The 576,716-nt window shown below is 28.6% G+C and overlaps 1 protein-coding gene across 1 annotated transcript; it reads left to right on the forward strand.

Annotated features, from left to right (window-relative positions):
* The first annotated feature begins 39,511 nt into the window (after positions 1-39,511).
* Positions 39,512-351,328, forward strand: LOC107450041 (neurotrimin). The gene is made up of 5 exons (XM_043043209.3): positions 39,512-40,388; positions 217,022-217,275; positions 249,465-249,675; positions 340,641-340,937; positions 351,164-351,328. The coding sequence occupies exons 1-5, from the start codon at positions 40,250-40,252 to the stop codon at positions 351,280-351,282; spliced, it is 1,020 nt and encodes a 339-aa protein (XP_042899143.1). The 5' UTR covers positions 39,512-40,249; the 3' UTR covers positions 351,283-351,328.
* Positions 351,329-576,716: the final 225,388 nt, after the last annotated feature.

Here is a 576,716-nt window from a genome sequence, read left to right on the forward strand (position 1 = left end):
TCATAATTACCATATTAATTAAGTTAAGGAAAACTAAAGAAAATTTTTTTTTTCTAATTATAGAATGCAAGGAGCCAAAAATATAAAATTTCAAAATCATACAATCATATTGAATTTATCGTTAGAATGTAATTAATTGTTTTACATTTTATGTCTTAATATTTAATGAATATTTTCTTTTACTTTAGTTTAAGCTTAAGAATTGTTTAACAGTAAACAAATTATTAAAAAAAAATTTGAATTCAAAAAGTATATTTTAGTTGCTTTATATTTTACATAAGAAAATGTTCTATATTTATGCAAAAAAAATTACATTTTTAAATGCTTTAAAATCATTAATAATAAATACCTGACGATTTTTCAAATAACATTTTTCAACATTAGATAATTTTCCCCACATTTATTTCTAAAGCACTGATTTCTGCAAATGATAAAAGTTTTTGTTTCATAAATCGATTTTTTTTTTTGAAAATTTTATTTCTTTTGTAATGCTGCGTTTCTACATTTATATATACATTTATATATATATATATATATATATATATATATATATATATATATATATATATATATATATATATATATATATATATATATATATATATATATATATATATATATATATATATATATATATATATATATATATATATATATATATATATATATATATATATGTGTGTGTGTGTGTGTGTGTGTGTGTGTGTGTGTGTGTGAAAAACTTAGCTCAGTAGATAATAGATATCTCTTGCATAGATAATATTTTACAAAACTCTATTAGAAACACAACGAAAAGTTCTTTAAAGACTGTTATACCTTTAACTATTTACCCATTTGAAATTCGGAAGCAGACTATAATGATATCATTACGGTTATCGTTACATAATATTTTCTAACAATAATTTATTTTTTCTAAATTGACGAAAGAAAGCAAATATCATTGGAACATTCTTTCCCTAAATATTTGTTACAGCTATGTAAGAGAAAACGTTGAAATATGTATGATTAGATCATTTTTATGGTTTCTTGTATAGAGTTTAAAAATATTGACCATCTTCCATGTGAAATTAAACATGGATGAGAATTACATTTTTATTTTCTTACGGAAAAAAAGTTTTTTTTAGTGTCTTTGAAAAGAGTTTCAAATCTTTAAAATAGCCACAAGGAATATATGTGGATACTGTAACTTAACAATATTCTTTTGGCAAAAATGTTTCTTTATTTTTTAGGGTAATGTTAACACATAACATATTTGAGGATAATGTAGGAAATATTCATGCAACTTCTATCGCATTAAATTGGTTGATTTTGTTGAACATGAAATAACTTTCTACGTATATTTAGCAAATAAATAGAAATTAAGCTATCATCTGACTCATTCAAAGTAAAAGGGACATCTTAATGATGTTCATTTCCCTGGAAATAAAAATCAATCAAGCATTGTTTTGCATCTAAAAATTTCAAAAAATCTTTTCCCGTTTTTCGAGAAAAAAGAACTGGTTTAAAATTTTTTTAACAATTTATTGGACCGAAAAACTAAGATGACGACCTTATTTTTAAATTCGATTCAATTTAATAAAATGGTGTAACTATGGATAATAGCTCTCGTGTTCCATAAAATTTAGTCCAAAATGCTACAAGACATTTTAAAGTCCATTCTTATTCCATAGAAGAATCTGAAATTATTCTGGAAAAAAAGCTTTTTTTGTTTTCTTAATGATAAAAAACTAAAATTACTCTTTAGATTAATGTTTATATGATTATATATGGTGTTTAACATTAGGCGAGAAAATTGAGGTAGTGAAAATTGTATCCAGGGAAAAAATTTCCTTACACTTGAAAAAAATGACTCCCAAAATTATAACAATGTAGAATTTTAGTATACTCCAGCATTTTAAAAGTTAATGAAGTTCTGACTTTTTTTTTCATATGACACTAAAGTGAAGAAAAGTGACTCATAAATGTAAAAAATATAGACATTATTAATATTTGAGCCATAATCTATAATTAGCCATTTCGCTAAATGGAGTCATAATAGCTTCATAATAGCCCCCTAATCGTAGTCCAAAAATTAGAAAAAAAATTTTTAGATGAATATCAATAAGTACTTTTTCTCAAAAAAATTTCAATCTGATAGATTTTTTTACTTTTTTTATTTCAGTTCAACTATGGGGGACCAACACTGAGCCAACTAACAATGATACCAACTAACGACCAACTAGCAGTCAAAAATGGAAAAAGCCAATTATTTGTGACAACTTATTGGGTTATTTTTTTTTGTAGATTTTGATTGTCAGAGATTATAATTCCAATACTCAAAATTTAAAATTTGTGCTTTGTTTGCATTTATTACACTTAAGCATTGTTCAGTTCAAGATGATGCGAATATACATTAATAAGTACAATATTGTACATTTCCTTTTCTTTAATAAATATTATACATCGAAAAATTAAGTTTGTTTTAATGTAATTCATATAAATTATTTATAAGAAAATACATTAAAGCATAACAAATTACAATTTTTTATGTTAGTCACTATTTTTATTCCTAACTTGTTGTTTTTATACATTATTATTATGCTCAGTATTTTTTTTTCAAAAATCGTTTAGCGAAACTTACACCAGGAAACTCATTTGCTCCGAACCAGTTCGATTTTTGTTCAATATGTACTGCATTAACAAGTTTTTCTAGCACAAAAGACATTTTTTAACAAAGGTTTGAAAAATAAATTAAAATCTTGGTGATTATGGTGTTCAATTAATTTCACTCCTAAGAGATTTGTTACTTAGATCACTTTATTCTGGAGTGTGAAAAGAAATAAAGTTCCGAACGAACTTTTTATATCAAGTTAAGGACAAAATATTAAATTAGCTGCGAGTGAAAATAACTCTAGATATGGAAGCACGCTGGCTTTAGATGTGCATTTAACAATCAGAAATAAAGCCTAGCAATGCATTCACTTAATGATTCTCACAATATGTCTAATCTATTTGAAATAATCCATAGCTTTTTAACTATAAATCGAAATCTTCAAAGAGGAAATAGTCGACGCAACTAAAAACTACAATAATGGTGTCTCTTAGGGGTCTAATCTAGACCACACCTTTTGGGTTTTATTAATAAATTATACTTTAAACATTTTGGTGCCACTCATAAAATACTGTTATTTGCGGACGATAAATTAATCAATCTAGCAAGATAAATCTACTATTATTTCGACAATGATGCATAAGTTTTATGAGAAAAATTATTTAGGTTTGGTGCCTAGTTTATGATATACAGATCTCGAAAGAGAAAATTGCACAAATCAGTCTCTGAAAAGACAAAACTAGATGTCCTCCATGCATTAAAATCAATGTTTTGACAGTCAAGAATACCTCATGCTTGACTTCTTTGGACTTTCATCTTGACCAGAACATTTTCATTGACTTCACCTGGAACACATTCAGAAAAAAAAGTCTTGCACTCAATACCAATCTTAAGTTTATTACTAAAATGGAATATGCCAGAAGACCATCCAACCAGAATTCAATTTACCACTTAGCCACCGATCAAATTATCCTTGATGGTATAGAGATGAGGTTAAGGGAAACCGTCAAGCAACGAAATAAATTAATTTCGGTTATAAGATTACATCGATACAACATCACTTAATCTGTTCCTTTAGGTACAAGCCGAAGTCCCCCGCTAGAAGGCTCACCAATAAATAGAATACACATACTATGAGTATAACACAGGTCAATCAGAAACCGACAAAAACCATGCTCACCCGTTTGAAAGTACATGGATCAAATGGAACAATAAGCCACATAATGGTAAACATATCGATATTTATACTGATGGGAGTAAAATTCAAGGAAAAAATAGCCAACTAGGAAGTGGTTGGTAGATAGAGTTTGAAATTAATGACTGAAGGGTAATTTTGAAATTCATAGCGAGACAATGAGGCTACTAGACTACAACAAAATATACGGGGTTGAACTCCAAGCCAGATTAAGTGCACTAATTGATCCTATAACCAAAAGTCTTGAGACAATGGATCGTTGCATGGACTCCGACCTTTTCTTCAGGTAATCTCCGACCCTAGTAATAATAAATTTATATAGTCAAGGACATCAAGTTGATTTAAAGAAATGGTGCCCAACTACACTAGAGTTGTCCTATGGTAGGATCAACAAAAAGTGGGCATACTGGCAAAATTGGCAACTGAATCAACCAAAGTTACAGTTTCATACACAAAAACAAAAATTCAAATCAAGAATGAGCTTAAAGCTGAAGCTCTTACGTCCTGGGAAAGGAGATTGGAAAAAGGAGGGTAAACTAAGGAGCCTAAGGGCCGCTTTATTTATAGATTCTACCCAATAATCAAATTAGAATGCTTTATAAACCATCGGAATGCTTTATAAACCAATTGGTTATCAACAATGACATTCTGAACGACTACCAACATAGATTTTTCAAATAACCCAAACACTGCTAAATATACAAATATTGTAAAAATCTAGTTGCATCATTTTTTTTCTAGTTTAATACTTTAAACTGCTGTTTTGTTCTTTTGTTTATGTAAAATGTGTATACTTTTGTTTATACAGAGAGTATGATTACAAGTACGATTAAGTGACAAGTATGATATGATAATTATCTAGATATGAAACAATGATTACCTAGATATTATCACCGTCTACTCCATAATTCATGCAAAATATAATTTTTTGATATTCCACAAATTACGTTAATTTTTTTAAGTTTGGTTTAAAAGAAATAAATTAAATTTGAAAATTCTTTAATTTTCAATCACTTTTTGTTTGTTAATAAAATATTTATCACTTAATAATTTCTTTAAAATAATCTGCCGATTTTCGTTCATAAACATAATTATTTCCTAATACCCAACAAATGTTAAATGAAAGCTTATTTTATATTTTACAAAATATGTTATGAAAATTTTCAAGCGAAAATGGCTGAGAAAACGTGTCCTTTTAATGAGATTATTCGAAACAGAAACTTTTATAAAAGACGTTCTCAAATAACGATGTTATACCTTTAACTTGATTAAATTTTCTTTTTTATCCTTAAAAAAGTTTCCTTCTATCTTTAAGATCATTACAGTCTATCATTAAAGATAAGCAAATCCATTCGGGTATTAGTTAAATTTAATAAATATTTTAACCCACAAATAGTCGCAGAAATAAAATTCTTTAAAATAACGTCTGCTTAAATGTGGTTGATTTTCCAAAAAATTGTATTTCGTTTTGTACAGCCTGATTTACCTAACAACTTTAATTATAAATGTATGAAAAAACAATTAGAAAAAATATTAAAAATTGTTATTTTTAAAGGAATGTTAAAACAACATTATAAGGTTTTTAAGTATTAAATGTAGCCATAAACCATTATTCTTATTGCACAATTAATTCTTCTTTGATATTGAAAATTTTTTTCTACCAGAGCATTGCTTCTTCTCATAAAAATATACGAAATTTAAGAATGATTTACTGTTTTCATTGTTTTTTTTAATTCTAGATAAAACAGTATAGCCAAATGGGTACCTTATGCAGTTTATAAGTTCAAGGTTCATAAGTAAAAGTTCAGGGTTCGCCAATAAACGATGGCTTCGAAAAACACTCGTAGCAAATAACGTGCTGGGTCAAAAAAAATCAAATTTGTCAATTTTTAATGATATATAAAGCTACACTTGGTCAGTTTAAGACAAAATTTATGCCTCCAATTCAACGTAGTATGCATATTCTGCTGTATTTCTTTTAAATCTTACTTTCAATTTAGGAAATAAAGAACTATTTCATAAAATTCATAGTATTGGTTCAAAATACAGTAACTAAAAGAAAATATCTCAAATATTCATCACATTTTAACAAAAAGTACCGACAATCAGAATGCAGGTACTTTTTACCAAAAAAATCCATATCCACCGGATCATGTAATGAATAAAAAAAATCTGATGTACCCTAATTTTTACAGTAATAATTACCATAAAACTTCTGAATCAATCTAATTATATAATTATTACTGCAAAGAATTGTGGTATAATATTTAATGATAAAATGGATTTTATGGATGATGCCGTCGATGTGCCGGTACTTTAATGCCATAATTTGGTACGGAATTATTTCAGTGTACATACTTTAGTATTAATAGTAAATATTTGCTTAGACAAATAAACAAATGTGAATAAAGGAAAACATATCTTATTACTGCCTTTCTTATTGCTCTATTTTCTCCTTAACTTATATTCCAAGATGTGTTCCGAAACATAAATCTATAAAAGCTATTAAGCCCCACCACATTTTACAGACTTATAATATTTTTATGTGCACACAAATCAAATATATTGAAGTTGAATAAAGCGTGGAGATCTATCTTAATACAAAAGAAAAGACTTTCTTTTTTAAAGTCATATTTCGCCCTTACCCTTACCCCTAAATACTTACTCAGTAGCCCGAATCTCAACCAAAAAAATGGCCGGGGTATATATCACACTTTATTTATTAGTGACAGTAGAGGTGGTCTATAAAGGTTTAGTGCAAAACTAGAAGATCCTTCTTTTCGGCCAGTTTTCTTTGAAAATAGATCACCTCTAAAAGCCTGTGGAGGCAAGGGAAAGATTTCTGGCAGAAAACTGTGGCTGAGAACTCATAAGTTACTGATTTTTATGATTCTGTGGGATGTTAACGGAATTCAGAGAAGATTTACTACCGTAATCCAGACACTCTTCATTTTTGAACACTTACTCTCATTCTCGGGTTTCATATATTGCCAAACCATGATAATCTTTTTGAAAATTAATAATTATTTGTTATTTCAAAATAAATTATTGAAAATTCATTAATTGTTAGAAATGTTTCTGTGAGATGTTAACGGAATTCAGAAATTTACTGTCCTAATCCAGACACTCTTCATTTTTGAACACTTACTCTCACTCTCGGGATTCATATATTATCAAACCATGATAATCTTTTTGAACATGGTTAGTTGGAATTAATAATTATTTGTTATTTCAAAATACATTATTGTAAATAATTTAATTGTTATAAATGATTCTGTGAGATGTTAATGGAATTCAGAGAAGATTTACTGTCCTAATCCAGACACTCTTCATTTTTGAACACTTACTCTCATTCTCGAGATTCATATATTCCCGAACCATGATAATCTTTTTGAACACTGCTTGTTGGAATTAATAATTATTTGTTATTTCAAAATAAATTATTATGAATTATTTTATAATGTTTCTGTGAGATGTTAACGCAATTCAGAGAAGATTTACTGTCCTAATCCAGACACTCTTCATTTTTGATCACTTACTCTCTTCCTCGGTTTTCAAACATTACCAAACCATGATACTCCTTTTGAACATGGTTAATTAGAATTAATAATTATTTGTTATTTCAAAATAAATTATTATAAATTATTTCATTGTTATAAATGATTCTGTAAGATGGTAACGCAATTCAGAGAAGATTTACTGTCCTAATCCAGACACTCTTCATTTTTGAACACTTACTCTCATCCTCGGTTTTCAAACATTACCAAACCATGATACTCCTTTTGAACATGGTTAATTGGAATTAATAATTATTTTTTATTTCAAAATAAATTATTATAAATTATTTAATTGTTCTAAATGATTCTGTGAGATGTTAAGGGAATTCAGAGAAGACTTACTGTCCTAATCCAGACACTCTTCATTTTTGAACACTTGCTCTCATCCTCGCGTTTCATATATTACCAAACCATGATAATCTTTTTGAACACGGTTAGTTGGAGTTAATAATTATTTTTCATTTCAAAATAAATTATTATAAATTATTTCATTGTTATAAATTATTCTGTGAGATGTTAATGGAATTCAGAGAAGATTTACTACCATATTCCAAACACTTTTCATTTTTGAACACTTACTCTCATCCTCGGGTTTCATATATTACCAAACCATGATAATCTTTTTGAACATTGTTAGTTGGAATTAATAATTATTTGTTATTTGAAAATAAATAATCGTAAATTATTTAATTGTTATAAATGATTCTGTGAGATGTTATTGGAATTCAGAGAAGATTTACTGTCGTAATCCAGACACTATTCATTTTTGAAAACTTATTCTCATCATCCGGTTTCATATATTACACGGATATTACACAAAAGAAAAGTAAGAGCAACCGTAAATGTAACTTTCACCCTATCAAGCATTTTCGCAGTTCGCTGTTGCCGATAGGGTTACTTATATGCCTAAACGAGTGTTCGTAATAGGGTTACCATTTTTTGTTATTTATCTTAAATTTCAGCAAACATTTTAATTTTTTACTAAAACTTTGAACTGACCAAAAATCTCCTGATTTTAATCAAATAGAAAACTTTTCGTTATCCATTGGAAATAATTTTGAGACTAAAAGGTTAGTCAAAATTTAAATTTGAGAATGCTCATCCTGGATGTGAAAGGAAAAAAAAAAATAGTGCGTGGAGTCCCTCCGAGCGGAAGAAGTTAAACTTCGTAACCTGCGACGTTAATTGTAGAAGAATCAGCAGTGGTAGAAAGATCACTAGTTCTATTCAAAGACTCTTTTTTCTGCTCCGCTCGCTTCCGTGCTCTGTAATAACGGTAATATTGTTGTGCATTTTTCCCTCGTGGACCTCTTGAACCAGTGGAAATGCTTGTGGTTGCTTCATCGTCTCGCCATGGAAAATGTATTTGTATTAATAATGTATGTGAATGCGTCATAATGTAATTTCAAAAGAGAAAACCTAACAATCAATTGATATTCACAAGAGACGTCCTTAAATCCGTTCATTGTCCGTGGGATTGTTTTCACACATTTTTTACAATTGTTATCCACTAAATTTGAAAATAAAAAATACTATCCTATTAAATTGTATGTGTATCAAATTAAACTAAAAAAATATTTATAGAAAAATAATACTTTTATGACTTTTATAATTTTTATGCTAGTGAGAACCAAAACAATATATAAATGAATGAGGTAAAACTGGATCCTACCACGTGATTTCCCGGCCAATAAAAATGTAGCGTTAAACGTTTAACGCAACCTTGTTGGAAGTCCCATAAGAAGTATAATTTCAAAAAATATACCATGAGCTCCTATTTTTTATTTTTTGTTTAAATAGTTAGCAGTCTGATGATTTTCAATTGGATCTCTTTTATAATTTATTAATATTTTACAAATGCTATAATTTACGAATGACTGTAAAAAAATGAGAACAAAAATTGTTTTTTTTAACGTGACATTGATTCAAAACAATTTCCCTTTCAGCTATTACAACAATAAGTTTGACATGATTTTACAACTGAGGAGGTATTTATTTGTAGTACTCCCTGCAACGATATTAGCTGATTTTAAACTAACTAAATATGAAGCAAACAATTAAAAAAAACAATCATGAAGGAGCTCAGGGGCGTCTTGGAGTCGTAGGAGGTGCATTTACTTGAAAATTTAAATCACCGAGAGCATTGTTAAATGGAAAGCATTTCTTCAAAGTTAACGCAACTAATCAAAAGATGATAGAGAGATTGGTCCCTTTTAAAACAAATAGTTATGTCGAAAACTCCTGCAAAAATGATTTAAGAATAACTGCGTCAACTTCACCTTCTCAGATTCGTGGAACACATGTTAATCAAACTGATGACTTTGTGTTCCTACTCTATCACTTTCATTGACACTTAATCACTTTCTTGAATAATTGCCCATGCCACAGTCAGAAATTGAGTGTTTCATCATGATGCTAGGAAAGAGAGGAGTAATTGTTAGATAATCTGTTTACTGCCTCGTAAAGTTTAATTACAGTCCTTAGATATACCCGACCCTTGCACCACCCTCTTCTTTAGCTTCTAATGAGTTTGATTCGAACGTTTTCAAACTCTTGGTATTTGTATTTGGCAAAGTACCCTATGCTATCCATCTTCATTTGGTTGCACTAGGGAATAATACCTTTACATAGTAAGTTTTGGCGAAGTAAAATGTTTCTTATCAAATTACCTTAAAAGACTTTTGTAAGTATTTGAAAATAAGTAACGAAATTTAAGTGTATAAAAGACATTCAGTGCTCCCTAACTATTCAGACATCTATAAACTTGTAGGGTTAAGCAAAGATTCCTGAATAATTCTTAAATTCTCTATGTTTTGATATAATTTCGAAAATATAATTTGATAAACGAATTATAGTTTTATTTTATTTCATATTGAATAGCTGTCCCAATTTTGAGTTTTCGACTTTTCAGTGATTTACACCGTAATCTTGTAAATTTGAATCCAGCCCAGAAGACAAGGGAGCTCGTGGAACTCCTGGAGCAAACATTGGGTCAAATTAGTCTTAGAAGACTTTTTTAATGAAACTAACCCGCACTTGCACTACGTGGGGAGGCAAAAGGAGAAAACCTCCCGCGGTAAAGAGGACCCATGATTTTTTCGACAACTGAGAATATTTTACAACAGCACTGTGTTTGATCTTTTGCTTCGCATAAATGATGCATTTAAATTAAATAAATGTATTTAATTATAAATCTTAAAATCATTTACTATTTTGTATTAATATGCTTATAAATGTACTGAAACACTCAAAATACATTAGAATGAAAAATTACATTTAAATATGCTGAGAAAAAAATTGGTCATAACTACCAGGGTATGGTAAGAATTTTCCATGTGCGTGGTAAAATTTACCGTTTTTCGTTATCTACTTCTATAGGTACACCAAAAAGCTCGGAATTGTTTTCGTGATGATGTTTGTAAAATAACAATGAAATATGGTTTTAAAATATGAAATGAAATTTGGCCATTTTATCATGACACCTTAGAGCATGGCATGAGAACCATCGGTTAAACTCACTTTTCAGTTTTGTATTTTTTACTAAATGTGTGGTTAACTATAATTTTAAGTGGAACTATAATTTTAAGAACCAGAATTTCCAGTAAACCGTCACCATATAAACGGAATAATTGCCAAAAAAAAAAGGCTTAAATACCGTACATTTTAGTATTATTCACCAAAATTTTGCTGCTGTTTTTTCATACCACCAATGTCAAGATTATGCCGTAAGGTAAATTATTCAGATTTTTTTTCTCCGCTTGTTGTTTTAAATCTACCCTATTTTACGTTAGTAGCCGTATAAATTTAATACAATTATTAAAATAAAGGTACTAAAATTTTAACACGAAATTGTTTGAGTAGTTGCATTAAATTTATAGTGCATTTATAAATAACCACAATTATGTCAGAATTTTCAACCCTTTGCTATTTTAGACTAATGAATTTTTAAATTTACTTAGAAACGGAAAATACTATACTTAAAAGAAGGAACAATGCAATTAGAATAAAAAATTCGTTTAATTCATTTAAATATTTCTTTAAACTTATAATATTTTACAAAAATATCCATGTATACTTAATAAAAACATAAAAGTATAATTAATAAATTTTAGCAAGTAAAGAGTTTAATTAGCTACGCGAGAAAAATACCGGATGAAATTATGGTTTAAAATACTTTTGATGTACTTCCTCAAAATCCATTTAACCCGTTAAATTTTTTTTTAACCGTAAATATTATACTATAATTTTAGTAAATAAAATTTAATTAATTATAATAATTTAATAATTATACCATTGTTATTTCAGTAAAACTTGTGGCATATCAAATGTTTTCATTCTGTAACATATTCCCGTCTAAATGTATCTTACGACAAAAAGTAAAATATAAACATAATAGATAAATATAAATAAACATTTAATTATAGCTTCTTAAATGTTTTCTTTGTATTATAATAACTCCATAATAAATTTAAATTTTGATTTTATTGTAATACAATAACCCTATAATTATATTGAAACTCTTGAAATACAATAATATAATTGAAAACAAAAACAATGCTTTTAAAATGAATAAATGTTCAAATATAGATTTAAAATCAAGCTTTTTATATTAATATTTTAATAAATTTGCTAAAACCTTCGAATTACAATTATTGAATTTTAGAAAGAAAAGGGCTTACTTATTTTCTTTAAAAAACTGTCGTTTGACAATTATTAGAAAAGAACATAAGCACAGTTGTAAAGCTGTAGGTTATACAACTATTTCTCGTTCGTAAAACAAGGAAATTTCGTTCACTAACAGAAAAGAACGGGAGAAAAAAACCTCCAAGCAAATTTCAACCGCTTGAAAGAGAATTACCCATGCATTTCTCCTCTTAGTAAAAATTCCATCGAAGCCATAGGGATTTGCATATTTGGAACGTGTCTTTTGGAAGACAATCTGCCCGATTTTCCTGCCGACAGCATACCTTTTCGTCGAGGGATGGACTTTTCGCAAGGATTTAGTAAGAACAATTTTTAGAAGAATAACTTTGCATACCTAAATGCTTAAATGTGATTAGGAAAAGCAAAACTTCCTCCCCACCCTTTTCTTTCATTTACTCAAATGGTAATTTGCATTTTTAAATGTACAGAGAAGTAGAAAAAAAATTATTTCTGTAGATCGTAAAGATTAAAGGTATTTGTGTTAGAAAAGAATATTCGAATTATATTTTAATATTTATATATAAGTTCAAAATGAAGATAAAACAAAGGAAAATTACAGACATGTGAAAAAAAGGGGGGGAAAGAAAAATTCTAGTAGAAAAAAATAACAAACAACTGGGAAAAAAAGGGGGGATAAAATCTTTTTAAAAAATCCTGAAAGAAAAGATATAATCTTTTCATCTGCCCACACGATTATATCCGCAAAAAAGAATGCTTTCTGATATTGTATCAATATAACCAAAGCGAAATATATTAATACAATAGTGTGTATATATATATATATATATATATATATATATATATATATATATATATATATATATATATATATATATATATATATATATATATATATATATATATATATATATATATACATATATATATATATATATATATATATATATATATATATATATATATATATATATATATATATATATATATATATATATATATATATATATATATAAGATAAAAATAATTTATTTAGTAAAATAATAATCAAATATCAAACGTGAAAATTAGGTCAGTGATTTGAGAGGAGTAAAAGCAATTCTTTTAATTAATATTTGATGAATAAATCAGTTTTGACAAATTTAAAAATTATAATAAAGCCTACATTGTAAAAGAAATTCATAATTTTAATTCGATGTATTACAAGAATATTATGTTCATGTTATATGTTGAGATTGGAAAGATAAATGTTGAGGTCGATTTTTAATGTTGTTATATTTTTGTTGAAGTTTATTCAGAATAACTTTCATGTGTTGAAGTTAATGTTCTAAATTAAATTTATGCCTAAAATAACAGCCCAGCAATGTGCGGCAATAGTAAAATTATATGTTTATTGATGACGTTCGTATCGATTTTGATTCCCCTATCGTAATTTTAAAATTTGTTTGCAGTGTAAAAAATTCTGAATCAAATTACCGGCACTCAGTTTTCGGTTTCGAAAGATTTTATAGAACAAAAATGAGATATACCGTAATTCGTTCAGTAATATTTTCCGTAAAACCACTGCAATTAATAAATATTACTGAAAAAATACGGTATAAAATTTTATGGTAAGGCAAATTTTACGGATGTTTAATTTTACGGATGTTACGGCAAATTTTGCAACCAAGATGCCAGTACTTTGTACCGAAATTTGATGGGGAGCTTTTTACAGTGTAGGTCTTATCAATTATTTCAGATGCTTAGTAATAGACCTCGTCTTTGTTTCCTTGAAAATCCGATTAAAAATTAATCCAAAGGGAATTCAAAATTAACCATGGATATCTAAAAAAATCCCTATTAATAATAGTTAAATGAATGTTTGAAATAACAATTATTATATTGATTTATTTTGGGGGTTTTAATACTTAAAATAAGTGAATGATTAAATTTTTTTTATTGTCTCTTTCCCTCTTTTTTTCGAAATCTTCAAATAAATATAAGCATTTTTAATAAAATTATTCACCCCCGTTACAAATTTAAGAGACTACTTTTTATTTCACACCCCAGAGTCAAAATGAAAAATTATAACTTGTACCTCTAATCCAAGGAATCTGAAATTTGATGCATATATAAATCAAACACATCCATCTTCAGTAAACATATTTTTTTAAATTTAATTTAAGGAGAACAACTGTTGAAGAATTTATTGAACAAATTATCAGTAAAACGTCTTTTAAAAGCCCTTTCTTCGGTACTAAGTTTTATTTAAAAAATTTAGAAAACGTTCCAAAATAATCTCCCTAAACATTCTTAAAAAACACCCGAATTACTTTAAAAAATTCTCACTTGTATTCATTTGTCATATCAAAGAAGTCACAACATATTTCGTATCATTTAATATTATATGTATGATAAATTTAATTATATTCTTAATAAGTATCATTAATATGTTTTTCCAGAAACCACATTTGAGTGAAAATCGTTCTCAAAGCAAATATTCTATTCTCAAACAGTAAATTCAATTACAAAATAATATTTTGGGCCATCAAAATTTTACTACCATTATTTTCTACGATTTATGTACCACCCAGAATAGCTTTTGATTCAATGATCGGATCATTCGACTGATTTTGTTCAATATTAGTATTTCTTCATGTGAAATTACATCCTTTAAAATGTATACAAAAATTTTACATCTTACAATTCAATTTTTTCTACCATTATTAAATAAAATAATAAAAAAATATAATTTTTTTATAAAAGTTATATTTTTCTTGGAATTATATTTAGTTTAACGAATTTTATAATTTTAAGCAAAAAAATTTAAACTCACTTAAAAAATTCTCAAGATATAGCGAAATTTTCAAAATTTAAAATTAACATTCTGGTTCCAAACTTTAGACCGCTCTCCTGATCAAACTAAGAGATCATGTCTCTAAGGGGATCAAATAATTTTAACCCTCGCCCACCTGGAGAATAAGCTTTTGTTGTTGTTATTATTGTTGCTTATCCTCTAGGTCTAGAGCCCTAGGCCAAGTCCAGAAGATCATGTCGCATCAGCAAGTCATAGACAGTCTCTCCATCACTCATCAGTTGCCTCACAGAGGCACCAATGCAATCCAAAAGATGAGATGGAGAAGCGATGGCTGAGCAATGACAACAGGCATAAGTCTTTTCTTTCGCTCTGAAGGTCAAACACTTTATATGGCCGATCCTAAGTCTTGACAATGGTGTTAGCGCAAATCTAGGACAAGTGCACTGTGTTGATAATCCGGGGTATTTGATGAGCTTTCGTTATACAGGCATCTGAAAGGCAGATTTGTTTGACACGCCTTCAGGGGAACATTATGAGGTGGGTCAACGTTGCTCCCACAGTAAGAACAGATAGTACATCCCTGTCTTCTCCGAAATTTGAACCCAGAACCTTTCTGATACGAGGCCAGTTCCCTGGCCCCTACGCAGGCCGATCGGATTTATAAAAAGTACAGAGATTGTCGGGGCTTCCATAGAGCCAGAAACACCTTAAATATTACCCTATCCTGATAGTTTTGACAATATTCTTTTTTAATCCAATCAAAGCATGATGCCAGATAATTTAGCTAATTCATTTCATTTCACTTTAAATTTAGGAAGAATACATTTTTTTCAGAAGCATGTTTATAAAATCAAAATTAAGTCTCTAAAGGGTATTTACCACATTCCTTGTCACTGCGAACTTGCCTTCATTGGGTGAACTGAACGCACTTTAAGAATTCGATATAGAGAACAAGGTAGATATTTACGTTATCGAAAATTCGAGAAATCTTCATTTGTAGCGCAATGTTTGAATCTTGGTAATAAATTCAGTTTCAACAATGCTAAAATTATTCCCTTCAGTCACTTCAGCTAATTTTGATGCCCTTGAATCTTGTTTCAATCATTTGAATGCTGATTCCCTTGTTAATGATATTAGTTCTTCTCAACCTCTCTATAATGAATTAAAATGCATTTTACTCTATTATGTCTTTCAGCCACTATGATTTTTCTTGTTCTGTTTTTTTTAATCTTTTTTTTCTCTCGGCTTCTCAGTTTTTTCAAGTTTTTGTTTATCAACTTCCAAACTTTCTTCGGCAACTTAATGTTTTTTTTAAAAATCAATTTTGCTTCGTTACACTCTCATCCAGTAAGTCTTGAAAATGTTCGCTTATTTTTAAGGCGCTCGAAACATATCGAGGCTTGTTTTATATTTGTATATTTTTTAAGCGAATGAAGTTTTCAATCAGATATATAATTGATAATCAGATCATCACTTAATTTTTTGGGGATTCCTTATTTAACATTTTTCTATCATTCATTTTCTTTAAAAATAGAAGTATTTTAATGCTTATTATGGTAACATAATTTTAACTTCTATAGTCATTTTAAAATAAAGTTTCAACAATTTCAAAAAAGAAAACCAGCTTATAATATCAAGCATTTTTACCTCTTCATGGACATTATTTTAACCAGAAAATTGGCTAATATCGATCAGACTTAGTGTATTTGTCTTATGAATGCCTGTTCGAACATTTATATTGAAAACAAATAGCCGAACTACACCAGCATCTTTGTAATAAATATTCATGACTGTATAAATAAGGAATACAAAAGTAATGGTAAATAACATGGAGTGAATGCAAGGGAATCTAATCAATACTAAAGCAAGATAAATCAATGCTTTTGAAGAATGTGAAAGCCCAAGAAAACTTTCAAATACTTAGTTAATAATCAATACTTGGATATGTTGTTATCGTAGATTTAATTTATCTGTAGATGCTAACATTATTTTATCATATGCAGTAGATAAAAGTCGAAATTCTTGTTTTTTATGCAGATCAACTGATTTAGAGAATAAGAAATTTTACTTCAGCTCTCACTATTTTGAGTAAAAATATGTACAAAAAATTTAAATGCTAATTAACAATGTATGCAATTTTCAAAAGCTATGACTTTTGGCGTGAAAAAAAATAGTTTCATTCCTGAAATTGTTTCTTTATGGAAAATTAAATTTAAGTTGTGAATAAATCCAAAATGATTCATGATGAAATCCAAAATTTGAAATAAATCGTTTCACTTAGTACAAGGAAATGGAATGGAAAAAAACATGAATTTTCTTTTAAGTTTTAAGCAGAAAGTTTGAGTTTATTTATTCTAATTGTAAAATGTAACTGGGTGCAACTCGTGCTTGATTCACGATTTAAATGTTTTTTTCATCATTAAATGTTACAGGAAAAATAACCATTAACGTTGAATATTTGTCGTAATTTAAATTTGAATGATTGAGCTTTATAGTTATATATTGAAAAGATTTTATTCTTAAAAAGCACAGAATGTAAAGTATTTTTTTAAAAAAATTATTAGAGTATTTTAAAGTAAAATTACCATTATGTTATATATACGTAATGTTGTTACTCTCCAAGGTAAATTATCTAAATATTTATCCAATCTCTTTAATCATTTCCATTAATTAGCTACCGTATTGTTGAGGCTGTCAAACAGAAAGGAAATCTGTGAAAATCCTCTGGATGGAACAAGCATTGTTTGTTTTCATCGGGTGATGGTACTTTAAAAAAAAAATTCCAAGATAACCACTTTTAATGAAGAATAACTTAGAAAATAATTATTCAACGAAATATTTAAAATTAAAAATATATAATTAACCTGTTTTCGATTGTGCAACTAAAGTGTCATGGTTTTTTGCATGTTAATAACCTAGATAGAATACAAATTTACGTAAAACGTTTTATTATTAACCGTATTGAAGCTGAGACTGTCAAACAAAAAAGAAATCTGTGAAAATCCTCTGGTTGGATCAAACCTTGTTTGTTTTTATCAGGTGATGGTACTCTTAAAAAAATTCCGAGATAACCACTTTTAATGAAGTATAACTTAGAAAATAACTATTCAACGAAATATTTAAAATAAAAAATATTATAATTAACCTTTTTTTCGATTGTGCAACAAAAGTGTCATGGTTTTTCGAATGTTAGTTACCTAGATAGTATACAAATTTACGTAAAACGTTTTATTATTAACCGTATTGAAGTTGAGGCTGTCAAACAAAAAAGAAATCTGTGAAAATCCTCCGGATGGATCAAACATTGTTTGTTTTTATCGGGTGATGGTACTCTTAAAGAAATTCCGAGATAACCACTTTTAATGAAGTATAACTTAGAAAATAACTATTCAACGAAATATTTAAAATAAAAAATATTATAATTAACCTTTTTTTCGATTGTGCAACAAAAGTGTCATGGTTTTTCGAATGTTAGTTACCTAGATAGCATACAAATTTACGTAAAACGTTTTATTATTAACCGTATTGAAGTTGAGACTGTCAAACAAAAAAGAAATCTGTGAAAATCCTCTGGTTGGATCAAACATTGTTTGTTTTTATCAGGTGATGGTACTCTTAAAAAAATTCCGAGATAACCACTTTTAATGAAGTATAACTTAGAAAATAACTATTCAACGAAATATTTAAAATAAAAAATATTATAATTAACCTTTTTTTCGATTGTGCAACAAAAGTGTCATGGTTTTTCGAATGTTAGTTACCTAGATAGTATACAAATTTACGTAAAACGTTTTATTATTAACCGTATTGAAGTTGAGGCTGTCAAACAAAAAAGAAATCTGTGAAAATCCTCCGGATGGATCAAACATTGTTTGTTTTTATCGGGTGATGGTACTCTTAAAGAAATTCCGAGATAACCACTTTTAATGAAGTATAACTTAGAAAATAACTATTCAACGAAATATTTAAAATAAAAAATATTATAATTAACCTTTTTTTCGATTGTGCAACAAAAGTGTCATGGTTTCTCGAATGTTAGTTACCTAGATAGTATACAAATTTACGTAAAACGTTTTATTATTAACCGTATTGAAGTTGAGACTGTCAAACAAAAAAGAAATCTGTGAAAATCCTCTGGTTGGATCAAACATTGTTTGTTTTTATCAGGTGATGGTACTCTTAAAAAAAAATCCGAGATAACCACTTTTAATGAAGTATAACTTAGAAAATAACTATTCAATGAAATATTTAAAATAAAAAATATTATAATTAACCTTTTTTTCGATTGTGCAACAAAAGTGTCATGGTTTTTCGAATGCTAGTTACCTAGATAGCATACAAATTTACGTAAAACGTTTTATTATTAACCGTATTGAAGTTGAGACTGTCAAACAAAAAAGAAATCTGTGAAAATCCTCTGGTTGGATCAAACGTTGTTTGTTTTTATCAGGTGATGGTACTCTTAAAGAAATTCCGAGATAACCACTTTTAATGAAGTATAACTTAGAAAATAACTATTCAACGAAATATTTAAAATAAAAAATATTATAATTAACCTTTTTTTCGATTGTGCAACAAAAGTGTCATGGTTTCTCGAATGTTAGTTACCTAGATAGTATACAAATTTACGTAAAACGTTTTATTATTAACCGTATTGAAGTTGAGGCTGTCAAACAAAAAAGAAATCTGTGAAAATCCTCCGGATGGATCAAACATTGTTTGTTTTTATCGGGTGATGGTACTCTTAAAAAAAAATCCGAGATAACCACTTTTAATGAAGTATAACTTAGAAAATAACTATTCAACGAAATATTTAAAATAAAAAATATTATAATTAACCTTTTTTTCGATTGTGCAACAAAAGTGTCATGGTTTTTCGAATGTTAGTTACCTAGATAGCATACAAATTTACGTAAAACGTTTTATTATTAACCGTATTGAAGTTGAGACTGTCAAACAAAAAAGAAATCTGTGAAAATCCTCTGGTTGGATCAAACATTGTTTGTTTTTATCAGGTGATGGTACTCTTAAAAAAATTCCGAGATAACCACTTTCAATGAAGTATAACTTAGAAAATAACTATTCAACGAAATATTTAAAATTAAAAATATTATAATTAACCTTTTTTTCGATTGTGCAACTAAAGTGTCATGATTTTTTGAATGTTAACAACCTAGATAGCATACATATTTACGTAAATCGTTTTATTATTGTTTTTTTGGCTGTTATTAAAATTCTGACTAATTATTTTGTATTTTTTTAAAACTTAGTGAAAATAATAGTATGCAAAGCTTTTATCTTTGAAGATTGAATAAAAGCAATAAAAAACATCAACAGATAAAACTCATTTTATAGCGTTTATTCACAGGTACTGAAAACATTTTTTCTTTCATTCTAGCTTTGTTCAGGCTCTCTAATAACGCATTTTGTTTATGTTGATTTAATAATGTTTATGTTGAACTGTATTATTAAATTATTATCCTGAATTATAACCGTTAAATTCTTAAATATCAGAATAACCTTCATTTTGAAAGCGTTAAAGAAAGTATATTAAATACAGTGCAAATAAACCTCGTTTTAGTGACGGTCATAAAGTCTAAAATAAGCCTAGAGAAGGGAAATTTATCCATGATTTTAGAATGTTTTTTATCTTTGATTTGCGAATGACAATTTATCCTCGATTTCAGTTGGGTTTATGTTCTTTGTTTTGCGAAGGCAGATTCAATCTTGATTTAAAGGCTGATTATGCAAGCTTAAAGTGAACCTTAAAGCACAAAAAAACTGTCTAAGTTCAATTAAATATTGCTTCAAGCTAATTTATTTGTTATCGGCGATCATTAATAAATCTTGACAGGATTTTTTTATTAATGATCACCAATAACAAACGTACAATACTCTTCAGGAAAGCATTTTAATTTTTCACTTTTGATCAAATTGTTCATCACACCTACCTTTAAATACACAATATATAAAACCGAAAACTCCTTATTAACATGCATATTCGTTGAATGCAATCGTGTGGGGTATCAATTTTAATTTAATAAGTAATTTAATAAGTTAAACTTATAATAACATTATAACTTAAAGCAGCAAAACAGAGAAATTTAATTGAATTTGAATTTCCGTTCCATAAAATTGTAGATGCTATTTCAAATGTCATATATAGAATGTTCAATTACGCAATTATTTGAATGTTATGAGACAATTACATCAGTTAGTAGTTGGTATGATGTAAATTAAGGACGCTTTCTCTAACATACACGATAATACTACAATTGCTGACTTCATTGAATTATATTACGTATTCCAGGATTAAAGAATAATCTGTATCATTTGATTGATTAGAAAATACGTTGAAATAGTAATATATTCTGAGTGCTAGATGTTTGAAAACAATGTAATATGGGAGAAATAAAAATTTTTTCTATAATGTGGAATATTATTATTATTATTAAAGCTTGACTTTTCAGCTTTATAATATCTATAGAAAATTTTAGTGAATAACACATAAAATATTTATTTCGCATAATTTGTAATTTATATTTATTCTTATTATATCGCATTTCATGTTAATTTGCTTAGTAGACAGTATTACCTGTTTAATGGTGTAAACTTCATGAAATACTTAGATAAAAGTATTAATTTTAGTTGAACTAAATTATTTTATTTACGACAATAACAAATAACCTGAAAGTAAACAATTATTTTTTTGTTTTCATACACCTCTTAAAATTCCGCAAATGAGATAATTAATTAATTTTTCATTTTTTATTTATTCATTTATTTTTTGTGAAAGAATTTCATGCCTAAGAAATTCAATCTATTTTCCATCTATAAAAATAAGATTCATTACTCAAAAAATTTATTCTCGTATTAGACGTAACCAGTATTTGGAAAAAAAATACAGTTTAACCAAATTTTTCATTAAAGTATCCGACTGTTAAAAAATTTATAATAGCGATGAATTTATTTATTCCTTTTTACCATTCATATTAAAACTTCAGTTCATTAGATTTCCAAATCTTTTTAAAGTTTTTATCTCTGATTTTTGTAAATGAAAATACAGTGATTCTTTCGTATGCTGACAGATGAAACCTAATGCGGAAGTAAACTAACGAAAACGAAACTAAAATGATTTTTGTTTTGCCTTGAGTATTTGATCCTTTATATGAATAAATAATATTTTCAAAACAAATTATTTTTATCTTCAGAAATTAATTTTCTAAATATTAACTTTTTAATGTTAGAATTTTCGTACTTTTCAGAATTTTCATGTATTATTAACTCTTTATGAAGAGTCTTAATTTAATTTATTTTTCCTCAAGCTTTAAGTAAGAATATTCAGAATTTCACTTCAAGAAAATCAATATTAAACAATGTATTTAGTTTAGTTTCATTAGTTTTTTGAGCTAGATACATTATTGATCTAGACATTAATAGATTTCAAAATTTATACAATAAAATTTTTTGTAAAGCTGTTAGCGTGACATGAAAAATTTATAGTTCTTAAGCTCAATTTTCTTCGTACTTTAAAAGTTTTTTTAAAATTCTAAACTTAAATTTATAATTTTAGGACCCATGCTTACAAAACATAAAATTAAAATTTTAATTGAGTTTTTTGAAAACAATTGTGTCGAAATGTATCACATATTTTAATTAAAAAATAATTAATCATTATTTTGACTGAGTAGGAAGAAAATCTTAATTATTATTCAGAGCCTAAATAATCGCATTTAATGTGAATTTTTTGAACTCTTTTTTAAGCAGAAACAAATAAGTATGCACATTAGGAATTCGACATTCTTAATTAATATATGAATAACAGAAAAAAATATATGAATCTGACAAATAAATGTTAAGAAAGTTAACCAATTGGCAAAAGACCAATATTTAATATTCTTTCAATACCAAATGTTTACAAATTATGTATTTTTTTATAAGAAATTAATCATATTAAGGAACCTTGTGAAGTATGATTAACGGAGATATTTTTGGAGAAGAAATCAAATAATAAAACTCGGTGTATTTTTAAATATATTTCTTCGTTCAATTTTTCGGTAATTGTGCATTTACCAATGTGGAAATAACTTGTATAATTTAAGAAAAATTTTAATAAATGTTAAAGCAAACGTGTAGTAAAAAAAATCCAGATTAACGGAATTATTCTTTGGAAAGAAATCAAACAATAAAATATATGTATTTTTCAGTATTCTTCTTCATTTAAATATTTGATGGTTGTGTATTTACCGCTGCGCCATCATTTTCTTAAGATATTAAGAAACGTTAAAGCAAACATGCGCCAAAATAATTCCGAATATTAGAATTATACTTTGGGAAGAAATCAAAGAATAAAATATGTATTTTTCAGAATTTTTCTTCATATAAGTTTCCCGATCGCTGCGCATTTACGGATATAGAAATAACTAGTATAATTTATAAAAAAAAATTAAGTTTTGCTAAAGCAAATGCGTGCCAAAATAATCCAGAAATCAAGTTATAAATATATATTTTCAGTATTTTTGATTATATAAACTTTTGAAAGACGCATATTTACTGATGAAGTGTGCGTCTAACATTTTGAATAATAATTAGTTGAATTATAATAAGTTAGTTAAGAAGTACGCTAAAATCAAATTTATTCTCTAATTTACTGAAAATTTGAAAATTGAAAACTCGTAGAATTGCCATGTTAAGATTTGACAAATAAATACTAGTGTCCAAAAGTTAAGAAGACTCTTTCGAATTTATTTTAATTTTTTGGACACCAGTGAACTATTCCCTTTGTTATAGAATAATATTCTTTCATCTACAGTTAGATGAAATCAGTGCTACACTCTAAAACTATTCTTGATAAGATTATGGTAAAAAGTATTTGCACCTTGAGTAGAGCATCCGTAAATTCCATTTAACCGTAAAATACATTTTTAACCATAAAATTTTATGCCGTAATTTTTACAGTAATAATCATATAATTACAGTGATTCAGTGATTTTATACTAAATATTTATTTAAAAATTATGATGCATCAGGTTTCTTGCTCCTTAAAACTTTGTGGTAAAAATGGATTTTACGGTAAAAATTACTGACTCAATACCGGTCTTTTTTACCGTTTGGAATTTGATAAAAGATGAATAACAATTTATTTTTTAATCAATGAATTTCTTTTAACAGAGCAGTTTTTAAAATTAATGTATTTTGAAATACAATACATTATTAAACAGATTGATTAAAGGGTTCAATAAAATCATGTATAAGTCCAGTCTTTGTACTTATATATATATATATATATATATATATATATATATATATATATATATATATATATATATATATATATATATATATATATATATATATATATATATATATATATATATATATATATATATAAACAAATTGTATGTATTGAAGTTCTTTACTTATTAAAAAACTTTGAAAGCAATTATTTAAGGATACGATAATTTTTATTTACAAAATCCTTCTAATTCGATGACTTCATAAGCAAATTTTAATAAAAAGTAAATATGCAAATCTCTAAAAGTTGCTCCAACGAGAAATTGAAAGAAAGAAACGGAAAACTGAAACAAAAGTTGAAAAAATGTTGCAATATAACATATTTGATAAGAAATATGTTTTGTTTTTAATTTTTCTAACATCCCGTTTTTTTTTCATGTTTTGTTTTTCCGCTTTTATTTTTTATACCGGACTTTTGGTGCTTTATCTCTTTTATACTTTATTTATGCAGATTGTAAGACAGATGGAATACGCTTTGCATAAGTCAAAAGAACCATTTCAAAGATAAAAACAATGCGGACTGTTGAAAATGAAGATTATAGATTTTACTTTTGTTTTTAGGATATATGTGATTTTTTTTAAAAGTTTTTTTCCCCTTCGAGAGAATCAAAAAATGCGGGTTGGTTGCAAAAGAAATGGGGATTTTTTTAGCATAAAAAGGGATTTCAGTGCCGGTGTTTCTTTTTCTTTGATATTTTTCCTCTTAACTCGAGAAATTCAGGTCGATCATGCTTATTTTTGCATAAAATGAAACCTTAGATTTGCTGTGTTTGAAAAATGTTACTGCCTACAGGTAAAAAGTAAACTTATTTTTGTCGAATCGACAGAGCTATTTCTTTAGAGTTCATATTAAAGTTTCTTTTTTCTAAGCTCCAGAATAGATAATGAAGAAAATTGTGAAAAAAGTGACAGACTTTGCAATTACTGCTAATTTTTAATCTTTATTATGAATTTGTAAGAATATTAATTTATTACTAATTCTTATTAAGGTTTTTTGAAGATGATAAAAAATAAAAAATGTTTTACTTAGATTTATTATTTTTTAGAAACTAATATTTGCATTTTGCAATTTTATTAATTAATTTAATTTACAAATTTATTATTAAGAATTTGCTTTTGTTATTAATTATAGTTCATGTTAAAGTGTCGTTTTTTTAAACTCTAGAAGACATTAGGAAAAGAATCGTCAAAAAAGTGACAGACTTTATGAATACTGATCATTTTTATTCTTTAAGGTTAAATTTTAAGAACATGAATTTAAAATTATTTTTTATTAGGATTTTATTATGTTATATATTTAATATTTATATATTTATTAATATTTATTGTAATATTTATTACGTTTATTAATTTGTATGAATTAATTTTTATTTTTATGAATTAATGTTAAAAATTAAATTTATAATTAATATTTATAGTTTAATATCAATTAAAATTATAATTTGTATAAATTAATATTTAAAATTAATTATTAATAATAGCAATTTGATAGCTTATTTTTTCTAAATTTTAGTTCAGATGATAAAAAATTACAGAAAATGAGACAAACTTCATAAATACTAATTACAGTTAATGGTGAATTTTTAAGAATTCAAAAATCTATTTTAGCAATAAAAAGCCATTGGCTTATCAACAGAGCGGCGCACGTTAATATAATTTCAGTTAGAGAAATAAGATTTGATTGAAGAGAATGCATGGGTAAATTTGAAAGAGTAGATGCCTCTTAATTATTTAATTATGAATAATGATAAACTTACCTTAATATGTAATTCTGATTTATAAGATGATCAATTGTATTGTAACAAAGAAAAAAAAAACAATGAAAAATGGAATGACTTTTTTGAAATAGGTAAAAGGAAATCGACTTTTATTATCAATTATGATTATATTAAACAAAGAAACCATTCGTGTATATTTATAATTAATAAAAATAAAATTAAATAATTATAATTAAAAACTGCTCTTCACCTATCAGCAAACAGAAATCACCTAGTATTTGCATTTCTTTATTTTCGAATATATTACTTATAATAATGTTCCTTTTATAAATAAAATAATGCATTTTGATTAATAAGAATTTGTTATAGCAATTTAAAAGAAAACATTTTGAATAGCATTTTTTTTCCTTTATTTGTAACAGATGAATTAATTTTTACCTTACTTTTTTAGAAAATATAGTAACAACTTATGTACTGGACTTCATCATATTGTTTACTTACATAATGATTTTCTTTGGATACCTGATGATTACTTAGCATCAGATAAGTAGAATATAATAGTAGTTATATAATAAGTAGAATACAGAAAAAATTGTGATATTGGAAAAATACATGAATCGGTTTTCTTATATTTTCATATATCAACTGATTTCAATAAAGTATTTACAACACTTAGAAACTTCATTGAAATAGAAATCAGCATTTCCTTTCTGCGCACTTTTAACAAAAGCATTTTAACACAAGAGATATAGTTTTAACTAACTAACTAATAGTAGGAAATAGATTGAAAATCGTTAATTCCTACACTGTTCGAATTTTTATTCTTCAATTACTGTCAAATAACCAGTAGCAGTCAATTACGGCAAGGTGATATGGGACATAATTATCCATAGAAGTTCCATCACTGTATGTTTACAAGAAGTGATATCTTGCCAGTGGCCTCCAAGTAACTGAACATACATTTCTAGCCAGTGATCAGTGAAATCACACCATAGGACACAGCCCGTAGCATAAAAAAGCAGCCATACTATTATGGAACCGCCAACATGTTTCACAGAACCTTGCTTACAACTTAGGTTCATTAAGCATGCAATTTTAGAAAGAAAAAAAACGTAAATACCAATTAAACGTAAATATATTTATATATATATATATATATATATATATATATATATATATATATATATATATATATATATATATATATATATATATATATATATATATATATATATATATATATATATATATATATATATACAATAATTTAAAAATTATTCCTATCTGTATCATCAATCAGTATTGAATCTAGTAAAAGTTTATTCAATAATAGTGATTTCCAAAACAAAACATATTTTTTTTAATAAATCGATATTTGCAGAGTATCATACAACGTTTTTCATCAGACAACCTGCTTTTCAATAAAATAGTATTCTGAACTTTACTGCGGCCATCCATCTTTCTGCCCGTGACAACATAAATGATATGGAGCCGCTTTACAGTCTGGATCTGTTATATTTAGAAGAAGAGCTTTGCATTCTGTTCATTTTCTTCTAGTTTTAAGTGGCTTATCGCTTTATTGAGTTTTATGTTTTGTTAATCGTTTTAAATGCATTTTTTGGGAGGGTTAGTAAATGCCTGAACTTCATAACTTTTTTCTAGAATTTAAATGATGTTTGAAAGATTTTTGATAACTAAAATAATAAACTTTGTCTAATGATAATTAATATAGCATTGAACTATTTGACAAAAATTTTAATAGCTTTGGCTTAATGATATTAAGAAAAGTTTTTCCTGTAAAAAATAAATTCCTTAGTTTAATTGGGGAAACATTATAATCAAATAATTATTATTTTAGAGAATTTTGTCGAGTATTAAAAGAATAATTTCAGCAAAGTAATAACACTATAAGATTTAAAAATCTGTTAGAAATTTGTATAGTATCAAAAGAATAATTTCAGCAAAATAATAAGACTATAAGTTTTAAAAATCTGTTAGAAATTTATCCAGTATCAAAAGAATAATTTCTGCAAAATAATGAGACTATAAGATTTAAAAATCTGTTAGAAATTTATTAACTAAATTAAGTATATTTTTCAAATTGCATATTCGTACAAAACGTATGAAAAGTATATTTTATAAGGTTATATTAGTATTATTTGAAAAAAATCTAATTTTAACTAACGCAAGAACTATTTATAAAAAATGTATAATGAAATATGTAAAGAAACATGTAAATAATTAAATGCGTGTAAATAGTAAATATGTAATGAATATGTAAATAATTAAAACACTAAAAGAAATATTATACATATTTTTAAATTATACATATTTATACATATATTATACATGTTTTAAAAACATTTGAAACAGTGATATTTAAAGCTAGAAAATACTCAAAAAATATCACCCGGATTATTTTTGAATATAATTACTAATATATAAAATAATTAGTAATTATTTCATATAAAAAATAATTACTAATTTTTAACTTCAAATGGATGGAACAGTTCATTTATTCACATCAGTATTCATTCACAATCTGTAATGAAACGGTTTATTTATTCATTATCAGTTATATTATAGTAAATAATTAAAAATAAAAATATTTCTTTTTTAATAATTAATTTTCTTAAGAAGATACTCATAATGACAAAACACATCGTTCTCTGACTTTAACCAAGAACATAAATTTGTGAACCACATTTTATCTTAAGTGCTAAAGTGCTTATTTTATAATTTAAAATGTTTTGATGATTATTATGCGAAATGATAGTTCAAGTGTAATGCTAACTCAATTTATTTTTTACCTTTTGTAACAATTGTTTCAATTGCTTTAAAATAGTGAATATTTAGATTTATCCATAATTGTTCGAAATAATTCCTTAACTCATTGTTAAAATGCCAACTGCATGTCATGTATCAAATTGCATTGAAAATAAAAAAATTACATTAAACAATTTTAACAAATATTTATTTTAAAATAAATTAATTAATGTCTAGAATTCAAAAAATAAAAATATATAGTAGTAATGATAATTAGTTCATGTTTGGGAGGAATTTAAATATGAATTTATCATGTTCATGAATTTATTAAAAAAATATTCACTATGAAAATGCCATTTTTACTCTTTCTTCTTAACTGAACAAAATTAATTGAAACTTGAGCTCTTAATTTGATTATTGTGAAATTCTATATTATTACACAAAAGAATACAATGTATTAAATAAGTTGCTTTTATATGTACGTTATTTTAATTTTAATTAAAATGATAATTGGCAAATTCAAATATTTGATTTTAAAATCTATACTTCATTTAAAGAGCTACAATCTGATTTTCCTTTGACTGTTCCACTACCATTCTCAAATAGTTGGTAAGAATTACATTTTTATAATTACTAACAAATATTTTTTTCTTTAAACTTTGATATTTAGTCACTAATAATGAAGTGTTTTACAATTGCAATCGACGCATTTAGTTTCAGAAAAAGCGCTATTTAAGCTTTAATAAGTTAATTAAGAGAGTAACCAAATTAAATCTAATTTTTGTATCACAATATTTTTCATCTAATTAAAATGTTTGAGGTGTGTTGCGCTGTTATATTTCGATAGTCTTTTTAAGATATTAGATTATATATGTATCGCCTTTCTTTATTTTTTTAATACCTTAAAAAATTTTCTCATTTGTAACGCCATTTTTTTTTCGACGTTTCGAGCATTGAAAACTCATCGTAATACATTGATTTTTATGTTCTAAAAAGTAAATTTAAGCAAATATTAGTTTGTGCATTTCTCCAAAACTATTTATTTTTTATATCTTAAAAATGTTCACATAAGCCACATCCTATTCTTTGACATTTCGAGCATAGAATATCTATGTATCGCATTTCTTCAAAAAATTTTCTTATTTGCAACGCTGATTTTTTGACAACATTTCATGCATGTAAAGCGTTATAAAATTTTAATTTTATTTGTTCGTAGCAAATTTTTAATAATCTATTTATACACATAAAAATATAATATAATTTTTAAAAAAATTTAAAATTGATGGAAAAAAGGTAAGGTTCTCATCAAGACGTATTCCTGCACTGCTACGAAAGAGTTATATCGAAATAAAGAATAATTATCCTAAGATATTGCTTATAATGCGTCTATGCCTCGAAAGTTTTTAAAAAATTTAATTTAATTGCGTTTAAGACAAAAGAAGAAAGGCAGAAGACAAACTTACCGATATGAAGTGAAAAAAAAGTAAATATGTGTTAAAAATAGATAAACTAATCTAACAGTTATCAAAAATGGTAACGAAGAAAAAATCTAATCTGAATGACTAAGATCTTTATCGTAAAAAAGTAATTGGCTAAAATATATAAAACAAATTACATTTCAGTGCTGCCATCTATGAATGAAACACTTAATGATAAAAAGAATTTTAACATTTAAGCAACAAAAGCCCATAACAGGTAAAAAAAAAAAATTATAAAAATAATAAAAAGATATTCAAATTGTAAAAACATTAAAACCATTCAAATAAGATTTATTTGTAGAGTTTAGTCATAATGAGAGTAACATGCAAACGTAAACAAGGAATAAACCTTTTTATTGGCTTTTCTTCTTTTATAGGTTGACTGTTTATAAGTAAGAGTATTCAGATTCGGAGAGATGGGTGTTTACAGACTTTATCCTTCATTCATACATTTTTTCTTGCCTGATGATCTTTGCTGTTGTCATCTTGAAAAATAGGGGTATAAACCGCATACTCTTCTTGAAGATGCTGACTGAAAGGCAACTCTCGATTATCCAGAATGTTCAATTAAAAATGGTGGCTCATGTTAGTGACCCCCTCAGTCAGGGGGCCAAATCCATTATAAGAAAAATAATAAGATAAAATAAATAAGAAGATAAATAAATAAGAAGATAAATAAAGAAGAAGATAAATAAATAAAAAGAGAAATAATGAGAAAAAAATATTTAAAATTTTGAAAAAAATATTAAAGCCAGGACACAAAATATGGAAGAGATATAATCTCCTCATCAGCTCATTCGTGATATTCACATATTCGTGAAATTCATTAGAATTTATGAGTTCTATGTACTTCCAGCTTAATAACAGTAATTGAAACTTATTCTTATTTTTCTTAATTTTCTTCCTTAATCTCTCTTTTCCTTTATCCTTTCTAAACAACATCATATAACTTTATTACATACATTTATCCTAACATTACATATCTTTATAACATGCCCTTATCCTAACAACATTACACTACTTTATAACACGCCTTTGTCCTAGCAACTACCTATTCATTTATAACATGCCTTTATCATAACAACATGACATACCTTTACATATGAATTTAACCTAACAACATCACATAACTTTAGAATGTTTGATCGCATTCTAGCAATTGGTAAACAACAAAAACTCTAGCCAAAATTGCAATTGGACCCCACACTATCAATAAAAACTAAAAAAGCAAAAATTATATAAAATGTAACACCAAGAAGTCTAATCTGAAGTCATAGCAAAACCTAATTCTATCCAGCCATTCCATCAAATTATTGTATTGAAGATGGTCAGTCATAAATGAAAAAGAGTACTGATTATGGTTTAGGCATCAAAGACAGTGTAAACTCCAGAAAGTAAATGTAAACCTGAAATTTAATTTAGTACAAAATGTGATTGATGAAATTTTATAATTTTATACTTTTTAATGGTGAATTTTTGGCCCAATTTTTATTCTAATGTTTGAACAACTTATTTTATCTTATAAAAATAGATATAAAACTACATGCATACATAATATACATGTATTAATATCCATGAAAGTAATACACAATGCATATATAATATACAAACATACTACGCGCATATTATGTTAAATATGTATGCATATAGTTAATGTTATGTACTATTTACTTATGTACCATATGCGTTGTATGCTTATTCTTACTTCGATGATATTTTAATCTTTCATTTTCTTAATTAAGAGTTTGACTAGAAATTTTAATTCTTATTAGTCATAGGACTAGCATAATGCTTTTTTTTTTTAATTTTGAAATAGAACTTCATTTTTATCAAGTAAACTCTTATAAATTTGGATAAATAGAAATCTAAGAGTAAATTTCCTGTTCCAGTTTATGATGGGCATCATGATGCTTGTTTTGATTGAAAATTTGGCTATTGATTATTACTGGTTATTGCTATTATTTAAAAAAAACTAGATGCTTTAGAGTTGCTATTCTAAAATATTTTTTGATGAAAACATTTCTAAACATGAGGGAAAAGATGCTACAATATCAGTAATACTTCTGAATTCCAAGTGAAAATATAAATTGAATAATAGCTTCATAAAAATTTTAAATTAGTTTATATTAAATTTAGTAAAGTAAAAAAAACAAATTCGATATCAATTATGATACTACGATATTATGATAATACGATAATTATGATACAGTTTTCAACTTCGACTATAATTTTCATTGTCTTCTTTTCATCTCAATCTTGAATTTGTCAATTATACCATAAAACTCCAAACACACCAAATTTCGTCATTATAAGGACAGACAATTTACTCAGGTTAATAGAAAGGTTTCTAATACATATTGAACTTACATTACGGCAGCTATTTAAAAAATAAATTTCAAGGAAAATGAATAAAAAATTGTAAAGGGATCTACAATAGACCCTACTTATACGTGCAAATGGTGAAAATAAGATGGAAAAGAAAACAGCTAACATTTTAAAATCTATTAGAGAGATCGTTGGAAAAAACTCTTCCGTATATTTATTTTTCGTCAAAACAAGTTATATAGCCATTTCAAAAAAAATTGTTTTTCACTGCGTCTGTATTTTATAGGTTGGCTTTCGTTCAAAAAAGAACACAAATGTTCTCTATTGGCCTTAAAGTATATTGACGAGCTTGGAAACTTCTTTTTTATTCTTTGATGAATAGGCAAGAAAATTTATCAAATACTTTGTTTTCGTATGGCTTACGAAATCTATTATTTCTTTGGATAAAAGCAACATTGTTAACAACAATATAACAAGGAAGCAGATTAAAAAAAGAAATGAATAATTTCGAAAAAAACACAAAAGCCATTTTGTTTGCCTTGTAAGTGTATAATAAACGCCTCATTTAGAGCAATTGTTGTATATCTAAATCATTTTGTACCTCGTCTATAAATTTGATACATTTTTGATAGAACCTTTTCTTAGAAGATTCCTAGCAACAAAGGCGTTTTCAAATTTGTTTATTATATTATATTACTTAATACTAAATATTTATAAGACTGAAATTCAAATTGGTACGACGTTTAATGTCACAAAGTTTTGATATAATAAACGTTATGATAGTAACAAACAAGTAATTTGGATTATGAATCTAATACGTGTGTGTATTTTTATTCCTTTATTTTATTGTAAATGATACTGTCAATCGCAGAGTATATATATTTCCCATTCTTAATACAATAAAAGAGGTTTTTCTTTCAAGTAGGTAGTTAACTTTACTAAAATTAGATTTATGTCCCTTAGAAATCAATTTGTAGAATTAACTTTCATAACACTCTTTTACTTCAAAATTTTTTAAAACTTACATATATATGAAAAATGGTTAAAATAATTTAAATAAAATATAAACAAAATAGGAAAGAAAAATCTATCATTTAAAGTAATTAAATTTATGTTCATTTCTTATATTTTCCTACGCGTAGGAAAAAAATGGTGAAGTAACAGTACTGTATGATTATGACCCTTCTGATAAGAAAAATCATAATTCTGCTTTAAAAAAAAACTATAATATATGGTATATAAAACTTCTATTTCCGATCATATAGTATCAGTTTTCCAGAAATTCTACTTTTCAAAGTTATAGTGCTTATTACCACACTTTTCATAAAGTAAACTGAACTGAAACTGAAAAGTAAATTTAACCGGAGGAATGTTTTTTACGTCATGCTCTAAAATAATATGATAAAATCTCAAATTTCATAACGTATTATAGAATACAGATAGCGAGTTACAGTATTATTGCATTATACAATTACAAAACTTTATCATATATTATAAAACCATTTTTTTTTTTACAAAAATTATCACTAAAGCATTTTAGTAAGAGTTACAGAGGTATTTGGTATTCCAATAGAACCAGAAATACAGTAAGTTTTACCAAATTCTAGCAGCATCGTTCTTTTTGTCTCAGTTAAGAAATAGATATATTATAAGCATTTCTGAAGCTAATAACAATAGTTCTCAAATATTTTGAGATTTTTAATATTATACATTATAAGAAATATCAAACTCACATTTCGAATGCAATTCATAGGGTACGTAAATCTCGTTTTGCCGACATCATTTCTTTTTTCCTTACTAAACGCATATATAATACTCCATTAATTACTTAATTGATGTCGAATCATAAAATACTATTATTACTTCTAACGAAGCAAATGCTAGTATCAGTTCATTTAATTAAGCTAAAAGAATAAATGGTTTCTCAAATTTTAAATACATATTTCTGACCTTAAAACAGGACTGATCATCATTTTTATTCACTTGAATAAAATAAATTTCACCGTAAATTAAATTGCGCAAAAATATTTTTACGAAAATTTAAAATATTTTCGATTTAAACAGAGAATCTTATTTCTGATATTACGGTAGTTTCATAACTGTAACTCGCAAATTCATCTAAGCAAGTCATTTGCACTCATACTATAACATGTTATAATAAATTGGATTATAGAACGACATTAGTGTGATATCAAACTAATGTAGTTCTCTAATCCTTAAACTAAGTGGGCTGCCATAACAGACCTTATTACGTAAACTATATGGAAACTGTGAGAAACTTTTCTCAACAAAATTTCGTGTTTGAAATTTCGTAGACAATCTCCTTCTTTCGAAATTTATTTTCTTTCCTTTTAAAAATATATTTTGAGAACTATAGCAATTTTATTTTTGCATGAAAATGCGTAATTTTAAAATATTCAAAACATAAAATTAGATACAATCTCAACTGAAAAAAATGGTGATAAAGGTTAAAAAAGCGAAGTTTATTAAAATTCCATGAACCAAACTATATTAAATAATCTAATGAAGGTGTCGTAGCTTTTTTTTTGTTCTCGGTGCATTTTTATTGGTTAAAAAATCACATGATGGGATCCAGTTTTTCTGCTTCAATTTCTATATTTTAGGTTGTCATCCGCATAAAATTGATAAAAATTAAAAAATTTATTTTCTTTCATTAAAATATTTTTTATATATCCTATAATTAATGTATTTAACTCAAATATTTTTTTCTTGATTTACTGTGATATTATACCGTTTTTAATTTAAATCAGAATTTTAAAATAAGGTAGTTCCTTTAATGTATTTTTTTGTGAATAGTTATTAGTTTTGTACTGACCTTTATCCAGTTTGATAGCTAGACAAGCGAGATATTTCTGTTTGAATAATTCCTTGCGCTAAATCAAATAAATTCCCATCTGGATTGAATTTATAAAATGTTTAATGGAAAAATCAAATTGAGTAGAATTCAAACTCAGTAACCTTACCTGAGTGCGAGAAAATGCTTATAATTTTGGACCTGTATCTTACTTCAGACTATGGTTTCATATAATTTTGCGCAATACAATAAATAATAAAAAATTCTTACTTAATATAAAACGACTGTTTATCGATGCATGTTGCACACACACACACTTATATATATATATATATATATATATATATATATATATATATATATATATATATATATATATATATATATATATATATATATATATATATATATATATATATATATATATACATTATATTCTTTTTCGGAAGGAAATGTTCATACGAATATTCCCGAAGCAATTTTTCTTCTAGATACTTATGAAAATATTTTAAGAACAAAAAAAATATAAAGGAACTCATGACCTAAATATGATGCAAAAAAAACGCAGAAAAAAACACAATTACATCAGTTAAAAAAAATCGACCATTTGGGTCTTGCTAAGAAAATACACAATACAGTATCCAGGCACCAGATGTTGTAAAACACACAAATAATCAAATATCAACAAAAATTTAAGCATAAAAAAAATTCCATTATTATCCAAAATATAATAACTGGAAAGGCTTGTGAGTTATTTTAATGAAAAACATAAATTTAATCAAATATTTGATTTATACGAAAATAATCTTTTTTTATAATGGAAATATTTGATTATATTGCAAACATGAATAAGTGATGTGCGCTATTTTCCTATTCCTACCAAACTCATTTTCCCCATGAACAAAGATTTCAATTTTTTTAATTTTACACTTTTACATTCACTGATTTCAGTGCACCTTTAAATTTTAAATGTAGAATATTTTTTTTCATTATTGAAGCTATATAAATTCTACATTTTAATTTTTAACTGTTTCATGTTTTATAAACGTCGTTGAATAGATGACCTAATTTTGGTATTACGACTTCTAATGTTTATCTCCATAGAATTATAATTCTGAACCCCATCAAGAAGAAAAGGGAACCTCTGGATTGAATATTGGGAGAAATTTGTCTTCGTGGAGGACTTTTTGATGGAACTAACCCCGTTACGTGGAGATGAACACCTCGAGAACCTCCCACAGTTAGCCTGACTGCAAAGGGACTCTTACCCATGATCCATCTACCACTGACGATATTTCGTCAGCACTGTGATCAGCGTCAGCCGCGTGAGGAATAGTATCAACCAGCCATCACCGGGATTTGAACACGGTTTGCCTCATTGGAAGGCGAATTGAGCCATCCGTACTCACGAACAGAAGTTGTGACTTCACAGCTGAACGTTATTTTGGATTACAAAAAGCATATGGGAGGTGTGGACATACACCACAGTGCCATAGATAAATACCGCATCAAGATTCAAGGTAAGAAATGGTGGTGACCATTATTTACAAACATCGTTGATAGCCATATAGTAAATTTCTGGAAGCTACATAGAATTTCAACTAGCTTAAAAATATCACTTATAGACAACAGATCTTATACAGCTATTGCCTAATAGAAATTTGAATCCAAGAATCATCAATCTGAAATCTGAATACATCGGGTGAAATTTCATTACACCCGATGTATTCAGATTTCAGATTGATACCCATTCAAACAAAGGTTGCCCATCACCCGCAGCTCTACTGATAGAAGTATACAGACTGATAGAGTGGAGAGAACCAACCACGAGAACAGTTAGAGTGGAGAAAACCTCCAACGGTTAGCGTGATGGCAAGGGGACTCTAACAAATGATCCGTCTACCACTGAGGGTATTTCACAACAGCACTGTGGTCTGTTTGAGCTGGGTAAGGAATTCGTATCATTCAGCTATCGATGTGATTCGAACCCAGTTCAAATCATTTAAGGCAAGATTTTCGCTGGAACCACGACTCAATTTTTAACTGTCGCAACAAATAGAACTGTTATTAGCACAGGGTATATTTATTAAAAGAAATCTCCAGCACAGAGAGCGAGTGCATTAACAATTCTTAGGGGCTGCATTCGTGAGCCTCAACACGCATGATGGATTATCCATTTTGGGTAAGGTTCCATAAAAGTTTCTTTCATAGATTTTTTAAAATAACTGATAATATTTTGAAATTATACAATTATCGACAAAGTACAAAGTACATGTATGGTTAAAACTACCAGAATAGAATAAATTTACATGCATTTCTCTCTCTATGGTAAGACCAAAATGCTTGGTAACTTTTACAGAAGATTTTTGGGAATGATTTTGGTAAAATTAACAAGGAAATAATGTTTTTTAATTTTTGATAAACTTTATTAATCATGTTTAAATGTGGTTATTTTGTCATAAATTAGAGCATGACAAAAAAAATCATTAACATGGTGAAATTCACTTTTCAGTTTTGTATTTTTAATAAATGTGTGGTAATTAGAACTAAAACTTTAAAAACCAAACTTTCTGACAAAACCGTTAATATATGAACGAAAAATTACTAAATGAATGGCTTAAACACCGTAAAGTTTGGTTTTCTTAGGCAGAACTATTATTTATTTACCGGAAATGTCTTTACCATACAGTAAGGAAATTTTGCCAGAATTTCTCTTCGCTGTCAACTGTTAGTTACTTTCAAAAAATATTTTTTTACCATTCTATCTGTTGAGCTTCTTTTAAATAATCTTACAATTGTTTAACTGCTAAAAAAAATTACATTCTAAAAAAACTAGTTTGTTGTACAAAAAAACAATATGGTCGGACTAAAGTGGCCTAAAATCCTCCAAAAATTTTTCAAAACAAGCTAGTGCCATGATTAAATACAAACAATGAAATAATGTTTGGACAATACATATAATACACACAAATAAATGTTTGCTGTATTCCAAAGGAATTTTTTTTAACATTCTATCAATTCAGCAGCTAGGAAAAAAAGGAAAAATATTTTACTAGTGAAAATTTTTGAATTGGGAAGAATTGGATTGTTGTTTAAAGAAACAGCAGAACATGATTTAAATGAATTTCACAATAAACCCATAGAAGTTTCAAGACAACAAGCGAATGCCATGATAACTGCGATCAACAACAAAATATAATTTAAAACAAGATATATCTATACATATGCACCGAAGAGCCATTACATTAGGACCACCAGGTTAATAACATGTAGGACCACCTTCAGCCCTCAAAGCTGCTAGCACCAAGGTGCTGTTAGGTAGTCTGAGATATCTGGTACCAAGCGCTCGCCAACTGGTCCTGCAATTCCCTCACATTGCGAGGGGGTAGCGTAGCAGCACGAATTTGGTTTTCCAAGTAGGACCACAAATGCTCCATTAGATTAACGTCACGTGAACTTGGGACCAAGACATGACTTGAAAGTCACTGGAATGTTCCTCGACGATTCGACCCTTATGACATGGTGCATTATCCTGTTGGTAAACTCCATCCTGCACAGGAAAAACTGTTGCTATGAATGGGTGAACCTGGTCTGCAACTATGTTCAAGTAGCTTACAGACGTCAGGGATTGTTCTATGAGGATTATGGGACCTAATGTGCCCCATGAAAACATTGTTTCTGGGCGAGAAAGTATGAAACCCTGGGCGATCCCATCGTTATAGATGGAAGGTGGTCATAATGTAATGGCTCTTCGGTATATATATATATATATATATATATATATATATATATATATATATATATATATATATATATATATATATATATATAAGTTCATAACGAAGAAAACAAAGAAAAATAATAGACAAATGAAAAAAAAGGGGGAGGGGAATATTAAGTAAAAAAATAACAAACAACAGTTAATTTAAAAAAGAAAATTGTTTAAGTTTCAAAAAAAAATTTAAATTTTACTATTGAACTACTGAAAATATTTGAGCAATTATTTCATTTCTGTAAAGTATTACACAGAAAAAAAAACAGGTTTGTTTTACGAAAAAGCAACATAAGCCGACTCAAATTTGTTTAGTGATCAATTCTAAGATGTCTCAAAACAACCGAATATCCTAAGAAATGCAATTGCAGGCGAACATGCATGATTCAATCCCAGAACATTTAATTTAGGATTTGCTGTTAATTTTGATGCACGTTGAATCATTAGAGAAAAATTTGACTGCAACAGCATCCGATCACGTGATCTCAGGGAGACTTCCTCTTCCTGTTCTTTCGTGGGGGTACCACGTGACATCTTTCTGAGCATAGGCGCTGTCGTTGCTTACCCGGCCGCCCCTTTCCCTGTAGTTAGGGCGCTGGGGCGCTTCTGTCGCACCTTCTCCTGCCGAGACGCCCCAGTCAGACCACTGCGTTGGACTCATTCAGCATCCTCTCCTTTCTCTTCTTTTCTCTGAATGATCCCTAGTTGTTTCTCTCAGTGCAAAATAAGTTTTGTGGAAAGAGAAGAGGGAAAAGTGCAAACTTTGTTTCCCCTTTTTTTCCCTTTATACTAAACAACAACTTTTGTAGTTGTCCGGTGAATTTCTGCAAGTCATGTGATTATTTAAATTATTCTAATCTATAATATTTGGTAAACATCTGATTAATATTTGTCAAAATGTGAAAAATATCTGGAAAAAAAGAACGTTTTCAAAATGATTATAATATTAAAAATGGTTAAGATAATAAACTGTCATCCACATTTTTTAATTTTTTAAAGCTACCAGGAGACTCACAAAATTTTAATTTGTACTAAAATTTGTGAAAGTGATATTTTATTTTGTTTATTTTTTTCATGTTACTGATATTCGATTTAAACTACTTGAAAATATTACATGTTTTTTATATGTTGGATATATCCGTTGCAATATGAAACATTTACAGCGTAAAACATTAAAAACCATTAGTTCGGGATACTCAAGAAAATTTTAGAGAAACAATTTTGTTTGGATAATTCTATACCGTAAATATAGATATATTTGATTTCCTGAACAAGAAAGCATGATGGAAAATACTAGCTGTTTTATAACTTGCTATTTTCAAAACATACTAGCTAAACTTTCAATCAATAAGCTAGTTACCATACTTGGAATAATTGTTGTGATGCAGTTTATGCAGTTGGAAGTTGAGTCTACATCCGGTAAGTTGTAAATTCTATTCATCGATAAGCCAATAATTTACAACGTACTCAAACTCTTTCTTATTTGAATTTACTATTTATTGTTTAAAACAAAATTTGATGAGCACTATTCTGTTTTGAGAGGGGTAAAAAAATATTTTCATTATTATCGACAACAGTGATATCCAAAATAATTGGGTCAATAGATCCTGCAATCATTGAACACTGTAAAATATTCTGGAACAAATACGGAAAATTTTTTCCGAACCGTGTGGTGGAACGAAATTCTGAATTCGTATAAATTTTCGTAAGTTTTTAAAGTAATAATACAGTAAAATCACTGAATGTCTCTAATTAAATATTACTGTAAAAATTGAGGGGTAATATTTTACGGTAAAAATGGATTTAAGGTATGATGCATCAAAGTGCCGGTACTTTATATCGTAATTTGATCTGGAATATTTTACAGTGAAGTGATAATCGCCTATTATATCAATAAAATATATAGTTTTATAGTCTCTATATGTCACTCAGGAATTAAAAAGTACCAAAACAAACATACATGATTCTAAAAACATATGCATGATTCTAAAACTGGAGCATAGAGTGTTTCTTTACCTTAGAGCGTCGCATTTGCGTTTCATATTAAAATTATTTAGAAGTAAAGTTCCACAATATTTTTTGGTTAAAATAAAATGGCTATTTTTTGAAAATATTGCTGTTATAGAGAAAATAATTGGATATTTTTCTCATATAAAACAAATCTTATGTAAAATTCCATATTATTAAAAAGATTTAACTTATTTTTTTAAAAATTTAATATTTTACTGATAAGATTGAACATTTATTGAGTACTTTGTTGATAATCTTTAATGTATATTATACAGTATAAATTTATACAACTATTCTATTACATATTATAATACTTTTTCTTTATATAAAGCCATAGTACACAGAACTGATGTGTTGAATTTAAAATATTTTTATCTCGGCAAGTACAATGGTGAATATTTTTGAATTAATGTCGATGTTTGGTTACAAATATTTTTAAAAACATATTTTGAAACACTAAATGTAGTACTTGATATTGTCCCAGATTTATGTTTTTAATTTAAGTCAAACAAAAATATTTCACTTACATACAGTCCAATATTAATAATAATATAAATTTATCTGTCTTAGCACACATATTGCTTATAAAACATATTATGTCAGCATGTATTTCAGTTCTAAAAAATTGGTTCCTGCATGCAACATCCTCATATTAGAACCAAAACAACTTGCGTGAAAGGAAACTTTTAAGGTAACAAGAATCTAAGATGATTATAGGTTGAAACAATAAAGTATCTACTTTCTAAAGAAGTTCATTGCTCCAAGATTTCATATTTTATTTATAAAGTTAACATTAGAACACTGTGTTCACATCTTTTTAATTCCTTTCTATTTTTCGAAATCTACTATAAAAAGGGAAAAGAAAAATAATTATCTTGATAATATGGCTAAAAACGTCTATAATGTTAGTATAAAAGTAATCCCGTATTCATATCTATTCTTCTGTTGAAATTAGAAATATTAATGATGCATACCAAACACATAAATAATTCGTAATGATAATACAATTTATGGAAAAAATTATTTTCCGATGAAATATTTAAATAAAATCGTAATTTACTTTTTCTAAGACAAATGCGCATACATTATATTTGCTTACTTACATTTAGTCCAAATTACTTATGAAAAAATAACAAAATTAGAAAAATAAATCACTGATGATCGAAAATTGATAAAGAAAGCGACAATTAGTTAGTAACATGGTTTAATTAGTAGTTAGGCTTATTACCGCAGCAGTGCGCTGTACACATCTAATCAAAAACGTGTTGCAATTTCGGCAAAATAAAGAGGCATGCATCTCCTTTATAAATGGTATAATAGTGGAGAATTATGCTTTTCCCCGTGAAGGACATTAAGGTTATTTCTCGAACTGAGCATATATAATTTACAAACCATTTCAATTGAATCGCCGAGACTCATGTGATTTCGCCTCGTTATAATGCTTCTAAGTGCCCCCTTGCAGGATATTTGATTCAAAATAACTATTTACAATTTTTAGTAAGCATTTAGAGTTATGGAGACATTTTTATCAATGATTAAGTAATCATCCATTGGTCATGGATTTAGTATATTTGAATTTTATTAATAAATACGCTGTAAGTTATAGAATATATTAAAATCCATAAGAAAGCCCGTTTTTGTGTCTCAAAAATGTTTTTGCTAAAAATTAAATGAACTAGTGTTTAAATAATATGTTTAGCATGCACAAAAAATTATCGCTCTCTCTTAAGACATCAAATTTTCAAAAATTTAAAAAAAAATTTGCCATTTTGCAAATCATTTAAATTGAAAATCACGGTGTTGAAAAAAAATTTAATTTAACTAATAAAACTTTTTGTTTACTGGTGTTTTTTCACCCAATGTATAAAAGGAATATTTTCATTCCAAAAGAAATTAATTAGATTCATTATCACAGTCTATCTTATTACTACATCGATCTACAATAAAATCAAGCGCATGAACTCATTATAAAACCTAGTAAATTTTTCATTTTGCGGTTTTAAACACAATTAGCATGTGCAAAATTAGTAAATATTCTAAAGCTTATATAATTTTTACTTTTATAATTTTTAGAAACAATCGGCTCTTAAATTTAAATTTTAGAGAAAATCATCGTTAGTTTTACTGTCAAATCTCTCTACTTCTTATTTTTAGTTATTGTGAGATCGTAGAACGTTAAAATAAAATTTTAGTCATTTATTTTAACCGTTTGGAGGATTATTGATTCTTTATTCTTGTAAGTAAACAAAAAATTTATATTATAATATCATTTACAATAAATTCCACACCATATTACATTTTAAGAGCCTTAACCATTTGAATTAATGAAAAATAGAATAAGCTAAGAAGAAAATCAATTCTCATAAGTTAGAGTACCGGTAAGAACCGCCTTTTAATACTTCTTTAACATTTTAACAATACGGGGGGAAAATGTTGTAATCGAATCATTCATACAACAATTTGCAGTACGTTTTTCTTCTTTGTTTTCACATAAAAAGTAATAATTTACGTAGTAAATACAATCTTAAAGGTTAGAGTATCTATACAGATTTCGGAGTATAAGTGCATTTCTGTTCAGTTGTAAAATACATAAGTAATATCTAACTGTTGTATTGTTTTATCTATTCTGTCTGCATTTCGGTATAATCTGTTTGGCGGAAAAAATAATTGGATGTACTTGTTTATAAAAAATGACTTGCATGAACTTATACGAAAAAAAGTTCCTATTTTATTTAATTAGTGGAGTTGATGCCCTACTCAAATTTAGGTCTTCACATAGTAGGTCTTAATTATACATAATTTATTGTCTTAATTATACATAACATAAATTTATACATGATTTTGTATTAAATATTTGTACCGTACCGCAAGTTGTAAGAAGAAATCGCTCTATGTGTTAAAAAATTTGGAATGTTGAAAAATTTGGTAAAATATTTGTAAGATGATTGGAGCGGCTCCAATTATAATTATTCAATTCTTTTTGAGACTTAGATTGTCGTTTTGTTTAAAAAATATTTTTCAAAAAGAATTTGATGTCGATAACTCACAAAAATTGAAGCAAAAAAGAGTAACAATAATCTATATACGAATTTAACTATAAACATAGATACTATGTTAGAAATATTGGTGGTATTTTTGTGCTAAATATTATTACAATTTTAATTATTCTCAAAATTATTAGAAAAAATAAGTACATTAAATGTTTTTAAGAAATTTAATTAGATTTTATCAAGGTATAAAGTTCATAAATATAAGAATTCAAAAATATCTTTCACTATCCTTATAAATACTAATGCACATCTCCCCTATTTAAATTTAGGGAGTTTGTTTTAATAAAATAAAAGCATTTAATAAAATTGTGGTAATGATTTATTAAAGAAAAAATATGACTTAGGATAGTGAAAAGAAGATGAAAAAAAAAGATCAACTGCTGAATATTGCGAAGAATAAACTTTTTAATAAATTTTCGACACACGGCAAAAAATTCCGTATCAAATTATGATAAATAGTATCGGCACTCAGATTACTTGTACTTCTTACTATGAAATCCCTTTTAACCGAAACATGTTTCAGAACAAAAAATCTAATATTCCGGAGCTTTTATAGTAATAATAAATGAAATAAATATTGCTATGAATATTACGGTACAATATTTCACAATAAGAATGGATTTTTACTGTGCAGTTAACGTTTAAGCAACCTGATTATATTATGTTAGTGAACTCAATTAACTCAATTATTTTAATGCAAGTAAAATTTTCCTTTGCCAATTATTATTTTTTTTCTTCATTTTTCCAACCGTTTATCTGTTTTAAGCAAAAATTTATTTTAAACTCTGTCCTTAATAAGATATTAAATTAGCATGCACATTTTAAAAAAATTCAGGATCTATGAAAAAGTAAATCAAGTTGCCGATACTTATTTTACCGTAAAATCATTTTTTATCGGAATATGTTACGGGAGAAATCTGATATAACGTTATTTTTTCGGTAATTATTACCTTACCACTTTCTCGATCTAATTAAATAAATATTTATGCAAAAATCAAGGAATAATATTTTGTCGGTACCTTATATCGTATTTTGATCCAGAATTTCTTACAATGCATGATTGATAATAATTTTTATAAATGTATTTGTTCTTAAATTTATACTCATTAATATAGATAGAATTTTTCTCAATAAAATGTTTTAATCCTGTAAGATCCATAAACAACATTTTAAAATTTTGTTTATGCCATATTTTTAAATACTCTCCTTACACACATTGCATGCTGGGTTGGTATAGTAATCCTATTTATAAAGTTAGTTCAAGTGTATAAAAGCTCAAAGCCTTCCGGAATTTTCAACTAATTAGTACCGCAATTCTACACATGTCTCTATGCTAATTACGCAGAATTTCACAACTAAACGCAGAGGTACTCTTGAAACTATTTATTTGCAACTATCAGAACAACATTGGCAGGCGGCACAATTGAAATGTTTCCTCCTTTCCGACTATTCGCTCTGTTTTGGTGGCCAGCCAATCAACTAGAGAAGTTCAGATTTAACAATAGGCGGTAATTAATAGCCAGTTTGTAGGATTTACTCCTATTGTCGAAATTCTCTGCGGGATAAATCCAATCAGTCAAGATTGAGTCTTTGTTTCTAACTTAGTTTAATCTGGTGGGAGATCTTAGAAGAATTATCTCTTCAGTCCCTCCCAGCACCTTTTCGAACAAATATTTATCTTTCCTTATGCAATCACTTATAGTTTATTTGGGCAAACGATTCCCTTTCTAAATTTTACAGAACGAAATAGCTACTTTGTAAAGTTTCAATACAATTATTTTCAATCAAGAAAAAACAATATGGCGTAATAGTATTAACACAAAATTAGATACATATATTCATCTTAATGTATACATTTTACTTTATAACCGTCGTTGAGCATCCAACCTAATACTTGGATTTACGACTATCAATATTTAACTCCGTATCCTCGTAATTTTTATCCAAATCCAGAAGACAAGGAAACTCCTGTATCTAGTATTGGGAGACATTTGTCTTATTGGAGGATATTCTTAGGGAACTAACCCGCATTTGCGTTACAAGGAGAAGAAAATCACGAAAATCTCCCACAGTTGGTCTGATGGCAAATGAATTCTAACCCGCTATTCGTCAATCACTGAGGATATATTTTACGTCATAACTGTGATCAGTACCAGACTGGTGCAGAATTCGTATCGGTGGGCCTACGCTGGAATTCGATCACATGTCACCTCATTGAACCCTCTATTGGTTTATAATTAGCCATTTTATATACGCTGCAAAAAATTCCGTAAAAAAATATTAAAAAACGTACCATCACTCGGGATGCCAGTACTTTTCACTGTAAACTTCTATATAACCGTAAAACGTACCGAAACAAAACGCCAATAATCCGTGTATTTTACAGTAATATTTAGTGTTGGGCCACTGCAGCATTGTAACAATATATATGTTATAGTAAAAATTGTGGTTCAGAATTTTAAGGTAAAAAGGAATTTTACGGATGCTGCATTCGGAGTGTCAATATTTTTGAACGCAATTTCATTCGGAATTTTTACAGTTTATTTCTATATCAATGATGGGTACAGTATTATTTATCATCTTGATGTCTATATCGTTTACTAGTGTTATTATCTTAAACTACACTACTTTTTAGTTGATAAACAATCATTTATTAAATTTTCAAGAAAAGAAAATCTCAATATTTTCAGATAAATGATTTATATTACAGTTATTTGTGCACTAAATCTTCACTGTAGAAGAACAGTGTATTGGTAGCAAATGCATTAATGCTAATATTTTATTTCTCCCCATAAAATACAAAGAAAATTGTTTCTTTTTTTTCATTTTTTGATTGATTTAAATTGATTTGCTTTACATAGTGCTACAGAAAATATTATACGGAAAAAAATAAGATAAATCACAAATTAATATTGTAAAATACAAGCAAAACTTCATATTTTATTGATCTTCATAATCAGTGTTAAAAATCAGTGATATTATCGGTGATATGATCGGAAAACATATTTTAAAACATATTTTTCTTGAAGGAGTGAAAGTAACATTAAGCTTGTTTTTCATATTTAATTTGTTCTTAAAATAATTGGTGTATCTAATTAACGTTAAACAAATTACATTCTTACTGCAGTATATTTAACAACTTATGCTTTTAAACGCTACAAAAACTATAAGACTAATTTGTTAGTTTAGATAAAGTTAAAAAACATACATTACAGTCAAGGAAGATTAATTGTTTTAAAATATATGAGAACAAACGAAATATTTTTATCATTTTTTAGCGCAAACATAGCATGACTAATTTTCCAGTAGTTAAACGAGACAATTATGCTTTTAAGAGTTAAATTATTGTCTGTTAAGGCCATTTTTTTAAAAAAAAATGTAAGTTAAATAAAGATTACAGTAAAAATTATGGTATAATATTTTATGGTAAAAAATGGACTTCATGGTTTCTGCACCCAAAGTGCAAGTGCTTTATACTTGAGTTGGAATTTTTTACAGCGTAATATGCTATTTCTGTAACTTTTTTTAAAAAAAAAATTATTCAGTTATTAGAGGCTGTAAGGATAAGTTTTGCCTATTTTTAGCCAGTGCTCTATATGTAAAACACTACTGTTATGTGTAATTAAAAACGTTTGTGGTCTAAAATTTTAATATCTGAAAAGTTAGTTCAGCACTGCAATGCATGGGTTCAGAAAATTAAAAAAAAATATCACTATTATTTTTTTTTATTTTAAGACATTACATAAATTTTTTCCGTTTATTGTTTTTCTTCCATCTAGGTAGGAAAAACTCGTCAAATTAACAGTTTTCAGAAAAAAACTAATGATATTTTTAAATATAAAAACCATTTGTACACTCTAAATCATAAATAAATGTCTACAACAAACTGATATTTAAAATTACAGAAATGTGATTTAAAATTATATTTTAGTTTTTAATGTAAGGCAGTTAAACTTTGGCTTATTTTATTTTCGTTGGTGAAATGATGTTAGTTTTCTTTATCAAAAAAACCACAATGAAGAAGTTTAGATTATCATGAATTGCTTATGAGACCATTTAGGCATTATAAATGTATACTCGTATAAAATGTTTGATGTAAATACAAATAGTTTACAAAGATATCCATAAAATATAAATTTTTTAAAGTTTATAATTTTAAAGAGTTTTAATTTAGTTGTAGTAGTCTTAGCTCATTGGTCATTCAATTGTAACGTTTTTAGTTTGATAATATATATTGGTAGAATATTTTTTTTAATTATTGGATTATTCGATTTAATTTTATTTTTCCTGTCTTGCATAATTCTGGTTGTTATTTATTTAAAAAAAGGAGCTAAATGCGTAATTTATAATTAATTTTTCTTTAAAAGAATATCAAAAATTAATCTTTTATTACCAAAAGTAAACCAAAAATGCATACCAACTAACTTGAAATTTCAGTGTGAAAGATAGATACTCAAATTTTAAGAAACTATTTCCTGAAATATGCTCCAAGTGAGCATTTCGTCAAAGTGACGAAATTTCTATCGGCACTTCTTCGAAGAAACGAATTTCGTCAATAGTAAAGTAAAATTTCGTCCTTCCATTTTGTTCAAAAAAAAAAAAAGAAAAGAAACTTCGTGGTGACTAAACTAATTATTTTTTTAATAATAACATTATCGTGGGAACCGTATAGCTGGATCAATGTCACCTTAACAACATAAGAAAGGCAAAGAGGAAAGAGAGATAAATGACCCCCATGCATGAAGCGGGATTCGAACCCGTGATCTTCTTGGTGCGAGGCGATCTTTGTGAAAAACATACTGGGCGATAAAGTTATTTCCATCCGTCTAGTCCTCATTCTAATTTCGTAATTCTAGTTAAAGACCTTTACCAATGAACTGCGATGATTTTTCAGATTAGGAAGCATTTTCGTCGTATATTTTAGAGTTCCCGTTTTGTTACCAATCACGTGATTTCATGACAAAATAGCTCTTAAAATCAACGAAATAAAGCTCAAGGATTGCAGAACCACCAAAAGTGTTATTTCTGAAAGTGTTGATAAAATTCACTATACTGAATTCCATCTAAAGACAATAAAAGTTTTTAAAAAAAATGAGAGGAAAAATGCGTTTCGAGGGACGTTCCATTTTTTTATTTGGAAATCAGCGTTTGACAAGTGAATTCTTTAATGGCGGTGGTTAAGAACATCACTGAAAATATAAAATATCCTTTTTGAAATAAATTAATAGTTAAACTTTTTTTAAAGCATAAAATTATTATATATTGACGAGATATTTCACATATTCAACAGGGATAGTTTTTAAAATATCATCAAGGGGAGCACAATTCATATATTCCTGACATTTCTAAATTGTTCCCAATTTTTTCAATTCTGTTCTTATCAAATTTCTTTTTTCGTTTTCGATTTCAAAATTGAGCTCTTACTTTTCGTATTTTATTTGCACTTGATTCTACACTGTTTGAAATTTCTTGGAAAAAATAAAACGATAATTTATTTAATCGTTATTTTACCATATTCCAACGAAACAGTCAATGAACTTTAAATAAGATAATAATCAAACTATTAACTGTGAGAGAAACGGTTTCTTAACTTTAATCTCATACGGTTAAGCAACCAGAATTTCATCGCACTATCTAAGTCCACCTAATGAAGCCGCTTAGTTCTTCGTAACTGCGTTCGTTTTTTAGCTGAGAGATCTAATCTGTCAATCTCATTAGTGACTAGTCGACCATGACGGGCGTTTGATCCCCAGGGTTGACAAAACTATATTTCCTCTATTCCCACTTCATTACACACGAAGTGTTTCCAGTGTCATGCATTTCCCAGTTTGTGCCCTGTACTCTCCAAGACCCATTACCTAACAAAAAGGTTATCCACTATACTTATTGAATATGAAACCATGTCAATTGTAAATGGTTAAAAAACCGGTAGTTTCTTCTTCATAGTTTTATAACTGTACTAGTTGGAAACGGCTTTAAAACCGTAATAATAAAAAATGTTTTTTTTGCCGTAAACTGTACGATAAATTGCGAAGTCTGCTGCTTGTTATTTTCTCATAAATTTAGAATGAAAATTCAAACGGCGTAGGATCTGATTGTCAACTTCAAAATATATAATAAATTAACAAGATCAATGCTATTTTTATCTATGTTTTCTTTATCCATTAAAACTAGTGGTTCATAAGGCTTCTGCTGACAAATAATTTTATACTTCTGAGATAAAAAAGATTTCTTACAGGGTCATTGTTTGTTCTATCGCTATGCATCCTTAAGACATATTGCTCATCTCAAATAAAATTTGTAAATTAAAAATAAAATAAAAAGTAACGAACTTTCCTGTAAGTACCTGAATGACAACAAATTTAGAGTGGAAGTAAAAAAAACCTTAAGAATCGGAAAACAAAAACTATGAATAACAATAATATATTTAATATCATAGTTGGGAGCACATTGTAAAACCTTTTGGATGTTAAATTTTAACTCTATCATTGCTAAATAACTCAACGTATAACAGCTAATTGAAAGTCTTTATACTAAGATAAAGAATTTTTTATTATTATTAAAATTTCAGAGAAAGAGTAAAACACTTCGCATGAAATAGCTCAAATCTTATATTGCTAAGTATTCTGTCACTATCACTTCTTTATAGATCTCCTGCGAAATAATATCACCAAGAGTAACACATGAACACATTCATCCCCTTTTTTTCTATTTAAATATCATTATTTATCTTGAATAAGTGTCATAAAAAGTGAATGAAATATACACAACTTAATTAAGGGATTCGCTTGAAGCCTAAAAATAGAAACCTTGAAACGCCAATGTTCCAAAAGCAGAATCTTTGTCTTTAAACTAATATTTTGACTTTAACATTTTAAAAAAAAATTTTGAATTTGATGATTAACGGAGGTTTATATTAAAAGCTTGTAAATATAGTAGAAGTATTTTTGAAATTGGATTTTTTGTAAGTTATATAAGAAGCTGAATTATATATATATTTTTAAATTGCAACTAACTTCTAAAATTCATAAAAAATCAAACAATAATAGAAATGCAATCAAACTAAATGCGAAAAATACTTCATAACATAAATTTTAAATACATAATAAGTAATACCATGTAGAATTTAGGTGCTCATTAAATTCAAACTCAAAGCCCATGTCCCCTTTTTGAGACATGGACATGAAAATGGTTAACTGTTCCTTAGTTAATTTTTAATTAAACGTTTATGATTAAAATAAAATATATGAATATACATGCTATTTTTCTTATCATCTAGTCCGTAATTATCAGAATCTAGTCTGTAGAACTAGTCTGGGAACTGAATCTAGTCTATAATTGCTATACAAAAAGTAACTACTCAAATTTATCTTAAAGATTGCGATAAAATAAAATGCTCTTTAAGAAATAATACAAAAAAATCGATATTTGTAATTAAATAAACATTTCATTTGCCCGAACCAGGGCTGGAAATTTATGTTTAGAATTTAAGTGACATGTAGCAACATTTGTAAATGGTATTGATTTCTTATTCGACGAAAAACATTACCATGATTTGCCTGGCAGAAGTTCTGCTGTTCAAGTTAAATACTAAATATCTAATTTTCTTGGAAGTTCATGTACCTAATCTCGTTATCTGTCGACTTCTTTCTTTTTACCATAATTCAGTTCGTATGGTTTTAGTAGCGCCATTAGAAACACCGAGCGTGTGTGTTGATATGCAAATCTTAACAAGAGGGCACACTCCACCCTTTTTGAATTCATAATTTGTAAATTGCAAGGGTAGATACTATCTATGCATACTTGTGGAAGAATTGAGTGTTTCAAATGAAATATCATGACCTTTGCCTCTGAATGTTACATGTTAATGAGCATTGGAACTTATCGTGTACTCTCTCCAGGCTTTAATAATTGAATAACGCAGTATAATGTAGTCAGTATTCTATATCGTTATAGACTCAACGCAAGGGAAATCAAATGCACGTGCAATGTAGAACATGGTATTGGAACTATCCCTTTCCCAAGTGGACGTAATGACTTAATCATGTCAGCTTATTAACTTATTCGATAATCATCAATTATTATCTGGATTGTATGAACATTTACAGTTTAGAGATAGCCATGATGAACCCATTGCCCATGTTATCGTGAGATGAAATTTGGTTGCTATGGAAACAGTCTAAGACTTTGAGTGGCTATTAGGAATGATGTGTACTATTTGTACTATGATATATCTCAAACAATAAGTCAGTTGCTATGGGAAATGATTGGTGTTGAATTTATATAGAACTGTGTATTACATATTACTCTTTCTCAAGAGCACGAGTAATTCATAAATAAACAAACGACAGAAATATAAATAATACACATTAGCACACAATATGCTTTAAAATGTTAAGTTTAATTAGTTGGTCATTTGCGTAGGTGTAAATATCTGCATGGTGGGAAAATGACCGCAAGAGATGGACAAATCGCTACTTCTTCGAGGTAATGGATTTAGTCAGAAGTAATCAAATATTTTATATTCTATTAAATTTTTCAGAAAAAAATTAGGTACGGGTGACACTATTGATCAGTTTTTCGTGAGCACCATATAGGTGAATCAACATCATACCAACAACACAAGAAGGACAGATAGAACCGAGAGATAAATTTCATCTATACCCGAATCGGGATTTGAACTTCTTGACGCCATACTAACCGGTCGACTTATATCTTCATTCCAGTTAACTAACTCCCGAAATGCATTGCGATGAAGTTCCAAGTTAAGGAAACATTTTCGTGATGTGTTTGAGAGTTCACATTTCATCACAAATCATCGCAAATCACATTCATCACAAATCACATGGTTTTGAGGCGAAATTATTCTCAAAATTAACGAAAGGCAACTGAAGGATTGCAAGATTGTCAGAAGTAAGAGTTTTATTTCTGAAAGTGAAATGGCAAAAATAAAGATACAGCCCTCTTTGAATGTTTTTTAAAAAAATTATTCCATTTAATGAAACTAGGAATTATTCACCGTGACCAGTGTATTGAAAAATATGGTTTTTGTTTAAATACAGAATATATTTTTTAAAATGGAGCTGATAAGGATAAAAATTTAATTAAGGGTTTAAATCCTATTAGTGCAATGAGTTCTTAGTTCTTATTTTCGAGAATTGAGTTTACGAAATTTCATTTAATCTGTTTTAGGAATTTCTTTTTAAAACTAAGTTTTTTGGAAAAGGGATGTATTGTTAAGATAATGTGAAACATAATAATGAATGTAATGAAAAAACCACTGCGTCATTTTTGCTTTAATAATTCTGTTAGAGTCTCGTATGGATTTCAGTACTATACCTGTGTAAGTCAAACCTGTAAAAGTGATAAAGCAACGTAAGCCAAAATATTTTCTTTAAATACATTAATGAGAAATATATAATTTTACTTAAATTGAAAGATAATACTGTGAAATAAATTATACATGAATGTAATTCAGGAGTTCTGGTAGCACCATACATAGATTTACTGATAATTCATTTTCTGTAAATAAAAATTATTAAAACTAAACAATTATTTACAGAAAAACTCCTAATTTATGTCATTCAGGGTGGCCCCTGATTAATTATTTAAAGAAAAGGAATTATTAATGAATCCACGCGAGTTAACTCCTGAAGAATTTCTGCAATGCTTACATCTATTTTTTAATTGTACTATATATATATATATATATATATATATATATATATATATATATATATATATATATATATATATATATATATATATATATATATATATATATATATTAGTTTAAGTTTAATTCTATATTGCAATCATGTTTCTTTTATTTCATTGTACCATTATTTATCAATTCAAGATAGATTCTTCAATTTTTAGTAATGAAATTAAATATGTTAATTTTATGAAATTGTTTAAAAAAATATTAAGTTTCTATATTTTTTGACAAAAATATAGGAGTGCACGGGTATTATATGAACTCATTACAGAATTATGATTCACTTTTTAACTGAAATTTCTATTTATAGATCAGGAAATGTAACATCTAATTGAAATTTCAGAAAATTTATATAACCTATTTAAACAAAATTTAACAAGCTGAATTAGTTCTCATACTTTGATTCACATTTAAAAATCAAAAATTGAAAACAAATAAAAATGCTTTAACTAATGCGTTGTAGGAGTTTGGCAATTTTTTTGAGCTCTGCTTGTAAGGAAACTTATGCTGTGACATTATATTTTGATGCCATTATAGGCATTACATATTTCATAGCTTTCAAACTTTCTTTAGTTTCATAAATTCAGCTTTTAATCATTCGTTATCCCGTTAGACTTAAATTAAACCAATTATTTAATTTTATCACATTTTATAAAAAGCGAATATAAATATTTTTAGTTTTTTTAACAATAAATATAACAGCTAACTTTTCAATTCAGTACCAGTTTATAACTCATTATTTCACTGCTGCGACTAAATCGAATGTCGAAATATATTTTTAACTTAGTTGTAGCCAAATAATTTAAAATTTAATATTAAAAACGCAAGATTGACTTAGTTTTTGGCTATTTTATCTGTCGATAATTCGCCACCTTTGGATCTCTTCCCATGGTCCTAAGATTTTGCTAGAAGCTATTTATTCAATTGAAATTTAAAATGCTATGCACTATGACTGGAGGACGGGTATCCAATTACCTCACTCCATTGTTAATAATTACTAAAATTGTCTTATAAAATGACTTACAAAAATTTCTTCGTATCTATAAATGGAGATGTTGTTGTTCTGGTTTTACAGTATGAAGTCCCTATAATTATAAGTTAAAAAATTAAAAACATAAATAATTGTACAAATTAAAATTCAAAAAATTACTGACTACCTTTTTATTAATAGTTTTTTTTTATTTAAACGATTCAAAACTCTTCACGCACCACAAAGTATAGTAAGAGGCTTACAAAAGTAAGAAGAAAACAAACAATACATTTTTAATTGCGCAAAGCAGCAAGACTTTCGATGCTTTTGACTAGTTCTGAAGAAAAAAAACAGGTGGCCAGCAAATAGAAAGACGCCTCAAATCAGTCTTTAATTTAATTCGGGCACTCGCATACAGTTTGCAATGAAGAAGAATGTGCTCAGCATCTTCATCAACATCGCCGCATGTACAAAGTGTACTGGTCGCCAGACGGAAACAAAAAAAAAATATCTCTTAAAATTTTCATGGCTTGTTAAAACTTGGGTTAATTTGAAATCAGTTGCAAAGAATTTGCATTGCAAACGGTGACAAATTGATGGAAAGAACCTTTCAGTCCAAAGCGATCCAGACGAAGCAAGAAATTGAGCATTCCTGTCCGAAAAGATTTCATCGCTTGCGATACGCTTCCAGTGAGAAGCAGGAACATACACCCTTAAGTCTATTTCACCACACGCAGATTCCCAAGCCAATTGGTCTGCCATTTCATTGCCTAAAACACCGCTATGGCCACGAACATGTGAAAAATGAATGGTTACGTTTACAAGAGCTTTCAAAATCGAGTAAATTTCCACCACAAACTTCTCAGTAGAAGCCGTGTCACGCAAAAGAAAAATTGAATAGTTTGAATATTAAAAAAGGTAAACAACCTATGTATGATTAACTTCGTTAAAAAATAAATCATCAGAATTATTCATTAAGGCATTAAATTAAGGCATAGCATAAAAACATATTCTTTATAACTTTCATAAGATGGCTGTCATTTTAAGATTTAGTTCACTGATTTAGCCGTTAAAAGACCTTCCGAATTTTTTTCCCCAAGTGAGATTTCAAGTTTCTGATATCAACTTAGTTTCAACTGAAGTAATGTTTCAAAACTTTAAAAAAATAATGGAAACATAAACATAACTTTAAACTCCACTTTTAAAGCATTTCCTGCTTTTTCAATAGTTTTTATGAGGTTTTTCTTTCGAAGAATTTTTTTAATCCTAGTTTTCTTAACATTTTTTTCTCTGTTTTTAAATTCCTTTAAAATAACCTACTCAGTTCTGCTACTTTTTTCTCTTTTTTCTTTACAAGTGCCTTAAGGAAATGAAAATTCATGAGTTTAAAGCTGTCCCAAGAAAATTTATGTTGTCAAACTGTTTTAGTAAAAATTGCTTGCCATGGTTTGGGAACATGAAAAAAGAAAAAAGAAGAGCATTGGGGAGGTCTGAATAAGCTTAGAAAAACAAAAATGTTTTTCTTTAAAAAAAATTATGTTAGTTTTTCTAATTGTTAAATCATATTTTTTACTTCTACTAATGCATACATGCACAGATTTAGTACACACGTTTTTATCTAAAACAAAAATAAGTTTTTTTTCTTCATTTTATTATCAAGTTTCGCAAAACAAAATAATATTCAATAATATTAGTTATTTTTGGACAAAGAAATATTCTGTTTATATATTTATTCTGTTATAAACAGAATCAATATTTATATCAAAAATTTTGTTTTTTTAAAATTTTTATTAAAAAAAAAACGACGTTAAAATATCACAAAGGGTAGGAATTTATGAATTGCTACACTCGTTTAATATCACAATGGCTCACTTTCATCACCTTCACAGGGATGTTAAAAGAGAAATGTTTAAATCCGACGAAGGTTACGTCATATTAAAGTAATAAAGAAACAGTTAAAAAAACATTAAATTGCCAGTAAGTGTAAGAAAAAAAGTAATGGCCTCCAAATAATTGAAAATTATGGAGAAGCAGCAAAATCATCAAAAAAATATTTTTTTATTGATGAAAAAAATTCCGAAAACTTAGGTCAAAGCATACAAAATTACTGAAAGTTATAAGGTGGGAGAAAATCGAACATTTTGCCAGGGTAATTCAGTCCATAATAAGTGATATTAAGATGCCTCATTTTAAGCTTCACTTGTTTGGGTTTATGCAGTTTTTATTCTATACTCGCTATGTTAATGACTGTCTTGTTGTGTTTTGGACGAAAGTCAATCTACGCTCACGAAAGTCACGTCTACGTTGACGAAAGTCACGTCGTTCTAAATTCCATACACCCATGCATTCAATTTACAATTGAGAGAACAACTTCCTTTATTGCTAACCAGTAAAGATGACTGATTTTCAAGTCACTGTGTACCACAGACTCTTTGCAGTTTCTCTTGAAACACACCTTTCTCCTTCTTATCCAACAATCAAAAGACTGCAGCATTTAACATCCTGGTCTTCAACGCTTTTAACCTCTGTTCCTCAAAAAAATTTTAATTTCTGAAATCAGCTACGAGTATCTCTCTTAAGGCAATCAATGATATTGTAAAAAAGATGCCTAAGCGTGCTTATATTCCTAAATATGAATAAATAAAATCTGAGACAAGCAATTTGGTTGGACCGAAAAATAGCTCCTAAACATCAAAAATTCTTTCACAAACACAAATCCCATGTTTTTTTTTCTCTGAAGAAAGTACTTTTTCGGTGTTCTAACAACCTATAAATTTCTTCAAAAATTGGAGATTTTACAAAATTTTAAGTTGATGTGGATTTTTATACATAGACCAACTAAACAATTATTCAAACATCATAACAAAGATCTTCAAGGTACCAAGAACTCCTCCGCTACTCTATCGCTAAACATTGCTGGACCGAATGTTATAGTTTCAGTTGATAGATTTTATCAATAGTTTTGGTGCGTTGATCTGAATTTGTGGGAGACTTTCCACATGATTAAAAACAAAATAACAAAGCACCAACATTTAGCTTCAGGTTAAACTAAAAATTAGCTTCCAAGCATCAAAAATTCTTTCAGAACACAAATTCTAAGTTATCTCTTTTCCTAAAAACAAAAGTACTTTCACGGTCCTCTAACAATCTATCAATTTAATCAAAAACTTAGGAATATGCAAAATTTAAAGTTGATGTGAACTCTTATACATAGGGTGACTATAGGATCATTCAGACATCATAATAAAAACCTTCAAGGTATCTAGAGCTCCGCCGCTATTCTACCTCAAAACGTTGCTGAACCGAATACCATGGGTTTAATTGACAGATTTGATAAATTGATTTCAAGGGTTGATCTCGATTTACGGGAGAGTTTCCACATTATAAAAAAACAAAATCTACATTGTTAATGATCTTGTTCCTAAACTGCCTTTTTCAAGTGTTTGAAAATCATTAGTTCTTTTAGTTTTCTGCACTTACTGCCAAATCAGTGTTTTACTGTTAACTGCATGTTTATCACTTCAGTGTGACCATTTTCAAATTAAATCATATCTGTTTTACCATCTTTGCATTTTTCCTTCAGATCTAGGTGTATCAAAGTGACACATGAGATGCATATGGGTGTTAATTTTTTACCATTTCTGATAATTAAACGATGTTTTTAATGAATATCAAATTGCAACAAAGAAAGTATATCTTGATTTTTTTTCCACTCCAAAAAACTTCCGAGGCAGCCAGCCTCGATATAGTACTAAGGATGAGAATGAATAAAAGAAGGTTTAAAAATCCTTCCACCACACTAAAAATTTATTCATTAAAAATTGTGTGTGATTTTATATTAGATTTTTGGTTGTATGCACCATCTTGCAATTTATCCGATTCAGATGTAATTTTTATTTTATCTTAGAGTTATGTTATTAATTTGTGACTCGCAATATGCATACAAATCTGTTTTGAATTTTTATAAGAAAAACAAAATTATACATCAAAGGCAGAACTTACAGGACATTCTGGGTAAATATTCGTATAATTGCTCATAAATAAATCATTTATCATTTTTTTTTTCGATTTTGCACACTGATAAAGTTAATTTTAATCCTTAAATCAAATTTATTACTTTTATTAGTTATGCTCTAACAATCCTCAACCTTATTAAAATTATGCTACATAACAATCATTGGAATTTATGAAAAAACAAAAATGAAGTAATTATATTACAAAATAAAAAAGAAATGTTTGAACACAAGTTAGAACAAAAAATAAAACGAACACAAAATATAAATTTTAGATAGTGATTTGAATATTAAATAGGCAGCCAAAATATATTTTCTTTCTCCTGATATTCATTTCTTATATATATAAATATATATCTCGGAAATTTCAGATTTGAATTTCTTATGTACACTTTGAAAACAAAGAATATTTTAATGGAAACTCCCGGGGAAGAGAAAGAAAAAATATGTGTTTTGGCTCAAACTTATTCCAAAGAAAAAACTCTCCAGAATAAGGAAAATAATTTAATTTTTCTCTTCGCTTTATTACATCCCGACTGAGCAAAATTTCAAACAAGTTTAAATAAGGGTTGAGGGCATCTCAATTATATTTATGATGAAATCTTGTTTGCAGACGAAAAAGAAAGAATAAAGTTAGGGCATAAATTGTGCGTATAAAATATCCAAATATGTAGTTTTAAGTTTTTTATGCTTTCTTCAATGAGATTAAACAAAAATAGTTTAATTTGGCATTCATTAAATCAAAATAACAGACAATTACGATTGTATTTATGAAAGAAAAATAAAGATTAAATAAAATTTTATGCATCGAGAATATAAATTAGTTTAATTAGGATAATTTTCATCTGGAAGTCTTTGTTTATAATTAGCATTTAACTGTAATTGGAAATCTACAAATCAAATATCTATAGACAATATTTTTTATTCGAATTATTTTTTTTCTCTATGGCTATCTACTGCTTTTTTTCTAATTTTCACTCTTTATTTTCACTCTTTCTCTCTTTGTCTTCACTCTTTCTCTCTAATTTTCGCTCTTTACAAAAATGTTTGGACTCAAGTTATATTTGGCAGTTACATTTGGACTACAGAGCAGTTATATTTGGACTCAAACAGAAATAAAAGAAGGAATCTTATCATTTTAAAAATATTAGAATTTTCTCTTAATGACTTTCGCTATGGTTGCCTTTCGCCTTGAAATTGGATTATAATTTTTTTTTTTCAGATCTGGGACGCGAATAGGTCACGTGGATTTTATCATACTTATAAATTTGAGACAATGATAAAAATGGTTAATTACGTTAAACTTTTCCTACAATGGCTCACATCACTCTACGAAATTAAATTCTCTTTCTTGTTGATAGAACACTTTTTGACCTATTTTTTTATATTTTTACAGTCATTTTGTCACAAAATTGCGTGTTTTTAAGCTTTCGAACAATTAGTTTCTGTTTCTTTGATGAATCTGCTACATTGTAAAAATTCCGCAATCAAGGAGACGATAATTTTTACCGTAAAATCCGATTTTACCAAAACATGTTAAGAAAAGCATAAGTCTGATATATCAAAATACTGAAAATGATATCACTATAAATGATACTATAAATGAAATCATTGAATCATTCTAATTAAATGAATGCTACTGTAAAAACTACGGTATAATATGTTACGGCAGAAATAGATTTTATAGCAAAATTGATTTTAAGAATAAATCAACCAAAGTGCCGGTACTTTAGATTGTAATTTGATCCGAAGATTTTTGCAGAGCATCTCACTCATGTGGCTTCACATAAATTAGTTCATGCTGTTTTTAGCGTGTTAGTTTCTCTCATTAGGTAAATATTACTGTTAAATTTTAGTCCCTACAGTGAGAATCAACTTATTTACCTCAAAATAATCCGGGAAAAGTAGTTGACCATTGTAGTTTTCTTTTCCTTCCCCATGACGTCACAAATGGTTTTCTGACCTCCGTACCTGTTTTTGAAAACATTTACACACCGCATGGAGGGATTGTATAAGTGGTTTGGGCAATCACTCGTCAAACAATTTTCCGGGGTTCAGCTCCCGAGGATGGGAGGAAGTTCCTTTCCTTTTTAATTTATATTCTAGTTGCTGATCGGTTTTTGAATTAAACTTAATGCCTTAGATTAAATTTGTATCCTCAAGCAAATAATGGATCTAATATTTTTAATCTGGGAAAATTTTTTACTCAAAACTTTTTCCGAGAAAATTTTTCGTTAAAAACGATGCGAATTTCCTTAAATTTGAACATACATGTTTCCCTGTCCTCGAAAAATTATAAAAAAGAATTTATTTTTAAAAAATAAATATAATAATATTAAACATTTACAAACCGTGAAAAATATTACTATACGAAAATTGTTAAAAAAAAATGAAATTAAATATAGAACAAAATATTTGAACAACATGCACTAATTAAGAAAATGTAATTTGCTAATTTTTTTGTTCCAATCGATAAATTATTCAAATTGAAAGAGAGGGAAACTCTACTAGATGATTCAACTTATTTCCAGCAGATATTCTAATGGAGAACATTACACTTCTTGATTGGCGAAACTCAGAACAATCATTATCAAAGTAGTGTTACTGTAGTATCTCTACCTGTAAAAGAATGAAGTAACTTTTCCTCTTAAGCCTTCTCTTTTTCCTAGTTTTAGTACTATTATCATCAGTACAAGGAAGTATTTCCGCTGTTTTCTTCTCTTTTTTTTGTTCTTTTTCATTAGTATTATCGTCAGCTTTTTGAATTTGGAAGAAAGATAGTGAAGTTGCCAGATTCCATTAGAGCACCAAATTGTCCGGTACTCCAAGCAAGAAATTTCAGCATGTTACACAGACTACGAATCCAGTATTTTTTTCCCTCCTTCTCAACATTTCCTTTTACGGACATGTCGTTTCTTTCCGAGAAATAGAAAGTGTTTTTTGCCTGTTTTGTAACTCTTTTTTTTTTCCGTTTTTCTTTGAAGTGAGGATGTTATTTGTAGAACTAAAGTAATCAACCTAGTGAGTCCTTTTTTTTTGTTTAACTTAAGTTACGCTGATTGTATTTGGGAGAGGTGTTACTTGATTAAACAAGTGTAAACAAATCATTAAAGGAAGAATTTCTAATCGAAGATAAAAGATAAATTGATACTTTTTTAACTAATAGAACTGAAATAATACTTAGATTGGCACTACACATTAACTTTCTCATCATTTTTTAAATGATTTCATTCCTTTATTAATTTTTAAAATATTAAATCAGCAATTTTGTTATTAATCTTAAATTTTCAAACAATTTTGTTTCATTCCACAAATATTTCTAATGTTATAGCGAAAAAATTCATTTTTTATAAAAATTTCCATATCTCCATAAATATACATTCTAGGTTTACGAAACTTTATAAAAAAAATGTATTTAATACATTTTATGAAAAAAATGTATTTTTTTTACAAAATGTAAAGAATTCTTTTAAGCAATCAGATATTTATATAAAAATCACCAAATAAGTATTAAAATATTTTAATGTAAATGCAAAATAGGTATTAACTTATGCTGAATGTACGCCCTTAAGTTTGAACTGAAGGGTAGCTAAATTATAAAAATCTCAATTCAAATTTATTCACACTTAAATAACTTATTATTTAAATATTTCAGACGAAATTTACAAAAATATTATTTGTATCACTCTGCAAAATGTACAGCAACTTTAATATAAAAAATTTAAAATTAAGAAAAAATTTTTTAATTGTAGTTCAAATAACAAATAGCAAAATAATTTCTTTTTTCATTTTAAGAAAAAAATTCTTATTTAAATAAGAAATTTTTTAATAGTAGAAGGAGAAAAAACAAAATTAATTTTAAGCGAAAAAGAATGAACTTGAATTTAAAGGAGTTTTTAAGCCAATTAAATATTTATTGTTTTAAAAAATCTGAGAGGAAACTTGAAAGGTACTAATGGTCTCATTAAAGTATATTTGTATTACAAATTTAACATAATTATAAAAAAAAATCAACATTTGGGTGAAAAAGAAAATAACGAAATAAATGTTAAGTCAAAACCATTTAAAATAAAAATAATTTTCACTGCATAAAGGAAAAATTAAAATAGAAAATTAATTTAATTAAAAAAATGGGAATTAGATTAAATTTTTAATTATTTAAGAAATTAAAAAAAAAATAAAGAGGTAGTACTAATCGAGTAAACTAAATTAGAGGAGTAAACTCGACTTTTATGTCAAAATAATTTAATGAAAAAAAGAGAAATTTCTTTAAATTCTCTTTAGAAAAAGCAACAAAAAAAGTATATATTTTTTAAAATAAAAATTTGAATATTTTTCTTTTAATTAATAATTAAATTAAATTATTTTTACACATAATAAATTTCAATAATATAATTTTAGGAAAAAAATAAAAGGATAATAATCATCTCAGTCGAGTCTTTGTATAACAATTTTAACACAAAAAACTAAATTAAAGAAATAAATTCTACGTATGTGTCAGAGGAATGCAATGAAAAAAAGAGAAAAGTGTTTTCTCTGAAAGGGGAAAATAAATAATTAATGAATTTAAATCTTTCTTTTCACATAATGCCTACTTTAATGATCAATTTAAATGATTTTTACATATAATTACATTTCTAATAATGTAAATTTAGGAAATTAAAAATTAAAATTAAAAATTAAATTGAAATTATATCCGCCAAGTCTTTCCATCACAATTTTACATGAAAAAAGCATAAATTAAAGGAATAAATTCTACATTTGTGCCAGAAGAATGCAATGAAAAAATTAGAAAATGTTTTCTCTAAATCACCTAAATAAATAAAAATAGTCTTCAAAGTAACATGAAAAAAAAAGTGAAAACGGAAAAGGAATGAATTCAAATATAAAAGAAAGAAAATGCTTAAAAAAATGGAGAAAAAAAAATCGGAGGTAAACTTTAGTCAAGCAAAACTGAAAAGGGGTTAGAACAAAAGAATATGATAAGAAAGTGAAGTGAGTCATCTTGTAACCATGGAAACACTCACGATTCAGGGTTATGCTTAAGTTGAGAATTCCCCCCAACAGCAGGATGCAGGAGGTCAATCGATGTTTGGAAGTTGATTTGATCAACCTTACTGTACTCAAAGGTCAAAATGCTTTGTGGTCAAAGTGAACATAGACAATAAAATGAATAAAGGAAACACTGTTTACTGTTTTGTAACTGTCTAGGCAAGTACTGAGCCTAATTTATTTAGGATACTTAGGTTTATAAATTGCCCTTAATGTAAATAAATCGAAAGACTCCTCCAAATTTAGTTAAATTTAAATTAATTGTGTCTATTCAATATCTGATATAACGCTTATAGTAATTTCTTAAGAAAATATTAGCGCATTCGTTTTTTTTTTTACTTTTCGTTATGGCATAATTTAGAACAATGACTATCAAAAACAAATTTATAATTTCTTAAAAAATAACTTGTCTATTTCCTTACAAACTAATCATACTTTAAATACATTGTGAAAAGTGTTAATGTATTTTGAAGTATAATATCGGGTACATTTGTTGCAATCTTAACTGTCAGCTTGAAAGACATATTTCGTATCATTAGAATTACGTGATTGAAATTGCCTCAATTTAGTAACATGGAATTTTCTTTTCGAAATTCACGCTAAAATATCACTATGGGTTAAAAGACTGATCTGCATATTTCTGAATTTATTGAATTATAAAAATTATTCATAAATTAGATGTGTTTTTCGACATACGAGAGATAACATCTTCAACTGCCTTGAAAATTCCACAATTTGTTACATAATCGAATAATCAGAAAAATGATTGCAGTTTTGTTTTTTTATCCCTTTTAATTCACAAAAACATCTCGATCAAATCAATTGATCTATGTGCTTTTAATCAATGGAAAACAGCACTACAACTGTTGTACAGTTGGTTCTTCTCGCAACCAAAGTATGTTGAAGATATGAATTTGATTGACTTAATTCAAATGGAAATTTGAGCAAATAAGCGTCAAATAAGTTAATGATTGAAAAGGATTTGAAAACCTCTTGCACGTACAATGCGGTATGCAAGGAAAAATGAATTGAGAATATCGATCATCAATATCATATTTAAAATTTTCTGAGACTTCTACCAACATTTAATAACATAAAACCATATTACAGTACTAAATATCGAAAGAAAATTTGATTCAATTTTAGTTCAAAAGTTTTGTTTAGTTTGTTTTGAGATATGTTGTAATTAAGCATTAGTTCAAATTGAACAATACAGCATCCAAAATCGGGGACCAACAATCTATTGAACTTTTCAGTAAATTTTTCCAAACCATTTTGTTCCAGTTTTCAGATCAAATGTGTGCGTTTATAATGGAGCATCAAACAATAATACCACATAGACTTTCTGCAAGTTTAGAGAATTGAAGAAAAAAAAAACGTGTTTTCCTTTAAAATGATTTTATTGTTCAATCTAGCAGTTTATTAACAAAACAGTAAATTTAAAAAATGTTAATGTGAAACAAGATCTAAAATTTCTTACATTGTAATAAGATTAAAATTGTGAATAATATTTCACATATAAAAACATTTTTTTAAAGTATATAAGATTTTCTGATATATTTCATAAGATAACTGCTGCCTTAAAGTTCCAAAAATATGAAGTGCGTTTCGAATTAAATTTACCAATGAGTCTTTATTTGCAAACATATGAAAGTTTCAGATATTCAATATTTTTCCCCAAATAATTCAAATAAATAATGTGGTCATAACTATTGCGTAGAATTCCCTTACATCTTACATCAATGTCTTATATTTTGTATTTAATATTATCACACAAGAAACCATACTCAAAAGTTTCTTAAAAACATGAACGCTAAATTATAACGACTGAAAAAACGGAACTGTTTAATCAAACATGTTCATAAACTCCAACTTTTATACTATTCAATCTCATGCAAAGACGACGAAAGAAAACAAAATATAGCAAAAAGTACTTTTATCGATGCTTTACATAAGCCTTATCAAACTTTGATAAGTACATTTTTAGTAGAACAACTTTAAACTAATACGATCATCCTCAAAATTTAAATATTTTAATAACCATGGACTCCTTCAATACCTTATTGAATAGAGTTAAAACGTAGCAGAGAAAAGCTGTTCAGTTCACTGAGCTCCGGTAAGTGTGTAAATTCTTCAAAGCATGAAGTGGTCTCCTTCCATGTTAATCGCTGTGTCCATTTCCAGCACCTGGTGTTCAAGGTATATGTTACATTCTTTCCTTGCTCCAATGGTTTTATAGTCAATAAGAGCTCGTCGTTGTGGTAATGGTGGAGTCACGGTTATTAGCTATGAAGTTGATTTGGTGCTAAAACTCTGTATCTTTGAGGAGATTATGTAAGCCATGAGTTGGGTATATGAAAGTAAGAAAATAATTTTATTTGATTTTTTGGTAAATATTTACATGCGCTTTTTATATTTCACTTTCATGCTTTAAAGAACTTAAATTATTGTAATACGGAGGAAAACTGTATTTTATTATACATTAAGAGCGATAAGATTTTAGTTTTGAAAATGTATGTTATTTTTTTTAATAAGAATTCTAATCGTTTAAGACTCATTTGTTAATTAGAGAGTATTTTTTCTCTAATTACCTCATAATTAAGCATTATTTTAAGAAAAGTAATTTATTATTTTTTTAAATTCGAATATCATTTTGCAATGCATATTTTTTTTCTGATTTGCCATGAACTTTTTTTGAATCATTAAAGAACTGTGCTGGTATTTTGAAGGAATGAAATATGATTCACCCAGCTCTAAATCCTTATGAACAAACTTGTCAAGGAAATAAAGTCGTTTGAAGAGGAAAGTTGACCATATTACCCCCATCATATAGTTGTTCAAGAAAATATGGAGCTTTAACCTCCATGTCCCCCTGGTTAAAAAATGGACTGTGGTGGGAATGTGTTTTTTTTCTTCTAATATTTGCTTACCTTTGTAAAGAAAGGCAGTTTCATCTTCATTCAGTTTGAGACTCCGATCTACATTTTAGAAATTGTATTGTTTTTCTTTTCTTGAGTGATTTGAGGAGCCCTCGCTTTGATACACAGTTAGAATTCTCATTCCAAAATTACCGTAAAATGATCGGCATTAGTCTGTCCATTCAAGAAACAGTACAGTTTATGGTAAAAATGCATTTTTTTTTTTACATTTGTGGCTTGGAAACCACTTACACTAGTATGGTTGAAAAACCGTAAATCAGAATTTTCAATGGATATTGAAGCTAGGAATTTCTTTAGGTAATGAGCATTAGAGTTAGATTGTGGTTGAATTGTGTTTTATCAAATCACCTCTCAAATCTCTGTTTTATCAAAACACCTCTCAAATCTCTGTTGTATCATAACAACACAATTCACCTTAAATAGTTGTGTTTTATATATAGTGAACAATGGAAAAAGAAATAGCTTGTTTATCTGGTTGGTTCATCTGTCGTAAGAGATGGGAAATATAAACTTTTTTTTTATGTGAGGCAGGCTTTAATGTGCTGCCATCTATGAATGAGTGACAGTAACATATTCTAATAGTCCAGAGTCACAAATCGGGGAGTGCAGGAAACTGGAAACTTTTCATGTATTGAAGGGAATGAAGGAAATATTGTGGTGTCAACACTGTTACTCGATCCCACATTATGTAGGTCATGAGATTGACAGATTAGCTCTCTCTTCTATAACACGTACCCAGGTGGAAGGGACAAAGTGGCAACATTAAGTAGGCCAAGTTGGTGTGATAAAATTCTGGCTGTTTAACCGTATTTGGTGAAAACAGTTAATAAACGGTTTTTTTCACTGTCAGTTGTGAATACAATCTTATTTATGGTTATTTGATTTCTTTTATTTGAATATGATCAAAAAGCAATTAAATAAATTTTTATTTAACAATTGCTTCCGTGAAAATTCTAACAGTGTAGTGGAGATAAGCTGCAAGCATATTAGGTGCAAAATTCAGCAGTAAGTACGAGTTCAAACGTGAAAGTTCATGTAATATTTTTTTTTCTAATTGGAGTAGGTGTACAATTCAAATAAGGCCTTATGATAACCATTCAATGCTGTGATAGGTTGTATATAGTATAGTATAATAAAGTATATTTTATAGTTTCAAATTTTTTACGGGAGATATTTTTTTATAATTATTATTATTATTCTCACTGTAAAACAGATTTTGTTTGATTACAATTTGTGGAGAATTCCGATTTATTCTGAAAACTACCAGAATATATTTGACAGTTAAATATTTACTGCTTCCATAGGATTTATATAATTAATAGCTTGAATACGATATATGTGTGAGGAAAAAAGTAAATAAAAAAGTATGGTTCGCGCTAAATGTAACGGTTGCATGATTGAGTAATTTTTGTTAAAATAAACTACTATGTTAAATGATAATATTCTGTCTGACACTGTTTTGCTGATACGGAATTTTTTTTATTAGTTTATGCGCGTAAGGTTTGATGAAAATGTTATAGTTATTCGAAGATGTTATGTAGTTTATTATTCAGATAATTTCACCCTTTTTAGTTCCTCTTATTAGAATTGTAATTTCATCTTACTGTTTTTCTCGGTACCAGTTATAAACTGGTCTTCTAGTTCGGGTGAGTTCAAAGAATCAGAAACAAACTCAATTAGAACTTTTTAAACCGAATCAAATATTTATTTAAATATGTGTTCCGTCGTTATTTGAAAGTATGTTTCTTTCAGTTTATTTGTGAACTTTCTGAAAACAAATATGAGCTATTGTTCTGTAAAATGCATTTTATAATTGTTAATTAAAAGTTTTCTGTAGACTAGTGAGAAATTGATTACACTGGGGAACAAATTGTTTGATGCATATTTACAAATTCTTCAACTTGCTTATTCAGTTATTGAGATTTCAAATCTGAAACTAGTTTTTTTTTATTTTTAAAAAATGACATGTTTAGACCTGTTTTTGTCGAAATATACTGTAAACCGGGGCGAGTCTACCCATTTTTTCAGTTTGTCAACTTTCAAGTGGTCAAACTTTTGTAAATATTAAAGAAAAAAGGCTTTTAATAGGTGTTTCGGAATTGCTATTTATCCCTCTTTAAAGCTGTGAAATCGATTTTAGAGAATATTAACAGTTGCGCTGTTACTGTATATTTTTATAGAACTGCTGACAAATCTCTCGTATGGGGCGAGTCTACCCATTCTACTAAAATGAATGTTAACATTGTAAATAATCAAATTTTACTATTAAATTGTTATTTTAGTTACTATATTGGATATTTATGAAGTAAAATTGATAACTTTATTATGTATTCCATTTTTTTATTCATAAAATAACACAAATTGAGTATTTGATGAATTATCACATTTCGATCACAGTTTTGTTTTTATAATCATTAAAATTATAAAATAACATTTTTTTCTGATTATTGTTGATAAAAATAAATTAAAATTAATATAAATTTACAATTAAATAATTAATAAATAATAATAATTAAAGATTATTATCAAAATCGAAATTCAAACATTGGGAATCATGAAAAATCCTCTTCCCATTCTTTTGGGAGGTAATAATAATTTATTTAACTTGCATTAAATAAAAAAAGTTAATTTTGTAATATAAAATTAAAAAAATAGGTAAAATAAACATATTTTATATTTACATTTATATTTAACCTATAAATTTTCTTATTAATGATAAATTTATCAATGCAGAATTAAAATAATATACTCAAATTCATTTAAAATGACTTAATTTTAATCTAAACAAAGTTCTAAATTATATTATTATGCTTTATTAAAACTAAATACGAATGGGTAGACTCGCCCCGCGAATTCTGGCTTTTTGTTTACAACAGCAAAACTTATACATTCTTTTCGTTTTTTTTTTCATATAAAATTAATGTATTCTTAGTCTTAGATAAGTTTATCACTTAACCAAAGAGAAAATAGTAATAATAATAATAATATACTTACGGAGCACCTACTTAAAGTTTGCTGATTTTCAAAACAAATCTCTCAAAAGACGTTTGAACAGGTCGGTTAAAAGGACACCAAATAAATAAAAACGGATCAAACTACTACAGTGCCATCTTCCTTAGAGTCTGAACTAAGTCCTCCGTCGGTAAAAATTTTTTTATTTGCAATTTAAAATAGTGAAAATTAAATAAAACTAAAATGGGTAGACTCGCCCCTGTATGGATAGACTCGCCCCGGCTTACGGTGCGATTTTTAAAACGTTATACATAACAGGGGTTCACATAAATTTTGAAGCAAATCTCTACCGGGTTAGAAAACATCAGCAGAATGAAAAATTGCAAAGGAACTCCGGTCCTGAAATCTCGTTGCACGCTGCTAGGAGCTCACACGCAGAAGGAGATACTGGCCATAATATGGAAACACTCCTAGCGGCGTATTAAGACATTTCCATGCTAGGCAATTTTAATCCTGATTTTAACTCTCCGCAACATTTACGTGACTCCTTAGCAAAAATAGTCTAAACATGCCATTTTCCAAACAATCTGCTGCATGGAGAGAAAAACCGATTGCAGATTTAAGATCAGCAATACGAAAGTAACTAAGATGTGTTAAAATATCTCATACAATTAATAAAAATGTTTCTCAGTATTATTGAAAAGTTTTTTTTTTTTGAATCGTTAGCAACTTGAAGGCGACTGGTGTAGCCGCTCTTATGAAGAATAAAAATTACATGTAGTTTGAAAGAAATACATTTATTTTATTTATACTTAAATTCCGAAAACTTAATTCCTGAATAACTTAACTTCCAGAATTTCAGGGGTTCGATCCCGGTGATGGCAGGTCGATACGAATTCCGCTTCGTGCTTGCACCGACCAAAGTGCTGACGTGAAATATCCTCCGTGGTAGAGGGATCATGGGTTTAGGCTACCTTACCGTCAGGCTAGCCGGGGGAGGTTCTCGTGGTATTCCTCTCCATGTAACACAGAGGCTGGTTAGTTCCATCAAAACGTCCTCCACTGAGGCAAATGTCACCCAATACACATAATAAAAACTAATAAAAAGTTGAATGTTTTTATTTACAAGATCTGAAATTTGCTTTCGGAAATTGCCCAAACGAAAATGCTTACTGTTCTACAAATCATTTGTGCATTCTCTGTAGAGAAAGAAAAGCACAATAAAGCGAAAACCAAAGTTGAAAATGAAAATTACATACAGATTTCCGACATTGGTTATACAAATTATACAGATTGAATGGTTGTAAGAAAAAAATATATATCTTCACTTCGTACGAAACGAGGCCACAAAAGAAATTAGAAAATCATAATTTCGTAATTAGTTCTGAAATGATGTTAGAAATGAACACAGTAAAATTCCAAATGAGTTGAGATAGTCAAAACTGAACGTATTACCTCGTAGCCACAATGGCAGCTAAATCGAACTGAGCAATTGTTTTACACTTAGAAAAAAAATATGGTTTAAGCTTCCACAATATGGAAAAAATTTAATTTAATCACGGAAAAACTCAGTATTTTTTCCGAGATGCTTTTGTGATGATTTCGCTAAATTAACAAAATAATATGGGTGCAAAATACGTGATTAAATTTGGTTTTGTTAACGCAATACCTCAGAGCAGCACGGCTGAAAAATCATTTATACTGTAGAATTTACCTTTTAATTATATATTTTTACTAAATGTGTGGTAAAAAAATTATCAAAACTTTAGTTATCAAAATTATGTTTTTTTTAATCATAGGAAGCCAGACATAGCTTTAAAAAGTCTCCTTATAATTCAAGAATGATGTTTTTGTGGGACAACTTTTGATGTTGGACTAAAATACATGAAAATGTACATTCTACAATTAATCAAACTTTTAAAATCACCAATTGGCGAAACAACCCAAATTGAAAAATGCCAACACAATTTATTATTTTACTTCTATTTTATTAGATATTGAGCAAAACAACAAATGAAATATCGCAATCAATCAAAACTATTTTGATCTGCCCATCTGCTCTTTCACATTAAAACAATTTTAAAATTCTTAGCTAAAAAATGAGAGATTTTTTTTTTAAATAGTAATGATAAAACTTTATTTTTTTTTCCATCTAATCGCAACAAGTACAATAAAACTGAAAAAAAAAATCTTAGACAAAGTTTGAATTAAGGATGCAATTTCCGAGTAATATATCTCTGGAAAAAGCTCATAATATTAGAAACATCATAACCCTCATTTTATTACTATTCAAGCATCTATAAGAATATTGTATCTATGGCACAAACTAATGCAGAATGCAAGATAGTAAAATATACACTTCATACAGAATTTGATTCGAATAGAATGATATATCTATAAAACAAACTGACGCTGGATTCAAGAACATTAAAATGCACATTTCTTGCATCATGAAGTTTGGATAAGAATGAAAGGTCTATGAAGGAAACTAAGGCAGGAAACAAGAACAATAAAATTAATATTTGGTTACTAATCAAGCTTCGATAAGAATGTCTTTGGAACAAACTAATGCAAGAAATAGGAACATCAAAATGCATATTTTTTAACTAATCGATCTTCGATTAGAATGATATGTCCATGGCACAAACAAAGGCAGGAAACAGAACAATAAAATCAAAATCTTGTAACTAATTAAGCTTCTATAAGAATTATATGTCTTTGGAACAAACTAACGCAAAAAGCAAAAACAATGACATTCATCTTTCGTAAATAATTAAGCTTCGATAAGAATTGCATGTCTATAGAGCAAACTAACGCAAGAAAAAAGAACAGTGAAATAGATATTTCGTAACTAATCAAGCTTCGATCGGAAAAATATGTCTATGGGACAAATTAACTCAGGAAACAAGAACATTAAAATTCATGTTTCGCAACTAATTAAACTTTGATAAGAATGATGTGTCATTGGAACGAACTAAAGCTGGATTCAAGAATATTCTAACACGTATTTCATAACTAATCAAACTTCGACAATTACCCACCGAAGGAATCCACCCAAAACCATATACTATAATCAATTACTTTAAAGAAATCGGTAATCAATATCTTGTTGCCAAATTTCCCAATTTTCTCTATCACATCTAAGCTTCATCAAGGGTAACAAATTTAGAACAAAAGACGGTAGTCAGCTTGGCATCTGAAAAGCGCTTTATTCTAAAAGATGAGGCCTTGGCCTTTTTGCATTCTCCTCTCGGCCCACATTTCAGAACCTTTTCTTTGCTCACTTCTATTGGATAAACGACTGCGAGCAAATGATGGATGATATACAGATTGTGCGATTAGCTCTCGAACAAAACGACAAAAGAAATATCGCAATCAATCAAAACTGTTATACTCTGTATATCCGCACTTTCCACATTTAGAACAGTTTTAAAATTCTCGGCTAGAAAACGGGGTTTTAAAAGATTAAAATAATAAAGCTCGACGTTCTTTCCTCTTATCGCAACGTGAACAGTAAAACAGAAAAAAAAATTATTAGACGAGGTTAAAGTCAAGAAACTTGACAATTTTCCTTCGAGTGCAAAGGAACGTTAATTCTTTTTCCCAGAAGTCGATAATTTTAGTTAGATGACAGAAAAGAGTTTTTTTCTAAACTATCTAGAGATTTTTCTGTTTACTTTTTCGATTTGAAAAGAGTACATTTTGTTATGTATGTGAGGCTTTTAAGAATGTGATAAGCTTTTTAAAACTGTAAACTTATAATATTTCATCCCGTATTTTGTCTTGCAAAAAAATAAGCACTTTAATCTATAATTTAACTAAGTTAAATATTAAGGGTTTGCTTCTATTATACCGATTGGATTTAAAACTTTTCAATGGAACTAAAATTTTTATCAATTAAAGATGCTTACTAAACCATTTGTTTATGCATCGTTTAACTGTTTGATATGAGAAAAAAAGTCAATTCCGAAGTTGTTTATTTTTAACTGAATGCCATTTCCTTAAAAATACCTACTTTCCTAATCTTAACATTACATACATCTTTTAATAAATACGGAGTATTTTGTTTTAATCGACAATGATGCAAATTGGTCAGCATGGTTTTTTGTCAGCATGTTTATAATAATATCATATATCATCAAAAAATGCACAATTGTGTTGTGTATAATTGACTCATAAAAATTATAGATTTTTCTAGATGGCTAGATTTTTCAATATTGGTCCTAGAATGACTTTAAATATTAATTTCTATCTAGAACCAATATCGAAAAATCTAGACATCCCAATTTTTTTCCAACATATGTCTATAAAGATCCTACATAGAAAATGATATTGGTCCATTACTGAAAGTAATTATAGGGCCAATATTGAAAAATCTAGACGTCCCAATGTTTACCTAACATTATAAGCCTATAAAGGTCCTGCATAGAAAATAGTATTGGTCCATTATTGAAGATCATTCTAGAACCAATATTACAAAATATACATCAATATTGGCTTGTAGATTGTTGTTCGAGGCACGTGTCTTCAGATCTAGTCTATGTGAAACTAGGCAAAAGGTCCCCGCTGTGTCTGATCTAGACTGAGTAGCAACAGCAAGTATGTCACAGTCGCAAATTGTAAGTCAGTTTTTCTCTGTATTCCATCTATCAAAGTGCGCGTGTTCCTATTGAGGTAATCATTTCTGTCGAGATACATGTCTTCAGATCACGTACGAAAATCACCTATGTAGAGTTTATGTTGAAACAAGCCTGTCTGCGAGCAGCCTTTGGGGGGCTAAGTTACCGACAATGCCAACCTTCATCTATTCAGAGGTAACTCAAGATGGACTCAATTTAACATATCTTATGTACTAAGAAACTGGAATTTAAAAGTTGAAGTGGTGGTTACGCTACTGGCTCTATATCGTAAACCTACAAGGGGCATATATAGAAATTAATATTGGTCCTATGATCAAAACCATTCGAGGACCAATATTAAAAAGTTTAGGCACACCAATAGTGTCCCTACATTGGAAACCTGTAAAGGTCCTAAAAATAAATATTTGCCAGAATGTAAAGCCATTCTAGGACCTATTAATACAAAACTTATAGAACTCAATCTCGGTCCGATATCGAAAGCAATTCTAATACCATTGTCTGAAAATATATAAGACCATTATAGACTTGTAATTAAGGACCAGTGTTGTATTTACATCTATTGAACCTGGAAAGTCTTAAAATATTTTAATAATACTCATTTCTATATCTAGTTCCTTAATAAGTGATTTAAAATACAAACAAAACTAACTATAACAGATTTTTCGTTTTCTCGTGGAAATTTTATTTATTTCACAATGGTCCAATTACAATATAATCATTCACCTCTTGAAAAAATATATTTTTTCTTTGTTTGTCTATTGAACTTCTGATAGTTCATACAAAATTTTGGTGAAATTGTACATTATTGAAATTTTTTTTGTTTAGAGAATTTTTTTTGAAATAAGAAAGCCACTCAAAAAGCCGCGTAAATGCTTTGTCTCAAAGCACACAATCTCAGCTGATACAAATATTTCAAAAGCTAATTAATAGAACTATTAAACACACTTATTTTAAAAAGGAAAAATTGCTTTTATTATTTTTCTTTTTGGGGTAATATGGTGCGATTTGGCGTAGAATTTTAAGCAATGTAAGAGGCCTTAAAAATTATTCTTGTTCTTGATATTGCAGGATGTTTAAAATAGATTGAGAAAAGCTTTTATTATTTCACCGTTTAGGTTATATTTAACGGTTATAAAATATCGGGTTAATCGGCCAACTTTAAATAAGGTCTAAATAGAATAAATAAAAGCTTTAAAATATCGTCTGAATCGTACAATTCCATATATGGCTTATATTGGCTAAATAACGGCTATAAAATATCGGCTGAGTCGGACAATTCTATATCGAACCGACATAGGCTGAATAACAGCTATTAAATATCGTGTGAACTTAACAAATGCGTATAAGGCCGATATTAGCGAAATAAGATATCGGATCAATTGGACAATTCTATATAGGGTAAACTTTGCTGGGTTATGGCTATAAAATAACGCAGGAATTGAACAATTCTATATATGACCTATATTGGTTAAGTAATGGCTATTAAATATCGGGTTAATTAGTCAATTTCACATAGGGTCTACTTTGGCTGAATAAGGGCTATTAAATATCGGGTGAACTTAACCAATCTGCAGAGGGCCGATATTGAGGAGATAATCGAAATAAAATATCCGGTGAATTTGACAATTTTATATAGGGTAAACATCTGCTGAATAGTGGCTATAAAATATCGGGTGAATCGAACATATCCATATCGGTTCATTATTGGCAAAATAATGACCGTTTAAAACCTTATTGAACCGAGATTGGTGAATATTGGCAAAATGAGTTTCAAAGTTATTTTGGTGACCGAGATATTTTAATCCATACTTGTGCAAATTGTAATTTTTTATTAAATATTTTTTCAATAATATCAGATAGGGGCCGGGATAGAGGTAGGCAGGGCACAGGGTCAATGTCCAAGAGATCGTGGGTTCGATCCCAGACGGCCGAAGACTCCCGGTGTAGTAAATGGTGACTGATGCACCTGTCGAGTCTCAAAGCCCTCCATGTTTTCATAACAAGTAATACCTCTGGAGGTACTGATAAAGGAGTTTCCTTGCTTTCTGGATTGGTTCAAAATTACAAGGCTACGGAGTTGAACATTAGTAGCCCAAAAGTGGGTCGGCTGTTCAACGACTGTCATAAAATAAAAGAAAAAATAATAACAGATACCATGAGAAAATTTGTGCCTATTTAATTTATCAAATAGATGGCAAATCGCAAAGTGATTTACCTAATTTAGTTTGTTAACGTTATCAAATAAATGTAAAAAACGTAAGAATGGACTTGTGCTTCTAGAGATTTTAAAAAATGACCTAAAACTAAAAAAATAGAAAAAATAGCAAAAAATACCCTAATCCTCTTTTTGTCGATCTATCTCGGGGAGGTTTTCATGGTTTTCTTCCACATATAACGCAAATGTAAGCTAGTTCCATAAAAAAGTCCTACATGAGGGATAGTTTGTCCAGATTCTTGATCCAAGAATTTCATTGTCTTATGGGTTAAATTCAAAATTACAAGGCTACAGAGTTTAACATCAACTGTCATATATTCAGAAATTGGTATGCTGTTCAACGTCGGTAATAAATAACAATAAAAAATGCTATAACAAACGATAAAACATCAAAAAATTAGTATTCTTAAAATATTAATTAAAATTTGTTTGTTTCAATTTGTATTCAATTAAATACAAATGCAACAAAAAAAGAAAAAGTGAAGAAAAAAAACGAATGTCTTCAAATTTAGACATAATGTATAAGTAAATCTTAAATGTTCTGCATATCCGCAAGTAGTTTGTACTTTAAATAATTACCAAGATGTTCTGTTTCGAAAAACTTAAATAAAAATCGAATTTAACTTCGATAGCTAAAACATACCCTTTTCTCATCTTAATCCAGTAGATAATTAAGATGAAAGCAATTCAGCGTGGAATGACATGTTTTGGGATAATTTGACGTCGTTTACGTGTTTAAGCGTAATCTTCTAATCTATAGGCAATTTATCACAGATTATAAAGTTGGTTGCAGATAAAGAGTTGTTTTAGAGAGTAATTAAAGTCAAAGTTTGAGCTTGAGAAAACCATAATGTTGAAGTCCGCTGGAACTCTTTAATTGCTTTAATAGGTGAACGTAATCCTTTTTAGGAATTCTGGACTTGCTTTAACAGCAAGGAAGGTAATCATTGGAATATAATACCGCTGTATGGAAGACCTGGAATTATTAGAAAAAAAAGCTGAATTTGAGAAGCGTTACGCTGTTAGAAATTGTATCAAACAAACTTTCCTAAAAAACTGTGTTTTTTAATTGTTTGCGGACCACATAAATTGAAAAAATTACATTTATTTTTACATTATTCCGAATTCATTGATTTATGATAAATGATAGTTTGAAGGGGTTTTAGAAACCAGTGCGTAAAATGCTGAGTCAAGGAACCAGATTTCTTTCAATTTTTGTAGTAATGATTGAAACTAAAAATATTAAAATTATTTGAAAAATGATTATAATTATTAACTAAAGATTGTACTAATGAAAATATTGCATCAGGAAGCGAAAGGCTTCTGATTTTTTGTATCAGCGATTAAAACTCTTTTTCATGGATAAAAATCATGGATAAAAATTTTGAAATTAAGAGATTTCTATAGAATTCAAGAATTTGGACTGGCTATCGAAATTTTATTTATTATTCATTTTAATTTAAGTCATAATGTCATTCATCAGACCTATTGATAAGTTTAAATTTCTTCTTGATTTTAGCTACTCTATTGATGCCGTGAAAGAAACAAATTGTTTTCTTTGAAATATACTTATCTTTGAAATATATTAAAATATATTACTATAATATATTGAAATATATTACTGAAATATATTACTATAATATATTTATCTTTAAAGAAAAGTAATGTAAGTTATTTTGAAGTAAAAATTATCTGCATATTAGTTATCTACACATTAGTTAGTATATATTAACTGAATTATCGAAATATAAAATATATTAAAATATGTTACTATAATATATTGAAATATATTACTTTGAAATATATTCCTCGAATTATCTTTAAAGTAAAGTAATGCAAGTTATTTGTAAGTTTTTGGCAAAATAATTTAATTTGTAAGTAAAGTAAGTGGGTAATAGGTAGGTCGATAATGTCGAAATTTTTATTTTTTACATATTATGGAAACTTTTTATATTTTTTATTAAATTTTTTTTTCTGTTACGCGTCTTACATATTTGAAATATATAGTTGGATAATGACAGTTTTATGTATAGCAGCATTGTACAATTAGTGAAAAAACGGAACACCCTGAATAACTTTTTATCTAATCAAAGAATTTTCACGTTCTGGGACTCAATATTAACGACTTGAAGGAGTGAACTCAATTATGCTAATTAATTAGCGCAAGCTATATTTTAAGTTACGAAATTAGTCGCAAAAACGTACTTTCTCGGAATGAAGATGCCTTTTTTTGACGGATTCAGATTTCTGACCACTAAGGGATAGCAGCAATCTGGAAAATATGGCCCCATGGAAAATATGGTTTGGCCAGGAGACGATTCAATCAACCCCTTAATCTTAACTTTATATTTTGCGTATTTTGCTATGTATCGAGAACTTTTTAAGCAAATTGAAAAAATATTGCACTCAATTATAAAATTCGTTTATCCGGAGAAAATGTCACGCGGAAAAAAAAACTTTCAGTAAATATTTAATATTTTTTATAATTTTATTTAATAATGATTTAAAAATTTTTGAATTGAAAGGTATATCATTTTTTTCATCGCTTTAAAGAACGTAAATCACGTGGCAAAATACAAAATTCAAGCAAAATCACTCGAATAATAGCTGAGAAAGCGAATTTTATGTATCTTACTTTCTGGAAATTCAAGATTTATAACTATTAAAGATTTATAACTTTAAATATTTTTATTTAAGAATTTCACTATTAAGTACTTTATACTAAGAATTGCATCAAGTTATTAATACTATGTTATGTTATGTCATTATTTGTGACATAACATATATAAAGAATAGTTTTAGACCCTTTGATTTAAAAATATTTTTGTCTCCATAATTTAAAATAAATATAATTGTGTAATAAACATTAAAGTCTTCTTAGAATGAATAATTTTCTGTATCTAAAAACGCTTACTTAATACAACATAACAAAAGAATTTCGAAATTGTTTGGAAACAGTAACAAATCTGCATAGCGAAGAATTAACACTTATACTGTTTACATAGAATCATATTTTACAATGTATACTAAGATCATAATTACTCTTGCAATGGATATACAATTAATTATTTCATTAACTACAAGCATTATACGATAGTAGACTTGATAAAATTACAAAGTCAGGGATTGCGAGAATGCATATGATCAATGATTAAAAAGAATAATCATATGAGATATGATTACATACATTAATTAAATAAATAATCCCAAAAAACTGAATCAGTAAGATATTACTTGATTGGAAACTTTATTCACTTAAAAAAAATGAAATCTCAGTTAATATATATCAAGCCCTTGAAGTTGACTGTTATTTCATATTTGTTTATTTTTAGAGCGACAGAAGTTTTTCAATCAGGTATGAGGTATAATAATGTTTACTTATAAGTAGTTGCAAGTAATAATACTATTTGAAACCGACACTACAATGATGTTGATTAATTGTTATAAAATAAAACAGAATTTTATGAGGAACCAAATAAATAAAATGGTTAGGGAGAAATATCTGGTTCTAATAATTGGTAAGAAAACTGACTTTTATTTTATATATGTAGTAAAAAAAATTAAGTACGTATTAGAGCAGTGGATGAAAATTTTGTTAAAAATCTAGAAATGCGCCTGCATGCAGTAAAATATTTTTTTTCTGTCGTACCCGAATTTCAAAACGTATACGCAACGAAAAATTGATTCTGGAAGGAATTTAAATTGAAATAAAAAAATATTTTTTTAATTTTACGGTCAATTGTTCGACATTACTTTTAAAGTAAAAAAAAGAAAGAAAATAAAGTAAAAAAGAACTATTTCGTGATCAAATTCCTTTTGCATTCTACTGTTTTCTTTTCTCGAATTTATACGAATAAACAAATACGAATGCATTTGATTTTTTTATTGTTTTCAAAGAACTCTTTGAAATTCTAAACTAAAGATTTCGATTGGGCTGAATTTTCAGATACTTTAAATCTTCTTTATGTTTCTACTTTAATTTAAAAAATATAGTTTTATATTATTAATTATAATTCAAAAACGCTTAACCTACCAGAAAACAATTGAAGCTGTTTCGTTGTCTGAGTATATTATTATTACGTTTGTACAGGTATTTTAAAGGTTGTAAAAAATGCATATTTTTCTAAATTAAAAATTGTTGTTAATTATTTTTTCATTTAGTAGCGAATGAGAGCTGCAGGCCCTTGGATTCAGAGATGCATATACCAGTACTACAACACTTGTATTTCGAAGTTATAGTCTTAAAAAGCAATAAAATTCAGTTAATTATAATCGAAATCTGAAATTAATTGTAAATGCCCGATTCATTCGAAGCCAAATAATATATAAGATAAATAATATACATAAAACAAATAATATATAAGGCAAATAAATAATTTATATAAAATAACAGCATAATAAGGTGGATACATGTAGTGATAATTCTGCAAAAAATTTCCACTCTTTGCTTAATGTTATTTTCCTTTTATAATATAAGACAATTTTTTACAAAAATATTGAAAAATGTCTGAACATTGCAATTAAAACTCTAAGTGATTTTTTTTATAAAATAAATTATAAAATACTTGTTTCTACAGACAGCGCCACATGGCATTTATTCTTTAATAATGATTTTTATACCATTACATTATTTATCACCAATTTTCCATCTTTATGTTATACCTTATATTTGAGAATATGATCCCGTTCCCAGAGAAAAATTCTTCATCAAAACTACAGGAATAGGGTAAGATTTAAAATGCTTCTGACTCTATGGAAACGCCAAAATACTCAGTAATTTTAAACGTAGAGCTTTGGTAATGAATTTGATAAAATGAACAGAAAAATATGGTTTTATAACATGTGATAAAATTTAGTTAATGTGATAGAATTTGGTAATTTCAAGATTATACTTTAAAGCATAGCATATATACCATTTATTTGGTTAAATTTATTTTTCAATTTTCTATATTTGTATGCAAAATTAATGGTAATTCGAACTATAATTTTGAAAACCACGTAAATTTCCGGTAGGGAGTTAATATATAGACGGGAAAATGAATGATTTACCCAAGATTGAATAGAATTTCTCGCATGACGAAAGAATTTGCCTTTTTACACTCATCCATTTTTAGAAGGTGTTTTTCCTTTTGATTTTGAGCTTGAAAACTAAATCATAAACTTGTTAGAATTCGGCAAAGTAAATTCTAACGCGGCATTGCGGAAACTATGTATTGCGTAAAAGGTAATAGTAAATTTAGTAAAGCTATATTAATTGATGAAAATAAGTTTGGCATGCTTTTTTCGTAAAGTTTTTCAGAGTTTTCAAAAGTAGTTAAATTTTAGCTTTCATTGCCCTGGCAATCATGTATTTTCTCAGTGCTAGTATTTTCTTAGTTCTCCGCATTTCTAAACTAAGAGTGAAAGTATGGTTAAAATTTCCAGAAAATGGTAAAATACACTATGCTTCTAACTCTATGGTAACACCAAAAAGTCCGATAATTTTTGATCAATCAATGGTGATGATCTGGATAAAATTGATAATAAAATGTAATTTTGAAATGCATAATTAAATTTGGTAAATGTGGTAAAATTTGGAAATTTTATCGGGGTAGTTTGGAGTGTGATATAAAATTTATCTATTCGGCTAAATTTACTTTTTATTTTTGTATTTTTTACTGAATGTGTGATAATAAAAACTATAATGTATTTCCGGTAATACGCTACCATATTAATGTAAAAATCACCAAATGAATTTGTAAACCGACATAGCTATGCCTATTAAATTGTATGATTCATTTTCCTACTTTGGAGATAAATAAGGAAAAATTAATAACAAAAGATATGTATCTAATTGAAATAACAAAAGATAATTAGGATGGAAGTATTTGAAATTCTGAAAAAGACTTTCAAATCATTACATTTTGAAAAGTCACCCTCGAGCCTGAAATATAATTTAAAGTGTAAAACCGTTTCTTGCATCTCCATGACGAAAAAAATCATAAAAGATATTTCCGACAGATTTTGTTCAAAAAAAATATTTTCACAATATATTTATGCATCTTGACCTCCTAAAGCTACTTACGTCTGATTTTTAAATAATGCTTTGAGGTTATTAAAATAAATTGAATATATCGGCGCAGGTTAGAAATGGGAATAAGAGATTTATAATAGAAATTTGATATTCATTTAAACTACTTTTTCTATTGAAATTCGTATTCTTTTAATAATGCTCAAAACAATTACTAGGTGCAGAAAATTTAAAGTTGAAGTTATAAAAAAAAAGTGATGCATAAATAAAATAAGTGAACTAATAATGCAAATTTGTATGATCAGATCAAATTATGAAATAAATAACCTACAGAGAGATTATTGAATTTTTTCTTTCATAAAATTATTTAATAAAAATTACTAGTTCTAAATATATGTTAAACAAAAGTTTAAATCATATATTCGATTTAATTATTATTGACTTGTGATGTTAAAAAAACTGTCCCAGGACATTTAAAATTCAGTCACATTTTCTACTTTATGCATTGTTCATAATTTAAGGAAATAGTTTTTGTTTCTCACAATGAAGACATTTTCCTCTTTTTTTAGTTTCGAAAATAATTACTGAAGCCACAGAACAAAAAAATATCATATTTTGAAATACTTCTACAAAATGAACTGCATATCAAACATTATCGTTTAATAGCAGAATTGTTGAATAAAATAACGATCTCCATTGCTTAAAAATTCATTTTAAACCAAATTGTGAGTTGCAGGAAGTACAGGTTGTAATTTGTAATTTAACCTAAACAATACCAAAAGGAAGAAAAAGTTACATTTTGATAAAATAATTTACTATTATTTAAATAAATTATGAGCTCGCTTCTAATTACAAATAGCAAATGACGATTAAATTTATATTTCAAGGAAATAGCAAACGCTGTATTAACAAAATCGTTCTATAATCAGTAAAGTATTTATTCATACAACTAATAGCTTTTTAGTGTCCACCTTAAACAATTATTCATTCTTTTCTTGACATTTTGTCTCTTATTCTTGATGCCTCTTAATCCAAAAATGAACTTTTGATTAATAAGTCAAAGCTCCTTTTTTTTCCTTCTCTTTCTCAGAACATGATTTAGTACTTCGTAGCCTAAAGTTTCACGTCAGCTACGAATTATTGTGTAATTGATGATGAAATTAATGGTTGGCATCCCAATTTAATGCTTTTTGGGGGTCACCTCATTTCCGAAAGACGGTGACAGTTTGAAACTTTCAGAACTTTAACATAAAATGAACAATTCATTTGTCTTCAGTGGCTCAAACAAGAAGATAGAATATGAATAAGAAGGAAATAGGTGTCATGGATACGGTAGTTTCTGCACATCAACATTCCAGGCGAATAATGGATTGTAAAGCATGTTTTTCTTGCTTTGTTTGCTTCTATGGGAATTAAATATGTTGCTATAGGACGTGGCTAAAAAATATCGATTCATATTATTTAAGTAATAAATCCATAAAGATGAATTAAGGGCTAAAGAGAGATATTTTGTAAAATATATGTTTTAGGATATAAGATGATAATATACTATAAACTCAAAAGTATTCGGTCATCCAAAACTGTGGTTTTGGGAGTGTGAAGACACACATTAATATGATTCTGGTCTCCCTTTTGCATCCATGACAGTCTGCATAATTTTGGGGATATTTTCCTTTAACTAAGGTGGCCAACTTAAAGATGGTCATAGGTGTTGACTTCCAGGCTTGCAGGCAATAAGGGTGGTCGATTTGGCTGGCAATGTAGTCTGAGTTCTATTTCGTACCTAAAATGTTCTATGGGATCTAGATTGGGGTTCAATCCTAGAATACCCATTTCAACAAACTAGAGCTGCTCAAAAACGTCTAGATGGCGCAGTACTCCTGTTGAAAGAAAAATAAGCCAACTTCAAAATATTGTCATAGGTGTTGGGAAAGCAGCTTGCTCCAGAATGTCCTCACAGATATCTGAGTTAATTTTCCAAACAACAGGGATTAAGGGAATGAGACAAAACTACGAAAAACACCCCCAACTGGTGACTTTAGGTGGGGGTCCGGATATTTTTAGTCAGATAATATCAGACTAAACATGACATTTCTTTATCCAGATACTGCATAATACAAATTGTTTGGGACTTAAATTTTTATCTATTACTTAAGATATTGTTGTTGTTGCAGTTAATTTACGTCGCACTAGAGCTGCACAATGGGCTATTGGCGACGGTCTGAGAAACATCCCTGAGGATGATCCGAAGACAAGCCATCACAATTTTGATCCTCTGCAGAGGGGATATATTATTTAAGAATAGGTTGTACTTCAAAAAAATGGTTCTCGACACGCACGGACTTTATAAATACCGTATGTTAATCTTTTAATTGCGATGTTCCGATATGCAGTATTATCTGCTTTGTTGAAAGTTTAGTTTAAAAATATTTAACATGATGGTTATTGCGAAATGTTTCATTTTGAATAAGAGTGGTGAATGAATTAGACATGTAAAAATAATCAAAAGAATTCAATTAAAATGAATGAAAATTTATTTGCTTTTTTAGTAGGTATTCGTCATATTCTAATATTTTACGTACATGCGCTTTATTCTACATACATATAATTCCCGTAACTACATGCGAATTTTTAGCATAAGTATTTAATTAAAATCAATATTATTATTTTCTTAATTGTATTTTATAAAAGACATTTATTATTGTTTCCTTAAAATTGTAACAAATGCATGGCGAATGTAACTATTGTATGAATTTATATAATATAATATAATAGCATATATTTTTATTTCTCAATTTCATTTATTTGCTAAGTTTAAATATTAATAGCAAATTAGTCTTTGCTTTTTTTAAATATCATATCAATTACTTTGGTTGTAACAAAATCATAACACAATATTTTTTTCATTAACAAATGTGCGTTTGTTTCAATCTTTTTTTTTTTTTCAAAATAGAAATTATTTATACTAGTGGGCTACGCCCCCTGCTCGCTAACGCTCACCAACCCCTGAAAATTGCTACGCAATCTTATATGGTTTGCTTCGCAAACCAAGCTCGCTTCGCTTGCTACTAACTTAGGTGCATTGCAAAATTCAAAGAATTCTAAGAATTCTAAGAATTCACAAAATTCTAAGAATTCAAAACAATCATTCAAATCTATATAACAACTTTTTTTTAAAAAAAAATTACATCTCTTTAGTAAATACTGAGTCATTAAAATAAATTTGAATTCAAATAAATGACATGTAATTCGTTAAAGCTATTAGAAATAAGCTATAGTATAAAATCTTAAAGAGTAACAGCACGACTGAGACTCATTTTTCAGTGAATAACTAATAACAATAATAAAACAAATAAATTCGTGATCTAAGTCATAAATCGTCAAATAAATTCTTAATATATAAATTCGTGAAAAAAAGCGCTTTCGACAAAATACTAAAATAGGGATCTGTCGACAAAGACTACTCACTTCTGCCTAGCTTAAGGTTATTTAAGTTTCCGTTTTTAAAAGCGCTATATGTTGAACCACCTCAGCTAGATTTGTCATGAGAAATTTTTAGCGGCAATCATTGGTCGATTTTCTAGCGTTGCCATTCGGGGAGTTTTAATGAGGCTTTTTTTGTCACCGTGTAAGAGAAATATATATATATATATATATATATATATATATATATATATATATAGATATAGATTTCGATGAACTTGTAAATTACAAACTCATAAACGAGCAAGGCAAGATAAAGAGAGATGTATCAATAGTTTTATACAATTACTGATATTTGATTAAGGCTGGTACAACAAATAATGAACTTCTTTAAATTTATTTCTTATTAATCTGTTTATAAGTAATGAACACTTATTGCACATCCATATACATCGATTTGTATTGGTTTCCCCAAAATTTGTTGTGATATATTTGTAATAGCTGATAATGCGCTGTGAAAAAAAAATCTGGTTAATTCACACTACTATATGGCAATGATATTTCTGGTTAAAAATATCATAATTTTGGTAATAAAAATAAAAATATACGGTGCATAAGCAATTTATTTAATATTTTTTTAGATCATATGGCAAAAGTTAACCAGAAGTTCTGGTTTTCAAAATTATAGCTCTTATCACCCCACATTTAGTAAAAAATGCAAAACTCAAAAGTAAATTTGTAAGTGGAATGAAAATCAAATAAATGGTTTCACGTCACGCTCTAAGGTATCATGATAAATGTAACAAATTTTACCACATTCGCAAAACTTTTACACAGATTTATGTAACCATATTTAACTTAGTAAAGTCCTTACCAAAATATTTCAGTAAAAATTACTGAGATTTTAGTTGTTTCCACAGAGCAAGAAACATGTAAATTTTACCATATATTGGTACTTTGGACCATACTCTTATCCTCTGTATATGTATTGCCCCCTCAGAAGTTTAACCATTCAGATACAACAAATCAAAGCATTTCTTTAAATAAATATTTTATTGACTTGAACATTCTATAAACGATTTCTGCAAGCATATTTGTCATGCACAATATTTTCGATATTTACAATTTTCAATAAACTAAAGTGATATAGTAACATAAGTATTAGCATCAAATTTACAGCTAATATATTATATGGACTACTCAGAACTACAACTAAGCGGATATTAATATCCCAGGACGAAAAGCAAAAATACGGATCAGAAGCTTCGATTTACGGCCACCTTGACACTGCCATCAGAGTAAAATGATGGAAGACTAATTTATTACCCCAAAGATGGAAAAGTTTTCCCCCATGAGCAAACCTTATAGATAATGGTAATACGATAGCATAGATCATGATTTAATGGGTCATAAGATTAAGTTGATTTAAGTAAGCCATTCAGCCTCTTGCTGCAACGTTATGTGATCTAATGCATAAAAAGCAGAAGCTGATATCAATATTCAATACATGTTACAAATTATTTTAGCTTAAGATATATAATATTGAGTTTTTTTGCATTTATTCTTTAGCTATTAAATTCATTAAAAATTGACGTAGTAATAACATCGCTTCGGGAAGTAAAAAATAAATAAATTTGCATCTTAATTTTTTTTTATCACAAAACAGATTTATTTTATATTTTGATTTGAACATTTAACATAAATATTTTTTTTATAAAAATAAGAAGTCTTGTTAAAACGTGTAAGGAGTACGTTTTGAATTGTAAAAATATATACATTATGTATGTCTTAAACTGTAGGTAAGTATCTTTTTTCTCACAATAAGCATGCTTAATTTACGTTTAATTTGTAATATATATATATTGAAGCCACAGTTCAAAAGAGAAAGGCATAACTGCAAATGTTTTGATAAAACTAACTACACTTCAAAAACTAGCGTTTAGTAAAAGCATAATTAAATTTAAAAAAAATTAAACTTTCCTCATATTTACAAAAACTGTTTCAAAGCAAATTGTAGAGTAATAGGAATTGTTATTTGTAACTCAACCGAATCTTAAAAAAATAATAATTTTAACTTGCTCTAGTTCTATTCTACGTAGTCAACTATCATTTAAAAGAATTATTATGTCCTTTCTAATATTGCAATCTCTTTGTATTGCAATTTATATCATGTGAATTAATATTTTGCTGATTCTGTACAATATATCTGGTATTTAAATATATATTTCTACCAAATAAAATAACCCGAAATAAAATATCGAAGGCCGCTTTGAAAAAAGGAGTCAAGGAAAAGAATCTAAGTTATTTTTCATGTCAAAAGCAAAACATTACATTTAAGTGTCCATAACTTAAATTTAGATTAGCAGTAGGAAAAAAAAATTATGCTTTCAGCTAACCGTAGCCTTTTTCAGTTTAAATCTCTGAATGTTTTATGTGATTTCGAAAATTTTGTTTTAAATCTTCTTCAATTGCAAAACCCTTTTTCAATTGGCTGATTTAAGCTATATTTTTTATCTGAATAGTTGAATAAAACTTCTCTTTCGTTTCAAATATCATATAAAATAAGTGACAAAATATTCTACCTACGACTAATGTTACAATTGAGGAGAAAATATGATTTAACCCTCCTTTGTTTGAAAGACATGCATATACATAAATATTCGGAAGAAATATTAAGAAAAAAACGATCTTCCTCTTTTTTCAATATTTTTTATACCTCATAAGCACACTTCACGCCCAGAATTTTGATTTTCCACCTCATGCCTGTCTGTCTTCTTTCTTAGCACTCTTCTCTTCTGCAATCTTTGGTTTTGCAGATGAAAAATTGCTTCTCCACTATCTCTCACCACTTTCTCCATCTTTGCTAGCGATAATAAAGATTAACGACTTGGCAAAGAGAAAAAAAGCAAGAAAATTTGAGCATTTGCCAGCGTTACGGTTTTTTAGCTCTTTTGCCCACTTTCACTTAAAAACTGTAAAAAAAAAGTACCGCCGTCAGTTTGTAGTACAAGCCTCTTCTAGCATTAAAAAAAAGAAGATTGCAATTATTGTCTGGGATCTAGGTCATTTACTGGATGAGTACCTTTTGATTTGTTACTTATCTTGCTCAGTTTTTTAAACGCCACTCTTCTTAAATGGATATACAACTGATGGATAAATTTACCTTAGATTTTAAGATGATATACGAAAGGGGAAAACAAATAAATATTTTTCCCCTTAAGCTAACTGGATCTGCTAACATAATTTGAAATCCTGCCCGTCGCAATAATCAACTTTTATCTTACAACTATACAATTAAATTGCTTTAATAGCATGATGTATTTAGCGATATATTTCTATAATTGCGTGATATTCCTTAGTTTGGACTAGTAGCTTTAATTCAATGAAGATCTCATGAACCATGGATTTCTTATTGCTTTAAAATTATGTAAATTTCATTCAATTTAATCCCCATTATAAACAATTTAGTATTTTCTTGTATAAAATTAAAATCTTTGAATTATTTTCAACACTTTGCTTAGTCCAGACGGTAACAATGCTTTCATCACAAAATTAATTATTGCTTGCATTTCTTAATTATTTGAAAAATAAAACATTATCAATGCATCAAACGGTCTACACAAAAACAGGTAATGGTCAAAAAAGCCAAGGAGGGTCAAGACAGTTACGATTGAACAATGTTGGACTAAAATCACTTTACTGAGCATTGCACTACAATACCATAAGACTCATGTACAGCCTACCATTCTTTCGCACGAAAAAAAAATAATCGTTCCAAATTTACACCATAGAATTAATTTAGGCCAGACTGTCAAGATGCATTTATCAAAAGATTAATTATTACTTACATTTCGTTCGAATTGGAAGGAAAAAAAACGAAATATATTTAAGACATGAAACGTTTTACACGAAATCAAGTGGTGGTCAAAAATATTAAGTGCTGTTCAAAAATATTAAGTGTTGTTCAAAAAGTCACATTCAAAAATTTCGTCAAAAATCACTTTTTTGACCATTGCTCTACAATACAATATGACACATGCACGGCACGCCATTCCTGAATGTAATTTTCCACTCTCTGTAGATAATCTTTGGAATGTTACGCTAATTATTCCATGGGACTAGAAAATCCATCAAAGAAATAGATTTTTAAAGTTTTAAGTAAACTTCTTGCGCAGTTTGCGATACTCTGCATGGTTGTGCTTTTTCGCATAAACATGATGTAAAGAATTACGCCTTCTCATAAGAAAGAAATTATTGCCGATACTTTACCAATAATGAAAGAAACTTAGGTTTTTTCCTCACGCCGTATGATTTTTGTCTAAATTATTTCGAAGCTTCTTCGTTTCTGGACTAATATATAAATAATACACTGATATTTATAATATATAAGTATATACTAATGATTTATATATAAATAATACACTGATATAATATCCAAAATGATGTATCATGAATTAATCATGTCCATTCTATTAAACAGTTTTGCCCTCAAAATTGGTACTGTTCCTTGTACTAAAATTCCAGCTGATACACCTTTTTTTTCACCTGCAACGCATCGGCGATGGCCCATTAGCTAAATACTACTTTTTACCATTATATACCGAAGTATACTTTTTGAGCACTCATTGCGTTCAGTATCTTACCTGATATTTATATTTTAAATTAAAAACCAACCAGTTTTTTTTTGCAAAATAAAAATCATGTGTAATATGAGAGTTGGTATATACTAGCTTGGATATCATCTAGTGTGGAAAAAATGTCACGTGGTTTAAACTATATTTAGTCAAATTTCTTTAGTCATAATATTATGTGCCTGACCAAATTATTAGACGCAATAAAGGAATCCGATGTAAATCTTAATTATCATACCAGAGAGTTTTATTGCTGTTGCGATGCTGAAAGCGGTTTGCATTTGTTTACGTCCGTTTATCAGTTGGTTAACATTGTAATGCAATACATTAAAAATATATACAAATAGGAAGTATATAAAAAAATCTCCTAAATAAAAACTCATTGCAAGTATGTTTAAATATAAAAGTATCCCATACAAACTCGTGCAAAGCATGTAATTATTAAAACACTATAGTGAGTCTAATAATTTGGTCTAATTATTATATTTTACTATCATAATATCTGATATAACAAATACTCTATATCTATACGACATATCGTCTAATTTCTCCAATCGTAGAATGTATATTATATATTGTCTAACTCTGCCAATTTATACACAAACGTAAACAATTGCAAACCTGTTTCAGTCCCATAGAAACAATAAATCTGTATAGTATCACCTGATAATTAAGATTTCGTATTGAATCTTATAGTGTGTCTAATAGTTTGTCCAAGGTCTATAGAATCGCAACTACTGATTGTAGTTCCAATCAAACTTTCCGCAACTATTAAAGAACATAAAAACAACCATGTTTTCGTTGATTTTAAACCAAAAGGTCGTAAAATTAAATACAAAAAATATTAATTTTCATAAAAATATGCTTTAATGATAAGCGATATTTCAGTTTACTGCCCTCTTTACTTTAAATACTTTAATACCTCTTGTTTCATGTAAATATACTTTAATTATATCCGAAAAATTGCCTAGGAATTCTTTTATTGTAAATGCATTTTACTGTTCGAATTAAATATTTATGAGAAAAATTTCTGTCACCGTTAAAAAACTCGCCAGATTTTAACCGAATAAAAATCTAAGTTTATTTATTTGTACTTGAGCTATCAGTACATAATAAAACTGCTTTATGGCTTTAAAATTTATAGCCAAATGTTATTTTGTAACAAGTGACCACTTTAATACTTTCTTTTATAAAGAAGAGCCAGAGACGTTTTCGTTTAAATGATATGAATTCAATACTTGAAACAAAAAAAGAAATGGGCTATATATTTGCGTTCGAAACAAGCTGAGAAATATCCCTATTTCCTCGGAAAAAAAGCTATAGCAATAAATCATTTTATTCCCGGTAAATACTTTTTAAATCTTCACCCCAATTTCTGGAATTTCTTTTTCCTATCGGGAAAAATATCTTGGCCTTATCATGCATATAGGTCTAAACTGACGACCTTAATCTTGTGTAGAAGAAAGTGGAAACGCCTGTGAATGATTGGATCGAAAAACGGGAAAATGGATGATATTTTTTGAGGAAAGATCTTACAGGGAAAAAAAGAAATAACAAACATATATTTCGTCAAAATATAGTTACCTCAGAAACTGGTTAGTACTACCACCCAGGAGTCTCTTTACAAATATTTTTTTTTCCTTCCATTTTTCCCCTTTTACTTATTTTATCTATATGTGCTTGTGTATGTTAGTTCACGCAAATACCTCCAAATCGTTACATGTATTTCGCCCCAGGTTATAAAGGAAGAGAATATTTTTATGCATGTATTTTCTTTTCTTTATACCAAACTTGAAGTTTTTTTACGAATGCATTTTCTTAAAGTTTTGAAAAATGATGTTTGATTTTACTGGATATGTGTTTGTAAATAAAGCTTTTCAGTGGTAAACTTTAACTAGAAATTTTTTTTTTAGCTGTTTCCTGTGATTCAAAAGGCTAAACACATTCTTTTTATTTGATACGAAATATAAATTCTTCTTACCATTGCATTTAGATATCTTGATAAATAAATAGTATTTTTAATGTTTATAATTTAATATGATATTATGAGTCAGATGATAAATGATGTATGATTAAGATGATACATGATTACGATGATATTTTTAAAATTAAGGCGAAATGCTTAAAATTTAAAATGGTTATTTGAATTTTTTATATAAAATTTTTCTTTATTTTTAAATAGCATCGTCTTCCTGTTACAAAAGAGCTCATCATTTCAAGAATTATATATCATGTACTGTATTATGTTTGCATATCAAAAGTTAAATATACATATTTTTTTCTTATTTGCATTCATAAACCATAGAATGTTAATTTCTGTTGAAAATAAAAATATTATTAAAAAGAAATTTGAAAATAATTCAATTTTTGTAGATTAGACAATAATAGATATTAAAAACTTCATTTAGAATCTATTATAGTCCACTACAAAAACAGAATGTAATAACTACATTTTTATAGTTTAATAATGCTTGCCAAATATTATTTTATGCAAAATTGCATCGTTCTTGATTCAAAATTTTTAAAAGATCATTGTCTTTTTACCCTAAATTTTAAAATTACATTTTGTATCCGTTTAAAATTCATGTAAGAAGTGTCCTTTTCTAACTATACATATGCGTGATACCTGTTTTTATGATCATAATAATTTCATCCATTTAAAATGCTTTAAAATGTTACACATAAAACAAGCCCATTACCTAAGAGTATTATTTAAATTTACCTACTAATTTGAAGAGCTAAATTGAGGAATGTTCTCTGCGGCACTTAAAAAAAAATAAGATTTCCTACGGAAAAGATATTGTTATATTTTTCTTTTGTGTTAACTCAGCATTCTGTCTGGCCGAGTCTCACGGAATGGTTACGGTTCTGAATTAGGGCTCTGAATTTCATGCGCCAACTACGGGGAAAAATTTTATTCCCCTACCTGACCCGAAAAATCGCTTAAAAGTTTCAGTTACTTCGTTAGGAACAAATATTTGGAAAATAATATTTTTACGTCGGTCTAATAAAATCCATTATCATCAATAAAAGTATAAACGATTATGTTTAAGATATAGTATCACGTGTCTTAGTCTATTAGTCTATATTATTTTTCAGTCATTCACGTGATTGAATATAAATCATTGCTATGTCAAAGAATTGGCATTTATAACTTTATCTGACACAGTGTGTTTATTTTGTTTATAGTAGTGCTTTTAAAAATGCTTCCGGGAAAAAAATAAGCTTCAATTTCTTTTCAAAGACTTAATCTTGATATAAAAGAAGTATAAAATAAAATAATTTAAAAAATATAACAAAACAACACATTTTATATGGGTCTACTCGAAAAAATAATGAATAAATTCAAATTATATTCATTCTCTCGAAGATTCATTTATTTAGAAAATGTAAAAATCTGAAAATGTTTTAACAAAGCCAACTAATATCTAGCATACGTAGTTTAAATCATGTTTAAACTTGTCTTTAAACGCAGGCATAGCAAGAAAAAAAATATTCTGAATTTTTAATCACTGTATTTGGCTATTAATTTTTCGAAAAGATTAATTAACAAAGATCAATAGAACAATTGCTGAAGCGAAGTAAATAGAAAAATAATGATGTATATTAGTTGAATGAAAGAAAATTTAAGTATTTTTAACTGCATTTTTTTCTTGAATTTCTTTACTTTTTCCAAGATTTTAAAACTTAAATAGACTGGAAAACAAACTTTGTCTTCTCCTACACTTCCCAGGGGGTGAAAATAAATTATTTCTTAACACAATGTCTCATTAAGACTTAAATGTCAAGGATGTCTCCTCGTTAGCTTAATTAGTTTTCGAACAGACGAAGGATTAATTAATGCCTAGTCTTCTTTTTTTTAGGTTTTCGTATTCATCAGCTTCAAAATGTCATTTTAAACTACAGTAAGGACAAAGTAAACTTTGCACAAACAGAATCTGCTAGTAGGATGTGAAACTTCGTTTTAGTAAATCATGTGGGATCATAAACTTTAAGGAACTTTGAAAACATTTTTGAATAAGATTATAAAGAAGAATTCATTAAAAATGACTTACGAGCGTCACTATTTTTCCTAAATTTAAAGGAACAGAAATTTATCACAGACAGTATAAGTTTCAATAAAATTGTTTTAAAATATGTTTTTTTTCATAAAATTTGAATATTATCACTGCTTTAAATAGCAAACATAAGAAAATTTTCCAAATATTTAAGTTCATTATTAAATTTTAGTTTCAAATAAATGTGTTTCTTGCAATAAGCAGTAAAGAACGACCGAATATCAAAATATCGTATTAATTTGTAATAATACTTGCTGAATACCCACTCTTCGTAAGATTGACAAACGACTAATAAATCACTACAGAACAACATGATGGCTAAAGATAAAAGACATTTACGGACGCGATAACAGCTAAAAATAGTATTTATTTAATTATTTATTTTTTGTATTTTTACTTTCTGGTGACTTTTCATTATTAGATTAAGCAAAACACGTTTATAGAAGCATATCCCATCAATATATAGATTAGCTGTATTCAGTATCATTTAGCATGATGTTTGATCGAGGCCAACTCATGATAGTCAAAACCTTCCATAATATTTTTTTTTCTCTGGTTCTTATCCCTTCCTGTCTCCACAGTATCTATATTAAATCTACACATTATTGAAACAGTTTTACCACAATCACGCTTTTCGTCCCTGTTCTTATCTACACTCTATAACAAAAAAATCAACGCACCAAGAACCCACTAAGACGCACAAAATCGACGCTCGATCAGGCTGGAATGATGCCGACTGGGGACGTATAGTCTTTAGCGACGAATCCCGCTTCCAACTGTGTCCTGACTATCATCGAAGACGTGTTTGGAGACGCACAGGGCAGAGCCAATTTCTAAAATTAATCAAGCGTCATTGGTGTCAATAATAGTATGGAATTTTTTTACATTATAATTAAACTAATTAGTAACATTTTTAATTGATTTTCTTTTTATTACAACGCGTATATTTTTTATTTTATTTAGTACTTATTACCGAAATTAATTAGGTATCGTTAGCGTCAATAATGCAATGCACTTTTTTTGTTTGTTTTTTGTCCAAACTAATTAGCACCATTTTTCCTAAAAATGTACCGTTTGGAATTTAGCTTATTTCTTGTATTAATCAGTACCTTTTACCAAAATTAAATAATCATCATTGGATCAATAATAGAAAAGCATTCTTTTACGCTTCTCTTAAAAAATTTCACCTTTTATCCATTAATTGTACTTTTTAATATAACATATATATATTTTTTTACTTTAATTAGTATATTTTTCCAAAATTAATTCAAGCATAGTTGGTGTCGATAATAATATAACGATTGTTTACGGTTCTCTTAAATTTATAAGTACTATTTTTCCATTAATTTTACTTTTTGGAACATATCTTATTTTAAATTCAACTAAAACCGATTTCCAAAATTATTTAAGCCTCATTGTAGTTGATAACAATTCTTTTGATTTTCCTAAATGAATTAGTACAATTTCTACTAAGTTTTTTTCCCTTAATATTTTTTTCAGTAGTAGCTATTAAATAATTAATCAAACATCATTTACGTCAATAATTGTATAGTGATTTATTCCGTTATTCTTAAACTAACTCGTATTATTTCTTCATCAATTTTGCGACTCAGCTCGTAACTTATTTTTCATTTTTTTACAATTGGTTTTAAGATAGTTATTTTAGAAACAAGTTTTAAAAGCATAAATCTAAACATGTGCTATCATGTAATTTAAAAATACTAATTATGTGTCGTAATCCATCGTAATCTGATGTTATAGTTTAAAATATCTGATAAAACATAATTATTTTAAGTTTAATTTAAAGCTGTTATACTTGACATGAAACCGCTGGCATTTAAAGAAAAAAAAGTATTTTTTCAAAAGCTCTCCCAGACGATAAAAAATTTTTTTGAATATTTTTCAAAATCAGGGTTTGAAATTGTTTATTTTTACCACTGTCCGAATTTTTGGACTGTAGTGCAACAGTGCAAACACTTTTTGAAGCTATAAGACATGCAAGAAAACAAATTCTTAATTATATTATTAAAGATTTTATTTCAGTATGAATGATTATAATTTATGATTTATAAAATTTATTGCAACCAATACAATAGATAAAATACAATACAATCGATAAAAATGGCACTTCTTATTATTTGATAATTATATGTTGTTGTTGGAGTGTCCCCTTAATAGATACAATTTATAATAAAAAAGTAGAGGAAAGTAATTGCCATGGATTTTTGTTTTTGCGCGTTTTCAAACTGAAATGTCTTTAGTTATTCAGGTGAAAGATAAATTGTCCTGATTTATATAAATATCAACCAAATAATAAGCAACAGACGTTGATTACCAAATAAGTCAACATGTTAAGAAAAAATGCTTGTAAAGGGCAATATACTTTAACTAGCTGGAATCGAAAAAAATTATTATTAATATCGAAAAAGAATCCCCACTATACCAGCTATTAGAATAAGTCACTTAATGCAAGAAAAGCAGCGAAATTCTGCACAATTTTTCCTTTATCTGGTATGTTTCTTAATTTCATCTATATCATTGAAAGTGTATAAAATAAGTAAATGCGGTAACACGCTCAGTGTTAATTTAGTAAAGTAGAAGAAATAAACCCCTGAATACTAAGAAACTGTTAAAATTTTCTTTCTAAGAATACTGAAAAAAAAACGGCAGCAGTCTTTTAATTTAATTAACTATAAAGTTTACGAATGAGTTACGAAATGAAGTTTACAGTTAGAGGCATTTTTTGAGGGCTTTAAGCCACTTTCAACTGGTCCAAAACGACAAAAATGAATTTTAACTAGATCTTGGGGTTTTGCTATGTTAGGTTTTGTTTTTGGTTAACGACATGAGATTTCGGTAGAGTTGTGTTTTATCACTTGTACAAGACACTCGTATTTTATCACTTGTATTTTTGTTGAGCAACTCTGTGTTGTTGCCATCTATGTGTAAAGGAGAGTTTCGTATTTTAATATTTGAGGCTCATCAATACAGCAGTTCAATACACTTTAAACTCCTCATGTATTCAGGGAATGACAGAAATATTATGGTGTCAACAATGTGATTCGAATCAGTTGATAAGAATAACAGATTAGACATCTCGGCTACAGTATTTACTCAGCTACAAACAATTGAATTGCATCATAAGGTGGGACTATTTGGTGCTATTTGGTGGGACTATACGGTTGCTTAACCGTATTAGGTGAAAACAGTCAATAGATGGTTTTTCCTACAGTTAACAATTCTTTCTTATGGTTATTCATTTGTTTTTGATGAATGAGGTAAAAAAAAAACAGTTGCTATATAATTCTACTTTTGCTGAGAGATTTCAAACAGTATATGCCTCAAACTTGAGGTCAATGTTGGTGGTAATGAGGGTTAAGTGGATATTCTAGTGGTTCCTGAATTCTAGACTAATGTCTTTAATTATGAATTATGAAAATATTTGGACTCGTTTAAAAAAGTCTCAAAAAACTTGATAATTTAAAAGATTCAGCAATTTTATAGTAACTTAATGATGCTACAGCCATTGCTGCTAAAGTGATGCCGAAGCCTATTATAAGATTAAAAAACTAGTTTGGAGGGTATTACTTATTGAGGTTTTTTTTATATCTAGAGATTACTAATCATTGTTTATCCACAATCCAGTCATATCTATCAATGCAAAAGACTGAAGTATAATAAAAAGTTATTTTGTTAAATAATTGTTGCAATATTTTACTGTGAGTACAACTATGGTATTGATTTAAAACCAGCTTTCATTGAAGCAATACTTATTGCAAAAAGAGTCTAAAATTTTTATAGTAAAAAATCGATATTTTGAATAGACTACCTTCACATTTAGAAAGAATCGTCTTCGGAATTTAGTTTAATGTAAATAAACTTCAAATAAAAATGCCTTTTTTTTATTTCAACAACCATAAAGACTATCGATTTATGTGGAAAACAATATCAAAGATCTTTACGATGCAATTCAAGCAATTTCCATTTTGTTGAGCTAAATGTTAGCATTATCGTTTTTATCAAGTATAATGATAGAGGATAAGTTTCATATCACCTTTTCATATTTTTCGAGAAAAACTAGAACCGCGTGAAATCGAAAATGTATCGAAATTATTCTACAATTTCTTCTTACAATATCTCTGCAATATCTATTACTTCTGAATGCAGTCTTGGGAAAGAACCTGAAAATAATACGTTTTATTCAGAAGTGAACGATCATAAATCACCCTCTCGATACGTTTTCTGTTTCGTTCAGGAAAGTTTTATTCGTCTCCATCTGTCACTGTTGAAGAAATAAATAACAGGGTATATTTTTATTTTCAATTTAGATGAATCACACATTCACGGAAATTCCAATAAAATGCAATTTGTTATATCGCATGTTGGAGAAAATAAAATAATAACATTTACTTTTATCAGTAAAATGGTAAATATATTTAATGACCTTGGTATCAAGGATTGGTTTTTGAACAAACTTTCTAATAAGTATACTTTGGAAAGAATCGATAAAAATTATTTAAGTATATTATTATGAGAAGTAGAACGATTTTTTGCTTGCCATATTGACTAAAGCTGCAATTTAAGAAATTATGTTTGACCTTATAGATCTTCTCCTTTTTTATTCAAATCAATGTGTCTAAGAACTGCCACTGTTCAAAATTTTTCGATTAGCGCTAGCAACAACTCTTGATCACGGAATATAATACAAATTAATTTGATTTTGATAATTCAAAAATGGTTCATTTAGTCAGAAATATTTTTATATTATTGCAATTTCGGTAACATTTAAAACACTTCAACGGTGATTTCTTTGAAATTATTTTACTTGGAACAAAATTTCTATTTTTAAGATATCATCAAAGTTGCTTGCATTTTTTATTAGGTGATACCACAAATTTTAAAAGTTCATTAATATTGTGAGATTGAACACTATGCACAGAGTAAAAAATTCGCTTACCAAACTGACGCAAATATTAAATATTATTTTTGTTTGCATCTCATTGTGCTTCATTAGGTTCCAAATAATTTAACAGATCATCTCTTTAACTGTAATTTATAAAAGAATAATAATGTTGTTTGAACAAAAATTATAATCGTAAAACTTTTAAAAGATTAGACTACCTTTCTAAATAAATTTATTTTAAAATGTAGCTCAGAAATACATTATTAAACTATTAAGTTAAAAGCGTAATTGGGTATACTATAGCCTACGTGACAGGTTGTGTTATTCCTACTAAATTTAACCCATGAACGGCATTTTCTGCAAGCCTAACTTCAAGCCACAAATAAACAAACGAAGTGCTTGATCGTTTAAATAGCTGCTCGCCAGATTTTATTGCATTATAAAGAAAAGTAATTGATATTCGATTTTTGATTAATAATTGATTTATGTGGATAGTGGCATAGAATTTAGCATTGCGTCATGGTAAATGTTATTCCTACTAAGTGGAAGTAGTTGTGTTTTTTTTATATTATACCCAATTATAGCAATGCACGAAAATAACTTTAAATTATTGGTACAAAAATATTTATTAATTACAAAAATATTTATATTTTATGCTGATGACAATCAAAACGAAATGGTAATAAATGAGGAGAAACTGGATCCTACCACGTGATATACCGGCTAATAAAAATGAACGGACAGCAATGGAAAACTGCGACACCATCATAAGACATACTCAAAACATAATTAAAACCACAAAAAGCTTTTGCTGGCAAGTTTACTTGTAACATTTCAGCAGGCAGCATTATTAAAATTTATTAACTTCTCACACAAATTATTACCTATTTTAAAAATTATTACCTTTCCATGATTCCGCACTAAATTTACTAACTAAATTTACATAAATACGGACGATTAACAATCACATAAATAACACAAAAAATAAATGCTTAATAATCTATACGATCTTTCTATACGATCACTACTGTTCGTCTTTACGATCACTACTCCTCTTTGGAGTAGTGATCGTACATCTTTTTTTTTGTTTCTTTTCAAACCGCGCTCTGATCGTAGGGGAATTCCCATTGCTTCCTTGTCATGTGCACAATTATGAAAATTAAACTCAAATTACAAGTAAAAGAATTGACAATGATATATATATATATATATATATATATATATATATATATATATATATATATATATATATATATATATATATATATATATATATATATATATATATATATATATATATATATATATATATATATATATATATATATATATATATATATATATATATATATATATATATATATATATATATATTTATCATTGTCAATTCTTTTACTTGTAATTTGAGTTTAATTTTCATAATTCTAAATCAGTAAAATATTGAAAGTGTTGAGCATTTCACCCATATAATGTTTGTGCTGAATGAATTTCAATCAGGTATTAATTCTAAGTCATAATATTTTTATAATATCTTTTTAAGTATTAATTGATTTAATAAAATCTGAAAGTATAGTTCGTGTTTTGATTTATTTGCGTTAAATTTGAACTCTACATAATTGCGTTATAATTAGTAAAAGATAAATAAACTTAATACGAACAGCTTAATAAAAATCGTCTTAATACAAAACAGCCATTTCTCTTTTAATCTAATCAGGTTAGAAACCTTTTAATTCCAAACTTTTAAATCTCAAAGGTAAATTATACGTGTTTTCCGTTTTAGTCTCTTCTATTAGTTAATTAATTCTCAGATATAATATGTGAGATCTCACTTAGAATATGTGAAATAAAATATGTGATTCTGTATTCGAAAAGGAGTTTTGTTTCAAAGTTATTCCACATCACTTAAGTTTCCGGAGGATATTTTACCGGACATTAACTTCCTCTGCCAGCATTTGTTTCCCCGTCACTGTATATTACATTTTCTGCGAAATTTTCGGAACTTTCTGTAAGATACTGTAATAAAATTTGAACAACCGGAATGGTAATATATCATTTCAGTTGTTCAAATTTTTGAACAAATCGGAATTAAATTAGTCCAGATCTGCATTAAGAACCCATTCAAAGTGCAGTTACTTGCCTTTTAAACTAGATTTAGATAAGCTGAGAATTTCAGAGAAAAATTATATTTCCCCGGTAAACGTTTGAATGCTAAAAAGGAATAGTAACCGTTCAAACGAAATTAAAAGGAATAGTGACCCTCAAATATGTTAATAAATTAGTGTTTACGATTAATAAACATGCGGAATCAAGCATCATGCACTAAACACTTTTTTATCAAATAAACATAATTTTTTCTGATGGTTTGTAGTACTATTAAAAGAATTCAGATTTTTCTTTTTCTATTTTCAAGAATCACTCAGAAAATTTCGTTAAAATTTTGTACTTTGTCACTTAAAATTACATTGTTTAAAATGGTGTAAAAAGTTTAATACACTGCAGTTAAAACTTTTTTCAATATTCGCTACCTGAAATAATACAAAATAATCAACCGTAATTAATGGTAACTTAAAAATATTCTCATGAAATTATCTAGGGATACTTTTGCACATATTAGAAATATGTCAAAATTTTTTTTTCTCTTAATTTTTTCTTCTCTCAATTTTAATATAGATATAAAAGTGTTCCTGTTACTAAGTGAGATTATTAATTAGGGATATGAACTTTCAACCTCTATCTGTAACGTCATAATTTTTAAATTACGGTGGCTACCACTTTACAGTTTAGAATCAAATATAACCGTAAAATATTATGCTTATTCGAAGAGTGCATGTTTTCGAATGTGAATAATTTATTATTTGTCGTAAACTTTTTAAACCATTATGATTCATTTATATTATGTAAAAATGTAAAAAAAAATTTTCTCACTTTAATTAATTTTTAGTGATATTAGAGAAAATATAACAGGTTTATTTTAAACCATCTTAATCTTTATTTTTTTCTTCGCTTCATTTTAACTGAGGTTCATTTGTGAAGCAAATAGCTCGAATGTTTAACAATATAAAATTTCTTTGAACTAGATTTTTAAAACGTCTTTTTGTGAATGCCAACTTAATCTTTTGAAATGCTACAGTGAATTTGAAATCAAGCTATGTATATACAAACTATAAATGCATGTTACAATTACATATTGGTAAGGCGAAGAGTGCATGTTTTCGAATGTGAATAATTTATTATTTGGCGTAAACTTTTTGAACCATTATGATTCATCTGTATTATGTAAAAATCTGACACAATTTTTTTTCTCACTTTAATTAATTTTTTGTGATATTAGAGAAAATATAAAAGATTTATTTTAAACCATCTTAATCTTTATTTTTTTCTTCGCTTCATTTTAACTGAGGTTCATTTGTGAAGTAAACTGCTCGAATGTTTAAAAATATAAAATTTCTTCAAACTAGATTTTTGAAACGTCTTTTTGTGAATGCCAACTTAATCATTTGAAATGTTACAATGAATCTGAAATCAAGCTATGTATATACAAACTATAAATGCACGTTACAATTACATATTGGTAAGGCGAAGAGTGCATGTTTTCGAATGTGAATAATTTATTATTTGGCGTAAACTTTTTGAACCATTATGATTCATCTGTACTATGTAAAAATCTGACACAATTTTCTTTCTCACTTTAATTAATTTTTTGTGATATTAGAGAAAATATAAAAGATTTATTTTAAACCATCTTAATCTTTATTTTTTTCTTCACTTCATTTTAACTGAGGTTCATTTGTGAATTAAACTGCTCGAATGTTTAACAATATAAAATTTCTTCAAATTAGATTTTTAAAACGTCTTTTTGTGAATGCCAACTTAATCATTTGAAATGTTATAGTGAATCTGAAATCAAGCTATGTATATACAAACTATAAATGCATGTTACAATTACATATTGGTAAAACACATTACAAATACAATTTACGCAAGCACAGTGCGTAAAAAAAGAAGTATCCTGAAAACTTTCGATTTTGATATTCGCGCATTAGGACATAATTTTACACTAAAAAAGTGTGGTAAAGGCTAACAGAATATTATAAAGTAATTGTGTTTCGAGCTTAATGGGAACACCAGAGATCTCAATAGTTCTTACCGAAGCGCGTTTGGTAAAATTAACAATGAAATATGATTTTATAATACGTGTGTGGGGAGAGTAGTTATCGACCATGTCAACCGTCATCTATGATAAGGTACCCCGACATAGAGTCGAGTTAACATGTCTTATTATGTGAATTGTAATTGTAATTTTGTAGTGGTAGATACGCTACAGCACTCCCCCACTAGAATTATATCTGTGGTAGAATTTGATGAACGAATACCACTAGTTGATTCATTGCTGTTTTGTGAGAAGCCGGGAGAGCTGTATAAAGATCACCGTATTTTTTGAGTGATGAATGTGAGAGGTGTATTAACTTCACGGTCGTATTCGCTCCTCTGTTGCCGTTAGCAGTCGAGTAATTACAAGTATGCAAGCCGAAGTTGTTCGTGATCGAGATGAGACTGAGTAGAAACAGTGCGAGGAGGTGGATAATGTCGCAGTCACAAGTAGCAAGTCAACTGTTCAATGTGGATCATCCATCGAAGAAGGCGTTACTGTCTAGGTAGGCGTGTTCACATCACGTCCGGGTCACCAATGTGGGGAGAGTAGTTATCGACCATGTCAACCGTCATCTATGATAAGGTACCCCGACATAGAGTCGAGTTAACATGTCTTATTATATACTAGTGAATTGTAATTGTAATTTTGTAGTGGTAGATACGCTACACGTGATAAATTTTGATGAATATGATACAATTTGGAAATTTAATCCTCAGATCTTAAACCATGGCATAAAATTTGCTGAATATAGTAAGAAATTAGTACGAAAGTAGTTGAAAATAGTAAAAAAGTATAATTTTTAAAGCCAGAGATTAAGGTAAACCGTTACTATATGAACTGAAAAATTACCAAATAAATAGAATAAATACCGTATATTTCAATTTTCAATATCGGAATTATGTTTCTTTTTTTTAATTCGAAATTGGAATAATTATGTTCAAATTATAAATTTCACTATATAAAATTTTATTATTAAAAAATATGTAAATATATGTATAAAATATTAAAAATATGTATAAAAATATGTATAAAATATTAAAAATTATTTTTTGTGAGGATTTATCTTGAATCTTGAATTTTATTTTAATTGTGCGCCAGTATGTATGGACTCGCTTAAAAGGTATGATTACGAAACGTGGTAAGATACGCAAGAAAAAAAATTATATTTAGATGTCAAGCTGTTGACCGCTCTCCTGACAAAAATATAGGTACACTATATTTCCCAGATTATAACTAGCCTTCCCCATATTGTGAAGGTTTTAAATCCAAATCTATCCAAAGTAAAGAACGCTTATTCATAAAAATTACATTTTAGTGTCTGGTTTCATTAAGTAGAAATTAGTTAAACTAAGTATTAGAAATCCAGGCTGTTGTTCAGTCTTCAGAAGTGAGCTGATTACCATTGATGTTGGGCTTGATTCGATTCTGTTTTCTTCCGTCTGTCGTATGGATCCTTTCTGACAGCCGAAGTTCTATTAAATACCTTTCTATAGAATAAAGGCGTGATGCTACAGGAATTGCAATTACTTACAAACTGGAGCATCTTTCACTCTTTTATGAGGTGCATTCCATTTTATACCATCCCACTTTGATATACATGGTAATGAGACGGCAGATATTTTGGCTGAAGAGGGAGCCATTGGACAAGTCATTGGACAACCATTATTCCATAACTTATTTGGAGCAGTTCTCATAAGCTAAAAAACTTAAAATGCATCGATGGTACCAGATGGTACCAGAGAAAATGCCTTGTTCCTTATCAAAATTTGTAGGTGGGACCAAATGGCTTTCACCAAGCTTATCAGTAGACATATGAGATCTCTGTCCTATTTCAATGGAAGAAACGTCTTCCCAATCTGTGTGAAGTGTGCTGACCATCAGGCCTCTCTGACCTGATGGTCAGGGAGGCCAGATGGTCATGGTGGAGCTTTCCAAATATGATCTTATTCTAGTATTAGTTATCCGGATATCTAGAGCTTTAGATATCTGGAGCTTTAGATAGCCTTAGATCTTTTTCTAGCATTAGATATCTGAATATCTGGAGTAAGTATTAGATATCTGGACCTTTCCAAACAAGATTTTTTCCTGAACTCAATTCTAGTATTAGACTTTCTTAGAGTGACAGACTTTATAGACCTGATGTAGTGTTGCTAAACAACGGAGATACGCAACATTATCTAAAATATCATTGGCACTAATTAATTGCTGTAATAGAGATCACTTCCTTAAAACATTAAAATTGAGTTGTGAGGATCCGATCATTTGATCAAAAGTTATACAGGATGTTCCTTTTTCTTTTAAGCTACATAACATTTATTTGAGCAGTTCTGCTGAAAAAATATTATTTTTCTATGTTTTATTGGCGTTGATTATTTTTTTTGCAATTTTTGTAAATTAAATTTTGCGTAAGAAGTCAACACTTCCATCGAAAAAAACAGCTAATTAAAAAGATGTTTTTAATTAGCCGTTTATTTATTGAAGAAAATGGAACTGAAGCAAACATTTACATTTGGATTTTTATATTAAATTCACTTCAGAAAAACCATAAAATATTTTTAATTTGTGAAAGACTAATTTATTTTAAAGCAAAAGAAAAGTCTAGGAAAACAAAATTCAAAACAAAATAATAATAATAATAATAAAAGAAACTGCTACAAAGCCACATTTGTAAGAGTAATAAAAAAATGTTCGAAAATTCAGTAAACCAAAAATGCAAGGAATATTCCTAATATAATATGCAATCTAGCCCAAATTTCTTATATAAGTTAGCTTTTAAAAGAAAACTTTAAAAATTGATTTTAAAAGCTTCTTTCATTTTATATCAGTAATATTGAAAAGAATATCCGATAATTGTTATATGAAAAGATGCATTTACAAGACAGACATATCTATGAGGAAAATAGAAACTGTTTGAAGAAAATAATTTTTTTGAAAGTTTCGCACTGTATAGTATTGACAGCCGGTCAGGTGGCCGAGCTGTTAGCTCTCCTGACGGCGAAGCCAATGGCCGCGGGTTCAAATCCCTCTCTGGGCATGGATGTTTCTCTCTCTTGTGTTGTCCTTTGTTGAGTGTGATGAGTGAATGTGGCCCATCGCATGAACGGGTTTGGGTCAGTGTGGCGTGGGCAATGTTACTCGCCTCCGTGACTTTGGTTCACAGGTGCCCACTGGGTGACGCGAAATGAGTAACAACTCTGGCATCATCTAAGGCGAAACGAATGCCTGCCTTTCGAAGAAAAAAGTATTGACATTTCTTGTAAAATTAATAATTTTCGTATTGAAAATTGAAATTTACTTAACTTTTCATTGGTTAATTTTTCCTTACGCATGGTAAGTGTTTATGGGAAAATCTGGTATTTAAAATTATAGTTCTTATTTAATATAAAATATAAAGCATAAAAGTAAATTTACCCGAATAAATAACTTTTGTGCCATGTTCTAAGTTGTCATGATAAAATTACAAAATTTTACTGCTATTACAAAAATTTATCATACCTTATAAAAGAATAATTTTTTGTTAACTTTTCCAAAATCATTACGGAAGAGCTTTGGTAAGAAATAATAAGCTTTTTGGGTGTTCCCATGAAGCCAGAAACACGGAAAATTGTATCCTATTCTTGCTGCTTTTATCATGCTAATTTTTCTCAGTGTGATAGAAATGTGTGCAAATGTTTACTCTGCTTCAGATATGTTTTTTAAAATGAGTTTCAAAGTTCGTCAACAGAAATAACTGCTGTAAGGAAAAAAAAGTTCAAAAATGGAGTTAGCAATATAGCCATCATTTATAGCAAGAGCATTTTTGCATGGTTAGTACAAAATCAACAGATCCCGTGAATATAATTAAATATAATTAAACTAATTATTTATAATTAAGGGGCTGTTCAAAAAGTACGTACACAAAAATAGAGAAATTTTAACCCCTCCCCCCCTTCCTACATTACCCTACATAAGGTCTTACTCCCCCCCCCTTAGAGTACGTACATTTTATTCTTATAAAAATTAAAATAATCATGTTTTAAATAAAATTAAATATTTATTTAAAATAATTTATTCATTTAAATTATTTAAACAATGACGCCCAACTTTATCTTTGGTGCATGCTTATAACGTACGTACTTTGCATAATACCTCCCCCCCTCCCAATCGTACAAAACCGTACAAAATAGCAAATCCCCTCCCTTCCCCCTTCGGGATGTACTTACTTTCCGAACGGCCCCTAACTGGCATATAATTAAAAATATTGTTTTATAGTTTTTTCAGATACTGACTGTTAATGAACTTTCCGATTAATTTTAAATTTCATGAGAATAAAAAAAAAAGTCCCTCTAAGTCCTATTTATCGCAGTGAATCGGACATTTTTACCTCCTCTTGATTTTCTTCGTTTAATTTCACAAATATTCGTTTAATTTTAATGACAATTCATAAAATAAAATATTTTCATTCTAGAATTTGCAAAAAATACTATTCTAATTTCTTGCTTATAAATCAATTTCAAAAATATTTTCTTCTCAATTATTCTATTGTTGTAGAATAGAGATCAAGTTTTTAACATTAGCTCGGAATATATTTTGAGTTTTTATGCAATCGTTTTTGCTCTGAAAGCGTAATTTTAAAGCCAAGAGTTTATTTTGAGGAGTCAAAAGGAGTTTATCGCATGAATTTTATTACAATTTCCACCACGTCATTAAATTGCATGTTTGTTATATACGTTCTGAATGCATAAAAATCTATTCAGAAAAATTTAAAACCTCTGAAAGTGCTATAAAGACATCAAGGTTTGATTGAGGGGGAAGTTATTCCTTGCATAGGCTAATGAGGATGATCTCTCGGGAAAACCTAGTAATTAGTTTTACCCTGGAAAAAAAATCAGTCGAACATTATTTCAGTTCTTTTTGAAATGGGATTTAAACTGAAAATAAATAAGCAAAATGAGGAAAGAAAACACAGAAGATATCAGCGCTATCTGTTGATCAACTTTGTAACTAATTTTACATTTTGATGAAAATAAATCCTACCTTGCTTTCTAAGCAAATCGCAGCGAATATTTAGCTCATTTTTACCCCCTTCCAATTTCCTTTGTATAATTTCTGAAATATTCATTCAGTTTTAATGACAATAAATAAAATAAACTATATTCATTCTAGAATTCGGAAAAAATACTATCCTGCTTACAAATCAATTTCGAAACTACTTTCTTCAAAATTTTCCAATTCTATAGAATAGAGATCAAACTTCTAATTTTAACTTGAAATATATTTTGAGTTTACATGCACTCTTCTTTCACTCTGGAAGCGTAATTTTAAAGCCAAGAGTTTATTTTGAGAAGTTTAAAGGAGTTTATCGCATAAATTTTATTACAATTTCCGCCACGTCCCAGTTCTCATTAAATTGCACGCTTGTTATATCGGTTCCAAAAGACAGGAAAAAAAAATTTAACCCCTCTCGAACTGCTATAAAGATATCGAGGTTTGATTGAGAGAGAAGATTTTCCTTGCGAAGGCTAATGAGGAGCGCCCTCTCTCGGGAAAACCTAGCAATTAGTTTTGCCCTGGATAAAAATTCAGTAGCAGAAGATAATTTCAGTTCCCTTCGAAATGAGATTTAAACTGAAAATAAATAAACAAGAAAAAAAATAAAAAAGAAACACGGAAGAAATAAATAAACAAAACAAAATTGATAAGGGAAGAGGAAACACACAATCAGCATTGTGTTTTAATCTTATTGTAAGCGAGGAAAAATATGTTATTGTTTCACGAAATATTCAACTTTTGCGGTGAGAAGTTTAGCATCGTTGTCACGAAAACTAAATTTAACTCCACTGGGTAATCAAAACTGCGCTAATTTAGAAATTCTTTGGGTGTTTAAGTCTTGTGGAATGATTTAAATAGTTTGTGTAATGGTAATCTATCGTAATTCTGTTGGGAAGTTATGATATTGAGAGAAATGGAAATAATGATAGATTTTAAAATATTCTTAGTTATGGTGTAGGTATAATTTAAATTTAGCACCATTGCGTAAGCAAAATTTCACTAATAACAAAACTCTTTAGACTTTTATGTAATATATTATATAGAATATGTGGAATGTAATCGAAAAATAAAGAAATAAGGGTTTCTTAATAAATATGTATATATTTATTTAATTATGTATTGGTGTATACACATTAAGTGTAACTGAAGTTAAATCCATTTCGTAATCAAAACTGTGCTAATTTGAGAATTCCTTTAGTGTTTAAGTCATTCGGGTTAATTTAAATACTATTAAATATTTTGGGCCGTAATAGTTTTGGAAGATATAGTACTGAAAAAAATTGAACTCCAGATTTATTGAAAAAAATTGGTAATAAAAACTGTGCTAATTTGTGAATTTTTTTAGTTTCTTTAGTGTTTATGTCATGTGGGGTAATTTGAATAGTTTTAGGTGCAATGTACCTTAATATTGTTGGGAAGACATAATGGAGAAAAAGAATTAAATACCTTATATTTTTTTAAAATTAATTCATTGTATTGATTGTTTTCAAAAAATTATTAACATAGCATTATAACCGAAAATGATTATGAATATTCACTAATTTCGATTATATTAGCTGTACTTACATTAAAAATAAATGCAGTATTAATTAAAGTAGTCAAAATTTATCGAAGTTTTCATGAAAATAACTATAATGCTGTTAAGTGTAATTATATTTAAGTACAATTAATTATTATACTGAGTACAAAATGATAATAATAGATGCATCATTAATACCAATATTAGGATGAATTTCTTTAAAAAAGAACATGAATTATGATAATATGAACCTAAATAAGGCTAACATTAATTGTAATAATAAATATTCCAAACTCGAAAAGTTTATATCATGCAAAGACATTGATTAAGGAATTTTCGACTTTAGATTACGCAATTGATTAATTGAAATTATTCCTTTGAAGTTGAACTATTCTTCTTTAAAAAAAATTTGAACTTTTTATGGCTGGTTACGCAATCTATATATAAAAAATAACAATGGTTGCGTCGGAAATAGTAACAAACATTATGAATAATACTTTTTAGTTTCAAACAATCCATTGTCTAGAAAAAATGCTAATTAAAGAAAGAATAAAGAAAAAAAGAGTTTGTTTGTGTGTGTCTGTGTTTGTCTGTGTATGTCTTTCTTATAACACCAGAAGCATTCTGTAAAGATCATAAAAAGTTGGATAATAACAATGGATGCAATTTTGTGACTCAATGCTTCAATTGGCTTTTTAAAAAAATATTTGTTCATTAGGTTGATAAGAATGAAAAACGAATTTTTCTTATTAGATAATGTTTACGTATTGTTTAACTTACCAATGACTTTTTTATTTTTGTTTTCAATTGCTAAAAAATGAAATCAGAGATGTTTTCAAGCTTATAGCTGCTCTGTTTAGCCCAAAACAAGCTTTGCTAGGCATTTATTGCACGTTATTTTTTTTAAACTTTTAATAATTTATTTCAAGTCAGCACAAGTAAGAACAACTAAATAGTATACAGATGATAACTTTTCTGATTATGAAGCATATTAAAAGTTTATACCACATGTCTACTTCATTTATCGAGTTTGAAAATGATAAGTTTTTGAAGTAAGACAAGGAGATTGAAATAAAAAGAAAGGATTTTGAACTAAAATATTAATTTTTGGAAAAAATGCTTGATTTTGATGAAATTGACAATATTGCTGTGGCTTAGATGAATAGCATCATTTTTGGGGGCCGAGTTAATTAGTTTTCGAGATAAATTTTTAAATTGATTTGAATACAGTTAATCTTTCCTTTTATGAGGTCTTTTAAATATTTTGATTTTTAATTTATTAATGTAGTGTTTAGTTTAATAATGTTTTTAAATTAATAAAGTAATTCAACATATAATAATGATAAAAAAATGCAATGTAATTATTTTCCTAAGTTGTAATGATTTATACCTTACGTGAGTGCATTGCAGCATTAAGCTATACCTATTCACTGACTCTTCATTTCTTTTTTCATTCAAGGAATATTTATTCAAAGAACAGGTAGTAAAGAAAACTATTCAGCTTTTCTGATGGTATACTTTCTAGAACTTTGTTTCTTTGTAGCATTGTAATACATTATTCTAATTTATAACATAATTAACTATACAGTATAACTAAATACAATTGTTAAACTCTCGCTATAAAAGAAACATAATTTATTATCGAACCAGCATTTATAAAGGTAAACATTGGCAGGTACTCTATTTTACTTATACCACCAAATGAAGATGTACGTGGTCAAACAATAAAAGATGTCCCAACAAGAGAACAACCACAAACACCGAAACAGGGAAAATCATAAAAATGTTTCCCTATTCCTAAGAAGCTTGATGTTTCGTTAAAAGAATCATCCGAAGTTTCAACGCGCTAATAAAAATGAACGAGCATGCACGGCTGAACTTTCCCTGATAGAGGAAAACGTCTTTTGTTTTAAGTCCCTCTGAAACAGGAATAAACATGAAGCAGTACTTTGTAGGGAAATGCAACATACACTTTTCCCTTTTGTTTCCCTGCAGCTTAAGTACATTTTTATACCTCAATAAAAGGGCAGGTTTCTTTCTTTATAGTCTTGTGTACATATAAATGCTCTTCCTTTGGTTCTGGTTATTCATCTTTGATGCATTCAACTCAAATTTGTATTCTCAGAACTTCTTTTTCTAATCTTTGACAATCAATTTAATTTACTTAGCTGAAGGCTTAAAAGGGATGTAGTTAACTTAGAAATTATATAAATCGGAACATAATTCTGAGATTGCATGATGAAATTTTTATAAAATTGAGCCTTGGATTTCGTAAATATCTTTTTTCTATGATTTTAGGCTTAAAAAATTTTCATAACTTTTTCTTTTACCCCTTGAGTATAAATTTACTTTCCTTTCTAAATGCTTAAAAGGGATGTAGTAAATTTAGAAATTATATAAATCGGGACATATTTCTATGATTGCTCGATAAAAATTAATAAAGTAGTGTCTTGTATTATGCGAGCATCTTTTTTCTATAATCTTAGGTTCAGAAAATTTTCATAACTTTTTCCTTTAATCTTTGACAGTCACTTTAATTTATTCTGCGAAGATTTATAGCAAAAGTAATTTTGAAATTTACCTTCATGGCCGAGTAGCTGTTGTTACATAGGCCTGTTGGTACATAGGTTGTTCTTACATACTTTTTAATGTCAACAAGCCTGCTTGAAAAAAAGTGAATTTTTAAAGCAAATTGAGTGGTTCTTGTTTTTCAGCAAAGCCATTTGCCAACAAGAATACGATTTTTCCACACACATACTTCACAACCAGTTTTATAAGAATATCTCATTCACACGCCTTTCATCCATCTGCCGATCGTAATTTTGACCTGAACTAGAGAAAAATAGTCTCCAAATCAGTACCTCCAAAGAAATTTATTATTTATGGGGACTTGGTAGACTTTGTTACCCAACAGATTTAACAAGCATCGGTAACCATTTAATTCACTACGTATCTTTCGCTGGTAGAATTCAAACTCCCTTTCTTTGGAACACGAGTCCAGTTGTAAAGCTAAGAGCTGTAATTTTTAAGGACTGGGTTTGATCTTAAGTTGGCTCTTTAAGATCAACCAGCGATGAGTATCTGCTTGTCTGGGAAGTAAAAGAGATTATTCGCGTTATTCAATATATTGAGGACATGAAAATTTAAGCATTTAATCGCAAAATTGCCATCTGTACCCACTTTCTAAATTTCTGAATACATTACTAAAACTGTTGTGAAATACCTCCCCGAATTTGTTGTTTAAAAATCTCAAGAACAAACAAGTACTTTATTTGATGTTAACAGTGAATCCAGGGTTCATAAAACATTCTAAAAGACGAATTTATATCTAAACATCAATAACGGAGAATACTTACGCGAAATTTTAACGAATTCAAGGGATAATTTATATATAAATGTCCATTATATCAATTACAACATTTAGCCATAATCACATTTTATTCTATTACACATAATTCAAATTTGCTTTAATGACCTATCTGTTCATCAGGGTGAAAAATGGAATTATAAATTAATTTTATATCAAGAATAGTTGAGTGTATAAATTTAAATTAATAGTTCTTACTATAATTTTATTTGCAAATCTATTGTTTTCAATTTCGCTTTGCTGTCTGCTATGTATATTATATACTAGCCGCTAAAGGCGGCCAGCTGTCCGCCACGCTAACGGTTTTCACAAATAAAGTTTTTTAAAACATAGCAGGAAATCTGAAAATTAGTGGACAATTAAAGTGTTCCTGTCCTGCAATTTTGTCTTCATATCCAGTTCTGTTGCAGATGTGTTATAGCTCTTGAGGATGTTTGAAGATGTAACTTTGGTATGGTAACATAAGGCCTATGGTAATCTAACCTATAATATAAATATCAGGTGGAGACTTGCTTTTTTTTTAAAAAAAAAGGCCCCAGAAATTGTAAAAGCATAATACAAAAGTTGCTTTTGAAATCATCATTGGCCAATAGGTGAAAACCTCTTCTAATCTTCTTTGACGTTTCTCTGATACTTCTTGGGCTCTAGAATTGCTTGTCGAAATTCGGTCATGTTCCATCCTTCTTTGACGTTCCACAGATGTTTCTTGGGCCCTTCTTCTTTGAGAATCTCTTAATATCCTTTTCTTTGACAAAATACAAAGTTTTTTGGAAGGCGGTTCTGCCATGTCCATACCTGCCAACTTTTACGCATTTAGCGTAAAATTGTATTACTATATTTAATGTGGTAACAAAATGTAAGCTTCCTATTGATTTCTTGCATTTATTAACTTAATTTATAATTTTTTTTAAAAAAGCGTATATATAAATTTGTAGCACAGTTGCGCTAGTTGTCATAAACTTGTTCAAAATACAGCCTACCTGAAATTGAACTTTTCAATTCCATATTACTACCATTGGGAAAATTCATCCTTGAAAGGATTAAAAGTTGGCAGGTATGCATGTCAGTAATCGGGTTTTTAAGAAGTCAACGAATACTTTAGAACATACTATGAAAGCAAATCATGAAACTTCAGTATTAAAATCTAAGTGCTTACCTGCAAACTGAAACTTTCTGAAATAACTAATTACATTTAATAAAAACTGTTAAAATAAAGAATAGAAAAACCGAAGAGATCCAAGGTAAGTGTGATCGTTCCTTCAAAAACAATTAAATTCCTATTTTATATATTACATGGCTACAACGCTTAAGAAAAAAAACTAAAATGCTAAATACATGAAAAGAACACAAAAACGGGGGAAAATATACTTGAGGGTGTCCTTTGGCGAAATCGGCGACTTATGTTTGACGTCTAACTTGGTTGCCAGAATGTAAAAATGTGCACGTGAACATTAATTATATTCTTATTACATATTTAGTATTCCATGTTTTGGCAACAGCAGTTCTTGTGTACGATATAGATTTTGAGTTTTTAGAATAACGGTGTGTGTAAATTTTAATAAAAGTATTGCTTTGTTTTTCTTTTAAAAGTTGTTTCTTACATAATCAGAAGTGGGATAAACAGGCAACTGTAATTAATTTTGAGTTTTGAGTTTGAAATGGCATTTTTATCGCGACTTCGTAAAGATCAGTTACGTTACATAGCTAATGAGTTATCTGAAGATGCTTCGTCTACCACTTTGAAAATCCCTGACTTGAGAAAGTTAATATTGAATAGCGAGAATTACGATGAAGAAATGGTTCGAGGAATGGTAGAAAATTTAGTTGAAGACGCCGAGCGCCTTCGTCAAGAAGAGAAAGAAAAAGCCGAGCGCCTTCGTCAAGAAGAGAAAGAAAAAGCCGAGCGCCTTCGTCAAGAAGAGAAAGAAAAAGCCGAGCGCCTTCGTCAAGAAGCCGATCGCCAACATGCATTGGAAAAAGAAAAAGCCGATCGGGAACATGAATTGGAACTCAAGAAGTTAGATATTGCTGCTAAAACTTCAGAAGTAGTCGAAACTGAAGTAATAACATCGTCGCCAAAAGTTGATTGGCAGTCACAACTGAGAAAGTTTTCTACGAGTAATGAGGATATCAGCCTTTATTTAGTACATTTCGAGAGAGTAATGAAAAGAGTACAAATGCCAAGTACATTGTGGATGGCATGTTTAATTAACCAGTTACCAAGTGAAATTGTCCAAATGATAATGAGAGAACCAGAAGAACAGTCAGAAAATTATGACTATGTTAAATCTCTTTTGCTTAAGTGCTACAGACTAAGTCCTGAAAAATTTAGACAACTTTTTTATTCTCATGAGAATACTGATGGAAAGTCATGGAAAGAATATTACCACGAGCTTGAAACGTATTTTAATGGGTGGACTGCAGGACTTAAAATAAGTAGTTTTGAGAGTTTAAAAGACCTGATCATCACAGATCGAATGAAAGCTCGGGTGCCGCCAGATATACGAGAGCGTTACTTGGATCAGTGGACCCATATAATTTCACCCTATACATTAGCTGAAAAGGTAGATGAATTTATTGAACTCAAAGATGTTTTTAAGAATCATATTCAGTTTAATAATAAATATAGTAACAATAAGTTTTTGAAAGAAGAAAATATCGCCAAGGGCAAACAAACAGAGCCAAGTCGAAGTACAACTAATAATCAAACTGTTTGCTACAATTGTTATGATACCGGCCATTTTGCCCGTGATTGTGTAAAGCCAAAACGTCCAAAGTTTTGTACTGCCTGCAAAACAGAAGGACATGGTACAAAGGAATGTCCAAAGAGAGCGTCTTTCCCATTAGTCAATGCAGTTTCGTTTTTACCCAGTTCCAGTAATAGTACAACGAAGAATATTATCATAGAAGAAGTAAATACTAGTGCTCTTATGGATACCGCTGCTGATATATCTATGTTAAAATATAGTTTTGCACAAACGTTTAATAAAAATATTCATAAAAATATAGTTACACGAATTCGAGGTATTGGAGGTGTAAGGGAGTCACTAGGAATTATCATACTTAATGTGACTATCGACAGGGTAAAGCTGAAGGAAGTTCTGTTTTATGTAGTAACTGATGATACATTTGAAGGCCCGGATGTTCTCATCGGAAACGACATCATTGATTCACCCGAGATAATAATGGTTAGAAATCAAGGCAGGTCCAAGTTAGTTCACGTGGAAGAGCTGGATTTTTTGCATGATTTCCAGATTAATGAAATGCCTGATAGGGTTGTGTTGAAGACTCTCGAAAAGTGCGCGATTGAACCGCGTACAGTTCAATTGGTAACTGTCTTCAGTGCATGCAAATCTCAAAACGGATTTATTTCCTGCAGTGATCGAGATGGTCTAAGCAAGGATGTTACGTTTGCTATCCATGATGGTAAATCCCAAGTGCCCGTCGTGAATCCTAGTAGCGTAAAATTACAATTAAAGAAAAATCGTGTTATCTTGCGAGGAAATTTGGTATCTGAAAATAGTTACAATTCAATGGTTAAAGAAGATGCGGATTCAACCCCAGCCGTTTTATTAGCAAAAGAAATTGTGCGAAACCCTATCGAGAGAGAATGTGTTAAAATTGGACCATCAATAAATAAGGAACAGCAGCAAATTTTATGCGATTTGTTAAATGAATTTAGGCTGTGTTTTGCTTTAAAACAAGATGAACTAGGATGCATTAATAATACTATAATGCGTATCATTGAGACACCAGGTAGTAAACCTGTTTCTCGTTCACCCTACCGAGCTTCGAACTACGAGAGACAAGTTTTAAGAGAAATCGTTCAAGAATTAAAAGATCAGGGTGTTATTCGTGACAGTTCTTCTGAATACAGTAGCCCTGTTTTGCTTGTATCTAAGAAAACTGGTGATCATCGTATGGTAATTGATTACAGACATTTAAATTCACAAACTATTAAGGATAAATTTCCATTACCCTGCATCGATGATTTGCTTGAAAGACTGTCTGGTTTTAGTTTATTCTGCATCCTTGATGCATGTCAAGGATTTAATCAGATAGCAATGGATGAAGAATCCTCACGAAAGGCAGCTTTTACAACTCCTGATGGACATTATGAACCTACACGTTTGTTTTTTGGCTTATCGAATGGACCACCTGTTTTTCAGCGAGCGATGTCATTAGCTTTGGGTGATTTGCTTTGGAACGGTGTATCATGTTTTATTAACGATATATTCTTCGGTTCGATCGGCTTTGATGATATGATAGTGAAGCTTCGACAAGTGCTTGAAAAGTTGCTAAAAGCTGGGGTGACACTGAAGCTATCTAAATGTGAATTCGGAATGTCAGACATTGAGTATTTGGGATTTGTAATTGATAAAAATGGAATACGACCAGGTCCAAGAAAACTTGCTGCCATTGCTGAATACCCCGTTCCTAAGACCAAAGATGAATTGCGTCGTTTTCTTGGCTTAACAAGTTTCTTTCGCCGATTTATAACACGATATGCTTCAATTGCTGAACCCCTCACAAGGATGCTAAAGAAAAATTCATTGTTCACATGGACTGATGATCAAAATGATGCTTTTGAAAACTTACGTTCTAAATTAGTATCGAGACCAGTGTTGAAACTATTTGATCCACGCGATGAAACTGAATTACACACTGATGCAAGCTCTGTTGGATTAGCTGGAATGCTCTTGCAACGAAATAAGTCTAGTGCTTTTCAGTTAGTTTATTCCGTAAGTCGCCGAACAACTCCTGAAGAAGAAAAGTATCATTCAAGTCGTTTAGAACTGATAGCTGCGGTATGGTCAATGACTAGACTTCGTCCTTTGTTGTTGGGTTTGCAATTTACATTAGTCACCGATTGTTCAGCAATAACATACTTGAATACGCAAAAGAACATTAAACCCCAGGTAGCGAGATGGACTGAACTGTTGAGCGAATTTAATTATAATGTTAAACACCGAGATGGTACTAAAATGGCTCATGTAGATGCCCTTAGTCGTTCACCAGTCGAAGAAAGAATTTGCACACCATTGCATGAAATAGACATTACGAGTCCTGTAGAACTAACAAGAGAGCCTACGGTATTTTACATCTCTACTGAAGAAGACAGGGTAGCCCTCATACAAGCTCAAGATCAAGATTTGCAAAAAATTGTATTTTCCTTAAGAAAAATAAAGACAAATAGATCACTAGAAGAAAAACAACTAGCCGATAATTTCGAGTTGATTAACGGAATACTTTATCGCCTCCATTATGAATCAGGTGACAGAAACAAGACACGAAAGTTGTTTGTAATGCCAAAATCAATGAGAAAGTATCTTGCTGTTCGTTTCCACGACTTTTCTGGTCATTTTGGAGTTGAGAAAGTAATTCAAATGATATGTCAACAGTTTTGGTTTCCTCGTATGGCAAGTTATATCAAGCAGCATATACGACAGTGCGTCGTATGTGCATTTACAAAAGTACCAGGTGGGAAAGCTCAAGGTAAACTTAATGCCATTCCACCTGGTAGTCGCCCATTTGAAGTTGTGCATATGGATTTCCTTGGCCCATTTGTAACAAGTTCAGCTCGCAACAAGGAGCTTTTGGTTTTTGTCGACAATATGACTAAGTTTGTGCGCCTTCGTCCATGTCCTAGTTGCTCAACTAAAAGCGTTTTGAAGTACCTCGATGAATTTACTGATGATTTTGGTTCTCCGAGGCGAATCATTACAGACAGAGGGAGCTGCTTCACGTCCTCGGCGTTTCAAGGCTATTGTAAGCAATTAGGAATCAAGCATACATTAAATTCCAGTCAAAGACCACAAGCTAATGGACAAGTTGAACGCATCAATCGTATACTTATTCCAATGATATCTTCCAATGTCCAAACGGAATCTCACAAGGATTGGGATAAAATATTACCAGAAGTACAACGGTGTATTAACTGGTCTCCGAGTAAGTCGACTGGAAAACCTCCTTTTGAACTCTTGTATGGATACACGCCAGTAAAGCCTGGATATTTTCCTCAAGATCTACTACCAACATCAAATGACTACGTAAATCCAACAAAACTGCAAAGAGATGCCCAGGAACGTATTATCATTGCACAGGAAAAGATGAAAAGGAATTATGACAAACATCGATGTGATGCATTTAAGTACAATATAGGTGACGTTGTGGTCGTAAGACGATTACCTGAACAAACTGCCTTATCTAACACTAAAACCCAAGTTAAGTACAGAGGTCCTTTAACAGTCATCAAAATATTACCATCCGACACTTATCAAGTTACTGATTTACGCGTAGTTGGACAAGGAAGAAGACGGCAACATAATTATACGACTACCGCCCACGCTTCGCAAATGAAACTATTTCATCTGGTCAACGACGAAGATCTGTCTGATGATGGGGACAATATTACTGGAAGTAAGGAAAACTTCATTGCTTGTGAACCCATAAACGACAACAACAGTACAAATCAATGCAATGACGATCCAAATAAAAATTTAAGCCAAGATAACAGTAGACCAAAGAGATGTAAAAAAGTGCCGCATTACTTGAAGGATTATAACTTGTTTTGAAGGGACGAGGTCGTCCAAAAGTCAGGATGGTCGAGTGTAAAAATGTGCACGTGAACATTAATTATATTCTTATTACATATTTAGTATTCCATGTTTTGGCAACAGCAGTTCTTGTGTACGATATAGATTTTGAGTTTTTAGAATAACGGTGTGTGTAAATTTTAATAAAAGTATTGCTTTGTTTTTCTTTTAAAAGTTGTTTCTTACAAGAACTCCGTGGTAACAGGAATAGCGGCCAAAACATAGCGATATTTCAATGAAACAATTGAAAATTTAAACAAAGCTTTTTAAAATTGCAGTGAACAGAATAGAATCAAAATTAATAAACCCACTATAATGCATTTTGAATCGAAACAAAAATTAATGGAGTAAGCACAGAAAGAAAAAGAGAAAAATAACTCACTTCTTCATTAAGCTTGAATATCTTCAGATTTTGGTGCACAGAATTCTCTAATTGCAGTTAGGTACTGTCTAAACTACGATCCCTTTCTAATAGATCTTTTTATGTTGGGAGCATTAGAACCTTTCACACGACCCATTCAAATCCATCTGATCAATCTTTACGTTCAACCAGAGACATATTTCCCACAAACAGGACATTTATATCTATTACTAATTAAACCTTCATTCTTACACCAGTCAATCACTACTTTTTTTCCTTTGTTATTCAAATCGTACAGAAACTTAAGATTTGTCTTATTGACAGTATTCATTTTTAGTACCAGAAGCAAAAGTAACCTTACCAGCCAGTATCCAAAGTAGAACTAACGGATCTCTGAAATTACATTTTAAAACAATGCTAAATTCTTAACCAATCAGAATCACGATTAAAATCTAAACCAATCAGAATAACGATTGGTTTTCAACATCGCCCAGCTTGGTGATCAACCTCGATCACAACTTGGCGGGGGCACCCTCAAATATAGTCTACCCCAAAAACGAATTAATTTTTTATGATATCAATTTCTATTTCTATATAATTTTTTACGGTATCAATTTCTATTTCTACATTGCTACAAAAATTATCGTCTTCGCTTAAGAAAAAAAAAATAGAACGTGGAAAGAAGAAGAAAAACTTATTATAACAATTATGAACAGCGACAAATAAATCAAAACAAAGCGTTCTATTTACGTATGGAATATGTTGCCACATTTTTAATACAAAAGTTAAACTTTTCTCCACTTTGATAAATGTAAACAAATGCGAACCTTACAATTAAATTATTAATTCCTTCGTATATTATTGGTTTAAGTTGTCGAAATTTAATATTTCAATTGTAAGGCTCGCATTAGCATACATTTATAAGAGATATGCATTTTTTAATAGTTTTTTTAATATGGCTCTTATTTGAAGACGAAAAAGCATAGATTTTCTTACAAAATGACTGATAACTAAAAAACTAATCCAAATTTTTGAAAAAGAAAAAAAATACTTCTTCATTATGTCAAAACACAATTTTGTGTCAAATTTCGTGCCTGGGCGAGGTTTCTGGGGCGATATATTGTGATTACAGACAGACACACAGCCGCTTTTATTATTATGTATATAGATTATTATCAGTGCACTTTAAAACCTGTGATGTAATAACTCTCCAAACACAACATCTAAACACCCTAAGCGCAACATTCTAAAACACCCTGTGAAGAAAAACTTCAACTCAAGTTAACATATTAAATCGAACGTTCATATAAGTTTCAATGGGACACGCTAGAAATTAACCATGAGAAAAAAATTGAACAAACTCACTCTAACTCACACCATTTGTCAGTTAAATTCGCTTCTAAAAACCTCATTTTTTTCCTTGTACTAGTAATATATACTGGGTACTACTCCGCAGCTTTGTTCCTTTGAACCCATACCAAAATTCAAGGGAGCTCCTGGATCAAATATTGTCAGAAATTTGCCTTCGTTGAGGACATTTTGATGGAACTAACCCACATTTGCGTTACATGTAAAGGAAAACCACGAAAACCTCCCACTGTTAGCCTAAAGACAACAGAGCTCTTACCCATGATCCGTTTACCACTGAGGATATTTTACGTCACCACTTTTGTTAGTGCAAGATGGTTGCATATTTCGTATGGATCAGCCATCGTTGGGATTCAAACCCAGGACACATCATTAGAAGGCGAGTGCTCCATCCCCTAAAAAGCCAAGGCTGTATTTGGCTATCGTTAGCTGATTGTTTAAATTTGAGTACAAAATGGTGTGGATTTATTATTGTCTTGACCACTCATCTACATCTACGTAAACAAAAAGTTCACCGGGTAGTAAATCACTCTTAGTATCTTTATATCATCTTATCATATCTGGATAAATTAAAACGGTAATTTTTCAAACTTAATATTTACCTTCTTGGTACTCATTATTATTTATACTTATTTTTAACTTATTTTTGATGGTCATTTTTGTAATGGGAAGACTGTAGAAATTAGTAAATTAGTTAAAAACACATTTTAATGAATGCAAATGAATTAGTTTTCGGTTTTTAAGAATGGCTTTAGCAATGTAAGCTGCTATAAAATTATTTACACCTTAGTAATGAACTAACAAACAAAAAGAATTTCAAACTTAAGTTTTTTTTCTCTCAAAATCTCCTTCTAAGTATATATATTAGCAAAAACTTTATCAATTATTAAGAGTTTCAAGATTCAATTCATTAGAGACATTAAATTTAAATTTGCATTCCAATTATATAAATTGCAGAAATATATTCAATATTGTTTTATCATTGTTAAAACAGCTTTTCCTAAAGTTGATATATTTTATTTTACTTGAAAGTGTAACAACAATAGAACAGATAGGCAGGCAATTAAGCTTTAATTATACATTGGTTCCTTTGAACTTCGTGAATATATGAGAATATTTGATTTTATGTAGCCATAATTCATACAAATATTTATTTAAGTTGTTGAGAGACTAATCAAAAACTTTCTAGATTAATTAGTTAAAAATATTATCATAATTAATTTTAATGAAATACGAATAGCCTAATAAAAACTTAAAAACTTAAAAATTCCATTAAATTTCACAAGTGATAATTTCTACTAGTCATAATTAGTTATCGCAATAATAATGTTCAGTTATGTGTAGTAACAGTAATAATTTTTCGAGCTTCTATGATCTCATTAAATATCATCACGGATAAGTATGATGCAGACTCTCCCTGTGGCTTTACAAGAAGTTAACAATTGTTTTCTACTAATTTCTATTTAACGATATTCTAAATCACTTAGGGTATTGTAAAAAAGTTCAATATAGTTAATTCAAGTTAAATTTTCATTTTAACTTACTTTTTTAATAATGTTCAGAAGTGTGATAAAAAATTCAGAAGCTTATCAAATGAGACGGCTAAAATTAATTTAAAAACTAGACAGTTGTTGTATAAAAAGTTTTTAATGTTTGTTTATTTATTAAAGCTCCATTTTATTAAATTAAAAAGGTAAGTGTCATTAACTTAAGTTAGAAATCAGAAATAGACAAAAAAAATGTCTGAAAGTTTTTTTAAAAGGGAAGAAAATCTTTTGTATCATATTTTTGTTCATAAAAAATCCTATTTTGCTCGGTAAAAAGAAAAAATTTAACAATTGTTAAATTGTTAAATTTTCAATAACAATTAATAGAAAATTATCAACTGAATTCTAGTTAATGATATTCAGAATTTTGTAAAGGTAGTTAATTCGAGTTAAATTTTTGTTTCAATTCACATTTTTAATAATGCATAAAGGCGTGATCAAAAATTCAATTTGATTTCTAATAAAAGGGTAAAAAAAAATTTACAAAAAATTGGTTATTTGGTTGGTTATTATGAATTTGTTGTCAAGTTTTTTTATTGAAATTACATAAGATTAAGTTAAAAAAAAGCTAATAGTCAATTTATTTCTGCTACAAATCAAAAACAAATAAAGAGAGAATGCCTGGAAGTTATTTTAGAAAGACAAAAAAATCGTTCGCGCCATATTTTTAATCATAAAATTCGATTTTTCCTAGATAAGCTTAAAAAACTTAACTATTGTTATATTGTAAATAGCAATTCTTAACAAAAAGTTGACAATTATTCTCCACTAAACGCCAGTTAATTGTAATCTAAATCAAATTAAGCTAATAATTGTAAATCTAGTTTATTCAATTAAATCGAATTATCCAATCAAATTTTAATTTCAAGTCACATATTTAATAATTTAATAAATGCATAAAAATGTGATCAAAAATTCAGTTTCTTTTCCATTGAAACGTTAAAAAAATTTTATAAAAAAAATTTATTTTATAATATGTTAAGCGCTCATAATTAAAATGTCATTTTTTTTAGAAAGCTAATAGTCATTAACCTTTGCTAAAAATTAGAAACGAAGACCAAGAAAATTTTTTATTATTTTGGAATATTACTTTATTAGTTTAGAAAAAATTATGTTATTTTAAAATATAAAAATAGAAAAGTATACGCTACCATAGGCTTTACAATAAGTTAATAATTTTTATCTGATGAATTCCATTTAATGATAATCTAAATCACTAAGAATATGCTATAAAGTGTAAACATAGTTAATTCTAGTTAAGTTTTTATTTTAATTCCAATATTAATGAATAAAAGTATAATGAAAGTTTCAGTTGTTCTTCCAATGAAAGGTTCTTTTTTAATTTAAAATTTTAATATAATAAGTTAAAAAAGTTAATAATCATTAGCTTTTGCTAAAAATCAGAAACAAATAAAGAAAAAATGCAGAGAAGTTGTTTTAAAAGAAAGATAAATCTTTCGTGCCATATTTTTGTTCATAAAAATCCCATTTTTCTCGATAAACTTAAAAAGGACATTAAAACGAATGACATAGAGTCTGTAATTCTGATAACCTCCTTTCTGTCTTTTCTTAAAATTTTTAACCTAAGTTTTCGACAAAAAAAACTGTCTCTTATACTCTTGTGATTTATAGATGAAACATACTTAAAATCTTATATCAGCAAAGAGTAAACTTTTTATAGAAAAAAAGTTAAGTTTCTTCTTTCAAGAAAAATTTCGATGATGAAGCATTGCAATTATAGTAAAGAGGGTGGTATCCACAAGAATTTTTTTACCCGCATGAACATATTTCAAAATGATGTTCGGTATTTTTTTTATCTCTTCTTCATAACCCGAAAGAATAAAACAATAATTTATTTCGATGTTTAATTAAAGGGTATTATAAAAATCCGTATTAGACAGCTGACAAGATACAGAAAGTAGTTTAAACGTTAGAATAATGAAAGTGAAGTGCAGATTTTTTTCTACAAAATATTATGTTTTATTTAATTTTTGTCACATGTTGAAAACAATAATTGGTGAAAAATGATCAAGAGTACAAGAAAATTTCCATAAAAAGTTAATATATTCTCTTTTTAGATATTAAATAAATTACATCGTTAAAAATATAATTATGTTTTCATGTCAATTTTACCTTTTTAGTTAAAAAAATATTTTGACAAAGTGTATGCTTTAGAAAAATGTAAAAAAAAACTATGTTGCGGATTTTATTTTGTATAAATACTGTTAAAGTGTCGAAATTTTGAAAATGCCCTTCAAAAAAAGCTATTTAATTTAGTATTTAATAAGTCCGTTTACTGTAAAAAGATTCCGGATTAAATCACGGCGTAAAGTAACTGCACTTTGGGTCCATCATCAATAAAATCCATTTTTACAGTAAAATATTATACCCTTATTCTTACAGCAACATTATTTAACTAGATTGATTGGATAATTTTACAGTATATATACCTGCAAAATTTATGGAATAAACAGTAAAAATGAATTCACAGTAAATAAAATAAGTGCACTCTGAGTGCTGATACTTCCGTTTGATCTCTTGATTTATTCATTATAATTTTATCTGCAAGAACTTAACTTAAAAATAATGTTAGGTATTTAATATTATTTCTTCTTCATAACCCGAAAGAATAAAACAATAATTTACTTCGATGCTTAATTAAAATGTATTATGAATATCCGTATTAGACAGCTGACAAGATACAGAAAGTTTAGACGTCAGAATAATAAAGTGAAGTGTAGTAATAAAACATTTTTACAGTAAAATATTATACCCTAATTCTTATTTAATTAGATTGATTCAAAAATTTTATGGTAAATGTATCTGTAAAATTTATGTAATAAGTAGTAAAAATGGAATCACAGTAAGAAAAATAGGTGCACTCTGAGTTCTGGTACTTCCATTAGATCTCAAGATTTATTCATTATAATTTTATCCGCAAGAACTTAACTTAAAAATAATGTTAGGTATTTAATATTATTTCTTCTTCATAACCCGAAAGAATAAAACAATAATTTACTTCTATGCTTAATTAAAATGTATTATGAATTTCCGTATTAGACAGCTGACAAGATACAGAAAATTTAGACGTCAGAATAATAAAGCGAAGTGTAGATTTTCTTCTATGTATGTTAATATGTCTCTAAGTGTCATATATTATGGTATTTTTTTTTAAATTTTGTAAACAATAATTAGTAAAAAAATTTTCAAGTCTACAAGAAAATTTCGATAAACATAAATATGTTCTTATTTTATATATTAAATAAATTACACCGTTGAAAATATAGTTATGTTTTCATGTCAGATTAATCTTTTTTAGTTGAAAAAAAAATTGTTTTTGACGAAGTCCATGATTTAGAAAAATGAAACGAAGTGATGTTAAATATTTTGTTTAGCATAAATATTATTAAAATGACAAAAAAGTGATATTTTACTTTTGTTAAAAAATATTTTAAATTTAAAATGTAATAATTTTAAATATATGCATATATTTCGAGTTATAAATTATAAAGCTAATTAAGCATAGTAATTCTTTATGAATCTGCAATAAACTTTTAAATAGACCTAAAATTTATAATTCACGCATCTGCTTTGTATTTTCCGTGCGTTGTATAAAATTATTTTTTAAAATCTTCACAGTTTGAATATTTCTTAAAACAAATTAAAGAACTTATTTATTCAGTTAAACATGGTATAATTTGAAACAGAAATTTCAACAATTATCCGAAAACTAAACTAATTTAAATGCAATCTGCAATTAAATTACCAACATTGCTGCAATTAAGTAAATGGTATCGGAAGTAACACTTGTATATAAATTTCTTGCTCTCGAATATACTGCCGCTTACAAAACTAATTTAATCTGGTGTTAATTTAATTCTCTTCGAATGTAACTCATTAAATGAGTCCTCTTTGAATCGCTCTATAAATGAAAAAAAAACATGCCGATGCATTTAAATAATGTTTTCTATTACTCGCGATAACGTCTTTTCATTTCAATGAATTCAAAGTTGAGGTAATTAATTAATACTGAAAATTCACCATTTTTAATGAATTTGTTTTTTGCGGAAGATTTAGCCTAAAATATGCAAATTATATGCTTTGGAATCCTTATATACTTGCGGAGAAGTAAGAAAAAAGTTCGAGCATGAAAAGTAGGAAAAACAAACACAAAATTTTCTTAAAGGTTTTAAATAAAATACTTTTGGCAATCAGTTAATGAATAAAAATGCCTAATGTTGGAAATTTCTTGTTAAACCTTTACTATACGAAAAATTATAAGTTTCTTTAGTTTTTAAAATGCTATTTTTTTTATTTCCTAACATGTAAACATTTTTATCTATTTCACTATTGGGCAGCTAAGAAAAAATTAATAGGGCAGTAGATTCAAAACGCATTTAAATCATATCTATAAGTTTTAAAGTCCTTTCTAAACTGAAAAGTACTCTAAATTAATTCAATTTGAAATATGTCATTTAAATATTATTTAGGCTCTTAAATAAGCCATGAAATCCAATTTTAAAATATTATTTTTATGCTAATAAACATGCTTTTAAATCTGATTTAAAAATATGCTATTAAATAATTATTTAGTTCGAAATTTTTTCCTTATATGGGAAAGATGCAAATATACAGATTTTCGAAATTTCAATTTTTATTAACTAAGATCCTCATTTGACCCCCTGGACAGAAACCCGTTTATGTTTTAATGGTAATAATACATCATTTTACCAATTTAAATCAAAATTATGCTTTTTATTCAAATTAGTTTAGATATTCTGATGTTCTTTTTTCGTGTATTTTTACTTCTATAAAACGTTATCACCCAACGTATGATGTATCGTGCTATGTTATAACAATTTAAAAAATATGGAACTTAATAAATCATAATATCTAATTATTACTGATGCGCCTTCACTAGATATGTTTCTCCTACCTGTATGCGTAATATTTGTGAGCTGTAAAAATTAAACCTGTAAAGTCAGATATTTCTTCGCATATTCTTCTACACATATGTATTTCCTATAACATCTAAGCGCAATGATTTTACGTATATAGAAACTAAACGTGTAAAATCAAGTTTTCATTCTTATATTCTGATAAAGATATGTTGTTATAGCATCCATGCGTAATTATTCTACGCCATAAAAATTAATTGCATAAAATAAAATTTTTATTCTTATACATATATGTTGTTTTGATAGCATTTGAGTGTAATGTGTTTATGCTGTAAAAATTAAGCATGGAAAATCATTTTTTTTATTTTCATCAACAAATATTTTGTTCTTATAGCATCTTTGCGCAATGTTTTCACGCTATAAAAATTCAACATGGAAAATGCATATATTTTTTTAATTTTCTTCTACAAATATATTGCTTTAAAGCATCTATGCGTTAAGGTTTACGCTATAAAAATTAAACATAGAAAATTATTTTCTTTTTTTCTTCAACAAATATGTTGTTTTTATAGCATCTATGCGTCATTTTTTAACGCTATAAAAATGTTATATTTAAAATTTTTTTTTTCATTTTCTTCGACAAATATGTTGTTCTTATAGCATGTATGAGTAATATTTTTATGTTATAAAATTTAAACTTGTTAAAATCATATTTTTCTTCTTCCTTTCGTCTACATGTAGGCTCTACAGATTCATGCGTGTAATTCAAACAAAGATTCTTTCTTCCCAAAAATGCTGGAGTTTATTACGATTTTCATACGCTAAAATCCACGCATTCAGTTACAATTTTCTTTTTTCAGTAACCCTATATAAAATGGAAAAGGAGGATTTCCTGTGGCAACTTATAATAGCTGTAATATGTAATTGTTTTCAAGATGTTGCTAAACATTACAAACGCGTAGGTACATTAGAATGAAGGTACATTTTAAAGAAACGTTTAAATTAAACTCGTATTCTTTCCTTATTATCATTTTTTAATCATAATTTTTCAATTAATTCCATTTTATTCAAATTAGTGAAAGTCATTTCATTTTGCACGAGATTTTCTAATTCTCAGTTTTACCCTTATTTAAATCACAAACTATACTTTAAATTATGGCAAACCATAAGTTTCCCCAAAATATTGAAAGACTCAAACATTAATCCAGGACTTCAATTGAAGCTTATCAAACTACATTTACTGTAATTTTTTAAACTGTGATAGCATTTTTGGTTTTTCTAACTAATTAATACTTATTTGGGAAATGGTTTGATAAGGATTCTAAAAATTCATATAAAGAGCAGTCCTTAAAGAACATCATGCATGGCTCTATTACTCTTCTGGACAATCATCAACACTATAAAATACTCGAAATCCGCGTACATCTTCCTGATTATTGCATCGATTTCATACACTGCGAAAACAGGCAATAAATGAAAGACCATTAAACATAATGAAAATAATAATAATTTGAGGATTCTTTTATACATTAATCTTGAAATTTGAGTATATCTAGTAAGTATACAGCAATTCGAAACGTATTTACTTTTACCTCAAATTCCCTAGGTAACTCTTTAGAGTTTATTCCCAATAAAACAGATAAAACTGCTGTTATTTTTACCTAACTTCGTAGCCATTTCTAGATTACATGTCATTAAGTAGAGATTAGAGGGCAAATGCAATGGAGAGATTATCTTTTTGTGTGGTCAAAGCACTTAGCTTGTTACCTTCTAATCCCACCGAATTGAGAAGTTTCGACTTTGGCGTAATTCTCGCCAATTCTCTGCAGCAAATGCTTGTGAAAAATTATAGGAATGACTTATTCGTAATCCTAAAAAAAGTAGTACTTGATGCTTGGAAAATGTAATATCTAAAAATAAAAGGGAGAGGAAAATAATATATATATATATATATATATATATATATATATATATATATATATATATATATATATATATATATATATATATATATATATATATATATATATATATATATATATATATATATATATATATATATATATATATATATATATATATATATATATATATATATATATATATATATATATATATATTACATATATTTGATTATAATTATTACATATAATTTGATAATTATTATTTTTTCTTCACTTACCGGGACACTTGGTGTCATATTCAATTGAAGTGAAAACAAAATTATATAGGAGATTTTACATTTATTTTGACATTTGGTTTAATTTTTGATAAGAACCTTGGTTTTTTTTTAAATTATTACTATTATTTCATGAGTTTTCCTTTAAAATATAAGGAATCATTATTCCTAATAAGTAAGCGTTTTGTCTTCATGGTGTAAGTAATTTTCTTTTAATAATTTTATCAGATTTCACGTTTCTTTGAAAATTTAATGTACTTTTAGCCTGATCATAATTTAAATACTTTTTACTTTAACTTATTTTATACTCGATAATAAACTTGGGGAAATACCTTATTTCCTAGAGTTTAATTTTGATTTCGGATTTAATTTAGTGTTTTGTTTTAAATTTGACAGAACATTTTTGTTGTCTCTCAAATGAGAGTTAATATAATTTTAGACATTATATTCGGTATCTTATTTCGTTTAACATTTAACTAACGATAAAAATAATTCTACATAATTTTTACATACTTTCTTATAGGGGTGCTTTTTTCCAGTCACACTGTTTAACGTAATCCAAAATATAAATATTTTCTTGATATGCGAAAGTGCTACAATGTTGAGTCTCAGTCACTTAAAAAACAAAGAATATACACACACGGAAAGAAGGCTAGCTTCCCAAGTGATAATGTAAACGTGTCCCCCACTGTTTAGCGTGGTCTCTGTGCATCATAGATATAAAGGCAGATATTAGTCCTTGATGTGCATTAAGGAAAAAGTAGCAATTAGTACAGCAACAACATTTTTTGAAACGTGTTTGCACCCTCCTTTCTTCGAAAGACCTGCAGGGGTTGGGGAAGAGAAGAAAAGTTTTCTCTTTTATATATTGTTGGTTTTTTCTGCATTTAAACAAGGATGAACAACATACTCAACCTGAGTATGTTGCTCAAATTAAGGTATTTTTTTGAGATTTAATTTATATCATTTATGTTGATTGAAACAGCCAACATATCTGTCTCCTCATATCACTCAATATACTGCCTCCTCATTATCACTTTTCTTATTACGCACATGAGCGGAATCTTAGTACATATGATGCTTTGTTAAATCTGAGTATTTTGATCAACCTGTTAGTTATTTTTCTGATATACTCGTATAATACCTTACCGAGCAATTCCCCTCGTTAATTACGTATTCAAAAAGTACTTTTGATATCCATATTCTCACTCAATGACTTAACTGGGTTTTTTCCCAACGATTGATTGATACTAGGGAAGAAGAATAAAAAAGGTGAACTGCTTTGGCGGAATAAAATATGATCTATTTAATATTTTGTGATTCAACACCTCTACATTGTTTCAAGGCATTGTGACTAATTAATTGAGGCATGCAATTACTGCCACTTGTAAATCCGGTTCTGGGCAAGCAGTGGAGTGTTCCATTTGCTACCACAGATTGCTACATGTAACGAAATACAAAGCAGATGTATTTCGTTATATAGTTTAATTTGTTCTTACAAAGTAGCCTTCGGCATTAGTTATGACCTTCATTTTTTTATTAGTGCAAGCTTGAGTTTAGACAAATTAGATTGACAATATATATATATATATATATATATATATATATATATATATATATATATATATATATATATATATATATATATATATATATATATATATATATATATATATATATATATATATATATATATATATATATATATATATATATATATATATATATATATATATATATATATATATATATATATATATATATATATATATATATATATATATATATATATATATATATATATATATATATATATATATATATACAAATTTGCAATATTTAGGTTATGCAAAATTAAATTACTCTTAGGAAGTTTCCTCTTATTTATATCCATAGCGTAAGCAATGTTGAATTGAAAATTGCTTTTTTTTTTTTCAAAATAAATAAAACAAAGTGTTGTATCCCTTGCGTGTAACATTGCTTTGGGTCTGAAATTAGAAGTAATGGGGAAATGTGATGATCATTTTTTTACAATGAAACTTGAAATATTTATTCGACAAAAATGATTTTTTTTCTCAAAAATATCAAAAACCGAAAAACAAAAAACAGAATAAGTAGTATAGCAATTTTGATATAAACAATAATATTGCTGACGTCGCAAATTTTACAAAACAAAATTTTTTTTCAACATTTGAAAACATCCATGAAAGTGGAATTTAAAATTTACACATTTCAAAATCATAATATTAAATATATATTAATATAATAAAATCGACGACAACTGCATTCTAATTACGATCGCTGATATGTCATCCTGATAAAATCTGTTATATTTTAATAAATTGGATGGCATACGTGCATTGAAAATAATACAAACAACAATAAATAGTAGCTTTTACTCCTTAACAATATCCGTTTTAAGGAAGATATAAAATGCTTCAGAGCGCATTTTTGTCGGCGGAAATCATTTTACTTTGTTGCATTTTATATCCCCAACTAGTTTGCCAATATGTGGATGTTACCGATGGAACTACCTTCCCTATAATCTCAACAAGAAATCCACTCTATTCCAACCACTTTTCTGAAATTCTATTTCGTTCGATCGGTCCCCATTCTTGGAGTACCTTTTGGCAAATGTCTCTGACCCAATTGCCGTCATCCTGGCATGGTGCCAGACAAGGGGACAGGAGACTGCTTAAGAGTGGGAGGAAGAGGGAGAGGTCAATTCAGGGAACACAAAGCTATGCTCCTCAACATTTTCCTTTCTAAAACTCATCCCCCCACCAGACCTGACATCACTCCCTTTTCAACTCATGTAGCGAGGAGTCTGTTGAAACAATTAGAGTTGTGTTGCTCGTCTTTCCAACTGCAGGAAGGTAGTAAACTTTGACGCGTAATTATCTTGTACTGTAAATGGTAGCTATTTACAGTCTTTTGACCTTTGGAAACAGTACCGTTGTCCTTTCGAAAACAGATCAGATTATCAAGTCGAGTTTTAAGGACTTTAAAATAAATCTTTTTTAGCACTGCACTAATATTATCAGTTTTTTTGATTTAGCATTCAGAAAAGGAAATAGAATCTCGCGGTAATTTAAAGTACTTTAAAAATAAATATTTTTACTATTAATTTCATCATTTTTCTTTAAAAAAATTTTCTTATCTACTGATAAGGGAATGCAATCCCGTAACACTGATGATATTTTGTGATCGGTTTTCGCTTTTGCTTTTAAACGCTTTTGCTTCTTTGTTGAAATGCGTGTAGTTTTGAAGAAACAATATTTGACTTAAAATGCAGCCAACTGTTAGGTGCGGAATATATATATATATATATATATATATATATATATATATATATATATATATATATATATATATATATATATATATATATATATATATATATATATATATATATATATATATATATAGAGAGAGAGAGAGAGAGAGAGAGAGAGAGAGAGAGAGAGAGAAAGATACCTTCTTCAGTGTCTACACACAAAATAACTGTAGAAAAGTAACGAGACTAAGAGCGCGTGCAAAGTGATTTAAACAGTAGCGGTTGCTGAAGAATTAATCACTTTTAATTTTTGAAAAGCCTTAATCATCACGAACAATATATTATTTATTATAATAACCAAAATAATAATGTTTAGAAAAGTGCATAGAAAAAGTGCAGAAGTGTTATCCAACTTCTATTTATTAAATTAACTAAAAAAAAATTAAGAATGAAAAAAAAAAACAAATAAACAGCCATAAGTGACGTTTTTAGCATTGCTTTGAATTTTTTTTTCTTTGTCTTTTGTTTTTATTCTGCTTTCAATCTTTTATTTTGCTTTTATACTTTTATTCTGCTTTTATATTTTTATTATGATTTTATACTTTAGTGGAGTTTAGTTATGAAGTGCTTGTTTTCGACTGATTAAATAAGACAGATTAGGAGATCAGTATTGATATTTTAGTAATGCTTAAAATGTACTTATTTTTAAACTTCTTTTGCTTTGAAATGTCTGATATCTATCTTTTTCATGGATTAAATTCATACTTTGAGTGTTGAGGTATGACAACCAGTAATAACCTTTGAGCAAGGCTTAAGAAATTGTATTTATTCCTGCCTTTGTTTTTAAATTCCTAGTTTTTCTATAACATTTCTAATTAGGTAAAATATAACAATGGCACATTTCTTAAGGAACACAAAATGTAATTTTTTTGGAATATGTCTTTCCAGGTTTCGTTAGTTTACGCATGTGAACAAAAGTATTATTCATATTGATTATAAAAGTGTCATTTTTCGTTTTGAAATATTAAATAATATTCTTTGTTAATTAAAAGTATTTCAAGCATACAATAATTTTGAATTTTGAAAAATAAAAGTAGTTTATAATTGTCAAGAAAATGGAAAATATAATTAACAACATAATAAATGCTGAACAAAGGGACTGAATTGGAAAATAATACTAGTGCACTAATATATTTTCTTTTGATTTTACAAACAAGCTACTTTTTTTTATATAAAAACTCTATCCAAGTCCCATAATCACTTCATTCAGTAAATATTGTTTAAAATTTAAGTAGTTTTGCTTTGCATTATATTTGTTGATTTATTAAACTTGATTTAAAATTTAATAGTCCCATACTAAAAATGTAGTAACAACTTTATGAGGAAAATATAAAACGTTTTTTATGATGTTTCTGTCTCATCACACTTGAATAGATGCCTTTAGGTTTATAATAAAATAAGTTTCAAATCTGGAAACTCGAATATTACCTAACACTTTATATCTCCGTATCATAAGTGTTTAAAAACAGTAAAATAGCAACTTTCTGACTTCCAATTTTCGAAATTTGAATGTGAAATTAAAGCTCGAAGCTAGCATCTCTAATGTCCTTTGGGAAATATCACAAACTAAACGAGTTGATTCCATACAAATAGTTTTCGCAATCCACATCATTATGCAAAGAATTTTAAGCGCATATTTCAGTCCCAAAGCATCTTCTCTTTTTCCTAGAAAACTGTTATCAGCCTTGAGTTGCTGAAAATTAAGCCTCCAGTAAAGATGGAACTTAAACTGGCTTGTTATCGTTTTACCAGATTGTTTCTCTTTTCCAAGCAAACGATTTCGAAGCATTTTTCCCTCGGGTTCAGATCCATTCTTGGAACTAAATCACTTAAGTCGTTAAATACTTCACACTTTGGTTCAGATATTTACTTGCTTATTATTTGCTTCGTGAAAATTTCCATAAATTAGAGCGTCTTCATCAGTTGCCCTAAGATATTGAGATTAAACAGCGTGAGTGTTGTGATTAGAGGGAAGTTTCCGGACCGCATAAACTTTATTTCTCGTAAAGGAATCTGGCAACAGAGATGCTGGCCAGAAACGAATCAATTACAACTCAGCATTTGATCTCATTTATGTGTAAGAACTTAATCGCATTAGCTCCACGTCATCTGACATGAAAAGGATTTATGTTTACTTCCAAACTAGGATGGATAGTAATTGATTTTCCCAAACTTCTTGTCTTGATGAATAGTTTATTGATTACGCATTACAGCGCAAACTAAATTAAACCTTCCAATTGACGATAAATGCAGATTTATATTAATTTTAACTGAAAGATAGAGAAGGCTGGCTTACAAGCTGGAATCGTAAGTAATCATCTCGAACAATGCTCATCTAAAAGAGAAATTATATATCTGTAAGTAACCATAAATGTTACTGAACCAATATCATATAATAATGTCATAATGGATAAAATGTTGATCCAATGTAAATTGGAAATTAAATTCAAGCTATTACTTGGCGATAAATTTAAATCTGTATTAAATTTAAACATACAATATTAAAAGCATATAAGTTTGAATTGTAATTAATCATCTTGAATAGTTTTAGCTGAAAAAAATATTGCAATATTTAATAGGCGTAAGAATTTCTTTATTAGTGATGCCATGATGAATATTTAATTAATTACTCATTACTTCACATGAACTAAATTAAATCTTTAATCGGTAATAAAATAAAGTTTAGATTAATATTTATACGATAGTGTAAGCATACAAACTGGAAATGTAAGTAGTCATTTTGAACAATTTCATCTAGAAGATAAATAGTATATACAAATAACTATGGGTATTACTCAATTAATGATATTACGTAATGATGCCATAATGAATACAGTGCTGATTATACGTAACATTGGAAATTAAAATTTACCTTTAACTTGACAATAAATTGAGATTTATATAAACTTTAAGCATAAAATAGTAAGACGAAAATAAGTTTGAACTGCAATTAATCATATTGAAGAATTTTAGCTGAAAAAGAAATATTATAATGGTAAATAGGCATAGAAATTTCTGCATACGCGATGTCATGATGAATATATTTCATTAATTACGCATTGCAACGCACGAAATAAAACAAATTATTTAACTGGTAATGAATTAAGGTTTACACTAATTTTTACTATAAGATAGTGTAATCATATAAGCTTGAGTTTTAAACAATCAAACTCAATAAGTAAAATATTATATCGGTAGATATAAGTATTGCTACAAATATCTGTCCTAATTCCAAAGTAAAATGGGGGATAGTAATTGATCGTTCCAAACTTCGTCTTGATGAGTAGTTTTATTTTTATGCATTATATTAATTACATTATGCATTACATTACATTTGATGCATGCATTACGTGCAAACTAAAATAAACCTTTCAATTGGTGACAAATTGAGCTTTTTGGTAATTTTAAAGTATTAAAGTATATTGTATTATACTACAAACATACAAGTTGAAATTGTAAGCAATTATTTTTAAGATTCTCATACGTAAAGGAAATATATTGAAAAATACAAGTGTTTCCAAATTAAAATGGGTAGGAATTGATTTCTCCAAAATTCTTATTTTGGTAAATAGTTAATTGATTACGTTACTTCAAATTAAAGTAAACCTTTCAGTTGCTGATAAATTGTGTTTTTTGATAACTTTAAAGCATAAGATAGTGCAAACATACTAACTGCAATTGTAAAGATTTATCTTGAACAATTTTTCCCAAAAAAGGAAGAATGACATTGGTAAGTATACATTACAGATTACAAATTGTTAGATCAACTAGTTAATTGTGTAACTCATATTATTAGAAGTTATGTTTGGAAGTTATTTAAACTAAACAATAATATTTTAAGTAACATATGATTTTATCACTTTCAAGTAGCCTTGAATTCACACCTTGTGTTGGGACCCAAATTGCTCCACAATGACGAGATTGCACAAATCATACGCATGTGAACATGATTGATGCTATGTGAATGTGCCAAATTTCTTAATTCAGATTTTCTTGCATACACATATGCATGTTTTGAATCAACTGTTTATAATAAGGCACGAGCAAAATCACTTTTTTAGCTTCTCAACTTATACACGTGAAAGTGTACTGAAGAGATACATTAGTATCAAAGACACTTAATGTTGCTGAATTTTCTTTTAAAGCTTCGCTTTTTTGGAAAACTATAAAACAAAACGTCTCTACTTGTTGCCATTCTCACTAATTAAACTAAGGAAACTTTTGAACTTTAAATACTACGAAACAAAAGCATAGATATTTTACTTTTTTCTAAGCTATGGATGGGGAACTGAATGTTAACAACAATAAGACTCTAAGAATCAAAAGTCACTTTGAAAACTTTCAGCACATCTTTCTGTTTGTGTTTCGTTTGCAAGGTGACTTGATAACTTTTAAACAGACTTTATATTCTTTAATTATTACGATTTGTGAAATTTTTGCGTCATTTTACTATTCATAAGGCTTTTTTGTATTTTATAACTTCGGAAAGGTTGTCAGCCTCAAACCAATTAAAGAAAATAAAAAGCATAATATAAATAAAGTGTATGGTTTGCAATTTTTTGAGTGACATCTTTTATTAGGCTATATTTGTGTAAAATATTACAGTTTGTCATTAGTAGGGGCAAAATGAGCACTACACCTCGCTTTTCGGGTTGACGGACTCTCTTACTATAGTGCTATGGAATGTGCGTGTCACCCCACATCAGATTGATCACCTCTCGTCTACAGGATGAGCGGTACACCTCTCTAGATAGGGTTAGTGATGACGTAGATCGTGACGTCGAACATCATTCCTTAGCTCTCAGCCTTACAACCACTCTGATTCGAATTGAATTCTTAATTTGGCATTTCTCATTAAACGTTAAGTGATGTATGTTTCTCGTCAAATTTTTATAATTAAGTAATTCATTTAATTGCATTAAGGAGTTAGTTTGGAATGTAAATAATCGATTTGAGCAATAGCATCATTGATTTTTAGTTTAAGAACAATTAAACGCAGAAAAAGGACTGTTTAAAATTTCGGTTTCGAAAGATTTTTTCGACTTTCTTACAAAATAGCGATTTCTGTGTAAGTTATAATTCGATTCAATAATATTTGACTAAAAGATATTGGTGAAGAAATAGCATTGTCATTAATGCTTTTTATCCTAAATGAAATTATTTATTTTATTTGTTTATTTTGGAACGTATTTTACTTTTGGGAATTTTTTTACCTGTCTAATATTAAAAAAAAAAAAAAAAAAAAAAAACATTGTGCAAAGCTTTAGAACCGTTTCTAATATTGTACTAAGTATTCTCAACGCAATTAAAATAAGACTTTCATTGACTGGAGTATTTCAATGAGCAAAAAAAAAATTGACCACTCTGAATATCATTTGATCTACTGATCAGATCCTCAAGTTCTAGAACTCAATCTTAATGGTTCAAAAGGATAGCCTCAAATATGCAAATCAATTAGGACAGAAAATATTTTATGTTACAAAATAAGACACAGAAGCGTACTGTCTCTGAATAAACGTAATTTTTTTTCAATGGCTTCGTATTTCTGACCCCTAAAACATAGAAAGTAGTCTAAAAAAAAGTGATCCCCTGGAAAAAAGTGATCCTGGGAAAAGTGATCCCCGTAGTTTGGTTCGGAGAGCGACCCAAAGGTTAAACTCCCTAATGCTAGTATTTCGCGTATTTTTGCGTGTTTCGAAGTATCTTAAGAACTTTTCAAGCCGAAAATACGTTTTTCGCAAATACTTATGGATTTCTTTTTAATTTCATTTAATAATAATCGAAACAACTATTTTGAATAGTAAGGAAAAAAATTGCATCATATTGATGTGTTACAAAATATGATAATATGTATATGATAAAAGAAAATTGCATCATATTGATGTTTTAAAAAATATGATAATATGTATATAATAAAAAAAATTTCATCATATGGGTCATTCTCACAAAAACAGTCATTTTCATGTCCCCAGTATATTTTATGTTTGTTTTACAGCTTACGAAGAAAAAAAATTCAGGGAAAGTGTCCTTCAGAATGCAAGCTAACAAAAGAATAAAAATAAAATTATCAATTTTTATTTTTTATTTATTTTAGGTAATTAAAATATACCAATATGTCATTCCCTCACTTGTCCCTACTGCTGATTTAAAAAAAAAAAAAAAATTTTTCTGAAATAAAAAATTTTTTTTTTACGAATTCGTGTTTTTTATTTCAGAATACTGAAATATAGAATTCAGAAAATCAATTTTAAATTTAATTTCTGATAAAAATATTAACACAGCACTATTTTAAACTTTGTCCCCAGTGTTTCGCGTCATTCCCTCACAACAATGTTCTTATCACCTGCAATCTTCTTAGAATAAAAATATTTTAATAAAAACTTCAGAAGTTAACAACTGGCATCATAGAACAAAATTGCAGTATGTTTCCATCTTCAACTTAAAGAAGCTTTGCTGTGGAATAAATTTGAATGGATCAAACCAGGTAAAATTTTTTACATTCGTCATTGCCTCATGTCATTTTTTAGAGTAAAATAAAATACAACTTCATCGAGAAAGTGGATAATTATATGTTGCTTTCTTGTATGAATATAATTGTATGCGATTGACTTCAGAAATTAATTAGGCCTAACTGTTATTTTTTAATTTTATTGAATTCGTCATTCCCTCACTAGTGTACAAAGTGAGGGAATGACGCTGAAGTGAGGGAATGATTCAAGATGAATGTATTATCAAATTTTTTTTTTGTTCAATCGTGCCAGCCAATTTTATTTCCCAAACCTGTAAAAACTATTAAATACATAAGGCTAAATTATAATAAATATTAGATATACTTAGTATGTTATAATTTTCAAACTTTAGGTAGATCAAACTTAGATAAAAACATGTATTAAAATAAAATATCATTCCCTCACTATTAGTGTCATTCCCTAACTTTTTAAATAGTGAAAATAATTAATTTACTTATTAATTAATTTGAAAAATAAATTAAAAAATTAATAAATTAATTAATTTATTTATTTAATTAATAAATTTATTAAATTTATTAACTATTAATTATTATAAATAAGTTAATTATAAATTAATTATTTAAAAAATTAATTAATTTAAATATTAGGTATAATTTATAGGATATATACTTTCTTTATAATGCCATTACATATTTCTATTAATATAAAAAGTTTCAGAGCTCTTTATTCACTTTACTTTTTTGGGATTTTATGAACTGAAAAATGACAGTTTTCGTGAGAATGACCCATATACAACTTGTGACCTAAATCGGTAGAATAGTTTTCGAAAAATCAAATTTTTAAATAGTTTTATATTTAAGTCGTTACGTAGTCGTTTATTTTCTCATGACCTTATCAATCGATTTCAGTCAAATTTTGTATTTTGCCATTTGAAATTGCGTACTTTAAAATAATTCAAAAAATTTATTCCTAATTACTAAATTTTACGATTATTACTAAATAAAATAACAAATATTTACTAAAATTTATTTTTTGCTTGAAATTAAATTTGGACAAACCAATTTCATGATTATGTGCAAAATGTTTTCAATTCGGTTAAAAAGTTCTCGAGATATTGTGAAATGCGCAAAATATCATGTTCATATCATGGGGTTCAAATTTTGAGCCCTCTCCTGACCAAACTAAAGGGACCATATCTCCCCTATTGCTTATACCTCCTTTATTTTGGGAGTCAGAAATCTGAATCAATCGCAATAAATATATGTTTATGCAGAAAAAGTACGTTTTTGTGTCTGATTTCGCAACTTAAATTATCGCCTGCATTTATTGATTAGAATAATTGAGGTCTACCCCTCAAACAGTTAAGATTGAATTCTGGAACGTGAAGATCCGATCATTAGATCAAAAGCTGTTAGGGGTAGTCCGTTTTTTTTTTTCTTTTTTTTTTTTTTTTTTTTTTTTTTTTTGCTCACTGTGCGTATGTGTTGAGTTTGCTTTAATCAAGCACAACTGCTTTGAAAGCAAAATGTATTTTTTCACTATAACAAAGTTAAAAAATGAAACAACGTAAATATATTATTTTAAATATATTATTTCAACAAAATATATTATATTATTAATAATATAATATATATATACTATTATATTAAATTATATTATTATTATTGTAATTATATTATATTATTATTATTATATATATTATATTATTGCAAATATTATATTATATTATTAATAGTAAATATATTATTTTAATAATTTCTTTTCACTTTATTATAATTATTATACTTTAAAAATATGATATTAATCCTTTTTTAATGATATTATAATGCCTACTTGATGGTTCCTGCAAAATAAGAAGTTGTTTAAGAAAAATAACACATCAAGCTTTTACATTATTTAAAAAATATCTTTATCATTCTCTAAAATACAAATTGTGAAGCATTACAAAATTCTTAAAATAAGACAGTGTGAGATTATCTTTACGTATGAAGTATCCAGGAGCCAAAATACAATAAAAAGAGAAAGTTACATATATTTCGTGAGACACCCTATCAAAATGTTTGTTATCTTAATAATCTTTAAGTCGAAACAAGATAACTGTTATTTTGCCGGACTGACTGTGGAGCGTTGATGGTTAATATGTATATAAAATGTAATTTCATAAAGCGCAAACGAAAGGAAACTAATTATATTTATTAAACTGCTGTTTGTAGAAAATGCAACACCATGAAGGAATCATCAGAATCAAATGAAATTCGCAGCAAATGTCAATTATAGGATATTATGCAAATTAATAAAGTTTCAGAGCCATCGCGCGTGCGTGGTGCGCGCAGCGCCCTCTGAATTGATGCTGAAAGCGTATAAATAAAGTGCTGTAGCGGGACGTTGAAAATAGTCTATGATTATTTGTTAGTGGCAAACGTTTAGTGAGACCTGAGTATGCCTCCACGACGGAAGAATAAGAAATTCAAGCAACTTACGGAGTTTGAACGAGGGAGGATAATCGGCCTTCGAGAAGGAGGATTTTCCTATCGCGCAATAGCAGCTCGTATGCAGCGGAACAGTTCCACAGTGATGCGAGTTTGGAAGCAGTGGACCGACGAGCACCGAACAACTCGAAAAACAGGCACTGGACGACAGAAGGTGACGTCAGAGCGCGATGATCGACACCTGCTCCGCATGGCGGTGAATGATCGCACAGCTTCCTCCAGGCAGCTGGCAGCACATTGGTCTACTGCTACAGGTGTACAATTGTCGGCTTCGTCAATTCTTCGTCGTCTGCTGCGCCGTGGATTGCGTGCAAGGGTGCCATTATACAGGATTCCCCTCACGGCGGATCATCGACGGCTGCGTCGGCAGTGGGCTCTTGAGCACAGAGACTGGCGAGCTGATTGGCACCAAGTTGTCTTTTCAGATGAATCACGCTTCAATTTGTGAACCCATGATGGCCGTGTTCGTGTTAGACGTTATGCCGGTCAACGCTGCCTTCCTGAGTGTATTATTGAACGACATAGTGGTCGAACACCCGGAGTTATGGTCTGGGGTGCGATTTCGTATCATGGACGATCCAATTTGATACGAATTGAGGGTAATCTCAATAGCAACAGATACGTCCGTGAAGTGCTACAGCCCGAAGTCGTTCCTTTCCTTCAAGGCATCCCTGGAGCTATCTTTCAGCAGGATAATGCACGCCCACATGTTGCGCGGACTGTTAGAGACTTCTGTTCAGCACAACGCATGCAACTTCTTCCTTGGCCTGCTTATTCGCCGGATATGTCGCCTATTGAGCACGTGTGGGATATGGTTGGTCGGCGTCTCACTCGTGATCCGCGTCCTGCAGTTTCCAAAGACGAACTTTGGTTGCGCATACAAGCGATATGGAATTCTCTTCCTCAAGCAGATATTCAACATCTGTTTGACTCCATGCCACGTCGTATAGCAGCACTTATTGCAGCGCGTGGTGGCTGCACCAAATACTGATTTCGGACGCTTAATTTGTTTCTTTTGTTTTGAAAATTTCATCATTTATTTGTATCAGTACAAGTCGTTTCTGCATTAAATTTCATTTGATTCTGATGATTCTTTCATGGTGTTGCATTTTCTACAAACAGCAGTTTAATTAATGGAAAATAGTCTGTGGCAGTGCAATCGATGTGTATTTAGTCTATAACAGTTCCCTTAGAGTGTAATTGGTAAGACTAAAGAAATGCTTCTCAAAACCATTTCAGTAATTGATTTCTTTATAGCTATAGAGTTTTTTGAAAAATTTCACAATTCCTTTGTAATTTAAAATAAGTTTAAAATGAAATCCTCATTGGAGAAATTATAAAAAATCCTTACACTGTCCTCCTTTATTCTTATATGCATGCTCATAACGTAGGATTGTTTGGACTTAAAATTGTTTCAAAAAATGTTAAGTACTCATTTCTTGACACATATAAATATCTTTGAAAACAATTGACGCTCTCTTTATAATCTGAAACAATGTTTAAAGTTATTTCTTCACTGCAAAAAATTGAAAAAATTCGCAAATCTCCCTTCATTACGTTAATTATACATATATGATCTTAACGAGAGTAAACAAATCCTTCTTAAAAGTTTTGAGTTCTTGTTTCTTTGAGCAAATAGGTATGCTTGAAAAATAACGCTCACTTTGTCATTTGAAATAGGCTTCAAATGAATCCCTCATTGTAAAACAATTTAAGAAAGTAACGAAAAACCCTCCGATATATCAACTATATACATATGTTCGTTACGTAGAATTTGTTGAACTAAGCAAATGCTTCTTAAAAAAATTGTGTATTTATTTCTTCTAATCAATAGGAATTTCGAAAAGATTTTAACACATATTTTAACACTTACTTTGTAAATCTGAAACACGTTTCAAATAAATCCCTCATTGCAAAAAAAATTTAAAAATTCGCAATTTAGTCTTCATTATGTTAACTATATTAAGGGTTATGTTAACTCTTAACGCAGCAGGGTTTGAATTAAACAAATACTCAAATGCTTCTTAAAAATTTTGGGTACTTATTTTTTCACATCTGTGTGCATTTTTTGAAGTTTTACGTTTTCTTTGTAATTTGAAACATGTGTTTCAAATAAATTCCTCATTTCTAAAAATTATAAAAAATTCTCAAAATGTTCTCCAATATGTTAACTATCCATATGATTTTAAAGTAGTACTTTTGAGGCAGTGATAGCCTGGTTGGCAGGGCGTTATACTCCCGTTTGGGAAACCGGAGTTCGAATCCAGTAGGTTGAAGACTCCCCTCATAGAAACAAACATAACACAAACAAAACGTAAGGACTTAAATTGTAAACACTTGAAGTATAATAATATTGGATGGCATGCTTTTACAAGCTTATGAGTAAAAATTAATACGAAGTAAAAACAAAGAAGTCTAATGACCAATTTTAATCCCGAGCAAAATCTTTTATAAAGTTATTCATCCATATTTCAACCATATACTATCCCGCATAAAAACTACTCACAACTTAATTTCATTCAGACTCAAAAAGATCTTAAAATATTTTCTTTAATCCTATCATTAATTTAGAAAACAAAATTTTTTGCTATAAATAGGTTATATGTTTTATAAAATGCAATTTCAGTTAAAAAATGTCGCTATGCCGCAATAAAAGCAATTCTGAACCCTTTCTTGACTAAAATAAATTATCCCGACGGCAGAAACATAGTTGCATTGACTTTTCTCGCCAAAATTTGTCTTTCTTCATTATCTTTATAAAACCGGGCTTCTAGCCAAATGTTGTCCTTCCGTACCATTAACCAATAACGCCGTGGCATGTCTGCTTTCATGGCGATCAAATATGAAGTCAACTGCCTGTGACAGGGATACGTCGATTTACAGCTACAAGATACTTTTCGACTGCTGAAATTTATTATGAGAAAATTCCTCGTCAAAAGTTAATCTAATAAACACCCGAACTTGACATTTAATATCTAATATGACTATGAAACGTCTAAAGTGATGCTTTAATTTAGGGCTTACTGCTACAGTTAACTTTTCTTTTGGTTAAGGATGATTAGGAAAATACAAAATATTAAATAGTTAATCTATTAAACTTAATGTTAAGTAGAAAGTGCGTTTGATTCTGTTTTTAACTTTTATCAATTTTTTTTGAAAAATTCGAATAAATCAAACAAACTTTCTAAGCTGAAATTCTGAGTTACATTTATGCTATATTTAAAAATGAAATTCATATCAGATTTATCAGTTAAACACAACAATGTACGGGAAGAAATAACGTCAATTACATACAGAAGGCGACTAGTTGTTTTTAAATACGCACTTATGTAGGTGATTTTTGAAGATAAACAAATTGAAATAGCTTGGATAAAATTACGAAATAAAGTACCGTGGCATCATATGTAAAACCCTTTATACAGCATACATATTACAGTATGGTAAAATGTTATACAGTAATTTTTATAGTAATATTTATTTAATTAGAAAGATTCATTGATTTTACTGCAATTATTGCTGTTAACATTGCGGTATATCATATTTTGTATTCTGTAAAATTTTTCTTAAGCTATTTTACTGTAAAAAGCATCTATAAAAATTCATCAGATAATTTAAGAATATGAGAGGGAAAACTAGGAGGTAAAACAAGATGGCCTATGAACTAAAATAAAATAAAAACTATGAAACAAAAACTACAAGACGGCTTGCAGCTAACTCGAGATGATGAAAGAGCTGATGTCCGTTTATTTCAAAACAGTATTAAACAATTGAAAATTTTGCAATGAAACATTTTCAAGGATTTTTTAATATAACTCGAATTAAAATATAATATTGATGTGTATTCAAATTTTAAAAGAAAATAGATATTTCATGACATAGCAGATTTTGATTGAAAAATTAAAAATTTACAAATGATTAAATGCTTTTTTCATCCATCACATTATTTATTCCAGTTTTTTATTTCTCAAGATATATTTTTAATTGTTTAGTGGGGTATTAAACAAATTAAATACCTTTTCAATAAATCTATTACTATACCCTGAGATAAAATTATGGTCAAAACTACCAGATTATGGTAAAATTTACTGTGTTGCAAGTTCTATGGGAACACCAAAAGCATGGCATAAAAACCATTTAGTCGATTGAATTTATTTTTCAGTTTTTTAGTTTTTACTAAACGTCTGGTAATAAGAGCTATAATTTTGAAAACCTGAATTTCCGGTAAATCGATACAGTAAAAACAAAAAAAAAATAATAATAACAGTATATTTTTAATATATAATTAACTGTCATATATTTTAGTTTTATTAACTTGGATTTTTTCTTGGCAGAAATTATAATACCACACAGTACGGTAATTTCATCGGAATTTATTTCTTGGTGTAGAAACAGATAAATTTTTTAAAACATCTTAAATAATTAAACTAAAAGGAATTATGTGTCACTTAATGAATTTAATCAAGGACTAACCATAGAAAGAAAGAAATTTGCCAAGAAAAGTAGTGATATTGATACTTTTCATAACACATCAAACACAAATAATTGTTTTCAGAATAGAAAAACAGGTTTCAAAATCTATTACTCTCTCTGTTCTAATAGCATAATAATTATGCTACTGGCTGTTTGTTTGTTTCAAAATATTTTGTCAATACAAACTATTTTCGATTCGAGCAATTGTCTAAACGTGACATTTACTTGAGAATAATAAAAAAAAATACAAACTTAGACCCATAAACAACTCTAATGCTGAAATGCCAATTCAAACCTATTTATTTAAATTTAATATCGTCACAAATTAATATGTAGACTAAGGTGTTATTTCAAAAGCACATGAAATGAGTATGCGAATGAGCATATTTGAGTTGCTGACACTCCTAATTTGGCATCACTTATTTTTCCAAGCACTCCAGACATAAATACGATATCATTTCTGTACCATGTACGAGAATTTGCAAGTATTTAGTCAGAACTGATAAGTCAATGATGTAGAGCATTACTTATTTAAAATCATCTCATAATGAATAATGAGAATGCTTGTAACATGTTGGGACAGTTCACTCACAAAAGCAAAAGCGAGAAAGAAATCCCAATAGGACAAAAGCTGAATTAAAATAAAATTGGATGAATTATCTGATTCACTTCTTCAATTGTCTTTTTGCATCTATTAAATCTGATTTACTTCGTCATTAAGTTTTTATGAATCTGATTTGCTAGGTCATTGCGTATTTATGGATCTGATTTTCACCAACACAAAATTTTCATTAAATAAAGTTATCGTTAACAAGTTTCCTCGTTCTGTAATTATAAACAAAATTGAAATACAGCAGAAAAGAAAACATCAATTTTATGTATAATGCAGAAAAGACATTGTTCTTATGTTGTATTAAAGATTTCGTCGTCATATCTCATGATATGAAGTATCACTTTTACCCCTTTCCCACAAAGATATGAGAAAGAACTCTTTTAAACGATATTTTTTTTTTAAAAATTTAATAAAGCAGTATTAATATTTGTCAAAATGGTTGAGATTGAAAATATTTAGTTTCGCTTAAAACCGGTTGAATTTCAAAGTACTCTAAAATTCCTAAAAAAATAATGTGTATTTATTTAAGTTGTTGTTCTCATTAAAAACAGAAAAACTGCTAAGTGTTTTTTTTCCTATTTATTAATAAACGTTGCATTTCAAGCGTTGTTCTCTGCCAATTGCATTTTTACTTCAAATGCCAACAAATAAAAACAAAACTTGTTTTAAACTCATAAAACAGCCATTATAGTTCTTCTTTGACTGATAACTTTGAATACGAGCCAAGTTTTTTTATCCCTACCCCTCTAAACACTTCCCCAAATCAAAACTTTTCCCTACAAATTTAAGATTAAATACCACACATCTTTCATTAAGCATATTAAAAGCGAGATTGTAACCCATTAAAGAAGTCCATGAGGGAAAAAAATAACTTGATAAGCTTTTATCTGCGAAGCTACAGGAAAAAGTTAATATCCAAATCCACCCTCCTCCGCAAAATTAATTATCAAATCATTCACCCATAGAGCGGTTACTCCTCAACCCATAACCCCTAAGGATTAAACCGCAAGAATAATCGGCACAGGAAGAAAAAAAAACGAATAAAATATCCCCAAGACCTTACTTTACCCTAACTTGACTATATGCATGTAGAACAAGCGTTTACCTTTTCTTACGTCTGAGATTTAATAGCTTTCTTGCAGAATCTTTACGTTAATACGATTCAGACCGACGTTCATCTTCGTAACTTACGGTTGACGGGGAGATTAAAATGCCACCCCTGGGCATTACGTCGAGCTCGATTAAATTAGCCCTATGCCTTATTGTAAGGGTGATTTTAATGCAGTTAGTAACGCAGGCACGCGAAATAACGGTGAATCTGAACTGTGTTTCTTAAGGTATAGGAGGAAGAAAAAAAATAGAATAAAACAATGCTGGTGTTGCCAATCTCATCACGGTCGACATGTCCATGCTTGTAAGAAGTGGAATAAATAAGATAATGAGTTCGCTGAAGCATGACTGTTACAAAAATTAATCGTTATTTGTTTAATTAGGATTCAGGGATCAGGTGATTGAAGGGAAAATGCTCTGGAGTAAGACAGCGAGGAAAGCATTGTGTTCTTGTTAATAGTTTTTTTTTCATGACATTATGTTTAAGTATTTGCATAAAAAACTTATTTGAATTTAATTTATAATAAAAAAATATTTATTAAAATTTGGTTGACAAGGAAATTTAATCGTTTTATTACGAGGGTTGCTATTTATATTTCTGGCCTTGGCAACAGTAAGTGTTGCTAGGCGACCGCAGACGATTTTAATCGAAAGTTTGATATTTTTAAACATAAATTCAGCAGACGATTTACCATTATAGCTTCATTTGTGTTGTTGACAGTAAATTGAAAAGTTCTTCTCCTTCAAAAAATGGAATTGAATCGTGAACATTTTCGTGCCATTATTTTTCATAACTTTCGAAGTGGATTGTCAAGACAAGAGTGCTTCGATGAACTTAATTCTTTATTCAGTGATAAAGCGCCATCCTACAGCACTGTAAAAAATTGGTATAACGAATTTAATCGTGGTCGATGTTCGATCCAGGAAGAATCCCGTGCAGGTCGTCCAAAATCCGTTGTTGTGCCAGAAAAGATCGATGCTGTGCGTGAACTGATGAGGCAAGATCGTCATGTGACATACCGTGAGATGGAGGCGGCTTTGGACATTAGTATGACAAGCATCAATAAAATATTGCATGAACATTTGAGCGTAAAAAAAATTTGTTCGCGTTGGATCCCGCATAATCTGACAATCGCTCAAAAAAAAGGCTCGTGTCGATTGGTGCAAGGAAATGTTGGAAAAATACGTTCAAGGTACATCAAAGGCTGTGTATAACATCTACACAGGTGACGAATCATGGATCTATGCATATGAGCCGGAAACAAAACAGCAATCTACTTTATGGGTCTTCCAAGACGAGGCAAAACCAACAAAAGTTGTTCGAGGAAGAAGCACATCGAAACAAATGATTTCCTGTTTCTTCGGCATTAACGGCCATGTGGCAACAGTGGCGTTAGAACAACGCAGGACGGTCAATTCTGAATGGTACACGACCATTTGTTTGCCAGAAGTCATCGGAGAAATTCGAAAAAAGCAGAAGAACAGGCGAATCATTCTTCATCATGACAATGCGAGCTCTCACACATCGACTCAAACAAAGGCATTTCTGACGGAGCGAAAGATCAAACTGATGGGTCATCCGCCGTACAGCCCTGATTTGGCACTCAATGACTTCTTCTTATTGCCATACCCCAAAAATAAATTACGTGGACAACGATTTTCGACCCCCGAAGAAGCGGTTGATGCGTTCAAAACGCATGTTTTGGAGATACCTCAATCGGACTGGAAAAAGTGCTTTGAAAATTGGTTCAAACGCATGCAAAAGTGTATTGATCATCATGGAGAATATTTTGAAAAACAATAAAACCAATTTCGATCCTACATATTCGTTTTTTCATTATTAGGCCACAAATACAATTAGCAACCCTCGTATCAGCAAAAGATTGCATATTAATTAATTTTTTATAATTTTACTTTGGGGTCTTACAAATATTTCGTAAGTACCTACAGTGTAAAGAATTCCAGATCAAATTACGGTACAAAGTACTGGAACTTTGAGTGCATTATCCGTAAAATTCATTTAACCGTAAAATTCATTTTTGCCGAAAAATATACTACTTACATTTTTACAGTAACGTTTATTTAATTTGATTGATTTAGTGATTTTTCAGCAAATATTACTGTTAAAATGACAGCGTATCAGACTTTTGCTCCGTAGCATTCTCTGGTAAAAATGGATTTTACAGTCATTTTTACCGTAATATAAACTGGGAATTTTGACAGTGTAACGAGGGAGAGGGATAGTGATTTTCGTATTTTTGCTGAGAAGCAGAAAGGGGGGATTAGGACAGTGCTTACGCAAGACATTAAAATCCCCTTATTTCCAGTAATTTTGAATCAGATCCAGAAGACCACGGATCTCCTGGATCGGGGGTGGGGGAAATTTGCCTTCGTGGAGGACTTTCTGACGAAGCTAACCCACCTTTGCGTTGCATGGAGAGGAAGACCATGAGAACCTCCCACTGTTAGCCTGATGGCAAGGGAACTCTAACCCACGATCCGTCTACCTCTGAGGATATTTCACGTCAGCACTGTGGTCAGTACAAACCGGATGCGGAATTCGTATTGACTGGGATTCAAACCCGGCTAATAGCTCTCGCGATTGTTAATTTTATGTCACTTTTTGATTACTTCGCTATATCTTAAAAATTTTAAAGTAAATGGAATGTTTATCAACAGTGCCGTTGTTGTGGTCACTATATTAAGCTTCCGAACACTCCCATAACGGGGGAGTAAGTCTATGTTGATTAGAGCATCGTACCGTGATTCCGGCGGTCGTTAGTTCGAACCCAGACGACAGCCAATGAATGTCTCTCCCATACACATCTTCCATAAGACAGTGAGACTATGTATTTTGCCCAAAAATAAATATATGCTATTTCAATTTTGAGTTTTGATTCAAATATATTTATTTGGATATGTTTTGACACATTTTCGATCAATTCTGAGAAACTCTCTTATGCATCGTGACGTTCTCGTCTTATTACGTGTCATCATCTGTGTTTGTAAGAAGCGAAATAAATAAGATAATGAGTCCTCTGAAGCATGATCATTGCGAAATTTAATCTTTACTTATTTAATTAGGATTCATGGGTCAAGTGATTGAAGAAAAATGTTTTGATATAAGGCGTATAAAATAACGTTCAGCACCCATTACTTTTTCATGTGATGATATTCAAATATTTGATTAAATTAATTGTATTAAATTGGAAAAAGCTTAATAAGAAATAAATCTTCCTAAATAGAATTACATTTTAATGTAACGTGTATTATCTGATGTAAGATAATTGAACATAACAATTAAAAATAGATAATTGACACAACCCTAAGGCAAGGGCGGTATTTTAGTATTTACTTGAACACGTATTCAAATAATGGGATATATTTCCGTAACAACTATGGTTGCAATAAGGATAATACATCTTACATGCGTGTTATGATTACACATTCGACTTTGCAACATGCAGCGTAACCACGGAATCCAATAAAATCGACACAATATTCCTCATAAACTATTATTTAATTGAAAAAAAAACGAAAATCTTTCGAATCGTTATTAAATTTCATCGTGGTAAAGGTGGAGTAAAAATAATTGAATTTATTTTTAGTGTTTACTGAAATAAAAATTGTCCATTGCAACAGATACGAACGACTTTCAATTTAATCCTACATGATATTTATAATTAAATTCTCAGTGAACTGTGTATAAACTGTAATTGATTCTGATAGTGATTTTTCTGATTGTAATATTTTATTCACGCTTTATCATTTTTCTAGCTATGTATTACTTATAAATCTATTTATCTATGATTTATTTAAATATTGACTTGCAATCCATATTGTTTAACGACTGCATTGATCACATTGTGTATAAAAAAATTTTAGAATTTGCAGAAATGACGATTATTTTTTCTTTATTATATTAAAAAAATAAATAATAATAAGCGGGTTAAAATATAACGTGTAATATCTGCATCTCTTTTACTTCCAAGTTTTATCAAACTTCTTTTAATCACATTTTTTGTTTGTAAATATAGAGAATGATTTTTTTTAAAAAAAAAAACAAGTTTATTTGTATAAAAATTTATAATTCGCAAGCTTTGCAATATAAATAATAAGCTTCTTACTAAATATTTATAAGCTTAATCAAGAAAATATTAATTTTTTAATATGTGCATAAATTATAAATACTTTATTACTCTAATCATTTTACTTATGTGCGTTATTTTTTACTTTATTATCCATAAAATATATTGCTCCTGATTTATAATATTATGCTTGCTGCTCCTGATATTATAGTGATGCCGGTATTATACATTTATAAAAATATGGAATTCATTCTTTTTTTTTCTCCGTATTTTGCTCAATAAACGTCTTGAATTTTAATTTTAAAATATAAGAATAAGAAATACAACAAAAATATATTATTTTTTCTACCTTTGAACTAAACATATACATCATTGCATATGTTACACAAATTGAAAAACAAAATCGCCTTACGAAAGGTAAAATAAAATATGTTTAAATATGAGGAAAAATATAATGAATATCATATTTAAACTTGTAACTTTGTCAACATAGAAAAAAAAATCTTTTTTTTTCAAGTACTTGTTATAAATTCAATGAACGGGACATTGCGTGAGCAAAAGAATACTTTGTCGTTAAAAAAAATTAAGATCTTGAATATCTCCCAATATTTTTTCCCATTTCTACTTTAATCTCTTTATTCACAATTTTTGAAATATCAATTTATTTTTTTTAAAGTTCTGTTTAAGCTCGTTATCGTAAATTAGATAAAAATATAATAATGTTACTAAAGAAATAGGCATCCAATTCAACACTGCAGGAAAGAAACAATTAAATCAATAAAACTTTCTCCAAAAGACCTTGTTGGATGAAAGAATAAAATATAAAGATTTCTGCAAATAAAAATTTTTTAAAAAAAATTACAAAAGGAACGCTAATGGCCAATTATAGAAAGGGAAACGCATTCGAGAAAAATCTTAGGGATAAATGGTGAGATTATTATTCACTGATTCATTGCAATTTTTTTCGTGCTCTAAAAAGCTATCTTAATATTAGTTGTCAAAGAATTAAATTCAAAATACGAGAAGAAACTTTTATTATTGATACTCGGAACCAATTTATTTGGGCAAAGAAATATTCGAAAAAAAATTTTGCGAGACGAGGATGTCTTTGATCTTGAAATTGTTGTGAATACTAGATATTTTTTGTACATTTTCTCTCATTTGCATTTTGGTTTGCACACACTAATTGTTCATTAGAAAAGTTATTTACTACTGTATACAATACAAAATTTGATATTTAGTCAGATATAAAAATATTACTATCGTCTTATTAATTAGGTGTAAGAAAATAAATTAGTACTTTTTAAAACTAAATTTTTTGATAATAATAATTGTTATTCTGATAAAATATATCTCATTGGAAGCAATTATTTAGTATTTCAATATTTTTAACGAAATTGAAATAATTCCGAGCAGGATGCAAAATAGTATTTATCTTACTATACATTTAAAGGTCCTATATGATCCTATATGTAGATCCTATATGTTCTTTATATATTTCAAATAATTGTTGTCTTTATGTAATTCATATAATTGTTTCATATAATAATTGTTATTCTGATAAGATATATCTCATTGGAAGCAATTATTTAGTATTTCTATATGTTTAACGAAATTGAAATAATTCCGAGCAGGATGCAAAATAGTATTTATCTTACTATATATTTAAAGATCCTATATGTATTCTTTATATATTTCAAATAATTGTTGTCTTTATATAATTCATATAATTGTTTCATATAATAATTGTTATTCTGATAAAATATATCTCATTGGAAGTAATTATTTAGTATTTCAATATGTTTAACGAAATTGAAATAATTCCGAGCAGGATGCAAAATAGTATTTATCTTACTATACATTTAAAGATCCTATATGTATTCTTTATATATTTCATATAATTGTTGTCTTTATATATTTCATTTAATTGTTTCATATAATAATTGTTATTCTGTCAAAATATAACTCATTGGAAGCAATTATTTAGTATTCCAATATTTTTAAGGAAATTGAAATAATTCCGAGCAGGATGTGAAATACTATTTATCCTACTATACATTTAAAGACCCGACATGTATTCCTTATACATTTCATATTTATACTAGACATAATTTGTCTTTTAAATTAGGAATACAATTTGTATTAAAAACAATTAACAGACATTGCCTTAACACAATACTAGCAAAAAATTATAAAAAATAGCAAATAAATGCTTTTTTTATGTATTTTTAATATAAAAGAATAGAATTATCTTAAAAAGTGCAAATCAGCCACTGACTTAACACAATATTAGTAAAAGTTTTTATCACAAAATTCCAATACATGGTATTATAAGATCAAAGAAAACACGATATATAGGTTTTATAATTTTACAAAAGCAATAAAACATATTTAAAAGTGACAGACACCAAGCTAATAGCAGCAAGCATTTTTACAAACATAAACTACCTAAACACAATAATAAGAAGTATCTTTATAACAAATAATAAATGCAATTTTAAAGTGAAATTGCATTATTGTTCGCAATAAATTTCCTAAAAGCCTTATAAACATAATTTTCTCACCAATATGTTATTCCTCATCAGAGTTAAAAACGGGAGTTAAAATTTTAATAAAAAATCAAATGTAAAATTAGAAAATATTATTGTAGGGTATAACTTATACAATGGGACATTTTTCTCTTCCTATATATCAGAGTGAAAATTTGTTTCCATGGGCGTCTTATATTTTGAGAATGAGAGCACGGATTTGGATGGTGTTTTTTCTTTCTAAAGTTTTCGAATTTTTTTCGGATCTTTTATTTCGAGCTCAAAATGCAAAATACGAAATTCCATTGTTGAAAACCAATATTAACTCTGAGAAAAAAGTAACATAGTACTCCTAGAATATGGTAAAATTTACCGTGTTCCTGGTTCTATGGGAAAACAAAAAATCTCGGTAATTTTTACCGAAGTACTTTGGTAACAATTTCGGCAAAATTGACATTAAATATGGTTTTATAATGTGTAATAAAAGTTTGAAAATCTGGTAATTTCATCATGATTTCCTGGAGCAATGGTTTTTATTTCATGTCATGATGTGAAATTTTTTTATTCGATTAAATTTACTCTATAATGTAATTACTCATTTTCTAGAGTATGATGTCTCTTAGTTCTTAAAAAGTGCCCTTATATAGACGTAGTTAAAAAAATATATTATCAAGTAACTCATGGGAAATAATTGCAAATTCAGTACTTGTTAAATTTTGAACACAAAAGAGTCAATATCTGTGTTAAAAGAAATGAGGAGATTTATAGTAGTTTGCTTCCAATGGGTGAAATTCTATCTATAGCAGAATACTTTAGTTATTTTAAAATTATTTCTTTTCCCGCAATCTTGTATCTTTTTCACCATAATGACGTACCGTGCTAAAAGTTATCGTTAAATACAAAAATAAATTTCCTTTCATCAAATCCCAGGTTTTTCAAAAACTTTAATTTAATCTAGTAAATATGCCAAAAATTTTTTAAAAGTTTTCTGTTTCGGAATGTGCAAAAAAAAGTCAATCAGTGTTAAAAATATTTAATAATATTTTCAAAAATATTATAAAAGCTTCTAAGAATTACTTATGTTGAAACCACTAAACTTAATTTAATTGGTATTGATGAAAAATTACCGTACTTCATGGTAATGACTTTTCTGGAAGGGAAAACAGCATAATTCTGGTTAATTAAACGAAAATAAGACATTTATCTGGTAATTTTTCTATTCATATGATAACGATGTACCGGAACTACTGATTCTCGAAATTACAGTTCTTATTGCCATATATTTAGTAAAAAATAAAAAATGAATATAAAATTTAACTGAACAAATGGTCTTTATGACATGCTCTGAGATATCATGTTAAAATTACAAAATTTCAGCACTTTTATCAAATTTTATCTAATTTTAAAATCATATTTTATTCTTAATTTTACCAAAATCTTTGCCCATTCAGTAAAAGTTGCAGAGCTTTTTGCTGTTCCCATAGAGCCAGAAACACGATAAAATTTACAATATTCTCATTGTTTTAGCCATTCTTTTTTATTTGTGTATGATTGACTCTAAAATACCGTTACAATGTCCATTTTGAATATGATACCCTCAACTAATGTTGCATTTTAAAATCTAAACTTTAACATGAACATTGTTTTAATGCCTCATTCTCTAATGAAAGTAAATTTCGATGTTTCATTTTCTTTGAAAAACACACCATTTTCTTTTCTAAACGACGCATGTGAACTATAAGACGTCATGACTTAAGCAGAAATGAAAAGCCTATAATTCTGTCTCTTAAGAAATACTGAGACTCTAATTCACTCACGTCTAAGCATGTTTATTTGAAATGAATGCAAAATAATTCCTGGAGAATTCGTTCACTTAGAGTTCATGAGGCATTACGTTTAATATATGAAGAAAATGTCTTAACAGCCTTTATTGGATTCACTTTGTTAAAGGTTAGCAGTTTGCTGACAATTCAGTGAAATTTGATATAGATTGACAACCTTAAGAGTAATATTGAATTTAAAAAGAGTTATAATAATATCAGTCCAATTCATATCTTAGTAAAATACCAAAATAGAAAAATGTCAAAAACTTAAAAATTTAATAAGTTTTTTCAAGTTACAGAAATTTGGAAAATTTGAAATTTTCAATCATGTTTCCAATATTTTGTAATTATTTTGTTAAATTTAGTTATTTTAATTTTTTTTAGTTATTTTGAAATAATATAATAGTTTTATAAGTGTTTAATTATTTTATCAATCTTGCGTTTGATATTTTTTTTTATTTATTTATCTATTTATTTATTTTTTTAGATTTTGCTTCTACTACCATTACAAATTTAAGATTTGCTGACACAATTTCAAAACATAATCAGTATTAAAAATAACGTTTTTTAAAATCACTAAACATGATTGAAGCTCAAAAATACCGTAACAATATACATTTTGTCAATGATACGTTCAACTAACGTTACATGTCGTGATCAAACCCTTAACATCATCGAACATTTAGATAACGCCATTTTCCTTTCGAAAAGAAATTTCGATGAGCCATTTTCTTTGAACTCAGTGCCATTTTCTTTTCTTAACGACACCTGTGGACTATAAGAAGTCACGACTTACGCAGTTATGAAAAGCCTATCATTTCGTCTCCTAAGAATCTTTGACACGCAAATTCGCTCACGTCTAAACACGTTTACTTGCAACGACTTTATCCCCTAGTCTCGCAGCCGAGATGAGACTTTTTCTATATTTTTCTCTTACCATTTTCGTTTTTATGTTCCTTATTTTCCTTTCGTGTTTTATGTACGTTATGGGTTTTCTTTTATTCATTTATTTCTTATTTGGTGAGGCTTTTTCCTCAGTTTTTGGCGCGTTCTTAGCAGAAATAATTTATTTGTTATTGTAGCGAGAATTCGAAGCGCTATTCTTTTGTTATTGTTATTGAAAAGCAATGCGGGAGTTTTAACTTACTTTTACAATGCAACGAAGGAAAACAAAAATAACCAAATATCTTTGACTCGGACTTTTTATTTTTTCCCCTTTTTCTTTTTGTGTCACTTTCTTTCAGAAAAGCTCGCACTCACTAAGAAAATGCTTCACAATAAGACGATACGGCTCGACATGAGAGTTTGTTATTTCACGCCTGAAAGACATTGTTGACTTTGTGTCATTTAATTCGCTTTATGACGTGCATGTTTCTTAAAGAGTAACAGAGAGAAATATTTAATTTGTTTATCTCTCAAAACAGTCTAGACATTTGAAAAAAATCATGTAGCTTTGAATTAAGTTTTCCCAGTCACTGGTGCTTAAATAAAACACCCATGAAAGATACAAGAATAACTTCTCTTTTATATTAATTCAAAAACAGAGTAACAAAGGAAAAAAATAAGACAGAAACAAAGGAAAAAAATATGATATCATTGAACAAAGAAAAATTCTTTAAATTCTAAGGAGAGTAGATTTTCTATTAAATATTACTAAAATATTATAGATATCAACTAGTTTATGTATTTGTGCATACAATGAGAAACCGGTTACAAATATTTTAGTTTTGAACTCAATTCAAGAGCATGAACTTTGTAGACACTATTGAAATATTTTCCTGAGACATTTATGTTTATTGGATTACAGTAAGTCAGTAATTTTATGTAAATACTGTGAAAGTTACGCTATATTAGATTTTTATAACATAAAATTTTACGGTAAAAATATTTCTCACAGTAAAAAGTACCGGCAATTAGGATGTCAGTATTTTTTGCCTCAATTTCATCTGGATTTTTAACATCATTGGTCTTCCTTACGAGCTTGCTACTTTGATACTCTTGATAAATCTATCTCAAACAGTATAACCAGTATAGTATACAGTATAATCATAATTATACAGAATAGCCATTATGCAGTATTATACAATCTAGCCATTTATCCTAAGAAAAATTACACCAAATGCATGGGCATCTACGAGGATATGCAAATTAAACATTCCATTTAAAATGTAAAACATAATTTGAAATGCAGAACCTTGTTAAAATGTATTGGGAGAAGAAAAGTACTGTAAATAATTTTGGTTTGTAATTGACATCATTTTTGGCGCTGATCGGTAAACTAAGTTTTTTTTTAATTCATCTAGTCCCCTTTTTGTTCACTTTATATATTATTTATGTTAATATATTTATTTTTGTGTGTTTGCTTACTGACAATATTTATTTTTGCGCATTAGAATTCATTTATGGCTTCGTTGCAAAAACATTTTGTTCCTGAAGCAAATAATTTTTTAGTTGTATGTTGCTCTAATTCTTTCAAACAATTGTTATTTTGTCTGTTTTATACTTTTCTTGCATGATAACAGCAGTTCTACACTTAGAAATCTATTTAATTTTCCGGAGCATCAAAAATGGTGGCAATTTCACACGAAAACTGTTTACAGTGTAGTTATGACAATATGCACAAAATTGAGGCATTTTATTTAAAAGATCACGGGCACAAATAAGCCGAAAAGGGTATCACACTACAAGTGTACTTACACAAAATATATCGAAAGGTGAATATAAGAGAAAACAAGTTGATCCGTTCGACGTATTAAACCTTATATGCTAGTAAATGTAATAAAAAGTAGCATTTTTTTGCTCCAAATTATCAACATGGCGGATGCCTGCAATTCTTTATTCGATTTACAGTTTTCTTCGATTCATATCTTCCTGAGCATTCGTTGACACGATTCGGTTGTTCTTATTGTGTATCACTTCCTCAGTTGCATAATCAGTTCTAACTAATTTGTCAAAACACTCGAAACATGTTGTTTTTCGAAATTAAGGACTAATTCTTAGCATCGAACTCGATTTCATCATGTTTCCAACGATATATGAATTCATAATAATGTTATCAATAAATATGACCACAAAATATATAAGCTCAATTTAAACTGAACACCTAAAAAAACATTTTTAAGAGTTACATGAGTACATAATCATCTAACTTTTGCATCCGGAGTTAAACCTATAGAACTTACATGACATTTTATGTTTGGCATTTTTTTAAGAAAATCAACTACTAGTAGCAAAATGTTCATGAAAATATCCCTTATATTTCCAGGTTATTGTTTGCATTTTTTTAAAGTTCTGCTAAATGAAGAACAAACTGTGTTAAATTATGGGCATTTAAAGGTTTATTTTTTAACAATTTGCTTAAGTGACACAAATTTCTTAGATCTTTTCCTTCAATTTCAGCATCTAAATGACTTACTAATTATATATATATCTTTATATTTAGCTTAATTTTCTCTTCAAATAGAACAACGCATTACTACACATGTATTAAAACAGCCTTTAATTGTAACGAAATTAATATTTTAGCTTTAAATCTGATAATATGTACCTACCCCGTTTAAACGTTGCAATGAAAATATGAGACATTACAACATTGAGACCACTCAAAAATAAAAATGTAGGGCTGTATCTTGAAATTATAGAAAAAGAAAATGTGGGAAAAAACAACGAGTCGAATAGAAAACTTTTTGTTCTTATAAATGAAAACGACTCTCAATTACTTTTAAACAATTAAATAAATGATGATTAAGGTAAATATTTTTATGAAAATAAAACAGGAATTATGAAAAGCCGAAAAAAGAAAACCTATGCCACAATATATAGAATATTATTCAATAAAACATTTGTTTATTTTTGAGAACAACAATAAAATAAAATTTAAATTATATCAAAAGAGAACTCAGGGGTTAATTTATGAGAACAAAATCACCGAAAGATAAAGTTTAGGATAAAATTCTGTGCCTTTAGAAAAATTTTTACATCTGATCTTTGTTTAATAGCACACACTTCATTTTTAACCACTTTAGAGATCGGGCGCAAATCTAGCGAAAATTTCATTTCTCGGTATGAGTTCCTCCGCTGAAAAGATTTCAGATAGCAATAAGAAATAATGAGCGTCGAAACGAGCGTCGACAGAAAAATCGATGATTCCTTATCACATTTCGTGTCCGAGAAGAGTCTCGAATTTAAGACCGAGATCGAAAAAAAAAGGTGTCGGTTGAATAGAATGGTACAAGAATAAAAAAGTGAATGAGGAGAATTTCTTCGAAATGACTTCCTTCTAACACACTCTTCCATTTTAACTCGTTCCATTGTATTTTCCTTTTGCTCAATAATTCGCATTATAACGAGCACAGGCTCTGATGACGTTTGATGTATAGATGACGTCAAGGAAGGAAGGGTGCCAAGTCTGTACTTCATGGCGGGTGCTCACTCTGGGGTGAATTGCATAAATCGGTGAATGAGAAGTAGATCGAAAAATGAATGACGTAATATCTCTCAGATGTCATGCCCCATGCTTATTCTAATGTCATCCCTCCATCATGCCCTCACTTTTTTTCATGAGAATTCGCTTTAGAGGTTGGAAAGATATTTATTAAATGATAGTGTCTGTGGAAATGTTGGAGTAGAAATATGAGTAACAATAAAATGTTTTGGTTTAGCTGGCCTTCCTCTTTAAAGTGGTTTTATTGTACAAGATTGAAAAATGTAATTTTTAGTTTCATGTATATTATCTGAATCATGATATGCGAAGATTTAATATCTTTGCATTTTGAGTAATTATTTGTTTTTTATTCACGTAAGAACTTGAAAATTAAGAACAAATGCATTTGATAGCATCGAGGGAATTTTCTTTTTAAGATTATATTATTTTTCCCTTGTGAAATTGTTTTGTTTACCATGCATAATTGGAGATATTTATATTTTGTTTTCTGATCTTTACAAAGAAAATCTCCTTTCCTTTTACTCGAATTATCTTTTCATGTTATTATTTCTTTTTTCTCTCTCTCTCAGTAGGTATATATATATATATATATATATATATATATATATATATATAAGTTCATAACGAAGAATAAAACAAAGAAAAATAATAGACATATGAAAAAGGGGGGGAAATAATAAGTAAAAAATAACAAACAACAGTTTATTAAGAATAATAATAATAAATAAATAAAAAAATTTAAAAAAAAAAAATCATGAAATGTTAATTAAAAAACCGGAAAAAAAAGGATATAATCTTTTCTTCAGCCCACACGATTATATCCGCAAAACAGAGTGCTTTCTGATATTGTATCAATAAAGTCAAAGCTAAATAAATTAATACAATAGTGTGAGGAGCACTCAAAATTTTTTTTTAAAAATAACAACAAATGAAATAGATCACAAAAAGTACAAATTAGTAAAAATAACATGTAAAAACAGATAATAAAATAAAATAAAAAGAAAAAACATTACAAAGGGGGGACTATAAAGCGAGCAGCAAAATCAGTTCAACTTACATGGACGGATATTTTTCAAGAATGATTTAAAAATGTTTTCGCAGAAAGATTGCCAGATTACAAAATATGAAAACAAAAGATGAAAACAAAAGCGCAAATTGAGTGTAACAAGAGGGTTTAAAAGTGTCGTTCTTACTGCACTGTTGAAGTGATTTGTTATTCTGAGTTTTGATTTGTTAGTTACCAAGGATGGGCCCGAAATGGATGTGCGCAAGGTAATATTATACTGGATAATTTTAAAATTGATCATAAATAGTTTTAGAAGATAGATGTTTATTTAAGAAAAAGTATAAAATAGAAAAGAGAAACATAAATTGCCTGTTTTGCAGATAATTTTAGCCGCGGATTTGCACGATATGGATTAGCACATAGAAAAATTATTTAAATTATCAAAGAAAAAATTCTTTCAATAGATAATTTTGACACGGATTTGCCCGAAATGGATTCGCACATGGAAAAATTAACAAAGAAAAAACCTTAGTAGATAATTTTAGCCACGGATTTGCCCGAAATGGATTTGCACATGGAAAAATTATGAAACTTATTGTTTTTCTTAACTTTCTTCGTGTTTTCTTGTATATATATATATATATATATATATATATATACATATAAAATTAAAAATTAATTACTAAAGAAGTTAATTTAATTAAAAGCTAATTAACCTTGAAATTACGTAAGTAACCTTTTGCGCACGTAAAAATTACTTCCGCAAAAAGTATTTTCTGACGGTGTATCAATATTTCACCGTCATTGCATCCACTGAATATATTTTATTATTACCATATTCCGTGAGGAGCACCAAACTATGTAGGCCCATTTTTTACGTTTACATATTCTGATCACATTTAAACACACATAACATCGTACAGCGTACTTTTACAAATGAGTTTTTAATTCATAATGTACATCTACAAATAAATTCATTAATGTTCTACGTTATGTTCTCGTTTGCATTGCATTAGGGTATTTTTTTAATTGTGACATGAATCATAACAATGCGACTTCAATTTAGAAAAATAAATTTCTTCATTTCAACGATTTAACCATCATAACTTCCGTTAAGAATTTGCCATAAAATTTTCTGCATTGTTTAAAATACACTCGTTTTAATCACGAATTAAATTAATAATTTAAGAAAAAAAGGTTCTTATTTTCAACGACCCCAAAATAATATTTTCAGTTATTTTCAAAATTCAAACATCTGACGCATGTTTTATATATTTAAGCATCATATTGCGTCATTTTTAAATCAATATATCTCATTTTACAAACCAAATTTGAAAGATGAACAGGTGTTTCACTTATATCATTATTTTTCTTTCGTGCGGAATTTTTTGGACAGCTTGTCATTTGAAACCCATATTGAAACTTTTAATTAAGTGAATTTATTTACATACTTTTCTAAAATTTTCTAGAATCGAGAATACATGTATTTTATGTATCATAAAGTGAACGTTATTCTAACAAAGTGTTATTTTTTAATTATGAATAGAATAGTCCTCATTTTAAACTAATGCATCACTATTTTGGTATTAATAGATATTGGTAACAATTTTTTTAGCTACCAGGAGTAGTATCCACGCGACATAAGGGGCGGAAGTGATGTTATCATTAAACGTCAATGGTTTCTTATATCTGCCCAGATGGAAAAGGAAAATATGTCTTAGACCAAAAGTTAGCTTATTTCTGCCCACTTGCTTATTTCTGCCCTCTTTTTGTTTTCTGTTTCAAATATTATTTTCATTTATTACTTTTTAATGGTGGTAATCCACATTAGTTTCGTTATTCATGTGAGAATTTGTATAGTATAACGTCATCTGCTCTTAATGAAGGAAACTATTACGAAATTTATTAATCTATGATTTAATTAATCTAATACGTAATTTATAACGTAATTAATAAACTATTACTTAATTTATTAATCTATGAATTAATTAATCTAATACGTAATTTATAACGTAATTAATAAACTATTACTTAATTTATTAAACTATGAATAAATTAATCTAATACGTAATTTATAACGTAATTAATTTGTCTATTATTTAATTAATCAATTACGCAATTACACTAATGAGCAAAAATGAATATGATATTAGCAATGAATGGTTGTTAGTTGTGAAATAAAAGACGCCTTTGGTTGCACCTAATTTTTATTTCTTGATATTTTGCAAGAGCTCGAACACATATTAATATAGATATTTAAGATATATAAACTTTATTTTTCTATGAAAAAAATTATTATCTAATTAAAAAACTATTATATAATGTATATATATATATATATATATATATAGTATTTATTCAATCATATTTTAAAATACATTCATACACTTTTTTCATCCTTAAACTTATAATTTTAACAACTGAAATAATATAATTACTATATTAAAATACGAAAATACTTATTTTCTATTCTTATGAAGTAAAGAAATATTTGAATTAATTTTATTTTCTGTTAGAAAATGAATAACTACATATTTACATTATGTTATTAATTGAATATATATATATATATTCAATTGATATATATATATTGATATATATTGATATTGATATATATATCATATTGATATATATTAAATAATTTAATATATATCATATTGATATATGTTAAATTACTTTCAAATTACAAATGAACTATTTTAAATCTAAGAAACTTGTAATGGGGATATTTTAAATACTGCATTTTATTATTTGATATTATAATAATACAAATAACTCACTTTATTTTCTAACTAGGTATTAAATTCAAAAGTATGTACAGACTGTAACGGATACTTATTGCAGAACTTGTGAGAGTCATGATATCCATTTCTCACAAAATTTTACAAGAATAATTTCTGTCCGGGAAGTTTGGGTTTCATCCACGCTTTATCAATTAGTCATAATATGAAGTATAACATAGTGCTTAATACTGATTAGAGAATGTGGGGGTTCAACTATTTCTCAGAAAATTTAACAAGATAGATCTCCGTATCCTTTGAGTTTTATCTACATTTTTATTAGTAAGTCAAAATTTTAAGTATAAAGTTAGAGCTTATCTATTCTTGAGCAATCGTGTCGATAACAACTTAATATATAGAGGGAGCTGCTTAGTTCTACAATATTCAATCATAAATTTTTATACAGAAATATATTAATAAATCTATTCCCCCTATAAAACTTATGATGTTACCAACTATAATAAATTATTTAATAGCTCTCTCTCTATACATATTAAGTTGTTATCAAAACGATTAGCAAAAAATAAAAATAGTGCGAAATAGCAAAAAATAAAAAATTGACGCAACCAAAGACCGTTTCACAACTAACGACCTTTCATTGCTAATATCATGTTCATTTTTTATCACTAGTGTAATTGCGTAATAGATAAATTAAATTATGGATTAATTAATTACATTATAAATTACGTATTAGATTAGTTAATTATTAGATTAATTAATTACGTAATAGTTTCCTTCATTAAAAGCAGATGACGTAATACTATACGAATTCTCACATGAATAAAGAAACTAATGTGTGTGTTGCCACCATTAAGAAATAATAAATGCAAATAATATTAAAAACAGAAAAAGAAAGCGGGCAGAGACAAACAGCCCTTGACGTTATATGATGGCGTCACTTCCGTCCCTTATATCGTGTGGTATACTACTACCAGGAAAACGAAGAATATAAATGTTTCAAGTTATCTTAAAAATCGTATCAATTATCAATAATAAATCAAACTGAAGTAAGACAATCAACTCAAAAATATATTTGAGGAAATTGTTTATTTCAAATCACTTACTGATAAAGTTTTCAAATATTTATTTGCTTACTATTACGCTCGATTATTTTTTAAGACATCGTTTTTGCAAATTTATGTAAACTCATATATTTTTTGAAACAAAAGTGCATTTAAAGCAAACTTAAGAACACTTAACATTATTATCTTATGATTTTTCTTAATTTTTGAGTAATCCATTACCTAATTATTGACTTAAATAATGAGTAATTCTCATTATGGTACTTAGCATTGGTTTACCTAATTATTGAGCAATTCTTTAAACTTTTAAGCAAATATTGCTGAAAAATTAAGTTAGATATAGTTTAAAAACGTGTTTTAAATCAATTTTTTTACTTCAAAATTTTTATTGAAAGAAAAAATAATCTATGAAATAATTAAAAGTAAATTTTTAAAAATAAAGTGAAACAGGGAGGAATAAACAATACTGTTCTGGTTATACGTTCTTTTATTACATAAATAAAAGTTCTTTTTTTTGACACTTGGAAAAAAAAGAAATACTTAACCACTGTCAAAGAATGCTTTAAAGACATGCAAGGATTTGCTGGAAATACCAGATTTAATCATTTGAAAACGAGAACGCTTTTTTATTGCAGACGTGAATTAAACCTTGGTAATTCAAATGCCTTTGTTCGCCAAACTACTGCTATTTTTTATGTATAAAACTATGTTGGCATTATTTTGTTTATATTTGGCAGTGTTTTTACTCATTTAATTCCCTTGAGACAGATAGGAATACTTTACATAACAATTTCCAGAGCCATGGAGGCCAGATTTCCAAATTCATCATGCTAATGGTTTTCGTTTAATGCTAGAATACTTTTTGCTTTTTCAACTGTTCTTCCATGTCGTATATCTTTTTTCTTTTTTTTTTACTCTTTAAAAGTAGTTTCAAGTTCCTTTTTTTCATCTGTGTTCTCCATCCGTTTTAAGTTTTGTTTGCTTATTAAATGGCAAGCTGTTTTGCGTTTGGAAATCCTCCTTCAAGTTTAAACGAAGAAATATTGAGATGTACAAGTTTTGAAATGCTTTTAGTTCTCTGCCTTCTTTAATGAAAAATTCACTTTAAGAATTTACCATGCATCTTTCTTGAAGAACTTTTCCACTCGCTTTTCCTTCAGGCCGAAATTAAAACTTTGGTAGTCAAGACTTGCTCATGGGTTTTAACATTCGTTATTTCTGAAGCTAAATTTTTATACATCGCTCTAATGACTAGAAGATTCTTATTTATTCTTTACTATTTTCTTATGTAACTTAAACTTCACATTTTTTCTATAATAAGAATACAAATTTAGTGCATAATATTTCCTGAATATGAGTGTGTATATATCTATATCTATCTAATATATTTATATATATATATGTAACAAGAACTATAATTTTGAATCCGTAAATTTGGGTCGACAGTTATCATATTAACGGAATAATTACCAAATAAATGCTTTAAATACCCTTTAGTTTGGTTTATTAACCAGAGTTATGTTTGCCATTGTAGGCAATTTTACAGAATTTTTTTCTCTTTTTTTTAATAAATAAAAAAAAGAAGAGCGCCTTACAAATTATTAAAATGTTTAGTTGCCGCTCCTTTACACTAGGTTATGTGGCTGGACACATATTCCGTTCACCCTGTATCAGTTAATAAAAATTCTTTTTAGAAATTAACATTACATATTGTTTTTGGGCATCTTTCCTATTTGCGTGTCCATTCTGAAGCTGTAATCGCTAATAATATCACACACAATTAAAACTTTAAAATATTCATTTCAAAAAATTTCAAATTTAGAAACATTTAAGAGTGCAAAATATACCCCTAAATTTAATCTAAAAACGCTAGCTAGGAAAACCAATATTTCTGGAAAAAAATATCCAATTTTGTACAAACCCTATTGAATTTCTTTTTAAATTATTAAAAAAGTAGTTAGAGCTATTTTGCAAACACTTTTTTCTTTTGCAGTCTATATATATTTCTTACACCATAAGAAGTTTTGGTGTGTAAATGCCACCATTTTTAAAGTTGAGGTTAACTGAAATTTATTTACTGTGCTTGTATTCTCATTTTTTGCTAAGCCCAACACCCCAAAACCCAATTCAACTTGCTGATCGTGGTAAAAACACTATTTAATTTTAACCCCGGCATGTACCAGACCTGCATATTTTAGTATTTTGCTTAAACGAGTGCTTGTAACTAATAAAATTTCAAATAGGGTACAAATTGTCGAAAATGGTGATATCTCAAGTCCAATGAGATTGAAAAGAAATTTCTATATTTTTACCGAAATACTTTTTCAAAAAAATTATATCTTTATGGTCCCATTTTAATGGTTTCGATATATCTCACTTTTTAATTGTCTGTCCCCTATTTTAATTTTTCTCAGTTACAGCGCCATCTATAAAACAAAATGCGTAACCCTTTGGGCCAAATAGAGTTGCCTTTCTCTGGAAAAACAGAATCAGCAACAACAAATAGGGATTCTTAATTAAGATTACAAAATTTCTCAAAATTGCCTTTTCCATTATTGTGAAATTATGATTACAAAATTTCACACCCATTGATATTGGAAAAAGATCAAGTTTGATTTGGTTGTATAGCTTTTAAAGAAATATTGAGTGCATCTATATTTACTCTTTCGAACCAATATGCAATTCTCAAAATATTTGAGAGCTTCCAAAATTTTTTTGCATCCTGTTTAAATATTTAGTTGCTGTCAGGATCCAACTTAAACTAACTGCATGAGAGATGTCTTAACCAACAGTGCAGCCCTGTTACAGGATTTGTTTTCTGATGAATTATGTTTAATGTTTTCTATTGATTACAAAATTTCTCCACACCCATTGGTTTTGAAAGAGATTAAGTTTGACATGGTTGGATAACTTTTAAAGAAATATTGAGTTCGTCTATATTTACTCTTTCGAACTGATGTGCAATTCTCAAAATATTTGAGAGCTTCCAAACTTTTTTTCATCCTGTTTACATATTTAGTTGCTGTCAGGATCCCTAGCTGTATGAGAGATGCCTTAACCAACAGTGCAGCTATGTTACAGGATTTGTTTTCTGTATAATTTGTTATCTTACTGAATTGCGAAATATATTTAAAAACGTTATTCTATTTTGTTCTGATTAATTTAGCTGTTTAACTAAATAATAAAAATTATTAGTACAAATAACATTTAAACATCTTAATTTATTTAATATCCAAAAATTAAATCACTATCCATGTTGAGAGTCTATTCAATATTTCTGCTTTATGGTTTATATTTAACGCAATATTCTTTTATGAATCGAAATAAAACGATATCTAATTTCAAAAACAAGTCAATGAACTTTTTAGATTTGATTTCTGGTTTGAAAAATTTTTCGATTTTATAATGATTAAAAAATTAAAAAAAATATAGTTTGAAAGGCTTTCATCTATTACAGTTTTATTTTCGTGATTAAATTTTATAAAGTTATGATTAAAAAACTTTCAAAAATTGTTATTTAAATGATATAAATGAAGATATTATTAGTATAAATAACATTTAAACATCTTAATTTATTTAATATCCAAAAATTAAATCACTATCCATGTTGAGAGTCTATTCAATATTTCTGCTTTATGGTTTATATTTAACGCAATATTCTTTTATGAATCGAAATAAAACGATATCTAATTTTAAAAACAAGTCAATGAACCTTTTAGATTTGATTTCTGGTTTGAAAAATTTTTCGATTTTATAATGATTAAAAAATTAAAAAAATATAGTTTGAAAGGCTTTTATCTATTAAAATTTTATTTTCGTGATTAAATTTTATAAAGTTATGATTAAGAAACTTTCACAAATTGTTATTTAAATGATATAAATGAAGTAAAAATTATCCTAGAATATGTAAGCAAAAGGCATTCATAAAAATGAAGGCTCATGTTTAATTAAATATCTCTCACGATATATTAATTCTATATTTACTTAGATAACATGTTTATTCATAAACCATTTAACTCATCTTAAAAAGTTTATCTATGTGGACAATAACAAAACCCAGTGTTTCATAAATAAAATTTATAGCCCATTTAAATCGACTTCAAAACAAACTGAATGAGATTTCAATTTCGGGCTGGCATAAATGCACGGCCATATAGATGGTATTTGATGTGACATTAAACAGACATTAAGATGTCGATCAAAACGGTGCATCCAAGTCCATGCTCGCCATTTTCTGATTGCCTTTTATAATTTTATTTGCCTTATGAAAGTCATCATCATCAAAAATAAAATACAAATATATCCGGACCGGGGTGGCTGAAAATGATTTCGAAATAGACGGAATTTTGTCCGTATCATTTATGATTCCTGAAGCTTTACAAGCCTTGGAATTGTTAACATTATTTCCTCAGACGTTTTAACGATGCTTGAAAGTATGATAAATCGTTTTTCGCAATCGTAATTTCGACGTTCCATAAATGCTTTTCGTTTAGATAATGCTCCTGTAACGATCATTCTTGAATCTTTTTAGAACATTAATCGAATATGATATCGATTTTTACAAGTGTTATGTGACGAAACTGTCAATAATCTCAAGATGTATATATAAAGCAATATATGCGTTTTGTATTTAAATTTTCTTAATTTTTAAAATATTCTCTTCCAAAGTTTGAAGTTTAGATTTTAATCTCAGAATGTTTTTTCACCAAACATTCTGTAAAAAATGTTTTATATAATTTGTATGATTATATATTTTGTATGATTAAATCGTATTCCGTTGTCTAATACAATTAGCATTTGTGTAAGATACTATTGTACTATGCAAGTATGTAAGTAGTTTCACTATATAAATTATAACTAATGATAAATTCAATACTTGCAACTTAGTTGTGATTTTAGTTCCAATACAAATTTAGTTTAATTCAGAAAATTCAGCAATAGTTGTTTTCATGGGAGTTATAAAATGTGATAAAAATACGTATAAACGAAGGAATTTTATACTCTCTCTCTCTCTCTCTCTCTCTCTGTATATATATATATATATATATATATATATATATATATATATATATATATATATATATATATATATATATATATATATATATATATATATATATATATATATATATATATAAGACATAAATGTTAAACTGAAAGTAATTAAACAATCAATATTTGAAAAATTATTTGGATTAAATTTCTAGTTTGAGGTGTTTTCTAGATATTTGTGTGCGTGTTTAGAATTCTATTCCAAATGATTATAACACATTTACTAACCTAATAGCTCATCAAAGTATTATTAAAAAAATTGTTCCCACATTTAGGTTATAGTCCGATCACTTATTAAAAGCAGTTTTATGCTAGAAAAAATCATGCAGAATTTTCATTCAACCAAATTAAAACAAACAGAACTTAAACTGAAACTTAGGTGGAAAATACATTACTAATGCGCATATGTATGAAAGTATAATTTATATTTAATTCTTCCTTTTATACTAATATTCTGTTTTGAGCATAGTTAAAAAGTGTTAATTAATGCAGATTCATTTGTTATGATTATTGCATCGCATAGGAATAACGGACATTCAGCTAGTATGCATATATAAATGAAAAAACCATTGGGCTTTCAGTATTAGGCAAAAAAATTATTCACTCTGAGTCATTAAACAGTTAGAAGAAAAAACAGGCCCGTTTTTCAGAAAAAAATTATAACGCTAGCTAATCCATTATCTCTATCTTGGTAGCGGAAATTAGACGTTACGGTCAGTTAGAAACCGCCTTAATCACTAAACTTCCCATGGGTACCTACCATAGTATCAGGTGTAATATGCTATTCTGAGGTTTCACTCAAGCCCCTGTTTCATAAAAGTATCGATTTAGGTATATACTCATCAAAAATGGTTTAAGTCACACATTTTCCAAATTAGAAGAAGCAACTGGACTATTTCAAACATGCTAAATTTGATAGAAATAGATTTGGAATGGAAATACATCAACCTTGAAAAAACGTATTTATAAAAGAAGTCTTTTTTTATAATATTGAAAAATATACATTGAAAAATGTAATAAAGAAAATAGGAAAATAAGCATATGTTACTAAGTAGTTTAGTCAATGAAGTTTTTATAATTCTAACTCTTGGATAACAAATTACTGAACATAGGAGTTATATAGAATAAGTTCATAATGTTTTTGTGAGGAAAGTATTATCTATACTACTGGCAAATAAAGTACTAATAACATTTCAGTTACATATTTAAGATATTCGGGAAGCCTTTTGAAAAATATATTAAAAATATATATCTATGGTAAAAGAAGTTTTCATGGAACAATTAGGCAAATTATTTTATTGGTTTGCTTAAAGGAATGTTAGCGTCAATATCTTGGTTAGCGTCAATATATTAGTTAGCGCCAATATATTAGTCAGCGTCAATGAATGTCAGCGTCAAAATCACGGTTAGTGTAAATATCTTGGTTAACGTCAATATCTTGGTTAGTATCAATAACTTGTTAGCGTCAATATCTTGGTTAGTGTCAATATCTTGGTTGACGTCAATATCCAGGTTAGTGTCAATTTTTTGAGCCTCAATATCTTGGCAAGATTCAATAAATGCTAGCTTTAATATCTTGGTTATCGCTAATGAATGTTAGTTTCAATATCTTAGTTATCACTAATGAATGTTAGCTTCGATATCTTGGTTAGCGTCGACCACGATGCCACGATGGCTTCTTTGTTACTCGATATGAAGATGGGATATTCTATATGGCGTTATGCTTACTATAGAGGCGTTGCCGTATAGTAGAGGGTATAGGGTATTTGGTTTGATTAATTTAAAATAAATTGTTTACCATTTTAGGCAACTTATTTTTTAAACGTTCTTTAGCATTTGTAACAGGAGATTGATTTGGAAATGTCCCAAATCCAAAAATTCAATGTCGTTTTAAGTGTTATTGACAAAATAATTTCTGATTGCAGCTTACATTCTTATAAGCATTGATTCGAATATTTAATTTTTTACGCAAATATTTCAAAACGCCTATCCAATGGAAAAATGACCCATATATATTTATGTGCATAAATATTCTCGTGAAACAAAAGTTAATTTGAATTACGATTTCTCTTCATTCCAATTACTAAAATTATAAGGTTTTAATTTAATTCCATTTTATAACAAATAATTTCACAAATAAATTTAGAAATCAGTTATTTAACTCAGATTGTAAGCATTTATTAATTATTCAATGAAAGAGAAAATTACGCCAAATTATTTTTCATTATCTTCTTATCTAAATATTTCAAAATACTTTTAATTCTTTAATCCATTAAGGTTATTTAATATTTATTTATTATATATTCAACAATCAGTTCTTTACTCAGCATTTGAAATCAGAAATAAATAACTTATTTGTCATGGAATAAATTCTAAAAAGCAATCCCTTCGTAAAATCTGTCCCTAACAACAAATTTAGAAACGCAGTTTCTCGTTCGTATAGCAAATCCCCAGAAAACGTTTCCGAACAACAAATTACCAAATCCTAGGAAGACAAGATCCAGTTTCGCTTTGGGAATGCGTTAATGCTTATCCCCGTTATATATAATCCAAAAGTAGTGAGACTGCCTAAGATGGGGATGTTGGGTGATAAGAGGGGGTGGGGACAAAATGGAAGCATTATGGCCTTTTGATGGGGATCGATCGAAAGGCCAAATCAGTTCTTCTTGAATAAAGCAAAACGTTGCGATTTATTTATTGCTCTACCGATGATTAATAACTAATAAAGCAAAGCACGTATGCTAGAACTAGTTCCATCAATGCTCTATTGATAATTGCACTTGGCGAAAATGATATCGATAAAAAATCACTACTCCTTACGGTTAATACTAGCCGACACGTTTGTGTATCGCATTACAACATCAGAACATATTTCCTAATGACATTCACTAATTACACCATATTTGTGATCTAGTAAGAGAAATGGGTGAGGTATAAATCGAGGACACAATTTTTATCATGGGAGAAAGAAGTAACTAGGTAAGAATATTTTGAATACAAATTGCATCAGTATGTATTTAAAATGCAAATAAATACTTTTATGATAGTAATGTTAATAAGCATAATAAACTATCAAAATTTGTTTAGCACTTTTAAGGTTAAATGATGCTTTTTTTTCGTGAAAATGCTTTCGGTAAAAAAATTACTACTTATGGAAAATGCTACTCACCGCTTATGTGTATCATATTACACTAAAACATTAAATAATTGTACCTTATTTGATATCTAATTAGAGCAATGGTGGAAAACAAACAGAAAACAGAAAGTAACTCAGTAAAACAGAAAGTAACTCAATAATAAAATTTCGAATGCAAATGGCATCAGTAAATTCCTTTATGATGCATTTCTGTTTACTAATATTATAGAAAAATAATTTGTTTTGCGTTTTACGGATGATAGATGGTGCTTAAACGCTGCCATGTAGTTTGTTATAAGCATTTAAAATACGCTTTATAACAAGAAAATTATATTTTTGGGAAAAATAAGTTTTTTTTCAAAAACATTTAAATTCGCCTTTTTTTCATCACACTCCAGAAAATTGTTGTAATAAGATTTCAAGCTAGCTTTTTTAGGGTGTTGTAACCAACAGGGTACCTTTGCTTGCTAAAGTATTGTATAAAATCTTCCTGTTCTGAGCCTTATGTTTCAAGTTTGTTACTTGCGTTATGGTAAGAGGATCGTGGTAGTTCAGAAATTAGAGAATCAAGCACCGGTGCGGGAAATCTGGAGTTAGATCCTCGAATCCACTAAAACCCACCGAATATACCCAATATATGAGCTCGAAAAAATCGATAACTCTTTTTTTTTGCCACGAAGCAGTACCATAGGCACAGGATTATGGAAAAAGTTTTCTTCCCCTCTCAGATCCATATCTAACTCAACGTGGTCACAAGTCTAAGTGATGCTGCCATCTATCCGTGGGGTTCTAAGCTAAAACATACTTTTACTCGTGCGGTGCTCTTTCGTCAAACGAAAGGCCCACCTTCCTGACTTAATTCACTCACATAATGCAAATAGCTGGTGAGTTTGGCTTATTCAATTGTCATTAGAAACACCATTAAAGATAAGTATCTTGTCCTATTACCTAAACATCTATTTTTGACTTTTCAATCGGGGCTTCAGGTTTTTGGAAATAAGATCGTGTAATACAAATAATGAGAAGATATAATCTCTTCATCAGCTCACTCTGCTATATCCGCAAAAAGGAGTACTTTCTAATATTGTATCAGCAAAGTCAAGCGAAATGTCTAAATACAGAAATGTGAGGAGCACTGAAAAAAAAGAAACGAAAATTAAGTTAAAAACACGTTAAGTGAAACAATATATACGAAATAAACATATCTAGCAAAAAGCAAAAAATAAAATGTAAAGAAAATGCAGAATAAAACACAAAGCGAATTATTTAAAGCTAGTAGCGAATTTAAATGAACTTAACATACCGGAATCTTTCAAGAATAATTTAAAATATTTTCGCAATATTGTCAGAGTACAAAATATGGAAACAGAAGCGCAAATAGAGTTAGAAGCGTAAATGGAGGGATCTCTTATGACGCGTTCTTACTACAGTACTGAAGCTCGTTTAATTTGTTAGATACCATGGATTATCCCGAAAGTGGATGAGCGCAAGGAAATAATATTATACTGGATAATTTAAAGTTTATAATTAATAAGTTTGATATCCAATTATACAATTTTAATAAATTTAGAAAATTAATATTCATTTGAAAAAAGAAACATGATGTGCCCGTTTTGCATGGATTTTTAGCCACGGATTAGCCCGAATTGGATTTGCACATGGTAAAGAATAAATTAACAGGGTGAAATTAAATAAAACTTATTTTCCTAATTATCTTCTTTTTTCTCTTTTTTCTTTGTATCCTTTTGGTCGAAAAATATGATGTGTAAGATATGTTTCTATTTAATAGAATTCCCACGAATACTTATAAAATCTCAATAAATATATTTACATCTTCATACATTATTACTTCGATGTTTTTATTAATTTTCTATATTTTTAAGCTAGTATATTTCGAGAAAATTTATTTATAAATTATTTATTAAATGTCTAAAAACAAATTGATTTTCATAAATTTTTCTCCGTAAAATATATTTATTTTTTACACAAATTTTAGACCTTAACCAGTTTGAAAAGAAAGATATAATCGGCTTAAATGAAAAAAAAGAGAAAAAAAAGCAGAAAAAAGCAAAACAAGCAACCATTACGCCAAATTCCCAAACTCTCTTTATAAAAGCCCATTTAACCTGGTTTTATTGCTATTCTTAAAAATAAAACCGTCGATATTTAACTTCAAAGTAGAAAAGTAGACTAAAATAGTCATTTCTATAAGGATAAGAGTGAGAAAATAAAGTATGAAAGTTTCTAGCGATCATCAAAAATGTCAGAGTTATTGATTCGATAAGCAGGAATTCGAACATTTAACGGATGAGATTAAATTCGATGGATGCATTTGAGATCTTTATAGCTTTAGTTGAAATAGGATAGACATCGAAGAGTAAAGTTCTATATAGACACAGATTCGTCCTAAAAAATACTTGGAAAATTGGATAAAGTAAAGATAAATATGAGAAATTTATCAATAAAGTGCACATTGTTAGAATAACCATTCACAAATTACGGTATTATGCAATTACGGAAACATAAATATAACATGTGTTGTAAATTTTTATACGTTTTGTGATTTCCAGAAATAATACTAGCTTCCGTTTATTTATTTTTTTTAAAAAATAATATATTTCTTTATACTATTCTTTTTTCAAATATTTTTAAAAAATAAGGTGCGACACTGTTAAAATTTCACTTTTGAAATAACAGTAAAATAATTTGCAACCGTCTGTTCATCTGATTAACAGTGAAGTTTACAGTAAAGAGCATTTTTTTTGCCTTTATGGTTTTGACACCATGTCCAATTATTATACTTAAGAAACCATTAATACACATGTATACGGTTTCTTAACCGTTTAAAACTATCATTGTATCATAACCGTTAAAAAACTGGACAAACAAAGCCAAATATGAAATTTATTGTTGCTCTGCGAAATTAATTCAACTATTTGTAATAATGTGATAAATCACTATCTTGCTAATTAGTGGTAGAAAATAATACAATTTAATACTTTATTATGACATTCTATACTTTATTATGGCATTATAAACTTGTTAATGCATTTTATATGTTATTGGGCATTCTATTTCATGCCAAGGCAATGTTTTAATGGTTCATTCGGTATTGTATACAGTCTTTCATTCGGTATTTTATACAATGTCGGTAAGCGAAACATTTTGTTTCGTAAAGCAAGTTATAAATAAAATTAATTTATTACATTCCCTCTATGTCTTAAGTATGTAGCAGATATTTCTTCAATGTGTAATTTAAGTCTTTCAATTTCATAGATATTAATTACGTGGACTAATAAAAACAAAATTGAAGCTTTTCAACTAGTTGACTTATCGCAAATAGGTAATAAATGCATTAAAATATTGTAATGCATAATAAAATGCATAGGTAATAAATGCATTATTTCGAATTATCAATGTATATTTTAAAATTATAATTCATAATACCCCATTTCTTGTGTAAAATATTTTCATTTGAAATAAAAATGGTGAAATAATTTACTAAACATAAAACCAACCTTCCATGTAAGCAAAACTTCAAAATCTATGTAAGGATTTATATACATGTTATTTGTAACAGATAATGAATACATTCATGAAACATTCTCCGGGATATACTTAAATTTAAGATACACATTCTCATGGAAATATATCCAGATAGATATGAGCGTATATTTATTTCGCAAGCATTTCAAAAACAGAAATACACTTTTCTGAGAAATTTTGAAAATGATGTCCTTAAGAATTAACTATTTATCCTGGGAGAAATTCCTGCTTTAAGGATAAATATTTCGGAGATGAGTTAGCTGGAAAATTGTTAAACTCCTTTCGGGAGCGAAGTCGTTAAACACAGCTAGCGAAGGAGTGTATAATCACCATCATCCAAAATATCTCTCCAGTTATATTATTTATGAATTTTCATCCATGGAGAACATATTTTGAAAAAGGAGAAATTCTGTCGCATATATGCTAAACTCTTTTAAATGTCGCTTATCCACCTCCAGGAGCTGCACGGGGCGCCGAATGAATAAATAGCACTCCTGACGCATCGGGTGCAATGGCGCGGCGAATATTTATTTTGCCCCGCCGGGCGTCAAATGGTGGTCCCATGCCCAATTTATTACTCCAGACTTCGAATACGGGGCTGGGAATTTTAGATAATGCGAAAGGGGTATTTCTACCAACCCTGGTTCAAATAAGTCACATAGCGCTTTCTATGGCCTTAATTTTTTTTGCCCTTCTTTTTTTATGTTTGTTTTTATTAAAGTTTACATCATGGATAGATGCATGTAATCATATTTTAAAATGGTTGAGGTTTTAGATGTGAAAGAATTCTATTTTTATTTGTTTTTGTTGCAGAAATATAATGGTTTGAAAACTCGCTAGAGGAAACATATAATGCTTTTTCATCTAAACATTCAGAATTTGCTTCAAGATATTTTAACAATAAAACGTGCAGTCGTATTTTCATTTAAATATCAATGATATTTAATTTATTCATGAACTGTAAGCCAAGTTTTTAATTTCATTTTGAATATAGAGTATCATATAGATCGTCAATCTTAGGAAGAGTTTTTTTATTTTATTTAATGCCCGCCTATGTTAACATCCGACAATTCAGGCATCCACAGGGCAATTTTGTTGACCTCTCTTACAGGGGCATCATCTTAGGTGACCAACGTCGCTCCCACAGTAAGGACAGATAGTACAGAGAAAGAAAGAACATCCATGCCTGGCCCGGGATTCGAACACAGAACCTTTCTGATGCAAGGACAGTTCCCTGCCCCCTACACAGGCCGGTCGGCTAAGGACGAGTTATTAGCTTAAAAAAATGCAATAGTGCTTTATAAAGAATGAAGTAATTTTAATTTGTACTGTTAGAAATTTAACAAAACAAATGGTTGAATAACAGTTTATTTACACATAAACAGTTATTAACAGTTAAATACTTTCACCTAATACGGTTGGACAGCCAGATTTTTATCTCACTAAATAGACCCACCAAATAAAGCCACTTAATTCCTTGCATATGAGTAAATATTATAGCCCAGAGGGCTAATCTGCCAGTCTCAGGATCGATAAAATAAGGGTTCGAGTCCCAATGTTGACATCACAATGTTTTCTACATTCCCTTCAGCACATGAAGAGTTTTCAGTGTCCTGTCCTCCTCGAATTAAGTCCTGCTCTCTCCAATGCCCATTACCTAACGAAAAGTACAGCTTTAATGTCTTGTTAAATTTCTTTTTTTACGGTTTTTAAACCATGCTAGTTGTAAATGGTTAAAAACCTATAATTTTGTATTCATGATCTTAGTATCATACAGATCTAAAAGGTAAAGGAATTCGTAAAGGCAAAAAAGGTTATCTACAATGAACTTTAAGGTTAAATGAATGAACAGACTGCTGCTGATATTTTACTCTAATTTTAGAATGAAACTTCTGACAGTTTATAATGAACGTGTAGCATTAGATAAGGATTTAAAATTATTTAAAAAATATGATTACGTCTATAAGAGTAAAGAGGAGAAGGAAAAGCTTTCACCTAATTTATTTCCTCTTCTACACTAGGAGTGCTGATTCTTTTTGAGTAAAAGGCCACTTGCACAACAGTTAGACTAACGAAGGGCTGCAGTCGTATTTACATATGTTGACGGTAAATTACGGTACTTTTTATAAAATCAGGAGTGTCCTTACTGCTTATTTTTTATTAGTAAACTTTCATATATTTTCCGAAAATTAAATAATTTAATTATTAGAATTCATTCAGATGTGTTTTTTTTTAATTTTTCAATATAATAATAAAAATAATAACTTACTTATGTTCAAAAGTTCTCTTGGACTGCACATCGACAGTCAATGGAACACAAGTGACTCGCGTCCCGCAGATTGCTTGCCTTTACTATGGGATCTACAACGTATTTCCTCGTTTTTTAAAATTATTTTCATTATTAGTACTTAAAATGAAGGTCTTGAGAGAGCTAATTAAACTTTCCTAAAACAATGGATAAATATCCACTGCTTAAAATAAAAAGAAACAGGAAAAATATTCAAAAAAGCTTCTAAAATTGCAGTAACTTTCGAACAAATTAGAATATTAAGAAAATCCTTCATAAGTTTCTATGTAAAAATAGCCCTTTCAGCACTATCAAATTTCAACTCTGTAGTCGCATTTCCTGAGAGCAAAGGAATGGTCTTATATGGTATTCTATATAACAAGTTTAACAGTTAGTAATACTCAAACTAATTATCAAATGTTAGTTTTTTTTATTCCATCGTACATCTTGTAGTTTTTTTTTTTTTTTTTTTTTTTTACACTTTCGATATTTCATGCTTATAAGTATTTTCGTTTCTGCTCAGCAAAACAAAATGGAACGTAACGTTGAACAACCTGAACAGTGGTGCTTACAATTTTTTATAATAGAGTGATACCAATTCTAAGAAATTAAGTTATATTACAGCTAATTTTTGTATAGACGTGATATGATAAACAGTTGGTAAATACAGTTGCTGGTGCGACACTGAAAAATTTGTAAAACTTGGAACTTTTCTTTTTAGACGTTTTAGAGTTTCAAAAAGGAATCCTATATTTTATTCTTAAACGCATTTATTTGTCTCATTGGTATTTTCTTTCCATTTTTAAATTTAATTTTCCGTTTTCAACATTATTGTTTTTTTCAAAAATCACGAAAATTATTTATGTTCGCAAATAAAATAAACTTTAAAAAAATATATAAGTCTTTATACCCTTCTTTAATAAAATGCAATTATTATTTATTCCAAATGCGAAATAATTTAATTTTTTCCAATTTTTATGCATTATCATACTTTAAGCAACAAAAAAAAAATATGCGAAGCATAATCATTTTTTAAACAGCAATTAATATTTTCTACGGAGTAATCAAAACAAATATATTTTCTTTTTTTCACTTACTCTCGAAGAATTCCTCTCTAAAAATAAACAAATAAATTGCTCTCTTTTAACTTATAATTTGAATAAAACTACACTTTGCATAATTAAGCTAGGAAAATACGTAATTTGATAAATGGTCAAAAAGCTAAAAAGTTTGAAATAAGAATTTTCTGAACTGAAATAGCAACATCGATTGCAAAAGGCATTACATTCATTTGCTGTGCAGATGGCAAACGATAAAATGAAATAAAAGGAATAAAAGGGTACGGGGAAAGTAAATCACTTTCAGTTTCGGAAAAATTTGGAATGAAAAAAAAAACTACTTTGAAAGACATTTTCTTCTCTAAACATCTTCTGTATTAAATAAAATCTAATTACAAAGCCTTGCGTTGAGTTGTTTTTCGAGCCATTCAACAAATGGATCGAACCATAATGGGAAGAAAAAGAAAACGATAGTAAAGAAGAAAAAAAAACCACTTTGACTTTGACTTCGGGAAACAAAACGACTGGTGGTTTTACTTTGAGATCTATTATTGACGGAACTATAGTTCGAAATGTGGATTAAATTCATTATTTCTATACATTTTGTTTTGTAGAATAACGTACTTTTGTTTTATTATTGCCATTTTTTGCTTTGGTTTGGGTAAGTATGTTATTTATGTTAGTTCAAAAAGTATTAAATTCGATTTGTAGCTGGTGGCAGCGGTATTCCAAAAGATTTCCCTGACGGATAGCGTGATCATGGCTATTAATTCCGCGTTAGACTTTAGGGAAAAGTGAAGATTTTGCATAAGTATGCAAATCTACGACTTGGATTTTTGCCCAAGATTGAATAGAATTTCATGCATGAAGAAAGAAATTGCCTATTTTTCACTCTTCCTTTCTTTGGCAGGTGTTTTTTCTCTTGATTTTCGGCTTAAAAACTGAATCATAAACAGGTTAGAATTCAGCAAAGTCAATTTTAACGTGACATTCCAGAAACTATGTTTTGCGTAAAAGGTAATAGAAAATTCAGTAACACTATATTAATTGATGGTAATAAGTTTGGTTTTTTTTAAAAAAAAAGTTTTCTAGTGTTTTTCAAAGTAGTTATATCTAAGTTTCATCATCCTGGAAATGATGGAAAACGTGGGTATTTTCTTAGTGCTCCGCTCTTTTACTCAAAGAAAAAAAAAAAGGTTGAAATTTCCAGTATATGGTGAAATGTGCCATGTTTCTAACTGCATGGCAACACCAAAGAACACGATAATTTTTAATGAAACACTTTGGAAATGATTTTGATAAAAATTTTCATAAGATATGGTTTTAAAATACTTGATCAAATTTGATGAAAGGGGAAAAGTTTAGTAATTTTATCATGATACCTTAGAGCTTGGCACAAAAACCATTTATTCAGTTGAATTAACTTTTTACTTTCGTATTTTTTACTAAATGTGTGGTAGTGCTATAATTTTGAAACCAGAGTTTCCGATAAAATGTTGTCATATGAACATAAAAAAAAAACAAAATTGATTCAAATACCGTATATTTGTGTCGGTATTAACCAAAATTATAGTTATTTTTTTCTTTACCAGAAATACCCTTATTATGCAGTCCGATAGCTTTTCCAAAATTTCTTTCTTCGGTTGCTCAGCAATAGTTTAATTCAAGTCTTGAATTTATACCAAAAATAAAAATAAAAATTTTATTTGCCTTAAATATTCAAAATTTTATTTTTTTTCATTCAAATACATCATTAACTAAGCATAAGTCATGACTTCAAATTTCTCAAGGTACTGACAAGAAAAGTAGTCATCGAAAGGCTTAGCTTTACTCGAAATATTAATTTCTTGTGTAATGCCCTCGTAAGTTTTAATAGCTTTAAACCGTAAAGAATAGCCTGCGGTCAATAATAGTGATTAAAAAATGAATAGTGGTCCCGTCAACATATTTCAAACGGTACACGAATCAGCAAACAGGGATGGTGGAGTCTTAATACAACAAAGATCTCCATCCCAATCATTATTTCCACACTGACCACTGATAAGCAAACCAGGATGGTCAAGTTCAGATACACAAGATATCCTTTATTCCATGAATGTCTAAGATTTAGCAAAGATAGGCCAACAGAAATGGTCGAATATAAAGGCAACAATTCCTATTCCAATTCACATTTTTACAATGATCACCACTGAACTTTACCACCCAGATAGAAACAGAAGCCTCCTTATCAGTTTTCTTTTATTATCGCTTTAGTGAGTAAATCCAGTCATGCTGATTTGTAGCTGGCATGTGAAGCATGCTGATTTATATCTGATGTAAATCCAGTCATGCTGGATTTACATCAGAGACAACAAGCAATTTAAAGTCTTCATCTATTTATAATACTGCAAATGAAATATAATTTTAAATATAATAATCGGGAAACAAGAACTTAAATGATCTTTTGTGCAATGTTACTTAATCTCTGCATGTACATATACATTCAGGTACATGTGCATATACATATGATTACTTAAATTTAAAGGAAATTTTTTAAATCATTTAAAATTATGAACTAGGAAAAAATATATTTATTACATTATTGAACAATTTACGATTTTTAAAGATAAAATAGTTTATTTAAGCAAAATCATTAATAAACCTGAATTCAATTTTTTTTAAAAATTGATTACGCACTTTCATTGTAAAAACATTATATCTATGCATTGTAATCACATGTAGACTTCTTCTGATATTAATTACACGCACACTAGATCATTTCATTATTTATATTGCAAGTTTTGAATAGGTATTGCTTTTGTATCTTGTAAAAAAAATAATAATTCCAGTTTTTTTTAATAAAATCCATATTTGACATAAATAACATATACAACATAATAAAATTCATAAAGTATCCTACAGAGAGAACCTTTTTTGAGATTTTTATTTTATTTTATTTCTTTTCAAAATGAATAATTGCTATTTTATTAGACCAAAATATGTTTCCATCCTTTGATGGAAGGCAAATAAAATGATAATACCACAAGAAACATACTGAGATGGAAAGTCATTTTTCTTTAAATTGCCGATAAAAGGAGACTGCCAATTATCTGCCATAAAAGAGCGTATTTTTAAATAAAAAAAATACTTTTCGAACCTTTTGCAAATTTTAGGATACTTTTTACGTTGCATTAATATGCTAGCATGTATTAACATATTCATATAACATTATATAATATTATATAATAGCATATAAGACTATATATATATTATGTAACATTTTAGATCATGTAACGGTAACATTCATGTAATACATAAATTATCATACGTATATTAGCGTACATTGTATTTGTAAAAGTAACCAACAGCGAGAACTTTTTCACCAGCTGTCATTATTATTTTTTATTTTTTCAAAATCAATAATTGCTATTTTATAAGAAGGAAATCTATTCGAAAATGATGCTAAGCAAATAGAATGATACCATAGTAAGAAACAGACTGAGAAGCAAAAATATTTTCTTTCATTTATATGCCGATAAAAAAGACTGCCAACTATCTGCCATAAAAAGAGTATATTCATAAAAAAAAAATCTTTTTTCAGCCTTTTGTAAACTTTCGGGATTGATTCTAAAACTATCTAAGTTTTTTTCTTATTTTTTAGAAATATTTCAAAACATATTTGTCATTTATTTACAAAAAAAATGACATTAATAATTGCTTTGTCGTTCATTTCATTAACTTACTGTCTTCAAGGTAAAAGGACGCATACTGATTTGGCAAGAAAGCTTAGCAACTTAATCAGAACCACCCACAATAAGACTGAAGCCATTTGGCGGTTACAGTTAAGCGGATCGTTACCGACTTTTCTTGGACCCATTCCCTCAAGGGATTTTCCACATCTTGTGCCAAAGTATACCAAATCTTACTTACTTGTTCCAAAGAGAGATCAGTAATGGATGTAGGGGAAAATCCTAATTTCGATGCTTATTTTTTTCTTATCTCTTTCAATTTGTTTTATTTTTATTTTTTCTACTTTTCTCCTTCAATATACATTAACAAAACAAACTAAAGATCTCGAAATGAAAGCAGGGATTTTTCGTAGGATTCACGCAGACTTGTTGCTACCACTTTGAGGCTAGAAAAATAACTACATATTATTTTGAGAATTGCTTAAGAAGCAGAGAAAGATTGACCAATGTTTCCTCAATTCAAAGTACAAGCAAACACTTTGTAGAATAATGCATACATAACTGTGTTCAATAAACGAATGGTATATAAAAAATAGCAATTAAAATCTGCTAAGCTATCTAATATATATAATTCTCTTACGTGGCTCCCAAATTTTGGCTGTATTTCTTTTCCGCCGGTGGCAACGTTTGCTTTGTTTTGTTTACGTTACTATTTCTCTTACACGGGGAATCGACCAATGATTGCCGCTAAAAATGTCACATGCCAAATCTAGTTGAGGTGGCTCAACATATAGCGCTTTTAAAAACGGAAACGGAAATAACCAGAGAGCATCAGCTGCGGCAATCTCATACTATTAAGCTAGGCAGAAGTGAGTATTTTGTCGAAAGCGCTTTTTTTCACTAATTTATATATTAAAAATTTCTTTGACGATTTTTGATTTATATCACGAATTACACTATAGCACATTTCTAATAGGTTTAACGAATTACATGCCATTTATTTGAATTCAAATTTATTTTAATGACTTAGTATTTACCAAAAAGATTTAATTTTCTTTAAAGAAAAAGTTTTTATATGGATTTGAATGATTGTTTTGAATTCTTAGAATTTTGTGCATTTGCAATGTACCTAAGTTAGTTGAGAGCGAAGCGAGCTTGGTTTGCGAAGCAAACCATACAAGATTGCGTAGCAATTTTCGGGGGTTAGCGAGCAGGGGAAGCAGCCCACTAGTATTATAATATTACTTCATAAATTTATTGTTAACAAAATCGTTTCTAAATTAATAGTATAACAAAAGAGTGCTTTTAACTATTGACAAAATAATTCAAAAATTCGACAAAATAATTCAACAAAAAAAAATAAGTCTGGAGCAATTGCTGGGTCGCAAGTAAAGCGAAGAGGTTGTTTAAATTCTTAGTATGTGTATTTTAATATTAATAGAGACCGTAACCAGTACTAAGAATCATCGTTGTTTGTTGAGTTGCATTTTAACAATATTTATCCACCGTATCCATGTTTAAATTCCATTTACATACTAATTCCGTTCCAAAATATAAAAGATCATTATGAAAAAATATACCTGCATTTTTTTTTACAGTTAAAATAAAGTATTTAGTTTCTAGGCAAAATGCATATTAACTGTAAGTATAATTAGTCATAATTGTATTTTATCTGAAAAACCAAAATTCATTTTGTTTAGACTTCAGAAAATGGTTTTTGCTCACTTTCCTTTTTTTTATTATTAGCTTTTTAAGCATGCGTACGAAAGAGAATATTGCCAGTCAATTTTTTCAATTACTTATTTATTGTAATCCATTTCAAAACTGCAAATTATTTTCTGGAAGTCATCTTATTTAATCATAGAGACAGATAAAAAAAAAAGACCACACCCAATCTCACAGAATAGCTAATTCAGACACGTTTTTTTCGGCCTGGACTATTTTTGCTACTGTCAATACGATGCTTCTCAATTCTTCCAAAGAAAAGGATTATGGTTAGAGAGAGCATTCGTTCACCGCAGACAGGCGAAAAATCAAAGGCGTTAAGACCAAGTAAATGAATAATCCCTTTTTAAATTTTTTTTAGCATTTTCCATTTTCTTATAGACAAAAAAAGGCATTTATTAAAATTTATAAGAATAATTACTCATCTGCTGAAATTATTTGAATAGAATTATACTAATTTTTAGACCTTCATTTAAATTTAGTAGCGTTTAACCCGTGATTTTATGAGTAGAATATTTTTAAGTATGAATATTTTCAAACTTGAAATTTAAATTTAAACATTGGAAGCATTGTTTGGTCAGTTGAATTTATACTTTAACTACTGATTTATCTTGCGCAATTTTTGGTTTAAAATCTTATATTGGATTTCAATTGAGATTGATCAAGTGAAACAGGCCGTAATACAAAATCGAAGAAAACTGATTATAAAAGCAAATTATTTTTTCATATTTCTCCTGAAGTTCAGTTAACGATTGCAAAAATAGTACCAATAAAGAAAATATAGCTATCAATAAAAGTTAAGAGTTCCAAAACATTAAAAAGAATGTTAAATCAAAGCAAATAACACTAATGCAGATGAAAATTTAAAAGAAAATGAAGTTATGGACATTTAAGTAAACAAAAAAATAAAATTGGAAAAATATTAATAGAGTAAAATTATCAAAAAATTAAATAGAAAACGAGCTTAGAAATAAATATTTTTATATCAAAACTGAAAATAATATTTAGTTTTCAAATATTTTCGAAACAAATATGATAATGAGGGACCGCTTTGTCAAATTGACATTGGCGGAATTTAGCAAATTCAAGATAGTAAAAAAAATTCCAATTTCAGGAAATATTAGATTTCTCAGATATTTTTTACGATATGAATTAGAATTGAAACTTGAAGGCTAAGTTAAGCATCCGATTTACCAATTTTTTAGGGGGCGTATATAACATCCCCTCCCAGAAAAACAAAAATAAATAGACAAAACAATTGAAGAATTGTTAAAGCATAATTTAACGAAAGAAAGCTCTTCTCTCTATTCGGCCTCAGTAACTATAGCTTTTAAAAAAATGAAGATAAAAATAAGTAAATTTTGTATAGACTCGACTCGAGAGGCATTATTTGAAAGAAAGAAATATATAAATACTTAGTCATTACTCGTCCTTACTAGATCAATTTTTTTCTTGCCCTGCACGCGTCCTGATTCTGAATAACTGTACTAGTACTCCTAATCTGACAGGAGATATGAAATAATTATTCAATGCTAATTTTGAAGGTTTTGATTAACTATATTTTGTCCCGTTAACATGAACAATTCTGCAAAAATAATTTATTTCATTAAGGGGACACTTCAGGTTCAAAACGATTTTTTTTAAATATGAACCAATTTTGATGAAAATTTCATAGATTGTGAATAAAGCAATTAGAAAGATATTCCCAAAATTTGAAGCAAAAATATTAATTTGTTGAAAAGTTATGATGTATTTAATAATTTATCTGCAAGTTAAATTACTAATTGTACCAATATTTCAAAATGTTTCTTACGCATGAGTTTTTATCGTTGATGTATGAAACTCATTTATATTACAGTTTGAATAAGTATAAATAAATTTGGATATGTTTGAACAACTTAGCACTTAATTTTAAACAAATAAAAAATCAAAATATCATAGTCTTTATATAATTTTTAAAAATTGAAATTGAAATAACAATTTAAAGTAATTTAAAAAATATTCAGTGAGTACTCAGCTTTTATTTATATCACATTGGTTACGGAACATTTGACCAATCATATATATGAAGAAAAAATAAAGATTTATTCAAAACTCATGCGTAAGGAACTTTTTGAAGTTTGAATATTATCGCAAAAAAACAACATTGAGAAAAACAGTTTAACAATAAAAACAGACAATTTACAAAACCTTGTTTACAAATCTTGAAATGCTTATAACTCTACAAAAAATGACTGAAATTGAAACATGTTTTTTTTTAAATTGAAGCTAGATATAACTATTATTTTTTTAAACAAAAATTGAAAAAAGTATAATTTGGTCGATTTTTGAAAAGTCAAAGGAACATCAAAATTTCAGCTCTTACAGCTTTATCTGCAAATCGATCACAGCTTTATGTTTGACACACGTTCTTCGGCTTCCATAACTGTGGTGCACTCTCTCAAGCATTATATCTACTCTAAGCCTTCAACCATCAAATAGAATAAAGCATGAAACTTTAATAACTCAATTTCTTAGAATATGCACTCTCCTTTAATTAAAGACGATGAATAAATGGACGCTGCCCTTAGGTCAAAACACTCGACAAAGAAAAACAGTGGCTACATTTCTTTAGCTTCTGGTGATTTGATGCGCTAAGTCAAATGACTACTACAGAAAATTTGATGAGAAAAACATTTTTTACGCATATTTAATCTTCTTTTGTTGAGGCCTCGCGATAAGAGAAAAATTAGTCTTTATCTTATAATGAAAGACATTCAACTCAATTTGCATAAATATGTATAGAGCTTAAAAAAGGAGGGTTTTTTTTGCAACGGAAAAAATCTTGATTGATGGTTTACTTTATCGCGTATTTTTTGTGTCACTTGAATAAATTATAATATTTTGCATAAAAATATTTGTTTAGTAGGAATTTTCTCAATAATTTTTTCTTCTGTTTTTAAAACAATTTTTCTCTTAAAAAAACCATGTTATTATTTTGATTTTTATCATCTTAAGCATTTAAAATTGGCAATTAATGCATGTATAAAGAGCAATTTAAAAATTGCAATGCATTATTGATGAATAAAGAAAATAAATAGCTCAACTTGCGAAAGCTTATTATTCTAAATTTTTTAATAGCTAAAATTTTTTGCTAAATAGTTTTAGATTTTATTGAAATCTAAGGTAGAGTTAAGATTTACTTAGCGTAATTCCTATTTATATAAAAGGGATGTTTATAGTTTGTTAATGTTTTAGTTGGCATTTTGAACAAATATAAAATTTCAATAATTGGATATATATAATAGTAAACAATATATAAATCAATAGGTAAACAATAAATTATAATCTAGATAGTATTTAACTTATTCAATACTTGTTTCAGAAAAACTATTGAACCATACGCAGCAGGATATTTCCAAAGTCTTGTTAGTGATTTGACAGTATTATTAGGAACATGAGAGTATACATACTCTAGTTTTGTAATCTACAAATGATAGTTTAAAAGAAAAAAGATAATATGACAAGTTTATTTTTCAATAAACTTGCTGCACCTTACTTGCTGAACCCTACAATGAAGTCTATTTAACGATGATTTCTGAAGTCTATTTAATGATAAATTATCATTATTATCATGTTGTGTGAGTAAGATATGTCCCTCAATTAAAAAAAAAATATCATCAAAAATAAGAAAATAAGGTACACTTATCGCGTTTCTGGCTCTTTGGGAGCACCAAAAATCCCGGTACTTTTACCAAACCACTTTATTTGTTATTTTAGTAAAATTAATAATAAAATTTAGCTTTGTAGTTTCTGATAAAATTTGGTAAATTTTGAACTTTTCAGTTTTATATATTAACCAAAATGTATCGTTATAAGAGCCAAAATTTTGAAACCCCAAATTACGGTAGACCGTTAACTTGTGAATGGATTTTTTTTAGCTAGAAAAAATTATTTTAAAACAGTATGATAATTTTACCACATTTTTTTTACTTTGTTCAAATGATAAATATTTTTTTTAAAATTTTTCTGTGCAATTTTACTTATGCAAATAAGCATGATTTCTAAATGCTTATTACGCTCAATTGAAAATAAAAATTCGAAGAACTATAATTTTTTACAAAAAATGCAAAAAAGCGAGAACCTAAAGAAGACGAATCAAAGGTAAAAATGTCATGCTATTGAAATTTCAATCGTCTTCAGAACAAATAGTCGTGGTCTCTTAAGATCTTAGTTCGTCTTCTTAGCTGATCTTCTTAGTTCGTGATCAAAAAAGATGCATGCGTTGAATATCTAACAATGATTCTATATATATGTTTCTTAGAATTTTTGTTTTGAAGAAGAAAAATATTACTTTTCTCAGTTTATTGCAACTATTTCATTTATTTTAATTTGTTTAAACTATCGTAATAATTTCTTTTTCGGAAAAAATATTTATTTTAAATTTTTTTCTGAAATTTTTATGCTGCTAATAAAAGCCACAACTTAACATCATATTTAACATAGTTTAACATGTGTTTTTAGTGGTCATTGAAAAAAGAACAAATTAAGTTTTTTTATTTTAAAAATGGAAAAGTCAAAATGATAAATCAATTTTATTTTAGTTTATATAAAAAACTGTCAGAGCAAAAATGATAATAAATCAGCTTTATTACGGTTTATATAACAATTGTCGAAGTCAGAAAGCTTTTTATTTTTCCTGAAATATATCTTTTCACAAAATTTTTCGTATTTCAGGGGAAATAAGAACATGTCTCACAATGAAGATTAAAATATCGAAATTTAAGTAAAAGCAATATAAACTTCAAAATATCTAATAGAATGTCCTTATATTTATATCAGTTTCCGGCTGCATTCGAATCTTCTTAACACTCTTTTATATTCCAAATGTCCAAAAAAAAGCGAAATACAAAAAAAAAGAAAAGAAAAGCGAAGGGTCTCGCTCTCTCATCACATTCCTCAGAGAAAAGTAAAAGCAATTTTTCGAATTCCATGTCAATTTTTCTTTCTTTTCTTTTTCTTTCTTTTTCCACTCCCACAGTGCCAGTTTTTCTCCTAAAATTTTCCTTCCCCAAGGAAAAAGAAAGCTAAATATCGATTCCATACCCTCCACTTTTTTCTTCTATTCTGTTTTACTCCTTTATTATATTCCAAATTCTGGAATGTCCTGCCCAACATGATAGAAAATGAGTCATAAATCGAGTGGTTTGCATTTCGATTCTATGTTTGCTGGTCGACCACAGAATTGACCAGGTTTTTCCCCCCTCACAGCCTCTCCTTACCCAATTTGGGAGGTTTTATGGAGTACCCACCTTAGCTTTTCTTTTGTCTGACTTAATATGAAATGACCGGGCATATTTTCCTTGGCTCATAATAAATGCGATAAGAAATGGCCTTTTTTATGTCACTCTAACAAAACCAAAAGAAGAAATGTGCGTACCAAGCAATTTCCGAGGCCATTTATTTTCCTTTGTTGAATCATTGTGTTGTTTTCCATAAAATTGTTTCTTCGGTAGTTGTTCATGTCTGGAAAAAAAAATTCCTTGAATTGTTAATGCCTTTTCAGCAATTTTTTCCCTTGAAATTGATAAAAATGATACCGTTATAGATTCTTCTTCTACTGTTTTTTTCTTCTAATTTGTGAGAACTGTAGATACTGTGTTAGTTTCCGTATTTTTAAGTTGTTTTGATTCATTACTCATAGCTAAAGCCAAACAAACACAAAAAATTAAATTTTCCAGTGCTCGAACTTAGAGGCATTTGATATATTTCGAAACAAAAATACTTCACTTAAATTTAGTACAAAATAGTATACTTGCATCTAAATAAATAACATTTCTTTCTACCGAAGCTGAATTTCGGTTTGTAGTGAGAGAATCACCTATTCAAAAATAGGCAAATAAATATTTTTTTTGAAATATACATTTCAAAATAATATTACAAAAAAAAACTTCGAAAACATTAAAATTGTCATGTTATAAGTCCGGAATTAATTTGTTTTAATTCAAATTCTTGGAGAAATATCATGATTAGACAATTGTTAGAGAGAATATGATTTTTTAAATCCTTTTCAGTAAAGAAAAAAATCTCACATTAGGAATTTACCTTCAAATCACATGATCAAGGCTAGCATAAGCAATTGAGAGAATATTTTGATTTATTTTTTAAAAATATAACCGCGAACTAAAGTTTATTTAAATCGTTCAAGAAATACATCATACATTTAAAGTTCAATAATAAGATTTTAAATAATCTCAAAGTCCCCTAACATAGTGTAAAAACTGACGACGTAAAATAGTTGTGTACATAAATAAAGAAATTGAAATTAAAAACAAAATCATCTTCTCAAATGAAAAAAAATATTACCGAATCTCTCAAAAATTATGTATAAGTTATATAAGTTATATTAATACTTAAAAGCTCTGGGCGAAATCATAAATTTTTAAAAATTTCACAATATTTTTCCAGTTTATTTAAATTTGGGATTTTATATTAATACATTTTTAAAATTGAACAAAAATCAAAATAAATAAATTGATATCTCGGCTATTCAATCAGGAAACAGGCGTTTCCATTAATACTTAAAAGCTCTGGGCGAAATCATAAATTTTTAAAAATTTCACAATATTTTTCCAGTTTATTTAAATTTGGGATTTTATATTAATAAATTTTTAAAATTGAACAAAAATCAAAATAAATAAATTAAGATTTGCCTTTATTTAATACACTCTTGTTTGAAGCACATTTTGGCCAAATTTTCTTTTCGAGCAGCAGCCTTAGAACATAAGTCAATTGTTTATACAGCTATTTTGAATAATTCATGATGAAGTTGCTGACTGAACATATAATGACAATAAAAACTAATACAAAACATAACTAAACTGTTGAAATTTCGCAGACAAAATAAATAAAGATTAATTAATTTAATTTTCATTTTTCCTATTCAAACGAAACAATTAATAATAAATAAGATGGTATTCAAACAGCTAACTGTGAGAAAAATCGTTTGTAACTGCTTTTGCCTAATACGATGAAACAACCAGATTTTAAATGCACAAACTAGGCCCACCTAATCAAGTCACTTAGTTTATTGCATCTGAGTAAATATTATAGCCGAGGGGTATCATTTGTCAATCTCCTGACCGACAGAACGGGAGCTGTGTCGACATTGGGGCATTGGGGTGTCCCAGTGTCGACACCCCAATGTTTTCTCCATTCAACACATGAAGAACTTCCAGTGTTATGCACTCTTCAATTTATGACGCTGAGCTATTAGAATACGATATTCTCATTCACGCTTAGATGGAAGTACCATAAAGCTGCTTAACATAAGAAACGGTCAGTATTTCTCACCCCTTACATTAGGGAAAAGAGCCAGATAAGCGATTTAAGCCACCTCAAACGGTTCTTTCGATAAAACACAACTTAAACATAAACTGAATCTAATGCTCATTGCCTAAAAATCCCTAAAAATGAGGACAATTGGAGAATGAGTACAATAAAGGCAATTAGAAAACAATGAAGACAAAAGCCTACGTGTGCTGGCCGATTTCTTTTTTTACGGTTTTAAAACCATACTAGTTGTAAATGGTCAAAAATCCGTATAAAATTGTATTCATGGTTTTGCAACAATACTAGTTGTAAATGGTTTTTAAACCGTAAAAGTAAAAAAAAATTCTTTACCGTAAACTTGACCTTCAATTGGATGGACAGACTGCTGCAGATTATTTTACCATAATTTTAGAGTGGAAATACTATCAATATAGTAATCTATTTTGTGAAAGTTTCGCAAAAATAATATATGCATTAGGGGTATAAAGAAATATATACATTTTCCTAAAAATGATAGGACGCTGGCAGTATTTCTGGAAACAACAAAACGCATAAAAAACCATCCTATGTTATATCTATTAATTATTGCTTAATTCTTCTCAAATTACTACTATCAACTATTATTTTTCACATCTAAAAAAAGGAATAAAAATTATTTAATAATTTCAAGGATTGAGCAATAGCTCTCGAGGCAAGCCCATCAAATAAAAATATGAATTGTAAGCAATTCATGCTAGTTTTTCTTAGTTCTTTTTTAGCTGTTTTCTTGATTTTCTTAACTATACCATGTAATATGTATTATGTATAAGCAAACAATAATTTTAATTAACTTGATGTAAAAATCCCATTACAACATATTTCGAATAGTTTTTCGAATTACACGTCCTATATAAAGTATAATATTTTTAATTTCTCGACACCCTTCGCTTAATAGACTTTAATATTTTCAAAAAAGTGTTGTCCGACAAAAGTAATCGAATTTCTCCTTTCAGACTTTTGTTTAATTTTTGTTACTGGATTTACATCAGTTGGATCTAGTCCAAGAGAAATGAGGCTAGCAAAGGCTACGCTATGTATGTTTTTAACATAAATTAATCTATTATTTAATCAAATTCCATTACTAACCCATTTTTTCAAATTTAGTAGCTTACATTTATAAAACTGAAAATTAAAATTATCAGGAATATCCAGTATTGATTTTTATAATGCGAGTTTTTAACATAAATTAATCTAATTTTTAATCAAAGTCTTTTAGTAGCCCATTTTTTTAATTGAATTACTGACTTATAGATTTAAAACAGAAAATTCTCTGGAAAATGTTCTGTTGGTCTTTTTTATAAACTATTTAAGATTTGACAATAACAATCAAATTTTAATTCAAATTATATAAGCTTGAATTAATTGAACAACAAATTCAAATTATTCAAATTATATAAGCATGAATTATTCGAAATATAAATCGATTTGAAAAATTTTAATCAATTTATAAATAAATGTTTTATTCAAGTTATTAAGTGTGATAGTTCTTTAATATGCAATTTTGGACACACATTAGTCGAACTTTTCATGAAAATCTTTTAGCATCGTCTTTTATTAAAGCTCAGTAGCTTATTTATAGATTTAAAGCTGAAAAATGAAACTCCTTTATATATTTCGTCAGTATTTAATATAAATTTATATTTAATATGAATTTAGTATTTAATATAAAGTATGTAATTAGTATAGTAGTTTGTATTTAATATAAATATATGTAATTTTTAAAGGAAGAAAATGTAAATTTAATTAGGTTTATTAAAATTTCGATTTAATTCAAATTTAATTTAATTCAGATTTAGTAGCTACAAAATCAAAAAGGAAAAATGCTCTTTTGATTTTTCATGTATTGTTTAGTCAATGTCAATTGTCGAATTTTTAATCTCTTTTGTTTTTTTACATTTAAATGATAGAAATACATACCAAAGTACGTTTTGAGTGATTAGTAACACATTTTAATAAAAATCATGTAAAGATTTATCTGTTTATAGTATTTGTAGCGAATTTTAAATATTTTTTAACAATAGGAAATCATTGTCAGAAACTTGCGCCAGCTATGGAAAATACATGCAAATACTCTTCATGATTCAATAAATGTCTATCAATTTAAGGTTTTAAATTTTATGCTGTGAAGCCACAATTGGCATTACATACTTATTTTTTTTCCTTTTAAAATATCTTTCATTACTTAAGCTTATTTTTATTAAAAGAATTACTTTTAAAATAAAACAAAAACTTAATCTTTTAAAACGAACACGAACATAAAATATTTATTTCTTCTCTTCTAGATCAATGTAACGGATACTTTATTTTTATTTCATTGCTAGGCAGACTTATTAACTCACTGTCGCCTCTAATCGAAAACAAAAATCTATTTATAACTTTTTTGTCTAAATTTCCAACGGCTAAATGTTTCGGTTGCATGGTTGTAATAATTCTCATAAATTTGTTGGCGACTCGTGATCGCCAAGGTATTATTTCAAATCCATATTGATAAGCTGGTTGGCTTTGTTTTGGCTGTGATATATAATGATAAATCGCCAAATTATGGATCTCCTACCCATACTTTCTACGTACGTTGGGAATAATTATATTCACTTGGAATTCAAAATTTGTGGTGACTAGGAGTCCCCTTTGGGGCGCTCCTGTCCCAGTCATCCTAACGGTTTAAAAAGATATGCAATCGTAACGAAATGTTAACAAAAACTTCTTAATGTGGAAGTTATATTTCCTTGATCCCTTCAAGGGATTTATTTTTGATAATTTGTAATTATCATGATGATTTGTATTGATGGCCATTCTCTATAATCTTCAAGAAATATTGCTTAATAAATTGGATTTTCATATTCACGATTCATATTAATTTCCTGGAGACTTTCATTTTGTTTCATCCATTTACTTTTATTAACTGCCAATACAAACAATAATGAATTAAGATGAATTTTACTATACGAATATTGGCGGATAAGGACGGAGGACCAAACCTCCCCCACATATGCATTATAAAATCAATTTAAAGAATTTCATTACAATCTCTGTTTAATTTGTACCGAATGCTTAAAAAAATTAAAATTATACCAAAGCTTGTTATTTTAAAAAAGAATATCCCACGTTTTCAAGTAATTCATTTTTTGAATATCAAAGAGTCGAGAGTACCTACTATTTAGGATATGTTACCAGACTAGTTAGTTAAAAAAACTGGTTGAAAAGTTAAGCCTTTAATGCCCTTTTTAAATATTTCCTTCGCCATTTTATTTCTGCAACAAATTTTGGGATCAAAAGGTTTTTTTTTACATAAAATTATAAAGATACTTTACTGAAATATAATTTCTTAAAAGATAATTTCCTGTAAGAAGACAATTTTTAATGAAATTACACATTTTTTTAAAAAAATAGTTACTTAATCGGATGTAGATTTTTATAGGAATTATTATGCAAATTAGAATATTTCCTTCTTTAAAAGCTAGTAAAATATGCGTCAAACTTGGTAACTAACTACATATATTGTAAGTGAAAAATTTGTACCTATAAAAATATAACTATATATTAAAGCAAGAGCGATAATATTAAACTAAATTCTTAATAAATCAACTACTGATTTTTCTAATTTCTCCTCTATATTAATCCACTTATTAAATTTAAAGGAGCAATTTAGAATTTTTTTCTTAAAAAAATATTAGATAACAAGCATAAAACTAAGCAAGTATTGCAAGAAAATTTCTAGAATATTATTGTCAGTCGTAACCTTTTACAAAAGAAATAACGCAAAATTCTACAAAAAACTAATTCACCATTTTTATTATTTCTTTTTATCCATCGTTCAAAAAAAAACCAAAACAAAAAAAATGATCATATCTATAATATCAAGCTTTTAGCTCGCAACATCAGAAAATGCGTGTTATTACATCACGTGACCCTGACACCTTCCCCCCAGAGTCATATTAGATCCAAAGATCGAATATGGCAAATAATTTAAGGGTCACACTTTACACATAAACAAACTATGTTTCACATTCACCCAAATATTCACTGAATCTTAGGTTTAACTTAACACTAGGTATTTACTTTAATCACCTAATAATAATAATAGGAAAAAATGTTCAGAGTCTTATTTTAGTTTATATTTACAGTCTGGACAATGCATCTGCATTACTAAGTTTCGATCCTTTGATGTGACTTGCCTCAATATCATGGCGTTGAATGGCTAACGCCCATCTCTGCAACCTCGGGCTTTGGGGTGTCGCACTCGTCAGAAATACTAGGGGATTATGATCAGTTAATAAAATAATCTTAGCACCACAGAGTAAGGTTTCAAATCTCTGCAAAGCCCAAATAATAGCATAAGCTTCCCTTTCAATTGTAGACCATTTCTGTTGAGTTGAATTCAGCTTCTGGCTACCGAAAGCTATGGGACGAATATTTCCTTCTTCATCTAACTGACCTAAACAACATCCGACCGCATTTTGAGATGCATCCGTATGCAAGTAGTATGGTTTCTCTATGTCTGGGACTTGTAACTCTGCGATCTTACATAGCGACGTCTTCAATTCCTTGAATGCCTTCTCAGCTTCTTCGCTCCAAGGAATCTCATTAGGAACTTTCTTTTTAGTAAGCTCTGTTAGTGGAAGAGCAATCTTTGCGAAGTTTGGAATATACTGCCTGTAAAAGTTGCATAATCCCAAAGCACTTCTCAGTTGTTTTTTGGTTTTGGGTGCCTCTAATTTCTGTATTACTCTTATTCGTTCTTTGTCAGGAGCATGTTTACCTGAACCAATAATATGTCCTAAGTATTTAACCTTTTGTCTAGCAAATTCGCACTTTCTCAAGTTCACGGAGAAATTAAAATATTCCAATCTCTTAAAAACTTCTTCAAGATGAATCAAATGTTCCTCCCACGTATCAGAAAATACTGCTAAATCATCGATATAAGCACAAGTGAAATCAGACATGGACTGAACCACTTTAGACATAGCTCTTTGGTAGGTTGCAGCAGCATTTCTTAATCCAAAGGGTAATACATTCCATTGGTACTGGCCTCGGTGAGTTCGGAATGCTGTGAGGTGTTTGCTGCCGTTCTCCATCGGTATAGCCCAATATCCCTTCAACATATCTAGCACAGTAATGAATTTCTTCTTTCCTACTAAGAAATTCAACTCCATCATATTTTGCATTGGATATGCATCCGGAACGGTAAAAGCATTCAAACTTCTGAAATCAATGCATAACCTGATTGTTCCGTCTTTCTTATGAACACATACTACCGGGTGTGCTATCTCACTTACCACCGGTTCAATCAGTCCTAACGCTAGCAATTCATTGATCTGTGCATCCACTTTCCCCTTTAAGTTTTCTGGTATCTTATACGTTTTTGGTTTCATCGTATCCTCCTCAGCTTTCAGCTTTATCGCATGTTTCCCAACTTTAGCTATCCTTATCTTCCCCGAAAACAACGTTTTGCGTCTATGTAAAAGATCTTTCAATTGATTTTGTTGCATTTTGGGTAAGTAATCCAAATTTAATCCTTTCAATGCTTCATAGCTTTCCACATCTGTAGGAAGAGTTGGTGTTTCGTATATTTCACCAAATTCATCATCAATATCATAGACAACTCCAACTGTTTGAATTCTCGCTTTGTATTCTCTCATTTTGTTAACATGCAATAATCTTAAATTTCCTTCCGGCATTTGCAAATAATACGAATTCGGTTTCACTCTTCTAATTACCTTTACTGGACCTATCCATCTGGCATATAATGAATTGGATGAATCATGCATTAGCACAAGTACTTGATCTCCTGGCGCAAATTCCCGGTATTTTTTCCTTCTATTGTAATATTTGGCATAATTACTTTGTTGCACATCACTTGTTAACCTTGCCTTTTCGGTTGCTATTTCTAATTTTCCTTTTAACTCTTTTAAATATTCCTCCGCTGATCCTTTCATATTCAAAGGTAAAAACATATCTCCGGCCCAAATTGACTTCAATATAGATAACGGACCTTTCGGTTCTCTCCCGTACATTAGCAGAAAAGGTGGTACTCCTGTAGTTGCATTTGGAACTTCTCGATAAGCCCATAGTACAAATGGTATATGTCGATGCCAATTTCTTCCTACTTCTCTAATAATGTGATGTAGCATATTTTTGAAAGTTTGGTTCCATCTTTCAATCAATCCGTTCCCTTCCGGATGGTATGGCGTTGAAAATCGCGGACAAGCTCCTAAAACCTTCAAAAACTCTTGCGTTAAACTTGCCGTAAAATTTGTCGCATTATCCACCACGATTACTTCTGGAATTCCTGTCCTACAGAATATTTCGAGCAGTGCTTCACATGTATTCCTTGCCGTTAACGATTTGAGCGGGACTGCTTCAGGCCATCTTGAATGTTGGTCCATCAAACAAAGGATATATTTATGTCCTTGTGCTGATACTGGATCTAGAGGACCAATTAGATCTACGTTCACCACTTGGAATGGAAGTTCAGGACGTGACACAGGTGTTATCGTGTTATCGGAATTTTGTCTACTGAACGAACAACTCTTCTACCTTGGCACCCATGACATGAGCTACAATAAGCTTTAATTTCCTTGACCATCCCTGGCCAATAAAAGGAAAATTTAATTCTTTGAATTGTTTTACGAGCTCCTAGATGTGCTCCGAATACTGACTCGTGGGCAATTTCTAGTATTTTACCTTTTCTAATTTCGGGAATTACTAATTGTTGTATTCTATTCCCGTCCAACAGCTCTTCATGGCATAGTATATTATTTTGTATCACATACCCTCCTTTATTTTGCTTCCCCAATTTCCATGCTTCTTGGAGAGTATCGCAACTTTGTTGTTGTATCTTGAATCGTTCGGTTTCATTTCCATTCTTTTTATCACCGCATTCACCTACTGTTGGCTCCTGCTGCTCTTCTCCGTCACTTGCACTCATATATAACTGCTCCTTTCGGGAATCTGATCTTAGCTTCATAGCAGCAGTAAAACTGGGATTGTATACTCTTTTTTGTTCTAATAATGCCTCATAAGTTTCAGCATCCAACAAAATGTCAGCATTTAACCCATTGACGGCTGCTATCATCGTTTTAATTATAGGCGTAATATATCCTTCCGTTACCAAAGCGATTTCCACTTCTTTTAATTCAGCTTTTAGACTTTCGCCAAACGCAGGTTGTAGTATTATATGTCCTTTGTAATCCACTTCCTTACCCACTATATCGTTTTTAAATACACTTATTTGTGCACCAGAATCTACTACAGCTTCGTATTCATTTCCATTATATGAAATTCTAACTTTCTTAAGGGCAGCTATTTTTGGTTGAACGCCTTTACATTTTTTGTTTCCTATCATGACTTCACCGTTAAATCTTGCAGTGACTACTTTGCTTTCGATATTTCCATTTCTGAGTACCTTAACTTCGGATACTTGCCCTTCCGATACTTGAACCTCGGCCACTTTGCCTTCAATGTTTCTTCTCCTCTCTTTATTATCTCGACAAAATCGTGCCAAGTGTCCTACTCGTCCACAATTAAAACATGTGACTGGATTTTGGGAAGAACTCCGCTTATCAATTCTGCCATGGTTGTTATGCTCATGTTTATATCCTTCACCAAATGTATGATATCTTCTACTAACCATGTTTGGTTTTTCCCGGTATAAGTTCCTATATGGTTGAGAAGCAATGAATTTAGTAGTTTGGTTATATTTCCTTGCATTCTCGTACTCATCTAGCTTCTCAGCAAGTGTGTCAACTGAGCAAATTCTACTCCACTCATCAATAAAATGATTTTGTATGTCTCCAGGTACTCGTTCTTTTATCTGTTCGACAATGACAAGTTGTTTCAGGCTGTCGAAATCATTAATTTTTAGTCCCGAAACCCATTCGTTAAAATAGTTCGCCAATTCAAATCCAAAATCTCGCCAAGTGCTCTCAGCCGCTTTACAATGTCTCTTAAACTTTATTTTAAATGCTTCTGGGCTCAATTTAAACCTTTTCAATAACATACATTTTACATGTTTATAATCATTTGCTTTTTCTTCAGGCTCCCTTGCAATTAAATTCGCCATTTCTAGAGGCAATAATCCAACAAGATGCGTTACCCAATCTTCTTCTTTTATATGGACTCTTCGTGCTTGTCTTTCAAACAATATTAGATAAAAACTTATATCACCTTCTTTTGGATCAAAAGTACGCATTAATTTTTGCAATCCACCAGGTACATGTTCTCTTGTTTCTTCATTTCGAGAGCTGCTCGTCTCTCCTATAGTACCAGTATGTACCAATGAAGCTTCTATCTTCAACCTCTCCAATTCATATTCCTTTTCTTGCCGCTTTAATTCATCTTCCCTTTCCTGTTCTCGCCGCTTTAATTCACCTTCCCTTTCCTGTTCTCGCCTCTTTAATTCATCTTCCCTTTCCTGTTCTCGCCGCTTTAATTCGTCTTCCCTTTCCTGTTGCTTAATTTCATATTCTTGTCGCCTAATTTCATCTTCTTTTTGTTGGCGCTTTATTTCTTCTCTTCCACTAACTATTCTTTTTAATAATTCCTTCACAAACTCCTCTTCGTACTCCGTACTTGCCAATATAATCTTCTTTAATTCGGTAACTCTCATGTCTTCCGTTGCCGTTTCTCCTAACTCTTCCGCCAAACACTTCAAATCTACTTTTAAAGCTCTTCCTAAAAATGCCATTTTTCACCTACTACTTTCTGAACTGCACCTTCTTACAAAAAAAAAGAATGCCACTTCCTAAACCAATTTCAAGACAATCTAAATAACTCACTATCTTCCATCAAACAACTTGAAATTCATAGAACAAACAACTACCAATCTTTTATTTCGAAATCCATTGGGGTTTCCCCGCGCATTTGTCAGTCGTAACCTTTTACAAAAGAAATAACGCAAAATTCTACAAAAAACTAATTCACCATTTTTATTATTTCTTTTTATCCATCGTTCAAAAAAAAACCAAAACAAAAAAAATGATCATATCTATAATATCAAGCTTTTAGCTCGCAACATCAGAAAATGCGTGTTATTACATCACGTGACCCTGACAATTATATATAAAATATAGTTAACAAACATAATTTTGATAATCGAAGTAAAAGAAAAATACAAAAAAAATACATTTATTATCTATTATAATATTTCATTTAATACTTTACTTTAATACTTCATTTTTAAAACAAATATATAATATTCATAATATTTCATAATACAAAATAAATTATGTGCCCTATTATATGAAAATTATTTTTTTTCCTTATAATTTTTAATTTATTTACACGTTTTTACAAAATTGAATTCTTTTCAGTTTGTAATTTCGAAATTTTGCTTTACAATAAATAAGAAAGAAAATGACAAATAATATTTACAATGCTCTTTATTTGGTTAAAATCGGCAAATGTTTATACAACCATTAAAACATGTTAAAGTTTAGAATAGGATGCAAATAGTTAATAGTACAAATAGTTAAGATATAGAAAACTGCATTTTGAAAAAAAAATTGAAACTAAGTCTTTATTACATTTAAAGCATTTAAAATTTTTAAACAATTTTGAAAAGCATGTAATGATATTCTAAGGCAAATATTTACGTTGATGATTGATTTTCATTCATTCAAAATGTAAGTGAAATATCAATGGATTGATTCGAAACAAAAACATACAATTCTTCAATTTTTCTTGGTCAGTGTTAAATTTCTAAAAATTTTGTAAGCAGATTGACTTCATTCCACTTTCGATTGTAAGCAAAAAAAATAATTATTTCAAAAATAAATATTATGCTTTTTCACTTTATATAATTTTAAACAGAAATTTTAAACTTATGTCTTCCCTTCTAGCAGCCAAAGATATGATATTACTTTTGCATTTGAAAGGGTAAGTTAATTTGAACAAATGCGACGAATTTACAAGTCGGGGAAATAAAATTATTTCACTGCCGAAAATAAATACTTAAAAATCTTAAAACTTTGTACACAATCGACGAGAAATTTTCCAGAGAAATTGGGAGACACCCAAACTAGATATAGTTTTTTTTGACAAGTCGTTTTGACAAGACAATTTTAAGTCTTATTTTAAAAAAAGTCGTATTTTTTAATTTCAATTTCTCTGACTTTTGAGTGATTTTACTCCAATTTCCTACTCTTTAAAATTGCATTGTTAAAATTATGTAAAAATTGCATGCCTCAAAACTTAAAAAATTTTTTTGACTATTAATAAATATATATATATATATATATATATATATATATATATATATATATATATATATATATATATATATATATATATATATATATATATATATATATATATATATATATATATATATATATATATATATATATATATATATATATATATATATATATATATATATATATATATATATATATATATATATATATATATATATATATATATATATATATATATATATATATATATAATTGGTATTATTTCAAAATATCGCTTACACCTTTAGTGTCAGAAAAAAAATGAACAAGTCATTAAAAAAACTTTTATGGCTATTCTTCAGAAGATAAGAAAAAATAAATAAATGGGACGTAAACCAAGCCCATTACAATTTTTTTAAATGCTGAACAATATGTATCTAAAATTAATAACATAGTAAAATGTCTAACCTTCTAAATAAAAGCGATTTGTTGGAAATTTGAAATTTATGAACCGTAAAATAGTTTTCAGAATAGTTAAGAAGAAATAACAATAATAGTCCCAGAAAATATTTTTTAGCTTTTGCTCACAACTACGGCCGTTTTCCATGGTTGCGTTTGAATGTGTTAAGTGGTGATAAACGACATATATTTAACATGCTTTTCAACATAAATTATTGGAATGAAGGATAAATTAGAAGTAAAATAAGTACTTATGTTGATTCATTTTTATCGCAGTTCATAATTTCTTTCATTCAAACTTTTTTTTTAATCTCTAACAGAGATTAAATAAAATGAATTCTTTCATGCTTGTCGCAAGTTCATTACAAGATGGAAAATACTATGGCCTTTGTAAAAGCAAACTGCAATTGTAGAAAAAAAATATTTTATATACTTACAGTCAATATTTTTTTATAATTGACTTCTTTTGTGAATAATTCAATTTCAGAATGTTTTTCGGACATAATTTTTTAAAACCTGAGTTGCAAAACAAAGGTGGCGGAATTAAAGGACTTTTCAAGCATTTTTTACATTACAAAGTTTGACACTCAAGTTTTACGAAGTTACTTGTAGTTTTACGAAGTAACTGTTAATGAAGTTCATTCAAGGGAAAATCTCAGAGCGAAAATTTCGCCAAATGTATGACATTGTTATCCTTATTTGATGGGTAATAGGCAATGGTATATGCTATGGTATTGGATATGTTATGAGTGAACATTTCGTTAAAGTGATGAAATCCCTATCGTCACTCCTTCGAGAAAACGAATTTCGTCAGAAGTAAAGTAATATTTCGCAGTTCTCCTTTTTCCATTAATATTAATAATACCATGGGGCATTCATGGTTCATTATGGTAACTGACGGAGGACATTTTTAATTAATTTTACATTGTTACTATATACGTCTATCAATATCACCCCTGCGACACGAAAAAGACAGGGAGAACAGAGAGATAAATTACATACATTCCCGAAATGGAATTTGAAACTGGTGTCTTCCTGGTTTAAAGACAACTCCTTGACCACCATACCTGGTAGTCTTATTTCGTCAATCTAGTTACAATCGTCTAGTCTTCGTTCCAGTTTTGTCCTTTTAGTTAACAATTTCCCACGATTCACTGCGATGAGCTTCCGAGTTAAGGAAATATATTCGTCACATGTTTAAGAGTTCGCTCTCCGCCACAAATCATATGATTCCGTGATGAAATGATTCTCAAAATTAGCAACAGAAAAAAAACCTGAAGAATTGCCAGATCATCAAAAGGGAGAATTTTATTCTAAAAGTCTACTGTTGCGGATTTTTTTTTCGTTTGAAGATTAACATTTCTGCATTGCTTCGAGTAAAAAGCAAAAAATTTTGACATTTGGATATATAAAGTATCAATCCTTCTCTTGAGCACAAATCTATGTGAAACAGAAGTGATTCAAATAATTTTGAAATAATTATTGCTTTTGATATAGATCTATAGAAATGTTATTAACATTGCTTATGATGTGATTAAAGATTGACAAATGCGAGTGGTATTTCAAAAATGCTGAAAATTTTCACTTTTAAAGTATGCTATTGTCTGCAAGGATATGGTTTGTTAAGTTATTGACTAAGACATTGTGCAATCAGAAATTTTCTAACAAAATATGTTTTCTGGATTTCAGTAAATTGATGTTAAATTTTCTTTAATCATCTGTTTTTGTAAAAAATTTCATGTGAAGACCATTTCTTTGTATATTAGTACAGTATTTTGGTATACATTACTTTGAACATTATCATTTCCAATTTAAAATATTTCACTTATGAGCCGTAGCATTCGATGGAAAATTAGAAGTAATTAACATTTTCAGATCATCCTTAGGAAAGAGAAAAATTTATATTTCAAACAAGATCCTGTTTTTCTTTTAAATTTAATTTTGGAATTTCTTTAAATCATAAATATCAGTATTTATAAATTCCATATTTGATTTCTTTCCCACGTGTGGATTCTTTTAACGAAAATTCAAAGCATTGTTTGGTAAAACCAAAGTTGGATATCAAAATTTGAGCATCTTATCCCGTTTTTAGAACAGAAATATTGTTGGTATATGGGTGATTCTCACGAAACATGACAATTCACTGTCCCTAGCTCCAAGATCTAATACTATAATACTAAAAGAACTTTTTTTAAAAAAAATATTGACAAATAGCATTGCTGTTAGCTTTTCTAAATGACTTTGCACTAGCATTGACTGTTCTGTATACTTAAAAAATTTAATTGAATATCAAAATGTCATTTTCCTGGCATGGCCCAAACAATATTTCCAATAATAACTAGCTTCAAAACTTCCAATACATTTTTCAAAATCTAATTTTTTTTAATCTTATCCTATTTAAACATTTCTAGAATATACGCAGAGGGTATTGTTTACTAAAACTTCTCTTAAAATAATTTTTTAGTGGACAAACAAATTATTGTCAATAATTTGTTTGTTCAATGAAAATCTGTCATTTCCTGGCTACTTTTATTTAGTGATTTATAACCAAAATCGATAGCGCCAGGAATCAATATCTTATGTTAATAGATTTATGAGATACCCTCCTATCTGAACAAGTCTTGTTGCATGAATAAAGAACCAATTTTCTGGCTCAAAATCTATTTCAAAAAATTTTTCAAGGTGAGTAGGATTTTATGCTGTCATTTTCCTGTTTCTTATGGATTTCCTGTTTATGATTTTCCTGTTTCCTGTTTCTCATGGTTCTTATGTTTTTAATATTATTTGATCCGAATTGTCATGTTTTGTGAGAATCACCCATATATGCAAAAAAAGGTATGTTTGACTCCTTAAATTAGTTAAAATTGCTAGAAAAAAGTGGTAAATTCGTTTTATCATTTTACCGAGCAGTTAAAAATATAGCCGAATTACAAAAAAACATTTTTTATAATTAAACTACTTTTTGGTATTCAATAAAACTAGCGCAATTTTATTTTATCCTACTTTTTATTTTGATAATCTGGATTTAAGTATTTAACGTTAGAATAAATACGTAGTTTTATTAATTACAATGTTGGATAATATTAAATTTTTGCAACGTGTAAAAGATTCCCTGAATAACGTTCTCCTCTTACAAGACATTGCATTTTGTAAACGTTCATATACAGAAGAGCGTCAATTACCCTAACTAATCGGGACCAAAGCCGATCCCGGTAATGAAAAATCCGGATAACTGAACCACTTTAGCAAACGGCTATAATGGTATTAAGAAGTTTCTCTTCACACTTTTTTCTGGCTACTGTTATAGCATACTAAAAATCGTGTGTTTAAAAGATTTACATTTCTTAATTATTTTTTTTTTTGAAAATTGACCTACAAAATTTGTTTCAAAAGAGAGAGAGCATTTCAAAACGTGTTTCACATCCTCGTTTTAGTTCTTGGAAAAGACGAACTACCTGCAGGTAGTTCCCTTACTGGAAGCTACTTGCCAGTTGCCAAGAGGTCATTTTCAAGATCACCACGGAACAAAAGAAGCCCTCTTTTTTCTTCGTACAGATATTCTGAAACTTAAGAAACATTTTCGAGATTTTTTTTCCGAGGAATTTCGGAAAAAAAACAGGATCCTAGAATGATCCACTTAATCGGACAATCCGATAAATTGGTGTTCAAATGTACTTCAATTCTCAGTATAAGCGAATACGCTAGAATACGAATCAATTGAAAACAATTTTAAAAGTTTCAGAAAAATGATGAGTAATTAATCTCTAAACAAATTATCTAAATTGACTGCGCCATTCGAAACAATTAAAAGGTAAAATATCGGAACAGCGTTTCTGCGAAATCTCTTTCATTCTGTAACGATCTTTTCCTGAAACGCAACAAAATGGTAAAGAGTAGTTTCTCAAGTCTTAATCACACACTCTTCTTGTTTCATTAAACTCTGGACGACAGCTCTCCATGAACGACATCCAAGATTATTCCCTTTTCCACATAAATTAAGCAGTTGCATTTATCTTCTGGATCTCCCTCTCTATTCGCGACTCCATTTGACTTCAAGACCGTGCCTTTGTGTTTCTGCCTCATTACAGTACAACAAACGAGGCGCCATTAGCTACTGCTTTTGCGCTGAAATCGAAACTTGATACTGTCCAACTATTGTTTGGATTCTTGATTGGTTTAATGTCTTCCTCCTCCTTTCAATTTTAAGCCTCCGCCTTTCAGTTGGGTAAAGTGAGTCAGGAACTAAACGCTGAGTTAGTGAAATCAATAAAAGAGTGCAGAAGTTAATGTTTACAATGAAAATATGCACGTTGATATACGTATAGTTAAAGCAGCAGTTTATAACTTACTTAAGCCTTAATAATTTCTCTGAAGTTATACAATTTTTAAGGCAAATTAACTGAGTTTGTAACATAACGTTGATTTACTGAAATCAATGAGAGAATAAAAAGTTGGTTTTTCGAATGTAATACTCCAAAGTCATACCAAAAAAGCAATTTAATAACTGAGGAACACGATAATTCCTTTGAAATTACATAATTTTATCTTAGTTACAACTAAGTTTCTTAATTAACATTGAGTTTCTAATTTCAACAAATCAATCAAAATCTTTTTAGAGTATTATTTAGAAATTTGGGCTCCAAATCGGTGATTTGTAGCAAAAACATAAAAAACTACTTAATTTAAGATATGTTTTCATTATTTCTTTATTTCTGTTGCATTACAGTCAAAATCGAAGCTTTGTATTTTTAATTGACTTAATGCTTTCCTCCTCCTATCAATTTTAAGTATCCGGCTTTTTAGCTGGTAAAGCGAGTCAGTTACGAAACTTACGAAAAGTTAAGTTACCGAAAAGTTGCGAAAAGTTAAGTTACCGAACTCAATAAATGAGTACAGAAGTTAATGCTTAAAATTAAAATATGCACAGTAATATGTATTGCCAAAGCAGTAGTTTATAACTAATGTATATATTGATAATTTCTCTGAAATTATGTGAATTTTGACAGAATTTAACTGAGTCTGTAACGCTAAGTTGATTTATAGAAATCAATGAAAAAATGCAAAATATAAAAATTCATGTTCATAGTAGTGTATGCACCAAACCAAAGCAGTTGAATAAGGTAATTCCTTTGAATTTACATAATTTTATCTCTGCTACAGTTGAGAATGTAACTTAACGTTATGTTTCTAAAATCAATAAATCAATGAAAACCTATGGCTTTTCGGATATGAAACATTATTTGGAAACATGTAAATCAGATATTTGAAACAACAAAAAGAGACATAACTTAAGATATGATTTTAATTTTATGTATTTCTGATACATTAGACGCAAAATTGAAACTTTATACTGTCCAACTACTGCTTGGACTTTTGATTTGTTTAATATCTTCCTCTTCCTCTCAACTTTGAATCTCCTCTTTTGAGTTAGTAAAATGAGTCAGGAAATGCTAAGATGCTGAAATCAATCAAGGAGGGCAAAAGTTAATGTTTAAAATGAGAATATACCCAGTAATCTATATAATCAAAGCAGTTTGTAACTAATTGTGTATTAATAACTTCCTGAATTTACTTAATTTGTGACTCAATTTAACTGAGATTGTAACGCGAAGTTAGTTTATTGAAATTAATAAGAGAATGCAAGATTTTGGAATGGTTGGATTCTTGATTAGTTTCATGTCATCTTCTTCATTTCAACTTTGAAATTCGCCTTTGAGCTGGTAAAGTGAGTCAGGAATTAAACGCTGAGTAACTGAAATTAATTAAGGATGGCTGAAGTTTAATATATATTAGAAGTTGACCATATATTGGAATTGTTGCTGCATATATTGGAATATATTTTTAACGTATTTGTACCAAGTCTGTAACTTAATGATGATTTCTAAAATCAATGAACACGTGCAAAAGTTGGTTTATATGGCAATAATTCCTACGGTAAAGTACCAAATAGGTGGTCCACAACTGATGCACAGTGCACAAATTAAAAAAAAACAGCTCATCTTGAATAACTTTTTATCTAATGAATGAATTTTCACATGCTGGAATTCAATCCTAATTGTCGAAGAACATGTACTAAAATATTCTAACTGGTTATTACGAACGATATTTTAAGTTACAAAATAAACCAGGCCAAAAATACACCTTAGATGAATTAAGATATATTTTTTGTGCTGAATAAAAGTTTTTTGACCGTCAAAATACAGAACGATAGTTGCAACCCAAAAAAATATTGTCCAAATAGATTGGGGAGAGATTATAAGACAAGAAAGGGTCGAAATTTTGGACCTCTTTATGTAAATTTTGCATTTTACTTGCTGCGTGTTTCACCAAACAAGTAAACATATCTCATGAAGATTTTAAGCGAATCGAAAAAGTTTTGTTCATAATTAAAAAATTATTTATCTAAAGATAATTTCATGTAGAAAGTAGTTTTATTAATTATTTATTATAACGCAATATTTATTAAATAAATGTCGAAATAATTTTTAAATTACAGATATACAGTTTTTCAAATCATTTTAACGAATGCAATTTTACATGAAAAAATACACATTTTTAATGATATTGGTGGTAGAATTCATGAGAAATCAAATTTCAAATATACGACTCATTTTAAAGTTTGATGACTCAGAATGGTAGATATGTTCAAATTACATCAGTTCATGAATAATGACTCCCTATTCAGATTAAAACAAAAGTAAGCGCTCTTTAAATTACAAATAAATTAATAATTAAATAATAAAAAAATAATTGAAAGTCATTTTAGAGAGGCAATAAAATATTATCTGGGAGTCGCGAATGATTCCAAATGCATTAAGTTTAAAAGAAAAATTCTTGTAATTGTCCATTGTGCACAAAAATGTTTCGATTCGCTTAAAGAGTTCTAGACATATGGCGAAATAAACAAAAGTGAAATTAACATTGAGGGGTCCAAACTTGTGACCTCTCTCCTTATCAAACTATTGGGACCATATTTCGCGATTGCTGCTTCCCCCCATAAATTGAGGGTCCAGAACGGTATGTTTATGTGCAAGTCTTATCTTCTGCTCAAAAAACCATGTGTTTATTCAAAGAAAACATGCATTTATGTCTTATCTGAAACTTGAAATATCGCCTTCTGCACTAAAAGCATGTTTAAGGTCCGGCCCTTGAACTATTATGATTGAGCCATACCACTTAAAAATCGCACCATTAGATCAAAAGTAATTTAGGAAGTTAATGTTTTTTAAATTTTATTATTTCGCACTGTGCAAGATATTTCTTTAGAATTATGTATTTTTTATATCATAATTAATTCAGTCAGTAACTCAACGAACATGATGAACCTGATTGGTCTTCTGAATTGTCAAATATCACGATTTTTAAGATGACGTCACTCGCAGGTATCCAATTGTTGACTAAGTTTTTCCACATAGGTTAGAATGTTAACTGAAGTGGAGTAAATTAAATAAAATGCCGTATCGCATATCGATTTTTTTAAATTATAATTATTTCTCATACTCGTTTTTTACTTGACGTATACTTATTATTTTTTCATCAATTTTATTGCAACCTTGATTTATTATAATTTTGTTTTGTGTATCTGGCAACTTAAATGTATAATTATTTTGATTACGATCTACAGCACTTCGTACTTGCAGTAAAGTAAGAAATAAACTAAATCTTTCTTTGTGAAAGAATATAAAACGTGATTTTTAAGAAAATTATATTTCACTTGCTACGTTTCCCTGAAATAGAATGGAAAGAATAAACAAATGGCATAACAACAACATGTCATACAACGTTTCAACAGCTATTTAGTATCTATATACTGGCTGACGCCACTTACGGATATCTAATTGATGAAAAATCGATTCATTCAACAACAAAAAAACTGCACATGGAATAAATAATAAAGATGTAGTATTCGTTTTTCCTCATTTTAATCATAAAGATTGGAAGCTAATAGTTAAATTTTGAGAAAAAAATAACCTCCCAGTTAAAAGATACGAGCAGAAATAAAAATAAAAACACGATAATAGCGTAACGCAGTACGGGAGCAAAATTTATGTTTATTAATCTTAAATAAATTTTAAACCGTCTATATGTTTTTTTAGTAAAATTTATATCTTATATCAGAAAAAATATTTTTTCTAACCATCGTGTTTCAAATTTCATAAGGGAAAATGAAACCATGAAGAGTCGTTTAAATTCTAGTAATATTACTGCAATTATTTTACATACTTTTAGGGAGATAATTTTTTACGATTTAATTAGTTTTCACTAAAAATGGTAAATTATTTTCATTATAACTATAAAAAACGATGAGAAATAAGAGAGAGCAAAAATTAAAGCGAAAGCAAATTTTATAATTTTGAAAAAATTCAAAGGCATAAAAAAAAATTTAAAAAATTATTTATACGGTTAAATTATATATTGATAGCTATATCTTAACAATTAGTTGATTGGATTAAAAGTTGCTTAGAAAAATACTTGAAAATTATCTACTTTAAATATTAACATTAACATTTTATTTACATAGCCACCTTTTTCGCTGTTGAGGTAAACAAATATTTTTTACGGTGTATACATTCACATTTTTATTTTCTTTCCTGCTGTTGTAGCTTCAATAATTTATTCATTTTTCTTTTTCCGACAAGGCATATTTTGATGCACACTAGAATCATTGTATGGCTTCATTACAAAAATATTTACTTAGATAAACAAATACATTTATAGTACTAATACATTTGCTCTAACAACTGTTATACATAACAAATAACAAACAATTGTTATTTTGTCAATTTAAAATGATTTTTATCGCGATTACTCAGTAATTAAAATCGGTAATTAAAAATGTATCTTGTTTATCTCAACATCAAAAATGGTGACAGCAATACAAAAAATATTTTGCTGCGTATAAGATAATTAAACTGTAATTAATGTATAACAATTAATTATAACATTTATGTTCGAAATTCTAACACTTCTTTAAAATTTTCTTTTTTTTTAACCATCATAAAAAGGTTTCCCGAATTGAAAACTAAGAAGAAAAAGAAGTAAAAAAAGAAAAAAGAAACAAATTCTTAAATAAATAGAAGTTTTCTACATTTATCTTTTGGTTTATCTACTTTCCAGAAGTTAAACTTATGTTATCTTTTCTTATGCAAGTAAAATTTTTATTCGAAAACTAGAATTTTTGAAATGATCTTTAGAAAGAAAACTTATGGCAAAAACTTAAGAAAGTTTTGTTTTTCTTAAGTATTAGTGCAAATATACATTTTCTTATTTTACCAGTTTCAAAACTTTTTTTTCCTTTTTTCACTTATTCTAAGTAAAAAAAAACTCAATTTAAGTTGTAACCTAAAAAAACTGAAGAAAAAATAAAACTGTGATTGGAAGTGAAAGTGTTTTACAAATATTTTACTGAATGTTTCTTTTAAAATTATGTATATTTTAGGTAACTAATATAAATAAATTTTTCTATCACTATTGCTTTGACTAATTGCATTTTTTCTATATAGATATATGGTAGAACGGGAAGCATTTATTATTATTTTTTTTAAATAATCTAGCATTTGTGATTTTTGAGATAAAATATAAGTGCCACGATGCCTAAGTGATCAATGCACTGATCATTTAGTTTGCATGCCTTGTAAATGTTCTTAGTTTGAAGCTCTCGATGAGAAAAAAAACTACGGTTTGAAACGACCAAAATAAGGTAAAATTAATAGTGTTTCTGGCTCTATGGGAACTCAAAAAATGCTCGATAATTTGAACCTAACCCTTTGGTAATGATTTTGGTAAAATTGAAAGTAAAATATTGTTTTATAATATGAGTTAAAATTTGGTAAACGTGATAAAACTTGGTTATTTTATCATAAAATGGTATAAAAACAAGTTATTTGGTTGAATTTGATTTTCAATTTTGTATTTTTTACTAAATATGTGGTAATAAGAACTACAATTTAGAAAACTAATATTTTCGGTAAACCATTACCATATAAACTGAAAAAAATGAAAATGAATGGTTTAAGCGGCGTATAGTTTGGTTTTATTAACCAGAATTACGATTTTTTTTAATCAGAAATGTATTTACTTTACAGTACGGTTATTTCACCGGAATTTTCAAATCAGAACATTAATGATTATCAGTTTGTGTGGGAAGTAAATGTGATCAGTTCGCAATGCTAACCATATTTTTACCATGAATATTTTTACCAGCAAAAATAGGCCAATCTATCCCTCAAATGAAAAGCATATTTTGTGCTTACTTCTGATTTTTCAAAATTAAAAACTTTATGAACATAATTGGTAGAATGTAAGTTGAGGAGCAACGCTTTTAAAAATGTCACACAATAGTTTTTGTTAAATTGCATGGTATATTAGAAATCTGTGTCGAAAATAGTTTGATTTAACTCTTATTGAATTACGAAGCTTTTTGCGACTAAAACCATGTATACATAAATTATTATCAGTTAAGTTGTTTTGATTTTAATTCTGGTCGAGAAATACGTGTTGAAGATTTGCGATGCAAATCACAATAGAAATTTACCTCATGACGAAAAAGCCTTACTTAGACTTCAAGGTTTTGTTCTCAACTTTTATGAAACCCCTGAAAAAAGAAACTTTTTTTAATGCCTGCCTTTATTTGTAAAAAATGGTCAACTGAATTACAACTTAGGGAGAATGAAATCTGTAATAGAAAATTATATTATATAGTTATATTTTCATTGCTATAATAACAATATTAACAATAATAAAAGAACTCTTGCATATAATATTTTCAATAATTTCCATCACTTTAAAAAAGAAACTACTTCGGAATAACATCAGTTTCTATTAAGGATCTAATTGCTGTTTTAGGTTACTTCAAAATATAGTTGTTCTAGTGTCAAACAACCATCGTGAATAAAATGTACGATTTTTAACAGTAAAGATACTAACTGGTAACAAAATGGATGCGAAAGTACAGCTGAATTGACCTCTACTACTCCCAATAGGTGTTGTGAAAAAAATATGTAAAAAAAACTTCGTTAAAAATAACTGTGTGAAGAATCCACGATGTGGCTTATAATCATTGATTATTCACAATTAACAACTTTTACTGGTTAACTACTTGTGAACAGACACTATTCTTATCAGTAAACAATTATTATAAATAACATCACAAAAGCTAGTGTCAATTAAGATGTATACCTTTAATAATTATAGTTATAAGAATTAACGAGTTAAAAGGGTAATATTTCAGTATGATGATAAACAAAAGAGAGCTTCCAAAACAAAGAACGGTGGGAACTGCTGTTGAATTATGTACACTTTGGGAGCATCTCTTTAAATCGCGCTTACGCGGAGAGTCAGCGAGAGTTTTCAAGGAAAGTCACTTTAAAAAGCAAAATATTTAAGATACAAAATGATCAGATTGAAAAATAAAAGAAATTAAGAAATAATATACTTAGAATTACAAAAATTGTTACATAAAATGATTGTACCAGTCGCAGTTGTAAAGATACCATGTTTGACAATACATTTGGCGAGAACGGGGCTGCCAGATTTAGCAATTTGTTTTGTCGCCGAAGGTGAGAGATTAAACGCCTTCCCCTCGATTTAAAAAATTTAAAAACTTGTAAACTGTTTTCCTTTCTTATCATTTTTTGTTCATTTCAAAGCCAAGAATAAAACTGTTAACAATCAAACAAAACATATATTTAACAACGTTTCAAAAGAGAAAAATGATTCATAAACATATTTAAATCAATCGCGAGATAAAATACTAGTTTCCCAAATGTTTTATTTTTATTGTTTGCTAAAATATGTTTCTTATTCTTTTGCAGTTCTAAAACGTCCGGATGGCAGTCCAGCTGACCCAGTTCGAATGGAAAGTAGCACAGCCGCTATTAGATACAGATCATTTGAAGATGCTCCTGGATATATACCCCCGGAAGATTTCATTGACCCAGATTCAACTACGGGGGAGACAAACAGAGTTGCCCCCACTTTCGACGAAAGCACACAAAAAAACGTCACAACCCAACTGGGACAGACGGCTTATCTGCACTGCATTGTCAACAACCTTGGTGACAAAACGGTTAGTCATTATATTTTGCATCAATTATTATATTTAAATAAACAAATCACACGATATAAATACTAAAATACATCGGTAGTCTAACAAGATTAAAAAGTTCGAAAATAATTATGTATTTTTTTAAAAATTTTTATATTATGACGTTAAATTTTCAAAAAGGTCCCAATCAAATGATCGAGTCAAATTCCGAAAGGGTCCAATCAAATGATCGACGCGAATTTCAAAAGAGACCCAATCAAATGTTCGAATCAAATTTCGATAGGATCCAAATCAAATCGTGTCAAATTTTGAATGGATCCCTATAAATGATCAAGAAAAATTTTGAAAGGGTTCCAATCAAATGATTGAGTGAAATTTTGAAGGATACCCAATCAAATGATCAAGTCTAATTTTGATAGGATCCCACTCATTTTATTTTCGGTAAGGGAAAGACTGGATGTTTTTAGTCTTGCACTACTGACATACAGTACTTAAAAATTTTACTCTTCCCTTGGTTTGTAGCATGCGCATATAATAAATAAGTGATCAAATCAAATTACAAAGGGAAGAATTATAGAACAAATTGAATTTAGAATCATTGTTTAAATTAGGAATGAATGCATAAAATCACAAAAATATGTGATGGATTCCAAACATTCCTTTCCTTCTTCAAATTAAAAATGATAGCAATGATAAAAAATATTCCTGAAGTATTAATCTATTAATTTTAAAAATTAAATCTATTTATTTTAAAAATAAAATTATCATTAAATATTGCATAAATAAATTAATTAAGGCGAGGAGGAAATCTCTCTACGTTCATTTCAATTTTTAAAAAAAAATTATTTACGTGTTTTTATAGAGTCGAAAAATAATATGAATTATCCATTGAGTTTTTACAACTAGTATTATATTATTTTTGTATTATAACTGGTATATTATACAGTTCACATTGACGCTGTTATAATTTTAATTCTGAAATTACGATAAAATAACCGACGGCAGTATGTCCATCTGATTAACCATAAAGATTGTGGTTATGAACATTTTTCCCCATTACGGTTTTGAAACCAGTACAACAGGTAGGCTTAAAAAAAACCATAAATACAATGCAAAACATCTTTCTTACAATTTGCTACTAGCATAGATTCTAAACCGAAAAATAAAACTTAAACGGACTTTGGTGCTCTGCGATTAAAGTGCCATCTATTCTCGAATGCTAATTTCGTATTGCCCAGGTTTATTGATTGAAAAGTGTAGGACAATAGAAACTCATCCTATAATGAAGGGATGGGAGAAATATCGTGGTATCGTAGCTGGGGTTCGAACCCCTTTTTAACAAGTCCCGATATTGACCAACTACCTCTCGCAGCTACAATATGTACCCAGCTTCCTGGAACAAAATGTGTGCATAAGGTGGGCCTCGTTGGGGAGCATAGGCAAAAACAACCAATAAGCGATTTTTCTCACAACTGACAGTTTGGATATATTTTTTAAAATTTTTCGACCATTTTGGTTTAATATGGTAAAATAACAATTAAATAATTTTCTAATAAACAATTTTTAACGAGCTATTTTGAACATTGTATTCTACTGTATTTTAATTATATTCAAACATAAATCCAACTAACATTGTATTCTACTGTAACATTTTCTGTAACATACTACATGCATACCTTCACATTCTACTGTAATACATATTCTACTGTAACATACCTACATAACACATAATTTTGAACATTGTATTCTACCGTATTCTCGATATATTCAAGCATAAATCCAACTAAAAAAAATAAAAAATACAAATCTAAAACGTTAAAACAGACAAATTCTTTTTGCTTTCATATGAATATTCTAGGTATGCTGACCTCAACAATAAATCCTTGTAAACAGTACCAACACTACCCTATTCAAAACTGCTAATAGTGGAATCCGAGTATTTTGGTTTAATACGGTAAAATAACTATTAAGTAATTTACAAATAAACAATTTTTAACGAGCAATTTTGAACATTGTATTCTACTGTACTCTCAATATATTCAAACATAAATCCAGCTTTAAAAAAATACAATTTTAAAAAGTTAAAACAAACAAAATTCTTTTTGCTTTCATATGAATATTCCAGGTATGCTGACCTCAACAATAAATCCTTATTAACAGTACCATCACGTCCCTATTCAAAATTGTTAATAGTGGAATCCGAGCATGGCAGTATAACAAATGAAGAAAAATTGAAAGTAATAATTGATACATCTCCGGTTTTAACTTCAAATCATTCATTCAACCCATCCTCTCTCGTTTCGATTCAGTCGATTTCGGCTGCGACGTGTTCAAAGAACCACTCAATAAATTAGTGAAAAATCCATTAATCCAGCACTGTAATTCTTAATTAGCAATTTTCTTTGAGGTTCGTTTTTTCTGCCCCATTTCTCCATCAAAAGACGCGAAACACATCCTGGTTAATTGCTTTTTATAGTATAAAGGATGTAAATCTTAACGCGACTCATTAATCAAACCCGGGTAGAATTTTATGGTGCGAATGGAAAATTAAATGCCCCGCCGGGTTCATAAGAAGACCCCTTCTTCGGTATGCGCTAAATGAAGCGTGGTTTTTTTAGAACGAAATATTCGCGTGTTTGTCGTGTTGAAAATTAAAGCATAACTAAATAAAACGACAGAAGTGGAGTGGATATATTTTAACAGCTTTGTGCTTTGTTTGAGAAGTGAAAAGTTGTTGGTAATGCTTCTCTAAAAATGGTGAGGCGTCAAAAATAAATATTTTAATTTATACACATCTGGAATTATGTTGAAATGTTAAAAAAAAATTCAGTGCAACTTGTTTTCTACTTTTTTAAAAATGATTTAATGGAATATAAAGGTTTAGCTTTAACTAGTAAAATACATTGCATTAGTAAAATTATAATCTGAATTTGTTTTAAGTAGATGGCTAGTATAATTATCCTTATATTACGTGCAGAAGTCATTATTGAGTAATTACTTAAATATTTTATTAGCTTGCATTATTTAAATAAAATTAAGAGTATTTTCTATTTTAATTTAATGAAGATTTAATTTTCACTTTTAAGTTGCAGAATAATTTTAAATCGTAAAAATAATTGACAGAAAGTGAGCACTATAGAAAATTTAATAAAATATTAGCTTTAACTATATCATAAAATTTCAAAAAGAATGACGTAAATAGCAAGCAATACATTCGTTGGTGTGTTGTATTAGTTTGAAAACAAAGTTGAGCAAAAAAGTTTTTCAATCTCAGTTCATTTCAAAATTCAATTTTTCAACAATTTAAAAAAGAATGACGTTAATAGCAAGCAATACATTTGTTGATGTATTGTATTAGTTTGAAAACACAGTTGAGCAAAAAAGTTTTTCAATCTCAGTTCATTTTAAAATTCAATTTTTCAACAATTTAAAAAAGAATGACGTAAATAGCAAGCAATACATTCGTTGGTGTATTGCAGTGATTCTCAACCTTTTTTTCGTTGCGGCACACTTTTAACGATTTCGAAATTTGACGGCACACAATGAAAAAATTAGATTAAAAGTTGTTTAATTACCTATTTTACACTGTGTTAAATGGTTTGTGATAATAATTTTGAATGTGGAATAAAATAATATGCACTACAAAATCACATTTATTAAGGGATTAATTATTTCTTTCGACCAATTTTTTATTAGTTAGTAACAGTTATTTATTTTTTTGCTAGTTATAAATTGTTAGCTTGTTTTCTATAATTATTAACTGTTTTTTTTTATTTCTTGTTGACCAGTTTTTTTGCTAATTATTAATTGTTAGCTTAATTTTTGTTAATTATCCTTTGTTAATTTGTTTTTTATATATTTGTTTTTTTAGTTATTCTTTGTTAGTTTGCTTACTAATTGCATAGCTTACTTTAATGATCAGCTCTTACAACATTTTTTAAAATTGTGTGCTAAACACTTCCATCTTATTTTAAGATTGTCAGAGACAATAAAATCGCCGACGAAGATGCTATCACGCTGTTAAAGCGTGGGAAAATTATGAAAAGTATATATATATATATACACTTTTCTTTATTTTAAACTTTACTCATAATAAAAAAAGCATTATAATTTTTATTGCATCACTTCTAATATTTGGCGGCACATTTCAAGAATTTGGCGGCACACAAAAGTGCCGCGGCACAGTGGTTGAGAATCACTGGTGTATTGTATTAGCTTGAAAACAAAGCTGAGCAAAAAAGTTTTTCAATCTCAGTTCAGCTCAAAATTCAATTCTTCAAAAATTAAAAAAAGAATGATGCAAATAGCAAGCAATACATTCGTTGGTGTATTGTATCAGCCTAAAAACAAAGCTGATCAAAAAAGTTTTTCTATAACGAAATTTATCACTTAACACAACCATTAATGAAATTTTTTAATGTGAACAAAAGGTAAAATATTAAAAAAAAACATTAAACGCAATTATTGATATGAAGTAAAAATTAACTAAAATATTTTTCAAAAAAACGAAAATTAACAAAAATAACATTTTACCCACAATAATTAATACCTTGTGCAATGTTTTATCTTGAACAAAAGAAAAAATGAAAAGATAAAAAAAATTGCAACTAACACATGTTACACATTTATGGATGTAATGTACCTAATAAATTAATTCCAAAATCTTTTCAAAAATATTACAAAAATATTTTTAACAAGCATTTGAAATAATTAGTTACCTTAAGACATTCAATTAACTGATTCCCTTTCAAGTCCTTTTAAATTTTTTTCATTGTGAAAGTCAGAAAAAAAACATACAACTCATATTAGAGACGTAAAAAACACATGAACAACCATCATTTCTGCTTTGGTAAAAAAATGGTCTTAAATATTTTTTTAAAATATATTTTGACTACGTTTGCAGTGTCTGCATAAAAGATTCTAAAAAATTTTAATAAACTAAAAAAAAATAATTATAATGGGAAGTTTTTTTTTCAAAGCAAAAAAAAAGTTAAATATTGCAAATGTTTTCATTTCTTTTATAATCTTAAAAAATATTTGAATAATGTATAAATTTGAAAAAAAAGCAATTAAAAAGAAATATAGCAGGTATGCAAATAAACAGCACACAGTTATTTTTTTATCAAAATCGCTCAAGGGGAATTACTAACTAGCACAGAGTTTTTTTGTTTCTTAATTTCATTTTTGAGCTATTTTAAGAGTCAAACATAAAATAAATGTTTATTATGCTAATAAATACTTTTAGGCAATACTTATACCTAACAATACTTATAGGCATCTTTATTATGTTCCAAATTATGACAAAATTTACTTTTAATGGAGAAGAATAAATAGTAATGGTTTGCTACCCAATCTCACAGATAATAACTTTGATAGAGATACAATTTATAGTCTAATTTAATTTTAATTTTCAGGAATAAGCAGTGACAATTTGTTACTTAATCCCACTGATAATAACATTGATAGAGGTGCTATTCATAGTCTATTTTACTTTAAATTTTCAAGAATAAGCAGTAATAATTTGTTACTCAATTCCACTGATAATAACTTTGATAGAGATACAATTCATAGTCTATTTTACTTTTAATTTTTATGAATAAGCAGCAATAATTTGCTACTCAATCCCACTGATAGTAACTTTGATAGTGACATAATTCATAGTTTATTTTACTTTTAATTTTCCAGCATAAGCAGTAATGGTTTGCTACTCAATCCCACTGATAATAACTTTGTTAGAGATACAATTCATAGAATATTTCACTTTTATTTCTCAAGATTAAGCAGCAGTATTTTGTTACTCAATCCCATTGATAATAACTTTGAGATAGATGCAATTCATAGTCCATTTTACTTTCAATTCTCAGGAATAAGCAGTAACCATGTGTTACTCGTTCCTACTGATTCCTATCTTGTTACAGATGAAATTCACAAACTAAAGCAAAAAGCAACATGAATAAAACGCAAATGAAAATGCATCAATTGCCATAAATTATGTATTTGCCAATTTATGTATTTTCATTTGTGTTTTATTCAAGCTGTTTTTTGCTTTTGCCCATACAGCGCAAAGTATTACCATTTTATTTGTTGTATACAATTCATAGCCTATATAAATATAGCCCCTATGGTGAAATTACGAATCTCATTTGAAAGAGTGTAAATCTCATAGTTTCGTTCATTAATCAACTTTCACATTAATCTCTAGAGGCAATTATGGGACTGGTTAGATGCATCATATGTTATAGACTCTAATGTATTAATTATGCAGCTTTCTGGCGCTAATCATCGTTGATTAGGAGTTTGCGAATCCCCCTGTCATTGCCCACAGGAATCAGTGTCAGCGAGTGTGTATTTAAGCGAAAGATCTAGGAGGATCTGGATTATTAAACAAATATCCAAAGGCACTGCCCGTTCGACTTAATAATCGTCATTGGAGGCAATAAACTCTTAGGTAGAATTTCAAGTGTTTATATTAAAAAATTTGACGATTAAATTAACAAAAAACTAAACAAACTGAACAGGTAAAATATTCGCGGAAGCAAATTAAATAAAGTTTGAAACAATTTAGCTTGTTTAAAATAAATGTAATCATTGTTGCTTTTGTAAACGTATTTTAGATAAAAACAAGTAACGATTTAGTAGCTGAAGTTGTTAAAACTATATAATAAGTTTAAGAGCTCAGATTTGTTAGTTTAATTTAGATGGCTTAAATAAATGTAATCATGAGTGTTTTTGTAGACATTGTCACCCATTTTTGGCCAAAGGTGCGTAAACGCACCATTTTAATAAATATTTTTTTATTAACAGTGTGGCTAATGTTTTTCAATAATTTCATTTTTCTGCTGTCTTTAAGGGTTCTAAATACATCTATAAAATATTAGTAACTCAATCGGAGTAAGTACTTTCTGTCGGAAAATTTTCAAAACAAGCTTGCTTTTGAACTTCAAACGGTTATTGAAAAAGTCAATTTTTTAAACTGTATAATTATTTCACTTGAGATTGAGATTTGTCATGTGTTTTTTTATATTGGGTTAAAGTTGTAAGTTCTGAAAATAAAATTAAAATAAAACAAATATCATAAAAAAATTAAAATTTTCATATTCAAATTTAATGGTGCGCCATTGGCCGGATGCATGAAAAGTAAGCAAAATTTAAAAAACCACTTTTTGTACAAGATTTCAGAGTTATATTAGTTCTATTGTGTAATTTTTTGTGTATTCAGAGTTTTATTAGTTTTATTGTGATGTTTTATTGTTATCAGAGTTATACTGTGCTGAGGCTAACATTGATCAACAAAACATGCCATTAGGAAAAAGCGCTGTTCAGAAGTTACTTAGCGTTGTTTCATAACCTGAGATGCACAAAATTTATTTTGATAATTTTTTCTCATCGTATAGTTCATTCAAAATTTTGAAAGAACAGGTTTTTTTTGCATCTGCTTCAGCTCGCAGAAATTGCATAGCTTGTTGCATATTGGATGACTCCAAAAATATGAAGAAAAAAAATAGTGGTTTCTACGATCCGTGGATATACATCGTGTTCTTATACGTGGTTCCTACATGTGCAATAAGATTGAACGAAAATGCTGTGGTAACAATTGTTACTAAAAAGGGTGCTCTTTTGCCCCTTGTAAATGCCAAACGATACAGTCGCAAAGATGGAAAAGAAGTTGCAATTTCCCAACTCAACGTTATTTCGGATTACAATAAGCATATGAGAGTTGTAAACCTACATAACAATGTCATAGCTAAATACCGCATCAGATTCAAGGTAAGATATAGTGGTGGGCATTATTTACGAACATCATCGATAGCGTTATAGTAAATTCATTGAAGTTACCTAGAATTACCACTGGCTCAAAAATATCATTTATAGACTTAGATCTGAATCCAAGAACAATCCATCCGGTGAAAGTACATTACAAGTTACCCATCCTAACAAAAGTCGCCCATAATCCTCAGCACTACCAGAAGAAGAACGGACTGATAAAATCAGGCATGCAATAAGTGATCATAAAAAAACCCCGCAGACTACGTAAAGTGTGCAAAAACCGCACGATTTATTTATGCATAAAATGCAAAGTGCATTTGCATTAAAAATGTTTTGAATGTTTCCAAAATATAACTGTTGAACTAAAGGTTCATTGATCTGGCCAATGGTGCGTATACGCACCACTTTATTTCTTAAATAAAATATTATTTTTCATGCACGAAACTTATTTTTTCTCTTAATGAATGCAATTTAAACGTATGTCAATAAAAATAATATCACATTTATAAAATTTCTATCCTTGGCCTAAAATGGATAAAAGGTCAAACAAATGATTATTGGATGAAGTTATTAAAATGATGTAATAGGTTCGCAGCTTAGATTTGCTTGTTTAATTTAGATAGTTTAAAGTAAATGCAAGCATTAGTGTTTCTTTAGACATTTTAAAGACCAAACAAATTCTACAAAGTAGATAAAGTTTTTAAAACGATATAATGAGTATGCAGCTAATATTTGAAAGAATTAAATATGTGAATCTATTATTTATCACCTTATTTTTTACTTTCATTCATTTTTTTATTCCTTCACATTGTAAATACTTTTTTTATTTTATTGTATTATTGTACTATTGTTCTTGTATTTATTGTACTTTCTTTTACACTGGAAAGGGAAATATTAAGCCTATGGTAAAAGAGTGCATGACCATGGTGTCAACTTTTTGCATTTGCTGAATTTAAAGCTTTCACACATCCCTTATATTGTTGATGAAAGCTCTATTTGATGTTAACACGAAAAATAAAATGATCATTCATAAATTTTTTAGGGAGAGATATCCCATCACTCACATTCATAGAGATATTACAACACAGTTTTTGCATTATAAAAACTAATTTTATTTTATTTTTTTAATTTTAAATATTGAGGAAAAAACAGTAATGCAACATCTTGTTCCCATAACTTAAAAAAATATATATTATGTGCTCAAATAAAACTTTAGCTTGATATCTGAAAAATGAAATTATAATTGTGTATTTTTTTATTTTGCATCACACACTCAAAAAGAAAGCATTCCCCCACATTAACTGAAAAAGTACTTCTCTAATTTAGTTCATTAAATTCATAAATTGCGTTAAATAACTCTATTTTCTTTTTCCTATTCATAATACTGGATTGTATACTAAACTATAGGGAGGATTTGTCAACAATACTCATCTCCAAAATTACAAATTAAGTTTAAGGATGCTCACTTATAAAAAATATGCAAATGTTAGAAAATTTCTTTACGTAGGCAAAAATGCGCTTCCACATCTCAACGTAATTATCTTCTCTAATTATTTCGTCAAAATTCTTATCACGCTAGCTAAATCATCTACCATCTTTAAATTTCCTTCAAAAATAAAAACAATTTTTGTCTTTTATTTATAGTTTTTTTTTTCCTTTAAACTTTTATCTCACTTAATGCTTACGAAACAAAATATATTAAAAAAGAAGAATTAAAAACGGCCTTAGTAGGAAACAAGATTTAAAATTATTTTATGATTTAGTTTATTTATAAAAAATCAATAACTGCAGCTGTTGCCCTTATATTCTACAACGCTTGAAAAATTTGTCTCAAAGCAAAAGAAAATGAAAGATGTTTCTTAATTTTTCTTCGAGTATTGCAAGTTCACTTGTTTTATGAAGCAATGAGGAGTATATTTCATAGTTATTATGCTTTCCTTGGTGGCACATGTGTTTCAAGTTTAAAGAAAACATTAAATTTAACGGATGGTATTGACAGAAAAAAATAATTGTTTCCCTTTTTCGCTTTGTTTTTTGGTTTAATATTGGCTGTTTTCAATATCTACGCAGAAAAATTTCAAGCCATTTATTATGATTAATGAAATGAAATTTAATTATAAAATGAGGTAATACAATTGTAGAACGTTGGTTTTGCAACTAAAAAATGAAATAATTTTTTTTGTCATTCAAATTTTAATTGGTTTATTTAGCATGAATGGTAATTAAGTTACTTTATATTGGATTGTATTTTTGTTTATTGCATTATTTGTGCATTATGAAGAAGCATTTTTGAAGAAGGTTTGCTGATGTATTTATTAAAGGGACCAGGAAAGTAATGTCGTTTCGGCGCTTTAAATATTCGTTCGTCTTAAAACCAATTCCTTTTTCTTCGATCCATTGCGATTCATTTTCGATCTGGCATTGAAAGGTTGTTGCTAGCGAGGGTGAATACATTATTTGTTAAAAATAAAATCTTGATAACAAATATTAAATGCACCGAAACGACATTCTTTCCTTATTTTAAATCGTCCATACTGTATTCCAGGGTGATATAGGCAATCAATTTATATTAAATATCATTAACTGCTTTAATGAAGATTTTCAAACAATAACTTGATTTTCAAATAATAAAAAAAAATTATTTTTGCAAATACAGATCTACATCAAAATAAATAAAAAAATAATTTTCAATTTTATTATACATATATTTTACTAAATAAAAATTTTGAGAATGTGCCGGAAGGCGTGGCTTTGAAGGGAAGCCCCACAGGAAAGCTCTTTCCATCAAGAATTATAAAATTCAAGTGTAGTCTTCATCAAGGAAAGTTAAGGATTCCATATATTAGCTATTAATTGCTTAAAATTATTGCCAAAGTGCTATAACTTATTGGGGTTTCTTAATTTATTTACGTACATATGCGGGTTTCTTTGCAATGCAAAGTAACGCTTGATAACTCTTTTCAGTTTGAGAAATATAAGAATTTTGAGAAAAACAGCAAGGATCTACATGAAATGCTACAGCGGGATTCGAACTTACTACATAAACACTTCTGAGCGGTTAGTGGAATAGCAATACTCCTTGACGAGTCTCGAGCAAATAATATATAAGTGAGTATATACTCACATTATATATTCTCTGTCTCCGGTAAGACACCCATTTATTATTGAAGTAACTATCGCCGCAGGGTGTTGTAGTTCTGCCAAACTCTCAGAAGAGTAAAGGTAGTGGGTTCAATATAATTGTTCTGTTTTTTTCTTATTTTTATGTTATTCGTTCTACAACTTGACAAGAGACCAGCAATTATATGCATTAAGCTCATGATCATGCATATATATTTAAATCGAATTTATTTTTTGTTACACATCCATAGCATTTTATACAACATTTGGAGGAAAGACAAGACTAGTGTAAAAAATAATTTTAAAAGTACCATTATTATTCCAAGATTCGTTTTTTCATATTTATTGTTATACATACGTATGAATGCTTGCTCATATAATTGGAAAGTATGATTGATTATAAGTATTCGTCAAGTTGAGGAAGAGATTACACAAGTTAGAAAATAACATTATAAACATGCATGAATTTTTATTGTGAGTATTTCCCAACTTCTATGTTACAGAGCATTTTGTGGAACGGCGAGACCACTCGGTCAAGAAAATTCCATGACTAGCTGCTGGGCATGTTCATTTTATTACTCTTTGACGATATCAGTCAACTCTGACTGATACGAAAATATCGAAGCCATATTATTTGGGTTACAGAAAAAAAAGTCACTGTTAGACCCATAATACAGTGTTATACTCGGAAAAATTAAGCATAACATCGCATTGGGAAATCAATTTCAAATCCTATTAATAGTCACAAAAATCCAGCATTCTTTGGTTAAAAGAATACAGCAAGCTTTTGTTCTCCTCCATAAAATTTAAAACTTTTCAGTCTTCAATTTCTCTTAAAAACCCGAAAAATTTTGGATTCAATTAAAATGATATTTTGCATTACAGAAATTGAACATCGATTGCAACTTTCATTGCTTCTATTGCAATTTGGAGGTTGCTAGTTTGAATCCCACTGTGTCCCAGACTGTATATATAAACACTGCTTTTCTCTATCTTGTGCTATGTGTATATAGATTTGACAAGGTCACAGTAGCCGAGCTTTTTAAACAGCATATAAGGCTGCTTATGTGGACGTAACAAAGAATAAATAGATGCAGCTAGATATCAATAAATAGATGCAGGTTAAGTTACAGTGGGATTTAAACCTGATACCTCTACTCTTTTATTTCATGATATTGGAACAACCCCAATGTAATAATTCTATTTACTCTAATGTTGCTGTTGTTGTTTTAGTTCATTAACGTCGCACTTAAGCTGCACAGTGGGCTATTAGCGACGGTCTGGGAAACTTCTCGGAGGATGATCCGAAGACAAGAAATCACAATTTTGATCATCTGCAGAGGGAATGGCACTCTCGCTTCGGTAGCCCGACGACCTACGCGCAGTTTACGGTAGAAGAGTTTAATGAGGACCAATACCGCTCACCCTCGGACCTTCAGCAGATTGATCCAAGTGGTCACCCATCCGCACACTAACAGCAGTCAGTGATGCTTGACTTCGGTGATTTGCTGGGAGCCGTATCATAACGATCAGTCAACTGCGGGACTAAACCTAATGTAGTATTTATTTAGTAACCGTTAAGCTGCTGTTTTAGTTTAGTCTTGCTCAGGCATTTAAACATTTAACAATAAATATTTTTTTTAAAATTTTAAATGTTCATAGATGTTAACTTACAGCTTACATAGCAAGAAAAAAAACACAGATGAAAAACAAATTTAACAAGTATTTACTGCTCTTTTAAAATTACTGACTTTTGCTTAAAGTGACCTAATTTTGCCAAACAGCATGGTAATAAAAACCATATTTTATTGTTAATTTTATCAAAAAGTCATTACCAAAGTCCTTCAGTAAAAATTACCTGTTTTTTTTTTGGTGTTCCCATGAAGTCAAAAACATGGTTAATTTGACCATATTCTGGTAGTTTTGACCACACCTTTTCTCTCAGTGCACAATGTAATGTTTTGATTAAATAAATTATTTAATAATTTATTTCATCATTATAAATTATTGAATAATTTATTTTATTATTATAAATTATTGAATAATTTATTTTATCATTATAAATTATTTAATAATTTATATTATTATTCTAAATTATTTAATAATTTATTTTATTCTAAAATTTATGATAGCTAATTGTAGCAGAAAAAAGTGAACACGCAAAGAAAACCATTAGTAATCAATAACTACTTTTACGAAATTCAAAACTAATCCGATGAAAATCTACAGAATTGAAATTGAAATGGAAAAATTGGTAAAATAATTAACAATTAAATTAATTAACTAATCTAAGAATTAATTATTTTAGTCGAAACTATCCTTGCTTTTAAGAATTATCTGTAAATATATGCTCAATGAAAAAGTATAGAAATATGCCAATAGAAAAAGTAGCGATAGTTGGAATTTGCATTTATTATTCCCTTACTGAAGGATTTTAATATCTAGACCTAAACGGTGTGAATGATCAAACTTATGAATTTTAATAGTTACAATTCCGTTTACAGTAAATCATTTTTAACGATTTATTAAGTATTCTAAATAACCCTTTGACTGCCGCGCATGCAAAGAGTCGCATTTGAAGCTACAATCCTACCAGCTGGTACCTGTTGATACATTGAGAAACGGTGTAGAGAACGAAAAATCTCTAGCATTTCCAATTACCGTTACATAATTAAAGATGGTCATATTAAAATATCATTGAAGATTTGTTGATTTGTCACAAAGGTCCTTAGTAATAAAATAAAACCATTACATATTAGTTATTCAAATTCCAATGAGACATAACTTTATACTACGGAATTTGTAATGTATGAAAATTAGATTTGCATAAACCTCCTACTGTTTAAATTATTTAGAGCCTAATAGAGTTACATTTGTAGCTTAGCTCTAACAACTATCCATTAATATTTTCGAGTGTTTAAATTTCGCCAGTTCACAAACTTGATTTTTCGGTATTTTTTCAAAGCCCTTATATGTGTTATATGTGGTTAATATACATTTTAAACGGATTTCTGTTGCATATACTTTCAATTTATTAAATTATATTTAAATAATTTTAGTTTTACGGATTTCAGCTATAAGTTGCTGTTTTTTTTATTTATCCACACACTTCCTTCAGTTCGTGAGAAATTATTTTTGTATATGAAACTTAAACACTTTAATTTTAATTGGATTTAAGGGGATTTGGTAGGGCATCTATCATTTATGCAAAAAGTAAACTTTTTTTGATGCACCTTTTCAAAGAAACTACTTATGATATCAGTTTGAAAGTTTTGGAAGATATTTGTTATTATATAAGTTGTATGTATTATATATTATATAAGTTGTATGTATTATATATTATATAAGTTGTATTATATAAGATGTATTATATAAGTTGTTGTAAAATACTAGACTTCTACGCTCTAATATTTTTATAATATATCCTTGTTTAGCTTTTAGGTAGTTAGATGTTTTTATAATATAATTTATTAATGAAAAATTTCACTATATTCCATGATGAATATGAAACACGAATAAAAGTTCTTGATCATCTTATTTATCATTAAAGTTCAGTTGCTTATCATGAAATCTTTTAAAATTTCAGTCTGCAGTACAAAAGATAAAAATCAGAAAACTTAAGTACTTTAAAAAATAATGACATCATCCTCTAATAAAAAGAATCTTTAATTTTTTTTTATTTGATTTTTCTCTCAAACAGCAAACAATACTTTTCTGTAAAGTAATAAAAAAATAATACATTGTGGAAATAAATATGGTAAAACCAAAACTATTGAAAAACTACAATAAAAAGCAACAAAAAAATCAACGTTGTCTTTTGAAAAGATCCTTCAAAAGGAGGAAAAATTGAAATTCTTCGTCACGCCTACTATAGTACAAATTCGAACATTCCCTAATGGATTGGGACAATTTTCTGATCCATCTCCTTCTGAGGGACCTACAACGAACAACAAGAAGCCGGAAATAAAAACAAATAACTAAGCGAACTTGAATAGTAGTCCCTCTTGTAAAAGGACTTCTTTTCTTCAGCCTGGTCTTACTCTAAGCCATTTACGTGATGGACTGGAACACACATGCACCCTCTTCTAAAGAGTGTCCTAGTGGCTCGATTGTCTAGAGTTTTGCGAAGACTAAAAGCGTTTGGAGCAGGCCATTTTCTTTTCGAGATTTTTCTAGAACTTCCAAAGTAAAATAGTCCGAAAACTGGAGTACTTTGTCAAAATACCTTCAAAAAGATAAATTATAAACGACGCCATTTTATCCATAAGAGGGTCTGCCCGATTCTTTGTTTACAAAGAACTCGAAAAAGCCCTGAGGCGAAAATTCCTACCGCCTCTTAAACATTATGTTCCAAATATTTTTCTACTTCATTTTTATTTGGTTTATTTTAAAGATTCTAGCTATATCATTATCTGAATATCGTTTTTTTTTCTCCCCAGATGATAGATGTTAACTGCCTTTACAAAAAAATAAAATATATTTTCAGCGTAAATCATTTATTTTATTGATTCCAGTTTTGAACAATGCTAAATCAACTTCCACTTATCATCAAATTTGTGGCAAAATATTTCTGATTGTTGGTTTATGTAATGTGGCAATGCATAAAAACTTTTAGGCGAAAATTATACTTTAAATGCTCTAATTTGCTGTCTTGAACAAAGCTAAATCAACTTCCACTTTTCATCAAATTTGTGGCAAAATATTTCTGATCGTTGGTTTATGTAATGTGGCAATGCATAAAAACTTTTAGGCGAAAATTATACTTTAAATGTTCTAATTTGCTGTTTTATAAGATTTCTCTTAGGGAATAAGATTTATGTAAAATCTTTACGTTAGTTAATATTGATTAGATATACCCCCTCCACAAAACAACCAGAACAGTCACCTCCTTTAATCTTTGCAAACGTGTTCCAGAACACACTAGAAGTCCGCCTCCGTAAAATCTTTGAACGATTTGGAATTCCAGTTTTACTCATGAAGCAAGAACAAAACACCTTCGTTCAAAATCCTTCAAACCTCCTCCAATTTGTCTCAAAATAAATTCGGTAAAATGATTCTCTCCTGTGTGCACTTTTCTTTTCTCAAAACATTCGAATACTGGATCTACTGCGAGAGGAAATTCTCAACTTGAAATGCGACTTTCTTCAAGTATGTTTAAAAACGCGCCTAAAAGAGTGTACCTTACTAATTTTATCTTTTGCTGTTGTAGTTAAGCAATTGAAGTACGTCAGATACGCTTGAAACATATAAGGTTAGGCTTGCTAAAATTTAGTATTTTGGTTCATATTAGATGCAGTAGTAAAATACTGAAAACTGTTATAGCTCTTTTAAATAGTAGTAATGCATTTCATCTATACCGTCAGTTGTAATAAAGAGATTTTGCAAAGCGTTAAGGTTTTCCATAACTTCAAATTTATAGCTATTCCGAAAGTTATCGCTGAGCTTCACAGCATAGTGTCACTAAGTGATAGAATATAAGGTTATTGCTGCGGTTAACTTGTGCAAAATCAATTATTTAGAATAATAAACAGGAAACTCAAATATTTTAGTTTTTCTTTTGTTCTGCTTTTTTTTTTCTTTTATATAATTCATATTTGAAGTTGATCAAATTTAACCCATTGCAGTCTTTCAGAGATATTTTAATTACTAGTATATAAAATGTCTTATAACTAAACACTGAGTAAAATAATATGATCAAAACTACCAGAATATGGTAACATTTACATTGTTGCTTACTCTAATACTTATTTAATCTACTACGTTTCTTAATCTACTACACCAAAAGACACTACAATTTTTACTGAAGCACTTAGTAATGACTTCTGGTAAAATTAACAATAAAAATGACTTTATTAAGAAGCTGTTTTGTTGCAAATATGGTAAAATTTGGTAGTTTTATCGTGAAGCCTTAGAGCGTTGGCATAAAATTCTTTTATTGAGGCAAATTTACTTGTCAGTTTTGTCTTTTTACTAAATATGCGATAATAAGAACTATAATTTTCAAAACCAGAGCTTCCGATAAACCGATACCGTATGAATAAAAAAATTACCAAATGAATGGTTTAAATACCGTATATTTCACGTTTATTACCAAAATTATGTTTTTTTTATGTTTAACAGAAATAACAATAATAAAAAAAAATTTATGTTTTAACTAGGATAAAAGTGGTCGTAATAAATTCAGGAATCAGATCTATAATTAGTATTCAAGGAGAAAATAATTCTGTTATAATCACCGTACACGTATGCTATCAACATTTCTCGCAAAAAAACGTATTGTAATTAAACAAAAATAAACGAAATTTAAATAATTTCTTTGTTAATTTGTCTGTTCGTATGTCAACGATTTACCGAAAGTTCTGGTTTTAAAAAATATAGTTTTTGTTACCAGACATTTAACAGCAAGACAAAACTGAAAAAGAAATTTAGCATAATAAACAGTTTTCATAGCATGCTCTAAGGTTTCACGATAAAATTACAAAATGTAAAAAAAAATTACCAAACTTTATCACTTATTATTAAACCATCATTGCTAATTTCACCAAAATCATTACCAAAGCACTTCGGTAAAAAGTACCTATTTTTTTAGTGTTCTCATAGACCCAGAAATACGATAAATTTTACCAAATTCTGGTAGTTTTGATCATACATTATTTATTCCTGTGTAGCTTAATTAGATTTATAATAATATGAATTAGAAGTTCAGCTCACCAAAATAAATATTAACTATACATAAGAAGTATTTAATCGGTGATTTTGAAAATTCATCGGAATTTACACACGGCGTGATAGATAACTTAATTTATTTCATTTTAATCATAATTTATTTCATTTCCTAGGTGAGTTCATTATTTAACTTCATTCAAACACGCTTTGAATGAGTATTATAATATCCATATCAAAGCCTATATAAAACGTTTCTTTGGACTGTACCTCACAAATAGAAGGTTGGTGGAAGTTTTAAAATAGGCAGTTAGGTCCATCTCCTCTTCAAACATATTTACCTCAAATTTACACTGTAAAAAACGCAGGAACTTTTTATCATAAAACCATTTTTACCGAATCATGTTACGGAATAAAAAAAAACGAATTTTGCAATAATGACTACAGTCAGATCACTGAATCACTCTAATTAAATTAATATTACTGTAAAAACTGAAATATAATATTTTACGGAAAAATGGATTTTACAGATGATTCACCCAAAGAACCGGAATTTTACACCTTAATTTGATCAGGAGTTTTGTACAATTTGCTGCCACTCGATTCAGACTTGCGGATTTGTGTAAGGAATATTACTACTCACACGTGTAAGCATTCTGTTTTATATAAATTTTACCAACAGTCATCATCAAAGGGTGCTTTTTGGTGTTCCCATAGAGCCAGAAAAAGGAGAAATGTAATCAGATTCTCATAGTTTTGGCCATATTTTTCCCCAGTGTGAGTATTCCCGCTAGCTGGAAATTTAGAAGCAAAAATTCTATTGTTACGAAAGCAACTGTTAAGTCAAAGAAATGTTGTAAACAATTAAAGAATACGACTATACTAAACCTATTAATAAATAGTATAAATTGGAACAGTAAAAAAAAATTAAAATAGAAAAAATTAAAAGATGACAAATGTGCATATTTAGATAAAATTAAAATGAAATAACTTAAATAAAGTTCTATACTTATACTACATAGGGTGTTAACATCAAAATTTCAGTACATTACGTGGATTTAAACACAAAAACTTTAAATCCTTAAATAAAACTGCACAAAATCAAGATTGAATAATAGAATCATGGTTGAATCATTTAAAAAAAAAAAAACAACTTTTACTAATGCATTTAATAAAGTGTCTTTTAAAGGAAATGAATATCTATTAGCAAAAAATTAAAATATTTATTTTTTTCTGTCATAGCAAAATTTATGCATTTTAGTCTTCCTTAGCATAACAAAAATATTACGAACAAAAGACTAAAAGCTTCCAAGAAATTTTTAAATTTGCTTAATTAAAAAATAATCTTTTTGAATTCATGTCTAGGAAATCTGTAAACTTAAGTTTTTCCATTTTATTTTTTTAATCTCGCCCAGCAGCATTAATAAATAGATCTTTTTTTAAATCTTATCATTGAAATCTTTAAATTCTTTAGGTTATTTGCATTATTGCTATTATTTCTACTTATCAAATGAAAAAATAATTTACTTCATAATTTTAAACCTCATTTAAAATGAAAAAAGGAATAGATGAATTTATTTTCTAATAGTAATACAATTTTTACTTTCTTTAGGTCATTTTACTTAATCATTTATAATTTCCACTTCTCGTATTAATAGATACTAGTGGACTACGCCCCCTGCTCGCTCACGCTCGCCAACCCCCGAAAATTGCTACGCAATCTTATATGGTTTGCTTCGCAAACCAAGCTCACTTCGCTCGCTACTAACTTAGGTACATTGCAAATGCACAAAATTCTAAGAAATCAAAACAATCATTCAAATCCATATAACAACTTTTTTTTTAAAAAAAAAATTACATCTTTTTAGTAAATACTGAGTCCTTAAAATAAATTTGAATTCAAATAAATGATATGTAATTCGTTAAATCTATTAGAAATGTGCTATAGTATAAAATCTTAAGATAAAATTTCTAAAACTGATATCTCTTTAAAAAGGTTAAAATTTTGGCTATAATTAAGTCTATTAAAAAATGAAATAAGTGAATTGCAATGGAAAAACCTGCATAAACAAATAAATTCTAGTAAAACAAATAAATTCGTGATATAAATCAAAAATTGTCAAATAAATTCGTAATACATTAATTCGTGAAAAAAAGCGCTTTCGACAAAAAACTAAAATAGAGATCTATCGACAAAGACTTCTGCCTAACTTATGCTCTCCCTGGTTATTTCAGTTTCCTTTTTTAAAAGCGTTATATGTTGAGCCATCTTAGCTAGATTTGGCATGTGACATTTTTAGCGGCAATCATTGGTCGGTATTCTAGCGTTGCCATTCGGGGAGTTGTAATGAGGCTTTTTTTATCGCCGTGTAAGAGAAATATATATATAGATTTCATTTAATATTTCAAGGAATTCCCCAAAATTTTTACGAAAATTTATGAATTTTTTTTTCATTACAATATTTTCTATCTTTTTATTGCAATCATTGAATTCTTTAGGTTTTTCGCTGCATGACTTATTATTTCTACCAATAAAATTAATAGATAGTTTATTTCAGGTTTTGAAGTATTTTCTCAAAATTTAAACAAAAGAACACAAGAATCAATTTTTTATTCTTATCATTACAATGCTTGAAACTTTTAGGTTTTTTGCTTTATCACATACTATCTCGAATTATCAAATAAATAGATAACTTATTTTAGGTTTTAAAGAAACCTTTAAAAATGAAACAAAAAGATATATTAATCTGTTTTTTCTCTAATTTCAATAATTTAATTCCTTAGGATTTTTGCTGTATCACTTATTATTTCTACCTATCAAAATAATATTAATTCAATTTCAGTTATAAAGTATCATCTGAAATTGAAACAAAACAAAAAAGCATGAATATTTAGTTTAAAATTGAATTGAGGGCTTTAAGTAATGCAACTGAAATGTAGTAGAATAATTATTTAGCTACTAATGACAACAATAAACTTCAGTTTTCACTCCATAACCGCTGCTAGAAAATGCACTTAATTCAACAACGCCTTGAAAAGCCTTCTGCATTAGCATAACTGTTTTACTCGAAACTGTAACTACTTAGATTTAAAAGGCTCAAATGGCAAGAATATTCACTATTAAAAATCACGACACAATTTTAACATATTTATAACATTGTTTAGCCTGTTGAAAACAGCGTGTTGAGTTACTTACATATTTATGATTCTAAGATATCACGCTATCTAGAATACTTTGAGCCGCTTCAAGTTTAAGCATGTCTTGATTTTGATCTATAATGCATATTATGTGTCATACATCCGTGAAAAATCTGCATAAATAATTCCACCAATTCAGTTCATCAATCAATTGCTTTTTATCTTTATTGAACCTAGATTGAAACAGTGACATTTTCTTGTCTCATGAAGTAAAAGTAATATGTGAATCTTTAATGTAGTATTTTTAAATTTTTGTCTATAGAGAATTGCTGCGTGAATGCATTAAATTACACACTTGATTATTTCAAAATTAAACTTTATAGTTTAATGAATGAAACTTTCTAAACTATTTCTAATTCTGTCCATTATTTTTGCACAAATATGCAGGAGAAATCTCATCGTAAAGGAAGTATTTTTATAATTTATATTCTTAGTGCTTAGCTTTGTGAATTGATCTGGATTCTTGACTGTCTCAAAGTTAAACTTTATAGATTATTAAATAAAACTTTCTTAACTATTTCTAATTCAGTTCATCCTTCTTGCATTATTATGTAGGAGATTTCTCATATTCAAAATGGTATTTTTAAAATTTCTATCTTTAGTGCATTGCTGTGTGTACGTATTGAATCAGGCACTTAGTTATCTCAATGTTGAACTTAATAGTTTATTGCATAAACTTTACTTAAATATTTCTAATTCTACTCATTATACTTGAATATACGTAATCATTTCAATAAAGAGTAAACAAATGAATATAGAATATTTTAGCTATAAAATAATTGGATTTTGGTTATTACTAATTTGCTGAAGAGACAAGAACTAGTATGAGGTACAGACATACTAATGTATATCTATATATATATATATATCAAAGCAGAATGTTATGTGAGTATGTACCTTATACAAATCCGCAGTTCTGAACCAATTCTCATAAAATTTGGTATACATAAGCTCGAAGACGCGGGGAAACTATTTGTCGATTTTATAGACCACTATTCCATTCAACCACTGGTTCGTGAAATACTTCCCAGAGGAAGAGTTTTGTATAGGATTCGATGAATATTTTATGCTGGGAATGATTTGCTATCTTGCAGCTCTAATCAATCAAATATTAGTTAATAATTCAAAATATATTAATAAAATCAAAGAAATAAGAAATGATCAAAGCTACGTTGCTTCGAAATTCCCTTATGCTACAAGCTTCGGCGAGAAAATGAGGCATCTCTACGCAAACGCCATCACAGCGCCACCGCCTTATGGCTCATCAGGAGATGTGCCTACGGGGGTGTTATGACGGAGGTGCTTTCGAAGAGCGTAAAAATCATCTCATTCCTTATTTGCATTACTTATTTTGTTCTTCTAGCTTAAAAAAAGCAAACATTCTTTTTATTAATTGATCTTATCAGTGCACGTCCGAAAGCGACGGTTGGCCTAACTATCTATTTTAAATCTGATAGTATGAAACTGCACCGAAATATAGGTCATCTTAGGTTACGAATTCGGTTTGCATGGTGATAAAAACCTATTACTGCTGTACCTATATTGATTTAATAGTTTTTCATTACTCTCATTTATAACAATAATACCAGTAGTAGTCAAGACCACATTTTGAGGTGATCCGGTTCAGAATCCTTTCAATGGCGGGTTAATTCAAATTCTGCGCCCGGCTCGTACCGACAACAGTGCTTACGTAAAATCTCCTCAGTGGTAGACGGATCATGGGTTAAAGACCCCTTGCAGACAGGCTAACTGTGGGAGGTTTCTTGGTTTTTCTAACCATATAGTGCAAATGAGGTATAGTTATAGCAAAAAAAATCCTCGACGAAGACAAATTTCTCCCTGTACTTGATCTAGTAGTTCCTTTGTCTTTTGGATTGGGTTCAAAACTGCAAGGCTACGGAGTTGAACATTGGTATCCATGAACTCAAGATTGTATGGGCTGTTCAACAACGGTTATTAAATATTAAATAAAATACCACATTTAATTGTGTATCAGTAGGGCCAACAAAGTCTTGGTTTTTTTTCTATTTATTTATTTAACTATTTATTTATTTCTATTTATTTATTTCTATTTATGTATTTCTATTTATTTATTTCTATTTATTTATTTATATTTATTAATTTCTATTTATTTATTTTGAATGAGAGGCGATATTAGTATGCTAAAATTATTGTAAACATATCAGTTTTGTTATTAACCATGTTCAGAAATTAAACTTAATTGATTTTGGTAATTGGTGCAGATTAAAGAAGATAAATAAGTTTTGCATTAAAAAGCTAACTTAATGGAAAAAAATATTGTAATCATAAAAAATTGCGTTAATCGTAAAAAATTGCCAAGATGTTACTAAACAGAGAATGCTTAGCTACTTTTGGTAATACGTACTGTTGGTAATCTATTAGTTGGTAAATTAGTAATAGGTATAAAATATACTAATAATGGTGCCAAGATACTGTAGATACTGTAGATGTTACAGATACTGTAGATATAGGTTTCATTCCGGCCAACTCAAAGGGATTCAGTACCAGAGGAAGTTAATAATTGGGGTAATTTTTAACTATCATGATATAACTTCGTGCAATGACAATATGCCGAATGATACTGAATGTAGTTAATATTTGTCTTATTAATATTTGGTGTTAATATTTGGTTTGGATGAGTTTACATGAACATATTTCACTTAATTTAATTACGTAAATCCAACGTAAGGGGTTAAAAATAAGAAGGAAAGAAACTGGAATTATTTCAGCCTAATTAAATGTAACGATATATGTCGTTCAGATTTAGGCATGATTTCGTTGTGTTACTCAATACCGATTTATTAATTATACCTTTTTTTCACTCCATGCGAAGAAAAGGCATTCAGTTAAATCCAATGGCATTTTATGAAACTAGCATGAGTGTTATTAACTAATATTAAATTATGTTCTACTATACTAACTGCAAGCAAATCCTAAATTGTTTTCAGAGCATGTCTAAAAATTTTACGTTCGCTGAATCCATTTAGAATCCTCTAGTTCCTTTAAACTCATATAACATATCTATAACCGCATTATAAAAGCGCTGTTTTTAAAATCATTTTAAATCAAAAGTTTAGAAAAATGTTAATTTATATACTATTCAAGCTATAAAATAGTTGATTTTAGACAAACATAAATTTATATTGTTTAATATCTACAAATTTTCTAACACAAAAGCTCGAATCGTTCTAAATTCAATAAGCTTACAACAAAAGAAAATTAACATTTATGGATACATATAAAGCCCGTGTGGTTATTCCCGGATGTTTTTAGAGTAGATAACGAATATACAACAAAAATTTAAAAAATTTTATGACAATTTATCAGCGGTAGAGCAGTAAAATTCCATATGATTTTTCTCATATTTGCGTAACAAAAATTTCTGATTAAACACCTTTCAAAAAATATTTTCAAACCTTAAAATACAATTAAAATGTTTAACTATTATTATAAATATTTTATGTTTTAATAAATATATATAATTTTAACTTTATTATAAAAAGTTTGACTCCAAGAGCATTTGAAATCAATGTTTTTAACAAATAAAACATATTTAATGTTCTACAATGCATCTAAAGTCAAAATATTTTTACATATTCAAATTCTTCTATCTATGGATGGTATTTTCTACACTAGAGAACGCTGCAACCTCGGCACCGCCTAAATTTCAGGTTTACTGTTTCCGTTGTATTTTAAAGCCATTTGGCATCATTGCGTGTTGAGATTCTTACAAACAATGTATTTGATTACTTATTACTTGAACTTACAATGCTAAAAGTGGTAACACTAACGTAAGATGGTGCACAGCTTGCAACAGGAACCAACGGTAATAAACTTATGGAAAGAGGCCATATCAAGACTGCCAAAAAAGCGAGTTATTCAAAATCTAGCAATCATGTCACTTTTTTTAACAATATATCTCTAAATAACTAAAACAAACTTTCACTTCAAATTCACCAGAATTACATAATAACATTAATATCTTATGAAATACGGCAGATTTGAGCTCAGAAATTATCTTATTTATTTCTTTTATTGAAAACAAAATTATCCGTTTGAAAGTATCGCCTCGCAGAATAACGCGTAGTAAACAAAGGCAAACTTTCTAACCGGAACTAGAGCAGGCGTACAGCTCGAGATTGTTATTGTTTACATTTCTACTGAAAACACCATCCATAGCAGTGATTCTCAAATTGAATTTCTCCGAACCGTAGAGTTCATTATGAAGGTCATAGAGATTTCCTGATAAGATCTCTTTATAAATAATATATATAAATAATATAATCTTGATATATATATATATATATATATATATATATATATATATATATATATATATATATATATATAACAAATAATTATTTCAGTACATCTCATGGAAAAAATTAATTAATTCAAAAAATAAGAAAAACTGTTATTGTAAAAACAATAAGAAATTTCTTTCTTCACTTTAAGTGTAGCATTATTATTTATTTATTTATTTTCGCTCAGTATATTCACAACTGATTGAACTTTGAACTTTTGATTTCGTTTTTGAAATCGGGGATTCGTTAAAAGAAGCTAAGTCGCTTAGGATTCCATAGCTGATAAAAATGGAGAACCACCGATCTATAACATAAAAAAAAAAACTTTTCATGTTTAAATTTATTTTAAGACACATACTTTCTAAAAACATCGAATTTTGAATTTTTTAATACGTGGATACTATGCAACCTACACGCATATCTCAGAAAACCACACATTTGACTTCAAAAACGTAAGCTGAAAACACCACATAAAACAACACATAATCCAATTGCCTATTAATTCTTATACAATGTTAGGTATCCTTCAAAATAAATGGAGCGATTCAAAATTAACTTGAGACCCGTTCGAATCCATGCCATTTAAGACATCCTTCCAATTTCCTAAGGTAACACCCCTTCCTTGTTCATTATTGTCCTCATCATTTTTATATCCCCTTCAGTATTAAACGTAACTCGCGTTATATCCTTCAGAGGACACGAACCTTCACATCTTGGCACGTTTAACGATTATTCCTGTACTTTGAGAAATAAGTCGTATCTCTTTTCTAATCCTGTATCTGTGCGTCTGCGAGGCGATCCTGGTGGGGGTTGAGGACGACGTGTCACGTGGGATGGGGATAACAGACATTCCTTGTGATTCTTTTATGTATCATTAAGCTGTCGAGTTTTATCCCATAAGCTCTTATCTTTTCTTTACCAAAACATGCCCACTGACGAGGATTGGAACTTTTGTTGTGTTTTCTGCATTATCAGAAAGTTCTTTTGTCTTGGTTCTTGCAGGGCGAAAAAAAAATTCTCGTAAAATTACAGCACTGTTTGATTTCAGTTTTAAAAAAATATTGGTTCATAAAACCGAAATGAATGGTGTTTTTAATTCATTTATTTAGAAATTTTTGTTTCTGTTCGTATGACAAAAGTTTACCGAAAATTCTAGTTTTCAAAATTATGGCTTTGGATCTTTCTGAGGACCAACAATTTACCACAGTGAAAATGCATTGTAAATGGAAATTTAATAACTTGATTACTTCAATTTATTTATTTTCAATTTTGTGTTTTTGATTAATTTCTGGCAAGGAAAAGAAAAAGAAATCATTATTATTCAATTTAATCCGAATTCAGTGACTGTTGTAACTCTTCCAATAGGTTAAACCACCACGAAAGATTAAAACACATTCACGAAACTGAAACAAGAGATTTACGGGAAGAAAAGTTTTTTATGCCATCATCTAAGATCTCGTGATAAATTACCAAATTTAACCTCAACTACTACCAACCATATGGTAAAAAATAATTATATGATAAAAAAAAATCGTGTTTTTTTTTGCTAATTTTACCATAATTAATGACAAAGCTCTTCGGCAAAAATTATCAAGATTTTCGATGTTCTCATAGTGTTAAAATCGTGATAAATTTTACTATAATCTCATACTTTTGACCATACTTTTCATCAGGAAGATGTGGAGTTTGAACTAATGCTATTTTCTGAGAAAGGTTTAAGAAAATATTTATTTTTAAATTTCTATTTATTTAAAAATTCAAGAATGTACTAATTACATGTCACACATAATTGTTACAAATCAAATGTGACAAAACGTGTATCAGCATTTTTTTTAAATATTTTTCTGAGTTCCATTCTTTCATAAAACATAAAATAGACTTCATAAAATTGGAGCTTTTGTAAGTTTTCGATTATATTAAGATCATTAAGAATGATATTTATTGAAATATTTGACAGTTTCCTCGAAATAAAATAATTAAAAACTATTATATAGTTTTCATTTCGTATCACATTTCACGAAACTTATTTCAAATATCACTTTAAAATCTTGTTTTACTGCAAATTGTATCAAAATTAATACCGAAGCACTTCGGTAAAAATTATCGAGATTTGTGACGTTCCCAAAAGAAGATTATATTTTCAACAATACTCATAATGCTAATAAAATCATGAAGGAATTTAAGAGGGGAAGAAAATAGCTAATAGTGTCAAACCTACTCCTGCAAGTTTATTAAACATTATAAGACAGTTTCAAAAAAAGTATTTGGGCGCTACTAAATTAAATTGTTTTATGTCACTGAACTATACTATGGCTTATCGGAATACTTTATTAGGATTGAAATTGAATTTAAAAATTTTTTTTGAATTAATTGATGCTATTGTCCTTGATTGTTTTTTATTGTTACAGATGTGAATCTTTTCCCAAAAATACTATATTTTTGATCAATTTACAAAGCAAAAGGTTTAAATTTATATATATATATATATATATATATATATATATATATATATATATATATATATATATATATATATATATATATATATATATATATATATTATATATTATATATATATTATATATTATATATATATATATATATATATATATATATATATATATATATATATATATATATATATATATATATATATATATATATATATATATATATATATATATATATATATATATATATATAGAGAGAGAGAGAGAGAGAGAGAGAGAGAGAGAGAGAGGCAGCATATATAGTATAATCAAAGTAAATTTAATACTAATATCGTAGTATATTTCATTTTTAGACAATCATTCGAAATAGAATTTCTTACAAAATTTTTATATTAATATTGAATTTTAAAATACAATTAAGTATACTTTCTTGACATTAGTAAAAAACACATTTTAGAAATATTTAATCTGTATGCAAATGATTTCAAAGACATAAATAGAGTTCTCGTTTGGCAAAAAAGCAAAAGCTTTTGAATACAAAGTAGTATTCTTTAAGCGGGCCATTTGTGAACTATTTTTTTAGATCGTTATTCTCAGGTTTGTCAACTGAGCTAAGAGCCTTTGTCGCCAATAAATCAAAGATCTTTCCTCTCAATTTAAATAAATTAATCGTTGGAAAAAACTCTAGCCCTTTCTATGCTTCTACGATTATCCAAAAAGAAAATAAATGATGGCAGCTGTAAAGGACATGCCCGTCTTTCTTTTCTTTACTATTCATTCTAAAAAAGAATAAATGAAAAATCAAAGAGTTTTCAAAGTGTAAATCCATGTTGGCTTCAAAAATATTAATAAGACATGTTTAGAAGCCAAAATACCCCACTGGGCTATTGATCGTTGTTCAAAAACTTTGTTATCGGTGCCAAACACGTGTATGGGGATTTCAAGGAATGTTTTTGGCGAACCTTAAAAAATAACACTTTCAGTTCTAATAAAAGCTCCGGGGGTAAAGATTTTGGTTTATTTTTTAATACATGAAATCTTTTTTATAAAAAAAAATTTACTTAATCTATTAGCAACCATATACACGTGGTTTGAAATAAATATCTATAAAGAAAAGAACATCGGTGATTTTTTTCATGGGTTTGCCAGAAATTACGACAATCGATTATATCAATTCAACTACCAATTAATGAATGCAATGAAACTTGAAAAATTAAGGTTAAGTTTTGAATCTTTATTAAAGCACCCTGGCTTGCGATATTTCACAATTTAGTTCATTTCCCTCATTTTTCAATATAACGCAGCACATGTCTTTTTATTTAAAAAATTTAATTAGCGAAATATACGAAGGTCAGTGATGTTTATAAAAAATACTAATAGTGTAAAATTCCTAAACTGATACACGGAGCAAAAAATATTTTGATGAAATTTACTTACAGTATTGTAATTACTTTTTTATTAAGGAAAGAATTATTAATCTGGTTCATAAAGCCAAAATACACGGTATTTGAACCATACATTTGATAATTTTTTCATTCATATTTTAACGATTCACTGGAAATTCCCGTTTGCAAAATTGTAGTTATTATTACCACACATTTACTAAAAAAAAAAAAAAATAACGAGTAAAATTTTTCCAAGTAATTGGTTTTTACACTATGTTCTAGGTTATCATTATAAAACTAGCAAATTTTACCACTTTTACCGTACATTATAAAACGGTATTTTATTGTTAACTATACCAAAATCATTACCAAAGTGCTTCGGGGGAAATTCATGAGTTTCTTGGTGTTCTCATAGAGCCAGCAATACCATATTCTATTAGTTTCGACTACGCACTTCTTCTCAACATACAATTCCTTTTTTTAATTTTCAAAAAGTTTAATGATCTTAAATTGTATGTAACTCAAAGTACATTTAAACATTTATGAGAATGACAAAAATTACATCATATTAGACTTTTTAGATTCATCAGAACTTTTTACTTAATAGACAAATCCATTACCTATTTTTTTGGACTCAATTTGTTTACATCAAGGGTTTCTCAGAAATTTTATTTAGTCGTAATTGTAAAAGTGCTTGCTCAACAAAAGCAAATTTTATTTTGCTGCTGACTGGTGTTTACACATACACACAGCGTTTAAAACTGTCAATGATAAGAATAAGAGATCTAAATTTTTTAACAGATAATAGCTAATAAGTTAAATGATATTACAATAACCTTCTAATTTATTTTTACAATCAATTACAATTTTGATTAGCAAATGATTATTATTAAGTTTAAAATTGTATTATATTTGTGTATTGTTTTATAAAGAAATTAAAAAATATATCTCTTCTCACTTTTTTTTTTGTAAATAATTGTACACAACGAAAACGTATTTGGTAAAAAATTCCAGAATATGACTAAATTTATTGCGTTACTGCCTCTTTGCGAACACCAAAAAGCTTTCTAATTTTTAGCGGATCATTATGTTTAGGATATTAGTAAAATTAGCAATAAATATGATTTTATAATCTGTGATAAAATTTGGTAATTTTATCATGATACTTTAGAGTATGGCACAAATACCCTTTATTCGATTAAATTCACTTTTCAGTTTTTTAATTATTCCTAAATATGTGCTAATAAGAACTATCAGAATTTCCAGTGAATTCCATTTTTGCTGGATACGGAAAAATTACCAAATAAATGGTTCAAATTCTATATATTTTGCTTCCGAAAGAATAAAAATTTCAGGTATGAGCAATTAAAAAGAGAGTTGTACTTATTTATTGATTATTAAATTTATTAAGATATTAACTATTGGTAATTTTTTTTTCTTTGTGTTTCACTCGAAATTTTAGCTGATCTATATTTTTATTAAATCTTAGAAATGAACAAATTAATTATAAACCCTTTACATGTAATCGCAATAGTAAAAAATGGAACTAAAAATCATTTGTTTTGAAATTTTATTTTAACAATTGAAAGTTTTCTATTAAAAATTCTGGATCAAATTATGTTAAAAGTACTAGCACCTTGAAGTTAGCATCTGCAAAATCTATGTTACTCTAAAATAAATTTTTATCTTAAAATTTTGATCTGTAATTTTCACAAAAATATTTATTTAGTTACAGCGATTCAGTATTTTCAGTAAATATTACTGTATACAATACTGTGCATCAGCTTTTTTTTGTTCCTTGAAACAGGATTTTATGGATTGGATTTTAATTTTCAAGGGAAATGATGAATGAAATCATTTTATGGGCAAATAAGTACTGGCACCCTGAGTGACTCTAAAATAAATTTTTATCTTAAAATTTTGAGCCGTAATTTTCACAAAAATATTTATTTAGTTACAGCGATTCAGTATTTTCAGTAAATATTACTGTATACAATACTGTACATCAGCTTTTTTTTGTTCCTTGAAACAGGATTTTATGGATTGGATTTTAATTTTCAAGGGAAATGATGAATGAAATCATTATATGGGAAAAAAAGTACTGGCACCCTGAGTGACTCTAAAATAAATTTTTATCTTAAAATTTTGAGCCGTAATTTTCACAAAAATATTTATTTAGTTACAGTGATTCAGTATTTTCAGTAAATATTACTGTATACAATACTGTACATCAGCTTTTTTTTGTTCCTTGAAACAGGATTTTATGGATTGGATTTTAATTTTCAAGGGAAATGATGAATGAAATCATTATATGGGAAAAAAAGTACTGGCACCCTGAGTGACTCTAAAATAAATTTTTATCTTAAAATTTTGAGCCGTAATTTTCACAAAAATATTTATTTAGTTACAGCGATTCAGTATTTTCAGTAAATATTACTGTATACAATACTGTACATCAGCTTTTTTTTGTTCCTTGAAACAGGATTTTATGGATTGGATTTTAATTTTCAAGGGAAATGATGAATGAAATCATTATATGGGAAAAAAAGTACTGGCACCCTGAGTGACTCTAAAATAATTTTTTATCTTAAAATTTTGAACCGTAATTTTCACAAAAATATTTATTTAGTTACAGCGGTTCAGTATTTTCAGTAAATATTACTGTATACAATAATGTACATCAGCTTTTTTTTGTTCCTTGAAACAGGATTTTATGGATTGGATTTTAATTTTCAAGGGAAATGATGAATGAAATCATTATATGGGAAAAAAAGTACTGGCACCCTGAGTGACTCTAAAGTAAATTTTTATCTTAAAATTTTGATCCGTAATTTTCACAAAAATATTTATTTAGTTACAGCGATTCAGGATTTTCTGTAAATATTACTGCATACAATACTGTGCATCAGCTTTTTTTTGTTCCTTGAAACAGGATTTTATGGATTGGATATTAATTTTCAAGGGAAATGATGAATGAAATCATTATATGGGAAAAAAAGTACTGGCACCCTTAGTGACTTAACTTTTCACCGCTATTTTGTAAGGAATTTTTTTTATAGTATTTGAATCATTCTAGCCTTTTTAAATGTTGCCTATCCTTTAGTATTTCTTTACATTAGTGTTACTTGATAAAGTGATGCCTTCAAACAATAGCTCTGATATGATGTATTCGTTCTATATGTAACGCTAATATTTTTTCTCGATTAAATAAAATAAAAACTCCTTAATGTAACAAAATTAAATAAAGATTATGTTCTTTGTCCCTTTTCAATTAACATACTTATTCTTCTTGTTTGATGTAGGTGTCTTGGATCCGCCGGAAAGATTTTCATGTTCTGACTGTTGGAATGGACACGTATACAAGTGATGAACGCTTCCAGGCCCTCCATGTGCACAATTCTAATGACTGGACTCTACAAATAAAATTCACCCAGCTCAAAGATGAAGGACCTTACGAATGTCAAGTGAGCTCAGATCCCAAAATAAGCTTTTTCGTGAACCTCACTGTCTTCGGTAAGTGGAAATATAAAATACTCTTTAACTTATCATACGTTTGCATATTTATATCAAACCTTGAGTGTCCATAGTATGATTTATAATAGTGGTTACCAACTGGCGGCCCGTGGGCCGCATCCGAACAGCAAAGCCTTTTTTGGTGGCCAACGAACTAAAATATATTAGTTGTACCTTTTTGCTGACAATTTTCGTAAAACATCTATTTGGGTTTTAAATACTTTTGAGTTTTATATCTTAACAATTTGATATCTGTTAAGGTCAGGTTTCTTAGGACAAGCGCCTTATCTCAGCGTCAGCGGGACGTCAACGCCCCGTTGACGCCAACAAAATACTGGTTTGTTAGCTCAAGGCCTGGTTTCTTAGAACTAGCGCCTTATCTGGGCGTCAGCGGAAAGTTGACGTAGAGCTGACGCCAAAAAAATACTTTTTTGTTAGCTCAGCGTGAGCAGTCGGTCCTACGCAGATATTATCTCTCATTGCGCATGCGTTAATAACGTAAACAAATATTTATTTTGAATTTGTATTGATTTTGTTATTGTCGACCAGTGTTTTAGAGAACAAATAATGACTTTGTCCAAGAAAAAACACATTATAGCTGAGTTAAATGAGGAGTGCTATGTTTAATGAAGAAGCTATGTTTAATGTCGAAATCAAAATCTTGGCTGATTTCAATGTGCTGTTGGATGTTGTCCGCCATTGCTTTTGTGGTTAACGTCACTTTGTAATCCAACTGCAGTTGAGTTGGACGGCAATTGTAGTTCAAGATGAGCGTTCGATGACGCATACTATCAAACTCACAAATGGACCAATCAGAGGTTAGCGCTGATTTCCAGCTGACGGCGTCCGGTCCTAAGAAACCAAGCCTTTAGCAGTTTGATATCCCTAATTGTTTAATACATGTGTTCACATTAAAGTTATTGTAGCCAGAATTGTTTACTATGCAATTAAATATATTTAAAAATCTACTTTTTATTTTAATTTGTAATTCAATACTTTTGTTTTGTACAACTTGATGAAAATCCCACAGTAATATTTAATATTCCTCATAACATAAATGTGTCCTATATGAATTCCGATAATGTTGCGACCCGCCATTTGGCTGGAGTTTTTAATTGTGGCCCCAAGCCTCATGTAAGGTGGAAACCCCTGATTTATAATATAAATAATTAGGGACTAAACTACAGCAAAAAGTACCGACACTCTGAATGCCGGTATTTTTTAATGTAAAATCCACACGCCATGATGCAAAAAAGGTGAGTAATAAAAACCATAAAATCACTGAGTCACTCTAATTAAATAGCATAGATTTAATTTAAATTCCATGCTTATAATGTCTTTAATAACATTCAAATCATGTCATTAAAATTATAGCGTAATATAATATTTTACAGTAAAAATGGAATTTACGGATACTCCCTCCAAAGTGCCGGTACTTCGTAGCGTAATTTGATCCGGAATTTCTTACGTTGAAGCATAGTACCTTTTTCGTAAATTAAAACTAAAGTCTGCCAAGCATCACAGTTTTCTTAAGTAAGAAATATGAAAAATCTCTTTACAATTCAAAATCTATATTCTGTTATTAACTGCATGCATTGACATGAATGACATTTGTCATTTTAAGCTTTCTTTAGGGGTGAAATAACTTTGAGAAACATAACAATTCACGCGTATCCAGTTTAGACGGTAAAATTTATTTAAACTCTTATACTTTTGTTATAATTAATTTTCTTTTAGTTTATATCAAACCAAAATAGTAAGCAAAATATTTTGTTAAAATTAATTTTTTCCACAAATCAAAGTAATTGAAATATAATTTTTGAACTAATTTAAATTACTTCCTCTAGCATTACACTTGTAATGTATCAATCTGCAAACAAAGAAAAGTAATAGAAAAGCTAAAATAAATAAACGATATCTACTCTAAAAAATTAATTAACGACTACTTTGTGAAAACAGAATGAGCATCAGGTGAAAAAGTTTATAAAATCTGGAACAATTGGAAATTATAGTTTCATGAATGGTTGAAATTTACATTTTCATTAATTGTTTTTGTTAATTGAATAATATGGTTTCACGGACAATTCAGAGTTTTTCCCATTTTGCTTATAAAATCTATTTAAACTAATTTACTTCCGTTAATAATAGTTAGATTTGAGTTAACAGCAGACCAAAATGTCAAACGAAATATATCTTTTTTATGCATATTGCCTAGTGCATATTGCCTAGTGCATTTTATGCATATTGCCTTATGCATATTGCCTAACCTTATTTGACTATTGGCACCAGAATCGGCTCTGAAGTCTGAAATGGGGACCAACACTAAGGGAGTACATAAGTTTCCCATTAGTTTTAAATAACAAATTCTGCACCTCTGGACCACAGTATCCTACATCTCATTTTAGAAGTTCCCACTGTCTAGGTTGTTGTAGTTGTAGTTCATTTACGTCGCACTAGAGCTGCACAATGGGCTATTGGCGACGGTCTGGGAAACATCCCTGAGGATGATCCGAAGACATGCCATCACAATTTTGATCCGCTGCGGAGGGAATGGCACCCCCGCTTCGGTAGCCCGACGACCTGCACGCGAAGTCGAGCACTTTACGATAGTTTAACGAGAACCAATACCGCACACCCTCGGTCCCTACGCAGACTGATCCAAGTGGTCACCCACCCACACACTGACCGCAGCTAGTGATGCTTGACTTCGGTGATCTGCTGGGAACCGTGTCTTAATGATCAGTCCACTGCGGGATGCATATTGCTTTGATAGAAGCAGAAAGAAGATCTGAAATTATTTCAGGGTTATTTAGAGAACGATTTCCTATTGAACATTAACTAAGCAGTATATAATTACAGTTTCAAGGATGTGTTTCGAATATAATTGAAAATTAGGGTTTATTAAAAATTGCAATTGCAATTTGGATTTTAATTATTTTAAATAAATTCGTGCACGTTAGTTATTAGATAATTAATTTTTCGTTTCATACCAGAACAAAAATGTAAACAAAATTATTATGCTAAAATATATTTCTTAAACAGATGATTTTGATTAAAACAAAAAAATAATTCGAAACTCTTCTACATTAATTCAGAAAACAGTTTCTTATTAATTAACAATGAAAATTAGAGACATTCAATAATTAAATAGAAATCTCCATCCTACAAAATTAGGAACCTTTTTTCATCCTTTTAGGGTAATTGAAGCTTTTTTTTTTCATCAATCCGCTTTCTTTAGAAAACTTACCATTATTTTAATTTTCCGCTTTTTTATCATACTAAATGTTCATTTCAACGCTTCTTTGTCATTTTTTCCTATCATTTTTTTCATAATTGAGCTATAACTTGGTTCATTAATCAAGTGGTATGTGTCGTTAATGTATAAAACTTTTGTTTGTAGTTTTTTTACTATTAAAATGAAGAAAGGATATGATAAAAAAATTTTTTTTGAGCAGTGCTTATATATCAATTATTTCTTTTTGCCAAACTTTATTAATGTTCTTGAAAAAGTTTTTATTCTGTTGTCACAAAAGCTGACACTTGTTCGTTTTACTTTTGTTTCTTCAAAGTGTATTTTTGCTTAACCGAATTTTACATAATGCTTATTAATTAATCATGTTTATAGTTTTAGAAGGAACAAAAGAAAAAGTAAAAAGTTTTTATGCTACTCAAAATGGTATAAATCAATAAGCTAAAAAAAAAACATTAGTTGCAGTTTAATAAGAATTTTTTTTCCTTTTAAATAATAATATTAAAAATGCCAATTTAAACGTAAGAAAGCTTCGCAATTTTTCTAAAAATATTCATATGCCTAACATTCTGAATGAAAAGAGAATAATAATAAGCAATTATGCTACAGTAGGAATTTTTTTCTTTCCTTGATTCAATTCGATTGTCATTGGTTCTTATCATTTGATAAGCCACCATGAGTACATCAACTATAAAAAAATGTTCCTCTATTTTCATGTTTAACTTATACCCAATCTCAATCGGGATCATTCTTTTTACAAAAGTAGTGATGCTGTAAGCCGACTGGTCTGTGTAGGGGGCAGGGAACTAACCTCGCATCAGAAAGGTCCTGGGTTCGAATCCTGGACAAGGCATGGATGTTTCTTTCTCTCTCTGTGTGCTCTACGTCCTTTCTTTTTTGTGGGTGAATGCGATCCACCCTATAAACGGGTTGTGGCTTTGTGAATGGCGTGGCAGAAGTCGAATTCCTGTCCATAGATGGCGCCACTGAAAAACAGAAACAATCACACCCCCACTGCCTAAACAGGCATACGACAAAAAAAAAAATTGAGGCTGTTTCTTACAGCAACTACGCTAAGCAATTTACCACAGCAATTACGTTAAATAAGTTCAGAATTCCGAATCTGTCGCAAAGAAGATATTTTTTCTAGATCAAATATTATTTCTTTTTCGATTTCACAGTTTAAATTTTAATAATCATCAGAGTATAAATCATATTCTGCCTCTAAAATCAAGAGGATTGTTCTTCAGTATTGGCAAATATGTTTACTAGATCAAAAGTAGCTCATATGTTAATAATTATTTTTTCATTCTACAATATCTAATATAGATGCTAGTGAGATACGGGACTTTGCAAAACTACTGTTAAAATTATTTGCTACAAAATATTCTAGCTAAGGTGTCGGACTGAGAGAAAACCGAGATTTTCGTATACTGTAAAAAATTCCGGAACAAATTCCAGTAAAACTTATTGGCCCTCTGATTGAAATTCAATTTATCATAAAGTCCAATTTTACGATAAACTTTTATACTGTAATTTTTACAGTAATATTTATTTATTTACAGTGATTCGGAGATTTTACAGTAAATTACGATGCATCAGATTTTTTTGTTTCTTAAAATTTCATATCAAAAATATTTTTACTGTTATAAGTACTGGCACCTTATGAGTACTAGTACCGAAATTTGATCCAAAATTTCTTACAACGTAAATTCAAAACAACACTATGAATAGAATAAAAGCTCCATGAGAAAAATAATATGAACAATAAAATTAATAAATCTTTGAATATACAGGTATACTCTACAAAAATAGATTTAGGATTTTCAATTATTTTATTCATATAAAATGATAGGTTCTAGTATGTGGAAATTTCATGATTTCAAAATCATTTTCTAAAGAGTTTTGCTTTTGGGAAAATGTCTTGATGCTTACGCACGTTACAAAAATAACTTATCGTAGAATTCCTTGAAGCTTTGTATGTAGTTTTTGTATATAGGAAGATAAGTTTTTTACTGAAAACTAAGGCTTAAGTGTAAATTAATTATTCTTATCATGCTTTAAATAAGAATGCTTAGAAGATTTTCCTTAAAAAAAATACTTCAGCAATATATTTAGCTCTATTTCATTGCTTATTTTAGATTTTTTTTAACGATTTTAATTCGAAACAAATAACTATACTACTGATCTAGAAAAAATAGAATTATGCATTGCCACTTCTTGTAGAGCTTAAAGCAAAGCATGAAAGATTTATAGGTTTTAAACACAAATTTGTCTTTATTTTGAAAAATGAACACTTTATACATTTTTTAAGGTTGCTGTGGATTTGTAATTTTTTGCCTCGGCTTACCAAAGTAAAAATTGCAATTTTAATTGCTTTTTTTTAAAAAATAAAATTTTGTCCATCCCAATCGTTTATCTTAAGACAAAAATAGTTTGTTTATAACTGTTTCACTAGTAATTACTTTCAAGAAAAGATTTAAAATTTGTTTCTTGGACTTTATTCTTTTCTATTGCTCAATAAAATAAAATCTTCGTTTGATATAATGGAAAATGGTTAATAGTATTTAAAGTATATTGCATATATGATGCATTCGAAAGTAGATGTTTAGATTTTCCTCAGAAATTTGCGTAGATTAATCTTATTATCAATATTATAAACTTTCATAGTAATTGCGTTTAATGGATATTTATATTGTTTAAAGAAAAAGAAAAACAACCACAGTTTGACTTTTAAATTGGAAGCAGAGCATCATTTTAGGCGGTATTTACTATCTGGTTGAAACGATCTAGCTAGAATTTAGAGGGATATAAAAACTGTGAATAATTCTCGAATTTTTGTATATTTAATGAGTCCAAGCAAGGCAGCGCTTAGGTAAATTTTTAATCTTTAAAAAAAGAGAAAGAAGTCAAAGAAAACTCCAAAAACTTTGCTTTTCTTCATATTGACATTTGGTGCAAAGTTGCAAAGTTCTGTTATATATATATATATATATATATATATATATATATATATATATATATATATATATATATATATATATATATATATATATATATATATATATATATATATATATATATATATATATATATATATATATATATATATATATATATATATATACGGAGAGAGAGAGAAAGTTACTAAAATTAGAAGATATATATAAACCTAACTTTGGTAAATAACTATTTTAAACAACAATAGATATGAAAATATCATGTTATTTTCACTGAAATGCATTATTTGATATGACTATCGAACCTTCAAATATCATCTTACTAAAAATTTAAAAAACTTAACTATCATAAATGACTATTTGAACTCACAATAGTTCTAAAAATATCACATGAGTAATTTCATATGACAACAGAGCATTCAACGAATAACTGAAATCCAATATGAAATAACAAAAAAATACCGAAATTCTGTTAAGTTTTGTTGAATATTATGAGGAACACAGCATGCTTTACTTTTAGTTTTTATAAATATGGAACTTACAGATACCGTTATAAAATATGAAACTATAAGAAACTTTAAAGATTTCTTCAAAAAAAAAAATGAGTTAGCTTCTTAATGTTTGGCCTAAACTCAAACTGATCGTCGTTTCATAACAAAAGAATGTTCTGGATTATTTTTCTGTCAATGACACATATGGCGTTCCAATTCTATCAAATAGAATCGAATATGCTTATTGAATACTGCTCTCTGGAATCGTGTCTATTATTCACAATTGAGCGTATTGTATATTTTCTATTCAGTTTCACACGTTTATGGAGATGAAATTGAATGTCATTTCAGCTCAGAAGTTCTTTGTGCATATCAAATGCTTTCAACAATAAACGTATTTTAATATTTCAAATCTAAATTTATAAATTTGAGCAGTGCTTTTTTCGTGTTTTAGTAGTTCAGAGTTTAACATAATTTTATAATGGTGATTTCTTTTATTATATGATTGGAAAACAGAATAATATTTTACATCGAAAAACAAATGTTAATTTTTTTGCAGTTTGTAAAAACTACTGCAGTATATTTCCAATAAGCCATCAACCTCAGGATCAGGTGTATAATGTAAAATAGAAATTGTCAGATTAAAATTTCGCAAATTAAATAGTGTCTATGGGTGAAATAAAGTTTACAAAAAAACATAAGACTGGTATATTATTTTTCAATTATAACAAACTGTATAATTTTTGTATATTTTCAATTTACGTTTTACTGACATTTTAAAAAAGGCAAATTTTGACATTTACAAAATGACAGTTTCAAGGTTACACATGTACTATTGTGTCCTTATGAATTAAAATGTGTTGGCACATTTACATCGCGTTTCGAGAGGCATCGGATAACAGACGTGTCGTATGACTAGGCTTTGCATAATCAAGACTCTATTGAGCTCAAACAAGACTACGTGTTTGGAGTTGAAAAATCGAGAAATATTTACAGTTAAGCATTTTAATGTTTGATTTCAATTGTAAGCGTTTAAATTTTGAAACAAAATTAATTAAAAATGTCCTGTCCTTTGTTTCAAATAGATTCAAATTCATTCGATTACACAGGATTCATATTTACGAGCTGAATATCTGTTATTACACGTAAGAGCTTAAATGTGTATTATTTTATTGAATTTCTTCAATTGTTTTGGACAAAAAATAATATGTTTCAGTTGTGCTTTAAAGCTACTTGAGAAAAGGCGAATTTGTAAGCAGCATTGGTCATGAAAGAAGGGTTTCTTTATTAACATTTTAGAAATTTACTCTCAGACAAAATAAAATAGATGAATAGGAAATATGTAGATGACTCTTATGAATAAGTATCATTGCTGCAGTCTGAATCTTAATTACAATTTGGAATATCAATATACAATATGGATATATGAAAATGTCAATTGCTCATATTGTTTGATTTTATATAACACATTAATGGTTCTCAACATCAACTCTTTCCATAAGCCTACGCAGAGCTCAAGACCGAACTACTTAATAAGTTAGATCATACGTAGTATATTTTATTAGAAATATTTGGGGCGGATCAACCAGCGTGAATTCGGAATTTACCGCGAATCAGCCAGTATGCCAGGCAGCAGTAGCATGACTTATTTTACAAAAACCGCCTATACAATCTTTACCATTATAAGTATCGAACACTTCGATATTAAGTGTTTTAAATGAAAAAGTTATTCCTTGAAATTTCTGACTTCAAAACGCTTTGAAATATTCTAAATGAAAATGCTTTGAAATATTTTATTCCTACGCGGCTAAATTCATAAAGATTCAAAGACTTATATACCTGGTAAAATTTAGAAGAATAGTAAATGCCAAAGAATTGTTTTTAGCTAAAAACAATAGGAAAAATAAACAATAGCGTTGCTCCGACATACGAGTACTAGATGATTATGCCGAGTTAGATCTTTTGAAACTGAAAAAAATGTAAAACAGTCACCAAAAGTAAGAATGTATGAAAGGAGCAGAACCCAGAAGGGTCTGACAAGCTTAAAGATTATTATGAAGAAAATTTATACCTGCAGTTGCTTTGAAATAACTTCATGTACAAAATGCGTCCCATACAATGTAATAATTACATTGATCAATAAACTATCCATTTAAAATAAACAACAGTTAGAACTTTAACTATAAAAAAATGATTTCAGATATCTAGTACAGGAACGAAATTTTGATTGTAAGAAACCATACGATCAAAAGGTGTTTTAAAATCAATATTTTCTTATTTGAGAATCTGTTCATTGTTAATTTATTGACGTAGATTCTAGTCCACGATATTTTGTAAGATCACATTTTACTATCACGATATTTTGTATCTTAAGTTCTTTCACCTTTCAAATATGGGACCGAGATCAATTTTTCTATATTTTTCTATTTTATTTCTTGATAATTAGGAGTTTTCTTTTTTGAATTGAGAAATTATAAGTCTCAAAGCTAATATATTATAAAAAAATAACAAAAATGTTTACTTCACTCAGACAATATTTATTAATCAGACAATATTAATTATCCGAGGGACTTATTCCACACAGTTCTGCTTCGAATGATAAATTTAACGTACTGCCAAATTCATGGCAGAAACATCTGTATTCACACAAACGTTGTTTATTTGAGATCAAGTTTTGAATTCCTTATATTGCTTGGAAACAGTTTTTAATTTATTATTTCAGTTATAAAAAGAAATTGCTGTAGATGTGCAAGCAGCTTTTTTTTCCTCTCAGGTAGGTTACGCATTTTTCGCAATTTAGGCAATAGGGTAATCAACTATGTAATAACTGTTGCGTATAATCAATTTATTTTCCATGTGCTTTGGTAGCGCTGTGAGAGCGTTACGTTCTTAACATTACGCAGCGTGTGCGCTAAGCTTTCAACTTTACATTGTGTGTATATGACGTATACTTTACAGTCCTTGTTTCTTATTTTCCCGCAACCGCTTTTGTCGTCCTCAAGCTCAGCAAAGCATAGTTGGTAGCAGTCTACTTAGTTATGAAAAATCATGAAAACTGTTTTATCTTTTGAAATTCCAAAAATGACAGCGACAAATTGCAAACAATGAGTAATGAAAATGTAAGCAATTTTTAACTCCGACTGATCGAGCTAAGCTAACCATTGCATTTGGAAAAGTATTGATCTAGATGCAGTTGGTTAGATAAAAAATATTACTGTCAGATGAACAAGCTTCGTAATATGCAGAAGAAAAGAGCACACAGTCAATGGAATTAAAATTACGTACACTGCATGGTTAAAAAATCTTGAAAAAATGATTAAATAACAATAAATGTAATTGTTATTTTATCCTATTTAAACAAAACAGTAGAATAACCACAAATAAGATGGTATGCAAACTGTAAACTGTGAGAAAAACGGCTCATTAACTGGTTTTATCTAATACGTTTAAGAAACCAGAGTTTTATCATACCAACTAGGCCCACCAAATGAATCCAATTAGTCCCTATATCAGTTGGATTTATATTAAAGGCGAGAGCTCTTATCTGACAATCTCATTACCAACGAAACGATTTTCCGCCTTGACATCAAGATAATTTCTCTTAATAAAACACAATTCAACCTAACTCCAATGCCCATTACCTTACAAAAAGTCTAGCTCTAATGTCCCGTTATTATTTCTTAACAGTTTTGAAACTATACTAGTTGTAAATGTTTGAAAACCGTAAAGTTAAAAAATGTTTTTTTTACTGTAAACTTTAAGAGTAATTGGATGAATAGACTGCTGCCGGTTTTTTACCCTAATTTTAAAGGGATATTTCTAACAGTGTGGGCAAGAAGAAGATAGAAGGATTGATGCTAGTAAAGAACTCCAGAAGCCGTGATGCATATTGATCAATCCAAACGACTTTCGACAAAATGTCTGCCCAAGAATTGAAAGCATCTAATAAAGAGTTAGTGATTTATAAGGTCAGATGTCCAACTGGAAAATTCGGGCGAATAAAACAAGTGCTTAAAAGTCAGCGGGAAAATTGATAAAAGAAATTCTAGAAATCTTATGGGAAGAGAAGAAAAAGTTACTGCAGAAATCCCGTGATCAAATGAGTTCAGAAACAGAGCATGGCGCTCAGAAGAATAATTTCTCATTCAAACTTTGCTTTGAGAGCGAGAAATTGTTATTCCAAGGTACACTAACAGACGATGAATAGATGCTACAAATGTTCGACAATCTCATCGAAAATACAATTTTCAGGAAAATTTCACGTCCAATAGCATTTCAAATAATTTTGTTAGGTTTTCCTCAATACAATAAGGTCTAGCGGATGAATCTCACATGCACTGGAAAAAATTACGGATTAAATTACAGAGAAAATTATCGGCTCCCTTGTTGGTTAGAATGAGACAAAGGAACATAATTTTAATGCAAAATAAATAAATATAAGAATATTTTTATAAAAATTTAAATAATTAGTAAAAAATGAAATTGGGTAACTTTTACAAAATTATTCTTTTATTATTAAGAATCAAAATTATAAATATCCAGTACTTAGTAATTTATTTATCAAATAGACTTTCATGATACATAATTTCTATAATGCTATCTCTATAATGCAAAATTTTTTTCTCCTTCATGATTTAAAGTTAAAATTTTAAACATATCCTTAAATTGTTTGAACCAAAACAAATCAAAAATAAAATAACCTCAAAATAATAATCACAATAACATTCAAAACATGTTATTTGCAAGAAAATTTCTTTGTATTGTCTAGCAAATTGTTGTTATAATTTTGTATTATTAACGGTATTTTCAACTTCGATAAAAATAGTATTTTTATTTCAAAAACATTTATTACTAATATCTCTCAATAGAAGTGCATATTAGACTTAACTGCTGAAATGATGAAAAATATAAAATGTCTTTGATCTTTCTAGAAAGCAGAACAAATCAACAAATTTAGACTTAAATTTCAAGGAAATTTTGCACAAAATAAATTTTTCTAATAAAAATTCAACCCACCATATTTGCTCTAGTATTTCAAACAATCACAAAAATTTATGAGAATTTTCTTTAAAAACATGTTTTCAATTTCTGATAGCATAGCTTGTTTAAACCCATTTCGCTTCAATAAATATTTATTTGTACTTAGTTCCGAAATGAAAAGAATATCAAAACAGTTTTTAATCTTGCTATTTGTATAAAGAAATGATTCATTAAAATAAATAATTAATGGGCTTGCATATAATTTTTGATTCAAATCGCTTTAGTTTTGCAAATATGATATTTCACAGAAAATCCCTCAACTAAGAATTAAAGTATTTTTTTAACTTGTTTTTGAAATCATTAACTTATTTTTTTGTTGTCGGAAAAATATGCTTGGGAATTTTTAACTGGTGCAATTTAAGTTAACAATTGAACTCCTTTTTTTGTTTTATACCTTCTAATAATATTTTTTTTAAATATTTTATTTAAGATTGGCCGAAAACAAGTTGCGTGGTCAAGATTACAAAATTTCTACATCAATTTAAGGCATCTATTTTTAAATGACAAAAGCAAAATGATAAAATTATTTATTATCATTGAAAACATTTATTGTCATAATAATATTTACTCTAATATTAAATATGAACATTGTATTTTCAAAAATACTATTGTTTTAGTATTATTTGCGTTATTATTATTAGTGTTATTAAAAAATTATACTTTGAAATATAATGGATATTATATAATTGTTCCTTTTCGAAATCACAGTAATTAGAAACTATTTAGTTTATTTTATCCATAATTTGGATTTTTCTTCAAAAATATGTAATTTAAAAAAAGAAAACAATTGTGTATGCTTTAAAATTCAAAACTATTTCATTTATTTTTTAATTTCAGATGGAAGAATAATCAGCAAATTTAAATAAATATTTCCGCTCTGGACATTTAATAATACTGTGATAAATATTTTTGCTGCCTTGTCCAAGATTCTGAAATGTGTTTTTTAAAGAAATAATGGTTCATTTGATTTAATTCCAACAAACTTTTTATGAATAAAGTAATTGCTTATAAAGATATTTCATATTGAAACTTAAAATTATAAAATGATCTACCTTTAATTTCATGTAAACTTGGAAGGAGTCGTAAAGAAGTGTAACAAAATTTATTTATTTCATATTAATTTATTTCAACTCCGCGATTTTATTGTAATAATTCATTTTTATAATTATATGAAATAATTGCTGCACAATAAAAAAAATGTCGCAAGAAAATCAAATGCAGTAACAAAAACATTGTTTCATAAAGAATATGATGTTTCATAAAGAATACGAGTGTGGATAGGTGGCGCAGTTGGTTTGTCGTCGGCCTTCTGAGCCCAAGTCTGCGGGTTCGATCCCAAGGCCCAGACACCGGATTTTTGGGATGCAGAAAATCCTCAACGGCCATGTCGTATGATTATGCGGCATGTAAAAGATCCCTGGAGTGCCTTATTGGCTCTTGGCATTTCCGTCAAAATTAAATTCCTATTGCACTTTAGCATCCAAATAGAGTCTCGGTGCTGCCATCTAGTGTGGCAGAAACTAGACGTCCAAATTAACATGACCAACGGTATCTCACCCATTGTGGTGGTCCTGAAAGAGTAGATACCACCTCTGGAGAACGCACTAGGTCTGCTCATCGGCAAGACCGATTGCGCAGCTCATTAGAAATAAAATAAAAAAAATAAATAAAGAATATGATATAAAATTACCACAAACCCTGCACCAAATTCCGGATGAAATTACGGTATAAAGTATCGAAACTCAGCGCGCAGTACTTTTGACAGTAAAATAATTTTTACCGAAACATGTTTTGGAACAAAAAATATTATATACTGTAGTTTTTACAGTAATATTTATCATAAAATTATTGAATTACCCTAATTAAATAAATGGTGCCGTAAAATTCTTTATATGATATTTTGCGGTGAAATAGTAGTTACGGACGATACGGGGTGCAGAAAAGTTACGGACAAACTCTAAATACTGCAAAGATAATTTATAATAAAAAGAAACACGTTAAAAAACATTTTTGCATGTTTATAAATAGTTCTAATTTCACCGGTTCATATATAAGCAAAAATGTCCCAAAGAAAAGCATACATAATTCATTTTGTTACTTTACGTCAGAAAGTACATATTTCTAAATAGTTTTAGTTAGCAAAAAATTTCTCCTGTAGACAAATGAGAAATGTATCTTTAAGAAGTTGAGTTTAAAGTTCAGTTGCCCTATTCAATAAATAATCAGGCATAACTTTAAAATGTCTCTACCTTCAAAAGCAAGATACTAAATTGTTTTTCCTTCCGGTGGAAATTTTACTCAAGGAATCTGGCACTCTGTTAAATAACTCAAACCCTGTTTGATGTTGCCACAAAAAGTAATTTTTAAACATTGCTTATTTCTGAAATATATTTTGGATTAGAGCAAAAATGTACTCAATATGGTGAACACTGAATTCAGGCATTAAAATCATTTATCACCTTAACAAATTAGCTTCGTAAGTGAAATTAAAATTTTCCCATAGAGTAACAAATTTTCTTGAATAACTTTGCAGAAAACTTTTTAAAGAAGATTAATGCCAGTGGCAAGACGAAAATTTATTTTTACTCGTCTCCTTAGAAAATGATTAGAAAAGTCATTTATAACAAGCTAAAATATTATCTAAAAGGAAGTTTTCTTCTACTATAAATCACAGCTTGTTTGAGGTTTTTGAGAGGTAGGTTGAATGTCAATGATACCAAGATTTGTCAAATGAAATATAAAATATTAAATTTTTATTTTATATTGCATTTTACAAATCGATCGGTGAAGAAGACTGATTTGTGAAATAAAATTTAAAAGAAATCTGATCTTCCAGACAAATAAAGCGAGTTCAGAAATGTAGGTTTATAATATTTTGTTTTAAAAAAATTCTGAATTTATAATTATTATAGATATATTTTTCAGTATGAATTTGAAATACTGACTTTTCAAAGAGAAATTAGTTAAAATAAAATTAAATATAAACCTTATTTTTAATCTGTACTTTCTCAGAAATGAAATTCTCACTTTTGACGATTCAGCAATCCTTGGGCTATATTTCGTAAAATGTGAGGGTTTCTTTCGTCACGGAATCACGGTGATATTTTACGAATCGGGAACTTTCAAATATATGACGAATTCATATATTTATATATTTAATATATATAAGTGTGTATATTAGCAATGCATATTAAAGCAGCATATTAAAGCAAAGACTTCTACTTTGCTTAGAAGTTAATTAGAGAAAAGTAGGATGAAAACTAGACTATCGAAAAAAAATTGACGAAAAATTCCTACTGGCTGTATGATAGTCAAGGAGTTGTCTGCGTTCCAGGAAGAACCTGGATTTAAATCACGCTCCGTTCTATTTGTCTTTCCTGTGTTATTTGGTGACATTGATCCAACTGTTTGGTGCCCACGTTAAAGGTATTATTAGAGAAGTTACATTAATACATTAATCATTTTAAGGACTTTTTTTTCTTGAAAAAAATGGAATGACAAAATATTTCTTTACTTTTGACGAAACACAGTTTTTCGAAAAAGTGACGAAAGTTATTACGTCATTTTGATGAAATAATTGCTCGGATCATACTAGGAAATACTTTTCGTCAAAAACAAAGAACATTTGTTAAAATTTGAATATTCATTTAAAACAGCGTGATTTTGAAATTTATCAATATTGTTAAATAATTTGTTTATGACGTTTTGAAGCATCTTGCACTTATCCTTGAATTACTCAATCAACTTATCCTTATTTCAGTTTTTATTGCTCCAAAATCTTTTGAATTATCATATATTTCATAATTTTATAACTTTTGACATTTAAAAAGCAACATCTATATTTATATTTATTTTTAACTTATTTCTACTCGTATAAATATTTTATAGATAAGCAGAAATTAATGAACTAAAAAAAATAGACACGTGGGTTTACACCCTTCAATAAACTCAATTAACTCATTCCTTAATAGAATTATATTTATTTTTTTCCACTCTAATATTTTCGCGGTATTTATTTACTTACTGCTTTATGAATTTCTTATTTATTCATTTGAGTGTTCGCAATTAGCATCATTTATGAGATCACTTAAATAGTTTCTATTGCATTTTAATATTTTTTTAATGATACTAAACCATATTTTTTTAATCACTAATTAGAATACTTTCTTTACAGTACTTTCATTCAAGACAGGCAAAAATTTTAAAGCTCATTCTTTCGTTTAAAGAACAAAGAAAATAATTATCGTTTTCAATGCAAATTTTCTAGAATCAATTAAGACAACTTATTCTATTTGTTTTTTGCATGCATAATTTATGTCCTTATAATTTATTTTGTTCATTTGGAAAACTTGACAAATTTTCCCTTTTTTAGCTACTTTTGTGGAAAATGCCAAGGCTTAAAAATTCGTTTGTGAGCAACTAAAATCGTATTTGCAACTACTTATTATTTACAAACGCACACAACCGTTCCAGAGTTGAACATCTATTTTTATTCTTATCTTCAAATTTTTAAATTTGAGTCATGATTTCTAAAAATTACCATAATAAAATATATATTTTAAATCAATATTTTGATATTCAAACATTTTTTTAAGTTATCCAATATTTACACTACATTAAATATAGATTGAAACATATATTAAATTCGATTTGGAAGAGTCATCTTCTAGACAAAAAGTTATTTGCTATAGATTCCAAATTAAAAATTCCTCTTTTCTTAACACAAAGCAAAATTGAATATAAATTTAATTTTAATTCGTCGGAGCGAAACATTTTTTGATAATGTAGATTTTGTCGAAGTCCCTCGACAATACGCATCAAAAGAAAGTTTATATTTCATCTGAGCATTGTTTTTTTTTGTTAAAATAAACTAAAACAAATATACAAATTCAAGATACTTAAAAGAATTTCTCAAGAGACAAAACAAATCTGCTGCTTTAATATGCATTTCCTTCTGTTCCGAAGAAACAAGTCCGATTTTCAGCAGTTATGAACAACGAAACAAAGCTAATTTCGCCGGGTTTAAATTTTCTTTCTTTTTCCGGTTTTGATCATTTTCGAGTTAATTCAATTTTCTTTCGTGGTAAGGAATTCAAAACAATTCCCGAAAGAAATCTAATATCCAGGTATACTTTTTTCATGGAAAAAAAATATCATCTAGCTAACAAGAAAGAAACAAAAGTAATGCTAATAAATTCATGAATTTTTTTTTTACACTCGAATACAAATAAGAGAAAAACTCGAAAAATTTGAATAAACTATAAAAATATCAAGTTTGTCGTGTTTGTTATTTATATATTTGTTTCTTTAATTTTTAACCACCGGAGAAAATAAATTCGATGCAAAAAAGCCACATATTTTATGTTATCGTAATGGCGTCAGGTAATTTTCCGGGTCCCTGTTAGAAAATTCTCGGAGAAAAGGTTAAATAGAAATGAATTCAATTGGTATTTTAGCATATTCAAACAAAAACTGTAACATAACAATATGATGTTAATCAAACTGTTAACTGATAAAAAAAAGTTTAACTTCTTTCATCAAATACGGTTAAATGATCAGAATTTTATGAACTCAACTAAACTCACCTAATGAAACCACTTAATTCCTTGCAACAACTTATATATAATAGCTCAGAGAGCTAATGTGTAAGTCTCATAACCGAACAGTGCTGGGGTCCTATGTCCAGTTATATTTATTTCTTCTGTTTTGAAACCAGGCCTGTTGTAAATGGTTAAAAAACCACATTGCTTTGTATTCATGGTTATATAACTATACAAGTTGCAAACGGTTTCAAAACCGTAAAGTTAAAAAAAATTTCTTGACCGTAAACTTAACGATTAATCGGATGGAAAGATAACCCTGTTAAACCGTAACCTCAGAATTAATTAATTGAGATTAACATAATAAGGGCATCAAAATTTTTCGATGTTCACGATTATTTTCTGATATATTTTACATTTTCAAACAATTCTGGCGGTGTAAAAATAGTTTGCCTATTATTTTTTATTATTTTTTTATTATCACAAGTTAAAGGTTTTAGAGATCTGCACACACACACACAAATATATATATATATATATATATATATATACATATATATATATATATATATATATATATATATATATATATATATATATATATATATATATATATATATATATATATATATATATATATATATATATATATATATATATATATATATATATATATATATATATATATATATATATATATATATATATATACAGTGAAACCCCGATTTTACGTTTCTCAGGGGACTGGGTAAAAAAAACGTAAAATACGGGAAATACTTAGATAGCAAAAAATCATATAATAATAATGGGAAAATAAAACAAACTAAAGGTAGTAAAGATGACTCTTTCAAAAGGTACTATTAAAATCTATATTTTACGAAAAGAATATTAGTATTTAAAGAAAAAACATACCAGTTCAAGATCACTTTTACAATTTTTGTTAAGAATCATGTAATTTAGGTGCAAAATAGTGCGTAATAGTAGATTGTTTTTTAGACATTGAGTTCAAAGTAAATGCCTCATCTTCCAGGACTGAAATCTTTTGCAAATATTTTTCCTGGTCTTTGTATGATAGAAAATAGTCTTTCACTATTAGCAAACTTCTCAATGCTGTGTTGAAAGAAGGAACGGGCTGTGCTTCTGTTTCTTCTTGTTCATCTTCATCGGTGGATGAAAAGTCCATAACATCGTCCACGGATGGAGCAGTGGTTCTCTCAGCTTCGCATGTTGCTAAGTTTTCTCGGATGTACTCGTCGAAGTCATAGCTAACTGTTTCATTGTCATTCTCCGAGTCTAGTCTATCTAATCCTGCATCTGTTAACGGTTCATTAGAAGCTACGATTCCGCTTTCTTCAAAACAGTGGGAAATGCACTTTTGTGTAACGCTTCTCCAAGCAGCAGAAATAAAATGTATAGCCTCCAGAACACTTAACTTTAGTTTGCAGGCGTCATTTAGGTTTCCGTTCTCTAGTTCAGCTACAGCTTTCCGGACAAGTTACTTTCTGTGAAAAACCTTAAATGATCGAATAATGCCGAGATCACAAGGCTGTAATTTGCTTGTACAGTTTGCAGGAAAAAACTCAACACACACATTAGATAGCTGCAAATCCGGATGTGCACTGCATTGATCGATGAACAAAATTATTTTGCAGTTCTGAAATTTCATCTTTTTATTCAGTTTCTGCAAAAGTCTAGAAAACAGTAGTCTGTGGAATGCGTTTCTGCTTTCATAGATTTACTTTCAACAACGTGGATGAGCTTTAAAAAAGCAAACATAGAAAAAATATTGCTTATTAAAACATTTTTTTATTTTTTTTTCTTTCTACAAAAAACGTAAAATGCGGGAAATTCCGTAAATTAAAAAACTTACAATCCGGGTAAAATTAACATTAGAGGTATTCGGAAAAACTGGGTCCTGATGAAAAAAACGTAAAATGCGGGAAAAACGTAAATTCGGGGGACGTAAAATCGAGGTTTCACTGTATATATATATATATATATATATATATATATATATATATATATATATATATATATATATATATATATATATATATATATATATATATATATATATATATATAAAAATCTCTTGTCACAGTTTTAGTGGTTAAACTCCTCCTAAACGGCTGGATCGATTTTGATGAAATTTTATATGTATATTCAGTAGGTATGAGAATAGGTTTATAACTATTTTTTTTTCATTTTTTGGACAGATTTAACATATATTTTAAATATATCTTTATTTAATCATATTCCAATCCAAACTAGACATAGAAATCTGATAAATCAAAAAGTAATATTCACGCACGTTGCAACAATTCACTTTAAACTCTAATACTTATGCTCGCCCTTAAAAGAAGAGCATCAAATATATTTGCAAGTATGTGAATAAAGCCAGTGATATGGCAGTATTTCGAGTTGAAAATACCAATGTGACCGCTTTTCCAGTGAATAACAACGACGAAATAACGCTCTACCAAATTGGCCGGTACATCAGCTCCAATGAAGCTGTTTGTCGCAACTTTGGATTCCCTATTCATGATCCTACCGTTAGTCATTTAGCCGTCCATCTTGAAAACGGTCAGCGCGTATATTTCACGAACGAGACAGCGATTGACCGAGCTATAAATCCACCAAGAACTACACTCACCGAATTTTTTGAATTGTGTAATCGTGCTGATGCTTTTGGTGCTTTTACACGGACATTACTTTACTCAGAAGTACCACACTATTTCATATGGTCTCAAGCAAAAAAATGGATACCCCGCAAGCAAGGCACACCGGTTGAAGCATGTCCCGGTTTATTCAAATCAAACGCCTTGGGGAGAGTATTTACAGTCAATCCAAGGCAGACTGAGTGCTTTTATCTTCGACTGTTGTTGGTTAATGTCACCGGCTCATTGTCATTTCGCGATATACGTAAAGTCGATGGGTATCAGCATCCAACGTATAAAGATGCATGCCTTGCACTCGGCTTGCTGGAAGATGACAACCAGTGGGAATGTATGCTTGCTGAAGCAGCATTGAACTGTACTGCTAAGCAAATTCGTGTACTATTCGCTATAGTATTAACTACATGTTTCCCGGGCAGAATAGAAACTTTATGGGATAATCACAAAGATTCGATGACTGATGATATACTGTATCACCATCGCACACGTTGTAACGATCTAACGATAGCATTCAGCGATGCTATGTACAATGAAGCACTGATTGCTATTGAGGATCTTTGCATTACTATTGCCAACTTGCCTCTCGGTCATTTCGGTATGCTTTCGCCAAATCGAAGTGCATCTGATTTTTTAAACAATGACATGAATCGTGAACTTCATTACAATACAGTAGAAATGGCAGCTATTGTGACTCGCAATGTTCCACTGATGAATGAGGAACAAAGGAACATATATGACCGCATTATGCTCGCAGTTTCGGCAGGTCAAGGTGGATTTTTTTTTTTGGAAGCACCAGGTGGAACTGGCAAAACATTTATTATTTCGCTAATTCTCGCTGAAATACGATCAAATAATGGCATCGCGTTGGCCGTTGCATCATCTGGCATTGCGGCAACTTTATTGGATGGAGGCAGAGCAGCTCATTCAGTATTTAAGCTGCCACTAAATATTCAAAACAACCCGGACGCAGCGTGCAGCATAAAAAAACAATTGTCTATGGCCACAGTGTTGAAACACTGTAAAATTATCATCTGGGATGAATGCACAATGGCACACAAACATTCGCTTGAGGCGTTGAATAGGACATTGAAAGATATAAAGAACAATGACAAATTATTTGGCGGCACTCTGCTACTCCTTTCAGGTGATTTCAGGCAAACACTTCCCGTCATTCCGCGTTCAACGTACGCTGATGAGATCAATGCTTGCTTGAAATCATCTCCACTGTGGTATAATGTTGAAAAAGTTCAACTAACAGTAAATATGCGAGTCCAAATGCTTCAGGATCCATCTGCTGAAACATTCTCAAAACAATTGCTAGATATCGGTGATGGAAAAGTTACCAAGGATGAGACAGGAGGCATAAAATTACCGGAGGATTTCTGCACAATCATTGATTCAAAAGATGCTCTCATTAACCTTATATTTCCCGATTTACACACGCAATACATTAATCATGAGTGGCTTGCAGAAAGGGCGATTTTAGCAGCAAAAAATGTGGACATCAACGAATTGAATCTGAAAATACAACAGTTATTGCCAGATAACATGGTGACATACAAATCCGTTGATACAGTTTGCGATCCTATGGAAGCTGCATATTTTCCAACAGAGTTTTTAAATTCATTGGATTTACCAGGCATGCCACCGCATAATTTAGTACTTAAAGTTGGATCTCCTGTTATTTTGCTTCGTAATTTGAACCCACCACAACTGTGCAACGGCACGCGATTGGTCGTTAAAAAATTAATGAACAACGTTATCGAAGTCATTATTTTAAATGGAAAATTCCGGGGTGAAAGTGTATTACTTCCACGAATCCCTATTATACCCACAGATGTGCCAATTCAATTTAAACGCATTCAATTCCCCATTAGATTGGCATTTGCAATGACTATTAATAAATCTCAAGGCCAAACAATGTCTGTTTGTGGCTTAGATTTGAGCACACCATGTTTTTCACACGGACAATTATACGTGGCATGCTCTCGAGTGGGTAAACCATCCAGTTTATTTGTGTTAGCAAAAGACGGAATGACAAAAAATATTGTACACTCCATTGCACTAAGAGATTAATATTGTTTACTAATATTTTCAGAATTAGTTGTATTTATAATTTATAAAAAAAAGTTACAATAAATTTAAAAAATTATTATTTGGTGTGTTGTTATTTTCACCTTCCGTCATCGTTCACAGCGCTCCATGCCACTGCCACTCACATACCACATACGCACACACTTACAATAAATAAGATATATTTTCATACTCTAGAAATAAATCATATGGCAAAACAACGTTTGCCGGGTCAGCTAGTATATATATATATATTTGACCCTATCAATTATTTTCATTATCACTACAATGATAATAAATTCGGTGCTTGTTTAGGGCTAATACACAATCAGAAATACTTTACATTATTCCAGGTATACTTTCCTAATAAAGTGCACACACTATAGACGATAGAACTTGGGTTGATTTATTTTATTACACACGTTACAGCAAGCAGAATCGCTTTCTCCCAGAAAAGAATGCGAATCGAACACAAAAATCGCACTAAAGAGGGGCGAATTCATTTTCTTTCCTTAAAGGGAAAAGAGAAAGGGTGATAAAAACGAGAGACGTATCTCTTTTCAATTTTCCGGGCTACTTCTTGCAATTAAGACAACCGTTAATGCAAAGAAACAACAAGAAGAGAGAGAATACTCTTAGAAAAGGAGACTTCGGAGTTTCGGGTGGAAAAAAGCTATAGAAAAGGAAGGAAAAAATCATTCTTTTTCTCGTGTCTCTGACCCTAATTACCCGTAGAAGGAATTGTTTTCTAAATAAAGACTGTTTGTTTAGCTTGTAATTATTTACAGACCGTTGAGGAGTGGAAATTCATCTTGGAATCCGTTAAGCATTCAGGTTATTGAAACAATGCTAAAGAATAGATGTTTACCATTTGCCTTTAAATGTCTCGTTTTGTCACTAAGACAGACCACAATTTCTTCGCTGGAATTACTTCTTCAAGAATAGTTTTTTTATTTTCAATGTTTAAAATTTACTATGGATATATTCTTAAATTTAAGATAAGGAAAAGTTGAGTCAGTAATTTTTTTCTTATTTGTAGAGCTTTTTAGTTTTCTCACTTATGATTTTTATGTTCAATAATATGGACAAACAATTGCCATTGAAAATTTTTAGTAAAATTTGTATAAAGCTTTTATATATGTGCTTTTAAATAACAATGAGTTTTAGTGAAAAATGTAAATTTTATGATACGTACGTATACAAAATGTAAATTTTATGGTACGTTCATATAGAAAATGTAAATTTTATGAAGCGCACGTATACAAAAAATGTAAATTTTATGATACAATAATATTTACATCAAACGTAAATTTTATGTAAATATTATTACTATTATTCAAAATTTTTAGAATAAGCCACATAAATATATCCTCCATGCTGATAGTAAATATGATGAAAAAATGCCTATACACATACACATTTTTTTAAAAAAAAACACAGCATTATAAAATAGAAACCATTGCGTAACAATTTATATATATTTCAAAAGTAATTCTAACACTGCGTTGGTTCTGTTCAAAAAATATGTGAAAAAATGAGATTTATTCATTTATTTATTTATTTCGATTTGCAACTATGATAAGAATCCTTCCACATTGGTATTACTTAGATAGAAAACTTTTAATAGAACCTATACATATTTTAATAATGAAAATATTTAGATATTTTAAAATTCCCTCTGCTTCTTCAGCAAAATTTTTAAAAAAATCATAAGCGTAAAGTATAAGGCTTAATAATCTTTAAGCATAAAGTATAAGGCTTAATATAGGTGTTTTGTATGAATTGCTTATAAGTTTATCGAATAAACCTCGAGTTTAAAGCCTTTAAACTAAGGTCTTCTTTATTCACCTTGCAGAATAAGTTTTGAAAATCACCAATAAAATTTTTTTCTAGTTTGAAGCCCTGTAAATTTTGAAGATAATGCTTTTTATGCGTTTTTATGCCTTTCTATGTGCAGTTTCAAAGATTTAAATATAAACAAGTTAAATTTGAGCCAAATTAGTGCACGGGGAAAATTACTGGCAAAATTACCGTACTGTATTTTAATGTCATCTCTAGTAAAGAAAAACATAATTTAGGTAATAAAACCCAAAATATACGTTATTTAAACCATGTTTTTGGCAATTTTTCCATTTATATGGTAACGATTTACCTGAACTTCTGATTTTCAAAATTATAGTTTTCATTACCACTTATTTAGTAAAATATACGAAATTGAAGCATAAATTTTACCAATTAAATATATGCCCTATTACAAACGACAAAATTGCCAAATTTTACCTAATTAACCATTTTTTTTTTTTACATTAGTATTTTTTTCACATATTATCAAACCATATTTCATTGTTAATTTTACGAAAATCACTACCTAAGCTCTACAGTAAAAATTACAGAGTTTTTTTTTGTTCCAATATAGCGAGAAATACCGTAAATTTTACCATATATATATTGTAGTTTTGAACATACTTTTCTCCGTTTAAGCTTATTAGATATGTATTAAAAAATAACAAAAATAAATACAAAGTAATTAACTAGCCATTTTGTCTTCTCTGTTGTTCAGCAATTTCAGTTCATTTCCTTATAAATGAACTAATGTTTAACTAAGGTTCAACTTATGTAAATGTTAAAACGCAAAAAAAATTAAATTAAAAGTGTTTTGTTTTCCACTAATGTGAGGATGGCTTATGTGTTGTAGGCTGCCTAGCTGCTTAAGTAGGCTGTCAAATCTTATAAACAAGAGAAGGAAACGCAAAATTGAAATAGTTCAAATGTTTCAGTTAAACCCACGCAAGAAATTCGATTTTTTTATTAGGAAGATTTTTGTGATAAAGATTTTATCATAAAGATTTTTCGTGAGAAGTGAAGCAGCATTGTATTTGATTTGCGAGACATGATATTTTTTTAAAACTATTCAGTCTCAATAAAAATTTTAAAAAATCACTAGTTTTTACGGATCACTAGTTTTTATTATATTGAATGTACTGCTTTTTCATATTGACGAATCGTTCAAATTATTAATTTTTTTACGTTTGAAATGCGATAAAAATTACACGTATTGAAAATACTCAAATTGTATGACAGCTATCAATTAGAAAAATTATAAATTATTCAAATTTAAATAAGTGCTTGTTTTCCGCTTTATAACTTTTAAAAATACATTCAAATATATTTTAGGTGCTCATATAAGTGCTAAAAGAGTACATCATTAGAAGTTAATAATTGTGATTTTTTTTAATCACTCAGTAGTGTACTCCTGCTTTCTAACCGCAATAAAAATGTTTAGAAAATATTAGCGAATAATATATAAAGGTAAAAATAATTGCAAATCAGTATATTAATGAATCGTTCAAATTATTATTTTTTTCAAGTTTGAATTGCGATAAAAATTACTCATATTGAACATACTCAAATTGTATGACAGTTATCAATTTTAAAAACTATAATAATTCAAATTTAAAAAGTACTTGTTTTCCGTTTCATAATTTTATCACGTAAGCTCGTAATCTTGAATTTAAACCTAAATGTAAAACATATATATCCCTTTCTTTTTTTTCGTTATACTTTTGCTCGAATTCCTTTTATTAAAATTTCAATAACAGAATTTGGGCAAAATCTTCTTTTTCAATTCGTCTTTTGGATTGACAATTTGATTTGGCTTAAGTTGTTGCTGTTTTTCCTAGACCTTCAACTGCATTAGAAAACGAAGAACACTATATAGTAATACTATCCCCCAAAAGCAGCAAAAGATAAGCATGAATCGCGGTGGCTCAGGGGATAGAGCGTTCACCTTCTATCGAGCTGACCGGATTCAAATATCGGCTATAGTCGATACGAATTCCGCATCCGGCTTCCACCAACCACAGTGCTAGTGGGAAATATCCTCAGTGGTAGACGGATCATGGATTAGAGTCCCCTTACCGTCAGTTTAACCGTGGAAGGTTCTCGCGGTCTTCCTCTCCATGTAACACAGATGCGGGTGAGTTGCATCAAGAAGTCCTTCACGAAGGCAAATTTCTCCCAATACTAGATCAAGCGGTTCCCTTGACTTCTAGATTGGGTTCAAAATTACAAGGCTACGGCGTTGCACATTACTTGTCGTAAACCCAAATATTGGGTCTGCTGTTCAACGACGGTTATAAAATAAAATTAAAAAAGATAAGCTGATCGTAGTTGCCTTGCATAAGATAGTATCTCATTCTAAGCAACATGCGGTACCACACATTATAAGCATTATCCATTTTTCCATATTTCATAAGAAATACTATAAGGAAACAAAATTTAAAGTCATGTAACAATATTTTGTTGATGGTTATTTTTAGATTGCAGTAACATAATATTTTATGAAGCATATAAAAATGAACTTCGATGAAACATATAAGAACTCATAATCGAGAATTTTCTGAAGTATCATTCATGATCACACTGAACTTTTTATGTATGTTCGCACTAACTGTGATCTGTCTAAGGACCCTGCCCCTACCCATTAGTCTGGAGCAGTGGTGGGGACTATGGCTACTTGTTTATGTATTTCAAGTAGGGGTATTAGGTCAATATTTAAGACAGGTTTTGGCTCGGTTGGTGAGAGAAAGGGAATCAGGGTAGAGAGAAGCTCCGCAATTTTTTTTCTTCGTTGCAGCAGATGACCTTAGATTTTGTGATGAATTTTTTTTTTCGATGAACAAACTATAAATTCCTTATTAAGGAGAAGATATGTGCAGATATGTGTTCTCAACACAATCTTAATATGAATATGTGTTTTGAATAGTTTTTAGTTAAGCCCGCCATCTACTTTTGGGTAAAAAAGGTGTGCCTCGTAATACGTAGACTGTCGCAGAATCGGAAAATATCCTCTAAATAAAAAAAACTCCCCACGAATGTTGATAAATAAATGTATACAATTTAGAACACTTTCAGATCTATACAGAATCCAAAATATTCCATGAAATAGTGAAAGAGTAATAAATTGCCTGTGATGGTCACTATATTACTTAAATTATAACCTAAAACATCAATAGATATGAAACATTTATATTCATACTATCCTTTACATATATGTCATTTCAAAGAAGAAAAAAAATTTTACGATGCAATCATTTTTTTTCCTTTTTTGATGAACAGAAAATAACTGACAAGGAAATGCTCAATCCCAGAGAGGTAAATTTCCTAAATCTAATAAATATTACTTCTTTTTTATCTTCTTTTTTATAAAGCGTACTTACACAAGCAATCATCGATACGCAGTTATTTCAAGTGCAATAAGCGACTATGCTCAAAATCCCTAAAAGAGAAGATCAATATATACCTAAGCCCAGAAAGTGTACACAAAAGAAATCATATAAAAATATACTTTAAAACTTTATGCTTCGAACAAAAAGAATCTTCGATGTCAATACTTGAAAAAGAGACGAGTACGAAAAAAAAAGGAATATATATAAATATATATATTTTTTTATTGCTGGTATATTTTTGACACACTTTCTTTGAAAACTTTGAGTGTGAAATATAGTTGAAGATTATCACCAAAACTAGAGGCACACATCTATACTTTTCATTTCTTTGATTCCATGCTATTGTAAAAATACAACCTCTCTTTTCACGCTTATTTTTATGGCGCTATAAAACTTTGTGTTATCTGTATCCTTCTTTATTTTCTGATGTATTTGTTCAACTTTTTGTGCTTAGATTAAAGTAACGTTTCGATGATTTTGCTTTGAAATTACTTTTGGGTTATCGCCGATATTCTGTGTTAAGAACTTAATCCGCTTTGCGAATTTAAGAAACATTTAAAGATAAAGAACATTAAATTGTTTCTCATTTAAAAAGTGTAATTGGACGTTAAAACCATAAAACAATAAGCCACGGTATTTTAAAACAAAATATTATGCCTGATAAATTCTAGTGTTAAAGGAAAGAATAATTGGCGTTTATATTCTTTTTAAGTAATATGCCAAAAATTTTTAGAAGTTACATAAACTTCATAAGGGATTCAAAAGTTTTCAATAGTTATAAGAATTAATCAATGTAAATGATTTTTAATGCAATAGTGTCAAATAAATTATAATAAGTATACTTCAAGTTGGAATGTTCTGTTTTTTTTTCTTTTTTGCAGACTCTTTTCTTTTTTTTAATAACTAAAACATATTTTGGAGATTTTAGCCTTAACCCAAGGCATCAATATTTTTTAATTTATTTGTTTCATGCCATGTTTTTGGATGCAAATTTTTTTTTCACTGACGTTCTTATGATTCTCTAAAGTTTTGTGTTATCTGTAGGCTAATTTGCTTCTTGATATATTTGTTAAAAGTCTTTTCTGTGTATTTAAAGTTTAGATACTTTTCCTCAAATGTAAGCTGGGGTATTCTTTGCTACTCTAAGTTAAAAATTCATAAACGGGTATGTCTTAAAAACATTAATAAAAAGCATTTAAAAAAGCAATAAAACGTTTAAAAAATAATTATTAGTGTGTCTATTAATATGTACACACCACAAAATAAAAATATTGTTGTCAATTCTAATATCACTTGCCAAGACCAGCAAGCTTGCTTGGTGAAACCAAGCGAATTTAAGGCAGAGGTGCGTGTCTTGTATTTCAGAGGCGCAATCTATAGTTAAAAATACGACTTAAGCCACACACACGTCACAGCCCGTTTTTAGGGCAGACCCATGCATACATTCATTTATTGTGACTGTTAGTAAAGAGCTGAATAGCTAACAACTTATTTATCATAATTTGTTGAGTTAGACTTGAAAAAGCAAAGAAAGTAGATCTTACAGCAGTTGAAGATTTGTAATTTATGCGTTTTTCAATTATTATTTTCTGTAGTCTACTGCAGTTTTCCAGACTTCTCTTATAATTAAAATTACGTAGATTTTAAGTATACATTTTTTTCACAAGCTTAGCATCTAAAATTAAATTCTATTGCAAAAACTAGTTCAAAAAAATATCTAAAGTGCATCCAGTAGGCTAAATTTCAAATTTTTTTTTTTAAGATTAGAGTTCTATTTTTTATAATTACTTTCTTATACACAACTTTATACCGATAAATATGAAAATACGCAGTAGTATTTTCATAACGATGATCTTAGAATTTTCTTAAAATTAAACTCCGACAAATTTAAAAACACAAATATTTTATTGAATTGCATTTGCATTTTATTTTATAATCGGCGCTGAACAACCGACCCAATTCCATGTTTACGCTATCACTGCAAATTTCCGAAAACCTTGTAATTTTATATTCAGCCCAGAAGACAATTGGACTTCTGTATCTATTACCGTGACCAGCTAGCCTTCGTGGAAGATTTTTTTATGGAAATAACCCGTATTTGCGGATGACTTTTCTCATTCCGCCCCGTTATCGATTCCGCCCAGTAAAACAATAGCATGACACTGATAAACATATAAGATGTTTGGAAGAAAAAAATAAAACGTTGTCAATGAAAGCAGGCGAATGAGAATATTGAGAACAAACAAAGTAACAGAAACCATGATAACCGAGGGGATACCAATGACCAAAAGAGACAAATCAGGACAGATTAATTTCCCAAGAGTAATAAAGAAATATTCATACATATCCATACATAGAGGTATAGATATGGAGGTATCCATACATACTGGATACATACAATAGAGGTATCACATACATGGAAGTACCCATACATAGTAAAGAATCGGTATCAATACATATGAACAAGAACGCCAAGTTGATGTTATATGTTGAGGTTTTCAAGATATGTGTTTAGGTTGATTTTCAATGTTGTTATATTTTTATGTTAAAGTTGTTTTATAATGACTGATGTGTAATGAAGTTGCTGTTCGAAATTAAATTTATGTGCAAAATACCAACAATGTTCTGTAATAGAAGATCAATAGGTCTGTTGCAGACGGACGTATTGATCTTGTTTCCCGTATCTTAATTTTAAAAGTTTGCCTGCACTGAAAAACTTCTGGATCAAATTAAGGTTCAACGTAACGTCACTCAGTTGTCGATACTTTTTATCATACAATTCATTTTTACTGGAACATGCTACTGATGCGAAAGTCAGGCATATTGCAATTTTTACAGCAGTATTTACCATAAAACCATGGAATCACTCTAATTATATAAACACTACAGTAAAAAGTACGGTATAATATTTTACAGTAAAAATGGATTTTATGGTAAAATGATTTTTATAAATCTACATTAAAAGCACTGGTACTTTATACCTGAATTTGCATTGGAAGTTTTTACAGTGTTGTTTTGTTAAATTTAGCTTAGCCAAGATGATTGACATTAATGTGTACGCTTTTATAAATAAAATGAGGAAAAGTTTGAAATATATTTTTTGATAAATAACTCAAATATTCTTTCGGCAAAAAAGTTTATTTTCTATCTTGAAATGTTTAACCTTCTTTAAGGGCATGAAAGGCTTTAATTTTTCTTTCTCCTATATTTCAAACGAAGTAACACGAAATGAATTAAAAATATTCACGAAATAAATCACTAAATAGCTAAAACTGCTCGAAATAAACAAGTCGTATTGTTTTAATTTAGAATCAATTGCACTACAAGTGACTTTCTCAAATAATGGATGTTTTCGTTCATAAAAGAGCTCTCAACTCTTTGTTTACTTTCCAGCAAATGCGGAGTCATCCTTTCAGCAAACTACAAAAGCTCGAACAGAAGTATTCATTCCGCAAATATTCGCATGCGTTGGAGGAAAATTATTAATCTTAATTCTAGATGTTCACAACTGGAATGCATTTGCAGACATTAAATGCACGGCAGCATTTCTCGCAATGAATGTGAAATAATAGAGACATTTAAAACTTGAGGATATTTGTTTCCAGTCAAAACTGTTGAGAGCATAAAGACTAATAACAGTGTGCTAATTTCATGTTATTAAACTTGTTCGCTCATAATACGCAAAATTTGAGGAAATGGAGAAATAAGTCTTATTCATATGTTAGAGTATGTAGAAGGCGTTTGAAACAAAAGTAAACTGCAAAAAATACTAGGACTTAGGGTGCCGGTACATTTTACCATAAAATCCATTTTTACCGGAAAATACACTCATGGGCAGGAAAATTAGAGCACCAAGAAGGAGTCGTCAAAATTAAACGAAATTTTGCATAAGTAATGACTACTTTGATATAAGTAAATTATTAAAAAATCAAAGATTATCGTTTTTCTTTGATTTTTTAATCATTTACTTACGTCAAAGTAGTCATTACGTATGTAAAATTTCGTTTAATTTTAGCAACTCCTTCTTGGTGCGCTAATTTTTTTCCCTGAGTGTATTATGGAACAAAAAATTGCTATACCGTAGTTTTTTCAATAATAATTACTGTAAAATCACTGAATCATTCCAATTATATGCATATTACTGCTAAAATTACGTTAAAATATTTTACCGTAAAAGTGGATTTAACAGAAAAAATTTATTTTACGATATAAACTGATTTCATGGTAAAATAAATTTCATGGATGGTGCACCCAAAGTGCTGGTACTTTATGCTAGAATTTGATTCAGAATTCTGTTATGTGTAATTTAAAGGTTTTTAGTCATTAAAGTCTACGGTATTTTTCTTTGTTTGAAATTCAAGTAATCTAAAATATGCTGAAAATGAGATAAAAAATAAACAGATTAAAGTATATTAAACTGTCCTACTTATAATCAAAATTTCTCGGTAAAATAAGCAATTAATTTGTTTCTGAAAATCTCAAGCAAAATGAGCAACAAAAGCAAAATAATTTACTTTATCAAAAATTTAACAGCAATTCAGCTTAATTTCGTGTGGCACCTATTGTTAGATGTTTGTCTTTGATTTTTATCTAAAAAATAAGTTTTAAATTGCGTGTGTAAAAACTTTTTACTTCTATTCAAGATATCATAACTTCGCAATGATCAAAAATATAAATATTCATGGCGATTACACAAAGTTCATCGTGTATATCATACTTTTCAAAATGTATGTTCCACAATTTCGGATAAAAATCTTCTTTTTTCGGACAAAAAATAAAGGTTATATGCACGAACCGGTCAAGACAATTAGGAACAACATGGCAAATTGAAATTTTTCAGTCCCTTTGCAAAAGATTTAGAAATTTACTTATTGTCGAATCTTTACATTAAAATTGTTTGTTGATTTTTATAATTGCTTTTATATAACGTTTTCTTAAATTTAAAAAATTTTGGCTTTTGTATTGAGAAGAAATAGTCTTTGAAGTTTTGAAATGGGTGAAGTTTATTTTCTACGTAAATTCCACTTATTTTCTTACTAAAATTAAATGTGAAGCATTTTTTCAGGATCAAAAAAATAAATAAATAAATAAAATAATAGAGTAAAAAATTTATATTTCTATCAAATTTTGAAGCCCACATATATAAAAGGCCAAGATAATATTCAAGTAATGGTTATACATTGTAAAAAATTTCGGATCAAATTATGTAAAAAGTACTAGTACCCTGAGTGCGGTATTTTATCGTAAAAATTTATACAGAAATTTTTACAGAAGCATTTATTTAATTATTGCGATTCTGAGCTTTAATAGTAATTTTTACAGAAGCATTTATTTAAATTTAGTCGTTCTGCGATTTCACGCTAAATAATACTGTAAAATTTACAGAATATCAGATATTTTGTTTCGTGAAATTTTACGCTAAAACTGAGTTTAACATTAAAAAGTACCGATACCCTAAATGCCGGTACTTTATTCCATAAACTGATCAGAAATTTTACAGTCTATAAGACTGAAAAGATGAAAGAAGTTAAATAAAGATATTGGGTAATAGATAAGATCTATCACATCTAAAAATAATATTCCAAAAAAATTCTTATAATTTAAATCTGTAGCAATTTAGACTGCAAAATTTTTTCATGTTCCTAATGTGTTGCATAAATACTCATTCAGAATAAAAACAAAATGCCAGTTGTTTTTAATTTCAAATCGGCTAGTCGGGAGTCAAATTACAAAATGATATGAATCATGCTTTAATTTCTTTCTTTGTCTCTCATTTTTCCTTCCTTATTTTTTTAATTACATCAATTTTCGGGAAAGCATGGCTTTGAAATTTTTGGAGAAGACCCAGGCTTTGTGAACCCTCATTCTTTATCCTGCTCAAAAGCAGTTTTTTTTAAATGTAATTTATGAGAACAGTATTTCTACTTTTTTGAGCACATTGTTTTCACAGACAAAGCAGAAAAAAGTGTTAAGATTAGTTGCATTTGAAATATTTAATATCTACTTCAACATAAAGTCTCATTCTGTTCGTGCTTCTCCCTATTTCCGCAACTAGGGAATAAATCTTCATATTTCTCCCCGAGAGGTTCCCCCAAAACGCTTCCCTTGGGGAAATTTGAGAAGGATACGCTGAAAGGTTAGTTTATGACGTCACACGCCACAAACAAGAAAGAATTGCCGGATGTCAGGCGACACATTTCCTTGACAGCGTGGAGTGAGCCTGACTTTGATTTGTGAATCCTGTCCTCAGGGTTTAACAATACTTGATGAAACTTACCTGCTACTGAAGCTGATTTCGCAGCTTCTTAACGTCTCGCTTTATGGCCAGTCGTAGATGAATCAAACCGAACTTCTTTATTGCTAATAACGGTAATATCTTTTCTTTGCCGTAAAAATCGTGTTTATATCTACTAGCGTGAAACATAAATAGCAAGTAAAAACTATTAATATGAAGTCTGCTGATTTTATAACATTTTTATAAACTGCGAAAACCGAATTTCTTTTTCTGTTATAGTTTGGGAAATATTTAAAATTGGTTTTAAAGCAATATATAAATCTATCAATTATCGAAGCACAATTAATTTTATTCAGAGTGATAAAATCTTTCTTAACAAAATTATTGTAAAAAAAATAAAATTTGGCTTTTCATGACAGGAGGGTGCAGGAGGTGAGTATTATTGATTGTGGTTTTTTGCAGAAACAAACCTTTGCTATATATATATATATAGTCTGTGATCTTTAGCACTATCACACATTATTAGCCCCAACGAGAGACATATGACATATTCTATAGATGCAATACTATTTTACCTCGCATTAGAGCGTCGATGTGAACGTTCAGTCCAATACTCATTTGTTTAGTCTACACTGAGAAAAATTACGATCAAAACTACCTGAATATGATAAAATTTATCGTCTCTCTGACTCTATGAGATCACCAAAAAGCTCATATGTTCTATGTGAAAAGTTCTATGGTAATAATTTTTACCATAACACTGTCATACTGATTTTTGTTTTACATTAACAAAATATGTGATAAAATTTGCTAAATGTAGTACAATTTAATAATTTTATCATAATACTTTAGATCATGCTGTGATGCCACAATTGGCATTACATATTTATTTCCTATCCTTTAAAATATCTTTAATTACCTAAGCTTATTTTTATTAATCGATTTATATTTAAAATAAATCAAAGACTTAAGCTTTTAAAATGAACATAAAATATTTATTTCTTCTCGTATAGATCAATGTAACGGATACTTTTTTATTTCATTACTAATGCAGACTTATTTATTCACTATCGCGCCTAATCGGTAACAAAAATATATTTATAACTCTTTATTCTAAATTTCTGACCGAAAATATGTCTCAGTTGCATGGTTGTAATAATTCTCATAAGTTTGTTGACGACTCGTGATCGCCAAGGTATTCTTTTAAACCCAATATTGATATGCTGGCTGGCTTTGTTTTGGCTGTGTTATAGTTTGATAAATCGCCAATTTTGGATCTCCTATCCATGCTTCTGTGTCCGTTGAGAACGAATTGCGCGTACTTTTAATTTGGCTTTTGTTTAGGAAGATCGTCGGGGAATTGTCTCCCATGGCCTGTCCTTTTTAATAATTATTATGCAAAATTTATTCAACTGAAATTCTTATAAAAATATTTATATTTTGTGTCTCGAGCTCTTCAAATACTACTAAATAAAAACTTTACATCAGTTATGATCCGGTTTTCATTTTTAAGTGTTATTTTCATCATCTTCTGTTTTCATCACTATCTTCAACTAGTCCACTATACCATACAAACTTCCAACAACACCGAATATTTCATCTCAACATAAATTGGCACCCTGAGATTTCCGTCTTCACCATAATGGCATAAAAATTATTTATGCAGTAAAATTCATTTTTCAGATTTGTATTTTTACTAAATATGCGGTTATAAGAACTATAATTCTTAAAAACAGAATATCCGTTAAACCATTAACATAACCGTTATAGGAAAACATTTAAAAAAAAGAATATTATTACTAAAAATTTATGTGAGAAACTGTTTAAAAAATATGTATTCTGAATGAAAACCACAAAAAATTACGGATAGGTGGAAAACTTAGTCTCTTCAACTATTGTTTATATTGCCTTTGAGGTTTGAAAATTTCGTATTCTAAATTAATACGATTATAGCTGACGATGGATAATTGAAAAAATTGTAATGGAATTTTCATTGATTAAAATATGATGAGATTTTCACAAAGCAATCAGTAGAAAAAAAATGTGAAATGAAAAAGCGAACTAGGGGGAGAAAATACTTATACTCTCTCACATAAATTTGCTGTGATACTTGTTTTATTAAGAACCTATCTGCTTACTTCTTGTACATTCCTAAAAATAATACAATCTGTTAGAGAATTCCATTTAGGACACCATACGCACCATAAAAAATGCAATATGACAAGATCAATATTTCCAGCATCATAAAAAAACTATAATATTTCCTGAAAATATTATTGTCTGCAATAAAAAAAAGCTTTTTATTTTTCCATTTAATAAAATAATGTTTACTATTTTGTCAAAGCATTCAACAGTATATTCTGGAACAATTCCAAACTTGCAGGAATGAGTAAATTAAATTATTTAATTTTATTTATGAACCAACAGCATTTAAACAAGATATTTTTTTAAAAAAAATCGAACAGTTATCATTTCGTAAAGCAAATACTATAAAATTTGTAATAAAACACAAACATGTATATTACATTCAATCTATTCAAATTTAATCTTATTCACAAAGTTTTACGATTGATGTTTTATTTTCCCTTTTTCTTTGTTCACGTTTACATAAAATATTTCTAAAGAATTGTGAACGTCGTTAAAGTTGCCCTTCTTCGCGTTCAGGGCTCATCTTCCCTCCGCTTTAAAATAACCTTTCGTCTGGCAATCTTAAATAGACATAAAGGCTTTTCCATATATGCATGAGGGTATTTGAAGTTGAGGAAGTCCTCGTCCGAAATTTGGTTTTTCTTTTCTTACTTCACCTATTTTTCTCCTTTGTTTTACCACAAAGTTATGCATTTAAATTAAACCGAAGAAAAAGTTATTTTTTCCTTAAAATAACCATATTCGAAGAAAATTGTTTCAACCTTAAGTAATGAGAGTTTCTGGTGATAGATATGTAAATTTGTGTTAAAATTAAATTATAAAGACTGCGCAAAATGTCTAGTATTTTTTTACTTGGTTTAGGTTTCATTTTTAGTCATATAATGTTTCTTTTTAACTAAAATGTGTTTAGTTAGTTTATATTATTTCTTGAAATAAAGAAATTCGTGTTTTATATTGTTACGTTAGAACTACACAATAAAATCTTTGCTAAGTAATAACTTGAACTAAGAAAAACTGAGTAATAACTTTCTCCAATTTTTGATGAAGCACTAGGAAGATTTTATCTTTTGAATAACGTGAATAAGAGGGATGTGTGTGTTTGAAATTGATGCAGAATGTGACAAAGATATAAGCAATTGATAACTTACTTAAATGTATTGTCAATTCTAACATATAATGACATAGATAATACTTTTAAAGGATCAATTCTTCGACCTGAACGAAATTTAATCAATCAAAAAGTATTAAACCTTTGAGATTGTTTCATATTATTTTTGACCAGTTAACTTCATAATTGTAACCGCGATATAATAACATGCGTTAATATTGTTTTGCTATATAAAACCAAAAACAATAGAATAATTATAGTTTCGATTTGATGTTACATTTACGAAACAGTTTATTTTTTGTATGTCTTCACATTTTTAATAGAAATATAACTTTTGGGTTGCAATTCCCTTACCTTTACTGTGTATTTCTTGCTATTTTGAGTACAAATATTAGTTATGGTTGTACTTTTGTTTCTCTTATTTCTTATTATTTTCTTTATGTTTTTCTTACTCATTTTAAAATAACTAAACAAAAGCTAAAAATTTTGAAAAGAAAAGTGATATAAATTTAAACAATATTTTATTATATTACATAAGTACTCTCAAGTTTCATGATGTACTACAATATAAGTAATTATTACAGATATATTACAGAAATATTTCTATACCTTAAGTATTCTACTCTTTAAGTATCTAAGCAGTGTGATTTTTCAAAACCACTTTCCCCACCCAGTCTATTTAATGAATTAAAAATTACTAAATTTCGATTCACATTCACTGATAAAAAATTTAAAATTTATTTAACTTAAAAATCATGAATTATTATGATGATTTTATGTGGAATCAAAAATTTAACTTTTAAATGATATTTTTTATCCATACCTAACACATTATTTTTAAATTAAAGAAATTTTTGAATTCGTCTTCGATTACTATAGACCAGACAAATGGTTTTTATAATTTTAAAACTATATTTTTTATAATTACAGCGAACATATTTGTAATAAAATTTAAGTTTTTTATAAAGATTGCAAATTATTTCGCAAATATATATATATATATATATATATATATATATATATACGTGTGTGTATGCATTTTAAAAAGCAAATTTCATAAGTTTTTCCTCATATATTCAGAGGCATGCCACAAGAGCAACGTGAAAGAAAAATTATTTATTTGTGGCTTTATGACTTTCCAACAATAAATATCAATCAATGGTAACACATAGTGCCGATACTTACAATACATTTTTTGCCAGGTCATGAAACTTCGCATATGGCCACATTCCCATGTATTGCAAAAGAACTCTAAATCAACAGAAGGAAATAAACTTTTAAATATCTCTGGGTATGTTAAATGCAAATTTATGCATTATTGATGGCTATTGCCGAACTTTTTTATGCACCCTTATCATTACATTTGCATTGAAAAAGCTTTCTCGTCCCCTCCGAAAATGACTTTTGTATGCAATGTGTTTCAAATTGCGGAATACATTTGATTTGGAATTTCCATCTTGCACTAGAATCATATATTGTCTGGAATAATTTTTTTCCCCTCACTCTCTGTCTCTTGAGGAATTGAAATTTTTTTTTTCTCGTTTGATGATTTTTAAAGGAGTAAATTGATTTATATTGTTACTAAATTGTTTCGTGTGTTCGTAAGAAAAAATGAAAGGAAGTATAATTACAACCAATAGGATCCACAGCTATTGTTTTTTCTAATAATTAACAATGATTGTACTTCGTATGTTTTGAAAAAAATGAATTTATTAAATAGTTAAAAATTATTTGGTCTGTCGTGTTTGGTAAGAGGTTTAAATGTCAAAGTTCATTTAATAAAGTCTGAAGTGTTGTTAATTTATATAGATCTAGCTGAGTACCCGTTCTTCGTTCTGGGTGCAGAAAAGTTAAGTTTCAATAAATCAGTATTGAATAATGCTACACAAGACTGAAAGACATATTAGAACGCAGTTAGTACAGCTGAAATAATTCCAATTTCTACATTATTATTACTTTTTGTCCTTGTGAGTGGCATTACATATGCAAATTAAGCAGAACAAGCTTTTAATATTTTATCCTCTTCATCTCATAAAAACAAAGCTCAGATGTACTCAGCATCATTTGGTATGGTATCGTAGCTCGACTCATAGTCAAAATTTATCAAAATCGAGTGATTTTCTCTGGTATTTATAACTTGTGATGGCTAGCAAAAGCACGGTATAAGGAGTTTTTTTTTTTTTTTTTTGAAAGACAGAGACCACTTTTCCTTACTTTTTACACGAATTCGTAATTTTTCTCTATTAATTTTGCTTTTTAGCATATAGCTTATTTTGTTTCAATTTTATTTATTTCTTATTAACAAAATTACTTAAGTATCATTGGTAAATATAATAATATGGTGAATCTTTTACGTTTCTTCGAAACCATTAATTTTGCTTATCAGTACATAGTTTATCATCTTCTATTACGATTACTATTGACTTTAAATGATTTAATTTTATGGAAACACGCTTTAAAATTCCAACTATAAACGAAATCAACACGTGGTTGCAAATAATTTTTGAAATATTATTTTGTGACGTGATGAACGCTAAAGGTACCATGTTCCTCATTGAGTTCGTATGGTATAATAAATAAATAAATAATTAAACATTAAAAAAGTGTTCATTTTTGAATTAGCGAGAGCTATAAACCAAAAAAAAAGCATGGCAGATTTTATCTTAAAAATGTTTGATAAAACAGAGTAGTCTAGAGTTTAATGAGCCAATGAAAAAATTCCATTATTCCATGGTGTCGTCCAAACAATCTAATTAAAATTACTGAACGATCTTTTAGATAGGGGGATACATTTGGAGATATAAATAATGACAATTAGACGCATTCACCGTCACACAAACTTTTCATTTTATTATTTTATATAAACAACTATTATCTTAAGGATTGAGAGTAAACTAAAAAGTGAAAGAAAGTTAATAAGTAAGTCATAGATATTAAGTTAAAAATCAAGAATAAGCTTAATATTAAAATAAAGTAAATGTTCGGAATAAGTTAAAGAATGAAATTCTTTTAAATCTTGAGGGATGTTAAGCTTGTGTTTGAGATTCAATAATTTGACTAAACAAATGCATTACATATTGTAGTAATGTTTAAAAAATGAGATAATTTCCCTCAGCATTTAAAAATTTTGGTACAATCAAAATAGGTATTATTTAAACATATCTATAGTCGATTTAAATGTAAACAGATGTAAACATAACATAGTATAACACATATAAATTCTCGCTTTTGCTAAAAAAATAACTGAATTCAAAAGGCCATATTAAAAACAGCTTATTTTACATACATTGCTATAAATTCAGAGTATCATTTAATAATTTTAACTGTACACTGAAGATAATTTAAGCTTTGTTCTTATTTAAGCAATGGTATCCATTTTAGTGTTTTTATAAACTAAGATTTTCCGAATTAAGGCTTACGAAGAGGGAAAAGAAATCTTTTTCTGTAAAAACAAATATTAAGAAAACGTATTAAAATCTACTTAAACAAAAAAGTTAGAAATAAACTTGATCTGTAAAAAAAAATGAAGAAAAGAAAGAAATAGGAAGTGCTTCTTTTGTGATATTGTTTTTACATCTTTATAAATTCAACTTCTTTTTAATAACTTAAATGCATATTTTTCCTTTATATTGTTGCAATATTTCTTTTAGGCATACTAGTGCGTTTATTTATTTTAATATTAATAAACTGAAATTTTTATATGAAATTGAGAATTCTCTGACTGTAATACTTATTACGTAATCCTATAAGATAACACTATTCCCTAAGGAATTTTATATTTTCAAAATGAATAATAAAATTGAAATAAATTTCTAAGCCAAACAATAATCTAAATTATTTAACATATCTACAAATTTTAGGTTTATATTCATACATAATAAAATTAATCTGGTGAACAAAGTTTTATTGCATTTATACAAGTATTTGATGTTACTTTATTGAAATGTGAGTATTTCAAATCTGAAATGATTTCATTCGGAAAGCAGCTGGAGTTAGGTCTCTGTTTTTTCGCTTTATTTACAAATTTGTTAAGTATATATATATATATATATTGTGGATTGCAGATTTGAAAATAGTGACATGAAAAATATAAGATTCATCCAAAAATTTCATACGACAGAAAGCAAACAAATAAAAATGCTTTCCTGTGTTATAAATGAAAGATTATTTTATCCAAATAAAATATTTCTGAGAAACCATTGGAGCATTTAGTGTTGGTTCATCAAAAAAAACTATTATTAAAACATCGACAATATTGCATGTTTCCTCCTTTTCTCAAAAAGAGATAATTTACTTTTGTAATACAAAACATCCCTATTGAGAAGTTATTTATCATTTCTAATATTTTTTTAAGATTTAATTTAAACTAATATCTTTGTTTCGTGCTTTGTATTACTAATATTAAGCATTTGAACATACAAATATGCAAATGTCTTTTAAGAAGAATCAGTTAATTCACACGACTTATTTAGAAATCCTACCCACGAAAAACAGAACTAAACAGATTTTATTACTCTTTTTGCTCTTGCTTTAGAAATTTTAATTATTTTCTGATTATAAATATTCATTTACTCTTAATTAATATTCATAGCTAATTACGCATTCCATTTGGGGATAAACAGATTAGCGACGAGGAATCAATTTAGTTTTGCCAACATATGAACATTAATTTTCAGATACAACCACCTATTTGTCCATACGAATGCATTATAGTATGAATCTACATCAAACTATTTTCTTTCAAGAAAATTAAAAAAAGAGCACGAAACCTAACTAAAGTGCCAATTATTAAACTATTGTTTTTGTAGCAGTCAGACTGCAACTTAGAACTTTGTTTCTGGAAATGTCAGTAAAGTCAATTATATTTCAGATTTTTAATAATGCATATTCATTTTTCTTATCTTTACAATATTTGTAAAGTAAAAAAAAATTTTGTAATTATTTATTATTTTGAAAATCATAAGATAGAAATACACACACATACGCAAACACACACACATATATATATATACTTATATATATATATATATATATATATATATATATATATATATATATATATATATATATATATATATATATATATATATATATATATATATATATATATATATATATATATATATATATATACAGTCAGACCTCGATATAAGGTCATCCGCATATAAGGTCACCCCGCATATAAGGTCACTTTTCCAGTGTCCCGGCGCACTGAATAGGAATTCTATGTTACAGATTATCGGATATATGGTCAAGTTTTAAAAATCGTTATCGCTTATAAGGTCATTTTTATCTGAGGCGAGGGGATCTCTTTTGAAAAAGCCTATTTAACTTATTTACAAGGCAATAACCCATCTCGAGTTCTAAGAAAATGTTGCAACCAACGAACAAACTATAATTTCTGAAATTGTTTCACAGTGAGGACAGACAGCGATCCTGAGACTGTAGCTGTAAATCAAGCGGAAGTCTTCAATGAAATAAATGTCATACAAAATTTTTTTATAAAAATCTAGAAAACGTTGTTCGAAAAATGATACCAAAAACGAGACAGACCTGCATAAATGATTTATTTTAAATACGGTAATCTGTAATGATTGTATGTACACTCTGAGGAAATTTGTAAACAGCTTTATTTTAAATGAAATTTTTTTTAAAAAAATGTAACTGTCTTTAATTCTTTACTAATTCTGTTAATAATTTATAGACTTAAACATTTAATTTATGTCCGATCGTTTTCGTTTGTATTACCATTTTTAAAAAATCATAATGTATACTATTTGTTTGCTTAGTTATGAATCGGTTTAAAGGTCACCCCGCTTATAAGGTCACTTTTGCGATGTCCGTTAGGGTGACCTTATATATATATATATATATATATATATATATATATATATATATATATATATATATATATATATATATATATATATATGTGTGTGTGTGTGTGTGTGTGTGTGTGTTTGTGTATCTTTTTATGTTAGCTTCTTCGCTATAATACAAATCCTAATTAATTATTCAAATCGAAATGCTTTCTCGCACTTTTAATAGCCACATCCTGTTCTTAAATCTATTTTTGGCCCAACTATGCATCAATTTAAATTAAGAAATTTTTCCCTTTAATCTTCGTGTGAATAATCCGACCTATTTCATAAACCAATAGTAATTTCTAAGATTTCCCTCTTTTCCCTAAATAGAGACATTTTCGGATTTTTTGCAAAATTTTCACTACAAGAAAGACTGATCGTCGATGAAGTAATCTACACACTTTTCGCTCTCCACTCAACAAAGAATGGCATAAAATAAGTTACTTGCTTTCATGAAAATCCTGTGTCTGCTCGGTCCGACTGCATAATTTTAAATATATATATATATATATATATATATATATATATATATATATATATATATATATATATATATATATATATATATATATATATATATATATATATATATATATATATATATATATATATATATATATACATATAAACAACTTATCTGCTTTACCTGCGCTGTGAAACTGATCTATATTAGAGATGATCGACTCCGTAGCCTTATATTTTTGAACACATTCTGAAATACAAGCGCCATGGCAGATGGATTTAAGCACTGGTGAAAGTTAGTTTTCTTTGGGAACTTTTGATTAAACTGACTCGCGATTGCACTACTTGGAGACGAAAACCACGAAAATATCTCAGGGTTTAAACATCAGGACGAAAAGCTTACTCCAATATCGCTCTACCGTTGAGGATATTTCACGGGGCATGTCATTTAGAGGAGAGAGCTCGGTTTCCTGACTATGAAATATATTTCATTTTATCGTCATCCGTGATAAAATCAGTTAAGTAATGAACGTTGAGCTACGATTAAAAATTTTCTAACTGTTATTTTCTGAAATAGAAAAGGAAGAATTATTATATTTTTTATTTGTTTAACTAGTTAATAATAAACAGGATTTTCAGTCATGTCCTGTGTATCCCTATTTCTAAAAATTAAAATTAGGTTCACCTTTGAGTACGAATTCATTCATGGTATTATATTCACGGTAATTCCTTCTAAGTTTAAAAAAAACATAATTAGAACAAGCAGTTTTTTTAGATTTTAAGAATTTATGTATTAACTTGTTACTTTGCTTCATTATTATAATAAAAATCTTATCCCTGTTGAAACGCAACAGTTTATGATTAATCAAACATTTTATAAGTAGGTTTAAATTAAAAATTTACTAGAATCTTAAAAATAAAAAAGATCACATAATTCCTCTGAAATGTAATTTTGTTTAGAACACTACATGTGATCAATAATACCTTTTAAGCTGGTTTTATGAGCATTTTTCTTAAATTTTTTTAAAATCTAAACAAAACAGTTCACATAAGGGTACAACTTATGATTCACCTGCAGAGTAATTTTGATTAGAACAATGTATCTGATTGATGATATCATTAAATCGCAAAATGTGTAATTTACGATGGAAATGTTTAATTTAAAATAATAAAAATAAAACTATTTGTACATAAATTACATAGAATTTAATTTAGAAATAATTTTTTTTAGTTTTTTCTCACTAGTCTTCCGCAGCAGTAACACTTAAAAAAATTAAAACACTCATCCAGTTTCAAATTTCAACAGGCATCCACCTGATGCTTTGGAAAACGGTTTTTCTTTTCATGTAAAAATGTGGAACAGAAAATGATTTATAATCTTTTTGTTAAGATAATAAAATTGAGCAGAACGAATTTTGTTTTATAACTGACGTTGAGCAGCAGACCAACATTTTGAGCTTACGACTACTAATGTTCAACTTCGTATCCTCATAAGTTTGAATCCAATTCAGATGGCAAGGGAACTCCTGGATCATGTATTGGTAGAAATTTGTCTTTATAGAGGAATTGCTTTGATGGAACTAACCAGTATTTTCGTTACATATAGAGGAAAGGCACGAAAACCTCCCCAGGCTAGTCTGACGTCAAGAGGACTCTAACTCATGATTCATCTACCGCAGAGGATAAGTTGCGTCAGCACTGTGGTTGGAGCGAGTTGAATGCAGAATTCTGTCCTTGTCATCACTGGAACTGGAACGCGGCTCACCTTGTTATGAGGCGAGCGCTCTATCCCCTAAGCCACCACAGCTCAATGAGCGATGATTGGCGCGAATCTCACAAGGCATAGCCTCTCTCATAAATTGTTATGAGATTCAACAGTCTGCCCCCCCCCTCCACCGTAATTTGCTCAGTAGAGCAACACTCATTCAAAAAATATTACAAACTAAAATATTGTAAGACTATTTGCTTTTAAGCATCGAACACTTTTTAGCAACGGTTTTTTTTTAAATAGTATGGAGTGCAAGTATTTCTACATATAATTTACGATCTACTGTTGAATAACTACCACTGAGGATAATCGTATCAGCCAGTCATTGGTGGGATTTGAGACCGGTTCACTTCATTGGGAGGCAAGTGCTCTATACCCTTCTAAGCCATCACGAATCACTTGAAATATTTATTTTAATTTTATAAACGTCATTGAAAAGCTGATCCAATTTTTTAGCCTTAAGAATACTAATATTCAACAACGTAGCCTTGTAATTTTGAACCCAATCCAGAAGGCAAGGGAACTCCTGGATTAAGTATTGGAAGAAATTTGCCTTCGTGGAGGATATTACGCGGAAACTAACCCTTATCTGAGTTACGTGGAGGGGAAAACCACGAAAACCTCTCGCGGTCAGCCTGACGGCAAGGGGACTCTAACCCACGATCCGTCTGCCACTGAGAATATTTTACGTCAGCACTGTGGTTGGTACAAGCTGATAATTGGTGCAAGCCGGCAACATGAAATATTGGGCATAATCGAATATTGTGACAGTTAGGAAATTTAACTCTATTTAGCTCTACAACCTGAAGGTCAAGCTTTTCTCAAACTTTTTCCTCATTCTTAACAGACGTTGACCTCCAATTCTTCAGCTCAGTAAAATCCTTGTGAAATTAGCAGCACAAAGATTTTTAAGAAATATTTTTCCAATTTTTAAAACCTTTCTCTCAATTTTTCTATGAATTTAAGCTTTTCTCTTGATTTTCCCAATTTTTAGGCTTTTTTCTTGATTTTTTTCCATTGCTTTCTTCTTTATTTTCCCAATTTCAAGGTTTTTTCTTCAAGGCTTCAAGATTTTACTCTTAATTTTCCCATTTTTATTGGCTTTCTTTATTTTTTCTTTGTTTTAGGCTTTCCTTTAAATTTTCCTCTTTCCTTCTGATTTTTTCCATTTGTGTACACTTTCCGCTGAACGAAGTGACTTTAAATACCTCAGATGCAATTCGTTCCTCACTTATTGCTTGAAAATGTCCCGCTCAACTTATTATTTTCGAATTCATCAATTTAAATATCTTTTCATGCATATACATTAAATACAATTCAAAGCAGTACATCTTTTATATCCTTTCAAAGATACTTATTCTCGTTATTCATAAATTTGGATGCATTCTCATAAATCAAACTTACAATAGAATTTCGGATTATAGGTTATAAATTCTTTCACCTTGGTTTACCTAATCTTTAATCCCTTTTCAAACATCATTATTAACTTTTAAAATGAGATAATTAAGATTTTCGAATGCCTATAAATTGAAAATTTATGCAGTTAACAGGGTACGACATTTAATTATTTCTTCTTATATGTATATTCCTTTAGTAAATATTTTTTAAACATTTGAAATCAACCTAAAGTATTTATATCACAGAGAAAAAGTTGAATTACAATATTTGGAGTAATAAAATGCATACACTAGGCTAATTCGCACTTAATTTGTTTTAAAAATAAAATATATTTATTTTTAAATTCATATTTTTCTATTATTACAAGTACAAAATATATAATTAAAAATCTTTCTTTTTTAAAAACATGATTTCCATATTTCAAGAATTTAATTATTTAAATTTATATATATATATATATATTTCATTTTGAAATTCCTAAGTAGTTAAATTATTTGCAATATACTTTTTTGGAAATATCAATTAGCATATTATCAAAAGAACGTTTTTGATTGGTATGATAATTTAGTTAAAATGTATCGACTGTAATAATTTTACATCGAAAATCGGAACAAAGCTAGAAAATTTGACTTTTCAAATCCAACTACATTTTGCAGATTTTTTAAATTTCGCTTATAATTTTCTTAAAATCAGATATGGAATACTAACACTGTAAATAAATTTAATTTTATTATAAATATTAGGAACAAAATTTTTTTTTGAAAAATAAAATTATAAAAATTATAATTAATAATAAAAATAAAATAAATATAACAGATAGTAGTGTTTATTATAGATATTTTTATTTAGTAATTCATAATTAAGTAAATTATGAATAAAAGTTTTAGCGAAAATAAAAAAGAACAATTATTCATTACTAAATTAAAAAAAATCTTTGTCGATACGGTTCTTTCATTTAACGTAGATCAGTGGCTCAATCTTTGCAATGGTAATTAGGGAAAAATTTAAAAACCTGCAACAGTCAAATATAAGGGCGTTTTACAAAAGAATTATTAAATCCCAGTTATAAATTTCTTCAAAATAAAGTTTAGGATAATGAATATACACTCTACAACAAAAAAATCGACTCACCTGAAAGGAGTTGTCCGATTGAAACGAAAATTGGTGGATAGGAAGACAATGTACAAAATAGTAAATGATTAAAATTCCAGAACAATTGAATTATTTATTGCAGAGTTACAGTAACAAGTTTAATAAGGCGTTGACCCGCCTCTAGCCTGGATACAAGCTGCCACACGACTTGGCATAGACCGATAAAGTTCCCGGATGGTCTCTTGCTGTACTTCCTGGCAAATTCGATCCAATGCAATCCCCTTCCAGATGCAATCCCCTTCCCATCATATCCCAGACATGCTCGATAGGAGAGAGATCTGGTGATCTGGCAGGCCAAGGAAGAGTTTCACAGGCTTGCAGACAGTTCATAGCAACACGTGCCGTAAGTGGTCTGCCATTGTTCTGCTGAAAAACCAGCCCAGGGCGCTGCGAAAGGAACGGTAGCAAAACAGGTCTTAGGATGTCGTCGACGTACCACTGTGCAGTAAGTGTACCTCTAATGACGACCAAAGGGGTTCGACTGTCAAAGGAAATGGCACCCCAGACCATAATGCCTCGTTGAGGGCCGTGCAATAGTAAAAGCAGGATCCCCCCTCTGCCCTGTGCGTCTCCAAACACGTCTTCGATTATCGTCAGGACACAGTTGGAAGCGGGATTCGTCTCTAAAGACTATACGTCCCCTGTCGGCATCATTCCTGCCGGATCGAGTCATGCACCACTGTAATCTGGCACCAAGAAGCAATCGGATGATTGCTTCTTGGTGCGTCGATTTTTTTGTTATAGAGCGTATATGGATTTTCTCTAGCACTGAAAAAGAGCAATATCTTTCATTTTCGTTTTAATTTCTTTCAGCTGAACGTTTCTCACTTTGTGAAGACTACTTATTTCGCTACCAATAATTTAATACTACAGCATAAAAATAATAACAATTTATTATAGTTATTATAACATTAATTTTATTTTAAAAATTCAAATTTCTTGTAAAATTCTAACCATTATATTAACACCATTAATAGAAATTTATAATTAATTAAATTATTTATATAATTTTTAGTAAAAAAATAAAAAAAAATAATTCATCACTATAGAAAAAAATAATTTTTTTAGTGCGGTTCTTTTACTTAACTAACTTAACTGCTGAATTTCACCAATTGTAATTCAAGCAAATTTTAAATCTAAAATAATATAATAATGTAATGCAATGTAATAATAATGCGATAATAATGCGTTTTATGTAAGAATCAGATAATCCAGGTTATAACTTTCTTAAAAATATGGTTTATTATAACTACACATAAAAGTCCTTTATTCGATAAATTAAATATAATTTAAATTTACCATAACTACTCGCTAGCTTTACTATTTACTTATGAATGGGATTACTTATGATTAACTTTTACTTGTGAATATCTTTCATTTCCGTTTTAGCAATTAAAGAAATTTTAGCAATAAAAGAAAAGCAATTATCTTTCACTAGAGAAAAAAATTTCATAGTTGATGAGTAGAATTCTTTCACTTAACATTCCTCAATGGCTGAAACAATGGTATTTAGAGGAAAAATACAAACCTTTATTCGACAAAATTCATAATTGTTATTACTACATGTAAAAGCAATGTATTAAAATGGATTTTTTTTGAAAATATGAATTGCTCATTTTAAAGAATTAATTAGTTAAAGTTTAAATTATCTTCTTTTTGCTTTAAAATTCCTAATTAGCGAAATTAGTAATATTTTTTTTGGAAATACACATTTTCATAATTTTAAAAGAACGCTTTTAAATAGTATAATTCTCTTGGTTATATTATTATTAATATTATTATTGGTAGTTACAATTTCATAATTAAATAAATTATAGCTATAGCCATATTTTTAACGAAAAAATTAAAAAAAACAATAATTTATCGCTGAAGAAAATTTTTTTTTGTTGATTAGTACAGTTCTTTTACTTAGCATACATCAACGACTGAATCTTTGCGATGGTAATTAGAGAAAAGTTAAAAACCTTCATCAGTCAAATGTAATGGCGTTTCACAAAAGAATTATTAAATCCAGGTTATAACTTTCTTCAAAATAAGGTTTATGATAACCACGCAAAAAAGTCATTTATTCGAGAAGTTAAAAACAAGTTAAAGTTACTATAATTTCCAACTTGTTTTACTTTTTACTTATGAATATATATGGATTTTCTCTAGCACTGAAGAAGAGCAATATCTTTCATTTTCGTTTTAATTTCTTGGTCTTTCAGCTGCACGTTTCTCACTTTGTGAAGACTACTTATTTCGCTACCAAATGACTGGATTATTAATTTATGCAGTCTTGAAGAGAAATACCAGTTAATTTCTATCTCGAATATTAACTCCGATTTTTATTTTATTATTTTTTTTTATCTTCCTTACTTTCTCAAATGAAACCTAAAGAACTGAAGATTAAAACAGAGAACATTAGCAAAGAAAATTACTTTTTCCCTTAGATCAGAAAAGCAAAAAAATTGCAGAAAAAAAATGAAAATCAGGGCCTACATCGCAATTAAGATCAGGGAAAAAAATTGAAAGGAAAAAAACAGGAACAAAAGAAAAATCGAATAAGACTTAACGTTTAATGCAAAGTTTTGGAAAACATTTTAATTTTTTTACAGTGAAAAAGCAAAAACGTGTTTTAACTTTCATTTAAGGGGTGATAGCATTTACAAATGTGTAAAAAATAACAAATTTAAAATGAAAGTATGATTGATTTTTTTTAACTTCAGCAAGAAACTTTTTTATTTTTCTATAAAAAAAGATTAACTAGTTAAAAGTTTAAATGTACCAAAGCAATTATTTTAAAAAATGTAAAAAGGTTTTTCGATTAAAATCGTTTATTGTACTTTAAAAAGCTCTTACCTCTTAAGAGGTGCAGATTTATTCCTCATCCGAAAGAAATATTTTAATCATATTTTTCATCCACCACTGGCAAACGTACATTAAAATGCATAAAATATTTAATGTCAGTTATTTGATTTAGACTTATTTATATAAATTGTTATGCAATATATTTACGTCGAATTAAAATTGTATCCTTGGGAACCATTAAAAAGATTATTGACCAAATATATATATATATATATATATATATATATATATATATATATATATAAGTTCAAAATGAAGAATAAAACAAAGAAAAATTATACACATAAGAAAAAAAGGGGGTGGGAAATAATAAGTAAAAAAAAACAACAAACAACATTTTATTAAAAAAAAAAAAAAAAAAAAGTGAAATGTTAATTAAAAAACCGGAAAAAAAGCGGGAAAAAAAAAGATATAATCTTTTCTTCAGCCCACACGATTATATCCGCAAAACAAAGTGCTTTCTGATATTGTATCAATAAAGCCAAAGCAAAATATATTAATACAATAGTGTGAGGAGCACTCAAAAATTTTTTTTTATAAAATAACTGCATAAAAATAGATCATAAAAAGTAAATATAACATGTAAAAACAGATAATAAAATAAAATAAAAAGAAAAAATAAAATAAAAAGAAAAAACATTAAAAAGGGGGGACTATAAAGCGAGTAGCAAAATCATAACAACTTACATGGACAGTTATTTTTCTAGAATGATTTAAAAATGTTTTCGCAGAAAGATTGTCAGATTACAAAATATGAAAACAAAAGATGAAAACAAAAGCGCAAATTGAGTGTAACAAAAGGGTTCTAAAGTGTCGTTCTTACTGCACTGCTGAAGTGATTTGTTATTCTGAGTTTTGATTTGTTAGTTACCAAGGATGGGCCCGAAATGGATGTGCACAAGGTAATATTATACTGGATAATTTTAAAAATTGATCATAAATAGTTTTAGAAGATAGATGTTTGTTTAAGAAAACATATAAAATAGAAAAGAGAAACATAAATTGCCTGCTTTGCAAATAATTTTAGCCGCGGATTTGCACGATATGGATTAGCACATAGAAAAATTATTTAAATTATCAAAGAAAAAATTTTAATAGATAATTTTTAACACGGATTCGCCCGAAATGGATTTGCACATGGAAAAATTAACAAAGAAAAAATTTTAGCAGATAATTTTAACCACGGATTTGCCCGAAATGGATTTGCACATGGAATTGTATAAATTAATAAAAAAAAATTTTAGCAAACAATTTATCCACGGATTTGCCCAAAATGGATTTGCACATGGAAAAACTGTATAGATTAACAAGGGAAATTATTTAGCAAAGGAATTTTTAGTAAATAATTCTAACCACGGATTTGCCCGAAATGGATTTGCACATGGAAAGATTAACAAAGAAAAAATTTTAGTACATAATTATAGCCACGGATTTGCCCGAAATGGATTTGCACATGGAAAAATTACATAAATTAACAAAGAAATTATTTAGTAAATAATTTTGGCAATGAATTTTGGCCTGAAATGGATTTGCACATAGGAAAATCATAAAAATTAACAAAAAAAATTTTTAGAAAATATATCCACCAAAATATACGATTAATTCAATGATTTTATATAAAATTTTATTACATTAGTTGGGTATCCATTGTTTTTTATCAGATTTTGAAAGAGTTTATCGATTTGTATTTTGGATAAATAAATATTACTACATATTCTTTTAATTCTGTTCATTTCATTAAAAGTGGTATTTAAATAGATGCTCCTAGAAACATTAGAATTCCAAGTAACTAGTTTATTAATATTAAAATTAAAATCATTTCTTTTATCGTATAAATCAACAAAGCAGATATTTTCAACTTTCATAATACCCAAATCCAAAAAATTGAAATTTATATTATCATCATGATTACGAAGTAAGATTAATTCCTCAGGGTATATATCACTCAATAAAACAGTAAAATCTTGATACTTATTGTTTTTCTTAACTTTCTTAGTGTTTTCTTGTATTTATTTATTATATATATATATATATATATATATATATATATATATATATATATATATATATATATATATATATATATATATATATATATATATATATATATATATATATACATATCATTAAATACTAGCATCGTCATACTTCAATTTAAAATGTGTTTAGAAATAAAACTACCTTATTTTAAATACCTAAATGATTTAATAATTTTTTGTGTCATATAAATTCTTAAATTTTTTTTCATTAAATTGTAAAGCATATTTATAGTGTTTTAATATTGCTTTTAAAGAAATTATGATTTTATTGGATTCAAGCTTCAATATAACTGAAAAGAGAAATTTTTACTCTGAATATTAAATATAATTTTGCAATTAAGGATTTTTATTTCTTATTCCTTAATTTGTTTTTTACTTCTAATTTTATAGGAGCAGGAATCATTAAAATAAGATAATTTGATAAAATTTTCTCAACACATAAGTATTTCTTAAAAATATTATAAAAAATACTAAATGACGAAGATTCGTAAAAAAATTTTATCTGTGTGTGTTTTTTTTAATTATTTTTCGAGAAAAAATTATTTATGGATTTTTATTAGTTCTCATGTTATGACTGGATTTGATTTAAACTTCAACAAAGACAAAATAAAGCGGATTATCACGAATATTTAATTCAAGATTTGCATCTATGATTTTTGTTTATTTTACTTTGATTACGATTTCTGCAATTGGAAATAATTATTGCAATAAGATTATTTATTTTTTTTTTAAATTTATATAATTCGTTTTTCTATAAAATTACGTATTATACATCTTTAATAAAGGCACTGATATTAATAATACATGTTTACTTACGTTTTTTACTGTCTGTAAATATTTATATGTTTTGCTTTAAAAAACGCTATGACTGGATTTGGTTAAATTTAATAATGGAAAAAAATAATCACTTTGCGAAAATTGAAAGTCACTTTCTTTTTTTTGTCTATTTTTTCTTAGAATATAATTTAATAACAATATGAAATCCTATTTCAAATAGGATTATTAGATGGAATTTATCTTTAAAATTACGTATCATAAATATTTATTTAAAGCACTAATATTAAATATATGTATTTAATAAATTATTTTTTGCTATTTATTAATATTTCCAAAATTTTAGGAAAAAATACGACTAGCTTTGATTAACTCCAATAATGACAACAAAAAAATAACAACTTCGTTAATATTGAAATTTACTTTCATGTTTTTGTTTTTATTTTTCTTTAATTATAATTGAATAACAATTAAAAATTATTGCTAAATTAATATTTTTAGAAATTTTTTTAAAATTATGTATTTTGGATATATAGTAAGGTTAAAAATATTGATTATATGTATTTAATAAACTTAATAAATTTTAAAGAAATTTGAACAATAATACATTTTTGGTATCGATTAATATTATTGTTTTTTTTTGTCTATGTACAATTGGAAATCATTACTAAACAAGAAATTTTAGACAAAATGCTTATTTAAAATTTTTTATTATACATATTTATTAAGGGCACTATTATATATAATCACTTAATTACTTTCATTATAATTGCATTACAATTGCTTACATTATTACTTTGCTTCCCATTAATATTTCTACCATTTTTCTAAAAAAAATAATGACTGGATTTGGTTAACTTTAATAATAGCAAAAAAAAAGTTTTCTGTGAAAGTTGAAAATCACTTTCATGTTATTGTTTATTTTTCTTTGATTATTTAATAACAGTCCAAAATCACTTAAAATAAACTTATTAAAAACATTTTTTAAAGCGTACATCTTTATATTTATTTAAGCTTCTAAAAGTTAGACATCAAAAAATATATTGAATAATACAGAACATTTTTTCATCAAATACTTAACTTGATAAATTGTAACATGGCGACGAAAAGTGGCTTGATTAAAAATATTCTTTTTTTTTCCTTCCATTCTTCTTACATTTCTGTTTCTTCCTTCATTCACTTCTTTTGATTTATGATCACATAAAAGAACACTAATAGAACCATTTTTCTGGACACTAAAACTTCGGAGTTCTGAAAGTGGTTTTTATTCTCATACATCTCTAACTTCAGTGTATTCTCGAAACTAGGAGGGGAAAAAAACGCACCAGCGATATAAGGAGCGTAGCTGTAAAGAAGAAAATGCAATAAAATGTTCCTTCTATGTGCCATATGTTGAAAAAAATACGTAATCTTTAACTGGAATGTTTAGTTTTTCTCTCTGTCAACATTTCTAAATAAATGTTTTACAGCAAATTTTTATATAAATGCAAAAATAAAATTATAAAATTTTGGGGTTTATTTCATGCTTTTTACTGATTCTATATCCTCTAAATGTAACTGTTTTTCGTCTTGGGATTATTTTATTAATGCTTTAATTACCTCTAAATAAATTATGAGGAGCTGTTGCGTAACGTTTTGAAATTAATTCAGTTCTGTTGTTGCAGTTCAAACACTAATATTGCTTTTTAAAAGTGTTGTAGTTGGAAAGTAAAATACGTAGATCCACTGATTCTATATCCTCTAAATATAACTGTTTTTCCTCTAGGGATTATTTTATTAATGCTTTAATTACCTCTAAATAAATTATGAGGAGCTGTTGCAGAACGTTTTGAAATTAATTCAGTTCTGATGATGCAGTTCAAACACTAATATTGCTTTTTAAAAGTGTTGTAGTTGGAAAGTAAAATACGTAGATCCACTGATTCTATATCCTCTAAATATAACTGTTTTTCCTCTAGGGATTATTTTATTAATGCTTTAATTACCTCTAATTAAATTATGAGGAGCTGTTGCATAACTTTTTGAAATTAATTCAGTTCTGTTGTTGCAGTTCAAACACTAATATTGCTTTTTAATAGTGTTGTAGTTGGAAAGTAAAATACGTAGATCCACTGATTCTATATCCTCTAAATATAACTGTTTTTCCTCTAGGGATTATTTTATTAATGCTTTAATTACCTCTAAATAAATTATGAGGAGCTGTTGCATAACGTTTTGAAATTAATTCAATCCTGTTGTTGCAGTTCAAACACTAATATTGCTTTTTAATAGTGTTGTAGTTGGAAAGTAAAATACGTAGATCCACTGATTCTATATCCTCTAAATATAACTGTTTTTCCTCTAGGGATTATTTTATTAATGCTTTAATTACCTCTAAATAAATTATGAGGAGCTGTTGCATAACGTTTTGAAATTAATTCTGTTCTGTTGTTGCAGTTCAAACACTAATATTGCTTTTTAATAGTGTTGTAGTTGGAAAGTAAAATACGTAGATCTACTGATTCTATATCCTCTAAATATAACTGTTTTTCCTCTAGGGATTATTTTATTAATGCTTTAATTACCTCTAAATAAATTATGAGGAGCTGTTGCATAACGTTTTTAAATTAATTCAGTTCTGTCGTTGCAGTTCAAACACTAATATTGCCTTTTAATAGTGTTGTAGTTGGAAAATAAAATCCGTAGATCGGAGAGATATTTTTTATTTCCATATATGTTTAAAACAAGCATTCCATATATTAAGAAACAAATTTAATCAAATTGTTCATTTTGTTCTATCTGCATAATTACTTTACCGCAAGTAAATATTTTATGTTATTATAAATAAAAAATAAAAACAGACTATACTGTTTTCGTCATTGCTGTAAAATTGAACTTCATTCCACGTTTTAATTCACAGGAGCTTTATTTTCCGACGTTACTTAGATATTCTCGGTGATATAATTTTTTTTATTAGTATTCTCGTTTTCATGTGTTGAATATTTCAATTTAAGTATTATTTTTACATTTGAAGTAAATTTTGAAATTACAACTATGCGATGATTATTAAAAGAAAAAAACTTCATTTAAAAAAATTAATAAATGCAAATAATATCCAAGTAACATTCTGTTAAAAATTTTAGAATTAAATTAAAAATCCAAGATACAAATACCCAAAAAGGAGAGTTTGCTAAATTATTAAAAATAAACATTAAATCAAATTTAGCTCTTACTTTTAAAATTTCATTTTAAATTATACTATTTTATTTGATTACTAATAGTGGTTTTCTGCCTGATTAAGCAATCCAGGTACTTTGCTACCATTTTTAAGCTAATTTTGATAAAAGTATCAAATTTCAATATTTTTTTTAATGGTGGGCACTTGGGGTTTGTCCCATTGACCACAGAAATACCAGAACTGCTACTCTCTTCTCGTTACCCTGTGGGCATCTGTGGTGAAGCCACGGCGGTGGAGCAGAGTCGCCCACGTCACACAACCACAAACCCGTTTATAGGACGGATCACATTCACACAAAAAGGAAAGGACATAGAACACAGAGAGAGAAAGAAACAGAGAGAAAGATTCAAACCCGCGGCCAATGGCTCCGCAGTCAGACACGCTAACCACTCGGCCACCTGGTCGGCTCAAATTTCAATATAATACATACCATTTTTTTCAACAAATTGATCATTTCTATGAACTTCTCCTACTTCTAATGTGTTTTTCAGAACACTATATATATATATATATGCAACTGCAAAATGGACGCCTCTCAATACGGACATATTTTTAATTCCCCGGGAATCTTCTATGAATAAACCATTACGTACATTCTCCGCAAAGCGGACACTCCCGTAACCGGACGCGGACAGTCATTTTGGTCCTGAAACGCTGTTTTTTATCTCAACAAACCGGACACTACTTTTTCTAAATAAATTGCAAGCTAAAAAAATGCAACTTTTCACCATTTTTAAAGCATGTAAATAAAACTTTTTTCCTTATCCATAACTAAAAATATTGTTAAGCTATTTCACCACCGAAAAATCAATCTTCTCCTGTCACCTTGCCTTATCTTTGTAAAGAAGGGAGAGAAAATGGTACTGCACTCCTGAAATAATTTTGACATCGGCATCTTTTGATCTTTTCATCTGGATCACACAGGTTATGAGACCCCTCAAGTTGAAATGACTTCTCTCAATGCTTCTTCCCCATTGAAAGTTTCTTTAATTTTCTTATTAATTTGAAGACTGTATTTAACACAACTGGGGTAAAAAAAAGTGAACAGAAGTATAATCTTTGAGGTGTTTATATAAATGAAACATTTATTCAGACACTTGATAGCTGATCAATTGTGAATAATCATCTCCATAGGTCGTCATGACTTACAGGTATGCATTACTTTTTTTTCTGTGAATCATGGGAGGTTTATTTTCCAAGAAGGTATTAACCATGTTCCCTATCAAATGATAAGTAGGTGTAAGGGGATGTGAACCTAATAATTGAAACGGACTGAGGACAGTACGCTCCTATTTGGTATCATATGTCTAACTTGAGTATCTATGCTAATAGGAAAATTATATTTATTTATCTGTAGCTACATCTAGAATTATGTATTTATATCAAACTTCGTTATATATTCGTTTTTTATCTTTCTTATTGTTTAAATAAATATTCTTGTAGATATTTGCAGTATCCTTGTAGATATTATCTAATTATTTCTACATCTTTGAGAATATTCTAAAAACAATTTTCGGTGTTAAATTTCGCTATTAGGATACCCTTCCCGTAAACGGACAACTCTCATAAACGGACAAATTTTTTGGTCCCATGAATGTCCGCTTAACGGAGGTTTCACTGTATATATATATATATATATATAGTTCATAACTAAAGGTTTTATATTCGAAAGAAACGGATGATTTTAGAAAAGTTTTCACCTCATCCCAATATCATGATCAGCTCTAAAAAGTTTTACCACTTTTTTTCAAGTTTCAACGTATTATACATAAATGTTTTTTTTAATATTTATGTATGTGATAAATACATAAATCTAAAGTAAAAAAAAATTATAAACAAATAAATATACGTATAAATAAAAACAAAAATAAATACATATAAATATGCAAATAAATAAATAAATATATAAATAAATAAATAAACGAAATAAATATTTTAAAATTTAGTTCTATTCGATCACATTGATGCAAATTACATTATTTTAATTTTACTTTTATTGATATATTTAGATTTATTATAAGCCAGTAGAGAGCAAGTTTCATAAAGTCCGTTCCTCTAAAATAAAGTTCTCTTGATTAAAAGTCAAAAGTTAATAATAATCAAATCAATGAGACCAGAGTTTTACAAAAAGTTACATATTTACAATAAGTCACTGACGTCCTGACCCACTTGGGTGGAGAAAAAAAATTCGGATATGTACAAATGAAGAAAAAAGATATGCTGCATAAAATAAAGCCATTATTGTTAATAGCAATTATGTTTGCAAATGTTTACCAATATCTGGAGATAAGTAACATCAATATTTTCCCAGGTTTCAATATTGTCAGAGTTCGATTTGTTTAGATGTAAACTATAAATCAATTGCATATCTAATCATAGGGTACATGCCCCTTTCCCCTTAAGTTTTCTTATAAACTTATATCTGGGCAGAAAGAAGTCCGTGCAATGATATTATCTTGTATGAATACCAATCATGGACAACTAATGCTTTAAAAAACTGGCATTTTTCGGTAATTGTTAGACTTTAAGTGGTCGTAGTGAAAAACTCAAGCTAAGATTACGTTTCAATTCTTTCCCAAAACCTTAATCAGCCTCTATCTCGCTGCTCACCGAAGAATTTTTTTTTTTTCAAAGCTTGCAAGCAAGTTGCGATACGAAAGACTTGAAGTAGAAGTCCATATTCAAAGATATTCGCATACAAAAGAGAGAAGAAAGAAAGTAATTTGAACAGCCCTGGTTTGCTGAAAATCGAAGGATTTATTTCCCGATGTACCAGAAGGTGAATATTTATTAATACTAGAAAAAAATCAGGGCGATAATAATAAACTTAACATGGCTTTTTTCTCTGTCCGCATGAAGACTAATGAGTACCGAGAAAATCCAGCAATCCAAGAACTTAAATTAGAGGAACTAAATTAGATTCTTGCAGAACAATGCTTGAAATTGCTTTGCAAGAACAATGCTTGAAATTACTTGTAAATGAAACAATGCTTGAAATTACTTGTAAATGAAACAATGCTTGAAATTACTTGTAAATGAAACAATGCTTGAAATTACTTGTAAATGAAACAATGATTGAAATTTATTGTAGAAGTGAAATAGCCCACCTTTTTTCTCGTATTCAATCCCAAAGAAAACCCAAGTGGATTATCCACCACAGAACTATATGGCGAGCAATGTTAGTCTGAAACTGAGATTTTAGTCATAGTCTGCAACTGAAAGACTTTCATCAGAGTGGAAACTAGGTTCATAAACCGATTCAGTATTGATGCTACTAAACTCCTGGAGTAAGTCTCAGACTTCTAAAGCAGCATAAAATATTCTAAGCCCTAAAAAACATGCCAAATATATTGGCTGTTAAACTGAGAGAAATTGTTTTAACGGGACATTTTCCCCGTTTTTATTTACATGTCCAACTTTTTTTATCTTTTCCAAGTTGGTCTGGAAGTTAATTACTTCTTGTAAATATGCATTTCTGCTCCGACATTTTTATTATATATATTTTCTTCTCTTCGCTCTGTTTTATGTCTAGTCGCAGCACACAATCAGGTTAGATTTATTTCAGTAGAGCACACCTTATAATTCATGAAATAACTTTTAGTCTCAGTCATTTTATGTAGTTTCATATTGTTCATGAAACATGTAAAAAAAACTTATAACTAAATCCACTGTGTATATTCATTGTATCAGATAATTTTAATCAAGCCGTTCACATTTTCATGCAATTTTCAGTCTTTGAATTTCTTTTAATTTTAAATAATTTGCGATGTAATTGTTTCAGTTATTTCAATTTCTTCAGATCTTTACCAAAAGCAAATCTTTTATAAGCACAATCACTTAATGTTACATTGAATTTCAGGGATCAAATTCTTTTATTTGTTGTTGTAATATGATGTCAATCAAAAGCATCGAGAATATTCAGCAAACACTGTAACTACAAAGAGAGCTGTATTGATCACAAACCCGAGCTCAAATGACTCAGAAAATGAAATTTCATTGTGATTGGTGAAATATCTGAGATCAAAGATATGTTAATAATATTTAAGATGTAAAGAAAATAATTAATAACTACCCCGAATATATCCACGAATGCTCCAACATGCACTGATAAAACTAATTGAAAGAATTAAAAAAGGATAGGTTATACCTTGTGCTATATAGATTTTTAAAAAAAACATGGATAAAGCACAAATGAAATTACAGAATTGGACAGCACCAAAAAAGATAGTGTTTATGTTATGGTGTACACCGAACAGGAATTTTGTTTATAGAACCGAAACTATAGTATGTCTATTTTTGTACTTCATCAGCGTTTTTTTAACGTTTCTTTTTCTTTCACTTTAAATAATGTCTCAAATTTTAAGGTGGATGCAATTCCTTTTTCTACAATTAATAAACAAAAATTTTAATTGAATTAACATGTCATGTTCATCTTGAATTTCTTTTTTTCTTCTTAAAAAATAAGAGGTATCGCAGTAAGAAAAGAAAAATGTAACAAGAACGAAAGTTCATTATCTTTATCTCAACTTTTCTCGCAATAATCTTTATCTCAAGGTCAAATCTAAGTTACAGACCTTTTTTCCAAACATACGACTTATATCTCATTAAACTATAACAATCTTTTAGCGCCTTTAGAATTCGCATATTTTTCATAAAAGTTAGTTTCTTGTCTTGAATTTCTCTAAGATAAACCATATGCGAAACAAGACTTATGGCTCGGAAAATAAAAGTTGCTAAATGGGAACTTATAAAAATAAAACAAGAAATGCTAACAGCATTTCTCATAAAGTGAAGCTTATTCCCGTTGTTAATTTCGAAGAATAATACTTAGCATTAAATGCGCCAAATGGGCTGAGCATTATCGTCCTAGAAACTCTTCATTTTGTCTTAGTTTCGACTTTTTTTCATTTACTAAACCCCTTTATACTGCTTTGGGACTTTTTGTTTTCCATATTAGCTTAATGTAAGTTCTTGATTCCAGAGTGTTTTCATTAAGATAATGGAGAAATCAGTGTCAGTATAGGTAAATTTCTTCATTCAACAAAGTTACTGGCGAAACTTATTTTGCAATCTAAAAGCTTTATTTATCATGGTCTTGATGTAAAAATGGCATCAAAGATGCATCATCGTTATGGAAACAAATCACCATAACTGCAAATAATAAATTACACTGAGAATGTGATGTCTTTATGTGCTTTTAGCAATAAGTTTTCTGAGTTTTGGAAACTATTTGCTTAACTCTCATTACAAGATCCCAATAAACAATATTAAGATCAAAATAAATATCAAAATAAATAATAAATTATGTATTCTTACTAAAAATACTTGAAAAGCTAAGTTTTTTTCTTTTAAAATACCCATGATCTAGAACTCTCATTTTTTTCCCAATTCATAACTTAGTTTAATTATAATTAATCCGAGATTAATAAAAATCAATTTAATTAAAAAAATTATTAAGTGAATTTAAACTTAGTGAGACCTATTTAATTAATTTGAACTTAAATCTATCAAGGCAATTTAAATTTAGTTATACTTTTTTACAAATTTAATGTAAGTTTTGGAGAGAAGTTTGATTCCTGTCTTATTATTGTATTGGTAAATATTAATGCTGCCGAGTATGTAGTTTTTTTAATTCACAAAAGCATTGGCTTATGAAAATCTGTTTCACATTCAACATCCTTGCTTTCCATGGTTCTGATGTTAAAACAGATTAAAAATATTTGATATAAAATAAAATACTTTAATTTGCGTCACAGATGTAAATTGTGCAAATGAAAAAAATGCATATTTGGTTTGCTTAATTCATCTCCGTCTATCCATTCAATATTTTTGAAAATATTATTTTTATTTTTTTTCGGATACTTTACCTTTTTTTACCGCTTTAAACTCTCATTAATTTAAATTTTTGAGCCTCTACATACATCCAAAATTTACGAACTCTAAATCATTTTTGGTAATTCTACTTTTTTTTCTTTTTATTTGAGAGCCGTATACAAAAATTTACTTAAAAATAAAAGATAAAAATAACTTCAACCAAGCCATCTTAATATATACATAAAAAAAACATACATTTTCTTTGTTTTCGCTATGCTTAAAGAATTTTTATTATGAATTTCAGAGAATCATTTCCTATACCGTATAAAAAACTTACAATTATTTTCTACGCATTTGAAAAGTAATATACCTTCTCTCATTGATTTTAATTATTTTTCGGAAAATAATGAGGATTTATGTAAAAATATTTCAATTTAATTATAAGGAAATACCTGTAAAATGTTGTCGCGAACGCGAAGATATTTTATCATTTAGTTCTAGAAAATTTCAATTTCTTTATAGTTTGTGTTTTTATAGAAGTTCAAAACAAATACGTACTTAAAATATTTCTTTTGATTCAGGAATAAGGCAACTTTTATCCAACATATTTACTGAATGAGTAATAAATTGATAAAAAAAACATACTCCAGAAAACGAACACAGCTCAGAGGAAATTAAATACAAAATTTTGATAATTGATTGACTTGTTGTTTGGATCACACAGTTTTCCATTAAAAGGCGATATTCTTTCACGTTTTCTGGATCGATACTTAATTGTACTGTTTTAATGTATTTTTACAGTGGCAATGCTGAAAAGCTCGGCTCTTAGTTCTCTTAAAATGTGATCAGTATAGTTTACCTAAAAATTTGTCTATAAATTTAGATCAGGACTATAAGGGGGGGGTGCAGTTTAAAACTGCTATACTTTTAGCTCTATGTCATTATTTCATAGACGTAGAATTATATATGCTGGCATTGTTTTGTTGGAAAAACCTACTTCGATCCACTTAATATTTCTCTAAAGGATAGTAAATGGCAACCTCAAGTGTGTTTCCATAGTCATCTGAGATTAAACTACCGCTTAAAAATGCTATACTAGCATGGTCATTAAATCAATCAAACCCCAAACTATAAGCAGAGCTTTACCATGCTGTCGGGTAATATACGTGCATCGCTATGGCTCTTTATTCGGTTATGCCAATCGTAACATTTGCTATATGGATAACATAAATCTGTTTTTTTCCTCTCCGAATGGCAAATTAATCCTTTCATAGCCGTAAGGAATGCATTTGAAAGTCCAATTTCGTCTGGCTCGCTTATGATGTATTTAACGAAAATAATTTCGAACAAGCTTGCGATTTTTGCAATTTCCATTTCAATGAGATCTATCGATAAAATAGCTCCCATTTAATTTTTATTTCATTAGATGAACGATTTCGGAACGAAGATGATTTGTGAACGTCTCTGCTCTATAGTATATTATTATATTACTCTATGAATATGCATTACTCCATGTATTACTCCATAAGTTGGTTTAATTGGTTTTTCACATCATAATTGCGATTTGTAATCCTAGCAATGGATTTGAATTCTGCATATAACTCGATTTCAGTGATTCTTTTAAAGAGTTAAATTTATAAAACAGAATTAATTTCAAATATTAATCTCCTATTTACGACAATTGCTTCATAAACTACTGAACTAGTTTGACTTTGGTATTGTGAATAAAATTTAAAAGTAACCTCTAGGATTGATGAAACTATCAAAATTTCTAACTCGGTATTAATTGTTAGGAGTCGAAATTTTGTTCCGAAACTTTTGGGGTAAGTAAAACTTAAGTTTTATTTATTTCATCTATTTATTTTTTTATTTCCTTATTTTATTTGTTTATTTATTTTGTGTGTGTGTTTTCTCCTTTTGGTCCTTTACTTTTATTTGCAGTTCAAATCTTTGTAAACCTATTTTTTCACTCTTGAAAAAGGTGCACTGTTGGTACTCCATTTACATTTTCTTGACTTCATTACTTTAGGTATTAGTAAAAATACTTTCTATTAAATATGCTGATGAGCTTAGAGAAAATCTTTTTTAAAATGTTTAATAAAATCATAGGCTTCTAATTGTATGAAATTCTGTTGGAATTTGCACTTATTAAAACGTTCCCCTATTTCTTTAACGTTTTCTCTTGGTTTAAAGCATGTGACTAAACGTCCTGAAAGTACACTAAACCTTTAACAAGATAACCTATATTTTAAAATACAATAATTTATAGGCATACTGATGCATTTTCTTAATTGTAAATGTCCTTTGAAATGTTCCGACAAAGAAAATTTTATTTTCAATGCTATGACATTTTTGAGGATATTTTTTTGGATATATGTTATTTTTATTGAGTTTATTTTATTACTTTTAATGTTTTTCAATAACAAGTAATTCTAATGCAAACGAAAAGTTGAATAAATTTAATGAAAATGGAGTTTTATAATGGAACATACAAAAAACTTAATTTTTTGTGTTAAAAAATTAATAAAGATAATATGTGCGAAAGAAGCAAATTGGAGAATCATCTTTGAATAAACAGAAACGTTTAATATACTGTAAAAGAATATATTAAGACAACACAGAACAAATATTAACATCTGGAAATCATCATCAACGAATTTATTCTCAGTATCTATTCAACTTAACTCACAAACACATATTTTGCTCTGTCTTATGTACACAAGTTTACCTTTGATAACCAATGCACTTGCATAATGATGAACAGACACTTGCATAGTGATGAAAAGAAAATCCGCGAAAAGCTTATGATCTATTATTTATTTTTAATGTCAAAAATAAACTTTAAAATAAAACAACAATCAGGTAAGGAGAGAGAAAAAACACTCCACATTTTTTTCAAATCATAAAACTTTGATATCGTCCTCTCTAAATCATTCTCGTTTTTTTACATGTTCCAATGGTCTTACGAGCACATGATTTCTGACTCACTTTTCTTTTTTTCTAAAATTTCGGTCTTTTGAACTTTTATTCTTGAAAATAAATTCATTTTAAGTTAGTAAAAATCTTAGCTTTCTAAATCAATTTCTCTTTATGGGAACTTAATTTCGTAAACAATTAAAATTGATTTCGAACTGTTGGTGAAAAAAAATGATGTAAATAATAGAATAAAAATAATGCTTTGTATTTAAAAAGAGTTTTCCTCTAGAAATGAAAAATAAAATATTCATTGAAATTCTGAAAGTCAGACGGATAAAAATAATTATGTTAGTCATCTAAAAAAATCTTATTTACATAAGAGAATATTAGTTATCTAAATCAATTTTTCATGAATGGAATTTAATTTCGTAAACAATTAAAATTGATTTGGATTTGTTAGCGTAAGAAAATGTTTAAATAACGGAACAAAAATTATGCTTTGTATTAAAAAATAATTTTCTCTAGAAATAAAACATAAAATTTGCATTGAAGATCCGAAAGTCAGAAGGAGAAAAAAATTCTGGTAAAATTATTGGGCTGTATGATAAAGACATTTCTAATAAAAAAGAGCCATAGTTCTGGTATTCAAAGCCAAATATTCTGTATGTAAATCATTCATTCAGAAATTTTGATTTAAAAATTAAATTTTTTACTACCGCATATTTAGTAAAAATTGAAAAAAATTTATTACATTTATTAAATTTCGTCACATATTAGAAAGCCATACTTTATTATTAACATGCAGTAAAAAGTATATAGTCAGCACGTTGCCAGAACTTGCATTTGTAGTCTAGTAATTTAAATATAATGTCAGTTAACCTAGTCAGTTATACCCACAGACTTAGTATATTTTGAGAAACGAATTATCATTGGTGCGAAACTCACAAGGCATAGCACATCACGAAAGTTGCTATGTGTTTCAACAGTTCTCTTTCTAATGTTCCAAAAGTGCGTTCCACATCTCCAGAGTTGTTTCTTCAGTCTAGCAGCACATATTTTTTTTCTTTAAAAAAAACTGTGCTGCAAGACTGAGTTTTTTTAAGCACAGTTTTTTTTTTAAAAATGTGCTGCTAGACATCGAAGGTTTTATAGCAACCGTAGCTTTTAAACAGTTTGTAGTTAAAATGTTTTTACTTATAACTCATGATCAGCTGTCAGCTCAGATAAAACTAACTTTCAAAAATTTTCAGTCTGGAAAGGAGAAAGGGTTAATTATATTTTCTTTCAACTAAAACATTTTACTTTGCGTAACACTTCAACTTACTGACAGACAGAGACCAGTGACGTGCACGTAGAGTAGTGAGTGTTAACAGTCAAGCAACACTACTTGAAATATCATCAGTAACGCCCATTGTGGAATAGAGTCGTTTCAAAGAGGACAGAGCAGCAACATTTGGCTTTTTTTGGCATGTCTGTCGCTGAAAAAGTTTAACTTGATTGGATGATTCACGATTTTAGTTCGTTCAGGTTGATAAGTATAGGCAGGAGGAGTGTTGATGTTAAGGCCCATTTCCTATAAAGAACTGAAATCGTCAAGCCAATAAGCCACATTTCAAACGGGTGGTAGATCCCTATTAATTTTATGGTTATGTGATTTATAAAAGTGGACAAATTAATGAATTGGAAACTCTATTTTCAGCAATTTGGAAGGATTTATAGATTCAATGCATCTTTACAAAAATTGACAGTTTTAAAATGACATCACGACTTGTCCCAGGCGCACATCATTTGCACTTAATTTGAAGAATGTTTTGGCTCATTCCGGCACCAGCAATTTTTTTTGCCTAATAAATCCAGCTAATTATTATTCATTCGTCTATTTACGCACATGACTAGTTTTTTTTTATTTGAGTATTTGCGGAGTTTATGCCCCGTCGGGTTGCTGCACTTTGCCTGTCAAAAGAGATTCTAACAGATATTTCATGGCTTTTAGAATTGCAGTATACATATATTTCACCAGTATGCAGGGACAAGCCTTTGGAGTCTAGAGTCACTCCCCCTTAAGAACGAAATATGCATAATGTGCAAGAAAAACGGATTACCCTGAATAACTTTTGATCTAATGTTACTTTACGGATTTTCAGGAGGTCGGATTAAGGGATTTTTCAAGGGGGTGAACTCAAATATGCTAATTAATTGAGGCAATTCTTTTCAGAAGTTATCCAGATAAATCAAAAAACGCAAGAAGTAAAATTAATATTAAGGTGTCCAAACTTCGGATCGCTCTCCTGATCCAACTATACGAATCTGCTGAAAAAAAGGTATTTTGATATGACAAGATTTAGTTTAACACTACCCAAAAATGCGTGCAGGAAGTTGCGTATAGACCACACTTCTCAAGTCTATTTTAAAATTATGTCAAAAATGAGGTAAAAACTATACGTAACTGGGGTATCTAGTTTATAGTGAATCAAAAAAAATATTTAGAAATCCTAACAAATAAAATTTTGAAATATTCTTTCTTCATTCGGTTAAATTCTAATTTGTATTAAATTTTTTATCCTTTTTGGTTGAATTTTTTCATTGCATACATAATTACCTTCCTTCTTTGAATTCTTCACTTTTACGGCGTCCTTTTTACAAGGATTTAAAAATGCAACAAATTGTTCATTTGAAAAAAAGCACGTATCTTCTTCATTTTCCTGTAAAAAAAATTACAAATTGAATTAGAAAAATAGCTGAGTTTGGATAGTTGATTTTGGCATTCAATCATTTGGATAAAAACTATATTTTTACAAACTGAAGTATTTTGTTCCTTTGCAATTTAAGTGAGATAAATGATTAAAGGATATAAATTTATTTTAAATGAAATTTAATTTCGGCGCAACTTTAAAAGTAAATTCCGAAATCTAATTGATATGCACGTCTTGTGTAGCTAATTATTTCGCGTTAAGACATCCCACTCTCTAACAAACTGAGCGTGAATCTAACTTTCATATCGACAGAGAAAGTAAGCAGGTGTTGCTCAAATTTTATTAAATTTCAAGAAATTCAGCTAGTGAGTCTACTAATCAGCTCAAGCTGTAAATTTACGATCCTCATTTAAATATTCATTATCTTTGGATTAGTTTGTCTAATTTAGAGTGATAGCAGACATATTTAGGTAAGGTTTTGTAACTCCATTCTAATTAGAGGATCCCAATCATTTTGAAATCCTACCCGGTTAAATATAATATGATATGTTTGCTGAATAATTATAAAATGCATCAACATTCAAAACACTTATATTCAACGCTCTAACTATTTTGTCTGAATATATATAAACTACATTAACACTCAAAATATATCTGGAGATCATTTCATTTATTTTTTCGTTTTATTATTTGAAATGCATAAATATTGATAGCACAGTACCGTAATAATTTGATATTTTTTACTCTAATTTCCAGTCGTCTGATATAACGTCTGCTAACAAATAAAACTTTTAGAAGTCATAAATAATCTCTGAGGAATTTATATACTAAGAACTAAGAGCCATACTATGTGTACTTTGATGTTTGGAGAATACACTGTAAAAAAATTCCAGATCAAATTACAGTTTGAAATACTGGCACTTTGGATGTTTAATCATTAAAATGAATTTCACCGTAAATTAATGTGCTGGAATTCTTACAGCAATAATAAACAGTAAAATCATTATATCGCCAAGCAAATATTATAGTCAAAAATATTATTTAAATATTTGTGGTAATATTTGTTTCATATAAAATAATACTGAAATACTATTGACATTTTACCAAACAAATATTACTGTGAAAATTGCAGTACATTAGATTTTTGCTATGTAACATGTTTTGGTTAAAAATGGTCCCCTGAGAGATGGTAGTTTTTATCGTGGTTTAATAAAATAAGGTTCCTATAAACCAAATGCTTATTTATCTAATGCTCCATTTAATGAAAGTGCTATTCCAGGTGGTATGCGTTCTTACCAAATAAAGTAATAATTTATCAACAAATATAAATGACGCTTATTTAAGCAAATATTAACTCCTGTTTTATCATCTGAAATTGACAAAAACTATAGTAAAATAATAATTTCGCCAGTGGCATTTCCTGGAATAATCCATCAATAGGTATTAAACATTTTTTTCTTTAGGAAACGATCCCACACGGAGAAAACAATTCTGATAAAAATCCCTCAACTGAACTAAAGAGTATGGTATAAAAACATTTTGCAATTTTTTTCGTTCGTATAGTAACGGTTTGCGAAAGTTTTGGTTTTCAAAATTCTAGTTTTTATTTCCACGCAAAATACAAAAAATGAAAAGTAAACTTAAACGAATAAATATTTTCTATGCCATGCTCCAAGGTATCAGGAAAATATTATTAAGTTTTACCCCGAATAATAAAATTTTATCACATATTATCAAACCATATTTGATTATTAGTTTTACCAAAATCGTTACCAAAGCTCTTTGGTAAAAACTACCGAGATTTTTAATTTTCTCACAGAGCCAGAGAAATTTACGGTACATTTTACCATATACTGGTAGTTTTGAACACACAGGTTTAGTTTACATTTGTGAGTTTAAAGCACCTCTCATTTTCTTTATTTTTCTTTATATTCGTTATTTTACATTATTTTTTTACAATTTGAAACTTTTCCATAGGCAATTTACAACAATTACAAATCTTTTCAAGTTTTATTCCATATTCTAGACAATTAAGCGATTAATAAAGAAAGCAGCTTTTATAAAATATTAAACGGAAGGATATACTTGAAAATGTAAAATATTCACCTTACAATTTATAAACTAAATGAAGTATCTATTCATTATTAAATATCAGAAACGAGTTTTAATTTACAAAAATATATAATTGCAAGGAAATGTATGGATCATTTCTCTCTTTCAAAATTCAATTTACAAAGATCAAGACTCAAACAACATTAATCGTTTATTCGTAGTATTATAGTAAACACCTTTAACATTTATTTTCAAGTAAAGTTTTTATTTCTTGTTTAATATATACAAATATAGAATGCTCATTTCAACATATAAATATTTAATTGCGAGGAAATCTATAAAATATTATTTCTCAGAAAATCTAGTAAAATAAATAAACAAGCTTATATAAAAGATACCCTATTTGAATATGCTCTATTTATGAATTTTTGCTAAATACAGCCTTTTCGAGATAATATTTACTATTTTTGTTCAATAAAGGCTTTAATTCTAATTTTTCGGAACGCCGTAAACAGAAATCTAAATTGAAGTTAGAGGAAAACTCGTGTTCAGATATATTAAAAAATCTTATGAACAAAAGATTCCTTGTTTGAAATAGCTTTATCCAAGAATTTATTAATTTTTTTTTCTTTTTTGTATTTTAGTTCTAGACAAAATATTTTCTGTTTCCCGTAACACTGTAAGCAGAAACCTGATTAGATTTTGAACAAAACCTTAAAATATTTTCCTCATAAAAACTAGTGTGCAAAAGGAAAGATAACAATTTACAAACAAAGGATTTTGTATTTCTAAATACTTTGTTTATATTCTATAAATAATCCCAAGAAACTGAAGCAGTGAGATATTTCCTGAGTAAGAGCTTCATTCGCTTCAAAGAGTAAAAGTAGAAATGAAACGAATGAGTGAATAGTAAAACATTACCTAGAGATGGAAACATTACTTACAAAATAATACCAGATTAAAAGCGTAATTTGCTACAAAAGTACATAAAAATCAAACTACAGTCGCCATGCTTCAAGAGCTTCAAAAAAAGGCTCCAATTTTAAAGATTTACCATACGGGATGGAGAAGAAGCAAAAGAGATTTGAAATACGAAACTTAAAGTCGCCAACGGGAAAATGGAAACATAAAGATGAGAAACAAAGATATAAAGAAACCACAGAAGCCAAGGGGAAAAAACACAGTAACCGAGAGTGGCAAATCAGGATAAAATGCATGTGGAAGTTCAAGTCTTGAAAATGGGCGCCTATATCGAAGCACTTGAAACGTGTCGACTATAATTTAGTTTTAATGTACTTAGGTAGCAAATAAAGCTTCTGGTAATATTTTGCTGATCATTCTAAGTAATGTTTTCATTTCTACATAATGTTTTAATATTCACTCATTCATTTCCTTTCTAGATAAAGTTTTACTATTCACCAATTTATTTAAATTTCTAGATAATGCTTTACTATTCACTCATTCATTTCCTTTCTAGATAAAGTTTTACTATTCACCAATTTATTTAAATTTCTAGATAATGTTTTACTATTTACTCATTCATTTATTTCTAGATAATGTCCTACTGTTCACTCATTCATTTCATTTCTGAATAATGTTCAATCATTCATTTAAATTCTAGACAATGTTTTACAATTCACACATTCATTTCATTTCTAGATAGTGTTTTTCTATACGATTTTCTATATACTTTTCTTTTCTGCAACTGTTTTCACTTAAAATTTGCTTCACAGAGCACTGCATTCAGAAAAGACTAAAATTTAGAGAAACATTTTGTAATATTTTTTAACTTAAATTAGTGTACGAATATTAAGATAATATTTATAGAAAAACAATTCCTTATTTAAAAATGCATAGTTTAATTGTTTAATCTAAAAAAAGGGTTTTTAACACTAGATGTAATTCACTATTTTTATTTAATAAATTCTTCTTCTTTGCCTTTTCTTCGATCTATTTTTTCTTGGAATAGAGAGAAAAAAAATCCTTTTTTTTAGAAATAATCTATAAAATATTTTTTTCTCATAAAAATCAGCCCGTAAATGTAAACACACAGATTTATAAATAAAGCAGGCAACATTAAAAAATGCGTTCTTAACTTTATTTCTTAAACATTTTTTATTACCTGTAGTATTTACTATTTTAATAGTTTTTACTAAAAATCATAAGTAGATGCACATACAAATATTAGGTTATATATATATATATATATATATATATATATATATATATATATATATATATATATATATATATATATATATATATATATATATATATATATATATATATATAAACACTGTAAAAAGTTTCTTGTTAAAAACGCCTTTTTAATAAATTCACGATCGATTTAATTGTCATTTTACCATATTTAAACAAAACAGTCAAATAACCCTAACTAAGATTATAATAAAACTATTAACAATGAGAAAAATCGTTTATCTGCAATCTTCACCTAAAACGGTTAAATAACAAGAATTTTATTGCACCAACTAAGTCCAGTTAATTAAGCATCTTAGTTTCTTGCAACTGCGAACATGTTATAGCTGGGAGAGCTAATCCATTAATCTCATGACCGACAGAACGGGGGTTCGAGTCCCAGCATTGACACCTCTATTTCCTTCAAAGCACGTGAAGAATTTCCATTGTTCTATACTCTCCAGTGTCTATTATCTAATGAGAAGCCTCACTCCTTTGTTCAGTCAGATTTCTTTTTTTACGGTTTTGAAACCATGATAGCTATAAATGGTTAAAAATTCGTATAGTTTTGTATTCATGATACCAGACCATACTAGTTGTACCCGGTTTCAAAAACGTAAATGTGAAAAATATTTTTAACGTGAACTTTACGGTTAGTCGGGTGGACAGACTGCTACTGGTAATTTTACCATAATTTTAGAATGAAAATTTTAAATTGCTCAATTTAATGATTTAATCATATAAATGTTTCAATTTCCAGATGATATTTATTATTACCTAGATCCAATAAATTCTTAGTCATTACTTTTTCCTCTCTTGCTCTGTTTCTAGGAACACGACACATAGAATCTCATTATAATTTGAGGTAATCAATAAAATATTTTTTTCACAAAGGTTACTACAGAAATACAAAAACACCTTCATTAATCCATTGGCGGTTAAGTATATGGGTAAAATTGGAGGATTGATTCTCCCCAATGCACTATTTTCTGGTATAATAACATGGAAGTACCGGTTTTGCTATGCGGAATAACTACAGGTTAAAATATGATTTTTTACGTGCAGAACCGTTAGTGGGATAAATAAAATGTTCCCTGTTTAAATTTACATTATTTTAAGATGGGTCTTTTAATAAAGTTACTTTTCTTAGTTTGTTTAGTATTTACTATTTTAATATTTTTGTAATATACTAAACTTTTTTCACTATATAAACTTTTTCCCCTAGATATTAATAGATAGTTTTTAGATATTAATAAGATAGATAATTTAATACCTAGACATTAATAAGATAGTTTTTCTTATTAAACTATATTTTTTCTCTCTTACTTTTTCCTCTTCCCATATGCTATCAACACACCATTGTAAACAGAAATCTGATTAGAAACTGGAAGAAATCTTTAAAGTAATTTTTTTCTTATAAAATACTGTACGCACTATAAAGATTAAATATTAATACACCTAAAATATTCTATTCAAAAAGATTTTATTAAGGGATTCCAATCTAATTTAATTTTTCATTTCAGTACAGAGTTTACCATTTCACTATTTTTATCCAACAAACACTTCGTCTCTATTACTTTTTCCACTTCTAATTTGTTTCTCGGAACACAGTAAACAGAAACCTGATTAGAAATTATGCATAGTACGTATTCCTTCCATCGTAATCGATAAAATTTAGACAATGACGTTGGACCCATCAGTATGCAAGTCCACGGTCCCAGTTAAAAGAGGGGAGTTAGGGCATGGATGGGATGGGATGAGCAAACATTGTTATCTCCGACACGTTCCACTCTCGAAGACAGTGCAAATGAATTATTCGCAGCTGTTGCAGGTTTTCGGGCATTAGGTCAGAGATTAACAAAGAGCTGCACTTACGAGAGTCGAAGGAAACATTATTAATAGTGGACAAATTCCTCCGTTAAATGAGACGCCAGCTTTCCTTTTACTCCCGATGTCCAGAGAGTTTTGCTGTTAAGGATTATTGTAATGAACAATGCCACTGCGGTGGTGTAAACAAGCCAAAGCTTGATAATTCTAGGTAGTCGCTCTCGCGCTTTATGTCTCGAAACACAAATTGCGATTGTAAATGAATAACATTATTTAATAGGTGTAATTTTGTCATCCTGATTTATTTTTATAATTAATAGTCTGTTAACTACTGATGCACTATCTCTTCTTGATGTCCCCGATTAAATGAGAATTCAGAAATTTATTATCTGATTGACAATTTAATAATATTTGTAACAGTGTTTTTCATTATTAATTAATCATACGGTTTATTAATAATGGATGAGTAATACAGTGATAGCAATTAAAAATGAAAATTTATTAACATCCGATGTGTTGTGTATTCTAAGAATTATTAAATACGTTTAATTAATAGTGGATGCATTACACATTAAAAGGAAGCATCATTAATAGTGGTTACATCATGATTATTTAGAGAGGAAACATTATCAATAGTGGACAAATCCAGCTATTAAACTAGGCGCCAGTTTTCTTTTTACTAAGCCAAAACGTGATGATTATAGGTAGTCACTCTCGCGCTTTAGGTCTCAAAACACAAATTGCGATTGTAAATGAATAACATTCTTTAATAGATGAAAATGTGTCAACCTGATTTATTTTTAAAATTAATAGTATGTTAACTACTGGTGCACTATCTCTTCTTGATGTCCTTGATTAAATGAGTATTTAGAAATTTATTATCTGATTGATAAAATTTAATATTAGGCGGCTTATAACAATGTGTTTATTATTAATTAACCATACTGTTTATTAATAATGGAGGAGTTATACTTTGATAACAAGTAAAAATAATAATTTATTAACATCAGGTGTGTTATGTATTTCAAGAATTATTAAATGTGTTTAACTAATAGTGGATACATTACACATTGAAAGGAAACATCATTAATAGTGGTTATATCATGAATATTTAGTGAGGAAAAATTATCAATAGTGGACAAATTTTGCCATTAAATGAGGTACCTGATTTCTTTTTACTAGGCCTTAGAGCAGGGATGGGAAAACTACGGCCCGCAGGCCAACTGTGGCCCGCCCGAAGGTTTTATCCGGCCCGCGGATAAAATTTTAACTTGACGATCCGTGGCGAATATAAACAATATACATTATACATCCATTTTCTTGTCTACTTTGTTTTAAAGCTATTTTTGTTCCTTTTTTTTCAACCAAGTACTGATGACCTTTTTACTTTCTCTATTTTCGCTCTACAAAACATGAATTGATGAAAATAGTTACCACAGACAGCTTCAATTGGTAAAATGTTAAAATCAGAAGTTCATTATAAAATAGCCGTAGCTTTGCTCCAACGAGTCTTTCTCGAGGAGCAGACATATGGAATCTAGTACAGGTGAATTGTACTTCACATGTGGCAGACTGCGCATTTTAAGCTCCAACGAGCGGATTTTTCTGCCGGCTCGAGTTCTAACATTATTTACTGCATATGGAAAGATTGCACACATTATAACGTCATTGCAAATAATGGTGAAATTATTAAATGTATAAAATGGCTACAGCTATTTTGAGTTATTTGTGAAATTTTTCAATCCCAAAATGGCAACTAAGAACTCGAAGTTGATTCAGAGTGCCATGCGTTCAATGATGAATGGACTTTATTTTATTTTAGAAGTTGTAATTTTTATTTTAGAAGTTTTCACTTGGCCCACCAAACTTTTTTTTTCTCAATTTTTGGCCTTCGACCAAAAAAAGGTTTGCCCATCCCTGCCTTAGAGTGATGATTTCTGTTAGTCTATAGTGCACTTCCATAGTCTTCTGTATTCTATAGTCTATAGGTCTCAAAACACAAATGGCGATTGTAAATGAATAACATTCTTTATAAGACGTAAAACAGTCGACTTGATATATGTTTATAATTTAGGTTCCATTTAGTGATGATGTTCAATCTTTTGTTATATTTCTGATTAAAGGAGAATTTGGAAATCGTTATCACATTGACTATTTAATATAATATGCCTTATAAAGATGTATTTGATTTTTGATTAATCATACTTTTATTAATAATGGGTGAGTCATGCATTCAAAGCATATAAAACGAAGAAATTATTAACTCCCAGTATATTATGTATTCTCAGGACTATTTAATATATTTTAATAACAGTGGGTAAATTTGACATTGAAAAAAAAACATTAGTGCTGGTTACATTATAATTATTAAGAGAGAAAACATTATTTGCAGTGGATACTTTGAATGCAAATATTATTACAGAAGTAACATCTCTAAAAGTTAATAAATTATACATAATAACGAAAAAATTAAAATAATATGACTATCATAAAAGTGGGTTATCAGGTAAAATATAAATCAGGGTGATCTAAAATAAATCAGGGTAAATAAATCAGGGTAATCTAAAAATTAGATAACCCTGATTTATGAAAGCCTGGAACATATGAAAAAAGAGAGGATTATTTAATATTCAAATTTCTAAAAAACATCTAAGCTATGTGAACATCGAAACCATTATATATAATAAGGAAAGAACAATGTAATAATTATAGCTGTTAAAATCACTATCTAATATCCGTATTAATTATCTGGTAATATGCATCTGGTAATTGATATGGACATCTAAATTTTATAATTGCCTCTTGTGGTATTTTATTGAACTTTAGCTGACTGTTAGTACAAGAAGTGGATCTGTCTAACCGATTTCAAGTGCTAAGTGCCATGTTCAAAAAAAATTTTATTTTCTAAAAAGCTTTGTCACTACAGAGAGTATTTTGATCATAAACAAATTTGAATTTGGGAATGGTTCAAGTGTTCCTGAATTAAAATATTCAATTTAAAAGGAATCAGTATTTATTTCTCCAAAAATTAGTATTTATTTTATCAAAGATAGAATTAAAAGGAAAAGTGTTGTTTCACAATACTTGCGATTTTCTAAATTCAACAATTTATTGAACCTACACTATTGTAAACATATGGATTTCATCAATAATCGATTAAAGACAGATTAAGATAACACATTAATATAACACAATTAAGATAACACAAGATAACACAATGATTCTTAAGATAACACAATGATTAATTAAGATAACACAATGATTCTTTTGCCTACATTCAATGAATTAACAAAAAAATCTTAACATGCAGATAATGAGGTCAGGTTTTACATGTAACTCAGTAAAATTATATTGGTATTCTCTCGAACCTTTAGAAAAATTAGCACAAATTATAAGAATTAAATGTTAGAATTCATGCAGAGTAAATTTTGACTACCTAATTAACTAATCAATCTATTTCAATTATGGATATTTTAATTTTTTTAATTGAGTTACGCGCCAAATTTATAATGAATTTCCATAAAATTAATGCGATATAACAGATTTTGTAACATAACCTAAACTTTTCTGTACTAACATAACTGTAATTCCTATTAAACAGGCATTTAATGTCTCTCAAAAAATAGTACATTAACTATTATTCAGAGCTAAATGAATACGTAAAAATAAATAGTTTAATTTAGCTTCCCCGTAATTTTTTTCTTCATTTTCATGAAATACTATTTAGGTTTCTAGCATTTTCAAAAAGATTCTTTTGTCCATATTTATTTAGTGCCATTTTTCTTCAATTTCTCCTTCTAAATATTTTGTATTACATTCATGCAGTCAATATACCTCAATTTTAGCTTCCCCTTTAAAATCTCTTGGCATTTTTCTGCTCCTCTATTCAAACAACATATCCAGTCCACTTTAATCTTTGTAATTTTGGATTATTTAATGCATGGTGTTCTTCTAGTAACTAGAATAGACTAGAATCTAGTCTATTCAAGTTTGTTATTCTGTATCAATCTTCTTGCAACTTTATTCCTCCAAACAAACTCCTAACAATTTATATTTCAAATTAGATTAGATTATTATATTTAGATTTTTCAAATTAGATTATTATATTTTAAACTTTATTGTCAAATTAGAATAGATTATTATCTTTAGATGTTTCAAATTAGATTATTATATTTTAAGCTAAATTGTCAAATTAGAATAGATTATTATCTTTAGATTTTTAAAATAAGATTTTATCTTGAAATTGGGTTATCAAATTAAATTAGATTGCTTGTGAAAGTCATTTTTCAAATTAAATTATCAAATTAGATTAAATTATTATCCTTAGACTTTTCAAGCTAGATTATTATCTTCAAACTAAATCATCAAATTAGATTAGATTCAAGTCATTTATCAATTTATGATTAGAATATTATCTTTAGATATTTAAAATTAGATTATTATCTTTATTTGAAAAGCACAAACCATTTCCTTCTGTGTCAAAAACAATGTTTTAAGGCATAAATTAGTATGCATTTTTGCATGACGATAGTCTTCCTACTTATGTTGTCCAATCACAGGAATTGCCATGAAAACATTCGTTAGATCCAACAATTCGCTTCTGTGTTTCTGTCGTGATGGCGTGATAGAATTTATTTTTTCAAAAAGGGAATTCTTATTCCTTCAAAAGTTTCAAACTTTTTCAATGCTAAATCCTAAGGTTGCATCAATCAAGTTGTCGAGAGCCGCGAAGGCTCGGAGTGTAGAGCGCAAAAAAACCTCAGTGGAAGACAGTCCACTTGACACCAGATTAACCGTGGTTGATTTTCATGGTTTTCCTCTCCGTGTAACCCAAATGAGGATTAGTTTCTTCAAAAAGTCCTCGAAGCAAGCACATTTCCAACTGATCCAACATTTTTCTTGTCATCTGAATTGGTTCAAAATTACAAGCTATAAGCTTGAACATTTTTTCTTGTAAACTCGAAATTGAGTTGGCTGTTTCAGGATGGTTATAAATTAAAATAAAATTACTTTGTAATTCTGGTAGTCATTTTTTCAATTATCGTTTTGTCATTCATTTCTGTATACATCATGCATTCTTTTTTCTCAAGCATTAATATGCTGGTTCTTTTCCTTTGTCTTTTCATCTATATCTACAAATACCTGTTTAATGCCTCACATTCTTTGTATGTGCATACATCCAAGTTAACATCAACAGCAAATATATCCACTGATTTATTCACGTCAAAAACGTGTTTAAAGATATGTTGAAGCTTATACCACAGAATATTCAATTCTTTTACATTTTCTCTTAGCTGTTACTTAGGCAGTAATTTTGAGTTTTGTTCTTTGTATAATAAATAAATTTTTAAAAAAATAGATCCATTGGCAGAAATCAGCAATTTCAAAAACTTCCATGGAACTGAAAATTTTAAATGAACACATTACCCAACTTTAACAAATAACGAAACCGACCACGTCTTTAGGACAACATTCCATACTTTAAGTAAAAAAATGCTTACAGACATATTACTATCGTCTGAAATTGGAAATATTTTAAAACTTTAAGTGAACTATCAATATTTATCAAGTGTCTGAAATCGGGCATAGCTCAGAAATATACATCAAACAAAATAGGCTATAACTGCTCCCGGATAAGTTCATCATTTTCAGAATTCTTCTCAGCGTTCTCGAGTGAGTGCTTTAATAAATAATGAGGCATTTGTTATTCAGTGCATATTTTCCTTCAAAACCATGACCAGGAACTCCATATCTGCATTAAGATGATGAAGTGATGGATGTTTTAGCTAGTTTTCAGAGCGATATGCACGTAAACTTTAGAGGAGTAAGTGTTTGTATTAGGAATATTGCTCCATCGCTGAATAATTTGATGTTTGATGGAATGGGGATTACTCATATGTTTTTCACAGGCTTTTATGTATTAAATTTTCATTAACTGACGTTCCAAATAATTATAGAATATCTTTGGAAGACAATTTTGGTTTTTAGCTCTCATTAAAGTAAAGAAGAAAAGGTACATAATAGCAGGATAAGTAAAGGTTCATACCAGTTGCTTTGGATTCATAGTATGCGTACAACCAACTACACGTTGAATGGTCTCCGATCTTTTACAAAAACTGTTATTTTGGACAATTAACAATTAAGAATAAATTTAATGGTCTAGGGTAACAGCGTTTGTTATTCAGTGCATATTTTCCTTCACAACCTTGACCAGGAACTCCATATCTGCATTAAGATAATGAAGTGATGGATGTTTTAGCTAGTTTTTATAGCGGTATGGATATAAACTTTAGAACAGTATGTGATTGTATCAGGAATATTGTTCCATCGCTGAATAATTTGATGTTTGATGGAATGGGGATTACTCATATGTTTTTCACAGGCTTTTACGTATTAAATTTTCATTAACTGAAGCTCCAAATAATTATAAAATATATTTGGAAGACAATTTTGGTTTTTAGCTCTCATTAAAGTAAAGAAGAAAAGTTACATAATAACATGATAAGTAAAGGTTCATACCAGTTGCTTTGGATTCCTAGATTGCGTACAACCAACAACACGTTGAATGGTCTTCGATCTTTTACAAAAACTGTTATTTTGGACAATTAACAATTAAGAATAAATTTAATGGTCTAGGGTAACAGCGTTTGCCATTCAGCGTATATTTTCCTTCACAACTATGACCAGGAACTCCATATATCTGTATTAAGTTAATGAAGTGATGGATGTTTTAGCTAGTTTTTAGAGCAATATACACGTAAACTTAAGAGGACTACGTGTTTGCATTAGGGCTTTTTTTCACAAGCTTTCATGAAATTAAATTTTCACTAACTGTAACCCCAAATAATTATAAAATATATTTTGAGGACATTTTGATTTTTAACTTTCGGTAGAGTAACGAAGAAAAATTATTTAGTTAATAAATTAAGGCTTGAACGAGTTGTTATGGATTTTTGGCTAGAACCAGTTGTTATGGATTTTTAGTTTGCGTACACCCAAGGACAACTTGAATCGTCTCAGATGATACACAAAAAGTGTCATTTTGGAGAATTAAGAATACAGAGTAACAGCATTTGTTATTCAGTGCATATTTTCATTCACAACCATGACCAGGAACTGCATATCTGCATTAAGATGATGAAGTGATGGATGTTTTAGCTAGTTTCAAGAGCGGTATGCACGTAAACTTTAGAGGAGTAAGTGCTTGTATTAAAAATATAGCTCCACCGCTGAATAGTTAATTCTGAATAGTTAATACGCTGAATAACTGAATAGTTAATAATTACTCACTAGTTTTTCATGCCCTTTATATATTGAAATTTCATCAACTGTAACTCCCAATTATTATGAAATATATTGGGAGGATATTCTGATTTTAAGCTTTCGTTGAAGTAAAGAAAAAAGCTGACATTGTTAATAAATAGAGGCTTGTACTAGTTGTTTTAAATTTCTAGTGTCCGTACATTTAAGAGCACGGTTACTGATTTCAAATAATACACAAAAAAATTTATTTTGTACAATGAAAATTTTTTAACTGTATAGAGTGACAGTTTTTGTTATTCAATGCATATTAACCTTAACCACCAACACTAGGGGAACTTCCTATCTGCATTAAGATGATAGAATGATGGATGTTTTAGCTTGTTTTGCGAGAGGTATGCACGAGAAATTTAGGGAAGTCTGTTTTTGTAATAGGATTCTGGATCCATTTCGTTAATTAATTATAATCAGAATTTGACAATAAATGGTATTAGAATCACTCACATATTTAGCAAAAGCTTCTGCAGTAATATATCGTTAAATGTAGTTCCATACAGTTATGAAATATTTGCTATCAAAATATAGAAATACTTAGATTTTCTATAGGACCGGACGCAAAAATTATATTTTCCGATGTGTCCGGGATATGTAAAAATTCCTGTTTTTCGTACCTTACTCCTTTTTTCATGATCCTGATCAGGAAGTTCAATATATGCATTAAAATGATAAATCGGTGGATGTCAGCTATAGTTTTTAAAGGAATTAGCAAACAAAATTTAGAGTAAATGTTTGTGATATGAATATTGCTTGATAATACAATTTGTAATTGGAAACTGCAGATTTTACAAAGGCATTATGTATTAAATTTTTAATCAATGTAGAGCTCGGTATTTATGCAGTAATATTTAAATAAAGCATACGAAATATAAATACCTTATATAAGTTTTTGACTGCTGTAAAAGTAATTGAAAATGCTTGCATAGTTCATAAAATTATGTTTAATAAAATAAATGTCTAGTGCAGTAGTTATTGACTTATGACATACGTACTCCCAGGAGTACATAAGTTGCTTCAAAGATATGCGAAAGGAAGGTGTAGTGATGATCACTGCTTGATAAATTAAACTCAAAGTATTTTTAAAGGGTCCGAGTAACTTAGTATCCGATTAAAATTTTTTTCAATTACTTCATAGCCTAGTTTCAAATTTAATTTTGTAGTTATTGTGACTTGTGCTATTTGAACAATTATTAAGGCCTAAAATATGTTACCAATAAGAAAATTAAATGTACTGTAATAGATAGTAATTCGTTTATGTAGTCGTGTACTAGTTCTTGAGAACAGCTTTTAAAAAAAATTACCTCATATTAGTAGATTGAAGCTTCCTGTGCCAGTATTGCAAAGATTAAAACATTTTATTCATGTGGATTTTCGATTATAATAATTTTTTTAAATTAAAGTTCGTAGCCTGATTCAAGTGTAATAATTCAATAATTTTATAGCTATTGTGACCATGCATGGAAACGTTACATTTGAAAGGTAACTAGTAAAAGTACAAGTACTTTTGGCAAAAGTAATGAGTAAAAACTAAAAAGTTTTGACTTTAAAAAGTGACAAATGAAAAGAATTAAAAAGACGACTTTAAGTTACATTTCGGGGAAATCAAAAATTCAAATTAACCTTAACTTTCATTAAAAGAAATGCAAGAAAAGAAATTCAAAATGCAAAATTCAAGAATTTAATTCAAAATTTAATTCAAAATACATTAAATTTTAATTTATATTTATAAAACTTTCAAATGCAGGAAAATGTTACAAAATTAATTGCAAATATCCTAACACCAAAACAGAAATGAAATTCAATGTTTGCATAAAAAAGGAGTTACAAATTAAACTGATTTTAAATATATCAAATCATTGAAGAAAAAAGGTTCTTTTTCAGAATTCGTGATGACTTTTGCAATAAAGTTATTGCGTGTTCAAGAAATTCGAACTCAGTTCAGAAAACTGCAATACTTAAAGGTGTTTGAAAGAAGAAGATGTATAGCATTTGTAATTTTTAAAGAGGAAAATGTTTAAAAATTTTCAGGTTAAAGCAGCTCCTTTTTTTGACATTTCGTTACAAATGCTTGTAATTGTTTCCCAAAACCAGTAACGGAAAAAAAAGTAAAAATACTAAGTTTGAAAAGTAAGTAAAAGTAATGATGTGTAAAAGTACGCACTTTTTAGTTTTACTTGTAAAGCAGGGGTGTCAAACTCGCGGACCATGGGCAGCATGCGGCCCGAGATGAACATTTTCCTGGCCTAATCAATTAATCCGACGCGAAATAAAAATAAAATAGAAATGTGAATTAGAAACGAAACCAGCATATAAAATTATAATATACTTTATTCATAAACTATACGGATCATTTTAAATTATTTCATGTTTGGAATTACTTATCAGTGGGAGTAATTATTTTCAGTTATGAATGGAAATAAATCTTCTGCTCGAAACCATATTAATAACGCTCACGTTGGGTCGATGTTGAAAGTAGTCTCGGCCAATTAAATTTCTCCCGAAATAAAAGTATCAAGTATCAGGACGTAAACAATAATTTAACTTTATATATGTTTATTACAATGTACTATTCAAAATAAAAATATGTGTTTCTATGAGCATTGATTTTTTTGCGGTCCACCTGAAGTTAAGCATTGTTTATTCGGCCCAAGTAAGCTTTTGAGTTTGACACCCCTGTTGTAAAGTATTGCCATGTATCATTATGACTTGCGTTTTTTTTAACGTTAATTAAGAATTAATATATGGTACTATTAGGAAAATAAAAGTTACTGGATTAGATAATAATTCATATCTGTAGTCATGTACTAGTTCTTGAGAACTACTTTTAAATTTTTTTTTACATATTAGTGAACTGAAGCTTCCAGCTTTGCAGAGAGAAAATCATACTTATAATGCAGATTATCGATCATAATGATTTTTATAATAGTTCGATTATAATAGTTCATAGTCTGATTTTAACTGCAACAGTACAACAATTGTATAGCTATTGTGACTTACGTTTCTGAATTTTAATTGGGGACTGATATATTGGTACTAAAAAGAAAAAAAAATTACTGGATTATATAATAATTCATTTCTGTAGTCATGTACTAGTTGAGCAAAACGAATTTACACCTTTATCATATGAATTAAAGAATGACAATTTAGGGGTAGCTTTTAGATACGAGGTGTTTTAAACATAGTTTCAAAGTCATACAATTTTGAAGAAAGCTAGTCTAAAGAAATTGAGAGCAAAAACAATTTAACAGTTCGGATTTCTTTCTAGACTTTGTTTATTACGTAGTTTGTTACGTTCATCTGTAAGTTTAGAACTTTATTTTGTCAAACTTAAATTTTTTTAAATAGTTTTGAGTGCAATCTGTAAATATAACACATACTTAAATATTCGAAACAACACTTTATATATAGTTTGCAGTAAAATTATTTGTTTTTAATAAAAATTAAAATTTTGCTTAGAAAATGATGCTCCTTTATTTTTTTTAACTTTAATGACAATCATAAACTTTAAACAATTATACATTTAAGTTGTTAAATCTAAACTTTTTACAACTGAAATTTTATAACATGATTTTGCACAAATCTAAATATTTTTGGGAATGATCCTATAGTTTATAAGATGAAATTTTATTTATTATAATGCATTAATGGTTTAGACTAACTAATTGATAGACTTGCTAGTTACATGTATAGATCTGTTTGTTAATGTAAGTCATAATTTTACTATTTATTTTGGTTGGCGGAACTAATTTTCTGGGAAACCAGTTACTAATAAAATTTATTTCAAACTTTTTTTTACTGAAGTTTTAACCAATTGCATAATAATTATGCTTTAAAAAAAGTTTGATACTTTTGAAACCAAATTTACGGTTATTTAAAATTATTTCTATAGATCCATTATCATAAATTAAAATCATTGTTGAATTGATGAGGAGCAAAATTAATTTTTTGACGCTTTTATAAATTTACTGTAGCTAAATACCTCATTCAATACATAGTTACATTGTCATTCCAGCTTAGTGTCAAAAAAATATTTCCCTTAATTTTGTCACTTTCCCTTTAATTTTCTCAAACATAAAATAAATGAAACGATGAAAAAAATAAGAGTTTTAATCTAAAATTACCATTTCAATAACAATGTCAAATACTTTTTCATAAAGAAAAAAATTCTGTTTTATATTTCGTAAATTCCATGAATTATTAGCGTTTCACTGACGTTTCAATCCCGCCCAATATATTTCTAAAAACTGATAAAAATATTTTATTTTTCTTGAAAGTTCCGGATCGAGCTTCACTGTATTGTCCCTTTTACACGCCTCGCCCCCCATTCAAAAGCTACCGAAGTCACGGTTAGTTACTTTTCTTATTACAAAAAGTGTCATCGCCTAAAAGTTATTATTTGTCAAGACACGGTGCGATTTTTATTTTTTCCTCCAACTTTCAATATTTTGTTCTCTTTTAAGAAAAATGAGGAAACGTGTTAGATGTACTTTTTTGTCTTTTTTTTAAAAAATTCGATTTTTTTAAAGTTTACTGAATTTATTGCTTATTTTCTGTTAACGTGATAATGCGTTATATATTTTAGCTAGTTTCAACGGAGCTATCTTCTTTCAAAACTTCAATTCTCGAGGAAGAAAAATTGTTTGAAATTTCTTGGGGTTGGCACTTTTGAAAGATGAATGCGATCTCTTTTGTTATATGTTGGTAAAATATTAGAAACTCCAAACGAGTTATAATAATTTTTAAAAAATACATTTGCGTTAAGCTATAAACAAATTATGTAAGTATCTAGATCAAATATTTTAAATTGGAAAGTTTTTTAAAATATTAATGAAATGAATCTACTTTAAATTAACTCATTTAACTTCAAATTTTATATTAGTATACGATATCCCTCTTGTTCAGTTTCTCCTTTTTGTTGAACTTAAACCAATGCTGATACTCAGAAGGTTCATAACTCCTTGATCCGCGCTTTTTTTACAAAATCTATTAGACATAACTGTACGGAATTTGGAATTTATATATTTTAGTTATTTTAGTTTAGAGATATAGTAAATTAATTTTAAACGATATTATATATTTTTATAGTATTAAATGAAAAGAAGGAAAAACCTAAAAAATAGGTTAGAAAGTAGCTAAAGTATGTCAAACAAATATTAATAATCAAGCTTTCTCATACAAAGTAAAAGCAACGATTTTATTACTTAAGTGCAATATCAACATTTACAACAAAGATTAGGAATATCCATTTTCAAAATTTTTAACTTCATTTTTTCCATGGCTTATAGAAGTATTTTGAATATTATTTATACACTTGCGAGGCACAACAACACAAATAAGCAACAAACACATAAGTGTTTTTTTTCTTAAAAAAATCATTCCTAGAAGAATTGGGAGCATTTTTTGCATAAATATAGCAATCATACAACTACACAAAAATTTCACAATATTGCACGCATTGCTTTTTGAAAACTTCGCAGATACTACAAATGATAATTCAAAAATCCTGTAAATAATATTTCCTTTTTTATTGGCTTGAATTCTGTTAAAATATCGAAAAATTGGAAAAAATAATCCCTGTTGAAAAAAAAGCAATCCTACATATACAACTTGATTCATTTTGTTTAAATACTTCTGATCGTAATATTAATGGGAATAGTTTTCAAAAAATCAAACGAAATGACCTTCTCATTAACGTTGAAATATTTAAGTAAATGTTGATGAAATAATTGCGTTGGACTTTACATATACTTTTATTTCATATTTAATTGTGTCTGGGACTCAAGGCGGATGTTTGTTAAAGATTTATGTTTAATAAATAAATTTAAAATGTAACTAAATATATAACTTCGAAGTAAATAAGAAGCAGTAGAATATTCATTAAAAACTTATAAATGTAGATTGTTAGTATTTTTTAGCATTCCGAAAGAATGCTTACATAGGCTTTCAAGTTTTTTTTTTTGTTTCCTATAATTATGTTCACCAAATTACTGTATTCCATAAATAAATGTTTAATTAAATGTTGTGTTAAAAAATTTTTCCGTATTAAATAAGAAATGTAAAACGATAACTGAAACATTAAAAATTGTATACCTTTACCTCGTATAAAAATGTATGTTTTTTTAATCTTAAAATAATTCGGAACTAAATATGCTTTAAATATTTCAAAAATTATATTTTTCTCACTTTACTCAGCCAATTAAACATATTTTTAAAGGAAATACTAATTTATTCTCTTGAAAAAAAATTAAGTTGTACAAAAATAAAGAAGGTAATTTAAAATTGATATTTAGAAAGTTAATTTAAATGATTAGGGATTGATTCATGTTAAATTAATTTTTATGCTGTTAATTTTTTGTTATATCTCAAAAGCAAAGATGGATTAATTAGTTTCTTTAATGAGCAGTTTTTATTCAAATTATTTATTGAAATGTCGATTTATTGTAAATTTCACATTGGTATACGTAAAAAATAAGTACTTTTTAATAACATCAAATTCCACGAAAATTTCTTCGAAAGTAAAGTTAGGAATAAAAATCAATGTTACTTAATTTAAAAGGGAAAGCTAAATTTTTTATGTAACTAGAATTTTAAGCAAATATGCCTTTGTCAAACTATTTATTTGCTATACACCGCATAAAAAATTGTGCTGTAGCACGGAACATTTCCGGCAGCAAATTTGCCAGCATTCTATGCCACGGAAAAACACGTTAAATTACCTCCAACACTACGGAAAATATTTGGACGAACAAGATATTTTCCGTAGGTCAGGGCACGGTGGAAAAATTTAGCATGAAGGTCTGTATACGTTCTGCTTTACATAATGAAACAGGCTTTTAAAATTTTGCTTAGTTTTTTTATTATTCTAATTTTTGCAATTTGTGAGAAATCGAAACTACTCCGTTTGAAAAATATCGTCGAAGAATTTTTTGTGCGTATTTAATCGTTAAATTCAGACATTCAAAAGCGGAATTTGAACCCAGAAAATTCCTAATATCAAGCCAACTCCTTGACCACCATACAGACAGTCCCCATCTATTTCAATGCATCAAATTATCTCTTTTCGCTTTTATTCTAGAGTTTTCCATATTCGAACAGAAAAAGTGTGTACACAACAGATACACTCTGTTGTGTAGACTTTATCAATGGTTACAGATTTTATTTGTGAACAGAAAAAATTTCTCTTTTGACTGATTACGATGTAGTTTATTAGTAAATTTCTGTAAATTTCGGGAACAATTTTATGTAGGAAAATTACAGAATATTAGGTTCTTAAAAAAAATTCTTACAGAATATTCAATGTAAAGTAATAAACAAATGAAATAAAAAAGCTAAAAAAATAATAAATTAAACATTTTTGATATTTTACTGCCTCACTACCTTACCGATACAAGAGTAAGTAAATAAAATCCTTAATCACATGAACCATATTGAATAATAAATCATCTGTCAAGATGAATCAAATCTAGTTTTTAATTCAATCATTTGAAAATCAGTAGTGATGTATTTCGAAAATTCTTCAATGTAGATCAAACATACATTCCTTGGTCCTTGTGAAGTTTATCTTTCGAAATTTATGCGTGCTGTCTTAAGAATGAAATGGAATTATAAATTCTAATCAAAATAAATTTATATTCTAAGCACCTTATGCTAGGCGTTAGCATTCATTAAATCCTTGTTGAATATGTTCCACCTGGAAGAACATAAGGCTTACTCATTCATTAGCATGACTGAGAAATATTGAGAGTTACGCGTATGGCTTCTTAGGAATATTTCAATCTTCCAATTAATCAACATGTAAGGGTTCTCTGAGTAGATATTTATTTCATGTGAGCTAGAACGCAGTACATTGAAAATGATTTGTATACATGGTGAAGCGGAATTAAGTTTATGGATTTAAGATTGAATAATAAAAATTAAAAAAAAAGAAAAGTTTTAAAAAAAATTATAAATGATGATTTTTAAAAAGATTTATGGACATGATTATTGAGTTCAATAATCATGGCTTTCAATTATTATGTTAAAAATGTTAAAATTTAAACGATATAATAGTGTTTTTCAATGATATTCAATCCTATATCCTAGCAGTGGAATGAAAAAAAGCTGTCATAAATGGTGCCATTCTTAATTATGTTTTTCATGTTTAACTCTAAGCATGTCATTACATGTTTTTTACAATGATTTTAAAAACAAATCTCCCATTGATAATGATTTAAGTAAACACAATGGAAAGAATTTAATACATAAATAATAAAATTTATAATGTGTAATAAATTTTTTTATGTGTAATAAAATGTATAATGTGTAATGAAATGTATAATGTGTAATAAAATGTATAATGTGTAATAAAATGTATAATGTGTAATAAAATATACAATACTCAATAAAATGAATAATGTGCTAAACTTTTTAGGGGAAAGAGAGGCACTTTTAAATAAGTTGAGATTTTCTTAAAGTGTTAGATCTATAGGAACAATTTATAGCAAATAAATCAAACTTCTAAATAAATGTTTACCTGTACGCAAAGAAACTTTTAACAGTCAACCCGTTTAAATGTTTAAAAAAATGCCACGCCGACGAGAATGACATAGAATGTGCTGTTCCAAAGTTCTAAAAATGACATATAAAAGTAGCCCATTAATTACTTATATCTACCTGGGCAGCTTGCAAATGACTGCTTCTCCTACATTCGTTGAGATGAGAATACTTACTGTCCCGACGGGTGAAAAATTGCAATGTTAGCATACATTGCGAAGTAGGTAAAAAAAAGTAAAATACCAAAATGTAGAGCATCATCGACTTAAACCGGATTGCTTGTGTAAAAAAAAAATCAGGGAAGCAGTCTTTCGTTTGATCATGATTCCTTTTCGTGTGACATGCCAAAAAAATCGAAAGGAAAAATAAAAAGATTTTTCAAGACACAAAATGTAGAAATACGAAGAGTGCACAAAGAGTAAAAGTTTGGTCTGGTGTACATTGAAATAGGCGATAACAATCAAAACGCTTGATATCATTTTCCATATATCTACCACATACAACTCGTACGAGGTCTGTTGCAATCCCTTCAGAGATACTAAAAGAAAATAAAAGTCTTCTTAATGGAGGGCTGTTCTATACTAACATAACAGAATACAGTAAAACCTGTTTTTGTGCGGTCCTTTTTTATGCGAATTTTTTTGTGCGATTGGTTTTGTGCGATTTTAATTTTGTGCGATTTTTTTGCGCGATTTATTTTTATGCGGTATATGAATCTTAGCGGCGTTAGCACCAGTTTAATGTTTTCTATCAAAGTACATATGCATGTTGTGGACGAACTCTGATTACGTGGTCTCCTTGACCAGTCGACCATCGTCAGAAAAACTGATCACTGACTTTATGGTACCAAAAAACACATCAATTCAAATCCTATGTTCAAGCGACGAAAGAGATTTTCAACCAATTCATTCCAAGAAGATGCGCGTTTTGGATTACGACGAGTAGCAGCAAACTATTTAATGTATAATTTGAAAACTTCTCCATGTATATGCACAATGAAGAAATAAATATTTTTATAATTTCTTTAGGTCTAATTTAATTATTTTATTTAATTGAAAGCATTCTCTCATCTATTTCATAAATCATTGATGTATTTTCTAAGTCTGACTTTTTTTATGTGGTCCCTATCCACAGCATAAAAAATTTTATAGGTAGTATATCGCACAAAGTTGTTTATTATATGTAAGTTCTTATAAAATTTTCGAATATTGTTTTGTACGATTTCTTTTATGCGGTCCCTATTCACCGCACAAAAACAGGTTTGACTGTATTTCTCTAGCGTATTTTCGAAAATATAAATTATCATATTGATGAACTTATTAATAAATAGTTTTTTTCTTTTACAGTTGCTAAAGCAGTGATCGAAGGTGCTCCAGACATTTATGTGAAAAGTGGAAGCTCTATAAATTTAACATGCGTCATTACCCAAAGTCCTGTACCACCTGTGTTCGTCTTCTGGTATCACGACGATAGAATGATAAATTATGATTCATCGAGGGGTCAAATAACAGTGAATAAGGCTGGAGTGGACACGGCTCTCTCGAAGCTCTTCATTAAGGACGTGCAGCCATCGGATTCTGGAAATTATACTTGCTGTCCTTCAAATGCTGAGGCTACCAGCATCACAGTACATGTGCTCAATGGTAACTTCTTTCAATAGCATACATTATCTATAGAACGTATTATAAATAACTAATTATTCATGCAAATTAAATCAAAGTTTATCAAAGTATTTATGTGACAGTGCGAATGATGCTTGCAGAATGCTTTATAGGAAATATTTTAGCCAAAGGATCATTATTTGGACGCATATTTTTGTAATTTAATTCATTAGGAAATTTCTCTTTAAGAAATCAAACTGATCGGTGCTTTACCAGCGGGTTTATTTTTGCTTTTTTTTCATTATTTTATTTTTTATACTACTATTTAATGAAATACGAAGTAATAAATTTAATAAACTACTATTTAATTAAATACGAAGCAATAAATTTAATAAACTTCTATTTGATTAAATACTATAAATTACGAAGCAAAGCTATTTAATTGAACTATTTACCTGATAAAAAATGCAGACAACGACAAATGTGTGCCGCAATGAAATGAGAAAATTTCGCTTGAAATAAGAAAATTTCGTGTTAGGCCATGGTATGGTGTTATTGAAACAGCACGAAAAAAATAATTCTGGTAAAATTAACGTACGATATGGTCATGCATTCTGGTAAAAGAACTCGCTCACTGTTGGTAATAAAGCAAAAATATACAGTATTTAAACCTTTTATTTGGTATTTTTTCGTTAATATGGTAACTGTTTACCGGAAATTCCGGTTTCCGGTTCATCACCACACATTTAGTACAAAATACAAAACTGGTGTTAAACCAATGTAAATCTGAGAAAATGTAACTGAATAAATGGGTTTTTGCCATGTCTTAAGGTATCAAGACAAAATTACCAAATTTTATCAAACCTTAAAAAATTGTATTTCGTTGTTAATTTTACCAAAATTATTACCAAATCTCTGGAGGAAAAATTACCGAGTATTTTTGGAACTCCAATGGAGCTAAAGACATGGTAAATTCTGTCACTTTTAGGAATTTTGACCATGCTTTTTTTAGTGAAGAATAAATGAGAACCAAGCATGCAAATTAACACGTAAGTCATTATTTAAAAGCGTATTTCAAGACGCATCCTGCCTTTTCTGTGGCACTAAAATATCAAACACATGAAGAAAAAAGAGTTAAAAAACTGTCCTCTAAAATAAAGCCACATTTTACAGTAGCCGATGTGGCCACCATTATAAAAATGACTTAAAATATATGATGTTGTCTACCATTTATACAAAACCCTGGAAGACATTATCATCAATATTATTCCTGGTTCCGAATATGGCAGACTCCTATTCCGCCGTAGACTGAAAATGCTCTTCCTTCGCCTTATAGCCCTGCTGAGGATTGTAGTATTATATATATTTAATAAATTGAACTATTTTTATATAATATATTTAATATAATTACATATTAAATAAAATTCGACGTTTTACAAATCAGAACATATTTGTTATTAAATTAAAATTTTGAAACGGTGAATAAAAATGAAGATTTATCAGTTGCAGTTTTAATCTGAAATATAAATTAAAATTGATTGTACTAGTCTAAATTTCAGACGTTACGCATAAATTCTAGTTTTAAAAATATTAGAAAATCAAAATTAAATTTTAAACAACTAAATATTAGTGTAAATAAGCAAGTAGTCTTAGACTTGAAACATAAAGATTATCTTAATTTGAAATGCTACTCATTTTATAAGGTTAAAAGGATTTTAAAATATTTAGATGAAAGAAGGGTAATTATTTAATAATTACAATTTAGGTTTTAACAGTTAGTTATTTTATTTAAAATCCCTAATGTCAAGTTTTCTAAGAGCTAAATGTTTACAAATTGTTGTTTTTGTCTAACTGATTAAGACTTTCAACATTTCAGAAACAATTAGTCTTGACTCAAACCAATTCTTCCGAAATATTTCATTACGATTCAAAATCCCTTTTATCTAGAGAAAATAGAAGGAATTTAACTTTTCTAATAGTACCCAAGAGGCTTTTGAATCGATGTTAAATGTTTAAGTAGATTAAGGCATTCTCTCTTATTTTTCAGCAGAAGTTTCGAGTGAATACTTGCGCTGGAAAGTAATATTGATTTCCAAATGCAACTTTTGTTTATTTCATTATTCAAATTTCCATTTTAATGATCGGAAAACTCAGACATAAATTGCAAAAGTCTGAAAGGTTCATTAATAAATGTACTTAATAACGTAGCATTAGTGAATTGTGAGTCTTTCTGTCACAATAAAGATTGGAAATAAAAATCATCGAAAAATTTATATAAAGTTTTTAATGAATGTGTTAAATATTGCAATACAATATATATATATATTACAATATATGTATATATATATATATATATATATATATATATATATATATATATATATATACACAATATATAACAAAATAAATAACTACAGGAAAACACGAAGAAAGTTAAGAAAAACACGAAGTTTTATTTATTACGTATAAACATAAGGGATAAGTTCAAAATGAAGATAAAACAAAGGAAAATTATAGAAATATATATTGTCTTTCTATAATTTTCATTTGTTTTATCTTCATTTTAAACTTGTATATATATATATATATATATATATGAATTTGCTTTCTCTTGAGACAAAACAGCAATTTATTTTTTAAGGGAAAAGGGTTCAAAATTTAAAAAAAATGCTTCTTTTAAAGCAAATTATTAATTATTGAAGAAGACAAACTCCTTAGTGGGTGCGATTAGTGAGTTCAAGAATTTTTTACTTGGCTTACTTTATACCACAAGCAACATTTCTCGTATTGTTGTCACTTTAAAACCATTAAAAACAGTTGCATAAATTTCTAATATTTCATATAATTTTACGCATGAAATAATTAAACGTTTAAAAATTTTTTTGTTGTTATGGTACTAAGTGAGAACTTACAAGGAACTCTCTTTATTTATACATGTGTTACATAACAAGCTCCAACGATTTTTTTTCACTAATTACGTATCTAATTTTTCCTTTGAAATTCAATATTCGAAACTGAGTGATAATCTGTTCAGTGATAATCTAAACTGAATTATCATGATTGACAGTGCGATGGTTTGAATCCCATCGTTAATGCCGTAATATTTCCTCCATTTCTTCAACAAATGAAGAGTTTGCAGTCTCCTGAACTCCCCAATTTGTGACCCTGAGCAATTATAACACGATACTCTCATTCACGCATAGATGGCAGCACAATAAAGCTGCTACTTTTCTACTGCTTTGAAACCATACTACTTGTAAATGGTTAGAAAAACCGCTTAATTTTGTATCCATGGACTTTTTATTACGTATATATATTACGTATATATATTACGTATATATATTACGTATATATATTTCGTATATATATTACGTATATATAGTACGTATATACTTCAGACAAATTCAAAACATTAAAAGTACCTCAATCATAACGATTAATTGAATGGATAGACTACTGTCAGTTATTTAACCATAACTTAAGACTTAAAATTCCAACAGTGTATAAATAGAAGATCTCAAGATATTTATAATTTTTTTTTTTTTTTTGTACAATGATTTCTAATTTTAAATATCTATTTTGTAGAGAAAAAGCATTTTATTTTCTTATAAGCAAACAAAAATCACAACTATAATTGGAAAAAGAATGAATATAAAGATTTCGCATTTAGTCTCTAACTGTAAGGGAAACTAACTTAATGAATGGAACTTTACACCATTACACACCCTACTATAAATGAATGGCTCTATTCTCGTTAAAGATGTTCTCTTTTAACAGTAGAGAAATTAATGGCTTAAAAATATCATCCCAACAAATGTTCGATTAATTTCTTTCCTTTCGGGAAACTCTATTTCTGGCAAATCGTATAAAAGTGATTAAGGACTAAATTAAGGACACAATACTTAGGAAGATTTAATGTGGGTTAGTATAACATTTAACAAAATCACAGTAATGCTATTAAAATAGTAAGGCATTTTTGAACAATTCAATACGATTTCATATAAAATTAGTTAAGTGTTGTTCGAGAATATTTTTAATTGTTTTCAGCGTAAATTTAAAAAAAAAATTAAGCTTCTGCACAGTAAAAGGATTCCAAATCATATTACCGTAGAAATAACTTACTGCATTTTGAATGCATTTCCGATAAAATCTACTTTAAAGTATAATCCATTTCACCGTAAAATTTCCTTTTACCGTAAAATATTATGCCGTAATTTTTACAGAAATATTCTTTTATGGCTGGGATAGCCTAGTTTGTAAGGCATCGGGCCCTTGTCTAAGAGTTCGAGATATCGATCCCGCAGGACAAAGACAGTAGTAACTGGTGACTGGTGCACGTTAAATTTGTCGGGTCACAGAGTTCTCCATGTTCCCATAACAAATCATACCTCTGGGGGGTCATACTTCCTTGTCTCTCAGAATGGTTCAAAATTACAAGGCATTTGTAACCGTAAGTCCTAAATTTAGCCCGGCTGTTCAACGATGGTTATAAAATAAAATTAAAATTAATATTCATATAATTAGAGCGATTCAGTGATTTTACGGTAATTATTACCACTTGGAAAATTTCGGTATATCAGATTTCTTGCTCTGTATCAAGTAGGGTAAAAATGAATTTTACTGTAAGAAATTACCGTCGCTCTGAATTCTGGTATTGCTAAATGGACGTTTTTACTGTGATGTGGTTTTGTCACTTGGTGGTTTTGTTGCTTAATTTGGAGGGAAGTTTCTTGCTTACATTTCGCTTCATTAACTGATAATAAGAGGAAACTGATGGTTCAATGCAGTGAATACTACTAGTCTAAATGCTAGTTTCTACGCGGAACAAAGATGATCATCAACATTTAAGAGAGAGAAAAAAGTTAAAACCCAAAAATGTCGGAAAAACTTTATGTGCATAAATACAGCTCATTCGACTTGTCATAAATACAGCTCATATAATTACTTACATAACGTTTTCTTTTTATTTAGTGTTATTGCCATAATTGAACATCTTATTTATATGGAATTGAAAAGACACAGATTCCTTCACATTCACTTCTTGTAATTTTACACGTACTCTGGTGACGAGTTAAATAGTGTAATTAAACTTAAATTGAAAATCAGGAATAAAATATATTTGCCAAGATCTATTTTAGATATTCCGCATTATTTTATATTACACATTGAGGAAGAACATGAATATTTTCGTGGCTAGGGGAACTATATGACGAATAATTCATACTTCATATACACCTGTATGAATCTAAATCTCTTATGTGGTCAGTTCAGGGCCAGAGTAAAATTAGAAGATCTGCTGTTGGGATTTACGCCTGAGTCAGTCGGGTTTTAGAAAAGTAACTGATGCCCTAAACCCGGGCTTATAGTTCAAAAGGTACTGCCTAGACTAAACGTTTTGCTCAGCTCTATTTTCACTAAAAGTATGAACGATTTGCAAAATATTAACAAATGCTGTAAACGGAACTTTTTTGGTATCCAAAACCATAGGAGAATGCAGAAACTGAAAGTTATGAACAAATTTAATGCAAAGTAATATAAATATTAGCTTAAAATAAGGTTAAAATAAAGTCTCAATGGTTTCAATATCATCCATATATCATTGAAATAGGAAAAATATCAGAAAAGTAAAGCATCAGAAATGTCATTTCTCAATTGCAGCCCTAGTGTCAAATTCTGTAATTCTCAGACTTTATTATTTTTGGTCAAACTCTGTAACAAAAATGTCAAATTCTGAGACTGTATTTAAAGACTCTGTTACAGAAGAGTCAAACTCTGTCGCTTCCTCACAAACCCTACATGGAAACAAAAGATTCAAGAAAAACTATCGCAGTGTACGGTAAAGAAATTTCTGGTAAAGAAAAAAAAAGCATAATGAAACCAAAACGTACGGAATTTAAACCATTCATATGGTAATGGTTTACTTAAAATCTAAATTTTGAAAACTATGGCTTTTATTATTACACAATTAAAAAAAATACGAAACTGAAAAGTAAATTTAACAGAATAAGTCGTTTTTAGGCCACGTTTTGATGTATCATGACTAAATTTTACCAAATTTACCAAATGTTACCATATGTTATAAAATTACATTTTATTGTTAGGTGATGGTGATTATCAAAGTGCCCGTAAAAATTATTGTGCTTTTTGGTGTTCCCAAAGAGCTGAAAACACGGTAAACTTTACCATGTTCTTGTCGTTTTAAACATACTTTTTGTCAGTGTAAATTACCAATGGCGAGGTGGCCGGTGAAAATATCACACCCTAACTTAAAACATCTCTGGAACATATTTATACCTATATTCAAACACAGCGACATTAGAAAACAATAAATATAAATGTGTTGAAATACACCAGCAGGAGGTACCTGTAGAAGAAATTAGTTTGCGCATTTTAATAATGCTTTTTGTTTAAATTATTTTGAGTTACTTTATTACGAGAATAAATTTAATTACGCATTAACAAAAAAGTTAAAATTCAGCTGTTATATGACAAGTAGACTAACTGAAAACTGGCATAGATTTTCAACTAAATTATAAAGAACAATTCTTATATTTCTGTCTATTTACCACGTACCTTCCATTTAAACATTTTCTGGTATCCAAGGATCATTAAATAATTTTTTTTTTTCAGAAACATTTTTCGTCACGTCTTAACGTAATAGGTCTCTAGATTCTGTCCTAGTCTAAAGCAATTATTATTCGCAGCAAGAAATCATTAATTTTAAACTATTACTAATGGGAGAAAACACCATTAAATTTTTGACTTGGTTTTTTTGCGGAAAGAAATAGTTATTGTTTTAAAAATACTTTTCAAACTGTATCTCAATTAGTCATTTTTTTTTCTCATCTTGAAAGCAGGTAAAAATTAAAATATTTGAAAAAATAAATAGTTTGTTTAGACAAAATTATTGTATTTTTTTTTTTTTTTATGTCTCCGAATTTTAGTTAGGTTATAAATAAAGTGTTGATTACATTTTATGGCCTTGCATTTGAATAATGACTCTTAAATTAAATTTTGTAACATTTTATTTTGTTTAAAAGTAAATTTGCTTGGCATGCTTATTTTTATTTTGCGCCACTTGCTAACTTAGATTTAATTACGTTGATTCAATACTAAATTTCGTCTTTTAGTGTATTATTAATTATTGAATCCATTTAAAAATACTAAATATTGTTTTCTTATTTTAAGACCGTTCTACTAATGTTTTATAAAGTACTTTTATAAAGTATTGGGAAAAATTTGAATTCGTGGAGAACTTTTTGAGGGAACTAATCTACGTGGAGAGGAAAACCACCAAAATCTGCCATGATTACCCTGACGGCAAGGGGACTTTATATATATATATATATATATATATATATATATATATATATATATATATATATATATATATATATATATATATATATATATATATATATATATATATATATATATATATATATATATATATATATATATATATATATATATATATATATATATATATATATATATATATATATATATATATATATATATATATATATATATATATATATATATATATATATATATATAAAGAGAGAGAGAGAGAGAAAGCATTATAAGAAAATAAAATATTTTAAAATATTTTTCTTAAGCAAATTACAGAAATACAGTTAAAAAAAAGTACTAAACCAATTAATTTAATGCTTACTCTGCGCTGTATGGTAAGTAACCTGACGCTAGATAAAATACTTTCCATGTAAAAAATTTTATTAAAATGGAATTAGATTTGTAGGAAGGAATAAGTGTAATAGTTTTAGATGTAGCTTCAAAACTAGCTATAAGGAGTGCAAAAAAAGTGAAAAACTCTAAAATACGAATAGTTTTAATCAAGAGGGAGGTTTTTTTTTTATTTTTTTTTTATTTATTTGGGGGGGGGGGTTCCAGACACTCACAAAATTTTGCCTCGATTTCGAAGAAAATTAGTTGAGGGGAGAGTTTAGAATGTCCTTATATGGTGAATCTTCCAAGTCTCCGCTATCTTTCCTAGGGCAAAAAATTATTTCATCCATTTAATTTCTTTTGAGGGGGAATGCAAATAAAACGCATGAATAAAAATTTAACGCATGAAGAGTGAGGTGTAGCAGGGAGGGATAATTTCCCCTTAAATTGTAGGAAAAAAAATCTCTCTTCTTTTTTTTCTTCAATTTTCTCACTTTCTTTAAAGATATTCAATGTTTATTCAAACTATAATTTCCAAAACATAATGAAACAATAAAAATAGTTAGCTGAAATATCGGCCAATAGCGGTTGAGAGGAATATAGGTTATAAAGTTCTCGTACCATTTAAGTTTTTGAAAAGTGTTTTTAAAAATATGATTATTCCTCTCTTTCTGTCAAAGTTGTTACTAAGTATTGTCATTAGATAAAGGATTTTTTGGGATGGGCAAAAGGGAAGAAAAATGATTTATATCGTTCCTCTCCACAGAGCACGCCACTTATGATTTCTAAAGAATTACAGAGTAGTGAACGCTCTAGCGGAAAAATTAGGAAGCTTCTTTACATGGAAATCCATGTTGATGAATCAAGTAGTTTTATACATGTGTTAAGTTCCTGTTTCGGTTAATCGGTTACATTAAAGCGAGCCGTGATGGCGCAGGGGATAGAGCTTTCGCCTCCCAATGAGGCAAACCAGGATCGAATCCCGGCGATGGCCAGTCGATAAGAATCCGCATCCGGCTTGCACCGACCACAGTGATGGCGTGAAATATCCTCAGTGGTAGACGGATCAGGGATTAGAGTCCCCTTGCCATCAGGCTAACTGTAGGGGGTTCTCGTGGTCTTCCTCTCCATGTAACGCAACTGCGGGTTAGTTCCATCAAAAAATCTTCCGCGAGGACAAACTTCTCTCTATACTTGATCCAGGAGTTCCCTTGTCTTCTGGGTTGGGTTCGAAATTACAAGGTTGCGGAGTTGAACATTGGAAGTCGTAACCCAAAAAATTGGGTATGCTCTTCAACGACGGTTGTAAAAAAAATCGGTTATACTGGTTTTCAATGAATGTGATAATTGAGCATCCTGTGTAAGTATATTCTAAAACTAAAGTGATGTACAGTGGGCCAAAAAAATACAACTGTTCACCCTGAATAACTTTTAATCTAATGATCAGATCATCACGTTATAGGACTCAATTTTAATGGTTCAAGGGGGTGAGCTCGATAATGCTACTTAATTGGTGCAGATGATATTTTAAAATACGAAATCAGTCACAAAAACGTACATTCTCTGAAGAAACATACTCTTCTTTCGATGCATTCAGATATCTAACCCTAAAATATAGGAGGTAGTCACAATCTGGAAAATTGATCCCTGTTTTTTTGGTCAGAAGAGAGATCCGAAATTTGGACCCTTCACTGCTAATTTTAGTTTTTGAGTATTTCGCCTTTTCTCGTTAATTCTTGAAGTGAATTGAAATTTTTCTTGCACACAATAATAAAAATTTGCTTATCCATACATAATTCAATGCTAAAAATATTTTTTAATAAATATGCATAGTTTTTTTATTATTTTATTCAATTAGTGTCGAAAAAATTTTCTGATGTAAGACATACATTTTTTATATCATTTTAAAAAAGCGTAATTTTATATTAATCAGCTCCTGAGAAATTGAATTTTAAAAAGTCGTATAGTTAAAATTCGCTTACGATGTGGCACTAATTAATTAACACATTTAGAGTTTACCCTAGAACTATTATGATCGAGTCCTACACGCTTGAAATTTACAATACTTTCGTAACATTATGTTCCACTTACATTTTATAGGTTATTTATACTCATAACTGTTAAAAACACTAATATCACATTTCTCGATTCGTAGGTAAGACGAATTGGGCGACCGGTTTCATAAATCATACCACTTGCAGACCTTGTGGAAACAATTATAGTGCTTACTGCCCAAATATTATTACCGAAAATATAATTTAAGTAGATGAATATTTGCATTCCTAAACTAAAATATTTCAATTATAATTGTCCACAATTTGTGACTTGCAAAAGGAAAATGTGAAAAGTGATACTTACCTTTCAAACCTTGTGGAAACAATTAATTTTTAGTGCATACGGCACAAATATTATTGCAGAAAAAGTAATTAAAGTGGATGAATATCCGCATTCCAAAATTAAAATATTTCAAATATTATTGTACGTAATTTGTGAATTATAAAAACGTAAATGTGAAAACTTGTGCTATTTAAATAACTCTTCTCTATGCATTTGATTTTCAAAATTACTCTATTTTGCAGGAGAAAAGCCAGCTGCGATGCAGCATGACGCCAATCCAGGATATTCCTTGTCTTGTCCATCCCAGCCTCATCGAATTCTTCAATGGCTCATAGTACTTTTGTGGTTTATACTCAGGTGACCGACTCATATCATCAACTGAAACCAAAAAAAAAAAAAAAAAGAAACACTCAAAAGCCGAACTTGGCGACAGACTCAAACTTCATTTTATTTTGGGTTTTGTTCTAACTGAGAGTGAACCAGATTTGGAACTGTTTCTAAAATGCAACAGATTTTACCACAACTCGGAAGTGACAAAGTTGCCATTTTAAGAAACTTGTACTGAGTTCTTATGTATTTATTCAATACGTTGTAGAATAAAATATAACTCCGGATAAATCTTCGTGACGTACTAAAGATGAATCGCTCGAGGTAACGATGATATTCAACAAGGTGCTTTAGGTAAATCACTCAAAAACATTGATGTGTTGAACGTTTATTTTCCCTTTAAAGAATAAGGGAGTGTTGAATTGAAAGTGAAAGTTACAATTACTGCTCATCTTTAAACTTTAAGTTTTGTTCGAGAGACAGTAATATGAGAATACAATCAAATGTATTGTTTTCTTTTTTTTTATTCGATATAAAAAAACAGATGTTTTTTATCTATTTTGTAAAAAGAAATTTAAAAACATCTAATTGTTACTTATTTAAATAATTTTTACAGGAGAAATTTGAGCAATTTAAGCGAGTGATGCTTGTGCATTGTTACTAAAATATTTTCGGAATTGAAATAAATTGTGATGCCAAACGTAATCACTCATGAGCATTTTTTTGCAGTCTATTAATTATTAGAAATTTTATATTTTGTTAATAATATATTATTTATTAAATTTTAAACTTATTATTAAATCATATATTATTGAAGAGATTAAAAAAGTTCTTAGATTCAAAATCGACATTGTCTCTAAATTTAAGAAATAATAAACAAAAATAATAATTGTGTTCGAAATTTTTTTAAAACTTCTAAATATTCTTAAACAAAAACATCATGACTTTTAAAAAAGATAATTAATAACCTGTGGTTTGCAAAATGTTAAAAACGTTTTAAGTTAAACAAATTTTATAAAATGAAATTTTTAATTTTAATTAAAATAACATAGTTTAATTACATATATGTTACAATAATGTAATAACTAATTATAATGAATTATTTATATAAAACCGGTTGTGTAATAATTAAGAACTTGTTTCGAATTGACTGAAAAGGACTCATCGATTTGTTCTGTATATATATATATATATATATATATATATATATATATATATATATATATATATATATATATATATATATATATATATATATATATATATATATATATATATATATCTTTCTAGCAATATACGAAATGATTTTTAAACAAAATTCTCTAATATTCGTCGTTCCCTTTATTAGGTTTTAAAAAAGTAAAAAATAAATATTTCTGTGATTAAACATGAATTAATGAAACATTCCCAAGTTTTTCGAGATAAATAATAGTGACACTAACTCACAAATCCAAAATAGTTTTAAAAAAATATTTTATTTATACAAAATTATTTTTTGTCCTAAAATAAGCGGTTGTTGATGAAACCAACTATTTGGAGGATGAAAGTGTTATAAATGGCTGAAACCAGAAACTTTTAGCCAGTAACATATATACTTGTCTATGATGAAAAATAACTTATTTTAGATTTAAAGAACTGAGTGATTTTCTCTAGTCAAGACTTCATCGCTCAAGGACTTATGAAGAGATTGTTAATGTGCATCGTACGTTTATGTTGCATGTAATGGTTCATAATGTATAAAATATGAATAAAGTATTAAACTGTTCATTTTAAATGGTGCATTTGTTTTTTTAAACCTAAACTGTTTTTCTCATAGCACATATTTATTTAATGATCCTAATAACATTTATTTAATTAATTTCACAGGTCTAATTTTAAACACAAAGAAAGAACATTGTGTTTGAACTTAGACATTTATTAATATTTCCTCCTCCAAATATGCGGTTGTTGATCAGACCAAATATTTGGTGGAGGAAAGCTATAAATAGTTGAAACCAGATACCATTAGTCTGTGACATACAAATGTCTACGCTGCAAAAGGATCTGACTGATTTTCACTAGTTAAAACTTCATCACTCAAGAACTTATAAAGATATTATTAATGTAGAACGCACGTTTATGTTGCAGATAATGATTCATAATGCATACAGTAAGACTAAAGTATAATACGATTCATTTTAAATATTGTATTCTTTAAAAAAAAAGTTTTCCTCAAAGTACATCTTCATTTAATGATACTAATGATTTTTATTTAATTTTTCCAAGCTCAAACAAAGACAGAACTAAAGTAAAACTCTAAATTGCTTCTTTTTTATAATTAGTTGCTATGCATCATAAAAATAGTAAGTAAAATAGCAATGTTTTTAACAACGTCTGCACGGAGAAAACAATTTTGGAAAACTTACGGTATTTCATGGTAATGAGATTTATAGAGGAAAAAAACATAATTCTGAAGTTAAAACATTAATTTACGATATTTCCATTCACTGATCCCTTTTCCATTCATATTATAACAGTTTATCGAAAATTCTGGTTTTTAAAATTATAGTCTTTATTACCGGTCGGGAAAGGGCCGGTATACCCTAGTCGGTAGGGCGCTGGGCCCATGCCCGAGAGTTCGTGGGTTCAAACCCCGCCGGCCAAGGACTCCCCGTGTAGTAAAGTGACTGATGCACGTTAAATCTGTCGAGTCGCATAAGTCCTCCATGTTCCCATGACAAATCAATACCTCTGGGGGTACTGGATTGGAGATCGATCGTTCTCTGATTCACGTCAAAATTACGATCTGTGGATGAATGAATGGATGTATGAATGGATCCGCCCTATGACGTATGTGTGGCGTTTGGTGTGACGTATGGTGTGGCAGAAGTCGAATTCTTGGCCATAGATGGCGCCACTGGAAAGCAAGAACAATTGCACCCCCTCTGCCTAAACAGGCATACGTCAACAATATTACTACAGATTTTGTAAAATAGAACAGAAAAACAGAGCTGAAGGCTAAATTTAACTGAATAAATGGTTTTTACGCCAATCTCTAAAGAACCATGATGAAATTACCAACTCATTAGCCAATTTTTATCATATAATGTAAAATTATATTTTATTGTTAATTTTACCAAAATCATTACCAAAGCGATTGGGTTAAAATTATCGAGCTTTTTGGTGTTCCCAAAGAGAGAGAAGCATGGTTAAGTTTACTTTCTTCTGATACTTTTAACCATATTTTTTCTCAGTGTATAAATAAAGTGATTTTGAGAATGTGTATTTAACACGTGTATCTGTTTTAAAAAAAAGCCAAATTTTAGTCGTCAGTTTTCTTACCAACTCTTGAAAACCAACAATACAATCTTTGAATAATATTTTGTGTTTTCACATTTAATAGCATACATAATAAAAACTTAATAAACATTAAATAACCCGGCCCCCCTAACAGAGGGAATACGGAGAAGTTTTCCATAATTAATAATTCATTTTTAAGAATTACTTTCTAATGTTCTAAAAATATTACTAAAAATTACTTTCAAATGTTCTGTCTGTAAAAATTTTGTTTTATTTAAAAATGTCAAAATTTCAAGAGACTCTAATGCGAAGTGCAGAATGTCTAATAAATGAAAAGATTAATTCCTAATAATAATTAATTTATTAAGGAAACATAATTAATGATCGCAACCTTTTTTTAATTTCCAGCTAATTAAATAATAACTAAATTATGCATAAAAGTTAATTAAAAATGTAACAAATCTAACAAATTTCTTCTGTCTGTTGTAAAACATTTTTATTTGAAATAACTTGAAAAAGAAATGTCTTATATGTTTAATTAAACATTTGATAACCTGCTGTTATTGACGAATATTATTTTTTTAGAAAAGTTCCCAAAGAGGGACAATGAACAATCTGTTAAACTATAATTTTTGTTTGAAAATAATAAACTTATTTTGTGTGTAGTTTTTGTATTCTTTTTTAATAAATAAGCTCAATATTTTAATGATATCCAAGAAATATTAATTTGGAATTTATATTTAGACTTAAATAAGGCAATTTATTGTTTAATTTTTCAATTAAAACCTTTATAAATCTGCAATTTGAATATACAAAAAGATTTTAATTGCAATTACTTTGTAATTAATTGTAACGTATCAGAATTTCCAGAATTTAAATTTCTGAATAAATAATATATATATATATATATACACTATATATATATATATTTTCACTGTTTGTTAATTGGTAAGTATAATTATTAATAATATTATATTATTAATTGCAGAAGTTGATTGAGGAATTGAGGAAATGAGACTATGTTACATATTTTCTAGAGACAATGTGCATTTATTATTGGAAAAAACAATTCAAATATCTACAGTTCAAATATAGAGAATGATAAAACTGAAATTGGACGATTTCCAAACAGCAATGATGAAGATTTCTGAGTCTTCTTACCAAAATGAAACCTAAATAAGTACCTCAGTAAGATGTGTGATTACCTATCGCACTGATGCACATTTTACATCTGTTATTCATGTTGTCCACTAAGCTATCAAAGAGTCCTTGGGGGACATTGTCCCACTCCTCTCTCACGGTGGTGTTCAACTCTTTCATGGTTGGGAAAGGGTGCGTTCTTTAAGAGACATGTCTGACATGGACATCCTAAATATACACTATAGGCTTAGGTCTGAGGAGTGCCCAAGCAATAGCATAATGTCAATATATTGATTACTTGTGCTTCGAAACTACATCACATTAAGTGTGTGCCCTGCATTGTCGCCCATAAACAGATATTATTGGCCTACCACTCCCTTAAAAAGACGTACATTATCTAGAATAATCTCTGTGTGATACCTCTGTCCTGTAACATTACCTCGCTCAAAGATGTAAAGCAGTGCTCAGCCACTGTGCGTAATGTCTGCATATACCAACGCGACGGCCACAATGATCACGTTCATGGACTTTTGCAGTTCCCCCTGTAGTTCCCCCACTCTGACCGGTATCCAAAACAGCTAGTCACAGTGTGGTCCCCCCCCTGTAGTTCCCCCACTCTGACCAGTATCCAAAAGAGCTAGTCACAGTGAATTGAGATTCGTCAAAGAACATCACTTTGGACTACAGCTAGACACCCCAACCAATGTGCTCCTTACACAGACGTAATCATTATCGACGATGGCGTGGTAAATGCGGGATGCATCGTGCATTCTGTGCATGCAAACCAATATCCTTTGTGCCCTTTTTTATCGTGGGGAAAACATATCGTTCCTTTTGAAGTGTGCTGTTCCTACACCGCATGCTATTGCAGAGCATCTCCTCCTTCAGTGGTCTTTTTTAAACACGAGATGACACTTTTTGACACTCCTGTTACTGTGGCCTCTGTGGTGACACTACATGCTCGTCCGTGATCATAACAACTTAAATCAAAACTTGCTAACATTTTGCGCTTAATTATTGCAAGACCACACTGAATTTCACAGAAATGAGTTCAACGAAATATGGTGCTATTTTGGTCAAATAAGCTATTTTGTGCCATTATGGTGTGCAATTTTTGTCATCATGAATTTTCGAATGAAGTGATTGTGTGTGCAGACTTTTATACAGATAATGGATACTGCTCTATAACTCTCTCTCCACTTGATTTTACTGTTATTGGTCGACCTTTCAGAAGACTACTTTGCGTAAATTAGTTGTTCCTTAGCAACTGTCAAGCAGTCTGCATACATACATATATTACACACGCTCACACACACATACACACACACATATATATATATATATATATATATATATATATATATATATATATATATATATATATATATATATATATATATATATATATATATATATATATATATATATATATATATATATATATATATAGATGGGTGAGAAAAAAATCGCAGTAGCCGACATTGTCAAATCTGGGCAAAACGCATTTCTACGTGCTATTGGTAGGTGAAAGGGAACTCAAGAAGTTGACAGGAGAATCGTAATTCCTATGAATAAAACTGGATTCCAGGATATTAAGATGAGTATCAGTTTTAAGCAATCGTAACTTGAGGACATTTATTACCATCTTCATATTTTTTGCTTCAAAAAATATGAAGAGGATATTAAATCATACAAGTACATCTTTCTGATTCAGCTGATTCTTGGATCTTGGAGCTTTCTGATTCATGGATTAAACATTTAATAGACTTTTCAAACCTAAAATTATTTACAGAATTCAGTAGATTTCATGCATAGAATTTTTAATTTTTATATTGATATTTTCATGTCATTATCTAGTTATATTAAGTTCATAACACTTTTTATATTTTATCATTTTCAACTCTCTACGCATTTACTTTGTTTAAGTGACAGTAATCTCTTGGCATAACCTGATTACCGAAGACTAGAATATCTGTTACCTATCATTTCAATTTCTGTGAATTTTTTCCGTGATTCAATAACAAAACAGTTATTTAAAAAATTAATTACCTACTCAGTCACTAATGAGAAAATAATTTCCTTAAGTACATTAACACTTCATTAAATTATGTTTCAATTTACAGAAGGCTGAAAAAATACTTTCTCTTTTAATTAGTTCTCTTAAGCTTTCACAAAATTGTTTCATTTTCTCATACAATTATTTACTCCTTCAGGCATTGCTAGAATATCCCCCGAATATCCACGGATAATTACCTGAAGCAAGACATTTCTGTCCTCGCATAAATGCTTACAATACTTTAATATATGACATAAATTTTTTCCGCTCTTTTCATTTGGCGCTGTTCTCCCAAGATTGACTGCCTTTGCTTTTTTCCATCCTTGAGGGAACAGTTATTAGTCTGCTTTGAAATAACTTTATTTGCTTTTTGGCGCTTATGAACAACATCAGGATTTTCCCTCTTCGAGAATAAGTTTTTTTTCCTACTGTGTTTTTTTCTCTATTTTGTGTGTTATTATTATGTATCTTTTTCGTTTAGGATACAAAAAAGCAAAGTTGGATATGTTGAGCTTTTATGAATGAGCTGTCTCCAAAAGCTCAACATAAATTATTCTGGGTGACAAAAATAAGCATTTAAAGAATCTTAGGAAATGTCATTTAATGATTATGTGGTGCCACATGCGGAGACAAATGACGCGAGATATATAACATTTAGAAAATAGGGCAAGTGTTTTGGTGGAAATATTTAGAGCGTGGCAAATGATTAGAAAGCTTTACTCGCACTTAGTTTCGAACTTTAAATTTTGCATTGAATAGAATTTTGTAAATGTAAGCTTAGATTGCGTTTATCGATTGGATGAGCTTTGGGATTTTCCTTCAGGGAAAATATATTGAGAAGAGATTTGCTTAGTTGTTTAGGATAACAAATCAAAAACTGATTAGTATTTCTTCGATTGTTCATGGTATCTTAATCTACAGTAATTTCACAACTGATGCTTTGTTTTCACTATGAATCATTGCTATTTAAACTGTTTATATATATATATATATATATATATATATATATATATATATATATATATATATATATATATATATATATATATATATATATATATATATATATATATATATATATATATATATATATATATATATATATATATATATATATATATATATATATATATATATATATATATATATATATATATATATATATTTATATATATAAGTTCAAAATGAAGAATAAAACAAAGAAAAGTTAAAGACGTATGAAAAAGGGGGAACCACACGATTATATCCGTAAAACAGAGTGCTTTCTGATATTGTACCAATAAAGCCAAAGCAAAATATATTAATACAATAGTGTAAGGAGCACTCAAAAATTTTTTTTTATAAAAATTACAGCAAATAAAATAGAACACAAAAAGTAAAAATAAGTAAAACTAACATGTAAAAACAGAAAATAAAATAAAAGAAAAAGAAAAAACAGTAAAATTGGACTATAAAGCGAGTAGCGAAATCAGATCAACTTACATGGAATGAAATTTTTCTAGAATGATTTAATAATGTTTTCGCAGAAATATTGTCAGATTACAAAATATGAAAACAAAAGCGCAAATTGAGTGTAACAAGAGGGTTTTAAAGTGTCGTTCTTACTGCACTGCTGAAGTGATTTGTGATTCTGTGCATTGATTTGTTAGTTACCAAGGATGGGCCCGAAAGGGATGTGCGCAAGGTAATATTATACTGGATAATTTTAAAAATTGACCATAAATAGTTTTAGAAAATAGATGTTTATTTAAGAAAAAATATAAAATAGAAAAGAGAAACATATATTGCCTGTTTCGCAAATAATTTCAGCCACGGATTCGCACGAAATGGATTAGCGCCTGGAAAAATTATATAAATTATCAAAGAAAAAAATTTTAATAGATAATTTTAACACGAATTTGCCCGAAATGGATTTGCACATGGAAAAATTTTATAAATTAATAAAGAAATTTTTAGCAAACAATTTTACCCACGGATTTGCCCGAAATAGATTTGCACATGGAAAAATTGTATAGATTAACAAACGAAATTATTTAGTAAAGGGATTTTTAGTAAATAATTTTAACCACGGATTTGCCCGAAATGAATGTTTACTTGCAGCTTAAGCGCAATAAATTAAACTTATTTTTTTTCTTAACTTTCTTCGTGTTTTCTTGTATTTATATATATATATATATATATATATATATATATATATATATATATATATATATATATATATATATATATATATATATATATATATATATATATATATATATATATATATATATATATATATATATATATATATATATATATATATATATATATATATATATATATATATATATATATATATATTATGTAACTTACTTCAAATTACTCATATACAATTTTGTAATATACCAGGTCCAAAAATTTTTATAAATATTTTTAGAATCCTTTTCAAAATTGTGAACCTTAGGATTTGTATCGATATTTGATTTTGGAGCTACATAGCCGATTCAGAATTTTAAGTTAATAAATTATACATGTATTTTAACTCAATCACAGAATTGAAAAGCTTACAAGAGTAATGAGAATAAGAGGGTTTCAGATCAGAACTGAAGGTCAAAAAATTTATCCACGCGAAAAGAAAGAAGACTTCTTTTTTGTTAGTCGGATAACACTAAATGCCTTTTTATAAATTTTCTAAAAAAAAAAAAAAAAAAAAAAAATTTGTCAAATATTTTGTCTAGAAAAATTGTTTATATCAAAAAGAATAATAATGTAAAATAATAATAGAAGAATAATAATATAATAATAAAGTAAAAACAGAAATGCAATTTTTTTTTAGATAAGACATAATAATTTGAATTTTAAATGTGAACTGTTTTTTTTTTCATTGTCTGTCTAATTTGCAGTGAAAAGTTAAACATAAAGCAACTTAAAGAAACATAACATAGATTACTAACTTTTTGGGGGAAATTGCCGCAAAACTACAGTATGACACAAAATTATTCAGATCCAAAGTCCTCCTTAGGCTCTCCTCTAGATTTAGATCTGGAGAGAAAGCTGGCTAATCCCTTGTTTCAATTTTAAAACAAATTAAGAATTCTTATACTTCCTCAATAACAGAATGATTTCATACTTAAGAATTGTTTGATTGTTTTTGCTATTTCTCTTTGTTAACCCCTTCCTTCTCGCTCTCTTGAAAATGACGGGGGGAGATTTCGTCCACTATTTCTTGTTCCCGTGATATTGACGGGCTGGAGTGTTCAGTAGTAACGCGCCAATAATAATGGGACTAATTCATTTCTTGTGTCCGAAAAACATTTTATTTCTCCTTTTACACATCTGATGACAGTACCAGGATATTTTTAAGCTAATTGTAGATAGTTAGTTTATTTTAAACTAGTTGTAGCAATAATCAAATACGTAATACAAATACAAAAATCAAATAAATAGGCACTTTAATGACCGTTTTCTTGAAAATTAACCGATCGTTAAGGGGTTAACTAAAGCCTAATTTAAGTTTACCGCTTTTAACGTAAGTTCTCCAAGTCTATGCTTTGATACTTACTAGTAACCATTCGCTATTCATGTTTACTTGACTTACATGTAACCTTGTAACTTGATGATGAAGTTTCGAACTTAGCACACTTTATTTTAGAAAATATTATGCTGACATTTCGAGAAATAATGTTTGAGACATAATCTTTTACTTTCCTTGCAGTTGATTAACATATATTGCACAGATCGAATAATTTTTGTTTCTTCAGGAAGATATATCCAGATGTATGCGAGGTAGTAATAGACATTTATTCAATCAGTTATTGCACCATTAGGGGAAAAAATAATAAATTGTACCAACTATTTATCATTTTAAAAGTGAACTTACATTATGTATCCATAATCCAAAAAACAGTTATCCACTTTTTTAACAGACAAGATAACGAATTCCACGAATCATAATAGGAAACTAAAATTTTAGCATTGTGGTTTACTTGCTTCTGATTTAGATACCAAAATAAAGTACGATGAATATATATTATTGCAATGCTAAATGTTTCTTCCAAAAATCTCCTATTACTATGTATTATATATATATATATATATATATACATATATATATATATATATATATATATATATATATATATATATATATATATATATATATATATATATATATATATATATATATATTTATATGCATGTATGAACTTTGTTCCCAAATGTTTGAAAACATAAATGTAGTTTTCAAATTAATCTCATAACAAAACTTTTTATTGCATGATTTTTCAGATATTATATTCCGAGAACGAAAAAGGTATAACTCTCAATAAGCTAGGGATTATATTTTGAATATTCAAATTTTAATAATCACCAGATTAAATTTTTTTTTCTGTTCACTTCATTTTTTTTAATTTCAATTCTTCTTCTTTCTTTCGTCATGCCTGTTAATTTAAAAGTTATTTTGTTTATAATTTTATGAGTTTGTTATAAGTAGGTTTTCTAAGTTTTTTTTTTCAATTAATATAGTTGACATAAATTTAATTAATTACTGATTGTTTAGTAAGAAAAGTATCAAGATTAAATGATTTATATTTAGTTAATTACATAATTGTTTTACTTCTTTTTCATTAGAGTATGATTATTATTTAATGAAACTTTACTAATAAGGATAATACATTAAAATAAATAGAAAAAGAATGTAAATTATGCTTCTGAGTAAATAAATATTTTTTCCAAAAATAAACAGATAAATAACAGATCTTATGCATATTACAACTAAAAATACTTAGTAAATATTTATATAACAACTAAAAATACTTAGTAAATATTTGCAAGTGTTTATTTTAAAACTGCGTATTTATTTTGAAAATCACGACTATTTTAAGAAAAAAGTGCATTTTTTTCCTCCGTTCTGATTATTTTTTAAAAGAGTTTAAGCAACAAGGAAAAGGTTTCAGTAAAAATGTCAGTTTTAAGAAAGACGTGTTAATGTTTGCAAGAAACGCAAAACATGAAACCTTCAGCAGGATATGCAAATTAAAAGTGCGTGCAGTTACAGTTGAAGTTGAAGGCAGTTATATAATTAAATTTTTCAATGAAATGAAACTGAAACATTTCAACTGACTCTGATTTAATATCTTAAAATTTTAGATAATTGCCATACTAAATATACAGACTTCATTGAATAAAAGTAGGGACAAAATTACCAGAATATGGTAAAATTTACCATGCTTCTGTCTCTGAGGATGCACCAAGGAGCTCGGTAATTTTTACTGAAGCATTTTGATGATGATTTTGATAAAATTAAGAATAAAATATAGCCTAAAAGTATGTGAGATAGTTTGGTAATGGAGATAAAATTTGGTAATTTTATAGTAACGTTAGAGCATGGCATAAAAAGCATTTATTCGGTTAAATTTACTTTTCGGTTTTGTAATTTTTAATAAATCAGTTGTAATATTAACTATAATTTTTAAACCAGAATTTCCGATAAGCTATTTCCACATGAGTGGAAAGTTACTACACCAATGGTTTAAATACCGTATGTTTATAGGATTTTATTATTAAAATTATGTTCTGACATTTTCATATTTTTCCGTAGACTACGGTAATCTTAACCGTTTTTCCCGTATGGTTAAAATGATGCAATAAAAACAGAGTAACTAATTAATAATGGAGTCTAAAACGTTAATACTCATTAGGTAAAATGAAAATAAGGTTAAGATAACTGACGTGATTTCTTTTCTAAAAGTATGTAAAAGAATATTCCCGGCATAAGTTTAAAATTATAGAACAGGACTATATAGAATTTCTGATTTTCACTGAAATTTTTGTTAGACCTCATATTTAAAATTTATTGTAGCGTTGATCACAGCAAAATTTGTTTTCTTTTCAAACTTTTTAAAGAAAAACTAAGGAAGAAAAATATGACTAACAGCAAATGTTTAACACAGTTGAAAATTCCGAGCTACATTGCACCGGAAATTGGTATTCATTCGTTGGATACATGAAATGGAGCTCAATTGTACCATATTTGGATAATTTCCCTAGCTGCAAATATCAGTAGAATGTTGACCCAAGAGTATGTGTTCTGAAGAAACAAAGCCCCTATTTTCCTTCTTTATCTTTTTTCTTTTATAAATTCAGAGGAAGATTGCACGATTATTAGACATTTTAAAGTGCTAAAATGCAGGCAAAGGTTGATATTTACCGTAACAAAATTATTTACCGGATGAAGATTAAAGTTACCTAACTACCTACCTAAATAAGTTGATACTTGAAACAACATTCATTAATTGTCTCGATACACCGAAACTGAGTTATAAGGAAAAGAAAACACGGCGTCGTAAACAAATATCGTTCAGTTTACAATCATCGTCAAATTTACTTACCTAAATAAGTTGATAAATGAAACAGCATGGATTAGTCTTTCTGATACACTAAAACCGAGTTGTACAGAAAACATGGCGTCGTAAACTAATATCGTTCAGTTTACAATCATCGTCAAATTTACTTACCTAAATAAGTTGATAAATGAAACAGCATGGATTAGTCTTTCTGATACACTAAAACCGAGTTGTACAGAAAACATGGCGTCGTAAACTAATATCGTTCAGTTTACAATCATCGCCAAATTTACTTACCTAAATAAGTTGATAAATGAAACAGCATGGATTAGTCTTTCTGATACACTAAAACCGAGTTGTACAGAAAACATGGCGTCGTAAACTAATATCGTTCAGTTTACAATCATCGTCAAATTTACTTACCTAAATAAGTTGATAAATGAAACAGCATGGATTAGTCTTTCTGATACACTAAAACTGAGTTGTACAGAAAACATGGCGTCGTAAACTAATATCGTTCAGTTTACAATCATCGTCAAATTTACTTACCTAAATAAGTTGATAAATGAAACAGCATGGATTAGTCTTTCTGATACACTAAAACCGAGTTGTACAGAAAACATGGCGTCGTAAACTAATATCGTTTAATTTACAGTCCTCGTCAAAGTTTTGTGTCTTTACCAAATTTTGGTGCAGTCAGTTGCACCTTGGAAGTATTTCTCTGTCATACTTCACAAGGTATGGTCGTACTAAAATAAAACCATCTTTTATTTAACTAAACTTTGAAATAATGAGAAACTTCGCACCAAATACTGGTTAAAGATTTAACGAGTTTTTTACAGTGTATAATAACGTGATAATAATAATGACGACCAAATATTTAATTACTAATATTTAGGGAATTTTCTCAATAAATTACGAAAGTGTTGATTTAGATGTAAAAAAAAATAGAAAGAAATTATCTGGAATACATCAAACTCATTTTTAATACAATTTCTATGAAATACTTCTAATAAATTGCAAAGAAATAAATTGGGATCCAAAAAAATTGTGATATGAGAAATGATGAATTATCTGCTATATATCAATCGTATTTACATTTGGTACAGAATTTCTTGTTACGTGCTTAAAGAATATGCTTCAAGTGTTTACAATGCTTGTATATGAATGCTCAATAATTGATTATAAAAGTTTTTCAATTGTTGTTTCAATGGAATATAGTATGCCTTTAGTGTATTATTTTTAAATTAATCATTTATTTTTTCCTAGAAACCATTAACAATGAAGTAATATTTTACGTTATACTTTAACTGCCTCCAGATTTATGTCAAATAAAAGGACAAAATCAACTCCAAAACATTGAAATTGCTAATTTGGACCTGTTTTGGGGAAATACAAAAATGAGAAGCATGACATTTTTCCTTAACTCCACGTGAACGCAAATCCGCAGTTTCTGAAAGAAACTATCTTTAGCTTTTAGGAGTTTAAAACTGTATAAATAAAAATGCATTTCAAAAATTTCCCTACGTATTCAACAACTTTTTTAAATATGTTTTATGGTTTTAAAAGCACATAACAGAAACCACAGAATTCAAGCAACATATTAAAACAAACATTATCAAATAATGAAATAAATAATATTTCTATTTTCATGAATTTCAAAATTCATAAAAGTGTAAGACTAAATTTTGTTATCAAACACTTTCGTATAGAATCTATAAAAGTGCATTTTAAAAACGTAAGAGATACAATTTTAAATTTAAATGCAAAGTCAAGTTTGCCAGCGCGAAGATTGCATTTGCGATTTTTTATAGGAAAAAATCATTACAAAATTAGGCTTTACAAAATCATATCATCTGCTTCAAATAGTTCAGCAAAACTTAATTAATTTATCTGGCACTTATCCTTCGAGTAAACTATTAATAAAACTGGGAAAATTAAAATTTATCCTAAAAAAATTTAGGTATTTCAGCAGCATCAAAAAGGCGTTTAAATAAGTTACTCGATAGCAAGTAAAAAATAAACTAACTAAATCTAATTTACTAAACTCACAATGAAAAGCGCACTTGCAATCCGTAAATTTGATTATTCATTTTTTGTATCAGTAAAAAACATCGAAACTACCTTCAACCTTTTTACATTTGAATAGCATTTCTTTATTTATTTGCATTCCAAAAGTAAATTGAGAATAAAAGGGGGAAAAAAACAACAACATCAAGTATTCCCATGTTTCCAGTTTTGAACTCGAAAAGTACATTCATTAATAAGATTTCCAGCCGAATGCGGAAATTAATTGGGCAATTGTAAAAAAAGGGAACTAAGCTTAGGGATTCTTAGAGCAAAAAAAATATTCTTATAATCTTCTTTAAAATAGCGAAGTGTTCTCACATATTCCATAATTAACACAATAATTGACATCAGCCATTAAGTGCATTTCTCGCCCTAGGCAGTGTGATAAGCATATAAATACATGAATACATTCATAAGAAAAGCTTAAGATGACCATCTTTGAACTAGCTGACTTTTTTAGGTTTTACTTTGAAAGAAAGAATGAAGATGTTTACTTAGAGGATTTTTTTTTCAAAAATATAGCTGCTTTTTTGCATTAAATGAAAAAAAAAATTATAATAAACATAGAAGCTAAATCCATTTAATGTCTTTGTCATTAAAATATAAATATATACTACGCAGTTCTTGAGATTTAGAATGTCTCCAGAATATTTGACTCAGTGCTATTTATTCACAGTTTAGTTTCAGTCAGTAAGGAAGTATTCGAAAAATAGCAATGAGATATTTCCAAGAAAGCTTTAACGCGAACACAGCTTTAAAAAAGCAAAACTGACTTGCTTTTGCTTTGAAACATAGTTTTGTTTAATATTTCGTGACAAATATAAGTTACGAAAATTCATAGACACTTGAAGTGGTTGAAATATTTAGAAAATATTAATTATTTGTAATTTATTTTCAATTTACAGGAATATCATTCAAGGAAATCGAACTTTCACCTTCCAATGACGTGAACCGGGTTCGAATCCCAGCGATGGCTGGTCGATACGAATTGCGCATCAGGCTTGCACTGACCACAGTGCTGACGTGAAATATACTCAGTGGTAGACGAATCATGGGTTAGAGTTCCCTTTGTCATCAGGTTAACTGTGAGAGGTTCTCGTGGTCGTCCTCTCTATATAAAGCAAATGCAGATTAATTCCATCAAAAGGTTCTGCACAAAGAAAAAATTTTCCCAATACTTGATCCTGGAGTTTTCCTTGTATATTGGTTTCGGTTAAAAATTGCAAGACTACGTAGTTGAACATTAGTAGTCGTAAACCCGAAAATTGTGTCGGCTGTTCAACGACTGTTATAATTATAATACACTGGTGTGCAAAACTTAAGCAACAAGTGCGTTTTTTGTCATAACTCTACAAGAAATCATCCGATTGAGATGAAATTTGAATATGATGTACATTATTTTGTACTTAAACGATGGTAAAAGAATAATGGCGCAGAAATGAATATAAAGCTTAAAGTAGGGTATGGAACAAAAAAAAGGCTTTATTTGACATATAGTGGGGTTGCACATGATTGCCTGAAGATGCGTAAGTACAACTGCCAGATGGTCCCTAGTATGGGATATGCCCTCCCCTTACTGCAATTGTTGCTTGGCATCGTCTCTCCATGCTAAGCATAAGATTATCCAGGAGTTCTTGGGGTAAACGTCTCCATTCCTCCTTTAAAGCATCTTTCAGCTGATGGATGTTACCAGGAGGATACTGTCGAGTCCCAAGACGTCTCCCTAATGCATCCCACACATGATCTATGGGAATTAGATCTGGAGAGTAAGCTGGCCAATCCATTCATGTGATATCTTCATTTTCCAGTAGCTCTTGAACATTAGCAGTACGGTGTGGCCGGTCATTGTCATCCATAAAAAGGAAGTCTGGTCCAATGGCCCCTCGGCGCATGGCACATGGGGTAGGATTACCTCATTGCAGTAGCGGTCTCCAGTTACAGAACCTCGGTCGAAGATCTGAAGCTCAATCAGTCCGTTCAACATAATGCCACCCCAGACGACAACTCCAGGACCACCGTAACGATCTCTTTCTGCGATGTTATTGGGATGAAATCGAGCTTCAACCTCTTTCCAGATCAACTGACGTTGAGAATCGCTTGTAGCACTAAAACGACTCTCATCTGTGAAGAGGACGCGACTCCATTGATGAGGTGTCCAGGTTTCGTGATCTCTGCACCACTCTAAACAGTGCCACTGATGGTTAACTTTTAAAAGGTATGCAGCGTTCAGGACGTCTAGCAAATAAGCCACCTTTGTGGAGGCGTCTGGCCACTGTAAATCTTGATACTTGTCGTCCTGTGGCTGTGCACAGTTGCTGAGATATGGCGCTCGCTGACTGAAAACGGTTTCTTTTCACCTGGAGGACAATGTAACGGTCATCTCTTGGTGTTGTTTTAATTGGATGGCCACCACCAACCTTCCGAGCAGCAGTACCAGTAGTTTTAAAGGCATTTCAAGCACGAGAAACAACACTTTTGTTGATCCCGAACTCTTCGGCGACACTGGTCACACTACGCCCTCCTCAAGCTTTCCAATCATTCTTCCTGAAGTAAAGTCGTCTAAATGATTTCTCGAAGACATGTTTCACAAAACAAATCACTTGCACTTGCAGCGAATTTTTTTAACTACGGTGCTCTTCATCCTTTTATCACAGCTTTGACCTGCACACGCCGACCCACAAGGTTTACGTACATCACCTACGACGTTTTATTTCTAAAATTTGTATACAAATAATCTTTCTACTGAATTGCGTGCATATTATACTGCAGTTTCATGGCTGTCTTATACTTTGTCGGGGAGCTGTGGCCAAAAAACCACTTGTTGCTTAAGTTTTGCACACCAGTGTATAATAATGAAAGCATTTGCACGTTATTGTAAAAAATAGGGCTTAACGTGTAAAAAAAAAGGGGGGGGGGAATATTATCTTCTTTTAAATAGTGAAGCATTCTCGTATTGTCAATTATTTCTTAAACACTTTAATAAATGATTAAATGAAAGAAAAGAAAATAATTAACTGTTGGTTTAAAATCATCGATTTCTTACTTTCTGCATCAAAAAGACACCAAGTTGTTGATCAATAAAAATATTCAATTGGTATGGTTTTTATGTCATTAAGAAGTAAAATAAATATCCCTTAGAAAAATCTTAAAACTTTTAGTAATACTAAAACATGCAACTCAGCTTTCATAATTTTGAGACTTTTGGATATAAATAATTAAAAATTATAATTTATTAGTTTTTGTTTAGAAAACTTTCCATTCCTTGCTGTTTTTGATGAAATAAAATACCAATATTTTGATTAATTTTCCAAAATATTCATAGTTTTATTGTGCACTTTATTAAAACCTTGCCGTAAGAAATATCGATGCAGCAAAACAACAGCGCAGACATATATTTGTATTTATAGAATTTTCATTTTCCTTTTGCTTTGCACTTGATTTTGTTTGCGATCAGCATTCATTCTTTAAAAACAGACTTTAATCACCAAGTAATATAAAACTTAATGACGATATTGCGTTCCCTTCTAACATTTGAATGTAATAACATTTTAGAATCTAGGTGACGTTAAGGATATAGCAGTTGAGTGTTTACCAATCTGAAAAGCATTCAATCAAATTATTGCTAGACGCTCCTGCGTTGGAAGAAAAAGTATGTTCTTCTAAACGACCAAAATAGGGTAAAATTTACCATGGGTTTGCCTCTAAGGAAACAAAAAAAAGTAATTTCTTCCGAAACATTTGTTAATGATTTTGGTAAAATTAATAATAAAATATGGTTTTATAACATTTCGTAAAATTTGGTAAAGATGGTGAAATTTGGTGGGATTATTCCTTATAAAGTCAGGCATAAAAACCATTTGTCAGTTATATTTATCCTTTAGTTTTGTATTTTTTTACAAAATGTATGGTTGTGAGAATTGTAATTTTTAAAATCAGAATTTTCAGTAAATCATTACCGCATGAACAAAGGAATGTTTTAAAAAGTCTATAAAAATAGTGGATTAAATTACGGTATCAGTAAATTACAGTACAGTCAGTTTGTGTTCATCATCTGTAAAATCCATTCCATCGTTTATGTTATAAGGAAATTTCTACAGTACTATTTAATTAGTTAGATTTAGTTAGAGATTTTACGGTAATTATCAGTGTAACAAAGATTTTTGTTCTGCTCAAAAGCGATTTAACGACAAAAAGTACTGGTAACTAGAACGCTGTTACTTTTTATCATAATTTTTTTGATTCGGAATTTTTTTATAGTTATGTTAGTTTTAATAATCTTAGTTTATTAACCAGTTTTATTAGCCGGAATTGTTTTTTTTAACAGAAATATCTTTATAATACATTACGATAATTTTACTAGGTCATTTTTCTTGTGGGGTGTAAAAGTTTTAAAAAAATTGAGGAAGAAATTAATATGATTAAAATATTTTAAATAAAACCGCTCAATTACATGTTGAAAACCAAGCTACATTTCTTTACTTCTTACAATCAAAAAGGTATTAAATTTTGTACTAGATCAATTTTCTAAAAAGACACATCAAAAATTTAGGATGATCAGGGATATTTTCAGGCCCTCTGATATACAAATAATTAAAAACTAACTTTTTTCAATTTTTTCTAACTTTCTAATTCTAATTAACTTTTACTTTCAGATTTCTGTCTATCTGTAGCATTCTCCGCAAACTAATTTTAATTTAAACAATTAATTCAGTAATGGCAACAATTTCGTATTATTTTCACTCAAAGAACACTACGATATCTACATACCGGAAATTAAAATACCTGTAAGAAGTTAAAACACTCTCATAGAAAACTATGATGAGTACATGATTTAGAATTTTTTTTAGATAGTAAGTTATCGTATTTTAAAGATAAAGTTAGTGAATACTTTTCATGTTTGTTGATAAAAATTCCAAAACTCGAAGGCACAATTTACTTTATTTCTCTAAAAAAATTTTTTAGAAATATGATTTCACTAAGTAATTTGTGTAAAATAAACTTCTAACTACAAAATATTGTCCAACATATGATATGAAAAGATTGTTTACACAACTCATCAAATATTTGAAATACACAGAAATAAAAATAAATTTCATCCTCAATATATGAAATATTACTGTATATTACTTTTCATCATTGTAATTAAATGCCAAATAAAAATGCAAAATGACACTTTAAAGTGTCATTTTACATTTTTATTTGGTATTGGGCTTTAAACACTTTTAATGACAAATAAGGCATTAAACACTTTTAATTCGCTATTCACTGCTTAAAAGAACTATGGTAAAATCATTTTTTTTATTTTGATATTAGAAGATATGAAAAAAGGTAATGGTTGAAAATTGAAAGATATTTAAAGAGAGAAGAAAAAAGTAAAAAATACAATTTATTCTATTACTCTTATTTTCTACCATTTTGATAATAGTTACAATTTACTTACAATTCAGCATATAATAAAATGAAAAAATGAAGAATGTAGATAAGAAAAAAGTTTCAAACGCAGCTGTAAAAATTCAGTGAATGTTATTTAAATAATTTCGTGAGTTGAGTTGTTTGTGAATTAATTAACTGTAAATTTCTTTCCTGCTTGAAGAACTTTTTGTAACATTTATTTTGAATTTAAATAATCAAAATTCAGAGCAAAAATATACTTATTCTAGAAAAGTTGTTAAAGTTGGCATCTCTCTTGAATTTGCTTACATAAAAAAACTGAAAATGTATACTTAGTTTCATCTTAAAATTTAATTCTCAAAATGAAAGATCAAAAACTGCATCAAACAATTATTTTAAAATGGGTATAAAAGTAGTTATTTTTCAATTTTTGCAAAGATGTTTTTTTTATTCATGTATGCAAAATTTTTATTCTGTGTGAAAATGTATTTTCAAAATATTTGAACTAATCTTCATATTTATTGTAAGCTTATTTTTTTATAAGATATGATACATTTATACATAAATGTAAACTCCATTCCATAAATATTTAATATTTTAAATGAATATGAATGTTTGCATTTCTTAAATATTTATATCTTTTCATATATTGTTTACAATTTGCAGTAAAAATGTTATAATTTTTTTTTAAAAGTATAAAATAGTATTTTCTTATTTTTAAGTAATTTTATTAAAAAAAGTATCATTCCTTACATTATTTTTAACAAAATAAATATGTTGATAAAAGAAATGGAATAATTCTCAGAGAAATTAATTTTTTCTCCCAGTGTTTTCTATCTTTTTATACTGAAGTATAGTTCTTTTTAATTCCAATTACTATTTAAATTAAATGCATGATTGCAAATAAATTTGAGGACTTATATTCGATATAGTCTTAATGAAATATGTTATTTGTATAAGCCTCATCGTAATCATATCTAGCTGTCTTGACATTTTTTAATTATTGCAATCTTTACTCCTTCAATCAGTTATTTGATTTTTACATGAGGAATTAATCTCTTAAAGCATTATAGTATGTGATGTTGAATGTATAGTTGAATGTAATATGAATAATGTAATATAACTCTTTAATATATATATATATATATATATATATATATATATATATGTCACGGCGAAAGACCGAAATCGGTGGTTGACTTTCACCGGTGAATGTGGACAAACATCAAATACGTCGGTGAAAGATCGAATATTTCATTACATTCTTGTACATTCGAACCCTCACCGGTGCATGTCGACAATCACAGATATGCTTTGGTGAATGTCCGAAATATTTATTACATTCGATTTGATATGAATTTTTTCGTGGATATAATTACATTTATTCGATATTTTAACCCTACCTCTGATGTTTTTTTAAGGTTAAGTGCCACTGTCCGGTATACATTTGCCCGGTATACCCTACACTGATGTTTTTTAAGGTTAAGTGCCACTGCCCGGTATACCCGACACTGATGTTTTTTAAGGTCAAGTGCCACTGCCCGGTATACATTTGCCCGGTATACTCTACACTGATGTTTTTTAAGGTCAAGTGCCATTTCCCGGTATACATTTGCCCGGTATACCCTACACTGATGTTTTTAAACGTAAAGTGCCACTGCCCGGTATACCCTACACTGATGTTTTTTTAAGGTTAAGTGCCAATGCCCGGTATATCCTACACTGATGTTTTTCTAAGGTTAAGTGCCACTGCCCGGTATACATTTGCCCGGTATACCCTACACTGATGTTTTTTAAGGTTAAGTTCCACTGTGCGGTATACATTTGCCCGGTATACTCTACACTGATGTTTTTTTAAGGTGAAGTGCCATTGCCCGGTATATATTTGTCCGATACTCCAAACACTGATGTTTCTTCTAATCTATCGTCAGTAAGTATTAAAATATAGAATAAATATAAATATATCAATTAAATATAATAATATTAACGAATAAATTAAACATATGAATACAAACACTCACCTTATAATTTTTTCAAGGAAACAAGGTGTTGCGGAGATAATAACAAATTCAAAAATTTTTCCAGAGTAGTCTATTTGACCAGGTAATCCAAAACAGTGCTAGATGACTTCCTATTGTTTGGCAATAAGCTACTGTTACCAATCAGTCTAACGAAGAACTTCTTATTCTTATTTTTAATCAATATATATGAAATGTTCTTTCTCTGGGTAGTGTTCCTTCACTGGTTGGTTTACCCTATAGCTGAAATGAAAAAAAATTCAAATTTTGACAAATAATTATTGAGATCAGTATAACCAGAATAATTAAAATCGTCACTGTATTTTATTTAAAAAAAATAAGCAAAAATGTGTCAAAACAGGTCTGAAACAAATAATAGTCGAGTAAGAAAACCCCAAATATTTAAAATGAAAACAGCATAAGTTTACTTTTGATCCAAATTAATAGTCTCAAAAGTGATGTAGAGAGAAAAATAAGTGAGAGAGATTTTCGTTGACTGAAGGCAGGAATCAAAATAAAGACCTCCGGGATCGTCGTAGTAAAATGCTCTAACCGCTATTATTGTAGAAAAGTTAAATAAAGTGTAGCTGCCGCTATGAGACATCGTGACGTACATTCTATTCGCTTAAAAGTTTTTAAGATGAAGCAAAAAATTTAAAATTAAAATTACCGATCTCCTGGCGAAGTTATTGGCGCAATATTTTCCAAATTATAACTTTTTTTACCATTGAAATTGGAGATTAGTATGCTACGATGCTCATTTGCCTCTGCATCAAGCTTCATAACACTCCATGTACTAGAATGTACGTTGTAGTTAGAGCGGTCTTCAATGAACTTAAAGGTCCATGGTTCGAATCATGCCGGGAGACAAAGAACATCTTTCTCTCTCTCTCTCACGCATTTCTCCCGCCATAGGACAATTACAGTGACTATTTTGGATACATGGTGATTTTAAATTTTTATTAAATTATTTTGGGAGATTTCAAATTCAATTAATATTTGTTTGGAATATATTATGACACATTTTCGCTCACTTTTGATAAACCCTGTCGACATTGTATGAATATACGCTTCTTTGAACATGAAGAGGGCCTTTTTTAACGGCAGGTAAGTACATTTCATGCTATACATGTTTTTAAATTTAAATTAATTTTTCGCCGTTTTAAGACTTTTGTAAGAGGCAGCAAATAATAAAACTACATTTTAATTAAATTGTAATTTTCTGCTTTTGAAGCGAATGTTTTAATCGCATTTTTTCAAGGATTTTAAAAATGTGCACTAAATGTCATTATTTTGTAACATTTGCCAATACTTTTTATATCAATCAATTTGTTATATCAATTTATATCACAATCCTCCTTAAACAAACTACGAAAAGAACTTGTGATTACTTTTTCTTATGGTTTCTTTAAAAAAAATTGGGCTAAAAAAGGAACAAGTACATATTTTCGGTTTATTACGCTCAATCTAAAACATCTGATAGAGAGGAGAAATAATAAATTGTTTGCTTATTTAAGCTTTCCAAAACATTTTACTAAGACAAGTTGAATAGTTTTTTGCTTCCTTCACAACGTCAAAGAAAAATTACCCTTTTAAGTCTTAAAATAAGCACGATAAAAAAATTTTAAAAAATTCGATTCAGATCTATTTGTTTCTCTTTTACATGAAAAAGATATACATGAAAAAAATTTTATTAAAAGATAATTTCGAAATGGTTCTAGAAATTTTTGACACTGTGGTTTTATGTCGAGTAACGACTTGAGACTAACAAGCATGAGATAAACTTTTACCCGGTTTTTCTTGGAAAGTAAAGACAGTCGGTACTCAACGCTAATTATATCGCCGCTATCATGCTTTAAAAACTAAAATGTGGATGAAAGTTATAGGTCATAACTTTTATGTCTGCTATGGACAACAACTCTCTGTTTGGTCAATACATATTTTATTTCTATTTATTTAATAATTTACCTTTACATTTTGATATTATTTGTTTAAATCCATTTGTTTTACTGTTTCAAAATGAATTACTCTCATATTATTTTTTGTAGCATAAATATTAAATATTCAAAATCACTATTTACCATTACTAATTAAAAGCAACGCAAAAATAAAGAAATAATTTCAAATTTGACATATTGATACTCTATTTACAGCTATCTCTCTTTTTCTCAGTTATCTAGATACACCTAATGGAAATGTAAATTAAGTTGTGTCAACAAATGTTACCCTTCATTAAATGTATAAATTAAAAAGCACACAAAGCACTCCTTTTTAAAAACTTACTTATTCGTTAAGCACACACATATTTTCCAAAACTTCCGTTAATGATCTAAATTTTCTCGTAAGCTTGGATAATTCTCTATAATTATTTATCGATCTAATAGATAAAGCACATGCTGGGAAAGACTCCTTAATGTATCAGGATACACATATGTTCCAGTCATGATCATTTATCAGTTGACGCTACAAAGTACTCGCTTTTTAAGCGGTCTTGTTAAATGCACGCATTCATCAAAACCATTCAGTTTGAATTGTTTAAACTCTTTAGACTATTAAGTTAGATAACGACAATGTTAAATTATTTCACAGATCTTTTATGGGTGGCATCGTTAAATTATAAATAAGTTTTCAATGGCTTATGCAGTTTTAACAAATGTATATTTTTTTCCTAAATCTGTTTATCTGAAATATTGATAATTAAACTCTAAATCGAATGATAATAGGTTTGTGATAGTTATCCAAAGTAACAAAGTTAAAGACTTCTTTTCTTCTTTAAAATGCATTACGTTTTAGTGGATTGTTATTTTGAACAAATAGACATTTAAGTTTATTGGGCTATGTTTATGTCCTTATTTAATGATATAATGAGCCTCCTGTTGTCTTTTTCCGATACACTGAAAAAAAAGAGATTTTTATATTTTGTTTAAATAACGTAGACTAAAAAGACTACTAAATTTATAAAAGACTACTATATTTATAAAGAGAAAAATATTTTGGTACTTTTCCAGAGCAGAATCTAAACTGAGGGAGATGTTAGGCTTTTATGAGCGTAAATTTTTATTAAATAATTAGTTCAATCTCGAAAATTTGTTCAATTACTAGCATTTTTCATTTATTTTGCATTTTCAAACTTTGAAGTCTGACACTTTAAAAATATAAAATAAAATAGTCTCATTTAAGAAAGACATTAACTAAAAAAATATATTTAATGGTAAATGAAATAACAGAAAGATTCAGAACGTGAAAAAATAGCTAAATAGATAATTATTAAGTTAGTAAAATAGCTTTATAGCTAAAATGTGGGATGTAATGTCTAAAACGGAAATAATTATGTTAAAAAAATTAGAGATTAAAGAAGGTAATAATTGTTGAAAATGTAAATTATTCAAATAAAAAAGAAATAGAGTAGAGAATGAAATAAAGTGAAACAGAGAAAGCAAGATAATTTTTTTTGCATGAAAAACAATATCTAAAACAGAAACAATAGCGTTAAAATGTTAAAGGTTGGAACTCTGATTGTGGTACTTTTATGATATTGATTATCTGTTTACGTTAAAAACACGGCTAAATGCATATCTTTCTTCGTATTATTATTACAAAATAAAAAAATATTGCTTTTTTAATACTTTAATATTATTAAACTTCTCATATAAAATCGGTAGGAATAGAACTAAAAACTCGTTTCGTTCCAACTTAAATTATTTCAGAAGTGACAGTAATAGTAATAATAATAACAATAATATGAAATCGAATTGCGAAAATTCATTCCCTGCACCAGACACGTGTAATAACGATAGCCAGAAAATATTTTATTTATTATGAATTATTTAAACCAGAAAATAACCTGAATTTTTCTAGTAGAGAAACTGCTTTTTAATGACATTTATTATTACACTTATAAATTGAATTAGCTGATATGATTTTTATAAAGAGACATGCGTTATGATTTCCATTTAAGTACAGGGAGTGATTTTCATGCTTATTTTACAAGTTTTACTTATTAAATTCTAAAATTTTGAAGTCAGTTCACGGTGACAGCTATTCATTCTAGTGAAAGATTAATGATTATAAAATAAATTATTTATTTAATAGTTTAAAGTGTATAATGTAAGGAACCTTTTTAAACATTTTTTAATCAAGTAGAAAGTAAAATAAGAACTTAGAATGACTAAGAAAAGTAACTGTAAAATTGACTCAATCAATTTATACATCTAATTTTCCTTTTTAAAGAAATAGTTATAAACAATGAAAAACTGTTTTCACAAGTTTGTTACACGTTTCCACAGTGTTTGTCCACAGTGTTGTTTTTCTTCGTTCGTAACATTGTTTAATTGTTTGTTTCAGAATGATGGTTAAAAAAGCGGCTTTCTAATCCATCAATTTCTTTAAACAAAGCCAGGGCTTTTGTTCCGAAACTATGAGAATACTATCAAAATAAGCCTAGTTAGAGCAAATAAATCTTTCTTCGTTCCCTTCTCCCAGACACAAAAATGCAACTCTCATCGGCCACGTGGATCCTGAGGTAAGTTTGGTATTTGGTTTAAAGCCCCATTTGGAATAGTCCAATCTCCACGGCGAGGAGAAAAAGGGGAAGAATTCATCGGCATTCTCCCCTGACTAAAGCCCAGGCGATCATTGCTACAAGCCTTACCGATGATGTACAGTAATTTCAGAGTAGCCGGGGCGATATCGACTTTCTTCTGTTGCAATGTAGCAAAGAACGTTTTTCCCTTAAACGAATCTTTAGGGGATCTCTCACTTTTACGCTAGTAAATCGAGCGCGGTCGTTTACTTTTTCGCCATTTTTTCTCTTCTACTATTACCTACTTTTCTCCGAGCCGATAACACCAGGCCCTGCAAGTTTAGAATCATATAAATGCATTTCCCTTTTTTTCCCTCTTACGCCTTAAGTTAATATCCCTCGGATATGGTGTGTAAACGGCAAAGTGGGGATAAATCCAGACAATTGCTGAGGGTAGGGAAGAAAAAGGGATATGAAATATTATAGCCCCTACATGTGTGCCTTAGTGTTTGTTCCATTATTGCATCTTGCTGAATGTGACTATACTGTTTCGAAGTACTATATAAGAATTGATTCTGTTTATCGACATATTTATCTTTTGATCAATTTTTTTTCTGCTTGAAAGCAAAACATTTTCCTTTTATCTAAAAAGATCCAAAGATTTGTCAAGTTGTCGCTGATGTTTTCCATTATAGAAGAAGTTACTATATGATTTCTGTTTGTGTTCAACACTAGATATTTTATGACGTTTTAGCGAAAATCAATGCAGTCAAAATTTGCCTATTCCTTTGTATTTCCCTGCAAGTGCATTTTATGAAACAAAATAGCATGAAACACGAGAAAGATCTTTTATTTAATATTGTGTAGAAGAAAAAGGATGGAAAAAAACTGTATCACCCTGTGCAACAGTGCGCAAAATAAAAATTATATCACCCTAAATAACTTTTATTCAAATTATGGGATGTTTTTCAATTAAGTTTCTATCTCAATAGCTCAAGAGATTGACTTCAAATACGCTAACTAATATATGCTGACAATTGATTGATTACAGAATCAGACAAAAACATTCTCGGAGTAACTTCCATTTTTTACGGACTTCGTGTTTTTGGCCACCAATCTTACTGCAATTTGGAAAATATTTTATTTTCTGTAACGGCCGGTACTGAACTTTCGTTCTTCACAGCGGAAGATGCCGGAAGTATTGATCATTTAACGTTACCCAGTGGGCACCTGTGAACCTAAGTCACGGAGGCAAGCAACATTACCCACGTCACACTGCCACAAATACCAGTTCACAGGGTGCGCCACATTCACACATCACACACAACAGAGGATAGAGAGAAATATCCATGCCCAGAGCGAGATTGGAACCGGCAGCCATTGGCTTCGCTGTCAGGCGCGCTAACCGCTCGTCCACCTGGCCTGCGAATTTGGAAAATATGGTGCATCAGCATAGCCAGGACTTGAGATTGTGAGCACTTAATTGTTAACTTCTCCGTTCAATTATTTCGATATATCTGGAAAAGGGCCGGGGAAGCCTGGTCGGTAGGGCGCTGTGTCCATATCCAAGAGGTCGTGGGTTCGATCCTCGCCGGCCGAAGACACCCCGTGTAGTAAATGGTGACTGATGCACGTTAAATCTGTCGAGTCTCAAAGTCCTCCATGTTCCCACAACAAATCAATACCTCTGGGGGTACCGATCCAGGAGTTTCCTTGTCTTCTGGATTGGTTCAAAATTTCAAGGCTACGGCGTTGAACATTAGTAGTCGTAAACCCAAAAATTGGGTCGACTGTTCAACGGCGGTCATAAAATAAAATAAGATATATCTGGAAAAGTTTTTTAATGAATCGAAAATTGTTTACGAGTAATTATATTGTTATATTATTGAGTAGTATTAAGGTATTGTTTAGCAATAGTATTGCGTCATTTTATAATTACGTCTAAATATAATTTTATGTAAACATAGATTTTTTTTATTATTATTTTCATGAAGGGTCAACAACTTTTTAAACTGTAGGGTACTCAAATTGTTGCTTCATTTTCTTCATCAGAGAAGCCTGCCCAGATTGCTGATGAAAAAATAAAAACATATATCCAGTTAACCCACATTACATTTCGCGAGAAATTGCAGATACGTTGAAGATCAGTGAAAAATAAAGTGTTCACGTCTGTCCAACGAAACTGAGATGTGCAAGCAAGATCGAAATGCGTGTTGCATGAGCGCAAAAAAGTTAATTTGACAGCACGAATTAACATCAGCGATATGCTCATGAAATGTGAAGAAAACGTCTTTGTTCTGAAGCGAATGATAACTGCTGATGAGAAGTGTATTGTTTACAATAATGTGATACGAAAACGGTTATGGTCCCTAGGTGAAGATTCAACACCAATTATTTTAAAACGAAAAAAGCAAAATCTCCAGCTCCAAATTTCTTGAAACACTTTTGGCATTATCGTCCCCGTAAATTTCTCGCAATTGTCCACACACTTGAAGCACGCTTTACTCCTTTCTTTGCGGAGGAAAAATAGTAAAATATGGTGAAACCGAACTCCTTGATCTTCCATGCTGCTAAATCTCCAAAACTCAAAGAAATATCTCAATGTGTTCTTTGCAAAACAGCTTTAACTGTTAGCTATGAATGACGCAAAAACTACTATTGCAAATGCTTCAAGTATGTATATCAGAAACTGCACTACTGTCATCTGTTGCTAAAAAAACGATCCAATGTATTCTTATTTATGTGCTTGCTTATGATAGTCCACTTGCTGGTTTATAGTTTATCGTGATAAGGATGAATTCATAGCCTATAAACTATTTGAATCTCACCGGAGTGAAAGATGTTTCATTCTTTCTGGGGGAATTAGACCTATCTGCGATATACATGTTGCCTTTCATTGAAACACATAAATCATGATCTTATAGTGAATGAGACGAAAATTGCCATCGCTTAACGGCTAATATTGATCCATACTACCTTTACTGTATAATTTTTACTGTTTTCGGGAATTTTTACAGTTTATTTTTAGTTGTCTTGACAAAAAAATCAAAATATTATTTTATATCAGTAAATGAAGTACACAAGAAACACCTTATGTGCAAAAGTAATATTCAAATCTATACTTTTAGAGTAAATAATGCATATCCTTTAGAAGTTTAAAACCACGATATTCAAGTGGAGTTCGATATAATATAGTGAACGTAAAGTTTCTTAATAAGAAACCTTCCATATGCACTACATCACGAACTGCCTAATAACTTAAAATTAGGTTCGTTTCTAAGCAAGTTAATGAAGCTTTTAAAAGCTAATCGTGCAATAATAATTAGAATTTAATTACGATCCAATTCCAGGAAAATATTTTAAGTATAAATTGTTACCGTTACTTTAATGTTCAGTTAACCATAAATCATTTATAAATTAGTTTAATATCTTGAGCAATTTTAATCAGAGCTAAATAAGTTTACAACACACATTTTGGCTAATTTTATACTTCTAGGTAAGAATTTAGATTACTTATATTATCCAATTATTAAGGTGCATGAAATAACTATTGCAGATTTCAATCCAAGCTTTATATAAAGTTAACTTATTCACAATAAAGGTTTATTTTAAGGGATTTAGAAGTCAAGTCTATTTTCTCAATTACATGCAGGAATTCCACAAAATTACCATAACTGTATGGTAAAGACATTTCTGGTAAAATATACTATGATTTTAGTAGATAAGCAGAAATAAGTGGTATTTAAACAATTCGTCTGGTAATTTTACCTTTCGCTATAGTAACATTTTTACCAGAAATTGTACTTTTCAAAATTATAGCTGTCAGTATAATACATTTAGTAATCAATACGATTCTCAAAAGTAAATGTATAACCAAATAAATGGTTTTTATGCCATTTTCTAAAGTTTAGCGATGAAATAGGTTCTTCAGAATTGTCACCTATTTTACGTTTTATTTGGTAATTTCACCCTTTCGATGTCTATGCCTCTTACCAAACAGATTGGTAATAATCTGTTTACACTACAATGGCTTATTTAAAATGGCGGTATATTTAAATCTTTTATCGGAGTTAGAAGACTGATACTTAATTCATATTCTAATGCAATTCATCACTTATAACAAGGGGTAAAGGAGCATGAAGAACGGCATCAAATGCTTAATTAAAGCACTTTGATAATTTAAACACAGATTTATATGATGACTGTTTTATCGATCTTTTATGGGGGTAGTCAGATTTATTTATTTATGTACTTACATACATTTTGTAGGTTTCCTTGTAAATACAAAGAACTGTTTAAAAACGCTTCTTTTTTAAAAACATAGCACGGTTTTGTGAAAGGCAGCAAAAATATACATTTAGAGTAATAGCGGGATTCGAACCCAGTTCATCTAAGCTTCAGAGCGGTTAGCATAGCTGTTAGCATCACTACTGTACTGTGAAGTGCAAGCAAAGCTACCATATATTATTGAGGCTTCCATTGCCAAATGCTTTGAGGCGTAGAGATAGCAGAATCAACATGTTTGCGTTTTTTCATTTTTGTAATTTGGCAAGTGGCCAGCCATTCTTTGCATTAAGAACAAGCCTGAACATGTATATAAATTAAATTTATTTATTCACTGTTACACATCCATGGTTACGCTTTCATTCAAACACGCTAACTCTTTTTTAAAAATCATTTTACCGAAAAACGAAACTGTGGTAAAAATGAGTTTAGAAAAATCATTACTATTTTACGAATTTATATATTTATTTATTGTTACACATAAGTATGGAAGCTTGTATACTAATTACAAAGTATGATTATTTATAAGTCCTTATCAAGTTGGAGAGTATATTGCTCAAATTACACAACTACATCCTAATGATACGTCGATTGTAACATGGAGAAAACTGGTTCGAATCCCAATTCCCAAGTCCCAAGATTTATGTTTCAGCTGCTTTTCTCTATCTTGTGCTATCCGTAATTCGACTTATCCAAAGACATATAATCCAAGATTTGTAATTAGCACATAAGCCTGCTTATGCGTGCGTAACAATAAACAAATATAAATAAATAGATTCATTCAAGGTTTTAGTGGGATTTGAATCTGCTTCAAATTAATGCGTAACACTTGAGTTACTGATTTAGTTTATCCTTGTCCAGGCATTCTGTTCGAGTATATTTAAAAATGCTACTTTTAAATGTTATTAAATGTAAAATTGTAGCTAATCAGAAAAAGAAAAAAATTAGAGGACACGAGCCATAGTTAACAATTAATTGCTAAATAAAATAGAGGCTTCACAAACTGAATATTTTTGCATCATCTCAAACTACTCTGGTGCTTACTTTAGGTTGAATTTGCCAAAATTCATTATTTACGTTACTCAGTAGGCATTATTATCAAACAACATAGTAATAAGAATCATTTTTTTATTGTATTTTTACTAAAAAGTCATTGCCAAAGCTCCTCGGTAAAAATTACAGAGCTTTCTAACGTTCCCATAGAGACAGAAAGATGGAAATATAAAACATTTTACCTTATTCTGGTAGAGTTTCAGGATATTGGTAAATAGGTGACCATACATCTTTACTCAGTATGCAGATAAGCCTTCGGAACCATATTTGAATTTCTAGAAAGAAATAAAATACTTTAATGTTAAAAATTTCCTGCGCGTAACGTGACAAAAAAAAAACACTTTACGGAATAACATTCGAAGCTGATCGTTTATAGAATTGTAAAAACAATCGAAAAATTTTTCATGAGATTGAATCGTAAATTAAACAGGGGATGCAAGCAAAACAGATATGAAACTATTTTCTTTGCTCTCGGAATAAACTATTTTGTACCTAAGGTGATTGAAAAGAAATGTTTTAATTCTCGTTGGTAAAACGCCTACACTCTAAAACTGTCAATTTTAATGATTTAGCAGTATTGGGCTATATTTCGTTAATTTAGAGGATAATTTCGTCACGAAATCACGTGATTTGTGACGAAACGGGAGCTCTCAAATGTATGAAAGTGTTCCCTCAAATCGAAACTTTATCATAGTGCATTGTGGGAAATTGCTATTTAGAATGGCGAAACTAGGAGGAAGACTGTACGATTGAAAATGATATGATAAAATAATGTCAGGCTTAGATGGTGGCCGAGGAGCTATCCTCACACCAGGAAGATCCAGGGTTCAAATCCCGCTGCAGACATGGATTTAATTTATTACAATTCTCTATCTGTCTCCCTTGTGTTAAGGCGGCTTTGTTCCGCTATATGCTGTCAACTATAAAGTAATTATCATAAAAGTTTGATACATTAGACACTGCGAGTATTTTGTTTCTTTGAAAAAAATAGAATAACGAAATATTTCTTTGCTGTTGGCGAAGTTCATTTCCTCAAAGAATTGACAATAGAAATTCCGAAATGTTCTCTCTGAGCATACATCAGAAAACGATTTAGTCAAAAATCAAGAAAGTTTCGTGTAATTTGAGTATCAATTCTTAACAGTGCACAGCTCAGTAACTGAAAACTATTTATGTAAAGATTCATCCATTTTTGTCACGTTCATTCAGGATATTTCAAAACTAAGCAGTTAAAGTCAAACGCAATTAAAATATGAAAAAATGGAGCAGTGGAAATGTAGTAGTGCGCATTAATTTCTTTTCTGCAGAGTAAAATCTTAAAGGATACAAATACATATAAAATGGTTTAAGCATAAAACATAAAATGTATCTTTAAAATACTGGGTAAATTTTATAGCGGAAAAGTTTCATTCAGACACCATAAAAGCTTTTATGAGAAACACCGTAAAGTTTGTGTCAATATTTGATCGTAAAAAAGCAAATATGTATCTAATGGAATTGGGATTGATTTAGCATTGATACAAAAATCGCAGAATCGATACTAAAATACTAAAATGTACTGAACGCAGATCTTTGTACTAAATCAATTTCAAAGTTTAAAGGTTTTCAAAATTCACTTAGCGTTTATGTGTTTTTCATTTAGGCATTAAATTGATAATAAAGTGCATTTATGTGTTTGCAGATGATATTCTTTTTTACATTAATAAAAAAAAATTACCATACATTTTAAAATAACACTTACTGCCTAACAAATTTCCCATCAACGAATACAATATATGGTGTTATGTACTGCAAAATGGTAATAAAGGAGCCATTTTTTTTTATCTTTACTTGATTGTTGCGACAATTAAAGTTTATCCTACATTCTATAGAATAATTACTTCACATCCTTTTCGAAAACTTTAAGATTTATTTCAGGAAAAAGTTTTTACTGCATTGCTCTTAAGTCGCATATATGTGGGATTTTTTTAAAACAACAGGATTTGGAAGACTTAAACCACCTGGCTCCATAGAATTTTTTGGGTTGTCAGATTCTGCAATAGTAGGATATATGCCAGCTTCCACTATTTCATTCGCCTCCACTATTTAAGGAAACTATGCGATATTGAGAAAAAAATAAGAACCTTTCAACAAGTAAAATGTAAGTAATAGAAACAGCATGAATAAACAACTAGTAGAAAACAAATAAAAAAATAAATGCAATTAAGTCCTGATCAATCTTTAAACATTCCTTCATTATTTTAATTTACATTTAACATTTGCAATTAACATTCCGATAAATAAACCTTTTAATTTGAAATTTCCCAAATTCATAAAATTCAAAAGAAAATACAAAAGTAAAATCATACCTTAAACATTTGCTTCAAATGCTCTATTCTTCAAACACAGCACAGAACTTTTAACTTTTTTTTTCTCTTCAAACTTTGCATTATTACTTTAGAATGTTTGCATTTCACCATTTTATGGAATTTAGTGGATAAAAGAAGAAAGGTTAAACAAGTAAAATGTAAGTAACAGGAAGAACATGTCTAAAACATCTAGGAGAAAAACAAAAAAGAAAGGAGTAAATACAATTTACCCTTGATCAATCTTTAAGCATTCAATTTCCTGCACTAGGATTGGAAGCGATAAAATAAGAATAAGGAAAAACTATTGGCGCAACCGGAACTCACACATCTTACTCTTCTTCGCTTTTTACCGCCATTTGTTTTTTGGAATATTCTCCATTGTTTTTTTCTGATGTGAAATACCAAGAATAAATTTGAATAAAAATTTATCTCAAGTTTCTTAACGAAAAGCAAAAAGAAAGCAAATTCTAAAACTGTAAGGTGGAATTTCATGAATTTTTTGTTCTTGTAGTTTTTTTAATGTTTCGTTATATAAAGAATTGTAAGCATTCTTAAGGAAAATCTATAATTTTATGTCAATATATTTTAATTTCAAGTTTATGTTTGACCCATATGAGACATATAGTTTCACTGATTCCTGTCCTTAGAAACTTGATTTGGAATTTTTATGATGAAATATTTTATTCTCCCTAGTTTCATCCCCTTTTGAATTTATCTTTTTCTATCTCTGTATGTGTATATATTTAATTATATATATATATATATATATATATATATATATATATATATATATATATATATATATAGACGCACCTTTGAACAATTTCATATTTTCAAGATTTAAAATTATATTTGGTGCAAATTAAACAAAGAGTACAGTGAAAATTCTTACGAATTTCACAGAAACTTATGAACACGAAAAAGAAAATTTTCTGAATAAATAAAAAAAAAATTATCATGCTTTTAAAAAAAAATATGTTCTACGTTGGGGTACCTTTCGAGCGAAAACAAAGAAAACAGCTTTTTGCTTTAAAAAAACTATGCTTTGAAATTTGAATGATATTGGTTGAGAACAAAAATTGGTTGAAAAAAGTACTTTATTGAATAACTCGTATCATTCTCCTAGCTCTGATTGACTGGTGTATCTTTTCAAAACCCTCCTCATACACAAGTAATTATTTTTGCAGGAAATTAAACTAAATACGTTAAATATTTTTTTTCCTTTTAAATTTTATCATAGTTCTTCATTGTTCTTCATAGTTTTCTGTAGTTCTTCTTGCCGAGAAACTTTTATGTTTTTTCAGAAATCTTTAAGCCCAATCAACTTTTTTTTAGTACCACGGCGATTTCATGAGCAAAGCATCCATTCCTAATCTAATGTGAACTGCCTGCCGTCATTGAATAGTTAATTGATGAAAGAATAATAAAATGTATTTTTCAAACAATTCCCATTGTAAAAAGATTGAAATTAAGTTAAATAAAAGCAATGAAGAATAAATATTTTTCTATCACTACATTCCGTGGGAAATTTTAGTATGAAAAACAGCTCTTTTTCTCAATAAATAATTAAATGAACATATTTATCTTCTAGTTTGTGAAAAAAAATGCCTCAACACAGTTCTAAAAACTGTCTACTCTATGTATAAATAAAACTTATCTATGAAAATGAAATATAATTTTAAATTGAATTTTCCATCGTTGTATTTAAGAATAGTAAAGCAAAATTTGTGAGATTATTAAGTATGAAAATAAATATTTCTAAACTTTTCTGTACTTCACATATAAATCAAACTATGTAAAACTAAAATAAAAAATCAACCACAGTTGAATGTTATTTAAAACATAACTAATTTTAACTACGTTATTTTTCAAAAAAAAAATCCATAGAAATTATTTTAAATCAAATTTAATATTTCTAGCCAAATAGTGTGGAAATGTATTCGAGATCTAGTTATTTTAGTAATAATTATTTTGAGATAAAAACGAAAAACCGAAAACTAGTTATTAAAATACCTTTCTAATTGCTACTTAAGAAATGCAACCAGTTTCAAGTATGTAATTATATTTCGGTTTAACTCCCTATTAACGTTCTCTTTTGAGAACTTTGATTTTATTTCTTCGAAAGAATTTTACTAATTGTTACTCTCAGTGACACATTCAAATATCGGGGTTGAAATTATATGGTGTCGTTTAAAAATGTTCATGGCATTCAAAGAATCTCTTGTTTTTTATGAGTTTGAAACAAACGCAATACCACAAACAAAACTTGTATTTGCAGCTCTTGCACTGTGTAAATAATAAATAATATTTTAAAAGTGAATTAATATAGAATTAAGTATTAAAATGCAAATCTTAATTATTTTTACGCATAGATTTGATATTTATTTATTTACAATTTATAGGAATATTTTATACCTTTCGTAAGAGTACTTGGTATTACATTTTTTGGGAATATTTCATATTACTTTTTACACATGTCATTAAAACATTTCATAAGAATATTTCATAATTACATTTACAATTACATTTCATGATTACATTTCCTATTACATTTCATACATTTTATGAAAATATTTCAAATTACATTTCATAGCTCGTTTCATGCATTTCGTTGTAATATTTCAAATTACATTTCCTATTACACTTCATTGGAACATTTAAAATTGCATTTCCAATTACATTTCATTGGAACATCTCATACTACTTTTCATTCATTTCATATGAATATTTCAAGTAACATTTCATTTATTACATAGTAACATTTCCTAATACAGTTCATATAAAGAAACTGTTTGTTTCGATGTTCACATACAATTTCTTAAATAATCAGAATAATGATGAATCCTAGTAGCGTGCCATTCAGCTGTAACATTCACAAAGTAATGGAATAACCCCGGATCCAGTTTCAGCTGAACCATATTGGCGCTAAATTTAAATTAAAAAGTATTAATTCGCACAATGTATAGCTTTACTTTATACCATATAAAGTTATTTATAAATTTGCACAATAATATGGCAGTACTGGGTACCGTACTAAATTTGTGTCACACTTGCACAAACAGAGTCCAAACTTCTAACAGTTTTGAATGCATAATGCTTTGATATTGCTTTACATTCTCAGAAACATCCGTTTGATACTAAATCATAGTATCGAAACATAAAACAGTAATATCGGCCAAATTTGCAGCAAATTTCAGTAACTCTTAAATTGAACATTGCTTTTATTTAACGCAAATCATAGTATTATAGTATAATCCAGTTGAAAATAAATTTCTCCAGAATTAAAAATAAATTATGAGCCATGGTGGTTAAGGTGGCTTGCTTCCCAATGAGGTGCCCGAGGTTTAAATTCTAGCGTTGACTGTTTGATACGAATTCTTTTCCCGGCTGGAACAAAGTACTATGTGGCCCATGTGACAAAATTTATCGTTACTAGTACTATGCGACAACATTATCGTTAGTGGTAACCAGTTCATGCGTTCGAATCTTCTTGCCGCGTTGTTGACCATAGTGGTTTTTGTTGTTTTCCTCCCTATAAAACGCAAATTCGGGTTATTTCAATCAAAAAGTTCACCACGAAGGCTAGTTTGTCTCAATGCATGATGTAGTCTAAATACTTGTCTTTCAGATAGGGTTCAAAAATGCAAAACAACGGAGATGAACATTGAGAGACTTAAACTCAGAATTAGAACAACTGTTCAATGCCAGTTGAAAAATAAAATAAAATAGTAAATTAAACAAAACAAAATTATTAAAATAAAAAAATAAGCTTGAGCATGATTTATTTAAAATTTAAAATTTTTTAACGCAATTGTGAAACAACATATCTTCTAGATATAAAGGCATGAAAAACTTCATAAAACTTAATAAAAACTTCATGTCCTTCAGCTACAAGTTGTGAACCCATAAGTAAGAATGATTTAGATTAAATTTTATACCATGCATATTAAATAAGCTGTCATGCTTCAAAGGTTCTTCGCTTAATTTTTAACTTAATGACTAATCAACATGTTGACTAGTCATGTTGACTAATGACTTACAAATAGTTACAAGCAGTTACCGGGGATAGATACATGGATCAACATGACATTATACTACCATAACATAAAATATCTTAACTGACTTTTGGGATTAATTTAAACTTATTAAATTTAAATCCAAATTAGTAAATTTACTGTAGGCTTTTACTACGAGACGCATTGAACTATAGCTAGACCACAGATAATATTCAAAAATGAACCCTTACTATTAAAATAAATAAATAAATAAAATTGGATTTTAATTTTCACTAAAACACTTGTCAATCCGTGAATTTTTTTATGTATAAATAGAGGCCAACTTACTATCTTAAAGGGAAAAAAAATGATTGTTGTTAAAGAGAATCAAATTAATTTTCTTATAAAGAAACAAATAAATTTTAAAGACATTTCTTTAAATGGGCATATTTCTCTGTAGATATCGCTTTCATCTATATAATTGAATTAATTTGAGCTTTTTCCAAACTATCTAACCAACTCTTTAAATTTGAATGAGACGTAATATCTTTCCCTTCAACAGCGAATTATCAATATAAGATTTTAGTGTCTACACTTTGATAAAATAAATATTTTTTTTTTTAACAAAAATTGATACTCTGTCTACATTGGCCAACATAAAAGAAATATAACCATCTCGAACTTCCCAAGGAATATTTTCAAGTAATATTACTTTTTAATTTAATTTGAAACCAAAAATTTAAAAGGAAAAACCATACAATCAAAAGTTGAAGTACTCTGTCCAGAATATAGTTGGAATCAAATTTCAAGCCAGCCACTTTTTACATAGAGTTTCTATTTTTTTTTATTTATCTCTTTTTCTGATTCAAGTTCAGCATGAGATTCAGGGAGAGAGGATATTTTCGCCTCGTTTTAAGCGAATCGAGAAATGGAACACGAAAGAAAGGGGGGAGCATCCAGTGCACATGTCTTTGAAGACGAACGTAAACGAAATTCGATCCGCGAATTTCTCTTCTCCGTTCCTTGCTCTGATGCCAAAAAGAAATGAAGAAATAATAAAAAAAATATGGATAAAAAGAAATAAATTTTCCGAAAATAAAATCGATTCGGAAAACTCCGTAAAGGAAATAGAATATCCTGTTGGTTTGAGATATAGGGTGTATGGGGGTATGGGATACCAAAAAAAATGTAGAAATATTATCTTAATGTTTTAGAGTTAGATCGGTATCTCCTATTTGTTAAGAGCGGTTTTAGTTCAATGGTAACTTTATTCCATGGTAAGATTGGTTATAGTTTTTGGCAAATATTCAAGTCTGGCTTATGATATTTTATTTCTTTTTTCCAGGTAAATTTAATCTGGATGTTGAGGTGTTGTTAGGAATCTGATTGAATGAAAGTAGTTTTGAAATTTAACGGAAGTGTTCACGTTAAAGCTTCAAATGAAAAAAAAATTTTTAATGCTTTCAAAGATAATTTGATGCAATTTCTGAAAATATATAGATTTTATTTAAATCATTCTTGAAGTTATTCCTAATGGTTTTTGGACTACTGCCTAATAACAAACTGCATACGAAACTACATACTTTTTATTAAAGAAAAAAATGAATTGAGGAAAACTGTTAAAATTAAACTCACAAACAATTTCTACAAACGAAAACATTTATAAATTTCTAAACTAAGAATACATATTTTTTTCAGTTTTTGTTTACATTTATTCTCAATACAGAATTATACTAAAAATTTAGTTTCGTTTAAAATGTCGTTGGTTTAATTTATTTTTGTACTGACATAATATCGATAATGTCCATTCTTGCAGTACAAATGAAGTAAAAACTCTTTTTTTTTGTCTGTTGCTTTTATCTTTTCACTGAACAATAATGTTTACAAATATCCCTTTAAATATTTTATTTAGATTTAGTTCCTGAGGGATACAAATGATTTCTTTCCTCCAAATTATTATCTTTCATTTATGCTTCTGACTCATCAAATACTTAATATATGAAACAACATGCATATTTCTCTTTATCACATTGCAGCATTAATTAATTAAAATTTTGTTAATTTAATTTATTTTGGTATCGACGTAATAATTTCAAATATGACCACTCTTGCAGCACAAATGAAATTAAAAACTTTTTTATTTATTGCTTTTATCTTAAAATCACTAAAAAATAATTTTTACAAATATCCCATAAAATATTTTACTTAGATTTAGCTCCTGAGGCACACAAATGTTTTTTTTCCAAATCGTTATTAAGTGTTTGAATTATAAAACGCTACTCAATTCATAAAACGACTAGAATATTTTTCATAATTACATTGAAAAATTAAGTAATTGAAATATTTCTGTAATTGTTATTAGCATACGGTGGCCGAGCTGTCAGCGTGCCTAACTGCGAAGCCAATGGCTACAGGTTCGAATCCCGGTCTAGGCACGGATGTTACTCTCAATCTGTTGTCCTCCGTTGTGTGCGATGTGTGAATGTGGCCCACCTTATGAACGGGTATTTGTGTCAGTGTGGCGTGGGCAATGTTGCTCGCCTCTGTGATTGAGGCTCACAGGTGCCGGCTGGATAACGTTAAATGAGCAACACTTCCGGCATCTTCTGAGGTGAAGAACGAAAAGTTCAGTACCTGCAGTTAGAGAAGAAAAAAAAAAGCATACAAATAACTTACCCCACATGTACATGATCACAGAAGAAATTTTAAATTTATATTTTTTTATACTTACTGCACAGAAACGTTTTCAAATCTAACATAAACCATTTTATTTGGATTCAGACCTGAAAATATTGAAATGTCTCAATTTTTTCATATTGCAATCTCCTATTTATCTTCCCGAAATACTAGAAAAGACTCAATTCATTTATCGTCAAAAAGCACGTTCTTTTTACTACCACTTGTGAAAATCGCAGTTTTGTTTTTTTGTCTCCTTTAATTTATTCTTCATCGAATTTTTAATTATTAATCCACAAAATGATTTTTCATAGGATTTAATTAAGCATATTTCAATTTTTATTCTTCAAAACATTCAGGCATTGTCAATATTAAAGTATCAAAAAATAAAATAAATCTTATTTTGATATAAATAAATTATTTAATATGATTTTTAAGGAAGACATTTTTAATTTTACGATGAGTTTTCCATAATCGTTTGTTTTCCTAATTTGAATAGAAAAAATATTTCTCCATTATCCATCTGTAACCGTTCAAAAAAATTTAGATCCAATACACAAATTTTAAAAAAACTTACAGCAGGGTAAAATCTAAAAAAAACAAGATTTTTTGCAGTCAAATAAAATAAAAACTGCTGAAAAATATAGCTTATTTTCATGTAATAATAACTCAAAATTTTAAATCTAAGAATATACTGAGCATACAATACTGTTGAATAGATATGTCTATTCATTGTTTCAATAACTATTATTCAAACAATGAATATATTATAGACAAACTTGGACTCTTATCATTATAATTACAATAGCTCTAGTTTGAAACTAAAATCCCTTGATACTTGTATGTTCAAATGTCATTGATATAAACCTAATGGCTCTCAATGTTTATCGTTGGCTAATAATTTTTAAAACTCTAATTTCATTGTGCATCCATGTTTAGAGATTCTTAAGATTTAAAAAGAAGTAAAATACGGAGCAAAAATTATTTTATTACGTAATTATAGTGGTATATTAATAAAGAGAAAAAGAAAAAAACGAATTTTATTAAGTCACCTATACTTTATTACATTAAACCTTTAATTATAATTTCAACTAAATAAGTCAGTACAAACAATGGGCTATAACAAAGGATCAGGGCAGAAATTGGAAATTTTTATTTGCTGCATTTTTTGTGAAGGAATAATTTTAGCGCTGTACATCTTACTTCAAAACAGAATAAAATTCTTCTAAACTCTAGAAAAGTAAAAACGTTTCAGCAAAATATAGCAGACGTATTACATTCAACATCTTCTAATTTTATACTTAGACTAAAAAAATAAAAAACCAATTTTGATATTCAAAAAAACTATGAACGAATATTGCGTTTCTTAAGAGCATTAATTGCTTTAAAATTACTTCTATTTCGTTTGATAGAAAACGAATACCGTCTACTTTTTCAAAAAAAGTAAACAATTTCTTTGATTTATAGCGTTTTTTTAATTTAATAAGAAAAACAGTAACAAAGTTCTATCGAATATAATGAAATTTATTTACTTTTTTTGGGTAAATTTGATGATTATTTTCCCAATATATGATACAATTTCCTTACAATTAAAAATCAATCCTTCTAAAATCAAGAGTCAAGTTAACAATTAAAAGTTAACTTGATTAACTCCTTCTCTGTCATTTTTTTTAAATATAGAATTTCCGACCAAAAAAAACTTTTATTATTGTTGAAAATTAATCTATGTTCTATCCTAAATTTGAAAGTGTAAGCTATTTTTGTCAGCAGGCAGTTTTTTGCTTGACCTATTGGTAGTGAAGTATATGGTTTTCCGCCCAGTTTTTCCTGCAATGCACTCAGGGTTTTTTTTATCTTAAAAAAATACAAAGTGATAACATATTAACTATATTGCTTTAAAGCGTTTTAGATGAATATCTGCATGAAATAATTATCAAAATTAAGTAAAAATACTTTGGAAAATAATTTTCATTTAATAACTCTCAACTATATCCTCTTGCAACTCAAGAATATTAAACTCAAGGTCCTCGCACTCACTCTCTGAATACAGTTTGCCATGCAAAGGGAACATTAATGAAAGCGAAATTACAGAAAGTACAAAATGATTTTGATTTCAAATCAAGGCGGGAGATCTCACTGCGAAAATTGTGAAGAAAGTGGGACTAGTTGTACCACCGCATAGCAACATTCAGAAATACAAAAATAATCGCGAGATTTAAGTAGACGTCCAAGTAGTGACAAATTCAATTTCAAGGATGCAATTTATCTCTTCGTCACACGGCATGCGTCGCCAACCATACGAGCATGATAACGCTAAACGTCGTAATACAGATGTGACTCTGACAGTAACATGGTGAACAAGTGACATAGAAGAGTAAAATGAAACCTTACAATAACATATTTTGTTTATTCACATATATTTAATTAATTTTAATGAGATGAAATATTTATTTCCTTCACAAATGCTATAACTATTTTTCGCCATTTTTTCATGACAGTGCAGAATCTGTACTGCACTACGCTAGCTATCCTTTCTCGTTTGAATGGAAAATGTTTTAAAAATTTGTTTCTTATCTTTTCAGAAACTACTTCATTTTAATGTTAAATAAAGTTTATATTTTATGAAAAATGAAGTTATAGACATATTATTGGAAAGGGCAACTTAAGATGAATCTTTTTATCTGGGATTAATAAGCCATCTAAACAATTTTGATATACTCTAAGAAGCTTAACTTTGGAAGGAATCGTGACTTAAAATCCTATAATCCAACAATTTCTGATGCCATGAAGTTATGGACTGAAATTGCTAAAATAACCATATATTTTCAGTCTTCACTTTTTGTTACTTATTTTCGTTTTATTCTTTCATACTCTTTTTCGATAAACAGTCAGGAATAGTTTAAGAAAATTAGTTGAAAAAGCTATTAATAGGTAAAAACTATCAATAACACTAGAAAGGTTTTACTGTTTTGACTGTTCGGTAATTAATTACTAGCAACAAAATTAGTATTTAATTTATCTCATTTGAAACAAGTAGAAATTGAAATATCAGTATCTTAGATTACAATTGATCTTCGTAATAGTTTTCCTTCTGGTTAAGGTGCATAAATTGATTCAATTTTCTTGAATCTCAAGTGAAATCACACTGTAAAAAAACTGTTAAATTACAGAAAAAACTGTGCTATTATAAAATAACTAGGAGGCTTCACCCCCTGCGCGCTGGCGCTCGCCATCCCCCGGTACTGCTTTCGCTGTTCACTTCGGATTGCTTCGCAATCCAATGCTCGCTTTGCTTGCTCATTGGATACATTCTTAACGTTTAGCTTTTGTATACTTTTTTGAATACTGAAGTTCCGAAAACTTTTCCCTGTAGAAAATTCTAAACCTGTACATTTCAATATTAATTTGAAATTGCAAACAGTTCACATATTTTTTTTAATCACCTTATTCTAAATTTCAGTTGTTGAAAAAAGTAACTGTTGTAAGTTTTGTTTTAAAGTCTTTCCCACCAGACGGCAAAAGCCATGTGTTGTAAAACAATATGAAATAGTAGTCTGCCACTGAACGCCGGATGTAAAGCTTCGACTTCGATGAAGATAATTTTGTATTTTTTATTCTCTGAAGGGCGCCACCCTAATAATATGGAATTTGTAAAATAAATGTAGATATTTTTGATTGTTGATGAAGCCCATCATTTTGTGTTTTCATCAGTGTTCAGAAGCAGAACAATTATAAGTTCTTTATTTTATCACAAAAATATAAAATGTATAAGAAACAAAGAAAAGAGTAAAAAAATGAGTATAGTCATAGAAAAAGTTAAAATTTAGTATTTGTCAGTTAAAATAAAACTTTTTGTTTAAGTCATTGTTAACAATTCAAATTTCTCCGACGCAATTCTAAGCCTTAATTTTGTTCAAATGTCAGTAAAATTAAGGTAGTATTGTTAAGTTGAAACACAATATTTTTAGTTTCGATGCCTGCAATACAATTAAATTTTTCACAAAAACGATTGTTTCCATTATTAAATTCAGAGTCAACAATTCAAATTTTTCTGAGGCAACTCTTGACCTCTAATTATTATTTTTTTTTATGTACACATTTCTAAATGTCAGTATTCAACCACAAAATAACTTAAAGTCCTCAAATTTAGCATGTAGTTGTAAAATTTAATGAAAGATGGTCATAGCAATAATGTTAGTAGAAGTAAAGTTAGTACTGTAAAATTAAAACAATATTTGTAATCAATGAGCCAAGTTCTTCACGAAGCAGTTGTAGAAGTAGTTACAACACAATTGTTAATCTGGGCATTTGGAGATACAACACTTATACAATTGAAGGATTTGTTACGTCAAGAGCTCAGGTATCATAATTTTGATCTAGTTGCGCTTCTATGTCATTTTGACTTATGATGCCAAGTTAACTTTCTAAAAATTCTATGGCTGGCAACAGCATTTTTATTTTTTAAGTTGTTTATTTTTATTTATTTTAGAATTCGCTCTTCTTTTAGCGAAATATTTTTTAACCTAACAGAATTCTTTGCCGACTGTTCTCTGTATATATGAAGAAAATAAAGTAAATATTTAAGTGTTGTGAAAAGAATCTCATTTAGTTGTACAAAGTAATTCTTTAAAAATGAAAACTGTTGCCGCCAGCGGGAAAAAAATACAGACAAAATTTGGGAGCAACGTAAGAGAATTATATATATTAGATTATAAAAAATTCTGTTAAAAATACAAGAAAAATAGTGGTATTTAAAAACAAACGCCTGTTTTTTAAGTAGATAAGTACTGTTTTTTTTAAAAAATATACTTCATTATTTTGACGAAAAATTCTATGAACTAACTATGCAAGCTTTGTGGTCGGTGCAAGTCACGAACAGTATTCGTGCAATCAGTGAACACTGTGATTTGAATCGGGGAGCTTCATTGTGATCCAAGTGTTTCTGCGATTTCGCAGATTTAGTGATTCAGTACGAAAAAAATATCAAAATTTTTTTTTTTACATTAAAAGTCTTATTACATATTATTAAATAGTGTTTAATTGGAAAAATAATCAAAATTGTTGTGATTCAACCGAAAACAAAATGTCCGCACATTAACTTTCCAAAAAATTACATCTGAAGTAATATACTTAATAATTACGTAGTGTCTCAATTTAACAATAAAGTCGAATAGCAGTTTTACTTATACAATGTTCAAAACCATAAAATAATATTTGAAAAATCTGAGCAGGAAAGGAAAATAATCGCAAGATAAGAAAAAAAATAGATTGTTAAAAAGTAGATTGAAAAAGTTGAAAACTAAATGCTGGAAACCAGAATTTGAACTAACGATTTTAATTCGTTATGATTAAGATGAAAAAATAGAAACGTTATTTTTTTTAACAAAACAGCTTTAAAACGTCAATAGTTTAGAGAAAAAGCGAATATTTTGTATAGTGTTGTTTTTTAAAAGTACCCTAGCGTACGTTATATCAACAGATAAAAAGAACAGAATTATGGGTATCCCAAACCATTTTCATTTAGAAACTTTTTCTTATTCAAGAAATATAATTATTCTTTGAAAAATTCCGTATTTAAAAATTCATTTACCTCAGTACATCACATGATTAAAAACTACTAACAAACGAAATATCGCATAATCAAATTTTCGAGAAGATAAGCAATAAGCTCGGCACTAAACGCGATATTTAGGTATATTTATTGAACTATTCTATTCCGCGATAATCAATCTGCTCTGAATCCTATGTTACTTTCATGGAGAAAAATAGGGGTTTAGTGGAATACTGAACACTGAATCAATGGGTTTCACGGTAAAAGCACCGTTACTCAGGGTACCAGTGCTTTTATCAGTAAGACCGGTTTTTACCGGAGCAAGTTACGGCACAAAAAATAATATATACCGTAATTTTTAACGAAATAAATATAGTAAAATCCATGAGTCCCTCTAATTAAATAAATACAATTGTAAAAATTACTAATGATATTTTACGGTAAAATAAATTTATGGTAAAATGATTGCCAAGGAATCAAATTTCGATGCGGAACTTCGAACGGTTTCTGTTCATTTTTTTAAAAATTACTTTGATAAAGTTTTTGTAAAACTAGTTTTTGTTTTGTTTTTGTAAAACTAGTTTTTCTGATACTTGTATTTCAGAATGAGGTACAAACTAAAGCATAAGATAAAGCTACGATGTTTAAGGATAATATCCTCATATAACGTCTTTTATATAATGAATGATATCAAAACACAAAAATCAATAGCAGCTCTGAGGAGTAGCCGCCATATAGTCATAAATTCATTGCATTACATGCAGAGTTACTATAACTCTGCGTTATGAATTTTAGAAAATAAATCCACTTTTCTACCTGTTTAATTTCATTTTAAAAAATAAAAATTTAAAATAAGTTTTCAAGGTGGTTAGAATTTTGCATCTGAAGGAGATTCAAAAGTGAAAGTTGTCTCTTAATTTACATATCTGCCATGAAAACATATTTCTGAAAATTTACGGTAAAAAGTACTAGTATTCATGGTATTTATTCTATTTATTTATGGTAAAAATATGCAATATATGAATAAAATATTTTAAGTATTCGTCAGGATTCGAGCACAGAAAACCTGCTTATCTAAACCCCTAACCCTTAAACAATCTTGCCACGTATTCGAGGTGGCTATAAAATTAAATAAAATGCAGCACAACTGTTGGTAAATTAAAAGCATATGAAAACCAAATTATTTTGAACCTCTATTAGCATTAATTTAGACATGTAGAAATTATAACATAAGTCAGTTTATACTCTAAAAGTAGAATATATACGTATGTGTTGAAAGCAAATTTGAGAATACTTTTACAGAAATATTAACCACAAAAAATCACTGTCTTTTTTTTTTTTTTTTTTTTTTTTTTTTTTTTTTTTTTTTACAAATTATCGTATCTATATTGAGATCTCTGTAAAATGTGGAGTTATAACATGGTCAAATCAAACTTTTAAAAAAATATGTTAGGGGATTAGACGTAATTTTAATTCATTAGTTAATTGGTTAGAAATCATAGCGTATGAAAAGAAAGCTAACTTTGCTTTATACTGACATCTTGACCACTTTTTACTACAGAGACAACATTATAAGATAGTTTAAACTGTAAAAGTAGAATATACAGTGCAGTAGTTAATGGTAATGTACACTGTAAAAAATTCCGACTCAAATTACCGTAAAAGCTACCAGCACTTTGGATAAATCATCCATTAAATCCAGTTTTCACAAAAACCATTTTTATCGTAAAATATTTCACCAAACTTTTAACAGTAATATTTATAAGTAAAAATTGTCGTTATTTTTTGTTCCGTAATGCCTCCATTAAAAATGTATTTTATGGATAAAGGTATCGGTAATCTGAGTTGAAATTTACCTGAACATTCCGAATATTTAAGCTGAGTGTCGTATCAATTTTAAAATTTACGTCTTTTAGATGAAAAAAAATAATAATATGGTTTTAAATGCAAAATAAAATGTAAGTGAAATGCGAAATATGTTAATAATATCATAGCGGATAAGGAGAAAATTATTCTTGCAATCGATTGACATTAAACTAATACTTTTTTTCCTTGTAGAGGCTACAATAGGCAGTAGTCTATACTTTAAAAATAAACTTAATACTGTAACAGTGGAAAAACAATGCCGAGATTGCGTTTTACAATAATATTTATCCAAAACAATTATTTTTATTTTTGCATTTTCGCATTTAAATTATGATATATCTGCTCCCAATTATAACAAATTAATTAAAAAAATTCAATAAAGCACAAAAAACCCACTTTGTATTTACAAAAATAAAAGGATCCTTAAGAAGTAATTGTGCTCAAAGTAAAAGTATTTTCTCATATAAGTTCCTATTACAGAACCGTTCTCAGACAATGTTATTTATTTATCCCATTTTCTCTTAACTTTTTCGTGCGTCCGCATTCCTTCCTCGTGTGGGCATCTGGGTAATATCAAGGGATTCAAATAGATAAGGGAAAAAAGATATTAGATAAGGGAAGAATACTAGGATACTTAGCTTCCGTCATGGAGGATATTGAAGTATATTTGAGAATTCTCTATAGAATATATATAAAAAAGTTCAATGACTCTGTTCTTATTTGAAGTTCCCCAAGAATTGCTAAAAATACAATTGATAGGGAATATTTCAATTCATTTGCTTTCTACATCCAATTTTTAATTTTTATTGTTATTAAAATATAAATGATAAATACTAATTGTATCAAAAATGGAAAAATGACGATACTTTATAAATAATACTATATAATTAAAAAAAGTTATCAGATATTAAACTAATATGTAATCCTGAGATATTTTTACATATTAATATTTATAATAGGCTGAAAATTACAATGAAAGTTTTAAAAGTATTTCTTTTTCACCACGAGAACTATGAAAAATTCTCAAATTAAAAACAAAAATTAGTATTTATAAAATATTTTTTGTTCGCTTATTTTTTATGGCTGTGTGTATTGGAATCCTACTAAAACAGCTACTACAACAACTGGTGCGAGCGTAAAACAGTTTAAGAAAACGTACACGTACTAATGGTACACAGCACCATATGTTCGGTACGCAATTCTGGTACAAAAGTGTGGTACACAATATCTGAAGATTATTCTACAATGATAAAATCTATTTCAAATTCAGAGACCATGAAGAAAATTATTAAAGTTCTTGCAGAGATTAGAAATCCCCATTTAGCCAAATTTCTGACATTTAGATAAATATATTTTGCATTTTATAATTTAGGATAGAACATATATTAATTTTCAGCAAAATTGCTTTATTTGGGTAGGACAAAAAATACAAGGGTTAAAATACATTTTATTGACAGAAATTGTATAATACAAGTAGCAATCATTCGACTTTCTATGTTTCAATATACTGCGTTTTAAATCCATTATACAAGCTGAAGTACAAGACTTCAGCTATTTAATTTATTTAACCCATGGTTATTTTTCAGGCATTGGCTTTTCCAGCTCATTTAATAAGAGGATAGTTTTGTTTAAAAAAAATTTGAATTTTAGTTTGAAGCATTTGAAAATACATATTTGTTATAATAAATCCATATTTTATTTAAATATCGCATTGTAAGCAAATGAACAGTGTCAAATATATGACAGCAATAAATAAATTTATTATTTCACAAATATTTTTCTAAATTTTTTGAAACCAAGTAAAAAATAACTAAAATTAGTCAAACATTTTGCATGAAATAACTCATACATTTTAACTTAAAATGTATGAGTAAATGTATAAATATAAAATGTGCCTTATATATTATATTGAAAAACTTAAAGTGTAGGTTTAATATAAAATGTTTCGCTCATATTACATCAAGAAGCAAGAAACGCATATATTATGTAGTTATATGTCTAGAATAATGCATTATTAACGCATGTATAGTATGATACATTTTTTTTTCCATTTCGGAGATCTGAACTAAAAATTATAAATAAAATGTGCCAGTTATATCAAAAAACAGGAGAAGTATGTAAATGTAATTAATCGTTCGTTCGTTTTTTTTATTTTATTTAATAAATCAGAAATAAAAATTATGAATAAAATGCGCCATTCCTCTACCATCAAAGAACTGAAAATGCATTATAAATGTAATATGTGTCACTTATATTTTATTAAGAAAACATGCCTGGTATAACTAAGCTTACTTTTTTTTTGCATTTCATATACCTGAACAAATAATATATATAAAATGTGTCATTTAGCTATCATAAAATGACTAAAAATGCACGTTTGATATAAAAACATTCCTTGATACACTATTTCTAAATTTTTAAGTACCTTATTCGTGTCTGTTTCAAAGATAATCTTAAGACCTGAGCAAATAGTTATATCTAACTCATGCCCATTTCTGGAAATGGCATTTCTAGCTAATTAATGAAGCGGAAAGTTTCGTTAAAAGGGTATTGCCTGTTCTTGACATCTTGACAGGGTTATTGGGAAAACTGATTTTTTTTTTCTCTCTCCAAATGTATAACTGTTGAGAGATCGTGTTTACCTTTAGATGGCTGATAGAAGAAGACGAAAGACGATTTTCAAACCAGTGTTGCAAAAGTATTTTCTTCCCCTCAAATATTGTTACAAGATTAAAATCTCGTGAGTAAATGTTATCTTATCACTTCAGCTATATCTATTTTTGTTCTATCTGTCTAACAAAAGTCACGATCTTCTACGGATAATACTTTTTTTAAACTGAATAATAATATAAATTTAAATCCTTTTTTGTTAATCTTTCTTCTGAGAGACGTTAATATATTTTTTTCCTAAATAAATTACTTTTTATGTTTTACTTTCTATGCATATTAGTCTCTGGTGAGAAAAAGTATCTTAGAGGCGTTAGTATATTTTTCTGAAATGTATTACTTTTCATGTTTTATATTTATGTATATTAATCTCTTGTGAGAAATAGTATTTACCTTTGTCTGGCAAAGAGAAGTTTTTCAAATCAGAGCAGCAAAATAAATTTGTGTCACACAAAAATTGCTGCAATAATAAAATTTCACGAGTTAATATTTCTCTAATTTACTCAGTTATATCTAATTGTAATTCATCTGCCCCACAAAAATCAAGATCTTTTATGCATAATACATCATTTTTAACTAAGTAATAAGATAAATTGTTTTGTAACATAAATTTCCCTCTGAGAGGCGCTAATATTCTTCTTTTAAATTTATTACCTTTTACTACCTTGGTAGTCAGTTGTGTAATTTGGTTTTTGGATTTGTTTTCAAGTAAGTTTTTGAACATTATAATCTTACGTATTAGTTTGGATTTCATACATTTGTAATTGTTTTTTTTGTATTTTGTATAGTATTTTCTCTACCTGGACTTTGGCAGAACCTTTGGTGTACAGAGAGAGCAACTTAGACATTTGTCGTGCTCTCTCGAGAGAAAAGGCTTTCTATTTCAGACTTCCGGGGATGGTACCCCTTAACGATGTCAACTTCGGTTGTCATATTTTTCATTTTTTATTATTTTTCTTTATTTATTCTACTAGTTACCTTTTACGGATTATAGCTGCTGAGAGATAGTATTTATCTTTAATTGGCTTATAAAAGACTTTCAAATGGGTTCAGCAATGATAATTTGTTTCACACTATAGTTGCTAGAAGATTAATCTCGAGAGTAAATATTTTTCTTATTTCATCAGATTTATATATTTTTATTCCACCTGTTAAAAAAATCCGGATTTTTTTAATGATGGTATAATGAAGGTGACTAGATTTATTAACCATGATATAAGGACAAATTAACGGAGCATCTTCGAAAAATTTCATGGTTCAAGGAAACCCATATATTTATGGTAATTATTAATTCATATTTGCCGCAAGGTTTTTTTGTAAGAAAATGCTACCTAATATCATATACGGAATGCTCTTCATTAAACTTGATTAAATTACCCAACAATTTTGATGTATCACTTTACATTCAGCGATTTTCAAATTATTGTAAAATGAATGAGAATATAATTATTAATTCTTCATCAGAAATTATTTTCAGCCGAGTATGGAGTTTAAAAGACTAAGTTTTAGCATGGTACTTTTTTCATGGTACTTTCGCTTGTATTCTCCGCAAGACAAAAATATTAATAGTTGAATAATAACGTGCATGTTTTGACGTTTTTTGTTATTTCACTTCATATAAAAATGATTACATGTTTTTGTTTAAATTCAAAAACATTTGAAAATATGTATTAAGATTTAAGGACACTTTCTGTCCATAAGAAGAAAATGTGAAAGCTTTACTGTACAACTTTTGAAATTTGAGGGCTATCGTCAACATTTAAGGACATATGGTCACTTTAAGTATAATGATTGCATTAAAACAAAATAAAAAAATTTTGTAACTTGATTTTTAGTATTTGAAGACCTTATACTATAGTTAAAATAAAGCTCTTTGTTATGAAAAGTTATGCGACAAAAGTACATAAAGAATAAAATGTAAGTTTTGAATTGTAGAAACAAGGAGTTTATAATCACAGATAATGCGGCCATATAAAAACCATTTAAATAATAAGGAAAAACCTTACTAATCTTGAAACTAACTAAAAGTTTACTGTGCTGCTTCTCAAAGTAATGCTAAATCGAATGTTTCATTTAATCAAATAGAACAAAACATAATTTACACGCTAATACCCCTTAGCTTGGTCTCATTTAAAGTTATCTTGCAGAGATAAACCATCTGTAGATTTAAAATTCCATCTCCCATGTTAGGCAAGATCAAGTGCATTTATTGCAACAAAAATATACCCCTAAAATTACAATACAGCATACAAACTAAAAAGAATAATCTAATATATCATTGTAAGTTAAGAAAACAAATTTAAAAAAAATTCCTCATTTTACAACCATTTGATATTTTTTGCACATTACTATTACCTTATTTTAAATTACCTTATTACTCATATAATTGCCGTATTTTTTAACTGAAATGAAAATATAAGTATAACAATATAAGCATTACTATCCTAGAGCAGAACTCAGAAATCTATACACTTATTCACTTCTTCCATCAACTAATCTAAACTCCTGATTGTCTAAGGCACAGAGAAAAAAAAAATCTTCTTTTTTAATCCCAAAGCGTTGAAGTCATAATTCATTTTTGTCAATAACTCTAACAACAGTATGTCGAGAAAATAATAACACGAAATTCTCCGTGCTCCTTAACATCATCAATCAAGTTGACTTTCAAAGAGTTTCAAAACTGTGAATGACACTGTATCCAGCTTTTGAATCCTTGTTACTTCAGGAGATGGTCTAGGTAAATCTGTTTTGGATGACGCGATATTTCTTTTTTTTTTCTTCCAATTTCCGAAAGTAAAGGAAATCTTCCAGTTAATCCTTTTGACATTTTTCTTTGCATGACTTTTAAACTTAAAACATAAAATTATACGGAGAAAACGATTTTGGTGAAATTACCGTATTGTATGGTAATGACATTTCTGCCAAAAAAAAAAGAAAATACAATTCTGTTCAATGAAACAAAAATATACGGTATTTTAACTAATCATTTGGTAAATTTCCCAATCATAAGGTAACGGTGCTAAAGAATTTCTGATTTTTTCAAAATTATAGCTCGTATTAACACACATTTAGTAAAGAATACGAAACTGAAAATTAAATTTAGCAAAACGAGGATCTAGCTTCGCTTCTTCTCCTCTACATTCCAATAATCACTGACATCATGAAATGACGTTAACGATAGATGTGTGTATTCATTTTTTTTATCAGATTTGTGATAGACACTTATTTTTAAGGTTGTCTTAATCATAACATGTTGAAGTTAGTTTTATTGGTAATTAATGATACTAGTGGGCTGCTCCCCCTGCTCGCTAACACTCGCCAACCACCGAAAATTGCTATGCAATCTTATATGGTTTGCTTCGCAAACCGAGCTCGCTTCGCTCGCTACTAACTTCCCTTAGGAAAATTTGCCATAGGTTTGCCATAAAAAATGCCATAGGATATTCTTATGGGGTTTTGCCTATGGCAAAATTTTGCCATACACTTTTGCCATACATGTATGGTAAAATTTTGCCATACGTATATGGCAAAAGTGTATGGCAAAATTTTACCATAGGCAAAACCCCATAGAAATATCCTATGGCAAATTTCTGCCATACATGTATGGCAAAATTTTGCCATAGGCAAAACCCCATAGGAATATCCTATGGCATTTTTTTATATGGCAAAATTTTGCCATACGTATATGGCAAAAGTGTATTGCAAAATTTTGCCATAGGCAAAACCCCATAGGAATATCCTATGGCATTTTTTTATGTGGCAAAATTTTGCCATACGTATATGGCAAAAGTGTATGGCAAAATTTTACCATAGGCAAAACCCCATAGGAATATCCTATGGCATTTTTTATATGGTAAATTTTTGCCATTAAACTAAGATTTGCTACAGCTTATGACGAAATATTTTTCCATAGGCTATGGTACACTTTTGCCATACAGCTATAGCAACATTTCTCGTTGATATTTTATCATACATCAAAAAATAGTTACTTACAATAATCGTTCGCAATGTATATTAAAAATGCAAAACTTAATAATTGTAGAATAAATATATATCCAGAAAGCTTTTTTTAAGAAAAAATTCTTTGATAAACTTCTCCTGTTTCACTTGCAGAATCCTTTCTGAATGCTGTTCTCATTCAAATAAATTTTATATGGTTAGTACTAACCATTAGAAAATGGGCCCGGCCGCCGGAGCGAGTGGGTAAAGTATTGGTTATGTTGATTAGGAACAAAATATATTGAGTACAGGCAACCAATATTTATTAAAACTGTAAAAAACAAGAAAATAGAAAGTGAGTCTGGAGGTCGGAGCGAGTATAAAAAACGTTAATTTGATTGATTGGTATCATAATTAGTTAGATGAGCGTCAGATATTAGAGGAACCTAAAAGAAAGCAAATTTAAATAATGGTCCGATGGTCGGAGCGAGTATGATTTTTTTTTAAATTTTGATATGTGATACTAAGCTAAAAATTAAACAGACTACTAAAACAATAGAATACTATGAAAACTCAAAAGATAAAGAGTGGGGCCGGTGGTCGAAGCGAAATTAGTTGATCCCCTACTAGTAAGGGATATAAAACTCAGAAAATTTATGTTGAGTTGTGTTAAGCACAGTTAGAAAAGAGAACGTAATATCGAAACATTGGTAAGTACAAAACATGTTTAAGACATGATTAAAATTGATAAAATTAATAATTGCTATTTACACTTGGTCAGGGATAGTAAATAAAAATTAATTGGGTATAGGGCATCGCTATGACGAAAAAGTTGTAAACTTAAGGAGAGATTAAATTGTTAAAAGCATTTTTGGTAACAGCAGCAGATGATTTGGCCAGGGACTGTTCCGTTGATAATATTGAAGCAAAATAATTGTCAACCAGTAATCCAGCAAATCTAGTTAAGTGATGACCCTAAGCTATGCATAAATATGAAACAGAACATTGTACAAATATATGTGGATAGTAAAGAAATATTAATTGTAAGATAGTAAAACACAGAGACATGATAAAAACAATTTAATGGCAAGCAAAAATTAAACACAAAATAAAAATATAAAGCCCTAACGTATGTAAGATAATGTAAAAAAGCATTGCAAGAACCTAAGTGGAATTAAAATAAAAAACTAATGAGAATGTAAACGCTGACTATGATATTGATATATGACAGCAATAAAATTTAATTATCACCGAACAAGTTAAAAGAATTTAAAAAAATTTAATTATTAAAGAAATGATGATCTGGCTTGATCATAAGCACTTAACTGCGTTTTTCATCATGAAGATAGTTTACAAATTGCTATGGGGAATAGAACACCATTAATAATGGAAAAGTGTTGTGACTTTAAAAATTTATTTAAAATCAGAGGGAGGGGATAAAATAAAAAGGAAGATGTCGTTTAATCAGAAACAGTTGGGAGAAAGAAATATAAAAATTTTAGATAAAAATATAAACAGCAAGATATTAATTAAAGTGTACTATGTCAGCGTTAACAAATAGCAAAATTTAACACAGCGAAAACCTATACTCAATCGCGACACATTTTAAAAAGATACAGATAATAAAAGTACCAGACAGCCGAAAATTAAAAACTTAAAAAATTCAGATAGATAATCGCATAAGCGTTTGCAATAAAGTGTTTTTGACCAAGAATGAGATCGAAAAAATATTAAAATAAGTCGCCAAAGTTAGCGAAAGATTCCACTTGTAGTGGATGACACGTTAATATGGCGGTCTGATACGCTAAGCCTAAAAGAATAGAACATCGGATTTCAAACACTCAAAAATTGGAAAATTGGCCACCCAGTGGCCGGAAAAGACTCACCAGGAATCCTTTGTGGGACTACATGTTGAATTTAATTAACTTCGGGGTGAAATAATGGATATTTATTTCTTTTAGAACATGTTTTTGAGGACTCCATAGAAGTTGTTGTTTCGTTGGTGGAGATCTAAATCAGCTTTTCTCTATGGTATACTGCCATACAAATCTTTAAGGTTACCATTGGCCTATGGTATACTGCCATACGAATTTCTGTAGTTGCCATAGGCCAATGGTGACGTGCCATACAAATCCTTATGGTTACCATTGGTCTATGGTATACTGCCATACAAATCTTTATGGTAGTCATAGGCTTTCGGGGTTTTGCCAAACAAATCTCTATGGTAACCATAGGCGTATGGTATCTTGCCATATAAATTTCTATGGTAGCCATAGGCTTATGGGGTTGTGCCATACAAATCTCTATGGTAACCGTAGGCGTATGGCATCTTGCCATACAAATTTCTATGGTAGCCATAGGTTGCCATAGATTACCATAGGCTTCTCTATGGCAAATTTTCCTAAGGGTTATAGGTGCATTGCAAATGCACAAAATTCTAAGAATTCAAAACAATCATTCAAATCCATATAATAACTTTTTTTTAAAAAAAAATTACATCTTTTTAGGAAATACTAAGTCATTAGAATAAATTTGAATTCAAATAAATGACATGTAATTCGTTAAACCTATTAGAAATGCGCTATAGTATAAAATCTTAAGATAAAATTTCCAAAACTGATATCTCTTTAAAAAGGTTAAAATTTTGGCTATAATTCTATTAAAAATTGAAATAAGTGAATTGCAAGGGAAAAACCTGTATAAACAAAGAAATTCTAGTAAAACAAATAAATTCGTGATATAAATCAAAAATCGTCAAATAAATTCGTAATATATAAATTCGTAAAAAAAAGCGCTTTCGACAGAATACTGAAATAGAGATCTTTCGACAAAGACTACTCACTTCTGCCTAGCTTTTGCTCTCTCTGGTTATTTCCGTTTCCGTTTTTAAAAGCGCTATATGTTGAGCCATCTCAGCTAGATTTGGCATGTGACATTTTTAGGGGCAATCATTGGTCAATTTTCTAGCGTTGCCATTCGGGGAGTTGAAATGAGGCTTTTTTTGTCGCCGTGTAAGAGAAATATATGTATAGATAATTATGTCTTTCGAAGTAAGCTTGGTTAGATATGTGTGTGTCTTAAAATATATAAGTACTCTGTAAATAAAATTTATGCATTTTATTTAATTGTTGTGACACTAAGTCAGTACTAAAGAGTCCCACATCTTCTTTCGACTTTTATAATCCTGTTCAAATATCATGGTTTGTTTTTATAGGCTGTTTGAATCGCGCATTCTAGAAACAATGTCTGGAAAGAATAAGTATACTTTTTTAGAGATAATATTTTTGTTCAAAGCTGTTATTTCTTTCATATTTTTGAAAAGTGACGTGATCGAAAATTGAAGGAAAAAACATTATTGTGTGTAATGAAAAAATTTGTAGAGAGTATTATAGTAAAATCCTAGAATAGCCAACCCCTTGGAGACTTTTTGAAATCTCGCCAAGTTGGCGATTATTACTTAGGTGAAATTTGTTTTGATATTGTATTATTAAAAAAACAATTTAAATTATTCCAGCTTTATTAAAATATTTTTAATAAAATAAAATAACAAATAACTTGCAATATGGTTGAAATATATCTCCCAGAAATATCTTCCAGGAACCTAGTTTGGTTAGATTTCAAAAAATCGCCACTCGGTGGGCTATTCTAGGATCCACCCGAGAATTATTACAGTCCTTTCGATTAATGAAAATATTTGTTTATCGAATGCTGCTATTCATGATAAATATTGCATATTATTTTCATTAATCGGTTAAATCTATTGAGTACCATTGCCCGGTATCCCCTACACTCATGTTTTTTTTAGGTTAAGTACCACTGTCTTGTACACATTTGCCTGACATACCATACACTGAAGTGTTTTTTCTTTCAAAGTTAAGTACCATTGCCCGGAAAACATTTGCTCGTTATACCCTTTAATGATGTTTTTTTTCCCTCTTTTTTCTTTTTTTTTTTTAGGTTAAGTGTTACTGCCTGGTAAAGGCAGTTCCAGCTATAACTAAAACCATAAGCTGTTTCAGCACAGTTTCTTCAAACGCTATTTACAATTTCCTCCCGCATTGTAGTTCAAACCGAATGCATCGCAAGTATGAAAATATGTTTTTGACATAAAATATGTGTTACAATATCAATAATATTAGGCTGTTTTTTGATGTTGTGTTCTCAAAAATATTCAAGCGTATAAACCTTTTCACAGGCAGAGCATTTAAAAGTGGTAATGGTTGAATTGCACATGTTAGAAATTAAACATCACTGACTATGTACACTAGTAACTTGAAAAAATAAAAAAATAGATAACTCATAATACGAAAAACGTAACAAGTAACAATAAATATAATTTTTTTTTTATCTAACTTCAAAATTAAGAAACGAAGAAAACAAGAACAAATAACAATAATAAGAGAAAAAAATTTAATAAAATTTTCAAAAGTGTAGAAACACAATATTGATAACTAATTTGTTTATAGCGCTACTAATTCATTTTTTCTGTAATGTCACTGAGTTTAACACGAGCATTTATCGTTAGCGTCATATTATGATGTCATTGAATATTGGGATGAGAAGAAGAAAAGAAGCTAGACGCTAGTACCAAATTAATAGCTTTATATTATGATAAAATTTCGAAATTTTACCACAGATTGTGAAATATTATTTTATCGCTCATTTTACCAAAATCACTATCAAAGGGCGTCTGTAACAATTACCGAGTTTTTTGGTGTTCCCATAAAGCGCCGGTGTACGGAAAATTTTACCATATTCTAGTAGTTTTTGACCATACATTTTTTTGAGCGTAAATATAATAAATTTTTCTGAATTGTTTTTGAAGAAACAACAAACGTAGCGAAAATGTAAGAAGTAGTCTGTCTGTTACAAATTTAAGAAGAGGCAGTTGATTTTAAGAAAATTAAAGAAAACGAGTAACTGAGTCTTATAAAGCTAACTGCGTCTTTAAAAGAAAATATTTTGTTGGGCTACCTGGATTTTTCGAATATTTACCGATTTCATAAACCAAACAATATGTTGTTTGGTTTTTCTTTTATTATTCCGTGGCATTTTAATTGTAAAAATATGTTTAATGAAAAAGGATTGCCTTAATTTCACACTTTTGCTCAAACGGCGTCGACTGTCAAGCAATGTTAGTAATAATTACATTAAATATCTTGCATTTAAAATTGCAGCAATTAAATTTAAAAATCTGTATTTTATCTATGCAATCTTAACTCAAAATTTTTTTATGGTTTTTCATTGATGGACTAACATAATCTTGATGGTAAACATCAATAATTCCATCATAAAATATTTTTTTTTGATGGTAATCAACATAGTAATCATTACCCCAATTTAGGAATTCGGACTGATTTATGATGGCCCAATATAAGAATAACAATTTGTGTTCATGGTTTGTTCATTTTTAGCCATCAGAAATTTCCCTCTTAGTTTATAAATGATACATATAAAAAACCCAAATGGTTTTACTGGTATACTGCAACTGAACCAGCAAGACTTTCGATTAAAAAATCATGGCAATGTATTCTGACCATTATGGGCCATCACGGATCTTCTGTTGGTTCAAGAGGTTCATTCATCTTCTCACGATGGTAAACCATCTTCAATCGTACTGAAACCATCGCTGTATATATATATAAGTTCAAAATGAAGAATAAAACAAAGAAAAATAATAGTTCTAGAAAAATTGTTTTTCCTTTTAAACTGTTGTTTGTTATTTTTTTGCTTATTTTTTCCCCCTTTTTTTTCATTTGTCTATTATTTTTCTTTGTTTTATTCTTCATTTTGAACTTATCTAATGAGTTCTGTTTACTTGCAGCTTAAGTGCAATAAATGAAACTTATTGTTTTTCTTAACTTTCTTCATGTTTTCTTGTTTTTATTTATTTATTATATATATATATATATATATATATATATATATAAATATATATATACAAAAAGGAAAAACAAACACGAGGAAAACTAAGAACAATAAGTTTTGCTTTCTGCGCATAAGCTGCACGTAAATAGAACTCATAAAATAAGTTCAAAATGTAGAGAAAATATGGAAAAAATTACAGAAAAATGAAAAAAGGGAGAATAAATAAATGACTATAAAAATAACTCGAAACCGGAAAAAATATCCGGGAAAAAAGAAGAAAAATTATAAAAATCCGGATTTTTATGAATATTTAAGTGTTTAAGATATATGAATCACAATCATATATTTCAGTTACTCTTGCGTTAAGTGAGATTTACAACTGAAAAATTAAAGTTGAAATAAATAATAAGCGTTAGAAAGCATTTATTCAAAAGATATACATTCCTTTTCATTTCTATACAAAAAGGATCTTAAATTGTCAGGCAAATTAGCACAAAAAGTAAAATGGAATCAAAGCGATCATTTGAGCACTGTAATTATCGGCAAAGAAATTAAGAACACTTCCTCAAACTTTGCTTTGTCCAAAGAAGTAATGAGTTCCAAAAAATAGAAGAGTTTATTTATCATGCCATTGTAGATTAAGTGATTCTAACATTTTTCTGTCACCAGTAATAGGGAAATATTTTTCAATAGGAAAGAAGGAATTTTTGTTCTCAAAGTTTTAAAATAAAGTAATCCTTTCCGTAACATATTGATGGGTAATGGAATTTAAGGCTGCTCCTTACTGTGAACAGCAACCAGATATTGGCAATGTGGTTAACAATTCACTAACCGCATTTTCCTTCCAAGCAATCATGAACCTTTAGTATTGATGCCAATTGGTGTTCAGGCTGCCGCTGAGAAAAGAGCATCAGTATTTAACAATGACAGTTCAATATCTAAAACAAGGAAACACCACCACTTAAACTTTTTGTACAATCATTTGCATTTGATGCATTTGTATTTGACTTTTATTTGACACTTTTGCATTCGAACGCTAACGAACGGTCATTACTAATCCCTCAAGAAAATGGTCATAAAAGTGCCCATTTTTTTATCCCTGAAAATTATAAAAAATATGCGTATGAACAATATATATCCTCATTTTTAATTTTTGATTTGTTTTTAGCTTCAAATTTAAAAAAAATATTTTTTTAGGAAAAGTCAACAAGTCTATGACTTAAAGTTGGTTTTCCAAGTAACAAGGAAAATTTAAAAAATTGGTAAACAAGGAAAATTTAAGAAATATGTGCTTTAAACATTAAAAAAGAATTTCATTAAACTTACATAGAATATAAACAAAGATTAGTATCCATAATTACCTTAAAATATCCTGGTACTGCCATCTGCCATGCAAAATGAGAAATAAAATGTTTTCCCGGGCGAAAGAAATGAATTAGTTTTATTCTTATTGGCGTGTTACTACTGAACACTCCAGCCCGTCAATATCACGGGAGCGAGAAATAGAGATTGAAACCTCACCCCGTCATTTTCACGGGAGCGAGAAGGAAGGGGGTTAAGTAAGTTATAATTTTAAACATTTATTCCTTGAAAATTAATATCTCCATAATTACAAACATGAAATCGAACTTTATATTGATTGTCTATCGTAATGATTACACAATATATAAATTTTGCTCTCAACATTTCATCTAGAAAAAAATAATCCTGTTATACTTTTACTTCCAATATTTAGAATTTTTAGTAATTCAACCCTAGTCGGAGTCTTTAAGATCAAAGCTTTGGAAGAAAAAAAAATCAAACATCAAGTTTTGTTTTAAATTCAGTCACATCATACAGATTTACACTAATTTCTATGAAATTATTATATCAACATAATCCATGCATCTTTAAATCCATCGAAAATATAAGATTAATTTATAAAACAATAGTTTTTAAAAAAATTTCAAAAAATTCAGACAAATTAAGAGCTTTATCAAAGCGACGTATATAAATTTTCATCTCGATTTCTTGCACTCCTTTGATTATCTGAAAATAAATATTTAATTGAAAACTTTTATTTTAAAAAAAAATATATTTCAGTCCTTACGTAAGATTTCAAATAAACGAGAAGCGGAAGTTAGAAAATAATTAAAATATGTCCTAAAATAAGTCTTATGAAAAGAGATATACCAAGTTTAATTATATATTTTACAAGTATCAATGTTTGCGCCTATATTTCTATTCAAATAGATGTACAGAACAATTCAGAAATACGAATCCATCGTAAAAAGGGTATTTTATTCAGAGAAAGTACGCTTTTGAGTATGATTTCGTTACTTAAAAATTCTTCTGCACTAATTAATTAGCATATTTGAGATCACTCCCATGAACTATTAATATTTAGTCTGAGAACGTGAAGATCCGATAATTAGATCAAAAGTCAGGGTGATCCGTTTATCTTTCTGCGCACTGCAATAGAAGTCAAATGTAGTAATTAAATTTTACAATCGAAAAAAGAACAATGTAGATAAAAAAGAAAATTATTAGGTTTATAACTAGGCTAAATTAGGCTCATAACAAGTTTAGAAAAAAGTTCTTTGGAGTGCTAAATCGTTGTTTCTATAATATTTTACTCTTTTTTTCATTAAGTGTTTAAAAAAAAACTATAAAAAGATTTATATAAGGAACTTAAGATGAAGATAAATTTTAATGTTGGAATAATTTAATATAGCTTAATGATAATTTCTATAAATTCATATAACTATAAATTCTATCAAATATTTATCATTAAATCTGTAGAATTTCTGTATTTGATACGGATTTAATTTGAATCTGTATTTGATTGCTATATAGAATTATAGTTTCGGAATAATTTCCAATAATTCATACAGATGAAGAACATTATATTCAACAATATGCCTGCAATTTTATTTTTATTAAATTTACTTGGTAATGCAAAATTAAACTCATATTTGAAAAATTTTAATTTAAAAATATATGTTTCTGTCTCTTCATAATATTTAAAGTAAAAGAGAAGCAGAAATTAAAAAAAAATAAATTTAATTCCTTTTCAAAAATAGTCTAATAAAAAAATTCACATCATTAAAATTATAGATTTTTCAAGTATCATAATTAGAAATGCCAATATTTCCAAGCAAATAGTTAAACTACAAGTCAAACGTACTAATCAAATTTAACAAAAGAAAAGAAAAAGCAATGTCAGAAAAAAAAAGAAAATTATTGATATCTAAATTAAGTTCCTCATTACAAGTCAGGAAATCATTGAAGTGCGAAAAATAATGATTCTACATCGAGATTAATATTTCTTAATGATGAAATGTGTAATTCATATTTTTAGTATTCATATCATTCATTAAAAAGGATAACTATCTTCTTTTTATTGAAGAACGAAATCATTTTTCTTTTGGATGTGTCTCAGATAATTTTCTTTTTTCAGTAAAAAAAATTACCTAGTCTTTGACATTATTTAATTGAATTTCCATTTTAACTCAGAAAATCAGAAAATAAAAGCATTTACAACTGACAAAATTAATTTTTAAAGTTAAATAAATATCTTCACTCGCTATTAGATTTAGATTTTAAGTCAGAAAAATGATTCAAAAGATGAGAAACAAAGAAATTCATTTTACATAAGTTTCTCTTTAGTTTTAATTCTGTTCTGTTGCTTTTGATAAGACATTTCATTTAATAGCCGAATTTAAATTAAATTTTGACATAACTCTACTTATTAATGGAATATTTGATTGTGTCCTTTAATGAAAAATTTCGAAAGATTCTTTCAATTACAAGCTTGATTAAATAACGAAATTTTTCGGAAATAACTACCGTCTTCTCCATGATTTTTAAGCAACATTTTTCATTTAGTCAGATGTAACAGTAAGAGCTTTTGTGAACTTAATTTAATGTTTGTTTCCCAATTTTCCATTTTTACACATGTTTGTAAGGCTCAATGTTTGTATAATTAAGTAATGAAATCGAATAATATAAAAATGTAAGATTCCTTAAAAAAAGAAATCAAGTAGAGATTAATGAAATTAACAGTGCTCATAACGGTAAAAATAAAGTTTTGTATTGATTCTATAGCAGGAAATAATTTATTTTATTTCAATTAAATCCATAAAACATTTTTCATTTCTATAACTTACAAGTTACAAGGGGAAAAATTGTTTCTTTTCTGTTGCATGAAATTTTTTAACGGATCTCAGATACTTTATACTTGCTGATTTAAAATCTGCAATAGGTTTCTCCCTCATAGCTACAAATTTTTTTTTTTAAAAATGACATTTTCAGTTAATTGCTTTCTTTGTCAAATGTTTGTGTGCATCTGAACAGTTCAGAAAAAGGAAGTGCCCTTGGCTGCGTACGACATTTCGGATTATGGATTCTTCCGATCTAATTTAATTCTGATGATGTCTCCTAACTTTTCGGGAAGTTTGTTGCAATATTTACGCCACCCTCTATTATATAAAATGTTTTAATATTGTCTATTTTGAAAACAAATGGACTAAAATTGCCGTTCAAAAAATAACCTGTATTAGCAACTCTAGTTTCAGTTTTGAAATCCCCCCATATTAGTATCAAGTACTTGATTAGAATCACATCTGATCAAGTATTTGTACGAATGCAACAAAACATTTGCTCCCCAGAGTAATGAAATACTTCGAAAATATTCCTTATTTCATAAACAGACATAAAAATATATAATTGTCTAAAGAGAGAAAACAAAATATAAGTAAAATTCTCAGTTACTTTGGAAACTACTTTTTCTCCTTTTTGGAATAATTATCACATAGAATTATATAAAGAGTTTTCATTCTGTTTTAGAATATTAAAAAGCAACGCATTTTTTTCAAAGCTTGTAAAAAGTGCAATGCTGACACACTAACGGTTTCAGACCCACGCTACAGTAAATGTAGCTAACCTGCAAGTTAAGACTGATAAGTCTATTTTCTTTCATCACGTTTATTTGAATTCAGGAAGTTATTTTAAATATTTTGGTTATTTGCATTATTTTAATTCCCTAAGACGCTTAGATGACACTTCTACAAAAATTGCATGTATTAATAAGAAGAAAAGCAGATTTTATGTGATTATCTTAATTAATTGGTACTTATCTTAATTGATGATTTTATGATTCTGTGATTTTATGTTAATTGTGATTTATCTTAAATATTTTTTTCTAACTATATTTATTGATCTAAAACTTATTGCACTATTAAGAAAATGCATATTTATACACGGAGAAAAACATTCTGATAAAATGACTTCACTGCATGGTAATGGCATTCCTGGTAAACAAAACCACAATTCTTGTTAATAAAATCAAAATATATGGTACTTATACCATTTATTTTGTAACTTTTCATTCATATGGGAACGGTTTACCAGAAATTCTAGTTTTCAAAATTATAGTTCTTTTTAACTACATTTAGTAAAAAATACAAAATTTAAAAGCAAATTTTACCAAATAGGCTGCTTTTATGACATACGGTAAGACAACATGATAAAATAACCAAATTTTACCATATTTACCGAATAGTATCACATATTGACAAAACTATTATTTTATGGATAATTTTACGAAAATCATAACCAAAGTTCTGATGTAAAAACTACTGAGGTTTTTGATGCTCCCGTAAAACCAGAAGCATGGTAAATTTTACCATATACTGGTAGTTTTGATCAAATCTCTTTTTTTAGTGTATGGATGCTATTTGTTCGATTTAATTAAATATTAAATATCAAAAAACATTAACATGAAATTAACAGATACAAATTAAAATATGACTGAATTATCCTTTTATGCATATTAGAACTAAAATCTAAAATAGCAAAAGCAAACTGAGGTAATAAAAATTACAACTTTAAAAGTATACACATACAAAAAGAAGTATTTCTGGCATTCCTGTTATAAATATAATCATTGTACACATAATGGTTGGTTGGTGTCGTATCCTCTATTGAATCATGTTTCATGGTGTGCTTGAATAGTTTTTGTTATTTCTAAAATAATCAACATGTACACATAACCAACAATATATATGACAAATATAAGCATAACGCCGACGCTACATTATGAATTATAAAATACCAATGATTTAAACTTACATTATCAACTAATCGCTATTTTTAGTGTTACTAGAGGGCGCAAAGGTCAAGGAGAAACTTTAGGAAAAGCGTTGTGATGACGTCAGTGCATATCGTCATATATCCTTCTGAGATTCAAGAATACTACGTAATAAGAAAATAGAAAATATGTGAGATAAATATGCATAATTCTTTGAAAGTATAATTTCAAAAATACATTTTAAAGTATTTAAAATATTGTATGTGTTTATGCTTCCGTTGAAATGTAATATAAAGCATTGTACAGAACTGTAAATCGCAGGATCTGCAGAGCGGAAATTGTAAAGAAAGTATTGATTTATATTTCATACATTGTCAAGGCATTCTTTAGATTAGTTATTGAACAACCTTCAGGCATTCTACTCATTGAATAAGCGTCAGAGCATATAATAATCTCCATACCTTATGTTTTGCCTAAAGAATATACGTTATCTAAATTGTCTAGGCAATCTACACAATAAGTAGGCATAGGTTATAACTGTTTTCAAATGTCACATTTCGCTTAAATCGACATACATTCCATTAAATAAATAGTTATTCATCATCAATTGCATCATTTCGCACCTTAACCATAACGTACAATCACATAAATTTAATATAGTTGAAAAGCTACTTTAGATGTATTAAAATATAACTTTATAGCAGTGAGTTTTGTTAAAAATTTTGTTAATAGTACTTTTGGAGTTACTATTAACTTCACAAGCGAGCGTCTGTTTATTTTGCCGCAAAAAGCATTCATTTTAAACATACAACAGTAATAGTAATTTATATAATTAATTTATCTATGTCTTTTAGGAAACGTTACATCTAAACATCTGAAACGTTAACTAGTTAGCGTTTTCATCCCGTTAAGCAATTAAAATAAGTCTATCAGTAACGCAACTTGAAAGCAGAATAAACCAGACATTAAGTGGCTCTCAGTTGCTTAACTTTAAAAGATGTTGGCGTATACTATTTCTGCAGCAAACACGCAAAAACTCTCACATCCGAGAAATGAATTAACAAAGATTCGTGAAGCTTCCTCATTAATATTCCCCCAAACTCTCCCATGTCTGATACGGAGATGATAGCATTTCTTCTTATCTTTGTTATTATCTCTTGCTACTAAATATTGCAATGATCGCCTCCAGGTCGACCAAAGATCAAGGAGAAGCAAGAAGACAAAAAAAGAAGCAGAAGATAGGCTCTTAGCCTAATTCTCTCTGATCGGAAGAACTTCCGGCATACGAGAAAGCTTGAATAAAGAATAAGATGTGTTGGAATAGATAGACTATATTTGGTGTTTCTCTTTTCTAAGAGGCTTGAGTAAATGATTTAGGTGAAGAAAACTTAGCTCGGATTCCGTCGTTAAACATGCTTGCATATTTGAAAATTAAATGTGGAATGTTTTTCCTAACTGTTAAGAATCTGCCATTTTCTGTAGTTGAAAAAAATAAGCTATACGCCAGCATATATAATGTGTATGTAAAAAAAAAATTATCTTTAACTTTCAGACTTTGAGATTTTTGTATAAATTCTAATACTTAACATATTTAAGTAACAAACGCAGTTCGTGAAAGGTATTTTCAAAGTATAATTGTAAATAATAGGTCGGTTCAAATTAATTATTTGATTTTAATAACTATAATTCTTTTAACGTTATTGAAAAAATAACTCTAAAATGTGCTCTATGGATATTTTAAATCTAAAAACATAGTTTTTCTGCAGAGATATACACGTTAAACTATAAATTCTGATGTTTCAAACATGAGTCCCAAAATGTACGTGATTGTTCAAAAATGTATGATATTTTCCCCTATATTTCCAGTATTTCATGCAAGAATTTACAGATTATTTCATACAATTATGTTGAGCATTGTAATAGTTTAAGTTTAATAAAAGCTGAACTCGTTACTTGTCAAACCATATAAGTTTTTATGTTCATTTTCCTTAAACTAGATTGCATGATAGTATGGTTCAACATAAACGGATTAGTATAAATTAATTAAACAAATAAGAACGCATTATTTTGCTTAAAACACATGATTGCTTTTTCTATCACTTAAATTAAACTATGGTGATCTTTGTAAACATAAGGTGCTTGATTCTCAGATCAAAATCCAAACATTCCTTCATGGATAGCTTCTGTTGTTGTTACAAATGACACTTGTCAGCATCAGCAAGCCTGCTGTAGGAATCCAAGAAAATTTTTAATGCAGAGGGTGTTTCGTGTTTTTCAGTGGCGCCATCTATGTTCAGGTATACGACTTCAGCCACACACATGTAACAGTCCGTTATACAGGGAGGGGGAAGAGAAGTTACAGACCATGACAACTTTCATCTATGAAAAGGTACCCCAACATAGAATCGAGTTAACATGTCTCATATACTAGTGAATTGGAATTGTATTTTTTGTAGTGGCAAATACGCTACAGTGCTCCCAACCAGAATTACATCTGTGATAGAATTCGATGCACGGATACCACTAGTTGATTCACTGCTGTTTTCTGAGAAGCCGGGAGAGCTGTATTAAGATCACCGTACTTTTGCTGATCGTGAGAGCTGTATTAAGATCACGGTCGTTGTGTCTCCTGTGTTGCCTTTAGCAGTCGAGTGTATACAGGCTGACGTTGTGTATGATCGAGACGAGACTGAGTAGCAACAGTGCGAGGAGGTGGATGATGTCGCAGTCACAAGTAGCAAGTCAACTGCTCACCATGGACCATCAATCGAAGTAGGCGTTTCCAGATCGAAGTGGACGTTACTGTCAAGGTAGGCGTGCTCACATCACGTCCGGGTCACCATGTGGGAAGAGAAGTTACAGACCATGTCAGCCTTAATCTATGAAAAGGTACCCCAACATAGAATCGAGTTAACATACTTATATACTAGTGAATTGGAAATGTATTTTTTGTAGTGGTAGATACGCTACACACCATTGATTCAGCCACAGATCGTAATTTTGATATAGACCCCAGAAAGATGAATTTCCAATTCAGTATCCCCAGAGACATTGTTTTGTTATGAGAACTTGGAGGGCTTTGTGACCCCGAGGTATTTAACTTGCACCAGACACCATTTTATGCTCGGGAATTCTTCGGAAAATAGGATTCGAACTCACGCTCTCACGAACACGAACCAAATGTAGTTCTAGGTCGGCTATCCCGACCTTGTTTTTATAGTAGGAAATTTGTCACACTGCTTGTGATACCTCTTTGAATAATATAAATATTGCTCTTGACGCCAAAAAACTAGCCAAAATAGTCGCCAAACTAGCTAAAGTGTCATTCGTAATGACAGGGCTATATATTTGGAGTTTTTATTGTGTGTTGCTGTCACCGTAAAGTCACCTACTTAAAATCTAGTACGTGGTACGTAAAGTGGTACGTGGTACACAAAAAATGCAATACATTAAAATAAATACAAAAAAAATATTAAAATTCCATAGACGTCAAAATACATTTTATGCAAAAGAAAATGCATTTAAAATTTCAAAGGTTCTAGCAAAAACAATTCTATATCAGGGTGCAATATTAGAAAAAAATTTTCGATGAATTTATACTTTTCGTAAAGCAATAACGTATGAGTAGCAATCAAATCACGTGCAGCACGAATCTTTCTGTTCATTTCGTCACCATTTGTTCTAATGCAATATTACTTGTGTGTTGTCATGTTCTTTCATCTAAAAGAAGCAAGTGATCTCATTTTTTCCAATCCCTGACGTCAATCTTTGTTAGTTTTACCCATTTCTTTCCTGCAATATTTTTATTCTTGTTTGTTCTTCTTAGAATTTTTCTTCCCTAGTGATCTTATTCTTGATCTACTAGATGGTTGCTTCTACACTAGTTCCTTCAGGGTACTCTCCGGTGTATGGTATATTCTTTCAATTTCTGGACACATTTAGCGAAGTTATGGCAGATAACGATGGAAAGGTTAGAAATTGTAGCAATATGTTTGATATAATCGATAGTCCAAGAAATAAATTTTTGGTAAGATGTGTATAAGCATTATAAATGGTTTCTGTCGTGAATGTTCAATGGAACGTAATAAAACTATACCTAAAAAGGAGAACCAACAACTTTGACTACGAAAAACGATATTTTATTGTGTTTGGAAATCAAAATTTATATTTGGGAAAAGCAACGAGATTAGCAAGATTTTTAAATGTCATTGCTTACATTTTCAAGATTTTACAAAAGATGCATCGCCAAGTGGACTATAAATTAATACAAATTTCAAATAGCTTTAATGAAATATTTATACCTAGAAAATAATTCTTTCACAATCAGAATAAAACAGAAAAAATCTGCACATAACATTACTCGAATATTTTTTTATCATAACCTTGTTAGGGAATGTTTTTCTCGTACCTTCCTTAGCTTTAAACTGAAGGTGCAATATCTGTTCAATATCGAACTATATTATCCAATATCTTAAACATAACGCCATTAATTTTGCTATAATATTAATAAAGCGGAAAAATGACATCAAAATTTCATAAAATTTTAACAATATAGTTCAATTTACACGAAAACTACTAATCCTTTTAAAAGTGTATAAATTCCAAGGAAGAACTTCTTAATCTGTTAAAAATGTATTAAATGTTATGATTACATTATTCAATTCTATACTATTCGTATTAAGCCATGTTTCGAAGATTTTTAATCAGTACAAAAAGGAACATTTGAACTCATCACATATGATAATGTTTGATGAAAAAAATCAGGTGAATAACATTAATTTAAGTGTAACTAATGATATATTTTAGACATTAAAATACATTAATTAAAATATTTAAGTGTTTTAAATTTTTTTTTTGTTAAATCCTAAAATTATTTTTTTCCAATCCAATAACCCATTTTTTGTGCGTACCTTTTTTCTATAGAATGTGAGCAATTTTAAAATTAACTTAGAATGTTTTAATGACTGTGCTTATAGCTAATTAATCCAACTTTAAATTTATTCCTTTAAACTAATTGAATATTAGCAAAAAACAATTAGTTAATATTAGAATTACATAAGCAAAACTTTAAAGCTGTTGAAATATGGAAATTTGCTGCAATATCAATATGGTGCTCATTTGATCGAAATGAATGTATTTCCTTTTTTCAAATGTATAATAATTTGGTTCAACTTGGAAAGGAATATAAATCAAATAGTCGTATTATTTAACTTCACAAAAAATATGCATTGAAATTGAACAGATTTTTGTGATAGATATGAGCTTTTAACAAATATGTTTATAAACACTAAGTCTAGCTAGTTGATTAAAGATAGGGCACTTTAAATTTCCCATCCCAAAGAAGTATTGTATAAAATAAAAACTATCATTGAATAATATATTATTGTAGCAATAAGACATATGAAGTTTGTATATCTGCTTTAATATTTCGCATTCATTACACTATGATACATTTTTTAGAGTAAAAACGATATCGAAATCATTATTCTACATCCGAAATGAGTTTCAAATTTACATGAAGTAGGACATTAATTAGAAAAAATAAACTAATAGAAATTATGGAGAGAATCATGCTGAATTTCAATATGTTTCAAATTTGATACATCCTTAATATAATGCTGAGGTATGCAATATTATAAAGCTTGATCGCATATTACTATGAGCTTATTTGAACAGAAATAGTTAATTCTATCATCTATAAAGTTTGGAGCAAAGTTGCACCATAGAACGTCTTAACGTTTAAACGGTATAATTGCTAGAAGTTAAAACAATTTTTCTAAGAGTATCTTAATATGGTTTAAATTTAATACAGCCTTAATATAGTGTTGAAGTAAAGAATATTGTAGTAATTATTATACTTGATTACACAATATTATGATCTTATTTGAACAGAAATAGTTAATTTTATTACCTTTTAAATTTGGAGCAAAGTTGCGCCTTAGTATTCTTCAGTGTTAGCCCAATATTATTGTTTAGCGTTCAAACAATTTTTCTAAAAGAATTTGATATTTTATTAGGTGAACCGGAAAATAATGTCGCTTCGGAAAATTAAATATTTGTTAGTCTTAAAAACAAATTCATTTTTTTCCCGATCCATTTCGATTCATTTTCAATCCGGCATTGAATGGTTGCTGCTAACACGGGTGAATAGAAATAAAATCTTGATAACAAATATCAAATGCACCGAAACGACATTACTTTCCGTTCCACCTAGTATCTTATCTTGCTAAAAAAAAAAACGTAGAATTATGTGAACTCTTTAAACGTTGTTTACAAGAACTTTCATCGGCTAGGCACCAATGAAAAGGATTTCAGCAAGTTTTGCGCAAGCAATGAATTTATAATTTAGGGGAAAAACTTACTATAAAAGAAGAAGAAACTTACTTCATAATAATTGATATTTTATGATTATATGCTACCATCTAAAAGTACCTCAAGATTGTCCTCAACGCCTCCCAATCAGTTTTCACAAAATTGATGTAAGAGCATTAAATAAGTTTCGCTTTTATTATTTTCTTCGTCCAAAAATATAATTCAACTCTTTTTTTTAACGTTGATTATTTGAGTCAGAAAATGGAGTAATGAATTGATAAGTTTTATTCTTTGATTCAGTTTTATTCTTTGTGCAATTTTAACTCAAAATGTTCCCCTCTCGGTCACATTGATCACAGAATGGGAGTAACTAAACAAATCTAATTAAGAAAACTTTTTAAATGGCTAATTTTTCCTTAAGAAATTAATCTAGTTTTATAGAAAATTAAATGAGCAAAATAAGAAGAAAAGTAGAGCGATATATCATTTTAATAAGTGTGTTTTTGATGAAAAATATTGCTATTAACATCGTTTCGGGGGGAAAAAACTGCAAAATACGACGAAGATATAAAAGATCATTCGTTGCATCCGTCGGTTAATGAAACAAAATTAATTAACTGCGCCTTGCTAGTGATAAGTTCTAATGGAAAAACTGAAAAGATGTTGAATTTTATACCCATACATTTAAATAGAATACGTAACGAACATAATTAAGTAAATTTTCATATTTAAAACACGTTTTTCTTTAATATATTTTTTGTAGGAATTCATTAAGTTGTTAAATAACTTAACGCAAAATTGATGAAGATAATAAAAAAAAAATTCTTGGTTTATTAGTTTTCAAAGAAGTTAATCTTGTTAATAAGTTTATGTATATAAGTTCATTTGATTAACCGTGGAATTTTAAAGTATTATTATATAATTATGACAGAAATAATGATATCATTAACATTTAACACGATAAAAAATTTTGCAGTTAGAAGGCGGACAGAGCCAGGCAGCAGTATCTGCCAGTCACTGCCCGTAAATTAATGTGTTGGCCGTGACACATGAATCATAGGGATTCGATTTTAATTTCATGTACAGTAAATAAAGTAGGATGGTATCTATTTGCGCATTGCTATCGAAATAGGTGAGACATCGTTTCCTTTGTATATTTTCCTGTTAGATGAAATAAGGCTTTTGATTTGTCAATCGAATAAATAGTGCAAAAGTTGCAAGCGTTTTTTGGTATGATAAATACTACTTTTTACCTTACTTAATACTCTGTCTGTGGTGCTATCTATGAGCTATTTGAACACGCAATATACATTTTTCAGTAAAGTGTTTTGCACTGTATTGAATGAGACATATTCAAATTAATACAATTGATAGTTTTGAATTTATAAGGGGTTTATGAATAATAGGTGAAATTCAAAAATAAAAATTTTTATTTAAAAATTTTTTTCAACTTTTTGGAACATTATTCTTTTTAATTTCCGTCCTGATTATTTTATTTGATTAAACAAGAAGAAATGCATGGTAAGCAATACTCACTTATCTGTACAGCAATGCTGGATGCATAAATAAAGTTAAGTACAAACAGTACTATTCACACATATGTTTAGAGCTTCTAAACTATTTTTTCGATCATCTCGGAACTGCTATCCTTTCATTCAGTAAAATATATTTATTTGGAATATATAAGTCAAATGTTCAGATAGCTCCTAAATAGCAAATTAAAATAATTTGCAAATTCATGTCAAAAATAATACATAAACACACTTGCAAATTTTGAATTATTCATTTGATTGACTTGCGAATAGCTTTATTCAATTTAACTGAAAAAAATGCACAAGAAACAGTATTTTACTTATTTAATTAGTTAAACTAGATGCGAGGAGGTACACGAACAAATTTGTACTTTTTGAGTTTAGAACTCTTAATCTTTTGTGCATAAAACTCAAAAACTCATGTGCGTAAATTAACGGGCCAGTCGCGTTATTAGTCACATTCGATGCAGACTCAGAAATTACAACTGAAACAATATGTTTCACTTTCCCCTCAAATCCCCCCATTTCTCTCAAAAATGGGGGAAACATACAAAAGAGAGTTGAGAAGTTTTCAGCTACAATTTAAAATAACATACCAAAACGCTCTGTCAAAAAAGCATCTTCGATATTCATTTTTCCGAAGAAAATTTTAATTTTACTAGACAGTTAATCTATTGAGAAAATCTGTTAGCAAATGTTGATTTGTTGAATTTTTGAGAATTTTAACGTGCAGTTGTTTCTACAGAGACGAAATGATGAATAAAAAATCATCTGAATCATAAAAAAAAACTAAGTTATTTTTTAATTTCTTAAAGCATGTTGAATTTTAAAGTCAGGTGATAAATTTGACATGCAAACAGGCAAACAAGTCAAATTTTAATGCAATGATAATCTGATTCTAATAAAGTTTAAATACAATAAATATCTACACTCCGATATTAATGTCTACAAACCATATCATAAATCTACAAACCGAAAAAATAATTTCGAATTTTGCAATGATCAATGCTTTATTTGATGATTATAATTAATATTCTTCAAAAAGGAGAATAAATATTCTTCATAACTTAATTCAAAAAGTTTTTTTTACGCACTCATTATATTCTATGACGCAATCTTAAATTTCTTAAAATTCAATAAACTGTGATACTGAAGAAAAAAAAATATTGCGCAGTCATAAATTAAATATTTTAATTATTTGTCAGCTTTGACTCAAACTACAGTCTTTTTTCCTTTCAAAAGTAAATCTCTTAAAAGAGTATATGGAATGAAATTATACCATATACTAGATATGTCTCCAATGGTAATTATAGGTAATAATTATTCTGAATTATTCATACAGAATTTTAATTATATCTGTAATAATTGAGAATTAAAAAAAGAAATGTCAAAATAGAAAACTAAATTCCTCGCTTCCGGCAAAATCAAATAATTTATAGATTAAAAAAATAAGATTATGTTTTCAATATAAAGATATCTTTATATTTTTACGTTTAACTAAATAATGAAGGAAATGAGAAACAATACGAAGCCATGGCATTTACATTTTATTTTCATTCGCATTTTCTATAATCATAAATCTTTGCTCATTATTGAGCGTTTAGAATTTAATTATTTTACCGAAAATTAACTTTTATAAACGCAATGCAATTTTTTTGATAAAATATATATATTTATGTTTTATTATTACATTTTTTAAATCTTATTGGATTTATTAAAACGCAGGAAAGTTTTTATGAATGTTGTTTGTATTTTAAATATTAAAGCGTTTCAATGCGTCCTCCTTTATATCTTGATTAATTAATTTATTGAATACATTTAAACAATTAAAATTGATGCGATTATTGAAAAAATAGTTTCTTACTGTATTTTTGTCAAGAATAGAAAGGACAGGAAATAAAGTTTTTATAATACATTTTTAGACATAAAATTCTTGTTTATAAGGATTCAGAAATTTTTGAGCTGTATTTCATACTTTTTGGCTAACATTTCGTCATTATATCACTTAATTTTTGGCAAAACGTAAACTCTCAAATATTTAACTTTTATTTATAATTTTGACGAAACTTGCACTCGTTGCAACATTTATCTCGCAGCTTCCTATACATTTTCAGTCAATTTTTAAATCTTCTTTTCTATATCACGAGATGCTACAGAGGTTAGTTCTCTCGTTCCCTTAACAGGTTTCCCGAATTCAAGTTTTGCCAATAATTCATTCACTTGTATTCATTTTATTTAGTGTTGCATTTCTTAATAGATTAAGTTAATTAATACCTAGCATTAAGTTTGATGCTTTCAAATCAATAGGCAAGTGTAGATAATGATCACTTCAGTAAAACGAAATGCTTGCTCAGAGCTTTACGCATAAAAGGAAAACTTAAACATAGTTTTATTGTGGAATACACTGAAGCATTTTTATTTAAAATGTAGCAAGACTTTAACTGGAATGTTATATCATATTTATTTTTCAATTATTACTCTTTAAAGTTATATTTTAGTAATTACTTGCAGCAGATATTTCGATAAATTCCTTTAAACACATTTTGCTACCAACATATTTTTATTGAAAAAAAATTTTACTGGTAAGAAATTATAATTTATTAATGTAATAATGTATATATTTAATAAATAGCTCTAAGAAACTGATTCTGTAAGATATTACATGATTAAAAATGTCGGAAGAATATAAATAACAATTCTTGGCCATAGATGGCGCCACTGGAAAGGCAAGAACACACGCGCCCCCTCTGCCTAAACAGGCATACGTCAACAACAACAGTTGGCATATATCTAGAGGCTCAAAAATTAGCTCCAATTTTTATTACTTTTCAGACTTGAATAGTCAGAATAAATAAATTGTATGCTTATGTTTAGTACTATCAAGCAAATATTTTAATACATTTTAGTTACAATTTTCAAATTAAGCGATTAAACTCACACCAATATATCTTAATAGTAGATATTTTTCAGGAATTATTTATAGAATAAAACTACACTCTAAAAACTGTACCTCTGATTTCAGAGGCACATTTGGATCATTTGTGCCTCTGAATTTTAAAGGCACAATGTACCTTTAAAAATGAAAGGCACAATGTATCTCTGATTTCAGAGGCACATTTGGATCGTTTGTGCCTCTGAATTTTAAGGGCACCACGTACCTTTAAAAATGAAAGGCAAAATGTACCTCTGATTTCAGAGGCAAAATCAGTTGTACCTCTTAACTTGGAAGGTACATTGTACCTTAGATTTTGCTTTTATGTACCGCTCATTGAAACAATCATTTAGTGGTACCAAAACCTGTTATTTACCAGATTTGAATACATTTTTTTTTACCTATTTGTAATTTGCTAGCACTTCATAATAAAAAGGTACTTTCTGTTTGGTTTACACTATTACCAAGATATTAATTATAATAATTCTTAATGAAAAATATTTCTCAATTCTTTGAATATTGGCCACTTGAAAGTGATCATTTAAAAGGATTCCATCTAAGGCTTTTTCATAGACAATTATAAAATATGTAAATTTATACCATTTCTTTAATTATGTAGCGTTTAATGATGCTTCAACAACTACAATGATGCTTTTCTAATCAGATATAGGTACAAAAAGATAATATTTATTTCTGTTAAGCCAAGTCAATATAATTCATGGATTTTTTTTCTTTTCCAAAAAGCATCCTCAAAATGGAAATTTATTATAAATTTAGATATTTTTTAAATGTTTAGAGATTTCATAAAATAGTTTTATAATGATCAAAAATTAAACACTAAATATCATGAAATCTAATATCTTTTATTTTCACACATAAAGAACAATTTTACATAATTTAGTAACAGTTGCAATATGATGTATACAGTTGCACAAATTTGGAAAAACATAGAATATTTTAAAATGATAGATGTAGATTTTGACAACTTGGATATTTTATAACATGAAATATGCTTAAACAAATGACTTAACAAGTGTAAAATAAAAGATTTCTTTCCATTGAAATGAATTTTTTTTAAATCCAGATTTTGGCGAAACATATTAACCATCATTCCCATTTTGGGAACATTAGCTTTCAATTTTTTTAGAACTAACTGTACTTAATATTATTTAATCGATGATTTTATTTGAGCTCAGAATATATGAAAAACCTTCTGCAATTTTTTTGGAAAGCTTGTTTCAGAATTTTTTTTTAATTGTATTTTAAAAAACATGAAATTCTGCATTTTTGCCCCAATCATTAAACATGCATTTGTTTTATAAATATTATTAAAATAAAAATTACTTTCGTGCTTAAACTTGATTACGACAATCGGATATAATTCTCTTTTCTATAATCCGAATTTCGATGTCTACAGTATTTCTAAAAATGTCCTATTTCACCACAATAGAAACATTCACGTTCAGATCTAAATTTCTTCACAATACTTGGCGAATTCCATTTCTCATTAAAATGTTCTTTCTGGCGATCGTTATTACACAGAATAGCTTGTGGATCATACTGAAAATTGGCAATGAGATTTTCTTTAAAGTAATAATAATTATCATCATAAATTTCTGACCTTTCAGCAGGAATAAGCTGTAAAGCACACGAAAACCAAAGATCGAAATTCACACTAAATCTCTTCGCTTTCTGTTCAAAGAGTTCGAAGTACCGTCGAATTCCACACTTCTTGGCATCAATTTTAAACATCTGATTCACTAATTTTTTCTAAAGTGGGAAATCCTTAATAACAATAATATTTGTCACCAATTCTTTCAAAAACTTAATAAAACATTTCTGGAACGGATCCCACCGCTGCCACCAATTAATACATAGCTGTAGCGTATCAAGCTATATTGAACAACTGTTCAGTTTTTTTATAAAAACATTTATTTCACACCACAACAAATACAATAACAAATATAAAGTACCCGTAACGGGATAGTTAAATCTTATAAAGGAAACTAGAAAAAGTGCCCGTAGCGGGATATATGAAAACTCACCCGTAACGGGATAGATAAAATATCATAAAACAAACTAGATAAACCTGTAACGGGTAATATGAAAACTCAAATTCCACACAAAACTAATTCTTAAAAATCAACAACTTTCTGGTGTTCTAATTTTATCGTCTGCTATTATTATTTGTATTTCGTCATAAAATATTTCATTGATGTGCGCATGCGCTTCTTCTCCGTTACATCGTACCGAAGAAAAAAAAGGGAAGCCCATTTGAGAGGCACAGGGAACCGGTAAAATCCTTTCGTACCGCGCATTGACTCGCGTTTGCTTTGGTGCCTTTCATTTCTTGTGGTGCCTCTCATTTTTAAAGGCACATTAGTTATGTGCCTCTAACGCGAGAAAATAAAGGGTACATTTAGCTTGTGCCTTTTATTTAAGAGGTACAGTTTTTAGAGTGTACTTAAGAACTGTGGTATTATTTTCTCTTTGAATTTAGAATAAAATTTCGCTGAAAGCAATACATGTCTAATAACGGTATCATTTAAGTACGTTTGAATCGATAAGGTCTCATATATTACCATTGTAAGACTGTTGACCTTGCTACTCATGTTGTTTTGTTACTTTTCAAGCTATAATATCAGTGAGTTACTTGTTTTGAAGTTTATTTTAACATGCAAATTTAATAAGTCTTTGAACACTTACAAACCCTAACTTACCTCTGGCTACAGTCCAAGTATAGTGGCTGAAGTCCAAGGTAAGCCCCATCTTTTTTGGAGTTGAACTAGCACCAGGGTTTGAAGATGGAAGTTGAGTTTGGTGTTATTAGACTATTTATTAATAACATCAAGCATATGTTAATAATTTTAGTGATTTGAGATGGATTTCTTAAGCTATGTCTAGCTTAGTAATTTTTTACTCTTCTTCAGCATCACTTATAAGCCAAAAGCAAACCATTAGTATAAGGTTAGAGTAAATGTTATTTGAAAAATCCAAATCTGCAACAAAAAGAAGAAAAAAAAGAAGAAAAAAAAACAGAGGTTTAACTTTAAGATTGATGAAAATATTAGAAAATTAAAATATTATCCAACTAGTATACAGTGTCAAAATTTCTTAATCAAATTATGGTAAAATGTACAAGCACTTCCATCACCGGTACATTTTACTGCGAAATCCGTTTTTACCGCTACGGAACAAAAAACCTGACATACCGCGATTTTCACAGTTATAAATACCTTAATATCACTGAATCACTCGAATTAAATCTATATTACTGTAAAAATTACGGTATAATACATTAAAATCGAATTTTACATTAAAATCAAATTTTGTGGTAAAATGGATTTTATGAATGATGCCCCCCAAAATCTGGTACTTTTAATCGCAATTTGAAACGATTTTTTTACAGTCTATTATATCAGTATCCAAATAATATTAAATAAAAAGTCGTATTTTTGGAAACCATCCTATCAAGGTTTCATAAACTATATTTCTAAGACACTGAATCGACTGTAAATCTTGCAAACTCTTTTCACACCGTTATTCGAATATATTAATCAATGGTAGCCTTAGTCATTCCTTCTACATATTTTTACAAACCTATACACATGGGTGTTACTCTACTTTTTCATTTCGTAATGTATTTTTCTCTAGGGCAATAGAATACGAAGCATTCAGCTTGTTCGCACATTCGTTGAATCGTACCATGCACACGGCATCACAAAAAATGGCTTTTTTCATTTTATTTAAAAGATAAAGAGAGAAAAGAATGTTGAGATTTAGATTCCCGTCTAGGACCTTCTTCATCTTCCTTGCCTCTCATCCTCCTATAATACTTCTTTATCCATCTTTTCATATTTTGGGAATCCTCAAAGATATAGATGTGAAATATTAAAAACCCGTTGAAGGATTTTTCACTTTTTCCTTTCATTTTATTTATTTATGCTTTTCAGATGTAGTAATATCAAGTGGGAATTCATGCCAGCCGAAGATTTGAAGCTGAGCTTTAAGTCAATATTAATATAATGTCCCTCTCTGAAAGAAATTGAAGTTTGGTTTGGCTATATCGGTTAGATACAAGCATTCACTTCAATTTTTCATCGCAGTAAAAGTAAAAATGACCTTTAAAGCGTATGGATTAGTTTGAGAGATTTAGGTTTTAAATAAATATATTTTTTAATGTTATACGAGATAAAGCAATTAAAACATCCCTAGTATATAACAGAAAAGTAAACTTTACTTAAATGAATTGGTATACTTTGAGCCGCATATAAATAATATTAAATTAGTGCTGCGTATGTCAAAAAATTGACAGATGGTATGCTAAAGGTAAGCTTACTTTGCTCTATTGTTTCATTTCTGAACAAACGACAATTTCCCGGCTGTTTTTTTTTTCAGTTGACAATTTTCCTATGTATTTGCTTGTATCAAAACTCTGAAAATCAAATTTTAAAATTTTTAAAATTTTTTATTTTGAAACTGGTACACTTAGAATGCAACTGATACTTTTTTTACTGATTCTTTTAAAATATGATTTTAGGAAGCGTGAAACGTTGCGCTACTGTAAAATATTCCGTTTCTTATTACACTGTGAAAAAATTCAGGATAAAACAAAGGTAAAAAATAGCGGTTCCCAGAGTGCCGGCACTTTTTTTCGTAAAATCCATTTTCACCGGCAGATATTACAAAACAAAAAAATCTGTTACACTGTAAGTTTTACACTAATAACTGCCGTAATATCTATGAGTCATTAAAATTAAATAAACATTTCTGAAAATATTACGGTATAATATTTTACATTGAAAATGAATTTATCTGTAAATTGGATTTTACGGATAATGCACCCAAAGTGCCAATTCCTTATACCATAATTTGTTCTGGATTCCTTCAAAGCACTGTAAAAAATAGATACTCAAACATCACAAAACATTCTTTGTTTTTTGACGAAACCGTTTCCTAGAATATGCTGCGAACAAATTTTGGTTGAAACGATAAAATAACTTTCGTAAGTTTTCAGAAAAAACTAATTTCGTCAAAAGTAAAGAAATATTTGATCATTCAGTATTTTTGTGAAATAAATAAATAAGTAAGAATACCATGCGGCACTCCCCGAACCTGGGATCTTCTTGGTATGAGGTCAACACCTTAAACAGTAAACAGGCAATCAACTTATTTCTTTTTCTAGTTTCTAGCTCATTTTAGTTAACAATCTCCATAATGCACTGCAAGGACATTGTCGGCATATATTTAAGAATTCGTGTTTAGTCATAAATCACGTGGTTTCGTGATGAAATGATTATCCAAATTAAAAGAAATACAGTTCAAGAATTGTCGAATCATCAAAAGTGAGAGTTTTATTTTTAAGAGTGAGTGCAGATTTTATTTATAAAAATAAATATATCAATGCAATTTTTGTGCTTCCAATACATAAATAACAATATATGTACTCCCTCTTCTTATTCGGAATGAAATAATCATGGCTTGATACTCATGCATTTAAATTATTGGTTTGATTTAAACTATTACTACTGAGACTGTTGGTTTATTTGAACACTTTTTTACTACTAATTTGAATCAAAGATCCATTAAATTAAAATGAAACTGTGAGGAAGATAATCTAAATTAATGAATTAATAGAGTTTAATAGAATTGAATGAGTTACATGGAATTAGTTGTACAATCTGTCTTTGAAGCCGTTAAACATAGGCTATCGAGTAAAAGAAAGATCAGACCCTTTAGATCAGAGTTATGATTCAGTTACGATCTGAAACTGAAATAATTTACCATAACTTGGTAATTCATATCCCGTAATTAGAAGGCAATCTTTTGATCCTTTATGTCGTTGATCCGAGTAATTTAATTATTGAATTATAACTATTTCGTATTTTAATTATTGTGTTATTGTGCATCAATTAAATGTGAAGATTTGCGTTAATTATCTATTCCAAATTAATAATTTTAAAATTTAATTCAAAGTTAAAGAATGTAAATTACGTCAAAAAAAATTGACGCTGATTTAAATTTATGACTGCAAAAATGATTACCTTAATATCTTGCTTCATTTTTATAATTTTTATTTGTTTAGTTATTTGGGGTTTTTAAAATTTTAATAATTATCAATGAAATAAATAATTAAGCCAGTATTATATCAGTTTAGACAGAAATCTACTTTTTAATCGGTATAACTGTTTTAAAATATAATGTAATTACATCAGAAGAAAATAGCATCTAAATCATTCTCAACTTGTTATTAAATCTTTAATTGCTTTTCCAAAAGTTTCCATGTCTCACTACAGTGCACACAAAAATAAATACCCGGAATAACCTTTGATTAAATGATCGGATGTTGACATACTAAGACTCATCCTTAAGGAATCACTGAGTTCCCTTAAAATATTCTAATTAATTAATGCAGATGTTTTTTGAAGTTACAAAATCAGACACAAAAACGTACTTTCTACAGAAAAACATGTTTTTTTTTCGATGGACTTGCATTTCAGATCCTCAAAACAGGGAAAGGGTAATCAAATAGTTCATGAGCAATCAAATGTTATTCGATAATTATTAATTTTTTCGACTGATTATATTCAGTCTATTTTGGCTAAATTTTGTGTTTAAAATTTATTCATTTGCTTGATTTCTAAAATATGAATATCGTCTGCTTTAATATCGAACATCATCTGCTTAATTATCATGCTTAGAATTGGAAACTTAAACCATTATGATTGTGGCTTTGTACGTGAAAATTTGATCGTTCACTCATAAAATATTAAGGGTATTTTTTTAATCTTAGAATTTTGCAAGTTGTGCACTCTAATAAGTTCAATGAATAGTTATGAGAGCACCTAATTGAAAAACTTTTTTGAGCAACTTAAGGCGATAAAATAGCGTGAAATTAAAAAAAAATATAAAAATTAGAAGTAACACATTTTCTATATTTGATAAAAATAATTTTTTAATTTAATATCTAACCTTCAATTTCAATCAAAGTTGCATATTCTTTACCTCAACTCTATTTAACAGTATTTTTCTGAGAAAAAATTCTTCCTTTAATTAAACTTTTCCATGCATCTAAATAAAGCTACAACATCGTAGAAACAAATGCTTAATTCTTCCAGCACTCAAGTTTACAAAGATCAAATCAATAACCATCTTTTACAAAATTTATACATTATCTAAGTCACTAAAATATCTGGTTTCAGTCTTACTCAATCACTTCATATACATTATATATCAATACTTGTGATTACAAACCCGTTGATCGACAAGAAAACTAGTTTCATGTTAAGTGCACCGTCGCCAAAGGTTGGCATCCGTTCGATCATTCATGGCGAGAACTAATTACAAAGGAATTTTAAGTGCGAGATCCCTGGAGAGTTAGTTAAAATGAGAAGAACTGTCTGCTCAGTACCGAATGGAAATTGAGGACTTTAATTGAAAATCGAAAGAATGTTTGTCCTCGGCAACTGTTAGTTAGAATGTAGAAAAGGTCTAACGGTTGTTGACGTTCTGTTCGAAGGAAATCTTTAATTGTCTGTGATAAATAACACACTTTACACAATTTAATATGTGATTGCTAGTGTAATTGAATGTAAGAGAAAACCTTTATCGTTAGAAATTTAATTTTCTGATTAAGTTTAAAGGTATTCTAAACCATTTCAAAATATTCAAACTATATGGTCAACTTTTAAGCACAATAAAGGTAAAATGTATTAAATGAATAGATAGAATTGCTTATACACATAAAATTAATAAAAATTTTAGTTAAGAATGTTTCCATACATTCAGTTTTGAGAAATTTTATATTTCTTCCTGCAGTACAGTGGAAAAAAGTCAGGATCAAACTTCGGTAAAAAAGTGATAGCGCTCAGGGTGACGGTAATTTTTACCGTGAAATTAATTTTACTGGAACATGTGTACAGAACAAAAAAAATTTATATACCGTAATTTTTACAATTGTAATTAACGTAAAATCGCTGAAGCACGATAATTTGATAAATATTAATTTAAAAATTTCCAGTATAATATTTAAGAATGTTTTTTTATATTTTTATTTTCAGCGTACATTTAAACTTCTAGATTATTTATTCATGAGCAGTTTTCAATGTTTCTATACGTTTAATTATGTACTATTTTTTTCTATTATACTTAGAATTATCTATTATGTTTAGATTTAGTTACTTTTTGCGAGAATGCCATAGCAATTGGCTACCAGTAAATAATAGATAAAAAAGCTTTTTGGCAGTAATGTCTTTTTTATTAGTATAATTTTAGTTACATTAAATGTAACTCTAATAATGCACATTACTGATAATTTGTATCCAACTAGAATTGATATTTTGTATCTAGATTGATATTTGTAACTAGAATTAAATTTAAAAAACAAAAAATATATCTTATGCTAATTATTTCAATATTAATTTAATAATAATGATAATATTTTTTTGATATGGAAGCATAGTTTCTAGACTTATAAGTATGGAAATCTAAATCTAAAGTCTTAGTTTCTAGTTATTGGAAGTCAATTTCTTTTAATACTGATGGATAAAAAATACATTAATAAATGAAAAGTATGAAAAATATAACTTAATGTGCTATTTCTAAAGTAATCATTGACATAAATATAATAAAATCAATTAATCACAAATAAAAACTATAAAATAAAACTTATAACACTTCAGATCTCTGCTGTCTATGACATTTTAGACAGGTAAAACCAATTAAAATAAAACTGAGGAATCTTCACTTAATATATTTATTTGTAAATAGATATTTAAAAAATGTCTGAGTGTTTATGTCTGAGGGATGGATTAAAAAAACATTAATAAATGAAAAGTATGAAAAATATAACTTAGTGTGCTATTTCTAAAGTAATCATTGACATAAATAAAGACAATTAATTGCAAATAAAAATTATAAAATAAAACTTATAACACTTCAAATCTTTGGTGTCTATGACATTTTAGACAGGTAAAACCAATTAAAGTAAAACTAAGGAATCTTCACTTAATATATTTATTTGTAAATACATATTTAAAAAATGTCTGAGTGTTTATATGTTCTTCGAAGCAATTTATTTTTTTTAATCTCCATAATTACGAGTTTCTCTGAAGAAAAGCAGTTAAAAACAGATTATTCACATTTATTAATTTTTAGAAGAACTTTGATATTAAACCATAAAACTTTGGATATGATAGTAAAAAATAACCACTTAATTCGACAGTTGAAAGATATTGATGTTAAAAAAAAAGGAAAATCAAAATCAAGTTTACATTAAACTGAATTTTTAGGATTAAATTTAAAAATAAAATTATTAGATTTGAAATCGAGCTAACTTTAATTGAAAGAATATTGTGAATTTCAACACTAAATAGAATATTATATCAACAAAGCATGTATTAAGCAATTTCTATATTTACACACATTATATCCTAGATTTAAAATTACGTCTTAGACAATATTTTAGTTGAATTAGGAATGAAAATTGGAGAATCTTCCCTTACCTGATTATATTTCTCTAGAAAAAAATATATTTAAATTTACTATCAAACACGATTGCTAATTTATTTTTTTCCACAAATACTTTTTTCTTTAATGTGAATTTCGCTTCAGAATGTTAAATAAGTGTCAGCTTATTGTTTTGTTCGAATGTCACAGTTGTCTTTGTTATGTGTTAAAAATAGGAATAGTATAAAGGAAAGCAAAAGAATGAAGAAAAAAAAGCAGATTCAAATCGATTTTGAAAACAAAGCAGACGTGTTTTTAAGTTTGAGACTATTCTTTACGAATAGAAAAAGTATTATAAAAGGAAAAAGTATTCTCATTGATTTGAGGGCCCTACATATACAATACGTCATACAACATTAATTTTGTATTAAAAAAAATTATTGTTTTCTTGAGATTATTATCATTCTATTTTGCTTTTTATCATTTACACTTTATCAGCATTTCAACTGAAAGATTTTCAGCTAATTTTTTTATAAAAATATTTCTTCGATTTTGTTTTTAAGCAAATCTATGGCTTCACATATTTTTTATTCAAAATATATGCCCAGTAAATTATAAGACAGAATTTGACATTAAAAAAATTTTTTTAGCTTTTAATTTTACACCAATCTAATAAATTTACATATTTCTTTCAGTTTGAAATCTGTACTCTGGAATTATACATAATTGAATCGAAATTCATTTTCAAGTAATGGACATTTTGTATTTAAATTAATTTGCATTCAAATAGATTTGCTAAGTTCATTGTAAAACGATTATTTACTGTGGTTTAATGAATATATTAAAAAATATCAAAATTTAGCATAAATTCAAGAAATTTTTTGTAGTTAAAATATGAATAGAATTGCAATAGAATATTTTAACGCAAATGCATTACTCAAATTTACATCATTAGTACCCGCCGTACTTTTTGGAAAATTTATTTAAATACTAAGCATTATTTTTCTTCCTAATGAAAAGAAATGTTGCCAAATCCCAGACCTAGACAAAATCTATCCATATTGCTTAAAATAAATACGTCTGGCAACAGTCTGACATTTTATTTAATCTTACTCTCTATACTACTTTCAGTCAAAAATATAAAGATATACATCAAGTTTAAAAATTCGATTTCGCTTTATCTTATTCATATGAATGCAAGACTTCAAATTTTTAATGTTCTGAAACTGTAGAAAAAAAGTTCAGTTTAAATTATATTCACAGTTAGTTCCAAGTCAATACAAAATACCTGTATTTAGGCCAAGCATATAAATTTTATAAAATGTGGTATTATTTTCATTGAAATATGCTTATCTTACATTCATTAAGACACTCAAAAATTTCGTGTGCAAAAACTTATATTTTATTTAAGAAATGAATTGGGGCGTCTAGAATTTACCAAATCAATAAACAAACCATTTAGTTGAACTGTTTTTTCAATAAAATTTGTTTTTTTTTAATTTACTGACTCACAACTTTAATCCATCATAAAAATTTAATGATAAACCTCAAAACGAATAATTATACATTTTCAAAAAATTTCATTTGTCAATAACCGTTTTAAGGTCAAAAAACTTTAATAGCTAAAAAATTTCTCAACAGAAAGTGTTTACTCTTGCTTAACTTAACTTACGCACTTTACTTAATTGAATTACTATTATTTTTTGGGTGTCTTACGACCCCTTGACAATAGCAGAAAAATAAAATTAGTTTCAAATATACTTTACAGTTTTATTAACAGTGTGTGTTTGCTCACCTTCGGCTGAAAATGGGTTAAATATGCAGAATTTCATGTATTTAATAATTTAGTTTACCGAGCAAACCCTGTAATCACACAAATAAAAAATACTGAATAAATAATTTTGTGAATTTTATTTTAGAAGGAAAAAAATATGTAGCTGAGACTCGAAGGCTTGTTGTATCGAAACTGTTCGACAAAGAAGCTGCCAGAATTAATCAAATTTCCAGGTCCTAGACCAAGTGCCCCAGTCAACTCTATGAAAAAATTTAGAAATATACGAGAATTTAAATGAAAATTGTAACTATCATTTCTATTTCATATGACAATTTTAGAAAATTCTGCATGTGATTTCCATGTGATATAGTCAGGGCTATATTTAAGGGTGCAGGCAATTGTTTCAGAGCCCGAGACTATGGTGGTATTCTTATAAAAAATATAGTATTTATTTATTATTCAGTTATTCATTTTAAAAGAATATAGTAGAGAATTTCTTCATATTAAAATAAACACCCCGGGAGCAAAGGTTATCGAAACATAATAGATCATTTATATTATTAGACTTAATCCTAATTTTTAGTTGCAATATAAAGTTTTAGTAAACCTGTAAACAGTTGTAATCGGGATTATATATATATATATATATATATATATATATATATATATATATATATATATATATATATATATATATATATATATATATATATATATATATATATATATATATATATATATATATATATATATATATATATATATATATATATATATATATATATATATATATATATAATAAATAAGGCTAGTTTAAAAATAAAAGAACATTAGACATTTTACACAGTAAAACAAATTTATCTATACAGTCGCCATGAATCAATCAACAACAACACGTCAAGAGTATGGTAAGTCTCCTTTTCCTGAGCAGTAAAGTGTAATTCTGAGTTTTTCTTGTAAAAAACGAACTAATTTTTGACACAATCAAGATAACTAGTCTCAACCCACTACTCGGTTTTAGACCACTACTTTTTCAATAATTTTATATTTGTTAGTAGAATAAATTCTACTTTTAATTTATTAAATTTGTTTTAAATACATAAATTTTAAAAATAATTATTTCGTTCATAGATTAATGCAAAAAAATTTAATATTTTCCCCTTATTTTAAAATCTTTATTCATATAATATGCGTAAATATTAGTTTTCCGATTCCATTGCATTAGGTGTTGTTATTAAGTGTAAACAGTTGCCAATTATATATTAATGAAATAAATACATAGAATATTTTTTTGGATATATATTAATTCAATATTTTAATTTTCTGAGTTAATTTTTTTTTTTTTTTTAATGTTCATAAAAGACAATTTTTTATTTTAAATTCTGTGAGCTTTTTAATTAGAATCTTTTTTAAATCAATGAATTATTAAAAATTGAAGAAAATATGCTGCATATTTGTTATCTAAGAGCGAAAAAAACATTGCATTAGAGAAAAATAAATTAATCAAAATAAAAGGATGATTATTTGTCGTGTTTATTCCTTAAAATATAAATGACAAAAATATAGTTTAACGTTACAAAACAGTCATTACATACTCAATTAAAACAAATAAGGACAACATTATGAGAAATTATTAGTATTTCATTTCCTAAATTTAATACTGTACAAAAGATTTTAGTTGTTTCACAAACGTAGAAAAATTTCTCTTAAAATTAACGTACTGAATGGTGATGACATTTTTTGGAAATAAAAACTACAGTAATAGTAGAACCCAAATATTCGGTATCTAAAACATTAATTTGGTAATTATTCCGCGCATATGGTAACAATTTACCGAAAATTAAGGTTTTCGAAATTATAGCTCTTATTACTACATGCTTAGCAAAAACTACAAAAACTGAAAAATAAATTTACAAGAAAAATGGTTTTCATGTCATGATCTGTGGTATCACGGAAAAAGTACTAAATGTTGCCACATTTACTAATTTTGTCACTCATTACAAAATTGTATTTAATTGTTATCCTATCCAAAATCATTACCAAAGTGTGTTTCTAAAAATATATAGCTTTTTAGTAGTCCCATGCAGCCTGAAACACGCTGAAATTTACTCCATTCTGATAGCTTTTAACATGTTTTTTTTTCTCAGTGAGGTATCATTATCTTTGAAAATCTTTTTTTTTTAAACCTACTTTTTGAACTTAGCGTCCTCTTAAGAGGACGTTCAGTTTTACTAAATGATAAAAATGTGATAGCATAAGCATTTTTATAATTATCTTTCAGAAACTAGTTAGTTCTGCCAACGTATTATATTAATGGCATAAATCTCTGAACTTGGATTTGAAATCAAAGCACAGTAATCTTTTAGAACTTAAATGGTATATAACAGAAAGAAACATCTACTTAATACCCCTCTTTTGTCTCTTAATACCTCTTTTGTTTCCTTCATTCCTGGGTCCTAGCTCGTCTTGAAAATCGGGTCTGTTTTTGAGCACTTGAAATACGTCGACTGTTATTTACAATTTGCATATTTCGGAAGCGAAGGAAGTTCTTATCAAGTAATCTACTTTATATAATCAAATACCTCTTTAGATAAAAAAAAACACATTAGGAACTTAAAATATATATATATACTAAATTTGAGCTTTAAAATAAATCCATAGGAAATGCATGAATAATTTACAAATAGATTTTGATTTATTAACTAATCGAAGTAATGCAGTTATTGTTGCATTTAAATATTTTAACAGAGCATTGAAATAATAATTATTTTTCAAACTTGATCCCATTAAATATTACAATGTTTTTAATCAAGTGGCTTTTCCGCAAAGTTATAGATGACTTTCTTTAGACGCAAGAGGGGATAATTGTTATGACTATATTCGCTCTATAATACAAGAGTTGGAAATAAAAAGATTTTAAGGTCAGTTGTCCTAATTTTCGACATAATTAAATATAAGAATGTCGCATAGGCCAAACTAGGCTCTTCATTAGTGATATTCACTGCAAAAATGGTTACACAAATTTCAAAAAATTTCCTTCGCTTGTAGCGAAACCACTTCCTGTTATATGTTCCGTGTAAATATTTCGTCAAAAAGACGTCACTTTTTCAAGGAAACTAATTTCATTATTCTACTTTTTTTCTTCAAGAGAAAAATAAAAAGCTCGTGATACCTAATTTTTATGAGAATTACTTTAGCATGGACAACATACAACTGAGTCAATATCGCCCTAATAACATAAGAAAGACTTATTAATTATTTTTAACGAATCTTAAATGTATTTAATTTGTTCCAACTATCAAAAAAATATGAAGAATAAAAATTTTTAGAAAAACAAAAATATGTTTTCATTTTTTTCTTTTATACAATTACACAAATGCGTTATAAAGTAATATATAATGGATAGAATTATATTTATCCTTTAAAACACTATAAAAATTAGACCTTCCAAAATATGGAATAAGAGATAAGTTTATTATTATTACTGGGTAATAAATTAGAAACGTAATAAATTACTATCGCAATAAATTAGAAATGATTAATTTATTACGTTAATCACCTAAATTCCTATTCTTATTCAGGAATTATTCAATTATTAAGAATTATTACTTATTAATTATTTTTAATTTATTAGTTATTGTTATCTTATTTAAATTTTAATTTAATTAACTTCAACTATAAAAAAAAACAAATAAAAGGCGGCTTCCATTAAATTTATTTACATGAATTTTTAAATACAAAATACAATACTTATGTGACTAACGCAATATGAAACGTGACAATCATGAACATGATTAGCGCGTACAGTTTAAGAAGTCCTCCTTAAGTAAGTTAAGTTTCAAATTTAATAACCGTTTTAAGAAAAAAATGTGGAAAAAATAGTTTGAAATTACATTTAACCTAAAACATTTTTAGGTTGTTGACCCTTTCTAATATCGTTCATGACAATATTTTTATTGTTCAAGTAAAACAATAAAATCCTTTTATTTCTTATGCGATTTTACAATCTAAACGGAATAGAAAACTATGTATTTTCAAGGGAATTTATTTCGATTTCAAATGTACATTTCTCGTAAGCAAATTGATAGTATATGTACATAGAGATAGCGGTAGACGTGAAGGTATATATTTTCCCTACGAAAAGCATTTAAAGGATAGTATTTCCTACCTCAGGGAAAAAATATATTTATCCTTGGGGAATTGAGATCTAGTCGTCACTCCAAAGATCTTCATGGATTATTCATCGGAAAAGAGAAAAAAGGTACTTTGAGTCACAACAAGTCTCCAGTTATGCTGAAAATTGTATATTTTGAGGAAGAACTGTATTAGAGGTTTTAGTGAAGGAAATGATTTTTAGAGAGGGAACTTTTTTCATTTAGTTTTCGTTCTTAAATCAAGCTATAATTAAAGCATATAAATAGTATAAGTTTAATGTATTACTAATTCTAAAGATTAAAAGTTTGTTGTTATTTCAGATATAACTCAGTTTTCTAAAGAAACGAAAACACTCCAAAGGTACTTGAATCCGAAGAGTAACATAAAAAATATAACTCGAATATTAAGCTAAGAATAACTACTACAATATACATTTAGATTAAAAAAAACGTATTTTATTAAAATGTTTGATAAGCAATCATATGATGTCAAGTTGTAAATGATTATTAGAAAATCAACCGGATCAAATTACTCTAAAAAGTCCTGGCGCTCTGGAGGCATTATCCATAAAATTCATTTTACCGTAAAATCTATTTTTATAGTAATTTTTACTGTGATTGAATACAGTTAAGTGATTTTACAGTAAAATTTACGATAAAAATTAAAAATTACCGGCATGCTAAACGAACATAGATTATTCATCGGAAAAGAGAAAAAATTTACTTCGAGTCGCAACAAATCTCCTGTTATGCTGAAAATTGCATATTTTGAGGAAAAACTGTATTAGAGGTTTTAGTGAAGAAAATGATTTTTAGAGGGAGAACTTCTTTCATTTAGTTTTCGTTCTTAAATCAAGCTATAATTACTGCATATAAATAATGAAAGATGAATATGTTTTTAATTCTAATGATAAAAAGAACATTTCAGAAAAAACTCTGTTTATCTAAAGAACAGAAATCACTGCAAAGGTTCTTGAATCTGAAGAACATAACAAGCAGTAAATCAAGAATATTAAGCTAAGAATAAAAGAACTATTACAAAATGCATTTGAATTTGTGAAAAAAAAACGTTTTCTATTAAAATATTTGATGAGCAATCAGATGAAGTCAGATTTTAAACTATTATTAGAAAATTAATCCCACTGCAAAAATTTCCGCCTCAAATTATTGTTAAAAGTAATAAGCTCTAGGAGTATCATACGTAAAATTCCTTTTACCGTAAAACCTATTTTTACCGTAATTTTCAGTGATTAAATAAAGTTATTAAATGATTTTACAGTAAAATTTACAGCAAAATTTACGATACATCAGATATTTCGTTATGTAAAATTTTATGGTAAAAAGTACCGGCATGCTACAAAAACGTTTCATTCTAAATTATTCATTTCGAGAATTGAAAATTTAAGAAAAAAAAATGCTAGAAAAAAGAACAAGATTTTGTTTGCTACATTTTCTTTTATTTATGTTACATTGACTTTAGTAATATATCTTTATTTAATAAATTCTAAAAATTTCTTCATTTTATTTAAAATTTCTTAATCACTTTATTTAAAATATTAGGTCAAAGATGAGGATGCCCAAAATCTTAGGAAACATTTATGTATTTTAATTAAATGTAACAATATTTAATGAATATTTAAAATGCTATTTTATGAACAATTTATAATAAGCAATTTGAATTGGAGGAGTGAATTTTTATTTCGTTGCAATTGTTTAAAATATATTTTTTCAACAAAAATAATTCTAAAATTTCTGTTAATAGAGTTTCATTTGAATCCTGTTCACTTGAATAGAGTTTCAAGTGACGGAATGAATTCAAGTGAATAGAGTTTCAATATACGGATGGAAGCAAGGACGAAGACAATCACACCGGGAGTGGGATCTTCATCAAAACTCAGATGAGCGAAATCAAGATCCAGAAAAGGAATCCCGACCACTGTTCCGTTTTTAGGAGCGAGCTTATCGGCATCGATGATGGACTTGCCTCAATACTATATCTTTCATTTCAGAAAGAGATTTGGATCCTTACCGACGGTAGAAGCGCTGTTCAGCACTTGGCTAGCTGGCACAGAGTGAGGGACAATACTAGCACGAACATCCTTTGTAAACTTTTACACCTCTCCAAATATTGTCGAATTCATGTACAATGGATACCCTCACACGTAGATATATCAGGCAATGGAATGGCAGATAGTCTTGCCAAGGCAGGTGCAGCTGAGGCCACTGCGCCTCCAGTGTCCCTTACATCCTCAGAGCTCTTCTCCATTGCTAAAGCCAAAAATCAATCAGCATGGCTCACTCCACCCAGTCACAATTGGTACCAGGGTACCAGACCGGGTAGCTGTTTGACAGCTGACAAAGACCGTCAGTCTCAAACCGCCATCACACGTCTCCGCTGTGGACACCTGAAATCACTGAGGTACTCTGGAGGAGAAAAGTGCTTTGCCCTCTGTAACAAGTGCTCTTCGGCCCAGGCATCCCCTGAGCATCTACTGGACTGCCTCGGTCTCTTAAAACAAGACCTAATTGAAAGACCCTTACTTGTTTCAGATTTTACAAAAATGTTAGACCACATTAACAGTGAATATATGAATATTATCATATTAGTTGAAAATTTGTGACAGCTAATTAGCATTGGAAAATTATAAAATTAAAGAAAAAAAATCACTATGATAATGCGAGTTTACATAATTGTGGTTCTGTAATAATATCAGTAAAAGAATTTGCATCGGAAAAAAATCACAATTTTACGTCATTGTCTACAATCATCATCTGGAAAATTCATGTTCTTCATTACATTTCTATACTATTTTAAAGAAAATTCATAAACAATTTAGTTTAGAATTTTTTTTTTTGAATATCGTATACATCTGTAATAGAAACATCAAGCAGTCTAATAATAATATTCCTTTGAACTTCCTGAAATTAACAAAAGTACGGGGAGAAAAAATTTCTGCTAAAATCACCATACTGTAAGCAAAGAAATTTCTGGTAAAAAAAAAAATACATACCATATTGGTTAATAACACCAAAATAAACGGTATTTAAACTATTCATTAGATAATTTTTCAGCTTAGATGGTATTGGTTTACCAGAAATTCAGTTTTCAAAATTATATATTTAATTATCACGCATTTAGTAAAAAAAAGTAAACTGAAAATTAAACCAACCTTGCGAAATTTTGTTTTTAATGTAAATTGATAAATTTTCTTGTTTTTGCTATCTATTTACTTTTGTGAGCCTCATGCTATACTTTGTGGTGCATGAGGAGTTTTCAATAGTTTAAATAAAAATAAAAAAGATAAATAAAAATAAAAAAGATAAATAAAATTAAAAAAAAAAAGAAACAAATGGTTTTTATCCTTGCTCTAAGATATTATGATAAAACTACCATGCATTACAACATTTACTAAATTTTACTACTTTTTACGAAATTATATTTTATTGTTAATTAGCAAGAATAGTTAAAGTGCATTGAAAAAAACACGTTAACAAAGTGCATCGAAAAAAATGCAGTTTGGTGTTCCCACTGCTAAAAACAAGGTAAATCTTTGTATATTTTGGTTGTCTTGTCCTAACTTTCTTTTTAGAGTGCATTTATAAAACAAATATTAAAATATATATTTCGTGAAAACAACATTGGAACATTGAGCAAGGAATGGAAAATATATTTCGGTTTTAGCACTTTAAAAGAGTAAATATAATAAAAAAATAGAAAATAATCCCAAAAGTAGGTAGAAATAAATTGCATCTGCCAATATTATTTGCATTAGATTCTTTAAAATGAACGATTCGAGAGCCTTTATTTTTAGGAAAATACGACGTAAATTGGTTATAACACCCTTTTTGAAGAAAATAAACTTAGTAAGCATTTTCATAACCAATTGTGTTTTCAAAGAAAATTGATGCTTTGCATTTTGATATCGTTCGAAAGCTTCAAAAGAACATAGAACTCGAATTTAAAGGCATGCATTTTGGTAAATGTGTTTTGTAAATTCAAAAAACAAAATATTTTGCGGTATCAAATATCCTGCATCTGTTACAATCGATAAACTAACGTGAAATGGAATAAGTCGGGATACTTTTTTTATTGTTTTGGGAGTGCTTTTATAGAATTAAAGATTAACTGTTGCAGCAAAAATATTATTTGGTTATAGATTTAAGTATTTTTTATATTAATTTACTATTAAAATATTTTAAACAGTATTATTTCAATTATATTACTTTTATAAGAGTGCATAATATGTTTTATTTCATATTCAAGCTTATAATATACAAATGAAATGTTTTTGACATAAAATACTATATTTTTCATTAATTAAAGACTGACCGGTCAGAAAATGGGCAAATGCTTCTCTCTGATTTAATATTTCCTTATCTCATGACATGGAAAAAAGGGTTTGGCCGTCAGTGTATTAAAAAAAGTATATGCAAGAATAAAAGAAATATTTATTACAAGACAATACAAAATATTTATTTACAGGAAAGTAATATTTATCTTTAATTAAAATTTGATACGCGAAAAATGTTATAAATTTTTTTTAAATCTACGATTTAGTTTATATGAAAATTTGAATAAATTTCAAACAACTGGTTTGAAAATAAACTATAATTTTTCAATTTCCAAAAAAGCTTCTTTTGTTTATTTTAATTCGTTATTATCAAAGTGCAGAATTGAAATACAATTTCCAATTACCTGTCTACAAATGTTATTTTTGTTCAAAATACGTTCCTCAAGTCTATATAGTTATATTTTGTTTTATACATGTGTTTCAAGTAAATATTAAAAATGGGCCACCAAGTAAATTAAGTTAAAAAAGACACAAAAAAATAATATCTTATTACGAAATAAATGTAATATATTTGAAAGTACTTTATTTCACATGAAAACTCTTCATATTAAAATTCTGACCTAAATAATTTTAAATATCTATTATTTTTTCTTATTGTTTATGGGTCTAGTAATTTGCATTTTTCTTTTTTTCACACATCTTCTATTTCCAAATAAAAACAGCATTTCCAAGTTGCTGCAAGAAGGAATCCATTATTAAAAATAATCATTTTTAGTAAAAAAAAATATATTTTAATAATAAAATTTTTAGTATAGAACGTTTTATATAGTGTTCAAAATACTCAAATCGCGATTTTTTAGAATTTCTTGAAATATTTAAATTATTATTCATTGTAATAAGTTAAAATTAAATTTAATTATCAAACAATTACATGCCAAACCCACTATTTTTATAAGACCATTAATATTAATTTTCCTGAAGATACCGTTAAGTTACCATCGTCTTTTTTTCACAAACTTGTCTGTATAAATTTATATTTCTCAATGAAACTAAAGTTCTCATACACTAATTATTCTGAAAGAGAACTCTAACTACAGTATACAATTCAATAACTATAGTATACAAAACTGGAGATAGGAGTAAGCCAGATTTTTTAAAATAATGGTGTAATTTCTAAAATAGTATTATTTTTTGATACAGTTTAATAATACAAGATTGAAATCGCGTAAAATATGTTAATGAAATATATGCCTTTTGTTGAAAAAATATGGGATTTTTTTTCACTGTTTTAAACATATTTATTATCATTGAAAACAATTCCATTGTTAAATAAAAATTAAACTGTCCTAAGAATAATTTTTAAATTGTTTTCTTATTTTTTCATACTTTAAAAATAATTTCACTGAAATTATTTCATACATTAATAAATATATTGTTAAACGTATGTATGCAGTGCCCTTTTTTAAAAACAAATAAGGAAACATTACTTTTAAAATAATTGTTTTTTAGAAAAAAACTTTTTTTTCAAATATTTTTTTAATTTATATGAAATATTTTTAAATATTATCTTAAAATATATTTTTGAAAATATTGTTTCAAATATTTTTTTAAAAAATAATTGCATTTATTGAGAAAAATCAATAACTTTTAATTATTAATGCTCAATTTCAAACAAATTTGTCAGTTTTTACACTCTTCAAAAAGTATTTCATTAATAGGAACGTGATCGTTAGTTTAATTTAATTCAATTTTCTGTTTTCGAAACAAGCAACTGTTACATTATCAAATATCAATCACGACATAATAGAATAAAATATTATAGAAGATAAAATTATTTTAATTGCTAATTTTTTTATTTTGTGAAAGATATTTTCTTTTAAAAATTAGGCTGTTATGACATAAAAAATCACATGTCAATATTTAAACTTATTATTAATAGTCTAAAAAGAATGGAAATGAAAACTAACATAAAACATACCTTTAATTTTTCTTCAAGAATTAGATTTCAAATAATATATTTCCTAAACTTTGTTCAAATTAGTCTTAACTTTGAAAGTTTAATATGTTTGGGAATATGATTTTTTATACTATAATCCTAATTGATCACATCCTCAAATATCAATGTCAGTCCTTCAAATGGTATTTCACACGTACTTAAACTCATACGAATCGAAAATTGCTGTCATTTAAATTGAATAAATAATCTTAAGAAATTGAAGCGATGAGATATTACTTGACTTTAGAACTTCATTCAATTTAAAAATATTCAGATTGGAAATAAAATCAACATGCTTTAAGCACTCAAGAATGGGCACCAGACGTGAAGCAATTCCAGCAAGTATATCACATTTAATTTTTATTTTTTCCTAACATAAAAATTTCAAGAACACTTTGTTTAGAACTTAAGAGAAGCATATTTAATAAATAAATATTTTAAGCATACTCAGTTTATAAGATGTCTTTACGTACTTTTTACACGATGCACACTTAAAATATTTTACACTATACAGACTTTCATTAAAAAAAAAATTTCTTATGTACTTAAAGTTTTCAGAATATATTTCTTGTATAAAAGGTTCTAGCAAGTTTTGCTAAACAGGTGAAGAAAATGTTGTATAAACGGTAATTCTCTTTTTAGTTTATAAGATAAGTCTATAATATTTTTCTTTCAATTGATATAGTCTACGCGATACACGCTTAAGATATATTAGACTACTCTGACATTCATAAAAAAAATCTTCTTAATGTATTTAAGAATTTCCATTTATATTTTCAGCATAAAACGTTCGAGAAAGCATGGTTAAATAGTTAAGAGGGCATGATCTGTGAATATTAAAGTTTTTAGTGTTTTCAGTAGATAATATGTGTCTTTACGTATTTTTTTTTTCAATTGAAAGAGTTTACACAATACATGCTTAAGATATTTTACACTACTTTGACTTTCATTAAAATGTTTTTAATGTATTTAAAGATTTTAATTTATATTTTTAGCTTAAAAGGTTTAAACAACTTTTGTTTAAATGTTGGAATAGTAATTCCGTTAACGTTTTTGTTCTTAGCATTTTCAGTTCATAAAATATGTTTTAACGAACTTTTTTTTCAATTTAAAGAGTTAACACTATATAATACTTAGATATTTTACAGTGTTATTATTTTCACTAAAAATCTTTCAAAGGTACTTAGAGATTTAAAATAACATCTTTTAGTTTAGAAGATTCAATTACAGTTTATCAAGCATTAAAAAGATCATATTCCATAAATATAAAGATTTTTCTGCAGAGATCAACAGACGCCATTAGAGACGTCTTTATCTACTTTTTTTCAGAAAGAAAAAAATTTTAACTATATATGCATAAAATATTTTTCATTATTCTAACTTTCATAAAAATTCTTCTATTTAAGTATTTATAGTATAAGTATTCTAGAAATTTAATGTTATATTTGTTTTTAGTACGGAAGATCCAAGTATTGTTCATGTTTTGTCAAATATTTAGGACATCATATTTGATAAACGTAATTGATTTTAGCGTATTTGTTCATAAGATATGCCTATGTATTCATATATTTTTTAAAAGAAAGAACTTGGGATATACATGGCTTAGATATTTTTACACTTTTCTGACTTTCAGCTGCTCTTCAATTACCGATTCAAATACATTTAGCCGCCATCTATCCGTAATATAATACCGCCAAATAACGCCAACTCTGACTGCATTATAAAACATTCCGCGATGAATAAAACATGGGGAAGAGCCTTCTCGTAATTCTTTATTTTTTGCTTTTTGTTATTCCTCATTTTTATTTTTCGATACTGTTGGTTTTCCAAGATACCCCCTCGTTATTCTTTTTACTTTTTGTTGAGGAATGGCGTTTGTTTCACTATTTTACTTTTTTTTTTACTTTTGTCATTTATTCGCAAGTTTTATTTTGTTTGTTTTTTTCAGTTTTTTTAGTTATTTTGGCTTCTTTCAGTTTTTTTTAGTTATTTTCATTCCTCTATAAAATATCTGCTACGAAAGTGATCTCCCGTCGGTTATAAATGTTGTTTCGTGTTAGAGGATTGGTTCGTAAATCAGGAGTCTGGTCAACTAGAAATGGACCGAGCATGTACAGAAGGATTAGATTACTTTCTGAGGAATGTTTCAAAGATGTTTTTGGAATATCAAAATGGGATTTCAGCTGTTCTTCTGTATCAATGTTTAGGTTAGTAGTTTCAAGAAGAAAAGTGCATTTTGAAATAGTTGTAAAAAGATTTTTTTTTTGTAGAAAGATTTTTGCTTTATACTTAATATGTTTAAGAATAATGTTGTTTAATGTCTTTGTGTAAAACTTTGACTTGGTGATTTAATAAAAAGATACATGTGTTTGCAAATGGTTAAGAAAACTTATCTTAAATTTTACAAATTTTCTTATCATTTTGATACATTATATAACATTTATAAAATTCTAAACTAATTCAACAGTAAGGAAGTAACTTTTATTTTTTTTAAAAAAAAGTATCTTTAAAAATGCATATTTTCGTAAAAGCTGATGAAAAACGATATAAAAGTTTATAAATTGTCTTATCACTGGAATACATGGTGTAATAGGTGAATCATTGCATGCTCTTTCATCAATAGGAAAATAATAACGTATATTAAAAAAATCTTAAGAAACACATATTTTTCGCAAAAGCTTACGAAAAACGATAAAAAATTTTGTAAATTGTCTTATCGTTATGATACATTCCACGAAGTGCATATAGTTTTAAACTGTTTCACTGATAAAAAATAATACTTTCTCTTTTGTTTTTAAAAAATATCAAATTTATGAAAGATTTTACTTATTTTTAGCACTGATTTAAAATAAAGCTAGCCTCTGGGAGTGCTACACCACAGAGGAAATTTGGCTTGAATTTTTAATCTTAATAACGCTGTTATAAATGATTTTTAGTTATTTCTCAGTTTTCCCTATGTACTACTTAATCTTCTGAAAGTTTTTTTACCCGATTGTGTTTGCTCTGTAAAGGCTGTGGTGCAACGACTTAACGTCATTTGGTTTTGAAAAATTCTGCAAATTGTGTAAGTGATTGCTTAATTTCAAGTTAATACCAAAAAGAGCGTTCTTGCACTTTAAAGCGTGTAGTTAAATCTTAAGATCAGTAATTGATTACTTAATTAAGCTTACATCAATCTGCTTAAGCTAACATCAATCTGCAGCTCGTTGGTGCGGAAGGAGTTTTTCGGAGCTCCTTGAAACTAGTGAACTTATATTGTATATTTAAACTATTTAACTAAATGCATGTGTTAAATGATGGTAAAGCACGTTTTAAATGCCTTTGGGCTGTTTTTAGAAGTTTAAAGGTGAGTAATTACGCAATTTAACGAAAGTAGCAATATGGCAATGCAGATGGCGGTTTAATTACATGAAGTATAAGTACTGGTGAAATACGCACTGGTGAAATGTGAGTCGGACTTAATTAAAAACTACATCATTGCCTATTTAATATCAAGCCTATTTACATTCTCTTTACTGATTGATAAAAATTATTGATTTCGGTTGTGTAATAAGGATCTTCTTGTTGGATTGATTTGACAAATTATTCATGTAAACTGTAAAAAAATGCATGTTTTTAGTTGTATAATATAGACATTTATGTTCGGATAAGATTTACATGTGTCTATTTATAGCATAAAATATTTTTTTTAATGTTTAGCTTCCGTTCACTTAGTGTTTTTTCAAATTCATATCAATCTTCCAAAGCAAATTCAAGCAAATAAAAATGAATAATGATACATAGATATTTCCTTTTCCAAATCTTTTCAACGTTATCGTTATTTTCCTTAATTATTTTGATCATTATTAACTTTAGTTTTATCATTATTCTCTTTACTGTTTGATAAAAATTATTGACGAGTAATTTGGATCTTCTTGTCGGATTGATTTCACAAATTATTCATATAGACTGATAAAAAAATGCGTGTTTTTAGTTGTATAATATAGAAATTATGTTCTTATAATATTACACAAGTCTAATAACATAATTTTTTTTAATATTTAGCTTCTACTCAATGCGAGTTTTTTTCGAATTCAGATCAGTATTCCAAAGCAAATTCAAGCAAATGAAAATACATACGGATTAATAAATATTTGATTTCCTGAATCTTTGGAGCATTATCATTATTTTCTTTGATTATTTTGATCATTATTCACTTTAGTTTTATCATTATTCTCTTTACTGTTTGATAAAAATTATTGACGAGTAATTTGGATCTTCTTGTCGGATTGACTTCCCAAATTATTCATATAGACTGCTAAAAAAATGCGTGTTTTTAGTTGTTTAATGTAGATATTTATGTTCTTAAAAGATTACACAAGTCTACTAATATCATTTCTTTTTTAATATTTAGCTTCTACTCATTGCGAGTTTTTTTTTAATTCAGATCAATATTCCAAAGCAAATGAAAATACATAATGATTGATAGATATTTGATTTTGTCAAATGAATCGTTTGATCATTATTTAATAAATAATTAATGATCCAAATAAAGCTGAATTATGATGTCAAACGCTCGCGTGTATTTAATAATCATAAGATCACTTTTTGTTTGTACTTGATTAAATCCCAGATGATTCTGAAACGAGATTGTGCTTGCAGCATTATTTTTCGAGAAAAAATTCAAAGCATATTTTTCAGACGCATTCAATACATAAAAACTACGTATCTCCACGAACCGATGCACATCAATGTGAAAGAAATCAAAGAATTTTCGATTGCTTCATACAATTTCCATATATCTTTGTCCAAATATAGATCGCAAACAATCCATACATTGTTAATTTCAGCACGTAGTATCACGTAAATTAAAACTGTTGAAATTTAGCAATTAAATTGATAAAACAAATTGAAGAATATACTTCGATAAATGATAAGTGAATCTGTTTTTTTAATAATTTGTTAAACTATGTAAAACATAAATAAAAATTTTTGATATATACACTTCATCAAATCAGTATTAAAGATATATAGAGTTGCAATAACTTGCTTTATAAATATTTAATCTATTAATTAATTTTCTTATTTTATTTCAAGCTATAACATGCAGTCTAATTGGGTAAAAATATCATTGAATTAGTTCGTTTGATACCATTCATATTTAATTGGATTGAAAGCTAAGTAATATCAATATACCACACTTTCTACATCAAAAATGTATTTACTAGTGTTTCGAAATTATTGAAATAAAGCTAAGTAATTGAAATCTCCCACATTATTCATGGGACGTTCTACTATAAATTAATAATTTCCTATTCTCAACAAATTCATAATTAAATTTCTCAAATGGTGGGATACTCTGAGGGCAAATCTGACAATGCAACATTGACTCGGTGACGAATTCTAATTAGAGCATTTGAATAATGGGAAATGTAATTTTATGTAAAATTACTTGTGTATTGCACTGAAATTAATGAATCTAGATAGCATTTCTCGCTCTGAGCTCACAATATCCCTACTCACAACTCCCATATGGTTACGAAAATTCACCATTTAAATTTTCCTATTCAGATGATAATGCCAAACGGACGGGGAGATCATATCTTGAACAATATTTTTCTAATTTAATTATCAACATCATAAGATGTTACAGCTTTTTGTGTTAGGTATTATTATGTTAGACAGATAAACATAATTAAGAGAAAAGAGTATATACAATTTTCCATGTTTTCAGTGCTGAAATCAAATAAAAATCAACTAAATTGTTTGGAAAGATATTCATAGATTTAATAAAGATATTTACCCCTGCAGCTATTTTAAGATCAAGTATTAAAGCCTTTCTAATTTGATTCATTTTGCGAATGATTATTTGTTCTTTTCATATTCTTGATGATTTAATGATTACTAAAAATTTGCGTAGTACGTAATCTTTAAATACAGCATAGACTGAATAACATTTAAACAATCTCTCATAAGCCATACGATCATTTGTTAATCGTGTGTTTTTATAATTTTAAAATATTATATTGACAAATAACAAATAGTCTTACTTAAGTTATTGCTAATAGCCAATATTTTATTACCAAACAATTGCTATAATAAGGGAATCAGACAATAGATTTTCAAAGCAGAATATCATATATACTTTTTGCGGCAATGTTTTGAAAAATACTTTTAATTTTCTAATTCATTGGTGCTTTTTTACAAGTTTTATACGAAATGGTTCTCATTAATTTTAATCAGAAAGATATATCTTGGCGTGCATTCACGATTTTTCAAACAAAAAACAAAATAATTATATCACAAACCAGTGAAGTTATTGTGCCAAAATAAGTTCAAGGAGTTTCTTTTTTTCCCATACAATCAGAAAATTCGGTGCAATATTTAAGCCGAATTTTGTTACTTCATATGATAATATGGAACTAAGTAGTTGAATTCTTAATAATAAAAGAAACTAAACATTAGCATCGATGCACCATTATATATTTCAACTTGGCAAATTTAAACAAATATTAAAGTTCAACGCAGTAAAAAATCTTCAATAGTGCCCAACTGCAATATAACGGGGTAAATATTTTATAATTTCAGTCTTTAAAATGTTTTCCAGTTTGCAATTGTTAATAACTGGTTACACAATATTTTCTGTAAGGATGCTTAGACTCAGAATCAAAGATTATATATATATATATATATATATATATATATATATATATATATATATATATATATATATATATATATATATATATATATATATATATATATATATATATATATATATATATAAATAATTAGGTTTTTACTTACTTGATGTTTTTTTTCTTCGCCTTTAGTTTATTTAAAATTTATTTCTTAGTATTCCCTTGACATTATTTATAAACTTGTTTCTTGTTGGATTCATTTATATATTCCATACATAGATATTTTCTGGCTTTCCTTAGAATCTTATTCACTTCTTGCCGCTGTAAACTTTAAAAATGATTATAAAATTTTTTTGGATTTTTTTAAGAAAAATGATTATAAAATGATTAAAATTTTTTTTAACGTTGATTATAAATACTCGAACTTAAACTTTGATTTTGCGCTTCGATACTCAGACTGCATCGGACTTGCTGGATGTTTCCTTTTCGGTGAAAGGTTGGGGGCTTAGATCTGATTTTGGTTAGATGTTAGTGCAGATACTGCCCCTGCACTAACTGCATGGCAAAGTCCTTTGGTGCAGCTGACATGCATATTAATGCGATGACGCGATACATGCGATAACATGCATTTCATCGTTTTATTGTTTTTTTTTCACTTTATTACTGTCCGGTGTTTCTTTGGATTTTTCAGGTAGGTACATTTTTCTTGTTATTTCTTCGTTTGTTCCGAATATTTTAGTCTATTTATTACATACAGCTTGGTGCTGTTTACATATATATTAATAATTAATATATTATTAATAATTAATATATGTATATTAATAATTAATAAGCTTTTTTTAACTTTTTTGATTACAAAAACTTTGTTGTCACGGAACTACTTCTACTCATTTATCACAAAAAGAAATAGTATTTCAAAAATAACCATAACAGATAATATTTTTTGGAAGCAACAAAAACTATCATTGGGCATATATTTTTAAAAATTTAAAACAGAAAATACATATAATGCTATAATGATAAGAAATGAAGGGGATTTAAGTTATGAATGGTATAGTTTTTAAATTGTTTCTGTAATTTAATTTTTGAAGCAATTTTAAAACTCAAACACAAACTTAGTATTTCATTTTAAATCTTTTCATTAATTGACAAATTTTAGAGCTATCAAAATCCTAAAAAAATATCCCATCAATAAAAAAGGTATAGTTTTTTAAATTTGTTAAATACTTTCCTTTCAAAATTTAATATCTTTGCCTAAAGTTTTTTTGCTAGATATGCTATTAAAATTATGCGAATAATGTGCTGAAAATTATACCCTTCAAATTAGAATCAATAAAATAATAGCTTGAACGGGTGATATTCTTCCGTTCCAATTGCGCGTATATAAATATAATTATTTTATATACTTTATATTCCTGCTTCTCTTTGAAAACAAGTACTCATAAACATTAAAATTTTAATATGAAATCATTTTTCAATGTATGGAGCATCAATATATAGAATTCTCAGTCAGTATTTTTAACGAAATGTATGAATAAAATAAAAACGTGTTGTATAATAATTTTCAGTCCAGAATTTTATGAGATATTAGAAAATTATGCAATTGAATGCGAATATTTCAACAACAAAAAAATTCCGGAATACCACGTTCTCCAAAATTATTTTTAAATGAAGATCAAAATTCCCTTACGACTTCCTGGATAGAAATTTGTTTTCTAAAATAAGAAATTATTCCTTCTGGACTTCACAACCATAAAATTATCGATTGTAGTAAGAATTGATTAAAAAATTAGCACCTTAATTTTGAAAACTTTCTTCAAAAATTGCTGTAAAACGAGTGAAAAACCAGTTTATATTTTTATTAAGAAAGGAGTATTTTTTTGCAGTAAAAATTCTAAGGAAAATATTTTTTGACCTACTATTGGAAACGAATATTATTGCTAATTGATGTTTCTTAAAATACTAACATTAGTGGGGAGTAGATGTTTAGATTCAATCCAAAAGAGCAATACCCCCGCAATTTCTAGCGATATTATTCTTCTGAACTACAATGGTGTAAAAAAATTTTAAAAAATTGCAGATTTGATCGATTATCTCTAGAACTACTGGGCCGATTTTAAGAAAATTTGATATGTACATGCATTGACACAATACAAAACTAATAGCTATTTAACAAGTAATACATACGCATGACAGTGCGCAACACTCATTGGAGTCAGAAGGTATGACATTGCCACAGGACAATTTAATCCAATTACCACAGGAAATGATAAACTACCTTATTTCAAGTATGTGATCACGCGGCAAAGTCTGCATTACTGTAAGAAAGGACCATACCCCCTTTTAATTTATTTTTTTTTTGTTTATTCTGCAACAGCTGTTTCATGCCTTCCGACTCCAACTAGTGTTACGCACGATCAAGAGAGTGTATCACAATTGATGAATGGTTATTTGTTTTGAAATGTAACGATGCACGTACATATCAAATTTCATTAAAATCGGGCCGGTAATTCTAGAGATAATCGAATAAGTCTGCAAATTCTATTAGTTTCTTCTACCAGTATAGTTTGAGGGATTACATGCTATCAGCACTGAATTATGCAGAATGAGAGAATCCGGATTAATATCGGAGTGTTTAAGAGCGAGTAGGGGAAATTATTTCTCTAAATGCTGCGCAATATGCCTGTAGTAGATTTGAAAAAAACATTTAAATGTGGAAAATCAAACAAAAAAAAACATATGAAATATAATTACCTTTTAATATAATGACTTTGAATATAATAATAGTGACATTTTGTAAATTTACGTTAGTATCCGTACACTCGTGTAAGTAAGATTTGAAACGGCTATATATATCCACATATATTTTTTTTAGATTCTATATATCTTTATAGAGCTACAAACACTTTATCCATAGCTGTTGAATGCCGTCTCATGTTTAACCTACATTCGAATTAACAACAAGGACAGATCACGAAGAACTTCCAAATGAGGGCAAGAACTCGTTATTACAATGTGTTAAAATGAATCGTATGATTTTAAAATAATTAGTTGATTTTATAAAAAAATAAATTTTAATAGTTTTAGTTTCAAACTACAGTTGTCTTCTGGAATATATTTATTTTAATTTGACAGTTTACATTGGAAGAAGTTTAACTTCCATAATATCCTCACCTAATGTAAATGTTTGTTTGATTTTAAGATGGTATAATAGTACATCAGCGTTTTTAAATTACGAGATTTTGCAAAATCTCTTATTTCCATTCACGTAAGTTAGTTATTTTTTCACGTGCGCATGCGCATTTCATTCAGACCGATGCATGCGCACTTGAAATGCTTATGTAGAATTACTTTTAAGCTTATTTTTAAGTGGGAAAACGCACGGAATGTAACTTAGAAGAGCAAAAAGAGTATTCTTTTCCTATAATATATTTTTTTCTATAATAAAAGTTTGAAAAAAAAATTTCAAAAAAGGTTTATTTAAGATAAGATGAAAATTTTACAAATGTCTTTCTGAAACAATATTATATATCTACGAATATATATTAATACTTTTTAATTGATATTAATACTTTTTAATTTTTATATTTCCTTTATCATGTTCCGTCATCAGGTAATTTATGAAGTCGGTTGCAGTAACTTAACCCACCAAAGTGACTTAAAACATTTTTTTAGAAAGTCTCAGACGATGATTTTATTTTGAGATTGAGTTTTTCTTCCAAGCAAAAATTTCCTTTTTTCAGAGAATTTCGAAATACATATTTTAATTCTGAGTGTCTTATTAATTGATATTATAGGAAAGCTTAAAATCATTTTGTAACATTTCCAGCAGTTTCATAGATTTATACATTTCATGATTTTAATCCACTAACTCTCAATTTACAGTTGTACTCCATGTAAAAGTTTTTAAACTTAATCATAGGAGATTCTATAATGGCTGGTTTACTTTATTGTTAGTTTTTTTCTTTATCCATATATTTAAAGCAATTATTGTTTTAAGTTCAGCATTACATACTTATCAAAAATCACAAGTTTTTCACAAAACTAATTTTCGATTCATCTGGGAGTGGGATTTAAAACGATGACCCTTAAAAAGATGAATTAATTTTAATTTTATGAAAATTTAGAAAAAGAGAACTATTGTTAATTTATTTATTGTGTAACTTGATTTTCATATTTTTCTAGCTATTTTATACTCTCTCTAACAAACTATATTTTATGTTTAAATTTTAAGCATTTTTTAGTAGTTGTCTTAGTAATCTAGTAAATGTCCTATTCTAGATTTGCAGAATTTATTATAGAATTATTTTATTATGTTTAAATTACAGAATTATTTTCACCAGCCCATTGCATTGTTATTTATGAAATTTATAAATTAAATCTAGGAGAGATTACGTATTCTGAAAGACAGAGCAAAAGAAATATCGTGGGAAAAAGATAAAAAGAACAGTACAGTCGCTGTGATAACATATACAAACTGATAGAGAATAGTGACGTATGCGTAGAGTTGTGATTATTGACAGACAGGCAACACTGCGTGAAATTACAGAAACAGAAATAATCAGTGTGAGAAATACGAAAGACGGGCCCGTATCTGAGTGGTGTGTGAACGGAATTTTAATTAGATTGGCAATGTCTGCTGATTTGAAAACCAATCTGAGTATCTTTACTAATTACAAACTGCAGTTTGAAATACAATCTGAGTTATCTTTACTAATAACGAATTGCATTTTGAAAACAAAACTAAATAACTAATTACAAACTGCATTTCAAATTCCACACTGAGTATATTATTAAATAACAAACTATATTTTAAGGACTAAATTGAGTATCTTTACTAATTACAAACTGCATTTTAATTTCCAAACTGAGTATCTTTACTAAATACAACTACATTTTAAAATCCAAACTAAGTACTTTTACTAATTACAACTACAATTTAATATCCAAACTATTTTATAAGCCAAACTGAGTAACTTTACTAACAATGGCGATTTCCCTAGGTCTCGTAGGCTTATCGGTTGAGAATGGAAGAGTGCAAATAAACAACTTGGTTCGATGAGTCATAATTCCAATTTGTATTGCAAAGACTGGTTCAAACAAAGTGTCAACACCATGACAAAGAATCTTAGTTTTCAAGAAGTGGCTTTTAATTATTCAAATGTTTAATTATTTTGTAACCTTAAGTCTTTAAATCTTTCAACATTCTTCTATGCTTATATAGTAACTAAAAATATTATAATAATAAACTGCAGTATTCCTAAAAACAGCTTTTGATATTAAAAATACAGATTTTGAAAAGCATAACAGTTCCATAGCTTTGGTACTCACAATCATGATTTTTGAAGGGACTTTGAAAACCTTGTTGTCTCGAAGTAAATTTAACTACTATAAACACACTATGTGACCAATAATAGTCTTAACACAAAATCGAAAATTTAAAGTAGCCACAGTCTAAATGACACGACCCAAATTCTAGCTTTCAATCCGTAATAATACACACACTCCATTAAACAAATCTAATTGATAGCACTCAACATTTTAGCCTCTGTCATTATTCAAAGTTTACTTGAAACAGAACTCTCAATCAAAGGCAGTGAGTATCTGCATTTGAAACCAACTCTGCTCTGAATCATTTCATTTAAGTTGCATGATACATTTAAACTAATCAAACTACCCCCAGGCGAAGATTGGTAACTGAGGCATTGAACTAAAAGGCAAGACATATTCATTAAACTCTCTTTCGTAATCTCTGTGTCTCGTCTGCCCCAGTTTCACTTTCATAATCTTTGACATTCTAATGCATGGGTCCGTGCCATTGTTTCTAATCCCATGTCAAAATTTAAACCATCGGGCGTAGCTTTTAGTGGACAGTTTGGCTTTCACTTTAGCGATATAGGAGGCACCGATGAAGTTGATTTGAGCTGAATTTATCCTTGCCAACTAAACAGTGAATGTAAAATGTGTGAAATTGTTTCTGATTAACTTGGTATACATTTTCGAGGTATACTATATTAGTTATATAGGCATTTTATTATTGTAATATGCTAATATTTAACATCATTTTAACTAGATTAGCCGTGATCAATTTATAACATCGGAATGATACGGACGAAGAAGTCGGATACAAATCACAGGAATATTTTTCTTTTCAAAGGAAAAAAGTTTTCTGGCAAAGACTAACAAAATTTTAATGTAACCTGAGTAATAAGTAAAGGATAAAAATGACTCTAGTTTCTTTGGGATTCCTTATTACTTGCAGCACACTAAACAAAAACAACAGCGAGCGAACAACAAAAAGGAAATCAGGGGGCAAACAAAAGAGTAATAGATTTTTAAAAGTAAGGAGGCGCAAGTTAATTTTCAAAAAAAGTCGTGATTATAGACTTAGAAGGAAATGAAGAACAACTTCAAGAGACTGTGTGGCGGTTTGTGAAAGTGATTTTCTTGTTGCTGTGAAAAGTCGATATTTGAGTCATGATTGTTCCTTGAACTTCCGGGCAAATTATTAGAACACAAACAGTTTCTCAGTTCTACTGATAGGACCATTTCTACTGATCTTGGCTCAGATTTTTTTTAAATGACTTTTTCATTGAAATCGAAACATTGCAGTAAAAAAAGTTTTTTTTTTGTTGAAGGCAGTTACTTTTGATGAAATAATTAGATTTTCCAGTCAATCTATGAAATGGAGAATAATACATACCCGTATAGTGCAGAATAGATGATGGCTTCGGAAGATGACTGTAAAACAAATTGAAGATTAAATAATATGATAAAGATACAGTAATATGGGCATTAAAAACATTGGCGAAAGAAAAAGCATCTTTATTAGAGTTCATGATAAGAAAAAAAAATTATTTTCGTAGAAAAACTGAGATAGAACTGACTGAGAAAACTGAAAAAGCATTAAATACCAATTTATGAAAACAAAATGGAACTAAAAATAAGAGAAACGTCAATAGACTACATCCTCGTGATTTGAAATAAAAAAATTTTTTAAGATGATTGTATCCTAGAACATTCCTCTTAGCATGAGTACAGTATCCATGATTTGGCGATAGCTTTTAGCTATAGCTATTGATTAAGAGCTAGATAGCATTTTCCGTAGCCTGACCCACTGACGGTTCTGCAAGTATAAAGTAGTATTTTAAGCTTAAATCAATAAGCCCTCTACAGATAGATTCTCTTCAGGATTCAGTTTCGATTTCAATAAACTCTTCAAATAATTCCCCCTTGATTCGAATCTCATTTTATAATTCTCCAACAGATACAGACTTGAATCTAATGAAAGATCTAATTTACTACAGTAATAAAAACTTCTACAATTATCCAACAATAATTTGTGGAGACTTCAATTCGCATCACAGTTTTTGGGGTTATTCCAACAACAACGCAAGAGGAGATGTATTATTAGATTTTATTATATCCAACAACTTGAAAATTTTAAATTCACAACCAGCATTACCGACTTTCGTAGCAATTTTATGCTCATCTTTTCCAGATCTTACTCTTACTAATAACCTAGATATTTTAACTTTTTCTAATTGGAATGTACTGGATATAGAAAGTAATTCAGACCACAAATATATCTTATTACAAATTAATAACAAGTATACGTTCTCCTCTTTCACAAGGTTTAAAACTAAGTTTGGAAATCATAATAAATTTAAAAAACATTTCTTGAACTTCATTCCAGATCTAAACATTGAGCTAAACAACGTACAAAATCCTATGGATCTTAACATTTTCACAAATAATCTCATAAGTAAAATTTTCTTAAGCTGCAAAAACTCCTACAAACTTAAACTTATCAATCGTCCTACAAACACTTCTTGGTGGACAGCACAGCTTTCAATCCACAAAAAAGAATTACAAGCAATTAAAAGACGTTTTCAGAGATCAAATATTGATGAAGAAATAAAAAAATACAAAACTATTTACAAGCAAAAAAGAGCACAATACAAAAAACTAATTATCAAAGCAAAGTACGACAGTTGGCAATATCTCTGTGAAAGTACTAAAAACCCCCATGGAGCTCATTATAAATCTTCCTTTAAAACTAACTCCTATCCGACCATCTTAACTCAGATTTATGACACGAACTGTCCAATAGAAGAGGCCAAGAATGTTCTTCAAAATCTTTTTCCGGATGACAATGTCATCCAACAAAATAAATACAACTATCAAAATAAAAGTCCAGATCCTCCCTTCAACCACAACGAACTTCAACGTCTACTTAATACACTAAACAACAAAAAAGCACCAGGCATAGATGGCATTGATTATATAATAGTAAAAAACTTATTCATATTTTTCGGTCCACTCATCCTAAATTTTTTCAACAAATGCCTCACCCTAGAAGTCTTCCCTGACCATTTCAAAAAAGGGCAAGTTATACTTTTTCTTAAAAAAGGCAAAAATCCCAATGTCTTGACCTCTTATCGTCCTATAACTTTACTCCCTTGCTTGGGCAAATTCTTAGAGAAATTAATCATTAAGAGACTAACTTTTCATTTAGAGAAACTCAACGCACTATCTGATTTACAATACGGTTTTAGATTTGGTAAATCAGTCAATATTGCACTAGAAAATTTCAAGGATAACCTAACTCATCTAAAAAATAATCACAAACACGTCGCCGCAATCTCGCTCGACATCAAAGGGGCGTTTGACAATATCCAGTACGATCTAATTAATAGAGAATTATCAATGTACCAAATCCCATCCAATCTTTGTTTTATAATAGAGAGCATCAGTATGAACAGGCAAGCCATCTTAGCAACAAATCAGGGATATGTAACAAAAACAATTAAAAAAGGCTGTCCCCAAGGGTCTTGCATAGGACCGACTGCGTGGAATTTAGTAATTAATAACCTTTTGAAAATTCAGTTTGAAGATTCCATAATACAAGCCTTTGCAGACGACTTGATAATTCTTTCATATGCCAACTCTAGGAGGCAATTAGAACAAGTATCGAATCTAACTCTAAATCGTATTCACAATTGGCTCACCAACAATTCTTTAACTCTTTCAATTGATAAAACAGCCTATATACATTTTTACAACACCAAAAGGGGAGCAATCTTCAAAATTAACAACGAAAAAATTAAGCAAACAAATCATTTTAGGTACCTTGGAGTTGTAATCGATAAGAAATTAAATTGGGGTCCTCATGTCAATATCCTCAAAGAAAAAGCAAACTCTCTTCTCAAATCTCTTTACAAAATCAATAATAAATCTTGGGGAATAAATCAAAAAGCAAGAAAACTCATTTATAACACAGTAATAGTCCCTTCTCTGGCACACGGTTGCAATATTTGGGCAAAAAACATCTCACCTCGTATATCTAGAACATTAATTTCGATTCAACGCAAATTCCTTTTGAATATTACCAGAGCTTACCACTCTACCCCCACCGCAGCTCTTCATGTTTTAACAAATATTCCCCCTCTTCCAGACCAGATTATGCTCTTGTCATGCTCAACAACATTAACTCAAATAAAAAAAAATGCAATCTTCAATCATATAAGTTATAATCATCAGGACTATGAAAATAAATTAAAAAGGCCAATTTATCACCCATCTTATTATATTAAAAACAAAATCTCTTTAACTGAACAAGGTAACTACGATTTTAGAGAAGAAACTAACTACTTCACTGACGGTTCCAAAACTAAAACAGGCACTGCATTCGCATTTCTTAACAAAGCTCATTCAAAAACTTTCACCTTGGATATTAACAATTCTATTTTCCAAGCCGAACAATTGGCAATATTAGAATGTGTAAAACACATCAAAAATAACTTAAACTTTAATAGACAAATAAAATACATAATCTGGTCAGATTCTAAAGCCTCAATAACATCAATTAAAGACGCAGGATCAACCAACCTCATAACCAAAGACATTCAACATGCACTAATGGACACCGCCATTCAAATCTCTTGGATTAAAGCGCATAACAATAGAGAAGGTAATGAGAGAGCGGATGAATTGGCCAAAAAAGCAACAGAAAACATTAAAAATTACTCCTTTCCTCTCCCTGTTTCACACCTAAAACAATCTCTTAAAAAATCTTTATCAAGTAATTGGCAAAACCAATGGAATAATTCCGATAGAGCACGACGTCTGTTTAGCATCATCAATAATGTCAACTTCTTCAAATCAATTCCAATTAAACAAGTCATCTGGTTCCTAACAGGTCACGGTCCCTTCCCTTCTTTTTTTCATTACCTGCAAATCTCGGATACAAACCTTTGTACCTGTGGTCATCCAGGTACACCAGAGCATTACTTATCAACTTGTCTTTACACAATATCTTGGCATACACGCCTTCCAAACATTAATAATTTATATATTTGGCAAAAAAACTTTCTTACAAATAAAACATTAAAATCTAAATTAATTAACGTAATGAACTTTCTAGCAGAAAATGACTCCTTATTAAAATTTTAATCAAATCGGACTTTTTAAGTAATCTTGATAGTGTTTATAACCTCTTAAACTTTTTTGATATAGTATTCAACCTCAGTTTCTGTATACAAAAAAGCAAAGAAAAAGAGAAGGGGGGGGATCTTTTTCAAAATTGTTTATTTAGTTAAGGCAATAACAAATAGTTTATGGCCTTTAAGTTTTTTTTTCCTTTTATACTTCTTTTATTATTTTTGTTATTATGTGTTATTAACTTGCACCATATTTAATCTTTGTATTTTTTTAAAATATTGTGACTTTGTACTGATCTAAATTCTTAATAAATTCTTGCTGAATGGGCTCGTTCCTAGGCTGGAGTGGAGCCGGACCAGTAGCCAAGCTTTGGGCTATATGGTAAAGGGTCCATAATGACCTAGGTACATGTCCAAAGCTTGGAGAAAAGAAAAAAAAGTATTTTAAGCTGCAGTCCTCTCCGCATAGCAAATCCGGTTTTTCCATGTTATTAGACAGAGAGAACATGTATTGGGGGGAAGCGTTCTCCAAATTTTACACATGTGCAAAATCAACAGTGGGTTATGAATTTGAATTGTGATTTTATGGGAACAAATAACGATTATTTATGAAGCGAAAACATTGCAGCAACCTCGTAATAGCCATTAATTTTATGTAATTGAGGAAAAAATTCTATTTACGGAACTGATTTTCGCGTAGATAAGTTCTTTTTTAAAAAAGTATTTAAAGGATAACATTTATTGAAAAGATAATCAAATAAAATCTCAATTATACCTATTTTGCCATCACAAACATGTAATTATGTTGACATAACAAACGCTAACAAAATAAATATATCGGTCTTTTTTATGGTATTTGCCCAGAATAAGTGAAACGCTTTATATATTCTAAGAAACTAATCCTCGCCGGCATAAAATGACTTGAAAAGTATTTTTTCTAGATGGAGACTAGGGGATTTCCTTAAACGTGGCGTCACTCACACAAAGAAGACCACAGATATAAGATGCTAATTATACTTTCTTCTTAATTGGCAATGATGTGTCCTTATAGTAACTTGTAGGGAAAATTGATCCACACTTTCATTAAATCTCAATGTAAACTCTCACATTTATTTGGGAAAAATAAATGTAATTAATTGTCAAATAACGTTATTCATGTATTTTCGCTCGCTTAATGTTTACTATTTAGACTGGTGTTCTGTGCATTTTTGGTATTTCGATATTCTTGTTTTTGGTATTTTAAGACCAAAACAGAACGTTACGAATCTCACTATTTTGGTTATATATATATATATATATATATATATATATATATATATATATATATATATATATATATATATATATATATATATATATATATATATATATATATATTCAAAAACAGTTACTACATTGCGCCACGTGGAGATTTTCAACACAACAATCCTTGTTTATTCATTGGCTTTCTTGATTGGCTTTCTTAATCATAATTCCCTATTAGGCAATAATATACATAGTTACATAAATAATATATGTTTGGGGGGGATCATAGGCTTGTCACCACCACCCTCCACAGTTACGCCAATGATAGAATGAGAAGAAAGGAGAAAACAAGTCCTTTTCTCACTTTATAATTTTTACATACTAAATAACCATTTAAATGTCCTCACTTTTTGTCACTGAAAGTAATAAATAAATAATTCAATATAAAAAAATAAAATATAATAAATAAAATATAATAAATAAAATATAATAAATAAATAATTTAATATAAACTAAAAACTAATGTCTAGGCTTATTGAAGCATAATCCCTGTAAGGAAAAAAATGTAAGAAATGGTATTGATAATCTATATCAAAATAGACGAATCGAATTTAGGTACTCTGTCCGCCATTCGTCTGGAGGGGTGGCGGGGACTATGGTAACGAGGTATGATTATTTCAAGTAGGGGTGCGGGGTCCCTCTTTAAGACTGGTTTCGGTGGGAGAAAAGGAGACTTCTTTCTTCGATCTATTGTATTAGCCCTAGAGTTAAGAGAAATGAGCATTCGCGCCTGAATCATCGTTTAGAGCGTGTGATTCCTTTTTTTTAATCTTTTCTCTTTTTCAAAAGCTTCTGTTTTAGAAAAAAAATTAAAAAAATTTATATGTATGTATGGAATATGTATGGAAATTGTATAAAATTGTTTAAAGCAGCTCAATGTTTTATTAATAAATAACTCATCTATAAATTCATCATACATAGTAAATTGGTTATTAAGAAAAAAATAAATTTGCTAATAAAAACTGTTTTTAATAAATAGTGAAAAAAAACTGTACAGGTTACAATAAAATATGAATAAGAAAACGTAATTTAAGCAAAAAAAACTTCAGATGGTTTGATGGGTGCTGATAAAAATCATCGTTGATAGTTTTAGATTTTATCCCAGTTGCGGTCACTTGCTTTCAGTTTCAAAAAAAAAATAAATAAATAAATAAATAAATAAAATATTTAAAAATTAATAATCAAAACAAAGATATTTAATATTTCTCCGGCACAGATAACGTGAACTATTTTTATTTTCAGCAAAAGTTTTATCTCCTTTTAAAATCAGAGTTATTAAGTTTAAGCTCTTCACTTTTTCCAGAAAATTCAAGTAATAAAAGAAATTAACTGCTTTAAAAAATGTGCAAGTTTAGAAATTAAACCATCTAACAATCAATGAACATTCATAATAAATATCGTAAAATTAAAAAGTAATATTAAAAAAACCTTAATGTCAGAATTTGTTCACTTTTTTTCCTTTGTATTTAAAAAATAACAACTGATTGAATCGAGAGAATTATTTTAAGTAAGAAAGAAATATTCATGCGAATCTTAAAAAAGTTCTTGAATCAGATTAAATAAGTCTCCTACTGGTGGCTGAGTCAGCCAATCTGGTATACTCCCCATACAAGCTATCATCGAAGGCGAAAGAAAAGGAGACCTCTTCATCGAAGCCACCCTCCCTAAAATGCTCTCTTCTTGTTTCCATAGCACCAGACTGCCGTAGACTTTGTGGCGGACAGAGTACCTATCGTAGACAAACAGTAGATGAATAGGGAAGGAATTTAAATGGTAATGGGACCGATACGGGAAACGGGACTCAATTAAAAGCGATCAAAGTTACCGTCTTAATCATACTGCTTATTTAGTCCACCTTTCGTAAGCCTATTATACACCGTGATTATAAATTCGCTTCACATCTTTATTTCTCACAAAAATGCTTGAAAAATTATTATGTACATCACATAACTTTATATAGATGTTTTTGGTTTTGTTTGCTGCGTATGCCTCAGTTTTTATAAAACTAGTATAACATAGACAGAACTTTGCCAATCTATACACAAATAAAGATGTAAGTTATGTGACTAAAAAATAAATTATATTTTCTTATCAATACTGTGAAAAGCACATTGAGCTGCATTATTTATTAATACAGCGAACTGCTTTTACTGCTTATAGCACAATTTTTAACTTTCAAATTGCATCTAGCCTTCTCTGTAGGAAAAAAACTTTGTGGTTTAGAACAATTTCTCTATATAATGCTGATTTAGATCATACGTAAACTGCATCCTGTTTGTATCAAATACGTATCACAGTCCTAGACCAATAAAATATACAGCACCCCCTCTTTTCTTTCTCGGTCAGGAGGAAGTGATAAAAAAGAACTACTTCATTTTGTCGGTAGTTTCTCCGTCTATACCAACGGCATTATGTCGGATACATACAAAAAAAAATGCTGTTTGATTTTTCCTTTATTTGTACCGTCTGTATCGAAAACTAACAGAAGAAATGGCAGATATGCCTTTCCGCCTAGTTCAGCTAGTTTCAGCTGACAAGGTACTCAGAACACTCCAGAATATTTTTTTTCTTTTATTTCCCTCACGTTTTATTTGTTTATTTGTTGTTGTTTTGGTTATAATGCCTTACGTGAGCTGTTCTTTTGGAGAGTTATTTTGTTTTTCTTTAAAAAGTTGTATATTTCTTAAATCTACTAAAAATTTCCCGAAATAGAATTTGGAGCTTTCTTGATAAACACATGGAATTCAAAATTTTGGAAAAAAAAGTTTCTTAAACATGCAATGTATTTATTTGCCATATTATTGTGACTGAAAATTATCTGATTAGTTTCTAACATGTTAACATGCATTTGAGCTATACTAGGATTTTCGTAAGGTAATAAACATTGTAGTTGGGTTATGGTTGAATTGTGTATTGTAAAATGAATCGTCAAATGTGGCTTAATTAAATTATCTGATTCTGACAACTATCATGAGAGAGGGGAAATGCTACATTTTTTTGAGAAGAGCAGTGCAGTGGTGCTGCCATCTATGTGTGGGTACGGTTTTGTTTTCTATTGTAATAGTCCAGGGTCACAATTTGGGGAGTGTAAGACATTCTTCGTGCGTAGTAGGACTGAAAGTCACATCGTGTTGTCAATGTTGTGTTTCGAACCCCCTTCAACAGATTAGATTTAAATTGACACTTTAGCGCTATCGGCTACAGTATGTACCCCACTGCAAGGAGTTCAGTGCGTTCATAAAGTGTGTCCTACTTAATTTTTGATAATTTCTCCATCTGTACCAAAGAACTGTTTTTCCTTTATTTGTACATTCTGTATTGAAAACTAACAAAATAAATGGCAGATATGCCTTTCCGCCTAATTCGCAGCTAGTTTCAACTGACAACGAACTCCAGAATAATCATTTTAATTCTAGTTCATTCAGGATTTGCCTCTTTTGTTGTTGTTGTTGTTATTCTAGGTATAACGTTATACGTAAGCTGTTCTTTTGGAATTTTTTTTCCTTTAAAAAGTTGTATTTTTCTTAAATTTAGAAAAACTATAGTACAGATATAAAAAAAAAATTTTTATATAAAAATGGAATTTAAAACTAAAAAAAATACTTCCTTAAGTAAAAAAAAGCATTTTATGGTTTTGTTAGGTACACTTAGGAAAAATTTATTGTCAAAATAACCAGAAATTGATTAAACTTGCCGCGAATCTTGATCTATGGGAGCATAAAGAAAAATTTATAAATTTTTAACGAAGCTATTTAGTAATGATTTTATAACTTAGCAGCAAAATGTGGTTTTAAAATATGTGATAAGAATTGTTAAATTAGATAAAATTTGTTAATTTTTAATTTTATTATAATTAGAGCATCGCTTAGGAACTATTTATTCGGTTAAATTTATTTTTCATTTTTCTACTTTATACCAAAAGTCTGGTAATATGAACTATAATTTTGAAAACCAGAATTTCCGGTAACCTATTTTACCATATGTTTTGAGAAATTACCAAATGTATACTTTACATACAGTATATTTCGATTTACTGATATTTTTACAGCATTATTTATTTTACAATTAATGAATCAAAGTAACCAAATAAATATTAATGTAAAAACTACAATGTAAAATTTTACGGCAAAAATGAGTATTACGGTGAAAAGGATTTTACGGACAATGCATTCAGGGTTTCAGTATTTTTTGCAGAAATTTGATCTGGATTTTTCACAGTGTAACGTAAATTAGTAAAACATATAAGAACTAAAAAAAGTAAAAAAATTTAAAATGCATATTCTTTATTGATAAAATGCATCTCTCACCTTCGTTAATTTCGAAGCATCTAAAACTAAAGTATCGCTCTAAATTAATATTGAACATGCGTAAATTGTTCAGTATAATTGAAAAACATATATCTCAATATGTTTGTTTATATGAGCTATTCGATTTTAACCTTTCATTTGTGCCCAATTATTAACTCGATTTGTTTCAGTTATAGTTTGCTCCCGCGAGAAAAATTTGTTAATATTCGCTTAAGAGTTAATGTTAATGACTGCTTTTCACTAGATATTTCAAATTTCTGTTCTTTATTGCTAACATAAAAAATCGAACATAGGATTTTTAGCAATATGTATAGAAACACAGTTTCATTATTAAAGATTGGGAAAAACCTTATTTTTTGTTATTAATAAAAGTCTAAAAGTATTATAATCCTCAGCAAGAAACTGAAATAGAAAACAAAGTATATTATAGATTAAATAGTAAGTTTCAATTCTAGGCAATACTATTTTGCTCCTATACGTCGCAAAGCTTAACAGATATAATTTTAGAACAATACATTTTCTTGACATTTGTAGGAGCACTGTAAAAAGTAAGTTTTTTTTTCATTTTTATTTCAAGATATAACTTTAATTTTGTAAAGAATCACTTCTGCCACCATTATATATCAACTTTTAGATATCTGAGCATGAAGAATGGTTTGAGCTCACGTAGAGGTCTTCGATGGGATCGTCATTCAAACTGACAAACTAAAAATGAGATTTCGTCGCCCTTCTCTTGAGTCTGTTTTCAACAACTTTTCCTCTTTTTTTCCGTTATTGCTTCCATAGTTTTGTTTTCCTCAGTCGAGATGGTGGATGTCAAAGATTATGACGTCACGTTTTTTCTTGACATCTCCAATATCGTCTGCTCGATCCTCGAAGCGTGAAATGTTCAGCGTAAAGAAGCAGTAACAAAATGCATAAGTTTCGCAGTGGAATTGACAGGTAAATAATGAAACAGGCCTTGTCAATAAAGTATCGAATTTAACGAGATATATTTCAGTTTTTTTTTACTACATTTAGCAGAAAAATTGAAGCTTTTATTCGCGCGATTGTAAACTGTTTCAATTTATTAAAATTTTTGAATCCAGCTTATAATGTGATGGATTTTGATACAGTGCATTTATATTGTATTGAATTGTAATAATTTTCTTATTGTACATATTTTTTATATCAAATCTAGCTTTTTGCAGTACATTTATCTAGGAATGTAGGGGAGAGTGTTGACAATTGTGAAATTTTTTACTTAACTATTTTTAACTAACAAAAAATCCAAAATATTATTAGTAGTAATTGACAGACGAGTAAAGTAGACTATCCTCTACTAGAAATAAAAAATAAATACCTTATTTTAAATGTTATCATATTATTAAAAATTTTTGACAGTCGTGCACTTGTTACAATTGTCTTCACTTACCAATTGTAATAGTTCATAAATTCAACTAAAACATAGTTAACTATACATATTATCATAGTAGTGATATATTTTTTTATTGATCAAAATAGTAGTGATATTTTAGGAGTAATAATAATGAGCAGATACCTAAAGGGTTCAACTTTTAACTTTAAGGGGTTAAAAATTTTAATTTATGCTGTGAAAGGTGACAAATAAAATAATGCACATGCAACATAATATAAATGATATAGGAAACTATTAGTGGTTCTTAAAGAGTGGTTCTTACGTAATAGTTTGTAAACATAAGATTATTCATTTTCAGCTGTTACAATCGTCCCTTTACTTATTGTTACAATCGTCCCCAAGACGCCATTTCAGCTTCACTTGTTAAAAACAATGCTAGTTAATTAAGAAAACTAATCTTTTTTTTTAAATGTTTTTAAAGGTGTCCACTTACATATTCGGTTAATAATTTTTATTTGTTTAAGCAAAATTACTTTGTTACAATATAATATTCTAATACCAAAAAAAGTACTTACGTAGCGTGAAAATATCTTTTGTGATGTAACTCTTTCAAAGGTACATAAAAATGGTTGCCAGCAGGGGTGTACATGTAGATTTATTAAATACACCTTGTGCGCCACCTAGGAACCAAATCTAGAACCCGACACTCGAAATTTTTGCTCTGTTAAAATTGCACCCGTTACAATTGACCCCACTCTCCCCTATCATTTAAGCATTTTTAAATTTCTACAGACAGAGAAAAATTCAGGCAAAAATATCATACTGTGTGGTCACGGTACATCTGATAAAATATTATAATTCTGGTTAATAAAACTAAAATATACGGTGCTTAAACCATTCATTCGGAAATTTTCTATTCATATGATAAACTGGTAACCGTAAATTCTAATTTTCCTAATTACAGTTTTTATTACTTCATATTTGGCGAACAATAAAAAACTGAAAATTAAATTTACCAGAATAAATGGCTTTTATGCCCAGTATTAAAGTATCGTGATTAAATTACCAAATTTAAACACATTTATTAGAAACCTTTATAAACCAAATTTTATCCCATTTTATGAAACCATATTTTATCATTAATTTTACCAAAAAGTCTTTACTAAGCCACCTCGGTAAAATTTATAATATTCTAGTTTATTTTGACCATAATTTTTTGTCTCTGGGAATAATTCAATAAAGTTGTTTGCCTAGGACATTAATTAAGTTTTATTTCCGAAAACGCTTATTGTACAAATTTCTACACGGTAATTTCTAATTTCTAATTGACACATTTCTAATTTCTAATTCTATCACTTATTTCACTAATACTTTTAGTATCTTTTCTTCTATAAAGTTTTCAAACTCATTTTTAATTAATTTCCAATTAGTTTAATTAGTTTTCAATTTTAATTGCGATCTTCAATGTATTTTTAAGTAGAATTAGAGTCTAAGATATCGAAATGAATACATATTTTAGGAATAAAAAGAAATACTGGTAATAAAAAATTTCGAATTTGTGTTTATTTTGTGTTAATTGCTTATGTTAATTCTTTAACATAACCTAATTATGTTAATTCTTTAGCGTAACCTAATTATGTTAATTCTTATAACATTAATTTCTTGTTCTGTTAATTGTTAATTCTTTATGGTAGCGGAAAAGTCTAACAGGCATCGAATTTCGCTAACGGGCATCGATAAGAGGAAAAGTGAAATTGTGTGCTATTGTCACATATGTAATATAAATTGCAATGCCAGGGAAATAAAAGAAAGTTAGATGATTGCAGTGCAGGCTACTTTTAACTCAATAAACAGTATATGAGAGCATTTAAAGAAAATGTAAGGTCTTGCTGCGAAGGATGCCCCCGAATAGAAGAACGCGAAATAGTACGATTTTGTTTACACTATATCTGTCGTTCTCGTACACTGAAAAATATTGCGGAAAGAATTAAAATTTTTACAGTAAAATTTACTTTTATTTATGTAATTTTTTAATTCCCATATTATGTTCATCTTCTGCAAAAAATATATTTGGGATGCATCCTTCTTAGAAGGTTTTTACTTTCATTATAAATGCTCTCACGTGAATTGGTTAATCAGTTATATACAAACTGTGGTAAACTCTTATTATGTTAATTTCTAAGCTTGAACTATTTTCTATCTATTAATACAATATTTCCAAGTCTATCACGCATTTCCACTCTCTATTTGCACGCAGCTTATACAACTAGTTTAATTAACTTCCAAATTTCAGAACCAAAAGCGAAATACGAAAATTTTTTTTGAATCTGAAATTTTGTGCACAGTGTTCTAAAAACAATTTCATAACTTTCTTTTGTAGTATCGGTAAAGAAATTACCTTTAAAGAAAAAATATACAGTTACATAATGATTCATGCAATTAATATTTGAAAGCGAGCATTTAAAAAAAATATGAAAATTGAAAACGTTAATCAACAAATTAACCGTTCTTATTTTTTTTAATAAATACACTATTATTCACATCTTCTGTTATACTAAATTTTATGTTTCATGTGTATCGTTATATTTACTTGATTATAGCTCCCAAACTAAACAGTATTTGCAACAGTACTAAACAGTATTACTTTTTAAATGCGATACAGAAATATATATTGTGTAAAATTATATAATATACATTAGTTTAGAAAAATTAATATCAATGCTGAAGTAATTTCATAAAGTTTTGAGATTATTACAAATAACAAATTTCGAAAATAATTGAAATTTAAAAGAGAAATTCTTATTTTGGTTGATATAAACCAATAAAAGCTTTCAGCAATTTTTACATTTGCTGCAAAATAAACTTATATGATAATTTCTGTGGGAAACTTACACCACTTTTATTATTCTTCAAAACATAATACAACAATCTTAATAATATTTGAATTCGTTATGCTGAATATATTTTTTAGTTCAAATAAACTCCTTAAATTTCGTTTTATACTCTATTACTTTAATATTTCAATATTTCATACATACTGAATGGTATAATATAAAAAACTTTTATTTTTCCATAAAATGAAGAATTAATGTTTTTATATTTATTGTTCTAATAAATTCAGTTCTACAAGCTTTATACGCGCAATTATTTATTATATATTAGAAAGTAGCATTTATTATTAAATATACTATACTAGAAATAAAATATGCTTCCTATATAAATTGCGCATCCCTGACAAAATAAGTTTTATATGAATATTAACATCCGAAATAGTCTTTAATTATCTATTATTCACGAATAGTAGTCAGAAGCTTTATGTTTTATAGAGTTAAGTATGAGATTAATATTTATATCATGTTATTTAAAAAAAGTAAAATTCTATCTGTACATAAATTACCAAAAAAAAAATAGTCACGCATAGTAAATTCGTCCTAAGATAAAGTGAATTGAATCCTCGTGAGAAAATGGAAAGAAATATAATTTATTATTTTACTTTGAATATTAACTAGAATATAAAACTCAAATTCGGAATTAAATATTGAGTGACTTAGATTATTTTCCTTATTCAATAAATTAATGACTCTATAGTTAGAATTTTCAGTCTAAAGGTATTGTAAAATAACCAGCACTCTGTCCATTTTCGTGACCGTAAATTGTGCGGTAAAGAACATTTTTTACCTTTACAGTTTCGAAAAATTTATCACTGGTATGGTTAAAATTAACCATGAACACAATACTATACGTTTTTTTTTTATCCATTTACAACTAGCATGGTTTCAAAACCGTTTAAGCGTGAATAAAATCATTGTATTCTAATGGCCCAAGGTTACAAATTGAGAATTGATGGACACTAGAAACTTTTCATGTTCTGAAGGGAAAGGAAGAAATATAATGGTGTCAACGCTGGGACTCGAATCCCGTTCCATTTTTCTTGAGATTGACAGATTAACCCTATCGGCTATAACATGTACACTTCTGCTAAAAACTAAGTGGCTTCATTATGTGGGCCTAGTTGGTGCCTCAAAATTCAAGTTGTGTAACCGCATAAGGTAAAAGTAGTTATTAAACAGTTTTTCTCACAATTAACAGTTTTAACACCATTTTATTTGTGGCTGTTTGATTTTTTGTATGAATGTGGTAAAAAAGTAATTAAATAAACTGTTATTTAACCATTTTTTTCCGAGAAATTTCTAACAGTGTATGACTAAATTTATTTTATAGAATACTTTTTTGCCCTTAAAATTATTCTGTGCAACATATTTATAAATCACTTACCGAGTTTCAAATTAGCATATTCAATACTTATCACTTTACAATCAGCGTATTTACTAAGTTTTATATCTTGGAAATATATACTGAGGCTATTATTATAAATCTTTATTTTCATAAAATAAGACACGAGCTTCATGGTTTCTCAGAACTGTGCAAGTAAATCGATATTTTAAATTTAATTAAATATATTGGATTTTTGAATTATATACTCATACATTATTCAAAATATATTCAAAATTTAAAGATCATTTTCTAGTTTTATAGAGTCTGTAAAATTCTAAAAACGTGATCGAATATCATCAATAAGACCCCTAAGGAAAATGCATTCAAACTTTAGTCATTAATTTGAGTTTCTCTGAACTCCCCCGCAATTGTATAGAAATCAATTATGCGTGGTATTTATAGTGCATTCAACTACACTGTTAAAATTTTCATACTAAAATCACGGTAAAATAAACTGCATCCGTCTGCCTATCCAATTAAGGAAAAGATCTGAAAGATGTTTTTTTTTACCGTTATTATTTTGAAACAGTTTACAATTGGTAAGATTAAATACCCGTGAAAAAAACTAAACAGTTTCTAACTACTAGCATGGTTTCAAATTTGTAAGAAGGAAATTTAAATGGACAGTGGAATTAACTTGTGTCTTTTTTTCTTCGTCGTATGCCTGTTTAGGCAGAGGGGTGTGTGATTGTTCCTGTTTTTCAGTGGCGCCATCTATGGTCAAAAATTCGACTTCTGCCACGCTATTCACACAACCACAACCCGTTTATAGGGCGGGTCACATTCACACAAAAAGGAGAAAGGACATAGAACACACAGAGAAAAAGAAACATCCATGCCTTGCCCAGGATTCGAACCCAGAACCTTTCTGAGGCAAGGACAGTTCTCTGCCCCCTACGCAGGCCGGTCGGCAATTTATGTCTTGAAGGACTGAAAGAAATTTTTTGCTATCAATGTAGGGATTCAAACCCCCTTTCAGTCGGTCATGAGATTTACATAGTAGCCATCTTGGTTACTGTATCTACTTCGCTGCAAACAACTCAGTTCCTTCATGAAGTGAGATTAATTGGCGTGCATAAAATTCTAATTGCTCAACCGTATTAGACGAAGAAACTCAGAAAAACAATTTTTCTGACAGTTAACAGTTTGAATACCATGCTTTTAGAGCTATTTCCCAGTTTCAGTTTAATAAAGTAGAATAACAAGTGTAGAAGTGTAGAATAAGTGTAGATGTAATGCAAGTGTAGACTGAATATGGGATTATTGTAAATGTAATTAAATGAGTGGAATAGAACTAATGATAGTTCTGGAACGTTAATGATCGTTGTGCAACATTAATTAAAATTGGAAAGTCCACCAATCTTTAATGTTTTCCAATCTGATAAATATATTCCAAATAATTCAAGGAAATAAAATTTGGGTTAAAGTACAGAGTGTCTACTAAGTAGCTGACTCATTTTGAATATAAATAATTATAGCACAAATCGAGAAAAAAACAGGTATTCGTATTAGAAAAACATTGAATTCAAATATAAGCCCTTTTTAATTTCTTCTATAGTGTGGGTACTAGAAAAGGGAGGTGAAACAAAAGATGTTTAGCCTCAAATTCTTGACGACATTGAATATATAGTCTGTTGTTTATGTCAGTCTATTTTGACTGAGACATTGTCACGTATCAGTGGCAATTTCGTTTCGAGAATATGCTATATTATTGTTGTTGAGCTAACCTAAACAGAAGGTATTGTTCAGCAGTTTTTTTAGCACTTCCAACTGACAAAAAATTAAACTCTTCAGATTTCTTTTCTCCGGAATCTATCACTTTCTTAATGGCAATGCAAAAAACTGCACATTTTATCTAATTTCGGTTTTTATTCCTTACATTCAAAATAAATCAGTTAATTAATAAAAAGTTTTAGTTGATAGTTTAATGGACATTTGGTGTCAGCAATATTCCTTTTATTTAAATTTTATAATATTACCGACTTGTCAAGACTTTGACACCATGAACATCTCCTGAGGATTAACCTTTTCTTAACTATGTACATATTCAGTCCTATGAAGATGAATCTAGCCGAAAGGAGATTAGTTTCGAGTCTATCGGAGACGTTGACTATGATGTGGTGTTTGTCTGTAGCTCTTTTATGAGGTATGTATTTGACGTATTTTATGACGTTATTGTTGCTGGATGTGTCACAGTTTTTTTTGGAGAATATTAGCGATGTCTGTGCTATCGAAGTGAGATGACGCATTAAGTATAATGAGCGGAGTAAGCCGTTGCTCTTTATCTTTGAAGTGGAGTTTGTTTTTAATGCTTTTTGTCAAATTGACCTTATCATCATGTGCATGGAATTTTATTTCAACGAGGTTCTTTGTTTTGTATACTTTTTTCACAAGTGGTTTTGGATTAGATTTGTTTATGATAGTTATTATGTCGTCAGGTTTGGAACCATCTTCTGTGGTGATAATGATTGGGACAGGAGGACGTGTACTCATTAGGGCCTCACTGTTCAGAGGGCCGCAGCAAGTGTTCTTCATGTCAGCAAGTTGAACAGAAATTGTCTTTTTTTAATGTTCTAAATTCTTCAAGTGAGTGTAGTGTTTGACTTCGTCAGATCGTGGCTGTTCGAGAGAAGTTAAAATTTGATTCTGTTTGTTGAAAAGTTCTCTAATTTTGTGGACGGTGTCTTGACAGACCTTTCTCTGGGGTATCGGGAGTTTAAACTTGTTTCCGGTTTTGTAATCTATGCTATTGATGAGATTTGCGAGCAGTTTATCCAGGTCATCAGACGGATCTAGGATGGGCCAGTCTTAAGTTGAGGCGTTGTCAGTTGGAGTAGAATTAGGTGATGATGAAATCGAAACATTATGTTCTTGCTCGCTGTTGCTGTTGATGATATCTTTAGATTGTGGATTGATTGATGCTGATTCCAGTAGAATATTGTGGCCGGTAGAGGGATGGCCAAAAGATGAGGGATGCTGAGCAGAATGCCTAGGCTCACCGGAGAAGAGTGGAGTTGAGCTGACACCTCTCCTATATGGTTTTTCAGTTTTCTTATGCATTGATGGCGTGGGGAAATCGACATGCGCCTTGGGTCTTGATACACCAGTTTGTTCACCATGAGTTTGCATGTCATCTATGTTACCAGACGAGGACATAATGCAGAAATTAATGGAGATGGGGATAATGGGGAGTGAGAAAACAAAAAGGAAATTAAATTTTTTTTGGATAATTAAGCAAATTAAAAAAATGGCAGTGGTGAGTCATGTTCCAACCTCCGCGGGTTCCTTGAGATGTTAATACACTATATTTAGATGTGAATCCAATGCTCCATTGAAAATAATTATGATAATGATGCCGCCCCCAGTTACACACATAAGAGGTCGCTAAAAGCTATTGAAACTATGAAAAAAACAGATCTGAAGAAATTAAGAAGTTGAGGCCGGTGGTCAGAGCGATAAGAATAAGGCAACTTCAAAGTGGGACAGAAGTCAGAATGATAACGGTGTAACCAGTGGCGACATGCATACAAAAACTAGAAGTATATGATGTACTACACAAGTAAAAATTAATTTAAAAATGATTTAAATGTATAAACCCTAATTAAAGTTGAAAAAGAAAAACAATGAAATATTTAGGTTAAGTTGAGGGATGGAAAAGCATATGATAGGATACAATGAATTAAAAAAAATTTGCAAGAATAGGATGCAAGAATTAAAATTTTTTGCATCATATTGACTCTTGGCCAGAGATGTTGACTAAAGAAGATGTCAAATGATATGGGCATAGACTGCCGCTATATTGACATTGACTAGCTTATAAAAATAAAATGAGATAGAAAGAGTGTTGTTCTAAACGTGATTGTATGTTTCGGCAAATGGTATGGCCAGGGAATGTCATTAAAACAAGTTATTGAACCTCGGCAAATTTCTTCTGATGTACTGGAAACTGGAGAAAGAGTATAGCCCTAAGCTATGTAGTACTGTTCCATTGGACGTTGTGCAAATATATGTGGATAATAGTGAAGTACATGCTAGTAACATAGTTAGATTAAAAATACACAGAGATACAAAATAAAACTTTAATGGTACACAAGAAAAATATAATGAAGAATAATAATGCCCTAACATATGTAAGATGATAATAAAAAGCTTTGAAAGAACATATGTAGAATAAGAAACAAAAACTAATGACATTGTAAACACTGACTTTGATATTGGAATGTGATAACAGAAATTTGGTATATCTATCGAGAAGATTAAAAGATATTAAAAAATTAATTAATAAAGAAATGATGGAAAAGGCGTGATGAGAAGCACTTAACTGTAATTGGATTCATGAAATTTGTTTAGATTGTCGCTATGGGGAATGGAACATCAGTTAACATTGAAAAGTGATGTGACTCTAAAAATTTATAATAAATCAGAGAATAGAAATAATATTAAAAAAGGGTGGACATCAATCAAAAAAAGTTGGGGTAAAGACATATAAAAAAACTGGACTAAAATACCAACAATAAGATATTATTTAAAGTGTGCAAAGTCAGCTTTTACAAATGACAAACTTCAACATAGCGACAGCCTATACCTAGGCGCGACATATTTTAAAAAGATACTGATTATGAGAGTACCAGGCCGCCGGAAAGTTAAAACTTTATAAAATCGGAAAGATAATCGCATGGGTGAATGCAATGAAGTGTTTTGAGCCAGAAATGAAGACGATAAAAAAAAATATTAGTTGTTGAAAATTGCGATGGAATCCACTTGCAGTGGATGACACGTTAATATGGCGGCCTGATACTCTAAGCCTAGATCAATGAAACATCGGATTTCAGACACTCAGAAATGGAAAAATAGGCCCGCCAGAGGCCGGAAAAGACTCACCGGAGATGCCAAGGGGAATTACATCCTGTTTTTAATAATATTTAGCTAGAAGAAAGGAGTAATTAATGCTTTTAGAAGCGTATTTTTGGAGCTCCCGAAGGAGATGTTGTTGCTTGGGTGGAAACTAGATTCCAATTTTGACCACCTAACTGGAACATCTGCTCCTGCATCCCAGAACCCAAGGTCAAGAAAACTGAGATGGGCACAGTAGGCCTTGGCCCTCTATGGGCTGTCGCGCCGCTGAGTTTAGTTTAATTTAGTTTAGTATTGTATTCATAGAGTTCCGATCTCTCCTTGTTATAAATGTTATTGTTATTTAATATCATAAAATGTTTATTACCAAATTCATTTTAATTATACAATTATCTTTCAAAATTAATTTGGAAATATAACTTGAGACACATACTGGTTTCTGCACTAAAAATCTTTTATTACTGTTCTTGGATTTGGTGAATTCGTTTTATAATTAATAGTTGAAATCTTGAAGCAATATAATGAGAAACAGCTATTTTACCAAATGTTTCATTTTTAAATCATATCTAATCTTTAGTTTCTTATAAGTGCTTTTTGGCACTTTCATATGATAAATACATTATTAGAAAATTATACAAAGGTCACAAAAAGAAAACAATATTAAACTAATTTAAATAATGAAATTAATAATATCAAAATAGGAACGAAACTGGCGAACAATTCATTTGAAATTCTAAAATTAAACAATACTTGATTGTGTTAATTTAATTTAGAAGGGTAAAAAAGTAATAATTCAAAGTAAATGAGAAATGTATGTTATAGAAATCTTAATGGTAAGATTTTAAAATAATTAAAATTATTTAGTCTCATTTAATGATTATTTAAACAATAAAATATTAAAGAAAACTGATTAAATTCACTCGCTTTTTGAGTAGTTCTCTAGTACTAAAAGTGATAGTTTTTAAAATTAAATATCTTTTAATTTTACTATTATTTCTTCCTTTTTCCCTTTTTTTACTTTTCTTGCACTGCGAAAAAAAAGCATTTTGTTTGTTTTCTAAATTACTCTAATTTGATTTGATAAATATATGAATTTATAAGAGTGGCAAATAATACGAAGTAGATACATGATATCTTATAAAAAATAAGTTGAAAGAGATGATGACTTATTTTTTTCTGACAAATTATTCAACCATGCATAAATATGAATACCTGGTTGTTTTTTTGTTGAAGAAACTATCAAGAAATTAATTACAATCACGCTTCATTATTATAATTTTTTTCAAGTATTTAGCTTAATTATTTAATCATATTACTTTGCCGTATTTTATCCCCTTTTACTTAATTATTATGGGTATATGAATAGGTTAAATATTTTTAGTTTATTTTTTATGCGAATGAAATGGGTTCTTTTTTAAAGTCTTAAGGGCGCAAATAAGCCTTAAAAATCAATAAAATTTCCCAAAGAAATTCTTTTTAAGAATTAAAATAAATGTTTCTGTCATTGGTATTGAAAAATCAATAAATAGTTTTTATAAATATTTTAACTTTTATGTATAGCAATTTTGCTTTATTTCGAAAATAAAAGTTAATTTCATTCCTTTTCTCCTTTGATTTTACTCTTCTCATATTACTTTTTTAAAATTAGTTTTGAAAAATTGGAGCATTATTTGTATAGAGATTCAAGAGAATATTAATATCCTTAAAAGATAATTTTGTTGAAATAATCATTAACTTTTTTATGGTTTTAATGCATCAAAACACATTTTTTGTAGAAAAAAAATTACACTAAAAGTTACATTGAAAGACTTTTTTTTTTCAATTTTTTTTAAAATCATTTTTTTAATTCTTTTCCTGCACTAAGTTTATTCAAACTAATTATTTTGTTGATTCCTAATAATATAATTCATCCGTAGAAAAAATTTTAAAATTTTCTAATGAAATTTTTAACTTAGGGGTAATTTATATACTTTTTCATAGCTAGATAATTTTATACGGCTTTGGAGGATACAACAATGTAAATTCCTTTATTATCATACATATATTTTTTTCCCATTTTCAAGTTTCAGGTAACAATTAGCAAGATATAATACATAATTCAGTCGTGCATCATTAAATATATTGCAAATTTATCTTATAATATTTAACTAAATATTTTTTTTTAATTAAACATTAGCTATTTTTTTGGAAAGAACTTTTGAATGTTTTCCAGAGAAGCATTACTCTATTTCGAATGGATTGACACGCGTCATTTATTTAACCACTGATTCCACATCTGCTATTTAGTGCAGAAGGCATAACTTAAATTACATGTGTAATACTAGCTAGCTATTTTTATGCAATTTTTATTAATTTCCCAAAAGTGAAGTGTTTCCTCCTAAGAAGCGTTCCATTTAATCAATCATGCGAAGAACAATTTTTCATTAAGCTAGATATTTTTATTCATATTTGAAATGCAGTGGAAAACGGAATAGTGTTATTGAATGTTCAAGCTCGTTCAAATCAGTACATGCAAATTCAATGCAGCAAAAAATCTGAAAAAATTAATAATGATTTTATCCTTACGTCTGAAATTAAATAAATTTTTTTGCTATTTGGGATCAAATTATGAAGATTTTAGTTTAGCTCTTTTTGTTATTCCTAGCAAAAATTTATTTATTTAGATTTATTTATTCTTATATAAGTTAAAATTAATTTCTTTAGCTATTTAGGATCAAATTATGAAGATTGTAGTTTAGTTCTTTTTGTTATCCCCAACCAAATTTGATTTATTTAGAGTTGTTTATTCTTATATAAGTTCAAAATTATTTTTTAGTTATTTGGGATTAAGATATAAAGATTGTAGCTTAGTTTTATTGGGACATTCGCAGCTAAATTAGCTTTAGCTAAATTTATTTATTCTTATATTTAGGATCCGATTAATTTCTTTAGCTTTTTGAGATCAAATTATAAAGGTTGTTTCTTCGTTTTATTTTGTTATTCATAAGCAAATTTTATTTATTTCGTTTTATTTATCCTCCAATTTAAGTTCAAATTACTATCTTTAGCAACTTGGGATCATGTAATTGTTCTATTTATTTTATATTATTCTATTTATTTATTATTACAGCTTATTTTTTAATTTTTCTTATTTTTATTTTATTTTTTTGTTTCTAACCAAATTTGAATTATTGTGATTTATTTATCCTTATAATTAAATTCAAATTAATTTCTTTAGCTAATTAGGATTTAAAATATAAAGATTTCAAATTAATTTCTTTAGCTAATTAGGATTTAAAATATAAAGATTTTATCTCAGTGTTTTGGTATTCCTAGCCAAATTTGTTTCATTTTAGCTATCAATATCTATATAAATACGTTTTCTGATTGAAAACGCCTTCCATCTTTTTTTACCTATTAATAATTGTTGTTAACATTAATTTAATAGCATTATACACAAAACACAAATGAAAATAAGAGGTGCCATAAGCACTAATTCTAATTCTTGAAACATATAAAGATTAACTGTTTCTTCATGAAACGTGTGAGTTTAATTTTTAAAACTTTAATTTACAATCATATACTTATTAAAACTTAAATCTAATAAAACGTAAAAACAAACAATTGCTTACAAATACAAGTTAATAACCTATTTAAACGCATCTTAAATTTTTAAAGTAACCTTTTTTAATATGCGAACAGTACAATAATTTGTTTAATGTAATTTCATGAGCAAAGATTTGGATTTTAAAACTGTAACTCAAAACTAGTTCAGGATCCCAGTTTATTTTGTCTTATAACCGAAAATGCCTAGATAAGCAGAATTACGAGGAAACACAATATATTTCTAAATGCCAGAACACAAATTTCTAAGTTTAAGTTATTACAATTTTTAAATGAGTTATTTGAATGAATGGATGCGAGAAAGGTTCCACACTATAAACGGTTGTGACGTATGGTTGTAGCAGAAGTCGAATTCTTGGCCATAGATGGCGCCACTGGAAAACAAGACCAATCATACCCTCTCTATCCTTAATAGCCGACGACAACAGCAACAAATGAGTTATTAAATTAATAAATTAGCTACCTTAATCGTAAGCCCAAACCATTTAAAGTAGTTTGGATAGGAAATCATTACTCAGAACATTTTTTAGACAAGAGCATCTTTCTTCTTTTACAGCAAAAATGTCTAGATATCCAAAATTTATTTTCGAAATAAAAGAAGAAAAATCGTTAAGTTAGTTATTTTCTCTCTCTATCTTTCAAACTTTTTTGAAGGTATATACATTTTCTAACTCCCCGAATAGCTCTAAAGAGGTTTGTTCTAAAATTAAACCTATAAAATCTGAAGTTATTGTCGGAATAAGAAAGAAAATAAGGTTAAATTTCCTTTTGCACACTCTATGTATCTTTTCTTACTTTTACTATGAAATAAAACATTTCCTTCATAATCAGCAGCTTAGGGAGCTAGTCAGATCTTTATGTGAGCAAATTCTCATTTCAATACTTAAACTTATCCCCAAATTTATTTAGTACCTAAGAAAAAAAAAAGTAAGGAGTGAGAGAAAAATCTTTAGATATTTAATGTAACCAAACAACTGTTGTAAAGTATCATAGTATTTCGACAAAAATTATTAAATGTATTTACTCGTATGTATTACCTTCAGTAATGAATTTTAATTATATCAAAAAGATACTTAATGTACTCTTTTCATAAATACATAAAATTACGGAGAAAAAAAATTGAAAATATAGTTATATTTAGCTATTATAAGCTGTATAGTTATAAACTGTTACAGTTATTAACTTAATAAAATATATAAAAATGAATATATATTTTTTTAAAAATTATCGTCCGATATTATTTTTTTTACATTTTTAATATTCAACTTTAAATTATATTATCGATTATGAAAGTTTATACTTTCAGATTAATAATTAAATTATTATGAAATTCGTTATTAGAGCAAAGAGACATTTTAATGACTTCGAAAAAACAGCATCTTTAAAGAGAATAAAAGAAGTAAAAAAATATGTGCACAAATAATTAACTTTCTGTAAAATTCCTTTTTATCATGCCTTAAAGTATAAAATAATGTGCCATAATTTGCCTAGTAATAAGTATTAAGTTTGCCTAGTAGTTCCCGCAACTTTATCAATTCATTTTTTTAGCCAATTATATTCTAAATTATGGTAATTTCCTAAATTATTTAATTTAAATAAAAAAAATAACGATAAAATTCATTTTTTAATAATTTAATTTTTTAATTAATGTTATAAATCTTATGCTTTCTTTACACCATTAATCTTTGGAGCACTGTAACAAGAAAGTACCAATGACCATTTAGAGGACTTTTTGATTACTTATTTTAAAATAGAGGGTGTGCTCAAGTCAAGAACATGACTTCTAACACAACCACCTTAAATTTAATACTAAGACCACTAATTAAAAATTCATTTGGATTCTAAATAAAAAATAATAATAAGCCAGTTCATACAATACACTGTTAGAAATTTCTCAGAAGAATGGTTAAGTAACAATTCAATTAATTGTCACTCTACCATGTTCACCCAAAACACCATAAAAAAATTCCATAAATAAGATTGTTTTTAAACTATTAACTGTGAGGGGAAAAAATATTTATTAACTGCTTTCACCTAATACAGTTGAATAGCCAAAATATTATCACACCAATTAGGTCCACCAAGTGAAACTACTTAGTTCCGTGCAGTTGAGCGCATGTTATAGCCGATAAGACTAATCAGTCAACCTTACGGCCTACAGAACGGGGGTTCGAAAACCAGCGTTGACACCACGTTCCTCCATTCCCTTTAACACTTGAAGAGTTTCCTGTGACCCTGGAATAAAATAATACGATACAATCATTGATGCTTAAATAGCAGCATCATAAAGCTACTTAACACACAAAAATTTAATATTTTCTATCTCTTACGATAGGTGAAACAACCAGATAAAATATTTTACATGAAATATTTTACTACCGTCATTCGGGGCTACTTTGTGCAGGATTTCGCAGTTTTTGAACTTTGACATGTAAAAAAAGTATGTTAATTCAAACTTTAGTAAAATTTATCGATATTATATTCATAACTGGACTCAGACGAGAGAATTTGATAAATATTGGCATTATTTGCATGCAATATTTACGAATAATAAGTCAAAACATACCTTGCACAAAGTAGCCGCCCCCAGGAATTCAGGAATTCAATTTAATAATCATGTTTTTAGTAAAATATTGATATAAAATTGTTAAAAAAGTTAATTGTTGACATTTTTAAAGACAAAAACATCAAGATATGTAAAGATATTAGTTTGAAAATAATTTTCAGCGTTGAAAAACATTTTTTTTTTTTTGAAGAATTTTTTTTTAAAAGGAATGTTTATTTCAAAACATTTGAGTCTGAACAAAAGGAAACCATATACATTTTTAAACATTGAAATGGATGAAATTTTAAAAATAATAGTTATTGCATATTCATTAACATTTATAATATTGTTAAATTTGAACATAACATCCTTGAATGAACATGACAAAACTTGCTCTTCAGTTTCTGTCAAAATCACCTGATGTCCTATAAAATATATTTTTATGTATTAAATCGTTTGATTAATTCATTAGAAAAATCTTTGTAGATGAAAAATAATAGTTTACCAGGAAGTTCCACGTGTTTCTTGTGAATTTTATTAGAGATAGTATTTCTGTGGATTTTGTACTTCCGAGAAGCTTCTGCAATCGACATACCACCAGCAACTGCTTGCAAACATTGTTGCAGCTTTTCTAAAGTGCAAACACGGTAGCTTCTTGTTCCAGGTATTTTTTTTATAACGTCTGACCATTTTTCTGTCGAAAAAAACGAACGAATGAAACTTTGCACAAAGTAGCCCCAAAGTGCATTTTTTTTTCATTTTCCGTTTATTTGTTATTAATTTTCAAATTTTTTTAATGCTAACATGATATAATTGTTTATTAATATATAAATGAGAAATTTTGCACTTACGACAATTGTTTTTATCAACGTCTTTGCATTTCACAGCTGAAGTTTCCACGCACACTTTTCGACATCCGACGTCCTCGGAAAGTTGTTGACATTGGATGAACGAAACACACTCTGAGATTGTTTTAAAATTCGAAAAATGTTTGTAGTAATAGAAGAGACTTCTATCTTCAAATTCCACACATTTTTACGGTGAAATAAACATAATACTGAATAGCAGCACTTGAAAAATGCCAAATTCGAATTTGCACAAAATGACGGTAAGTATTTTACTACAATATATAAATATTTTACTACAAAATATTTTTCCTACATTCCACAGCTCATTTGATAAAACACAATTCAACGACAACCTAAATCCAATGCCTATTACCGTCATTCGGGGCTACTTTGTGCAGCGGGGGCTACTTTGTGCAAATTTGAATTTGGCATTTTTTAAGTGCTGCTATTCAGTATTATGTTTATTTCACGTTAAAAATGAGTGGAATTTGAAGATAGAAGTCTCTTCTATTACTACAAACATTTTTTCGAATTTTAAAACAATCTCAGAGTGTGTTTCGTTCATCCAATGTCAACAACTTTCCGAGGACGTCGGATGTCGAAAAGTGTGCGTGGAAACTTTAGCTGTGAAATGCAAAGACGTTGATAAAACAATTGTCGTAAGTGCAAAATTTCTTATTTATATATTAATAAACAATTATATCATGTTAGAGTTAAAAAAAATTTGAAAATTAATAACAAATAAACGGAAAATGAAAAAAAATGCACTTTGGGGCTTCTTTGTGCAAAGTTTCATTCGTTTTTTTTTCGACAGAAAAATGGTCAGACGTTATAAAAAAATACCTGGAACGAGAAACTACCGTGATTACACTTTAGAAAAGCTGCAACATTGTTTGCAAGCAGTTGCTGGTGGTATGTCGATTGCAGAAGCTTCTCAGAAGTACAAAATCCACAGAAATACTATATCTAATAAAATTCACAAGAAACACGTGAAACTTCCTATTAAACTATTAATCAAACGATTTAACGCATAAAAATATATTTTATAGGACATCAGGTGATTTTGACAGAAACTGAAGAGCAAGTTCTGTCATGTTCATTCAAGGATGTTATGTTCAAATTTAACAATATTATAAATGTTAATGAATATGCAATAATTATTATTTTTAAAATTTCATCCATTTCAATGTTTAAAAATGTATATGGTTTCCTTTCGTTTAAACTCAAATGTTTTGAAATAAACATTCTTTTTAAGAAAAAATTCTTCAAGAAAAATTGTTTTTTAACGCTGAAAATTATTTTCAAACTAATATCTTTACATATCTTGATGTTTTCGTCTTTAAAAATGTCAACAATTAACTTTTTTAACCATTTTATATCAATATTTTACTAAAAACATGATTATTAAACTGAATTCCTATCGCTGCACAAAGTAGCCCCATTTGGGGGCTACTTTGTGCAAGGTATGTTTTGACTTATTATTCGTAAATATTACATACAAATAATGCCAATATTGATCAAATTCACTCGGCTGAGTCCAGTTATGAATATAATATCGATAAATTTTACTAAAGTTTGAATTAACATAGTTTTTTTACATGTCAAAGTTCAAAAACTGCGAAATCCTGCACAAAGTACCTAGCCCCGAATGACGGTACCATGCTTGTTGAAAGTTATTTAGAAAAACGTATGCTGTTCTAAGGGTACTATGCTAAAGGTAAACCTTTCAAAAATCGTAAAGGTAGAAATTACTTTACAGTAAACTTTACGGTTAATTAAGTAAAAAAAATCTGTCTGCTCTTTTACCGTAATTTTAGAGTAAAAATTCTAAGTATCCTCCACAGTTCTCTAAATTCTAGTCCGCGTAAAACAAAGTCATCCTTCAATCAAGAACTCCTATTAAAAAATTTAATTTTTGTCTTCATAAAAGCTCCTTATCATCATTTGAAGAGTCATAAGAGCCTTAGCCAAGCAATTTTTGTTTGTCTTATTCAGTCAAAAGGCAGGTTCCGAAAGTCAACAGCTGAAGATGGAGTATGATGGATGCTGTAATTAAGAATTTTCCTGTCCGAAGGACTTATTTAATGATGCGATGAAAGTGTACATACTTTTCATTTCTGACACTTTCCATTTTCATCGTCCGAGAAGTCTTAATTTATTCTATATTATTTAATAATTTAAATGCGAAAAGTGCAGGATGCTTTAATTAAATAGTAGACCGTGAAATATTAAAAATGAAAATTTTCATTTTTAATGTTTCCTTTACGTGCACACACGCTATGTGCATTTTTATACACAATGTTGCAAGCTTCAAAATGGAAAAATTGAAAATTTGGTGAGATATTTTTAGACGATATTAAAGATGTCCCTTGCTCCACTATTATTTTTAGTTAGTTTCAAGTGATTTTGGACCATTTATAAAGTGTTCGAGACAAATATTACATAAAAAGGAGTCAAGATTCAGTTTTAAATTTTTAGTTGCTAAAAGTAATTTTTATATATATATATATATTATATATATATTATTATATATATATTATATATATATATATATATATTATATATATATATATATATATATATATATATATATATATATATATATATATATATATATATATATATATATATATATATATATATATATATATATATATATATATATATATATATATATATATATATATATATATATATATATATATATATATATATATATATACTTCACTATCTATCTAGATGTAGATTTTCAAGATTAATACTACAAGTAACTTTTTTCACTAAACTTTACTCTGAATCAAATTTTTAAATAAATAAAATTATTTTTAAAATTTTATGCAGAAAGGACCATTTGTTTTAGATTTTAAGGGACAATTAGGGACTTGTCTTAACTAATTTATCAAAACTATGTAACAATTTTGTTTTCAGTTTCTGATTTTTCTGAAAATATTATTTTTTTATTTTTAGTTCACATGTAATAAAAATGTAAGCTTAATAGTTTTATTTATTAATATAATTTTACACTTTTTAGTATTCCATCTTGTATTAAAATGTTATTGTTGTCGACAAATGTCAAGCTTTACCTCTCATGCACTCAATTTCACCAATACTTGCAAGGTAGATCATTAAAATTTTCATTGTATTAGATTTTAGGTTACTAAACTAAAGGCAGAAGTGCATACGCAGTGCAATGTGAAGATCACAACTCACGCCCATTAAATAGCAACTAAGGTTTGAAATATCTCTGTATATCTATTCGCCCACGTATAACATGGTAGCTTCACCAAGTATGTTACTCAATAACTTATAATAATTCAATAAATTCATAAATATCTACTATAATGCAATCACTCTCATTAAATATAAAAACCTCCTTCTACAGAGGAAAAAAAAATTTGAATTAGTGTCTCTTTACTAAAATTTTCATTCATAAACGCACATTTGTTCAGTCGTTTATCAAAAACTAAACATTTCTTTTTCATAATAGACAATTATCAACTCTCTTCTAACCTCTAATTTTATATATCGTTCAAGTAGTCAAACTACGATAAGGACGAAAAATTTTCTCAAGCATTACACACCATTTTAAATATAAAATAATTGAATTTGTTATTATGAACTAAACTTTCCATTAATTTGCGTAATAATTGCATTAAGTTACGTTTTTTTAGTAAAAAATATTTTTATTCCTCACTCTACAATCGACATATGCCGACCGGCCTGTGTAGGGAGCAGGGAACTGTCCTTGCATCCGAAAGGTACTGGGTTCGAATCCCAGGCAAGGCGTGAATGTTTCTTTCTCTCTCTGTATGTTCTATGTCCTCTCTTCTTTGTGTGTGAATGTGACCCGCCCTATAAACGGGTTGTGGTTGTGTGAATGGCGTGGCAGAAGTCGAATTCCTAGCCATAGATGGCGCCACTGAAAAACAGGAACAATCGCACCCCCACTGCCTAAACGGGCATACGACAAAAAAAAATATGGACATATGCCTTTAGATTAAGGACTAATGAAGTATGGATAACTCTTTTTATGCATATGCTAACCTCTTAATAGAATTAAAACATTTTTAACCTTTAACTGTAACTTTCTGCATCAACAGTCGCTTATTTTCATGTCTAACTGATTTAATCAAGATAGTTTATTAAATATTCAAAAATAAAATTTACATTTTGAAACGCTATTAATGCACCTACCTTAAATTTAAATTTGAAAAATAGGGAGTTCTACCTCCTGCTCACTTTGCGCGAACAAAACACCCCTCCAGCCAGAATGGAATTTAAATTGATACTAGTAATTAGAGCTAATAAAACATCCAACCAGGAATTAGTGGAAGAACAGTTATTTGGCTTGGTACCTTGTAATTATTACCAAGGTTATAAATATAAATTAATATAAGCTTTCGAAATTTAAATTATGTTGCAAGTGGGAAATTAATGGCAACTATTTACGAACAAAAAAGTATTACAACTGTTGTTTGGTAACAAATATTTAGGTAAATTTCTTGCAATTATAAGAAGATTATATATTTTTAGAATTTTATTCAAACTAAAAATGCGATTATTGGGGAAAAAATAACCGGAAATATCCCTAAGGATGATCCGTGTGAAATTTATCGACAACTATTTACGAACAAAAAACATTATAACAACTCTTATATGGTACCAAATATTTATGTAAAATTCTTAACTATTGAAAAAAGGCTGTATATTTCTAGAATTCTATTGGAACTTAAGATGCTATTTTCGGGGGAAATATGGTCTGTTAGGGTTATCAAATACTATATGAGGATTATCCGAATACTATATGAGGATAATCCGAAAACTATATGAGGATGATCCGAAGAAACGCCATCAGAAGTTTGATCCTCTACAGAGAGGGTGGCTCCTCCAATTTAGCAGCCTTACAACCTGCTAGTGTAGTCAAACACTTCAAATAAAACAGTTTAACTAGGACTGATACCCCGCACCCTCAGTCCCTACGCAGGCCCATCAAAGTGGTCACACACTCACTTACTGACGCGCAGTCTGTGATGCTTGACTTCAGTTATCTACTGAGAATCGGGTCTTTAAGATCCGACCCCTATAGGACAAAAAGGAGATTAGATTAAATATAAATTTAATTTTGAATAAATAGGAAATTTTAATACCTTTATTTTTATGGCAGCGTCGTTGCTGAATACTGTGATCAACATATGATTCTGTGAAACTACATTTGTCATTTAAAAGTTCATAGGAGATTGGTTTGTATTTAACTGCTTTATTTGATCTTGAAATAATTCAATAGTGAAAAAAAATATATCAAAGGCATTAATCCTTTATAACGTGCAGATAAAAGATCCGAGTAAATACGCAAAATGAATAGAATTATAAAGTTAAAAATAATCAGTCATTTTTCAACTCGTTTCAATAAATTCATATTTGATTTAATTTTTATTGCAGTTAAAACTAGCTTTAAGTTAATTTTTATGGCAAATAGAACATTTCTACAGAAAAATGAAATTTCATGAATGTAACCTGTCTCAAATTTAATTGTTGCACATTTAATTTGAATGCACTACACTTCACAAAATTTCAATTGTTATTAATTTAATTTACTGAATGCCTTATTTACATCGAATTTGCATAACTGTGAACATTACATGCTTACATTAAATTTAATTTTCCGAGTAATTTACATATTACGAACAATACTACAGCATTACTTGATTAAAAACTTCATTCACGTGATTTGAATTTTAAAACGTAAAGTTGAAAATGAAAAGAGGAAAAATAAAGAAAGGAAACAGAACAAAAAAGAACCAAAATTGCAGAGAATAGGAAATCAGGGTAAAATAATGTTGTTAACAAGGAAATCAGAATTCATATGAATAAAACAAGATTACCTGGCATTAAGATCAGCTGTTGTGACTGCGGTGCAAATAATTTTGGCATTGTAGGAATTGAATTTATGCCCGAAATTCCAATAATGTGCAGCAATTAATGGTTCCTCATATTCTTGATCTACCAATCGTGTTTCTGCAGTCAAAATTTTAATGCGCACGTATCTATCGTGTTCCTGCAGTCGAAATTTTAAGGCGAACGTATCTATCGTGTTCCAGAAGTCTAAATTTTAAAGCGTACGTATCTATCGTGTTCCTGAAGTCTGAACTTTAATGCGTACGTATCTATCGTGTTCCTGAAGTCTACATTTTAAACCGAACGTATCTATCGTGTTCCAGAAGTCTAAATTTTAATGCGTATGTATCTATCGTATTCCTGAAGTCTAAATTTTAAAGCGTACTATCGTGTTCCTGAAGTCTAAATGTTAAAGCGTACTATCGTGTTCCTGAAGTCTAAATTTTAAAGCTTACGTATCTATCGTGTTCCTGAAGTCTAAATTTTAAAGCGTACGTATCTATCGTGCTCCAGAAGCCTAAATTTTAATGCGTACGTATATATCGTTTTCCTGAAGTCTAAATTCAAACGGCGTAATTAACTTATAAAAACTTAAAGTAATTCAGGTAATTTGCTTAATAAATATTAATAAAAAGTAAATTGATACAAATAATTAGAATTGCTATCAGTAACTTTCACCTTTTCAAAATGCGTTTTCTAAAATCTTTGTACTTATCACCATCTTCGATCTGAAAGTTTTGTGTATTGTTTAATTAATAATGCGCAATTGTTATAATATTTTTTTACGATAAATTTATTTAATTCTGAATGAAATAAATTCTTTGGTATATTTCAGATATAGTCTATTTTTCTCCGAAATTCTTTTAAAATTACTTTCCTTAATAAATAAAATTCATGATACACATTTTTTTTTAAATGAAAGAAAGAATTTTGGAGAAAAATATTTTTAACAAACACGGTCTACCAACAGTAATACAGTCAAAACCTGAACTTTGATATCATAATTAAATGAGAAATTTAAGAAATTCAAGAAAAATCATGAAATACTCATTAAAGTTTGTTTATCTCATAAAATATTTATTAAAGAAAAAATTGCGAATGCTCTATATTTTGATTAATTTCCATCCTTTTTATTCCTGACATCAATTTACTTGATGAATTTTATTTTTTTTGAACTTGATGGATTTATTTTTTGCGGTTTTAAAACATAAAAATGCCTCGAAATATTTTACGGCAATATTACTAATAAATTAACATTTTAAAAATGTTTTGCATTTTTTTTAAACCTTTTTGATAAAATGCATTGATTTTACTAACTTTCTTCTTGGATAAAATTAGTTTTGAGACTTTTTATTTCGTTTATCAAATAAAAATTTCTTTTATATTTGATTTATAGAAACTGAAGAAATAAATTTAATTTGATGATAAGTGATTTCTGCTTACAACGTTTGATTTTATTTAATAAACATTGAGTGTTTATTCATGAACTGCTTAAAGCTGTGATGTATAATTTATGTACAGTGGCGCTCACGTACTTAAGGACTGTGTTTTCAAAATATATGCGTCATTATATTGGATGAATATTATGTTTTGATCAAGATATCTACTATAATGACGAATTCTACCTTAGTTGAACTTCAATCCTCAAATAATTCATTCGTGTTCACAAGTGTTTCATAAAAGTTTATTTAAAAAATATATTTTGTTAAGTTTCTTATACTTAAGGACAGTTTGTCTAATCATGAGTTATTGAATGATTACAATCAATTTATCGATCAATGTAAGTGTAATTTACTACATTATCTTTGTTTGATGCTTTAAAACATTATATTAATATATTTTTTTCTTTTTTTAATACAAATTTCCACATTATTATGAGTAAAGGTAAAAATTTTAGCAATGAACAGAGATGTCGAATAGATATTCTGAGAAAAGAAGGTTTAAGCATTAGAGAAATTGGTAGGCGGTTAAAATTATCAAAAACAGCAGTTTTCCAAGTATTGAAATCTATTCAAGTGACCAAAAGTATTGAAAAAGCATCCCGAAAACCACGTCCTTGCAAAACTACCGAACGAGAAGATCGCATTATTCATTGAATTTCTGAAGCTGATCGTCACAAAACCGCCCCGGACATCATAAAAGAATTCGCTGAATTAACAGGCAAGCACGTAAAAAATAATACCATCAAACGGCGTTTAAATGAGTTTCGGCTTATGGGTCGCGTATGTAGGAAAAAACCGTTGATGTCAAAGAAGAATATAGCAGCTTGATTAGCTTTTGCAAAAAAACACCGAAACTGGACATCGGCTGACTGGAATAGAGTTATATTTACAGGCGAATCGAAGTTCAACAGAATGGACTCAGATGGCAAAAGTTATGTGAGGCGTCGAGTCGGTGAAGAATTTAATGTACGGTGTACAAAATCAACTGTGAAAGGTGGAGGCGACTCGGTGATGGTGTGGGGTGCCATGACACGTTCAGGATGTGGTTCAATTCACAAAATAGAACGCATCATGGATCAGCATGTGTATGTGGACATTATCAAGACTGTTTTTCTGCCTTATTACAGGAAACTTCGCTCAAGAAAACCAATCATGCAAGCCGATAATGATCCAAAGCACATGAGCAAAACTGTGAAGGCCTTCTTGTCAAGCAAGAAAATTGAGGTTTTGCAGTGCCCTTCCTAATCACCAGATCTCAACACGATCGAGATGCTGTGGATAGATGTGGATAAATATGTGAAACAGCAAAAACCAAAAAATTCAGGTGATTTATGGAACTGTGTCCAAGAAGGCTGGGCAGCTATACCTTCTGAGCGATGTCAAAGATTAGTAGATTCGATGCCTCGAAGATGTGAAGCAGTAATTGCCGCAAACGGCTTACCGACTAAATACTAGCTCCAAATCTTTATTTTTTGTTAAATTTTTTACATTGTTATTAATTTTATTGACGATTAAGAAATATTTATTTTGCTGTCCTTAAGTATGCGGAACGCATATTTTTTCTAAAATGTTACATAATTTACGTATAACAGTTAGATAAATGATTTTCATTGTGAAAATATATTAAAAATAAGTTATTTGTTCCGATACATAATTATCAATTCAATAAACTTATGCGTGAACATTAAATTTTGGATTTCACTTTTCATAAAGACATGTCTTTAAGTACGTGAGCGCCACTGTATTTTTTCAAACATAAAAATTGCGAAAAAATACAAAAAATAAAAATTATACTTGTTATTTTACCTGTAAATACGAATCCAAACTCAGTGTTACCACAGCCCGTGCAGGGCCCTGACCTGCTGTTTGGAAATGTAAACAGTAGTTTAGACATAGTAAAAATGCAACAGAAAATCGCTTCGTAGAGTTATTAATTAATTACTAATTTATTAATAGCTAAATTAGATTTTGTTAGACTTCATTGGTGCTCCTTTTTCTATACTTTCTTAAAAGCATTCAATTTTTCAGGAAGTAACAATGCAGGAGCAGATATTCCGCTTAGATATCTAATCATAAAATCAATTCAATTTGCGAAGTCAATTTTAATACATAAGAGGTAAATAAACACTTTGAAACATTAAATCACTAAATCAAATTGGAAAAGCGCACAAGGCAGCAGAAACCAAATTTGTTTTATATAAAATGGAAATAAGACATATATAAAATCTTTACAACTAAAATAAAATTAAATTAAAAAAAATAAAATAAAATAGAAATAAAAATAAAAATTAAATTAAATTAAATTAAATTAAATTAAATTAAATTAAATTAAATTAAATTAAATTAAATTAAATTAAATTAAATTAAATTAAATTAAATTAAATCAAATTAAATTAAATTAAATTAAATTAAATTAAATTAAATTAAATTAAATTAAATTAAATTAAATTAAATTAAATTAAATTAAATTAAATTAAATTAAATTAAATTAAATTAAATTAAATTAAATTAAAATACAAATTTAAATTCCGTTTAGGTAGTTAATTGGACCTAGAACCCTCAATGTTTACTTTTCAAGCATGCAAATTATATCTAAACATCGTGCTCTTTTTTTCTGGATACTAATTTTATCTGTCATCTGAAGGGATGATGGGCTGAGTCAACCTTCCCCGATCCGAGGATAGAACCCTAGACCTGAGGCGCGGGAGCCTGAAGAGCTACAATTCTGTCACCGCGCCACATTTTGTTTCTAATCATATACTTTAAAAATTCGTCGAATCATTACAGTTCTGATGTCATTGCTCTGTAATAGCCCACAAGGAAGACACACGACGTGGTATCTGCTAATCAAACCGAACTGTTTCTGCAGGCAATTTTTAGTTTCAGTAACTGCATATAAAAAAAGCTAGTCTATTTCAAAAATATTATAAGTTAGCAAATGCTACAATGTTTATTTTGAATTTTTAACAAAGAAACTGCCCACCAGAGATCTTTGTTTTTGAGAAGTTGCTTTGATTTCTGACCTTTTCGTTTGATTAGAGACGTTTTTGACGTGAAAACTGAAAAATTAAATTAGAAAAAATATTACATAGAAATTTCTATAGTTTTAGATTTTAAATTTTCTGAATAATTCTTTTATTTCCGTGTTATTTTTAAGGCAAAATTTCATTCTCCTAATTAGGACACTGTTACAAAAGAATGTTAAGAGAAGTCGTTTTAAATTCTTGCTTTAGTGTCTAAAACACGAATCGTTGCCCATCCATCAAAATTACGGAAATTCTTAACGGGTTTTTTTAAAGCTCTAATTTATATTTTAAGTAGTATCTAGAACACTGCTAAAGTAAATGAAATAGGGCTCGAAATTTCCAAGAAGCCTTTTATAAAGCAATTTCCCATTTAATTTTATTTCATATGTATTTCTAATTGTTCTTGTTTTTGTATCTATTACAGTTCTATTAAATTAGCTCCATGTTACTCTAACGTAAAAAGTCCCACACCAGTTGCTTGAGTGTGAAGTGTCTACTTTAGACCAATGGATAGCCTTTCAAAAATTAATTAACACCCATTTTTTATCCAATGTAAATTTCTAGAAATACTTGACTATTCCGCGACACTCTCTTTTTCATTTTCGAACACTTTTCAGAGAGAAGAATAAATAATAAATAAAAGTTTTAGAATTAAGTTAATTAAAAAACTAAGTCATTAGTTAACTAATTAAACTAATTTAATATGCATATTTGAAAGTTATTTCTTGATAAATAAATAATCCCAAGAAAATGAAGTGGTAAAACATTACGAGAGTAAAAACTTCATTCGCTTCATTAAATATGCACATTGGAAATAGTCGACCCTCTTCAAGCGCTCAGAAACAAGTGCCAGACGTAAATGAGAAGAAACAAAAGTAATTTAAAATATCAAGCGCAAAGTTGCCAACTAGAAATCGAAAAGTAAAAGTGAGCAACAAAACATGAAAAACCACAGTATCAGAGAGAGAAAAAAAGGTGTAAAGCAGAACAAGAGAATATTCAGTTATAAGAACATCTAAAAAAGGAAAAGTATACATATATATAATGTAAAGTATATACATTTCCGTTTTCAAAGTAAATTGAATGTTGGGGTCAACAATGTTGACAACAGAAAATAACTCTTGAAAATCAGTATCAATGTCTACTAAGACAAACGTATAGTCAACGTACCTTTTCCGCTTTGAGAATTCAAAAAATTTAAACAACTTTTTGAATAAAAAAAAATTGGCATAACTCGTTTATTAAAAAAATTTCGGTAAACTAAATGAGAAGTCTTTTTCATAGATTTGCATAACAATATATTGCGAAAGAATGCTAAAATTTTGTTAGAAGCAATTGTAAGCATAGCCATCAATTGTCGTTTGCATGTCAATGATAGTTGAGTCATCTGTAAAAGTGCTCGAATAAAATTTATCCTAACTCCTTATTACGAAAATCATTTGATAAACTGAAATATCCGAATTGGTTACTTATCAAAAAAAGGACCAGTCATTTTGTGTAAGAACGAATAAAAAAATCTGCAAAAATGTGTCATTTTTGTCAGTTTTGCAAATGCATTGTCTTCGTATTGTTGTCAATGTATGCAGTTAGTAGGTAAGTTATTCATATAAAGAACTATTGTTATTCGCGAAGTTTATTATATAGTTCGTTAATAAGGAAACCATTTCATTGAACGAATGACAGTGATTGGTCATTTAGTAAAAATATTTCAAACTATTGCTTCTTTTGTCAAATATCAATGCCATTTTCAATAAAAACGTTTTCTTTTAAGAAAAATCTAAGGCATCATATTAGTTTGCATGCTTTTGAGATTTAAAAAAAAAGCCGCCTTCTTTCAAATCAAAGTTTTTTTTATTTTTTATTCTTGCAATTTTTCAGCTTTCATATAAAATTCGTATGCTAGAATATTTCCAAAGATATCCACTTTTATGTCTACTTTTATAGACAAACATAGAAATGTAAACCATTCCACAGCGATTTCAGCTTGGAAGTCTTGTTAAATCACTTCTCCAAAGATGTATTGTCGATTGAATAAATAACAAAAAAAAGGGAAACCAAACGGTAAAAAGAAAAATTTCTGTTTGACCACACTGATTTTGAATTCATTTTTGCTTTGCTTCTTTTTACTTTACGTTTAAATCAAAGTGAAGAAGTAATCTAAGAATACGCATATGGAACTACTTTTCCTTTTCACTTTACTGTTATTCCTTCTCTTTCAGTTCTCTCATATATTGGAAACAACGCCAAGGAGAAAGTGAAGAGAAATACTTGGCTTCTTTTTTTTTCTCCAGAGAAGTAATGTGACCGTTCACTTTGATAATGTATTCAGGGATTTTGTCCAACGCCAAGTTTTCTGATCTCTCTTTCCCCATTTCTGGTAGGATGGATCTTTTGAATAACGTGATTTCAAAACTCAGTTTTGAAGTAAGTCAGAAGAATCATAGACAGAAGAGAAAATGTAAGAATGGGGGGGGGGGAATGGGAAAACTGGATATTACTTCTTTTGGATATCCCCTTCTTTTATGTTGATTTCCGTTAAAACGATGGTAATGTGAAGGCGGGCAGAGATAACTAAGAACGAAACTTAGAATAACTATTTTGAAACTATTTAATTATTCTCCCTGTGTTCTGTTACCTGAAATTCTGTTTAGATTTTCTAAGGTTTTTCAGATTTCAAAAATTGTGTACAGATTAACAAATTTTGATAATATATCTGAGAAGACTTATGTCTACTTTTTTTAAAGTAACTATTAATAATCTTACTAAGTAACTTGAAGTCAGATGTAACTATAAATATCATTAAAAATATCCACAAAGTGCTTTAAAAGGCAAAATTCACAAATAAAAATAAGTAACTACATTCAGAAATTATGAAAGGAAAAAAATTTTCTTGAAAATCATTCTCAAGGGCACATTACGTTTTTCCATTATTAAATTTGGAATAAAAAATTTGGCTCCCTCCAACCATCAAAATCCATAGAGCAGATAATCGTAAATCAATTTTTTTATAGACAGTTTACATTTATCCCTGATTTTGTTTTATTTCTCGATTTAAACAAAACCAAAAACTATTATAAATCTTACTGAGAAACTTGCAATCAAATGTAACTATAAATATTATTAAAAATGTTTACAAAGTGCTTTAAAAGGCAAAATTCACAAAGAAAAATAAGTAAATACATTCAGAAATTATGAAAGGAAAAAATTTTTCCTGAAAATCATTCTCAAGGGCACATTACGTTTTTCCATTATTAAATTTGGAATAAAAAATTTAGCTCCAACCAACCATCAAAATCTATAGAACAGATAATCGTAAATCAATTTTTTTAAAGACAGTTTACATTTATCCTTGAGTTTGTTTTATTTCTCGATTTAAACTAAACCAAAAGAAATAAAAACATTACTAAGCAGTTAGCGTCTACATTGGGTGTGGTTTAAAACAGCAACCAAACGAAGTATTGATAATATTTTACTTCTATTGTAATATGCTACCCCTATTTCAATTCAATAACTTCAATTAATTTCATTTTTTACTTTGCACAAATAAACTATTAGTATTTATTTGATATATTAGTGTCACAGAGTCAACGGTGCGCTACAAAAGTGTTGAAAAGTATTTAGCAGGTTTAACCATAATATCATCTACATTTGCTGTAACCTTACACAGGTACTCAACTGAAAAATATGATCATATTTCTTAGACTTGATCGCACAATAATCTAATTAAATTTAAGTGGAAGCGTGATTCACTTTATAATCGTAATAAGATTTCAGGAAACTTGCGCTTTATTACCGATTTATGCCGATTGATTGTTACCGATTGTTACCGATTTATTGATTAAACAAGTTTGATCATAAATCAGAAAAGAGAAATATGGTTTGAGATTGTACCACAATTCATGAAAGGAAAACTAGATGCTGGTAAAGAGAGGATCATTCTTTCTTTCGTCAGTACTAACAGCTGAACAAACGCAAATACTACGTTTGAATGGATATTAAAACATTTATGTTTGGAGTTAATGTTCAAACTTTTCAAATATTCTTGTTAATGTAATTCTTAGAAATTCAAAATGATTAATAAATAATTTGAAAATGTATTGCAAATTAAAAAATAATTTGAAAAATAATCCAATAACATATACTAAATAATTAAAAAATCCATCAAGCATCTATTCTTCACTTGAAACAATTGATCGCTGAAATTATCATTACAAGAGGTTTCTCAAGCTGAAATATAATCAATTATGCTGTATATTCGAGTTTAAGAAATAAATTTGATAGCATAAACATAAAAAAAAAGAGTTTATGTGAATTAATGTTCAAAATCTAGCATTTTAATATGATTTTAAATGTTTAACTAACTTAATTCTAAATTCATTATCGGATTTATTTAAACAATATTCACATAAAAAAAAAACATTCTTATGAAATTTCTTACAAGAATTTAGGAAAAAAAAATAAGATGGGAAAAAAAAGACCAAAAAAATCAGAGCTTTAGTTATTTATCTGAAAATAATGTTATACTTCTAAATTATTTCTGCACCCGATAAAAAAAATCTTCATCATTGCCTTCAGAAATATACAATAGGAAATAAAATTCGTCCTATTTCTAGCACTCAAAAATAAACGCCATTCTCAAGATTTGCCAATCGTAATTAAGAAGAAACAAAAGTAATTTATTTTTGATGCCAATGAAGCTATTTAATTAAGTAATATCTTACCATTTTATTATTTAGGGATTATATATTTTATATCTATACACTGGTCCTTAATAATCTTGACTTTTAAACTGTCAAAAAGAGTTTTCATATTTAAGCAAAAAAATTACATTTCTTCTTAAATAAATAGACTCCGCGGAGAGTCTTTTTGACGTAGATAAAAATTATTAAAATCAATGAATAAATTTCAATTTTTTGCTACATTTTGAGTCTAAAGGATTCCGCTTTTGAGTAAATTTCTGATTAACGAAAAGGTAAATAAAAAACACTTCACCATTTATTAAAATTTCAACTTTTCCTCACATTGGACCTTTATCACTTCTTCCATAATTAATGCTATTTGAAAATGAACAAAATTTAACCTAAAAGTCCTAATTAACAGCTGTTAAATAACAACATCTATCTATAGATAAAATTTCGGCAAAATAAGGAAGGAAAAAAAAACATTATATCATACAATCGCAGAGCTTTCATAGAGCAACATTTAATATTCTACTCATTTTGAATTCCTTCCAAAAGCTATTCTGGTAAAGATATAAGACGAGTAAAAAGTACTAAAGAATAGTTACGTTGTATTACTTCTATTTACTTTATCTCCCCAGACCACCACATTGAATTATTAAGGATACCATACCTGGGGACATCAAAAAAACTATAAATAACACAAAAACATTTCAGCTCATTAGAAATGTTACATTGTAAGTTTTCTACTTGATTATTTCTCCTTTGAGACAAAATCTATAATTCATAATGGCAATTTTTAAATTTATATGAAAGGACTCCGGCAGAAAGGACAATATAGTTAGAAATTTTAAACTTATTCATCATTATTTTTATTGAAAGTTAACTTTCATAAATTTTACATTATTACCAGTATACCCTGATAGAAACCCACTGAATAATTTATGGTTAGCATATTTGTTTAATACAACCCTCAACTATGAGAAATAAAAGCATATTCATTTACTTTTTTAAATTATGACGCTAACCTATGTGAAATTAAAGCACATTCATTTATTTTTTAAATTATGACTCTCAATCATTAGAAATTAAAGAATTTTCATTAGTTTAAATACTATCCGCAACTATGAGAAATTGAAACAGATTCTTTTTTTTTCAATACGGCACTCAACTGTGAGAAATTAAAGCATATTAATTTTCTTTAAATTACAACGCTCGACGATTAGAAATTAAAGCATATTCATTTTTTTTAAATACGTCGGTCAACTATGTGAAATTAAAGCCTATTCAAACAATATTTGCAGGGAGAGTGGGTCTGGTATTGATAGTTGGAGTATTCCTCTAATTTATCAATCAGATTTTATCTATTTCATCAATAAATTTCTCAGATTGCCAAACATCAGCTGCTGTTCATACGCAGTTGCATAACAACAGACTTACTTGTTAAGTAGCAAACTGAAAAAAGAGAATTGTGTTTATTGTTGGGTGGATAATTTATTTCCCAACAAACTGTTTATTGTTGTTAAATAAATCATCAATTTTCTTTAAATAGTTAACTATTAATTAAACAAGTAAATGGCTACCTGTAGCTAGTATAGCACATGGTTATGGATCTACTGTGGACATAAGCCTTCTGATATTTCTTCGATAATACTAGGTGTTTACTAAAACTTTATAACGATATTTATATACTAAATTAGATTGATTTTGAAAGATAAATAAACATACTCACTGATTTTTTGACTTTTAAGACTTTCATGTATGTTTTCACAGAAAAAATATAGGGAAAGCAATTATCTTAACAAATTTCAATTTTTTAAATCAAAATGTTGACTAGATGAGGATTTTAACAACATTAGCAAAATGTGTTCTTTCATAACTTTTATTAATGTCTCTATTTTTCAGCTGTTATTTAATAATGCTTGTCTTCTAACTACTTCATTAAGTAAAAACTAAATATATTTAAATCCGTAAAAAAATTTATGCGTTATAAAAATTACAAATACACTTCTAATGTAATAACGTACATTTCAAACAGTTTTTTTTAAGATTGCAATAAAGAATTCCTAATTGTAAATTAATATTTATAATCCTCTAACGTTGATTAATGTTTACTCAAGACTGTATTTTTAGATTAAAATATGTCACATTTTGACTTATTTTTATCATTGATAACAAACTAAATAAATTATTTTTTGTCTGGTCTACACTAACGTATTTATTATGTCTCTCGGCTATCCCAAGGGATGCTTCCCAGACCTTAGCCAATAGCCTATAGTGAAGTTCTAGTGCGACGTCAGAAAAAGTACTGTGCCATATCGTAAAAAATATGTATTATGTATAATTGCTGAATTGTAATATGTTTAAAATGTATAAATATGAATGTATTTCAAAATAGCCGTTCCTCTCTACACGGTAAAAACTGTGGTGCTATATCTCTCAGAATATGATGCAATTGAGAGCATTATGCAATTGACAGGCTTGTGAAAATCTTATAAGATGAAAACTAAAAACATGCACTGATTTTGAAATACTCTCATTGACAAAAAAATTAGTGCACCGAGAAATAATTGCTCCCGCCCATCGACGCCTCCGTTTGGAGTTTTGCCGCTCACGAGGAAACTTCTTTAGCGACGAATCCCGATTCAATCTCAGCAGTGATGACAATCGTGTTCGTGTGTGGAGACCCCGTGGTGAATGCCTCAATCCTGCCTTTGCTGTACAGCGACACACCGCTCCCACAGCTGGTGTGATGATATGGTGTGTCATTGCCTAAAACACGGTTACCCCTAGTATTGTTCCGTGGCACCATGACAGCAAAGCGGTATGTCCATGAAATCCTGCAACCACATGTGTTGCCACTCATGCAATTTTTCAACAAGACAATGCTCGGCCTCATACGGCAAGGGTGTCACAAGACTATCTCCGTATTGTTACTACCCTTCCTTTGCCTGCCCGATAACCAGATTTCTCTCCAATCGAGCATATCTGGGATTATTTGGGACAGCGAGTTGGGCATCCCACGAGTTTGAACGATCTAGAGGCAAGGTTACAGCAAATATGGAACGAAATGTCTCAAGACATCATACAGAACTTGTATGTCTCAATGCCTGATCGTATTGTATCGTGCATTAGCACTAGATGAGGTCCAAAAGGGTATTAACTCCTCCGTTATTTTGCCTTTTTCTCAGAAATGAATTCTCCCTTTTCTTTGATTTTCTAATCATTTACTTATCAAAGTAGTCATTGCGTATGTAAAATTTCGTTTCATTTTGACGACTCCTTCTTGGTGCGCCAATTTTTTTGTCCATGAGTTTAGTTTATACTTGGTAAAAACTGATGTGTAATATCACTCCGAATATGATGTTAAACAACCCGAAAATTTGTGTAAGTCTTATTCCGGATTAACATCAAATCTAGCATTCATATACCGTTTAAACGTAATTAAAATTTAAAAACAAGATTTTTACATCAGACTTCCACGTTTTTACACCATACGGGAAATATTTTCAATTCCCGAAACACCAAGGTTTGCACTTGGCGAGCTTTAAATGTCAAGAAACGCCAAGTAGAATATCGTAAGTGATTTGTTTACAACCTGGAATAAGCCGGAAAGAGTATATTGCAATTTTCGAAGCTTATATCCATCAACAGACTCAAAAGTTCGCTGCTTAATATATGTGTATATTTTTAGTTGTATAATAATAATAATGAAAATATTGTTTAATTTTTTAAATCTGTGAGAACTGTGTTGACTGATTTTATAATGTATAACGTCTGTCCACTTCCGTTCTATTAAGCCTAGTTCGAATGTGTCATAAGAATCTCTGTGCTACTCGGATGTTCGACTTAACTAATTTTTTTTAAGAATTAGTAAATATCTGTGCATTCTAAATTAATAATTCTTATTTCGTACTGTATAGTAAAAAAAAACATCACGGATGCTTACATTTATCTTATTGTATTGTAATTACAAAATTTAATGTTATTGAATAACAAAAATTTGTCGGCTACTTTACATCAAGTAACATAAAGGAACTATAGTATAGTGAAACACTAGATCCAAGAGAGTACAATTATTTCAAACATCAACAAACTAATTACATTTTGAGAAATATTATATAAAAACATCCTAAATGAATGATTTTTGATCATTCTAATGAATGGTCATCCTAAATGAATGATTTTTGATCATTCTAATGAATGGTCATCCTAAATGAATGATTTTTGATCATCCTAAATGAATGAATGATTTTTTATGGCAAAAGTAATTTTATTGATAATTGAGTGTTATATGCGCCTTACTGTAATTATAATTGATACTTCTGAATCACAAGCATGGTAGCGGCTACTTTATACCATGTTGTATAAAATAGAATTTTAGGTGTCACTATACACCAGGAACTAACTTTGGTTTTAGTGGGTATCGGTATAGTCGAACACTTTCTGAGACACTACTTTGGTTTAAAGTAGTTAACGCCAATTTTGGCGTGGAGATACATTAAAATTTCTTACAGTGTATACATCATTTTTTTAGTCTCCAAATTACTTTTTGATCTGTAAGTTTAAAAATATTTAATTGTGAACATACTTTTGACATTTTTACTTAGTACTTTAGTATATTCGTGAGCATCGAGTTCTTTGTGAGAAATTTCTATAATGATGAAATTTTAGATAATTATATTTCGCTTAAATGAGAGTAAAATTTAAAAAAAGAATTATTTGTTTAGTTAGAGCAAACGAAATTAAAATTCATCGCACTCGCATTTTTTGCCATGAGAAATTAAGAAAATAAGATTTAATAGAACGCAGGCTGATATCGTTATTTTGTGAGGAGTTTAATTCACTTAATACCACATTGCATCTGTTTACTCACTAATTTTATAATTAAAACTGGGAACTTTTAAAAATAAGTGTTAAAATGAACAATTAGTTAGCGATATAATATTTTACTGAGAATTAAATATAGAGTAACAATTGTTTTTATCTTTTTGGGGGAAAACACTTGTCGAAACTATAGAAATCAAAGGCTTAAACCATTACTGAAAACAAATACTTTAATAAAAAGTATAATAAAAGTACTTTAATAATAATTACTTTAATACTTTGTAGCTTTTATAAATTTAAATGAATATACAGTTAGAACGAATTTCAAATTTTCAAAAAAGTAAAATAAGTAAAGTACTTTACAAGAAAGACTGAACGTTTCCGTACACCTAGAAATAAAGCGGCCAATATGGACTTTCCCAGATTGACTGTTTTTAGGCACTAAAATCTTGAAATGCTATTATAATTAGTTTAATAAAAACTTATTTTAGACTTGATGATCGAAATTCCATGGTATTTTATTCGATTTGATTTACTAAAATATTAGAAGAAGCATAATTCTGACTATTCAATAATATGTATACATTTGTTTCTTAGATAATTTAGTTTCCTTTGCTGTGTTAGAAACTAACTTGTTATGTTTAACTAGTATATGTTGAAATACGTTAGTGAAACTGAGATAGCTTGAAAATGCCAAAAGGATTCTTATCCCTAAATCTACCTGGGATGATGGGATACCTACCAACGTGACTAAGGCTTAACTATTGCCCTGCCAGTCATTCTGCGTATAAAGAACTACAGATACGTTTCTTTAAAAATAACATATAAATTAGCACTTAAAACCTATAAAATTATGAAAAAAAAGGTTAGAAATACACTTCAGTATTTTAACACTTTCAGTAAGTTTTTTTTTGGAATTAGAGAGCTACAAAAAACAAGAAGGGCCAAATTGGTATCATTCGTCTTTCTAGTGTTAATTTATTAAATTTCACACTCAAAAATTTCCTTTGTACGTAAATATTCCAGAACTGTTATGCAATTCAATAATTAGTAAATCAGTTTTTATAATTTGATTTTCATTTTTTTTTTACATGTACAGTGGGCATGTAAAAAAAAATGAAAATTACAAAAATAATGGACCATCCTGAAAAGCTTTTGATCTACTGATCGAATTTCTTAAAGTTGTATTTTCATATTCGATTTCTCAGGGACTATTCAACCAATTTTGCTTAAATTTTGTATACTGCAATGTAAAATTACAATTTTAATAGGATTCGGGAAAAAAATGCATACTTTACAATACCAAATTTTTTTAATTATTTTTAAATGAAACAATAAAAAATAATAAATATTCACTAAAGTTATATTTTGCATGGATTTATCTTTGGGTAAAGGAATTTTGTAATTGTGTGCAAAAAAAATTCCATTCACTAAAAATTTTCTTGAGGTATCTCGAAATATGTAGGAAGTAAAATTAATATTAAGATGTCCAAACTTTGGTCTGCTCTCCTGACCAAACTATTTTGACCATATTTCCGAGACTGCTGCGAACCCCTATATATTGCTGTCAAACGTCCAAATATGTCAAAGTTAATGTTTATTCGGAAAAAGTATTTTCGTGCCGTATTTCATAACTTATTACACTAACTGCACTAATTAACCAGCATATTTGAGGTCCCTCTTTCAAACCATTAAGATTAAGTCACTAAACGTGAAGATCCTATCATTAGATCAAAAGTTATTCATATTGGTCCATTTATTTTTTTGCACACTGAAGAGTGAATTTTAATAAAATCAAATGATTTTATAAAATACATAAAGACACGTTTATTATTTTTCTTTTTCCTTCTTTTAGACAGAATAAATGTAAAAAATAATTATTAAAATGGTAAATTTATTTATAACAGAATACACATTTTTAACATAAAAACAACTTTGTATCTTCAATAAATTTAAGCATGCACTATAAAAATGGGAATAATATAGCAAAAAGACGTATCAAAAAATGAAAATTCAGTAATAATAAAAAAGGTTGTTTTCTCTAAATCTCTTTTATTGTATAAATTTTTCGAAACAATAAAACAACTTCTTTATAAGAAAATAAGATTTTTTTTCAATTAAATGTCTATTTGTGTGTATGCAATAGATAAATATAATAATTTTTTAAAGGGTTTAAAAAATTTGATACAGAATAAAGGAAAATGTAATTGTTTTTGTTCATATTTTATTTGTAAAAAATATGTATTCCAAAAAACTACTGAAATATGAAAATAAATAATTAGAAAATTGAAATTCTTTATCAGATAAACAACATTGTAATCTCTATAAGTTTAAACAGATAGATAGCTGGAAATATTTATAAATATAACAATATAGGGACTTATCAAGAGAGCAAAATCCAAAAATAATAAACAAAGTTAAATTATATTGAACTTTCTTTAAGTATGAATCTTCGGAAGAAAAAATGATACAGTAATTTTTTTTTTTAATTAAATGTTTCGTTTCTAAATAATTCGAAAATTTTTTTATTTTTAATGTAATGTTTAAAACTGTAAGGTATAATTTAAAGAGACACTACACTGTATTTTTTTTTGTTGAAAAAATCGTTAAATAACTTATTTAATTGTTATTTTACTATATTCAGCAAAACATTCAAATAACCATAAATAAAAGGGTATTTAAACTGCTTACTCTGAGATACACCTTTTATTGAACTGTTTTCACCAATACGGTTAAACATCCTGAATTTTATCCCTTCGATTAAGCAGACCCAAATTAGCCTAAGGAACTTATCTGTTAGTCTCATGACCAACAGAACATGGGTTCGAAACCCAGCGTTGACATCACAATACTTCCACTAGTATATACCACAAGTGAAAAGTTACCAGTGTTTCACAGTTACCAATTTGTGTCCTACACTCTACATTACCCATTACTTAATGAAAATCATAGCTCCAAAGTCTGGTTAAATTATTCTATGGTTTTGAAACCATGCTAGTTGTAAATGGTTAAGAAAAACCATAGCTTCGTAATCATGATCTTATAACTATACTAGTTGTAAACGGTTTTAAAACCGTAAATGTTAAAAAGGTTTTTAACCATAAAATTTTCGGTTAATTGGATGGACAGGCTGCAACCGGTTATTTTTCCACAATTTTAGAATGAAGATACTAACAGAAAGCTTCAAAATAATTCAAATTGACGATTGCGAAATCAATTCCAAATAGTAATTCCTTAATACGAAAACAACATTGTAACCACATTTGAATGAATATGCAGAGCAAAATAATGTCAAAAAATACAATAAAAGAACTTTTTAACAAAAGCAAATTCCAGTAATAATAAATCTAAACTGCTCTCCATAAAACTTCCTTTAAGTATATAAATCTCTCAAAACAATGAAATAAATGCTCTGTATGTAACCATGATAAAGTTGCTTGTTTGGAAACATTTTTCCGTAACTACTTTGGCGTATAAAAGGACAACAATACCCGCTTAAAAATTTAATTAATTAACTCGATGATTAATTTATCGATTTGTCGAGAAAATCGACGACTGGAGATTTTGTTTCCCCTTCTCATTTTGCTGATGCCATAAATAGGAAATCGAACAGATATATAAATCAGGATCAAAAGAAGGACCCAGCCGTCCCATTACATTCGAAAAGACATTCTGTGGAGGTGCTTTAGTTTTACTAGAAACTCTTTAGAATCTATAAAAGAGTCATATTTTTCTTATGTCGTTCAATTGATTTAATGGGGAACGCTTTGTGTTCCAGGGAGGCTATTTAATGTCATGAAAAGCTATGGCAGTAAGAAAAGTCGATAATATACTAATCAATAAATGTTCGAATTTAATCTTTTTGTTTGGAAGAAGTTCATTCAGAAGAATAGAATTGTAATCTTCATTTTAACTCATTTTAAGCCCTTAAATTCTATTGTTTATTCATTGTACCACACGGATTATCAAATTTCAGATCAGGTCGCAATAAATAGCAACATTTGAATTCTTAGTATCTAAACATAGCATTTTTTTTTCTTTTCCTCACAAATCAGGTACGTTCTCAGAATCAAAAACTCAATTTATGGACTTATAATATTTATTCTTTAAATCCTATTATCAGACAGATTTGCTGCAACCTTAGTTTATTTAACAGTATTCGTTTCATTTCAGCTGTTGTGTTATAGGGAATTGTTTGCACAACAGGTTAGTGAGAGGAATAAAGTTGGTTATGTTTTTGGTAATGAGGAGGTGCTGCCATCTAGCGGAATTCAGAAAAATTAGACCAACCTAGTTACTACTCAACCACGGAAGCCATATTAGTCTAGATTGTTTGAGCACAGGTGAGTGGGGTCTTCGTTTTACTATTTATTACTTCTGCATAGCAACTTCTGATACTTCTGTTACTGTAGTAAGGTTCACAACAATGCAATCATCATTAATTTTTCCTTTCCTCACAAATCAGGTACGTTCTCAGAAAAAAACTCAATTTATTAAGTTGTAATATTTGTTCTTTAAATCATATTATCAGACAGATTTGCTGCAACCTTAGTTTACTTAACAGTATTCATTCCATTTCAACTGTTGTGTTATAGGAATTGTTTGCACAACAGGTTAGTGAGAGGAATAAAGTTGGTTATGCTTTTGGTTAGGAGGAGGTATTGCCATCTAGCGGGATTCAGATAAACTAGACCAACCTAGTTACTACTCAACCACGGAAGCCATATTAGTCTAAATTTTTTGACCACTGGTGAGTGGAGTCTTCGTTTTGCAATTTATTACTTCTGCATAGGAACTTCTGTTACGATAGTGAGGTTCACAACAATGTAATAATCAATAATCCATAATTAAAGTACGTTTAATTTTCTTTAATTCAATGTAATTAAAATTACGTTAACGTATATTCCTTGAGTCAACTTATATTTTTAACTTCAACCAAGTCTCTAGGACTGAATGATAAAGTACATTCAGTCTAGATTTGCGTTTTTAATACAGATATGTGACTGATTTTTTTAAAAAAAATTAAAGTGATTACTAGAAGAGAAAAAAAGAATAGAATTAATTTCCAAAGGAATGATTTGTTTTCTGGGGAGACTATTCTTTTGCCATGAAAAGCTATAATATACTAAATCATTACTACACTAATGGATATGCATCGAAATTTAATATTTTTATACGAAAGAAACATGACAAGTAGAATTTTATAAAACCAACTTTGAACATCTGACCAGTTTTGAGTTTACGACTATCAATGTTCAATCAAACTCATAGTTTCGAAAAAAAAACAGAAGACAACTTAACTCCTGGATCAAGCTTTTGGACAAACTAGCTTTCGTGGAGAACATTTTGATGAAACTAACCGGCAGATGAGACACTGCTGTCCTCTCTCTCTCTTTATATATATATATATATATATATATATATATATATATATATATATATATATATATATATATATATATATATATATATATATATATATATATATATATATAATATATATATTTATATATATATATATATATATATATATATATATATATATATATATATATATATATATATATATATATATATATATATATATATATATATATATATATATATATATATATATATATATATATATATATATATATATATATGCACCGAAGTGTCATTACATGATGACCACCCTGCTAATAACATGCAGGACCACGTTCAGGCCTCAAAACTACTAGCACCCGCCGTGGCATTCATTCCACTAGGTGCTGATAGGTAATCTAAGGTATCTGGTACCAAGCACTCACCAACTGTTCCTGCAATTCCTGCACATTGCGAGGGGGTAGCGTGGCAGCACGAATTTTGTTTTCCAAGTAGGACCCCAAATGCTCTATTGGATTAAGGTCAGGGGAATTTGGGGGCCAAGACATGACTTGAAAGTCACTGGAATGTTCCTCGACGATACGATCCTTATGACATGGTGTATTATCCTGTTGGTAAACACCATCCCCCGCAGGAAAAAACTGTTGCCATGAATGGGTGAACCTGGTCTGCAACTATGTTCAAGTAGCTTACAGACGTCAGGGATTGTTCCATGAGGATTATGGGTCCTAATGTGCCCATGAAAACATTGCTCCTGGGCGAGAAACCATGAAAACCTGGGCGAGCCCATTGTTATAGATGGAGGGTTGTCATAATGTAATAGCTCTATAATTTTTTTCATTCCTTTTCAAAAATTTATCAATAATTGGTTTTGTAAATGAAAGAAATTTAAACAATAAATAACTGTTTCTCATCTAAATATCTGCAATTAAGTGCTAATTTGAAAAATTATTGTTCAGACGTGAGCCGTATTTGGAAGTTTTTTACCTTTAACGCGGATGTTTAATGCTGCATTTCATAACCATAAATTATTAAAATGTTTCTAAATGTAACTAAATATAACTATAATATAAATTAATACAAAATTAGGAAAAAGTTCAAAAAATACGTTTAATAAAGACTCTTCGTCCAAGGATTAACAAAAGAAGTTTTGCTCTTAGTTAATAGAAAGATGCTTTTAGTTTATGTAATATAGAAATTTGTCTATCTACAATTGAAACAATTCTCTACTAACCCTATAGGGGAGTAGCTGTCGCTTCATATACAACAACCTAATGCATGACACAAATACTCTAGTAGCAAAAACAATAAAAATCCTTATTTTGCACAATAAAAACAAATCTATATAAATATATTATTCTAGATCATGCCTCTGGTACATGATGGATGGCGGATACATAAGAAAGAAACTCAAAGTTAGTTTCTTTAGCGGTAAACAAAAAAAAGGAAAGAAAACAAAAGACTGTCATATGTACTTAATTTATAGCCGTTAAAATAATAAAGAAGTTGCTTGGATGGTTTTATCGCAAGGTACGAGTAAGACACTGAATATGGTAAGAAAATAATAAATTGATCATTCTTTATATAATACGCACTTTATGTAGGAATAATCTTTTTTTTTAAATACTCAGAAAAAGAATTATTTTTAGTTTGAGATATTGCAGTTAGTGATAAGGAAAATATGATGTTTTAATAAGAAATTAAAAAATATGATAAAATTGATTTTTGTTTGTTTTGATTGGCTTAATAAAATGTATACTTTTCTTAACAGAAATATGAAAACAACATAGCTTTTTTAAAACGTTTATATTGTTTAATTAAAAAAGGGGAATTTTGTGTAAGTTACATTTTTAAATATGTAGTATTGGAGCTTCATTAATTAGTTTTTAAGATGTTTCAAATTGATTTAAATTCAGGAGAAAATATTTTATTTTTAATTTAAGATATTGCATGTAATAATACGGATAACTAAAAATCGATGTTTCTTTATATCTTCATTTTGAAAGTCTTAAGAAAATTTTGATTTCAAAAAAATTATTTAATGTCCTAAAATATTTCTACATTTACTTAAAAATGTTTATATTATTAAAAGCTACTTTTGTGTTACAGTGTTTAGGTTTGATAAGTTGTTTTCAAAGGATTATTTTAATAATATTTTAAATAAAAATAATATTATAATATCAAAATAGATTGTACCCTCAGAGCTCCAATGTCCACCTAAGTCAAAGTTTTATGGTTTGGAAACTATGCTGTTTGTAAATGATTACAAAACTATATAGTTTTTTATTCACAGTGTTTTAACTGCACCAGTTGTAAACTATTTAAAAACCATAAAAGTAGAAAAATGTTCCTAACCATAAATTTTATGGTTAATCTAATGGACGGACTGCTGTCAGTTATTTTACAGTAATTTCGGAATACAAGTTCTAAGAGGGTATAGTACTACCAGGCTACTGTGAGATTTACTGTGTTCTTGGCTTTATGGGAACAACAAAAAGCTCGGTGATTTTTATCTAAGCTCTTTGGTAATGATTTTTGGTTTATTTAAGTCCATTGAAGAATTTTTTTTCAATATCCACCAGAAGAATGACCTTTCGTAATACAGGCATCTGAAGGGCAGATTTGTTGGCCACTCTTTCAGGGGCACCATATTAAGTGGGCCAACGTTGCTCCCACAGTAAGAACAGATAGTACATAGATTGGAGAACATACATGCCTTGGCCGGGATTCGAACCCAGAACCTTTCTGGTGGATGCAAGACCAGTTCCCTAATCTCCTACACAGGCTGGTCAGTAGACCATTGAAACATAGCCACTGTAATAAAAAAAGGAAGATGGAATATATATATATATATAATATATATATATATATATATATATATATATATATATATATATATATATATATATATATATATATATATATATATATATATATATATATGGTAGTACCAAAATGTCATGAACCTCTTAACAAAGTAGACAGGAGATCCGAAATTTTGGACTTATTCATGCCAATTTCTCTTTTTTCTTTGTCTGTCATTTCTCAAGAACATTTTGAACATGGTATATAAACATCGTTTATCCAAAGATAATTCCCTGATATAGCTAATTTTGAATGATTATTCGCTATTTATTGAGATTTTTAATGACAGATATAACGTTTTTACTTTTTTTTAAATAAATTATTTTACAACCTGTTCCAGCTGTAATTTGAAATTATTGCTGACTGTTTTATTTAAACTGAGACTTTTTCCTAAATTATGTAAGAAAAAAAAACAGTCGTTTTAAGCAGCCTTTCGCCATATCTCTTTCTTTATTCATTTTAGCTACTGAACAATGCAAAAAAGTTTATTTCTTAATATTTATTTCACATTAAATCGACGAATCGTATCCGTTCCACACGTATCTGACGCTTTTATCTGTAAAATACTAAACATGTTCTTTCTTGAGCATTGCTGTGCATATTAACTAATTTATCACTTAGTTAGGTGGAATTACATTTGTATATATACTAGTTGTTGAAGCAGACAGACTGGTAATGAGTTTAACTTAACATTTTAGCCTCAATTTATCTTAAGCATAGAAGTAGTTGGCATTAGAGTTTAGAAACATGTAACTTTTACATGGATAAAACTCTTATCTAGTCTGGTAATTTGGATATAATCTTTTAAAATTGAAATACAATGGAAAATGTTGCAGAAAGTTTTACATTCTTGTTCAAACATTTACTAGAATAACCCATAGAATTTGAGGGATTTTTCAGTATTGTCCAACTATTTGTCAAATAAAAGTACTTTAACGACGTATAATTAAAAATTGAATAGCAAAGGTTTTATTTGAATTAGAATTCATATTTAATTTATTTCATTTAAAGTTTCAAATTAATTATGAATTTTTGAATTTAAAGATACAACTCTTTCTTACATTTAATGCTATAACTTAGGACTTGTCATTGAGAAAGAAACAAAAATAAGTTATTCAACTTATGAATAACGAAAGAAACAATACTGTCTATAAGACTTTAGTTAATTTAAACAAAAACTTGACTTAAGAACTAAAGTTTTATAATATTTTTTTCATTATACTAAATATAATTGAAAAATCTTCTGATTTATCTTAGAGTTTTTAATCAATAGAGACGACTAAAAAATGCACACACAAACATGTATATATATATATATATATATATATATATATATAAAATCATGGTAAAATTATTGTACAGTCTTATAATGACTTTTCTAGCAAAAAAAGAAACAACATAATTATGATAATGAAACCAAAATATATGGCATTTAAATCCTTTGTTTGGTAATTTTTCAGTTCCAAAACGTAAAGGTTTACTAAAAAGTCTAATTTCAAAATTGCAACACAAATAGTTAAAATGCCTAACTGGACAGTAATTTGAACCAAATAAATAGTTTTTTTTATGTCATGCTCTAAAGTTTCTAAAAATTACAAAATTTAAGCACATTTTCAAAATTCTAACTATCACTCATTATAAAATATTATTTTCTTGTTAATTTTAACAAAATTGTCATCGAAGTGCTTCGGTAAAAATTACCGAATTCTTAAGCGTTCTATAGAGCAAGAGATGCTGTAAATTTCACCATATTCTGATAGTTTTGATCATACATTTTTCCTCAATATATATATTGTCAATATTATACTAATGAAAGTATTTTAAGACAAAAAAAATTTTACCCGGCATAACGCGTGAGTAATTTTATGATCCCGTGCATTCTGTAAGTTCTGATTCCTTAAAACCAAAGACTCGATTATACTTTTATTATTAGTACCTAAGATTTCGATCCACATCCACCCGCCACAGACATTTTTTTCAGTTATTTGGGTCATAGAATGAGCCAATGCATTTTTAAGGTTGTTCAACATATCATTCTATTGGTTCATATCACATATCATTCTATTGGTTCATATCACATATCATTCTATTGGTTCAACGTTTTATTCTCGTGGCTGCCGAGTTCAGTGCGCTATCCTTCATTCCCAATTAAAGTTATTTCTACTTGTTAACAATGTCCATGTAAGTTTTTCCACAAGAGCAAGAAATCATTTGCAATCTAAGAAAAGCCCACTTACAGCATAGAAAAACCGATGAGGTTACATATCTACAGTTACCTAACCTTGCTATGTCAACTATTAGGGGTCAACGGAAGAAAACGGGCGGTTAATCCACGTTTGAGCCTTGAACTACTCTTTTAAATATTTAATAGCCTAGATTCATCGCAATAGAAATTTAAAAATTCTTGAAATGGAAGTTTTGCTCGAGAAATCGAGAACTAATGCAACTAACAATTTATGGCTATTCTTTTCCCGAGGAACATACAATTTTTGTGTGGAACTATTGTCTACGAGAAAACAAGACATACATATTGATGCCTGCATTGAAATAATCATATCGAGTATAATATAATAATTTATATACAAATTATCAGAGAATATTACTATATATATTGATATCTGCATTGAATTAATCATATCAAATATAATATAATAATTTTTATAAGAATTATCCCTAGCAGCAAAATAACTTTGGCCCTCATTGGTCCAATATTCATGATTCTTGGCTAAGTAAGGGTTCAATTTGGTTCGATTTGTTCATTTACGTCGCACTAGAGCTGCACAATGGGCTATTAGCGACGGTCTGGGAAACATCCCTGAGGATGATCCGAAGACATGCTATCACAACTTTGATCCTCCGCAGAGGGGATGGCACCCCCGCTTTGGTAGCCCGACGACCAGCACGCGAAGTCGAGCACTTTGCGGTAGAACAGTTTAACGAGGACCAATACCGCATACCCTCGGTCCCTACGCAGACTGATTCAAGTGGTCACCCATCCGCACACTGACCACAGCCAGTGATGCTTGACTTCGGTGATCTGCTGGGAACCGTGTCTTAACGATCAGTCCACTGCGGGACAAGTAAGGATTCAAAGAGCCTTTATTTTACCGATATTGGCCCTATATAAAATTTTCGGATTCACCGGATATTTCATATCCATTATTTAGCCAATGCTGGTTTTACATTAGCTGATGTAGACCCCATATAGCATATTCTGGGACCAATATTAAAAGATCTAAACATCCCAATATTGGTCCCTCGGTGCACGTTCTTATATGACTCATATCGTTGCAATTTTGAGCCCAACTGGGGCCAAAGTAAAATTGTTTCTAGGAATCAGATAAGTAAATATTATCATGTTTGATTGAATTTTATTGTAAAAAAAAGTAAAAAGGATAAAAAAGTCAAGGGATAAATATTCTCCATCTGAGACTCAAAAGCGTTGTATTCCCAATAAGAATAATAACGTTTTTCAACAGCGTATTAATGAAATTAATTTGGGGTTATTCTAAAACCCGCGAGTCATAGCATGTGTTGTGACGCACGGAAAATAAATAAAAAATATTTATTTATGTAAGGGTTATTAATGTTAATGGTAATTATGCATTAAGAAAAATAACAAAGGACTAAAATGAATAACAATATTATGAATCTTAAACTTAATGCAAAGAAAATTAATTTTATATGCAATTAATATTCTAGATTTTATTTGTCATAATAAGTTATGAAAAGAATAAGATGAGCAAATTAATAAAATTTTTACTAAATAAGTAATTTTTTGATATTTTCATATGTTTTCCAATTCAAATTTAAGAAAAATAGTTTAAAGGCTTTTTGTGAATTTATTCAGGCTTTTCTCTCAATGAAAAAATTCAAAAACATACAATATTACCTAATCTATTCCAACTCCAAAGATAAAAGGAATTGTAAATTATATGCAAACAAGATTACACTTCATAAGTGTTTTAACTTCCAAAAATAAAATACGAACAATAAACAATCTTGTAGAATTTATAAGATAAGTCTATTAGTAGCAAACAAGAACTTACGAATGTAGAGAAAAGCAATGAGATTTATGTTGCAATAAATATTCAGATAGGAAGATGTATAAATTGAATTTTCATATTTTTCTTGTTATAAAGTTTGCTTTTCTAATCCAATGTATATAGATATTCTTCTCATGTTATTTACAATAAGATTACAGATTGGATTAAAGTATAAGAGTTAAGATTTGCTTATAAATTCAATCCCTGGTAACGTTTTGTTTGTAAAATTAATAGACACATGCAAGTATTAAAGTTCGTTCAAAAACTTAAATCTTGCATGCACACACTAGCATAATATCTCTGCTTGTGCTATACTTGATATATACTATACAAAGAATAATATATATAGTATATTATACTTGAATATAATAATGCTATCATTAGAAGTAGCATGTACACTAGACGAAATTCAAACACTAAAAAAGAGAATACAAGAACATTATATTTAATAAGTATCGTTCAAAATAAAGGTAATTATTCACTTTAAGCAGTTATTGTTATTATTAACTTATATAATTTAGATTTTAAGGGAAACACAAACGAGAACAGAATAAAATAATAACTGTAAAAAATGCATATTCAAATATCACTAAACATTTTTCGTTTTTGACGAAACCATTTCCTGATGTATGTCCAAAGTGAATATTCCGTCAGAGTGGTTAGATAACTATCGTCACTTCTTCCTGGAAACGAATTCCGCCAACATTAATTAAATACTTCGTCAATTCTTTTTTTTAGAAAAGAAACACTTGCTGTGCCTAAACTCTATAACTATTTCAATCATCAATTTATCTTGAACAATGTCGCCTTAACAACACAAGAAGGACATATGGAAATGAAAGATAAATTACTGTCATGCCCTAAGCGGGATTCGATCCCGGGATCGGGATCCTCCTGAAGCGAATTCAACGAGTTGGACACAAAACAAATCAGTTGACTTAATTCATCAATTTATTTGCAACCGTCTAGTCTTTTTTCGAGTTCCATGTGATTTAGATTTGAGAAAACATTTTCGTCATATATTTGAAAATTCAGTTTTTCGTCACAAATCACGTAATTTCGTAATATAATTATTCTTAAAATTAATGAAATATTACTCAAGAATTTTTTGAATCGTGTGGAGTGAGAGTTTTATTTCTGAGAGTACAAATAAATACAGGCTTGTATAAATAAATATACCCCAGAACAGTAGATTTTTATATCTTATTTTATATTTTATATCCGTCGTTGAACAGCAGATCCAATTTTTGGGCATACGAGTACTAATGTTCAACTCCGTAACCTTGTAATTTTGAACCAATCCAGTAAATAAGGAAACTCCTGGATCTGTACCCCCAGAGGTACTGATTTGTTATGGGAACATGGAGGACTTTGCGACTCGACAAATTTAACGTGCATCAGTCACTATTTGAAACTATGATAGTTACAAATAGTTAAAAGACCACACAGTTTTTTTCGTGCAAGTTGTAAGCAGATTCAATACCGTAAAGGTGAAAAATGTTCCTTATCGTAAACTTTATGGTTAATTGAATGAACATGTATGTATGTATTAATTTTAATCAGTAATCGTAAATCATAAAATTTGTTTAAAAAATAAAAATTTCAAAGGTTTAGATTTGCTTCTCAATGTTTCACGTTGAATACTTTGGCATTAATGGCATTGACCTTCAATACATATTACAGTCAAAAGGACTAATTAGTTAGTCTCATGGCTGACAGAACTAGAGTTCGAGTCCCGACGTTGCCAACACAATATTTCCTCCATTCCCTACCACACAAAAAGAGTATCCACTGTCCTTTTTGTAACCCTATTAGTTGCAAACGGTTTCGAAGCCTAAAGGTAAGAAATATTATTTACCGTTAACTTTACAGGTAATTAGATGAACTGCTGAAGGTTATTTTACCATAATTTTAGAATGCAAAATCTGACAGTGTATAAAATACGTTAGTTACTTAACAAATTGAAAGCGTTTCTTTTCAGCTAGGTGGTTCATTGACGGAAATTTCTGCAATAAATTTTCACAATTTTCATAAAAAGTTAAACTTTGATAACTATAAAAAGGGCGTTCGGTAATCAAAGGTACCGGACAATGACTCCCCCCCCTATCCTCTCGAAGGGGGCAACTAATGTGTCCTGTAATAATTTTACTTAATTGCGTATTTTTGGATTTCATTGCGAAAATAAATGCGATTGCGAAATTATGTATGCTCGAAGTCAAAAGTAACCATTTAAATGACAAAAAAACAAAACAAAATCGCAGTAAAATTTTTTGAATCGCTAGAAAAAAAACAGAAAAAAACAAGTAAACATTCTGATTACCACCTTTTGCGGCTTTGTTGATTAATTGGTTCTAATGCCACTTGCCACATGGGCAAGCCTACTAGGTGAAACCGGGCAAATTTATGGCAGAGTGTGCGATTCTTGTTTTTCAGTGGCGCCATCTATGGCCAAGAATTCGACTTCTGCCACATCATACGTCTCACCTGTTTATAAGGCGGACTTCATTCATCCCCAGATCGTAATTTTGACATGAATTGGAGAACGATCGATCTCCAATCCAGTACCCTCAGAGGTAATGGTTTATAATTCCCATAACAAATCATTGACTTTGCGACTCGACAGAATTTTAACGTGCATCAGTCACCAACTACACCAGTCTTCAGCCAGCCGGATTCGAACCCACGAACTCTCGGACATGGGCCCAGCGCCCTACCGAATTTAGACTATCAAACAAAAATATCAATCTTTTTTATAACTATGCTTTTATATTAATGATTCATTATACTGAGATAAAACCTTCATTCTTTTTGGTTAGGAATATCAAAATATATGGTATTTAAACCACTCAAATTTCAGTATTCAAATTTATACTTCTTATTGCCACACATGTAGTAAAAAAATACATAAATAAAAAGTAAATCTAACCGGATGAATGGTTTCTATGCCATGCTCTAAAGTATCATGATGAAATTACCAAATTTTTTGACATTCATCAAAGTTTATCTTATATTATAAAGACATATTTTACTGTTGATTTTCCAAAAACATTTCCAAAATGATTCGTTAAGACTACAGAGCATTTTGGTGTTTCCATAGAGCCAAAAGCACAGTAAATTTTACCATATTCAGGTAGTTTAGACCATACTTTTTTTTTTCTTGATATAGATGACTACTAGATTCGATTCGTTGTATATTTCTGTTTTTACTCGCTTTTGAGACTCGTATAGTATGTGCCAACTCATTTTCGATAGAGATTCTAAAAATATATGTTAATAGAACATTTAACAGTAAATATTTCTATAACTAAACTTCGTAATAATATAACTTAATCCTTTTTTGGAACACCTTGTATATCAATAACCGAAGGAAAAAAAATTCTCATAAAAGAATAGCAAAATTATAGAATAACAATTAGCTATTAACTGATCAGTGTTTTTAAATGATGGAACATTTTACCATAATTTTATCTGGAATTTTCTACAGAGCAAATGCATTCGAAAGAAAATAGGTGCAAGTAATCGAAGTTCTTTTATCTTACTAATATGGTTGAAAATTTATTCCGATTCAAATCTATATTGAAAACAGACGTTTTAAAAAATTTACGTGTAACCAGTTATAAATAGTATTATTATTAAAATTTATTAAATTTAGTTATTTGCCTAACATCAGATTTTATTCTAAAATATTTTTGTTGATAAAGAATAAGAATTTAGGAGTTAAGTTTAAAAATAAAGTATGCAATTTACATATTTTTGTGTCTTTTAAAGCGCTGTTAATACTGTAAGTCAAGAAATCTCAAATAGAATGTACTGCAATATTCACAATCCCATTGAAAAATAAAGCATGGATTCAAGTTTTATTTTTTAAATGTTTGTCAGAAAATAATAGTTGAGCAAACAAAAAATCATTCTCCATCTCAAAAAATGTTGCAGGGCAAAAATAAAATTCTTAGAAATAAAAACAACTTTAGCTGAAACTTTTTTGAGCAATAAAAAAAAATTCAAACAAACTCGACATAAAAAACAAGGGAACAAATAAAGAATAAGTTGAGATTTTCTTTAAAAAAATATATTAATGATGTTTTGTTCCAGTTATATGTATTTTTTATTGAAAAAAAAACAATCTTCTAAAATAAAGTTTATGTTTAATATTTAAAATATACAGGAAAATATTAAAATTAAAAGATTTATCTAGACGTATACTTTTATGTTTGCAAAATCTACTTATTTAGTAATGAATCGCTTGTAAAAATAGCAGTTAAACATGAAAATATGAATACTTTATTTATAATTATTATCGTTTTATATAATTATAAAAAATGGCTCCTAATAAAGGACGCTCTTTTTACATTATGATTAGAACATAACAATCATTATTATTTTGCTTATTATTATTATGTTTGTTATTATTATGTCTGTTATTATTTTGTTCATTATTATTATGTCTGTTATTATTTTGTTCATTATTATTAAGTTCAATTTTAATATGTTTATAATTATTATGTTTTTATTATTTTATTCAATTTAAAGACGCTTGTAGTAAATCATACAAAACCGCGATTCCAAAAAATCTATAGCAAAGTGATATCTTATCATCGGGATATATTAATATCTCAAAAAATAAAAACTATACCACATTTGCAAAGTCTAGAAATAGTGTTCTAATATTGAATGGTATCAAGATACACAGCAAAGAAAATTCAGAATAAAATTACGGTATAAAGTTACCGTCACTTCTGGTGAATTAGCCGTAAAATTCATTTTATCCCATAACACATTTGCAAAGTCCAGAAGTAGTGTTCTAATATTGGATGGTATCAAGATACACAGCAAAAAAAATTCCGAATAAAATTACGGTATAAAGTACCGTCAATTCTGGTGTATTATCCGCAAAATTCATTTTATCCTATAACACATTTGCAAAGTCTGGAAATAGTGTTCTAATATTGGATGGTATCAAGATACACAGCAAAAAAAATTCCGAATAAAATTACGGTATAAAGTAACCGTCACTTCTGGTGAATTATCCGTAAAATGCATTTTGTACTAAAATATCAAACTGTCATTTTTGCATCATAATTATTTTATTTAGAGTTATTCAAATGTTTTTACGGTTATTATTACTGCAACAATTATGGTATATTAGATTTTTTTTGTTTTGTAACATGTTCCCACAAAAAATGGAATTTACGATAAAAAGTATCACCACCCTGAGTGCCGGTACTTTCTTTTATAGTCATTACATTTTTTATCTTTAATTTTTCATACTTTTCATCATTATATTTTTGTATCATAATTATTTTACAATCATTTTGATATTCATCAGCTTAAATCAACGTCAAGTTGTATAGACGTAATTTACAATCTATATGTTTGAATTAAATATTAAAATTATATATTTGAAACAGATAATTAAACCAGTTAATTGACACAAATCAATATTTTAAGTATTCAATAATTACAATACAATATTTCAAGGACTCGGATTAAATGACATAACAGATCAAAAGGTTTCGTTCCAATTAAAGGATTTGAATTACCGCGTTATGGTTAATTATTTCACATACGGATTATAACCGAATCATTGATCCGATCTCACAGGTTTTGTTTCAATCGATATCCTATGTTTAACTAATTCAATAGCAGATTGTTGTATCTAACTCTATGCTACTAATTTCAATTTAAATAAACTCATTTTTAATTCCTTAATTTAAATTATCGTCTTTATTGATTAATTTTAATTTAAATGTTTCTAATCTTTGATTCGAAATAGTGGTAGAAATTGTTTTTATTTAAATCAGTCAATAATCTCAGTATCAATTGTTTAAATCAAAGCAATAATTGTATAACAAACCATGATTATTTCAGTCCGATTGTAAAAAGGAAGTACTTAAATTTTTATTTATGTATCAGAAGTACAAAACATGTACCAAAGCAATAAACTATGCGCTATAAAAAATTCTGGATTAAATTAAAGTGCATCATCAATAAAATCCATTTTTGTCGTAATTTTTACGGTATAATAAATTTATTTAGAGTAGTTCAGTGATTTCACGGTAACTTTTGCTATAAAAATTACGCTATACACGATTGTTTTGTTTCGTAACAAGTTCCGATAAAAATTGGTTTCAAGATAAATTGTACCAGCACCCTAAGTAGCAGTACTTTGTACTGTAAGTCTTTACAGTGTGGCCCCAAAATATACAAAATAAAAAGCTCTAGTTGCTATAATCTTAGATCTTGATTATTTTTAGACAATTTTAGGAAAAAAAACATAAAATACAACAATATATACACTCACATTTGACGAAAAATAATAACCTTCAATGGTGGATTTAAAATTTCCCCAGTGGAGATTTTTTCGAATGCCATCCATGCTATATTCAAACAAAAACTTCTATTTTCTCAAAGTCGTCTGTATAAAGGCTTCACATATCTTTTGGATTTTTTTTTTTTTTTTGAACCCACTAACTTCTTTGCATACAAAATAGATTTCACACCACATATTAGGGAATTATTTCATATTTAAGTCCTTCCCAATATAAGAAAATAAGAAAAGATATGAGTAACGATATGAGTGAAATATGAATAGTTCACTATTTCTTATGTGGGATATGAATAGTACATACTCAATGTTCCAATATTATATTTTATTACTTTTTTAATTATTTACAACGTGCTATCATACTTATGACAGTCAAGTGTAAAATTTTGAGAAGTTCTCAGTAAATTATAATACCTGAAAGTTAAATAATCAAATGAAGCGAAACTGTAGAAAATTACTTGGGATTTTGACATTTCTTCCTGTAAATAAAATTTGCGTCACAAGGTCACATTTTCTACCTCTGTTGCCTTGGTAACGATGTGATTGGCAGCAACACAACTCTTTTCATTCTTCTAATAATTAATGAGTATATACTATAACTCATTACTGTATATTAGCATGATATTTTTATAATAACGTACTGGCGTTGGTAAAAAGCGAGATTTGCAGATACCATGGTAACGGAGTAGGGTGAAGTGAAAAGGGTGGGAAACTTAAATGATCATAAAAAGTGTAATCTATTTGCAAAAACTATGGGCTTTTCTAACTATATATATTTAATATTAATAGCATCTGAAACTGTTCTAAAACTGTTCTTTTATATCATTTAAATATCAATGGGTTTTTTTTTTCATTCATAAATAATATGAATTTCGGAAATTAATTGTAATTTTCTCATAATTATACTTATAATTAGTTAATTTAATATATTCAACTATGAAAGCATTTTTGTTTTCTAGTAAATAAATTTAAAATCAATTTGCAAGCAATAATTCATTTCTTAAAAATTTCATTCAACCAACAGAAAAATATCATTCAGCAAAACAAAAATTCTTTATTTCAAATATTAATAAGCATTTACATGCTTAATAATTGTAATTATAATGCAAAGATTTTGGAAACAGGAATAAAAAAAAACTTCATAATAAAAATAGTTATAAGATTAAATAATGTATTTCTTATTATATAGATCTACATTTTTTAGCTTTGTAAATTACATACTTCTCCACAATAACAATAATAATTCCTACACCATTCCTTCTGAGAAATAATTTCTCTCTTATTTAGTGTTTTTAAGAAATATGCTGCAAAACAAATACATTTTTTGTTTTCCATTTTCTACTCAGTGAAAATGAAATTCGTCAGTCTTTCCTGTCCTCAGATCTAAACTATCTTTTGTTAAATAAAATTCTTTTCGAGAGCGTGATAGAAGATTGATTTTTAGTGTAGAGAAGGAGTTTCCCAATAATGAAATGTAGAAAAAGCTAGAAAATTGCTTTTTATGGTGCTATTCTTCCTAAACAGTTACATTCTGTTGCGGAAGAATCGACTTGAAATGAGCTGTGTTTGATACAAACATATAAAATTGTTTCAAATTTTAAGAAAGACTTACCAAATAATAAATTTTTCAGAAAATTGGGTTTTTTTTGAAGAAAAATGTGCTCTTGTGTGAAATTATGTGCACTTTAAAAATTCCAGGATAAAATTATGATATAAAAGTACTTTGTGGAATATAAAGTATATAAGACACTTTGGGTGCATTGTCCGTAAAATCCAATTTGGCGTAAAATATTTTTTTTTTATTTCCAATAAGCTCCACAAGTGCGCACACATGAGCAGACCTAGTGCGTTCTCCAGAAGTGGTATCCACTCTTTCAGGACCACCACAATGGGTAAGATACCGTTGGCCATTTTAATTTGGACGTCTAGTTTCTGCCGCACTAGATGGCAGCACCGAGACTCTTATTTGGATGCTAAAGTGCATGGCGTAAAATATAATACTGTTAAAAACATGGTCGCTCAATCAACACCACAAGGAGAAATAAATTACACGGATGTCGGAGGCGGGATTCGAACCCTGGACCTTCCGGATTCGAGGCCAATGCCTTGCCCACCATATATTCTTGTCGACATGTTTGACACTTTATTTTCGATCGTCTAGTCTCCTTTCTAGTTTCGACATTCTAGGCACCTATCTCTCACAATGCCCTGCGATGAGATTCCTAGTTCAAGAAATATTTTCGTCATATATTTGAGAGTTAGGATTTTGTCACAAATCACGTGATTTCATGACCAAACAATTCCCCAGATTAACGAAATGCAGCTCATGGATTACTGAATCATCAAAGTGAGAGTTTTAATAATAAGTATGAAAGGAAATTAATCAGTATCATTATTAATTAAGATGTTATTTGTTGCTGTAAAATAATTATGTTTCAAATTAGAATGATATTAATAGAGGAAATTTTTATATGGTAATGAGTTTTGCTTACCTTACGTGAGCCCATTTTGAAACCTTTCCCCTCCTTTTCCACGAAAATATAAATTCGATTTATAATCTTATTCATTAGTGCTTATTTAATCTTTGTTAAAGACACGCAATGCATGAGAGCTTTTTTTCAAATATTTCTCCAATCAGATTTCATGTGTTTACTTAGACTAATAAAGAAGTATAGATATGATATTATCGGAGCTCAAAATTTTACTGCCAATGTTGCAGGTAATATCATGTAGATTATAATCAGCATTTTGAAATAAGAGAAAGTAAGAGATTTAAATATTGTTTTGTTTTTTTTTACATATATATAAACGTCGTTAAACAGCTGACCTAATTTTTGGGTTTACGACTTCTAATGTTCAACTTCACCTTGTAATTTTGAACCCAATCCTGAAGACAAGGGAACTCCTGGATCAAGTATTGGGAGAAATTTTGTCTTCGTGGAGGATTTTTTGATGGAAATAACCCGCATTTGCGTTACATGGAGAGAAAGACCACGAGATCCTCCCATGGTTTGCCTGACGGCAAAGAGACTCTAACTCGTGATCCATCTACCACTGAGGATATTTCACGCCAGCACCGTGGTTGATGCAAGCCGGATGCGGATTCGTATCGACCAGACATTGGTGGGATTCGAACCCGGTTCTCCTCATAAATATTGTTTCTTTTGTAATTATCAAAAAAATCTATTCCCGTTAGCATAACTTGCACTTACTTATAAACATATATAAATTTCATTACACTTAGCCATTAAGCACGCTGTTTTTTCAACTCTCAGATAACAATATGAATAAATGGAATAATTTCTTGTTGTTGCATTAAGGCTATTAAAGTGTCCTTTCTCATTCAGCAGAAAAAAATAACAAGATATATAAAATAAAGTTCTTTAATGTAAAATAAAATTTTATAACAATAGTTTTAAGATATAAAACTAGCTCATGTTATCTTAGAGATTAATAATTATCAATATCTATTAAGTATTATTAAGTATCTATTAGTCATTTTAAACAGCTATACAAATATTCTTTTCACTTAAAAAAAATACTTTTTTTAGAGGGATTGAGTCATCTTTAAATAGTTTGTCTAGACAGAAGAGAATAAGTAGCTTTAAATTTTTTTCTTCATTTTTTTTAATATTTGGAAGTTATTAATCTTTTTATGGGAATGCTATTAAGAACAGAAATAAACTATAATATGCTGGTTATCTAGATTAGTAACGAAAGATTTTTATCCAGTTCAAGAAATAAAATTATCTGGTATCATATTTTAAACAAAACGTTGTAAAACCAAAAAATAAATAAGTGAGAGCCGTGTTGTTTGCATAATTGGTTTTAAACATTTTCATTTTGCTAATAAGATAATAATTTTTGAAAAATAATTATATTTCGCAGCTGTGCTTCGTTCTTTGCTGACTTTCCCCTGCCAGATATCTCTCACGACTACAAAGTCGCTATTATTTTAGACTATGACTAATATTAATATGGACGATGACAAACAAGATCTTGTCTATATTTTTTATGAATTAGAGCGTTATTAATACACTGTTAGAATTATCATTCTGAAATTACAGTTAAATAATCGGCAGCAGTCTGCCCATCCAATTAGCTTTAATATTTACAGTAAAGAACATTTTTTTATCTTTATGTTTTTGAAAATCTTTACTACATGGTTAAAAAACCTTTAATACAAAACTGTCCCATGAATACAAAACTGCATAACTTTAACCATTTAAAAAAGTGCAGGGATTCAAAATCATGCAAAAAATTGTAACTAAACATTGGAACTAGGCTTTTCGTCAATTTATGGGTATTGGGTTTAGGCTGTTGTTGAGTTCTGTTATATCAATTGTGGTTTAATTAGTTTATCTTGTTGTTTCACCTATCGTTAGAGATGGTAAATCCTGAACTCTCATGTGTTTGACAATCATTCGTATCATTTTATATTAAGTCTCACTCAAGCATAGAGGGTGCTGCCATCTATGCGCGAAAGAGAGTATCGTATTTTAAAGTCCAAGATTGGGGAATGCAGGACACTGGATACTCTTGATGTGGTGAAAGGAATGGGGGAAATATTATGGTGTCAACTCTAGGACTTGAACCTTTGTTGTGTTGGTCATGAGATTAACAGATTAGTCCTCCCTGCCATGATAGGTACCCAGCTGCAAGGAACGAAGTGTCAGCATTAGATGGGCCTAGTTGGTGCGCATGTGAAATTTTGGTCGTTTAGCTGTATTATGTGAAAACAGTTAATAAACGGTTTTCTTACAGTCGACAGTTTGAAAACCATCTTATTTATAATCATTTGACTGTTTTGTTCAAATATGATTAAATAATAATTAAATAAATGTTATTTAACCATTTTTGTTATTTCCAAGAAATCTCTAACGGAGTACTTTCTATGTATAGACTGTTGTTTTTGAAAAGTACAGGGTTTTAGAAAGCTCTCTGTCCTATTATCAATTGAGCTATTTGTAAAATATTTCATATAATATGCTTATTTTCTCTGATAAATTCAAAAGTTTGATTTAAATACAGGAACGTTTGGAACATCACATTTGAATGGAAAGAAAACCAAACAACGGCCCAAAACTAAAATTTAAACAAGGCAAATCAGAATATGTTTTGGAGAAGCTGGCTGAGCAGAGCATTCGTTGCAAGTAGGGAAGATCTTTCTGCATCCCTTAAAAATAAGGCAGTTAAGATGACCACTTGCTAATCTGGCCAAAGCAGTCTAGCTTCTGTAACTGCTTTTAATGTCCAGCAAGGTACCAGGAGTTGTCCTATGATAGCAGTGGTGTATAGACTGTATACGCCACAGTAGATGAAGCTTGAATCTCTGAACGAGACAGAGTTCCCGATAAGTAAGTGAGGAGTCAGTGACTGCTTATGCAAGCTATGATAAATATAAATGATATTTCAACTATATTTCATCAACTGAAATTGCCAAGGCTAAAAATATAAAAGAATAATTTTGTATTCACGAAGCATCATGGGAATCTCACAAAAACATCACGCGACAGTACTTCTGAAAAATTACTATCTAATAAAGAGATACTAAAAATTAGTAAAAGTGATTCAACCGAACTTAGTGATACTAAAATTAGTGATTAAATTTTTAAATTTGTGATCTTGCGTTTACAAATAAAAAGGAAATTGAATCTCAAGTTTTCAAAATATAACAGAGAAAGTTTCTTATGTGTGCAAAATTTATTGTACTAGAATACCTTGACAAAATAACGGGAAATAAGAATCTCACATTTATAAAATATCGATGAATGGATTATACAGTTACAAAATATAGTTGACTAAGATTCTCAAATATACAAAATATAGTTGGCAAAAATTCTGACTCTTGCAAAATAAGAGAGAAAAGAATCTAAGATTCGCAAATTATTATGGAATAAGAATCTATGGTATACTAAATATAGCAGATTAAGACTTTGATGTTTACAAGGTATACTGGAGTAATTCACACTACAAGATTATTGTAAACAAGGTTATTTGGTATTTACCACAATATTACGTACACGTAAAATTTTGTTTTTGAGTCCTGCATTAAACAAACCAAATAGCAGATAGTTCATTTTAGACATAAATAGGTTTCTTATGATAGAAAGAATTTAGTGTAACACGCGTAGTTTAACTGTGTGGTTCAAGTAAATTTATTGAAAATTTAAAATTTTATTTAAACATTTTTATTTAAAAAATTTTATTTCAAAATTTTACTTCATTTTATAGATGTAAGAGAAATAGTTCAATGTTGTATGTTTTCATCTGTTGATGACACGTTGAGAAAAAAGTATGATTAAAACTTCCAGAATATGATAAAATTTACCGAGTTTCTAGCTATATAGGAATGATAAAAAGCACATTAGTTTTTACTGAATCGGTCAATCAATCTGAATCAATGAATCGGAATCAGCAATAATTTAGGTAAAATTAGCAATAAATTATGGAAAATGTAAAAAAAATTTGCAATCTTATGCGGATCTCTTACATGAAACAATTAATTTTGTTAAATTTACTTTTCAGTTACTTACTGTTAAATTTACTTTTTTTTTTACTTTGTTATTCAATGAGTAGTGATATAGAATATAATTTGGAAAACCAAAATTCCCGGTAAACCGTTACCATATGAACTGAAAATTTATCAGTAGTTTAAATGCAGTATATTTTAGTTTTTTTAAACAGACGTATATCTGACGTATATTATATCTGACGTTAATTAGTTTATCCGAAATTTTAATTAGATGAAAGTAATTTTAACTAGAATTTTACCTGTCTTCCGAAACAGCGTTTCGTGACGCATAATCAGCAATGTTCATATGATTCTACAACAGTTATTCATTTATCATTTATTCAGCAGAATTCCGTGCCCTATATTGTAATTACAAAAAAAAATATCAAAATGTCAATGGTAAAAATAAATACTGTATTTGTGATCTGAGTATCTATTAGATGAAAATTTACCCCAACTTTTAACCCATTTTAGGGATCATAAAAAGTGATTATTTATTAATTGCAGTTTGTTTCATATACGTGGAAAAATTTTGCCAAATTAGCGACTCTCGGAAAAGTTTCACTTTTTCTTAAATAAATTATTTGTCTATGTGTGTGTGATAAAGTACAATTTATTCTTTTAAATAATATATAATATTTAAAACCTAAAGACACTCGATTGATTAAGACACTAAATTGTTGGCTTTCTTTATTTTCCTTTTGTAAAAAAAAAACTTCAGAAGCAGTATTTCACGTTTCTGAATAACTTATTTTCTGAAGTAAATAGCAACTATAGGTATAATTAAAACTTTACAGTACTAATTATATTGATAAGTGCATACACTTTGTTTATCATGTGAAATGGTTGATAAAAATGGAAAAAGTCAAAAAAAAGAAATAATCGATGAAATCGATGTAAAAATACTATTATTTCTCCTATGTTTTATCATATGTTTAAAATTTGTATAAGAATCAAAAGTGCTTCAGCCATATATAAAACGCAAAAACATTTTTACAATTTATTATTTTAATTAAATTTCTGCTTTACTTAAATTTTTATTTTAGAAGAATTTCTATTTTAGAAACATAAGCTTAAATTATAACTTTCAATGGAACAAAAATTCATTATTATATCTAACATCGATGTAAAAATACTATTGTTTCTTCTGAGTTTTATCATATGTTTAAAATTTGTATAAGAATCAAAAGTGCTTCAGTCATATATAAAAAGCATAAACATTTTTAGCGATTAATTGTTTTAATTATATTCCTGCTCTAATTAAGTCTTTATTTTAATTAAATTTTAATTTTAAAAATGTGCTTAAATTATAACTTTTAATTTAAAAAAATTCATTATTATATCTAACATCGATGTAAAAATACTATTATTTCTTCTGAGTTTTATCGTATGTTTAAAATTTGAATAAGTATCAAAAGTGCTTCAGCCATATATAGAACGCAAAAACATTTTTAACGATTAATTATTTTAATTATATTCCTGCTCTAATTAAATTTTTATTTTAATGAAATTTCCATTTTAAGAACGTGTTTAAATTATAACTTTTAATAAAAAAAAAATTCTTTATTACATATGACATATTTGGAAATAAAAAAATTTATTCATAAATTTTTCAGAAATATACATTGAAAAATTTATCATTACTTTATAGCAATACAAGCCAAATTTAGTTATGGCTATGTATTTTCTTTCTTGCATTTCTTTATGTGAACTTCAAACAAGATATTATTTAAAACCTAAAGTTCTGGTTAAATAAAGGCACTAAATTTGTAGCTTTTTTACTTTCCTTTTTGTGAAAGACTTTAAATTTCTGAATAACATGCTTATCTGGGGAAGAAAGTTACAGTACTAATTATACCAGTAAGTACATATATTTTATCACATGATAACATGAAATGATTGATAAAAAAGGAAATATTAATAAAAAAAGGAAAAAATCAATGAAGTGGATGGAAAAATACTATTGTTTTCGTTGAGTGTCACATTTTTTTTCCTTCTCCTCGACATAAATCTATAACTGGACAACATGTTATTGACACTTGCAACTACTCTTTCGGAAGACGACACAATATATTATTAAGTTGAAAGGTTGTGCAACATCTGCTCACGTAGAAAATCAGAATGCTGGCATTCTTCAAAAACATCGATAATCCTTGGTTGTGAAGTGAATATAAAGGATGACACTTTTGCTGCAGCTGATGCACTTTTCGATGCATCATGTCTAAAATTTGTTATGTTTTTTTTCGGAAGGAGTGTTGCACAACATGAAATATCTCACTCCAAGAAAAGATGATGTTTTTTCAATGCATGCTATAAAGAGAGAAATGAAAAAAAAAAAAAAAAGCTTGTCAGATGTGCATAATCAACACAAAAAAGAAAAATGATAAATTTCATTCCGAACAATATTTAAGAATGAGTCGAAGAAAAACTAAGTTAGGGTGATTCTTAAGAATTTTTTTACCTCACGTCATACCTGAAATTAATATTCCGAGAACTTACTTTATGGGGATAACATTTTTGGTAAAGTTAAAGAAAAATTCTGGTCAGTGTTTATTTGCCAGAACAGTACTTCGTCGATATATATTTATGTCTCTAATGTTTAATTAATATTAATAAGAAATTGTCTCAAAATATTATTACTGAATGCCCCTTGGCATGAAACTGCATATTATTTGTAAATCTGCGAATTTGTCCTGATATGTAAGTGATGAAAACCGATCCGGATAAATCTTTTTTGGGATTTAAAAGGATTTTTCTACAATGTTTGGATTTACTTTTCTTTTTAATCATGATTTATAAGAGCTATAGAAAATTTATAATTTGAATAGTTCCTGAGAAATCAAATTTTACATATACGTCTTTTTTTAAATTTGGTTTCGTATTAACTATTCAACTGATTTCGTTCAAATTTTGTATTTTGACATTTGGAATTAGATACGGTAAAATGATGTAAAAAATTATGCAGCTTACAATTAAAACAAAATTTCGGCTCTTGCTAAATAAAATAATTAAAAATAATAAATATTTACTAAAGTTTATTTTTTGCATGGATTTATCTTTGGATAAATGAGTTTTATAATTATATGCAAGGATTTTTTAATTCACTTTAAAAGTTCTCGAGATATAGAGAAATATGCAAAAACTAAAATTAACATTAACCCCTTAACGATCGGTTAATTTTCAAGAAAACGGTCACGAAAGTGCCTATTTTTTTGGATTTTGTATTTGTATTACTAATTTGATTAGTGCTGCAACTAGTTTAAAAGAAACTGACTATCTACAATTACCTTAAAAATATCCTGGTACTGCCATCAGGTGTGTAAAATAAGAAATAAAATGTTTTCCGGGCAAAAGAAATGAATTTGTTTTATTCTTATTGGTGCGTTACTACTAACCACCTCAGCCCGTCAATATCACGGGAACGAGAAATAGCTGGCGAAATCTCACCCCGTCATTTTCACGGGAGCGGGAAGGATTCCAAACTTTGAATTGCTCTCCTGGCGAAACTATTGGGATTCCATATATCCCAGATTACGGCTACTCCTTATATTTTTGGGATCAGAAATCTGAATCCGTCGAAAAAAGGGTATGTTTATTCAGAAAAAAGTACTTTTATGTATCTGATCTCGTAACTTAAAGTATCGTCTGCACTTATTAATTAGTATATTCGAAGTCACCCCCTCAAAAGTTATTCAGTGTGGTCCGTTTCTTATTTTTTGCACTGTACATTTGAAGTACTATCTATAGATATCTATGTCTATATTATCTTAGTACCAAATGTTAGAGACAAAAAATATTAATTCATATTAATGAAAATAATTGTATAAAAATATTTCCTGATTTGCTCCTTGACGTTTAACTGCAATTTATTCGTAAATCTTAATTATTTTATGTTTGTCCTCAAATGTAAAGCATAAAAACCTAGCCCAATCAATCTTATTTGAATTTAAATGATTATCATTCAATGTTTGGATTTTCTTTTTCCTAATAATGAAGGAGCCATGAAAAATATATAAAATCAAATTACAAGAATGGCGCCATTGAAGTTTTTATTAATTTATTATTGATTTGTATTATTTAGAAATGGGTGACCATAAATTGGAGAAGAAGTTCAGTCTGTGTTTTGAGTTTCTTAGTTTTTACTTATGCACTGTTAGAATTTTCATTCAAAAATTACGGTAAAGTAATTGGCAGCAGTCTGTTCATCCAATTAACCGTAGTGGTTAGTACATTTTTTTTTTTTTTTTTGCTTTTAAAATGTCTTGTTTCTCAAAAAACCGCATAATAATGTTTTTTAATGCATTAAGAATGAAATCCTAAAAAGAAATAATGATGAAAAGTGGCACCACAAGGTTTAAAGAAAGGCGAAAATTGTACATTCAACAATGTCACGTCACCGTTATATTTGCATGGCATTTTCAAGCATTATGACGGCATGAATAATTGTAAAAATGAAAAACAATTTTGCCTCATGCATAAATGATTTTGACTGATTTTGAATGACTTTGCATGTAAAACATCAAGCACAGCTCATTTACGCGTGTTATTAAAATATTAATATGCATAGGTTTAAGAATAATACTTTTAAGGGATTTTATTAGCTTACAATTTGGTCCCCTTATTTTCAAGACACTTATTAGACATTCATATAAAACTAAGAAATAATTAATCGTCTTTTAAACTCTTTAACTATTCAAATCATGTAATACTGTTTTAATGACTATAAGATTATATTCATTATGAAAAATATATAGAAAAATCGCATATGGCTTATGTAAATATATGACCTCGATATTGTCCTTTCCAATAAATATGAAACAGATAAATAAATATATTTTCCTCGATTCAAAGCAGTGGTTAATATAATTATTTAATAATAAAATACTTTCGATTGTTTTAAAAAGCTTTTAAAAGCAATAAATAGGAACAAAATCTTTAAGAAACTCATAATTGTTTATAAAGCCTGGTTTCTTTAAGTACTGCGAGTCTCTTAATTCTCTTATTCGCCTTTATATTTTACAATATTTAATCAGCCTGAAAAAGAATTAAATAAGAGCCATCGCTTTTAAGCCTATTCCATTTCGTAAAGCTTTGTGTTCGTTTTAAAATGGTTTGATCGATTTTAGCCTCAAAGATACTATCTCATTTCCTGACTTTCAATAATTTTCCTTTTCACATGATGGGATATGTTATATAATAACATTAACAAAAGCTATGTTATCTGGTATTGAAAGCTGTGAACGAAATAAGCAATAGCGGAGTCATTAAGACGAAAGATTATAATAGAATAAATGTCGATAGAGCAGCTTCCATCTCCTCACAAAGTACACCATTGGCACTTAAGGCATATCCAAATCAATATTTTTCCCTGCAGATTTTCCAGTATGAGGGAAAATGTATTGATCTTAATGTCCTATCTTTGTCAAGCTAATTATACGTTCTAACTATCATTTCAATTATATATATGTATCCGTTGTACTTAATATTTATTCAGAAATTAATGCTTTTAGCCGGTAAGCGTCATAAATTCATTTTCATATATAATGTATAACTTGAATATGCTCGAACGCAACCAATTAAAGGTATTTGGAAATATATGGTTATAAATCATTTATTTAAATCATCTGTCGTCTCCTACTTGTTGGTTTGTAACTTCACTTTAAATAATTACTGAAAATTTGCTTTCAATTTTAAAATTTTAATATTTTTTATTTTTGAAAATTTTTTGTATTAAGAAACACCACAATCCGCTCACCATCCCCCACAATTTCTACTCATCCATCATTGTTTTTTTCTCCATTAAACATTACACAAAAACATTAAATATTTTTCTTTCCGAATATGCAATTATTGCAGCTATATGTAAGAATATTATTTAATATGCTAATTGTAAAGGAATGGGCGATTACCCAAATTTGCAAAATAATTATCTAAGCTTGGAAAAAAAGCTTAGCCTGAAGAATACTGGTTGCTGGACTCAATAAGAAGAAATACGCTAATGTTCAAAATTGAAAGAGTTAAATATTTCGCTGAATTTTCTGAAAACAACTGAATAAAATATAAAACCATTGCTTCGAAGCAAAAATGTAAATCATATGTTTCGAATACATAAGTGTAAGCGTGTATGGGGGGGGGCAAGAGCTCGTAGAGGAAAAGAGTTTATAAATGCTCATGGCAAAATCTGCCTTTCGCATCCCTGCACATCTTGCCGAATTTTTTTCAGAGCATTGTTACATTTTAACTATATTTTTAATTTAATTTCAAGAAACAAAAAATGGGTAACGACCAACGATGAGATGATGAAATGAGGTAGTGAATCGTGGTGAGACTTGAAGCAAGTCATTCTGAAATCCAGTGAGAATTCGGGATTTCGGATCTGTCGAAAAAAAGCCTGGCCTGGTTTGGCCAAGAGCCGAAACAGCCAGCAAAAATCAGTATTCGTCAATATCAACGGGGTATAGCAGGTATTCTACAGCTTCTTAGCTCTCTTGTGACCTCTATGCTGCCACGGGAAACTTAAGGGTTAAGGTTTTCAGAAAGCTTCACGAGCCTGGACTGTTTGCAAGAAGATTTGTCTCGCATGCTTCTGCCAATAGAAGAGTCCGTTTAGGAGGATCATAGAGATTGGAGCATGGATCAATGGTCGAATGTTCACTGATGAGTCCCACTTCAGCCTGATTACTGTCTCTAGACGTATTTTCATATGGTTTGATGGTCAATAAATTCTTGATACAGTATTAGTTATCAGGCATATGCGCGCAAATTTTATTGGAATTTATTTATTTACCGATATCGCTTAACCTTGGATCAATTTTGGATCTTTAACAGCATTTTTTTTATATTTTATCAAAATAATGGTTTAACATATGTCATTGATATAAACTCTTTTTTAATTGTGAGAGGAATTCCCGGATCATAAATTTCGTAAATTCTTAGGCGGTCAGAATAGCCTGGTTGGAGGTTGTGAGTTCGACCCCTGTTTGCCGAAAACTCCCCATGTGCAAAACGGTGACTGGTGCATGCTAAATCTGCCGTGGTCACAAATTCCTTTAAGTTCCTATAACAAGTAAATATTTCTGGGGATACTCGATAGAGAAGAGATAGATCGTACTCCTGTTCAGGTCGAAATTTCGATCTGCAGATGAATACATGGTGTGTAAATGTGTCCTCCCTATAAAACGGACTGTGACTTATGTCTGTGGGTGAAAACGTATTCCTGGAAATGGATGGCGTTACTAAAAAAAAAGAAATGCATCCTGTGCCTTCAAAATTTACTTGATCATCAAGCAATCTTGCTGTTATTGGCATTTGCATCAGTGACAACAACAACTAAAACATTTCCCTTTAATTACTTGAATGATAAAGGTGATAATTTAGATGTCCCTCAGTCCATATTTTTATTTGAAATTTAGAATAGAAAAGTTAAAGTAGTGTTTCTTCAACAGCTATAGCAGACGCAATTCGCTTCAAACAAATGACACCCAGCCAAAGTGATTGAAAGCGTCTTTTTCCTATACATTTTTTGCAAATTTTCCTACTTCACAAATAAATTTCCCTTAATTTACAAATAATTCTCGCTCGATATTGACTGTCTTGTCTCCGTCCAAAAATAAAGTGGGTGAGGGTATGCTTTGCAAACTTTTATTTATTGGAAAATTATAATTTGTTATTTCATGAATATTGTAATTTTTTATCACGATATTTGATAAATTTATCAAACCTAACGCTGTATTTACTATTGCAAATAATACTTTAACTGTTGCAAATAATTTAGTTTCTTTAAGAATTATCCTCCAAATGGAAAATTTTGCCAAATTCGTGATATTTTTAAAAATGATTAATTTTTAAATGTTTATTTATTTTAGAGAAACGAAAATAGCTTTCTTTCGATTTTAAAAAACTCAAACTGAGATATTTTTATTTTCCTTACGTGAAAAGTTTGAAGAACTACTGAAAATACTGAATCCTTAGCATTTTTTTTCTTTTTTTTTTGTAAAATCTGCTACAGCTAAAATCTTCCTACGTATATATAATGTAGTTTTCTGTCTAAATTTCTAGATATGAGTAAAGGCCAATCCAAGTATAAACACTGAGTCTGTCTATTCTTCAAGAAATCCCCCAAAACCTCATACCCGAGTACAAACCGAAGCAAATAGAAACAAATTATCTTTAAAATATAACACCACCACTAGAAAAAATTGCTGCCGAGATGATAAAATAAAGCTTAATATTTTGTGAAGTAGTTTAATGAAAGAAAAAAAACCTCAGAAAAAAGGGGGGAGGGAAAACAAAAATAGAAGAAAAAACTACGAATTTCTGCAATGCAACAATCATAATAAAGTCATCTTGAATGAACGTTTTCAATTTTTATGGGAAAATTATTCATAGCATTCTATTATTATTTCTGGTGTGCCTTTTGATAATTATTTGTGTGTTGGGCGTGTCCCTAGATTAGAAGATTTAGATAATAAGGCGTCAGAAAAATTTATCAATTAAATGTCGAAAATTCCACAATTTCTCAAATTATGCATGCAAACACGTTTTTCCTTTATATCCACCTGGAATTTCTGTCTACCTTCAAGTCTTATGCAATAAAAATTGTTCAACAGAAATATGATTCTCGTGAAATCTTTTAAATCGTAATTTGTACAAAAGAGTTTCCTTAAAAGTTAAAACATTTTTCATTCAAAGTTAAAACATTTTTGACGTATCGTAAACATTAAATTTACTCAGATGAAAATAATTATTCATCAAAATGATTACATTTTTGTAAATATCCATATCCAATCTGAAAGTTCCCGTGTACAAACATTCAAAACTAAATACACAGTGTATCCACCAAAACTACTTTGAGCACATTCTAAACAACCATTTATTTCGTTGCATGTTTGCTTTTAATATCTTCTCACATATTTCCTGGGAAAATGTTTGTTTACTTATAAAAGAAGTCAATATTGGCAGATATTTCCCCTTAAAATCTATCCCTAATATAGAAAATATTCAAAGTCTAATTTTTTTTCAAAAGCATTTAATTATAACCTTGCTAAAATATGCTGTTTAATTCAATGCTTAAACGGTATAAAAGAGATGATATTGTAAGTCAATTTTACAGAGCTAAAAATTGAGGCAATGACTAATTTTTGAATTTCAAAGTGTCTCTTAGTTAGAATTACTAACTTATCACAAATAAGATTCATAATTGGGATTTACTCAGCAGTTTCACAAGCAATAAGTCGTCTATAGTTTTAATACAACTTTGTTCTTACACATCTTTCTAACTGGAAATTCTATTTTCTCTATTATTATCATTTATAAATAGTGAATTATGTTTGATGTTTAGTTAAACGTATTGAATCTACAATAAGCTAAAGAAAAAAAATTTACTCATACAATGAGCCATGGTTATTTGAAAATAAATTTCGGTATTTTCCAATTTAACTGATATTTATTGGCTCTTTACTATTGGGGAGACCGGAAAGTAATGTTGTTTTGATGCATTTGATATTTGTTATCAAGATTTTATTTTTAATCAATAATGTATTTCACCCTTGTTAGCAACAACATTTCAATGGCTGATCGAAAATGAATCGAAATGGATCGAAAAAATTTATTGCTTTTTAAGACTAACGAATATTTAATGAGCCAAAACAACATTACTTTTAGGTCCCCTTAATATTTACCTGTATGCCTTTAAGCTAGTTAAAAAATACTAGCAATAATTCGATAAGGCTTATTTGGCTAAGATTTATTTCAGTAAACTTTTAATAAAGCTATTTCAATAAGATTCTCTTACTCTAGGTTTATCGCAAATTATCTCAAATAAATCAAGCTAATTGATCTATAAAATATTTAGTTGAAGGTATATATGATCACTGCAATAGCCTAAAAAGTCACAGGATAAAACATACTGGTGACATTTATTAGTAAATCAGGTACATTACAAATTGACGATGATTGGCTGCATAAAACAGTATCATTCAATTATCCTATAAATATATATTAAATATATATTTTGTAAATTATTCCAAAGCACATTGGATCACCCTGAATAACTTTTGATTTACTATTCGGATCTTCACGCTCTAGGGCTCAATATTAATGTGTCGAACACGTGACCTTAAAAATGCTAAATAATAAGGGGTGCGTAAATTAAAGCAAACGATATTTTAAGTTACGAAATTTGACTTTAAAACGTACTTTTCAAAAACGTGCAAGAAGGAGAAAGACCGAAGTCATCTCCTTAGCTCTCTAGCGCGCCAATATTTTGTAGTCTCGTAGTCAAAGTCTGTGAAGTGCTTTGCAGCCGAGGTATTTTTGATTAACAGGTTATTTAAAGTCTGATGATCATATATTATATGTTCTTCCAGAGAGCCATGACAAGTTATGAGTCGGAAAAAGGCTACTGTATTTCAGCGAGGTTTTTCTGGTATTGCACGTAGCTCTGCCTTAGAAATTTTTATACTTACTCCTAGCCAAGAAAAGGACTTCATAGTTGTTATGAATTTGGTAATTATGTAATATCCCACTAAATCTGAGAACAATCTTCTCGTCTTCTGCATGCAATAAGTTACACTTGTATTTTGTATGTTTCTTTATAAGCAATTTTTTTATAAGCGGTCTTTATAAGCATTATACTTTATAGGCATTATACTTTATACTGTGCAAAAATAAAATTTGGAAGATACAAAAATAACTTAGGCACAGTGTTGGCGAAAATAGTAGCAGTAAACATTCAAGAAAATATATTTAATATCTAGTTTTGTAGAATAGAACAGCACAAAGCAGTTTCGTTGAAGTAGTAGATTTTCCTGTTAAAGATAGAAATCTGTCTGCTCCTTACAGTTTATGACGTGACTAAGTATTCGCTAGATTATTACACTAATAATTATGCTGATAATTATACTGATAAAACTGATATTAGTAAAAAATAAAAATGTATGTGGCTTCAAGTTCAATTTAGCAATCTATATACAATATCCAAGCTTGCTTGGTACTACTCCACTAGTAGCGTTAAATTTGGGCAATGCAATTTCACGTAAACTAGAATTTTATGTTTTAACATTTTCTTGCAAGATTCGTAAAAAAATGTGCTAATATAGTTGGTAATATAATCTATTTGCCTAAAATGTTCTTTTTATATTTAATTAATTATTTTAGAAAATAAATGTAAATTTAATACTTGTTGTATTTCAATTTTTAATGATTTACAAAAAAAGATAACCAAACTCAACATAACTAAGTAATTTTTTGCTGGTAGTTTTTTTTCCCAAACAATATTAACTATATCTCGTCTGGACAATATTTCCCACGCATGATTTTTTGGCACATTTTTTATACCACCCACTTTCTTGACTGAATGTAAAATGTAAGGAATATTCATTGGCGGTAAGACAAAATATAAATATATAAATTGAGTTAAAATATACAATGAGTAAATAACCCTATGCATAAAAAATATATTTTAATATATAAAATAGATTTTTATGCGCTAAGAAATAAAATCATTAATATAAATTAACACTCTAATTAGTCTAATTGATTTGAGTTATTAATTAATTAATTTATATTCCCTAAGAGCATGTGAATATTTTCTGCAGATTCATACATCTTATAATAGTCGGCATGTGCTGCACCATTACCTTAATTAAGGAATGGTAACAAGTTTCCATCTTTTAATGCTGATTTTTATCATATGTTTGAAATTAATTATAACATGAAATGTTTATCTACTATACATAAAACAACCAATGTTCCAAAAACTTATCAACGAAAGTATTTTTTTTTAACAAAAAACTATTTTAAATTTCCAATTTAGAAAATATTTAAACTATAATTTTTAATAAAGAAGTACATCATTTTGAAAACATTAACTTTAAATAATAAAACTAAAAACTTGAATTCAATTAGTTGATTAATTTCCATAAAGTATCGATTCAAATATACAGCTTTTTCATTATTTTAAACTAATGCGCTTAAAATGTTTACTACATTGGATTCATCTTAGCTTCTTTGCATTCATTTATGTAAATCCCAATCTTTGCTGGCTTCATCATATGCATAAAAAAAAAAGAAAAATAAACCAATATAGTTATATTAGCATCTAATTCCAACTACATATTCCCCCCTCCTTCAAAGTTTTAAAGTTTTCCTCCCACGCTTTGAGTTACAAAATAACACATCAACAAAGGCGTGTTATTTTCCCTATACTCAATGTACATAAACTAATTCCTTTTCCCATCATCCCCTCTGCAGGAATATATCGGCTCTTCTGTTTTATTAAGATGGATAAGGACTGGCCACAAATCGATATAGTGGCACTACCCCCTGCTGGCAAAAATTTCTTTCTTTTTACACCCCCATCTCCCCCACCACCAATACACCACCCTCTCTTTCTTTCTTCCAAAACTGTTTTACTTCTTATTATTTTGTTAGGGAACTTAAGAACACCCTAAGTCATTCCGTAATCAAATGATACTTCTAAAGAAAGAAACAAAACATAAAAGCAAAAGAAAGAAAAAGAGAAAGAAAAAGAAAGCGATAGAGAGATGTACCCGGGCATTTGAGGTTCAATAAAATATTGACTGTCGTTTCAGGGGGAGGTCCTCTGTTGAATGTTAAGAAGAATCCTCTTCCCCAGACTACTGGTGTGCCCCCTTTTTTTATGCCCGCCTTTATCTCTCCTGCTTGCATTATTATTACTTCATTTTAGTAGAATAAAGGAAATCTTCTATCTTCAAAAAGAAGTTTCGAGAAAACCATAATAATTAAAGATAAGGCTGTTTTACGACCAGTCGTACTTTATCCAATACATCTTTTAAGGAATCAATATTTGGGGAGTATATTTAAATTGGGGGCATTATTTCATTAAAATAGTAATATATTTTCATAAATATTCGATTTGGAGTGAATGTTTTTTAAGAACATTAGATGTGCAGTAATAAATGCCCGGAGCCCATTATATCGCATTAGGGAAATAAAGGAATTTGGCTCAATTGACAAAACAATATTTTTTTTAAATTAAAGCCAGTGTTTTTGTTGTTGTGGTAGTAATCTATTATTTTTAAGAGAAAGAAATCAAAATATGCTTAATAAAAATGCAAATTATCTTCTGTAATATATCCTTTAATCGTAATCGTTTATAAAATGTTCTTTAATTATTGACCTTGGTATATATTATTTAAACGCTTTTAAATATGACATCATTAACTCTAATAGTGCTAGATGTTCCAATAACGAATATTGTTTCAACTGTCGAAACAATTTCTTTGAAATAAAAGTCAGTGTTTTTTGTTATTCAGTTAATGACCTTTTATTTTAAAGAAAAGTGAATTCAAAATATGTTCAATATAAATGTAAATTATCTTCTGTAATATATTCTTTAATCGTAATCAAATATAAAATGTTCTTTAATTATTGACTTAGGTTTAAATTTGTAAAGCGTTTATTTAATACGAAGTAATTAAAACATATATTGCAAGATGTTCCAAACGATTATTTAAATAAAGAAAATGGAAATTTTTATCATAATCTACAAAACAATTCAAGTATATTGTATTTAAATCATCAATGCTGCTTGATTTTGGGATAAAATTTAATCATAATCGTTAATAGTTTATTTTTCAATTATAGACATTACTGTTTATTATTTAAATGTTTCTTAAATATGAAGTAATTAACGCAGATATAGTAAGATTCCACGAAATATAAATTAATCGAAGAATGTGAAAAATTTTATTCATATCAAGTACATTAAAAGTAAAATCGCCGACCGGCCTGTGTAGGGGGCAGGGAACTGTCCTTGCATCAGAAAGGTCCTGGATTCGAATCCCGGGCAAGACATGGATGTTTCTTTCTCTCTCTCTCTGTCCTTTCTCCTTTGTGTGTGAATGTGTGCGAATGTGACCCGTCCCATGAACGGGTTGTGGTTGTGTGAATGGCGTGGCAGAAGTCAAATTTCCGCCCATAGATGGCGCCACTGAAAAACAGGAACAATCGCACCCCCACTGCCTAACCAGGCATATGACAAAAAAAAAGTAGAATCTGAATCATAAATAATATCTTCTTTTTGGGTTAAATAGAATAGTGCTTTCATTAATTATTACTCGTTATGAAAAGGTTTAGAAAGCAATGATGAAGGAATTAAACAAAGAACCCTGCTCCAATTGTATTGCATTAGTTATGGGCTAAATAAATCACCTTCAGTTTGCATTTTAATTCAGGAAAAAAAATTTGTTTGAAAACAAAATTATAGTGCAAAACTTCTAAGACTAATTTTACTTTAATCTGCAATGTATGTTTACAGAAATTGACATTTTGCAAGTATATTACCACTTGGACTTAATGATAAGGTAATTTCGAAAAATAAAATTTACAAGTTTTTCATCATTTTGTTCAAAATTCTTTCTTAAAAATGAGAAATAAATTTTGCCACTAATTAAAAAAATACATGTTTCTAACTTTGTAAGTTAACTTCTGAACAATTTTTCTCCTCTCTTCATTGAGCCATTATATTGATAGCTTGATCTATATTATCAACAGATTTTCTACAACTTTGCATGGTTACAAATCTAAGCACTTACATTCAGTTTAAACTGTGTAATCAAGTCAAAAAAGATTAATTGCTTAAATAATGAGCCTCAATGGCACATCACGTTAAGATTGCAATAAAAATTTGAGCTTCGTGGTTCAATTTTGATCCGCATCAAGATTACATAAATTTTCGCTACATTGCGGTTCAAGGCACTCCAAGATTTCTTATAGTTTTACTAAGCATTGAATATTTCATACTCAGGCTCAAAGCACTCAAATATTCCCCACTGCTTCTTTTACTGAATGCTGAGCAATTCAGATTGTTTTTCGTAGCACCCAAAGATTTTCAACAGTTTTACTGTATAATGATTATTTTATACTGCGCCTCAAAGCACTTAAAAGTGTCTAATTGAATTACTATATTCTGAGTAATTTAGATTATGTATCAAAGTACTTTAAGATTTCCAACAATGTTACTGAATGCCAACTAGTTTATAGTGCTTCTCAAAGCACTCAAATATTTCTAACTGTTTTATGGAATACTGAATAATTTAAAATATGCTTCAAAGCACTGCAAAATTTCCAAACATTTAACTGAGAACCATGTGATGTCTCAAGGAATAGAGCACTCACCTTCCAATGAGGTCAATTGAGCTATAATTCTAGTGAATGGCTGGTTGATTCAAATTCTGCATCCAGCTCGCATCGACCTCAGTGCTGACGTAAAATATTCTCTGTGGTAGATGGATCATGGGTTAGAATCTCCTTGCCATTTGACTAACTATGGGAGGTTTTCGTAATTTTCATCATGTAACTAAAACGCGAGTTAGTTCCATCAAAGCCCTCCACGAAGGTATATTTCTCCCAATACTTGATCCAGGAGTTCCCCTGTCTTCTAGATTGGGTTAAGAATTAAAAGGCTACAGAGTTGAACTTTGGTAGTAGTAAACCTTAAATCGAGTCAGCTGTTCAACGACGGTTATGAAATAAAATATAAAAACATTTAGCAGAATTTTGACTATTTTATACTTCGGCTAAAAGCAATCAAAAAGTTCACACTGTCTTACTGAAAGCTGAGTAATTTGGATTGTGTTTCAAAGCACATGAAAATTGCAAATGTCGAGTTGGGTATCTAGCTTTCAAATTTTAAGCACTCTGATGATGAATTTATTATCAGAACCATCGATTGTTATGAACCATCGATTGTTAATCTATTCACCTATTTTTAGAATTTATCAAACCCTTGAATTAACAAGTTCTAGAAACTTACGTTCCTTTAAAAAACAAATTTATTAACATTATTCCATCTAGCAGAAAAAATATTTTTATTGCTTCATAATTTCAATTTATTCAAATCTGAAGTAAAAAACACGGAAATGGTTAGAATAACTTCAAACATTCATTTTATTCCAAACAAGAAGGTAACTTATTACCTGTGCCTACAATAATCACAAAACTTTGGCGATTAACTAGTCGGAATATAAAGTCGGAATCTACGGAATTACCAATTATGCCGCCAGATTCAGAGTCCGTAATTGGCTTCATTCTACTGAGACTACTTTACTGAATTGTTTCACAGTACATTGAATAACAGTTATTAAGCACGTGTGTTGTTTGGATAAGTCCTGTTCCACTGGGATAATCCTAACTCAAAATTTTATCTATTTTAATCCCTTACTCGTGAAACATCTTTTAAAGTTAATTAGGATGTTCAGGGATTTTTAAGTACCTCGTTTCTGCTGTAAGATACAGAATATTTCATAATAACGTCATTTATTGTATGGTCACTGAATAACAAACTTGTATTTTCGCAATTTGCGAACGTCTAAACCTTCTCAACTGCCGTTTACTCATTAATATCATAAAATAAATGTTACGTGTAATCTTTGTCTACAAAAAAATTCATATTTCTTCAAGTAATTCTGTAGGGACACTTTTTTATGTAGTTTAAATTGCTATGTTGAGCTTTGCATATTTTACAAATTACGTCTGAGCAACTCTTTTTTTTTATATAAGTTAAGTAAAACTTGATTCCAAATTCACAGGAAAATTAAGAAAAAATAATTATGCATCACAAAGTCACCATTTGGGGTGAGGTGGCTCAAGAAGACTCAGTTTATTGCCTTAAAATCTAACAAAGCATTGTTCTATCTCCAAGAAAACCTTTTTGATTTCAAGTAAAATATAAAATCAAACTTTTTAAAAAATTTATTTACAAATTTTCATTAACTTACTTTTAATTTCTCTCTTAAAGGAGAGGACTGAAAAAGAACCCTAAGAAAATATTAGTTTTTTTTATTTATATAAGCAATTATATATTTATGAATGTAATTATATTATTATTATTAATTCTATCATTTGTGTTATTACTAATTATATTATTACTATTTTCATAAACTCTATTATTATTATTATATTTATTTTTATTATATTTATCATTATATTTATTATTATTATTATCAACTATATTCCGATTATTCATTTAATTTTTTAAAATCAACCTTCATTTATACGATTTTTCTTTCACCGAAAAAAATCAGGAGGTTTGGCAAAGTCCAATGTTTTTCCCTTATTTGGTTACTGGTATGTACTTATTTGGTACTTATTATGTACTTATTTGGTATGCCACTTTCGGGCTTTACAACAAAAGTCGTCTAGTCCTCTTCCGATGTAGTGTATACTTTTTCTGGTGAATCTTGAGAATGAGAGTCTATTTTGGAGCGCTTGAAATGGTTCAAACTTCAAAACGTTTCTTAATTTTTAAAGTAAACGAGATTTTTTATAATATTAAATATATTTGTTATTTTAATAATCATTCCTTTCTTTACCTTAAGTCTCAATTCACTTAAATAATTTTCCTATTTATGCAGTCCTATTTTGAATTTAACCCGTTTAAATAATTTTAACTGTTTAATTTTCTTTATAATATGTCATTCATAGCATGATTATTTTGCTTTGTGAAGAACAAATTGCTTTCTTTGAAATAACAATCTCGCCTATTGTAAAGTTTTGATATATGTCCCCGAAAGCAGAAATAAAATGATATTGGAAAAAAATGGATTTTAAAGTTTTTACTAAAATTGTTTAAATTTTCAAGAAAGAGTAAGATTAAAAAATTGACTTAAGGCACAATACTTTACAAACGAATCAAAAAAAGAGTTATGTTTCCTTGAATTTTTTTTTTCTTAAAACTTTTTTTATTTCCAATTTCCTCAAAAACACACTTTGAATTCAGAAAACAAGTATTGCAGATCGGAAAATACTGAGTAGATGTAAATGTAACTTTGCGTCCGACGATACAACAAAAAATCGAAACAAAAGTTCGGATTGACACAGCAAAGTCATATTCGATGCGGACATATTTGCGGAAATCTAAGAGCCTTGTGTTGTCACATACTTTCGACATCTTTCTCCCTAAGGCACATGCGATACAATGAAAGAAACTCTTCTACATATTCTACGTATAGAGTATCTGGAAGAAAAAAGAAGACTCAGCTTAAGTATATAGTTGCAATAACCTAGGAATAAAAAACACATCTAGATTAAACATTTTTTTGAACTTCCAATCTAATTTTTTACTAATTTATTTCATTTTTAAAATAGCTTTCGGCATTTTTCATGTTAAAAAGTACCAACAATTTAAAAAAAAAATCAACAGTAGTGTACGGCTTAGAGTTTTTCGCTTATAATACCATATAATGATTTTCTCCAGAAGTTTAAAAAAAGAGTAAAAATTTTGTACGCAGATGGCGCTGTGAAAAGACAGAAACTACAAAACATTGTTTAAAAAATAATCATTTTCTGTAATTGCATGGTGCAGTCTGAGGACATAATAAATCAACATCGGAACAAATATTTGAATTAGAAAGTCTTGCATGCACCAGAAAGAATTGTTCGATAGCTTTTCTCTGTCAGCAACGCCAACAAATAGTCTAATCAAAATAGTCTAAATTAAGCATTTTTTTTTTCATTTTCAGTATTATTGTTTAAGAAATAATTTTATTTTTAAAATAGTTATCGACTCTCCAAGTATCGAAAAAAGCCAAATATTTTAAAATTCCATAGAACTGTAAGGCTTAACGCATTCTATTAAAATACCATGTAATGTATTTCTCACAAAGTTTGAAAAAGAATATAATATTTCGCTGGCGGATGACAATGCGATTAAAATAAAAAACTATAAGACAACGTCTTAAAAATAACTACCATTTGTTGAAGACAAAATACATTGACACCAATGCAAATATTTAAGTTAGATGGATCTTACATGCACAAGAAAACATTGTTCAATATCGTTTTCAGTCAACAGCGCCATCTGTGTAGAACATTTGTAACAAATTTTGAAATTCAGCTGGAAAAAAATTACGTCTAACGGTACACGTCTATCTAATTACAATTTCTTCAATTGATTTCCCATTATTCTTGCCATCTCATATATATATATATATATATATATCTTATTTAAAAAATCCTATTATTAATTTAATTAGAATACAAATAGTGAAAATAAACTTATTTGTTGTTCTATCTTTCGTGTAAAACTTTGCTTGATAACCTCTTTTTTATTAAGTCTAATTTCATTTAAAAAAAATTTTTTATATAGATTCAGTCTTAAACGTGTTCTTTAAGTACTGGTTTTAATGTTCATAGTAACTCTTTTTTCTTTCCTTACTACATTCATGCTCTTGGTAAGTTCCTTTTCAAAATCTATGCGACATTTAAAAATTTTATTCTCATAGAAGTATTGAGAAGGAATATTTACTTCTATATCCCACTCCAATTTCTTCTTCTGTCTGTTTTTACTTTACTTCGTACAATGATAAATGCGAATAAAAATAATTTATTAAACTTAGAATACATTCTTTTAGAATTTTTTACACTTTCAAGAGAAAAATGTTTCAATAAAATGAAATTTCAGGTTCACCCAAGCATCAAAACATGAGTACCTATATATCCGACATAAAGCAGAGAATAAACTTTCGACTTTTAAACAGCTGGAAATCAATCTACAATAGAGGAGGTATTAAACAGAATAGTTGAACTGGATATAAACAGATTCTATAAAAGGAAAGGCGAATATTATGAAGACATTTTGTTTTCCAACATTTGGAATAGTGAAGAAATATTAATAATCAGTCTAAAACTTCACTCAGTAAGCAGAATTCCGCCTGAAACGGAAAATACTGAAAGTTTTAGCAAACCTCATATGGTATCTAACTTAAATATAATATAATATAATATGTATATATATATATATATATATATATATATATATATATATATATATATATATATATATATATATATATATATTAAAAATAAGAATTAGATATAAAATATTAGAAAGCACTCCTTTTTGCTGATATAATCGTGTGGGCTGATGAAGAGATTATTTCTTTCCTTTGTTTTGTTTTCCGGATTCTTAATATTTTTTTTTTAGATAATCAAAAATTGTGTTTTTTAAAATACATTTGAATAATATTTTTAATAATTTTCTTCTCTTGTCATTATTTTTATTATTTTCCTCACTTTCTTAATATTTTAGCTTATTTTAAGAGTTCTATATGTTTGCAGCTTATGCGCAGTTAATAAAACTTATAAATTTCTTCGTATTTCTCTTATATACTTTTCTCTTATATTATGTATTATATTATGTATGTATTTCTCTTATATTATATAATTATAATTATATAATTTTCTTCGTATTTCTCTTTTTTCTCCTTGTACTATATATATATATATATATATATATATATATATATATATATATATATATATATATATATATATATATATATATATATATATATATATATATATATATATATATATATATATATATATATATATATATATATATATATATGCTAAAATCCATTTTCTGAAAAGTTCGGACAGAAAATATATTTAAACTATTATCGAAAACATTTTGCCTAATTAGTGCAACGATTCATATTTTTTCTTATTTTTTTATTCTTTTATTGCTAATGATGATTTTTAAACCAAATGTAATTTAAGTGAGCATTAACAAGAAACTGAAAGGGTAAGCTATTACTCTTTACAGTACACTCTTCCTACTCTTTACAGATTACACAGTATACTATTCAAAAATATTTAAACTGGAAATAACCTATTTAGAACTCTTGTTCTCAGCCCATTTTGAGCCTATAGCGCTTATTTCAGCTCGTTTGAAAAAATTTTATTTTAAATTTGCTATATTTCTGAAGCGATTGAAGTTTTTTTATCAGGTAACGAAGATTATTTGCTTGGAACATTGATGACAAAATTTGTTTTATTTGATTGAATATTTTGATGAGTTTTTTCACTCAATAATATGGTTGTAAATAGAAATTTATTAATAAAAGTTATGACATAACCGATAAAAATTAAAATTTCAATTTAATGTATGGTTTTCTAGAATGATGAATAGTGAATAAAACTAATAAATGAAAAAATTAGTGGAAAATAATTTGAACTATTAAGGTTTATTGAAGAGTGAAACTACATTTTGAAAAATGCTCCCTTGTTTCCCAAATATTCCAAATATTCGACTTTTTTTTTTATTCTTTGCAAAGATTCTTAATTTTTATTATTTTAATACTAATAATAATTTCTAAATCAAAGGTTATTTGTTTGGTGCATTAATAAAATTTGTTTTATTTAATTGAATATTCTATGAGTTTCTCAATTCAATCACTTACAAATTAATAAAAATGAGTTATTATAAAAATTCTGTCTGACCTTTTGGAAAAATTCTGTCTGAGTTCAAATTCAGTCTTATTTAATTAAATGTTTAGATTAATTTCGTAATTCAATAACTTGATTGTAAATAGGAATCTGTTAATAAAATTTAGTAATTAATGAATACAAATTTTACAATTTTAGAAAGAACAATGAATTTAAATAAATATAATAAATGTTTTGTTGGAATATTGAATAAATAAAACTGATATATAAATAAAAAAATGCAAAATAAAATGAATTTTTAAAGCTTATTGAAGCGTGAAAATACATTTCGAAAAATACATGTCTGAGCGAAATATTCCAAATAATCGACTTGTTTTTCATTATTTATTTCTTTTATCAACATCATTGCGTTTGAATTCCATTTTATAAATCTTGTAAGCATTTCTGCTTCAGTCGTGAATGCATTTGACATCTGTAAAGGATCAAAGAGTTCAAACGAGACATCCTCACGTATGTATTCAATGTCTGCACATGACGTAGAACTATTTTTTCCTTCCAATAAAAGAAAAAGAAATTATTGTTGTCGAATGACAAATAACTGAAAGAAAATAATCTTTTTCATTCTCATACATTAAATACTGTCAAATTTTTTTATAAAATTCATTTTTTGTGACACATTGCAGAGTTTCAATGGTAACTATGTCCTTTAAATTGATTTAAATTCGTCAGATATTCCTTTTGACAACATGTATCACCAAGGAAATCTTAAGTATGAAAATATTAAAAGTTTTTTTTCAATCCAATCGCCTTTTGCCCAAAGGGAATAAATAATAGGTTTTATAGCTATTTTTTCCTCCTCAAAAATAAAATTATTAATTATTTTACATCCAAATGTTTAACACATTTGTCAGAAAAAATTGTTAAATAACAATTTATTTAGTTGTTATTTCACCATATTCAAATAAATCAGTCAAACAACCATTAAGAAGATGATAATCAAATTGTTAACTGTGAGAAAAACTATTTATTAACTACTTTCGCCTAATACAGTTGACCAGAATTTTATCGCACCATCTAGGTACACCTTTTGAAGTTTCTTGCAGCTGGGTACATATTATAGCTGAGAAGGCTAATCTGTCAATCTTATGACCAACAGAACTAGGGTTTGAGTCTCAGCATTGACACAATATTTCTTGTATTATTTTTATCACATGAAAAGTTTCCTGTGCCGTGCACTCTCCAGTGCCCTTTACCTAAGGAAAAACCTAGCCTCTATGTTCAATTAAATAACTTTTTTACGGGTTTGAAACCAAATCTAGTTGTAAATGGTTTAAAAACCATACAGTTTTGTATTTAGGGTTTCATAACCATACTAGCTGAAAACGGTTTCAAATCCGTAAAGGTAAAAAATTCTCTTCGCTGTAAACTTTATCTACGATCGTACAGACATACTACTACCAATTATTTTACCATAAATTTGGAATGAAAATTCTTACTGTTGAGGTAAATAAGTTGAGAGATTATGGAAATATTCTTTTTAGTAGGAATTTCAGTATATCGGCTCTCGTCAGAATGGGTCTCAATTTTCAAATCTTGAAGAAAATTCCAATTACGTATATTGATTTGAATGAAACTTAGTTACTTTAACGAGTCTTGGCATTTTCGAAAATTCAAAGCTGCTGGGACTCCTTTTAGAAATCCGATTTTGAAATATTATTCAACTGTAAAGCACAGCTGACAAATTTTAGTAAGATTTATAACAGAATTGTACTGTTTGAATTGTTAGAGACTTCTAAAATGCAAACTAGTAAGATTTTCCCCAAAACTATGTAACATTTACGACTCATAGCGTTATATATAGGACCTATTAGTAAATATAGAAGTTCATAGCAAGTTCTACATCGTATAGCACCAACAATTTTTAAATGAAATTTATTCGTTGAAATGCTTCTTTGAATCTTCAAACATAATGCCAGCAATTTCAAGATCCACGTTGGAGGGATGTGGTAAATGTAAACTCTAAGTGCGCTTGTCTAATATGAAATAAATATGATTTTACGCACTTACTGTGTAAATAGTTGATGCTGCCAAATAATATATATGCTTCGTTTATTCGCGTACTGTTCCTAAAAACAGATAAATGTCCAAGTAAAAGTAACTTAATTTCCATAAGTATAAATGTTATTCTAAATATTTAGAACTGTAGCCTTTATTGCTTAAAAAATCGTATTTATGTATCCAAAATGTTTTCAAACTCCCAATGTCCTAATACCTTATACCATCTGGCTAACAGAATAATTATATCTTGAAATGTACCATATTGATAAAAAATAAAGCATTTTTTCTAGTTTATTTTTTACATTATTTTCATTTTTTGAAATACTTTACCAGAAATGAATATGTCTTTGCAACATTACACTGAGAAAGAAATTCTCGTAAAATTACCATAGTGTTTCTAACAAGCCTTTGTACAAAAAGAAAAAAAAAACATAATTCTTCTTACTAAAACCAAAATATACTATATTTATGCCATTCACTTTGTAATTGTTACGTTCATATGGTAAAGTTTTAAATGAAGTTTTGATTCTTAAAATTATAGTTCTTATTACTTAACATTTATTAGAAGATACAAAATTGAAAAGTAAACTTAACCAAATAGATGGTGATTTTTATACCACGCTCTATGGTATTATGAAAAAATTACCTAATTTTACCTCATTCACCAAATTTTTATAAATATTTTACAAACCAAAGTCGAAATCAAAGCGATTCGATAAAACTTACCAAGCTTTCTGGTTTTCCTAAAGAGCCAGAAACATGGTAATTTTTTTTATTATTCTGGTAGGATTCAACTTTTTATTCAGTTTACAAACTGTAAATATTATCTTAAACAATCTTTACAATAGAGATTGAAGATATTTTTACCGCGTTTTATAATATATTTACTATTAAATAACGCTGCCAAGTTCATTTCTGAAGTTTTAGCACATATAAAAGTGCAGAGTTACGTAATTATTGTTGCATCTCAGTATTTAAAACCTGAAAAAAATTAAAATTACTTACATTGGTTTGACTAAAACCTATTCAATTTAATGAGTGCCGACATTTTTAAAATTTCAAAGATGGTGGGTTTTCGTCTAAGAAATTGATTTCAAAATTTTATTCAGCTGTAAAGCATAGCTGAAAAATTTCAGTACGAGTTGTACCGTCTGAATTGGTCGAGACTTTTAAAATGCAAACTAGTAAGAGTTTTCCTAAACTTACATACCATTTACGACTCTCAGCGATAATCATTTATGAGACTTATAAGTAAATATAGAAGTTTACAGTAAGTTCTATATCTTATAGCTCCAACAATTTTTAAATGGAATTTATTCGTTAAAATGTATGCAAGTTTCAGACTTCACAGAGAGCTTGCTTTGAATCTTCAAATATAAAGCGGAAGTTATCACATGAGTGAAATATCAGGTAAACACTCATGAAGTCTATTTTGAATGTTTTCAAGGCCAGCAACTCCAAGATACATGTTGGAGGGGGTTGTGGTAAATGTAAACTCCAAGTGCGCTTATCTAATGTAACATAAACAAGATTTCCCACACTTACTATGTAAATATTTGACGCTGTCAAATATTATATATGCTTCGTTTATTCATGCACTGTCCATGAAAACAGATAAATGTCCAGGTAAAAGTAACTTTATTTCCATAAGTATAAATGTTATTTTAAATACTTAAAACTCTAACCTACATTGCTTAAAAAGTCATATTTATATTTCCAAAATGTTTTCAAACTTACAAAAGTCTATTTTTTTCCTTTCGGTAAGAAAAATAAATTATATCTTGAAAACGTAACAAATTGATAAAATATAAAGCATTTTTACTAGTTTATTTTTTTACAATTATTTTAATTTTTTTTAATAATTCATCAGAATTGCAACATTATCCTTTCACAAAATCATTAATACACGAAGAAAGAAATGATAGTAAAATTACCGTATTGTTTCGTTACAAAATTTATCGCAAAAAAAACGTAATTCAGGTTAATAGAACCTAATTATGCGAAATGTATACGATTCATTTTGTAAATTTTCCATGACGGTTTAATAGAAAATTTTGATTACCAAAATTACAATACAAAACTGAAAAGTAAATTTAGCCGAATAAATGATTTTTATGCCATGCTCAAAGGTATCATGATAAATTACCAAATTTCATAAAATATTTTTTGAAATCATATATTATTGTCAATTTTATCAAAATCATTACCAAAGCACTTTGGTAAAAATTGCCAATCTTTTTGATGTTCCCATAGATCCAGAAACACAGTAAATTTTACCATATTCATGTAGTTTTAACCATACTATTTTTCTTTGTTTGCAAAGTTTAAATACGACAGTAAATTATTATTATAATTAATATTGAAAATATTGTTTCCATGTTTTCTGTAAACTAACACCAAGCTCTGTTCCGATTTTTTTACATAGATAAAAATTTAAATTTGCGAAATGATTGTTGAAAGCATAGTTAAAACGATAAAACTCGTAAAATCCACATATCAAAGTATTACTGGAAATAACATTCCAACTTATCTTTGAATTATTCCCATAGTATTCCCATATTATTCCCATAGTATAGGATGTTTGGAAAGTAACGCCGTCAAAATCAGTTACAGATACTGAATGCTTGTTAAAATGTAGAGTAGCAAAATTATTTTATTTTATCATTATCTAAAAAAGTCTCTTTTGAAAAATGTTAATATATATCGGAGATTCTATTGTAAGAATCATTACAAGAAATATAAATGGAAATAATTATTTCATGAAAAAAGTTTGTCTAGAATCTATAGAGAGAAAAAAATCTGCAAAGTTTGAGCCCAAACAAAAATCTTGCATCTTAACTCTAAAAAGAATGACAGCTACCAATAATTTGGCTACTTTACACCAAAGTGGCGTAAAGTAGCCAACATAACCACCATCCAGACCAACCAGAGCAAATTTTGATCTAATGATTGGAACTTTATGTTTTAGGACTCAATCTTTATGGTTGAAGAGAGTAACCTCAAATATGCTAAAACTTAGTGCAAACAATATTTTAAGTTATGAAATCAGACACAAAAACGTATTTCCTCTGAATAAACATGTCTTTTTTTAGACGGATTAGAATTTCTGACACCGAAAATATAGAGGGTAGCCGCTATTTGGGGAAATATTGTACCAACCATTTGGTCAGGAGAGCGTTCCAAAGTTTGAACTCCTTAATGTTAATTTTACTTTTTGAGTATTTCGCTATATCTCTAAACTTTTTTAAAGCGAATTAAAAGAATTCTGGGTACAATTATGAAATTCATTTCTCCCAAGAAAACTACATCCAAAAAATAACTTTTAAAAAACAATTATATTTTTTATTATTTTGTTTAATAATAGCCAAAAAAATCTTGAATTGTGTCGTATATAATTTTTGCATCATTTTAAAGAATATAAATTTGCATGGCAAAAAACAAAATTTGAACTTAATGAACGGGTCAAATAGTTCTTGGAATAAAAAAACTTTTTGAAATTACTTTTTTAAATTTTTGTTTTGTTTTTTGCCATGTAAAATTACATCTTTTAAAATGATGTAGAAATTGTAGGACTTACGATTCACAATTTTTTGAACTATTATTAAATGAAATAACAAAAAATAATGAATATTAACTAAAATTTGTTCTTTGTTTCGAGTTATCCTTGAATAAATAAATTTTATAATTGAATGCGAAAATTTTTCAATTTACAAAAAATATCCCGAGATACGGCGAAATACACAAAAAGTAAATAAGTAAATAAAATTAACATTGAGGAGTACAAATTTTGAGTCAGTCTCCTAACCAAACTGTGAGCACCATATTTCCTAGATTGCGGTTACTTCCTATATTTTGGGGGTCAGAAATCCAAATCATCGAAAGAAAACAAATGTTTATTCAGAGAAAGTACGTTTTTGTGTTTGATTTCATAACTTACAATATCATCAGTATTAATTATTACCATATTTGAGGTTATACCCTCTTGAACCCTTAAAATTGTGTCCTACAACGTAAAGATCATTAGATCAAAAGCTATTGAGGTTATTCCATTTTTTTTCGCAGTGTATAATAAATTTATTATTGTAAAAGTATAGTTATATTTAAAAATCATCATTGAAGGTAATACAGAAATGCATTTAAACAGAAAAAATATAAGTTCTGTCTAAACACTATACTTTGCAGCAGTTGTTGGTTACATTAATATCAAAAGAATTTTCCCTTGGTCATTATTTTTCCCTTTTTCATAGAACGTGAAGTTCCGATGATCCGATTAAAAGTTATTCAGGGTGGTCCGTTTATTAATTTTTTGTGTGTGCAGCACTGAAAAAAACAATGCCAAACGCTTATCAGCACATAACGGATTGCAAACAAACTATAGACGACATTCAAAATGCACCTTGAAAAAATTGGTGTTTTCGGAAATGAAAATAATTTTCTTATGGTGTGAATAGGTAATTGGTTCCAATTTATTAAATTTTAAGAGATTAGATTCAAATTACACCCTTTAAGTTGAATATGAATGTTTGATTTAATTTTAACCTGAAATAAATTGTTCCTTCCTTCAACTTTTTGGGTAGTTTAACACCATATTTGGAGAGATTTTGCAACGTATAATAACGTAATTATTGTTCCATCAGAGTTAAAATAAAATTTTTACAAAAAACGAAAAAAAAAATCATTTTAATTTTGATTAAAAATATTTTCTCTAAGGTCAGTATGAGGTTCAGTGTAAAAAAAAGTTCTGAACCGTTGTTGAAATGTGAAGTAGAGTTAGAAGTTATTTTCTTTTAAAATATAAAAAGTTTGAAATTACGAAAAAATTTTTAATAAACATTGATTTTGTTGTAACTGGACATGTTGTTCGGAAAAAAGTAGCGTTGTTGAGTTTAATTTTAATATTTGAGTACTTTTTTAAAACATGCAGGAGAACATAATATTTTTTGTAATCTTTGTAAGTATCACAGAAGAAAAAAAATATAGTAAAAAATATGAGAAACACTGAAATGTTGACCCACACTGTAAACTTACGGTAAATAGTATTGGTATTCTAAGTGTAACATCTATTTGACAGTAAAACCATTTTTACTGTAATTTTTAAAGTGAAATTTATTTAATTGCAGTGATTCAGTGATTTTACGGTAAATATTACTGCAAAAATTTCAGTGCATCAGATATTATTTGTAGTGTAGAATTGAATTTTATGGTATATTAATGGATTTTACGAAAAACAATACTGGCACCTAAAGTGCCGATTATAAATTAAATTTGCTCTTTACCATAATTTGATTCGGAATTTCTAATAGTCCATTTGATGCATGAAATTTAAAATCTTTCCTTTAAATTTAATTCTGGAAAACAAAAAAGTAAATTTGGGTAAGTAGTGCATCTTATTCCATGGCGTTTAATTCAGTATTAAAAATATATTCTAAATATTGTTAACCAGAATAAAATTCAATAATAATTTTCATTAAGTTATGTTGTTGTGTCTTTCGCTCTTACCTGAGAAGTTTAGCTAAGTAACTTAATCTAGCTGAAATCACTCTATTTTTTTTCTTATAAACACTCAGAGAAACAAATTACGGTCAAAACTACCAGAAAATGATAAAGCTGACCATGCTTCCGTCTCTATAAGATCATCAAAAAGCTTGATAATTTTTACCGAAGTGTTTTGATAATGATTTTGATAAAATTGACAATAAAATATTGTCTTAAAATAAATGATTTTCAGTTTTATATTTTTTACTAAATAAGTGGAAATAAGAACTATAGTTTTGAAAGTCAGAACTTTAGTTGAACCACTTCTGGACTGAAAAATTACTAAATTAATGGTTACTATACCACATATTTTAGTTTTAATAAGCAAAATTATATTTTTAGCCGAAAAGTATGTACTATACAATACTATAATTTTAAAAGATTTTGGTTTCTCCGAGCATTAATTGTTATGGATACTTAAATAAAGATTTTAGAAATTTTGAATCTTAAACTCTTTCTTAAGGATATACATTTATTTTGTGATTTTGTGGTTTTCTAAGCGAATTGTCTAAAAATAAATTCAGTTTCCTACAAAAATAATTGCATGAAAAGTAATTTATTGACGGACATTACCCAATTTTTAAAATACAAAAAGCAACAAGAGCTATTTTTAAAGGTAAAAGGAGTTTGAACCACATGACTCTAAACAAGTTTTTAAAGAAAGCTTAACTGACTTTGGAAAATTCATTAAAATATCCTGATGTAAACATCGTTATTCCCTTAAAAAAGCTAGTATTTGTTCACAAACAATGTTTTAAAAATGATACTTCATAACTTTACATTCATCGAGTATTTTAATTAATAAAATAAGGAGGTTTCAAATATAGTATCAAAGTAAACTGAAGAAAATTTTACATCCTTATATTTAGTAAACTGATACGAAAGTGTCTGCCGTAAAATGTTGAACATTTGCGTCATTAATTAATTAAGAGCTAAAAGCTTTGAAATGAATACTATTCACTGCAATCAGATTCCTTTCTGGAAGAAAATCAATTAGCCGATTGGAAATTCTTGTTTAAATTCATTAAATTCCATTTAGCAAGAAGATCTTAAATAAACGCATGTTTAAAAATCGTAGAAATATTTGCTTCGATTAGAAACAAATTTTAAAAGAATGAAAAACTAAGCAAACAAATATTAGTAGATTTAAATAATTAAATTTTTTTATCTAGAATTTTTTTTTCTTCAGTTTTTTTTTATTTAAGGAAAAAACGTTATTTTTAATGTAATGCATTTTGTTAATACGTGAATATATTTGAAACATAATGCATCATTCGTTAAAGTTTAATAACTGAGAAAGTTGAGTTTACCCAAAAAATTCCAATCTTTGTTAGTTGTAACTAAAAAAATTCCAGTAATGCGTAAAATAATTTTAAAAAAATATAATAAATCAGCATCTCAGAACAAGAAATGTGTGCCATTATATAAAAATAAATGTGTTTAACTGCAATGAGTAAATAAATGTGCAATGTTTGTGCTTGCGTCAACCACACCCTTCATACTAATAAAGATATCAATACCAATAAAGACATCAACATACCAATAAGATATCAATATAGGATTATTAAAAAATTATATAGGATAATTGACTGTCAACTGAAAGCCAATTAGGAAATAGTCAAGTATTTTTTAATCAACCAGTTACTTTATTGGTTTAGTGTATTGAATTCAATTATATTTAGGCTTACTAGAGTAAATATAATCCATTGTTCAAATAGCTTAGTTAATTGAAAGCCGTTTCAAAGACCCCGTAGTAGTTAAGACTTATTATAATAGGCCGGATGAAATAAACGCTTATTAATAGTTACTCAAACAATAGGATTTAAAAAAGTATGTTCAATCAAATAGAGTAAAATTATGAAAATTGGAGTAACCTTCACTCTATTTAAAGCACTAGCAAATGATAAAGCTCAATGCAATATGCCCAGGAAAATTCAGGTCAGTTGAATTATTCTTCTCAACTTTTGTAAGCAATTTAAATGTATATAAGCGAACTGCAAAAAACCTAAGAGCATCAAGTTGCATAGAAAATACTTGGGATTTTTCCAATTAACCAGGCTTATTACAAAATGATAATAACATTAATAAAGATCTAAATTTTACAATCAATTTTCAACATAAAATAAAGTTTGTATATAGCTGAAAATGACAGTTTTGTATCAAAGAAGAAAGAAAGTCCTCCTCCTGGTCCTTTATCATTCCTTTAAAGTGTTCCTTTATCGTTTTTTAGGTATCAATTATCAAAATATTTGATTATTTTCCCCGAAAATCGTAATCTCAAGTTCCAGTCCTGAAATAATTTCAGCAAGATTTATTTCTATTTCAAAAGTTGTCAACTGTAGAAAGACATGACAGTGGCAGTTTCATTTATTTGTTCTAAAATAAATAATGCTGTTTTTGTCCTCACAAATGAGTAGATGACACTGATCAAAATAAAAAGAAGAAAAATCTTAGAGGAAATCAGATACTAATACCTGCTGACAGGATGAGGTATTAGCAACAAATTACCAAATTCCAATGATAAATACCTCATTTAATTCTGAAAGTGGTCATTTATTATAAAAGGCACGCTTTTTCAATTGCGAGAGCTAAACAAATTTCTCTATTATTCTAAGCGTTCAAAAACCTTTCAGTAAATACATCAGATAATACTTTCTTCAGTTCAGTTGAAATCAATATTTATCATTTTTCAGAAAAACAACATGAAAACAACAATCGAAAATTTAATTATTTTTCCTGGAAGTTGTAAGCTCCAAGCTTCAGCGCTAAAATAATTTCAGCAAGATTTATTTTTAATTCAAAAGTTGTCAATCGTACACGGACATAACCATGGCAGTTTCATTTATTTGTTCGAAAACAAATAATGCTGTCTTCGATACAAATGAGTAGATGACACTGATCAAAAAAGAAAAAAGAGAGGAAGGCAGATACAAACAGAAACCTGCTGACAGGAGAAGGTGGTATTAGCGACAAACAAGCGAAATGAACTTCAACGTCACGGAGGGATGACAGTTCCCCCCTGAAAGTCACACGTGGCGAACAACAAATGAAAGAAAGTGAAAGAAAATACCAACACAAATACAAACGTAAGTCAATATCGAGCTAGATACAGGGGAAGTTGTAATACTGGAAAAGGTTTTCAGGGGGTCTTCGCAGCTCCTGCTGTTTGTTTTCCCATATCGGCATGGGGAAAAAAAGAAAGGGAAAAACTAAAGGGGTAAAGAAAAGAGAATGATGTGACAATTGAACTTCTTTGATCCCATTCCAATGCTGTCAGATCTCTTTCCTGGGCAGAGTGAGGTGAGAGATCTTGATCTCCGTGCTCCGAAAATAGATGCGTGGGAGAAGAAGAAAAAAAGTGATGGGAAAGAGGACTCAGTCGGAAAAAGATTCTGTCATCAAATAAAGCAATTTTTAAGATTTGTTTTCCTTTCGAACCATTTGTTGATGACAGACTTTTCTTCAAGGATGGTTTATGGGTGATATAAAAATCAATATTACATATTCACATGGTAGTTTCAAATTAGATGAAGAAAATATACTATAGACCGATAACTCGTTTTAGCTAATGCAGTTCTATTATTAGACATAATCTATGCGCCTTGCTAATGTAGGTTAATATAACTTGCGTAACCCACGTATTTTAATGTGCGTGTATTTCAGTAATGTATATTGTAATGTGATGCTAGTTTTGCATCTATAGCTTTGCAACATTAAGTATATGTATCTTTTAATACTAGTTACGTAAATTTTTATGCAACGTTAGTTATATGTCCTATTTCGCAATATTAGTGATGTATATTTTTTAATTTTGATAGTAGTGCAATGTAGCCCTGATTTTTTTTCAGCACCATAATGCAGCACTGCATCTATAGTTATGTAACGTTAAGTATATGTTCCTCTTAATACTAGCTATGTGAATTTTTATACAAAGTTAGTTATATGCTCTATTTTGCAATATTAGTAATGTGTATTTTTTAATTTTGATAGTTGTGCAATGTAGCCCAGGATTTTTTTTTATTTGCCCGGAACAAAGTTAGGTTTGGTATGCATTTTTATGTGCAAGTTTTTAAGTTTTTCTAAATATTGCAGCGTACTATTTTTATGAGTATTTTTAATACTATTTTCAAATTTTACTAATTTTATGAGTATTTTTTACCATGTTTCATAATTATTTAGCATTTTTTAATGCGGGTTTTATATGCTTCATATGTAAATAACATTCTTCATAATATCTATTTTATGAGTGTTTATTTTTTCTCGTTCAATATAAAAAAATTCGGATCAAATTACGGTATTAAGTACCACCATTTTAGATGCATCATCCATAAAAATTTACCACAATGTCTATTTTTACAGTAAAATATTATACCGTAACTTTTACAGTTATATTTATTTAATTAGAATGATTCAGTGATTTAACGGAAATTATTGCTATAAAAATTCCGGTACATCAGATGTTTTGTTCCGTGACCTGTTCCAGTAAAAATTAATAAACTGTACTAATTATCGGTACTTATTATCGGAATTTGATCCAGAATTTTTGACAGTGTGAGTTTCAAATGTATTTTTAATTTTTTTTACTTTTGCTTCGTTATATTTATATGTATATTTGTTATATTTTTATGTAAGCTATCATTTATCAGCGGATTTGTGATTAGTTAGAAAAAGGATGTTACTCTAAAAAGCTTCTTACTGAAATTTGATTCCGAAACTACAGAATTTATAATGAAAAGAACGAAAAAATCTGAGATACGAACAGCGATACTAATAATTTGCAAAAGTAAATTTGTTCGGTAAAAAAAAAGACTAAAACATCAAATATAAATTCTTTCAATGTATATCGAACGAAGATTAAGCGAACTATGTACAGCTATGAATACTCATAAAATTACAACTATTCCAGTATTCTGATATAAATACAACTATCCATTAACTTGCAAGCTGGTATAACACCAAGACCGTGCTACGTACCTACGTGCCTACGTGCCTACGTACCTACGTGCCTACGTAGGAAATTGGTGCTGTGGTAATCCACGGCACCAATTTCCTGACATACCACAATAACAGCATCATTTTTTAATATGATAAATACGGGTAGTTTAAAACTATGCGTTTTTCTACACTATCTGCACTTTCGCAGAATTAGTGGGGCCATAAAAAATAAAATTAATTTTAGAGCAAATACATTTAATAACCTTGATACAAGTAGCAAATAATCCTCACTCATAAAGTGAAGAGGACTATATAAGTACATATTACGTACAGAAAAAAAATCCGGTAAAATTATCAAACTATATTTTTAGTAACATTTCTGGTAAAAAGAAATAAATTTTAAAAAAAAGCATAATTCTGTTTAATAGAGCCGATATACGCTTTAGGTGTATAAACCATTCATCATAGAAATTTTCTCATAACGGTTTACCGGTAATTCTGTTTTTCAAAATTGATGTTCTTGTATGTTCACATTTAGAGAAAAATCATGAATGAAAATTAAACTTAACCGAATGAATGATCTTTATGAATTGTTGTAAGGTATCAGAATAAAAAACATTTACCAAATTTTATTATATATTGTAAAATTATATTTTAGTGTTAATTGTACCATAACCATTAATAAGACACTCTGATAAAAATTACTGAGCTTTTTGGTGTTTCCATAGAGCTGGAAGCACAGTAATTTTTATTCTAGTTTTGAGCGTACTTTTTTTCTTAGAGTAAGGAAAATTATCGACATAATTTTTAAGATTTCAGATAATATAAAAACAGAAACGAAATTCCGCTATGTCCAATATTTCAAAATGTTACCAATGAAACTTACACTAATTAAAACTTTCGTTAATACTTACGAAAAGAAATACAACTCCAAATGTTCATAAACTTTACCTGAATTGATTTCAAGACATTAATTTTTTATTTTTTCTCAGAACTTTTTTTTCCTTTTTTCTCAGAAAACTAGATAAGCATTGTAACAATATCGCTAAAAGTTTCAAGTTATACAACAGTTTTGCCGTTAATTCTCGCATCCGCAAATAAGTTTCCTTTCATCCCTGTAAGTTGACTACTTTAAGAAGTAAGAAACAATTTTAAGATTAACATTTTTCTTCTCAAATTTCCCTCTTTAATTAGTTGCATAGAAAATTCGTCACTGATGATATGAAAAAGAAATTAAATAATGGAAAAACTATCAAATTAAAAATTTAACTAAAAGTTTTCAACAACATTTTCATAGGCTATTTGCTTACTAAAACAACATGAAATAAATATTTCTGCCTAATAAATACGTTAAGTATAAAGAGTATTGAGAATTGGGTTGAATCATCAATGCTCAATAATTCAAAAATCAATTTTTAAGAATTAGAAGTCCAGAATAATAAATAATCAATTCTCTATCTTAAAAATAAATTTTGATGTAAAAATAATGCAGAAATATAGAATTATATGAAAATGTTAAAGGGCATAGTTTAAAAAAAAGATAAAGAGAATTAAATATTTTTTTCAAAATTCAGTAAAATTCACTTGAATGACACTTGAGAAAAAAAAATTCTGAATTTATTTGAATATCTGATTGTAAATTATGCATGTCTGGGAATTTCAAATCAAAAATTAGTTTTGCTCCCTAATTTACAGATGTTTTAAAAATGACTTATTTAGTTTAGTTGTTTACAGGTTTTAAAACAGGGGGTTTGCTTAAATGTTGCGACAAATTTCTAGGAAAGTTTGGGCACATCATCAGAAGCAAAATTGCATAGGAATACATGGCCAGAAATGCCATAGTTGGCCACTGGAGGTGCATCCCCATAATGAACTGTTTCTTCCAATGCTTCTAAACAGTTCATTATAGGGAAGCGCTCCTATAGGCGTACGATGACATTTCCAGGCAAGAGTTCCTATGCACTTTTAATTCTGTTAATGAGCCTTGACTCTCCTAAAAAATTTAGAATCATAGCAGCATTTACGAGAACCCTTATTATATATAGCGTTTTTAAATCTATACATTTCGACAAAAAAAAACAGACTTATAATTTCATTAAAAAAACTGTTGCTTGGAGATATTAACCTATTAACGATTTGAACAAACGTAATATGAAAGTAAAACGTAAAAGGCGATGCGAAAGTATATAAGATCTGTTAAAAATGTCATGCATCACAAAGGGAAAAAAATGGTCCTCCATGTAATTTTATTTTATTTTATTACCATCGTTGAACAGCCGGCCCAATTTTTGGGTTTTTGACTACTAATGTATAACTCCGTAGCTTTCTTATTTTGAAACAATCCAGAAGAGAAGGAAACTCTTGGATCAGTACCCCAGAGGTACACTATCTAGCCATTAATGACCGGACACTGTGAAGTTCGGTGGTGGAGGAATTATGGTGTGGTCCTGTTTCTCATGGTTTGGCCTTGGACCCTTGGTGTTAGTGCGTGGAACCCTGAACGCAGAAGAGTGTAGAGACATCCTGGACAATTCGGCACTTCCCACCCTGTGGCAACTGTTCGGTAATGGCCCGTTTGTGTTTCAACACGAAAACGCTGCCATTCATAAAGCACATGCCATCACGGACTGGTTTGATGAAATGGGGGTGCAAGAGCTTGACTGGCCATCCCAAAGTCCCGACATCAATCCAATTGAGCATCTCTGGGTGAGTTGGAGCGCCGGTTGAGGGCCAGACCACAACGCCCCAAAACCACCACTCAACTCTTCGCCATGTTACAGGAGGAAAGGCGGGCAATATCTGCCGCCGTGTACCAACACCTAGTGGATAGCCTTCCTAGAAGGGTTAAAGCTGTGATTTGGGCACGTGGCGGCCCTACTGACTTGATACTAGCACCTCATGTATCCGAAATGAGGGGTGTCCGGTCATTAATGGCCAGATAGTGTATGATTTGTTATGGGAACATTGAGTACTTAGTCACTTAACAGATTCAACGTGGATCAGTCACCATTTACCACCACACAAGAAGTCTTCAACCAGCGGGGATCGAACCTACGACATGCGCCACGTGCCCTACCAACCAGGCTATCCCCGCCACTCACCTGAATTATAATAATTATGCAAAATGTAATTAATATGTAATTATGCATTATGTAATTACATAATGTTATGTAAGTGTGAAGCGTAATTATCGGCAAAAGATTAAATATTATTTAAAAAAAATATATATGTTTATAATAAATATTATCTCAAAATCTTACTATAATATTTATGTAAAATAATAAGCAATCCATTTTTATGCATATTTTAACGTTGAATAAATAAGATTTTTTGCAGTACTTATATACAACGAACCTTGTCTGTATAATTGAATATACTTTGTATGACATTGGTTGTTTTACTTCTTAAATAGCTAATTACCTCCTAACATTTAATAATGACATGTAATATATAAGTCTCTTAAGAATTATGATAAAAATATACTGATAAAAACATGTTTCTTTGTAAAGAGCAACAAGAATCTGCAACAGTAGTGAGCAATAAAATTAGATAATCTTACAGTGGAAAAAATGAGCAAATTCTCTAATGAGCCGAAATGCTTAAAAATAATTGACTTTCACTTCATATTTATCGAACATAATTAGTTTCTCCAAGTATTGCATAATTACATATTCTAAATGTTTAAAGACATTTGTTCTTAATTTGTAAGACTTCACCCTTCTCACTTTTCCAATACATTTATTATTCATGAACTGAGAATATTTTTTTAACTAGCTAAACACTCTTAACTCTATAAACGCTTTCCTTTAATTTCCACTTTTAAGATTCTGTTTAATCACCTGATCGTAAAAAAAGTCATTGAAAAAACTTAATTAACTTTTTTATGGAAAAGTTATTCCCAATATGGAGAGCATTGTTTTCACTCCCTACGCTCTTCGATGGAATTTAAGAATTAGTTTCCAAAATGGGTTGTTTGCAAAGTAGAACCTATTATAAAATAAATAAATATTTGAAACTTTAACGGCAAACTTATTTCGCCTTTTAAAGCTTTTGGAAAGTCTATTAAATTTTAAAAAGTGCACTTTTAGACAAAAAGGAAAGCTTTTTTTTTGTTTGAATTTTTAATGTTAGACGAAAAAAGTAAACAGAAAAAAAAACTATATCATTTTTATAAAGTTGTTTTTGTAAGGATGTATTTACAATAGTTCAATTTAAAACCCATGCATTCAACGTTTTATGGTTTCTCGAGTATTTTAATTGCTTATAAAATAGAATTGGTAATACTTTTAAAAAAACTCACCGTTCTGCATTTACTTTTAAATGAATTTAACACCTTTGCAGTTGTTTTTTTATGAATTTTAAGTTTTGCATGTAATTGCATTAAGAATAGTTTTTGAATAAAATGGCGCCGAAATTTTCAATAGTATGATTCCAAAAAAGTTCATATATTATGTTTTCATGAGACATTATGGCTGTACGCTATGATTTTTAAGGAAAATAAATAACCATTACATATCATTCATACATATTATGTAGTTTTTGTTGTCCAATATTGTGTAAGTTTTTTTAGTCAACTATATTTGAGTATTGAATAAGTATCAGCATAGAAGTTTAAAGTGACAGAAACGAATTTGCAATGTTGACGTAACCTTTTAGAAACATGAATGTACGCATTCAACCGCGATTGCCAGAAGTTAAATAATTTGATGCAATTTTTAAAATCTAATAGAATTGTTTAGTATCGAATAAGTAGAGTAGATCGTGATTATTCTTCGACTTGTAAATGTAAAGCCGATGTTGATACTTTCAAAATACGTGAATTTAAGTTCATCAAATTTAAGTTTCAATCAGTGGAAATGTAATATTGCTTAAACATAAGCATGTTCTCTAAAATATTAAACAATAAGGAGGCATTTTAAAAAAAAATCAGAATAATCAAAATACTTTAGGTACTTATAAAAGGTTTTTGTATTTTAATATAAGAAAAAGTTATGCACCGAAGAGAAATTACATTATGACCACCCTCCATCTATAACAGTGGGCTCGCCCAGGTTATCATGGTTTCTTGCCCAGGAACAATGTTTTCATGGGGAACATTAGGACCCATAATCCTCATAGCATAATCCCTGACTTCAATAAGCTACTTGAACATAGTTGCAGACCAGGTTCACCCATTCATGGCAACAGTTTTTCCTGCGGGGGATGGTGTTTACCAACAGGATAATGCACCATGTCATGAGGGTCGAATCATCATGGATTGGTCCGAGGAACATTGCAGTGACTTTCAAGTCATGTCTTGGCCCCCAAATTCACCTGACCTTAATCCAATAGAGCATTTGTGGCCCTACTTGGAAAACCAAATTCATGCTGCCACGCTACCCCCTCGCAATGTCAGGAAATTGCAGGATCAGTTGGTGAGCGCTTGGAACCAGATACCTGAAACTACCTATCAGCACCTTGTGGAATTAATGCCACGGCGGGTGCTAGCAGTTTTGAGGGCTAAAGGTGGTCCTACATGTTATTATCAGGGTGGTCATAATGTAATTGTAATTGTAAAAAAAAAATTATAATACGTTTGCTTAATTATATTTTGTGGGAAACAGAGACTTACAGCACGTTTAATTTTTAACACTAAACATACCAACACTTTATACTACAGAATACAATAGCCGGTGTTAAACATTTGACCGGTGTTAAACCCGTGTAAACTACGAACAGTTTCAGTAAGCTCAAAATAAAATGTAAAGTCATCTTAAATAATAACAAAAGAATGGTGAAATTCCAATTAAAACATAATTACAATACTATAATACAGACATATACTACAAACGCTATAAATAATACCTTTAATATATACTATAATTAGTATTTAATATATTTACATTTTACTATGTTTATATTTTACAATAATACAATTGTAAAATAAGCCAATGTTTAATTGTGTTTTATGGAAAAAAGTGGCCTAGGGCACGCATTTTTAAATCCGTGTAAACATTGGATAATTGCAATATGCTCGAAACAAAATTTAAAGTCAACTTGACTTATAGTAACAAAGGAATAATGAAATTCCTATCCAAACTTAATCACAATAAACCACTCCCACGCAATTAAGCTATCCTTTCTCTCCGAACTCAGGGGACAGCTAAATTCAGTCCTTTGGTGCACTGCTGATTGGTTAAATCTTTTCTTTCATATATTCAGATGACTTCCTTCGACATTTTCCAGGAGCGTGGTTTATTCTTAAGAATCTTTCATTTTCAGTGAAGCAGCTAAAATACATAAACAATTTCGAGGAATTTTTCAAGGCATTCTCTTCCCTTTGGAAAGATATGTTTGAGCTGCTTCTGAATTATTTATGATGAGACAACACTTTTAAAATAGAACGTGCGCCATACTAAAAAAAAATGACTGGTGATGATATATGAATACTTCAGAATGTTCAATGTATTTTTATGTCAAATTTAGCTAACGTTGAATTTAAAATTTAGCTTCTAAATTTACCATAGATTTTTGGATGTCTTGACTTTACGTGAGGAATTTTTTTAAGAAAAATTTAGAAGCAAATTCTAACAACTATGAAATGCTCCTTAGTCTTCAAAAATGTGCATTGACAAGATATATGTATTTTTGATGAAATCCTTTTCCTAGTGAGATTTTTTTTTCGTCTTTTCATTCACATGCATAAATAAATCTTTAAAATCTTAACGATTTTTTCTAGTAAACATAAGAACAGGAAGAAAATATTTATTTTACCTTCTATATTACTTTTTTGCCAATTTCGTGCTTTTAAAAATGCATGACAAATGCAAAATTGAGCAAGATGACATTTTAAGCAATTGTTTGTGAGTTTTGATAAATTTAAGGCGACAAATGTCCTTCTAATGAGAAATAGTTACTCAAAAATAAATTTTCTATTTTTTTTAAAAAATATCTTAGAAATTATCTGAATATTTTGAGAAAAGTTTCATTGGATTATACTTCTGAAGTTATGCCCTTCGCTTGCATTTTTCGTTTAGTAGTAGCTGCC

Source organism: Parasteatoda tepidariorum, chromosome 8, assembly GCF_982258835.1.
Source record: "Parasteatoda tepidariorum strain Cologne lab strain chromosome 8, Ptep-v5.0, whole genome shotgun sequence".
Taxonomy (NCBI): domain Eukaryota; kingdom Metazoa; phylum Arthropoda; class Arachnida; order Araneae; family Theridiidae; genus Parasteatoda; species Parasteatoda tepidariorum.

Excerpts from the sequence above, each read along its gene's own strand:
- LOC107450041 (XM_043043209.3), top strand. The coding sequence starts at position 40,250 with ATGATGGAAAATACTAGCTGTTTTATAACTTGCTATTTTCAAAACATA. Across the intron at positions 40,389-217,021 it reads GGAAGTTGAGTCTACATCCG|TTCTAAAACGTCCGGATGGC; the intron begins GTAAGTTGTAAA and ends ATTCTTTTGCAG. Across the intron at positions 340,938-351,163 it reads CACAGTACATGTGCTCAATG|GAGAAAAGCCAGCTGCGATG; the intron begins GTAACTTCTTTC and ends TCTATTTTGCAG.